Below are 572,442 nucleotides of genomic sequence, written 5' to 3'. Positions count from 1 at the left end.
TGTCCCTGAGCTGTTTTGCTCAAGGTTAGCACTCTACCACTGAGCCACCACTCCATTTCTGGCTTTTTGGTGGGTAATTGGAGATAAGAGTCTCATAGACTTTCCATGCCCAGGCTGGCTTCAAACTGTGGTCCTTAGATCTCACCCACTTGAGTAGCTAGGACTACAGGCATGAGCCAACGATGTCTAGTTGCTTTTTTTTTTTTTTTTTAACAGAATCTCAATCTTTTGCCAAGTTTGAGCTTGAACTTATGGTTTTCCCCATCAGCATCCTGAGTAGGTGGGATTACAAGTATGTACCTCCCACCTAGCTTGTACTTTATTCTTGACCCAAACACACACACACACACACACACACACACACACACACACACAATTGAAGTGCACTCTACTTTTATTGTATTCTATGTCATTAAAAATAAAAAGTAGGTCAGAGCCAGGTACCAGTGGTTCACACTTATAATGCTAATTGCTCAAGAGGCTTAGACCTAGAACATCAAGGTTCAAACCCAGGCTGGGCACAAAAGTCCACAAGACATGATCTCTAATCAGCCAGCGAAAAAGTTGGGCTGTAGGCATGGCTCAGTGGTGGAGTGCCAGCTGTGAGCAAGGAAGTTGAGTGGGAGCGGGAGGCCCCTAGCTCTAGCCCTGGCACCCCAATTAAACAAATAATGTAGATCAGGATCTCAAGTGATGTCAGAATCTTTAGTAGGGAAATCTGTGCAGTCTAAGAAGTCCTAAAACGACAGTGAGCAGTGGGTCCTTTTAACACTTTATCCTGAACATCTTAGGAACTGAGCCTTTAATTACTTCTCTCTGAATTCCCATGTTGCCTAACACGGTGCTAGGCATGTAAGAAGCACCAAGTTTCACATTCCCCAGACACTCCATCAAGCTGCTGTGATCATGTCAAGTCTGGATTTCAGAGCCCTGAAACCCTCAAGTCTCTCCAGATAGGGGGTCATCGTGCCCTGGCCATGGGGCCACTTTGTGGCTCCTCTCTTGGGGCACTGAGCACTTCTGTGGCAATCAGAGCACGTTTCATCTTCTGTATAAGCTTAGGGAGGGCCAAGTTCAAGTCCAAGTCTCCCTTGCCTTTCAGTTCCTCAGCCCTGGCCCCGTAAGTTCATTAGTGTTGATGGACAAAGGGCAGCAGGTTCAGGTAGGATCTGGCCGTCGGTTGAAGCCCAGGTGTAGCACGTGGACAGAGGAGGAAGCTGCCTTGTGGCTTGGCTATTGCTGCCCTTCCTCACCTCTCCTTACCTCCAACCCACACAGCGAGTGCCCAGCGTCTGCTCCTAGAGACCCGCAGTGTCCCTCAGTCGGTGGAAGGGATACTCACCCGTCCAGGGCAATCTGCCAGTAACCTTGCTTGGTGACTGGGATCCAATTCAGGCTCCCAGAGAAGTGGGAGGGGTCGTAGCCTCCAAAAGTCAGCTCGCTGCCTGAGCCACCTTCTGGGTCACTGTGGGGAGAGACCAGTTACTAAAGAAAAGTCACTGGAAACACTGGGGAGCCTGGGCTAAGACCCGGTGCTGAGGACACTGTACTAGGACATTGGGTGCTGAGCCCAGATACCTAGGTAGGCAGAAACACCCACTGGGCCTTGGCCACTAGGATTGGTTAAAAGTTGATTAGCAGAAACAGCTCTGCTCAGAGAATTGTGAATGTCCCCTGCTTCTGGGACATGGCTGTGGTCCTGTAGAACCAAGGCCAGGAACTTTGAAGCATCCCCCAGAGATCTCTTTCTCCAAAGTAGCTGGTTCCCTGTGGCTGTGGTGGTGTGGAGTTTCCGGTCATCTACTCCTGTGTGTCTATGCTCATGTGACTGTGCTATGACTTTACTAGGATTTAAATATTGCTTCATTTTCACTGGCTTTGAGGCCTCAGATTCTGTTCTGGCACCCACCAGGGAGTCTGGAGAAACAAGACATAAAATAGATTCATTCTCAGGAAGATCAGGAAAACAGAGAACTCACCTGTACTGCAGGGTGGTGGGAATGGGGGATGAATGGGACATCTGCAGGGATATTAGGCTGTGTGTGATTGGGGTGTCGTTTTGGGCTGGATAGCTTACTAGCAGCCACAAGATCGTAGGTGTTTGCTTTTGTTGTTGTTTTCTTTTTCTGTGCTGGTCCTGGGGCTTGAACTCAGGGCTTGGTCCTGTCCCTGGGTTTCTTTTGCTTAAGGCTAACACTCTACTACTTGAGCCACAGCACCACTTCCAGCTTTTTCTGAGTAGTTTATTGGAGATAAGAGTCTCATGGACTTTTCTGCCTGGACAGACTTCAAATCACAATCCTTAGATCTCAGCTTCCTGAGTAGCTACAATTATAGGCATGAGCCACCAGTGCCTGGCAAGATCATAGGTTTTATCCCTAGCACTGCAAAAAATGAGAGAGAGAAAAGGAGAGGGGAGGAGAAGAGAGGAGAGGAGGGGAGAGAAGGAGAAGGGAGGGGAGAGGAGAGGAGAGCAGAGGAGTGGAGAGGAGAGGAGAGGAGGAGACAGAAGAGGAAGGAGAGGGGAGAGATAGAGGAGGAGGGGAAGGAGGGAGAAGAGAATAAGAAAGAAAGGAAGAAGAGGAGGAGGAAGAGAGGAAGGAGAATAGAAAAGGAAGATGAGACGAATAGGAGGAGGAGAAGGAGAAAGAGAAAGAGAGAGAGGAGGAGAGGGAGAGAAAGGAGAGGAGGAGGATCTAACATTACTTGATGTCCTCTGTATAAGGAATTGAACCTAATCTTATTTAATTTTCATGTCAACCTAGCATTCATTTGGGGGAAACTGAAGCTCAGGGAGATGAAGCGATGTAGGAGGGAGAACTTCAATCCAGGCTAGTCTGACAGCAGTGCTCTTGCCTGGCCTACTTCTTCTCAAGCTGGAAGGGAGTAGGAGGTCCTTCAAGGGTAAGGCAGTGTTCAGGCAGCCTCCCTCTCTGTCCACCCAGGCTTGGCTCCGTGGCAGCCAGGCTGGGACGAAGCACAGCTTAAGAGAGGGAGTCAGGACCCGCTGTGCAGAGGGAATGGGAGAGTGGGCTTACACAGGAACAGGGAGATCTCAGGAAAGGCAAGCGATCCTCTTCCTGTGTAGGGAGGAAGTTGAAGGCACTGTCCAAGGACCCCAGGCAAGATACCCGGGGGGGGGGGGGGATGCCTTCGTGACCTTCTCAACTACAACATATCATTTAAGAAATTGTGGCGAAACATGCATAGCACAAAACTATATTATAGCAGTTTTCGAGTGTACAGTTTAGGAGTGTTTACAGAATGTTTTCTACTTGCAGAACCAAGACTGTACCCATTAAATGAGGCCTCCTTTTCCTGGCCTATCTAGCCCTGCCTAGCCCCGGTGTGCTTTCTGTCTCTATGAGTGTGGCGGCTCTAGGCTCCTCATGCAAGTGGAAACAGTGCTTGTTTTTCTGTGGAGTCTGTTTGACAGTACAATATCCTCAAGTGTAGTGCATGTTTCAGTGTCAGAATTTTCCTTCCTTTTCAAGACTGCGTAATATTCCATTGTATGGCTAAACCCACATTGTATGTTTCCATTGCTGGCATGAAATTATTTTATCACCAGCTCATTATGTAATGTTTTTCCTGCTTCTCTCAACTGCAAAGACTCTCCTTGCTTCCACGTATCTAGTGTCATGTTCAACATATAATAGGAGCTTGATATTTATTGACTGCATAAGTTAATAGCCAGTCCTAGAGACCCTCAAATCCAACTCTTTGTGAAGCAAACTCCAATTCCTCGAACCCCACAGAGGTTTGGTGTTTTGCTCAAGACCACACAGCTGAGAGCAGGCCAGCCAAGAGAGTGGAGCCAGGTCTTTTGACTACTAGGTCCAGCACATCTCCCTGTACCACCCCTGACCTTACCAGGTGGGCTTGACAGACCTTACCTGCTCATGTAGACAGAAAATATCGGCAGATCCACCAGGTTCTGCGCCATCATGTTGTCAAACACCGGGGTCACCCCTCCAGCAGCTAAGGATGGGTACCCCAGGCCCAGAATTCCATCAAACTCTGCGTTCACAAAGGTCTGGCCAGGCTCAGTGACGCTTTCTCCAAACTGCTGGCCAGCCACAGTCAGCCCTTCCACCTGAGGGAGAGAGCCACGGAGAGCTGGCAGAGGGCCTTGGGCCCCTGGCTCCTCCCTCACAGCTGTCCTTGATTAATTAGGCCATATTCCCACCTGTTTCATTTCCTTACGTAATTAAAAAAATAAGTTTTCATCCTTATTTATTTATTTATTTTTGCTAGTCCTAAGGCTTGAACTCCTGGGCACTGTCCATGGGTTTCTTTTGCTCAAGGCTAGTGCTCTATCACTTGAGCCACAGCACCACTTCTGGCTTTTTCTGTGTATGTGGTACTGAGGAATTGAGCCCAGGGCTTCATGCATGCTAGGCAAGCACTCTACCACTCAGCCACATTTCCAGACCCTTCCTTATGTAATTAAATGTTCTCTTTTCTTGCCTTATTGCATTGGCTAGGACCATCAAAACACATTTCATAGAGAGAGAAAAAAATGAGCATTCTTATCTCATTCTTGATCTCAAGGCGATGTCTCTCAACTATTCATCATTGCTTGCTTTGGGTTTCTTTGTAGATATTCCTTTCTTCCTCTTTCCTCCCTCATCTTTCCCTTCCCTTCCCTTCTTTTTTCCTTTCCTTCCTTCCTTCCTTCCTTCCTTTCTTCCTTCCTTCCTTCCTTCCTTCCTCCCTCCCTCCCTCCCTCTTCCCCCTCTCTTTCTCTTGACATTGGGAGTTTGAATTCAGCTCTTACTGGGCAAGCACTCTACCATTTGAGCCACAATTCCCATTCTTTTCACTTTTTCAGATGTCTTATTTTTGCCTGAGGCTGGTCTCAAATGGTCACCTAGGCCTCCCACATAAATGAGATTCAGACATGAAACACCACTCCTGGGTTGTTTGGTAAGATAATATCTCAGTGACTTTTGTGTAGACTGGCCTTGAGCCTCACTCTTTCCAATCTTTGCCTCTAGAGTAGTTAGATCCAGAGGCTCATGGTTTGAGACAAGCCCAGGGGATAAAAGTCCATGAGACTCCAGCTCCAAAATAAGCAGCAGAAAGCAAGGCTGGAGACATGGATCAAGTGGTTGAGTGTCAGCCAAGCAAGCAAGTTGAACAAATAAGCCCTTCAATTCAAATTCCAGTACTTAAAAAAAATTATCAGTATAAAACTATTCTTGATATTCTTTTATTTTTAATGTCTATAGGACATTTGGAAATGTTTTCTTTTTTATTTCTATTTGTTGTTGTTATTTTCTTAAGATTTGTGTGAGAGAGAGAGAGAGTGTGTGTGTGTGTGTGTGTGTGTGTGTGTGTGTGTGTTTACGTGTGCCTGCACTGGGGCTTGAATTCGGAACTTTTTGCTCTCTCTTGGCTTTTTCTGCTCAAGGCTGGTATTCTACAACCTTTGGAGCCACTTCCTTTTCTGAATTTCTAATATTGTTGGTTTTTCTTTATTTTTCTGATTTAATCATTGGCTTTGTTGATTTTCTATATAGTCTTACTTTCCTATGTTGAGATATCCCAACTAGTCTCTTTATTATTTCTTTCTACTTTTGCATTATTGTTTGCTAAATTTGCTTGTTTTCAGGCTGGGCACCAGTATCTCATGCCTGTAATCCTAATCACTCAGGAGGCTGAGATCTGAGGATCATGGCTCAAAGCCAGCCCAGGCAGAAAAGTCCCTGAGACTCTTATCTCCAATAAACTACTCAGAAAAAGGCCGGAAGTAGTGCTGTGGCTCAAGTGGTCGAGCACTAATAAGCTCAGGGACGGCACCCAGGCCCATAGTTCAAGCTGTAGGACTGAGGGTGGGGAGGTAGGAGAATGTTGTCTCTGTCCTAGCACTTCAGCCTGAAGTCTACAGCTTCGGTGGCAGAATAGGAGGAGAGAGGAAGGGCTTACTGGAACTTGAGACGGTGAGATGAGCCCACCCTGCCATCAGGCTTTGTGCACTGGAAACTGGGTACAAAGTGGATCTTCCCACAGGAGATTCCTGAGCTGCCCCTTCGGAGCCTAGGAGGCTGACCAAGGTGAGGGTTGTCCCCTGCTCCCCATCCTCCTCCCCTCCTCCTGAAACAGAACTGAAACTGTACCCTAAGACCTCAGAACAACTGTACCGTCGCCCAGTTTCCTGGACAAAAGAGAAAAGATGAAGGCATTCACTCACAGAGACTTGGTCAGCTCCGATGATGCCAGTCAAGCTCCCGGTCCCATACTGAATGGAGAATGTGGTCCCCACCTGGCTGTACGTGCTGGACTGGGACGGGCGGAACACGGGGTGTGTCTCTGAAAAGCGAGGATGCAGCTCACTCCTCCATCCCTGCCCGGCTCCCAGTATGAAGTTGGGGCCTTAGAAAGACCCGCCATGGCTCTCCCTGGTGACTACTTCATTGGCCTCTAGACACAGGTGTGGCCTTACTGGGGACCAAATAGTTGTCCCTGGGCAAACCTGATTATGGCTATGACCTCATAGGGTACACCAAGATAAGTGCCATTTATCAGGCGCCAGCAAAGGCCTAGCCACCAGCGTGGGTCACATTCTAGCCTTCAAAGAAACTTAGGGACAAACCATTACCACAGCAGGAAATGATCCCAACTTTGTAGCCTCAGGGGCCATCTAGCTTCAGGGTTTCAGAGAACCTCTGTCTGGGGACTTGTCCTGAATAGACTGAGACATCTTTGTTTATCTCTTCTTTTGCCAGTCTCTCCTAGGCACCTGCCCCCTGAGTTACCTCTGACTAAATGGACATGCCCCGCCAGCCCCGCCTCTGTGGGAGCCAGGCCACCAAGTCTCATGGAAGCAGGTTTGAGGCCTTCACCAGAACCCAATCCACCAACTTGCCCACAAGTAGTCACCCAGATGGAATTTTCCCCCATGTTCCTTTGTGTGCTCCAGAGGAAATGAGTCACTAAGTTAAAGATTTCTCTTTTCAATGGCTAAGTTTCTCTCTAATAAAGTCTGACCCTGTGAAACTTGTTATCTTGAATGGGAGCTGTGTTTTAACTCTCTTCCTGGTCTCACCTTGTTTCTGTGGTCAGCTGTTCCCGAAGAGGGAAGGGAAGGCTGGTGTGGCAGGGATGGCCAATTTGGAGTACCCAAGCCCTCTACTCCTGGAGTCCCAGGCCCTGGCCTCCCAGGATTGGGCATTTCCACAGGGTTTCCTGCCCCCACTTACTGCAGGCTGGACTGGTGCAGTACACAGAAGGGACCCAGAGATTGGAGGAGCCGGTATCAAAGATGACAGTGAAGTTCTGTGGTGGGGAGCCAATGGAGATAGTGCCAAAATACTCCATCTGCAGGGGAAGGAGGGGAAGAGGAGGGCATGGGAGTAAGGCAGGCTGGGGAGGCTCACAGAGGCGTGGCAGGGGTGGAATCAAAGGAAGAATGCTTGGGACCAGAGCTGGGAAGACTGTACACTAGAACTCACACAGTCTAGAAGTGGGCCAGGCTGGGGAATGAAAGATAAAAAGCAGCCAGGCACTAGTGGCTCATGCCTGTAACCCTAGCTACTCAGGAGGCTGAGATCTAAGAAGCAAGATTCAAAGCCAACCTGGTCAGTAAAGTGTTATCTCCAATTAAGCAACAGAAAGCTGGAAGGTGGAGGTGTGGCTCAAGTGGTAGAGCACCAGCCTTGAGTGAAAAAGCTACAGGACAGTGCTGAGGCCCTGAGTTCAAGCCCCAGTACTGGCACAAAAACCAACCCCTCCCCCCAAGCAACCAGAGGAAAGGCTAGGGGGAGGAAATCAGCTGCTCCATTTGATTCTATGCCTGCCCCCTGCTTCCCACAACACTACAAGCAAGGTAGGAGCTCCTCTACTTCACGGAGCCTGGGAAGGTGCTGGGAGAAGTCAAGCACTTGGCCTAAGGACAGAACTAAGAAGCTGCCAATAAAGAAAATCAGGGTCCTTCCTTGCAGTGCTCTACTCCCACAGAGAGCTGAGGCCCACTGGATTCTGTTGACAATGCCCACAGGGAACCAGTCCATACCATCATCCAAGCAAAGCAATCTGCACCACTGGCCCAGCCTGAGGCTGGGCCTTCCTCCCTCCTCCCTGCTCCCTCCTCTCCCAGCACCCCTGTCTCAGGGGGCCTCACATCCAAATAGTTGACCAGGGGCTCGTTGCTACTCTGGCCCATGGTGCAGGATTCCGTGAACTGGATCATGTCCAAGTTCTGGGACTTCCAGAAGTCTGAGAGCTGTCCCTTGGCCCGCAGCTTCTTCCGGAGGGACTGGCGCCTGCTGAGGGACACCCTGAAAGACAAAGACGCCTGTGAGGAGGGGTGCAGATCTGCCTCCCTCTGCTCCCCTCCCCTCTTCCCACCAGGAAGAGGGATCTGCAGGGTGTGGGTTGGGGCCAGGTGCACCTACCCCATCTCTCCCCAACTCGCCAGTCTCATTTCTGCCCCGAGATGCTCAGTCCCAGTGGGACTGGACCTGTGCTGGACCTGGGCTTTGAGCTGGAGGTGGAGGGGGCCCCAGTGGGTTGGGTGCTGGGCGCGGGGCCTCACCTGTGAAGGGCTCCTTGGACCTGTCCCAGCTCCAGTGCCACCAGAACCAGCAGCAACAAGAATGTTTTCATGGTGGCGGGGCCAGCAGCTTCCTCGCGCTGGGTCGCAGTGTGTCTCCTTCCCTCCGTTCTCCTCTCGTCCAGGGCAGGGGAACCAATTCTCTCTTATGCTCTGACCTGCCCTGCCCTGCCCAGCTGAGGACCCAAAGATAAGGTCTGGCGTCAGTAGCCAGGCCCAGAGCAAACAGAAGGAGGGACCGGATATTCCTCCACCACTCTTCCCTTCCCTTTTGCTAGAGGAGTATGGATCTGGGGTGACAATTTGGGGGTACACTAGCCCTCTGAAAGCTGGCCTAGATTTGCTTTTTCCCAAGGTCTTTGACACCCTTCCTGGGCTCTAAGAAATGTCATGTTAATTAACTGAGAGATTAATGGGTCCTTGGGCCCACTTTATTGAACTGGTGCCCTGTGCGTGGTCAGCTGAAGACCCCAAGGGGACAGAAACAGAGTCATGCATGGTGGGATTGTAACTCAAACTGTTAAGTTGCTCTTGTGCCTCTGCGTTTCTTCTGTCCTGGTTCAGGGTGACAGGCCACCTTCCCTTGTCTACTTTGGAGCAGAAGCCCGCCCTCCCCGAAGGCTCTGAAAGGGTAGACTTGGTGATAGACTTGGGCCAGCCCTCACCCCAAGGATGGATCTGGCTTGGTGGAGCGTGTATGCAGTGCGGGGCAATACAGAAGGTCAGTGTACTGGGGGGACTCAGTAGCTCGGACAGGTCCCTGTGTTGGTGCCCCAGGGAGGCCCCAGGGACTTGTGATCATATTTCCTCATGATCCTGGAGGCTGGAAGCCCAGGGACAAAGTGTCTGCAAGGTTTACTCGTTCAGATGCCCCTTTCCTGGAGGTAGAGTTGGCCCCTATCTCTCTGGGTCTTCAAGATCTTTCTTGTGTATCTATGTCTATTTTCTTCTTCCTATAAGATCACCAGTCATGTCAGACTGGGGCTCACCTTGCTGACCTCATTTAACTTCAGTTCTGCCCTAAAGACCCTAACTCTAAATATGGTCACAGTCTGAGGTACTGGGAGTTGTAGTGCCTACATACAAGCTTGGGGGACACAGTGGAGCCCATAAAAGAGCCCACAAACAACAGGATCTTCGATCTAGGAGTAGGATTAAGGATGGGAGGGGCTTCAGGGCTGACCTCAGCCTGCCCAGTGGCCATGCGCCTCCTACAGTGTCCAGACTTTCCTGCCCCGTGGGGGTGGGTGCAAGGAAGCCACCTCTTAATGGGGACCTGACTTGAACAGACATTGAGCCAGGGCCGCAGAGGCAGCCACCAGTCCATCCCGTGTGCCAGGGCCTCTAGAGGGCACCAGATCTGCAGTAGGAGTCAGGGGGCCTGGATTTAGGTTTCAGCTCATGTTCTGGAAAGGCTCTTACCTGCCACAGGATCTGCCTCTCACCCTCAAGCTCAAGCAGCAGACAAACGCAGAGTCTTGAGCTAAACCTAGCCCCTCCCTGGGTCCACAATATTGACCAGACGTCTAAGAGAGAAGAAACAACCCTGGCCTTAAGGTGACCAAGCCTTTTGAACATCTATTCATTTCCCAGGAGCCTGTCCCTTTGCCCTGTCACTGGAGAGAGAGGTCCATCTGTCCCAGAAGGGAGAAACTAGAAGTGGTGACATTCATCTCAACACTAAACTCTGCCATAATTTGCCCATTTTTGCCTAACCACCACCTAACCTTGGTTGTCATCTTCTGCATACTTTACCTGTACCAGCAGGTATGTAAGGTATGTACCTTACCTGTACCAGCCAGGCTGGGCAATCATGGCAAAGCCCCCTCCCATAGAGGTTCTGTATCCATCACTGTAGCTGTGAGCAGTACTGTGTGTGGGCCACTGGGCATCACATTACTATGGCCCTAAGCAGTCATGCATGTAGGTCCCTAGGCATCATGTCCTGCCCCTTGGTCTCCAGAAGACTTTCACATGAACAATATACTGATGAAACCCCAGAGATGTGTACTCAAATGGGCATCCTAACAGGGGACTAAACAATGCATGGAGAGCTCTTCAGGCTTCAAGGAGCCTCCAATGGGGTAGGGGGGCTATATGGCTCACAGTCTGTCCATTGATCGTGACCGTCACCTAGCTCACTCCTAGAGACAGGGGCTGCCATTTCTCAGTGTCACTATAGACCACATATAGTCACTAGAAAGACACTGAACTGGAAAGCTTCTTATAGACCCTCATGGGAGAGCCACTCCTAAATCAGAAGAGAAAACAGACCTGAGAGACAAGGTGACCCATCGAGAACACCTGGTTCATTCAGAGGCAGAGCTAGGATTAGGACCAGGATGCTTGACTTCTCGTCCAGAGGCATTTGTACAGAATTCTAGCAGCAGCATCACTGAGCCCTCACTGAGAATGCCCAGATCCCCTCCCTCCTTCCTCATTTTCCTCTCCCCACTTCACCCCACTTGACTGTTTACCAAAAACAGAGGTTTTGGTTGGCTCAGGCTGGAAAAAGGCTAGTCAGCTATGGGTTCCTTGGCCAAGAGCTCCAGGTCTACTGGGTTTTGGAAAGTCTGACAAAGGTTAGAAGTAGACAGGTATGTGGGACCTCCAACAGAGCTCCTGTCCTCTCTAGAACAGCAGGAAGTCCACCTGTCCTGGCTTCAGATGACTGACTTCTGGGTGGAACCAAAGCTTGCTGGGGACAATGGCAGTGGACAATGGAATCTTGCACGAGAGGGAGCAACCTCCTAGGTGTGTGTGCAAGAGGGTGTGAGGCCTTGGAGAAAGGCAGAAGGGGGGCACATTGTGGGAGACAATCGGGTCTCAAGATTCCCTCAGGAATGTGGACAGCAGGCCGGGCTAGCTGCAGGGGATTCTGGAAGAATCCAATTCCCCTTTCTGGAGCTTTGGCTTCCAGAAGAGAAACTGATGCTAAGAGGGAGTTGCTCAGTGCTCTGTGGAAGTCAGCCCTGCCAGGGTGCCAGAGCTCTAAAGACAGGATGCTGCTATGGGATAGGAGATGGCTCCTGAGGGCAGAGGGGTCACACTCACAGGACATGTGCACTCGTGCGCATGCGCGAGCCTCACTGGGTGACTGGAACAGAGGAAGTGTTGTGTGTTGTCAGTAGAAAGAGGGCTGTGGTAGGATGCCTAGATCTAGTCTTGGCTCTGCCACAACCTGGCCATCTGCCAATTCATCAATCACTTTGCTTAGAATCTGTTTCCTTGTCTATAAATATGAAGAGTTTGAGTTGGGTGATAATAACAGAGGACATTTTAGGAGCATATATTATCTGCCAGCCTCTGAGTTAAGAAACTTACAAGCATTAGCTCCTCCAAAACTCACAGCAGGGGCTGGGAAGGTGGCTCAGTGGTAGAGTGCTTGCCTGGAGTCCCTGGGTTCAATTCCTCAGCACTACATAAGCAGAAATAGCTGGAAGTGGCGCTGTGGTTTAAGTCGTAGAATGCTATCTTGAGTTGAAGAGCTGAGGGACAGAGGCCAAGTCCAGAGTTCAGGCCCCACAACTGACCAAAAAAAAAAAAAATCACAGCCATCCTGGCAGACAGGAATTTAAGCCCATTCTACAGCAGAGGAAACAAACACAGAGTAACTCAATAACTCAGATAAGGTGCTATAGCTAGGATTCAAAACCAGCTTAGTTTGGCTCTAAAGCTGTTGATCTTAACCATGGCACTGTATTGGATGATTGCTAGGGTGGGAGAAAGGAGGAGGAGAGGGAGAAGAGAAGGGGGAAGAGGAGAAAAAGAGAAGGAGGAGGAAAGGGAAGGAGGAAGGAAGAAAAGGAAGGAAGGAAGGAAGGAGGTAAGAAGATAGGAAGGAAAGAAGGAAAGGATGGAAGGAGGAGAGGGAAGGATAATTTCCTTCAGGGCAGACAATTGGAGGTCTTTTATGGTAAGAAGATAAGGTGCAGAGTGGGATGTGGAGGCTAGGAACTGAGTGATAAGAAAGTTTCCCGGGGCTGGGAAGGTGGCTCAGTGGTAGAGCGCTTGCCTTGCATGCTTGAGGCCCTGAGTTCGATTACTGAGCACCACATAAGCAAAAAGAAAAAAGCTGGAAGTGGCGCTGTGGCTCAAGTGGTAGAGTGCTAGCCTTGAGCTGAAGAGCTGAGGGACAGCGCCCAGGCCCAGAGTTCAGGCCCCATGACTGGCCCCCCCCCCAAAAAAAAAAAAGAAAGTTTCCCATTGCATTTGTTGTTGTTTTAAGATAGGATCTTGATATGTAGCTCAGGTTAGTCCTTCTTCCTCAGCCTCCTGAGTGCTGGTATTTTAGGTGTGCACCACTGTCTCATATATATATATATATATTGCTAGAGGCTTCTCAGGAAGTTATGCTGACATGTTAAAAAAAAAAAAAGCTTCCCATGAATCCCTCTATTGGCTCCTCCCTGACTGAATTAAGGGAGAAAAATAAGTCTCCTTTGAGCAAATTACTTGTTTATGGCACTTAATGTTGTTCCAACATAGTATGGCCTCTTTTGCCTTGCTAAAGCCTCTTGTTTCCTTGCACCTAGAATAGAAGGACCTCACCATGACGGATTAGTCTGAGTCATTTCCACAGTTAATTTCTTTTACACAAGCGGCTATCAAACCAGAAGTGGTGGCAGCACGGCTGGCAGAGGGCGCTGGCCCTGCCAGATTTTCCCTCGGTCCCCTCCTTCTGTTAGTGCTCCCTCTGTCTGTGAATGGCTTATTTTCCCTGGCAGGACAGCTGGGCTCTCAGGGCCAGTTTCCATCCAAGAGCCCTTGGGGCAAGATTTGGGCTGTGACTAACCAGGCTCGAGGCAGAATTTCAGTGTCAGGTGTATCTGCCTCCATTCCCCAAACCTCTTCTTCTCCATTTCTAAAACCTCTTCTCTCATTCCTAGCCTAAGTGCCAAGGAAAATCCATTGAGGAAAACACAGGGTAAGAACACAGTTAAGATGACGCTACTCACTTGATCAGGCTCAATAATCTCGTTTACCCAGAGCCTCCAAGGGCAGCCCCATCACCGAGGTCTTGGCAAACACCACTCATTCATTCTCACCTATTACTCTATTACTTTAGTACTGCATTGTTGCTGCAACAAATGACCGCAAAGGCAGTGCTTTTAAAAAGTGCTCATTTGTTATCTTACAGTTTGTCATAGGCTAGGTGTGTGACACAGATTTCAGTGGGCAATGATAGGCTGCATTTCCTTCTCTAGAAGGAAAATTTGTTTCCTTGTCTTTATTCTAGCTCCCAGAGGCTGCCCATGTTCCTTAGCTCTTGCTCCTTCACCATCTTCCGAGTCAGCAGTGTTGAATACCTCTTACCAATCTTCTCAAGCCCTGTCTCCCTCTGGCCACAGCTAGGAAGGTTTATGTCCACTTGTGTCTGTCTACATTTGCCCCAAGAAGATAATTCAGCATTATCACTTCATTTTAAGGTCCTCAGTGTAACCGCATCTGTACTCAAGTCTCCTTTTGCCAGTTAGGGTAACATTAATAGATTTCTGGAATTAGATATGTGGACATCTTTGGGGGCTGTTCTTTTCCTCCTCCTCTTCCTCATTTTCCCTCCCCTTCCCCTTCCTCTCCTTTCCCTTCTACCTCTTCCTCCTCCACGCTAGTACTGAGTCTTTGAACTCAGGACCTTGCACTCTTGCTCAGTTTACCATTGTCATTCTGCCATGACTCCAGTTTCAGCTTTTCACTGGTCAAGTAGAGATAAGAATCCTTCAGCATTGTCTGCCTGGGCTGGCTCTGGACCTTGATTCTCAAATCTCAGCCTCCTAACTTAACCCACCCAGAAACAGCATGGAAGCTGGGGCTCTCTTACTCTTCTCGTGAAGACTTTGTTGCCCTTTCAAAGCTGGGTATCTGGATTCCATCAAGTCCATCCTGGGGCTCTTGCCAGCTGCTGCTCAGACTAGTCTAAAGGCATTGAGTCCATATGCATTCCCCTTTTTCGTTATCGAGTGTCTGTTAGTGCCTTCTAAGAAGGCCTGTCTCCAAATGAGTTCCAGTCTCTTGTTCCTGAACCCTTGATGGTAAATTTAAGGATAATTATTTCTTCTAAATGGGTTTAGGGCCAAATAATGTTTTTATTTGTTCAAAAGGCTGAGCTAGGGGCTGGGAAGGTAGCTAGCTCAGTGGTAGAGTGCTTGCCTCACATGCATGGGGTCCTGGGTTCGATTCCTCAGCACCACATAAGCAGAAAATGCAGAAATGGTGCTGTGGCTCAAGTGGTAGAGAGCTAGCCTTGAACTGAAGAGCTGAGGGACAGCTCCCAGGCCCAGAGTTCAAGCCCCATGACTGAAAAAAAAGGCTGAGCCATAAATTAATTCATTAGTAGTCTTTGAGGCTTGATTTTCTTTTTAAAGAATCAGCTGGATGGCTCATGCCTCTAACCCTAGGTATTTAGGAGGCTGAGATTCAGAAGATCACGGTTTGAGGACAACCTGGGTAGAAATGTCTGAGAGATGATCTCCAAAATAACCAGCAAATGAGGGGGTAGAAGGATAGTTCAAGTGGTAGAATGCAACCCAAGCAAGCAAACAAGCTGAGCAAGAGATTAAGGCCCTGCGTTCCCATTAGACATGCTTATATCCACAGAAGAGAGAGCTCAAGTTATTTAACTGTGTGGTGTTTGACATCTATTACAACAGTCAAAAAATTTCAGTCAATAGTCTGCTATGTTCCAATTATTTGATTTAGATTTTCATCTTTCAGACAACATGTAGATGTTATTTGATGTTTATGTTTGTGTTCTGCTAGAATCTTATGATTTTAGCAGAATTGTAAACAAAGGAAATGTGCCAAGACATTCATACTGCTTTTTGGATGATCTCAGAATGTGAAATATTGTCTTATCAACCTACACAATCTGTTTGTTTCGACCTTGATAACTACATATTTTCAAATCAGATTTGAAATTCAAATACTTAGTGGCACTATGGATGTTTATTTCAGATTCTTCAAGTTTACTTAGAAAAATATGCTAATTCTTTGTGTTCTTTCTCATTTTATGGTTGATTTTTTTGTTCTCACAGAGCTAGTAAAATGCAGAAAGAATTCTCTGAATAAAATATCTAGAATCTAGCAATTGGCTCATTCACTATGTTGGAAAAATGTTCATTATATTCCCCCCCAAACACCCAACTATGTTATCATAGTTGTAAACTAAAAATGTCTAAGCTGAGGTAGATCACTGCCATGAGTATTATAGTTTCTGTTTGAGCTATGAGCCTGTATCCTTAGATCCTTAGCACTTCAAAATCTAGTTTTTTCTTTTTTTTCTTTTTTTTTGGGTCCAGTCATGGGGCCTGAACTCTGGGCCTGGGTGCTGTCCCTCAGCTCTTCAGCTCAAGGCTAGTGCTCTACCACTTGAGCCACAGCGCCACTTCCGGCTTTTTTCTTTTTTGCTTATGTGGTGCTGAGGAATCAAACCCAGGGCCTCATGCATGCAAGGCAAGCACTCTACCACTGAGCCACCTTCCCAGCCCCAAAATCTAGTTTTTTCTTGAAGCTTACTATGTTTTTTTTCATTTGTTTGTTTGTTTTTTATTGGTCATGGGTCTGAACTCTGGGCCTGGGTGTTGTTCCTAAGCTCTTCAGCTCAAAGCTAGCACTCTATCACTTGAGCCACATTGCCACTTCTGGCTTTTTCTGCTTATGTGGTACTGAGGAATCGAACCCAGGGCCTCATGCATGCGAGGCAAGCACTCTACCACTGAGCCACCTTCCCAGCCCATTACTGATTATGTTTTACAATGGAAGAGCAAGGTGAGTTCCTAACCTTTCTCATGCTTCTGTATTTCATTTGCTTGAGCCAACAGCTTCTAGCCTCCATTTTTTTTTTTTTTTTGGCATTCTACCTCTACAATCTCCTCTCCAGCTGAATTAATAACCCAAATAGTTTTTCCTCACTTTTCATTTTCTGTTTTTTGGCACTCTCTCTCTCTCTCTCTCTCTATGTGTGTGTGTGTGTGTGTGTGTGTGTGTGTGTGTGTGTGTGTGTATGTGTGTGTGTATACAGTGAAAAGCTGTAAGTAGAGATGTGGCTCAAGTGATAAGAGTGCCAGCCTTATTCCTTTGGAAAAGCCAAGTGGAAGTGTGAGGAACTGAATTCAAGCCCCAATATCAGTGCCAAAAAAGAAAGGATCAGGAAGGAAGGAAGGAAGGAAGGAAGGAAGGAAGGAAGGAAGGAAGCAAGGAAGGAGGGAAGGAAGGAAGGAAGGAAGGAAGGAAGGAAGGAAATGCCTGTAGATATGTGATAAGATAATACTTACTATAAAGGTAGACCTATATTAATCACTCAATGCAGACTATGAGTCAGAACACAAAATTTCGTATTTAACTAGAACACAAATACTAATAGGTGGATTTTCACCACATGTAGATTCAAAAAACATGGTTGGAACAGCATCTCTGTTTATTCACACTAGTTATTTAACACCAGAGTCTTTGTCAAATGCATTCTGCCTTAACCTATGAAACAATTAACCTTCTCGCAAAACCATGTATTCCCATTTGCTGTAAAATTGTCATGCCAAATGGATTTTTGCTAAATAAATCATTTGCAAAAAAATTATTATAATAAGGACATAAATCACTTACCTCTGGAATCGCCAGTTAAACCAAAAATGTCAAAAGTGTAAATGTTTGTAGTAAACGGATGGTTGGCTCGGGGCTTTTGAGGTCTGTTCTGGGACAGTGGTTTTGCTATTTGCTAACAGATCTTGAGCAAGTCTTATCTCTCAGACTCCTCAGCTACAAATGGCGATAATTATCTGATCCTTCTAACTGCTGCCAGGACCTCACACAGCTCAGACAAGCCAATGGGACTGTGAAATGGACATAGAGTTTGCCATCCACGCTTGTTGAAAACCTGCTGGCTTGCTTTCTGGATAAAAAAATAATTAATTGTAGTTTGAAATCAAAGACACTGTATGTACAAACCAGACAAAGGACAGTATTTCCCACCAGTAGTCTCACCAATATGGGACCTGTTCCTGTTAAACACCCTGTTTGGATCTTCTCATGGAGCCAAAGGTTAAGGTGATGGTTTGTTGTTTTGCGGATACGCTACTGTGCGTGCTGAGAAGCACAAAGTGATCTTTAAAGCAACCCCATCGGATAAATGGGCTCAGTGATAAACCTCAACAGGACCCAGGGTTTCTATTTTGGGAAATAAACTTTTGCAATAAAAACAGAAGTCTCAGTAATGATGAGAGCGGTGCACAGAAGGCCGGGAGGAAGTGTCTTTGCATGCCACACTCCTCTCTGCCCTGCTGGCTCGGCCTCACTCCGCGAGCGCGTCTGTGGCTGGCCTAAGATAAACAAAGAGGGATGTGTCGGATCTTTCCTTCATTCACCAAGCATGTACAGAGAATTTGCTGTGTCCCAGGCCTAGGTGCTGGGCAGATAAGTTAAACAGGCATCATCAGAGGCCACACAGGGCTTTTGAAGTCGAGGTAGCTAACCATCTGCCAGGCTGTCTTCTCAGCTTCCATCCCTCTTTCCTTCCCCATTCTAGGTGACAGCCTCCCGTCCCCCGCAGAGGCCTGGTGTTCCACCTCTCATCAACAATTTCAGATGCTCTCCAAAGGAAAAAAGCGACTCTATGTTTCCTGCCTCTGCTCCAGACACCCATAATCTAGCACAGATGATACCACCACCATGCAACCTTCCCCAGTTACTCACGTTAGAAACAAGCCAGCATTACTTGCCTTGTGTATCTTTTTTGGCAATGACTTTTGTTTTTAGCTATCACTCTTGTTTTAGATATGGTATTTGTCTCATCTGCTAGCCGGGGGTGGGGTGGATATGGGGCTGAACTCCTGAGTTCAGGGCCTGTGTGTCTTCTTCTTCTTAATCTTGCAGCCCTCCTTGCAGATGTATAGTTGGGCAAGCAGATCTGGGTTGGATTTCTTCTCTTTGATTTTAGAATTAGAATTGGATTAATTAATTTTATTAGCTTATGATACCATATGTGCATTTAGAATAGCCTTTCTGGTCTGATTATTGAGTGTGTGTGTGTGTGTGTGTGTGTGTGTGTGTGTGTGTGTGTGTGTGTGTGTGAGAATGTGTGCATGTATGTATGTGCTGGTACTGGGGTTTGAACTCAGGGACTTATGCTCTAATAGGCTTTTTGCTCAAGTATGTTGCTCGACTACTTTAGCCACACCTCCATTTCCTGTTTTTTGAACATTTTTTGGTATGCATGCAAGTACTGGGGCTTGAACTCAGGGCCTGGGTGCTTGCCTTCGCTTCTTCACTCAAGGCTAGTGCTCAATCACTTGAGCCACATCTCTACTTCTGGCTTTCTGGTGGTCAATTGGGGACAAGAGTCCATGAGACACCTATTTGAGTGAGATCTTAAGATCTTAGTCTTCCGAGTAGCCAGGATTACAGGCATGAGCCCCTGGCACCAGAGAACATTTTTTTTAAAAACTTTCTTTTGTTCTTTATCCCCTCCTACTCTTGGTTTATTCAAGTGTGACCCATCATCTATCTACCGTACGTCATTGACATATTTATGCAAGTCTGAAGGACAATTGGCGTTGCTCAGATTAAATCTGTCTCTTGGCTACAGGAATTCTGTAATGTTTCATTGTCTGACATAAACAACTTAAAGGGAGAAATTGCTGACCATCATGGTGGTAGATCATGGTAGAGCAAAGCAAGATGGCCAGGAGGCAGAGAAAGAGAATGCTCGTGTCCACTGGCTTTCTCTTTTCCCTGCTTTTATTCCATCTGGGCCACCAATCTGCCAGGATGGTGACACCCACCCTCACAGACAAGTCTCCCCTTTTTTAGTACTTTCTGGAGATTCCCTCACGGACACAGAGGGAAACTGTATAGTGGTGTGTGTGTGTGTGTGTGTGTGTGTGTGTGTGTGTGTGTTCTGAGTGCAGCATAAAGTGTACATAGAAAGGGGTATGCTGGTTGCCTCCAGGAGGAAAGCTAGCTGGCTGAGGTCCAGCAGCTTTTCCAGAAGTATCTTCTGGTACCTTTGGTTTCTAAGAGATACATACATTATATAAAGTGACAGCATCTTTAAATGCTGGCCTTGAACAAAAAAGTTAAGAGACAGTGCCCAGGTTCTGAGTTCAAGCCTCAGTACGTGCATCAAAAAAACAAAACCTTTAAGTGCCCCAAAGTGAAAAGAGTATGATGCCCCTGGCTCAGAAAATTAAAATAAAAACAGCTTCTAACACTGAGAAAGATTGTTCTCCAAGAAGCGGTCTTTTCCTTGGGTGTTGGCCTAACTGAGGAGAGATGTTCTGTGCGCAGAGACAGTGGGATGTACTTGTGGAATGCGTTCATCATTTTCTTAGTTCTCTTTCACAAATAAGGAAACTAAGGCCAATCACGAAGTGACTCATCCATATTGCCCGGGCTCTTGGTGTCAGCTCTTGCCCTGTTAGAGATGATCTTTTCAGTTGTAGAGGGCAGAGATTCCTCTTTCATTTGGTGTTAAGGACGCCCCCTCCAGGCCCCCACAGCACAGTGCAGTTGGTATTCTGTATGGATAGCTTTTCTTTGTGTGAGCAGCCATGAACCACTCAGCCCTCATCAGCTTTATCACACAACTTGTTTGGGACAGAGTGACTCCGAGCTATTTCAAATCAACTTCTTCAAAAGGGTGAAGATCTGCCACCAATAGAGATTTGCCAGTCTGGGGTGAATTCACACAGAAGTGGGGTGATGGTGGTCAGGTTGTTATATAATGGTCTTTGGCATTGTCATTCATTCAACAAATACACGTCAAACCTATTCATGACACAAGACCCCGAGGATGTAGTAAAAGCCTCAAACAGATGAAGTCTCTGTTTATTTGCAGCTTACATTCTTGTGATAGGACATCGACCATAATCCAAGTAAACACATCAAGAATTGAGATAGCTGTCAACCCAACGGTAGGAGAGTGCTACACAGTGAGAGGAGCTGACTTCAAATTGCATGCTGTCCAAGGCCTCTCTGGTGATGCCTTCATTAGGTGAACCAGGCAAGCTCTGTGTGCTTCACGACCATTCCCTCCAGAAATAGGCTTCTAACATTCTCCCCACCTAGTAGGTTCTTCTGGAGGAATGAAAGGAGAGCGGGTGTCAGCTCCCTGGGGTCCTGTGTCTGCCAGCTGCTACTGAATACCTCTGAGAGACTCTGCTTCCAGCTTAAGGGGACCACCTTTCCCCAGGAACCTCCAAACCAGGGACAAGGAAGCCCCCCCACCATGGTGAACAGCCTCACCCAATTGCTGTGCCCAGGTCAGACCAACTAAAACCAGCACAAAGCAAATTTGTATGTCTCTTGTTCAGTAAGAGACTGACCATACAGCTCCTAAAGGAATGTATTCATATTATGCTCATTTTTTTTCATATGGAGAAATGGAGGCTGAGAGAGGCTAAGTGTCTCCCCTTAGATTACCAAATTAGGAGATACTTGAGATCCAGGGCATTGGGCTCTAAATATCAGCTTCTTTGTGTCTTGGTTCTTCATGCTTGTTCTTCCTTCTACCCACCATCTTCCTCCTCCTCCTCCTCCTCCTCCTCCTCCTTCCCCTCTTCCTCCTCCCCCTCCTCCTCCTGCTCCCGCTCCTGCTCCCGCTCCTCCTCCTCCTCCCCCTCCTCCTCCCCCTCCCCCTCCTCCCCCTCCTCCCCCTCCTCCCCCCTCCCTCCTCTTCGTCCTCCTCCTCCTCCCCCTCCTCCTCCTCCCCCTCCTCCTCCTCCTCCTCCTACCCCTCCTCCTCCTGCTCCCGCTCCTCCTCCTCCTCCCCCTCCTCCTCCCCCTCCCCCTCCTCCCCCTCCTCCCCCTCTCCCTCCTCTTCGTCCTCCTCCTCCTCCTCCTCCTCCTCCTCTTCCTCCTCTCCCTCCTCCTCCCCCTCCTCCTCCTCCCCCTCCTCCCCCTCTCCCTCCTCTTCATCCTCCCCCTCCTCCTCCCCCTCCTCCTCCTCCTCCTCCCCAGATAGGTACTTGCCTTTCAGACCCTCTATGGATGTGTTCATGCTGTCACTTTTCTTTATGGTAACAGATGTGGCCTAGCGCAGCCAGCCTCCATCAGCTGGTGACCCAAGTTCCCCTTTTATCCCTCTGGAGTCACACCTCTCCTCTCACCCCATTCCACTCCTCACCATGATGGCCCGTGACTCCGTGCCTCGTCTTGTGTGATTCACCATGGTGACAGGCATGAGGAAGATCTGGTTTCTAAGCCCCCTTCCTACTCTCCATCCTGTAGGTGGGCAGAGCTGTCCCAGGGTGTCACGGCGAGGTCGGCTCTTTTACTGCAAAGCAAGACAGGAAAAAGGCAGCAAGGAAGTGAGCTCCGAGTGATTCCATCTGCCCTTGGTACCCCAAAAGGCTACAGTTCCCTGAGTCTGTACCCCACATTAGACTGCATTAGTGATCCTATATGTCCTCTCTACCCCACGTTGGCCGCTGTTGCTATATATAGACGTCTAAGGAGCCCATTTCCCAGGTCGATTAGTCAACTCTTTAACACTACATTGGCTCATGGTTTCAGTCTACGGTCAGCTGGCTTGTCAGTCATTGCTTTTAGGCCTTTGGCAAAGCAGGAATTTCAGGGCAGGGAGGTGGAGTGGAGCTGCTCACTCATGGTAGCCAGGAAGCAGAGAAAGAAAGACAGGGCAAAAGTCTAGGGACAAGATAGACAAGATAGACAAGGGCACACCCCAGCCACCTACTTCCTCTAACTAGAGCCCATCACCTTCTCCTTCTCCTCTTCTTTTTGTGCTGGCACTGTCACTTGAACTCAGGGCCTGGGTGCTGTTCCTGGGCTTTTTGCTCAAGGCCACCACTCTACCACTTGAGCCATACCTCCACTTCTGTAGTTTTCTTTTTTATTTCTTGGTGTTTTTTTTTTTCCCTGCCCCTTCTCCCCTACCCCACTGGTTAACTGGAGAGAAGCGTCTCATGGACTTTACTGCCTGGGCTGTGTTCAAACTGCAATCTTCAGATTGTAGACTCAGCCTTCTGAGCAGCTGGAATTTCAGGTGTGAGCCACAGATGCCCAGCTGAGCCCTACCTTTCTCCAATAGCCTTGTTAGCAGGCATGCCCCATTTGTTGTTCTCCCAGTGCCAGGGGTCAAACCCAAGGCCTTACACATGCCAGGCTCAACCATTGAGATACAACTCCAGGTACCACTTGAGCAGAACTGCAGACTGAAAAGGCTCATTTTATAGTGTAGAAAACTTGGAAAACTAGTGTGTGTGTGTGTGTGTGTGTGTGTGTGTGTGTGTGCTGGCCCTGGTGCTTAAACTCAGGGCTTGGGCACTCTCCCTGAGTTTTTTTGCTCTACCACTTGGCCACAACTCTACTTCTGGCTTTTTCGTGGTTAGTTGGAGATAAAATTCTCACAAACTTTCCTGCATTGGACTGTCTTTGAACTGCAATGCTCAGATTTCAGCCTTGAAAACTGTTCTTTTTAATGCTAGTATATAGATGAGGCATGATGCAAACCTGGATTGGGATGGCTAGATAGTGAAGAGGTTTTCCTCTCTCTAAATTTCCTTCATCTTGTAGCCACACTTTTCCCTCAGTTGAAAATGAAGAGCTAAGCTAGGTGCCAACGGCTCACACCTGCAATCCTAGCTACTCAGGAGGATGAGATCTGAGGATCACGGTTCAAAGCCAGCCCAGGCAGGAAAGTCTGTGAGATTCTTATCTCCAATTAACCACCAGAAAACAAGAAGTGGTGCTGTGGCTCAAGTGGAAGAGTGCTAGCCTTGAGCTGAAAAGCTGAGGGACAGTGCTCAGGCCCAGATTTCAAACCCCACAACCAGCAAGAAAGATAGAAAGAAAGAAAGAAAGAAAGAAAGAAAGAAAGAAAGAAAGAAAGAAAGAAAGAAAGAAAGAAAGAAAGAAAGAAAGAAAGAAAGAAAGAGAGAAAGAAGAGAGAGAAAGAAGAGAGAGAAAGTAGAGAGAGAAAGAGAGAGAGATAAGAGTACTTCTGCAGCAGGGTGCTGGTGGCTCAAGCCTACAATCCTAGCTACTCAGGAGACTGACAGCTGAGGATCTGAGCATGGCAGTTCAAAGCCAGCTAGGGCAAGAAAGTCCATGAGACTTTTATCTCTAATAAACTACTCAGAAAAAGCTGAAGTGATGCTGTGGTCCAAATGGCAGAGCATAGAGAGGCTTGGGAACAGTGCCCAGGCCCTGAATTCAAACCCCAGGACCAGCAAAAAAAAAAAAAAAAAGTGCTTCGACAGAGAGTAGCTTTGTTCTCCTACAAGTGTTGGGGATCATGTGGCAAGTGGGGGGAATTGCTGTCTTGCTCAGTGGGCAAGGGGTGAGCGGAGACAGGGGTGGGGAAGAGTGTTATCGACCTCCATCTGAGGCCCTTCTCTATGAAGTAATAAGCTATCAGAGACAGCTTCCTGTTGCTGCTGCAGATGCTGTAACTTCCTTTATCACTGACTGAGGCAAGGAAGCTTGCATTGTACCCTTGAGGTTGGTGTCCGGCAGCCCAGAGCAGAAAGAAGAGGGTCACGCCATGCTGGACCTGAGCCCCAGTGGGGTGTCTCTGTGTGGAGCCATTCCTGCAGGGCAGGAGTCCCAAAAGTGCCCCTGGGAGCAAGTGGTCTCCTCAGCTTTGGCAGGTGTTGGCTTGTGGTTCAGGAGTGAGCAAGACATGGGCTTGCCAGCACTAAGCATGTATTAGCAGTGCACCTGACTTCACTGGCTCATTGATCCATGCCACAAACATTTGTTGAGTGTCTACTGAATACAGGCAGAGTTCTGGCAGTGAGATATAGAAATGAAGAAGCACATAGATCATCAATGAGTTTCTTTGGGTGAGGTACCCATGGCTCATGCCCGTAGTCCTAAATACTCTGGAGGCTGAGATCTGAGGATTAAAGTTTGAAGCCAGACTGAGAAGACAAATTCAAGAGACTCTTATCTCCAAGTAACCAGCAAAAGAACCAGAAGTGGAGGTGTGGCTCAAGTACTAGAACACTAGCCTCGATCAATAAAGCTAAGATCACCAGGCCTGAGTTTAGTACCAGCATACATGCATAGATGTATGTATATGCTACCCCCCACACACACTTAGAGGAGCATCCTTGTTGGTACAGAATGCACAAAGTTGTGAAATTTCAGAGCCAAAAGGAGGCCGGAAGTGAGTGTATTCAAACTCCATAGAGGGTGTCTCAGTGCTAGAGCATGCACTTAGCATGTACTTAGCATGTGCAAAGGCCCCGGACCCCATCTCCAGCACCAAGGGAACAAATGAAAGCCCTTGGACATGAGGAAAATTCAATCCAGTGGGGACAGATGCCTTAAACCTGAAGGCCACGGAAGTTCTGGTCACATGGAGCTTCTACTTATCTCGGACACCTGCTACCAGGTTGACAAGGACAAGCCGCGGTGCTGCTCCACTGCAGGACACACCCATGCACGCTCATCACAGGATGACGCCACCGTTCCTCAGGGGGTCAGCACACCCCGTCCTAGCCCCCAGTCAAAGAGGAAGCTCTGAGATCACACGCCAGAGATTGGAAATACACAGGGTTCTGGGATCCTCAGTGGAAAGCGGCCTGGTGAGTGCTGGGCAGCATCGTGCAGGGCTCGGATCCAGGGTGTTGGCAGGAAGACCAGAGCTGCATAGACGGGTAGCAGAATTAGCAAGTCGAAGGGCTGGGCTCGGCTTCCACAGGTTGGAGTCACAGCGTTGGTTCTTGCTGGGCAAATGTGGAGAGCACAGTTGCCTAAAATCCCGAGAGAGGAAGGAGCGCATTTCTTCACACAAGTCATGAAAAGGAAGGCCAACACTGCTATGGACCTAACTCTGGCTTTCTCAGCTTAGTTTGGAGAAATAAAAACGCACCACTCTAATTTGTAACAGAGGAACCTCTGGCTGGTTTTCCTTTATTTGTTTTGAGATGGGGTTTTGCTATGTAGCTCTCAGACTGTCATCAATCTCTTGATCTTCCTGCCTCTGCCTCCCAAGTGCTGAGATTACAGGCATGCATTACCACTCCTGGCTTCCACTCATGTTCTTAACTTATAGTCACATTGCAGATACATTCACATTAGAAGGGATCTTTGCTAACAACGAGGGACCTGCTTCTTCATTCTGCAGATGAGGAAGAACAAGAGTCCCTCCAGTGGAAGCCAGCTGTGAGTCCAGGCAGCAGTCTGGTGCTGGACTTGAACCCAGGACTCTTGGCACAGTGCTCTTTCCATGAGTGTGTTCATGGTACTTAAATGTGTGCACTTCTGGAGGGAGAGACTGCTAAGCACTATCTGCACTGAGGAGGAGGGCAGCGCATGCTCTAATGAAGCAAGGGGTGTTATCTGTGCTCAGCAGCCTGTGTGTGCATCTGAGCCAGATGCTATCTTCTCAGCGGCTGTACCCTGCTTCTTTGGACATGATGAAACATTTGTGACCAACTTCCAGTGACGGAGAAGGTTCTGGCTAAGGAAGTTGGCAAGGTTTCCGTGTGTCCATTAGGATCTGGCTGCAACTCAGCCTGGGCTCAGACCTTGTCCAGGGCCCCAGAGGTAAGTAAGTAGCATGGTAGATAGCACAGCGGTAAGTTAATTTGTGGGATGTATGTTTGTCTGTGGACACAGATGCAAGAAGCTGCAGGTAGGATTCTCCCTTTCTGGGTTATGGATGCCAGGATGTGGGATGCAACTTGCAAACCATGTGGAGTGAGCTGAGATTCAGCAGTTTGAACTGTTTGGATGTTGCTCTCTGGTTCTGAGATCTGAGATCTTTCAGTTTATGTAGTGGTGGCCAGTAGGGCGCTGGCTAGAAGGTGGCTGGTCTTTGGACCTAGAAAACACTGACTTCAAAACACTATTCTGCAAAATGCGATAATCCTCGGTTTTCACATCTGTAAAATGGGTTCGAATCTGCAAAGATTCAGATATAGGCACTCAGTTCAGTACTCTCCAGCAGCTGCAGCTGTTGCGTTTACTTTTGTGTCCGATGGGAACCAGATCCCAGAGAAAAATTCTCCCCCCCGCATCCAAAGTATTTTTCTTGAGACACATTCTGAGCTGCAAAGGAAGCAATTTGTGTGGCAATCTGAAGACCTGCCTGCAAAACGGGGGTAATAATGCCATGGATGGAAGCCGGAAAATGAGTGCTGTCGGAGAAAAGTCATGCAGACATTTGTGCAGGGCCAAGCCTACGCCCGCAGAAAGCAGTCACAGCTGACTCTTCAACAGAGCTGACCGGGCAGCAGGCACGGTTCCTGACAGACCCATGTGAATCTCATGCATGAAGTAGTTAAGGGATTTATAGTTGAGGAGATTGAGGAACCCTGATATTAAGCAGCTTGACTGACTCAGGGCGGGGAAACATTTCTGAGGACCTTAATTCAAACGAGCATCCTTACCCCAGGTCCTTCTTCCTTGTCTCCCCAGCCACTGCCCAGAGGGACGGATGGGGCACCCAGGGGCCTGGCTGATTGGCCTTCCTTACCTCTTGTGCTATGCATTGACCTCATTAGAAAAGCTTTGGCCATTGTACCCCAGTTAAGGGTCTTCAGCAGAATGAAAGAGTAGTATCCCTTATTTACATAAATGTATTTTGTGTCAGTACTAGGACTTGAACTCAGGGCCTCATACCCTTGCTTAGTTTTTTCTGCTCAATGCTAGCTCTCAGATTTGTCTGCCTGTGCTGGCCTTGTATGGAGATCCTCAGATCTCAGCCTCCTGACTAAGTAGGATTTACAGATGTGAGCCTCCGGTATCGTCTTGTTCAAAAATGACTAAGAATTCAAAGATGAGAACAGCAAATCATGAAGGCAATCACAGAGGCCTGGGGAACTCATGACTATGAGCCCACGAAGCCAGGCCGGGGTCCTGGAGTCTGACAGCAAGACAGGAAGAGCTGTGATGTTCTATGGTCTTCTGCAGCCCTCTGGGCAACTGTGGGAGGGAGACACTTGACTTGGAAAGAAGAGAAAACCTGAGCTTTGGCACTGTTACACAGCTCCGTCGAGGTCAAGCAATGTTTATTTACTATGCTTTATTTTTCAAATAGGGTCTTCTATGTATGCCTCAGTCAGCCTAAACTGTGATGGGGCACCTGGATGTAAACATCTGTTGGGATGACAAGTATTCACAGCCACACAGTGTTTATGAGTTGAGATGAGGACTTACAAACTTTTTGCCTGGGTTAGCCTCAAATCAAGATCCTCCTGATCACTGCCTCCCAAGTAGCTGGGACTCCAGACATGAGCCTGGCTTGCTTCTCATGTTTAAAATTTGGACTGTTCATTTTAAAATAGCTGGCCTTCTAGAGCTCATTTGCAAGATTAGTTTTGGTTTTGTTCTGCATTTGTGGATTTTCTGTTCCTTTCCCCCTTACCCCACTTGGGGATTCTAGTGTTTTTCACACAGGTATATGTATGTGTGTATGTGTGTGTACATATGTATATATGTATATATAGGTGTGCATATATAAAGATGTCATCTCTTTTAAATTATGATTTGCCATTACTTGGTGCAAGTGTTTTTTAAAATCTGCTTGCCTTTACATTTTAGTTTTAACTAATAAAGTTTTAATATTTTACAGTCAAATCTATTTTTCATACATTCCTTTATGATTTCTTCCAGAGCCCATACAACTAAGAAATTTTCTATCATGTGGAGATTTAAAAAGTAGTACTAACTATATGGATATTTGATTTTATTCCCTTATAATTTTATTTTTTTTATTTTTTATTTTTTTTGGGTCCGGTCGTGGGGCCTGAATTCTGGGCCTGGGCGCTGTCCCTCAGCTCTTCAGCTCAAGGCTAGCGCGCTACCACTTGAGCCACAGTGCCACTTCCAGCTTTTTTCTTTTTTCTTTTGTGGTGCTGAGGAATGGAACCCAGGGTTTCGAGCATGCAAGGCAAGCGCTCTACCACTGAGCCACCTTCCCAGCCCCTCCCTTATAATTTTAATGTCTCCATTTAGACATACTTATCTCCGGTTGGCCCCAGTGATATATGCCTGTAATCATACCTTCTCAGGAGACTGAGAGCTAAAGGATCATGGTTTGAGTCCAGCCTAGGCAGAAAAGCTCACTAGAGTCCATCTCCAAAATAAGTATCAAAAAGCTGGGTTGGGGGCATGGCTGAAGTGGTAGAGATTCGGCTTAATAAGCATAAGGCCCTTAGTTCAAAACCCAGTAATGCATACCAATTCCTTTGGAATGTAAGTTGTCTTTTTCCTTGGTAGCTTTTTCCATTGGCTTCTACATACCATTTGTTGAACCACTTGTTTTCTGAGCTACTTTTGTGACCTATTTATTATTGTACGTACTGTACATATTTTTCAAGTCTATACTAGTTTTAAGTGCTAGTCAGAACCCTTTCTTCTCACAAATATGTTTAAACTCGTTTTGATTGTTCTTTTCCCTCAGATAAACTTTAGAATAATCTGGAGTTATAAAAAAATTCTCACTGCAAATCTGATTGCAATAATATTGAGCCAGCAAGTTGAGTTCAGAAGTACTGTTTAGAAGTCTTCTAGGTTTGCCATCAGGAACATTGTCTTTCTGTTAAGTCCTGTTCTCAGCCAAGTTTTATTATTTTCTACCAGATATTTTCTTGTAATTTAGACTTTTTTTTTTAGCATTTCCATAGTTATTATCATTAAATTTCAGTGTATTTTTTCTTTTTATCGTTGACACAATACAAAGGACAACTTGCAATTGTAGAATCTTTATCACAACATAAAGCTTTACCAAGAAGCCTCTTTAATTCCATTAGCTTAGGGAATGTTTTTGTTTTTGATTTTTGGGTCCGGTTAAGGGGCCTGAACTCTGGGCCTGGGCACTGTCCTCAGCTCTTCAGCTCAAGACTAGCGCTCTACCACTTGAGCCACAGCACGCTACTTCTGGCTTTTTTCTTTTTGCTTATGTGGTGCTGAGGAATCGAACCCAGGGCCTCAGGCATGCCAGGCAAGCGCTCTACCACTGAGCCACCTTCCCAGCCCCTGGCTTAGGGAATGTTATGTATAAGATCATACATTTCACAAATAAGGATGCACCTGCTTTCTCTTTGTCTCATGCTATACTTTCATTTCTTTAGCTGTATTATTTTTTTGTCTTTTCTTTTTTGGTACTTGGGATTGAACCTAAACTATCATTAAAGCTACTTAATTCTAAAAATCTAATTATTGATTTAGATTCCTTCAATCCATATGATTTTCATAGAAATCATCTTCTTTGTACGGCACACAAATATGCACATACAAGCATTCATACCACTTCTAGGGCTTTACCTCAGGGCCTGGACACTAGTCATCTAGCTTTTTTTTTTTTTTTTTGGGTCCGGTCGTGGGGCCTGAACTCTGGGCCTGGGCGCTGTCCCTCAGCTCTTCAAGGCTAGCGCTCTACCACTTGAGCCACAGCGCCACTTCCGGCTTTTTTCTTTTTGCTTATGTGGTGCTGAGTAATCGAACCCAGGGCCTTAGGCATGCAAGGCAAGCGCTTTACCACTGAGCCAACTTCCCAGCCCCTCATCTAGCTTTTTACTTGAGGCTGGTGCTCTACCATTGAGTCATACCTCCACTTCTGGACTTTTTGCTGGTTACTTGTAAAGAAGACTATAACAAGACTTTCCTGCCCCAGCTTTCTTCAAGCCAGGAACCTCAGATCTCAGCCAGCATTGATGGAAAAAAAAATCAAGGCCTAGAGTTCGAACCCAGTACTTATACATATTTACTGCTTACAGATATTTGTATACACAAACACACACATGTACACACAGGAAATAATGTTTCAAAAATTTGGGAGCATATAGCACAATAGAATAATATTTGGGTGCAATTTGTAAAATGCATTTCTCATTTATATTTTTTGTTCTTTTACCACAAATATCTATACATTGTGTATTTTTAATTTTATTTTAAGGGTGATGTACAGAGGGATTACGGTCATATAAGTAATGAGTACATTTCTTGTCAAACATTGTTACCCCCTCCCTTGTTTTCTCCCACTTTCCCTCCCCCAACATGGTGTAATTTTTAGCACATAAAATGGAGAGGCAGCAGCTGGGTGGTTGGCTTGTTATCCCAGCCCTGGGGAGGCTGAGGCAGGAGGACTGCACATTTGAAGCCAGCCTAGGCAGCATAGTGAGACCCTTTCTCAATAAACAAACAAGTAAGTAAGCTGGGCACCAGTGGCTCACACCTGTAATCCTAGCTACTCAGGAAGCTCAGATCTGAGGATCACAGTTCAAAGCCAGTCTGGGCAGGGAAGTCAGTGAGACCCTTATCTCTAATTAACCACCAGAAACCCAGAAGTGGCACTGTGGCTCCAGTGGTAGAGCACTCGCCTTGAGCTGAAGAGTTCAAGGGACAGTGCCCAGGCCCAGAGTTCAAGCCCCACAACCGATAAAAGATAAAAAACAAGAAAGTAAGTAAATACATAGGGAGAAGAGCTTTACAAAAGCAAGATTGTGGAGTGTACTTCCAGACCATGGCCGTGGTGACTCACCGGATGCCCCTCTAATGGCCTCTGCCTCTTGTCACCACTCTCTTACCACACCCCTGGTGAACTAAGGGCAGATTGTCTACCCTTAGGGGAAGGGTAGGAGGAAATAAGAAGAAGCCTGATGCTAAGAAAGTGGTCTGTGGTGCTGCTAGGCACTGCATTGCTGGGCATAGGGAGAATGAGAAGCCTCTGCTGCAGACAGGAAAGAAATTCTCCCATTTAGGAGCTCCTGTCAGGATCCCAAATCTTCCTTTATGAATGACACTGACTAGTGTTCTTTGAGAGGGATGAGGTTCGGTGCCCTCACTCAAAGACGTGAAAAGGAAAGGCTGGCTGGACTTAGGGTCCTGTGGGGGAAGCATCTACAGTTGCTCACATAGCATGTAGACAAATGAGCTACACATGCGCTGTGCTGCTCCAGCTTCTGACCTCTTTCCAAAGCCACTCAAAGGAGTAGCTGGTTGCTGTGTTCCTTTCTCTCTGGAGACTTCCAGCAGGCCCTTACTGCCATAGAGAGGCAGGGGTGGCAAACTCTGTGACCCTCCATCATGGCTTCTTTGTGTGGTGTGTGAATGTGTAAGCGTGTGTTTGCTGTGTGAACTTGGGTGTGTGCATTTAATGCCTGGACCTCTTCAAAGATTCTACACTAGTATCATTAGCTCATCAGGATCCCATGTTTCCAGCAACTTCTGAAGGCTCTCCTGGAGCACAGAGGCATGGATAAGAGTACAGGTTTTGAGGGTAAGGGGTGGGGGGCCAGGCACAGAAATGGGAGGGTAAAGGGTAAACAATGCAGCAGGGGTACTCACTAGACACTATGGGGTAGGGAGGGGAATAAAAAACTAGGAGACAGTGAGGGAAGGAGTAACATTGTCTACAAAGAAAGGTACTCATTAGGCACTCTACCTACTTGAGTCACGCTTCCAGACCTGCTTTTTGCTGGTGTTTTAGAGATGGGAGTTTTGTAGACTTTACTGCCCAGATTGAGATTTTTCTGGGTCTCAGCTTCCTGAGTAGTTTAGACTACAGGTACTGAGCCAATGGCATCTGAATTCGTAATAAATTTTTACCAGTTTTAAATTTGATACTTTTATCTTTGGGGATTTGTATTGCTTAGTAAGATCTTTATGCCTATTTAAGCACATTAAGGATTTAATTATCATTCATGCTTGAGATATTTTCTTTAGTTTTTAATGACTTTAGTTAGGGAAAAAATGCATATAATGAACATATCAACATTTTCCTTAATGTTGTTTTTTTTGATGAATTGACAGCATATCTAGAAAGTTTATATCTATGCTAAGTTGGTGTAAATATTCCTTTATAAGTGTTTATAAAATGTTTTGTTTCATATTTTCAAGTAAATCATTCTCTAATGTATAATGTAATCTGGTGTGTGGCTAAGGATAGCACATCGATCTTGCTAATGTAAGCCAATTCTCCTGGAGCTACTAATTATGTTGTACTTTCATGACTTATTAGAATGGCCTTATCCTTTAATAAATTCAGGTAATACTTTGCTTATTCGTATACACGCTTTCCTACCTGATTTGATTCTATGCTGCTGCACTGTATGTATTACTACAAATGTTAAAAACACTATATACATTGTATTCGGTTTTAATTCAACTTATTACTTGGTTAGACAGAATATTTGTTTTGTTTTGTAACAATGCTGTTTAAAATGACTCAATTTGTCAAAACTAATGTGGAGTTCCATTCCTAGGCTATTGTTAAAATGTGGTTTAAATTGGTTTTATATTCTTGTTTTAAGTAATTATAATCATCTCCATAACAATATTAGCAACAATCATTTCATTATAACTGTGCTTAATGGTTTTAAGGCTCTCTGTTGCTACAATAGATATCATAGTCTATATCTAGATTATTGTCTACATTGTTTTGATTTCTTTCTCAATGGACTTAAATTAGACTTGAAATACTATACAACTTTTCAGAAGACTCATCAGCAATGTCCTCCCTCCATTAGCTCCTACATACACATGCTGAATATCAACACATGTAGATACGTAAATCTATGACTTTGTTCTATTGCTGGTCTGTATGTTTATAATTTGGTTGGGTATAGATGTTAGGGATTTTTTTTTCTTTTAGTCATTCATGGGGCTTGAACTCTAGGCCTGGTCGCTGTCCCTGCGCTCTTCAGCTCAAGGCAAGCGCTCTACCTCTTGAGCATAGCGCCACTTCCGGTTTATTGGAGATGAGAGTCTCACAGACTTTCCTGCCCGTGCTGGCTTTGAACCGTGATCCTCAGCTCTCAGCCTCCTGAGTAGCTAGGATTACAGGCATGAGCCACAGGTGCCCAGCTATAGGGAAATAGTTTTTAAATTTTCTTGAAAGCATCTGTTCATGTAACATTTTCATAAAATTCTTAATTTGGTTCATTGAAAAAGAAGAGTGCAGATTTGGAGCTCAGGCAGGCCTAGTCACATGCCAGCCACGTGATCTTAGCTGTCACTCATTGGTGCCTTCTGTTGCTTGCTTTTGCTCGGAGAATGAGGTGAATCAAGATGGAGACAGGGTGTGGCTAACAGAGTACTGGTGAGCTGCCTATTTTGCATATTCAAAACACGAAGTCTGGAGAGAGATCAGCAAATGATCCTCTCAAGCAGGTGAACTTGCCTGATGGGAATTGAGGCTCAGGGCCCAGAAGTCCTGACCCCGGGCTTTACCTCCTGCAGGCTGCCTGGAGGGTCCTGAAGGCAGCAGCAGTGTTACCAGACAGGGCACCTGGGCAGTTCCTCCTGGATCTCTTCCTGCTGTCCCCCAAAGAGGCCGAGCCCTGATTAACAACCAGCAGCTGTTCGGCCAGAAGTTCACCATGCTGATGAGGTAAGTGGGCTGTAGAACAGCCCAAGCAGGGCTCCAAGCTAATCGGCATAGCTGGCTTCCAGGTAAGTCCTGGCAACCTCAAACATGTTGTCCAGGGAGGCGAAGGGACCTGACCTGAGACTCATCACAACACAGATGTTTGCCTCTGGCTGGGGCAGGAATAGGTTTGTGGCCTCTGACTTTGACCAATTCCTTTCCCGACAGACAGATGGAGCTCTGGCATGGCGTAGTCATTGCAATCGTGTCCTTCTTCCTCCAGGCCTGTCTCCTCCTGGCCATCACTTACCTGCTCACCAGACACATGGGTAACTCACCCACTTCCTTGCCTCTCCTAGTCCCCTTCAGAGCCATTCCCCAGGAGCCCCAGGAGCCCACTGGTTTTCAAAACCAAGCCAAGGACCCACTGGCCAGGGCCCACTGGCCAGGGCCCTGTCACCGGCACCCTCCACCAACCTGTGGCCATAATCCCCACCACAATCCAGCAGTGCTAATTTAACTGTGCAAAGCCCAGAGACTCTACAGGATGGTGCTTCAAAGGTTTTTCCAGTAAAAGAAGTCCACCTTTTTCCCTTGTTCTATCATTCATTTGTTCACTCATTCATTCACCAAATAGATACTTACCAGGCATCTCAGGCCCTGCCTAGGTCCAACACATCACCACAGAAATTCCTACCCTGGGGAACTTCCATGTCACTGGAGAGCAAGATAAAAAAGCCACGCAGCCATGTCTGGGAGAGTGTGGCAAATACTTAGACATGAATTGGGAACGAGCCGGCTCTCTGAGTCGCTGGTCTCTTCCTATAGACAGACTTGCAGGAAGGGAGTCACACTGCAGAAGCCCAAAGCAGGCATGCTTGGGTTGGGCTGGGCTAGGCACAGCAGGGTCCAAGAGATGGGCCAGAGGCCATGCAGGGAAGCCGAGGAGAGGGGTGGAGGTGGGGCCGTGGAGGGCCTCAGAGGGGAGCTTTTCCTCCCCGCAATCCCAGAGATCTTGGACCTCAGCAGAGTTGTGAAAGGACTCTGAGTGTTACCTGCCTGACCCAGGCAGGATGCAGAAGAACTTCCTTCCTGTCATTTCTGGCCCTTGCTTTCTGGCCCCTAGCTTACCAGAGTGAGCAGATACTGAAGGAGATCAGGCTCCAGGCCCAGCGGTCCAGATCTGCCCATCGCCGCCATTCACCGGCTGCCAAGGAGACAAAGGAGACCACAACAGAACAGGGCACCCCTGCATCTGCTCCCTGTTTCAGATGTAAGTGAGCTGCTGGAGAGAACGTGTCCTAAAGCTCTCCGCGCGCTGTCTGGACAGCCAAGTGTCTGTCTTGCTGCCCAAGCTCTACGGGGGCCCTGCCAACCTCCCTTTAAAAACAAAACAAAACCAAACCTTCCCATCCTGCCACGTGGGGAAGGCATTGTGGCCCCTGCACGGCCAGTTCATTCCTGGTTTGGTCGTGGGTGCACAAGGGTGGGGTGGGGGGGTGGGGGGTTCTCTGCCCCTGTCTTTGTAATGCTGCTATGGCATGGTCCACTCAGCCAGCTAATGGGCGGAGGCCTCTGCCAGCCTCTAGCCAGGGCTACTGCTGTGTGTTATATCATAGGCCAGCTCATCATCTGCCCACAGGGGGCTTCCTTTCTATCTGAGATGGACAGGGCTGTCTGAGCATTTGAAGGACTAGGAGTTTGATGATGACTCCATTTCTGTTCCCTGCTGCAAGTAAGCCACCAGGAATGTGTGTGTGTGTGTGTGTGTGTGTGTAGGAGTGTGCATATGTGTGCATGTATGTAGACTTATGTGTATACATGTATGTATGTGTGTGTGTGTGCATGTGGGGGTGTGTGTGGTGCTGGAACCAGGGCCTTATCGTGGCTCAGAAGCAAATGCTCTCCCATTGCGCTGTCCCACTAGACACACCCTGTTGTTTTTTCAGTCCCCTGGGTTGGTGACCCAGTGGGTTCCTAACCACACAGAAACTGCTGCTTCAGCAGCCAGACAGCTGGGGAGCTGGCACTCCCCCAGCACTTTTTCACTGGTTGATTTCCTGATTGGTCAGCCATACTCAGTCCTTCTGAGTTTATCTCTTCCTTTGAGATAAGGCCTCGGGTCTGTGGGCACGAGAGGGTACTGCTCCCAAGCCTTCAGTGATTCTGAGAAAAGAGGAGGCACTGGGCCCTGGGTCCTTGGCCAAGATCTTCACCCACATCCGGCCAGGACTGGAGACCGTTAGGCTAGCAGGGGCCTCAGAGACCCCTCACTGCCCAAGCTTCTCGCTTTGCAAACACCAGGGTGCAAAAAGAGATGGGAAGCAGGTGCTGGTGGCTCACATCAGTGATCCTGGCTGCTCAGGAGGCTGAGGTCTGAGGATCAAGGCTCAAAGCCAGTCCAGGCAGAAAATTTTTATCTTCAATTATCAACCAAAAAGCTGAAAGTGGTAGAGTTCTAGGATAAATGCTCAGGGACAGTACCCAGGGATGGGGGGGGGGGGGGGAGGGAAGGAAGGAGGGAGGGGGGAGGGAGGGAGAGTGCCTAGAGCTAGTGACAGTCTTAGCCTGGACCCTGAATGGGGCTTGCCAGAGCAGAGCGGTTGTGCTGGGCACGCTGCCCTCCTGGTGCCCATTCTGCACAAGTGCCACTCAGCCTGGTGTGCGATTCATTCGCTGTGGATGAGCTCATTTGGGCAGCAGGAGCGGGCTCCTGGGCTCATTCCTGACTATTGCTGGCAGCTTTCTCTCCAACCACCCTTCTCCCCGTCTTTCTCTTCTGGGGGGCTCTGTGTATCTCTTCATCACTCTTTGTGTGGCTGGTTCTGCCTCTGTCTTTGTCTCCTGCCTCTGTCTCTGTACTCCTTGGATTGTTCTGGAAAGAGGAGCCATGAGTCTCTCCCCCCGCAGATGACAGCCATACATCCTCAGACAGCTTGGACAGCTCCCCTCCCACGGCCCAGGTAATCACACCCCATGGGTCCCTGCTGCAAAACAAGGAGGTCAGGCAGCCCCAGCTATGGAGAACGGAGGGAGAGAGGAGGGGTGGCCAGTCCCAAAGCATCCTTAGATGAGAGCTGCCCCACCTCCTCCTATAGTCCCAAAGTGGGTCTGAGCAGACCATCTGTGAATGCACCAATAGGAACCCCATCTCCCCAGCTCAGCCCCTGCCTCCAGGTCTGCTGAGTCTCATCCTCTCTTCCCTTCCCAGCCTCACCTCCCACATGCCTTTCCTTAAGCTGGATCCTTGTAGGCAAGTGAAATGAATTCACTAGCATTCTTCCTCATTGCCCGGGCCCCGTCTCAGCTACCAACAGGGTCTGAGTTATTTCCCAGCAAGCCTTGGGTGAGCCTCTGAAAGAGCTCAATCCTGGAGTCTTGCCTTCTCCAACGGAGCAGAAATCTCTACCCACCTCACATCTTGCTTTCTTCTTCAGGCCACCAAGGACGTGAATTACACACAAGTGTTCTTCTCAGCAAATGGAGGACGAAATAAAGACCCTGCCTGGGACTATGAGGACATAAAGGAAGCCACAGACTATGTCAATGTTATCCCCAAAGGTCATAAACCCCAATTATGGACTATCATGAAGCCTGCCATCTCTGAGCCTGTGGAATACACTAAAGTGGCCATGTGAATTCTGCTTTTTTTTTTTTGGTCTGGTCGTGGGGACTGAACTCTGGGCCTGGTGCTGTCCTTCAGCTCTTCAGCTCAAGGCTAGCGCTCTACCACTTGAGCCACAGTGCCACTTCCGGCTTTTTTCTTTCTGCTTATGTGGTGTGGAGGAATCGAACCCAGGGCCGCAGGCTGCAAGGCAAGCACTCTACCACTGAGCCACCTTCCCAGCCCGAATTCTACATTTCTTAAAAATGAGGTGCAACGTCTACAGATTCTTACATTTCTTTTGTAGTGCAATTCTTTTTTGGGAAAAAAAGCCCCCCCCCCCTTTTTTTTTTTGGTGTTGTTGGTCCTGGGGCTTGAACTCTGGGCCATCCTTCAGCTCTTCAGCTCAAGGCTAGCACTCTACCACTTGAGTCACAGCGCCACGTCTGGCCTTTTCTGTTTATGTGGTGCTAAGGAATCAAACCTAGGGCCTCATGCATGCAAGGCAAGCACTCTACCGCTGAGCCACCTTCCCAGCCCTGAAAAGCCCCTATTTTTAAAGCAAATCATGGGGGGAAAATAGGCTAATATTCTAGTAAGACTCAGATCAGATGTTAGGAATCCTTCTGGGCAAAGCATGAAGACCTTAGAGAGAAGGCAGTACAGCGAGGTCTTTGTAAAAATTCTCATCAGCTATATGAAGCTCTGTTTGGTGAAGGTTAAATGATTTCTCTTTGAGCTCATTAATCATTGGCAAGAAACAACTTCCTTAAAAGTTTTAAGTAAGGGGCTGGGGAGGTGGCTCAGTGGTAGAGTGCTTGCCTTGCATGCATGAGGCCCTGGGTTCGATTCCCCAGCACCACATAAGCAAAAAGAAAAAAGCCGGAAGTGGCACTGTGGCTCAAGTGGTAGAGCGCTAGCCTTGAGCTGAAGAGCTGAGGGACAGCACCCAAGCCCAGAGTTCAGGCCCCACGACCGGACCAAAAAAAAAAAAGTTTTAAGTAAAATTACAACCCCTGGTTCTCTTTTTTCCTCTTGCATAGCCCAGTACTCTGTCCCTTTTATCAGCGATGCATTTTGCTTTGTAATCCTGCTTTGTCCTCAGAGATGGAGATAATTCCTGCTCTTATCAGCCAACCTATGACTTTGTTGTTTCTTATAAGCAAAAGACAACAAACAAGACCTTAGTCAAAACCAGACAGCATCAGAACTAGTTACTCCAAGGAAAATCTTCCCATGTTTAACCAAATAAAATTCAATATCCGTCCATGGGTGTTTGGAAAGTTTGTAAGACCACATCTCAACCAATGGCTTGGCGAGGCTGCACACACCTGTTATTCCAGCTATTGTCAGAAGCATAGATAGGAGGATCACGGTCCAGGTCAGCCCAGTCATAAATCAAGATCTACCTCGAAAAGTAATTAGATCATAATGTGCTGGCAGAGTGGCTCAAATGGGAAATCACCTTGCCTTGCAAGCATGAAGCCCTGAATTCAACCCCTAGTGCCACTAAGAACAAAAAGTGAAACAATATTAAACAACTGCTTGTCTGCTGGCCAAGATGGCTCATGCCACCCATGTGTCTCTACATTACTTGGTAGGTAATCAGTAGGATGGAAGTTCCAGATCAGCCCAAACAAAAGTTAGGAAGACCCCATCTCAATAAGCAAGCTGGGTATGTGGTAGCATGTGTCTGAAATTCTATCTACATTGGAGGCCATACGTAGGAAGATTCTGGCCCAAAGCTGATCCCAAGCCAAAATGCAGGCCTTTACCTGAGAAACAAACTATAAAGCAAAAAGGGCTGCAAAAATGGGGGCAGCTTCCTGGGTAGCTCATACACCATGCATGTCGAGAACAGAGGGAGCCACAACCCAGCTGGGAAGGCAGCAGGATGGTGCAAGATTCCAGCACACTGCTCAGAAGGGTGTGCAGTTGAAAACCTACTGTTTCTTCCAGGAATTTCCCATCTAACCTTTCTATACTGCAGCTGACCATGGGTCACTGAGCTGGTGCAAAGTGATCAGCATCAGCCAAGCCATGTGGCCTTTGTGATATTTGCATGTGCTTCAAGCGTTGGCTGCCTAAATCTGTAAGAACAGTCACTGTGAACGTTGTCGCCCCAGGAGAAGCAGTTTCTGGCTGAGACAAGGTTATATGTCATTGTCACCTCCAGGGGGAAATCTTGGGCTCCATTCTGGGCATCTCCAATGGGATACGGAAAAACAGCTTGACCTGTAGCACCTGTACTGGCTTGACTTCTTGTCAACATATCTTGGAAATAGAGACCACAGTAAATGCGACCTGACTTCATTGAAATCTTTTTCCCCACTTGGTTTTTTTTTCTAGTTGTGTGTGTGTGTGTGTTGTTATTTGATTTTTAAGATATGTCTATATAGCCCAGACTCAACTTGATTTCGTGATCTTCCTGTCTCAGCCTCCTGTGGGCTGAGGTTACAGACACACACCACTGTGCTCCATGCAATAATTTTTTATTCGAAAGTAACAAGCATCAAAATCCCCATGATTGGGAGGCTGCAGGAAAATTCCATGCCCATCCTATTAACCATCCAAACTTATGAGGGTAGGGAGTTCTTTTGTGCCTACTATTTGTGGTTTTCTTTGCTCCTGAAATGAGGGTTGCTGGACTGAGGGTTCTCAAGAGGCCTGGGCCCTTACACAAAACCAGAGCATAGTAAAGTAACTCCAGCTCATGTGTGGGTTTAGTGTTGTTTGTCTGTCTGTCTATTCACCCATCTATTTGTGGTGGTACTGGGGTTTAAACTCAAGGCCTTGCTCTATCTAGGCTGGTACTCTCTCACTTGAGCCATGCCCTGACCTTTTTTGATTTAGTTAGTTTGGAGTAGTCTTGCATTTTCCTCCAGCCATCCTGGACCAGAATCCTATGAACATCTCCCAAGTAGTTAAGATGACAGGTGTGCAGTACCACGCCTAGCCTCCTTGACTGACACAAGGTCTCGTTAACTCTTTATACAGACTGGGCTTTAACCACAACTGTTACATTTGCTCCTCATACCCCATAGCTGGGATCACAGGTATGTGCTACTGTGCATGGCTCATCTGGTGTTTTGAGGTTCCACGATCTCCCTAGAGCAGGCAGGCTTATGTTTCCTTACCTTTTGGGCAGTGGTGCCTGTGCTCAGTTCTTCCTCTTCAGAAGACACCCTTAGCAAATACATCCTCTGTGGCTTTAGCTCTGTAAAGCATGTGACCCAAAACTGGGTCAAAGGGGCGACCATGCTAGGACTTTGAGAAAACGTTAAGTATAGCATTTACTCCGAGAGGTGGATGCTTTTCCCTGCTGGCCCCTGGGGGAGGGGGTCATTATGGCTTCAGGCCTTCCAGAAGAGGTGAAGCGAGTGGAGAGCAACACTTGGCTATACAAGGTACTTCTCCCAGATTCTCAGGCAGCTCAACCCAGCCGGCCCAGCTCAACCCTGCTGACCACGCCTGCTCTTTCAGCTCCACACTGCCACCTTGTGTCTCCATGGAGAACTCCAGGACACTTGAGCAGAGGGGCACCCTGACCCCCTGGTCATGGGGGCTGCTTGCCTCAGAAGATCACATTTCAATTTTATCTTGCATTGCCCATTGTCATTATCCCAAGGGAATACAGATGCTCCTGTATATTAAAGAGATTTATTAGTTTCACATTCCAGATCCGAGTTACCTGGTGTAACCACGGTTAAATTTATGCCCTTCCCCTCCCTCCATAAAAAGCACAGACAGGCCTCATCACCTGGGAAATGACCACCTGTGCCGAACAACATCAAACGTCAATCTGAGGAATCCCACAGTTAGCCAGCTAATAATTCACATACCAAGCAACCTCTTCCCTACCTGCCCCTGACCTGTGCCTACATAACTACGTAAATCTCACTCTCCTTCCCTCCCTCCCCCTCTGTTTCTGTGCTTATTATGTATTTTGAGAAGTTTCACTGTATAGCCCACATTGGCCTTGAACTCTCAATCCTCTTGTCTCAACCTCCTGACTCCTGGGATACAGGTGTGCATTGCTGTGCTCAGCTCCTACACAGGTTTTCAGAGGCTGAAGTTCTGTACTTCACAGTCCACAGGAGGCTGTGAACAGTTCACACAGTGCCCAGCCCAGAGGCAATGTTTTTCAGTGTCTTCGGGGATTAGTGGTCAGAAATCAGCCTGACCACAGAGAGCACAGAGTGCCTCTCTCTCACTTCCCACAGAGGCTTACACTCTCCCCCTATGAAGGCTCACCCCTGGCTCAAGCTGACCCTGAGAACTTCTACAGCTCCAGCAAAAGCTGCCGTTCAATGATCCAGAAAGAGGTATCATTTCTTCCAGGAGGCCCCCGGCACAGACACAGGCCCCTAAGTCTTGAGGCCCAGTGTCTGCCTGCTCCCATTGGCCTTACCACAGAACCAAACCAGCTTACTGGAATAGGTCAAGTGCAGCCTTTCCACGGGAGGAAGAGTGCAAGACCAAACAGCACTCCACCAGGAAATTCCCCTTGTACAATATTGGTACTGGGCTGCTACCCAAGGCAAGAGGTAGCCAACCTTCTCGGCGCTCCTCCTCTCCTCTCTTACCTGTAGACACTCTGGACCCAGGCATGGAAGTCACCCACCAGATGCAATTGGGAACCAGTCCATGGCTGTGCTCTGATGTCAGCAGAGAGTTCTATTGCCTACAGTCCTAGAAATCCTGCCCCTAAAGCAGCATGGCCGTTTCTACTTGCTCAGCTCCTGGGCAACTTGCTGCATTTGTGCAGCTAGACAAAGGGTGAGATCTAGTAAGCTGAGGTTGAAGGAACTCAAATTTGAGGCCAGCCTGGGCTACATAGTAAGACCTTAGAAAGAGAGAAACAGAGACAGAGAAAGAGACAGAGAGAAACAGAGACACAGAGATAGAGTAGAAGAAGGGAAGGAAGGAAGGATGGAAGGAAAACAAAGAAAAAGAATGAAAAAAGTAACAATAAGAAGGACACTGGGCTCTGGTGGCTCATGTCTATAATCCTAGGTACTCAGAAAGCTGAGATCTCAGGATCACAGTTCGAAGCCAGCCCAGGCAGACAAATCCATGAATCTCTTATTGCCAATTTATCAGGAAAAAAAAAGCTGGAACTGAAAGTGTGGCTCAAGTGGTAGAGGCACAACCTTGAGTATAAAAATTAAGGGACAGCCAGGCGCCGGTGGCTCACACCTGTAATCCTAGCTACTCAGACGGCTGAGATCTGAGGATCATGGTTCAAAGCCACCCTGGGCAGGAAAGTCTGCGCAACTCTTATCTCTAATAAACCTATCAGAAAACAAGAAATGGTGCAGTGGCTCAAGTGGTAGAGTCTCAACTTGAGCTGAAGAGCTGAGGGACAGTGTTCAGGCCCAGAGTTCAAGCTCCATAACCAACAACAACAACAACAACAAAAATTAAGTACAGTACCCAGGCCCTGAAGTTAAGCCCTAGTACTGGCACAAAAAAAAAAAAAAAAAAAAAAAACCAGGGATGTGCATGTGTAAAGAGACTCAAACCCAAGTCTTTGGGGTGTGTGGCCAGTGTCTCTTCTACCTTATCATGTGTAATAACTATTTACCTGGCACTAAACAAGTCTTTACAGATATTTAGACAAGAAGGAAAAGTGGACAAAGCCAGGATTCTGCTCTGCCCTGCTCTCCCTCCCAACCACAGGGAGGATTTGGTGTCACCAATCTGAAGATGAAAGTGGTCAGTGCGGCCATCGTGGGACCCGCAGTCACTGGTTGCTGAAATCCATATGTGTTCCTCTGCTCGGTGCCTGCCCAGTGAGGGAGGATCCTAAAAGGGGAGAGCTGGAAAACCCTGGCGCCATCTCACCTGCTCTAAGGTGAGGAAGCCGAGGCCTAGAGAGCCCAGCGCCTTCCCCAGGCTGCACTGGACGCTTGACCCCAGCCTCTGCAAGAATCCTGATGGTTGCTCTACAGAGCCTGAGATCATGCCAGCCTCTCTCCAAGACGCCTCCTCCACCCCCGAGACTTATGCCACCACCATGAGGGCTGATGGGGGGGGAGCTTGCATTTGAAGAGTTCTTGCTCAGTACCAGGTGCCATGCCAAGGCATGGATTGCCATTAAATCATCTTTCTGCTATGAATGGGCACTGCAGATGAAGGTAGAGGCCTATTGAACATCCTTCCACCATCTTCCCTTGTTTGAGGTGGGATGAGTTGGTCAGATTCAAATAGGGCCAGGCACCAGTGGCTCAGGCCTGTAATCTTAGCTACTCAGGAAGAGGAGATCTGAGGATCCACAGTTCAAAGTCAGCCTAGTCAGGCAAGTCTGTGAGCCTGTATCTATCTCCAACTAACCAGTAAAAAGCAGGAAGTGAAGGTGTGCCTCAAGTAGAGGTGGAAATGCCTTGAGCAGAAAAGGCCCAGGGACAGTGCCCATGCCCTGAGTTCAAGCTGCAGCAGTACAGAAGACAAAGACAAAGATGAAGATGAAGAGGAGGAGGAGGAAGAAGAGAGGGAGGGGGAAGAGAAGGAGGGGGAGGGGAAGGGAAGAAGGAGGAGGAAGAAGGGGGAAGAAGCGAGAGGGGGAGGAGGAAGAGGAGGAAGAAGACAGGTAGACAAAGCACTGACTTCTTGGCACCTGGGAGCCTCCAGTGGTGCCATCCTGACCTGGTCCTGGACCACCTGCTCCACCAACAGGCTTGTTCATGGGCACTCTGCGAATATCGCCGGACCAGGGAGGCCAGCATTTGGTCTCCTGAGTCCCAGTGTCTGAGATTAGAGCCAGAGACAGCAATCGTCACAGCAGGGCAGCTGTGAGGCTGACACTGGCACCGGCTCTGACCCTCCCAGTCCCTATGCCCAAAGCCTGAGGAGGGCAGAGCCCCCTCCAGGAGGGCGTCTCTAAAAGATGCCCGTCTCTGCAGTGGCCTCCCCATGCCCCTGCTCCAAGTCCTTCAGCGACTCTGCAGGCCCGGGCCGCCCGCCCAGGCTGAGGCTGAGGCTGAGGTTGAGGGTGGGCGGACAGCTGGAGCGCGTGAGCAGCGTGGTGTGGCGGGTGCACAGGCTGCCGCTGGAGAGCTGCCTGCGCAGCCGGGGCTGGAGAGGCCTGCAGCAGGGCAGGCAGCGCAGGGGCGGTGGCAGCAGGTGGCTGTTGAAGCCCATGTAGATCCAGGGGTTGCAGCAGCTGCTGAGGTTGCCCAGGAGCATGGAGATGGTGAAGGCCACGTTGGTGGAATCTGCTGAGAGAGAAGCACAGAAGGGATTGTGTGTGTGTGTGTGTGTGTGTGTGTGCGCGCACGCATGTGCACACCATTCCTGAGGTTTGAACTCAGGGCCTAGGCAGTATCTCAGCTTCTTCACTCAAGGCTAGCACCCTACCACTTGAGCCACAGCTCCACTTCCAGCTTTTTGGTGGTTAATTGGAGATAAGAGTCTCACAGACATTTCTGCCTGGCTGGCTTCCAGCTTCAATCCTCAGCCTCCTAAGTAGCTAGGGTTACGGATGAGAGCCACCAGCAGTCAGCAAAGTCATTCTGATTGACAGCTAGTAGGGACTGGGGAGAGATCCCAGGGGGCCACTGAACAAAGGAGGAAACTGAGAAGAGGTTCCTTAAGGGTTCTATGCCTGAAAAATGCACACAGTGGGGACGTGAACCTGGGGCTCTGGAATCCAGAGTCTTATCTCACTGTTTTGTGGGATTTGAACTCAGGCTCTTACACTTGCAAGTCAGGTGTTCTACCACTTTGTTTTATAACTATAGAGTGAGAATAGGAGCTAAGATTTGCTTCAAGTTGACTTGAGAAATGTAAATATTGTCAAGGAGGGGGTAGGCACAGTGACTCATGCCTGTAATTCCAGCTACTTAGGAATTATAGGAAGAAGGTTGTCCTTTGTCCAATCATTGAACACATGTGGGCACTGGGCCCTATGTGGGGGACTGAGCGGAGGCACTGGGTGGAGCATGGCTGTCCTGCAGGCCCCTCTGTCACCGTGCCCAAGTGCAGAGCAGGGACAATGTGTAGGTACAGGCCATGGGGTGTCCATGTGTCCATGGTCCATTCCAGACCAGTGCTTGCTGCCTGTTCTCACAGCATCTCCTCTTACAGGGAACAATGAACTTCTGTCCTGGGCAGTGAAAATGGGAGGGGACAAAAATCTGATCAGATTCCTTCCAGAACAACCTTCTTTGAAAAGATAAATGGAACTACCTCTTGCCCAAAGGAGTCCTGCTTGGACCCACCATGGTTAGAGCTCTGGCTTCTGGAGTTAGCTTGCTCTTCGGTGGAGATGGAAAGCAATGGCAGAACCAGAGGGAAGCATTTGGGAAATTTCTCAAATTTTATAGGCCAGTAAACAAGATCTGCTGCTTGAAACCTCCGGCCCCCCCACTCCACCAGAATCTCAACTGCCAACCTCACAGCTGGCGTTATCCACCTAGTCTTCAGCACCCTGAGCAACCTTCCATCACCAGGTCTCTATGGGCACGGCCAAAGTGTAGCCACTGGTGGCCCAAGACTAGAGAAGACACAGCAGAAGAGTAGCTGAGAGGAGGCACAGGGCATGGAAGGGGAAGCAGATGCCATGTGGGCTGGATGGACACATTGGTGTGGCTCAGCCCAACTGAACCAGGTCTAGGTGTAGGGGCAGGGGAAACCCCAGAATCTACCTTAAGGTTTAGATCCACCACACCCAGACTCAGAGCTGGGATGTCGAGAGGCCAGGAGCTGGCCAAGAAGCCAGTATGCTTCTGAGACCCCCTTCATCTCAAAAGAAAAAGCTGGACATGGTGACATGCACCTATCATACCCAGCTATGGTATCATGCCAGGTAAGGTCTACTGCAAAGGAGAGTTTAAGGTGGTGAATCTCAGCTCACAGGGTTTTTACTTTCCCAAGAGAGCACTTTGCAAGATCCACCTTGGCCCCTCAGGCCACACTCAGCGAAGACCTTGTTCAGCATTAATCACTGCATGGACAAGGTGTCAGGGCCTGGCTGTGATGACGGTGGGCAGTACAGGCGAGCAGGGAGGGCTGCACTGGATGATCGACAACTTCCCAATCTTCTAGCTGGCTCCTCAGTCAAGGGCAAATGGCCACCTCATTCCTGGTACCCTTGGGTAAGCTGACTGCTGGATAAGTTCATGCTATAGAGAAAGGCTGGCCTATAAAAACCCTGATTCAATCCCAGCTCCGGATCCTCCCAGCCTGGTCTTTTAGAACAGCTATTTATTTTAGCTCTCTGAGGTCCAAGGACTCAGATCTACTGACTAGCAGTGTGAAGACTCAATGGGCTCAACACTCAGAAGCCCCTCCTTCTGCTGGTCCCTGCTAGTGTGCTGGCTTTAATATGCTCATTGCTTATAAGGTAGTTTTTTTATTTTTTTACTTTATTTTAATGATGCTGTATAGAGGGGCTACAGTTACAGGAGTAATGCAATGAGTACATTTCTTGTCAAGCATTGTTACTGCCTGCCTTGTTCTCCCACGATCCCTTCCCTCTCCTCCCCTCCTCCACCCCTGCTAATATACTTTTTTTCTTAAAGGATACTTTGCAAATAGTTTCTTGTCTAGACTGATATCAAAGTGGTGGTTCAGCAGAGACAAGACCAGGTATGGGCCCCTGCCTGAAATCCCAACATTTGGAAGGTAGAGGCAGGATTATGAGTTCAAAGCCAGCCTGAGTTGCATAGTGGGACTATCTTAGAAAAACAAGGGCTGGAACTGGACACCAGTGCTTCATGCCTATAATCTTAGCTACTTGGAGATCAGGAAGATTTCAGTTCAATGCCAGCCCAAGTCACAAGTTTTTGAGAACCATATCTCAACAGGAGAAACTGAGGCACAGTGGTATGCACCTATCATCCCAGTGATGATAGGAAGTCTAAAAAGGAGGATGATAGACCAGGACATTTCCAGGTGGGAAGTGAGACCCTATCTCAAAAACAACCAAAACTGGAGAGGGGCTAGAGGAATACCTCAAGTAGTATAGTACTCGGTTCTGTCTCATACTGTAGGAGGATGGCCTCTCTGCTTTGGCATCCATGTTTAGAACCAGGTTTGTGAGAAGAACATGAGGTTGTGGAAGGGCGAGGAGGCAGGAGACCTGGGTGCTGAGTGGTCTTGGGCAAATCAGGGCTTCTCCCTGGCTCAGTGAAGAGGCTGAGCCTGTGATCTGGTGTTGTCCTAATGAATTAGAAGTGGTTATTAAGGGGAGCTCAAAGTCGCATCCAGGTACAGGAGGGAGGCGTGCCAAGACAGACATTCCTGGGCCATGAGAATTTGAAAAATCTCTTGTGAAAGTTCAAAGCCCATCTAGCAAACTGGAAGGCGGTTGGGCATGTCTGCCAAAAGTTGCATTTCATTAGCATTGCATAGTATTTTCAAATTGTTAAACTAGTTACCAAACTCTAAAATTCCAGAAATTTCACATAAAAAGTATTTACACTGCCTGGGTAAGCTGAGGGGGCAGCATTGTCCCTTCACATGAGACAGTTCCATAGTTCTGGTGTTATTCCCTGCCCCTCGCCCCCGCCCCGCCCAGCTCCCATACTCACATGGTGGAAATGTAACTCCCCAAGTCCTATGGTAAAGACCCTTGCAAGAAGATTTTGGGGAGGTGACGGTGTCATAGGAGCTCTGCCTTCATGAACAGAGTCATCTAATCATGATCGTGGTTAATAAAGCAGTAGATTTATCATAAGCATGGCCCTGTTGCCAGGTGTCCAAGTACATGCTTGCAGGATGAGCTACTTAGAAGGCAAAAGGAGGAGGCTAAAGAGTTCAAAGCCAGCCTAGGTAAATTAGTGAGACCCCATTTCAAACAAAATAAAAACAAAAAGGCTAAATAGCTCAAGTGGCAGAACACTTGCCTAGAAAGCTGGAGGCCCTGGGTTCAATCCTCAGTACTTCCCTGTACCAACCACCTTGGGTCTCTTCAGAGAGTCCCTGCCAGCAAGAATGCAGCCCCCTGACCTTGGACTCTACAGCCTCAAGAACAGTAAGAAATAAATTTCTTTTTTTTTTTTTTTTGCCAGTCATGAGGCCTGAATTCTGGGTCTGGGCGCTGTCCCTCAGCTCAAGGCTAGCGCTCTACCACTGGAGCCACAGTGCCACTTCCGGCTTTTTCTGTTTATGTGGTGCTGAAGAATCGAATCCAGGGCCTCATGCTTGCAAGGCATGCACTCTACCACTGAGCCATCTTCCCAGCCCAAATTTCTTTTCTTTATAAATTGCTCAACCTCTGGTATTTAGTTACAGCAACAGAAAGTGGACTAAAACAAATAAGCACCTGTTTTTTTTTTTTTTTTTTCTTCTCTTTTCTTTCTTTTGTCAGTCATGGGGCTTGAACTCTGGACCTGGGCACTATCCCTCAGTTCTTCAGCTCAAAGCAAGCGCTCTACCACTTGAACCACAGCGCCACTTCTGGTTTTCTGGTGGTTAATTGCAGATAAGAGTTTCATGGATTTTCCTGCCCCAGCTGGCTTTGAACTGTGCCATCCTCAGATCTCAGCCTCCTGAGTAGCTAGGATTACAGGTGTGAATCATGGGCGCCCAGCTGCACCTGATTTCTTAATTGCTTCACTCATTTGTCACCTGACCAACCTGGTAGGCACAGTGACCTTTCCCGTGCCAGCCCATCCTCCATCCCTTCCCTGGCCCTCCCAGTCCCCCGCAGACCACACACTTGCCTTCATCAGGTGCATTCTCATCCCACACAGACCACATCTGGACGCTGAAGAAGGGTGCCCAGCAGGCGATGTAGGCCAGCACGATGACAAATGTCATCTTCACAGTTCGGATCTTGGCCCGAGAGATGGTGCTGATGCTGCTGACCCGGGATGGCAGCCCTCGACAGGCAGCGGGGGAGGAGGGGGAGGGTTTATTCCATGTCCTCCAGCCTCCTGCTTCCTCCCTTCCAGCCTGTGTCTTCACTTTGAGATTCTTACAGATCTCCTGGCAGATGAGGCTGTAGCAGGCTGTGAGCATGGCCACAGGCAGGACGAAGATGGCCAGTGTGGTCCAGGTGATGTAGGCTCGTGGCCCCCAGGGGGAGTGGAAGTGTGCCCAGCAGTCCAGCACCCCTGTGCCCTGGATCACCTCTCGCAAAGAAAAAATGAAGACTTGAGGAAGGCTGAGGATGGCCGCCAGCAGCCAGGGCGCAGCAATGAGCGGGTAGGTAGACTGGCTGGGCTGCTGGAGGCTGCGCAGGGGGTGACAGACAGCCAGGTACCGGTCCAGAGTCATGGCCAACAGCATATAGGTGGAGGCGAACATGCTGAGCACCTGCAGGTACTTGACAGCCCGGCAGAGCAGGTCAGGACCCTGGAAGCGGTAGGTGATGTCCCAGAGCAGCTGCGGCAGCACCTGGAAGAGTGCCACGCCCAGGTCGGTCAGGGCCAGGTGCAGCACGAACAGGTGCATGCGAGATCGCTTGCGGCTGGGCAGGCCCAGGGTCAGCAGCACCACCAGGTTGCCCCCAGTGGCCAGCACCAGGACAGTAGCCAGAATGCCAATCTCTACCTTGGCTAGTTCCTCATCCCGGCCCAGCCAGGGGGTGGTGGCATTGGGGGCAGACAGTGTGCCCCTGGGGGTGAGGTTGGCAGCCCAGGAAGGCTCAGAGCCCATGGTCCAGGAGGAAGGAGGGATGGAGAATGTGGACACAAGGGTAGAATGAAGGGGAGGGAAAGGAGGATTCAAGAAGGGGAGAAGGAAAGGTGGGAATAGTTCAGAGCACAGGGATGGGGAGGAGGAGGGAGAATGAGAAGAGTATAAACGAAGCTGAGATCCCTGATCGCACAGATCCCACGGGGTGGGGGTGGGGGCAAGAAGGACGGGACACAGGGCATCCAGATGGGAAGAACTCAGGGGGGACGATGCAACTGCCACTTCCCCAGAAATCCACCCCAAGTTCACTTCCTCCAAACTCCCATGGAAGTGGAGAGCAGATGCTGGACCGCAGGCTTGAAGTGGGAGTCTGAGGCCACCGATCACCCCTTCCTGGCGGCTGGGAGGTAGCAGGGGCGTTTTATGGGCTGGCGGTGGCCAGGGGGCCAGGCCTGGGTTGGCTCTTGCAGAGGAGGGCGGGGCACTACCAGGCAAGAGGGCGGGAGGCTGGCTGGGGGAGGGAGAGGCGCAGACAGGGAGGAGGGATAATGGGGGTGACACAGGGACAAGCCAAGCACGGAACAAGTCCACATGGAGCCCCGGCAGCACGCTGCAGAGGGGACGCATCTTCTCCGCCTGAAGGCTGGAGTCTCCACACAGGTGCACATGGGGGGGGGGTGAATCATGCATTGCCCCTTCCCACCTCCACAGGGACATTTAGGGGCTCTGCCCTCCTCCTCCCTCCCTCCCCCACCCCTGCAGGGCTCCCACATAGGCTTAGAGGATTCCCAAACCTTCAGGGGTGCCCAGGTGAGCTGAGCAGTGACCCCAGGTGGAGTCCCACTGCCTACTGGACAGGTGAGGGACTTGGAGCTTCAGGAAAGGAAGAAAACAGGGGGACGCTGTTGGAGGGGGGTGAGGGGGGTGGGAGGAGCTAGACTTGGGATCTCTGCTGTGCTCCAACCTGACCTGAGTATCTGTCATGAAATCCTGACCCCAGTTAGCAACCATGGAGCAGAAAGGCCAGCCATGAAGAGGGTATGTAACTTCTAGAAGATTCCCAACTGTCAAATGCAGAGGCAGGCCCAGAGGGAGCCAGGGTGCCCTTCCAGCAGTGGCACCTGCCAAGCTACCTTCAACTTGACCATCAAGTGTGACAGGCACCATGGGAGGCTCAGCTGGTGGGAAGGTGGCTGCGGCTGTGGCAGGGTTGAATTCACATACCCTCGGTGGGCTGTAGAACAGTCCTTACGAGTGACAATAGGGAGATGCTAGTGTCTCCCAGAGTCCCATTACTGTAGACCCTTTAGTCTGGCCATTCATCAAACTCCATTCGATCTCCTTTGCAAAACTCCCCCACTCACAGATCCTATTAGCATCATTTCTGGAAGGTTCTATCTCCTATATAGCTTACAACCTCTTCTTTTGTGCTCTGCAGCCCAAGCTTTTACTTTCTCCAGGATTTTGCATCTCAGGGGCAGTTACTTTCAGTCTCTCCAGCAGATTACCTATACGTAAACATTGCTCATTAATGACACAACTCAGGCCTGTCACCTGGTCAACAACAATCATAAGACTCTATAGATGAGAAGAAGAAGAAGAAAAATCTGTCCCTCCCTGACACCAAAACCCCACCTCCAGCCGGTCAACCCCACCCCCTTCACCTCAGGACTTCTTAAAGGGCAGCGGTTTACCTCCATTTTCTTGCTCCAAATCACTTTTTCTTTGTTATCTTCCCTCCTCTCCCCTCCCCTCCTATCTCCTGCCTCCTCTTTCCCTTTCCTGACACAGCCTTGCTATGTAGACTTCACACTCAAAGCCCTCCTGCTTCAGCCTCCCAAGTGCTGAGATTACAGGCTTGTGTCACCACAACCACCTCCATTCACCCATTTTTATAGTCATTTCAAACTATACACATATACAACTTTTAAATATTATATAAATTGTTCATATTATATTAATTATAACATATCATGTTATATATAACGTACATTATTTAATTCTAACATTTTAATTTACATATGTTATAAATTATATATATAATTTTTAAATATTATATAAGTATGATTTTGGAACTTGCTTTCTAAGTTCTGCATTATTATTTTTTTAAGCTGCCTGTGGTGATACATAAGATAGATCTAATTCATTCATTGTAACTATGGCATAGTATTCAAGCATGTGATTATAATACATTTCAGTTATCCAGAACTCTATTTGTAGACTTTATTCCCAGTATTTCCCACTATTTATTATTATGTGGGTATATATTTTTACTTTTATATATAATAGTTATATATGTTTATGAGTAAAATAGATGCTTTACATTGTATATGGAAATAGACATGTTAAGATGAAGCCCCAAAATCTGTTCTGCTGTTGGTAAATGATTTTGGATAATCTAGGCATGCAATTTTGTCTGCAGAGAATGATAGTTTGGGGGGTTATTTATTCTCAGTCTGTGTAGCTCTGATTTCTTTTGTTTGTCTTATCATGAAGACTCCAGTGCAAGGTTGAGGAGCAGGAATTACGGTGTTTCCAGCTCTAATGAGACTGCATCTAAGCACTCAACATTATGCATATGTTTATGGTAGGTCCTCAGAACTTGTAAAATTAAAAATAGACCATTTTTACATGTAATAAGTTGACTCGACTGTGGCTATTAAGAGTAAAAGGAATCTCCCACTTCCTTCATTCCCAGCCCCCTAGATAAAGCTAATAGTTTTCTCCCAAATAAAAATTTAATCACTTACAAAAAAAAAAAGAAGAAGAACAGAGGGAAAAGCCCAAGGAAACACTATGTTTCCATCAACAACCTTCACAGTTATCCATATAGGGTCAATCCTGTTCACCTAGGTCTTCAACCCCCTCCACCCCAAGCTCATTGTGAAGTAATGTCATACATCATGTCAGATCAGTTCATTTGTAAGTATGTTGTATATTTATCCTAAAGGAAAAGAACTAAATACAACAGTAGCGTGTTACCAGCTCTGTATTAATCAAGCTTCTCCAGAAAAACAGAACCAAGAATGTGAGTCTGTGTGTACATGAGTGTGTGTGTGTGTGTGTGTGTGTGTGTGTGTGTGTGAAGAAAGAGGAGAGAGAGACAAACAGGCCAACAGAGGGGCTTGCAATGTTGTTATTGAGGAAATCGAATTATTTTATCCTGTAGAATTTCCTGCAATCTGCATTTTGAGAATTGCATCTGTTTCCCAGGATGCATGTCAATATCTCATTCCTTAATATACTCCTATTTTTGCTACAGTGGTTAAGCTCAAAATCTTGCCTGGATTACTATTGGCCAAAGGAGAGTCAAAAGGTGTCCCTCTTGGGCCACTCTATGACCAGGGTGGAAGGCCCTTCCCCATCTCCACAGCCTCTGGGTACTCAGATGCTGGGGCCTCTTCATGGTTAGGGAAGTACATCCATCTCCAATGGTGAGTTGCTTTGCAGAGCTGACATTGCACAGATGCCTGGCCCCTTCTCTGAAGCTGTCACCTACCAGGTGCCAACCCTCCTGCCTTCTAAGGGCACACCTGATGCACCTGTCCATAAATGTCCTGATGGAGGAAGTGGTCTGGGAAGATGGGCCATTACAGGGACTAATGCATCTTTTATAGCCAAGAGCAGCCCTTAGACTACCACCATCTTCTGTTAGTTTAGTTGAATCCTGAGACTAGAGAGCAAAGAGATAAACAGGAGAGTAGGTTGGAGGGCCATTCTAACTGGTTTTAACTTCAAAAAAATCTCTACTTAGTGAAGCTGTGGCTCAAAGTGGTAGAGCACTAACCTTGAGCATAAAAAAGCTTAGGGATAGCACCTAAGCCCTGAGTTCAAGCCCCACAGCCCACAAACACACAAAAAAGTACTCTGTGCCAGGGACTGGTGGCTCATGCCTGTAACACTAGCCACTCAGGAGGCTAAGATCTGAGGATCGTGGTATGAAGCCAGCCCTTGCAGGAAAGCCTGTGAGGCTCCTGTCTCCAAGAAAAAGCTGGAAGTGGCACTGTAAATTGGTACTGTGGCTCAAATGGTAGAGTGCTAGCCTCAAGCAAAAGAAGCTCAGAGACAGTGCCCAGGCCCTGAATTCAAGTCCCAAGACTGGCCAAAACAATAAAAAATAAATAAACAACATTAATATCTTCTATTTGTATAACTTTTTGGAGTTGAAAGGGTAGTTTGAACATTCATTATCTCATTTAATTCTCATCATAGTCTTTCCAAGTGGCTATTTCAGTCCCAAAGTGAAGGACACAGAAGTCCAAAGAAGCTAATTTCTAGGGCAAGGTCACAAGGGACATAAAGATCTCCATAAAGACAGCATTCTTTGGGGTCTCCATCAAGAAAACCATGCTGAGAAGTCATGAGCGCATGAGAAGCATGCGCTTAACCTCATGTCCCTGCTGGGGTCCTTTCCAGTCCTCCAGAACTTATATGTGGACAGGCTCTCCCAGAGTACCCAGCCCACTGGCTCCCTAAGTGAGCGGGACTTCCCTAAGGCGCTTCAGGAGCTGCCTTGGGGGCAAAGGGAAGGCCCAGCAAGTGGGGTCATAAAATTAGCCCTTCCTCTGGGTGAAGCAATGCTTTTGCTTAGAAGAAGACCTAACAGACTGCTAGGAGACAGAGGTGAGCACTTGATGGCTTGGTCTGCAAGGGAGCAGGGAACAGGTGGTTAAAGCACTCGACATCAATAGGTGAGTTTGGAGCAGTGAAAATTGGAAAGAGGGAAAAAGGGGTGGGGAGAGTCAGAGGGGGAGGACAGAGAAGGGGAGGAGGGAGAGGGGAAAGGAGGAGAGAGGAGGAGAGGCAGGAGGAGGGGAAGAAAGGAAGAAGGAAGAGGAAAAGAGGCAGGAGAGAAAGGACATGGTGGGGAGGAGAGAGAGGGAGGGCGGAGGGAGGGGGGAGGGCTGTGGCTGCAAGCTGGTGCCAAGTCAGCAGAAATGGCACCTGGGCTTTTTAAGAACGGAGAAGTCTAATTTTAGCAATGCGCTCTAATGGCCTTTTGATGTACAGCCCGCCCTGGCCTCCCCCCATGCCTGCCTCTCATAAACACATGGAGAGAAGGTGGAGGGGCTGCAGGGGGGGGAGGGGGAAGGCCATGTCCTCAATTTCTGTCCATGCTGAGGCAGAGTTGAAGGAACAACTCTCCAAATGCAGAAGGAGCTTTGGCAGAACAGGTCACTGGAGCTTGGGGACCCCACAGAATATGTAAGCAGGGCTCAGGCTGGGGCCCCAGCTGGTCCGCTTAGTCCTTGACCCCTTTTGTTCTACTGACCAACTGTTGATGCTAAATGCTGCTCCCTGTGATCATCATGGCTTCCTGGCCTCTTCACCACTGACTCTCTGTCTGGTCTCCCAGAATCCCTCCCATCCACATCTCTGTGTCTCTCACCTTGCTGCCCTTACCAGCTGCCCTTGGTTTATAAGACTCCTACCACCCTTCAAGGCTTTTTATCTCCATAGCCCTAAACAGCAGTAAAGTCTGTCTTGGGCCTCCAAGTGGAGGCACACTTGGTCTTGGGGCATTTCATCATCCTCAATGTCCTTTGCCTCCCTAAGCAAATTATATATGTGACATCTGCTGGAGAGTGCCAGTGATAGATAGTGTCTTCCATAAATACTGGCTATCTGCCCCAGGCCTGTGAGACTCCATTTTTAATAGTCCGCTTGTAAACTTTGAGCCATCTGGAATTGAGAAAATACAGACTCTATGCTAACAATGCTGCTAAAAAAAAAGTGTGTGTGTGTGTGTGTGTGTGTGTGTGTGTGTGTGTGTGTGTGTGCATTCACAGGACTCAGCTGAGTTATTATTGCACATTTGGGGCTGGGGGTAAAAGGCTTGGCCGGCTGGAAGCTATGTTGGCTTCAAGGTTTCCTGGAGCAATAATGTTTGGGTCCAGTGAGAACAGTTCCCCCAGGTTCAGTCCCTGGTATTTTGAGGGTTCATGGTGTTCCTGGGGCCTCCCAGGCAGCATCCCAAGGGGGAATGGATCTCAATAAGGCAGGGAGGGGTGAAAGTCCCTGTGTGCACAGCAGACTCAAAGCAGCCCTGTGTGCACCACATGTGTTGCCCCAGAAGCCATAGATATATATGACATTATGTATATATTACATATACAATATATTATATACATCATATATTATAATAAGTAAAAGATGTATTGATTGACTCAAGGGAATTAGAGCCCAAGAAATATGCCCATAACTTCTAATATCTCATCTTTGGCTCATTATGAAATGAACAGATTCCAAAGCCCCCAAGCCCTTCAAGGTTTGATAGGAGATATTTATTCTTATGTGAGAAACAAGTCTCCCAAGAAGAGCACATGGGTCTAGGAAGATCATTTCCCACACCTCGAGGAAGATACTTCTGCCTGGGTGTTTCCTGACCTCAAGGCCCTTTCCCTCTCCAGCTTACATCCTGCTGGCTTCTGGAGTACATGGCTCTCTTTTCATTGCTCTCTTCTCTTCCCCATGTTCCTTACCTGACTCATTGTGTTGTCATGGAAAATAGGCAAGCAGCTTCCTCACCTACAAATTCGGGACACTTAATACCTGCTCGCAGGTCACTGTGAAACTTAGAGGCTGTGTGTGTGTGTGCTCCCTCATGGGGCTTGGTACATAGTAAGTGCTTGGTGAAATACACATCATATTATCATGTAACACTCAGTACTTTTCTGCTGCTCTTTCTAGCTCTGGGTCCCTTTGTTATTCTTTAGCAAATGAGCATTGCATGGGAAATTGGGAGCTAAAATACATTTCCTTGGGCTGTATCATCTTTTGGCATTCCGCTCTGGAGAGGTAAATGATGGCATACATAGGCAGAGGCAGAAATGGCCTTCCTTCAGCAGTCTAAGCATCTTGATAATAGTCAGACTTCACTGACATCTCAGTCTCGCCTTGCTAATTCTCAGGTGTGCAGTGACATCCATTTACAAGCTCTTTCGTCTTTTCTCCTCCACTTTTGTGCTTTCTCAAACCACAGTAGCATGAAATTAACTGACACTCCACCAGATGCTGAGAGGAAGAAAACAAGGAAAGGAAATCTTTCCAGATAAGACAAAATATAGGTGAATGAGCTAAAGAACAATTCAACTTTTCTCCACTGGAAAGATACAGCTATTATATTCAATGTGCATGAGTGAAATGGAACCAGGTGACTTGAGGTGATGGGTGGGTTAGGACAGATGGAGGAGAACAATGAGGTATCTTCCCACTGAAGATATATCTTCCCACCAAAGCTGGGCTTAGTGTCAACACCTCTGGATATCTCTGTTTTCTCCTTCTTTCTCCAGTCTGTTCCACCTCCAGAATAATCTAAGACACACAGCCATTACATCACCTTCCTGCCTTAAAAAAATCTTCCTTACCTATATCACAAGCTTCCCATAGACATAAACTAGACATGTTTGTATTTCTTCTGTGATTGCCAAGCTTCAGTGGGAATATACAAAATTTTACTCCCAGGATTTAACCCCAACAACTGTGATTTGGAAGACAGGGGGCTGAATCTGCCTTTTTACTGCAAACACATACCCCCAGAAGATAGTGGTGGTGTTGATCTACAGACTACAAATGGAATCATAGTATCATCATCATCATCATCATCATCATCATCATCATCATCATCATCATCTTTTAGCAGTTGTATAAAGAAGTTTCAATTCAACATGAGTATAATCAGAGTCATCCTGTCCATCATTTGCTCCCATCTGTCCCAAACCCCACCCATGCCCTCAAGTTATCTGGTTCTGTTTCACTTACACACATTGAATATTATGTCTGTAACAGTAGCTTCTTCTCTGCCTCTTTTTGCTGAAAACAGAAGAACATGGCCTTGATAAGAAGGATGTGGTGGGGCTAGGAAGTTGGCTCAGTGGTAGAAAGCTTGCCTTGCATGCATGAAGCACTGGGTTCGATTCCTCAGCACCACATAAGCGGAACAAAGCCAAAAGTGGTCCTGTGGCTCAAGTGGTAGAGCTCTAGCCTTGAGCTGAAGAGCTCAGAGACAGCGCCCAGGCCCAGAGTTCAGTTCTCATGACCGACAAAAAAAAAGGAAGTACGTGGTATAGTGGGAGACTCCTGAAGACAAGGAGGTTGGGAGGACTGCGCACCAGAGTGAGGAAGCCATCTCAGAATCACTCAAAACAAAGATGGTAACCGTACACAGTATTGGCTTCCAGGCAGTGGAGCTCTACATCTCAAAGGAATGTACTAGAAGGGGTCAGGGAGAAGTAGACATCTGGAGGAGAGTATTTTGCTAAGGTTTAGCTAAGGGGTTTCTAATGAAGGAGTCATGGTCGCAACTAAGGGTTAGAGATAAAACAGCACCGACCAGGAAGAGAGGAACAATCCAGGACCCCAACCCCAGGAAAAACATTATCACGAAAGGACAGAGGTAATGGATATACTGGTGGTTGTTATAATCATGAAGAACTAGTAGAGGACTTGATTTCTGGCATTGAGGGTCTGTGAATTGGCATTGAACTCGAAGAAACCAGGTTCCAATCCTACATCTGCAGACTGCTAGACAGGTGATCTCGTTCCTGTCAGGTGGAAGTGTTTGTGTTCGCTGTGGGTTCCTGCCAGAGTTCCAGCGAGAGTTCTACCACACGTGGGGTCTGCAACCCTCCTCAAGGCCCTGTACCTGGTAGTCACGTGATACATGTTGACCCAGTCTGACAGTCAGGATTCACCAGCAGCACTGGCCTGGGCCCGGTAGAATCATCTCATATTTCCTTGCCTCAAGCACAGTAAGGGCCAGGTTGTACGTACTGAAGTATTTAAGCAATTTCAGCCAGGATCTGGAAACAAAGAAATAAGCAGGGTACCATTTTCTTTTGGTCATTAAACCACCTTCAAATAAGCTCAACTCTGGCCATCAGACAACTGAAACTCAATCTTGACATGAACTTTGGGTCTCTGACTTCTTTGGACATTTGTGTTTTAAATTTATTCATCAGCTAGAACAAATCTGGCAATATCCACCTGACAATTCAGGTGTATAAAATTGGGGGTTTTGGTTGTTTTGTTTTTTTACTCTGAAGCTGAATTTCTGGGCCTTCTTATAACATTCATGCCCAGCTAACTGGAAAAATTGAAAGTAAACACATGATGAAGAGGAAAAACTGGAGCTGGAAGTCCCTACTGCACTCAGAGGAGCCTCTGCTACTTGTGAATGACATCATCACTTTTGGTGTCTGTGGAATACCTGGATGGTAAGTTCTAATTTCTCTTTCTTCCAAGCCAGTTATATACCCAGTAAGGTGGTAACACTGGAGTCTCAGAGCTGGCTCTTTAACTGCTGTGGTGTCTTCCTTTGAAAAAACAACCCCGAACTCCACATTAGGCTAGAGGTACTACCCCAGGTGAGCCTGAGCAGACATGACATGTTTGCTTTTTGCCCGTATCAGAAGTGGGAGCCATGGTGACCAGGCAGACGTATCTGATGGGCACACATCAGTGCTCCAGGACTTAGGGTGGCCATCCTGGGGACACTGGATCCAATGAACATTTTAAAACCTGCTAATGCACTTGGCACACTTTATTCCACTCGTCTGGTGGATCTGGTGTTTGAGGTGAAAGGGTTCTAAAGAGTGGGAGGCGGGGAGACAACTGTGCTGGTTGCTGGGGATTGATTGAGTGATCTTCTGGGATGGGAGACTTCCAGTAAAACCAGGCAGTTCCCCACAATGAACACCCTCCAAACAGAGTATCTTATTTTCCTGTTGTTGATGCCAGCCAAAGGTGAGCAGGGGAAGAGGGGGGACAACACACTTGGTGGTCCTCCAACGTCAGCCTGTACCAGGACCCCTAGAGGCTTGAGTAGTGAGCGGATTGCTGGATCTCCACCCCCCAGTTACAGTTTCTGACTCAGTAGTTCCACATTGTAGATCCGCATGGGAGGCTGATTCTGCTGGGCTTGGGGCTCCTTTGCAGCACTGCTGCTCTAAAACCCTGGGTTCTTCAACCGCACAGTGGAAGCCTCTGCAGATTTATTTATTTATTATTTAATTTTAGTAGCAGAGCTCAGTCCTACTGCGAGGTTCTGATTTTATTGCTTTGGGGAGTTTAAGTCTTCTCAGGTGTTTTTAATGTGCAAGCAGGCTTGAGATCACTTCTTTAAAATATGCTTATGGGTTGGGGTGTAGCTCAGGGGCAAAGCGCTTGCCTAGCCAGTGCGATGTCCTGGGTTTAATCCCCAGGACCAAAAAAAGAAAAGACAAAAAACATTTTTAAGTGAAATGTGCGTATATGTCCACATTCAGAAGATGACTTGAATTCATTTCCTGGCATTCAATCACTTGACATTCAACTTTTTTTTTTTTTTTTTTTGGCAGTCCTAGAGTGTGAACTCAAGGCCTCATACTTGCTAAGCAGGTGCTCTACAGCTTGAGCCAAGCTCCAAGTCTGAACATGCATTTTTGATCACCTACTGTGTACCATATACTATGCCAGAGGCCACTTCAAGGAGTTTATTGTATAAAGGAAAATGTAACACTAAACAAAGAACAACTAATATGCAATTACAAATTGTGAAAACAGACGTAGAGGCACATACATGTAATCCTGGAACTTGGGAGGCAGAGGCAGGAGGATAGAGAGTTCAAGATCAGCCTGGGCTATACAAAGTGATCCTGTCTCAAAATGAGAGAGGTGGGCGGGGGAGGTGCTGGGGGAAAAGAGCAGGAAGCTAAGATGGGGGGGGGGGACTGGGATCTATCTTGGAGAGAAAAGTCATTGAGGATGTCTCCAAGGTGACATTTAGCTGTCATTCGAAAAATTAGAAGCCAGCTCTGCTAAGTGTGTGCAGAAAAGACTCTAAGGAAGGAAAATGGTTCTCAGAACTGTGGAGAGAGCCATGTTCCTGGAGGACCCAGGAGAGAGCAGAATGGCTGTGGGCAGGTCTGTGGGGGATAGTGGGAGAGCAGGACCCCCTGGCCACAAGGATGAGCTGGGGTTGTGTTCTAAGAACAATGCAATCAAGAAAAAGACATTAAAGGGATCCGCATAGGGAAAGAAGAAGTGAAACTATCCCTTTTTGCAGATGACATGATACTATACCTTAATGATCCCAAAAACTCCATCCCCAAACTTTTAGAAATCATAAGTCACTTCGGCAAAATAGCAGGATACAAAATAAACCCACAAAAATCAGTTGCCTTCCTATACACTGATAACGCACAGGAAGAGAGGGAAATAAAGGGAGCAACCCCATTCACAATAACCTCCCAAAAAATAAAATATTTAGGAATTAACCTAACCAAAGATGTAAAAGAACTATTTAATGAGAACTATAAAAAGTTAAAGAAAGAAATTGCAGAAGACACTAGGAAATGGAAAGACCTCCCATGCTCCTGGATAGGCCGACTTAATATAGTAAAGATGGTGATACTTCCAAAACTAATATACAAATTCAATGCAATTCCTATTAAAATCCCAATGATGTACATCACTGAAATACAGAAAACAGTCCAAAAATTTATATGGAACAACAAAAGACCTAGAATAGCCAAAACAATTCTAGGGGATAAAGACAATATGGGAGGGCTATCCATGCCGAACTTCAAACTCTACTACAGAGCTATAATCACAAAGACAGCATGGTACTGGCACAAAAACAGACCCGAAGACCAATGGAACAGAATAGAAGATCCAGATATAAATCCACAGGCCTACAGCCAGCTGATATTCGACAAAAGAGCCAAAGACATACAATGGAAGAAACACAGCCTCTTCAACCGCTGGTGCTGGGAAAACTGGGCAGCCACATGCAGAAAACTAAAAGTGGACCCCAGCCTATCACCATGCACCAACATCAACTCAAAATGGATTAAAGACCTTAACATTAAACCTGAATCTCTGAAACTACTACAGGACAGAGTAGGAGAGACACTTGAACTAATAGGCACAGGAAGGAACTTCCTGAACAGAGTCCCAGGGTCACAACAAGTTGGAGAGAGACTCGACAAATGGGACTACCTTAAAATAAAAAGCTTCTGCACAGCTAAATCTATCGCAACTAAGCTAGAAAGACAACCAACTAATTGGGAAAAAATATTTACCAGCAATATATCAGACAAGGGGTTAACATCCTGTATATACAGGGAACTCAAGAAACTAATCCCTCCCAAACGTAACAAACCAATTACTAAATGGGCAAGGGAACTAAAGAGGGACTTCTCAAATGAAGAAATAAAAATGGCAAAGAAACACATGAGGAAATGTTCATCATCCCTGGTGGTGAAGGAAATGCAAATAAAGACAACCCTGAGATACCACCTTACCCCAGTCAGAATGTCCCACATCCACAAATCAGCCAACGACAAATGCTGGAGGGGATGTGGAGAAAGAGGAACCCTGTTACACTGCTGGTGGGAATGTACACTTATACAACCACTTTGGAAAGCAGTCTGGAGGGTCCTTAGAAAGCTAAAGATTGACCTCCCTTATGACCCAGTCATACCACTTCTAGGCATCTACCCTGAACAACAGGAACCAATATACAAGGACACGTGCACCTCCATGTTTATTGCAGCACTGTTCGCAATAGCTAGGATATGGAAACAACCTAGGTGCCCCACCACAGATGAATGGATCCAAAAATTGTGGTATCTATACACAATGGAATATTATGCAGCCATTAGAAATGACAAAATAATGGCATTTGCAGGGAAATGGATGGAGCTAGAAGGAATCATGTTGAGCGAGGTAAGCCAAGAACGAAGAGACAAACGGTACATGGTCTCCCTGATAAGTGGATGCTAAATCCAAAAGGTTAGGTGAAACGACAAAACTAACAGGACTTAAGAAACAAAGAACTCCCGCTCATCTGGTTGAACCACTACTAAATATCCCCATGCTGCTGATCACAAATATGGTATATAACATGTGAACACTGTTATATATTACAGACTGTGGTAGACAATTTGCTCCAGGGAAGTTAGAATGAACTTGTGATTTTGAAATTATGTAATCATTTAATCACAATCAAAAAAAAAAAAAAAGAACCTCGGGGAAGGGAGGGAGGGAGGGGATGGTATGGGGAAAACAATGGAGGGGGTAACAATGTTCAAGAGGAAGTGTACTCATAACCTCACTCATGTAACTGTAACCCTCTGTATAGTAGCTTTACAATAAAAAAAAAAAAAGCTAAAAAAAAAAAAAGAACAATGCAATCTAGTGAAGGAGAGAAACCTATTGCTTTTGTTCTCATGCATGTCGATTGACAAATAAACGACATACATGTGGGCTACAGTGTGATATTTTGAAGCATGTATATATTATGTCATAATCAAATCATAACAATATTTATACCATCTCCAACATGTATTATTTCTCAGCATTGGGAACATTTAATACCTCATCTTCTACTAATTTTGAAGTATATAGTAAAATGTCTTTAGCTTCCATTACCCTGCCTTGCTTAGGGAGTACAAAGACTTAATCCTACTATGAAACTGCATTTTGGTACCTGCTATCTATCCTCCCTCTATCCTCTCTAACCACTAGTCCATCTTTTCCTTTTATGGAGTAATTTTCTTAGTTTCCTTTTTTTTTTTTTTGGTTCTGGAGCTTGAACATGGGGTATCACACTGGCTCAGCTTGTGTGCTCATGACTGATACTCTACCACTTGAACCATGCTTCTAGCATGGTATTTTGATGGTTATTTTGAAGACAGAAGCTCCTCAGACATTTCTGCCCAGGCTTGCTTCAAACAGTGATCGTCTGCTCTCACCTCCTGAGTAGCTAGGATTACAGGTTCCAGCCACTGGTGCCTGGTTTCTTGCTTTCCTCTTTTATATTTAGAATATAAAGATTCTGCTTTTCCACATTGCTGCACGGAAAAGAGATTGCAAGCATTCAGGCCCAGTTTCTTCACCAAAGACTGGCAGGAGGGGAAGGCTTGCCTATTGGAGTCTTATTAGAAAAGCTTCCCCTGGCTTGCTGGGAAGAGTTCTAGAGGGCTGTGTGAGGGACTTTATGCGTGGCTTGGAGATATGAGAAGACAAGAGAGACTGTGTACCAGTCACACAAGGGCACGGTAGCATAGCTTGCATCTCATCTGCAAGTTACGTACATAAGTTTAACACACCTGCGCCTCTTCTCTGGGTGGACATGGGCTGGAGTCTGTTCTAATGAGAGGCTGGCTTTGCAGTTCCTTGTCAGATGAGCTGGAGCTCAAGGCTGCCAGCCAAGCAGGGCAGTCCAAAGCCAGGCCCTGAGGCCCAGAGACTTGTGAGTCCCAGGTGCACAGCCATCTGCAGCAGCCTTTTGCTTTGTGTGAGGAATTTTAATCTATTGCCCAGACAGAGGGTCAGATTAAATGGTTCTAGCAGTGATGAGAGACCTGGGAGGGAGGGCAGCGGCAGGAACAATCTGTGGGAACAGGAACGCCTGTGCTGAGCACACAGAGGCTAGCTCCCTCAGCATGCAAGGAGCTGTCGATAGTGTACCTATGAACCCTTTGTACCTGGAAAACCATTGCAGAATGCATATGAGCTGAAACCAAATCCTTCTGAGGAGTACATGAATGTGCCTTGTAAGGCCTTGCATGGCTGAGTACTCTCACCTTCTCCTAAACAGGAAGAGGAGGTGGGCTTTGTTTCATAGTCTTGTTTTTTGTTTATTGTTTGTTTTTGTGCCAGGAGTGGAGCTGGAATCAAAGTCTGGACATGGTCCCTGGGCTTTTTTGCTCAAAGCCAGCACATTACAACTTGAGCCACAGCTCCACTTCTGGCTTGCTTGTTTGCTTGCTTTCTTCCTTTCTTTCTTCTTTCCTTCCTTCCTTCCTTCGTTCCTTCCTTCTTTTCTTTCTTTAAGGGGGAGAATTAATTGGAGACAAAAGTCTTAATGACGTCCCTGCCCAGGCTGACTTTGAACCACAATCCTCAGATCTCAACCTCCTGAGTAGCCAGGATGACAGGCATGAGACACTGGGCCCCTGATATGGTTCATTGTTTTATAATCAGGGAAATAGAGGCTCAAAGGAGAGACACGATTGTCTTCAGCTTAGACTGAGTATATTGGATCAAATAACCAGGCTCTATTCTCAGTCCTCTTTAGTGCTCAGGAAACTGCCTGCCTAAGGGAGGACTTTGGAGCAGAGTGTGTAGCTCAACACACCTGGTCTTAAGCCTTAAAGAGGCAGAATTAGAGTAGAAATGGGTAAGGTTTAGTCTGAAAAAAAAATGGGTCAACTTATGTTCTCAATACTAAACATTGAGGACCTCCTATGAGCCAAGTACTTGGCTAGGTACTGGGATAGAAAAGAGGCTCCTTGGACACAAAACTATGTTTGTTTTTAAAAACAATCTCTTTTCTTAGTGCAGGTCACACGTAGGTCTGCAGCATAAGATATGAAGAAAGGGCTAGGAGAAATGCTACCGTGATTTGATGAATTCACTGAAGGAGGCCTAGCTGCTCAGGGACACGCCTTGCCCATTTATTTTTTTTTAAAAAACTACAATTTTATTGTTATGAAGGTGCTGTACAGAGGCTACCATTTCATAAGTCATTTCTTTTTTGTTTGGGTTTTTTTAACTGTATTTTTTTTTTGTCTTTTCTTTTTTGGTACTGGGGATCGAACCCAGGACGTTGCACTTGCTAGGCGAACGCTTTGCCACTGAGCTACATCCCAGCCCTCATAAGTCATTTCTGTTTTGGACAATGCTCCCCCTTCCTTCCCATTCCCCTCATTTCCCCCTGTTGTCCCCGCCCACAAGCTGCATAGTCCATTTTCCACATCGTGTACATAGAATAACCATGACTGCATCTGTTCACCCTTCCTCCCTCCCTTTCTGTACCCCAATTTGTCGCCCCTAAAAAGAAAAAAAAACTCAAAAGCAAAAACAAACACTCACCCCCTCCAACAACAGCAACAACAACAAACCTGTTTCCACTTCTTGGAATTCATTTTGATAAATAGTATTTAAACTGTTCAGAGGAATTATGCTTTTGGGTTCCTCCCTAAGAGAATCTTCCGTAGTCTGTGTGTAAATGTCTAGAATCCTATATAGATTATCATGTCCAGTTGTATTTTAGATCTAGCTTCCACATATGAGAGAAAACATGCACCTTTTATCTCTCTGAGCTTGGCTTACCTCACCTAACATTGTTTGTTCTTGGTCCATCCATTTCCCTGCAAATGACATAAAATTATTCTTTCCATGGATGAGTAAAATTCCATTGTGTATCTATGCCACATTTTTCTTGATTTACTCATCTGTTGTAGGCCCTTACTCACTTTTTAAGTGAATGAAAAGATTTCCCCCACAGGAGAACAGAGGAGACTCAGAGAAAATAGGTGACAGAATAGGTAAAGTGATGAAGATTTAGGGAAGGAAAAATGAGACAAAGATTAAGGGGAAAAGAAAGAATATAGAACCTTGGGGTACAGAAGAGCCCAATAAAAAAAGTAAAGCATGCTGGACTAGTAGCTCATGCCTGTAATGCTAGCTAATCAGGAAACTGAGATCTGATGATTATGGTTCAAAGCCAGTCCGGGCAGAAAAATCAGTGAGATTCTAACAGGAAGTAGAGCTGTGGCTCAAAGTAGTAGAGTGGCTGCCCTGTGAGCTGGGTGCCGATGTCTCCTAGCTACTTAGGAGGCTGAGAACTGAGGATCACAGTCCAAAACCAACTTGGGCAGGAAAGTTTGTGAGACTCTTTTTTTTTTTTTGAAAAAATGTCTTATTGTTTTTCTTTTTGGGTTTTTTGTTGGGGGGTCCAGTCGTGGGGCCTGAACTCTAGGCCTGGGCACTGTCCCTCAGCTCTTCAGCTCAAGGCTAGCGCTCTACCACTTGAGCCACAGCGCCACTTCCAGCTTTTTTTTCTTTTTGCTTATGTTGTGCTGAGGAATCGAACCCAGGGCCTCAGGCATGCAAGGCAAGCGCTCTACCACTGAGCCACCTTCCCAGCCCTTATTGTTGTTTTAAAGGTGATGTACAGAGGGGTTACTGTTATATAAGTTAGGTAAAGAGTCCATTTCTTTTTGGACACCCTTTCCCTTGCTCTCTTCCAATTTTTCCTTCCCATTACACACACACACACACACACACACACACACACACACACACACACACACACACGTTGTATAGTTCATTTTGAACATAGTGTCTAGTGATGAGACTCTTAGACCAGAAGTGGAGCTGTGACTCAAGTGATTGAGCACTAGCCTTGAGCACAAAAGCTCAGGGACAGTATCCAGGCCCTGAGTTCAAGCCTCAGGACTGGCAAAAAAATAAAACAAAATAATAAAAATAGCGAGTGAATGAATGAATGGCATAGACGATCCTTCTGAATTTTTTTTTTGGTCGGTCGTGGGGCTTGAACTCTGTGCCTGGGCGCTGTCCCTCAGCTCTTCAGCTCAAGGCTAGCGCTCTACCACTTGAGCCACGGAGCCACTTCCGGCTTTTTCTGTTTGTATGGTGCTGAGGAATTGAACCCAGGGCCTCATGCATATAAAGCAAACACTCTACCACTGAGCCACCTTCCCAACTAAATCCTCCTGAATTTGAGGGACATTATGCTTGGTAACTCCCAGGATGATTCAATTCAATGCACTATACTTTAAAAAAAAACTTTATTTTTGTCAGTGTGGGGCTTGAACTCAGGGATTAGGTGCTGTCCCTGACCTTTTGTACTTGAGACTAGCACTCTACCACTTTGAGCCAAAGTGCCATGTCCAATTTTCTGGTGGTTAATTAGAAATAAGCATCTTTCCCCACCTGGGCTGATGTTGAACTAAACGGTAATCCTGAAATCTCAGCCTCTGAGTAGCCAGGATTACACAGGTGAACCACCAGTGCCTGGCTAAAAAGTTCTTTTATCTGAAACATCATAATCCTGTGCCAGGGTCATGTGCATGTCCTTTCCTAGCCTCCCTATTTCTGATAAGGGTGAAGCATAGCATAGAAGCAAAGCATTTAGGGATGTTCTGAGTTCATGTATAGCATGTATAGCATGAAGTAGGAGGAGATAGGGCGGATCTTGCCTCTTGACTGTCAGAGTGTATTGCCGCTACAGGAGGGACCTAACAGAGCAAAGTAGCATCAGTGCAAAAGGATGAACTTAGAAGAGTTGTTTCATCTAAGCAACAAACCCAAGGCACATTCCTGCCTTATCTACCTCCCTCTCCCTCTCTTTTACCCTATATCATTTTTGGGGGGGGGGTCCAGTTGTGGGGCCTGAACTCTGGGCCTGGGCGCTGTCCCTCAGCTCTTCAGCTCAAGGCTAGCACTCCACCACTTGAGCCATAGCACCACTTCTGGCTTTTTTCTGCTTATGTGGCGCTGAGGAATCGAACCCAGGGCCTCATGCATGCAAGGCAAGCACTTTACCACTGAACCACCTTCTCAGCCCCTATCCTTTATTATTTTAACTTCCTTATATTAAGATACTAAAATTTTAGGACAGGATATGGCTCAAAGGGCAGTATGTTTACCTAGAAAGTACAAGACCCAGGTTCAGTCCCCAGAAGAGGAAAAGAAAAAGAAAAAAAACATATTAGAGACTGCTCAGTTAAGAGCAGGATTTGTGTTTACTTTTCATTTGATCAAGAATTTACACTATACCGGTTATTTTACTATACTACTTTGCTGTAACATTGAGCTAATTTTGTGCTTTTTCCCCATTCAACAAATGATGTATATTGATTTCTCAGCAAATAAATCTTAAAAGGGAATTGTCTACAGTATATGGTTTATGTTAGGCATATTAAAACACATTTAAATGTATCTGTCCAGAAATGGAGGCATGGCTCAAGTAGTAGTGAACCAGACTTGAAGAGAAAAAGCTAAGGAACAGTATCCGGCCCTGAGTTCAAGCCCAGTACCAACACACACACTTAAAAAATTATTTGTTGTAATAAGAAAAAAGGTACTTTCAATAATTGACATTCAAGAAACCAATTGACTTTTACAATTTATTTTTTCCCCTGTGCTGGTCCTGGGGCTTGAACTCAGGGCCTGGGTGCTGTTCCTGAGCTTTTGTGCTCAAGGCTGGCTACAAACCATGATCCTTAGATCTCAGCCTCCTGAGTAGCTAAGATTACAGGTTTGAGTCACCAGCGCTCAGCTGTAATCTCAATTTTAAGGATGTCACAAATGTCCCTGGGACAACATGACAAATTGGTCAGGGCCAATGGTTAGGAAATTCTGCTTTACTATTCTCTTGGAGGTACTCAAATCTCTATTTCCTGCCTTTTCCTGCTGCTACCTGTGACACCATGACAATTGAAATGGAAATAGGTGACCCCAGATTTTCCTTCTTGCCTCAATTCACCTGAACAGTCACTCCTCCATCTCATCTGTATTGCTCTCTGCTCAAATTATTTTATATGCTTGAACTGATCAATGAGTGGATGGCCAGGGGTACTTTGAGTAAATACCTTCTAGCCCTTAAAAAAAATACAAAGGTGGAGGGAGGGAGGCGTTGGGGAGGGAGGGAGGGAAGGGATGGTAGGGAGAAAACAAAGGAGTGGGTAGCAATGCTGGATAGGAAATGTACTCTTTACCTTACTCATGTAACTGTAACCCCTCTGTATAGTATCTTTACAATAAAAATATATATTAAAAAAAGAAAAAATACAAAAACCCAAGCAAGCTGAGCCTGTAGCTCAGAGGTTATTTGCCCAGCATGTGCAAGGTCCTGGGTTCAATCCATAACACCCCCCTCCCCCCCCCCCCACACACATACACTGATCTAAACTAAGAAATCAGGAGCCCCTTGAGCAAGGGGTCCACTCCACTAGCTCTAAGGCACCCCTCTCAGACTAGAACTGGACCCCTGGATATCTGCTAGTGCAAGATGAGTCCCATAATAGCCTATCAGATGTGACTTCTCATTTACTGGGAATGGAGACTCTTCACATCCACAGTGTGTTATTTGCTGAAATATGCTTATAAATAGCAACCTGAAACCTTTTATGTTATTTGTTCATTTAGAAACAACATAGTTGTGGCCTTATCTTAATGCATGTGGTATTCCGGTTGTAACCAGGGACCTTTTAGTTAAAAGAAGGTGACAGCAGGGCTGGAGTTTTGCTTTTACTCTCAACCAACTCATACAAATGGAGATGAGCTAGATTAAATACTCACATAGGGAACTCATCTCTTAGCAGCCCAGTAGGAGCTAGATGCAGAGGCTCTTGCTATAGAATAAACACCCTCTGAGGTAATAAATGACATGTTAGCAAGAGTCTCTTCCTATCTACCTACCATTCCTCCTCAAAAACTCCCAATATAGAATAGCCAGTACTGTGCTTATCACAGTGCTGATGCCTGAGGGGACAGCATTGACTCCACCCACACTCAGGTGTCCAGTCTGGGCTGCCTCTGCCGTATGGTCAGAGTGGCTGTGGTCTTTAAAGGCCATGATTCCCTAAGTTGCCATCCCAAGGGTTGATCCAGGTCCTAGGAGACCTGTAACCAGCCATTCTAGCCATGTTCTTCTCTCCATCTCCTTCAGTTCCTACTTCTCCACCGGACTGATCATTTTATCACTTGCTCTGTTAATGATTCCAAATTCCTTGCCTTCCTTTGAGAGAATTAACCTATTATTGTTGAGTCATGCTAAATGATGGCTTGCTAACTTATTGTTCTATTGTGTGCTGAAAGAGGTGCGCGTTATTCCCATAGAATTCTCGTAGAATGCTCTAGAAGTAGGAGGGGTAGCATCTCATAGTTGGAAGGGCTAGCTCCTTCCTGCTGTCTCATGAGATATCCTGTTCATTCTCCTGTTTGTCGATTGAGGCAGAATATGGGACCTGACTTTTGGGGTTTGGTGTTTTTTTTGTTTTTGTTTTTTTTAGAAAACATCAAAATTGAATAGGGAGGATTTTGAACGGAATGAAAAACTTGGGCCTTTGTAGAATCAGGTGGGATGTGATTATCCAGGAAAATGATAAGGTGCCAATTAGATCACTGAGAATCTGGAAGGTAGGACGGCTGTCCCCTAGTGGAGAAGCCACTGGCAAAGAAAACAAACAAGGAGCTACATAATCAAAGGAGCCTTCCAGGGCTATCCTAGGATGGGAAGCTTGCTCCATGGAAACTCCACAGCTTTCATGCTTTGCATTTTCTTTTGTGTTCAACAACATATTGGAGAAATCTTGCACTAAGGGGGTTCAAGGAAAGCGAGTTTACCCAAGACCAGTCAGACCTGATACTAGAGCCCTGTGCCCCAGCGTTGTGTGCTGTAGTTTTGTAGATGATTCTGTGGCAACTCGATTGAGGTGTGGCTCCAGGGAATGGTAACACCCTCAGGTGTGGAATGGACAGGCATGAGCTGAGGCATGACTTCTGAGCCAAAATTGAGTGAACAGAATACTAACAGGTCTTGAGTTATTTCATAATGGTTTGCAAACTGTGTTCTTAAAGAAAGAGGTCATCTAATTCTTCATGTCTAATGAAGTTAGGGAAATGGAGATATTTCATTCATGTCTGAAGCAAAAGGCTTTTCAAGATTAAATATAAAGCAGGAACTTCCTGATAACAAAAGGGGAAAAGTTCTTTCCTGAGAGAATTTAAGCTTAGAAGATCTGCAAAAGGCTGATCTATTTTCTTTAAAAAGTTGTTCGGGCCTGATTGGCATAGGCTTTGTGATATGGAAGAACGCAAGGTTAGTAGATAGAACTTTCCCCTTCAATATCCCTATGCAACATCTAGCTCAGAGACCATGGAAGCAACCTCTAGTACTAGTACCACCTTCTCTTCCTCTTCCTTCTCTTCTTTACACTTTTTCTTTTATGAGCATGTATTGGTTGTTCATATCTTTTAAACAACACATACACTTCACCTACACTTCAATTCGATCAAATTCACTCCCTCTTATCACGCCCCTTCCTCCCCATCCTCATTGCTTTAAACAACTCCCTTCACTTAATCTAATTGTTCATGAACTTCAAAAGGTTAAACAAGAGTCACCCCTTCCATCACTCATCTCCACCCATCTGTTCCCCCCCCGCCCTCCCAGGCTCACTGCATATTTAATTTGTCTTCTTTTGAAAAATACTTTTAGTGAGACAAAATAATTATGTTTTCTAACAGGAAAATTACAATGAGACCTTCAGGGACTACACAAGGGCAGGATAGAATTATTCCCTGTGGGGATCATATGTGCTTTATTCCTCAACAACAAAGTCAAGCGAGGACATCAGTGGGTACCCAGGACCCACACAAAGACTCAGAATCCAGATTACAATAGTGTACCAACATTCCACTAGCATGATACAAACGTCAGCCTCCTGAAACCGGGCCTTATCATTGCAGTCTTGAACTTCTCAGCCTCCAGAGAGCTGGGAGCCAAATAGGCTTCTATCCTTCCTAAAAATGGACTAAGACAATCTTCTAAGCTATAAATTCAGGAAAGCTAAATATCTACTTGGTAAATGTCTACTTACCTGCTACTTCCCCTACTGAACTGTGAAATTCTTGGGTTAGAGTTAGTAGATCTTATCTTTCTCAAGCTTAGGACAGTGTCTAGGACCCAAAAATGGAATTCTGTAGTTGTTTATTGATTGACAGGTTGAATGAATGATGTATAAGATTACAGAATAGATCCAGGGACAGGCAATATTCTATCTTTATAATACGTAAGACAGTAAATCTGGTAGAAAGTCCAATTGGCCTCCATTCCTCTGTGCCCTGCAGAGATGGAAGTCCCAGCCTGACAGTGCCAGGACTGTCAGAAGACATCTGGTCTATATCTTCTACATGGCAGCGTTTTCCCTGATGCACCTTCTGTAACTTCAGTGTCCTGTGAGTTGACTGGTTGACTCCAGTGCAGAATCTGTCCATGCTGTCTCCTTTTATCGGGTCCTGTTCCATTAAAAACAAAACTCAGGAAGTCAATTCTTCAGGTTCTGTTGAGAAGGTCCCATTTGGGAGCCATGCTTGAAAGGCTAACAAAGAAACAGGACATTTGTATCCTTCACTACTTTGGGCAAATTATCTAAATAAACTCTCAGGCTTTAATATGCCTAGGTTTAGACACATTAAATATTCCTGGGCTGCTCAGGGACATAGTAAGGTCATGGTAAACTCTATCAATACTGGGATGTGTTGGCCCTTGGGCCACCAGCGAATCTCCCATTACTTCTCTTCACGTATGAGACATGTGTTCCTGTTCTGTTGATATGATACTCAGATCAAAGTCCTGGCCACTGTCACTGCTGCCATGGTTACTGGGGGGGAGGTCCCTCCTGCTTCTTTGAGTTGTTCCCAGAGGCCTCTTGGGAGATTTTGCTGTATTCTGGGGGGCAGGGGGAAACAGAAGCACAACTCTCCTCTCATTTTTTGGCACCGTTTTTTTCCTTTTTAAAATATTTTTTATTATAAAGATACTGTTCAGAGGGGTTACAGTTACACAAATAAGGTAATGAGTATATTTCCTATCAAGCATTGCTACCCCCTCCATTGTTTTCCCCCTACAATTCCTTCCCTCCCCACCTCCCCAACTCCTCCCTTCATTTTCAACATAGAGTCTTGTACATCTCATTGTTACAATGAGTCAACCTGTATATCCTTGTTTCAGCATTTTGTTATTTCCCTTCCCTTCCCCAAATTAGGAAAATGTATATGCAAGATGCAGGGCACTGGAATCAAATACAGTGAAAACAGGGGCTACACCATGGGGGAAGAACACACAAAAGAAACAAAAATAAACACATGAACCCCAAGATAGGGACACAAGAGGTTTTATCTCCTCTCATTTTATCATGGGCTTTGTCACCTGGGCCCTGACAGAGCATTGCTTGCACTGAGGCCACCCCCCATTTCCCCATCAAACAGAGGCTAGGCTGCAAGAACAGGTTATCACACTATTCCTTCCTCCCTTCTTTGTCTCCTTCCTACTTGTTTTGGAACCTCCGTTGTGTTCTTTGTGCGTATGTGTGTCTCTCTGTCTGTCTCTCTGTCTCTCTCTCTCTCACACATACACACATACTCATGCGCACGTGTGCACTTGCATACATACAACTGCCCCTTGCCCTTTAGACCATACACATAGGAAGAGTAGATCACGTGTCCAATAGATATTTGGGCTCAAATAGGACAATCCTGCAACAGAGATAATAACACTCAGCTTTAATAGTTGTTGTGAGAACAAGAAATTATAGAGAGTGCCAACTTTGTAACAAATATAACTACTCATTAAGATCCATAATATATCAAGAAAATAAAAAAGTCAAGTAGAAAGCAAAAGAACCCATCTTAGATGATGGATAAAGGAAAGGTTATATATATAATTCTGTATATTATTAATATATGCAGAATTTAATATTATCCAGCCATAAAAATAACACGCTTCTATCTTTTGCAGTAACATGGATGGAACTAGAGGACATTGTGGTAAGCAGAGTAAGTTAGGCAAAGAGACAAAACACCACATGCTCTCAATTCTAGAAGAAACTAAAATGTTTATCTTAAAGAAGGAAATAATAGAATAGTGCTTACCCAAACCCAAGAAAGGTGTGGGTGAAGTGAATAGAGAGAGGATGGTTAATGGACATACAGCGTGGAGTTGGACAGGAGGAATAACTTCTAATATCCCTTAGCACACTAGAATATCCATGGTTGACTACATCAGTTACATATTTCTAAGCAGCTAGATAAGAGACCTTGAATGTTACCAACACAAAGAAATGATGAATGTCTGCAGTAATAGATATGCCAATTATCTCGATCTGATTATTACACATTGTATTCACATATTGAAGTGTTACACTGCACCCATAAGTTTGTAAAATTATTGGATGTCAAATAATTTTTACCTGAAAAAAAACAAGCGAATGTAAGAAAATGAGCCAAAGTATAAACAAACAACTCATTAAAAATATAAATAACTAATAAACACATGAAAATATAGCCTCAATCTTACTAAACACAGAAGTACAGATCAAAATAAGATTCATATGTAGAAAATTAAAACTAGGTTACTGTCTCTCGCCCTGTATAAAGAAATCAACTCAACATGGATCAAAGATCTTAATGTAAAACATGAATGTTTTTGAAACTACTAGAGGAAGACACAGGGGAATCATTTCAAGAGATTGGCATATGAAGGGGTAACACTGCTCGAGATGTACTGTACTCATAAACCACTTTGGATATGGCACCTTCTTTGTACAACTACTTAAAGATAATAAAATGTTTAATGTATTCTACTTATTGAAAAAGATATTGACACAGAAAAGGATTCTCAGATAGAAATTGAATAGCTCAGGAAGTAAAAGCAAAAATTGACAAATGGAATTTCATCAAATTTAAAAAGTCAGTAGGGTGCAGAGACAGCCAACTATTCATCTCACAGAGGTTACTCTCCAAAATACATGAAGAACTAAAACAACAATAAAACAAAGAGCAGTCAAATCAACAAATGAGCAAATCATCTGAATAGACACTTCCTAAAAGAAGTACAAACTTCCAACAAATACATGAAAAATTCTCAACACCTTTTGCCATAGGGAAATGTAAATGAGTTTCATTGAGGTTACATCTCACGCCAGTCTGAACAGCCATCGTCAAAGAAACCAGCAACAAAAAATGCTGGAGAGGAGATGAAGAAGGGTCCTTGTATGTTGTTAGTGGGGATGTAAATTAGTGCAGCCACTATAGAAATCACTGTGGAATTTCCTCACAAAAAGTGAAAATAGAATTACCATACTATACAACTTCTGGGTATATAACCAAAGGAAATGAAGTCAGCATACATGTTTATTATTACTATAATAGCTAAGATATGGAACCAGCTTCTGTGCTAGTCAACAGATAAATGGATTTAAAAGATACAGTGTGTACACACAATGAAGTTTTATGCAGCCATAAAGAAGAATGAAACCATGTCATTTGGCAGAAAATGGATTGAACGGGAGGTTATCCAAGTGAAGGAGAATTAGCCAGACTTAAAAAAGTGTGACATATTATGTGAAAACGAAAACAAAACAACAACAAAAAAAAGCCTTCAGCACTCAAAAAATTATAAAAAGGTAACAGGGGATGTACTCTGTGATAGCATTAGAGTGAATGAGTAGATGTAATGAAAGCATGATGTATTCGTGTCTAACGATGTCATGGGAAAGCACATAAATCTGCAGTTAATATGATTGAATATTTATAAAAATAAGATACAAATTTCTCATCAAAGTGGTAGAAACTAGTGTGAAAATGGAATGTGCTCATGTTGCCAGGCTCCTCAGGCAGCCCAAACCCGTCAGGCAAGGTGTAGATTGACAGCTGTTGGAACAGAATGCCTCAGCAGTGTCTACCTCGTAGGAACATGGATGCTTTCACCCCAGCATGTCTCCTTCTGCATGCACATCCCAGAGGAATACTCAGAATGTGCCCCACGAGACAAGACCAGGGACATTCCCTGTCACATTTTTTGTCAAAAGGAAAAGGATAACAACTGCCTTAATGCTCACTAACAGTAGAAAGGTTCAAAATGATTCACAAATACAATGGATTGCTATGCAGCGTGGGGTATGAATATCATGGAAGGACCTCTAAAACATGTTTTAGTGTAAAATGCCAAGGAACCAAACAATATGTGCCTACTTTTCTCCATAGAAAAGGCATCCAACAGTGCATGCGTGACTGGAAACATCACCTGGCACTTGTTATGCTCAAGTTAAAAATAAATTTAAATAAATACTGGGGTAAGGGAGGTAAGTCCAAAGATTCATGATCCAAGAGATACATGGCTATGTTGATATAGCTCTCCCCCATAGTGGAATTTCCTTGAAGACAATAACCCTTGTCCTTCATATTGTATACTTTCACAACCCTCACAAAGCATATAATACACATATGTATGTGCGTGTATGCACACATACAACTCATCAAAGGCTAGAAGGAGAAATAGGAGGAAACATAAAGAAATGGATTATATAGTCTAGCCTAGTACCTGAGTTCTAAATGAAGGAAGGAAGGATGGAGGGAAAGAAGGAAGGAAGGAAGAAAGGAACGAAGGAAGGAAGGAGAGAGAGAGAGAGAAAAGATGCTTATTAGACTCTTTTTCTCTGCTGAGGAAACTCCTGTGGAGCACTCTAAGTATATATGTTCAAGGGATCAGTCAGACATTTTAGATGGAGAACACAAAACACAGACATAAACAAGAGGCTTAAATATATAAGCCTAGTAACAGAAAAAGAACAACAACCAACACCTTTGTAGTACTATATTCCTTGACTTACTCAACCATGTTCTGACAGGCCTGTCTTTCATAGTTGTTCTGTCCTTAGGACAGCAGGTGGCAGCACAGTCAAGCCTTCTGGTTGCAAAAGCTTCTGGAGATGCTTTTATCTCCAAATGGTTCCAGGAGACATGGCTTTTGAGAAAAACCCTTACATTTGAAAATCTTAACACAGGAACAAAAATTAAGCTGAGCAAGGAACTTGTGCCATCAGCCTCAGCCGCTGCAGACCCTGATGTCATTCTGTCTACCATCTGCACAGCCTTGTCCTTCTAAGGAATTCTGGGAGTTGGTACTGGCAGTAGCAAAGAAAGATGCCAGGGTCTGACTGCATGTCCCTGCCCTCATTTGTCCCCATCACATATTGAAGCTGATTCAACAGGAAACAGCTTCAGAGAAAGTGGAACTTCTTGGAGAGGTCAGCAAAACTCTAGAACAAATTTATGGATAAAAGAAGAGATTTTAAAAGGGAAACTTTACAGTGTCTGTGACTCACGTCTGTAATCCTTGCTACTTGGGAAGGATCACTGTTTGAGGCCAGCCCAGACTAACAGCAATTGAGAGACTCCTTTCTCAACCAATAGCTGGGCATGGTGATGTGCTCCTGTCATCCTAGCTCTAGCAGGGAGTGTAAAACAGGAAGATTATGCTAAAGGTATGGCCCTGGTTGAAAGCAAAACCCTATCGCAAAAATAGCCAGTGTAAAAAGGGGCTAGAGGTGTGGCTGAGCAGTGTAGTGCTTGCCTTACTCCCGTGAGGGCTTGAGTTTAAACTCTCATATGCAAAAAATACAAAGGAGATGGCAAACACAAAGTAAAAAGCAATCCCAATACATGCCACAACATGGATGAAACTTGAAAAACATCATGCTAAGTCAAAGAAGACAGTCACGAGAGACCACAGAATGCATGATACCACTGTGGGAAATGTCCTGAATAGGCAACTTCAGAGAAAGAAGCCAGCACCGTGATTGTCTAGGGCTGGGGCAGTGGTGACCCCCGCAGGACAGCTACTAAGTATAGGGTTTCTTTGAGAGATGATGAAAACAATGTTCTAAAATTAGACTATGGTGGTGATTGCACAACTCTAAAACTAAAACTCATTTCATTTTATATTTCAAATGGATGAGCTGTATATAATGTATATAAATAACCTCAAAACAGCATAAAAAAATAAATCATGCAGACTTGGTTTCCAACCCCAGTTCCTCCTCTTATTAGCTATGAGCCCTCAGTTTTCCACAACCACATCTCAAGATCAAGAATTGTCTAGCATAAAATCCGAACGTGTTATCCATAGTGACCCCAGAGTTTACGTCTCTTTCATAGACATCGCATCCCTACCAGCAAGATGACCCGTTAGCTCACAACCCCACTGAGTCATGTTTTGCTATTGGTACAACACTGAAGTCCACTGACTTCCACCCCTCGTCCATTTTCCATCAAGAGCCTTACTTTTCAACCTTGCTCATGGAACTGTAACCCCTCTGTACAGTATCTTTTCAATAAAAAAAAATGTTAATTTTTTTTTAAAGAACCTTACTTTTCACAACATTGTGAAGTTCCTAGAAATAGTCAAGTCAATGGCGACAAGTTAGACCCTTGGCCACGGCAGAAAGAGCAGTTCCAAGGAGAGCTCCACAGCGAAAAGCTGTGCATGCTCAGTACAGACAGCATTCAGGGCTGGCTGTTGGACGGATGCTTAATTTATTTTTTCCCCCTGATACTACTCACTCTGAAGATATACTACCTTCCAACAAACCTCCAATTTCAATTAATCACATTTACTCTGTGTCTATAAACATATATGCTGATCCTGGGGCTTGAACTCAGGGCCTGGACACCATTCCTGAGTTGTTTTTTGCTTTTGTTCTTATCAAGGCTAGCACTCTACAACTTTAGCCACAGCTCTACTTTTAGCTTTTTGGAGATAAGAGTCTCACAGACTTTCCTGCCCCTGCTGGCTTCCAACTGTGGTCCTCAGACCTCAGCCTTCTGAGTAGCTTAGATTAATGTTTAAGCACAAGTTTAAGCACATTTACTTTTTTTGGGGGGGGGGGGTGCGTAGGGAAGGGACATGGGGCTTGAACTCAGGGCCTGGGTACTGTACCTGAGCTCTTTTGCACACAGCTAGCACTCAACCTCTTCGAGCCATCGCACCACTTTCTGGTTTTCTGGTGGTTAATCGAAGATAAGAGCCTCACATATTTTCCTGCCTGGGCTGGCTTTGAACTATAGTCCTCAGATCTCAGCCTCCTGATTAGCTAGGTTTACAGGTGTGAGCTACTGGTGCCTGGCCATTGCTTCACTTTTGAGAGACAGATTTTGACAAATTAAGGGCAGGGAAACAGCAAGTCACACAGTGATTTCAGCACATCTGACTACAGCCCAGAACTGAGTGAAACCTTCCCCTTGACAACTGAGCTGCCTAATGTATGTGCAGGAATTAAACATTTTTGGTTTTGAATTTTTTGTTATTTGGTTTTTTTTTTTGGTTTTTAGCATGTTTGTTTAAAACTACTTCTAATAGTAGTTGCTATCCTTAGCCTTTTTGCTCAAGGCTGGCACTCTACCACTTGAGCCATAGCTCCATTTCGGCATTTTTGGTAGTAAATTGGAGACAAGATGCTCATGGACTTTTACTGTGTAGGCTGGCTTTGAACCATAATCCTGATATCTCAGCCTCTTGAGTAGCAGAGATTCCAGATGTGAGCCATCTGTATGCTATAAGGTTATTTTAAGTGTCTGTGAATTAATACAAAGTGCTTATAACAGTGTGTGGCATGTAATAAACTCTTGAGAAATCCATTCATTCAGCAAATATTGAATATAGCTGTGGGTTGATACATGTCACTGTTTAAAGAGGTAGGAATATTAAAGTCAGCAAAACAGACCAAGTGCTTTCCTGGCATTTATCACCTGGTGAGAAAACTCTAACAAAACACCGTGTGTGTGTGTGTGTGTGTGTGTGTGTGTGTGTGTGTGTGTGTGTGTGTGTGTGCGTGCTGTGAAATGAATTGTCTCCCTATTCATATGTTGAGCTCTTAACTGTCAAAGTGGCAGGACCTTCAGGAGATGATTAGGTTCAGATGAAGGCCAGGGCCTCAGCATCTGTGTGTGCTTTTTAGCATGAGAGAGAGAGAGAGAGAGCTCTCTGCATCATTGAGGGCACAGCAAGAAGACAGCTATCTGCAAGACAGGAAGAGTCGTCACCAGGAACCGAAGCTGTCAGCACCTTACTCTTAGACTTCCCAGTCTTGAGAACTTTGTGTCTTTAAACACAGTCTATGGTATTTGATTACAGCAGTCTGAGCAGATGAATGAAGATTCATATGTAAATATGTATTTGAATAGGGATCTTCCAGGAACCATGTAGCTAGTGCTATGGTTTGGATATTGCTTGTTCTCACCAAAACAAACAGTGAGTGTATCTACGTGAGTGTAGGTGTAGGTGTGTGTGTGTGCGCGCTTGTGTGTGTGTGTGCACATATGTGCATGCCAGTAGTAGGGCTTGAACTCAGAGCCTGGCTCTGTCCCTTAAAACTTTTTTGTTCAATGCTGGTACTCTACCATTTGAGCCCACAACTCCACTTCCCGCTTTTTTATGGTTAATTGGAGATGAATTTCACAGAGATTCCCCGCCTCCCCCCCGCAGGCTGGCTTTGAACTGTGATCCTCAGATCTCAGCCTCCCAAATAGCTGGGATTTCAGATGTGAGCCACCTACATCTATCTCATATTGAAATTTGATTGCCAGTGAGCAATGTTGGGAGGTGAGACCCTTAAGGAGAATTGATATCTTTCTCATGGGACTTGGTTAGGTCTCATAGTTCTTGAAAGAGCTGTACTCTGTACTGCCTGCTTGCCACTCCCACAGGCGCTGCCACTGTGGGATGCCATTCATCAGGTTCTAACACAGAAGGAGGCCTTTGTCAGAGACAGCTGATTCAGCTTGAACTTCCCTACCTCCAGAACCACAAACCTCTTTCCTTTATAATTATTCCATCCCAGGCATTCTGTTATAGTAGCAGAAAATGGACTAAGACAGCTATAAGTTGTCCTATACTACCATCCAGCAGGAAGCTTGCCTTCTCATTCAATCAGCAGAACCCATCCATGCTCCATTGTGTAGCCTTGGAGATGCCATTTATTTGATTCTCAGCTTAGATTCCTGGATCTGTAACATGCTGAAGCAAATGAACCCAGATGTGTTTGCTTCTGCATGTCTTATGACCAATACAATTCACCTTCTCGGTAAATGACAAATACAGGTGAGCCGCCACTTTTGAGGTATCCTTAGTGAACGTTAATTATACCACGGGTTGTTTCAAATAGGAAATGAATTAAAGTACCTAAGTTTTGATTTGGTTTCCTCTGTAGCAGTGTTTCCTCTCTGGAAAAGTAACAGCGGCATGTGTGAGACAGAGCAGCTCTGTTTAAAGATTTTCTTCCTCTTCTCTGGCTTATTGTTAGCTCCCACTGTGCAGTTCATTCTCCTGGAGTCACTTCCTTTCCAGATAAAGCAAAGATCAGAGCTCCTACTTTCCCTGGGGTTGCTTTGATATGGCTGACATATGACTGATGCATCGCCATTTCGCTTAGTTTCCACCTTCTCTGAGAAACTGTACAGACCGTAACAACACAAGATAATCTTTATTAAATTATTCAGACATTTTGCACAAGTTGAATTTTCTGCTTCTCTTGCTTCTGAAGGCTTTCCTGGAGTTCTTGGATACAAACGATTTTATTCGTTTCTTTCTTTTTTTTTTTCTATTGGCTTCTCTGAGCAAGTGACATCATCTGCTAAATGTGTCCAAGGAAACGTCTTATCTCTTTCATCCTTTGCTCCCTGAGCATCCTCCACTACTGAATACACTAGAGAAGCAAAGATCTTCTCCTCTTAGCTCCCTGGTGCTATGGAATTGAGAGACAGCCACAAAGAAATCAAATAATGGAACTGCCAGGCAGCTTGTGATGGTACAGATTTTTTTCCTGGAGATAAAACTAAAGGAATCACCATCAGATATATATCATTTTGTTCAATTCTGAACAGTTCATTTTCTAGTAGACTTTCTCAAAAAGGAAATAGAAATGATACTTTATTAAAATATAAAAATTGTCCCATCTTATTTTAGATAAATACAAATAAAAATAAAAATTAGGAGGATATTTGGCAGGAGGGCAAAAAAATTAAGTGGATAATGTCTGTTGGTATTCTCATACAAAGGTGGTAGAAGAGGAATATGCTGTATGAAGGGCAATTTGATAACATCAAATTTTATAGCACACAAAGTCTTAGATTCAGAGAGTCTATTTCCAGGAACTTGTCAACAGACATTCCAGACCTGTGCACCAAAATATAGGTATCACGATTATGTCCATGAAGAAGACTGATTAAATAATAAGCTAGTGTATGTTCATATAATGGGCTACTAATGACAAATGATTTCCATGATACTTTGTGAAAGGGAGAAAAGGTTCAGAGATAGATAGGTGTTGATTCCATTTGTCTGATATATAGAACAAGTGGCCCTGGCTGCATCTGGAGAGAACAACTAGCAAATAGGTTTTTATTATATATCCTTATCTTTCATTGTAGATCTTCTTAAAACTTTTGTACTAGGCATGGTGTTGAGTGTCTGTAATCCTAGCAGAAAGGGAGCTGAGGAAGGCCTACACACAGGGTTGGAGGCCACCTCAATATTTATACTACTTACCTGTTCAGTTATATTTAACACGTTAAAATGGCAACTGTTACGATGGTGATGCCAAAAAGCTATGGGAATCCTAGCTTATGTTCACTGAATTTTGCTGTAGGTTGGATACTGATTTTTTTCAACACCTTGTATGTGTTATTTGATTAGATTCCATCACAACACTGTAAGGTTTGCACTATCATGACCATTTCACAGAGAAGGGGCAATTGTGATCAAGAGAGGATAAGTAACTCTCACAAAGATTCTCAGGAACAGCCAAGATTTGAAGCCAGCTTGACTGGGGAGATGAGATCTCAGTCATTATCGGGAGCTTCCTCTAAAGGCTTTGACATGGCACCAAAGCTTGGCAAGGCCTCATAGTTGTCAGTCTACACTGGTTGCCATGGAGATGTCAACTGGGCCAGCCCAACTGTCTCCTACCACCCTCGCCCCTAGGTAACACACTTTGTTGCAGTCTTGGGAAGTCTTCTCTCCTGTTCCTTCTGCATTTGAAGCCATAAATTGCACTCTCTTCAGTGGGTTCAGGTTTTACCTAAAGACAACAAGATCAATTCTGCAAAAGAAACACTCTAAGGTAAGACATTACTAAGGCCTATCTAAGTTGCAAGCCTAGAGTAAAAGAGGAAGAGAAAATATAGGAAGAAGACAAATAAATTAGTATTTCAGTAGATTATCCTTCATAGAATTCTAGCCATGAGAAACGGAATAACTTTGGACTTACAACTCACCTCCTTTACCAAATTTCCTTCTGCAAGTATTTGGACTTGTGCGTTACAGAATGATGATGGTAATAAACAAACAGTGTCTTCCACTGCTAGTCGATCTGGATGGAGACATTTGGCAGTCAATACCTGCAATTTGAATACAAAGGTAGACAAAGGACACTTCCCAAAAGACAATGAACAAACAGGAGAGTTTCCCTTTATACCTTGAAAGTCTTTTAATAAGAATCAGCTGCATTCCTGGCCCCTGCTCAGTTAACCAGCCCCCAAATGCAGAACGAAAGACAAGATTGTGATCCAAGTATTAGAATCCAGGGGCCTGAAAGTGAGGAGAACATACTTAAATGGAAACCAGGTCAACACTAGAACTTTGGAATGGCTCAAGTAGGCAGGAAAAAGGAGGCAAATGATCTAAGCATAGGATCTGTTAACTACAGGAGTTGGGTAAGAGGTCTGTCCCAAATTCCATCTGCCACCACTGAGAGCAGAAAGGAAATATGTACTGAGAACTAAGCCAGGGGGAAATAGTTCAAGATGGGTGTGCCTCCTGTATACTTAATAATCATAGCCAGCTCAGCAAATCCGGGTTTCTTTATTCCTTGGGCTACTGTCCATTTTAATGAGTAGGAAACATTTGATGTTAAGCAGTTTCAAAAACTCAGTCCTGTTCCCTGTCCTCCCCAACCCCCTGCCTTTGTCTGGGTTTTGTAGGAGAAAAGGCATAGCTGCAGTACGGGTCCACATTTGTTTATGGATGTTCTGGGTTAGCAGTTCCTAGTCCTTTGCTCCACCTAGTGGATTGCAGGCTAGAAAGCCTCATGATGAGAAGCATGTACTTTGGCTGGAAAATCTAAACTGTCGTTTTCTTTATTGACAATATTCTGTTTCACCTCCAATCTGTATTTGCTCACATTGATTGAGCTCTTTCATTTACTGCTATTAAATCTAAATGTATACCTGTGAGTTAGCAGAATCAAATGTATTCCTTGTCTTTCTTTTTAATATAGAAACAGCAATATATAATTAGGAGCCCCATATCAGCGCGGAAAAGCACATGCCACTCATAATTATATCCCCCTGTTGACCAAATTCAATCAAATCTCAACAGGGTCATACAATTAAATGGTGGCCTATCTATTTAACACTTTTGGCTGCTCCTTTGAACAATCATTGGAGATAAAATAACATAATAATGCAGAGTAAAGCTAAGAATCACAGGTTCAATGGGATTCAGAGCTGGATGTTACACAAATCCACATGTGGAGATAAAGATTAGGTTTAAGCATTAGAGTAAACAATATAAACTCAATAATATGTATTTACTTTCTGTACTGCCATAAGTGTGCCAAATTAGCTCTCTTAAAATTAATCAAATCATTGCTCTTCATTCCTTATCTATAGTTAATAATTATTGTACAGGGTTCGATTTTGACTCAATTTATATTTCTGTGTTGAATTACTAATCCCCAGTGCCTCATTTGACCTTATTTGAAGGCAGGGTCTTTATAGAGGTCATAAAGCTAACATAACATCACTAGAGTAGGCCTTAATCTAATAAACTGGCATCCTTATAGAAAGAGGGGACATTTGGAGAACACACACACCAAGGAATGTGGAAATGAGATGGTTGTTAGAAGCCATGGAGAGAAGGCCAGAACAAATTTCTCCCTCACAGCTCTCAGAAAAGATCAGCCTGCTAATACCTTGATTTTGGACATCTAGCCTCCAGATGAAGCAACAAATCTCGGTTGTTCAAGCCACCCTAATTGGTAGTGTGTTGTCATGGTGGTCCCAGCAAACAAATGATTTGGAAGCTTGCTGAAGAAAATAAAAGTTACTCCTTCGAGTACTAGAGTTGGAAGGCATGTCAGAAAACATATTGCTCAACTGTTTTGTTTTGAAACGAACACCCAAGGTCATACAACAAGTAGGACTTAGTCACCTTTTAGCTCAACTTTCAATCTCTCAATGGTCTATTACAATAGTCTACCAACTATTTCAAAAAGACGGTCACAAAATCAGCCAACATTAATGATGACTAGAACCAAAGTTTGGTTGGAAAGAATTTTCTGGGGAGAACAAGAAGTAAAGATATGTCCCTCCTAAATATTTATAAGTAGAAGCATGTGCTAAATACAGTAATTAATTGCTGACTGACCAGATGCTAGCCAGAAGATTGAAACCCAGCAGAAGAGCAAGGCAGGTAACTTGGCCTCTGGCTGGGCTTATGGGCTCCACCATCCTTCTAGACAGGTGAAGATCTGAGTACAATGGGAAGGCTGCCCCCACCCCATTGAGGATGATTCACCAGAGCAACTTAATTATCTGTGGGTCAGAAGCTCAGGTTCCTATGCACGCAGTGGGGGCACAGCTATATAGAGCCTGAGTAATGCTTCATAATGGGTGTGGACACTTGTTTTAATAGTAAGTGTGCTCTTGATTAAAGCACATGACACAAGTAATTGCTAGAGATTCCAAGTCCATCATCCCTTGGAATTATAGAGTTCTATCTAATATCAGACAGAAAGCCCAGCTTCAACTTTGCAGCTGAGGCCTTGAAAAGTCTCAGGAGTAATTAACACTTGATCAGTACAATCATTATAGCACATGGCTCCTACAGCCACTGAAGTACAAAAAGGGGAGAACAACACATCTGTATAATTTTACCAGCAGCTATACTTGGTTCACAGTTCTAGACTATGTGGAAAAAAAGTCTTTGCATGTATGTGTTTGAGAGCTATAGGTTTGCAATTAAGTTTAGGATCAGTGATGATACAAATAGTGATGGGCATTTTCCCCTTAACACAGACCTGATCTGTATTAATTTGGACAGAACAGAAAGCAGCATCTACAGCAGGCTGCTAAGCTTAGGCTCTTTATCTCATTTTCTTCTAAGCCAACCCTGAAACATTAAGGAAGAGAGTTACTCTTCACTCCGCAGATACCAAGAAACACATGTTTCTAGTAAAGAAACCTTGATTATGATCTTGATTTTGTGTCATAAAGTAAAACCAATTAACATCTACCTGGGTAAAGAATATCTTTGAGGGTAGACATTATTTTTTTGGTCTTATATTCTCCCTCCTTTTCCCATAAGGATAAAGGATATTACCTGGTTGTGGTGGATTGGTACTGCAATAATCCTTCCTGTACCACAAAACATTTAGTTTGCCATAGCTTCCATAAAGAAATGGAGTCTGTTTTTGCCTCCATTTGAATCTAGGGTAGTCCTCTGATTAACTTTGACCAACAGATGGGAAGTAAATGCTTAGCAGAAGTGATGCTATAGGACTACCAGAACAAGCTCCTGCTTCCATCCTCTTAAAAGGTAGCCATCAGTGTTGAAAAGCTCAGGCTAGATTACTGAAATGGTGAGAGGTCACGTAGAGTGAGGAGGCTTAGCATCCTAAACATTCCTTTTGGAATCCTAGACATATAAATGAAAGCATCTAGGACCTTCCATTCTACCACAATCAAGAGTAACATACAACTTGCACATATGAGGCCAGGTGAGATCAAGTAACAAACAAAGTTTGTTTCTTGGTGTTGGGGAGCGGGGTGGTACCACAGTGTGTGTGGGGGGCAGATATCACACAGCAATAGATAACTGAAGGGCCAACAAATTTAGGGTTTGCACAACTGTTGGAGAGAAGGAATAGGCAGGCATGAGGCTTGACCTACAGAAATAACTCCCAGAATAGTACTTCAGAATCGGCCTGCCAGAGGAATCGCTGCTTGTGCCATAATCTAGAACCTAGCATTGACAAGCCTTCCATCACTTCCCAGTTCCAGAAATACATAAGTTTATCCATGATCTAATAATCGGGAAGTCATTATTGTTGGCTTAGGAGCCATATCAGAGAGTCATTTTAGATTAACAAAATGGAAAATAAATGAGTAATACTGCCCTTTACCCACCTTAGTTCTGGAACTAAGATTATGTATGTGTACACAGCTAGCAAAAGAAAATTATGTCTAGACTTCTAGCTGTAAAGGAATCTGGGAAGTGAAATGTAGCTTATGCATCACCAAAAGGCACTGAAGGATTTTTTTCTTATATTTCTCTGTTCACTGCTTAACAACTAAAAGAGATAACAGATAGATGTTCATTGACTCTGGGATAAATGGCTGAATCAAAGTTTTATAAAGACATGGAGATGGTGGTCTCTAGTTCGCCCTGAGTATGACATTCCATGTCTAAAACCCCATGTTCCTGTCATTTCCCTTTATGAGTATATTCTATACTATCCAGAAAGATTTAGGATTGAAGATGTATTTCAGCCTAGTCCTTTCCACAGGTACTAACACCATTCAACTACCCCAAATCAAACTTGCTGAATCTGTTTGTAATAAATTCTCATTAGGAAAAATGAATTTGGAGGGTGGACAGAAGCTCCTGAAGGCCCAGTTTTTAATCATTCCTGCCCCCCATGGCTTTTGCTGTCATCTCTCCTTGCGAGCTTATTCTTCAGGATGCTGACAGCTTGATTTCTCTGCATAATGTCACACAAAGGAAATTAGCTCAGTATGTCTTCTACTGAATTCCATCTGTAGCCCAATGTTTTAGGGTATTTTCGAACAGGCCACAGAGCAATTTTGATAAGACAAGGCAATGTTCCAGTCTCTAAGAATATTTCCCTTAAAGAACCATTAAAAAAATACCATGGAACAGCCTGAAAAATTCGCCCACGCACAAGCAATCTCCAGCAATATACAGAAAGCTTTTCAGGTGTCACAGCCATAATAGCAGGTGGTTCCTTTGGGGTAGAAAAATTATGGAAAGGATAAAGAGACAAAAAGCAAACAGTTTGGATATTCTGGGTACAACTTTCCCTGAGTGAATCATTCCCATATGCCTACTTTTGTCACGGGCCCCCTTCCAGAGGAAGTGATCTGTGTGAACGGAGGTGTAGATGCATTCTGGTGGGCAAACTTCAGAAGTGCCCATACTTGGCAATCTACTTAATTGTTAGCTATTTATCAACCCACTCTTCCACAAGCCTCAAAATGTAAAATTTGAAAATGGCTTTGATGCCTGCTTTCACTTTCCTTGTAATAAATACATAGTCTTCTTGTGAAAATTCACTAGTGTTCTTTTAAGGCAAAGCACCTCCCCCAAATCCATATAGTAGATTTTTAAAAAATTAAATGCAATTCACGTCTATGTTTCATGTAATAGAGATTATGTACAAGTATATAAGAAACTGAGAATAGAGAAATTTGCAAAAGTCCACCATTTAATTCACTATTTGAGACACACACACACATATATATACTATACATACAGATATTTATGTTTACCATATACATACATACATACATACATACAAAGAAATATTCAGCTATAAAGAAGAATTAATTAATATTATTTTCTGGGATATGGATAGTGCTGGAAACCATTCTTATTTAAGTGAAGTAAGTCAGGCTCGGCATGACAAACAACACATGCTTACCTTCATATGTGGATGTCTGACATAAACTAATAAGTATATACTTAAGCATATGCAGGATTATATATGTATACATGTATAGACTAATATGGTATATGCAAATATGAGACACCATGATGAAACGATTTTGAACAATTAACATGTATTTTAACAAAAAAAGAAGAATAGAAAGAACATTTCTTATCGGATCCTAGACAAGGGAGAAGGCGGGAAAGAAATGAGGAGGGGGAGGGAGAGTGAATAAAGACAAAATGTTTCATATACATGTGTGAAAATGCATCAAGGCAACTTGAGATTGGTTTGAGAAGGGGCAGGGAGAGGAAGAAGAATGGTAGAAGAAGCATTGTATGTAAAAATAGACTTATTAAAACAAAACCCCCTTGTACAACTGATTGATGTCAATTAAAACCAAAAAAGCACAGCATAGAAAATTGTGTCCTAAGTTTCATAGCTAATAAAGGAGAAATAGATCTTTGTTTAGAATCACTTAGGGAGGTAGGAAAGATTCTTAAACCAAAATAAGAAGACTCAGATTCTAGTTTAGCTTTTTCTCCCTGGGTTGGAACTACGATATTCTTTCTTGAGTTAGAAAGAGGGAATGAAAGCTCCCAAGTTATTCTGTGGATTCAATGAAAGGATATGTGAAAATTCACAATCAACTTTTAAAATGTGATATTGTTCATTTTTTATCTCAGTGACTTTGTCCATTGGATGACAGACAATAAAATGATTCTTTGAGAATGTTGGAAGAAAGAATCTTTAGCTGAAGATTTAAGTACTAAAAATATTCAACCCCAGAGGTACCACAGACATGGACTAATGTTTTCCATCTGTGCAGTTTAGGGTAGATTTGGCACACGCTCAATACCAGGCAAGAAAGAAACTATGGTTTAGGCTGTTTTTAAAGTTAAAAAAAAAGGCAGAAAAGGAAACTATTTCCTTTTATAAGCATGAGTGCTAAAATAGAGCCTTCATAGAGTAACTTACCACTGAGGCAAGACTATTTGATCTATATCTTCCCCATCTCCTCCCCCCACTCCCTATTTATATTCTGATTAATTACTTGTTTGATCTGTTGTTGTTTATATATTATGGTCACTAGTTCCTTAACAAAGGAAAGCAAATATAGATTATTCTTAATCAGTCACTTGTGACCCAGAGGTCAAAACAGCACTTCTTTGTTGGATAATCTTCCTCAACTGCTAATATTTAAGAACCTGATGTTCAGAACCAGAGGTTCAAAATATTACAGCTTTAAGATTAAGCCCCACTTAAGATGCCAGCAAACAGCCACGGTTTGAGGTTGGGAAACTGGCATGAGGAAAAAGATAAAATAACAGAAAAAAAAAAGGCATAGCTGGTGAATGAATGACTCACTGGCCCTTCCTTGAACTTCAGAAATGCCAAGATGGAAAGGAGAAAGGGAGAGGGGGGAAGGGCAGTGCTCCATTGTAAACCACAGGTTCTAAGAGAGACAAAAATGACAAAAGTCCTTAGGACAAAGGCAATAAACATAATTTCCACAATTGAGTTGTGAAATGCCTCAAAGTAAGGACATTAGAAAAGCTAAATTTGATTACACTCTGTCAGAGCTTTTGTTCTAAATCTGATCAGTATGTTCTCCTGCTTAAAAATCTTTAGTAACTCTCACTGGGCACTGGGGGTTCACTTCTATAATGATTTTTTTTTTTTGCTACTCAGGAGGCTGAGATCTGAGGATCATGGTTCAAAGTCAGAAAAGTCCATGAGACTTTTATCACCAACTAACCAGCTAAGAAATGGAGGTGCGACTCAAGTGGTAGAGTGCTACCCTTGTATGAAAAAGCCAAGGGAGGTGAGGCTCTGAATTCAAGCCCCACTGCTGGCACAAACACTTAACAAAACAAAGAACTTCAGTAACTCTATATTGCTCCTGGATAGTCTGAACTTACCATGACATAGGATATTCTTTAAATCGTGGTCTTAACCTTCCTTTTTACTTTCATCTTTTAAATCATTTCTTTTCTTTTCTTTTTTCTTTTTTTGAGTCTGGTCATGGGGCCTGAACTCTGGGCCTGGGTGGTGTCCCTCAGCTCTTCAGCTCAAGGCTAGTGCTCTACCATTTGAGCCACAGCACCACTTCCGGCTTTTTTCTTTTTGCTCCTGTGGTGCTGAGGAATCGAACCCAGGGCCTCACGCATGCAAGGCAAGCGCTCTATCACTAAGCCACCTTCCCAGCCCCCTAAATCATTTCGTAATGCTTATCTTTGAAGGCGTGGGGAACTACTTAAAATTTCCTAGGTAATCAAAGTCCTTTGAATCCTCATCCATTTGTTTACACTGTCCTCTGTCCTAAACTGTCATCCCAGCTGGCAAAGACCTGTGCTTCAAAGCCTGTCTCAAGTATCATTTCTTCTCTGTAGATTTCTCAACTCCCATTCTTGCCTGCTACTCAGGATTGTTCTTTCATCTCTGGAGTAGTAGCACTTTAAACATGCCTTTGTTAATTCACTTGATGTGATGAATTAGATCCTCTCTCTAACTCACTGGGTTCTCCTAAAGTCAAGTGAACAGCTCATTGTATCATTCTTGCCACACTGTAGGAGAATAGTACAAGTTTGTTGAATCCATTAAGTGTACATGGATTTTTTTAGGCCTTGGGCTTATGATAGGACTAAAAAGCACTTGCTAAATCTACTTGCATGTGTCATTCTGTATTTGGTATTATCAAAGTGTATGGAATTTGCTTTTATTAAAAATCAGTGTCAGGAATAAATTTCTCTAGATAAAAATTTGTCAATCCATTTGCTACTTAAAATGGACTTTCCTGTAACCCAGTCAGCTAAAAATAGCTGAGTAATTTGAAATACTGTCCAGCTGGACTAGAATCACATTTGGGGCTTACTTCAATCAGTGAACCTCTGTCTTGCTTTTGCTCTTCAAAGAGCCCCTCAGTCAGCTATGGCCTTTGAAGGCCTGAGCTGAACAGAAACCAGATGAACTCCAATGTGTTAACCTTGTATTTTAACTTTAGCATTAAACTTCTCTTCTCTAAATTAACAAGTTAACTGAAGATATAAAATGTACAATCACCTTATTATTTGTCTTATCTATAGGTCCACTTTATTCCAGAACAAGAATTTAAGAGAGGATATAGAAAAAATAAAATCCCAAACCAAATTGTCCCAAGTGTACTCCTTTCATTCTTTGGATGACCTTCTGTCAGTGCTCTGGGTCAGTATGAAAAACTCCTAGAAGCATTTTATGGATGTCAGTAACATTTCCTGTAGCACCTTTTATCCTAGTTTGAAGCAGATAATTCTTCTAGTGCCTAAAAGTCCCTTCTGTCCTAAGACCAAGTAAATGGGAGTTTTGTTCAAATTTTCAAATTTATCACCTGTATCTTCACTGAGGTTACATAGGGTAGTTAGCTACCCAGCTAAGTCAGAACATGACTGATTCATGTCTGAGTAGTTCAGGGGGTACAGCATGATTAGGAGTGGGAGTTCTGGAGTCAGGCTGTCTGAGTTTGGTCTGTTCCTCCGACCGGTTATGTGATGTTAGACAAATGACTTAACCTCTTTGTCTCACCTGTTTTATCAGTAAAAGGGAATAGTAATGGTGGCTCCTTCATGGGTTTGCTTGTATAGGGTGAGTTAGATTTATAAAGCACTTAGAACATTGCTTGGCACATGATATACTCAATAATCTCCAGCCTTTCTAGTCTATATTTTAGATACTATCTCTATATTTTTAGGTAAGGTAAGTGGGTATTAATTAAAAAAATTAAAGGAAAGATAGTCAATTTTAGAACTAACTTTATTTATAAAACCACAACTCAAATCTGCTTTGGTATCCATGTGGACACAATGCCTAAAACTGAGATATTAGCTAAGAAGATACATTGACTTTAGCTTTACATAAAACCAAAATCCAGCACTATCCCAAATTCTTACTCCTGTGTCTCTGAATGCTGCCTAAAATAATGAAAAAAACTTTATGATGTACAGTGGCTTAAACCATTAAGGTTTTTCCCCTTTAATTTTAGTGTTTGGACTGAGACTACCCAGGAAATTTGCTTGCTATTTACAGAGAAAGCCCCGGAGAATGGGATGACAGAGAAGAAGGTTTAGAATATTTAGCTTTCATCATACAATCCATCATGGTTTTAGAAAAATGTAAATGAATAACCTTGGTAAACAGTATATGCTGATAAATGTCTGATAAACTCATTTGTCTAACATATCAAGGAATCAAAACAATTCATCTATTTTAAAGTTTTAATTTATTCTGTAAGCGGATTCACAAATCTTGCTCCATGTTAAAGCAGTTATCACCAGTGTAACATATGATAGTCAGTATCCATGACAGCCTAACAGCCTACTCTTCTTTTAAAGCCTCTGTTAATACTCAGTTGAGACTGATACATGTGTAGTTGATATACAAGTGGACACTAATGCTCCTATTGAGGAATGTAAAAGCCAGTGTGGTAGCTGGCATCAAGTTTTTAGGAAAACTCTCCTGATTGGGAGATAGCTGAGTGACATGTGAAAAATCTTCTATCTGAAGTTAATACTATGAAGGCTGGAGGAAAGGAAGCATTGGAAGAGAAGAAAAACTTCATTGACTTAAACTGAAGGAATTAATTTAAGACAGCAAATAAATAAATCAACAAAGGTCAAGTTTTGGTTTCAAAAGAAAGGAAGGAAGGAAAGAAGGAAGAAGGAAAGGAAGGAAAGAAGAAAGGAAGGAAGAGAAAAGGAAAGAAAAAATAAGTCACTGGAAAGTCCTCACTGGCAATTTTAGTTAATTTGCTAACATATTTTTAAATAGGAAAATACTATTATAAAATATTATATATCATAATTCTATTCATCGAATGCATTCTTCTGCTGAAATATCTAACACATCTTCATCTGTATTCTCTTCTATCTCTGGTAAGTTACCCCAAAGTAGGAAGTTTATACCTGAAAAGAAAAGATCATAACATTATGTAGTGATTACTACTACAATTCAGAACATGATATACAAGATATTATGTACTAAAATTCTTATAAAAACCATAGTGTTAACAATGAAGAGAAGAATGATCAAAAGATGGATTACAAATAAAATTAATATTATCACCTAAGACATACAGTCTTTAAATTATTTCAAGCAAGAGCTGGACTTTTAGAGTCTTAGAACTGAAAAAGAGTACATTTATATTATGTCTTTCTTTCCTGGTCATTCTTCATTGATAATTATCTAATCTATTCTAATGACTTTTAAGATTAAAGATCTTATAATATTCTTTTAGATGCCAGTGGCTCACGCCTGTAAAACTAGCTACCCAGGAGGCTGAGATCTGAAGACTGTGGTTCAAAGCAAGCCTGGGCAGGAAATCTGTGAGACTTATCTACAATTAACCACCAGGAAACTAGTAGTGGTGCTGTGGCTCAAGTTGTAGAGTGCTAGCCTTGAGCTGAAGAGCTGAGGGACAATGCCCAGGGCCCAGAGTTCAAGCCCCAAGACAGACCAAAAAAAAAAAAAAAGGGTCTGAAGCCAGTTATAATATGAATTGTAATCCTTGCATGAATTTATGTACACATAGCAAATACAGACTATCACCCTCATCCCTTCTTCTAGCCACCTATTTTGCACAGATGCTCAAGGGGACATGACAAAGATGTGGGTGTTACACTGTGTTACACTGTTGAAACACTGGGAGACTCTCTTGTTGGAGAGAGATATTGTAATCTAATCACAAAATGTTAGCATTTATTCAATGATACTGGTTATATAGATGTCTATCATGTTATTTTCCATAATCTGTTTGAATTTTTGATTATTAAAAAAAACCCTCCCCCATCCTAATTCCAAGAATAGATTGTGATTTGCTTCTGGTAATAGTGCACTAGAGAGCTGACAGGATGGAGGGAATTACCAGGCCATAATCTAGGTAAATAGAAGACAATACTTTGACTCTGGGGCCATCTGGCCAAATCCTAGAGAATTTGAGCTTAGATTCCCCAAGTCTCATGGGAAAATTCTCAGAAATCAGATCTATATATATATAGCTTAGAACACAGAACTCTTGTGATCCTTGTCAGTCTAGACATTTAAGTCTAGAACAACTTGTACATGTATTTATTTAATGTTATTGACTCAGGTGATTAAAGGACAGTTTCAAAGTCATTAGAATCCCTCTTTTAGTGCCAGTGGCTCATAACTGTAATCCTAGCTACTTGGGAGTCTGAGGACCAGGTTCAGCCTTTGCAGAAAAGTCTGACACTTGTCTCCAAAATAACCAGTAAAAAGAGCAGGGCTGGAGGATTGGTCAAGTGGTTGAGTGCTAGCAGAGCAAGCTCGAGCCCTAAGTTCAAGCTCCAGTACCACCAAAACGCCTCAAATTCTCTTTTATTCAAAATCTTACATTAAGCTATAATATTAGAGTTACAAAGGAGAAGTCTGACATACTTGGAATTAAAGCTTAGGAGCTATGAAGCAGCTCAGCACAATTGCTTCAAAGGAGAAAAAATAAACTAGGAGATTGAATCTGATAGAAGTACCACCTTCCTTTCTCTGTTAAGAAGGGAGGAAGGAAATCCTGTGATACATCTGTTTTTTATGGATTAGATTCAAGCAAATGAAGAATGCTGGGCTTTTATCTTTGAAAAAATTGACCACTATTAAAATGTAAATCAAAACTGAAAAATCTCTACTCTGTTTTGATTCCTGTGAAGCAGGAAAAACAGTTTCAAAGCAGAAACTTGCTTTAATATATCCCATAAGCAACACAAACATAAAACCAAAAGCCTAAATTAGGAGCCTATATCTCACTTAGGGGAACTCTGAGGAGTCCTTGCTTGAAAATGGCCTTCTTAACATATGGAGTCTTAAGATCCCTAAATGATGGATTGAGAGTCCAGTTGATTCTCAGGTGATTAAGGAAAAAAAACTCTCTAAAAATGCAAACATAATTGGAAGGTTTAAAAACCATGACAACCTAGTTTGCAATTCATGATCTTTTGGTCTATCAATGTAAATCATATCTTTTTTTAAAAAAGGAATATCTTTTTAAGTTCCAAAGCAGAAACATTCACTAAAAAACATGAGAATATCAGTGATAAAAAAATTAGACTGTTATTCTCAACATCAATTTGGCATGATGGACAAAGAGATAATAGACGTTGGGAACATATGTCCCATAACAAAACTAAATGGCTCCAAACAAAATAACAAGTATTATGAACACATCCATAATAATTGATACTATATTTTCTTACAAAAATTAGTCACAACACGTTGTGACTAATTTCAATCATAAGTTCTTGATCTAGATATCAAAATATTTATTTTTATCTTTAGTGAAGAACTACTGAAGGCAATGGTTCCTCTTATCACCCTCCCACTCCCCCAGCCTCTCTTTTTGCACACACACACATACACACGCACACACACACAAAACTACCATATATAAAAATCTTCAAAATTTCTCTGGAATTGTAATATACATCAAGGCAATAGTTTAGAGCAATTGAAACATTAATGTAAAAAGACCCAAAAGTTAATCATGGTGGTAACAGTTGGGAGGCTGAGGTAGGAGGGTAGGAGGCCAGTTGGACTATGTAGCTAGACTGAGTCAAATAAAAACAGAAAAAAAAGCAAAGGAAAGGTGAAAAAAGAAAAAGAAAGGGAAGGCCAGGGGAAGGGAGGAAGGAGAGAAGAATAAAAGGAAGAAGGAAAGAAGAAAAGAAGGGAAGAAAGAAGAAACAATATATAAATAAATTTGTGAACAGAGTCTTGAGTTCAAGCTAAGAGTTTTCATAAATGAATAAAAAAAGGATTGACATTTCACTCTGGCTGATCCAATCTAGCTGTCTAGGTCTCGGAGGAATTTGGAAACAGTCTGTTGGGATTTCTTCTTAGGTATTGTCAGAGAAATTTGACAGGGGAATGTCTATGTCAATGGTTTCTTACCAGTGGAGTCTAATCTGTTAATACCGTAAACTGCCTGGCTGTGAAACATCCAGAAGTGTCCATTGTTGCAGGAAAGAAGGCAGGGACTACATGGAGCAATCACATGGTACCCTACAATGTTCCCACTACAAAAGAAAGTAAATGTTATTAGATACCATGTAGTACTTGGTCCATAAATGCATTTTCACATTCTAATTGTAGTGAGAACATGTAAGTTAGACATCTCTTCCAAACAATCTCCATCGCTGGGATCTTTGGGATGAGATTTACTCTGATTACAGTTATAGTCATACTACCAACTGGGAACTTTTGTCTGCAAGCTAAGTGAAACAATATGAGCAGATCCTTGCTATTATTTTTGTATTCTGTCCTTGGAAGCTAGCTTCTGGTTGTGATAAGTTCTGTAAAGGACAAATAGAAGGTTGTGATTTGTTCTGTCAAGTGCCTGAAATCAATATGCTATACAGACAAAAACACATTAAATAAAGACTTAACTAGAGGTAGAGAATTTTTCTAACCCCAGGATTGTGGCAAGGTGGGTTCCTACATGTTCTAGCTCTCTGCCAGAACATAAAAATGTTCCAACAGATGGAGGAGTAGGAAGACAGCATGAAGCCCTGTAAACTAAACACAAGCTGGCCACTCTAATTTTAGTTTCAGTGTTTTTGGAGGAATTCAAAAATAAAGCAAATCACCAGCCTCTAGAGAAAGTTGAAAAAGTTTCTACTGTCTTCAGTATTATCCAGATGATCTTAAAGTACCTCAGTCTTACACAATTTTTTTTTTACTAGCTTGTCATATGCTAAATGGAGTAAACACATAGGGAATATCTTCATATTTTTTAAATGACATCATGAACTGTTTATATTTTGAGTTGTAAAAGTACTTACTATAGCTTGGTCTCACCCAGTGAGATGTGGGAGTCAGTCACTCTGTAAGTTCCTACAAAGAATACTATAATAGGTACTAACCTCCTAAAATGTCTTCAAATCATAACCAAGGCAAATAAATAAAACTGAAAGTTGTTCTTAGACTATAGCTGACAATTATTTGTAAGACTATATATACTCCAAGAGTAAATCTATGACCTTATTACTCCTATTCATTCGTCCATTCATCTGCTCACTTAATTTATATTTATTGAGCCAGACATTGTCTAGGTGGTAGAAATCCAACAATGTACAAAATTAAGTCCTTGTTTTCATGGAACTATCATTTATCATAGGGATATATGAGGGGAAGAGAAGAGGAGTAAAGAGGAGGAGAGGAGTGGAAAGAGAGAAGGGAAAAACAGTTCAGAGGTTTATGGAATTTATTTAAGATCACACAGAGAATAAGGATAGGATCAGAGCTCAAATCTAATTTTTATGACTAAATCTTAGTGTTTTTTTCTAGGCTATATTCATTGTTTTATTCTTTAAAAAAAAAAGCAGCTACCTTTGAGTGCACTTTGAAAAATTACAAAATCATTTACAAATGTGAAGTATCCCAAGGCCCTTTTATAAATAGCTGTAAGTAACAAATGGTTTTTCAATGGCTCATTGCATAGGTTATATCAGTGCTCGTTACAGCCCACTGAACCTTTCTCCTTACTTTGGTGACAACATCCATCTTCCAAACCCAGGCTATCCAGAATACGGCCACAAATTACCATTTTAAACAAGCTATGTTCTTCAGTTTGCATTTGCAGATTTCCGTGAAATAGCATCTTCCAATGAAGTCCACTGCACTACAGAAAAAAGTTTACAAATATGCTTAAAATGTTTTAATTGCGGCCAAATGATAACATGAATACTATCTTAATTTTTAAGTGCATAATTCAAAAGTGTTAAATACAGTCACATTGTTGTGCAAGAAATCTCCAGACCTTTCTCATACTGCAAAACTGAAACTCTATAAGTATTACATAACAACTCCCCATTTTCCCTCCCCCAGCTTCATTCTACTTTCTGTTTCTACGAATATGACTACTTTAGTATAAGTAGAATCCCACAGTATTTGTCATATTTGTGACTAGTGTATTTCACTTAGCACAATAGCCTTAAGCTTAGTCCACTGCCACTGTAATATGTGACAAGATCTTTCCTTTTAAGGATGAATTATATGCTATTGTATATATATAACCATATTTTGTTATCCATTTATCAGATGGGTCAATAGATATTTAGATAGTTTCTATTGCTTGGCTATTGTCCACAAAGTTGCTACAAAGAAATATCTTTGCAAGATGCTTCTTTGAACTTTTTTGGGTCTATGTCAGAAGTGGAACTATCAGATCATATGGCAATTTTGTTTAATTTTCAAAGAAACTGCCAGGCTGCTTTCCACTGGAGCTGCACCATTTTATATCTCCAAGAGTAGGCAGGGGTTCTCATTGCCCTACATTCTCACCATCAAATGTACTTTTGTGATTTGGCACACATTTTGTAAATTCATACAGCTGAAAGAATAGAAGTACAGAATTATGAGTCAATTAGTATTTGTGAGCTGACTATAAACATCTGGCAAAACTTCCACTTAAAATATTTTACATATTCATTGAGTCACATATGTCTTAGCACATTAACTTACTGCTATTATAATTCCAACAAAATAGAAATAATAAAAATGATCTAAGTCTGTTCTAGATTAGCCTAACCTGTAATGTATACATTTTTCTGATCCTTTCATAAGACTGCTTGCTACTTACCACAGCTACTGTCAAGATGAGTGGGTTAATTTTAAAAATCTGTATGTGCTACTAAAAAGGAAAAAGCTCTAGACAGTAAATCATACAACCTTTTTTTTTTTTTTTTTTTGGGTCCGGTTGTGGGGCCTGAACTCTGGGCCTGAGCGCTGTCCCTCAGCTCTTCAGCTCAAGGCTAGCGCTCTACCACTTGAGCCACAGCGCCACTTCCGGCTTTTTTCTTATGTGGTGCTGAGGAATCGAACCCAGGGCCTCAGGCATGCAAAGCAAGCGCTCTACCACTGAGCCAACTTCCCAGCCCCTCATACAACCTTTTGCAACAGTAGATTCTATGATTTATCATCTAGTATCTCTTCTATCTTTTTTGGTATCACATATCAACTTAAAATATTAACCCATTTATCTCTGAAAAACAAAGGTGGTAGCCTTTGTAGTTAGTTATGGCTATACTTAAGCCAATGAATGAAAGATTTCAATGGCGATCTTCATCCTACAGGTTTATTTAAATATATTTTGGAACTTTCAAAGTTTCTATGATTATCATCTATGTTTTAAATAAATTATGGAATGGTGGGACAAAGGACAAAAGGGAACTTATATAACTAACAGTGATACTCACAAGACAATATGTTGGGGGGGTTAGAGGGGAGGGAAAGAGGGAGAAAAATGAGGGAAGGGGTAACAAGTTGATAGGAAATGTAATCACTATCTTATGTAACTGTAACCCTTCTGTACATCACCTTGACAATAAAATTAAAAAAATAAATTATGGCTATTAGTTTGCTTCCTTCCAAGTGTGTGGCTAAAGACTTGGAGAATAGCTATCCATTCATATTTTGGATAGTTTTATTTTAATAAAAGAACGCTATTTTGAAAATATAGGACACATTGATTATGCAGGACAAATTGATTATGGAAGGAAAAGTATCTTTTAGGGCCAAATAAAGGCATATATAAGTCAAATAAAATGACTGTTTTACTAAATAGGAAGCAAATTTTAAGGACTTTAGATTCCAAAGTGGGGAGGGACTGAAAACAGATTTTAAAAGGAATTATTATGCAACTTGATGTTAACATCAAAAATAGGCTTTATGAGGGATAAGGATTCTCTTAATGGTAAGTTTCCGTTTTTTATACCATCAATATCAAACTATCATTGAAGGAGAGGGGAAGAATAATAGGGAGGAGGGAATAAGGAGGGAAGAAGGAAGAGAGAGAGAGAGAGAGATTTGAAAAAGAATGATGAATTTCATTGACAGAGGAGCTGATTTATTTATTGCAAATGATGGTAACAAAGTATGATGTATTTTAGTATAAAACGTTATGGACAAATAGGAGACTCTAATATGATTCTTTGAGTCCAGCTGGGCAGAAAATCTTGCCTGAATGTACCTGGAGTCTTGATTCAGTCAGATAGGATGACTGGACAGGGCACTGTGCCAGGGATCTAACTTAAGGGCTTCCATGGCCACGTGACTGTACTTAGACTAGAAATATGACATCAGTACTGACCACTTTGGCTAAACCACAGACTTTGTCCAGACAGTCTGCCCACTTAAGACAGAGTCCTAGGGGATCATCAGACTGTTGGGAGTGGCAGGAACGCCAAATGATAATCTCCAGTTGCCTTCCAGAAATCCAAAGCGTACAAACTCACTCCCCATTTAGTTAACGGCTACCACGGCTTGACTTACTTGGTAGGAGGAATGTCTGTAGAGAAAAGGTCTATGTCAGTATCAGCCAGCAAAACAGCCTTCATCCCCCTAGAGCTGAGCACCTGCTTACAGAATTTGCAACACAGGATGGACACGCATCGGTTCTTGAAACTACAACTGCTGGTAGACATGGCGTCCCACGGAGGATGAAGTGTGGGGCTTTGAAGAGGGGCAAATACCCTTCCTTTTTATTTCCCCTAAGCTAAAAAAAAAAAAAAAAAGACTCAGGCCTTGAGGTCTCTTCTAAGTCCCCCCACACTGGGAAGGACAAAAAGAATTCTTTGTTTTCCCGGTGGAAGAGTAAAAGTACTATTTATTGAGTGGGACCCAGGGGGCGGGGGAGGGGAGAAGCAAATCTGGCCTCTTTTGAACATAGGGGGGCATCTCGGCCTTTCTGGGTCCGAAGGGCGCCCTTCTTCTCCAGCTAGTCCCACGGGCGGGTCCGACCGCCTCTAACTCGAGGTTTAAAGGGATTCCCATCCTTAAGGGCCCTCCCTCGGGCCCACGCCTCCTGCTCCCGGGCTCTCCAACCCCGGATTCCTTCCACCAGGACGATCTCCGGTTCTCCTCCCCCTGTCCCTCAAACCCGTCCCCTCGCCCAGCCCAGCTCCCCCGCTGACCCCGGTCCGGGAGTCCCCGGCCAGCACGGCCCGCCGCGGGCCCGCGCGGGTTCCCTCGCGGCCTCCCTCCCTCAGCTCTCGCGCCGCCCGCGGTGCCTTCAGGTCTCTCTAGGGCCGCAGCCGGTGTGGTGTGGGTGTGGTGGGGCAGAGGTCGCCTGTTAAGGGTCAGTCGGTGCTGGAGTTGGTCACAGAACACGCTGGAATTTTCTTCTTTTTTTTTTTTTTCCACCCTCTTCCGCTTTCTGGGCTTTTCCAACCTACTGTCAATTTGAATTGCCAGCGCCGCGCGGCGATTGGGAGAAACTAGAGTTCGCCCACGCTCCGCATTGGTAGATCTTGAAGGGGCCTTCCCCTGACCTGCGCTGAGTGGCGTGGGGATCGTAGGCCCCGCCCTAGTAACGGTGCCGAGATCATATTGGCTTTCTGGTTGGTCAAATTTGGCCCCGCCTCCAAGCTCATTGGCCGGCCTCTTGAGATCCCGGCAACAGCCTCCGCCCATCCTGGTGATAGTAGTAGGACACTCCCTGCACGCTTTTTATTGGAAGATGTTTCACAGTCCCCGCTGGTCTCTACTCTCTATTGGCTAAAATTCCCCGCAACGCCCCTCCTCCCTACCCCAGTCCAATTGGTTGTGCCTTGTCTTAAGAGTTTGTGTTTGGTTGTCGGTTCCATCTTATCCCGCCCACCAGTTCTAGTTTAGAGGGATCGACAGGTCGGGGAGGAGCTTACTCTAGGACCACGCCTCAGCAAGTGAGTTCTAGTCACACCTCCAAGTTTCGTCGGCTCCTCCCCTTATCCCTGGACTCTCGAGATGAGCTATTCCTATTGGCCAGAGCGTCCATCGGTCGATAGAAAGCGGGAGGTGATTGGTAAGAGGGCGGGCTCTGCTTCCCGGCGGGGTCCTGCGGAGTTGGCGGAGGCTTCTCAGGGGACTGGGGGCTGTTCTGCGTAGAAGCGGGTGGCGGGGAGAGGAGGGGAGGAGAGCTCTTAGTGGGAAGCGGAGCCCGGGGCCTGGGACCCACCGCGTCAGAGCCAGGTAAAGGCTCCTTCCCTCTCTCCCTTTCTCCCTAACCGCCTAGGCTGAAGCCCTGACTGAACAAACCCGGGGCTGGGGCGGGAAAGGGAGCGCGCGGACGCGGCTCGGTCGCTTCGCCTTTGCGGGGCCGCCCGCCCGGATTCCCTCAGACAGCCCTTCCCAAGCCCCCCGCCCCGACCCCCTCCGCACCTCCGCGCGCATCCTGTGATACTGCTCAGGATTGCGGGTCAAGCCACCCACCTCCCACCACCTGGGACTCCGTCCTCTTCGCACACCGCCCGCGCACCCAGCCCCCTCCCAGGTCCTCGGCCTCGGCCAGCCGGGGTCCACCGAGGGGTTAGGTGGTTGGCATCTCTCGTAGTCGTCCGCTCGCTGCCCTCTGTCCCTGTCTGTCCCAGGCCTGGGTGACATCTGGGTCTGTTCTGCACAGCTTTCGGGCTCTTTCCCTCCCTCCCGCCCCGGGCTCCTCTTCACCCATTACCGTTCCCAGACCCTCCTATCTGGGCGCCCCAAGTCGCCCACAGCCTTGTACTTTCCGTAACATCGCAACCCTACGACCCTCCTAGCTGCTCCTCACCACCAAGCCCATCTTCTTGCCCTCTCCCCGCCCGCCTTGCAAGCCTGTCCGTCCCCGGTTGTCCCGGGGTTTCCGTCTAAGACGCCTCATGACCCCCTACCTCACCCCGGCCTCCCGGCTTCCTGCCCGCCTGAACCACGCCGCCCCTGCGCCCTCTCCTCCTCCCGCGGTGCACCCCTTCCTCCAGCCGCGGGAAGAGGGAGGCACGAGCGGGCGCAGCCTCCGGCCGGCTCCCCGAAGGAAAGGGGCGGCCGGGGAGGGAGGGGCGCAGCCGCGGCGCCCCTGAGAGCCCGGCGTCGGACTCGGCGCTTCCCTCCCGCCACCACCCGGCCCTGGCCGGGGCGGGACCCTCGGCGACCCTCTCCCCACCCCCAGGCTGAGGTTGGGTGTGGTATTTGGGATCCCTGGGCTCGAGTGACAAAAAACATCGGGGGTGTCATTTAGAATCCCTCTCGTCCCTAGCTTGGGGGAGGCGGCCGCGGTCTGCCGCCCTCCCTCCACATTCCCCGGCTTTCCCGGTTCCGACCCTCGCCTCTAACCCGTTTCCTGCTTCTGCCGACCGCATTGTTTTCCTGGACGTGTCCCGTGCCGAGCAGCCTTTTTCCAGCAGACCCCCCCCCCCCGCCCCGTACACACATTTGGCTGCCAAGAGAAGCTAGTAACCAAAAACAAAACAACTGTGAGGAGGGGCGGGGGGGGGGGGGGGGAGAAAAGTTGTGCCCGGGTGGCTTGTCCCTCTCCGGCTTTGGTCCACTTTGATGTCCCGGGAGGTGCCCCGGTCGGGGGTCCGGGGTCCGAGTGGAGGGGCAGGATCGGGAGGGCCCCCTCGGGCTGGCGGCTGCCCAGCGCCGGCAGGGCTCGGGAAGCCGCCGAGGTGCCGCAGTCCCCGCCCGGAGCCCGAGAAGGCGGCAGCTCCAAAGTGTTTTCTTTCAACCTTAAAACAAAATCCGGAGGGAGCTTCCTTCCTCCCCATCTCGCTGGTCCGGGTTCGGCCCGCGGCGTTTGGCCGAGATGAATGGGCCCAGGCCGGGGTGGGAGCGTCGTCCCCCACCCCACCCTCGCCTCGATTAGGATCTGTTCTCGGGCTGATCGCCCCCCTCCCCCTTTTCCTGCGTTTACAGGCAAGTGAACCGGAGCAAACGACTTCCGATCCAGTCCGAGCTGCTGCGGCTCCCGTTTGGGATTTGATTTGCAGCATCTCCAAGTCTGTACGACAGGAAAAAAAAAATCCCGCGAAGCACGCCCAGCCCTCCCCCCACCCCGGCACCCCAATACAAACCCACTCCCTCCCGGGGACACAGCTGGGCGCGTCCACACCCCCGCACCCCCCCCCCCCCACCATGTTGTGCGGAAGGACTTCCACTCCCCGCCTGTGTCGTTGATGTCAGACCCCAGGCCAGCCTCCGGGCGCTGCAGTTCTCCCCGCTAATGCTGAGGCTGCGGCCCCGGCTCTAGCACAGGAACCACCAGCCGCTGCCGCACCCGGCCCCAGCGCCCACCGTCTGCATGTGCCCGCCGTAGCCGCCTGCCCAACCCGCAGCCCGCGCTCCCCGGAGCGCTGGAGACCACCGCGGGGGGCCCCTTCTGCCCTTGGGAGAAGCGGTCTTGGAGGTATTGATTTCAGTGGTTGGATTTTTTTTTCCCTTGGATCTATCAATTCACAATTTGAATTCGGAAGAAAGAAGGAAATCATGACGTCCCCAGCCAAATTTAAAAAGGATAAGGAGATCATAGCAGAGTACGATACTCAAGTCAAAGGTAAGGGCTTTGGAAAAATGTCAGAATGCTTCTGCTCTGTGAACTGGCCAGGCATGCTGCTCATTTCTTTGGGTGGAGCAGGTGGGGGCAGGCTGACCCCAGAGGTGGTTTCTAGGTGGGTGTGCGCCTCCTAAGGCTGGGGCACTGAGAAGGAATTGTCTGAGTGGGTGCAAAGAGTGTCTTTGTGGGGCTGGCCATTATTTTGGTTGCCTCTTCCTCCAGGGTGGACAGGGTGGGGGGAGGGGCCGGAGGGTCTTGGGAAAAGGCGGTAATTTAACTCCTGGTGTCTGGGTCAGGACTCCTTGAAGGACAGCTGAAATCTGACAGGTGTTTGGACATGCATTTCAGAGGTTGAAGAGTCCACACAGAAAGGCAGCCTTCAGAAGGTGTACCGTTTGAAGAGTCCTGGGAGAGGCTTTTTTCCCCCTTCTTTTTCTGATGGACTATAGTAAAACATGGTATTTGCTATGGCACTGGGCATAGAAAGTCTCTAGCCATCTTGGGGGCACCTTATACTTGCCTAGTCCCTGGTCACCTGCATACAATCAGAGTGAGATCATAGAACAGAAGATATAAGGCTACCCACGCCCAGTTCTCTGCCCTTACCTAACCCAAATTGAGTTGGGAATGTTTGGGTTTCAGAGTACTGCTGATAACTGGAAAATGAGAAGACATAATTGTTTAACCCTTCTGTACTGTCACCCTCTGCTCCAGGCAGGATACATGCTCTTAAAGGTCTATTTTCCCCTCTGCAAACATGTGAGATGCAAAGCAAAATATAGATGGATGAATACAAGGAACCTGTCTCCCTATCTAGTCCTCCACCAGACTTGGCTGGTCAGTCAGTCCATGTCCATTAGCCTTTTCTTACCCAGCATTTCCCTTGGGAGGACTTCCTGCCTGTGAAAGAGCCCTAGCTTGTGTTTGTGCAAGACACTGTTCTTTCCTGACCAGTCACTGGAAAAAGCCATGTGGCTCCAGCCCATTGAGACCTTTGCTGGGGAGTGGGAGAGGTAGGTAGCCCTGAATGCTACACCACATGGTTGGAGCTCTGGGTTTTCCTTTGTTTCAGAGTACAGAGGGAGGGGCCCCTCCTTCTTTCCCTGCACCAATGCAAGGAGACCTTTTTCTATTATAGAGGACTTGGGAAGGACCATGTCTCCCTTCTTCTGATTGCCTGGGGTAGGGATAGAGTGAAAAGGGCAGTTCCCTTATGCCTTTGAAGGTTGGCAGGTAGTTTGAAGTCCCCATTGTGTCTGAAGGATCTTTTTATGTCATCAGTTTGGTCAGTGTTGGAAGTGTCCTAAGGGACCGTCTATCCACTTGGCTGCAAATATTGGTAGGTTTATTACAGAGATGGGGGAGTTGATTGATTGATAGCTTCAGTTGGACTGGGATTGAGAGAGGTGTGGTTGTGAGTTATAATTGAGGTCTTGGCCTCTTGTCACTGTCATAATCCCGGCTTGTTTTTGTAAACAATAGGCCACTGGCCTCTGTGTCCTGTCCAGATGCACAGCATTCTGCCCCTGGAATCCCCCCTGCAGTTTTAGCCAGATATGTCATTTTCCCCCCCTTCTTAATGCATCCTATTCTTAACTGTTGCCCTAGGAAGTGTTAATAACTTTGACTTTCCCAGATTTCTTTCTAGAAGCACTCCATTTGATTAAGGTGCAAAGTAATTTACATTTTTTTTTTGTGGGGCTGGGGTGTTAATAGAATCTGCTGATTTTTTTTTTTTTTGGTAAAGATTTCTGAATGTCTCAAAATTAAACAATTGTGTATTTATAAATAATGTTCACTGAGATGATGTAATACAGTCAGCTATTTGGGATTTCTCCTCAACCTTGCTATAAGCTGGAAATTGTTTTGCTTCACTTTGATATTTTTCCATTGACCCTGTTCAGGACAATAGAATTTTATAGGTGGCTAACCATCATGTCTTCCTTAGAAAGGTGCCTCATGAGCGTTTATAAAACTGAACTGAACAATTTAGTCCATCATTTTTTTTTTTTGTCGGTCGTTGGGCTTGAACTCTGGGCCTGGGCGCTGTCCCTCAGCTCTTCAGCTCAAGGCGAGCGCTCTACCACTTGAGTATAGCGCCACTTCTGGTTTTCTGGTGGTTTATTGGAGATAGGAGTCTCACGGTGTCTCCTGCCCGGGCTGGCTTTGAACCGCGATCCTCAGATCTCAGCCTCCTGAGTAGCTAGGATTACAGGCGTGAGCCACCAGCGCCCGGCTAGTCCATCATTTTTAAGGTGAGAATACAGAGAGCTTGCCAGTGGCTTACGCCTGTAATCCTAGCTACTCAGGAACCTAAGATCTGAGGATCACAGTTCAAAGCTGGCTTGAGCAGGGAAGTCTGTGAGACTCTTTATCTCCAGTGAACCAGCAAAGAGCTAGAAGTAGGGCTGTGGCTCAAGTGATAGATTGCTAACCTTGAGCAGAAAACCTCAGAGATAGCTCTCTGGCCCTAAGTTCAAGCTCTAAGATCAGCATACACATAAAAAAAAAAAGTTCAGAAAACGGGTTTGTCCAAGGTAATACGGTTAGGTAGCAGCAGGTTTAAAGCTAGCAGGTTTCCTGATTCCCCATGTTCTATTCTGCGTCTTTACTATAAAACAAAATCTGGCTAGGGAGGGAAAAGAATTTTACTAGGAGTCAAAATCTGTCAATGAATACTAGTAGTGATATGACAATAGTTCATATTTTGGTTGCTCATTAAGTTTTATCCTGCCCCAAGTGTTTTCCATCAATGATCAGATTTAATTCTTACATCAATCTGGGAAGTGGGGATTAAGGTCACCTTCCATTCAGGAAACAGGTTTAGATAAGGCCTTTCAAGGTCACATTGCCAAACCTTAGCAGCTTGATTTCATTCATTCTTTTATTCATCATTTTGTTCTGGGTGATACAGCAGTTGAAAAGATAGAGTCCCTACTTTCATGGAGCTTATATTCCAGAACCTGAACCCCCTGTGGAAGATCACAGAACTTCAACACAAAGGAGCCTGGGTTGGCTCTGTGCCTCACTGAAGCATTTTAGTTTCTTTTCTTTTGAAACAGGGGCTTGAAATTCATAACCCTCTGCTTCCTGAGTGCTGGGATTTTCCTGCATCATTACCTAGTAAGAGTATTAGTAAACCATGTATTCTGTGGGATGCATGGTGCTGCCAGCCTTATTTCTCTTACAGATGCCAAGTTAAAAAAAAATTGTGATCTAGCAAGCAGTTCAGTTGGGGGATAAAAGAATGTAGTTTTTTTTTTTTTCTTTTTTCTTTTGGCTGGTCCTAGGGGCTTGAACTATGGGCCTCGGTGTTGTCTCTGAGCTTTTGTGCTCAAGGCTAGTACTCTACCACTTGAGCCATTTTTGGCTTTTTATGGTTAATTGGAGATAAAAAAAATCTCAAAAACTTCCATGGTCTTCAGATCTCAGCCTCCAGAATAGCTAGGATTCAGGCCTGAGCCACCCATGCCTGGTTTAAAGAGTATATTTTAAGAGAGGGAGGATCCAAGTTTAAATCTGCATGTTACATAAGTTGTCTGAGCCTCAGTTTTGTAATTGGGAAAGTAGGCAAAATAAAAGGCATTTTTTCTAAGGTAGTTAGAGGTAAGGGATCAATGGTAGTCTGTGTAAGTCACTTAGCATAGTATCTGGCTCTTGGGAGAGCCTAACGCAGGTACAGGCTATCCTCTGAAGTGAGTCTTCCTTTCTTCTTGCTGACTTGGACTTCTTGCTGTGCACACCAATTGTTAAATGACAGGAAAATTTAAATGTAGGAATGAAACTTGAGTTCTAGTTTAAATTCACCCAATAGCAACAAAAGGTATATTGTGTCTGTTATTTAAACTCTTTGGACATCAGTTTCCTTTTTTTTAAAATCAACAGGTAAATTGTTTAAGTGTAGGCCTGTACTGTGTCTTTGCTCCTAGTCCTCGATCTGCTTTTCTGTCAGGATGGTTTGAAACAAGTCAAATCTAGATAGACTTTGTGGAACTCACTCCTGGACTTTTCCATCCTAAAACACCTGCTTGTATGAACCCCAAAGACCTTTAAGGTTGCCACCTTAGTCCTGTCTTAGTATGATTTTATGAGGGGCTATCCCCTTAGCCAGCCTGCTGTGTATCTGCTTCTTGAAAACTAACATTGTTTCTGGTTTGTGGGTGTTCAGATTCCTTTGAGTGTTCATGCTTTCAGTGTTGGACTTGACAGGACTAATATTCTGAGTCTTTCTACAAGTTTTTTTTTTTTTTTTTTTTCACTTTAGAAAGTACTTTCATGTATATTAACTTCTGGAAATACTTGACAACCTTGATAGGATCCTGATCAGAATCTGGTGCTTTTGGTCTCTAGCTGGTGTTTGCTGCTATTTGAGCACTGGATGGTGATAAGGTATGAGGCAAGGTACCAGAGAATTCACATCACTACCTAGAGTCCCAGCTAATGTCTTTCCTTACTCAAGACCCTCCCACACCACCCTGCTTTTTTTTTTTTTTCCCAGTCCTGGGGCTTGAACTCAGGACCTGAGTGCTGTCCTTGAGCCTCTTTGTGCTCAAGGCTAGTGCTCTACCACTTGAATCACAGTGCCACTTCTGGCTTTTTCTGAGTAGTTTATTGGAGATGAGAGTCTCATGGACTTTACTGCCCCAGCTGTCTTCAAACCGTGATCCTCAGATCTCAACCTTCTGAGTAGGATTACAGGTGTGAGCCATCAGCATCTGGCTTCAAGACTCCCTTTCTTTTACCTTCTTCTTGAGTTTTTAATTTCTCAGGAAAGCCAAGACTGATAGTTAATGCAAATACTCTAGGACACATAGTTTCAAACAGTCTGACAGAGTGTGCTGAACAGTCAGATTTTTCTCTTGGGAACATTAGGGGTCTTGTTTCTCCCTTCTTTCTCTCTGTTTTAGGAGAACAGTATGTGTGCCCCTCAGAGCTGAGAAGTGGAATTTTGTAATTTCCATCTGGAGCATTTTGATTTAAAAAAATAATAAAAGCACAGGCCTTTGCTTGTAACAGTTTAACTCTTTCATGACCCTCTGAGAGCTGAAGATGAAATTTCAAACTCTAGTCATATTGTGTGTGCACACACACACTTGGGAATGTTGATGGCTGGTATTTAACAAGCGTGGTCCCTAGAGAGGTTTAGCTTAGTGCCTCACTCATGCCAACAAAGGTCTTCTCCCGAAGCTTCTTTCCTTCCAGCTCCCACCCCCCTACTCCCCAAGGGAGCTTTAAATATAATCAGTTTGTGAAAAGCTGCAGTAAAACATCTCTTTGGAATCCCAAGCAGATGCTATCATCTTCCCACAAGACAATTGAGGGCTCCTCTTCCCTTGTTCAGAGTGCATAACAACTGCAATAAGGTGAAGGCCTGGAAGAAAATGAATCTCTGGGACAAATTGAAGCACTCTACATCACACAGTTGCAAGACTCTGGAGGAAGATGGTAGATTGGAGCTAGGGCATTCTGTGTGCTATGCAAAGCCGCCTTGATTGGAAACTGTTCATGAGCCCTCTCAGCTTTGCTGATGTAAAGCCTTCTTTTGGAGGGAATAGGAATGGAAATTTTCCTTGGTAAATTACTTAAGAGTAACCTGTCAGGTAGGTAGGGCCTCATCTGTCTTCCACCACACAGTTGGAAGACAACCTTTGCATTTCTTTTTTTTTTTTTTTTTTGTCAGTTGTGGGGTTGAACTCTGGGCTTGGACGTTATCCCTCAGCTCTAGGCGAGTGCTCTACCACTTGAGCCACAGTGCCACTTCTGGAAGACAATCTTTGATACTTTGTCCCTTGTGAAGTCTACTATGTCTGACCTGGCCACAGGTACTGTAGGGTCCACCCCCTTCTAACATCAGCTGGTGCTTAGATCCTGATTCTTAAACTCTTGCTTTTCACTCCAGATAACTGAGCATCCCAGTGACCCCTGTAGAGGAGTAGTAGTAGTAGTAGTAGTTCTTGTTCTTGTTCTTCTTTCTCTTCTTCTTCTTCTTTTTTTTTTTGGCCAGCCTTGGGGCTTGAATTCAGGGCCTAGGCACTGTCCCTTAACTTCTTTTGCTCAAGGCTTGCACTCAAACACTTGAGCTACAGCTCCACTCTGGCCTTTTCTGTTTATGTGGTACTAAGGAATTGAACCCAGGGCTTCATGTATGCTAGGCAAGCACTCTACCACTAGAGTTTAGTGTTCTAGAGTTCTTCTGAAGGAAGAGTCTTATTTGTGGCCCATGCCTCACCCTTCCCTACATTGAGAAAATACTATGTCATGATGAAAGAAATAACAGATTACGTGTACATTTCTAGTAGTAAAATTTAAGAGAACAGTTTTAATACCCCAAATGATGTATTTGGTGAGAATATGGGAAAGTTACCTTGGAAGAGATTTGATTTAAAAGTAAATAATGAAGGGCTCAAGTGGTAGAGCCCTTGCTTAGCAAGCACAAGGCCTTGAGTTCCAAACCCAAATACTGAAAATAAATACTGAGAACACTTAAAGTGTTTTCAAAGATTATTCACTAGCAGGGTGTAGGGGTTGGGGGCTCACACCTATGATCCTAACTACTCAGGAGGCTGAATCTGGTGACTGGCTGGAAGCCAGTCCAGGCAAGAAAGTTCCCTGGACTCTTATCTCCAATTAACTACCAAAACAAACAAACAAAAAGAACCAAAGAGCAAAAAAGTTATCATCTAACTATTCTTAAGTGTATAGTTCGTGGACATTATACTGTTCTGCCATTATCATTATCCATCCACCGAACTCTTTATCTTGAAAAATGGGAACTCTGTGCCCACTACATAATAATACCCTTTTCCCTTGCCATAAATCCATGGCAGCCACCATTCTACCTTCCGTCTGACAACTCTAGATGCCTCTTGTAAATGGAATCATGCAGCATTTGTCCTTTTGTTATCAGCTTATTTTTGCTTGACATAATGTCCTGTGTGTTTATCCAGGTTCTTGCATCTGTCAGAATTTCTTTTTAAGGCTAAATATATTCCATTATATTTGTCTGAAGCATATTATGTTTTATCCATTTGCTGATGGACATTTGAGGTGGTTCTCCTTTTTACCTACTGGAATAGTGCTTCTATGAATGTAGGTATATTCACATTATTTAAAAAATGGCCTCTGTCCAAACATTTTAGGATTAAAAAAAAAATGTCAGTATAATTACTAGTCCTGATAATTTTTTTAATTTTTTGGTACCAGTCCTGGGGCTTGAACCCAGGGCCTGGGCACTGTCTTTTGTGCTCAAGGCTAGCAATCTATCACTTGAATCACAACTCTACTCCTGCTAGGTGGTGAATTGAAGATAAGAGTCTAACAGACTTTCCTGCCTGGTCTGGCTTCAAACCTTGATCCTCAGATCTCAGCCCTCTGAGTAGCTAGGATTATAGGATTATAGATGTGAGTCACTGACTCTTGACTTCTGGTAAATTTTTTAGAGTTAAGGTTTTATATATTCATATTTTATTATCATGAGTATGTATCTGATTTTATAACATGATCATGGTATTTTATTAACAATAAATCTTTATGCCTTTTAATAATTACATGAATTGCTAAGTTTTCACTGTAGTTTTCACAACTTTATTGTTTCTTCATAGACACTTAATGACCTGTATGTGTTTCAGGTATATAGTGTACATATGTTATATACCTATGAACATAATCAAATTTTAGTGAACATATACCGCCAAATGTTTTTTTATTATAGTGAATTGTTAATAAATAAGAACTATAATAACTATGTTATAGAAAAACATTAGCTTAACAATTAGTAAATGGAAGCCAAATATTACCAAATTGAAAAAAAATCAGTAATGATTCAAACTACCCCTGTTGGTTCTTATAAAATTTTCTCAGCCTTGATGTAAAAGACTCAGGGAAGTTGGGTTATTTCTCAGCTATTACTATATTTTTTAGGAGAAGGTACAGAGTGGAAGGGGAGAGAAAGGAAAGAAGTCTTAGCTTTGCTAGTGACAGTATCTTATTATAGAACTTGCTTGAACCATTCCCCAAGGTATTGCACCTCTTTCAAGGGGGCCACAAGAGAGCCAGATGCCAAAGGTTCCCATAGGGGATCTGCTCAGAATGTTATAAATATGGCTTCTTTCTGTTAATGACTAATGCTCTATTGCCTGCTGAATAGGGACCAATTTTCTTTCGTAGACGTGATTTTCATCTTCAATCTAACTGCATCCTCTCATTTTCCACTGCTTTTCATTTTCCTTTAAGACAACTGGAGACTTGTCTGGACTATTTGCCATTCTTTAAACATATAACTATTACCTAACATTTTGTTGTTTGGGGCTTACCATATCTTAAATATTTCATCTGTTTCATTTGATAATCCATATAAGTGGATCCACTGTCACATTTACCTGAGGAAGAAAATGAGATGTAGACATTCTGTAACTTACCCAGGGACTGCTGGGAGAATGATAGAACAGGCCTTAGCCTCTTAACTGTCACTAGAGTGAGATTTGATTACTACAGGTCATGGCCTGTTCCCTTTTTCCCTACCCAACCCACATCTTTACCTGTTCAAATTCCACACTTCTGATCAACCTTGACTATTTGGGAATGCCTTCCTCGATCATAGTGAACAGAGATGACCTCTCTACAAAACGCTTCTGTTAATAGATCTCCTGTGGCAGTGATGTTGAACTGCTTTACGTTTGTTCCTTTTTTTTTTTTTTTTTTTGGTCAGTCATGGGGCTTGAACTCAGGGCCTGGGCACTGTCCCTGATCTCTTTTTCTCAAGGCTAACCCTCTACCACTTGGAGCCACAGCACCACTTTCAGTTTTCTGGTTGTTAATTGGGGATACAAATCTCCCAGACTTTCATGCCCAGGCTGGCTTTGAACCACAATCCTCGGATATCAGCCTCCTAAGTGGCTAGCCACTTAGGCTTGAGCCACCAGTGCCCAGCTTATGTCTGGTCTTATATGTCAGTTTTTTCTCTTCTACAGGACTTCTGGTAGGAATGCCTTGAGGTTGGGTGGTACACTATAAAGAATATAAGTGTTGGAAACAGACTTGGATTAGAGTCTGTCATTTTGCTCTTCAACCTTACTTGAGTCACTCAATTTCTCTTTTAAGTATTTTCTGTAACATGGTGATGAAATCTACCTTGCTCTTTATTGCAAATATATGGATTGCTCAGTTTATGACAAATACCCAATAGTTTTTATTATTAAGTCCTTTCACATAGAAAACTTGTCAAGAATACTATTGTAGCACAAATTGTAGCTCTCAGAAAATATTTATTGACTATAATAAATGAGTGAATAAATGGATGACTTAGGAATAGACTATTTCTTTTAGAAATAGTTTCTTAATTTGATCTAGACAATATATATTTGTGCAGTATCACCAAAGTGATTAAAAACAAACAAAACCATTTGTTATTCTGTGGAAGTCATAGCCTAATGGACTGTTTACATTGACTATTTCCAATTTACTCTGCTCACAGTTTTTCTCTTTTCCTTTTGGTAGTACTGGGGTTTGAACCCAGGCCCTTGAGCTTGCTAGGCAAATGATCATCTACACCTAAGCCACATTCCCAGCCCTATCCTGCTTACATTTTATACACTGCAGAGCTCACTGTCCCAGTTTCATTACTACTGCATGTTGTGCCATGCGTTATGCTTTATCTATGCTGTGTCTTCTCTTTGGATTGAATATTCTTTCTTGAACCTAAAAAAATTTAAGCTAGGTGCCGGTAGCTCACACCTGTAATCCTAGTTAATTAGGAGATCTGAAGATTGCAGTTCAGAGCTAGCCCAGGCAAGAAAGTTGTAAGACTCTTAGCTCCAATTAACCACCAAGCCAGAAGTAGAATTGTGGTTCAAGTAGTAGATTGCTAGACCTGAGCAAAAAAGCTCTGGGACAGCACCCAGGCCATGAGTTCAAGACTCAGGACTGGCATACTCTCGAATGTGTGTGTGTACACACGTGCACACACACACACACACACACACACACACACAATTTATGTATCCCTTGGAAGTCCAGCTTAGAAGTTAGCTTCACTTTCCTGCATTGCCTTGCTTTCTGACAGTAACCTTGTATAGGACTCAAGCAGACTACTGCTGGCATCTCCCTGGCCCTTCTCAAGCACCCAGTCTTAGGTGTCCTTGTACACAACTGTGTTATTGCTCTCATACGATTATGTTGTAATTTCATTGTTTACTTTGCTTGCAATCCACTGAGCACATTTAGATTATAACTATCTTTTATTCATTTCCCTGTGTCTGGCTTCTGGTTTAAATCAAATCCTATAAAATGTTTATGAGTTAAATTGCATTGTTTTCTGAATTGAAGGAGGGTGTGCCAGTGCCATGCTACTACACTTCTGCAATTCTGTCTCTACTCCAAAAAAAACCCACTCCTTTCTTAATATAAATTGAAATTCAGAATAGGTTAAACATTGCTAATATTGTCATGTGCACAAGGATAAGTACAGATAGGTAGCACACAGCTCTCCCACAGATGAGGTGTGTTTCCCCCATCCTCTAGAATCACTGCCCTAGAGCTATATTTGACTTGATCAAGTTTCTTCAATCATACCTTTTACCCTGTAAACTAAGAAAAAATATTAACTCTGAAACTGCCAAGAGTTTAAAACAGAAGTTAAGCTTTCTGTAATTGAAGCAAAACACATCCGACACTTATCCAGGACTTATTTGCCATTTTTAGTATTTGAAATCTAAATTTGACCCAGCTAACTCAGGAGAGTAGAAGTAGGAGGATCATGGTACGAGGCCAGCTTATACAAGATTCTATCTGAAAAACAAGCTAAAAGCAAAAGGACTGGAGCTCTAGCTCAAGTGGTGGAGTGCTAGCCTACAAGAGTGAGGTCCTGAGTTCACTGAATTGAATGAATGGATGGATGAATGAATGAATGAATGAAATTTGAGACAGTAAGATCTGTCTTGACCAGAAAAAAAGGCTTGACTGGAACAAGGAACTGTCAGGATGCTTTTTCAAAGTGTGAATTTGATAAGAACTAGTGCTTGGTTAGAAATAGCTGTTTGATCTATGGTGAATAGGTAGGAAAAGTCAAAGGGACAAACAGGAAAATTCTCCCTTCTGAATTTTCAAGTCACTTGCTATACAGTTTTGTTTTTGTTTTTTAATGCATCATGAATGTATGGTCTTTAAATTGAAATATATATATTCCTGAGTAAGTAAAAACATGGGGAAGGTATGCCTCTTCCAATTTTTTTTGGTATTTTAGGATACCATTTGGTAGGGAGAAAGCAAAGTTGGTAGCTTTTTGTTGTTATTGTTGTTGTTTTAATCTTTTCTTCTAAAAATGCATTATTAAGCAGTAGGCAGCTGATCCTCCAAAGACATTGTAAAAGTTAGGACCTTCTCTTTGGCATCTGAGACCAGCCTGTATTTCTGTATTTATAATCATGCATGGAGGGCAGAGTCTGAATGCTCTCCCTGGAGAAGATGACCTCATCAGCCAGGGGTGGCTGGATGGCCAGGACTCCACAGGAAGACAAAGCACAAAAAACAAAGGAACCCAAGAGTATGAGCTAGCCAAGACAGGACATGCCATGGGCTTTTGAAAAAATGTCTTGTTTCTAAAGAGATGGTAACAACATTGAAATCCTCATTTCCATTAGTCGATCTCTGTCACTGTCTTTCTCTATCATCTGTCTGTCTCTTTGTCTGTCTGTCTGGGAGTCCTCTTGACTTGAAATGTGTTCATACTGCTTTTGGATCGAGAGTATTTAATAACAAATTGGATTCTACCCAGATAGAATGATTCTAAGAGAAAGAGAGCCAAATAGGGAGGCAGAAAACTTGGTTCTAGTTTGACTTTGATGGTGATTTTGGGAATAATTCACCTAAGCTCTCAAAATCCCTGCTTGCTTCATCTGTAAAACAACAATTTTTGGCCTTCATTAATAATGACGATGATAATAGCCAGCATTTATTGAGGGATTCATAGATCTAAGCTCTCTTTTATGCCTTTTACATATATTGTCACGAATTTCCCTACGACTCAGTAACCAATTAGTGTTGTTATTCCCATTTTATAGGTGAAATGAAATGAGGTTAAATAACTTGCTCCAAAAGCACACAGCTGGGAAGTGATAAGGCAGGAGCATGAACCCAGGCTGATTTAATGATGTTGTGAGGCTCAAATGAACAAATGCATTTGAAAGCACTTGGGAACCATGAAGTACTATGCATGTTTGGTTTTCATTTCCTAGTATCTTAGTTGCAACATAGAAAAGTTAACACAATGTTCTGAATGTTCTTTGTAGTACACACCTACTTGACTTGCCTATACAGGTTTTCTCATCTCAGAAACTAGTGGGTTAAATTAAAATTTTCCTTAGATCCTCTCAACTCTCAATGATTCATTATACTTGTTTATTTAAGATAGCAAAAATGATGGTCATCTCTTGTAGGTCACACTTGCAGCTAAAGAAACTTATATTTGTCAGAACAGCACTCTTCTAGCACTAGAACTTGACATACCTGCATGGCTATGCATACATGAAGTAGGCCTAGATAGTGGCAGAGTGGCACTGACCAGGAGAGCAGTTGAAATGATTCTAGGTACTTTGTTATACTCTGACTGGGGAATGTGCATCATAGTTGGACAGATTGAGGAAGGAATAGTTTTGCTTCATGGGCCTGGAAGTAGACTTTTTGTGTGTGTGTGCCAGTCCCGGGACTTGAACTCAGGCAGGGCCTGGGCACTGCCCCTGAGCTTTTTTGCTCAAGACTAGAGCTCTACCACTGGGATGAACTATGGCAGATGGTGTAATATGGAGCCTGGGGGTCAGGGGGAGATAAACATAGACATCTAGTCAGCGGGGGAAGTGACTTTAGGCCCTCCTAGTATGGACAGCTCCAGTTTTCTTTGTTGGTCCTGGGGTTTAACTCAGGGCCTACGTGCTGTACCTGAGATTTTCTTTTCTTTTCTTTTCTTTCTTTCTTTTTATTTATTTATTTTTGGTTGTGGGTCTTGAACTCTGGGCCTGGGCGCTGTCGCTGAACTCTTCAGCTCAAGGCGAGCGTTCTGCCACTTGAGCCACAGTGCCACTTCTGGTTTTCTGGTGGTTTATTGGAGATAAGACTCTCACAGACTTTCCTGCCCAGTCTGGCTTTGAACTGCAGTCCTCAGATCTCAATCTCCTGAGTAGCTAGGATTATAGGCATGAGCCACAGGTGCCCAGCTAATACCTGAGCTTTTCTGCTAGTGCTCTACCACTTGAGCCATCACTCCACTTCCTAGGATGACCTTTTGCCCATTTCTCTGCATTTTTAGACTCTTTGTCAACTCAAGGATTTCTTTGAGGATTGTGATGAAGTATGTGGTAACATGAGATTGAAATGTTTTCATGTTTATGTTTGTTTTCATTTCACCTAATGAATAGACTAATTAACAGTCTGTTGTTTTAAAATGAGTACTATTAATAATAATGACAACTCATCTTTTTATCATTACAGCATTTGAAAAATATCATTCATAGGGAGGGAGGGTTGTCCAGTAATAGAGCTCTAGCTACCCAGTCTTGATCAAGCTATTCTAGCTTCAGGGTTCTCAGTTTCTTAGCTAGAAAGTAGAAAAATGGGCTTTATCATTTTTTTAGGACATTGTAAGAGCTGTTGCACAAAGTCTTGATGTTGATAATTGTCTTGGGGGAAGGCTAGAAATCTCAGGATAGATATTCAGAGTTTTCTTATTCAGAGCTCCTAGGTAGAGGTTTCATCTTTAAATGACATTAAGAGGCTTTGTGTTTTACATATCCTTGGAGTCAATTGTGCAGTATCTCTTGATCTCTCTTATTTATTCTGGATTTGTGGTGATGTAAGTTATCTTAGCTCTTTGTTGTCAGCAATTTTAAAGCAAACATTGGAACATTTTGGATAGATGGCATCTGTTACTTAGATTAGTGAGGTTCTTGATCTGGATATGTTTAGGCCGGTAACAACACAATTTTGAAATACCTAATTTTCCTTCAAACTATGATAGCACTCTCACTGCCAAAGCCTGCATCTGGTTTACTTATTGGTGCCATTTACTTCTTTGAAAGAGAAAAGTCCATGTGTACATGAGCTGTCTCTGGTATTTTGGCCAGGGAGCAGGGTAGACAATCCAGAAATGCCAGGTATTCTGGATTCCGCAGCAAAAGAGTTAATCATTATCTTGGCAGAAACAGATTTTAAGGTTTTAACCTTTCCTAGCTTCATATCTCCTCTGTAGTGTTCCTAGAAGAAAGATGTGTGTGTGTGTGTGTGTGTGTGTGTGTAAGCATGTTCTTGCTCTCCACCCCCCCCTTAATGTAAAACGATCTCATGTTTATGAGAGTAGGAATTACTTGGGAGGGATACTTGTGTTCTGCAGGCTTAGTGGGCATGATGTGAAAGCAGGGCTATTTGGCCTGTGGAGATTGCAGATAAGAGTGTGAGATGTAATTGAGTAAGAATTTGAAAAATTATCCGATAACATTAGGAGCAGCAAAGCAACCGCTTGTGCTTTTTTATGCTCGAAAACTATTTGGAGTAGGAGTGAGGAGCTCACATTGTTTTCAGGGCGTGGGAACCCTATCCCCACCCTACCAGCCAAATATGTTTGCCCAGGCCCAGAGTGTGAGATCTCAGAGGTCTCTGAGAGATCTAGACAGACCATTTAGTACATTCTTCTGCCCCCAGGGCAATTAATTCTTCCGTCTGTGATCCTTTCAGGAAAAGACTGTCAGCTAACCTTTAAACCATTTTCCACAAGAGTACAACACAGCCTGCCTTTCCATCTTGTTCCAGTAACACACACTCTAAATGATCAATTCCGTCATTTGCAGAGATGGAGAGAGGATTGAAAAAGAGGCCTTATGAATTGAATTCATGGGTTTGCTGCTTCTGCCACACCCTCTGTGAGACTTTATTTCATTTGGGTTCCTTAGCATCTTGGGAAAGAGGCAGTCATTGATGAAACTTACAAGGCATTCTTGGCTGCTGGTGTTGTTCTTCCCAGTCTCCTCCCTCCCTTACTTCCTCCAATGTTGGGATACTTTGTATTCAACAAGAAGATTATGAACTAACTTCAACCTAGCATCTATACTATGTGTTTGGTGCTAGACTAGGTTGTAGGTATAGACAGAGGAATAAAAAGGTTTCTGTCTTCCAAGAGTTTCAGCTGCCTGGGGAGTTGGCCAGATTATAAAGATACAGGAATCGAATGTGGAGGGATGTTAAAGGCCCTGTGGACAAGGGGACAGATGGGTTCCAGTTGATGAGGCTAGTTTATGGGAAAAGATGATTCAGTGATGATTAGTGCCACCCAGGACTCAGTATACAAGGTAGCCAGTGTGGTATACCCTCCTTTACTTGATTTCATTTCACCCCAGAGTGGTGCTACAACAATACGGAATGGTTTCAGTCCTGCTTTGGGTCTTTTGTCTTTTTAAAAATGTTTTATTTAGAGATAATTATACATTTGCATGCAGTTCTAACAAATAATAGTGAGATTGCACACAGTCTTTATGTAGTTTCCCCCAATGGTTGATATCTTACAAAACGCTAGTACAATATTGCAAAAAGGGTGTTGACCTTGACCCATATTACTGTACACTTCTAGCACTGCATCACTACAAGGCAGGCTGGGCTTGAACTCTGAGCCTGGTCACTGTCTCTGAGGCTAGTATACTACCGCTTGAACCACAGTGCCATTTCTGGCTTTTTTTGTGATTAACCAGAGATAAGAGTCTCATGGGCTTTTCCTGCCTGGGCTGTCTTCAAACCATGATCCTCAGATCTCATCCTCCTGACTAGCTAGGATTATAGGCATGAGCCCTGTCTGGCTCTTCATGTCTATTACTGGTCATTTCAAAATTAGTATAAAAATGGAATCATAAGTATGTTGCCTTTTAGGACTGATTTTTGCTTCCTTATTGTTCTCTGGAGATGTATGCAGGTTGTTATGTATATTAGGAATGCATTTCTGCCAAGTGTTGGTGGCTCACACCTGTAATTGTAACTACTCAGGTAGCTGAGATCTGAGGGTTGCCATTCAAAACCAGCCCAGGCAGGACAGTCTTTGAGATTTATCTCCAATAACCTTTCAAAATCTTCAAAAGTGGAGCTGTGGCTTAAGTGGAGAGTGATAGCCTTGAGCAAAAGAGCTCAGGGATAGTACCTAGGCCCTGTGTTCAAGCCTCAGGACCTGCACACCCCTCCCCCCCAAAAAAAAACAGTGCATTTTTTTACTGTCAATTCTTTATTTTATTTATTATTATCTTTAAGTAGTTGTACAAGGGAATTTATTTTCTTTAAGTAGATGTACAAAGGAGTTTCAGTTCCACATATTGGTACAAAAGAGTTTCAGTTTCACATATCAGACTATGAGTACAATATGTCTTAAGCAAGGTCATCTTTCTAACATTCTCTCCCATCAAAAGAGTACATTTCTATAGCTAGAGGTGTAGCTCAAATGTAGAACTCTTGATTAACAAATACAAGACTCTAGTTTAAATCTCAGTAATACCACCACCAAAATAAAAGAAAAATGAAAAAAGTGTAATCCTTTTCATTGTTGAATACTATTCTGTAAGACTATGGAATGTATGGCAGTTTAACCTTCTACCAAATGAAGGACAACACCTAGGTTGTTTCCAATTTTTTGGCTCTTGTGAATAAAACTGCTATGAATATTCATGTACAGGTTTTTGTGTGAACAGAAATTTTTTTAAAAAGTGGATATAGAGTTGATTTTTTAACTTTTTTTTTTTTTAATGAAAAGATTGTGGATTAGAAAAAGTAAAGTCTGGCCTGGCACCAGTGGCTCACGCCTGTAATCCTAGCTACTCAGGAGCCTGAGATCTGAGGATTGTGGTTCAAAGCCAGCCTGGGCAGGAAAGTTCATGAGACTCATCTCCAACTAACCATCAGAAAACCAGAAGTGATGCTGTGGCTCAAAGTGGTAGAGCACTAGCCTTGAGCTGAAAAGCACAGAGACAGTGGCCAGGCCCAGAGTTCAAGCCCTACAACCAAAAACAAAAAAAGAAAGAGTAAAGTTTAAAGAGTAAAGTTTAAAAAAGTAAAGTTTCTGATTATTGTATAATGCCATAATATATATTTTGCCTACATCCCTACATTGTTAGATAGATAAACTGATACACTATATGGTCATGAGTGTTAGAAACTGTAATAAATTATCAATATATGTAAATGGAAAAAGACACCAAAGCACTGTGTTCTGTCTTTTAATCCTTGGGACATTGTAAACTGGAATAGTTCAGAGTAGTTCTTAACTGTAATCCAGAGGTAACTCTGGTGTTTTTGTTTTTGTTTTTTGATTATCCTGGAGGTTGGACTCAGGTGTGAGCACTGTCTTTGAGCCTCTCTGTGCGCTAGGCTAGCATTCTACCACTTGAGCCACAGCACCACTTCCAGCTTTTACTGAGTAGTTTATTGGGGATAGTGTCTCATCGACTTTCCTGTCTGGGTCGGTTTCAAACCTTGATTTACAGATCTCAGCCTCCTGAGTAGCTAGATTACAGGTGTGAGCTACCAGCACCAGGCAGAGATAAGATATGTTTCTTTTATAGGAATTCTTTACATATTCTGCTTACTGATGGCTATGGATTGAAGTACCTTGTCTAGGAGTTGGCATATCTTTTGATTTCCTTTGAATTCTTTGATGAATAAGAAACTTCAGGCCAATTGTGGTAGTGAACATTGGTAGCCATCTAGCAGGATGAAGTAGGAGGATTATGAGATTAAGACCAGTTCAGCATGACATTTAATTAAAAGAAAGAAAGATGTTTTGGGGTTGGAGTTGTGGTTGAGTATTAGACCTCCTTTGTAGCATGAAGCCTTGAGTTCACACAAAAGAGAAATTTTAATACAGTTAAACTGATCTTTTCCTTTTTTTTTAGACTTATTAAAGACACACACATACATACATATATGTATAAATGTTTCCTGTCTTGAAATCTCTACTTTCTTCTAACAGTTTTTTTTTTTTTTTTTGCCAGTCCTGGGGCTTGAAGTCAGGACCTGGGCATTGTCCCTGAGCTGCTTTTGCTCAAGGCTAGCACTCTACCAGTTGAGTCACAGCGCCACTTCCAGCTTTTTCTGTTTATGTGGTACTGTGGAACCCAGGGCTTCGTGTATGCTGGGCAACCACTCTACCACTAAGCCATATTCCCATATTCCAGCCTGTCTAAAAGTTTTAAAATATTATTTATCAAATATGTGTCTCATATATGTAAGTTATTTTTTAAATTGGTGTGAGATAGGGATCAAACATTTTATATTCCATGTGTCTGTCTGTCCTATTTCCATTTATTGAAGGGTCAATTTCCTCCCTCCCATTGATTTTTTTTTTTAATGTCATCTTTGTACATAGCAAATTGATACCTATTTATTGGCAAGGTGAATTTTCTGTAATGCTGAAGTTGTACTGCTCCTGGAGGTGTGTCAGGGGTTGCTGGTGAGGGAATTGACTGTTTTCTCTCGTGATATAGGCAGCAGTGAACGGTTACCACAGCCCCAACCAGAAAAGTCTGCTATCTCGTTTACTAGAGTTGGCATCTACCTAAAACTTTAAACTTTTGACACTCAGTTTTTCCTAAAAATTTAAAATGGTCATTTTTAGCAGATTATATTTTTGGGAAGTTTTTCAGAAATGGCCCAGAATCTTCTGTTTCATCTTAGAAAGTCACCTTATGTGAGGAGATGATATATTTTTCAAAATAAAATAGCATACATTATTTGGTGATTGTCAGTCATGCCAACTATATCACCTGTGCAACAGATAATTATTTTGTAGTTTCCATGAGTAATTTAAAGCTGTCTCGAGTGTAGCCTTTATCTCCTATGATCATAAACCTAGTGGAGAAAAAAATAGTCTTTGTGTAAGAAAAGTAATTAAAAAAATGAACACACAGCAATACAAGAGATGACATCAGCCTGGGGAATGACTAAAAATGAGTGATGTTGATAAGAACTTGAGGAATTCTGAGATGGGAGAGGTGTGGGCCAGAAAGAATAAGACCTTGGTTTATGGAGTAGGATTTGGCGAAGTTGAGAGTAGGAGGGAAGAACAGAGGCCGTGTGTCTTCCCTCAGTGGTGTTCCCACAGTCCCCTTCATGCTTACCACTCCTGCATCACTTCCTACTCTCTAAAACAATGATGGTTTTTATCCACCCTCGCCCCCCTCTCACATCCCTCCTCCAGACATACACATACACACACACTCGCTACCAGAAAGCTTTGAGTTCTTGAAGGGTGGGCAGTGGCAGCCTTCCATTGCAGTGTTCCTGGCATCCAGCATGAAGTTTGCATGTGGCAGGCTCCCAGTGGATATGAGTGAGTAGACTGGCTGGAGCGGAGGAGTCATGGAGCTGAGGAAGATAGGCTCTGGGTAGTTTCAGATGGTCTTGAAGGTCAGCCAGTGCTGGCTCTGCAGTGGGTCAGTGAACAATGGAGGCAGTCTTGAGTTGAGGAGTAGTGTGATGAGAGATGAAGTTGGTTTCAGAGGGACTCCCTCCCTGGGTACAGTCTGACCAGCAGAGGAAAGATGGCCCACATCCAGCCATACAGGGTACCCTATTCTGTATAGGCCTTGCCAAGAAAGTTAGAAATAAGTTGTTAACTCTGATCAATTCTTAAAGCTCCCTGAAAAGAAGAGTGATTCTTCATTTACTGAACAAGTAACTTGTGTTCAAGCAGATGATCTAAGGTGACAATGTCTGGAGGCGAGAAGGAACTGCTGCTCAGGACAACTCTGAATGAAACCATGGATACCATACTTGACCACACTATGTGGAGAGACATGTTTGACCATGTCTGACCACTGTGTTTCACACACTGTGCAGAGACACCAATAAGATGGGAAAATGAACTGCAGAGCTGGGAGTAGGGACTAGGGATGAAGTCAGTGTCAGGAATGCCTGCGGTTCCTAGCTTGGGAGGAGACTGAGGATGACAGTGGCAGAAATAGCCACAGGTAAGTCAGGCAGAGGTGTGCTGCTGTTGCAAAGAGGATGAACATTGTTTTAGACATTCTGACTTTGAGGTGACACTTCCATTGAAGCAAGGATTTCATCAAGCAAGTGACTGTGCCATCCCTCCTCCACCCCTCCTTCATTAAATCTGTCATTTTCCTTTCTTCTAAATTGGGAATGTAGCAGAGAAACTGTGAAATAGATGACACTTTCTGCACATGCCAAATACCTGACCTCGTTTGCAGCCTCTTTACATTTTAGTTTGAGAAGTGTTTTCTCTTGAAGGAGACTGGGTGTTTGTGTTTGGCAATAAATAGCATTTTCCCCCCACAGCCCTGCAGGGGATCCATGCAGCTAAGCAAGGAGAGGAAAATCTTGGGTTCTGAGCTGCTGTGCTTTGGGAGTCTGTGGGAGGCCTCTGCCAAGGGTCAGCTGTGACCTTGAGAGAAGTCAAGTCAAGCCTCACCATCACTCTCCACTACTTGAGCATTCTTGGTTGACTAAAGAGTTGGCTAAGAACCAAGTTATTTTAAAGACATCCCAGGGAGTGTGGGAGAGGCTGAGGTGCAGGGGAAACATGACTGGGTGGTGCTAGTGTTGTTTCGGGGTGTGGAGGCAGGAGTGGCTAAATCACCATAATTTGAATAAACCTGGGATGGAGAGATGGTTCCTTGATAGAGGATTTGATTGGGGATTGTGATGTAGGATTTGTTGAAAGAGGGGACCAAGAATCACGTTAAAGCTATTTATAAGAAAATAATATTGTAGGTATTGACAGTTGAGCTTTATGTGTTTCCTTATGACCTCTGAAGCCTTTGAATACCTAATGTTAGATCTGTCTTTAGGGTAGTGACCTTTGATCATTTCTTATCCAGTGTGTTAGATCCATGGAGAGTGTTGGATCCATGGAGAGTGTTTGAATTATACAACTCTTGTATATATTTTATTTTTCCTTTTTGAGTAGCAAAGATTACTTATGGTTGTCTTGGAAATTCTAAGCCACAGTGTGGTAACAAAATAAAATAGAACAAAAAACATCCAGATAGAGGTAGAGACAAAGGATGAGGTACCATGTGCCAGCTCTGATGCCTGTCATTGTATCTTACATGGCTTTGGGTAGGGTCCTTAATGTCTCCTGGTCGTGGCTTCTTCAGAAACAAAACACACATATAATATTGACAACTGGGGGTTGTGGTGTTGATTCAATGAAATTAAACTTATATAACTGCTTTGTAAATTACATAGCCCAAACACATAGGAATTATGATTTTATTTATGGTGACAAAGAAGAGGGATAGTCTTTTGGTGTTTATTTTAATGGGGCTTAACCTATATACCACTGACTCAAGGATGTTTGTTGAAGTGAATCACTTGCTGCTTTCTGGGCCATGCTTGAAATGACATGCCACGTTATGGTGAACTCCTTTTGTACCGCCCCAAGTTGAGGTTGTGCTTACACAATTTGGATGAGATTTATGAGCACTCACATTCTTCCCCCTTGGAAACAAAACAGTGACTTGGGCAGGGTGGATATCAGGAAAGTGACTTAGCTGGTAAATATGTGATTAATAATGTAGATTTGGCCTAAGTGTTAGTGTGGGCCTCTGTGCGGATGGGTAAGTGAAAAGTAGCCAGTATGCCAAGTTAAGCATGTTGGGGAACCTATTTGTCTCTGTTTGTGCTTGAAGAGTGACTGTGCCAATACTATACTCAGTATTTAATGAAATGAACTTGTACCAGTAGCCTTAGTTTGTTTTATTTGTTTATAAACCCTTTCCTTTTGCTAGTTCTATATGAGCCCTTTCAGGATAGGGACTATTCCTACTTCTCTGTTTTTCTAGCATCTAGTACAATGATTGGCATGCAGTAAACATTTATTGGGTGGATGGATGGATGAGCAAAGCTCTGTAGTTTTATTCAGTTAGAGGAACTTTTATTAATTTTTTTTTGGTGGAACTCATAGAGATGGGATTATTTGAGTTGTCACCTGGTAGTTTCATAGACGCCTTCTTAATTGTAGGCCTTTGCTATGGAGGCCACATTTATGAAGAGGTAGTTTATGGCAATTGTGACCTCCTTCTTCTCGTGTCCCTAGCCAAGGCTTTCCTAGCTTGATGGCATAATGAAGAGGGCCTGACTCAACATTTATCCCTTTAGTAGCATTCTCTTATCCACTACCCTTCTTGCCTTCCTTTCAAGGCTTGCAACTAAGCTAACTAATTCCACCTCAGACGGTCTTTCTATATCTACATTTGTCTTCGTCATCCCAATTCTTTCCTGCCCTTTTCCAATGCTTGTCTTTACTTCAAGGAAATCTTTTCAAATCCTTCTTGTTGATCAAATGTATTCCTGTTCATGAGTTGAAAACCAAACACTTCCCCTGACATATCCTAATTATGGCAGATGAACTTGAAAAGCTCAAGTGAGGAGCCATAAAGGCAGAAAGGCCTGGCCACAAGGCTCAGATTGAAATGAAAGCAATAAAGCTCAAGTGCTGTCAACCTTGAAAGCTTCTAAAAGTGCCCATAAGTCTCCTTTTGAATCACAGAAGGTCTCTGTCTACCTCCTCATCTTTCTCAAATGAAATTTCCTTTCGCAGGCACCAGTCCTCAGAAACAAAACACACCCAAACCACCACACCTATTTCTTCTTCAGTTTTTTACCCTAGTGGGAGGGAAGAGAATGGAATCAGGAGTTGGAAGGCCAACATCACAGTCCTGCAGCTATTGACTAAAAAAGTTTCTAGGCTTTCTGTGTTCCTGTTTCCTGCATCTTTGAAAATACTACCATTCACTATCAAATAACTACTTATCCACTTTCTACTAAAGGTTATATATTGAAAAACTTTTTGTAGCTAACAAAGCACAGTGTACACATCAGATATTTCTCATGTTACTCCAGTTTTCTATGTTGTGTTTGACTTGCACACACTCAATTTCAATTGCATTATGGGCTTAAGAATATTTATTTATTTATTTAGTAGCTTGAGAACTGACACACCTTGTCTTTCATGACAAAATATATTTATACTTCAGACTACACACACACACACACACACACACACATACACACATGTAATGTGATTATGCAATATGCCCTTTGTAGACTAATTGAGAGGTATCTTTAGATGGTTAATTGTGGGTGACAGGAACTTTATTTCCTATTTCTTTTGTATCTGTCACTGATATAATATGTGTTGGTCACTTAGCAGATGATTAAGACATACTCTTGTTGATAGTTTGAAGAACCTTCTTAATTATGACCTGGAATGAATGATTCTTTTTTTAGTGTTGAATCAGGGCCTTGCCCTCACAAGTGCTGTCATGGAGCCACACCCCTGGCCATTTTGTTTTTGTAATCAGGGTCTGGCGAACCTTATGAGGCTGGACTTAAATTCTCCATCCTCTTGCCTTCTCTTCCATACCTGGGATTACAGGCCTGAACTACTACACCTAGTTTCTGATCATTCTGATTTAGTAGGAATTTATAGTGTCTTGACTCAATGTTAAACGAATTCATTTTGGAACAGAGAATGGGAAATTGGACATCCTTCTTACTTACGAGTCTCTTTTGATGTTGTACTATTTTTCTTTTTATCCCCAAGTTGGATAATTTTAGGGAAACAAAATCCAATTTTCTTGTAAAAATATTACACAAAAGAAAAGCATATGTCTGCTGCTTTCCTGGCAGACATGTGTCAGGTTACTAGCTTATGTGTTTGTATTAAGATAGCATAACTTTTCAATGAAAAAGGAAGTCATTTCCCAATCTTTTCTGGAGGTTTTAGAAAAATATATACCCAGTGTGAGAACCTGGGTATGGAGCATGGAGGTTTATTTAGCTTTTTAAGAAGCAGTTTTATTTCAAGTATTTTTGAGACAGGGTCTTCTTTCTAATCATCCTGTCTCAGTTTTCCAAGAGCTGGGATTATAGATTCGCACCACCAAGCTCAGCTTTCACATGGTAATCTTTATCATCCACCACTGTACTTTAGTCTACAGAGAACAACTCAAGTTTAATCCTGTCCTCAGTAAGCAAATGACAGTTAGGGCTGACATTAGATAGAGCCACAGGTTTGTAGAGCAATGAGATAAAATTATGAAGGACGATCCAATGAATACCTTCCCCAGGAGAATTTAAAGAAAAGGGTAGATCACTTTGTTAGTAAGGATGCAAGTGGGTTTATACTAGGAACAGAAGGCAGAGGCTTAGGATCTCCCAGTTCTGGCTCTCTTTGGGAAGCTTCCTGCATTCATGCAAACGTTGTGTAAGATTACAGTCACCACTATTGAATATATTCATGGTTTCACTGCTCTTAGGTTCCCTTTGTCTTATCTTGCAGGCATATCACTGTGAATGTTTAAATCATTAACAACTCATTAAAAGTCTTAGGTATTTTCATTTTCTACCAAGCTGCAGCCTGGGTGTGGTGAAAACCTGCACAGGCCTGCATGGCTGGGCCGCACCTGAGCAGCTCCTAGCATTTTGGCTGTCAAAAGGCTCGTTGAATAAACATAGTGATTGGAACCAGGGGCCATCTCTCTGAAAATCCTTAAGAAGAAGGATGGGTCTTCAGAACATAGAAGGAGAGTCAAGGAGCTGCCTCTTCATTCTGAAGGACTCTTCAGCAATTAACACCTTCACTCTCTTTTTATACAACCATGTTTCCCCTGCCTCAGAGGCTATACTTGTATTTTTTTTTTTCCTTTCAGATTTCCATAGCTTCTTTCTTACAAAGACTCATAGTGCTTTTAGCTCTGGCATTTCATTTATTCTCTGTAGGGTGGAAATTACATTTTCTTCCTCCCCCCTCTTTTCCCTGGCTCTTTTCTTCTATCTCCCTTTCTTTCTTCCTGTGCTGATATTAAACCCAAGGCCTGGAATGTGTGCTAGGTGGCAAACACTCAACACTGAGCTACCGAGCTACATCTCTGCAGTTAGTCTTGGTGATGCATGCATCATACATCACTTACTGGGTTGTGAAGTCAATGTTCCAAGTCAGTTGCAGTAGGAGTTCTGGTTACTTGTTTATATATACCTATGCACATGAATACACATACTATATACACACACTTATGCATGCACACACATGTGATGCTTAATAGTAGGGACATGTTCTGAGAAACATGGTGGCTAGATGATTTTGTTGTATGAGTGTGTACAGTACACTTGCGCAAATGCAGATGATGTAGGTAGGTCACAGTTACTCAGTGTGGCCTCTTGATGCAGTGAGAGGCCCAGTAAACATGAGATGTAGGAGGCTATTGCCAGTGGAGTACTGTTTTACAGTAAACTTTTTCTACATACTAGTAACACTTGATTGTTAGAAAATATGGTGTAGTAAATACGTAAACCAGCAACATAATTGTTTACTGTCATCCTCAGGTACAATATACTGTACACAATTGTATGTGCTGTGCTCTTATATGACTGAACTGGCACTGCAGCAGGTTTGTTCACAATCTGAGAATAAAAGGTTGCTCTATGACATTACAAAGGCTGTGTGGTATCACTCGGTGAATGGAATTGTTCAGCTCTGTTGTAATCTCATGGGACCATTGTTATATATTTAGTCTATAGCTAACCAAAGCTTGGTTATGTGGTATGTGACTTTGTAGTGTACACACTTAACCTTTTGCACATCTTACCTTATTCCAAAGAGAATGGGTGACAGTTCAATGCTTTGTTTTATTTTGAGAGGATCTTACTATAGCCCAGGCTAGTCTTAAAATCTAGATCCTTCTGCCTCAGCCTCCTCCTTAGCACTGCCATTCTGCACTGCATTTTAGTGTCTTTTGTTGTGTGTTGCTTTGTTTTGTACTGGTCCTGGGACTTGAACTCATGGCTTGTGCGTTGTCCTTGAGTTTTTTTGCTCAAAGTTAGCACTCTACCACTGGAGCCACAGCTTCACTTCCAGCTTTTTTGGGTGCTTAGTTGGAGATAGGAGTCTCAAGGACTTTCCTGCCCAAGCTGGCTTTGAACTACAATCCTCAGATCTCACTCTTCCACAGCTAAGATTACACTAGTGTCTGGCTTTGGTGTCTTTTAAAGGAGAATTTTAAGTATTAGCATTTTTACATATTTGAAATATTTTATTTGTTCCTTTTAAGTAAAGGGTTCTGTGTTTTTGACTTGAGTTGAACTATTTGTCCCTTGGTAAACTGATCAATCACCACTTGTATTGAGAGGAAGACACCCAATCAATCACAGTGTTTCTGCTACATTGGCATGCTTTGTAATGGAAATGGAAATGACAGCGTGTTTTTGTCATTTTTAAATGGATAGGTTTCCTTGGGATCGGTGCTTATGTTGGTACTAGAGGTATCTCAGCCTGTGAAAGCTGATGATTAACTCTGGAAATACCTGATGGAAGCACTTGATTTTGCCTCTGTATCTCTTAGATTTAGTCCCCTGTTGCAATTTCTGCCAGCATTGTCATTTCTTGCAAGTGCAGATGTGACTCAGAACATGGTCTTTGTGGTGCTTATCAGTGGGCCAGAAGCCTAGTCTTTAAATACATTCTACTTAGTTGATTGAAGAAAATCCATTTCTTTACTCATTCATTAATTCAGTCAATATATGGGGATGCGTGCCTACTATAAACTAGACTGTGCCTTGTTGTTAGAGATAGTTATTGTTATTGTTTTTTTTAACAAGACTTTGCTTTCATGGAGTTGTAATCTTAGAAATATTTAATAATAATAAAATGAATAAATTAGTAAGGTGCTTTCAGGTAATTGAGTTATCTGATGGAAATAAGGTGGTGTGCTGGAGAATGGCTGACAGGTAGGAGGGAGTTTACTCAATCCCACATGGGCAGGAAAAGCCTCCTGGAGGTGACTGCTGAGCTGACACTTAGATGAAAAGAAATAAAGAACCAGCCAAGGGCACATCTGAGGCAGCAGGTGTTAGGGTCTGAAGTAGATAGAGCTGTGTATGTTTGAGGAATGGAGAGGAAGTCTGTATGACCAGAGGATGGTGAGCTGGTGAGTGAGCAGAAGAGAGATAGGTGTGGGAGAATAGGGAGGGATGGCTAGACCACACAGAGTGCAAGGAGCACAGTGTGGACTCTGTATTTGATTGTCAGTGCAGTGGGAAGCCAAGGAAGGCAATAACAAGGGGAGGGACACATGTGATTTATTTGTTTTTACGCTCACTCTGCTTGCTGTGTGGGAAATGGATGTTAGTGGGTAAAAAATGGAAGGAAATGTACCATTTGGGAGATTCTTGCAGTAATCAGGTGAGAGATGATGGAGGCTTGAACTAGGTGAAAAGTGGACAAATGTGAGACTTGTTTTCTCCATTAGGTGGAAAACAGAGTGAGAGTTACATTCTCAATATAAGGACACATAAGGAGTATTTGCAAGGAAAGGGGACAGTTGGCAGGGTTGTCTTGTGCTCAGATTCCATTTATGCAAGATCTATTTGCAGCACCCTGCCTGTAAGAGGGCAAGGCAGAGCTTGCAGCTAAGACCCAACTTCTTTGTAAGCCCACTGGAACTTATCAGGATGCCCAAGCTTTGTCACTCTCTTATTTTCCTAAAGCTGGTTCAAAGTCACCTATTGGGTGTGATTTTATGGGTCGTCAAGAATGGGCTGCAGACATCTAACTGTTAGTTTTAGCTGTTTTATAATGTTCTTTTCCCACACTTCACTCAGAAGGCTATTTGTTTATTTATATTTACATATGTGATTGCATTTGTTTCTAAATGAGGTTTTGATAAGGGTCTAAGAATAGATGCCATTTTGAAGGAAGGAAGGAACCCTTAGGGGAAAGTAAGCAGGTATCTAGGACTTGAACTAGAAGTTCAGTCCCCTGTAACTAAATCTACTTAACAGTTTTGCTCAGCCTTGAATACTTGCCCTCTTTAATAACTAGCTTCCTAATTTTTAAGACTTTTTTTTCCTCTGTCCCTGAGCCTCTTTCTGCTCAAGACTAGTGCTCTACCACTTGGGCCACAATGCCACTTCCTAGCTTCCTAACTTTTAAAATGAAGAAGCTGCATTATCTCTTATCTACTTCTCTCATCTGTGTAGGTTTGTTCTTTACTCTCTAGGTTTGGTGGTTTTTGGGTTTTGGTCCTTCTGATCTTTTCTGAGAAGAGTACACATTTTCTTTCCCTTTCTTCCAGAAAGAGCTAGTCTGTGGCAAAGTATAAAATGCCAACTCACTAATTTCTCCTAAAAGAGAAGAGTCCCCAGGGGCAGTAATGGTATCTGCCATGATGTCTGCATTCTGGTCCAGTATCTGGGTTGCCATGCTGGGGTGTTTATCTGTGGGAACCAAAAGGGCCTGCACACCTATATGTTACCTTTCCATAGCATAGAGGTTCTCCAGAAGATAGTCTCAGGCAAGTAGAGAGAACTCAGGTCAAGATTTTCATTGGGAAGATTTTAAAAACACCCAATTAAATAGAACAGATTTTTGCTCCCTTAGGGTCACTAGAAAATATGCAGCAGGAAGGTCCTTGGCATAATTTTAGTTACATCATATTTGGTTAGCATTTTGTGCTTTGTAAAAGAGGTCCATTTATATGATTTCATTTGATCTTAAACAGGATAGAAATTATTAGTCCCACTGAAAAAATTGGAAAACCGAAGCTTAAAGTAGGTGAGGTGACATATAGTAAGGGCAGAACCACAATGCATATTTCTTCATTTCAAAACAATTTATTATCAGGCATGGTGATATATACCTATAATCCCAGTACTTGGGAGGCTGAGGGAGGTGATATATACCTATAATCCCAGTACTTGGGAGGCTGAGGGAGGAGGATCTTGAGTTTGAAGCCAGCCTGGGCAACATAGGGAGATCCCATCTCAAGCAAAACAACTACCACAACAAAAAACCCTTAATGAAATATAATTTATAAACAACAAAGTACAGCCATTTTAAACTTATAGTTCAGAGTTTTGACAAATGTATATACTTGTATAATCATTGAAAAATTTTTTAGCAACCTCCCAGTGTTCCCTCCTGCTCCTTTGTGTCCCCATCTTTTGATGTCTAATCCAATTCTCAAGATCCCATACTCTTGATCTGACAGGCTCTCAGCTGTATCCTTCTGGAGAGAATACTGGCTGGCAGCTAGCCAGTCTCTCATGTTGAGTTATGCGAGTGAATGGGGAAGCTAGTGGGCTGGTTACTCCATTGTTAGTTCCTTCCTTCCCTTCTTTTACAAGCTTCAGGCTATAGAAAGATAATGTGCGTTTTCCTTCCCAGGTGAGCTTGCAAAACAGGACACCCACTCAGATGTCTGCACTACCTTCCGTGTAGCCTGCAGAGAGGGGAGGGTTGGAGGTGGTAGGGTGATGGAGGAGACGACCTCTAGGGGATGTTCAACTTCTTTGTGTCTATTTGGTCTCCTCCTTGGAAACCCATTCTCTGCTGCTTAGTTGCAGCTCCCCAAGGCCTTAAGCAGTCTGCATCATGTAACTGAGATGTTTATCCCAAAGGCCTTCAAAATCCCAGCTCTGAAAAATGAGCAAGCCTTAAGTTTCATAGTTACACAGGGTGGGTCCTAAGCAGAGGCCTTCCCTTTGTGCTTAGGTTAGGTTCTTAGGATAGGCCCTTCCCAATGTACTGCTCTCATACCCTGGAATTTACCCAGAGTTTTCTGCACAGTCCAGAGGGTCAAGGTGTCTGTCCAGGTTGGCCATGTTGGGCTGTTACTGTTCATGGAGTTGCTCTATAGCATCCAGCAAAGTGAGGGAGGGGCTTCTCCTTGCCATAGGTGGCTTTGCCCTTTGACATCAAGGTGAAGATAAATTTCCCAGCTGAACCCTTATAAGTGACCACAGGAAATGACCCAGACAGGTGGTCTCTGCTTTTCTGGGTAAGGTTTGCTCTTAATTTAGCTACCATTTTGGGAAAAGAAGCCCTGTGCTATGCTGCTAATGCTTTCTATTTGTTTTGGGCTGTTGAATTTTACCAGTCTGTTCTTCTCAGTGACCTCCTTGTTCTTCTCAGTAGGTCTGGTACCTTCTCTTAGGGTAAAAGCCACATCTCTTCTGATGTTGGACCCAAAAGACTAAGTTTTCTCTTCTGCAAAGGCTCCTCTTAAATCTAGGACCCTGCAGTATTGATTTTCTCCTAGTTATTTTACAGATTTCTCTGGTTTGGGTTATAAGGGGAAAAATCACCAATCTGCATGCTTGAGCTTCAGGTTTCTTCTTAACTGGCAACCTTAACAAGAAATAATCTTTTTTTTTTTTTTTTGAGCACATAGCCTCAGGCACTGGTTTTCTTTGTACTACTTACTCCCTGGTGTCTGGCTCCCAGCAGATGGTGTCCATCCCTTGCCTATATCTTTAGTTTGCTGCCTGCATCCGCTTGGTGAGGCCCTGGTGCTGACTTTTTGACCTCACTGTCCTCTTAAACCCTGCAGGGACCTCTTGCACTAATGGAGGTTTAGAACACAGTGGATTTCCTGTGTTCTGTCTGTGTACAGCTAGGTATCCCAAAGCCTGTATGAAAATGCTGATTTCAGTATGCCTTGGGAAGACACAGACAGAACAAGGACTGAGTGGACATGTGGACATTGCAAGTGGTGGTATGTGTCTGCAGAGAGAGATCACAGACTGCAGCAATGCTCTTTATTTCCCATTGGAGTCCCATTTCTAAAGGTCCTTTTGCATCCCAGAGGAGCATTCCATAATAATGAAAGCAAGGTAAAGATACTGGGAACAGGCAGAGTTAGCCAAGGAGGGTGTCTGGAAAAGAAGAAAACAACCCTGTATTTTAAAGGGAAACTTTTTGTAGAACTTGGTGGGCTGTGCTGGTCATATGGGGGAGGAAAGAGGGTAAGATCTCGGATTTCCTTGATAGTTCTATTTTCCACTTAGGCTTCATGTATACATTTATTGAGGACTAGGGAGCTCATCACCAAGGAGTTGTGTCTGTGTAACTAGTCCCAGCCAGTGCTGGCTGCAGCTGGGAAGCAGATTGACTCACCCTCCCCAAAGAGCTCAAAGTTTCCCCTCCTATGTTCCTCCTTGTAACTTGTACCTTTCCATAGGAAGGCTCAGCTGCCTTTCTGCCCACAGCTTCACCTAGGCCCAGATGGGCTGCTGCCTCCTTTCTTTTGTCTTGATAGAAATGATATAGGCTCCCCGGGAAGGAAGAGGGTTTTGTTCTGGTGTTTTCCTTCTGGACAAGGGCCTGTACTGGACCAAGACAGATGGACTCTGAGTGTATGTATGTGTCTGTCTATCTGCCTGCGTTAGTGCACGCATGCTGTTCCTAAGGCTTGAACTCAGGGCCTGGGCGATGTCCCTGAGGTTTTTGTTCCTGCTCAAGTCATTTTATCATTTGAGCCAGTTTCACTTCCAGCTTTTTGCTGGTTAATTGAAGGTAAGAGTCTCATGGACATTCCTGCCCGGTCTGCCTTCAAACCTTGATCCTCAGATCTCAGCCTCATGAATAGCCAGAATTACAGGCATGATCCATCAGCACTTGGCTTGCCAGTATTATTTTTAACTGTCTCTGGGGAAGAAGATTCCACTGCCTATTTTGAAACCTTCCCTGATTGACAGCTCTTAAATTAGAAAGTTCTTGCTAATACCTGACTTAAAATTCAGCAGCTATAATTGCAACCTCATTTCCTTTGTTCCTTTGAAATCATGGAGTTTGGAAAGGAGAGGAATTTTGGAAGTCATTTAGATCTATCCCTAATGAAGAAAATGAAACCCACTAATTTCCTAACTCCAAATTGAAATGGAAAATGCCTCTTCATCCTCCCTTTGAAAAGCTCATCCGTTTTGGGATCTGCATTTGAGAGCACATTTGGGTGCCATTTAGTGAGAGTCAATTTAATTTTGAGGGAAAAAAAAAACAACCAAGTGATTCTGGAGTTGAAAGTATAGAATGCAAGGCATTAACTGACTTACTTTATTTTGTTTGTAGTGAGAAAGTGAAATGATGCTTGTAGAATTACCTTGCCACTGTTGGCAGAGAGTAAAAATAGCTCTTCACATACATAGGCTTTCCCAGTTTTTTTCCCCTTTTTTCATATCAATGCCATTCTTTAAAGGAAAAAATGACAGGTAGTGATTTTTCTCCCCTCTATCAGCTGGATCCTCTACATGTAAAGGATCTCTTTTAAGGATGCTGTCAGGTGACTGAAACTCCTCCAAAGGCCTCTTTCTACGTGGCTTTCTGCCTCTGTACACTCCCTTGACACAGCCCTGTGCTGCCTTCCCTGACAGACTGTGTTCTGATGGCAGGAAGATCTGGTGAGAAGCTAATGATGTGAGCTTCATTTCAGCGCAGGGAATCTTGTTTTGTCATATAGAAATCCAGCATTCTATGTAGATTAGAAGAATCTGATTAGACTCACTCTGAAGGGGTCTTGGGAAGGGAATATCACATTTCCTTGATAATGGGTACTTGGAGCTTTTCTACCTTGTCTTGGTGACATTTTCTTCTTGCAGTGATAGCCAGGTTGGAACTAACGATCTCCCTCTGTCTTCTCTTGTCCATATTTCAGGCTGTAGGGAGTCAGTATACAGCTTGAGTTCACAAGTATTATTGTGTTAGTCTTTGGGAATATAATTAAAATACAATGTTTTACCTGGACTCAAATTCTTTGTCCATTTTATAAAATCCCAGGTCAGTATTCTCTGCTACCTAAATTGGATTGGGCTAAAGGAATATAAGTTCATTTTGCTGCCAACCTAAGAAACAGGTACATGTATTGGAGACATCTTATTGGGAGTAATTGGGCCAGTAGCTGGACAGTCCAAAGCGAATTAAAGCAGAAGACTAAAAACAAAAATAACAACAACAACAAATAAAAAGCAGCAGAAACAGTCTTGAACACTTTTTTAACTTAAAAAAATATAAATATACATGCATCTACCAATCTATTGATATAGACCAAGAAGTGAGGGTCCTTCAAGTAAAGTTCTTTTGACTTTTCTTTCATAAACCACACCCTTAGCACATCTTTGTATGCTCCCTCCCTTCTTCTTCTTCCATCTCTTTCTTCCTCCCTTCCTTTCCTCACCCTCTGTGTTTTCCCTTTTCTTTTCTTTGACTCTGTAACCCAGGCCCAGCTCAAAGTCATTAAATCTAGCCAAAGCAGTCCTCGAGCTCCACATTCTTCTGCTTCTGCCTCCAGAGTAGGTTGGGAAGATACAGCTATAAAGGAGAATTATAGGCATGGACCACCATACTAGGCAGTTTCAATTTCCTTAAATGAAGCAAATTCTTAAATACATTTGAGAAATACTACAGAATTCTTCTGTTTTAAATTTTTTATTTTTATTTTTTGTTGAGATACTAGGAATTAAATTCATGACCTCACACTTATGCTTACTTGGCTTGCTTACTTGGGTTACACTTGAGCCATGCCTCTAGCCCAACATTGCTGGTTATATTGGAGATGGAGACTCACAGACTGGCCTCAAACCTTGGTCCTCCTGGTTTAGCCTTCTGAGTAGCTAGGATTATAAGCATGAGCCACTGGCTCCCAGCTACACCAGCTATATCTAATTTTAAGCTCCACTTCTCTTACTTATCTCTATTATCTTTTCCTCATCAAATCTTTTGAAAGTATTCGACGTATTTTCCATAGAAATAACTTTTTTGTGCTCATAATTAATATAATAATTTAATATATAATGAAAACACACACGTATTTAGTACAGCTCTGAATACATAATTGGTGCCAAGCAGCTTTGTTGTTGTGTTTCACAACCTGTGATGTACTCAAAACGTATGTGAGAACCTGTTGTTCAAAATTTTTGCTTCATGGGTTCCTTCTGTTTACATGAGAAACTGAAAATTGAGTGTGGGGCTATTACACTTGGGTTGGAACAATGTGTTTTAGGAATTTCTGCTTTTTAAAAACAACTATACCTCTTCTTAGAATAATAAAAATAAGAAGTAATATTTATTGAGTGCTTACTATGTGCCAGGCCATGTGCTAAGTGCATATTGATTTGTAATCTGTCTCTCTGACCCTGTAAGATGTGCCAAGGGAGCCTGTGTTTCTCATTCCCAGAGATGAGGAATCTCTGGGTGTCAGTGAGAATGGGGGACAAGGGCCAATCTTTGAATAGTACAATTTGTTTCAGAGTGCTGCTTCTTATTTTAAGGGGTGAGTGTCCTCTGTCTGGCAGGGTGAACAGAGCTCTCTTACCTGTAGAGACTGCCTAGAAGGAGAGATCCTGGCACTTGCTTTGGGTTTGCTTGGAATCAGGGTAGTCATTCTCTTGACGCCAGAGAATGAAAAGGATCCTTGTGACTGGGCAGTGCTCAGAATATTTGAAATCAGCTTTTGGCAGGTGGGAGGTAAAGCCAAACTGGCAGTGAAAACAAGCTACTGTGGGGTCATTAGACCCTGCTTGTCACTTTCTTTCTTTCTTTTTTTCCCCCCTAGGCCTCTCCCCTGTTGGAGGGCCCTTATGAAACTTGGTTGCTTGTAGTCTGGATGTGTGTGAACAAGCTGTTTATTGCTGCCAAGACAAATAGCAGTGTGGGTCCCAGGGCCCTGCCTGGGCTGGGAGCTGGACAGAGGGTGGAAGGGCTGCATGTGGGAGCAGTGTCAATGGAAGTAATTTTCCTGGCTGCTGGTGTGAGGTTGGTTCCAAGCTGAATTTAAGAGAGAGGTAAGTCTTTTGGCCTTCCATACTTTTGGGATCCAGCAGATACCACAAATCCGTTTTCTTAGAGCTAGAAGTGAATCTAAAAAAAGTGTTGGTCCTTGGACCTCTTTATCAAGAAGGCGACAGTAGCAAGAGTAAAAACGTAACCAAACAAACAAAATGCCCATGGGCTGGCAAAAATAATTTCTTTGCAAGGCTAACTCTTACGTTTTTTTGTAGGTTGGGAGGACACAGCAATGAAAGGAGGAGGGGCCACCTTCTCCCCCTCCCCCCTTCAGTAAAGAAGCACATTAGTCACTTTTGTGATGAATTGATTTAAATTTAAATTACTTTAAATTAAAGATACACTGACTTCCAAGTTAAATGAAAGGATTCCTAGTGTACTTTTCAGCCATATGGCCAGTTTTTCCACTTTAGTTTGCTATGTAGCCCAGGATGGCCTTGAACTCATTAGTCTTCTTGACTCTGTTTTCTTAGTGCTGGGTTTACAGGCATGAACCACCATGACTGACTTAAGTGTAGAATTCAATCAATGGGGATGACTAGTAGGCCACTTTTGTGTTGAATCTCTGTGTCTTTCCTGGGTTACTTTCTGTTCCTTGAAAAGAATGACATTGACTGGTTTTGGCAGTTTTATTCTGAGCTCGATAAAATTGGCCAAGTCAGGTAGGGAGATAATTGTACGGGGGGGGGGTGTTGATTATGTCAGTGAAGATTTGCTGTACCCATCATAGTGGAAGCCTCCTCAAGCTTGACCTTAACTCATGGAGCTGGCTTCCCGAAAAACAGCATCCCAGCCACGCACACAAACACAATTTGGTTACGCCTCGCCATATCTGCTCATATCTGGTTTCTGCTTCCCTGAGACAGAATGAAGTCATACAATCCTCCCCCAAACTTCTGGCCTCAACTTCTATGAAAATGATCTACAACAGCTTTGTAAGATGAGTATTTCTATCCCCATGTTGGGTAGGCTCCAAGAAACATATCCAGGATTACGCAGGTCCTAGAAACTGAGACCCAGGAACTACTTCTAATGTGTGCTTTTCCCACAGGGCTTCTGAATTTGCCCTTACTCCTTGGCCATTTAAATCACCTCTTGAATTCCTTGGAAATAAATTAACAAATGGGTTTGGAAAAGAAAAAGAGCTATTAACGGTAGGCATTCAGTTAGTGGCTTGTGAAGGAGCATTTCCTTTTCTCTTCTACCTCTGTTGACCCTGACTGACTCCACTGGGTAGAAGTAAGGATGCTGTAGTTGAGGAGAGCAGCTTCCTGTGGCTTCCAGTGATTTTACATAATACAACCAGCATCTCCCCAATGGCCCTTTCCTGTCTGAGAGTGGCTGTGATGAAGTGGGCCACTCTGGGGACAGCCTCACTTCAGGGCCTCCCCAGGGTTATTAGGTCCACAAAGGGTCTTGGGATCAAATGTGCAGTTAAATTGATGAGATCAATTCATTAGGATAAAGACTTCCTCTACTTGCAAAACAGTGTGGTGCGCTGGCCAGTCTCTTTAGAAGTTATTGTGTGGATAAAGGATTTCATATTAGGAAGAGATCTGTGCTGTCCTGCAAAGCTTTCATTATTTGGAGGGCAGGGAAGACTTCTTGAATCTACATCAAAATATTCAACTTTGAAATAGGATTTTAGTGAGTCTAGTTTTCTGCCTGCGCTTTTCCTTTAGGAAGGATTGCACTATAGGTTTAAAGGGTGACCCAAGTGAATTTTTTTTTTTTTAAGTCTAGGAGGGTTTTATGGACTCTGTGTGTGTGCTGTGTGTATGTGTGTGTGTGTGTGTGTGTGTGTGTGTATGTGTGTGTGTGTGTGTGTGTGTGTGTGTTTGTGTTTAACTGACTACCCAGCAGCTAATGTGATCTTCCTCATCTTGATGGTATTTAATTACCTATTTTGGGGGCTGTATAAATTAATATTTTTTCTTTTGCTGTTTTGGACTCTTAAAAGATAACTGAGTCTAGCTGAGAGAGATGGCTCACACCAGTAATTCAAGCTGCACAGGAGACAAATAAGAGTAAATAAGAGGATCATGGTCCAGGCCTGCCCAGGCAAAAATTCAAGACCTTCTTTGAAAAATAACTAAAGCAAAAGTGTCTGGGTGCATTGACTAGCAAGGTCCAAGGCCCTGAATTCAAACCCAGTACTTCCCCCCCCCCAAAAAAAAAGAAAGAAAAAAAAAGATATAGTTCCTGTCTGAACCTTTTCTGTGGACACTTTTTATGAACTGTGGTGGTTTGTGTTTGTCTCCTTTACTTGAATTCACTGAGCACCTTTTCATTTTTTCTGTTAATAGTTCTATACTAATCAACTTAAGGAAATCAACTGAAATAAAAAAGATATTAGGTTGATAGAAAAAGAAGCTGCCATACTTCCAAATAGAGGTAGACTTTAGTCTGTAATTCAGACTTGATGTCTGAAATTGTACTCGTAGTGCCCCCTCCTTCTGCTTTTCTTCGTAGTTCTGTAATCAGGAGTTTGCTATTTTCTTTTTAGTTTTACAATTATTAGTCTAGTCTGAATGATCCGTAAAGCTTTTCACAGAAATATTGCTGCTCACCCCATTTTGCAAAGAGCCCCCTGTAGGCTTCAAGAGTCATTTAGTCGTTCAACAAACATCATTTAACACTATTTCAAGAACTGTGCTGGATGCCCTGGAATTCAGAGAATGCAGTTAAAGCCCTAAACATGCATCACTGGCAAGGCCTATATGCAAATAACCAGGCACACTTCATCGTAAGAAATGCTATAGTTGGATTACCTACAGAGTTCTGATTTATTGGTTCATCGAGTAGCAGATTTCTAAGTCTGTTGCATTTACTTGTGCACTTGCCTGTTTCCCCTGTGAACTCCTAGGGCCAGCAATGAGAATATGCCTATAGAATGAATGAGCAAATGATGTCTTGATCAATGTCAGGCCTGTTTTATATAGGTTTCAACTTTCCTAGAAAGTGTTTGTGACTAAAAGACTAGTTTGCAGTGGAGCCTCCTGGAAAGCAATGGATTTTTGCCTTCTTGCTCATTAACAAAATGCCTGACTTGCTTTTAGGATTCTATTGGGTTAACATATAAGATCACCATTTTGTAGGTGATTTTACAATGTTTTATCTGCTAAAAAAGAGCGCAGTTTTCCAGCCTTCTGGTCCTCTAGGTTCAGGACTTGAGTGGAGATGAAGTTCTGGGTAGATACTGGGTGTGACTTACTTCAAGGTTAACATCTGAGCGTGCATCTGTATTTGGAGTGTGAGAGGGGATCTGTGCAAATCCTGTGACACTCAGCTGTGAAGTGGAATTTCTCTAGGCAGTGCCTTGTGGTAGTCTGGACAGGGAGTAAAACTGCTGCACACTCTGTGCATATTTAAAAAACATTCCCATTTACCTTGGAGAAGGTACAAGAACTGGGTTTTGTGCATATGTAAGAGAAAACAGCAAATGAAAAGGATGTGAGTGTAGTAGTATGAATGGAGCACTATTCTTAGCTGGGTCCTAACTTAGGGAACAGGAAACAAGATGCTTCGGAATGTGGACTCCATGTGGACTCTGAGTGTCCCAAGCTAGAGCCAAGAGTCTTCAAGTCATAGGGAAACTCATGACAGCTGCTAGTGTCCTCCAGACCTTCCTGTTTTGGTAGAAAAATCTCATCCTCCCAGACTGAGATGGAGGAGGGGAAGGAGGTCTTTCTAGTCTAAGGGATCTAGAGAGAAAGAAGTGACTTCCCACTTGACTTACTTCTTCCATAGACACCACGTGGGTTCATTGATAGAGCAGCTTTTCTCATGCTTGAGAGGCTCAGATTCTGACAAAAGAGAGGGGTGGCTTGGCTTGGCTGATTGACTAAAACTTATTTATACACCAATTTAGGAACTCTTTGATTGGTTGATCAGACTTCAACATTAAGTTTGAACTTGATTGGACTTTGAAGGTAGAACTAGAAGTGCCTGATGTAAAATTGTCCCATTCAGTGGTGAACCTCTAGAAAGCATTGGCCACTTCTGGTTGCTCAGTGACTACTGATTAATTGGTTTGAATATATTAGTGTCTGGAAAGGGGATTGATGGTCCAACTTCCCTGTCTGATGGGGTGATAGACAGGGAGGAATGTTCCCAGGTAGCATTTTCCACAGGAGTAAGATGAGATGGTTTTAGTCACATTTATGTTGTCACTATCACTATCACCAAATGATCTTTATTTGAATGTAAACTGAGTTAAGTAAGGTAAATATACATTGAGCTCCTGTCCTGTGTGTTTATTATTTAGTATTAAAACAGCTATGTGTCAACAGTTTAAAAGGACATTTTAATTAGAATCTGACATGAGATGGATTTCTTCAAGGAGGGCCTGTTATTGTGGCATTACCTACAAGCATATTCTCTGAAATGGACTAGGTCTATGTATATAAGCTATTTAATATCCTAGTTTTTTTTTTTCTCTCTCTTCTTGTTCCCATCACTCCCCAGCTAGTTTTGAGAATGGAACTCAAGACCTCATGTATGCTTGGCGAGTGCACTACCACTGAGCTATATCCCCAGTTCTTTTTAATTTTATTTTGAAAACAGGGTCTTTCTAAGTTGCCAAGCTGGCCTTGAACTGAAGATTCTCCTCAGCTGGCATTATGGGTATGTATTATCACACCCTGTCCCACTTCCTTATTTCTCTAAGTGAAAAAAAGACAATCTCATTTCCTTTTTAATTTTTCCTTATTCTGAAGACTAAGTCCATTTTCCTGCTCCAAAATATATTATAGCCAGGGTACCTCCTTAGAAAAAAATCTCTCTTCCTTAAGAGTGGTGTTGGAAACTTGAAGCTTCCTTTTACTTTCGTCTTGATTTGGTTAGGATTTGTGAGAAATAAGTATAGGGAAAACATTGGCTATAGACTTGACAGTAGTTTACTTGGTTAACATTCTTTTAACCATGTGCTTTAGCTAGTCCAGATCCCTATTTCTTTCTGTCTGTTGTACCAATGCCTTTGCTGTTACAAGTTAGCCTCCTCAGGTAAGACAAAGGCCAAGGTGGAAGATGGATCACCAGTTGTTCTCAGCTTCTCCACATAAGTGGAAACTATGTTAGGGTCAGGCCTTTGAGACCTGGAAAAGCATGGAGGCTACTACTAGGAGCTCCTATGGAACACTACTCCTTTCTAGTTCAGTACTGAGTTAAATGAGGTGCTCAGTAAAATCATTTCCAAGGGGTTGTGAGAACACATCCATCTTGGTTTAGACTGCATTACACTCATTTTCTGGTTTATCATTGCTATTACAGTGGGTTTTGGTGTGTGTGTGTGTGTGTGTGTGCGTGTGCGTGCGTGCGTGCGCGTGCGTGTGTATTTGTGTGTGTGAGAGAGAGAGAGAGAGAGAATTTTCCTTCACCCTCAACTGCTGTCTGTGATTTAAAGGATGTCAATGTAGTTAAATTTCTGTAAGAGACATAGAATAAAGAGGGTGAGAGAACTTACCCTGATTTGACAAAATTGTCATCAGTTCTGTTGAACCTAGTGAGGCTCAGAGTTGTCACTTGGATATGTTCTGGGAAATTTGATATTTGACAAAATGTACACAGCAAAGAGACCAAAGAAGTGGCTTGGCACAATGTGATCTTTATATTGATACAATCTCCAGAACTTGTTTTTGGTCTCATGATGACAAGATACTAGATCAGTCTTCGGTGTGGATTCAGAATAGAGCAGGTTCTGCATCTGAAGACTCCATCATCCACAAATCAAAAGTAAGTGGTAAGCTGGCATGGTGGTACTTGCTTATAATTCTAGCACTCAAGAGGTTAAGGCAGCAGTGTTGTGAGTTGGAAGCCAGGCTTGACTACATAGCAAGTCTTTTTCTCCCTCTGTCGTGCATACGCATGAGTGAGCACGCATGCACGTGCACACACACACACAGACACACACACACACACACAGACACAGACACACACACACACACACACACACACACACACACACACACACAAACTCTGTTATAGCTCTTACCATTTCATAGATCCCATCTTGCTCCCGTACTAATTGTTTGAGAGTGTTTGCCTTATGTGCTATGTTGTTTGGCTTGTGAAGGCTGAGTCTGTACTAAACCTGTACAACTTTTTTTCTTTCCATTATTTCCTAAGAAATAGAACAACTCTCTATGAGTCACTTATATTACATTAGATATTATAAGTAATTTAGAAGTGATTAAAAGTATATGGGAGAAGCCAGGTACCTGTGGCTTATCCCTGTCATCTTAGCCAATTGAGAGGCTGATATCTAAGGATTGTGGTTCAGAGCTAGCCCAGGCAGGAAAGTCTATAGGACTCTTACCTCCAGTTATCCACCAAAAGGCCAGAAATGGAGCTGTGACTCAAGTGATAGAGCTCTAGCCTTGAGCAAAAAAGCTCAGGGACAGTGCCAGGCCCTGAGTTCAAGCCCCAGGACACACCCCCACACACACAGACACAGACACAGACCCCCCCCCACACATATGGGAGAAAGTAGCAAAATATATACAAATATACCATTTTTACATAAAAAACTTGAGCATTCCTAGATTTTGGTATCCATGAAGGGTTCAAGAACCAATTCCCTGCTGCTACCAAGGGAAAATTGCATTGGAATCCAACTGAAGTACAGGGGTGTCAGGGGAGGAGAAATGATGAGATGAAGTCTTGTCGGAGGATCAGCGTCTCCTGGTTTTTTCTAGAAAAGATTCCTTTGATGTGGAATCAATCTGTTTTGTCTAATTGAAATTATGGTCTGGTTTCTGTCCCTAAAGACCCTAAGTAGTATTGGACTACTTAATTCTATTTGCTCAAAACTAATGACATCAGTGATAAGGTATGGGACCTCATTTTTAAATAATGGTTTGGATTATAGACTCTTTGTAGTCTTAAGTTAGTGAAAAACCAAGAGAGACAAGCATGGTCTAACTACAACCAAACCCACAAACAACAAGCTGTAGCACTTGGGACATAGGTTCAGATCCTGACTGTCCCATATGAAAATTTTACCACAAAAGTAAATTGTTTAATCTCCCAGAGCTTTAGTATTCTTGTTGTAAAGTATGAATACAACATCCGGTTATCTTGAAGGAGGCTTGTGAGATTAGGGGAAGGTGGAAAGGGCCTAAGGTGTAGAGGCATATAGTAAGCTTCATCTGTTTCTGTTATTAGCAATGAACTTAGCAGTGTGTAAACCTGTCCCTCCATGCTTCCTGTGGTTCCATTTGTAAGATGAACTTGACATTCCTTGCCCAATGGTTGATAAGGAGCCAAGGGAGATATCTGAGCTGGTGAAGATAGATCTGTATCTCAGGAACCTGGGGCCCAAATTGGGGCTGTGCAACTTGTAGTATATTTATAAGTTGTAGAACTGTATTAAAAGCACACCCTCCCTGTTTCCCTTTGCTGGTCCTCCTGCTCAGAGGGGGTTTTTTGGCTTTGTGCTTTAAATAGCTCAGATGGTAATATGGATAGTAGATGAACACAATCCCTGTGAGTCCATTTGCCCCGTGCTTGGGAGGTCTATTCTTAGACCACAATGGCCGGAATAGAAAGCCTCTGACCCCACACCCCATTGGAGCCATGTGTGCCTGGCTAATGGATTTCTTGGGAAGCTGGGACAAAAGACTGGGTCTGCTTCTATCATTGACTGGGCTGGGATGGAGTAGACTATTAAAAGCCAGTCTCTTTCTAATTGTCTAGACTTTATGAGCCTGGCTTACCTGGGACAGGTCGTGTTATGATCCTAATTAAAGTTTGGCCTGTTTGCTCTGGTCCAGGGGCTATAGGGAATAAAGGCAGATAAGGTATTTATGAGTGAACCTTTACTGTCTTATTTTTTCCTGGATCTGTGATTAAAGGATTAGCACACTTACTATTTATTGAGCAGAGCCCTGGGAGGGAGGAGGGCTTCAGCACTTATTTTGTTCCTTCTGTAAGCTCAGGGCAGTGTCCAAAGTATTTTATATGTTCCCTCCTTTTAATTTTCAATATTATTAGGTGGAAATTGAGGTAGGAACTTGCCCAAGGCCTTCTGTTGTATAACCTCGCTTGCTATGTCTTTTGGAACGTAGGCAACAACATGGTTATTTCAGTGAGGATACTGGTGATTCAAAAGCATCACTACATGTTTATTCAACATCTGAGTGTAGTTATTATATTCATATCATACAGCATCACAGGGCTCCTGATACTATCTGCGAAGAGGCTTGCCCCAACCCTGGGTTTGCATTTTATAGGTGCATAGTTGGTCGCCCAACTCAGAAGCCAAATAAATTTGGGGAAAGAGTGCTTCCATTCTGTCTGGGTGTTTCCAGAAGCTTCCTGATTCTTTATTACCTTCCTAAAGATCATGTCCTCTGTTTGTGGAGTATCTTTCTCCAGGGAACCCCTGGAGCTTCCAGAGACATGATCTCAGCTTCATAACATCCATGGTAAGATAGGAGGGGGCTGAAATCATTTCTGTCCTTTACAGTGAGTGGGAGGCTCAGGCACAGATGGGAGACAGAGGCACAGAAGTTAGATAATTAGTCCAAGGTCACATCAGATGATTTCCAGCTCAGCTGATTATCTGTCTAGGATTTGGTTTCCCAAATGTTGCAGCTTTCCTTACAATGTAATTTGTTCTCAACCACTTAACATGTCATATCGTTCTTCCTCTTCTTTCTACTTTAGTAAGTAAGATGTTTTTCACACCTACTGCTTGATTAATGTTAGGTTTTAATTTAGCTCTTCAAGATGATCAGTGACTTAGCTGAGAAAACTGTTGCCAGAATGTAGTTTATAGCACATCTTTATTATTTCTTCCTCCTTGTTGAGTTTTCTGTGCCAATACTTTGCACACTGTCAGACTCTGTGGGTCAAGATCTTTGGAACTCTGAAGACTTACCTTGGCAGAGGAGGTTCTGCAGGGAGTTGTCACCTTTCTCTGAGCAGTGCTTATTAGGAAAAGAATCTAGAAACTCCTGTTTTAAACTTTTATCAAGGAAGTGGAACACATTCCAGAAGAGCCTGTTGGCCTCCCCTGTAGAAATAGCATAGCTTTAGCTTTTGTTATTCCTTTCTTGTAATAATAACATTCATAAACATAATGTTACTCATAAACATCCCCCCATCTCAGGATCTCACAGTGGAGGTTGGAATTCTGTGTCAGTTAGCATCATTAGATTCTGCAGTAGAATTTTCCAAGGTCCTGTTGACCTACTTCAGAGTATGCTGCAGACTCTGCTGTCCCTTGTTCCTCCATGCTGTTACCCTGTGTCCAGCTGCCCTCCCTCACCTGGCTTATCTCAGTAGCTTCCTGATGTGTCTTTGCAGCCCGTCTTCTCCCTTCAGTATACCTTCAACAGGAGGGCTCAAGTAATTCTCTGAAAATGGAATTCACACTCTTCCTTCTCAGTTCTGAGCACTCCAATCCCAGTGGCTTTGCAATCCGTACATGATCTGGCCCCTACTACCCAAGTGACTTCTCTCCTCTCCTTTCCCCCAACCCTTCTTCATCAACACTGGGCTCATTTTGTTTTCTTTAACATGCCAGGCATGCTTGACCCAGTCCTGTCGGACAGGCCCTGCTGTTTTCTGAATCTGCAACATTCTTCCTCTGGTGTGTGCACAGCTCACTTCTCACTATCTTGGACTTATGTTCAAAAGTCATCTTACCAATGAAATCTTCCTGACCTACTCTATAAAATGCACTCCTACCCATATTTCCTATTCGATGAATATCTGATTCTACCTTGATTTGAATAATCTCCTGGGCCAGGTGTATACCTATAATCCCACCCTGGAGATAAGGATGATTAATGTTTGGGGCCTGCTTTGGCAAAAAAAATTAGAGTGACCTATCTTAACAAACATTTTAGGTGTGTTGATTCAAGCCTATAATCACAGGCACACAAAGGCACATGTGGGAGGATTATGCTAGTCCAAGGTCAGCCTAGTAACCTAAAAAGAACAAAGGCTGACGGTGTGGCTCAAGAAATAGAATATTTGGAGCACAGGCTTCGAGTTCAAACTCTGGTATTATGAAAAATAAACAAATAGATGCAAGTTCTCTAAGGAAAGGCCTTTATCTATTTTGTTCTGCTCTATTTGATACTTGTGAGGTGCTTAGTTAGTATGTTTTGTTTGACTAAATAAACCAGCTGATTACTCAGTAAATGTCCCTAGTGGAAGGGTCTCTTGGGCCAGTGGTGTAGCACATATGTAAGTTAGTGCTCAGAAGTGACAGTCAGGGTGGAGTGGACCTTTTCTTAGTAAAATCCCCAAATTCTCTTTTACTGGATTTAAGCCCCAGGTTTATCTGTATTAGTATCACTTTTTAGTTAAGAAGTCAAAGAAGGAATCTAGAAGACCAGTTGGTCTTCTCTTGTTATTGATGTGAGAATTAGAAAGTCCAGAGAAGGGAGAATTATCCAAAGTCATAAAGCTCTGGTTAGGGTTAGTCTGATATTAGGCTACTGGCATTGTTTTACCTGCATTAAGTCCCCTGGGTAAGGGAAGTCATGGGTTTTTAGATTCAACCATTTCTCTTGAGGCTTTAAACAGGAGCTTTGCTCTGGATATTTCAGGTTACGATGATGGATGATGAGGTTGACTGATGTGAATAGGAGCTACCCCCGAAGTGTCAGGATCACCACAGGCACGCTCACCCTTTCACTGGCAGAAGATGCATAGGGTTGAAAGGAAATGAAAATGAAAATCCTGAGCCTTTGCCACTCCAGTTGTTCTATTACATATCACAGTCAATTGTGTCTTCCATTTAAATTCAGATTTTTTTGATGAATGGCCAGACCAGCTGCAAGCCCTTTGGGCTAGAAGCCTTGATCTTGCCAACTGTTCATTTTCTTGATGAACTTCCTTCCGGTTTTCAGGCAGTTGTGTGTAGCCTGTCTATTCACTTGTCAGAGGGTGTAGAGTGGTCTCTTTGGGACAGTCACTTCTCCCCATGCAGCATGTGTCTTGAAGCTGGCTCATCTCCATCCTCTTTGTAAGTGCCTAGGGGTCTTTTGTTCAACAGGGTGATGTGAGTGAGGACTCTTTAAAGAGTCTCTTCCAGCATTTGTTGGAACCTGTTTGTGAATTGTCCAAGATATAATTGGGGTGACATAAAAAGACGAGTTAAATTTATTTAATTTCTTGCCATCTGGTTTGTGATACAAGATGCCCTATTGGGGTTTAGAAGATACTTTGATCACACTTGAAGAAGATGTCATATTTAATTCCACTCCCTGTAGCTCTATGATCATACCAATCATGCAGAAAACCCATGTTTTTATGGCACCTAGTTTCACTCATGCAGAGTTCATGGGAACATCTTTCCAGTTTAGACCTGAACTGTGCTCTGGGGTTGATGCTGACTTCCAGATAGACATTTTTGTGAGCAAGGGAAATTTTAATGTTTTAAGTACCATAACCACACCTTCTAGAGAGCTACATTTGGGTTTGGCAAAATAAAGGCCAGAAAAGTTTAGGTCTGTGTCTTAAGATGCCCGGTTAAGAAGTTCTAGATTTAGGAACCTGGAGTTCCTTGGTTTACTGATAATTTCTTTTCTTCTTTCCTCCTCTTCCTCCCCGCCCCCCACCTCCTCTTCCTCTTCCTCCTCCTCCTCTTCCTCTTCTTCTTCTTCTTCCTTCTTCTTCTCCCTCCCTTCCTCCTCCCTCCCTCCTTCTTACTCCCTCTTCAACTGGATTGGAGAACCCCTCCCAACATCTTGGTTCTGGTAGATTTCCTATGGAAAAGCTAGAGAAGCAATTGCAAGGCACCCTGATGTTTTTGGCTGTGAAGATTGTGCTAGATTCTGACTTAGGTTCTACCTGATCCTTATAGGCAGAGGCTACTCTTAAACCTGTAGGGTAAGTAACCACAAAGTGGAATTTCAGCCAATTCTTATCTCCATCTTTAAAAATACACTGTTAGATTTAGGCCTGCTTTCTAATTTTGTTTTTCAGTAGTAGTTTAAAATTGGCACTTTATTTAGATATAAGCACAAAGATATTAACCAGCTTTGGAAATAAATGTGAGTTTTCTTGTTACTTTCCTAGTTACTATTCCTTTTCATTCCCCCCCCCCCCCCCCTCCATCTGCTACCTTGGCCCCTGCTTACATTCCCCTCTCTTCATTTCTTGGGCAGACAGTCTTATTTATCTTGGGAGAGAAGGTGAGGAGCTCTTTTTTTAGGACTCTGAAAGAGTAAAGATGATGGTCTTAGCTAATGGTAACTAGATCCAGGGGAACAGGGTCAGCCTGAACTGGAATTAATTCAAATGAGCAAGTGTTAAACACATCTGGAAAGGGATTCTGACATCATCCCCAGAATCTGTAGGGAATACACACCACCTATAGACCCATTCCTCTTTGACCCCCACAAAGATTCTTTAAAGAGTGATGCCTGAGTGGTTTTTGGGCCAGCCAGCCTGCTCATTTGTCTTTGAGGGGATGGAAGGAGACAGCTAGCCTCTGCACTCTGCGGTCCCAGGGGTGGGTAGATTCTGTATTTGAAAGAATCAAAGTCTTGGCGAACCCCAGGGGATCTGCTTTTCCTCTACTCATTGTCCTTACAAAACTTTTCCTGGCAGCTAGTATTGCTGTTCACTGTTTCGATGGGTTGCTTTTTGCTGTTTAAGTTGTCTGGCCGTGGTGTATCAGGATGCAGGTTTTCTGAATGCTTTCCCAGCTGGTTACTGGAGTGGTGGTTAGGGAGGGGCGGAGTTCTTGAGGCTTGGTGTCTGTCTGGATATTTGCAGCTGGTCTGTTGAGAGTAGCTCTTTAGATGTGGATGGGTGGAGATAAACTGGGGCATGATGAGGTCTTTCATTGGTGCTTTGATAAAGTAAGACTACAGGATTCAATGTGACTTTTTTTAAGTATGTATACTTCTCTACTAGCCCCAGCCACCTTTCTACATGCTTTTTGTTTCTTTACTTCCTCTGGGTTGAATTTATGTATAGGTTCCATTTTCAGACCAGGTCCTTTTGCAGTTCCTGAGCCAATTATGACTGAAAAGTAAGTTCTAGAGGCAGGTTTAGAGCTATACTCTAGAAAGCCATACTGTATAGGAGCCAAGAATCCAAAGGAAGTGTCTTTGCCATTTGTTAGCTTCTGGTAACCCTTCAGTTGGTTCAGCCCATTGGTGCACAAAGTGACCCTCCTATTCTAGGCTCTCTAGAGGTCAGAGGTCTTCCTATGTAGCTTAGGTTAGGGCTTTTTTTTTTTTTTTGGCTAGGGCCTGGGGAAGAGGGGTTTAAATATACACAAAATAAGTATAGTGAATCTCTGTGTACACAACAGTCAGATGAAGTAGTTATTGACAACTTTGTTTCATTTGCTCCAACATTTCTAAACATTTATTTTTCTATAGGAAAGATAGGATAAATATCCAATTTCCCTGTCCTGCCTTCCTCCGCTTTTAAGTTAATTTTTAGAATAATGAGTTAATGACCAAGTAACATCTACTAATGACCTAATAACTATTTCTTTCCATGAATATCGTGTAAGCGCTTAATATTTTGACTTTATTTATTTATTTATTTAGTGGTGCTGGAGATAATACCCAGGATTGCCTAGATTATTATGTTTTTGGTGTGTTTCAATCCATTTCAGTCATTATTTATTAATTGTTTTGGATGTACATATTGAAATAAGGATATTGGAGCTAAGTAAGCCCATCTTAATAGAGGATGGGGACTTTCTGAGCACTCTGGAGGTGACAGAAGACAATCTTTGGATTGCAAATATGTCATGAGTTGTTGCACTCCAGGAAACTCATGCTCCTGTAGATAATTGGGGTTCTGATTGTCTTTTATTGTTCGGCTGGATAGTCTGCTCTGCCTATGTATGGCACTTTTATTAGAAACAAGCATCCTCATATAGCTTGCTTTGTTTTATGTATAACACTTTTGTTAAGGCTGTTAAGGCTTGGTCTCTCCCTAAGCATGTGGTTTTTGTCTTTAAAAGCTATGTGCTAGCTCTGTTCTGGGCTGCAGATCTTTGAGACAGGAGTCATCTGCAGACCACCGGTGTTCTAATAAAGCCTCCTGTTTTGACATCTCAAAATGTGGTTTGTCTGTTTTCTTGCTGTACAACACTATAGCCTCAGGTTAGTGTCCCTGTAAATTGAGTGCACAGCAGTTTTTCTTTTGGAAACAGGGTCTTGATATGTACTGTAACCTGGTCTGGCTTTGAACTCACTATCCTCCTGTCTCATCTCCTAAGTGCGAGGATTATAGATATGTACTATCATGCTTGGCTGACTCTGTACTTACTTTTTTTTTTTTTTGGTGGTGGTACTGGGGTTTGAACTCTGAGTCAGGCAGGTACTCTACCATTTAATTCATGTTCTAAGCTCTCTTCATATCCTTTAGATATCAAATCCCATCGTACTTTGATTTCTGCCTTGCTTTGTAAAGGTTCCTCTTTGAGAACCTTGGACTTCAGTTCCAGGTGTGGTCTTCCTGATTGTGACACTTTTGCCCCCAAGCATGCTGATTTTGGTAGTCCTGGGCAGGCTGTACCTCACCTCCACAGAGGCCAGTTTCTCTGACTTACAATACTTATTTCTGGCTCATGTATGCCCGATACTCTAGTAAGCAAGATTCTTCTTGGCCTTAGCTAACTTGCTCCCTTTTGGAACCTGTGTTCTACCTGCATCCTATTTATATGAAACCCTCTCCCTTCAACAACAGCTTATCTGGTCTCTCACAACTCACCACTGTTTCTTGGGTTCTAAGTTCGTGTTTCTGTCTGAGAACCTGTAGTCTGTTGTCTCATCAGGTTACCTTCAGTCCAGCTAGACTTATACAGGATCAGGCCGGGATGGGCTGGGGTAGAGGGTTGTTGTAGTATGCTTTTGGCATAGCAGGTACTTGGCTGACTCATTCTCCATCTTTTCTTTCCTCCTGTATTAATCCATGGGTTTCAGCCTCTTCACAGTGGTATTTAGTAGAGTGTTCTGTTGATTTCCAGTCAGGAAGTAGGGGTACACTGATTCAGTACCATTGGCAAAAGGACTTCAGGGTAGATACTGGACTGTGGTTTCCTTGAGTGGAACCTTATGAAGTAACAGCCTTGTAAAGAGGTTTGGCAACAAGGTCTGTTTGGATGGTTGCTTCTTGGCTCCCATGTTGATCTAGATGGATCCTTGACAAGACTTTTACATGGTTTCAAATGGAGGAGATTGCTGGTACATCAGTTAGTCTTGAGTGGTTTGTGGATCTCCAGAGATTCTGTGTATGTGATTAGATCTTTTTGTTTAATGACTTTTAACTTCTTTACATGAAAATACAGATGTGGATGAGATGTAATGTTAGTATTAGAGGAAAGACTGGGAACCTAGTTCCCCTATCCTTTACATAGGTAAGTAGGAAGGAACTAGGCTTAGAGAGCAGGAACCCTGGTCCAGCTATCTTTTTGCTTGTGCTTCCTGCAGTCTTTCACTCAAATTCACATTAGCCAGCTCAGAGTAGCATGTACCGTAGGGACTATACTAGCTCACACTCCATTATAACAAACAGGAGACCAGTAATTTACAGCCTATCAATTGTAGAGTCTGGAGATGGCTCAGCAGAAGCTTTGCTAAGGCAGATTTGGTTGCATTAGAAAAGAACCTAGATGGCCACCCTCATTCTTGAAGCTTTGGATATAAGTAACGAGGTCATGGAAAGGAAGACTATTCTTGCACCCATCAGACTGAATTAGGTAAACACTTTATGACCTTAATGAATGTCAAGGATTTCAAAGGGCTAATGGAGATTCTTCTAGAAGTTACAATTTCCATTCTATTGGGGAGGCAGTTCTGAAGAAATTCCCCAAACCTCTTAGGTTATTTTATACAGCAAAACAGCCAGCATTCGATTTCCTTTGCTAATAAATAGGTAGATTCAAGTACTTCAAATCCACAGGGAACCTCTACATTGCATTGAGGCCCAGGTATTATGTGGCCTTTCCTATCTCTTTTACCAGAGCAGCTTACAGGAAGCATCTTGGATAAATTTATATGACTTTTCTCCATGCTACCTCCCATCATACCTTTAGAAAATGGTGAGTAGCTACCTGCCAGGTAGACTCTGGGTGACAAAATACAAAGTCAGATTCAGTGATGAACCTATCCCTACCCAGGTTGCTTCCAAAGAAAGGAAATACATCTTGTGTAAAAATATTTAAAATTTTTATTGAATGATCACTTTCATATTGAGCTTCGGACTAATCATTCCATCCTGGTTGATTTTATTCTACGTCCACGGACCACCCATGGACCAAAGTCACAAGATGTAAGTAGACCCATAGTTGCCTTGCCACCTAAGGCCATAGTGGGAATCATGAAAGTATTTTAAGTAGAAGAATGATACAATCTACTTGCACTGTAGAAAAGATGCCTGTTGGTGATAATGAAGGTACCAGTGGGTTTGGAGAGTCTCCAGAAAACAGAGACTCACTGAGCCTTTCTATCAGGCACAGTCCTAGATGCTGGGAACCTAGTGTGAACAAATTAGTCTCTGTACTTGAGGGAGAGTTAACATAGAAAGACAGATTGTATATATCAAACAAGTGCTATTTTTAAGGTAGTAATAAGAGGTTGTAGAAAATAAGTACAACTGTGGGAGTTAAAGTGTTTGGGCCTTGGGGTGGGGTGCTGACCCCTGGGGTAGTCAGTAAGGGAAGTGACTGAGATCCTGATTGGGGTAGAGGAGGGATGGAAACTGTGTGCAGGGATCCCTGAGATGGGATGTGGTACAATGTTTGACTGTCCTACAAGTCATGGTGTCTGGAGTACAGTGGAATGTATGCTAATGAATAGTAGTCACATGAGGTTGGAGGACCTTCTAGGCTGTGGAAAGGACGTTGGATTTCTTCCAATGGAGTAACAAGCACTATAGTTAATTAAATTGAGGCAGCAAACCACAGTCCATTTGACCCATCTAGCCTGCTGTTTCTCTAAGTAAGCCATGTGGGACAGTCATGCCCACTGACTTACATATTATATGTGGTTGTTTTTAATATTACAAGAGTTGAATAGCTGTGACAGAGAACATCTGCTACAGAAACCTAAAATATTTACTATCCGGACTTCGTTGAAAAAGTTTACCTAAACATAAATGAAATAACCCAACTTGAGTTTTGAGGAGACACTCTGGGTATGAGGTAGAGAATGAAATGATAGAAGATATAAGTCTATCTGGATATTTTGGGTGAGAAATAATTAGATATTGAGCCATCGACAGGGAAGCAGGGAGCATCCTGCTTTTGTTTGGTTTAAAAGCACCTAGCCATGATCTATGCCTGTTAAGTATTGCCGAATGAATGAGGAGAAAGCTGAATATGGTGATGCCTGTGAAAATAAAGGGGAACTAAGGCTCTGAGAGATTTTAAGGCTGCAAAAAGTCACATAGCTGTTGTCAAATAGTTGAATAGAAATAGGGGTAAGGGACTGGGTTGTAAGTTGGGAGAGTAGATTTGGGGATATTGGATTTTGTCTTCTCCTACTTTGCCTGTATTTTCTCTTCCTGAATCATCTCAGAGTCCAACCAACATTCTCTTTGTCACCTCTCTTTGAAAACCATAAATGTGAAACCAATAAGGGAGAGAGAAAAAGAAGGAGGGAGAGGGAGTAAGGGAAGAAAGGAGGGCAGGTAGAAAGGATGAGGGTCGAGGACGAAAGCACTAAGGACGAGACATACGAGGAGCTTGATTGGGGGCCTTTCAGTTTTTGGCTTGGGTTGTGGTGCATGGCAATGCCACCAACGGAGAAAGGAAATTGCAGCTAGACGAGCATATGTCTCCAGGAAGAAAATTCCGTTTGGACAGGGGTGGGGGGGTGAGGCGGAAGGGGTGCATGGAGGCGGGGGGGGGGGGCATCATCCAGGTGGAGATGTCTAACAGGGAGACCAGAAGCCAGGTCTGGAGTTCAACAACCCCAGTTGTGGCATGGTGGTGACAGGAATTCCAGTTATCAGCCAATGAAGACTTCCGCAGGCAAAGTGTGTGACAAAGAGGGCAGGACAGGCTCTCACGGGACCTTTATTTCCTATGTAGTCTGTATTTAGAGAGGAGGCGAAGCTAACCTAGCTCTTTGGTCTGTTTGCATCAATTTGTCTGGCCATCCATCCCAATCCCATCCTACAGAATGGCTTTTTGGCAGAGGCTAGTGGGCTCTGAGGAGGGTTTGCCACAAGCAGACGGCTGCTATCTCTTAAGTGACATCACTGGGGCAGCTCTGGGGCTTCTTCTAACATTGGTACACTTTTGATCTTTTCTCTCTGCCTCTGGTTCTCCAGTCTCCCTCTGTCTGCTTGAGGTAGGAGGGTCTAGTTAGCTGCCCTTGGCATTTTGTTGCAGCAAGAATTCTCTTGATGGACTGGGAAGGTGGTCTAGTGGTAGAGTGCTTGCCTGGCATGCATGAAGCTCTGGGTTTGATTCCTCAGTACCATACACAGAAAGGCCGGAAGTGGTGATGTGGCACAAGTGGTAGAGTGATAGCCTTCAGCAAAAGAAGCTCAGGGACCACACCCAGGGCCTGAGTTCAAGCCCTAGGACTGGGGGGAAAAAGAAAGAAAGAAAGGAAGGAAGGAAGGAAGGAAGGAAGGAAGGAAGGAAGGAAAAAGAATTCTCTTGACTTCAAGATTACACAGATAGCTTAATTTTAATCATTTTAATGCTATTCCTCTTAGCCTACAAGGCTAGATAAACCCAGGGGAAGCCTGAACAAAACTGCCCCTTTCCTTTTCTGTCTTTTCTTCTGGTCTGGGGGCAGGGGAACCACGGAAATGACTCATAAAAAAGCACTTGTATTGAAAGTGGCCTTGAGGTACAAGTAATCCTAGACTACGACATAAATCTCCTCTCTTTACAAAAGTCCACTATAAAAACTCAAAGATAATGTAAGAATTGTTACCGGAGTGGAGAGGACCACTGTCTTCCCTGCTCCTCCACTGTCCCCTGCACCTTTAACCACAGTGTCAGCCAAGCTAACATACCCATAACATAGCATGTTCAAACTTTTCTTATCTATCTGTCTGTCTATCTGTCTGTCTGTCTGTCTATATATCTGTCTATCTATTTCTATCTATCTATCAAATTATTATCTTTAAGTAATTGTACAAAGGATTTCAGTTCAACAGCTCAGTTTTCAGGTATAATGCACCTTGATGAATGTCACTCCTCCCATCATTTTCCTCCATCTTTCCCAATGCTATCTGTATCTTCAAGTCATGTGGTTCTGTTTTCACACATGTACATGTACATTGAATATAATGACTGTGTTTACCTGCCCTTCCTCTTCCCATTCATTTGCCCATTTCCTTTGACATGTTCAAATATCAGGGACCATATGCATATCAGTTTCTCTTTTCTTAAGGAGATGAGCAATAAGTCTTGCTAGTCCTTTGACCAAAATGATTAGTCTCCTGAAATTAGTGACTTCTAGCAGGCCCAGGTAAGAAGTTTAAAGCCTGATTGATCATCTGGTCCCAATGTGGCAGAGATGAAGTCTTGATACCCTCTTCCACATATCCCCTGACAAATTAAATAGTAAAGATGAACTTAAAACACACACACACAAAGCACCATGAAAGTCAGGGCAGGTTGTTGCATGCTTAGAATCCTGGCTGAGGCAGGATTGTGAGGTCCAGGCCAGCCTAGACTTATAGCAGCAAGTTCCTATTTCAAAAACAAAACAGAATAATCACATAAGAAATTATTTAGAAAAGTTTTTATCAAAAAGTATAATTTCTGCCCCTGTTCTGGTAGACCCTCTGCTTTTTATTGTGTGGCACTCCTGGTAATTTCTTACATGTCTGTAGCACTATTTCTTTATGTAAATGTAAGTAATAGTAAATGTGCATTCTTATTTCTCGCCCCGATACTCTTACACAAAAGGTACTGTATTCTCTAACCCATTTTTAAAGTTGCCCTGGATCTTTCTGTGTTGATACAGAGAAAGTGGTCTCATCTCATTCTTTTATCAGAGCTGTGTAGTATTCCATTGTGTGCCTAGCTGCTGTTGTCTGTTTTACCAGTCTTTATCAAATAGAGATGGGTTGTTTCCAGTATCTGCTATTATAAGTAATGCCTCAATGAACAAAGGCAGCTTTTTCAAAGGGTTGAACAGAGCTGCCTCTGCTCCAAAGAAGGAGATTATTAGTCTTCATTCTTAGAATGCTGGTTGGTTTTATTGGTTGATAAATTCCCAATTACTGATAGTCAGGAGTGAAACATTGGTGCTGGGACTGACAACCTTCCCAACTCAAGAATCATTAGTGTGACTGCCCCATGGAGGCATATTGCTCTGTCTCGGGCTTATTTTAATAATAAAACCTTTGGAAATTTTAATAATGAAACCTACTTAAGGCCCTTTGCTTAAGAAGTCTGAATCACTGATCACTGCAATTACTGCCATAGCAGCTGTAGAGCAATTTAACAGGATAATAGCGAATAAGATAAATTACACTTCAGATTCTTAATGGATTGATGTGCAGAAGTATGCCAGGGAAGATGGAGTGGGGGAGGAGCACCTTTTGAATTTAGTACATAGTTATAAAATAGGCAACTGGGCCACTGTAGCCATCAGTACTTGAAATTAGTCATCCTGTGCCAACCTCTGGGGCTCTCATGGGTAAAACACCCTGTTTATTATAGACAACAAATTGGGTTAATCCTCTTGTTTGTGTGCCTTTGAAGTGGGTGGTGATGCTAGGTGACTTGCTAATTATCTTTTTTAGAGTACGCTCCTTTGTACTAAAGAATGGGTGTCTGGTGTGAAGATGGGAGGCAGACTAGTTTTACAAATAGCTGCTGGCCGGGGGGATAACAGTTCTTGCCAGGCAAGTGGTTGAAGGGTGAACTGGAAAAAGAACTGAGAGATGGGTAAATGTGTTACTCTACAAGGTAACATAAAAACACTTCTCTGTGTTGGGAATGGGGCTGGGGGACAGGTCAGGGAAGAAATAAGTATAGGACTTGCTTTGTGAGCCCCTCAGTGTTCAGGGAAAAAGAGTGAAGATGTGGCTCATGTGCATGGGCTTTGAAAGGGCCCAAGAAAACAAATCCAGGAGCTCTGGCTTTGGGTCCACCCTGACTTCCTTGGCACCTGCTTATACTGTGGATGTCTTCATCGCTTCTAAGTATTGATCTCATGCCTTCACAAGGTGTCACACCCCTTACTCTTAATTCCTTCCAAAGCCCTTGGAGATGAAGAGGAAAATGAAGCATTTCTTGGTTATGTTTAATCTGTTTTAACACGTCTTAAAGTGCTGTTGGATTAAACAGTAGTGTTGTGTTGGTATTAAAGCAAACTAATTTGCCTTTTTTTGTTTGTTTGTTTGTTTTTTGTTTTTGGACAGTTCTGGGGTTTACACTCAGGGCCTTGTGCTTGCTAGGCTGGTGTTCTACCACTTGAGATCTACCCCACCCCCACTCCTTCAATCCCCTCCCAAATTATCTTGAAGACTAGAACGCCCCTAGGAAAAGGGACAGGGATAGGCTGAGAGAGCTAGCCAGGCCAGGACACTCTTCATCTATGCTGAAGATGACTCAGAGGAAGTCTGGGCAGAGAATTCTGAGCTTAAATCCTAGCTCTTCCCTTTGGCCAAGGTATATAACCTTCAACTTCCAGATAGTATAGTCTGTAAAATAGGGAGAATAAAATCTACCATGCAGTGTTTTTAAATGGTTAAGTAAGAAAATAGAAAGTTGACTTTTCAGTAGGAAGTAGCTGCTACTATTATTAGCAGAGTCTTCTACAGGGTCTCATTTATCTGTTTGGATGGAAGGCAGGTGCTGTCTCTTGCAGGAGATCTGGCAGTATATCAAGAGGGCTGACTTTAGGGTTGGGAAGCATATTGACAGTATTGGAGAAAGGTGTTAGTTACCATGGCAACTTGGGAATTCATTTGGAAGGAGGTTTGTGACTGGAGGTTATCTCACTGTAAGAGACTGACTGGTGGAGATTAAAAAAAAAAAAAAAAAGCCCTGTCTAGCAGGAATTAAATCTTGCTTGCACTATATCTGCAGGAAACATGCGCCCGCGCGCCTGCACACACACACACACACACACACACAGATAGAGAGAGAGAAAGAGGGAGGAGGGAGGGAGAGAGAAAGAGACAGAGAGAGAGAGAGAGAGAGAGTTCCAAATGTGCCTCAAAGCATTGTTTAGGCCTTCTATAGTAATGGATAGATATGTTTTAGAGCTCCTCCCCATGCTACCAGTTTACTGTTTTTGTTCACATGTATTATTTGGGTTAGAAAAATGTATGAACGGATTTCATTGAACTTATTTTCCCTCCTCTTCTCCCCCTTTCCACACACTTTGGGTTATCTGAAAGGATGCCATCATACCTTCACACCTTTTCCTAGTTGTTTAGTCCCCAACAAGATTGGAATTGTAAGGAGCAAGAGTACAGAGCATGCTGCAATCATTTACTTTGTTCCTTAGTTAAATGACATGATGAGTACAGGTGTCTCCTCTTGATTGGGCAATTCAGACATGTTTCCGTTTGTAAAGGCAGTTCTAGTACAGTTGCTTGTTACCTTCTAATTGCAGCCCTGCCTAGAAATAGGAATGGATCAGATGAAGTCCCTTCCACAGTGTGGTTCACCATTTACTACTTAATTCTCTCTACCTTCCATTGTTCACTCACATCTACTTCTTCCCTTTGATTTGCTTTGTCCAGGTAAATGTAGCTAACGATGGCATTTCTGGGCAGAAGCAATTTCCAGTATGTGGCAGTTCATTGCTTTTTTCCTCTTTCATTGATAGTGAAAGTTTGTGACCAAATGAAACTTCTGTCATTTGGGCCTTGGAGCTACAATGATAAACAGATTTCCCTTCCCCAAGGGCTTGTTAGACACATAGCATAGGCAGGAAATGTGTTGTTAAGCCACTGAGATTTTTGGGTGTTGTTTATTACAGTAACAACTTGGCCCATCCTAACTGTTCCAACAATAATGACTCAATGCATGCTTATTCAGCACTTGGCTTGAGGCTGGACTCTTTTTTTGTTATTATTGGTCGTGGGGCTTGAACTCAGGGCTAGGTGAGCTCTTTTGTTCAAGCCTAGTGCTCTACCACTTTGAGCCATAACACCACTTCTGGTTTTTGAGTAGTTAATTGGAGATAAGAGTCTCACGGGAACTTTTCTGCACTATCCTCAACCTGTAATCCTCAGGTCTCAGCCTCCTTGAGTAGCTAGGATTATAGGTGTGAGCTACCAATGCCTGGCTCAGGCTGGACTTTTTTTTTTTTTTTTTTTTTGGTCGGTCGTGGGGCTTGAACTCTGGGCCTGAGCGCTGTCCCTCAGCTCTTCAGCTCAAGGTGAGTGCTCTACCACTTGAGCTACAGTGCCACTTCCGGTTTTCGGTGGTTTATTGGAGATAAGAGTCTCATGGACTTTCCTGCCTGGGCTGGCTTTGAACCGTGATCCTCAGATCTCAGCCTCCTGAATAGCTATTATTACAGGTGTGAGCCACCGGCGCCCAGCTAAGCTGGACATTTTTATGTTGGTAATGTAACAGTGAAGGCAACAAATGACGTCTCAGCCCTCATGAAGCTTCTGTTCTATGAGAATGACAAATAAGTAAATAAATAAAAATAATTACAAGTTGAAGTAAGTGCTATGAAGGAGAATAAGGCCATGGGATAGATGTCGCCTTAAATTAAAGAGGTCATAGGAAAAAGAGGGAATGTCCCAGATACTTGTTAATGTTCTTTAATATTTCTTGATGCCTTAAGATTCTGTGTATTTCTAGAATAATTTCTTATGCCTTAGAAATAAATTTTAACATTAAAAGCAAGATACTTTAGCATTATGAAAAATTAAGTAGCCAGGGTACTCCAAAATAAATGACAGCCAAGAATATTAGTTTGCTTTGTATCTTTGAAAACTCATTACTATCCCATTGAGTTTAGTGGGATTGTGTGATCTATGTTGCACCCCTCCCAAGGGCATCTACCTTCTGCAGGCACCCTGGTCTGAGGTTAGCTTGTTTAGCAGTTATTTGCCCAGTTTAGTAGTGGTAACTTGGCTCTTATACTGGGGAGAGATGGAAAGGAGATGGATGCATACTTTGTGTATCTTATCTATTATGAGTCTGGAAACAGATTGGTGAATACTTCCTTAAATCTTCCTTAAATATCCCTAGTGTCAACTTTGACTGATTATAATTTTTCTAGAAGAAGCATAGGAATGGAGCTCAGGTCTGGTTGTTGTTGCCATCTGTTAATGATGTCCTTTATGTGGCCATGAGTGACTTGGTGGAAGAGTAAGGGGCACTCATGACTTGGTGAGAAAAGTAGGGCATGGAAGTTGTAATGGAGGAAAGAGAGCTTGATCTGCTTTTTATTCCTTTTCTTTTGGGGCAAGTCATAGCCATGAGAATGGGGGAAGATGAGGGGAAAGAATTGTTTAAATGATATTTAAAAGGAACAACTAACTCTTTCAAAAACACTGGACATTAGAAGAGTATGGACTGTGAAATTGTATGTATAGACATAGAAACCACTTTTGTAACTGCATTGAAAAGGACTGTGGAGGGCTGGGTAAGGCAGTGGTCACAATCATCTTACGGTCATCCCAGAGGAAGATAGAGAAACTCTGAATTGGTGCCCACACATAGTTTTTCTCTCTTGAATATTTTAGATACCTTATGATCTGGCCAAAACTCCAGAGAAATAGGAAAAACAGATAAAAGTAAGAACTCCCCAGCATTGAAGACACATGCACATCCTAGCAAATAGATGGCTATATTGATAAATTGTAAGTTTCCATGCCAGGACCCATGCCAGGAGTTTAGTGTTGTATATAGCAGAGTCCCTTGTTAGCTCTATTCAGATACCCTAAAATGAGTTGTGAGACTGAAAGTATTGAAGCTGAATGCCAAAAACAACGATCATGTTACCTAGGGTCTCATGAATAATTCAGCTGAGTTTAATGCTTTTTCCATGGTGAAAATAAGCTGAAATATTTGGCATAACGTAGGCAAATTATACCCGCCTTTTGGGAGGATGGATGGTCATGAGGAATGTGAGAAAGGGTGGAGGAAAATAAGGAATCTTTTTCTTTCTTTTAATGGAATATATGGAATCTCTCAACTTTCCACCTCTTGAGAAGTAAATATATAAAAATTCAGGTTGGAGGTTTAAAGGTGTTTCCTGTACATGTTCCTTAATGGCTGAAGATTTGGACTTGAGAAGTACTTAGAAAATTACTCCTTAAGTCCAAGAGGCTAGTCAGAGAAATACCAAGAGGGAAGGAATATCTGATGTTCTTGATGATAGGAAACCCAAGGAGTAGTAATCTGTTTCAGGGAAGTAATGATCTTTAAGCATGTGCAAAAGAGCCTATAGATGTGCCTGAAAGTTGTGTGCAAATTGACTTACTGTAAAGCTAATTATAATTTAAAGGCATCAAGAAAGCATTATATATAATACTCCATGTCAGAAGACTAGAATTATTTTTCATGAAGTGAACATATTTTCCTCTTACTAATTTAACTTTTAAGTGTAGGTTTTAGTATATTGATTTAACTTACATTGAGATCTTTGCTTCCTAGGGAATAAAACTCTAGACATAGTACAATTTTAGACTTCAGGTCTTGCCTTTTAATTTAATTTACTTTATTTACTTGGGGCAGGGAATCTAACCCAGGGCTTTTACACTTGCTTGGCAACCACTCTCACTAAGCTACAATTCCCCAAGGTTTTGTCTCTAAAATAGGTTAATTTTCATCCTCCTTTCTTTCTTCTCCGATTTTATCCCCAAAGTTAGAGAATCTTAGGATGTTGATCTGGAAGGAACAGAGAACTCATCTACTGTGAGTCACACCTTTGATAAAAACAGCCCTAGAAAGGCCATGTGACTTTTCCAGAGTCCCATTAATAAAAGGCAAAAAATTATTACAAGTAGAACAAAAAGAACCCAAAGAAGGAATTTGTAGTTATTAAAAGAATATGTGGTGAGCTAGAGGCATGGCTCAAGTGGTAAAGTGCTTGCCTAGCAAGCATGAGCCCCTAAATTCAAACTCCATTACAAAAACTTGAGAGAAAGGAAATGATCTGACAGGCATGGTCTGTTTTTTTCTTGTTTTTATTCTGATTGGTAACGGGGATTTAACTCAGGACTTTTGGCGATCTACCACTTGAGCCACACCTCTAGTCTACCATTTTGATGGTTACTTAAAGATGGAATCTCACACACACACTTCTTTGACTTGACTGGCTTCAAACCTCCATCTTCCAGGATTCAGCCTCCTGAGTAGCAAGGATTACAGGTGTGAGCCACCAGTGCCCTACTCAACCACCATGCTTTTTGTGTTAACTCACACACACACACACAAACTAGATGGAGCCTTGCTTCTTTGAAGATGTTATTAAGATGTTTGACTGTATTATGAACTGAAACTTGGTTAAACCTCATAGGAACCCAGGCCTTGTTTCATACCCTCTCACCTTCTGATGGATTCAGGATCTTGACTGAATGGCTAGGTTTTTTTAGTCATATTTGAGAAGCAAAGGAAGATCTTCTTTGGGGAAATCTTACATTGTTTCTGTAAATTTATATATAAAATATATAGTACATAGCCAAAACTTTGGTATATAAAATAGTATATATCCAGTTATATGATGTGATGTGAAAATCGAATTTGAAACTAAGAGAAATAATAGGTAATAGAAACAGATTCACAGAGCATCTAGATATTTGCATTGGAAGGTATGAATTAAATCATATATGGATTAAGAAATGACTTTGGAAGGCCTAGTTAAAGAGATCTTGGACTAGGCTATTAGTTTGAGATTCTATCTTAAAACCAAATTTAACCCTTCTAAACAACAACAACAACAACAACCTTTTGCAAAATGTGTTTGAGGGTAAGGTAATTTTAACAGAAATATAGGAACTAAAGACCAAAAAAAAATGACAGTGATAAAATTAAAAAATGTAATAAATGAAAATAAGAATTTAGTGGGAATATTTTATGCAGTATAGATGAAATTTAATAAATAATTTTTAAAATATGTTAGAACAAAAAACTAAAGGAAGCATATATGTTATTTTCTTTAATATAGTAAAGAATGTAAAGAATCATACATAGAAAAGATCCAATACATTGCAAATGGAGGCAGAGAGAGACCAGGATAGAAAGAGGTAATGTTGAGAGTTTTCTAAAACTACAAAATTATAAATCAACCAAAATTCACCTATATAAAAAGACAAACTATATACAAAAGATAAACCTAAAACAAAAAACTATATATAAAAGACAGACTTAAAACAAAAATGATTTAGAAGGACTGGAGCAACTAAAAGATACACAGGGCTGGGAAGGTATCTCAGTGGTAGAGTGCTTGCCTTGCGTGCATGAGGCCCTGGTTTGATTCCTCAGCACCACATAAGCAAAAAGAAAAAAGCCGGAAGTGGCGCTGTGGCTCAAGTGGTAGAGCTAGCCTTGAGCTGAAGAGTTGAGGGACAGCGCCCAGGCCCAGAGTTCAGGCCCCACAACCGGACCCCCCCCCCAAAAATAAAAAATAAAAAATAAAAGATATGTAAGGATGTTCTTAATGTATAATACCTTAACAGCTGGCAGAATGCCCATTTGAAGTAGAGGGATAAATATAAATGTCAGTGTAGTTACAGCAGGCCACTGTTCCACCTATCAAGAATATATGAATTAAGCCTGGAACCAGTGGCTCACGCCTGGAAATCCTAGTTACTCAGGAGGCTGAGATCTGAGGATCACAGTTCAAAGCCAGCCCGGGCAGAAAAGTCTGTGAGACTCTGATCTCCAATAAACCACTAGAAAACCAGAAGTGGTGCTGTGGCTCAAGAGATAGAACGCATGCCTTGAGCTGAAGAGCACAGGGACAGCGCCCAGGCCCAGAGTTCAAGCCCCACGACCGACTGAAAAAAAAAAGGAAACAGAGTATATGAATTAGAACTGCATATGATAACACAGATGAAAACAAGAGTACATAGTTTATGATTCCATTCATATGAATTTAAACAGTGAAATCCAATCTATAGGCATTAGTAATTGAATCATAAGAAGAGAATCCAGGGCTGGGAATGTAGCTTAGTGGTAGAGAGCTTGTCTAGCATGAATGAAGCACTGGGATCGACTCCTCAGTACCATATAAACAGAAAAAGCTGAAAGTGACACTGTGGGTTCAAGTGGTAGAGTGATAGCCTTGAGCAAAAGAAGCTCAGGGACAGTGCCCAGGCCCTGAGTTCAAGCCCCATAACTGGCAAAAAGAAAAGAAAACGAAAAAGAAAAAAGAGAATCCATAACACTAAGAGCTGAGTGTTGTTTGTATAGCTGTCTTCACTTTGTAAAACTTATTAAGCTACATATTGAAGAGTTGTGCCCTTTTGTGTATTATGTTACATCTTAATAATAAATATAATCTATTGGGAATGTGGCTCAGTGGTAGAGTGCTTGCCTTGCATGCCTGAGGCCCTGGGTTCCATTCCTTAGCAGCACATAAGCAAAAAGAAAAAAGCCGGAAGTGGCGCTGTGGCTCAAGCGGTAGAGCGCTAGCCTTGAGCTGAAGAGTTGAGGGACAGCAGCCAGGTCCAGAGTTCAGGCCCCATGACCGGACCCCCCCCCCCAAAAAAAAAATCTATTTACAAGTGAAAGACAATGTAAAGTTCCAAGGAATATTTGACTTAAACTCATTGGAGAGAGTAACTTTTCATTGCAGTTTATATGAACACCACCTCTAGGCTCTTAAAGAGCATTTCCTTTTCTTTATGATACTTTAGGTTTGCTCCCTCACTGTGTGTTCGCCATTTCCAAATTAAAAATAGAGTCTAGAAAAACAGGATAGAGGCTTTAAAAGTACACCTAAATACACAAAGGGATCTAGCATAGAACAAGCCGAGAGATTTATAATAGTTGGGATGGGAGAGTTGAGTGAGTTTTTCAATAACTGGTTTTGAGATAAGTGGGGAGTCATTTGGGAAAAAAAATAAATACCTTTCTTCCTATGTGAAAGGAAATTGTCATGGATTAGAATATACATTACAGAATGAAACCATAAATACATTAAAAGAGAAAATATAGAATATTTTTCAAACTCTGGAATAAGCATAACATAATAATTTAGAAGCTATTTAAGAATTTGATAAAATTTCGAGATTCTACATGGTTAAAAAGTATCCTAAGGGCAAAAGATAAACTTGATAGCATCTGTAGCACATAGAAGAGCTAATTTGCTTTGAAGATAGTCTTTGCACAGCTAATAACAAGTGAAACTGCAGCCAGTGCTAGTGGCTTATACCTATATCCTAGCTACCCAAGAGGCTGAGATCTGAGGATCACGGTTCATGCAGTAGCAGCAAAGCCTTGAGAGACTAGAGACTCTTATCTCCAATTAAATACCAAGAAAAAAAAGCTGGAAATGGAGCTGTGGCTCAAGTGGTAGAGAGCTAACCTTGAGCCCAAAAGTTCGGGGACTGCGCTGAGGCCCTGAGTTCCTGGACCAGTACTACCTCCCCTCCTGCCCACCTCAAAGAAAAGTTAACATCAGAAATTCAAAAGAACAACTTAACAAAAAACATGAACCATTGCTTTAAAGGAACAAACAATCAGAGACTTTTTGCAACATACAAATATATGAACATAGACAATGAATTATGCCGATCTGATCTAACTCATTATAGAGAAGAACAAATTACAACTATATTTCACATATTAGATAGAAATATTTGCTAATAATTATACTCTCAAGGTACACAATCGAGCAATATAAGAATTCAAAATGTATATACCTTTTAACTGAAGGGCTCCCTTCCAGGACTTTATTCTGCAAATATCTTCACATTTGCATTCATTAGAGCAATGTTTATGGTGGCAAAAATATTGGGAAAAATTACAAGAACTGTCCAGTGGGACTCATTGAATAAATGAAAATGTAGCCTTTCGATGATGTGCTTTGTAGCCAGGAGAAACAAGGGATAAACAAGGGATGTAAACTATTATAAATATTCTCTAATGTACACTATTAAATGAAAAAGAAACTTTAAAAAATGTAGTATAGAGCTTTTTTTTCTTTTTAAAGGGAAAGGACATTCACACAGATGCTTATATATATGTATGTATGCATACATGTGTGCATACATGTATGTATGTATATGACATTTCTGGAAGGATATATAAGAAGACTAATTGTGGTTTTACTCCAAAGTAGAACACATTGGGGTTAGAGCAAGGAAGCAAAGGGCTTAATTTCAATTGGTTGTTGTTTTGTGTTGTTTGAAAGTGTTTTCCTGGGTTAGTGAATGCCATGCTGTGCCTATTTAGGAAAACATAAGAGAAGCCAAACAAAAATACTTCTACCGTCCAGCTGTCCATAGTTCCTCCCTCCCTCCCTCCCTCCCTCCTCCTCCCCTCCCCCCCTTTCCTTGAGGCAGGTCTTTCTGTAGAGCCCAGGCTGGCCTGGAATTCACATCCTCCTCTGTCAGCCTCCCTAGTTTGGGATCATAGGCAATACACCGCCATGCCTACCTTCCAAAGTGATTCTTGGCCGTTAGCATGTGGGATACATGTTTGATGTATGAGACTGTCCAACAGATTTCATTTCTAGCCCTTTTGAACTAATTTCCATTTACACTAATTTCCATTTGCACTTTCCCAGTTACTGTGGCAAACATTAAGTACCTCTACATTTCTAAACATGCCAGGATTTAGGGTGTGGTGATGATAGAGCTGTTTGAGTTGAAAGGAATCTACTCTTCAGGTTTTTCCCCATTCCCAGGATCTATTGACCTAGGAGGGCCCCAACGCAGGCAGCTGTACACCTTATTTACCCAGAAAAGAGGCCTACATGAACTTCCTTTCTATAACCATGGTGTTCAGTCAGCCACAGGACATTGACCTGGCCAGGAACTGTTATTATAAATGTGCTTAGGCTTTGGTGACAGTGAACAAGAGTTCAGGAAACAAGACTTGGGTTATCCTCCCTTAAAAATCTTGGAGGATTGCTTATATCCTAACAGCATTGGTCCATTTTCCTGTGGTGTGCTTTTTAGTTTTTTTTTTCTGACAGAAAAATCCTACCACACAGTTTTCTGCCAACGGATTTTCCTGAACTGAAAAGAGCAGATGTTTCTGTTGGAAACTGGCATATCTCTTTCCTCTCTGGTGTGTGCATCCACTGAAAGCGGGCCCGTGTAACACTGAATTCATACTGGAAGCTCTCTCCTGACACTCAGGGTGCAGAATCTTTAAGGCCCTAGTCTTCTGGGCTATAAAAAACTGACATCTCTGTACATAATGGCCACAATGCTCCTGACCTGTGTGATAGAAGTGGCCAAGGACTCTTTTCCACCCTCCTGAAACAGGAGGCAGAGAAAACAGTGTTTAGCATTCTATTGTCTCCCTAGGACTTTAACTTGGACACACCCAAGGATACAAAAACACCCAGTAGAAAATCTTTTCAGTGATTCTGTATTTGGCCTAAGTACTTTCCTGTGCAGTGCATCCACTAACTACCTTTAGTTGTGAATTAGTGTTTTCTTTAGCCTGAATGTACACACTAAAGTATATGAAATGCCTATTCTTTCCTAGCCTTGCTGCTGCTGTTTCTTGCCCTGCCCTTTCTCCTCCTCTTCCTTGTTGTCCTCCTCCTTCTCTTTTTCTTCCTCCTGCTTCTTCACTAGACTTTCTTTCATTCTTTATCTTTTAGCTTACCATTTCCTGACTCAACTGGAAGTGGGGGCACCCTCAGAATATTGCAAAAAGCTTTCTGCATATTGTTCCTGCTAAGTTTTCCAAATGTTTAAGATAACATTTATTGTTTTTTATTATTAGAAAAGCAACCTAATTGTCATAGACAATATAGAAAACACAGAAAGAAGAAAAATGAGGAAAATTATCTTAAGAAAGATGATAGATACCTTTTTCTACTAAACCATCCTTTTGTCTACATCTTTGTAGCCACAAACTCTTGTGTTCCAGTAATACCTTTTATTCCTTTTTTTTTTGGCCAGTCCTGGGACTTGAGCTCAGGGCCTGGGCACTGTCCCTGAGCCTCTTTGTGCTCAAGGCTAGTGCTCTACCACCTGAGTCACAGCACCACTTCTGTTTTTTTTTTTTTTTTCTGAGTAGTTTATTGGAGATAATAGTCTCACAGACTTTTTTGCCTGGGTTGGCTTTGAGCCGTGACCTTCAGATCTCAGCCTCCTGAGTAGATAGGATTACAGGCATGAGCCACCGGTGTCCATCGGCCTTTTATACCTTTGTGTACCTTGAGGGATGGCACACAGATTGTTGGAGGTCCTTGGACCTCCCTGCCATCGAAGAACTGTGGAATGTGGCAGGAGCTCTTTGGGTACTTGGGTACTAGTAATCTCCTGAGAGAGAGAAAAACCATTGCTGGGGAAGGCAAGAATGGTGGTGTATGCTAGTGGTTGTATATAGATTTATGCCTACCTGTACATTTGTAATTTGAACGAGAAATCAAGCTCAGTGAAAGCTCTTCATTGCACTTGATGCTTGAACTGTTGAATTTTAAAGCTTAGTTTTGGGATTTGCAGTGAGAAGTCTCTTTGAAGGCCTTGGACTCTAGTTCTTAGCTAGTTTCTGGTACATACTGGTGGTAGGACAAGTATCAGAGAAGTCTGATGTCACTTCAGTTTCAGACCACCCTGTAGCCTCTCTTAAAGTCAACCATGTGAACACCAAAGGAAACTGTGGTCATTTTGATAAGACTAGGAGAACTTTTCATTTTTATAAAAACTCTACTGGGGATAGTCACTATTGAGAGATGAGCATATATGAGATTTTCCAATTCAGACCATTTTTATATTAGAAATCTGTTTCTTAGCGAGGCATGGTGGTGCACACTCATCATCCCAAGTAGTGGGCAGGCAGAGGTAGGAGGATCATGCTTGGGTAAAATTAGTAAGACCATATCTAGAAAACAAAAAACAGACTGGGGGGGTGATTCAAGTGGTAGAGCATTTATCTTACACAATGTCTAGTACTTAAAAAAAATACAAATAACAGCAACAACAAAAACACATGGGTAAAGCCACAGAAGAAAAGTATGTAGAGAGTGGATCCAGTAGTTCCCTTGTTTCAAAGTTTTTTCGATTCCCTGTCATCCTCATCCCTTCACTCAGTTGATTGTGGTGCTTCAGTATCTTAGCTTGGCTTCTAGATCAAGAAATACTGTTATTCTTAATTTTCCTTCTGAAAGTTTCCTATCTTCCAGAACAAGATAGGAAAAAAGGGAAAGAGGTTTATTATTAACTATGGTGGTTAAAAAATAAATCTTGGTGAATGGCTTCTCTTGTGGGCTGTAATTTCTCAGCGAATTTGATGTAAGGATTCTTTCTTGGACCCTTCCTGCCAGACATCTCATCAAGACATATTCTGGAATTTTGCAGCTGTCTCGTTTCTTTCTCTGCCTCAGTCTTGCCCTGAAACTTTAGTCTCTGTCCACCTGGGACTTGAACGTGGTAAATGGTTCTGAAGGCATTGATAAAAGTAAGGTGAGCATAGCGTGTTGTTACATATATCCCCAATCCAGAGTCTCAGCTGGTTTTCCCCTGATGTCTCCTGTAGGTGCATGAATAGGAAGGGACCTACTATGTTTTAGACTGGATGGGGCTCTGACCACTGGCTTTTGGTTTCTCCCCCATGGGGCATAGTAGTAAGCTTTCAATAAAGAAGTGTTGGGTCAAAGTGGTTTGAATGGAACATGACTTGTATGTAATTTTATATTCCTATAAAGTCTGTTCCCAGTCTGAGTTACTTTTCAAATTACATATTGTTACTCTGAAGATTGTCATTTCCTGAGTTTTCTTTTCTTTGTTCCTTTTCACCCATTTGCTTCCATTGTTCCAAATTTAGGCATATTGGAAGTGAGACCAGGTGGGTGTAGAAATAACTTTGTCAAATTAAATTGTTCAGTCAGAGGAAGGTGGAGGAAATGGCTTAAGCCATCAGAATCTTTTGTCTGGGTTTTAGGGTCAGAAAATGGAAAGGTAGTGCAGTGAGGACAAAAAGTGACAGTTTGCGTTGTTTTAAATCTCAATTTGCCTCAGAGCACAGCTGCAGGCTGGTGACTATAGGCTTTACAGGGTCCCTGTTCTTGGGACTGTCCCTTGGGTTGGAATGGGGTAGGGGGTACTGTTGCCCCCTTAGTGCCTTTCTAGTGCCTCTATGCCTACAACTGCTCTTCCTTCCTTCCTTCCTTCCTTCCTTCCTTCCTTCCTTCCTTCCTTCCTTCCTTCCTTTCTTCCTTCCTTCCTTCCTTCCTTCCTTCCTTCCTTCCTTCCTTCCTTCCTTCCTCTCCCTCCCTCCCTCCCTTCCTCCCTTCCTTCTTTCCTTCCTCTTTCTTTCTCTTTCTTCCTTCCTTCCTTCCATCCTTCCTTCCTTCCTTCCTTCCTTCCTTCCTTCCTTCCTTCCTTCCTTCCTTCCTTCCTTCTTTCTTTCTTTCTTTCTTTCTTTCTTTCTTTCTTTCTTTCTTTCTTTCTTTCTTTCTTTCTTTCTTTCTTTCTTTCTTTCTTTCTTTCTTTCTTTCTTTCTTTCCTGTTCCTCCCTCCTCCCTGCCCCCAGTTCTTGGCACTTGATTTCTCATGTCCTTTTCCGACCCCTCCCCTCTCATGAAAGTGAGGTTTAAAATCGTTAGCTTTCTGACTGCCCTGCTTTTAATCATCCTCCAAGGGCAGCAGGAAGCACAATCCCAGTCCCTTTCAGCCCCTTCTGTGTGGGTGTCAGACTGAGCGTTTAACTTCTTCTTTATGAAAATGCACATTAGCTACTCAGAGACTTAATCTCCTAATGATTTGTGTGTGTTGGTAAAAAGGAAAAGCCATCATCCCTGCCTGGTATACTCAGATGTTCCCTTTGGTACACTGATGGCAGGATTTCAAAAGCAAAGGACCATTTAATTTAATTTTGCAGATGGTGGGAGGTATTGCGGGGAAAGCTCGGTCACAATATGCCCCCTCCCAGGAGAGTAGCTTCAGGTTGCCCGAGGGGCTTGGATGTGAGAAATCTAACTCTCTGCCTTCTTTCCACCTTCCTTCCATTATATAAAATGTGGGGTCTGAGGGCGAAGGGGAGGGAACAGGAAGGAGGAGTGAAGAAAATTGCTGGTTTGAAAAGCCAGTGACTAATGTAATATTGTCCTTTGTAGAGGGATGTTGCATTGGACATATGGATTATAACCAGCTACAGATTAACCCATTCCCTCTTTAATTGTTTTATGGCTTTATCCTTTGAAATTGCCCCCTTGTGGCCTGAAATCCTTTCCGGAGGCTGGGGACTGTACTTGATGGCAGGGGAATCAATCTCCCTCTCTCCCAGGGCACTAGCTCCCGTCAGACTAAGAGAAGCTGATGAGGAATCTTTCATCTCATCAATATATAGCTCAGTTTGGCCTTAAATTCAGGATCGTCCTGCCTCTGTCTCTGAAATGCTGGGATTGTAGATATGCAGCACTTCACTCCATTCTGACTGCTCCTTATTTTTAGGGTCCTGTTTTTCATAGAGAAGCAGTCTAGCGATCTTGACTTGTTAGGGCACAGCAGTTGGGCATTTGTTGCCTGGTTTTGTGAGTTTCAGGATTGGAGATCTAAGCTATTAGATTTCCCACCGCCCCCAAATGTTCATCTGTTACTCTGTGGCCAGGAGACAGACTCAAAATCTTGGTGGATTCTCCGTCTGGCTATTGGATGAATCTAGTTTCCCATTTTGGCAGAATGAGGAGAAACCGCTTTTCTTGGTGTTTCAGAACCATGCTGCCCTGTAAGAACTGTGAATTAAATAGGTATGGATATATCTTTCTCCCTAAATTGTCCTAGAATAGCATTCAGAGACATGACTTAAACGTCTTCCTAAACCTTCTGTTTGGTGTCCTGTTCAGATAAAGGTAAATCAAAATAGATCACTCAGAAGTTGTGTACTTCCTGAAGCCTCTGGGTTTTTGGACAGATCTCTCCTTTGTTCTCTCCTCCTCTGGCATCTGCCAGTTCCACCCTGCAGAAAACTCCCTTCTTCTAAACCGAGGCTCCAGTGTCATTTATTTATCTTGATAGGTTGAATATTCAGGGGTGAGGAACACCTGACCCAAGGGCCTTATGGCCAGAGAAATCATTTGGTGTAATGGGACAAACACATGTGTTTTCTTGTATCTTTTTGTCAGCTGCCCCTGGCCTGCCTGTCTATATTGATAATTTTGGATAGCCTGCAAGGGCTGTTATAATAATCCAAATGGCTCTTGGTAGAAAAAAGGTATTCTACCCCTGAATGAAGCTTTGCATAGAAGGTCCTGGTCCATTTTTAGCCACCACCCAGTAGGCGAAAGGTTATCGATTCATTCACTTCTTCAATCATTTACTCATTATGGGTATTTACTGGCCATTTATTAGGAATCAGACATAACTCAGGGGCCTTTGTTCCAGTTAACAAAACCGATTTTGTGGGACTGGGAAGGTGGCTCAGTGTTAGAGTGCTTGCCTTGCATGCATGAGGCCCTGGGTTCGATTTCTCAGCACCACATAAGCAGAAAAAGCTGGAAGTGGTGCTGTGGCTCAAGTGGTAGAGCGCTAGCCTTGAGCTGAAGAGCTGAGGGACAGCACCCAGGCCCAGAGTTCAGGCCCCATGACTGGCAAAAAAAAACAACAAAAAATGCTTTTGAAAGTATGTTTATTTGATATATAAACATATAAATGAGACACCATCATCTGATCTCACCCAGTAGAAAATAAGCATAAACCCCAAGTCTATGGGGAGGACAGAGACACTGGCCCTAAGTTAGCAAGTGGGATGGGGGGTGGTATAGCTCTGTGCTAGAGCATTTGTTTAGCTTTGCAGGAGGCCCTGGGTTCAGTCCCATTCATGTGCACACTATACGCACAGACAGATCCTCACTAGACACTTGGAACCTGCCTTACTTGAGATTTGGTAAATTGGTAACATTCTTTGTATCCTGATTTTCTGGCATACAACAGAACTCTAGAACTTAGACTCAACCCAGATTCTCCACTTACTCTGCTTCAGGAATCCCAAATCCTAACAATTTTCCTCATAGTTGGCATTATTTCAGTTGATTTTTGAAGATGTTTCCCGCTGCTGACTCCATATCCCAGGGAGCATCCTGAAATACTTTTCTTGAAAGGAACTTTGAAACAACATCTCATTAAATGAAGGCATAGTAGTGGGAGAGTACTTTGAAATTCATATTCTAGGAAGAAGCTGCAGGCCATGTGCCTTTTCTTCAACAGAAAAGCCTGGGGAGGCATTTCTTTTGCCTGGGAGTGTGTGCTCTTCTGGCCAGGCTGGATATTGGGTATATCTGAAGCTAGTCTAGTCCTGCTAAGAGTCTCATGATTGTGTGGTTTCCAAGAGAGAAAATCCACACAGTAGTTTATTCCAAATGGGGATTTCATCTTATGTGCCACCATTTCCTATTTATTTTGCTTTTAGAAAAATAGTTTTGAACTTGATTTGGCAGATTCATCAAAGTCAGGTAATTAAAATGTGGCCTATTTGTAAAAAAATAAATATAAAGAACGATTGTGTTCCTAAGGACTCTAAATGATTTTGAAGGATTGACTAGAGCCCTGGGCCTGTCCACACCTTGTCTACCTGCAGATTTTCTACCTTCAGAGTGCAACTCTGCCCAGCAACCTCTGAGGCTGATTTAGCAGACCACTCACCCACTTCTTTGAAAACTTAAATGGACTAGGACAAGAAAGAATAGAAAATATCACAGTGAATTTGGATATGGGAAGAGTAGATAAGGTTGCATTATGCTTTTAGGGGCAAGTGTATAGGTATGTATGTATGTGCCTATCTGTGCCTTGTGCGCATGTGCATGCTTGGTCGCACCATACCATGAATTACTCACTGGAAGTTGTTATCAGAAAGAGTTCAAAAACCCTGTCACAGTGTATCCAAAAGTTAGATTCTTTATTGTAGGACTAATGAGGATGGAAGAGAAGCGAGTACTTTTGAAGATACTGCCTCAGGGAAATAGAAGTAGGAGTTGGAGTGACAGTTTTTGTTGGGTTTGCTACTCTTCTCTGAAGGTAGAAGATAACCTTGCCAAAACACGATGCCGTTCAGATCAGCAGGAACTAAGCTGCTTGTTTCTCTCTGCACAAAGAATTGTGCAATTTCCAGTGGGAACTCCCCTTTGGAGGTGGGGAGGGATGGGGAAGGTAGAGTGGAGAAAGGCAATTAGGCAAAAATCTTCATTGTGAGTCTAGATTGACCCAGGATCTGCACATAGTTAACTCTGAGGCTTTGTTGGATTCTGCCAAAGGTTCATTGTTGAAGACAGGGCAAGCACAACTCATTTCCATTGATTTCAATTCAACATTTATGCCAGCTCTGTGCTAGGTGCTGAGGATGTAACAATGAATAAGACATGGTCTTGGACTTGAGGCGCTCCTAGCCTGGCAGGGAAGACAGATGTAAATTGCTAATTACCATACATTGTGCTGAGTGTCATAATAGAGTGTGTGAGATGCCGGTAGAGCTCATGAATTAAAGGGACTATGCTTTAAGCTGCTCATCCTGGGAAACGTACCACTTAATAATGGAGGGGTTTCTTTTGTAGAAATTGGGGAAGTCTACTCTATTAAAAATGAAAAGGAAATTTCTAAGGGAATCAGACTACTGGGTTATTTTGGTGTCTTTTGGTGTTTAACTGTTCTTTTTTAAAAATCGAGTTTGACAGAAAAGTCTGGAGATGCATAAAATAATTAAATAAAGTAATTAAAATAATTGTTAAAAAGTCCTTAAAAATACTGACAAACCCAGTACTAGGGACTTTTTCTTTTTTTTTTTTTTGGTGGGGGGGGATCCAGTCGTGGGGCCTGAACTCTGGGCCTGGGCGCTGTCCCTCAGCTCTTCAGCTCAAGGCTAGTGTTCTACCACTAGAGTCACAGCGCCACTTCCGGCTTTTTTCTTTTTGCTTATATGGTGCTGAGGAATCGAACCCAGGGCCTCATGCATGCGAGGCAAACGCTCTACCACTGAGCCACCTTCCCAGTCCCTTGAGTGTCTTTTTCTAAGGGAACCCACACTCTTTTTCTTTTCACATTGGCTTTTAAAGCAGAAGCAACTTTGGGGGATGTGTGAAATAATGATTAATCTCACAACTGTAATATCAATGTAGTCCACTGTAGGTCTAGAACCTGGGTCTTCTGCTGACTTCCTTCATGTGCATTTCCCCTAAGTCTGGCCCATGACTCTGGATCCAGACTGAGCCAAGAGTAAAGTGCTAGTGTCTTTGTTTCATTTTGCGGGGAACATGGTACTGGAGTTTGAACTCAGAGCCTTGAGTTTAGAAGGCAGGTGTTCTAGCACTTGAGCTATGCCTCTAGCCCTGTTATCCTTTATTTTCTTATTTTTGTTTAGATCCTCTTACTATGCTTCCCACATAGCTAGGATTATAAGCACTTGCCACCATGCCCAGCTTATTGGTTGAGTTGGGCATCTGTCTTGCTAACTTGCTTAAGCTGCTCTCAAATTGCAGTTCTCCAGATGTCCATTTCCCCAGAAGCTGGGATTATAGGCATGAGCCACCACTTTCGGCCAATTCAGTAGTTTTTTTAAAATTTTATTCAGTCATTTCTGTGTGTTTTATTCTTAGCTCATTTGGCTCTGAATTTTGTTTCTGCCTTAGGCAAGCTCTGAATATGACTATCAATGGATGTGAATAGGAGAAAATGTTTTCTGAGGTGTGAAATGAGCAGGCAGCCATATAACTTGAGACATACTGTACATTTTGGTACATTGTCTTGCTTGACTGTTTCAGGAGGGTGGAGAATAGACAGCTGGTGGAATTCTCTCCACTTACACTATGGAGGCATGTGGTTGCCAGTGGCCTTTCCAGAGCGTGAAGTGGGTGGGCAGGCAGAGAAGAAGTACTTACCACAGATTCTCAGATGAGGAACGTGAAACCCAGAGGCCCAAATCTGTGTGATTCATGCAGTTTGCCTGCTGCCGCCTCTCGTGAGCCATAGCTAAACAGCCATGGGACAGATCTCTTCATTAGATCCGAGCAGGCCATCAATTTCTTGCTAATCTCTGGATCAGAAGGTCTTAGTGTTTTGGGGGGTGTCTGCATTGGGCTTCATTTGCTAGAGGCTGTCGAGCCCTCTGAAATGTCCTCACATTCCCCTTCTACTTTTTCTCTCTGTTGGAGGGAAGCACTTTGGTCAATAATTAGAAATTTGTAGGCTGGAGGTGTGGCTGGGTGGTAGAGTACTTACTTAACATGTTCAAGGTCTTGGATTCCATCCCTGGCAATAAAACAAAATACAAAACAAAACAAAAACCAGAGACTTAACTCCTCTCCCCTATTTCTGATTGTAACTTGTTTTAGGCTGGGGAATGTAGCCCAGTGGTAGAGCACTTGCCTACCATGTGCAAGGTCTCAGTTCAATCCCCAGCAGTGCAAAAAGAGCAAAAACCAAAACAATAACCAAATGTATGACCAATTTGTAATTTGCTTATCTAATTTTGTGCTCACATTGGTGCCCTGTTATTACTCCTAGGAGTAATTGCATACTTCTTCAGACCGTGCACCTTCTCAGGTTTTCATGCCCCTACCCTTGTTCACCCTGCTACTTAAATTCTATGTTTCAGCCAGTATGAATTTCTTCGATATTTCTGACTTCTGCATGTGGCTTCCTGGTTGTTGTTGTTTTGCCTCTGGGCCTTTGTCCATGCTATTCTCTCTGAGCTCTGCCCTTTCACTGTCTTCCTCTGGCTAATTCCAGCCGTTAAAATCCAGTTCTTCTGGGAGTGAAGGGCTGTGTCCTTGGACTATCCTTTATAGTTACTCTTGGAGTCTGCCTTCTCTGGAAGACTAGATTCTCTTGGTTAAAAAGAAAGAGATTTTTGTATCAGTCTGGCATTTCCCACTATTTTTAAACTTACAATCTCTATTCAAAGCGATGTAATTTCATGGTCCCCCTTGGGAATTTTTAAACAATATTGTCAGTTTTATAAACCTACAATAAAAAATGAATTTAGGCAAAACATTTTCTTTTGTAACAACATTATTAAAATATTGCACAGCTCCAAAATATTACACAGCTTATGTTAATATACTTTAAAAACTTACTAGCTTTTTAAAATACAGATAATATTTTATTTAACAAGTGGTGTGCACTATTGAGTTCATAAATTAAATCAGCTTATAAAATTTAAATGTTAAATTTATAAATTAAATAATGCAGTTAGTAAAATAAAAATATATCATGACAAGTTTGAGACTAAGTATATTTTTAAGCTATGGCTGGAAATTTAATTATTTGCTAACCTTTTGTTTTCTTTTTAGTGGAATTGAGTTTGAACTCAGCACCATGTACTTGGTAGGCAGGTGCCCTACCACTTGGACCATACCCAACTACATATTAAAATAATAATAATAATAATGCAGCTATGGTATCGCCATGGGCGAATTTGAGGGATGTGTGACACTGGGGCTCTCTCTGCACTTTTTTTTTGGGGGGGGGGGCTTGTCGAACTCAGGGCCTGGGTGTTGTCCCTAAACTTCTTTTGCTTGAGGATATCCCTCTACCACTTGAGCCACAGTGGCATTTCTGGCTTTTTCTGAGTTTATTGGAGATAAGAGTCTCACAGCCTTTCCTGCCTGGTCTGGCTTCAAACCATTGTCCTTAAATCTCAGCCTCCCGAGTAGCCACAAACACTTTGTAATCTTCTCCTTGGCCCTTCTTATCCTGTGAGGCTGGTTATTGCATGTTTGCAAAGTATCAGCTTCTCAAAAAGTGATACTTTTATTTCCTATTTAAGTATTGCCAAATACTTGTTTATTTGCAGGATGGTAACAGATACTGGATGGACTCCGGCTCCTGGATTATAGTAGCAACAGTTAAAGAAGCTTTAACAGAGGGCAGTGAAATTTAGGAAGAACCTTGCCAGTTTTCATTAGTACTGTGTTCAGTCTTTGGCTAGCCCTGGGTAATTGAAACTTTTGTTCCAGTTAAGTTTCTTCCTAAAGAAAAAGATTTTGTTAATTATGAAACATGCCCTGTGGGTCTCACATTGTGAGTCCTTTTGTGGCTGGCATAGATACTGGGGTGGGAGGAATGCTCGTCAGAGCAGAATAGAGATAATGCATTTCTTCTTTGATTTTTTTTTTGATATGGTTTCTCTTTTTGAATTTTTAAAGAAGTAACTATTGCATTTTCAAAAGAAATGATAAATGTTCATGATAAAATTCAAATCAAAACTTTAAAGTTGGGCTGGGAAGGTGGCTCAGTGGTAGAGCTCTTGCCTTGCATGCTTGAGGCCCTGGGTTTGATTCCTCAGCACCACATAAGCAAAAAGAAAAAAGCCGGAAGTGGCGCTGTGGCTCAAGTGGTAGAGCGCTAGCCTTGAGCTGAAGAGCTGAGGGACAGCGCCCAGACCCAGAGTTCAGGCCCCACAACCGACAAAAAAAAAAACAAAAACAACAAAAAAAAACCCTAAAGTTACACAGAATCAGCAGTCAGTTGTTCCTAGTCCCATCTCACACCAAAACAGCTTTTCATTCATTCGTTCATTCTTTTGTTCATTTACTCACTCCCTGTGTATTCATTGAGTACCTGCTATATGTTGAGCACAAAGGGATGAGCAGAGAACAAAACTAGTCTGGTTAGAGAAGAGGATAAACAGCTACCTAAATAGACTTAGTTATAAATGTAGTAAAGAGAAACAAAGTGGGGTAAAGACTTAGAAAATGTCAGGGTTCATTTAAATGGAGCAGCCACGAAGGCTGCTTTGAGAAGGCAGTGTCTTTATGCAGAGAACTATGAGGGAGCTGGACATATGGAGTTGGGGAGATATGCTTCAAGCTTAGGGAAGCATATGCAAAGGTCCTGAGGTAGGAATGCGTGGCATGTTCTTTTCCTAGAGTGGCCAGTGGGTCTGGAAACCTGTGAGTAAGGATGAGCTGCAGAGATGGGTGAGGCTGAATGGCAGAGGTGAGATGTGAGGCATTAGAAAACCTTCAGCCTTTCTCCATGGAAGGATCACAAGCAGGGCTGTGGGGTGGAGAACAGGGAAGCAGGGTACAGGAGCAGTAGGAGCAGTGATTCAGAACTAAACAGTGCTAAGTTGCCGCAAGTAGAGAATGGTAGACTGGCTAAGAAGAAGTTGACAGGACTTGCTCATAAATTAAGCAGAGTTTGGAAGCAAGACAATAACTTGGGAGATTTGGGGAATGGCAGGTGAGTGGCTGTATGATTCCTAGGCAGAAGCATGGTGGGGGTGTCAAGACTTTAGAGTTTTGCATGGGTTTTAGGTACCTATTAGAGATCCTGAGAAGAGATGAGAGGGCAGTATAGGATACTGGAGTGCGGGAAGAAGTCCAGACTGGATGCAGATGTGGTGCTCACCAGGCGCAGGACTGGAGTCTAATGGAAGCAGAAAAAAGGTTCTAGACTGATCCCTAGAGCATTTCGTTCCAGCATTCAGAGGTTGGGGGGGACCAAGTTCTAATGAGGTCACACTTTGTGTCTGCAGAGGTCTAATGAAGGGGACATTCTTTGTGTCTGCAGGCATACCAGCAGAGAATGGTGTCTGGAGGCCAGAACTGCCTGGTATGGCAGCAGCAGTGTAGGAGTCCTGAGATTTGGCTATGTATGGCAATGTGGAGGGCTTCCTCCCAACCCCCCTGCCGAAGGAGAGACATTGGGGAGAGCCTGCTCTCAGTGAGCTTAAAGAGAAACAGTGGAGGCAGGAAATGGGGACAATTTGAGTTCAGTTGTAAAAAGAAGCTAAAATAAAAAGGTAGCTGGGTATCAGGAAAGGGGAGATCAGATGATCACGGGGGAATCTAAAAAAAAATATTACAGCATGTTTGTTTGCATATGGGAATGGCCCAGTGGAGAGGGAAAAGTGCGGCCTGGGCTCTGTCCCCGAGCTTTTGTGCTAAATGCGAACACTCTACCACTTGATCCATAGTTCCATTTCTGGCTCTTCACTGGTTAATTGGAGATGAGTCTCTTGGAATTTTCCTGCTCCAGATGGTTTTGATCTGTGGTCCTCCTTTGAGTAGCCAGGATTATAGGCCACTCAGGAGCCACTGGTGCCTAGCTAGGGTGTGTAATTTTAGGAGCAAAGGATTTGAGCAAGAGGAAAGGGTTCTTTTGGCTTTGAGAGGAGAAGGAATCTGGGATAGGGTGGAAACAGTGGCAGGCAGGTTGGAGGGGAAGGCTGTGGATTGGTGATAGTGATTTTTTCCCCACTCAGCACACATAGGCAGAAGGGTAGCTAGGGAGCATGAAATAATTTTATAAGAATGACATATGTTCTTCTATTAATGATTTTTTTATTAGCATGCGTTAGTTGTACAAGGGCAGGGGGTTCACGCTGGCATCCCATCCATCCATTCAGTGCATCTCAAACTCAACCCTCTTTTTCCCCCCTTCGATCATGGAGCTTGAACTCAGGGCCTGGGTACTATCCCTGAGCTTTTTTGCTCAGAGACTAGCACTCTACCACTTTGAGCCACATACCACTTCTGGGTTTCTGGTGGTTAATTGGAGATAAGAGTCTCACAGACTTTCCTGACCAGGCTGGCTTCCAACCGCTCAGCCTCCTGAATAGCTAGGATTACAGCCTAGCTGTAATGAGGCCTGGTGCCCGGCTTCAACTCAACCCTGTAAAAGGGTTGAGTAAAACTCTCCCTTACCATCCTTCCTCCTTAAAAGAAGTTTAACCGATTTCATTGTTCTATTTCTGTTCATGCAAACAAACCCCTTGGCCATAGTCCTCCTCCTCATTCACCCTCTCTGGTAGTCTTTCCTTTCCCTGTACACACCCTTCCAACAGACCTTGTTTTATTTTCCTTGCCAGCATTTGTTGTTTGTTTTCTTGATGATGGTGACTCTGGCCATGGGTGAGATAGACTCTTAGTGTAGTTCTCATTTGAAAAACTGAACTACTTACCTTTATGGATAAGGATGCTGAACTTTCTGCATGTATCTGTTAGCCAGTTGTACTTTCTCCAAGAAATGTTCAATTTGTTTGTTCATTTGTTATTTGGATTATTCCTTCTTTTGCTATTTAATTTTTTTGAGTTCTTTGTATATTCTGGATAAGGATGCTGAACATTTCTTCATGTATCTGTTAGCCAGTTGTACTTTCTTCGAGAACTAACTGTCTAATTCATTTGCTTGTTTACTATATGAATTATTTCTTGTTTTTCTATTTTATTTTTTAAAGTCTTAATTCTTTATCTGTTGAATAACTAGCAAAGATTTCCTTTTTATGATTCTGTTAGTTGTCCTTTGGTACTGGTGATTATTTCTTTTGCCGTGCAGAAACTTAATCTGATGTAGTTTCATATGTGTTAATCCCTGCTCTTATTTTCTGGGCAATCAGAGTCCCTTTTAGAGTTTTCTCATGTAGAGTTTTAGGTTGTACTTTGAATTCTTTGATCTATTTGGAGTTGACCTTTATACAGGGTCAGAGAGAGGGGTCTATTCAGTGTCCTCCAGATAGATAACCAGTTTTGCTAGTGCCATTTGTGCAAGAGGCTGTCTTCTCCAGTGTATGTTTTCCGCTCCTTTGTTAAAAATTAGATGGTTGTAGCTCTGAGTTTATTCTGAGGTGTTGTGTTCTAGTTTTCTTTGTGTCTGTTTGTAGACCTTCCATTCTGTTTTTGTTACTGCTTCTGTAGTGTAATTTGAAGTCTAGTGTTGTGATACTCCAGTGTTGTTTCTTTTACTCAGGATTATTTTTTTTCTACTCCGGATCTTCCATGTTTTTATATGAATTTTGGATCGCTTTTTCTGTTTCTGTGAAGAATGACATTAGGACTTTATGGCTATTACATTGAGTCTGTAGATTGCTTTCCTGCTACATTTCCAGAGGTGTTTATCAGATCTTGAAATTCTTTGGTGGAAACTGTAGGATCTATAAGATCTGTTATATCATTTTCAAATAGTGATAAATTGATTTCTTCTTCAACTTATTTGAATATTATTTTTTCTTTCCTCTTGTCTTATTGCCCTGGTTAAGAATTCTAGTATCATATTGAATAAGAGTGGGAAGAGTACACATTTTATTTCAGTTTTTTCCTGTTTAATATGATGTTAGATAGAGATTTGTCAAGTATAGTCTTTATCAAATTCAGATACATCACTTCTTCTATTTCTTCACTGCTTTTATCATTAAAAATGTCAAATGTTGTCAAAGGCTTTTTTTAGCATCAGTTAAGATGATCATGTGATTTTTAAAACCTTGATTCTGTTTATGTGATATATTTACAATATATGTATTGATTTATGTATGTTGAACCATCACTGCATCTCTAGGGTAAAATAAACTTGGTATTTGATGTTTTTAATGTATTATTGAATTTGGTTTGTAATGATATTTTGCAAACCAGATTTTGCCTCATTGTTCATCAAAGAGATTGATCTATAATTCTGTTTTACTTATGTCTCTGATTTTAGATGGAGTGAAATTCTGGCTTCATAGAATGAAGTTAGTAGCTTTCCTTCTCTTCTAATTCATGGAAGAACTTGAAGAGTATTGGAAGCAGTTCTCTTTAAAGATACAATAGAATTTTGCAATGAATCCATCCAGCCCTAGGTTTTCCATTGTTGGCAGACTATTGCTCCTTCATCTCATTGTTTGTTATAAGTCTGTTTAAGTGGTATAGGCTCTTGGTTCAATGTTGGTAAGTCAGTTGCATCTAGAAAGTTATCAACTTCTTTATTTTCTACTTTTTTTTAAGCTTCTCATAGCACTTCCTCACAAACCTTTGGATTTCATTGATATTTGTTGGGATATTCTCTTTTTTCATGTGTAATTTTATTAATTTGACTCTCTTCTCTGCTTTTTTTGGTCAAATTAACTAGTGTTTTATGATTTTTCAATTTTTTCAAAGAACGAATTTTTTCTTTCATCAATTCTTTGGATAGTTTTTAAGTCACTATTTCCTTAATTTCAGCTCTAATCTTTATTAATTTTTTTGTCTCCTAATTTGGGGTTTGCTAATTTTATAATAATGGCACTAGCCCATATTCTCTCTTTCTCTCTTTCAAGGGACTTTTATTCATATATATTATGTGTACAAGAGGGTTTGTTAATTGTAACATTTATATACATGCACAAACTTAGTCCCTCTATCATTCTCCCTTACCCTCTCCACTTCCAAAACACAACACTTATATACATGCACAGACTTACTCCAGCTATCATTCTCCCTTACCCTCTCCCACTTCCAAAACATTCCTTTTAGGTTTCATTGTTCTGTTCTTATACATACAAATAAACTACTTGGACCACATTATTTTTGATTCATCCTGACAAGTCCCCTGGTGCTGATACCTGCCTGCATAACAGAGCCTGAGCCTGTTTTACTTTCCTATCTTTTTTTTTTTTTTTTTTTAGTGTGTATTAATTACACCAAGAGGTTTCACCAAGGCCATATGCTCTCTATAAAAGTAAAAGAAATTGGACTTTTACCTGAATTTAACAGAAGAAAGTAAAAGTGGAAAAGCTGTTGAATTTCAGACGTTTCTTTCTACCAAATACAATAGTAATAGTTTTCAAATTCTCTCCAAGGTTAAGGATTCAATTATGAAAACCATTAGAATGCTGAAGTTGCTATTAATATTTTTAACTACATTCTTAGCTTTATCTTTCCTTTGAGAGGGACTGGCTGATTCCTTGGAAAGACTCCAAGTTCATGTTTTTGCACTTTCTTACACCTTTATTCCAGTTTTTATAGCTTATGTCTATTTTTCCTCTCAGGGTTGTGCACATTTACATTCCAACCTACACGCTCACCCTTTTTGGACTCAGTGTCTCATCTAAGCATCTGTTCTGTCTTTTATCCTGGCTTTCCTGTGTCTGTGTCCTTGTTTTGATTGATCTTCTGGGTACAGGGTTTCCTCCTCAAGCGATTCATGAGTGCTTCCTAGGGTGAGATCTTTCAAGCTGGAGAGTGTCTCTTTTTTACACTTGAGTGGTGACTCAGCTTGTCATAATATTTTTGGATCAAAGTTGCTCTCTCTTGGAGTTTTTAAAGACATGGTTCCATTGTCTTTAGGCTTTCAATACTGTTACAGAAAAGTCTGAGGCCAGCTTGGTTTCTCCCCAGTTTTCTTTTTCTCCATTTGTCTTTCTTCCTTTGTCTTTTTTTTTTTTTTTTCCTCTCAAGACAGTCTCCCTATGTAGTATAGGCTAGCCTTGAACTCAGGATCTCCCTGCTTACCTCCTCAGTGTGGGGATTACAGGCGTGTACCACTACTCCCAAGTCAAAAACTTGGGAACATCCATATGTCTTAATGTTGATTGCTCAATGTACATTTCCCCGTGAATGGGATGGAGTGCCTTTTCTACTCTCAGATACAGTTCTTTGGATATTTTTTGTTTCATTTATCTTCTTCATTTACAGTCACTGTGAGCCCAGTCTTTTTCATGCTTTTAATTAGATTTCAAAGAACTTTTCATTATGAAAAATGTCAAAAAAAATTAGCAAAAAGGGAGAGAATAATGTTACTAACTCCCACATACCACTGTCCAGCTTCAGTAATCAGCTCACAACCAATGAACAGCTCATGGCCAGCTGTATTCCCCCCCCCCCCTTCCCACTCTCTTTTATTACTTTGCCACAAATACCATATTATTTACCCTCAAATATTTTAACATTTATTGCTAAAAGAGAAGAACTCTTCACACACACACACACACACACACACACACACACACAACACACACACACACACACACACACACACACACACACACACACACCAGTATTGTTAATTTGGTTTATCTGGTTTGCTTATAATCCATTTACCTAACATCACGACATCTCTTTATTGCATTAGACTAGCAATAACTTTGCTCCAGAGGACCACTGGGTAATTACAGTTACTGGGCCTCAGACTCGGGAAGATGAAACTCAAAAGAAAAGGTCTCAGACTCTTTCTGATGAGGCAGGGAGCCTTGGATTGGGCAATGCTTGCACACACCAGAAGTGTGTGTTCCTGGTGCTGGTTCCCTGGTGCTCTCTGGATTTCTAGCATTCACGTGAACAGTAGAAGGGCTGGGGCTGGGACTGGGTGGAGAATCCGGAATGTACAGTTTCTTTTCCAGCAAGAAGTGAAACTTGGGTCCTTTCTGATTTAATAATAAACATGAAGAAAGAGCCAAGTGGTTTGAAGACTCTATTCTAGTTCTGCCTTTGGTAGCCATGTGGTTTATTCTAGAGCTTTTCAAACTGTTGGTCCAGATTTGTAGATCACACATTGGCTTGTAAAAGTTGAAATCATTAATTTGTTTTATTTAATTCCTATCAGTTTATTGCTCAGAAAATTAAAAGGATCAGAGGACATCCGAAATAGATCTTATTTATATATTCTATGGATATTATCATATATTATATAATATATAATTATGCATATCTATATAATTATGTGTATATAGATATAGTGATTACAGTACATTGGGTTCTATTAATATAAAACATATGAAGTAAGTAGTAACACTGTCAGAATTTTACAAATGGGAATGTTGAGATTAAGTAACTTGCCCAAGGCCATACAGTAAGTGTTAGAGCTGGCATCCACTCTGGCTTTTCTCTGTATCTCTCCCATTGGTAGCATTAGTAGCCACAGTGTCATGGCTACTATTTGCAACTATTGCCTTTGCCTTTTAAAAATTTTTTTGGTGGTCATGGGGCTTGAACTCCGGGCTTGGACAGTATCCCTGAGCTCTTTTGCTCGGAGCTAGTGCTCTATCATTTTGAACCACAGTGCCATTTCTGGTTTTCTGGAGTTAATTGGAGATAAAATATCTCACAGACTTAAAGCCCAGGTTGGCTTTAAACTACAGTCCTCAGATCTCAGCCTCCTGAGTGACTAGTGTTACAGGCGTGAGCCACTGGCACTTGGCTATTTTTTAAAAAATTTTAAAATTAAACACATCTATGTGCAATTGGTTAACTCAGTAGTGCTTCCTAGGCATCAGGCTTGGCTCAGTACTTTTTATACGTTATTCCTTTTGCTCTGCACAATTCACTGGAATTGCTGCCGTTGCAAACTCCATTTTGTAGATAAGAAAACAGACTTAAAGAAATTGTCTTGTTCAAGGATCCACTACTGGCAAATGCATGAATTAAAACTCAGGTTTTTCCTAAATAGAGTCTTTGCATTTAACCATTATGCCTTACATCTGCAGATGTATCCTTCTGAGGTTTTTAAAGATTGAGTGAGATAATGTACCTTTGTTCTTGAATAATGATTCAATATAAGCTTGCTTAGCACATAGTGAGCACATAATAAATAGCATTTGTAATTAGTAATAAATATAACTTTGTTGAAGAAAGCCTTTCCATAAAAAGTAAGCTATAGTCAACAAATCAGTTCTTCCAGTCAACTAATCACTTGACACATATGTTGAGTCCTTGAAGAATGTTTAGTTAGTTCAAGTATGCTGCATACATATTTCCATTGCAATAAAAGTTTTATCCAGGAAGGGACTGTCTGCTGGCGTCTAAGACAGTGCTTGGCATATGAGGGATGTCTTCGTCTAGATTCCCTAAAATAGAGAGCTAGAGGCAAAAGTTGACACTTTATGTGAGAGCCATCCCTGGAAAGCAGGGATGAGAAGAAAAGAAGAATGAGAAAGAGAAGGAAAACAAACATAAGACACTGATTATATGCTTACCAGAGCTTCATGAAGTACTAACTGCTTGATCCTTCAGAATACCTTCTGAGAACTATGTGCAGGTATTGTATGGATTAGCAATCCAGAGGGGAGGGACAGATTTCCTTTGTCAGCTCCCTATTTCCCATTGGGTAGAGTTTGACCTCATGGAATCTGAATTTCTGTGACTTTCTTGGCTGTGTGGCTGCTGGATGAACAGGTCTCTCCCAGTCTTATGATATAGGAAAATTCCAGTGGTTCTGAGAGGCATGGAGCATTTGCATGGGGCAGAATGCTATTTAACGGACCAGAACGGCCATTGTAGCTACAGCAGTATAAACAGTGCAGCAAGGCAGTTGTGTTCATCTTGGGTAAACATCTGGCAGAGCAAGCTGTTAATCATGGATCTCTTCTACCTCAGCTTCTAGAGTGCTGGGATTATGGGTATACACTATCACACTTATATCACAACATTGTTGTTGATCTGTCTTTGTTCTTAGTCTACTTGTTATATCTTTTCATTTTCTTACCACCTAAATGATGTGTCTCAGGCCTAGGCCTATTTCTTTTTCGTTCCACATGCCCTCTGTGGACATCTGCATCACTTTCATGCTTCACTCTCCAACTCTCATCTATTTGCTGATGACTCCCAAATGTCTATGTTTGGATTCAACCTCTCCTGAGAACTCTAGTCTGCAGAATAAAACTGCCTTTCTAATAGAAAGCTCCATAGGCATTTTCACAGACCAAGTGAATATCTTGATCTTCCTTAATCATTTCTGCTTGTCCTTCTCCTTGATGACTAATAGGTACCTGGTCCTTGCTTATTGAACCTGAAACAATGTGCCAATAAGGCAGGCTAAGCTGGGTCCTTCTTGAAATGAAGTATACCCTGCAGAGCCAGTTCTCTAGGAATTTAGGGATTAAATTCTAATATTGCTCTGGTTTGTTTCCCATCTAACTTTGCTGGTACTGTTGACTGTACTTATCAAAGTTGTCTTTCGATACACTTGACATGTTTGAATTGGCATTTGGTCTTTTCAGGAGTTGTTTGGTAGGAAATTCCTTGGATTTTAACTCTCCTTTGGTTATCCTGTTTTCAAAAATCTTGGTTTGTGTATCAGCACCAGAGCTCTTTCCGTCTGCACTTGTATCTGCTCAACTCATCAAGCACACAGGGGCCTCTCCAGTGGCCCTGGCTGCCTTCACACCTTTTTTGTGGTCCCATTCCAGTGTTTTCACAGCTTCACCTACTGAGCTTTATCTAGCCTGGGTGCTTCCTGCCTCCATCCTTTCTCCCTGGCCCTCTTGTCCCTTTTAATCCTACTCAAGTTAAGGCCTCAAGGCTAACCTATATGTACACTTCCTTAGAGTGACCTCCTGTCTGAACATGGTCTGGGACTCTTATTCTGGCACTTACTGTGCCCCTGTTTACAGGGTTGCACTTTTGCATTGATCTCCTTTAGATTATTAACTCCTTGAGAGTAAGACAGCAGCATATATTTTCTTGTGTAAATGGCTTACATTCATGTGTGTTCCATTGATTCATCATCTAGGTCTTTGCCCAGAGATGGTGACAGATAAATGCTTGAGGGTAGAGGTGCCTAGCCAGTTATTGTGTTCTCTAGCAATTAGGGAGCATTGGTGATATTACCCAGAGGAGCTGTTGGTCTTCTCATTCCACATCATCAGTTTAGAGTATAAGTTAATTCTAGATTTTGGACGTTGGGAATTGTGTTTCTTAAACATCTCCGGCAAGGCCTGTGACTAAAATTACTACTTTGGCATTTGATGTGGCAGCTTGTTCATCTGGGAGGCTTTTGTCTCTGCCTTTGCTATTGAGTCACTTGAAAGAGCCAAGGCGGCCTGCCAGAGCAATCGAGATGATTAAAGTTCATTGAGATATCCCCCTCCACACCCTCCGCCTCTCAGCCTTCCCAGGGTTGCTTTCTTTGCCTTCACTTGGGGGCTGGAAAGTTAATGGATGACTGAGCGGCCTTTGGAAACTCATAGGGCTATTTTTCTTTTTCTCCTTTCACTGGCTGGTTTCACTTTGTCTCCAAAGCTGCATGCATTGTTTTTAGGTAGTGTGGAGTTTATGTAAGGGGAGGAGAGGGCCTTTCATAGCTTTGGGATAATCTACTAGACAAGACAGTTTTGAAGATGTCCAAAGTTACAGCTTGAGAGAGAGATCTACAGTGAAAAGGAAAGCCAGGGAGGCTGGCACTCTAGTCACACACTTCCCCTTCCCCGTTAAAGATTACTATTTTACTTCGAACACAAAGGTCTCTCTTGCCTTCCACCACCATAGAGGAAAGAATGGTTAGAATCACTAGCTTTAGGGTCACCAAATCTAAAGTTAAATTATGTTGATCATCACTGTGAGTATACAGGGGGATTTTTTCCACTCATGGAATTCTATTTGTTTTAATCTCTCTACCATTCAGCCCTGGTGCTCATTAGTTTGCTCCCTCATTAAGAAGGCCTAAGAATCCACCCAGCAGACCTTCTTTGTGGGATCATCCTTTAGCTCTGTATTGTTTTCATCCTGACACAACTTTCACCAGCTTGTATTTGCTGCTTGAAACTCCTCTACTGGCCTTTGGCACTTCCTTCGCACCTGGTATGGTGTAGATCAGGCCCTGAGTTATCCTTTGCTCTATACTGAGCCATCTTCCTCATTGCTCCAGGAGGAGGCCACACTCAGACGTTCCTACTTCCAGGCTTAGGTTTTTAATCTCCCTTTGGAATATTTTCTCTTTACCTTTTAGTTAGGAATAAGCCACTCATCCTCAGAATACTCATTTAGACTTCAGTTTCTTCCCTTTATTTCCTTCCCTTCATACATTTAAGACCTGCTATATGCCAAGTTTCTGGGTCCAGGAGGAACAAATTTTCTCCTCTCAAGAAAAGGAATCTTCTTATGTTTATAACATGAGTTCCCACGAATTCCCTGAACCTTCAAAAGTTATACTTTAGCCAGGTTCCAGTGGCTCATCCTTGTAATCCAAGCTACTCAGAAGACTGAGATCTGGGGATCACAGTTCAAAGCTAGTCCTGGCATATAAATTCAAGAGATTTTTATATTCAGGTAACTAGCAAGAAGCCAGAAGAGGAGGTGTGGCTCAAGCAGTAGAGTAGCCCTAGATGGTGGCAGCAGTCTCAGACATTCATTGTCAGTGGGCCTAGCTCTGAGCCAAGGCCTGGAGGTAATATCTACCATCTTTGGAGAAGCGAGCAGAGGAACAGGTTTTAGCAGAAGCACATATTCTAAGGGTAAGAAAGACATGGATGTAAGGAATGGAAAACAATTGTTCTGGAAACCTTGGTTTGGAGTAGCTTATGTCCTTGTATTTCTGTTCTTTCTTCAATGGAATGATACCATGAGGAAAAAGGCTAGTCACAAGCTTTGAGGAAGAATATTTGCTTTCTAGTTTACTGAAAGTAGTTTGCTAGCCTTTTCTTGGAACAGTGACTACTCAGAGATAAGTAATATTGTTACTTGCAGAAGGATGTGGTATGGTAAATAGATTGAGGGTGATTCTGTGTCTCCCTTCTGTGCTCTTCCAGTATAGGTGCATGCCTCATTTATTTATATTGTTCTTTTAGAATCTCTTTGGCTATATATTTTTGTTTCTTTTCAACTACCCATTATCCTGTTGACTTTGTGAGGGGACCCTTGTCTTTTAGTCCCAGAGCATTTGGAAGATACTCTAATGTTTGCAGTAAGAAATAGAAAGAACATTGGCATGGTGACAGTGCTGGATCTGCAACCAAATAGCTGTGTGATCTTGGTCAGTACTCTTTGTCTCTCTGAGTTTGCGATCTCACTCTATCCAGTGAGGATTTTTAAGAGTCCTCCATTACTACATTTGTGGAAAAGCAAACCAAGCAGGGAAAAGAGTGAGATTTGACAGGGCATTTTATTTATTTTTTTTAATTTTATTTTATTTTATTTGAGAACATACTGTACAGAGGGGTTACAATTACATGGGCAGGATAATGCATACATTTCTTACCAAGCATTGCAGCCTCCTCCTTTGTTTACCCTTCACCTCCCTTCCCAGCCTCCCTCCTCCCCCCCACCCAATCATACCCCCCCCCTCCCCCCCCCCCCCACCAACATTGTAAAGCTGGTTTTGACATGACATTTTGTACTTCTCATTGTTGCAACAGGTCCACCTGAATCCTTAAACGACTTGTTTGTCCCCGTCTCCTCCACATGTTATACTGACATCAAATATAGTGAAAGCGGGGGTTATACTGTGGGGGAGGGACATACAAAGCAACAAAGAGATAATCTTATAAATGCGTTAGAAACACATGCATGAAAGAAAAAAACATTAAAATACATATCTAAGGGTTCATTTTCCTGACATCACATAATCTGACCTTTTCCACTTGACTCATACATATACTAGATATTGCAAATAAGGGAAACCATGGGACCTATGTTTCTTTGGGCCTGGCTTACTTCACTTAATATAATTTTTTCCAAGCCTTTCCATTTCCTAACAAATGGGGCAATGTCATTCTTTCTGATGGAGGCATAGAATTCCATTGTGTATATATACCACATTTTCTTGATCCATTCATCTACTGAGGGGCATCTGGGTTGGTTCCATATCTTAGCTATGGTAAATAATGCTGCAATAAACATTGTTGTGCTGGTAGCTTTAGTGTGGTCTTGTTTGTAAACATTTGGGTAAATGCCCAAAAGTGGGATTGCTGGGTCATAGGGGAGTTTGACAGGGCATTTTAGCATTTTGCTTCCCATGGAACAGTTCTGAGAGGGGCTGATTACTGTTGCGATAAGAAGCTTTGGTATGAGATATAGAAGGTAGAGCCTGATGAAAGCCTCAATTGTATTCTTATATAACATTTTTCTGGAAAGGTACTAGGAATGAATGTTCCTGAGATGGCCGAGGTGACATCATGTGTTTGCAAAAGGGCTAAAAGCAGGTGAGACAGATTTTTGTGGGAAAAGACTAGCAGCTGGGTCAGGTTCCCAATGGGGAACAGTGGGCTGATCTCATGCTCCATGCTGCCAGCAGAGCCTGTGGGAGTCATAGCCCCTGGCCCTACTGGGTACTGGCACAAGGAGAAGGGAAGGACATGTCTGCCTATGTGCCTTTCCTCAATGAATGCATGTTCCTCCTGACCTGCCCGCCACCATTTTCTTCTCCTTAGAAATGAAGCGAGGACAGTGTTGCCTTGCCAGTGCAGGTTGTACTTTACATCATCACCGTGTTGGAGTCCTACTTTTGTTCAATGCTCAGGATTCTGCGAGGTCTAGTTTTTCTTCCAATTCCATCCTATTATAACCCTTTCCTTCTTTCCAAGAAGGAAATAGCCTTCTTCTAACTCCTAGGACAGGTTAGTAACTCAGTGGTTAGTAACTCAGCTGTGGCCAGGTATGGACAAGGCAGCAGGTTCCCCAGGAAAAGCTTTGTTGGGTGTGTCTGCTTATCCTAGTTTTGAACTCAGGCATATAAACATTCCTTGCTAACGTCTGACACTCTTCAGAAATGATGGGTGTGAATGTCATGACCCAAGCCTGCTGTCCAGAAGGACAACTTCCAAGATTTGCTTTAGGGATAGATATTTAATGCAGAACTAATTTAGCCCATACAAATGGAGAAATGGAAACTCAAGAAATCTTCCTGTGTGTGTGTGTGTGTGTGTGTGTGTGTGTGTGTGTGTGTGTGTGTGTGTGTGTGTGTGTGTGTGTGTGTGTGTGTGTCTGATAGGCCATTTCCCCTGTAGACCGGAGGATGGTGCTCCACAGAATATGCTGTTTGGTGGAGTTAAATTTTTAAAATGTTTTTCTTTCTTTTTTTAAAAAATAAGACAAACTTCATATACCATAAAACTCATTATTTTTAAAATGTACAATTCAGTGGCTTTAAAAATATACTTACAAGATTGTGCAACCATCAACAGTATCTTAATTGCAAAAAAGTTAAATGTTGACTTGAATGTTTGATGAAATATCAGCCAAAGGTCAACTCCAATTCTCAGAAAACTTGTTTAAAAACTTGAGTCTCTTTAGGGAAGCTGAAATTTTTATTCAAGTGTCCTTTAAACACACACACACACATACATACACATGTGCGCAAGCACATGCACGCATCCAATCGGAAAAAATGTCAGAGAGCATTAATTTTTTCTTATGCTTTGTTTCTGTTCCTAGTCATGTTAAAGTTTCAGTTCTTCAGGTTGGGGATTATTTCCATGGCTTTGTTACAGTAAAGATTATTCAAAGAAAGCTATTCACCAGTGGCTCATGCCTATAATCTTAGCTACTCAGGAGGCTGAGATCCAAAGATCATGGTTTGAAGCTAGTCTGGGGAAGGAAAGTCCTTGAGACACTTAACAACCAAAGAACCAGAAGTAGAGCTGTGGCTCAAGTGGTAAAGTGCTAGCTCGCCTTGAGCAAAAAGCTCAGGAAAAGCACTCAGGCCCTTAGTTCAAAACCTGGGGCTAGCATGCAAACATGCATGTATGCATGCGTGTGCACACACACATACACAGAGAATTATCAAGGCAAAAACAAGAAGACTTTGCTTTCTTGTCCTTTTTTGAAAGCCATACTCATTAGGGAAGGGCTTAGGCCTGTGTTGGTGTCCTTTGTCACCATCACCCAGCATCTGTCACAGAGGAGGGGTTCAGGGGAGGTCATATTTGATTGCTAGGTAGCCATTCATCACTCCAGGAAGTTTATGGTAACCTTAATACTTTGGCTTTATGGATAGTCAGGAATCTTTCATACCTTTGAAGACACAGATGCTTATAGAAAGTCAGGGCTTGACTTTTTTCCCCATGCAGCTGTCAGGTAAGAACCTCCAAGAGTACTATCTTCCCAGGGGCCCAGAACCTTACCCAACTCCAAAGTGCATTTGGAAAGCCTTCTTGGGTTGGCATGGCAAAGTGTGGGATAGCTGATGTGTCTTTGAGTGCACTCACATGTGCACATGCACACTCGCCTGAGTACACAAGGGAACTGTGAGGCAGCCCTCCATGTTTTTTATAAATTATCTCTTTCTTCTTGTTGCCCTTGTGGTTTGTAGGGTAGGCCAGAGTGCCTCTAACTTGGGCACATGGCCCAGATATGCTGGCTTTCAGTGGCTTATTGTTTCCTGCTCCTGTGTGCATGGACAAAGGACCAGGGCTGGCACAGCTGCCTTCTTGGGGACTATTGTTTGTCTTAGCAGCAGCAATAGGAGCAGTAGTAGTAGCAGCAGCAAAGCCTGAAGCGGTACATTCTGCTCTGGACAAAGCAGCCATTCTGTCTTGAAGCAGTAGGCCTCAGGGTGGGGGTGGTTAGAGTCTGCCTGAATATCTGTGGATGCTCTGAGGATGACAGCAAGAGGGGGATGTACTTCTTCCAGGCAAGTTGTGGGGAAGGGGGGACCCTCAGTGGTATCCTATCACAAACCACAGTGACAGGTGGGATTCATTAGCAGTTCTTCTTGTGGCCAGGGTGTGGATATTGCTTTCTTCCTTTCTCTGTCCTGTACACCTACAAGGAAAACACTTTTCTTCCAAGTGGCCCTGGACAGTAGATGAAGGAAATGGAGAAGGGGTCCAGTTTGGTATAGGTTAATCAAAACATGAGCTAGCTAGTGAGTCATTGGGCTAGTCTCAACTTGATCCTGGGGTCCTGGATCACCCTTCAGCTGGAAAGTGGAGAAGCCATGTTCCAGGGGCCATTTACCCAGATATATGTCTAAGGCTCATGTAGTGCTCTGTTTTTTATTTCCCTGCTCCACTGTCAACCTCTGTTAAAAGACATACATTAATTTAACTTCACCTAGATGTATGGCCCTTTTGGTATATAACTAATACATTTAACTTCAATTTGCCATATCTATTGAAGACAAGGGGCAGGATCCTATATTCTGTTCATGAGAATTAAATGAGATACAATAACTGTAGGCTTATAGCATATGTTCAGTAAACCTTTCCCTTAAGGACCCAGGGTGGCTGAGTATGTGCAGTTCATGCTACCCTGTCTGCCATTGAAGAACCTGAGAAAGGATTGAGTTCCATGCTGGCTAGATGTGCTTGGAGTATCTTAATACCTCAGAGGAACAAATATGCACTTTTTCCTTGTATGGGACAACTCTGGAGTGGCCTGCTTCTAGAATTTCAGGGGAGTTGGTCTCGAACCTCAGATCTGCACAGTTTCTTTCTTCTCTCTTGGTTACTGAAATAATTGAGGCAAAGACTAAGTAAATGTCTCATTGGGCTCTAACAGTTCCAGTGTCCTCATATCTCCTCTGTACCTTTGTTCCTGATTAGGTACCTAGAGAACCTTTTTGCCCTAAGAGATTATTCTTTAGTGGACAAGTTTTTAGGTACTATCAGAGAGCCTTTTGAATGCCATCAATGCCTACTCAGTGGCTATTACTGCTAGCTTTTCACTAATATCTAGGCAGGGGATAGATACCTCTTGACAGGAGCTGTTGCCTTTAAGAGACCCAGAAATCCCTAGCAAGAACTAGATGCCTGACATGACCTCTGCAGATCTTCCCTCCCCTTCCTCCAGTGTCCTTGTAATCAGACTCCAAAATACACAGAACAAGAGAGCTCTGATGAATGATGAGGTAGGCGGCTTTTCTGCGCAGCCTTCTGTCTGCTTGAAACAATCCTCCCGTGCTCAATTTCAGTTCAGGTGAGGTTATGTTGGGTTGGCTGGCATTGGAGGTTGGCAAGGGGTGTGGGGATGAAGAGGGCGTACTACACTTAACAGATCAGCCGAGATTATCCACAAAGGAGCAAAGACGTGCTATACAATGATACCTGAAGGATCAGAAACACGAAAGATGAGGATGAATTATCAACACCTAGCTATTCTAAGGCAAAACCAAGTATACCTTTAGTTATCCTTGCTTTAAGGACTGGTTGCAAACCTTTTGGCATCATTGCCTCGTTCTTAGAATTGCCTCTGAATTATCTGCAACACAGATTAAAAAAAAAAAACCCTAGACACCTCCTTCTTCCTCACCTGCCACTGTCATGCATTTCATTAGCACAGACAGAAAACTTTGCCATGACTTTACATTTAGGAAATGGATTTGTAAGGAAAGGCAGAATATAGATGCTCCTTTCCCCCCAAGCATACTAATGCTTGTATGGAAAACACTTGCAGGGAAAAAGGATAAAAGAAATCGTTCCATTTTGACACAGTTGTGGATTGGGACATTTCGTCAGTAGGATACACACTGTAGGCCTTCTCTGAGCTGGAAAGCAGTCTAATGTTGGCAGGCTGCTTCCTACAAGCGCCAGGTCTCCTGTCAGTAAAACATTAAATGTTGCATTCAAGGCAGGTATGTTTGCATCTGGAGCTGCCATTGCTGTTCCATAGTCCCATAGGGATGGTGTTTGCTAGGGGTGGGCACAGGATAACTAACCAGAAATCTGCCAGGCTGGAGCTTAACCAGAAACACTTCTACCTCTGACAGAATAGAGGCTCTGGAACATCTATGAAGACGAAACAACTGCTTTGAGTGGTATTTGATAGTGAAAAAGATCTCTTTTTTTTCCAAGTTAACTGAGTATTTGTGCATTTTAGTTTCTGGGGATCAGACTGAGAGCCTCATGAATGCTAGACAAGAACTCCCATCACTGAGCTACACCCCAGCCTCCAAGTCAACTCTCCTTCCTCCCTCCCTGCCTAATACTGAGGTTTAAAACTCACGACCTAGCCTAGCACTGGTGGCTCATGCTTGTAATCCTAGCTACTCAGGAGGCTGAGATCTGAGGATCAAGGTTCAAAGCTAGCCCGGGCAGGAAAGTCCGTGAGACTCTTATCTCCAATAAACCACCAGAAAACCGGACGTTGTGCTATGGCTCAAGTGGTAGAGTGCTTGCCTTGAGCTGAAGAGCTCAGGGACAGCACCCAGGCCCAGACAGAGTTCAAGCCCCATGACCACCACCACCACCACCACCAACAACAACAACAAAACTTCGTGACCTCATGCTTGTTAGGCAGGCACTCCACTACGACACACTTCTAGCCCTCTTTGGTACTGCTTATTTTTGAGATAAAGGTCTCACTTCCTGCTCAGGTTCACTTGAGCCAGGATCTGTCCATTTTAGGCTTCCTCTAGTAGCTAGAATAACAAATGTGCACTTCTCCACCCAGCTCTTGGGTGAGAAGGGGTATCTCAAACTTTCCTGCCTCAACTGGCCTTGAATCTGGATCCTACTAGTCTTAGCTTCCTGAATAGCTAGGATTACAGGTGTGAGTCACTGGTACTTGGCACCAAGTCAACTTCTTTTTTTTTTTTGGGTCCGGTTGTGGGGCCTGAACTCTGGGCCTGGGCGCTGTCCCTCAGCTCTTCAGCTCAAGGCTAGCACTCTACCACTTGAGCCATAGCGCCACTTCCGGCTTTTTTGCTTATGTGGTGCTGAGGAATCGAACCCAGGGCCTCATGCATGCAAGGCACGCGCTCTACCACTGAGCCATCTTCCCAGCCCCCCAAGTCAACTTCATAAAGAATAGTTTATATTTTGTCACGTTGGAAATTATGAAATCAGATTGATTTGGAATGATTTATTTTGTTCTACCATCAAACTTTGAATGAGTCCCTTTCTACCTTTTTAGAAAATCCTGATCCTTACCATAATTTATGAGGATTCTAAAACCATTTTGAAATTGAGGTTTATTTGGGTTTGAATTACAGCTGACCACTTATTGCTTGACTTTCAGATTCCATATTCTCATCTTTAAAATGGTGATAAAGAAGTTCCTACCACTTTTTTTTTTTTTCTTTTGGTCCAGTCGTGGGGCCTGAATTCTGGGCCTGGACGCTGTCCCTCAGCTCTTCAGCTCAAGGCTGGCGCTCTACCACTTGAGCCACAGAGCCACTTCCGGCTTTTTTCTTTTTGCTTATGTGATGCTGAGGAATCGAACCCAGGATCTCATGCATGCAAGGCAAGCACTCTACTGAGTCACCTTCCCAGCCCATAGGCTTTTAAATTAAGGGCTTTGAATCCGTCAAGGGATAGGGACAGGTAAATGGAAGGTGGTGAATGTCTGAATGTGTGAGGTTTGTTTAAGGCTGTCCATGACTAACATGTCCCCTTGTTTTCTTTCAGAGATCCGGGCTCAGCTCACAGAGCAGATGAAGTGCCTGGACCAGCAGTGTGAGCTCCGGGTGCAGCTGCTACAAGACCTGCAGGACTTCTTCCGGAAGAAGGCAGAGATTGAAATGGACTATTCCCGAAACCTGGAGAAGCTGGCTGAGCGCTTTCTGGCCAAGACTCGCAGCACCAAGGACCAGCAATTTAAGTAGGAACTCTGGCTGTTGCTTTGAAGAGACCTTGAGAGTGGGGTGAGGGGTAGGGGAGGCAAAGATACCACTTGATCTAGTTGGATTTATGAACTCATGACTTCAAATTAAGTGAAAGCCCTCAAGGACTTTTCTTTCTCTGTATCAGACTTATGGGCAGTAGTACATCTTGGAGAGATCAGAATAGATGTGAGCCAGGCATGGGTTTAAAGGCTTTACATATAGGTTTGCACAAATAACTCCATATGTTGGTTGTAATTATTCCTAATTTATAAATGGGGGAAAAGAAAGAGGTTAAGAAAAGCTGGCTTTAGTTTCTATACTTTTAACCACATACCAAACTATCTTTAACCAGAAGTAACTAATGTAGTCATACATCTGAATCCCTGCCTAAGCAATTACTAAGGCTTATTCCTTCTCACTTACAGTATTTTACATATCCAGCTCTTTCACTCTGTAACCATTGCCCTTATCCTACCTTAGATCATTATATTTTTTTTTTCCTGAATGATTACAATATAGTATACCTTGCTGGTCTTCTAAAGTAGAGGTTTTCAACCTTGAATGCACCTCAAAATTCTCTGTATAACTTCACAAATATAGAAATCTGGGGCCTGCTCCAGAACAATTAAATGAGAATCTGGAATAGTGTGGTTTAGGTAACAGGATTTTATAGATGCTTTCTATTCTGGGAAGAGCCAATACTCAGGACCATAGTAAACAGCCTCTCCCCATTCTAGCCTGCTTGGTCCAGCAAATTCAGATTTAGTCTTTCAGTATGAGACTTGAGTTCAAACCCCAGGACTGAAGAAAAGAAAAAAGGAAAAGACTTAGTTAGTCTTTCTGAAACACACTGAGGATTGGGCAGTTTCTCTGTGCAAAACTTTTAGTGATTTCACATTTTGCATGTTTTTGACCTGAAAGTTGTCAGCTACTAGCACCTGCGTCATCTGAGTTTTTAGAAATGCAGAACCTCGGGCTCCACCCAGACATCCTCTAGCAAAATCCCTGGGTAATCTGTGGGTTTGCTGAAATCTTCTCTGTTCACAAAAGTTCACACCCCTTGGCTTGGTGTCAAGCCCCTCTACATCTGGCCTTGGCTTGCTTTCCAACCTTGCTTCTTGGTTCCAGGGTACTTTACCTAACTAGAGCTATCAGCTGTAGGTGTCCTATAAGTGAGCTTATGAACTCATATGTCACATCTCTGTGTATCTAAGACCAAACCAAAGCTTTGGGGTCTATCTCAGTTGCTCCCTATTCTCAGAAGTGTTCCTGATTCTCCCAGAAGAAAGAATGGTCTCTGTCTACTGAATTCTCACCATGATTTGTTTTTCTTTTGGGACATTCAGCATGGTCTTTTAAAATTTTTTTCTTTCCTGAATGGACCATAGAAGTTTATTTGATTTATCTCCTAGTATATGTGGTTGACAGTAGATGTTCAGTAAATACTGTGTAATGAGTAAATGAATGAATCAACCTAAGAATAAATGCCAAGTGTATCCTATTTCCCTGATTTTCTAGTTTTGTTTATTCTTCTAGTAATACAGGAAAGAGATACAGTAATTCTCTACAAGTCAGCTCTGAGTAGTGAACCTAGAAGTTAAGACTGAGAATGTGTGACATACTCAACACTGGCCAAGATGAGAATTTCCTCCAGATGTTTTATCTTCAGAGTCCCTTATCTTTCCCAAGTCCTAGATAAAAGAATCATCTGATAATGAAATGTTATTTTAGTATGTGATAAATGAAGACTTGGTGGGGGTGGGGGAAGAATCATTTGCTTTAGAAAATGATTTAAAGTTGCATTTATTCTGTTGGTACATTCCTCCTAACTTAAAAATAGAATTTAAGTTTTAGTGCTGTATCTTATTCTCAGTTAAGGGCATACTTATTAAAAATTAAGGCAGATGTGCTAATTTCTAAATTATCTGAATTGTGATTCAGATCACATATGAGGAACAGGATTATTTTCCTCAAGCCTGGAAAAATTTATTTCCTTTCGGATAAAGTTGTACCTAGTCTGATTTTTTTTTTCTCACATGACCAGTGAGTATTGAGAGCCAGCTCTGTGCCCAGTACTACACAAGGTATTGGAAGATAAGATTTTTTTTATATCTATGGAGGCACCATATCTGGTTAGAGAAGAAATATTTTTGAATATAGGAAGCAAATTGAAGATAAAGTAGTAATCTCATTAAGTTTTTATTGGTGTTATTTGGAATAGAGATCTGATAAGAAGTCAGATATAAAGTATCATTTAAATAGATAAAGCTTTGTGGCGGGATCTGAAGTTTAAGTAGGACTTAGGCTAGACTTCAATGGTAGATTTGTGTTGGAGAGAGAACTGCATGTGCAGATAGGAGAAGGTAGAAGTGTGAGGGGACAAGGGATAGTAGCAGTTCATGTAGGATCTAGTATTGTTCAAGGGAAAGTTTTTATATATTTATCCAGTTAAGATGTTAAGATCATACACATTCTTTGAGTTCCTTCATTGTACCTTAAGATATAGCAAAGAGTAAGCTCTGACTGCCCCTTCCACATGGCACTTTAGTGAAGAAATTAGTGTTATACAAATCTATTAGATATGTAATTTAAAGTTGGAGTAAGTATTGTAGAAGGAAAGGACAAGATGGTGTAAAATCCTAGGGGGACGTCTGTACTTTATGAATGGCTTATTCCAATAGCTTCCTGTCTGATCTTATTCTGTACTTATTTACTTATGTACTTACTTAACCACCCACTATGGATATTAAGATGAGTTTTGGAACTTTTGGCTAATAGGGAAAAGATTCATGTATAATGTGAAAGAGTTTTAATAGAGATAGGAAAACACTGATACTTTCAAAGCAGAGGAAAATAAAGTTAAAAATAAAAGGGAGCTAGAGTGTCTAACATGGCAACTTGGAAGAATTGTGGTCTCTGTTATAGAGTAGTGATGTTGCAGGAAGAAGACTAGTTTTGAATAGTGATCCTACTTTGGACAGGTTGGATTTGGGGGAATATAAGGCCTCAGGCATCCTGGGTGACATGTATTGCTGAGCTTACAGGTTCTGACTGGGAACAGCTAGGAAAATCTTGTAAATGTGATTGTGGAATCTTCCTTGTCAATGGATATAAATGAACTTAGAGGAGAGGAAAACAACAAAGCACTAAGTCCAGGACCCCTGCCCTGGGAAGCACCAGTGTCAGGGATAAAAATCTTAACACAGGAAGAAGTAAAATTACCAAAAAGATAGAGAAGGAGAGTGTTAGCCGTATTCCCTGCCAGGCAGGTAAAATAATAGAAGATAAGACAGCCTGCCAATATCAGTCTCAATGGAACTAGAAATGTTTCATGTAGAATTGGTTGATAAAAGTCAATCCTGGCAAGTTGTTATTGATAATCTCATGTTTAATGCATTAGAAGAGATACAAAGAAGATTAAAATGAGCCCCAAATGCAAAAGCTTTCTGTTTGTTAGAAAATATGCATATGTGAAACATATGCAATTACTGGTTTTTATAGGTCAAAGATGGTCACATTATGACAGATTCACGTGGTGCATCCTAATATAAGAAGAGATGAGGCAGACATACAAATGTACTAGATATCAGCAAGGGGAAGAGAGTTCCAGGCAAATTTCTACTTTTATACATCATTTATTCCTAAAAACATAAACAAAAGTCAAACAGTTGAGAGCCCGATTATAGTTTTATACGGAATAGGTAGATTCTATTAATAATGTATGTGACTTTTTGTATTATTTTTCACCTGATGTATTTTAACATTTTGTACCTTGTCTTTCATTTTATTCTTTTCTCCACAATTAAACCTATGACCTATCTGCTTCTGTCCAATGAATATCTGAAGCGTGCACATGGCTGATTTCTTCCCCTTTCTTACTAATAGAGGATGAGATCTCTACTTCCAGGGCAGCACAAGTAACAACACTCTCATTCTTCTTTTTTCCCCTCATTTTTGTGTTGCAAAAGATAATCCAAAGCTCAGATGTTTGCACACTGTGAGTATTGTTGCACAGAGATAACCATACCACTGAAACTGAGCTGGCCATTTGGCAGGAGGCACCACTAGACAGAGCCTAGAAACATTAGTTATCAATGGCATAGAGAAGACATTTTAGGTATGTCTGATTTGTTTTAGATATAAGTCTTACTGTCATAATAGACCTTAAGGAATACCAAGTTACACAAGATAGATAAGAATCTGTCTGTCACCTAAGAGTCTGAACATCAGCAATCTAGGACTGTGTCACTCCTTATTTGTTACCTGGGGTATTGTCTTGGTCTGCATGACTCCAAATGGCTCACTGCCACTATGCCCCCATTCTAGCCAATGGGAAAGGCAACAGGGTAAGGGGCAAATGTGTCTTTCTTTTTTAAAGTTGCGGTCTGGAGGTGGTATTTACATGCCCTTCAATTCATACCCACTTAGCCAGAACTTAGTCATATGATCATAAGGGAGCCTAGGAAATGAATTTGTTATTCTGGGTGATGAGAAAGTAGAGTTTTTGTTCATCTGGAATGGGAGACAATCAGCAGCATCTGCCACATCGTCTATGTGTGGTAAGAAAGGACAGGTATATGAAAGAACATGAGCTACCCATCCATACAAAGTACCACATGTGTCCACAGAAAAGGGATTTGTTCTGGTTGGAGGACTGATGAGGGCTTTACAGAGGTGAAGCTCAATGGCTAGAAAAAATGGCAGAGTGAATCCAGACAATAAAAGAAGTTACAGAAAGATGATAAAGAGATAGGGCAAGGAAGTATCTTAGATAGAGAAAACAATAAAGACCGGGGGATCCAGGGAATAGGGGGACAAGACTGGTAGATAATTCATTTGCTTTGTTGAAGAACAAGGATTATAAATATGATAGTGAAATATGCCAGGAAAAGTTGGTAGGGCCAGAAGATTACAAAGATTTATGAATACCAGGTGACAGGGTCTGGGCTCTATTCTGTAAGCATAGGGGAGCCATTGATAATTTTTTGAGCAACGAACATAATTATGGCTGTGCTTTTAAAGGTAGCTATGGCAACAATGCTATCATTGGCAGCAGAGAGGCTGGAAGAGAGGACCTGCTAGGAAGGTGTGGCAGTCCAGTGGTGAGGTTAATGTGGGCCAAAACCGAAGTCATGCCCTTGGAAAGAGGAAAGATGGGGCCGAATGTGAGGGCAAGAATCAATTGAAGTGAAATAAGCTGGGACAGAGGAAGTCCTCTTCGTTTTCAGAATCTCTGGAGTGGCAATTGTACTGTATTTTCATTCAGCCAGCAAACTGTAGCCTTGATTTTGCTGACTCTATGACTGGTCCCAGAATAGTTCATTCTCTGCCCAGAACATCTCAGCGGGCACTTGTCACCTCCCCTGGAGCTGTAGCAGCTGTCGGCCTAGCAATGCCATGCATTTTGTCTCCCTGTGCTGCCAGGAGAGCAGCTGCCAGCAGCAACTCTGGGCAGACGCATGTCAGGGACATGGAAACTATTCAACTTGGGATGGGGCAGGTTGGCCAGGGCTGAAGGCAGTCCACATGGATTCATCCTACCCGTTTCCAGGCCATTTTCTCACCCTGGCTCCATTTCTGTCACTCATCCTGGGTTAGGGGTGCTATTTTGTTACAGTTTTAAGTCATTGCATGGAGGGACAAATGTTGCTGAATTACTTTTTCATCTTGTCTAGGACCATTTCTTCCCTAGGAAGACATTACCCAGGTACCCTTTGGCTTTGCTTCCTGTTCTGCTCTATTCCCGCTCACTTTTTGTCTTCTGCATCCTGTGTTCAGCATAGACACTTTCATTAAAGTCCACCTGGCTTGACAGATTTACAAAATCTGACCCAGTGGTCCATCCCTCTGCCCCAGAGGAAGAGTGAGAAATGCTGCAGATCTTACTCCAGTTATTATTCCAGTCTACATCTTCTGCTTTAAGACAGATAATATGACTCCTCTGTTCGTGTCTGAAATTCTGTCAGCTTGGTTTGATTAAGAGCTGAGATAAAATAATCACGGGAGGGCAGGAAGGCTTCCTAGGGAAGATGTTCTTGCGTTTTCTTTGGCCCCTTGAAGAGTATAAATGTATTCCTATTTGTTGCTGAGCCTTTGATTGTCTCTTTTAAGTGAGATCTGTGTTAATATTACCCAGCAGGATTCTAATTGATAATGCCTTGGCTGTTTTTTTTTTTTTTCTCCCTAGACTTGCTGTAAATTACCTTTCAGTCATAGCTCACTTGGTTTTGATCTCTTACTTTTAATAGCTCATTTCTTTGTTTTACTTTGAGATAGCGTTTTTTTTTTTCCTATTGAGTTTTTAAAGGACTACTTTCACATTACTCTCCTGCTGTGTTCCTTACAGAGCCCTTATGCTGTTTTCTAACCAGCAACATCTTTTCTGCCTTCCTCCAGCTTTTCCTTCTTAACAAATATTTGTTGAACATTTAAAGGTATTATTCTAGGCTCTTAGAGAAGGGAGCCCAAAGAAGTAAAAATAGCCATTCTTTTTCATATAAACTTATGACTGTGTCAGTGAGAAATTGTACCTGAGTAGCAGAACAAACCTTCAGCGTAAGGTTATGTGTGGTAAGCACCATGTGTGTGCACAGAAGAGATGACACAAGTTGGTGTGGTCAGGAAGCTTCAGTGAGGAAATGGGATATGAATCAGCCTCTGGGGAAGGTGGATAGGGTCTTGTTAGATGGAGAGCACGGAAGGGAAGAGGATCTGGGCAGGGAAAGGACAGTGGGAGGAGAGAATGCAGCACTTCGGTGTAGAGTGAGTAGACTGGTTTGGCTGAAGTAACAGTATCTATGAAGCATTTGGGCACATTGAGATGGCATGGTGTCATGGAGCACCCTGCCCCTTGACTAACAGCTTTGACTTACTACAGTAGACACTGGAAGCCATGGAAGGTTTGAATAGCTTATGATGTAAGCATAGGTACAAGCACTGTTTAAGGACAACCAAACCTGGCAGAGGTTTGCTAAATGACAAGAGATTTGATATGGGGAACCAGTTGTCCAATAGATAATAAGGACATAAGTCATGGTGAGATAGTACCAATGGAACGAATAGGAACTGATCATTTTGTTCATTTAGCAAATAGGTATTGTACTCTGACCATGTGCCAAGCAAAACAGGGACTGCCTTCTGTACTTCTGGAGCTTCTAGTCTAGAGGCAGATGGAAAGCACCTGGTGCTTGAGGAATCTCCTGGAAGTGATGATGAGAAAATCATCTGATGGGATTCAGATTTCAGTGAGCATGGGAACACAAAAGAAAGAGGGCTCTGAAGTTTCCTCAGTAACAGGTGAATTAATAAGGTCTTTAGTGAAAATGAGATAGAATTGGTTTTAAAAGGCTAAAACATGAAAAAAATTGTTTTAGAGGATGTTAAATTCAAGGTATTAGAAGGATATTGGAGACAAAACTTCCAGTAATCAACAGAAAATGGATTAACTGGCCAGGTGCTGTTGGCTCACGACTGTAATCCTAGCTACTCAGGAGGCTGAGATCTAAGGGTCAAGATTCAAAGCCAGCCCATCCAGGAAAGGCCATGAGATTCTTATCTCTAATTAACCCCAGAAAAATGAAGTAGTACTGTGCCTCAAAGTGGTAGAGTGCTAGCCTAGCCTTGAGCATTATAGCCCAGGTATATAGCAATATAGGCCAGGCCATGTGAGTTCAAGCCCTATGACTGAGTCCTCCCAAAAAAAATTTTTTTAAGAAGACAAAAACAAGGAAATTTTCTTCATATTGTTGGCATTCGGATTGCAGCGTAGACAGCATTAAAATAGATTTTTATGTTCAGAATATATTTTGGAACCTAATTGAATATCGCATGAGGTACTGGAGATGGAGTGGAAAAAGACAAGAGAGTATTGTATTGTCATTCACATTAAATGAGTGTGGTATGAAGGAGTATATGTGGAAGTACATCTGCATATTTCGTTGGCTGAGTTGTATCTCTGTTGGGAGGGATGTGAGGGAGCAGGCCTAGGTATCTAAAGAATCTGCTAGGCATTTAACCTGCAATACTCCTTTCAATGGAAAGACAGACACACACTTAATTAACAAGAAATTCTTGAAGAGTCCAAGTTCTTGGCCTTAGGCCCAGTATCTGGTGGTGCACAGTGTGTATAGATAGGTTACTTATTGCCGATGGATTCCTCCTCTGGAATCAAGTTCAAAGTTTTTCACAGATCTCACAGGATAGCACTCGGATGAAAAGCAGAGCCATTTGGCCATGAAGAGTGTTTTAGCTGTGGTTGCAAGTCAGAAAGGGGCAGATGGTCAGAAAGTTCCTCTTTGAATATGGGATGACCTTAAAGAGGGAAGTACAGGAACCATGAAGTTGCCGGAAGGGAGAACTCCCTGACTTCCTGGGATCAGTGCGTCATTCATTCATTTTGGACATACTTGGGAGATATTTGTTCCTCCTAGAAAGGTTTTGTCCAGATGTAGCATCTGGTGTTGAGCAAGGGTTGGCTTTCCTTCCCCATGCCTCAAGTTACTTTTATTGAGAAGCTAATTAGAAGGTCTCCTGGTATGTTTTGCACTAGTCCAGTCCATATAGAACCTTGAATGGTGGTTGGTCTTGCCTAAAGAGTTAGGAGAGTCCTTTCAGGATGGAAGACATATAAGAAGGAAGTTTGGCAATCAGCAAGACAGGAAGGTGGCCAATCTTTAAAGTGAAGAAATAATTTTGTCAAAAGTTCTCTGGGAAGCTCAGAGCTTTGAACCAGAAAAACATGTCTGAATCCCCTTTTTTCCCACTTTGAGCTCTGTGACTTTGAGCAAGTCATGTCCCCCTTTAGTTCTTAGTTTTCTTATCTATGAAATGTAGAAAGTAATACTTTGAAGCATTGTTTTAAGGATTAGGTAAAATGCATATAAGAAACTAGGTTTGTTTCTATAACTTATGGGTGCTAAATATATGGTAACTTATATAAATAACACTGCCAAAGGAGAAGTAAATCATGATCTTTAAGATCATAGGGTCTAGTACCAGATTTCCTGAGTTTCACAAACCTGGATTTCCGCACTGATTGTGTGAATTTAGATGAAGGTTCTTAATTACCTCAGTTTCTTCTGTGATAAAGAGATGACAAATAATGGTACCTACTTTGTAGAGTTGCTATGCTAATGACCTGAGTTAATATATATGAAGACCTTAGTGTTAGGTTTTTAAAAAGAGGTAGCCAAGTAAGAACAGCACCAGCACGCACGTGGTATTCAGGTAAGGGGTGCTGGGACCAGGCAAGGGTGGCACTCCACGTGGTTTTGAAAGGCCTGGCAATGAGAGAGAGCTGGGAAAGAGAGGAAAGAGCTAGAAAAGAGCAGAGAGAGGGGTAAGAACAGTAGCACTCACGTGGTATTCAGGTATTCAGAAGACCTGCTGGGACCAGGCAAGGTTGGCACTCCACGTGGCTGGGAAAGAGAGGAAAGAGAGAGGAAAGAGCTAGAGCAGAGAGAGAGCAGAGAGAGCTAGAAAAGAAGAGCAAGAGCAAGAGCTAGAAACGAACAGAGAGAGAAAGAGAGGGAAGAGCTAGAAAAGAAGAGCAAGAGCAAGAGAGCTAGAAAAGAAGAGCAAGAGCAAGAGAGCTAGAAGAGCAAGAGCAAGATAGCTAGAAAAGAAGAGCAAGAGCAAGAGCTAGAAAAGAAGAGCAAGAGAGCTAGAAGAGCAAGAGAGCGTCTGGGCCTGGGCTAGGCCTTATGTAGGGTATGGGCGGGAAAAGGTGTGGCCACATCAAATTCAGATGTGACCTCAGCGGATGCAGATGTGACCTCTTCCAGGTGTCCCAGTTGCCTAGGTAACGCAGGTACTGGGTGGAGACTTTGCTGCGAGGAGGGTGGAGTCTGCTAGCCATCCAGGAGCGGACCTTACACTTAGTACATGCTTTGGCATAGTAGCAACCTTGAGGCCGAGTGAGGTTGAGCATGGCCGCACTATGTAAAACATTGGATGCACAGCTATAAGCATTACTAGGTAACATCACCTCAGTCTCCAATTTCTTCTGAGACTACTGTGGGCCCACTTCAAGGACAGACTCATCTTTAGTGGGGATTTTGATAGTATAGCTTCTTTGAGTAGGACATCTATTGAGAAGTGTCATGCAGTTCAATTCTAGAATGTCACTTTTAGGACCAGGCTCATAACCAAAGAGAAGAAATTTGTCATATAGCCATCTTCTGGCTTCCTTACCTTTTTGGAGTCAGTAGTTAGGCAGATTGCTGGATTGGTGGGATTTCCATTAAAGTATAATGTGACTCATGCGGATAAAAAGCCAGTTTTGCTCAGCCTCATGAATTGTCTACCATTGAGAGCCACAGGCCAGGGCAGCACAAGCCTCAGCCATGAACATAACAGAATGTGGTTTACTGGGTTGTTGGTTTCATGAGGCCAAACAGAAGTTTCTGCATAAATGGCTATATATCATCCTCTTGGGGTAAAAAATGATAGAAGATAGGTCAGAAGCAAAACCTGCTTTTTTTTTTTTTAAAGTTAGTTGTGGGGCTTAAACTCAGGGTCTGAGTGCTGTCCCTGAGCCTCTTTGTGCTCAAGACTTAGCACCGCTACTTGAGCCACAGCATCATTTCCAGTTTTTGAGTGGTTTATTGGAGATACAGAGACTTTTCTACCTGAGCTGGCTTCGAACTGTGATCCTCAGATCTCAGCCTCCTAAGTAGCTAGGATTATGAGTGTTGGCCACCAGCACCCAGCAAAACCTGCTTTAATGAGCAATTAGGAGAACGATGAAGACTCCTTAGAGCTTCCTGTGTCTCCTGGGATCAGGTACTGGAATGCCAGCAGGCCACACCTCAGGCTTTCAGCTCCATGAAGCAAAGACATTGGTGATAATGCTCCTTGACAACAGTACTGAGGCAAGGGTAGCTTACAGCATTCTTTTTTTTTTTTTTGCTCCTGGAAGCCCCATAATAATTCCATCATAGTCCACACAGGAAGCAATGTGCGGCTAAGGGGGTGGGATCTTTAATTCATAGGAATTCTCAGCCAATTAAATAAACTGCCTTTGATCCTATTCTCTTTGAAAGGCAAAAGCCATGTCATCTTATTGGGAGCTGACTGTGTTAAGTGGGAGGGTTTACAAGATAAGAAGAAAAGACAGTCTCTGCTGAACGGACTTTCATCATCGTTGAAATGGGAAAAAGCAGGCAGGCTGCAAGAGAATAAGAGGAATGTATGGGTACATGGATCTAAAAATAGGCCTCATTTAAAGCAAGTTCCAGTAGTCCCTGAAAGGGAAAGAAGGTGGGGTACTCAGGAGGGACTCATGCTTGGCTCAATCAAGAAAAGGGAAAAGATAGCATTGTTATGTTCTCAATTGTATTTGGTCCCATGCTAACTGAAGTAAAGACCTATATCTAATTCCTGCACTGGGATCAAGTTATCACATTGAGGAGAAACCATCACACGAGAAGGGCTTGTGTTAATGAAGGTCCAGGGAGCAGGAGAAAAAGTAGAGCTTGGATTTTTCACTTGAGACAGGATCCTCTTTTCTGTTAGTTCCTGCTTCCCCACGTCATTACCCCTCAGGTTTTATATTCAGGAAGGATCAATGAGCACAGTTCTGCTTCTAAACATATTTTGGGTACAGCTGGCTAAAGAACCAGGATTAGAAAATGAATAGAACAAACTAGGATTATCTTCAATGGTGGGATGCTGAGCTGTGTTTGCTGATTTCTGCTTAAGCAGTTGGGACAGGGCATCCTTGCATGAAATTCAGACATCTCTCCCTGGCAGCCTCCGTGTTAAAGTAGAGGTTGCAGAACAAGTCTGGCAGCTCTCAGCCTGAACCCTTGTAAACAACAGATGTTCATAACCAACTTCTAGGGGTGGGGGTAGGGGTTTTCTGTTGGTGCTTGAAATTCTTTGAATTTATAGGCAGCATCTCTGAGAGTCAGCAAAAAGGAAGAAGTTGTACAGACTGATTCTGCAGGGGACAGGTGGAGATGATGCTTCTGATGGATTTCCTTGCAAGACAAACCATAGACTGCGTGGATTCTGAATGGAAAATGAGGGGAACTCAGGGAAGCAGGCACAGTTAAAGGCTCAGCTTCCAAGGTGTACTGACAGCCGGGCGCCAGTGGCTCACGCCTGTAAATCCTAGCTACTCAGGAGGCTGAGATCTGAGGATTGCGGTTCAAAGCCAGCCTGGGCAGGAAAGTCAGTGAGACTCTTATCTCCAATAAACCACTTAAAAACTGGAAGTGGCACTGTGGCTCAAGTGGTAGAGCACTCACCTTGAGCTGAAGAGCGCAGGGACAGAGTTCAAGCCCAGAGTTCAAGCCCCATGCCAAACAAACAAACAAACAAAAAAAACAAAAAACAAACAAAAAAACCACCAAGATGTACTGACTTTTTGCCTTTCTCTTCCCTCACATTCTCCCCAATCCCTACCCCCCCCTTTTTTTTGTTTTTGTTGGTCATGGGGCTTGAACTCAGGGCCTAGGCAGTGTCCCTGAACTCCTCTACCACTTTGAACTACAGCTCCACTTCCAATTTTCTGTCTCACAGTCTCACAGCTTTTCCTGCCTGGCTAGCTTTGATCCTCAGATCTTAGCCTCCTGAGTAGCTAGGATTACAGGCATGAGCCACCTGGTTCTCCCTGCCCAGGGCTTAAACTCAGAGTTGAGGTGCTGTCCCTGAGCTTTTGTGCTCCACCACTTGAGCCACAGCTCCACTTCTGGCTTTTTGGTGTTTATTTGATCAAGATATAGGACTTAAAGACATTTTAAACATTTATTGAACACCTGTTCTATGCCAAGGGCTATACTAGGAATTAGAAGAATAAGCCACAATTCTAGTTCAAGGAAATTATCATTTAATGTGAAACAGTTGTTTTATTTTATTTTTGGCAGTATTGGTATTAAAAACAACAACAACATCAATTTAGAGCCTCATGCTTGTTAGGCAGATGTTCTACCACCTGAGCCTCACTCACAATTTGGTTTTTGCTTTTGTTTTTTTTTTGGGGGGGGTAACGTCTTGGATTTTTGCCCAGGTCAGTGTTAGACCATGATCCTCCTACTTATGCCTCCTGTGTAGCTGGGATTACAGGCACATACCACCATGCTCACTTTATTGATTTAGATGGATTCTTACAGATTCCTTTTTTTGGGTTAGGAGAGCAGTGCTAGCTTCAAACTGAGATTATACAGATCTCTATCTTACAAGTAGCTGGGATTACAGACATAGTTGCTATTCCAGACAATGGGAAATAGTTCTAAGTATATGTACATATATGTGTGTTCTAATAAGGTATAGAGTTCAAGGTTGAGGAGGCAGAAATGTTGACTGATTCTTTTAGTGACTTGTATTACATATATGATTCATTAGAAAACCTTGGCTTCTTTCCCATCATCAACAATGACCAACAAGTTGTGGCCAGATTCTGGAGCTATATAGAGGACTGAACTCTTACCCTTAAGGAACTCATGGTCTCATATGGCAAACAGAGTTTTATATGAAAAAGATAAGGGTTTGTCTGCTTAATCTGTAGTTTGAGCTTCTTGGGAGGCAGAGATAGTTGTGTGGTTTTAGGCCAGTCTGGGCAAAACACACAAGACCCTATCTGAAAAATAACTAAGTTAAGTCGAGATGTGGCTTAGGTGGTAGAGTGCCTAACAATTGTGAGGTTCTGTGTTCAAAAAGCCTATCATCAAATCAAAAACAAACAAAGGAAAGTGACATGGAAATGGGACAAACGACTTCATTATCCTCCAAGCAAAAATCTTCTCTTTTTGTTTTTATTTATTTTTATTTTTAAAATTTTTGCCAGTTCTGGGGCTTGAACTCAGGGCTTGGGTACTGTCCCTGAGCTTCTTTTGCTCAAGACCAGCACTCTACCACTCGAGCCACAGCTCCATTTCAGTCTTTTTCTGTTTATGTGGTGCTAAAGAATTGAACCCAGGACTTCATGCATTCTAGGCAGGCACTCTACCACTGATCCACATTCTCAGCCCTTTGTTTTTATTTGTTACACAGTTTTATTCTTACAGAAAAATATTAAGAGAGCAGTACAATACAAATAATTTTCATTTACCACTTTATCCAGGTTGCCCCAAATATTACATTTGCTTTATATTTTTTCAATGAATAATTTTCAGATAAAGATATTTTGTTTTTTCTGAAGCACTTGACACTGAGTTTGCAGACATGATACCCTTTGTCTATCCCTACATTCTTCAGTGTGTGTTGCTAAAAATAAAAATATTTTCTTATATAATCAAAGTACAGTTACCAAAATCAAGGCATGAAGATCAATACAATAATATTATCTAATCCATGAATGACCAGGTTTTACCAGTTGTTTAAAAAAATCATCTTTTGGGGCTGGGTGCCCATGGCTCATGCCTGTAATCCTAGCTACTCAGGAGGCCGAGATCTAAGGACTGCTGTTTGAAACCAGTCCAGCAGGAAAGTCCTTGAGATTCATCTCCAATTAACCACCAAAAAGCTGGAGGTGGTGCTATGACTCAAGTGGTAGAGCATTAGCCTTTGCATGTAGATAGATAGGTAGGTACATAGGTAGGTGGATAGATTATAGATAGACAGACAGTCAGACAGACAGACAATGTAGAACTTGTCTTTGCCCTATACCGTTGTGAAGTCAAAAACTTGCCCCAAAGGCAAGTTCCAGATTATGTATAATTCAATTGCATTATCTCTTAAGCATCCTAGAGTGTTTCCAAGTCTTTCTCTATATTTCATGGCATTGAAATTGTTTTGAAGCATTTACCTACTTATTTTAAAATATCCTTTTATAATTTCTGTATTACCTTGTGATTAGATTCAGGCCAGAAACTTCTGGCAGGAATTCTATAAAGACAGTGTCATAATCTTCTCAGTGTATCTATCAGGAGTCACTTGTCTCTTTACTAATGATGTTAACTTTGGCCACTGGGTTAAAGTGTTGTGTACCAGGCTCAAGCCTTATAATTAAGGCATCAATGGTGGAGATATGCTTTGAGACCAGGTACTTCAAAGCCCTTATACTCAACAGCTTGAGCATTCATTGATGACTATTGATTTAATCAAATGACCCAGTTTCCACTATTCCTCATCAGTTGGAAGTTAACACTAAGAAAGAGTGTCTCCACCACTCCTATAATTTTAGTCTGGTTGTTGGTTTATGTCATTGTGGACTTGTAGATTCTCATTTTTTTCCAGTAAGTTATTATCCTTTAACATCTTCATTTTAATTGTTGTTCCAAGTGGCCACTGGAGTCTCATCATGCTGGTCCTTTTGACATATCCCCATGTCATCTGTTTGAGTCGTTCTGTAGTTTTCTGGCACAAGATGCTCCTGCTCATCTTGTATTATCTTTGCTTCAGTTGTGGAGTCAGACATTTTTCGTAGATCCCTGGATGCTTTTAATGTGAAGTGGTATTTAGAAATCATAGATGCTAAGTGTGTTCTTGCTGGTTGTTCCTGGAGTATCACTATTTATAGTCTGTCAGTAGAGGTAGCAGATTGATGTGTGTGTGTGTACACAGACACAGACAGACACAGACAGACACACACACATACACACACACACTTGCTTTTTTGCCAGTACTGAGATTTGAACTTTTTACTTGTAAGGCATGTGTTCTATCACTGAACTTACAATCCTTTTTTGCATATATATATATATATATACAATCCTTTTTTGAGATAAGGTTTCATTTCCTGGCTGGATCCACACCTGGATTATGATCTGCCTATTTTATACTTTTTCCTCATAGCTTGGGTGGACAGGTACTTGCCATTATGCCTAGGATCTTCTATTCAAGTGAAGTCTCATCAACTTTCCTGCCCAAGAGGGTCTACAAGTCTGATCCTTTTGATCTCAACTATTTAGCTTAATTTTGACAATCATATACCACTGCACCCAACTTTTTATTGAGAAAGAGCCTCCTATGTATGCCTAGGCTGTCCTTGAGCTGAGATTCCACATAGCTAGGATTAGAGGCATCAGCCACGGGCAGTTGGCTAAACATAGGTATGTCAATATGTCTCCATCTATATACAGGTGCTCCTCCACTTATGATGGCATTATATCAAGGTGAAAACATCCTAAGTTGAGAATCTCTTTAAGACATCCAGCCTACTAAGCACTATAGCTTAGCAATAACATAGCACACTGTGGAGTATTGATTATTTACTTGTGGTCTCATGGCTGATAGAGCTGTGGTTTTCTGCTACGGTCCAGAACTACATCACATGATTAACCCCAGAGAAGATCAAAATTAAATATAAGGAATAAATACTAAATGCTTATTTTTTCTCCACAATTGTGAAGTCAAAGACTCTCAAGTTGAACTATTAATAATTAAAAGACTGACTGTACTTATTGATATTTTTTTATTTTTTATTTTTGTCGGTCGGGGGCTTGAACTCTGGGCCTGGGCGCTGTCCCTCAGCTCTTCAGCTCAAGGTGAGTGCTCTACCACTTGAGCTACAATGCCACTTCCAGTTTTCTAGTCGTTTTTATTGGAGATAAGAGTCTCACAGACTTTTCTGCCCTGGCTGGCTTTGAACTGTGATCCTCAGATCTCAGCATCCTGAGTAGCTAGGATTATAGGCGTGAGCCACCGACACCCGGCTCTGATTGATATTAAAGTCTGTGAATTCTCATTAGTATCTTCAACTCTGATCTAATGACACATGTTTCATTCAGTTTTGATTCCATGTTCATAACTATTCTCTAAACTGGGAAACCTGACCCCAATTATCCATAATATATTCAATGAGTTGCTTCATCCTAGACAGTACCCAATGTAGTTGCAAAATTGCTAACCCATGACATCGAAAAACTACAATACTAACTAGATTGTAATTCTAGGTTATGGTTATTTTGTTTTCAGCCTTGAGGGACAAAACATATTGTTCAAAAGTAATTCATGGTTGGACCTGATGGTACAATCTTGTGATCCCAGCTACTCAGGAGGAAGGAGCAGGAAGGTTACAACTTTAAGGCCAGCTTTAACAAAGTTATCAAGACCCAATTAAAGAAATAGACCCTTTTCTCTGAAACAGAAATATACAGAAAGCAATGCTAGATAGGAAATGTACTCATTACCTTACTCATGTAACTATAACCCCTCTGTACACTATTTTTACAATAAAAAAAAAACATTTAAAGTTAAAAAAAAAGAAATATACAGAAAGGACTAGTATTGTGGCTCAAGTGATCTAGCAGGCAAAAGGCCCCAAGTTCAATTCCATACTACTTTTTTTTTCTTTTTTCTATTTATGTAGTACTGTGGAATTGAACCCAGGGCTTCATGCATGCTAAATAAGCACTCTACCACTAAGCCACCATTCCCAGTTGACTAATTTTTTTTAAGTAAGTTCTTTCTCCCTAAAACCCAAGGTTTTTGGTGTGTTTGTATTACTTGTTTGAATTTTTTTTTCCTCTTGACTAGAGATTGAACAATTTTAGGAGATGTGAGAGACCTGATTGCTTCTCTATAGACTATGTCAGACCAGCAGAAGTCAGTGATGGGGTCATAGGTCAGACAGTGGTTACATTCCAAGGATCATTTTGAAGGTTATTTCCCCTTATTCCTGGGTCAGCTCTCACCAAGCAAGCCATGTATGGATCATCCTAAGACTGCTTTCCTTATGCTTATCACTAAAATCACCTCTTTTGTACTTCAGGACACAGCAGTTCAGCTTGAATTTCAGCTCTAGGCTCTCATCTAGTATGTCAGATGCTTCATGTTGGACCTTTGGTAGGTCTTGATCTGACCTTAGAAGAAAAGTCCCAAGGCATTGCTCATGAATACCAACCTTGCAGAATTTTAGCCCTTGCTGCTGAACTGTTAGCAGACCCTGTTCTGACACTTCTAGTATTTCTCCTAGTTGGATTTTTTTTTCTTCACTCAGATGCTTTGGCCCCTCTAACAATTCCTTTGCATTAATTCTGGCCATCTTTCTCTCTGAGAATGGCTTCCAGATTCTCCTTCCCCTGGCCTGTTTAACCTGCATCCTCTTCTTCCCCTCTACACATTTTATTTCTGTTTCCTCCAGACACATATAACATGGTCAGTGTTGCTGATTCCAGCTGTTCTGAATCTTGCCTAGAGCTTAAGTTCAAAAACAGATGGGCTCAAAGCTTCCTAGATTCTGAGCCAATTTCCACTGCATGAAAACAAATTACTGAAAAGCATCAGGAACTTTTAGAATCGTTTTGGGGTTTGGTTCTCTTGTGTCAGTGGTGCTGCCTCCTTCGCATATTCCTTCATTTCCCCCCTTTCCATTATTTCTTGCCACTTGCCATCACTTCTTTGTATATGTCCCTTAGCATAGGCTGGTGCCCAAAACCTTTACCCCCATTTTCAATTCTGTGTGATGGTGAGCATAACAATTTAAACAGTACTGCTTGATAACCAAGATGGAATTACTGGTGGTTTTCTAATTGGCCATGCCCCATTTTAGGGACTAAGAAATTTGTGTTCTTTTGTTCATGTATAAAAGGCGAGGCTTAGTATCATTGTCAGTGGTCAAAGAAGCCACCTACTTGGGAATAAAGTAGATGTTCTTCTATTAATTTTAATTGATAAGAATGCACAAAAGGGCCAGCCCTACTATCTCCCCTTCCTTGAAGGGAACATATGGCTACTTCCTATAGACGAGGAATGTTTTCAGTGACATTGTGGACATAGTGACATCCTCCTTACATTATTATTTTTGGAATTTTTATTCTTAGAATATGTCAGCAGCTTTCTTCTACTAATGTTCTGTAGAAAATTGCTTAACTCAGCATCTCTAGTCACCCTGAATGTAAGAGGAAGAGAAGTAACATGATGAGGACTTTTACCCTTCCCAGTACATAATAAAAACACCAGCACTAATTTACAGAGCACTGGGAAGAAGATGATTGGTATAGTTCAGTGGTAACCACTATGACCAGTATACTAGACACTATAGGAGTTTAGACACTATAAGAGTCTTCAGGAGGTAGGCCTCCAGAAGTTCAGGAACCCCAGGGACCCATATGTATATTATGCTTATCTACACACCAGCTATCTCTCCTTTTTCTTTCTACTCCCTCCATCTCCTCTTTTCTGCCCTTTCTTCTTTGTTTGGAAGAGAATTCTCATATTCTCGAAAGTGTCTGAAGTATATAATCACCTCTTAGGACTTAGGACCATTCACCTAGAATTTTTTTTATCATGAATCTGTAGTGCAAATTAGAACCCCCCCCACAGGCACGCATGTGTGCACATACACAAACCATTAAATAACTAAAAACAACACTTTCACAGACCAATACTTGCCTTTCCTATATGTAATGTACTGTATTTTCTAGTTTGCTCTATTGTTCTATTTTAGTCTTTTCTGTTTCACATTTTGAGAAATATACATTATATATATATATATATATATATATATATATATATATATATATATTCGCTCCACTAGTGAATTGTATCCCATAGTTTGGAAAGTATTGCTTTAAGAGCATTGCTTCTTAAATTTTTGGTTGCATAAAATTACCATAAAATTTCCTGGGCTTCATTCCATCCTTAGTGAATTGGAGTCTTTGGCAGGGTAATACAGGAATTCATATTTTAAACAAACATCCCAGGTGATTCTGATGCAGGGTGATTTGGGGTCCTGCAGACTCATAAATTGCTCTCTTAGGAACTTAGGTTCAGTTCACATAGTTGCTTAAGAGATGGTAGACAGTAGTCAAAATCATCCAAATCTAAACTGAGAACCTTTTCATTGGGGTCAGTCACATATGCTAATTCCCAGGTCTCAATATTTCTTTAGAGTTCTCTTTTCAAAATGTCTTTTATGGCCTTTATTATGGTACAGAAGGGGTTAACTGAGGCCACAGAATAGAGAATGAAGGAACCAAAGGGTCATTTTACAGAGTGGCTGGGTGTGGCACAGTCCACTCGTAGGTGCCCAGAGCCAGTCCCAAATTAGAATGGGGTGGGATTCAAAACTGCTTTTCCTCTGCGTTTGCCTTTCATGTGTAACCACATGCAATGTGTCAACATGCTTTCCGGCGCCGCTAGGCACCAGCAGTTTTGCTCCCTCTGGGTTCCTGGACCCTTGGTATTCCTGTTATGTGTTGTCTTAGAATAGCTGTGTGCTCTGGGAATTGAACATTGTTTGTTAACTCTTTCAACACCAGGTCTTTGTAGATGCCAAGGACTTTCTGTTTAAAACAAAGCTCCCATCACAAAGAAATAAGAAAGTGAGTTTTGGTTCAGACCTGGTTCTTGCCTTGCTCTGCTACTATCTGTGTGACCTCAGGTTCCCTGAGGCTGTTTCTCACACAGAAAATGATAGGTTTGGTCTAGACTGTAGGCCATATTGAAAGTCCCTTCTACCTCTGAAATTCCATGATCCTATTTTTTGTCCCCTCTGGATTATCTCCGTTCACTTTAACACTCTTCCCTTTCAAGTCTCAGCTAGGTTGGACACAGGAGATTTATTGAGTTTGGGAATTTCCAGAGAACCAGATAAGTTAATAGCAACAAAGCACATTTCTGTTTAATACACTGATGAAGTAGGAGATGTATCAATTAGGCTTACTGTAAGATTGAGTAATAAGGAATTTTGAGATGTGTTTGTATTTATAGACAGGACTTTAGCCACATTGTTTTGTGAATGTAAATTCCTTGTGTGGGCTGTGGTGCAGTAATAACAGTTGCCACAATAATAAGAAAGGATGATTTCTGATTTATTTCCTGTCCATAAAGCTTTTTTATGAACCTCTCTAACCCAAAAGTCAGAAGAGATCGGCAGAGCAGGTATGCTGTCCTCATTTTAAGCAGATGAAAAATACCTTTGTGACCTACCCAAGATTACCTGGCTTGTGGTGGCAGAGCAGAATCTGGGACTGAAGCATAGTTTAGGGTGCTTTCCATAGAGGGAGTACTCCTTGCTGAGATATAGGGTTCATTATTCATCCAGACTCCTTAAGGACCAGAACTCAATATTTTGACCTACTAACCTAAAAATTGACTAGAATTCTCTTACACCACACAACCCTTTAAAGTTCTGCCAATCAGATGTCACCTTGGTTAATCATAGACTGTAGGTCAGAGCCTACAAGCCAATGGGCGTACAAATTTGGTCACTTGATAGCCACCCAGAATACATACTGCAGCAGTTGAGTAAGTGAGGTTGATGGAGGCTGAGGATATGAACTATTCATTAAGTGAGTTGTAGTCTTACTGTGCTCTACACTTACAGGATTTCTGTGGTTCTGGCATCTGGTTCTTGATGATGGGTATTCTTTGAACATTCCAAATATACACTGTCCTCAAGAGACTTCCTTCCAATAAAGGCAAGATAAATATCAAAATAACACAGGAGAAGTACTAATGATGTATGCAACTAATCTGATGACTGTGTAGACTTTATTCCATTTAGCTCTATAGTTTAATGGAAGCTATCTTTTCCTCTTTCGTATCATTAGCTGTGAAAGTGGATTACTGTTCCGGGTATTCAGGAGGGAGAAAGACCATTCTGGATGCTTTTCGTTTCTAATGGCCTGTTGGTACTTGGCACTCTTGAGTACTGACTGCCAGCCAGGAGGAGTTACCTGGCTCTAGATCAAGCTTCTCCACTTGTACCTGATGCCAAGGAGATGCCTGCTCCCAAGGTGTTCACTGCTTTGAAAATGAGTGTGGATTTCAGAATGATGTCATTCCCCTTTGGCACAGACAGGTATTTATTTCTCTAGAATGAATTGCCAGGGGTGAGCCAGACTGTCTACCTCAGTTATCTTCCGAGGTTTCATTTATTTTAAAAATCTGCTAACACATCTGTTGTACTTTTTTTTTCTTCTGTATGTTTGTTATGTGCTATAATTACTTATGGGTTTCTGGTGACATCTTAATTAACTGGAGAAGAAAAAAAACTGAAGATATAGAGTTCACAGATTTTTTTAATGGAATATGTGGATCCAACTGTCAATGGAGTATATAGATGGTTATATATTCTTTAAAAGTGAGAAATATGTGCAACTTTGGTCATTGATCATACTTGTATTTTCTTTTACCATCTTGCTATTGTGTTTTAGTTGGGTTGAATGATATAGTCATCTCAGGTCTTTTGATAGGATCATGGATCTATTTTAGTAGGCCTTACAAGGGTTTAATTAATATATGTTCATTTCTAGGCCCTTAATTCAACAGATCATATTGGAGTTGAAATCAGTGTCATGTTCTCCTGCATTTAACTTTTATCCAGACTATATAAGGAACATTTAATAGGTTCTCTGTCTAGTCTCTGTAGTTCTGAAAATGTTAGTACCAAGGCAGAGTATAAACAAAAAGAAGATCCTGGGTTGAAAAAACCATAGAAGGGGCTTCTTGTAGACATTGCAGCTCTTCTAAGTCAGCTGAACCCAGGTTTCAGAATGAGTTCATTCTCACTGTTGGACATGCAAGCCACAAGCCCAGCATAGGGAAGGTGATAGGCAGTCTAGGGGCAGAAAACCCATATCTTGGATCCAAGAGATTTGTACACATGACCATACAGGTCAGAAACAAGAATAATTGATGCTTTTATCCTTGGTCCTATGTGCCTGGCACATAGTAGATGCTAAAAATTGATATTTGTTGACTAAATGAATGAAATAAGAAAAGACTGGAGCCTCAGAAGAAACCTACACATATGCAAGAAATCCAGATGGCAGAGATTCAGATCTTGGGTAGACTCCCTTGTCTGGTCTTTTGGAGTCCACAGAGCTGTCTTAGATGTTTTGAAGCTTTCCCTTAGAGCTGGCACCATAGGAGTAGTTGAAGGAAAGGCAAAGTCTCTCACCTGACATTAATTAATGGTCTTTAATGGTTCATATTTGGGGTTCATGCCTAGTTCTCTGACCTAACCTGAAAGAACCTTGGTCCATAATCACCCAGAAAATTGTTATTAAGCACTTAACAGATGTCTGACATTGTGCTAGTCCAGTTGTCTACTTCAAAGCAGATTCCTAAGCTCCTAGCTCTTGGGCATGCCTCTCTCCCTAGGGTGTGGCTGGACCCCATGGAACTAATCCAGAGCCACAAGAATCTCATTTCCATTCAGTTCTGTCCCCAAACTTGATTATAGGGGACATTTTAGACTATTTTGAGTAAGATGGGCACAGCTCTGTTTGAATCCTTTCTAATCATCTGTCTAAGGTTATGGAAACAGTTTATGACACTAATGTGAAAGCTTATTTTTCCATATACAGAATACATTATTTTTGCTTTTGGCATTTTCCTCTTTCTGACTCTGAACTCTTCTACTCTGATCTCATTGCTGGCAGAGCTGAAGCCAGAGCTGTGATAAGCCCAAAGAAGTGTGTCCGCCCCCCGTCTGCCTGCCTTGTCTTTGAAAAAAATGTCTTTAAGCTGCCACTCTAATACTGGGTCACACAGCCGGCAGGACACCATTACCCACAGAATGTTTTTCAAGTCAGTTTCTACTTTGGAGATTTTTTTTTTTGCCCTCCTTCTTTTCACACCTTCCAGCAAATCCAATCCATCCTCTGGTTTATCTAGGTCAGCAAGGGTCTGATTTTATGCATGGCACTGTCAGACCATAAATCCGCAGCAGCTTTGCTTCTCCATCCAGCCCGTCTGCTTCTGTCAGCATCAGCAAAATGCATAATAGAGAAAATAAGCCAGAAAGGCTAATAACACTCATCTGAATAAAATAATCTCTTTGGCTGCCTCAGTTCATTTCATTTTAATCAAGGTGCTAGGGGGAATTTGGTTTTTAAAAAAATCTAGTTTTCTCCTCATTACTGGTTCCCTGTCCAGCCATCACTAAACCATCTCTTTAATCATACATGTACCTTTGTGTGTATGTGTGTGTGTATGTGTGTGTGTGTGTGTGTGTGTGTGTGTGTGTGATCATTCTCATATTTGGATGTTTAATAACATATTGAATGATACATTTAACTCATTTGAGATTTTGTCTCTCATCATAGATGTATGTTTTTAAGGCCGGGAAGTCATATTCTTAGACATATTGATATTTGCCAACTCTATATAGAGATTGCCAGATCTGATAGGCATTCTGGGATGGGGGTGGGGTCTGGAACTTGCAGAAGCATCTAGGGTTCTGACAGTCTAGGTCCTCTTTCCATTCCTTTCTGTCAAGCACAGCACACAGTGTGGAATGTGGACTGATTGTTCCACCTTGTTCCTTAGAGAAAGGACAGTGGCAGATTGAATTCTGCTCTCCGTTGATATCTCCCTCACGTCTTCCTAGAGACTTACAGCTGCTTTGTTAATTGCCTGTTGCTGCTGTCATATCACAACTATTATTTGCTGGGGGCTGTGCATTTTCAGTAGGCTGTGCTCTTGGCCCTGGCCCAGGGCTGGGTGAGGAACATGTTGGAAGTAGATGAAAGCTGAGTCCTGGTTTGTTTGGAACTGAAAATAATAATATTTCCTCACATTTATATAGTGCTTTTGTGTTGTCATAGTTCTTTTGTGTCTCTCGTCTTAGCTGACCCATACAACAGCCATGAAAGTGGCAAGTTAGAGACACTTGGCCCAGAAGGAAACACACCTTACTATAGCAATGAAGAAGTTCAAGCTATTCCACTAATGCCAAGTGTGCTCTATCTGCAGATCTCTGAATGTAGCCATTAGTAATTAATGACGTCTCAGACTGGAAGTTTCTGGGATTTTATAGCCATTCATTGAAGATCTTTCTCAAGAGTCATGATGTCTATTTTATAGATTGAGCCAATTGAAACTAAACACAGGGGCCATGTACGTGTGTGTGTGGTGTGGGGGGAGGGAGGAGAAATGTTGTATAATATAGAGGCCAAATTTATGGAGTTGGCTCTTCACCCTGGATATTTTAGAGAAATCCCTTTGAGTATTTGTTGTTAAGTTTGTTGAAGATTCATAAGTAGTCTAAACTGAGGGAGCAAAACTGGGCTAATGTCTTCAGAGCTAATGATTCAGCTGGGCAGGTTTGTCTCACCCAGTCCATTTGCAGTAATAATCCCCTGTGCAGATGCCTGGCTGGCTCTAGACTTTCTACGTCTTCTATCGTTTGACTTAGGTCACACCACCCCCCCTCCAGTACAATATGATATTTTCTTGATCTTCCTCCTGAAATCTTTTTTTAAGTAAGAAAAATACTTGTGGATATTTTGTCTGCTTTTTAGGGATTAGTATTTGAGGAGGTTTGCAGCTGTTCAGCACATTCCTAAGGGATGCAGACCCTTTTCTTTAAATGCCGGAGTATTACACAACCTGGGGCTCTGGAGGAGGGGAAAGTAAAGACACTGTGCGAACACATGAGAGATGGAAAAGATATAAAGACCATTTTCAATCTCCTAACCAAATGAAGTTCCCTTGGCTCCAGTGGCCCCAAATAAAATCAGGCTGCAAAGCCACTAGAGCAGGAAACCACTCTAGCAGAGTCTTAATGTGCTCCCTATGAAATCACGTCTCATGGACTTGCTTCTTTTCCAGCCTGATGTGTGTTTCATCTTTGTTCGTGTTGGCTGGGAAACTGCCCATAGAGTATGTTTGTGTTCCCTTCTTCCCACATTCCCTCCCCCCCCCCCCGCCTAAAAATTAATTAATTAATTAAGCCACCTCAGTTGAAAGGAAGACTATGTCTGAGAAAGCATCAAAACTCAGAGGAACTGAAAGATCATCCAGAAAGTTGCAGCAGTAGTAAAAGAGACTGGGAACCCCTAGAAGAAACATAATAGGTCCTAATACTTTTTGTTTTCAAAGCCATCTACTCATTTTAAAAGTAAAAATCATGCATAGAATTCCAATATGTGAAATAAATCGAAGCAATGTTTTTTTTGAGGGGGTATAAATCTACTTTTAAAGTACAGATTTTTAGAGTTCTATATTACAAAATCAATGTGTACAATGAGGGTGTTTATAAACTAAATTATATTGAACTCAGAATTGTGAATAAGTTAAAGTTTGTATCTGTTTCAGCTTCCAATTTATTTCCTGTAGGATTGGGATGGAGCTCAGTGGTAGTGTTTTCTAGTGTGCTCAAAACCCTGAATTTAGTTCTCAGCACATAAATCTTAATTCAGACAGATGGATTATTGTAATCTTGGAATAGTTTTAAATTGATTTAGATACTTATAAGTTTTATTATTGAATTATTGACATTTCCTAGAAGCTATTCCCATACCCCTTTGTAACTATTAATTAGCTAATTACTAATATTTATAATAAGCATTGCAATAATTGATGACATGGTGATACAGTTGATTTTCACTGGACAACCATGGTCTACTATGAACCCAGCACTGACCCAAGAGCCCATGCTTTCCCATAAGAAGCAGATTGGAATCAATTGTAAATGTAAGATCTTGTGAGACTTACCATTTTCCAAAAGAAAAAAAAATTATTTTATTTTTTAATGCTGGGAATTGAACCCAGGGCTTTGTACATGGTAAACAAATGACCTGCCATGAGTGATAACTCCAGCCCAAACCTGCCCTTTAAGAAAGCAAATTTAATGGCCTGGCACATTTATGCTTATTGAGGACATGGAATATCTCTTGTTAAAGAATGTAAATTTGATTTTTTATAACTAAAATGGATTGGAATCATGTTGAGAGTTCCCTTGTGGAAATGTCATATATCATTGAGTATACATGCTTAGTTCCCTCACCATTTTGAATTATTTCCTATTTACTATTTTTTTCAATGCTAAACATTTTGAAAGGAATGAATTAATTTGTATATCTCTTGCTCTTTCCTGGGCATAGTTTTAAATTTCTATGGAAATCTTAATTTCCCTAGAAAGGTAATAGATATAATGTTGTGGTTGACAGGTAGTGTTAACAATTTTATATTGCTACAAAGCATGTTGTTCCTGGTTTGGAGGGGTTGAGGGGAGTGAGAGTAGTAAGTGTATGTGTGGGTTAGATATGATCAAAGTTATGTTCTGTGCATGTGTGAAAATATAATAAAACCCATTCTTTTGTACAAAGAAGAAGACATGCAAAGCCTGGGATAGGGGTTTGAAATGGCAGGCTGAAAACAATATGTACTTTTAACATTCATTGGTTTGAAGCAACTTCTTAACATTTGGTTAAACAAGTCTTTGATTTGCTGTTCTGGTGTGTTCTGAAGTGCAGGTAGGTGTAATGTGATTAGTTACTACTACAGAATCGAGAGCTTCTAAGTTGAACTCCCAGATTTACAGATAACAAGTGCCTGGCACTCACCAGCCCTGGTTGAAGCAGTGCTGTCTCAAGAACCAATTCCCTCTCAATGGTCCCTCACCTCGCTCTTCTCTCTCTCTCTGTCTCTCTCTGTCTCTCTCTGTCTCTCTCTATCTCTTTCTCTGTCTCTCTGTCTCTCTGTCTCTGTCTCTGTCTCTCTCTTTCTCCTTTGCACTGAGAGTGACCTGGAGGAAAAGGAGAGGAGAGGGATGCATACATGCCATGCATACAGTGTGATTCTTCTCCATGGTTAAGAGTACTCTGCTGTTACAGCTTTGGTTTGGAATTCCAGCATTGTCACTTGCTGGCTGTGTGTTGAACCTGTTCTTCACTCCATCTTTTCTCATTTTTCAAGTATGATTAATTGTACCCATCTCATCAGTAGTCATGGGGTTAAGGAAAACAGCACATGTAAAGGGCCTAGCCTATGCCAAGTACATTATATCCATTGATAAACAGGACCACAAATGAATCCTATTTCCTGTTTTCTCTGCTGTTTAAAGAAATTCAACTTCCAGGTGCAAAACTTGGAGTTGCTTAAATTAGTACTGTGAATGGAGTAGATGAAAAGTCCTTGGGAACTCATTATCATTTGATGTGAGCATCTAACATTAGCACTTGTGTTTCTACTCAAGCTGTAGATGTTCAGGAATATGTCTGTTCAGATGTGGCTGTGCTCTTGGTTATATGAGACACATATCATGGCTCAGTAATGAAATCAAAGCTTCCTTAGATGTATTCCTAAGAGTTTTCTGTGACTTTTCTTTCTCCTCCCTCCCTCCTTTATTTTCCCTTCCTTCCTTCCTTCCTTCCTTCCTTCCTTCCTTCCTTCCTTCCTTCCTTCCTTCCTTCCTTCCTTCCTTCCTTCCTTCCTTTCTCTTTCTTTCTTTCTTTCTTTCTTTCTTTCTTTCTTTCTTTCTTTCTTTCTTTCTTTCTTTCTTTCTTTCTTTCTTTCTTTCTTTCTTTCTCTCTTCCCCCCCCCCTCTCTCTCTCTCTCTCTCTCTCTCTCAACAAACATTGCCTTCGTGGAATCCTATAGTGGATAAATTTGTGGGGTTTTAGTCTACAGTGCTTTAGTGATTTTTGTCTTTAGATAAAATCTCTAACTTTTGTTCCAAACCCTAGAGACTATGGACTTTGGAGTCAGACAGCCCACATTTGTTCTAGTCTGGCAGTGTAGAACTGTTGGTCTAGACTTCTATGAGTTTCAGTGACTTCTTGACTTTTTCTATGACTCCCCTGTGAGTTTCAGTTTTCTACTCCATAAATGGTAATTCTTCCTTATAATAAAATGAGGGAGCTTCAATGAAATAATACATTTAAAGTTTTCACCAACTTCCTAAGACACAGTAGATATTCAGCAAATGTCATAGCTTCTCCTACCTCACCTTCCTTCTTCCATTTTCCTCCCTCTCTTTACTATTATTCTATTTTTTTCCTCACACCTTCCCCCTTTTTTGGTCCACTGAATTTTAGAAAATAAGAGAAGTAATCTCAGGCTTCAGGAAAGATAACTTTATTTCTGATTCTGCGGTAATTGCTATGATTTTGTGACATGGGCTATAGTTGTAGATGTTGGCCCTTGCTGCTTACCAACATTAAGGGTTTTTTCCTTGCTGTTTCTTTACAGGAAGGATCAGAATGTTCTTTCTCCAGTCAACTGTTGGAATCTCCTCTTAAACCAGGTGAAGCGGGAGAGCAGAGACCACACTACCTTGAGTGACATCTACCTGAATAATATAATTCCTCGATTTGTCCAAGTCAGTGAGGACTCAGGAAGACTCTTCAAAAAGGTATGTGGATATTCTTTATCACAGAGTTTCTTGGGTGGAACAATGACAGTCGAGTAAATAAGAGAAGGAATATCTTCTTGCCTACTGACCATTCTCTTCCATGTACCCACAGGAAAACAATATTTGAATTAGCATTCTTTTCTTTCTTTCTGAACTGAATTAAAAGTAGCCCTGAAAAGATAGCCATTTGCAAGTCACAACCCCAAACTGGCACAATCTTGAATAATCTGTGTGTAATAATAATGACTGTGTCTTGGTGGCCTCCTCAAGTGATTTGTGGCCCTCTTGGTATCCAGGAACCATCAGTGTTGTTTCATGTTTTCTCTTCTAGTCCACTTAGTGAATCCTTGTATGCTTCTGTTTCCAGAACTTGGCCAAGGTGGATTTAGGAATTTTGTTATTCTTACTGTGACTTATCTTTGTTCTGGGTCCCTTGGTGCTTCTGAAGCTAGTTGTTATCCCAGTTCCTCGGATGTAGATTGAGCAATTTGCCCAAGGAAAAACTAAAAATTAAATGTGACAGCCTTGGAGGATTTCTTCCAAATGTGACAACGTTGGAGGATTTCTTCCAAAATCACCTTTCCTTTAGTGGTAGAACCAGACTCTTGGAAACATCTTTTCTTTTGCCCTCAATAGAGTCATTTATTCATGAGGTTTGGTTATAAATGGTGGCAAAGGCCCTAACCATTGTATAGAGGATACTGTTCCTAACATTCAGTCTCTTAACAGCCCCCTCAAAAAACCTTCCTAGAAGCTAAGTAAGCTTTCCCACAAGTCACAGGTAGAAAGAAGATCTGTAGGGCTATTTTGAATTCATCAGTTTCCAGCTGACAAAACAAAACCTAGTTTTACAGTTTGAGGTTAGGCAGTACAAGAAAAAAGATTGATAATCAAGGTTGTCATCAATGGCTAGAAGTCTTGACCAGTTTCCCAGTCATTAACATTACAAAGTTTTTCAGATTTCACAGCATTGGGAACTAATACCCAGTTTCTTCTGTTTACTACCCTGAAAAGACTGACTTAGGCTGTAACAGCATCCGTAAGTGGGCTTTTCCTATGTATTAGAGACAGGGTACTGAGAAAGAAGAGAAGAAGAGAAAGACAACTCCTTTTAGAGCTTGCTGGCTATTTTTAGTGGCCCAGCTGTACTGTGGCCAGGGCCATTCTTCATTTAGGTTTGAGGATATTCTTCACTGTCTCCATGGTTTTCAGCATCTGCTCTAGCTTGCTTGTCACTAAGCTGAACTATCCTGCAATACTTGGTGATGTGTGAGTGTGACTAAAATTAAAACATGTTCAGGTAAAATCTCGACCATAAGTGATTACCACTTCAGCTCTTCTGTGTGACCTAGACAACCAACAAGACTGTGAAAGTTTCCTCTTTCATCTGAGAAAATAGTTCTCAGGAGAGAGTTTTACCTGGCTTGATTTCACAGTCTCTCAATTTCCTTTTCTCCCAGCCTTAGGGTAGAAAGGAAAGGGGCAAGCTATTGACTGTCTAGCCTCTCTACCTCTCAGAGCTGTCTGTGGTAATGGCAGCCAGCTATCAAAGCCATGAATATACCTGGCTCCTCCAGTGCTCAAACACATTTCACCTGAGGCTAAGTACATAACACACACAGGAGGAATGGGCCCTGTCACCTCCAGAAGGAAAAATCCCTCTGTGAATATTACATTTCATTGGAGAAAAGTAGACAGACATTTATAGATTGATGCATCCTCACAAAGTGAGCATGCCCATATAACTAACTCCTAGATCAAGAAACACTTTAGAGAGCTAGGGAAGGGGTGACAAAAAAGAAATGTACTTATTACCTGACTTGTGAAACTGCAACCTCTCTGTGCATCACCTTTATAATAACAAAAAATACCTAAAAATTAAAACAATTCTTTGAAAAAAAGGGGAACGCTTCACTACTCCAGACCTCCTCCCCATGCACTCCTACCTAGTCACCTCATATCTGAAGAATAAGCACTGTCTTGATTTAACAGAAGAGATTAGTTTTGCTTAGTTTCTTACTTTGTGTAAGTAGAATCATAAAATATACATTGTTTGGGGATTTCTCTCAACATTATAACTGTGAGTTATTTGTAGTATATCATTAAGATTATAGGTCTTTCTCTTGATCTTTATAACTGCTTCAGTTAAGATATACTTGTTTAGAGATGTGCATTAGATGGTTGAATGGTTAATGCTTTCTGTTCCACAGTGTGAATAATCTCTTTTCTTTCCCTTGGACCAAATATACTCAAAGAATTCTTAAAGTAGAAGAAGCTGGCTGGTAGATCAGAAAAGATTCATTCTCTTTTGGCTGGGTGAGAGCTATTCTGCTTTCTAGTAATAGGCAAGGGAAGATTTTTGCACATTCCAAGTTTTCAATCTTTGGTTGAGAATATATTCATATGAAAAATTAGACTCTCACAAGTTCAGATAGAACATTTCGGTAAGAAAACTACGGAGTGTGCCTGGCCACACTGTCAGTGATATGAAGCTTCCTGGGGTTTGTTTTGTACTATCAGAGCTGAAGCCTTTTTCATGGACCTAGGTCTTCCATGACCCCTGAGACCTTCATCTTAAAACCTTGGACTTCTTTATGTGTCCAATTCCCTAAAATTAAAAAAAAAAAAAAATGTTTGAGTTCTGTGGTCTTGAAGGTGTCTTCTAAAATCCAATGTCTGACAATTCTGTGATGACAAGGACTTCTTGTACCATGAATTTCCTTTGGGTTGTTAACATTGGGCAAGTTTTGATAGGTCACTTCCAGTCCCAGAGGTAAGGACAAACAAAAGCAAGGTGTGGGTGTGGCAAGGGCTCACCAAACAGGTGAAGACATCATTTCTTGAGCAATAAAGATTAGTCTTTATTGTTTTACAAGTGTATCTATAATGACCAGCAACCCAGTGTTGCCAAATTGGAATCCAAAACTATAAAAAAGATAGGCCTTTGTTTTACCAGTAAATTTAGGTCTAGCAATAGAAGGAACATTCCTATTTCTAGCAACATGGCTTCAGCAAAGCTGTTTTTCTGGCTTCATTCTGGAAGCCTGTGCCCTTGGTTAATTTTACTCGATGAAATTCACTGGCAAAACTTTTGCCAGTTTGAATCCACATATTGTAGTTAGCATTTTGTATACATTTGCTTCTTTCGTCCTTAGAATATTTCTGTAAGTTAGTTACTATTTTTTTTTTTTTTTTGGCAGTACTGAGGTTTGGACTAAAGGCTTCGTGCTGGTTAGGCAGGTGGTCTATTACTGGACCACACCTCCAGCTCTTTCTGGTTGTTTTGATATAGGGTCTCACTTTTTACCCCAAACTGCATCTGGACCTTGATTCTCCTATTTCATGCTTCCTGTTGTAGCTGGGATGAGAGGTGCATACCACTGTGCCCAACTTCTGTTGAGATGGAGTCTCATGAACTGTACTGCCAGGCTAGCACAGAACCATAATCTTCCCAAGCTTAGCTTCTCATAGGTAGGATGATAATTGTGTACCACTATGACCAGATATTAGTTGAGGTGGAGTCTTGAACTTTTTCCCCAGCCTGGCCTTAAAAAGTGGTCCTCCCAGTCCATGCTCCCTTAGTAGCTAATGTTACAGGAGTAAGTCAGGAGACTTACTGTGCTGTTCTCCTGGCTATTCTTGTCCAGTTTAGTTTGATGTTCCACTCAAAATATTTCTTTAAAAATACAGGGACTCTGTTCGCAATAGCCAGGATATGGAAACAACCTAGATGCCCCACCACAGATGAATGGATCCAAAAATTGTGGTATCTATACACAATGGAATATTATGCAGCCATTAGAAATGACAAAATAATGGCATTTGCAGGGAAATGGATGGAGCTAGAAGGAATCATGTTGAGCGAGGTAAGCCAAGAACGAAGAGACAAACGGTACATGGTCTCCCTGATAAGTGGATGCTAAATCCAAAAGGTTAGGTGATACGATAAAACTAACAGGACTTAAGAAACAAAGAACTCCCGCTCATCTGGTTGAACCACTACTAAATATCCCCATGCTGCTGATCACAAATATGGTATATAACATGTGAACACTGTTATATATTACAGACTGTGGTAGACAATTTGCTCCAGGGAAGTTAGAATGAACTTGTGACTTTGAAATTATGTAATCATTTAATCACAATCAAAAAAAAAAAAAAAAAAAAGAACCTCGGGGAAGGGAGGGAGGGAGGGGATGGTAGGGGGAAAACAATGGAGGGGGTAACAATGTTCAAGAGGAAGTGTACTCATAACCTCACTCATGTAACTGTAACCCTCTGTATAGTAGCTTTACAATAAAAAAAAAAAAAAAAATACAGGGACTGGGGAAAGGAGAGGTGGAGGGAAAAATATGCCAGAAGGTGCTGAGGACCACTAGGTCAAGAAGTCCTGAGGCTGTAGCTACAGCTGGTATGGAGCTGATGGTGGCACGGTAGGGGAACCGACGGGTAAGTGGGATGAGGGGACCCATGCTGGATCATGGAGGAGCAGTCAGATACCACCAGTGTCAGTGGCACTGAGCAGACAAGGATGCTCAACAGTGAAGAAACTTTTCAATTAACAATTGATAAGGCATCAAGATTGGTGTAGGCCTTGCCCAGGATAGAGTGGCCACCAATCTTATAGCCCTTAATGAAGGGAGAAAGGGTGAAACTTGTAAGAGAAGCAGTGGGAATTTACATCAGCAAACAGAGTTCATCCAGTCATGCTCTTGCTGAGTATCCATGAATAATCTGTATACCCAGTGGAGCAAGTAGACCCAATGGGGCAGCCAGCCCTAAAATGGAGGAGCATAAGGCTGTCTGCTGCCTTACAACCTCAGAACAAACCTATTGGTGTCAGAATCTCCCTTGTAAGATCACCTTAGATAAAGTTTGCTGATGTCACTGGAGGGGCTTTTACACTTGCTCCTGCAGTGGTAGAAGTAGATCAAGGTGGTAAGTTACATAGTAAATGGCAATGTCTGAGGTATTTACTGATCTGATACCTGAAGGTGGTTGAAGTCTTGGCTAGAGGGTACTGTGCCACTATCACCTTGACCTTCATTGACAAGAATGGAAGGGCGGTCTGTGTATGGAAGACAGATCTCCTTGCCCCTGAGGAAGAGTAGAGACAGAAGATCTGTCAGTAGTATTACGTTGATGTATCAACCTGACCTTTGTCTATGGCATATGTTTGTTTTAGGTCCAGGAGCAGGGGCTTCAGCCCTCTGACTGGGGAGGGGACTCATAGGATCACACCATCCCACTTGCTAACTTAGGGCCAGCGTCTCTGTCCTCCCCATAGACTTGGGTTTATGCTTGTTTTCTACTAGGTGAGATCAGAGGATGATGTCTCATTTATATGTTTATATATCAAGTAAACATACTTTCAAAAGCATTTTTCAAAAAATCCCAGTCATCTGGTTCTAGAATACAGCGTTTCCATCTTCATGCACTGTTATGAGGCCCTAGGTGTGGTGTACAGGGAAGAGGTTTACCAGATTTCTTACATTCTTCCATTGACTCCAGAACTTTCCCTGAGTATAGAATTGACCTCACATTTTCTTTTGCACATGAACCTCCCTAAGGTGAGGAAGTGCTTAGACATCAGCGTTAGATTGTTTCTCCTACCTGATGTTGGAATGAAGCCACTAGGAGTTGGAGTGAAATAGAGCAGCATGTTTTTCTCCCTAGAGGCAGAATCTCTAGTAAGAGGGAAACAAAGACTCATTAAATGTGAAAACTGGCCAAAAATCTGGCTAGCAGCTAATTCAACTAATTTAGGGATGTCAGGATGGCTGCACAATTGGCCCTTCTATGCTACTGGACTCCCTGAAGGGATGCTCCCCGTTAGCTCTCTGGTTTGTGGTTATGTCTGCTGGGACATATTTTACATTTTGCATGAAGCCGTGTCGGAGATTCCTTTAGCTAAATATACCATCTGGAGAAAAGTGGCCTCCTGTCCACAGCTTGAAAACAGACCTACTTTGTCTAGGACTCTGGGGAAACTTGAGCCCATTTGCAGCTCCTGCCATCTCCTTTCGTGTAATGAAAGCTCCGTCTGTCTGACCCCTGTTGGAACTAAGGTTTAGGCAAATATTATTGCTGCCACCTTCATTTGTTTAATGTGGTGGCTTCAAACACGGTGACCAAACACTGCCAAGTCTGACTCCCATCTCCATGATGTCCTAAAGAGTCCCACCAAAAACAAAAATAATTTTTCCCACTTGATCTGTTCAGACAGAAATAAACTTGGATGTGTTGTTTCCCACCTTGGAGCGAACAATCCTCCTCTTTTCCTGCCTTCACTTAGCGGGAACACATTAACAGTTCCTCTGGCTTTGCTTTTTTAGCTCACTCTTTCTAGCCCTTGACAGCAGCTCACACTTGAGCTTGGAAGCCAATCAATTCAGACAGTTTGAAGGCTCTCAATTGCACCCTTGTTTTTATAGTGCTCCAGTTACCTGTGCTCCTGCTCTACCTTAGTATGCTTTAAAGTGTCTGTCCTAAACTCAGGTTAAACTGAGAAAGCGAGGTCAGAATCCCCATAGACCTGTAGTTGTCAGTGTGGCCGGTGTGTGAAAGTTACTTGGGGAAAGTGGGGAGAAAGAAAGTTACTTGGTTAGATTAAAAAAAAAAATCTTGGTGACTTTGAATAGATATAAAAAGCATGAACTATAAAAGAAAAAAATAAAGACAAATTGGACTTCATCAAGTCATGGACTTTTATTCTTGGAAAGACATTGTTAAGAAAATGAAAAACAAGCCACAGGCTAGGAGAAAATATTTGCAATACATCTGTCTTAGTCCATTTGGGGCTGCTGTTACTTGAATAGCCAACACTGAGTAATTTATAAAGAATGGAGGTTTATTTCTTACAAGTTCTAGAGACCAAAAAGCCCAGGGTCAAGGGGCTTCCATCTGGCTTCCCTCAGTCCTTCTTACTGCATCATAATAAGGCTGAGAACACAACATGAGTGATAGAGAGAGGACAGAAAGAGAACAAGAGCCAAATTTACCCCCTTATTAAGAACCCACTCTGAAATAAACTAACCTACTACCATCTAATCACCTCGTAAGGTCCCATCTCTCAGGACTAAATTTCCAACACATGGACTTTAGGGAGTATATCCAACCACAGCAACATATATCTGACAGACTTGTATTAGAATGTACAATAAAGAACTTTGAGAACTCAACACTACTGAGACATGCTATCCCAAATATTTAAAACAGGCAAACATTTTGGGGAACACTAATAACAATATACAATTGGCCAGTCAGCATATGAAAATATATTCAATATCATTAATCATTGGGATAAGCAAATTAAAATAATGAGCCATATTAAAAATCTGCCAAAGTGGTTAAAATTAAAATGACTAATATTAGTAGGGATGGATAGAACTCTTAAGTTGCTAAGAGTGTGAATTGGAAGCTGAATGTGGTAGAGCATGACCTGCTATCCAAGCTCTCAAGAGGCTGAGGCAGGAAGAACTTCAGGTTGAGGCCAGCCCACATGGCAAGACTGTGCCTCAAAAACATCAGTAAATGTAAGGTGCTAAGACCATTTTAGAAAATAGTTTGGCAGCTACTTATGAAGTTAAACAGGTACCTACCATCCGACCCAGGAGTTCCAGGTGCTTCTTGGTATTTTCCCAAGAAATAAGAGTTTATGTCCTCACAAAGAGTTGTACTAGATGTTCAAAACCACTTTTGTGGTGAATAAGACCACCCCTCTCCCAGAAGATGTCATGTCTAATCCTGGGAACCTTCAAATATTTATATAGATTTGGGAGACTTTGTAGGGTGAAGGGAAAAACAAATCCTTTAAATAGGGATACAAATGGACCCATTGCAACAATGAGACATACAAGTTGTTATGTGGAAAACGAACTTTACAACTTTGGTGTAGGGGGGAGGAGGGCTGGGTGGGGAGGGGCAGGGGGAGGATGGGATGGGAAGGGGAAACAAAGGAGGAGGCTACAATGCTTGATAAGAAATGTACTCATTATCTTGCTCATGTAATTGTAACCCCTCTGTACAATATTTTCACAATAAAAAAACATAAAAAATTTTTTAAAAAAGATTCATTTGAGGATCTTGTGATAGGACATTGTACCTGATTGTCCATGAGGGCCCTCAGTGCAATCACAGGTGTGTGTGTGTGAGAGAGAGAGAGAGAGAGAGAGAGAGAGAGAGAGAGAGAGGGGAGGGGGTAGAATACAGATAAAAGAGGCAGGCCATGTGATGGAAGCAGAGTCATAGAGAGAGGATGTTCTGTCAGGGGCTTGTCTAGATGCTAGGAAAGACAAGGACACAGATTCTTCTTGAGAGCTGACCTGATGAAACCTTGATTGAAGTTCACTGACATTAGTTTTGGGGTTCTGACCTCCAGAACTATTAGAGAATAAATGTATGTTATTTTAAGCCACCAAGTTTGCTGTAATTTGTCACAGCTGCCTTAGGAAACTAATACTTGGTTCATAATAGCTCCAACTGGAAACAACCCAAATATCCGTCAGCAGATGAATGGAAAAACATATTGTGGTACATTCATATATGCTATTCTGTAAGAGAAAGAAAGAAAGAAAGAAAGGAGAAAAAAGGGAAGGAAGGAAGGAAATGTGGAGAGATACAATATAACTCAATTCCAAAAAGGATTATGTTGAGAAGAAAAATAAAGAGCCAAGAACAATGAGTACATACTGTATATTTTTATTTATGTGAAACTTTAGAAAAGGCAAATCTTATCTAGATCCATGAAAAAAACTGATCAGTTATTGCCTCAGGCCAGAGTGGGGATGAAGGGTTGCTTTCAAAAGACATAAAGGAACTTGAAGGGTTATGAAAATGTTCTGTATAAGGATGGAGTACATTTGTTACTTATACTGTACACCATTTGTTACTTATACTGTACACTTAAAATGTGTATATTAGGTTGTATGTTAATTATGGCTCAATAAAGCTGCCTTGAAAGATAAGGCTCTACCCCAGTGTAATAGCAAGGCAGTCTCTGCTGTAAGATCTGGGGGATTATTGCCTAGAGCCAGGGTGAAGAAACTACCTCTTCAGATACTTTTTCATCTTGAGGAAAGTGAAGAGCTGAGGAAGTCTAAAGGTCCTGTGTATATGAGAGCCATGTCTGCCCTTGCAGCCCACAGCCTTGAAGCAGCCAGGCCAGTTTCTCTAGGCATCCCATTGTGGTTTACTGAATTGTTCTTGAAGAGTGATCGAGAGGAATGAAGGGGAAAATCTGGCCTCCTTCACATGTAGGAAGTGAAGACTTGAGATAGAATGCTGGGGAAGAAATATAAGACCTCATTCAGACTTTTTTGTCCAGGTCTCTCAGATGGTTAAATGATCTTTTCACCATTAGTAACCAGTCAAATGAGAGTTGCCAGTCACATTTCCTTTGGCACCAAGGAAATGGCAGTTTAAAGGAGCAGGACGTAGAGTTAAAATTAAAAGCATTGCATGCTTCCTGTTCATCTCCTTTGGATTGGGATAGGCTTTGCACTGGAGTCTTTGAGTCGAGCTGCTGGGCATATGTGCAGAGAGAGGACGATGTCATGAGGCCTGTCCTGTGGTCACTGTCATCAAGAAAAAGAATTGAGCTAGCATGTAGCATAGCTCAGTGTCTCCCATGGACACACTTGGCCTTCTGTATCCACAGGTTCCATATTGTAGAGTCAGACAATTGCAGATCAAACATATTTGGAGAAATTTGCATCTGTACTGAATATGAATAGTTGTTTTTCTTATTACTATTTCCTAAATAACATAATATGATAAAATTTTAGATAACAGTTACATTGTATTTGACACTATAAATACCCAGAGATAGTTGTGTATAGGAGGATATGTATAGATTATATGCAGATGTTTTTCCATTTTATGGAAGAGACTTGACATCTTTGGATTTTAGTGTCCTCTGGGGTGCTGTAACCAATTCCCCATGGACACTGATGGATGACTATACTGTTGATTGGACTAAAGAGAAAACAATTTTCAAAAAAACAAAAACAAAAAAATCTCTGGAGATGTCACTGGGTGAGGCTGGATGCATGATTCAGCCCTCCATCTCTTTCCTATCTGCCATAGGCTCTTCCCTCCCTGAACTCAGTACCTGGGACTGCTTGAATCTCCTCTGCCTTTCAATGTTGCTAGCAGCATTGCCTGCTGCGTTGCAGGCAGCTGCTCTACTTGGCCACTTTATCTTGTTGGTAGCAAAAAAAAATCTGTTCTGATTAATTGAGCTTTATTCTCCCATATCTGATGAAGAGATCGTCTTTGGAGGAAAGAATGGGATGTGAAGCTGAGCTTATTTGAGTAGGGGATGGAAAGCTGCCAGCTACTTCAAAGGTATGTCTGCTGATAAAGGGTGTCAGGTTTGCTGCCAAAGCCAACACAGAGGGGAGCTTGCAGCTAGTGCTGCTCATGGTGTTCACTTTGGTGTCTGTGACACTGGGTCAGCAGCATCTTCTGCTCTCCCAGGAGGCATCTCCCTGGGTGGTCGGGGCTTTTTTTGGACTTTGGAAGATGCAGCTCAAAGGGAAAGTGTGCATCAAAGATGTCCATAGTCTTCTGCTTGGGTTAGTCTTATATGTTTGCCTTTTTGGTGTTTTCAGCTCTTAGATGTCTGGGTGCCTTGTTTGCAAGAGCTCAAGGTGCTAGGTTCTGAGTGTTCAAGACAAGGCAATAATTTGATTTTTGTAAACCAAAGGATGAGCAAGAGAGTCCAAAGAAGGCTAATGAAAAGCAAAAAGATGTAGAATTGCAGTAGACAGAAAACAAGTTTCTAAATGCAACCTTGTATGTGTATATTAGCCTAAATTAGAAAATCATGCAGTTAGTGAGCACACTGGTGAATACTGCAAATGCATGATTATGCTAAGTGCTGAAGGAAGATGTTCCCCCAGGAAGCTTAAGTCCATTTAGATCTTCCCAAACTTTCTGTGGTAGGATGATAATAATAATACTATTAAAAACTTTTCATGCCATGGGGCTGGGAAGGTGGCTCAGTCAGTGGTAGAGCACTTGCCTTGCATGCATGAGGCCCTGGGTTCGATTCCTCAGCACCACATAAGCAAAAAGAAAAAAGCCAGAAGTGGTGCTGTGGCTCAAGTGGTAGAGCGCTAGCCTTGAGCTGAAGAGCTGAGGGACAGCACCCACCCAGACCCAGAGTTCAGGCCCCATGACTGGACCCAAAAAAACAAAACAAAACAAAAACAAACTTTTCATGCCATCCAGTGTAGTTTCAGTGTAGTTGGCCCTACATGTATATTTTGCTCCAATATGTTCATCTATTTTTTCAAGTTGTCCCCCATTAACTTTTGGCTAAAGTGGTAACACTTAAAGGATACATATTATAAAACATATAGCTCAGTGAATTTTTACAAATTGCCCATTTTTAGTTATTATTCCTAGCACAATAGAAGTATGTCTGTTCCCGGCTCCTCTTCTTTACTATAAGTGGAATCTTATACTTTCAATAAATTAAACATGTCATTTTTTTGTTATTTCTTGGCTTTGTCCTTTCATTTTCCTTTGCTCTTTCCGTGTTTACTAATTTTTTATGCTTATTGGCTGTCATAGGTGATCCTATAGAGATTGTTGGTATGCTTATTGCCCTCTGAAGGGTGTTAAATTTTGTTCTAGAAGGCGATTATGTGAGAGATATTCACCTTGAACTTATGGGTACTTGGTTTTCTGTCTTAGAACAGTAAGTACCTATGTCCCAGGACATCATATACTTAAGTCTATATAATTAAAGCTTGGTTTTTCTTGGGTTTCCATGGAAAGTTCAAGATACTTATCTAACTTGGTAGACTTTCAACTCCAAATTTGGTCTCCTGTGCAGTGGGCAACACCTAAGATAAGACAGTCACTTATTCCAGTTTGCCTGGGTTTGAGGACTTACAAGACAGGAGACTTTCAATTTTAGTCAGTCGGTTGATCCCAACATTTGGGTAAATTTCTGGCTTGAGACTCTTATGTATAATGCCGCTATGGGCACTGTATTAGAAAGTTACTTCTTTCTAGTGTATATGTAAGAAGTTAAAATTCACAGTGTTACTCTTGTAAGAACAAGAAGAAATGATACAGAAATTTGAATGCCTGTGCACTTTCCTGTATGTCATCCTACCACCTGGTGTTTCAGGATGCATCAGTGGTGTCTTTAGAAACTACTTGTTGCTAAGTTACATTGCTGGACCTGATCACAATACTGGCGTTCAGGGTAATGAATTTAAAACCAGCTCTTTTGCTCACTCTAGACCTTTCCCTTTCCCTGTCTCCCTCTCCCTTTCTGTCTTTACCTTTCTCTTTTCTCCCTCTTTTCTATCTAATCTTATGAATGATTTTAAAAAAATTATAGTATTTGTACATGGTAGAAAATACAGAAAGAAAAATCCAACTAAAAACTATATTATAGTCATTCTTACCCTAGAGATGGCTCCGTTTTCAGTTTATTAAAGTATAATCCTTTCCTAAGAAACATTACTATCACTTTCACTTAAAAACAAACAAAAAGAGCTATGCAAGCCAGGTGCTGGTGGCTCACACCTATAATCCTAGCTATTTAGGAGGCTGAGATCTGAGAATCCAGTTCAAAGCCAGCCTGGGCAAGAAAGTCTGTGAGACTCTTATCTCCAATAAACCACTCAGAAAACAGGAAGTTGCACTGTGGCTCTAGTGGTAGAGTAGTCACCTTGAGCTGAAGAGCTCAGGGACAACGCCTAGGCCCACAGTTCAAGCCCCACAACTAACAACAACAACAAAAAGAACTTTGCAGTATTGTGGTGGCTGGGAACAGTGGTACATACCCACCATCCCAGCAATAAGGGAGGCCAACATCAAGAGGATTATGGTTTCAGGCCAATGTGAGCAAAAATGTTCAAGAAACCCCATCTCAACAGAAAAAGCTGGGTGTGATATTTTTTTCATGCCTATCACCCTAGCTATGGTGGGAAGCACAAACAGGAAGACTTTTGTTCAAGCCCCTGTAGAAAAAACCCGAGACCCTACTTTAAAAATAACCAGAGCAAAGAGGGCTAGAAGCCTGGCTCAAGTAGTGGAGTGCCTTTCTAGCAAGCATGAAGCTGTGTTCAAACCCTACTACCAAACAAACAAAACATTGTACTGACTATATTCATTTTTAATCTGTTCTAGTTAAGAACACTTTCGTGTTTCAGTACATTTTCATCTCATCTAATACCTACTCCGTTTAAACATTTCTCTCATTTTCCACAAAATGTTCTTCATAATTGTTTTGTCTAAGACATTGGATGCTAGTTTTATATGTCCTTTAATTCACTGCTGGGGTTTTTTGTTTGTTTGGTGTTTTTTGTAGTAATACTGATTTGTTGAAGAGACTAGACAAGTTTGTCTTACAAAGTGTAGATTTGTCTGATTTCTTAATCATGGTATTGCTTAACTTCTGCCTGTATCCTGTATTTCCTGCAAATTGGAAGCCAGTCCTAAAGGCCAAGATGGATTCTAATTGAGACTGCATACTGTTGATGGTATCAGGTATTTTATGTTGCATCATACCAGGAAACACATGATATTTTCCTAACTGACAAATACAGATGCTGTCAATGACCTGCTCTGAACAGAGTCAGTATCAAGCCTCTCCTAGTGTGACTTTTACTTAAAATGAGAGGAAAAATATTTTCACTTGGAACAAAAGTTGATTGTAAGGTGTTATGCATAAAGCCACCATACCACTATTGTGTGACAGTTCAGTCATTCATCTGATACTTTAAACAGCAATTTATGATTCAAGACAACTTATTTCACCATCTCTCTAGGGTTTGCAACCACATTAAAAAAGAGTAGATAGCTATTTTAATAACAAATATTAAATAAATGCTAGCCAAGCTCAGGGACTACGCTAAGTGCTTTTCATGTGTTAGCATATGCCACAACAGCCCTTTGAGTTGAGTCCTGGCTTTTCATCCCATTCACAGATAAAGACATGGGCAGAAGGTTAAGCAATTCATTGAAGATTGTACAGCTGGTTGATGGGGGAACTGAGATTGCAGCCTGGGCAGGTAGCTTCCTCTGAATCATCTCTTCACACCACCATGCCCTGCTACCTGGGTTCAAGAAGGTGGCCATCATTCTGGGAAGCTGCAGAGCCAGTGCTTATGCAAAGAATTGTAATGGCTTGGGAATCCTCAGCCATACATGTCCATGCTTCTGTCAGCCAAGTGTTTCCCTTGTGCAGCTCTGATTCTGCTTTTTGCTCAGCGTGTTCTGAGCAAGCCCACACCTTCGATTTCTGCTCCCTTCTTGCAGGATTGGCTTCTTTTGATTCTCCAATTTATCTTTGTCAAGAGTTCTCCTTTGAATTTTTTCCCTGCCTGTCTGAGCATGATTTTTATTTTAAAATGAGAACAAAACTTAACTGCTTCTGCTTTTGAGATAGTATCTTCAGGCTTTTCTATTTTTCATCTTCTTACAAAACTGAACTTTTTCTGATCTTATAGTTTTTCTGCTGGATCCAACCTTTCTTTGTTTCTAATCTGAGCCCTTAGGGTTGGTTGATTTTATCTTTGTCTTTTCTCCCCTGTGCCCCACAAATTATAGGAGTCTATTTAAAATGAAACTTGTAGTTATTGGTTAATTTTTAATTGCCTGTGCTAAAATTTTGGCTTTGAAAAACCATATATTCTTTTCCTTTCATTTGAGAGAACACAAACTTAGTAGCCTAGAATTCTTTCAATTATAAGACTAACGTTATTTTTTCAAAACACTGTAAACAGAGAAAAAGAAAATGTGCAATTGTTTTATAAACATTTTAATATGCTTCCTTTCATTTTTTTCTATGCATATTCTTAAGAAAATGAAGATGAATTGTATGTGTATTAAATTTTGCTACTGTTCATTTAATGTTTTAATAAGCATTTTCCATGTTATAACATCTTAAATATGTTTTTTAAATATGGCTAATAACACATTTTAAAAAAGAAAACACGAGGGGTAACAATGTTCAAGAGGAAGTGTACTCATTACCTCACTCATGTAACTGTAACCCTCTGTATAGTATCTTTACAATAAAAAAAAAAGAAAACATAGCTTTTTATAACTATATAGATACAGAGCCTTATCTCCCCACTATCCCATAGCTTGGTTATGCATCTTTGTCTTTCTTGACATGACTCTGCCTTGGACCACATTTCTTTACATGTAGAAGCAATCCAAAAATCTCCTTGAACTTCTTGTGAGTCACTTATTTATAGGGTGACTCCACAGATGGCCTCTGCTTTCATTTGGCAATATGCTATTTCTATTTAATATGTGGTGTAAGGCATATTAAGTAGATATGTTTCATTAGGTAGCCCATGAAGAGAACACCACGTGGTATTCAGGCAAGAAAAGAAGTTTATTTACCGAACTGCTCCCCCCACCAGGCATGGTGGAGATGCGTGGTGGAAAGGGGAGACCCACTCTCAGAGCAGGACTTATCTAGGCTAAGGACAGGAAAAGGTGTGGCCAGGTTGGGGAAAGGTGTGGCCACATTGGATTTGGATGTGACCTCAGGGCCTGGGACCTTCCTATGGCCAGATGGGAGGCTGGCCAGAAGTGGCCAGGATGTAACCTAGCAGGAGGGGGAGGTGACTGCTTCCAGGTGTGCCAGTTACCTAGGTAACAGATACTGGGCGGAAACTTAGCCAAGTGGTAGGAAGGTGTCTGCACAGGGCCTGCTTGTGGGGGGGAGGCAGGGGGGATGGGTAGGGAAGAGGGGCAGAGAAGGGAGTCCGCAGACCTCATATGCAGCAAGGGAAAAAGGTTCTCCTATGTCTTTCTTCCTCTTCTGTCTTCCTCATTGTCTTTGAACTTAGCTGTAAATTTAAATCTCAGAGTTGACTCTGAGCTTGAGTCCTAGCTAGCTCAATACAGTTCTTTCTGTCATTTTCCTCATCTTTACAGGGATGAAAATTACTCATAGCCTTCCTCTTCCTGCCTAGACTGCCATAAGAAATCAGTAAAACCTGGAAGGAAGTTGCTCTGTAAAACTGTTAAGCCAGATGGCATCTGATTCTGTTCCCCTGGAAGAGTGTGTGCATTGTACCTTCTCCCAGCTGGAGTAGTCTTTACATCTCTAAGCTAATCTTTTTTAGCAGTGTGTTATCACATAGGGTAAGAAAAAAAAATAATAAAGACAAACTGGGAGATCACCCTCTAGCTTTAAGCATCTCTCCTCCAAAGCCAAGATAATCCAAGCCTTCTGCCCACATAAGCATCCCATCCTTTCCTGCCTTGCCTCTTCCCATGACCTTGTTTTCCTATTGATATTCATTTTGAGGGTGGAGAGTTTAATAAAAAAAAAAAGGCATTTTTCTTTTTGTTACCCTATGAGTCATTGGCCTTTCTGAGCCTTTGAGTTTTCAGGCAAGGAAAATTGCATAGTCTGCTTGACCCTTAAGAACTCCTTGAAGAATACCTTCTTTAAATACAGAGCACAAGTAACCGCTACCAGTTCATTCAGTTCAGTTTAATAGTATTATTTGACTGTCTGTAATTGGTCAATATCCAATCTGGCACTATAAAAGGACTGTAGAACAAGTTGAAAACATGGTTCAAGATCTTAGATTCTTTACATCTCTGTTGGGTAGTCAGGCCACAGACTCTTTAAGTTACAACTTAAGAGAGCAATTTAATGAGTGGGATAGGTAATTAGTTGTCGATGGGAGCTTGGAAAAGAAACAGATTCATGAGAGGTGAGTCAGGCTCCTCACAGAGGGGAAGGAATTGGGCTAATGTTCTCTTAATTACCTTTTTCCAGGATTCTCAATTATCTATCCATTTCTTATCTTATGGAAATATGTGTTGAATGTTTCCAAATCATCTGATACCAGCTTCCTTTCTTGCTGCATTGTCCCCATTAGAGATGCCACCCATTAGCCCAGTCTGACTTCACAGAGGTTGAATGTTAGGGAGCAATGCAGCAACTTCTTGGGAAGACCTTGGAGCCTACATGGAAAGTGCTCTGAATGTCAGCTTAGGGAGTGTGATCATCAAAGAGACATTGGCCATGCTTAGCTAGGACAATGGAATCTTGAAAAACACATTTTCTGCTACAGTATTTGAAGGCGATAATGGAAACTAGTTCTTGGATAATGGCAAGGGGAACTGAAAGAATGAGATTTACTATGAGACAAAGCAAGACACTAGACAGAGCTTGATAGGCAATGGGAGGAATGGAGATTCACTTAGTCATTCAACAATTATTTATGTGTGTAGCACCTATTTTCCATGCACTGGATTAGGAACTGGAGAAAAGCATTGAACAAATAACTTCTTGGTGTTTTGTTGTTGTTGTTTTTCTTTTGGCAGTACTAAGGTTTGAACTCATGGCCTCATACTTTCTAGGTAGGTGAACCACCACTTGAACAACACTCCTAGCTTTGAGCAACTAACAAAAATCCTTGCCTGCTTGGAGCTTGTATTCTAGGAGAAACAGACACTGTAAAAATAAATCAGAAAATACATGTCCCATGATGATAAAATAAAATGGGGGGCTGGGAAGGTGGCTCAGTGGTAGAGCGCTTGCCTTGCATGCATGAGGCCCTGGGTTCAATTCCTCAGCACCACATAAGCAAAAAGAAAAAAGCTGGAAGTGGCGCTGTGACTCAAGTGGTAGAGCGCTAGCCTTGAGCTGAAGAGCTGAGGGACAGTGCCCAGGCCCAGAGGTCAGGCCCCACGACCAGACCCAAAAGAATAAATAAATAAATAAAATAAGATAAAATAAAATAAAGTGGGGTAAAGAGATAGTGGTGCTAAGTTTATGAGAAGGGAATGGGCTTATCTGGTTAGAGATACAGAAAAAGAGAATGGGTGCTGGGTAGGCATGAGAAAGAATGGTATGAGAGGAGTTGGGGACTGGGACAACAGCAGAAGCCTTGGGTACAATTAGAGGCAAACAGTGGAACAAAGAATCCCACACTCTGGGCTCCTGCTGAAATGATTATTCTGGCTTCTGTGTTAAAAAGCCTGAAGGAGAAGCAAGGTGAAAGCAAGAAGGAAGTCTCTGTAAGTAGTTCAGGCCAGAGGTTATAGTGGATTGGAACCAGGAGGTAGCTATGGAAAGTTTGAGAAGTGTTCACATTTTGAAGACAGAGCAATAGGATCTTCTGCTGACTTGAATGTGTCACATGGGAAAAGGTAGTCAAAGGTGATCCCCAGCATTTTGTCTTGAACAGTTTTAAGTTGGACTTGCTCAGTATTAAGGAGGGAAGCCTATTAGGTAGGGAAGCCATTGATTATAATCCAGTAGTTGGTGAAGAATCTGAGAGCTAAAGAAAGTGACCTGCCTTTGTTCATTTAGGACAGGATCAAACCTTAGGTCTTCTAAGTTCAATTGTAGACATAGGAAAGGGAGATATTAGTCAGAAGAGCTGGAAGGAAGATTTGAAAATTAATTACATACAAGTAAAAGGTGAAGCCAGAAAAATAAATATTCAGACTAAAGGGCAATTGAAGCCTGGAGAGATTTTGAAGAGCTAGCAAAGAGGCTAGAACAAATTAAAATGGACAAAAGGCTCAAAGTAAATTATGTGCATGTCTTAAAATGGTATAATGAAGCACATAAAATTTTAAAAGGGGGGTATATGAATAAGAAAGTAATAGAGTGCATGAATATGCTTGAAATATATGCATTGATGGAAATATCATGATAAACCCTGTGTACAACTAAGAAAAATAAATAAATGATCATAAGGCAAATGTGAATAATCTGTCTCACAGAACTGAAATGAGAAGCTTGCTCACTGATGAGAACTATGAGGATCTGGGAAGAATGGTACTCAAGAAAATGTCCTTGGATTGAGTTTGGGATCCTTGGAAACCATGGTGCCCTGAGCAAAACCTCTATAATTTTGAGCACTCTTTATTTATTTTGTTTTATTTTGTTTTTTCAGCTAATATAAGATGGAACATAATAGTGTAAGCATGAGATAGTTTAAAAAAATTCTCTTCCAACCTAGCATTACCTTCTTCTGAGCCTTGAACAAGAACTTCACCTTCGCAGATAGCTACCAGTGCCCAGGTATAAACTGAACAGAAAGTGTACTTCATATCCCTTTTGCCTCCTGGAAATCATTTGAGGATAATACTGGCAAAAGATAGGAAACTGCTTCAGAAGAGAAATGTTACATAAATCAAAATATACTTTCCTGGTTGACTGTTTTTAGCTTAAAAAAAAATCTTGATAAGCTGGTACTGATGGCTGATGCTTGTAATCCTAACTTCTTGTGTGGCTGAGATTGGGATGTTCTGAGTATGAAGTCATCCCAGGCGCCCCCACAAACAAAAACAAAACCCAGTAGCTGAATTGCCGTGGTTTGTGCCTGCCATGCTAGTTACATGAGAGACTGAGATTTAGAGGATCATAGTTCCAGACGTGGAAACAATAGGCCAAAAGACTATCTAAAGGGAAGAAGTGAGCAGGAAGCTACATGTCTATCATGACAGTTACGGTGGGAAGTAAAACATAAGATCACAGTACAGGTGTGTGCCCTTGCAGGAAGAGTGACTCTATCTTAAAGTAATGAATGCAGAAAAGAACTGGAGGTGTGACTCATTGGTAGAGTGTCTACCTAGTAAATGTAAGGCCCTAAGCTCAAATGCCATAATGTCAAATGTCATAAACACTAGTAGCACATTCCTGTAATCCTAGCTAACTTAGGAGGCTGAGATCTGAGGATCATTCATGGTTCCAAGCCAACGTGGGCTGAGAGGTCCCTGAGAGAGTTCTCTCTAGTTAACCACCAGAAAACCAGAAGTGGCACTGTAGCTTAAAGTGATAGAGAGCAAGCCTTGAGGGAAAAAGCTCAGGGGTGGCACTCAGACCTTGAATTCAAGCCACATGACCGGGAGAAAAAAAAAAAAAGAAGAAGGAAAAAAATTTTTAACAGCTATCCATTAACTGAAAAATGTTGACCAATGGAATCTAATTTAATCTTTGAAACAAAACATTTCAGTATCATTTTGATTAAATCTTCATATCCGATATCAATTCCTGCCTGAGTTTTTTAAAATGTAATTTCATAGTCATTGTTGCTCATCTATAAGAGTAATCTTATAGACCCCAAGGCCTTGGAGGTCTTACAAACCCCCTTAGAGCAGCATTGGGACCTTCTTATGAAACAAGTGAAGGTTTTCCTTGCTGAGTGCTGAGCAGTCAGTGTTAGAGCTGTAGGTTGAAGCCAGTAGAGCTTAATTCTGTCCTTCCAATCCCCTTCAACAATGGTATAGAAAGAATGGGAATGGAAATTAATTGAACCTGCTGGCATTATTAAAGTTATCAGTGCATATCCCCTCTTGGGCTAGGAAGATTAAAAAGGGTGTTGTAATCAGAGCAGATGATTTCTGACACTTGGATGGGCTTCCTCCCCTAGTTAGTTGTAGAGATGTAATGTGAGTTTGTTGCCTCTGGCCTGATACCGCATAGCTCAAGGCTATTCAGTCTTTACCTCTTCCTCCTACCCACTTGGGAGGAAAGCTGGCTCCTATGCTCTCTGGGTAGGAGATCCCTTAGCTTGGAAATCAGGCCTGCATATTTCTTCTGAGATGCTGATGTGTCTTAGGCTAGGCTTGGAGTCACACCTTGTTCAAACTCAGCCTAAACGAAATAGGTAATTGAAATGCTGCTCCCTGGTGATACAATTTGTTTTTAGCAAGTGTTTACTAAATGCTTTTCCCAAGCACCACCCCAAGTCTAGCCAGTTCAGCCTGCTGGCATGTTGGTATCTAAAGATACTGATACCAGAATGCAGGTCTTACCCTAACCAATAACTGGGACCGTGAGACTCAAATTTGTAACCAGTCTAGGATTTGGTTTTCTAACTTGTAAAAAAGGATTTGGGGAGGGGCTGGGAAGGTGGCTCAGGGTAGAGCGCTTGCCTTGCATGCATGGGGCCCTGGGTTTGATTCCTCAGCACCACATAAGCAAAAAGAAAAAACCAGAAGTGGCGCTGTGGCTCAAGTGGTAGAACGCTAGCCTTGAGCTGAAGAGCTGAGGGACAGCGCCCAGGCCCAGAGTTCAGGCCGCACAACCGGACCCAAAGGGGAAAAAAAAGGATTTGGGTTAATCTTCCAAAGCTTCTTCCTTGAAATTCTACCCCACCCCCTTTTTCTCCTTGAATTTTTTTTGGGGGGGAGGAGGTTGGTCGTGAGACTTTAATTCAGGGCTTGGGCACTGTCCTTGAGCTCTTTTGTTCAAGACTAGTCCTCTACCACTTCAAGCCACCAGACCACTTCTGGGTTTCTGATGCTAATTGGAATTAGGAGTCTCACAGACTTTCCTGCCCAGGCTGGCTTTGAATCACTATCCTCAGATCTCAGCCTCCTGAGTTGCTAGGATTACAGATGTGAGCCACCATCACCTGGCTTTCTTCCTGGAATTCTTCAGTGATGGGATTCCAGTGAAAATGTTTGCCACACTATTAAATACTGTACACATGTCAGGTATTATGATAGCTCTGTGTGTAGATGGTATGTTCACTCAGTAAAGAGTTAACTGAGTTCTGCTTCTGTGTGGCTTACTGCCATGTGCTGAAAATATGAAGTAGTGTGATGGGGCTCCTGACTTGAGAGCCTGAGACAAACAAACATGCAAATTAGCAAAGGCTATAGAGTTATGGATCCTTTGGTGGAGGAAGGTGTGAGGTGAGGTTTGCCTTACTGTGTCTTATGAAGTGTGGTAATAGGGAGGAGGGGAGCATAGGGATTCCTGGGAGAAGAAAGGAAGAAACGGTGGGGAGAAGGGGGGAGGAATGAAGAGCATGCCAGAATTCTAGAACTATAGGTGGTAGGGTGAGGACAGCTGAGCACAGGGCCCTCACAGGGGAATGAATGAGGTGGGTAAGGCTTTGCCACACTTCATACTTTGAAGCCAGTGAAGTTGAAATATCTGTAATATTATGTTCCAATTTTGTTTCAAAATGGTTTGAAACTTAAAGATTTCAAAAATAGTACAAAAATCCCTGGGTACCTTTAACTCAGATTCTCTAAATGTTAAAACCTGATACAACATGGTACAAACTTGACACAATACTATTAACCTACTAGCCTTACTCAAATGGCACTAACCCCACTCATGACCAATTTCTGGGTGAAGGTGTGGTTCAAGTCCAGGTCAGGATTTCACATTGTGTTCAAGTGAACTATCTTCTTAGTCTCCTTTTATGTCTGACAGTCTTCTTTTGTCTTTCATGATTTTGACATTTTTTTATCTGCTGGTCAGTTACTTAATAGTTGATCTGCCAATTTTGATTTGTCTGATAACTCCTTGTGATTAGAGTTAAGTTCAGAAGTGTTGGGCAAACTCCATAGAAGTGATGTAAATTTTCTTAGTATATTAGATACAGCAGAGGCACTGGCTAGGGCTTCAGCCTATTGGTAATAAACATTTTTCATTGTTTGTTTAAGGTAGGCATCTTCAGGTTTCCTTGCTATGAAGTTGCTACTTTTCTCCCTCTCACTTTAATAAATATCTTGGGAAGATACTTTGAGACTATGTAAATACCTTATTTCTCTTCATCCTTTGCCAAGTAATTTTAGGAATCTAAAGATACTTCTTAATTGAAACTTGAAATAGGCTTTACCAAGAAAGGACCAATGACAGATTTGCCCTAAGGAAGGTTACTGGGATGCTAAAATATGAGAGATATTAGAAAGGTATAACAGAAGTTTCTGTGCAGCTCACTGAAGAGTAATCTTTAAGAGACACCCAGCTCTATTCTGAGTCAGAAATATCAGAGTGTAAATTTTGTGCTATATATTTAAGTGCTGGAAAACAATCTGACACAGGAAGAAGAACCCTTTTCCCTAGATTAGCAAAATATCTTTGTAATCTCTGGGCCATTCTTCTAAGAATCAGAACAGCTGCCTTGTTCACACTTAAAGGTTGCAGAAACAGTATAAAAATTCCTTTTGTGGCCTTAGTTCAGAATCTCCAAATGCCAAAATCTCATAGAACATGGTACAATTGTCCAAATCAGGGAATTAACATGATACAGTATTATTAATCTACTAATCTTATTCAGAAGACACACACTTCACCGCCAATTTCTGGATTAGGGTCTGGGTTCAAGTTTATTAAGTGATGTTTTGCAAAGTGGTGTTTCTTCTTTTGGGTAACTCTTGGACCAAATTCCCATCATTCAGGTCAGAGCTGCCTGTAATTTCCATCAGAAATGTGTTCACTATTTGGTTATAGGATATGATCAAATGAGCGGATATTCTCCATAGCCCAGAGACTACTTCCATTGGCTCTTTTCCCATATTTCTTCCATGCTCTTGCTTAGTTCAGAGTGAGTGCCAACATAAAACCTGGATCTGAGTGCCATGCTTTTATGGCTTGACAGTATCAGCTTTTGCAGAGAAAGAGAGAAATAACTAAGCCAGCAAAAAGGAAGAGGGAAGGAAGGGAACACTTAGTTTTTACCTTAAGCAGCAGCTTGGAGGAGGTTGTTGCTTACTTGAGATAGTAAACTTTTACAGTGTAGCTTTGCAAGAGAACTGGAAAACGTGCACGCATGCTTGAACTTAAACTCTGGCTCTGTCCCTGAGCTTTCTTGCTCAAGGCTGGTGCCCTACTGGCTTAAGCAGTAGGGCATCTCTACTTCCAGTGTTTAATTGGGGATAAGAGTCTCATGGGCTTTGCTGCCCACACTAGTTTTCAACTGTGATCCGTAGATCTCAGCCCCCTGAGTAGCTAGGATTACAGGCATGAGCTATGACACCAGACTTATTTCAGCTTTAATAACTGGAAGTTTGAGTTTGTAGAACTAGTTGAAGAACTTGGGATTGTTCCTAACCTAAGCTTGATGATCTACCTGAGTCAGGCAGGAAAGAAATGAAGAGGAGTTGTTAAGCTCTTTTCTGTGAAAACTATGGAGAGTATATGTTCTGTTACATTCTGAAGTTCTGCTAGGTTTCTAGAAAACCCTTTGAATATGTTTCTCCCACTGCTATGTGAATGGAGTTTGTCCCCAGCTGAAGGTCATGTCAGTTAGATGTGTGGCTGAGAAAGAAATTTCAACACACATTCAGATCAGCTCTTCATATAGATTGTGTGTATTCTCCCAAGCCTGTGTCAAGCCTTCCTTGAATACCTTTGACTCATTCTGCCCCCAAAGACTCATAGAGGTTTCAACTAGTGTCCACAAGTCCACTGAGGAAAAGTGGTAAAGAGCAGTGAAGCCCTTTTTAGAAGACACTATGTGGTAGCAAAGGAATATAAGGCCAAGAATCAGGTAGCCTGGGAGGGACCTTGAGCTTCAGATGGGTTTTGTTATTGGCTTAATTCTCTATCACAATCTTGACATTCTCTCTGGAGTGTTGACTGTATTCTAGAGAAACATTTAAGGAATTCAATGCTGAATTAATATTCAATTCTTGGGTAAGACAATTGAAGTTTTCATATTTTGCAGAATTGTAAGTAAATAGTAGAATGGAGACCAGAAGAAGAAGCATACATAGTGTGACAAGCTGACTTTCCTTGTTCTGCATTCTACAAGCAGTAATGATGAATTAGAGGGAAGGAGGGAGGGCAGAGGAGAAGAGGGGAGCAAAGAAAACAAGCCAGGTGTTCATTGCGCATGCCTTTAGTCCTAGCTTACTCAGTAGTAAGTGAAGATCATGGTTCAGTGCTAACCCAGAAAGAAAAGTCCATGAAACTCCACCTCCAGATAACCAGAAAAACGCAGGACTGGAGGCATGGATCATTGATAGACTGTGTCAGCCAAGCAAGTAAGCTGATAATACTGAGTTCAAACTCTAAAACAAGCAAAAAAGATAGATAGGAAGAACATGCTATCTATCTTTTATCTTTTCATTTATTTCTGAGTGTCAGTGTACTAAGAAAATATTTCCCAAGCTCTCCAGAATATTTAGGTTTAATTAAAAATAGTAAGAACATACCACAAGCTTAGTGCATTCTTTTTGCCTAGGGTTTATACAAAAGGTTGACATGCTCTGGCTTGGAGACACTGACCCCAACTTCTCAACTTGCTGATTTCAACCCTACATAGTTGGCTGCAACCCTAATGCCAGGAGGAATGCGCAACTGACAGGCTACCCTATCTCCAGGCTAACAGGACATCTTGATTAAATTAGTGTCAAGGGGGTGGGGTGGGGAGAAAGGCACAGTGGTACAAAGGGTGTTTTGAAGAACCCTATAGTGCTATGGAGAATGAATGTTCTCGTTAAATATGGCCATGACCTGCAGCTCCACACATGCAGAGACACAGCTCAATTGTATATAGGAGTTGGGGGTGGGATAATCAGGAGAAAGGCCATCCAAGGCCACGCTCTTCATCTCTAAGTCAAGAGAACAGCTTGGCATGGAAAGGCTGGAATGCAGAAAGGTCTGTTTGCTTTCATTTTACTATCACTAAGGCAAGCAGTTCTTTGACCAAGATCCATATTTTTGGAATGGATCAAGAAGTGGTTGACTTTCCCTGGTTGGTTGAACCTTCTTTCTGTTACTTCTAAAGTTACTAGGGGGACTCTGAAAGCTCCCATTGTCTTCTTCTTTCCACCCCCTTCCTTGGGCTCTCCAAGGAGATTTCTGCCTGAACTCTATAGGGTAAAACATGAGAGGCAGTGCCTCCAAGACAGTGCCCACTCTTGTCATTCACCCACTATCCTCATCCCATTCATCCTTGGGGCTCAGGACCAAAGCAAAGAACAGATGGGCTGTTGAAGGCTGCTACAGGATGCCTAGATCAGTGGGCAGGCCGTCATGCTTTCTAGCTGGGTTACCCCTTGGCTCAGTTCCATCCACACTGGCCAGGGAGCTTCATGAGACACACTTTTGCCATTTGTCCTTTGAACTACCAGCCAGCTAGCCAAATACAGCAACTTGATTTAAAAGCTAATTAAATAGTGGTTTCCCTTCTTGTAGCCAAAATCTTCTAGCAGCTTATTTTTGTATCTCCATATGTATGCTTCTCTTTTCAACAAATGGAATTGAAACCTTCTTCAATAGTATACACTTGAGGACTTAAAAATGGATACACCAAGAATATCCTTTGTACTGCCCTTCTCTTTCTTGCTCTGAAAGTTTATATTTGTTCGCCCTCTGTTTTTGCCCAGTAATTATTGGATGCTTACTATAAACAAGGCTTTTTACAAGGTGAGGGGAATATTAATTATTACAAACTAGCATGGAATAGGAGTTTATAAGTTTAAATTCATATGACAACACTTAGCAGACATTCCCATGGACAAATTGCTTCCCTTCCCTAAGCATCAGCATCAGTGCAAAGGATACAATAGTACAAGCCCTAAGATTTATCCCAGAGCTAAAAATGAAGCTATATCTATAAGTGATTAACCCATAGTATTAGACACTAAGTAATAAGCTATACCCACTATTTTTATTAATTACTAAGTACAATATCTAGTCCTAATCTTTAAGAAGCTTGTGCTCCTGAGAAGAAATTCACATGAGAATAGCACTTATAATAATTGCTATAGAAAACAATGCAAGTAGTAAAAGAGAATCTCATATCTAACTTAGTGGTTCAGGAGAACCAATGAACTAATGTACACTAGTTGAAATCCTATTACTGTATCCATGGTAGACATCACTAATCAATCATGGAACTCCTCTTTAGTTTTCAAGATTGGAAATTTAATAGATAACAAAAGTGTATAATGTGTACAGTAAAAATCAGTTATAAATCAAATATTGGAACAATTAACTACATGGGCCAACACAGAGCTTTTTATCAGCACCTCAAAAGTCCCTGGTACACTCCTTGCTATCACAGCCTCTATATCTACCCTGGTATCTCTCATAATCTTAATTAAATTACTTGCCTTTCTTTAGTCATATCTCTTAGTATTTATCCCTAAATTTATCCCTAAATAGATTAGTTCTGCCTATTGAATAGGAAAAACACTTTTTCTTCTCAGTACCCACATATTCTCTCCAAACTTCACTTCTGATACCAGATATGTAAAGGAGTTTCCCATATCAAGTTAATTCTCTCTTCACTGACACCACCTAATGTCCTAGAATTGAACCTAATTCTGACATTGTCTGCCTATAATTAACACTATTCTTCCAGGTTAAGGGTTCCATCACACAAGACTACTCCTACTTTAGCTGTCCATTAAAAGTCCAGGTTGTCATCTGAGATTCTGATGGACTGGCTATCAATCAGAGGTTTCTATAGTACTCTTCCCCATGAGTTCAGCCATTGACTGCTACACCAGCCTATATAGAACTCAGGAAGACAGTTTGCTTACCAAATCACCAGTTTATTATAGAAGGATCCAGGTCAGAGACAGCCAATAGGAAGGGATGAATAGGCAAGGTACAGGGTTTCCCTGCTGTCTCCAGGTGCCCTCTCTCAGCAACACCAATTAGTTTCACCCACCTTTCAACCTCCTGTTGAGTTCTTAATGGAGGACTCATCACAAAGGCATGATAAATCACTGGCTATTGGTGGCCAACTCACCATCAAGCCTTCCCCCCTTTCTATAGAGGTTGAGAGATGAGGCTGAAAGCTCAACCCTCTAATCTCCTGATAACCAGTCCCCTACGATCTCAAAGGCTTTCCAAATGTTATCTTATTAAGAGAACACAATAGTCTGGTCTTTCAGAAAGACTAGGCCTCTCTGACTCAGGGGCAGGCAATAAAGACCTAGCAGATGATAGCTTTGACAGGAGGGATGAAAAGGTGGAGGCATATGTTGGACATATCATGAAGCAAAAGCCAACGCATATAGTCGTGTACTAGAGAATTAAAAATCACCAATTACTTTTTTTCTGCTTTTATGTTAGTGTTGCTTAGGGAAAGCCCATGTGCTGTTACAGAATCTGAGCTATCTGGCAAAGCTGACATCCATCCAGAGGCTGGATGCCACAAGTGGCTTCTTATACGACTTTTCTTTTTTTTTAATTTTATCTTATTGTAAAGATGCTGTACAGAATGATTACAGTTACATGAGTAAGGTAATGAATGCATTTCTTGTCAAGCATTGTTACCCCCTCCTTTGCTGTTCTCTCGCTATCCCTTCCCCATATAGGACTTTTCTATCTGCTCTTTTCTAGAGCTTCTAGTCAAGTTCCTCCATTTGATGGCCTTTGGGCCATCAGAGTTTCTCTAAGGTTGTCTCTGCATTGTCTATCACTTACCTAATCTCAGAGATGCACTTTATTTGATTTACTCTATCTCTTGGATAGATTGTAGTTTCTGAAAAAAAAAAAAACCTCTGTGGAAATGAGGAACTGTATTTAAATCTTCAAGCTTCGTTCTCTTTTGTTTTACCAGAATGTTGTGGTTACCACGGCCGGGAAAATGAACAACTTGAAAGCCAAAGTGTGGCAAGTGTATGCTGTCACAAGTAGCCATTCGTTCTTTCATGCAAAGCACATTTCAGTGCTTAGTGGGTCTCAAGAATTTCACTAGACCTTGTGAAGACTACAAACAATATGAGTCTTCAGGTTTTAACATGGGGTTGTGCTTTTAGAAATGGCAACTTAGGTAATTCAGACTAACTTGAATGCTTCAATGGAACTGCTTTCCACTCAGAAAGCATCTACCATTCTAGCAGATAACTGAGGAGCAAAAAACTACCCAATGTTTTTAATAAACTTGAAAGACTAGCAGGACAAGGATGAAATTCAAGGTTATAGAAGGGGAAGCCTAAATAAAGTTTCCCCCATGTTTTGGACATTAGTGGGATACAAAAGAAGTAAGGTAATCCAGAAATAATCGAGAAGGTAATCCAAAAGGGACTGGAATATCTAGCTTCAAATTGTCTTACTCTCTCATAAGATTAAGGAGAGCTGGGATAGATAGTGGCTAGAAGCAAATTTAAATCAATCCTTCCTAGAGGAGGATGCTCTATCTTATCCATTTTCATGTACAATGTTTGACATTCAATTTAAAAAATTATCTATGATCAAAGCTAGAAAAACAAGGCTGATGGGTGATCCAAGTAACTGTGTCAGCAAACATAGTTCTCAAATTTACTTCACTTCATAGGTCTGTGCCTATACTAGGTAGATAGAGGCCAGAGGAGCTCATCAGTCTGAGACCAACCTATAGTACATGGAAGGATCTTGTCTAATAAAACCAACAGGAAAAACAAATGTTGATCCAAAGGTCTTAGAATCTTAGTTTGTGGGCTGGGAAGGTGGCTCAGTGGTAGAGTGTTTGCCTTGCATACATGAGGCCCTGGGTTTTATTCCTCAGCACCACATAAGCAGAAAAAGCTGGAAGTGGTGCTATGGCTCAAGTGGTGAGCACTAGCCTTGAGCTGAATTGCTGAGGGAGAGTGCCCAGGCCCAGAGTTCAGGCCCCACAACCGACAAAAAAAAAAAAAAAAAAATCTTAGTTTGTTGTTGGTGAGACTAGAATATGGTACAAATCCTGTGGAAAAGTTTGATACTTCCTTAAAAACAGAAGCATAGAATTAATGACCCAGCAATTCCACCCCTGGGGTATATACTAAAAAGAAATGAAAACATATACTCACAAAAACATGAATACAAACATTCGTAATAGCAGTAATCAAGAAGTACAAAGAATGAAAATATTCATAAAATGATTAATGGACCAAATTTAAACAAATGGGGCATACATCAATCATATTACTCAGCTCTTAAAAATCAGAAAGCAGGGCTGGGTGGGAGGTGTAGTTCACTGGTGGAACACATGCTCAGTACATGAGAAACTCTTAGTTCAATCCCCAGCATCAACACAAAAAACAAAACGTGGTACATCTCTGTAATCCCAGCACTGAAGTGGCAGAGGCAGGAGAATGAAATGGGCCACATAGTAAGACCCTACCTTAAAAAAAAAAACCTTTTTAAAAAGGAGAGGAAGTGCAGGGTGCTGGTGGCTCACGTCTGTAATCCTAGCTACTCAGGAGGCTGAGATCTGAGGATCGAGGTTCAAAGCCAGCCCCGGCAGAAAGTCCGTGAAACTCATCTCTAATAAACCACCAGAAAACCGGAAGTGGCGCTGTGGCTCAAGTTGTAGAGTGCTAGCCTTGAGCTGAAGAGCTGAGGGACAGCGCCCAGGCCCAGAGTTCAAGCCCCACAACAGACGAAAAAAAAAAAAAAAAAAAAGGAGAGGAAGTACTGGTGCTGGTGTATATGATATATATCGTATCATGGATAAACCCTTAATATCTTACACTGAGGGAAAGAAGCCAGACACAAAAAGCCTGGTGTTATATGTAGAAAATGTTTAGAATATACTAATCCACAGAGACAGAAAGTAGTTGTCAGGAGCTGGGAAAAGGAAGATAGAAGAATGATTACTAACAATTGTGGGGCTATTTTTGGAATGATGAAAATATTCAGAGACTAGTGGTGATAGTTGTACAATTTATGAATATACTAGAGATTACTGAATTATATACTTCATAATATGGGTTGCATAGTATATAAGCTATCTTTCAAAAATAAAAATGGAAGAATTGAACAAAATACTGGTACTGATAAATACAAAGCTAAAATAAAAGCTTAACGTGTGGATTAAACAGCATATTAAAGCTGAATGAAGAATTAATGAACTGGAAGACAGATCAGAAAACAATACATTTTGAAGTTGGAGAGATAAAAGAACAGAAAATATAGACACAAACCCTCAGAGCCTTATGGGAGGTGATGGAGAGGCCTAAATGCATATATTTCAAGTCCCAGGAGAAGACAACAAAGAGAATGAGATAGAAGCAATATTTGAAGAGATAATGCTGTGAGTTATCCCAAACTAGCAAAAACATTACAGTAGCATTGTCAACTTCAAATAGGGTAAATATGGAAAAAATACATGTAGGCATATTATAGTAAAATGCTACCTTCAAAGGAGCCACCACAAAGTTAACACCTGACCTCTCAACAAAAACAATAGACAATGTGTTGAAAGAAATATCCTTCTTCAACAATGAAGGGCAGGAGTTGGAAGGGTTAGCTCAGTGTTAGGTGCTTCCCTAGTATTCATCAGGCACACACATACACAGAGTCAACTATAGATGTTTTCACATAAGGAAAATCTGAGAACATTTATTATCGAAAACTCACACTGAAAGAAATACTGCATAGTATTTTAGGTTTTTTTTTTTTTGGATCCGGTAGTGGGCCTGGGCACTATCCCTCAGCTCTTCAGCTCAAGGCTAGTGCTCTAACACGTGAGCCACAGTGCCACTTCCGGCTTTTTCTGCTTATGTGGTGCTGAGGAATCGAACCCAGGGCCTCATGCATGCAAGGCAAACGCTCTACCACTGAGCCACCTTCCCAGCCCCTGCTTAGTATTTTAAACTCAGGCCTTCTAAATGCTCTACCACTGAGCCATTCCTTCCCCCACCCCCATCTCCCCCCCCCAGTCCTTTTAGTTTTACATATACTTTAGATAGGGTCTTGTGTTTTTACCTCAAACCGAAATCCTCCTACCTGTGCCTTCCAAGTAGATAGGATTGCAGACATTAAACACATGCCTAGCTTGTATATTAGGACAGTATCTTACAAACGTTTTACTCAAGCTGGCCTTGAACCACTATCTTCCCCATCACTGCCTCACAGGTAGTGGGGGCTGCAAGCATGAACCACTGTGCTCAGCCCTATATAGTATACTTTAGACAGAGAAAATTACCCCAGATAGAAGCTTGGATATGGAGGAAAGAATAAAGAGCAAACAAATAGTATTTATATGTGGTGTGTGAATTAACATTCACTGTTGAATGGCAACAATAATATCCTCTCATAAGGTTTTAAGTAGATACAAAATCAGTGGGCAGGGAACAATAGAGCCTATGTTAAATATAAGGCAATAGACCCTGTGGGAAAAAATAATTGTTCAAAAACTGATAGAGTAGCTTTGGCAAATCAAGAATGTATGTTGTAATTATGGTAACCACTAATAGAATGGTATCAATACTTATTTAAGAGAAGGAAACACTCAACTAGAAAACAGTAGCTAGAGAGAGAGGGTAAGACAGATTCTGACAAAGGGGGAGAGAAGGATTTGCCCATGAGGGGCAGAGGAACAGGGGTTCTTCTGAGTGATGGAACTGTCTTTTGTCTTAATGGTGGTGGTGACAACTCCATTCATCAAAACACACAGAAACCAAAATACCAAAGGGAGTAAATCTTTCTGAATTCATTTTTGTTTGTTTCTGATTTATTTTAAATAGAAGAGGAAAAAGAGAGCAAAGAGGCACATCAACAGACAGGACAATTAGGAAGTAATACTGAAACCTATATCAGTATTTACAATAAGTATAAATTTTACTACTGTAGGTGAAAAGAGTTTTAGAAAGCAAAGCTAAAAGTATGTGTTACTCAGGAGAGAATAAATAAAAACTTGTGTGATATGATGGTACATACCTGCCATCCAAGCACTCAGGAAACTGAGGCAGGAGAATCAAAAGTTCAGGATCACTGGATTGCTGGTGGCTCACATCTGTAATCCTAGCTGCTCAGGAGTCTGAGAGCTAGGTGATAGCAGAAGCCTGCCTGGTCTGAAAAGTCCCCAAGTCTACTCCAAAATAACCAGCAAAACACAGGGCTAGAGTTATGGCTCAAGTGGTAGAGTACCAGCAGCCAAGGAAACAAGGCAAGCAAGCATGAGGCCCTGAGTTCAAAACCCTGCATTGAAACAAAGAAAGAGAGAGAGAGTGGGAGAGAGAAAGAAGAAAAGAAGGGGAAGAAAGAAAGAGGGGGGGAAGGAATGAGAGAGAGAGAGAGTAAGAAAGAGTTCAAGGTCAGCCTTGGCTACCTATCCATATCCTAATTCAAGGAAATAAAGTAATAAAAATAAGAGAACGAAAGAAAAAAAGAGAAAGAAGGAGAAAGGAATGAGAGAGTAAGAAAGAGTTCAAGGTTAGCCTCGGCTACATAGTGATATCCTAACTCAAGGAAATAAAATAGAAATAAGAGAAGAGATACTTTTTAAATGTAAGGCTACAGATAAATTTTAAATGATAGGAAAAGATAGTTGGGATAAACTCAGACCAAGTAGATTTTAATGCAAAAAGTATTACTAAATATAAACAGGGGTATTTCCTAATAGAAAGTCAAATTGGCAGGAAGAAATAAATACTTAATAACATAGTCTTAACATAGATAAATAAAAATGAAGGGCTAGGGACATAGCTCAGTGGTAGTGCATAAGACTCGCCAAAAAGAAGAAAAAAAGGCAGAATTTAAAAGGGGAACATAGACCACCAACTCTACCGAAAGAGCTAATATACTTGTCTTAGTGAATGATTGAACAAGTAGATGAAAAAAATTAGTAAAAATAATGATTTGAAAAACATGAATGAGGCCTAATGACCCAGATGGAGTCTGTCTAACTATTGCAGATGGATACATATACTTGAGTATACATGGAACATTTAGAAAGTATAAACTTTGGTAGGCATTGGTGACTCATGCCTATAATCCTAGCTACTCAGAAGGCTGTCTGAGATTCGATATTCAAAGCCAACTCAAGCAGGAAGTCCATAGACTTTCTCCAGTTAACCAGCAAAAAGCCACAAGTGGAGCTGTGGTTCAAGTTGTAGAGAGCCAGCTCTGAGCAAAAAAACCTAAAAGACAACAGCCAAATCCCTGAGTTCAAGCCCCAGTACTGACACAGAAAAGGAAAAGAGGGAGGAAGAGAAGGAAGAAAGAAAAGAAAAGAAACCTGAACTGGAAACCAATAAATTGAAGAGTTTCGGTGAGAAATCAGAGCTGGAAATCAGAATTTCCATTCCCAAACTCTGGCCATTCTCCTCCTCACAATTCCGTGATTTTGCAGTGGAAGCATGGGATGGAAATCACTGCATATATGATTAGTGTGGACAGAGACAAGAAACTGTAAACCACCACATGGAGAAAGCTGCTGTAGGCTCAAAATCCCCATCCCAGCTCCAAGGAAATGCATTCTTCTTCACTGCTAGTGAAGGACTCTTCTCTGTTTCCTCTTATGTCCAGCTCTGGCACCTGAGGTGTCAAGAAAAATGCCATCTTCATAATTAAACCCTCTAGAGGCTCTTCTGCTCTTCACAGTCAAGATTCAAAGGCAACTCCAAGAATCCTTACACTACACAGATCCCTGATGAATTGCCTTTGCTACTGTGTTCCTCTTTCTCATTTAATCAGCAATTTTTCCCAGTGCCCCAGGCATTTCCTGTAGGGGTGCTGCTGACTGTTTTACTTCCTACCAGGCAGCCCTCCTCCTCTCAGTGTTGGCACTGCCAACTTTCAGATGAGCTCTATTAACTCCTATTCTCCCAGCCACCTCCTGGCCCAGCTGTCAGGGAGCCACACAGGCATGCTTCCTTCTCCCCTGCTCCTGGATTTCATACTTTCACAAGGCATACCCTGCAAAACACCTTCCATTAACACTTTCTCCCTTCCTTCTGATTCATTTCTACCTTACTCGTTGCTGTTTCTTTGGGAGTACATTTTATGGCTGCTGACAGATATACCCTTTTTTTTTTTTTTTTTGTATCTTTTGTTCCTTGTGCTCCAATCTACTCAAAGGTGCCCAGAGTCACCTGGATACCATTTCTATGCCTTTAGCGGCCTGCTGGGGGATGGCACAGTCACTCACCTTCACAGTGACCTCAAGAAATGCTTTTGGAATGAGAGATTGGGGCTTGTAGTAATGCTCCCTCTCTTCATGCAGGTCATTATCATGAAGAGTAACATGGACATTTGCCAAGAAAAGATGACGGTGGTGGTTTAAGAAATGAAGGCTCAGACATGATGTTCTCTTTCATTTTAAGGGATGTTGTTCTGCACTCATTTTTTTTCTTAGTGTTAGGATAGCTCATTCTAAGAGAAAGGAACAACGGTTTAGAAATCTTAAGGTAGTGCCATCGGAGGCCTTTTAGTTTCTCACCCACCCCCATCCTCCTTTCCTCTCCCAGTCCAGTGGGAGTTAGTCTTGTCCACATTATGTGTTTCACTGACAACAGGCTTTGGTGAACTGGAACGGGGGAGGGAGAGTCTCCGCAGAGGGGAGAAGCTGAATTCGCAGAGTTTGTGCTTTGCCAAGGAATGGATTTTCCCCCAGGGCCACTAGCATTACTGTGGGTTATCATGTGTGACTACTCACATGTTTCAGAGCTTCTGGAAAAGCCGGAAAGAAATGGCTTTCATAAGCACGTATCTCAAAGGAGAAAGGTCCTGGATTTCATTAAACCAGAATTTGGTAATGAGTGCTGTTGGTAGATTCCTTGACCTAGGAGAAAGGGAGCTTCCACCTTCATACTTAATTTCCATGTTTTCCTATCAGCTATATAATTTGGGTTTTTTTGTTTCTTGTTTTTTTGTCTTTTTTTTTTTTTTTTGGTGGTTGTTGTCAATGATGATGGTTATGGTGTTTTTTGAGACAAGATATCATTGTATGTAGCCCAAGCTAGTCTGGAATTTGCTATGTAGCACAAGTTGGCCTTGAACATTAGATTTCCTTGCCTTCAGCTAGCTCCTGCGTGTTTGGGACCAGGCATACACCAGCATGCCAGGCTGTCCTTTGTTTCCTTTCTTTTTTTTTTGGCTGGTCGTAGGGCTTGAAGTCTGGGCCTGGGTGCTGTCCCTGAGCTCTTCAGCACAAGGCTGGCACTCTACCACTTGAGCCACAGCACTACTTTTGGCTTTGTTTATTTATGTGGTGCTGAGGAATTGAACCCAGGGCCTCATGCATGTGAGGCAAGCGCTCTACCACTGAGCCACCTTCCCAGCCCTTGTTTCCATTTTTGTCTTTGTTGTTGTTGCTATTGTTGTTTGTTTGATTGCTTTCCTCAGGAAACAATTTATTTTTTTTATGGTAGTAGAGATTGAATTCAGAACCTCATGCTTGTACAAGTACAGTTAATACTTGGACTATGCCTCCAGCTCCCTTTTTTTTGCACTGGTTATTTTTGAGGTAGGTTCTTGTTTTTTGCTCAGGCCAGACTAAGCTCAGTCCTCCCACTTATGCTTCTCTATGTCTTTAGTGATGACTGATATGCACCACCACACCTAGCCAGTGGTTGAGATGTAGCCTCTAGAACTTTCATGTCTGGACTGACCTTGAACCTTGATCTTCCACATCTCTACTTCTCTAGTAGCTAGTATTATGGGCTTGCATACCCAGCAAGGAAAAGTACTTTTTTTTTTCCCTGTTATCTTTGAAAAAGGGTCTTACTTTATAGCCCATGTTAACCTCAAAATTGAGGAACTCCTGCCTAAGCATTTCAACTTGCTGGGGTTAGATGTTTTGTCATTATAAAAAATACCTGAAAAAAAAAACAACTTAAGGGAGGAAAAACTTACTTTGAATCATGGTTTCAAGAGTTTCAGTGTGTGGTTGGCTTGCTCCATTTTTTAGGAAGAATATCATGGTAGAAGGGCATGGCAGAGGAAAGCTGCTGGCCTCATGGCAGCCGTGAAACAAAGAACAACAACATGAAGCTTCAAAGACACACCCCTAGCTACCCATTTTCTCCAACTAGGCCCTGTCTTGGAATGGTTCCACCACCTTTCCAGTTTTGAATCGATCAATGGATTAAACCATTGATTAGATCACTACTATCTTGATCTAATCTTACCTGGAAATACCCTCACAGACCCACCCAGAGGTATGCTTTATTAATCACCTAGGTGACTCTCCATCCAGTTAAGTTGATAATCAAGATTAACTGGAACTGGTAGCGTGGCCCAAGTGGTAGAGTGCCAGCCTCGAGCAGGAAAAAAAGCTGAGTAAAAGCTCAAGGCCCCGAGTTCAAACTTCAATTAAGAAAAAAAAAAAAGTTTTGCCAGGCACTGGTGGCTCACACCTATAATCCTTGCTACTCAGGAGGCTAAGATCTGAGAATCACAGTTCGAAGCCAGCCCGGAAAGTTGGTGAGACTCATATTTCCAATAAACCACTAGAAAAGCAGAAGTGGCACCGTGGCTTAAGTGGCAGAGCACTTGCCTTGAGCTTAAGAGCTGAGGGACAGTGCCCAGGCCCAGAGTTCAAGCCCCACAACCAACAAAAAAACAAAACAAAACAAAAAAACTATCGTACCCCAAACTACATATTTTTTAAGAAGCCATTGTTATTTTAATTCTATGAAAACAAGAGAGGGAGGAAAATAGACTATCCAGCAGTAAGCATAGGAAAAACAAAGAGCTCTGTTCCTTGTGGCTCAGTAGAAGCTTTTTAAGTTGTATTTAGCTGCAGTCCTTATCTGGGGAGAAGCTTCTAGGGCCTATATATCATGATAAACCATAGTATTGAGAGTATAAAACACAAGGAAAACACTCAAGTGAATTTTGAGAGAGGTGACTTCTAACATTTATCTGAGTTTACATAACACTCATTGAACATGCTGGGTGACAGATTCTGTTTCAGTCACTGTACATGGATTGTCCTGTTTTAGAATTTCTAATAGATTTGCTGTTACAATCCTATTTTTCAAATGTGGAAGCTGAGCACAGTGGTTAAAGTATTTACCTGATTTCCTGTAGTTCAAGTGCAGAAGCAGGATTCCAGTCATGCTCCTGAACCTTTGTTGTTTTTGTGATGCTGGTGCTGGAACTCAGGGTTCATGGATGTTAGGCAAGTGTTCTACCACTGAGCTGCATCCCCAAACCTATATTTGTATGTTGTATAACTTTGGCATGAGGTTCTAACTGGAGGTCAACCTTTCAGGAGCTATCACTAGTATCCTAGCCAGTGAGTAAATAGCAAATGAGAAGAGTGACAACTCCCTCTCCTCCCCCCCCCCCCCCCCCCCCCCCCAGTATGCAAGGAATGTGGTTGAGGGAAAATCTAGAAGTCCTTCCTGTACCGCGATCTGCTGGATCACCATCCTTACCACCCTGCATCACCAGTTGAATGGCAGGGAGGCCAGATTTAGTGCCATCACCTAGCATTGGTACTGTTCCCAAGCAGCCCCTCCTTTAAGCCCAGTTATACCCATCTGAAGCATTTCAGGCAAAGTGTCAGCGTAATTCAGAAAGCTTTGTCTCTTTGAAGCTGTGAGCAAGCGCCCTGAAACTTCACTCTGGGTCTCCTGCTACAGCAGGCCTAGTAGGAGGTTCATACCCCTTCCTCTAAAATCGAGAAATGTCAATTCAATATTTAACTGATTTTTTTTTTTTTTTTAACAATTGGCCTCTGAGTGTCTTTGGGGTGAGGAGGGAATGCCAGCATGGGTGGAAGAGATCTGTGCCCTTGAAAATTGGATTCTCTTTTGGAAAACTGCTGACACAGTCTCCTCAGCACAGAACTAAATGATCCTACTGTTTCTACCTGCTGACAGCCTCAGCCTTGGGATGGGCTGAAATTAGCTCTCACCACATGGCAGAGACCTGCCTTCCTCTTCTTTATTTTCTTTCATACAAATGGGGTAATTTTGTGACTATCAAATAATGAAGTTTTGTAATGTTGGTAACTAATAAAATTTTTAAAAAGAACCCCTCCCTAGCCCCTTCTTATAAAAGACACTGTGTCCATCTGAATAACTAAGGAGTTGTACAAGAAGTACTCCCCCTTTTGTAGACATTTTTTTATTATCTTCAAATAGTTGTACACAAAAATGCAGTTTAACACGACCGTGTATTTGTATAGTGCATCTTGATCACTGTCCATCATTTTGACTCCCTTGAAGATCGGTTTTTAAAACCCTTTCATTAATTGGTATTCTTCTGGGGGGGTGGGGGGGGGAACTAACAGACAAAGTTATTGAAATTCAGAAGATCTGTTGACTTAACGAGGTCCAAGGATGAAGGACCAACTTTCACTGAAGCTGCCCAGACCACTTAGCTACTCTATCCTTTCTGTAAATGAGGAGGGTTTAGAACATTTTCCTGTGGGGGAAATGAGGCTTCTCTATTGTCATTTTGGTTCTGTTATTCAATGCTGTTATCTGTTGGAAAAAGAAGAGTCCCTACCCATTTTGTGGGTACACAGCTGGCAGGAGTTGTTGCAATCTCATTGTTTTCTGACCAGCCTGGCCTTGGCCTTGTTTAGCAGCAAGCAATGTGGGGGCCCCCATGTCTGGACAAAAGGTTGTGGTTAAGTTTCAAAATAAAAAGAATCAGGCCTAAAGCATACCATCACACTTCCTATTCCAAAGAACCAGCATTGGTAAGTGTGCCACATCTCCATTCTAAATTTAGGCTTCTTTCTTTCTTTTCCATGCAAAGATTACTACGCAAACATTTAAGAGAAAAACTTTGCACAAAGTAATCTCCTCAACCCCCCCCCCCCCCTTCCCCACCCCGGACTTCTGTTTGGTTTCCTGCAATGTTTAGATGACTCATTTTCTTCCAAGAATTTTTAAAAGAAAGAGAGGCAGGCTGTATACTAGTGCACAAAGACTGCACTGTAAATTCATTTTTCTTTCCTGCCTTGAAATCCCTGGCTTCTTTATAGGGAAAGGAAAGGCTTTACAGTCTTCATTGTCATGTACTGGGCCTCATCAGGTTTTGTCCTTCAGAGGAATAAATGTACCCCTTGTCTTTGGGTGGAGCCCCCTTTTTGCAGCTTCCCAGCCCCATCCACCCCTTCACCGGGGCCTGCATGGAAGCTCTTCCTGGGGGTCATGCTTTCCCTCAAAGGCACACTCTTAAGGTTTCTGAAATGGAGAATGAGTGGCCATTTCCTGCCTTAGAATTGTCAGAATTGTCCCTGCTTACTGGGGTCTTCATTGTCCATTTTGACTAAGTTAGCTGCTTGTGTATTCCCAGCACTGCCCATCTGAGCCGGAGGGAGTGGTGAGATCCCTTCAGCTGCCTGTTCAAATAAACAGGGATAATAGTTCAGTGGTCCTCCCAACTAATCAGAACAAGAAAGGAAACATCTGCCTGCATAATTACTATTTTATTGGTTAGGCTTTCCCACCTCCACCCCACCTTTGTACTGCAACTACCTTATGTAAGTCATATGTAAGAAACAGGACAGAGGATCAGGAGCTATCTTCTATAATCCTTGCCATTTAAACATAAGGAGGGAGGTCAAAGATGCTGGAGGGCAGGGCAGTGGGAAGTGATACTGTGGTCACTTCCTGACCTTGTTGCTGACTCTGAGGTTGGTGGTGAGTCATTTCTCCCCACTCCACCTCCTTGAGTCTCTGCTGCTGCCACAGTTAGGCTTTCCTCATGATGGAAGAAGTTGAGGTATGAGAGGAAGGCATTCCCTTTTGGGCTTTCCCCTCCCCCTCAGGAGTTGAGGTCACATTGGATGAGAGACACTGAAGGTGGTATCATAAACCAGTTTTATGCCGGTTTTATGAACTGCAGATTGCAGTTCAAAGCCTACCTGAGCAGAAAGGTTTATGAGATTCTTATCTCTAGTTATCTAGCAAAAAGTCAGTCAGAAGTAAAAGTGTGGCTCAAGTGGTAGAGTGCCAGCCTTGAGCAAAAAAAGCAAGTGAGAACTCAAGGCCCTGAGTTCAAGCCACAGTAGTGGCACCAAAAAAGAAAACTAATAAAAACAAAAACAAAACAGAATGATAAGGTGTCCCTGAAGCCCTCTGTTTTGCAGAATATCTGAGTTGTTGGCAACTTGCTCATTGTCTTCTTCTCTATGGTATGAAGCCAGCCAGGAGTAGAATTTAGCTCTGATGTGGATATACAGAGCAAGTAAAGATCATATAGAATCATATAGTGGTAGAGGTTGGAAAAGACCTCAAGAATGTTTGTCTGAGACTTTTCATTTTGTGGAAAAAGAAAGACTCAAGAAGCAGGTGGCAGACAAGCTGGGACTAGGAGACTCTCATGATTGCTGATTTAGGCTTTTTTCCATCCCTTTTCCTACTACCAGGCATAAAAATGCATGAAAATCACATATATACTTTAATAGAAAATAGAATACTTTAATAGAAAAATTGGGCAGAAAACTCCTTAATAGAAAAATGGCAAAACATAACAGGAAATAGCAAAATTGGATAGATTTTTTTTCCCCCAAATAATCAGGTTCATTGGAATCAAAGGATTGCAAATTACAGTAAGGTGTAACATCAAATTGTCAAGACCAAAAACAAAAAAAAAACAAAATAAGTATTCTTAAATGCGTCTGCAGTATTTTTAATTGGCACAGTTTTTCTCAAAGTCATACTCTTTGACCCAGCAATGCTACTTATAATGGGAAATAATAAATGATGTGTGCATCGATTATGTATAAAGTAATTTAATACCTTTTAGTCACAAAATGTTGGCAGCAAGAATAAGAGCTACATCAGTATAATGTATTCTATTGTTAAGAGGAATCATACATTGGGAACTGTTCACATTTGCATGTGTACATTTACATAAATAAGTTTCTAACCAATGTTTGTAAAGAATCTCAACTTAGTAAAAAGAGGCAATGGGAGTGAATAGGAAAAAAAGTCTAAAATATTTTTTTTAGTGCTGGGAATGAAGGCTTTACTTTTGTTTTCTGTTTGTGATTTTCTAGTTTCCTTATTACAGTAAACATAGTACCTTTATAATCAGAAATTTACTCATTCACTCATTTATTATGGTGCTGAGATTTAGTGCATGCTAGGCAAGCACTCAGCCAGGGAAAAAAAGTACTTACAAGGTAACAATATATGCATCTTGAGAAAAGCAAGATCTGAAATGAAAAGCCTCTTCCTTTCTTGCTTGGGAACCAAGCTATGCTGGGCGGTATTCATTATACCTCTTTTCTATTAGAAGGGTATTGTTGGTCTCTGAGTTTTAGTTGCAAAGAACTGGAAGGAGCTGGCAGAAGATAAAATGATGTGTCTCCATTCAGTAATCAAATGATGCCAATCAGCTTTATCCCCTGCTCTCTTGGGCTTGGCATATAACATTTCATCTAGAAGGCATGGCTTTGTCTTCCCTTCCTCCTCCTTCTCTGTTTCTACTGCTCTATGAGCTTCAGTGCGTTTCGGTTGTCCTGCATAGAAACAAAGAATTTGTGGGATATTGCTCCTTGGGATTAAGTAGTAGTTGTCAGGGAGCGCTGGCTAATCTTACAAGCAGTCACTACTGAGGAAACCATTATGTTGAAAGTTTGGGGTAGAAATAAAACAAGTGAGAAGTATAACTCTTTCCTTGGAGTTTTCTGTTTGGCTAGGGAAGTTGAAGTCCTTGAGCATTTGTATAGTTTTTCCTCTTTCATCCTATTGCACTTCTTTCTGTAATCCTCTGGATTGTAGACACAAATGTCTGAGGAAGCATGTTCCACCTAGCAACAGTTGCTAGGTAGGATGTGGCATTCACGCCTGCTCTTTGGGGACAGTTGAAAAATCAAAGGCTATAACCAGTATCCCTCCATGCGATTGCATTTACTAGACTATCAAAAGGGCGCGTTTCATTTTATTAAAACTCTTTGAGTGATCTGGCCATAATTGGGTCTGATTCAAGTGGTTATCTGATTTGCTGGCTTAAATAATGGGCCTTAATTGAGTCTGTTGTTTTTAGAGCCTGTGCTGCTGCTCTTGCCTTTGTTACCCCCCTCTTCCTCCTCCATTTCCCAATTAACCTTCATTCCTCTTTCCTTGCAGAGTAAAGAAGTCGGCCAGCAGCTCCAAGATGATTTGATGAAGGTCCTGAACGAGCTCTACTCGGTAAGTCAGATGGCTTGCTTGGCTGTTTGACAAGTGGAGGGAAGCAGCCTTTGGCAGCTTGCAGCCACAGTCACGTCAGCAGCAGAACCCAGCTGAGGTTGAGGACAGTGCATGTTCCCCAGTGGGGTGACCCCACCCATCTCTTTTTCACACTCTTATTTTCAAAACTTGAATGAGCCAAAATACTAGCTCAAAATAAGATCCCTTCTTAGCTGTGCAAGTTTACCCTGGCTTCATTTGAGACACCATTCCAAGAGACCAGCCAAGGCCTAGGTTACCAAAATAGCTAACATTATTAGCGGCAAACCAGAGGACTCAAATTGAATGCAAAGAACATAGCCGGCATTGCACCATGAATATGTGCCTCTTGGGAAGGATTTATGGTCCAAGTTTTGCATCAGACTGAGGATTTGTTTTGGTTTAAGATTAGAGCAGATGCTCTAGAGGACAGCAGATTCCTAAGTGTCCCCAATATAAGGGACCAGTTCAGACAAAGTTTTGCAGACCTCAGTGAAGAGACAGGCTGGAGGCTTGCAATAGAGTACACAATGTATTCTGCAGGCATCTGGTTTCTGTAGCTGATGTGTGCTTCATACCCCAAGGGGTATGTTTTGTTAATTATAATGAACACACACTCTCACACACACACATGCATGTGCGCACGTGTGTGTGCACACACACAGGAAATTTTATAAGGGGAATACTTCATCTGTATAGTTATATTCAAATGCTCTCTCTACCTATGCTGCATCAGCCCTGTGTACCACTTTTAGGATTGCCCCAAGCTATTTGAGATAGCATTGGTTTTCCTGTTTACTTGCTTATTCCCTCCCTCCCTTCTTTCCTTCCTTTCTTCCTTCCTTCTTGTCTTCCTTCTTGTCTTCCTTCTTGTCTTCCACAGGAAGAGCAGGCAGTGTTGATATTACAAGCATTTGGGATCAGTCAGTTCCATGTTGTTGATCCAAAAGTCGAGGTGTGGTCCTTTTGTTGTAGCAACTGTTGAATAAGTAAATAGGGTTGAATAGTCATCTGACTTGTCTCCAATGATACTTATTTTTTAGTTTCTACTTTCAACCCTCTGCTCTGAAGCCAAGTAGATAGATGGTACCCTTTGGTTCATCTCCCAAGTTTTCATTTATCTCAAATAAAGTTAAAACATTTTAAAAATAGAAATGCATAGCCAGGCATCAGTGGTCCATGCCTGTAATCCTAGTTACTCAGGAGGCTGAGGTCTGAGGATTGCTTTTTGTAGCCAGCCCAGGCAGAAAAGTTCCCATGAGTCTCTTATCTCCAAGTAACTACTCAAAACCAGAAATGGCACTGTAGCTCAAGTGATAGAGTGCTAGCCTTAAGCACAAAGAGGCTTAGGGACAGCACCCAGGCCCTGAGTTCAAGCCCCACAACTGACAAAAACAAACAAAAAAATTTGATGTAAGCCATTTATACACTGGATGAGGTTTTTGAACCTTGTCTTTTCAATGCTTTACTTCTGTTCTTTATTTTTAAAGCATCTTCTAGACACCAAGATACTATTACTAGCCGGGTGCTGGTGGCTCACGCCTGTAATCCTAACTACTCAGGAGGCTGAGATCTGAGGATTGCAGTTCAAAGCCAGCCCAGGCAGGAAAGTCCATGAGACTCTTATCTCAATAAACCACTACAAAGCCAGAAGTGACACTATGGCTCAAGAGCACAGGGACAGCGCTCAAGCCCCATGATGGGCCAAAAAAAAAAAAAAAGAATAGTATTACTCCCTTCTTCTGGCAGAGAATTCATCACTAAGATGGCAGAAAAATGACACAGCATTATAGGAATCCTTTCATTTTCCCATAAGCATCTTGAACTTCTGCTATTTGCATCTTTCTCTGGAGGAGTCCATTGGGTAACTAGCAAACCCTAAACCAACTCAATTTCAGCATGCTACTTCTGTAAGGGATACAGGGCAACATAGGAAGAATGGCATTTAAGGATTTATTAACTTTTTACCCAGAGTCCTAGATCTCTCTCTCTCTCTCTCTCTCTCTCTCTCTCTCTCTCTCGTTCTCTCTGTCTCTCTCTGTGTCTCTATCTCTGTCTCTCTCTCTCTTTGTTGGTCATGGAACTTGAACTCTAGGGCTGGGTGCTGTCCCTGAGCTCTTTAGCTCAAGGCAATTGCTCTACCACTTGAGCCACAGCGCCACTTCTGAGACCTAGATCTCTATAAGCTGTGATTTAAAAAGTAAGTGAAAAAGTGTAAGCTGTTCTGGAGTGAGGAAACAAAGCCTGAAACTTGTTCCTCTGTCTGAGGGGGGCCAAGATGGTATCTTAAATGTTTCAGGACATCTAATATTGGCCAGCTGTTTCCTGACCACTGTAAGTCCACAGTCAATACACAGCAGAAAGTCTTTTCACTAGTGTTCCAGTTGAGAATTGGTTGAATGTGGTATCATCTACCATGAGATGAGTTGGCACACATATATAATTCACCCAAGTAGAAAGTTAGAACAACTGTGTGCTAGCTTTGAGAAGCTACTTGTTGTATTCTCACTCTCTCTCTCCTCTCCTCTCCTCTCCTTCCCTCTCTCTTCTCTCTCTCCTCTCCTCTCTCCCTTCCCCCCTCCCCCCTCTCCCCTGTCTCTGTCTCTCTCTCCTCTCTCTCTGAGTAAGGGAGGTAAGGGAGAGTTTTTTCCATGCAGCGTTCCCCTATTGCTTTTCAGGAAAGCAGGGAAGGACCTCTCCTTTCAGTGACCATGGAAGAAATAGAAGTTAATGATATAAGAAATCCACAACCAACCTTCCTTCCTTCCTTCCTTCCTTCCTTCCTTCCTCCCTTTTTATTTTCTTTTTTTTTTTTTTTTTTGCTTATGTGGTGCTGAGGAATCGAACCCAGGGCCTCAGGCATGCAAGGCAAGCGCTCTACCACTGAGCCATCTTCCCAGCCCCCTCCTCCCTTTTTATTATCAAGGTGATATATAGAGGGGTTACAGTTACGTAAGTAAGGTAATAAGTACATTTCTTGTCAAACTTGTTACCCCTTCCCTCATTATTCTCCTACTTTCCCTCCCAGCTCCCCCCCCCCAAGTTGTACAGATCATTTCCAGCATATTATCTTGTGTATGTCATCTGCCTCTAATGTCCATGGATACTTTTTGGGGGACCAATTACCCAGAAGTTAATACTTTAAGTATTTTCAAGCCTTGATAAAGCCCAGACAGAGTCCAGGTGTTTCCAAATAAAGATGCCGTGGGACAAGAGGCTCCAAATCCTGCCATAAGTGGCCAGCTGCCCCTCTGCACCTTCCTCTTTTCTGCCTGAAGGGTCTTTGATATCCCTGACTTGGCATTCTGTGCCAGGGGCTGCTTCCTACAGCTGCTCCTCAGACAACACTCCCAGTGAGCATGCTTCCGCATATGATACCACTCCAACCCAGCCCACCCCCAGGAGCTGGCTAGCTTGTAAGCCATGTTACAAGTGCTATTTGGCTTTTGGCTGATGTTACAAGAATGCTTTTGAAGTCAGAACATACTGCTTTTTAAATTTCTGTAGGATTGTCTGTCCCCATTATACTCAGAGGCTGTGTCTTGGAAAGCCCAGGAAATGCCCACAGGGATGAGTATATACAGAGGTTCAGAAGCCACACAGATTGAGAAAGAAGAGTAAAGCAAATTCTAGATGTGAGAAAGAAAGAATACCCCTTGACTTGGGGACATAGAAGCAACAGCTGCTTACAGAGCTTCTTCAGCCTGATATTCTGCACCTGTTCCCCTGAAACTATGCAACTAATAGGTCCCCATATCTGCTTGTCTGTTTGACTCTAGCATTAGGCATTCGAACAATACAGAGGCAGAATAAAAGATGCTCCTAAGCGCATGACATTTAGTTTTAATATGGAAAAGTAAAGAAAAGTAAAGCAGCGAGCAAAAAATCAGGTGATAAGAACTCCTTCACATGTCTGCACAGACATGTGCATGGATCAGGCTTCTCGGACAGGCACTTAAATCTTAATTTCCAGCAACTCTTGTATTGCTCTCTACATATTTTTTTGTTCATTCATTCATTTATTCATTTTCATCTAGCTCTTGTTTCATAACATGTTATTTTCACTTCTCATTCACCTCTCTGAAGCCATTACTAATAGACTTTTTCTTCTCTGAGTATATTCTGTTTCCTTTAAATTGCTTTTTTTAATCCTGCTTATTTGGAAAAATGTTATTTACCTTAAATGTCTGCTCATATTTTTAAAGTTCTCTGCACAGTGATTTGACTGAGCTGTGTCTTTGTGGGAAGCCTCCACATCAGTGTTTCTATGTCTTTTTTTTCTTGGATGGCAAGATTGTTGAGAGATGGCTCTTTCATCTCCTACTTATGTCTGGGGGCTGAATTGTGAAGGGGTTTGGGCCTTTCAGTGTTCAGTGTGGAATTTTCTATTGATTCCCTTGTTTCAAATTCACCTACCCTATCCTCAGATGAGTTCAGTAATCTCTAGTCCATGGGCCTAAGAAAATAAACCCTCAGCTTTCCAGCATAGTAAAGGAGAGAACTGGGCATCTAATTGTTCTTAGGCTTTCAGTAATTTTTCTTGTTTTCAGCCTCACTTTTGTTCCATTGGTACCAATTCCTCTTTGTATCTCTGAGATATGTATGATCTTTTAGGTCTCTCTACTTCAGGGAGTAAGATTTAAGAAATCAATTTCTACTTGTTTATCTGCATTTTAGAGTCTGCTTCTATTTTGTTGTTTTCCTTAATTTATACCTAAGTAGTACTAATGAAAATTGTTTGAGTATGCATTGGGGAGGGAGCAGAGCCAAATGCATGAATAAAGTGTTCAGTTTTCTAAAATAAAGTGAATTTAGAAGAAGAAAATTTAGACTTATGAGTCTTTCCATAATTTGTAGTTGCCTCCATATATACCTATATATCTATATATTTCTCTATTTCTTAATCTTAACTTTCCTATTTGTCCACTACTTATTTCAGTTTTCCCAAGAAAACTTAAGAGTTTGCTAATAATATTTCTCTCATATTTCCCCAAAGCAAAGAGTCAATGCCATTTAGTGTCATTAAACCATGTGGGTCATCGTTTTGCTTCTAAAGTTATTGTATATATGACATATTTCCCAACTATGGCAAAGAAAAAAGCAAAAGAGGTGATGCTTTTCTTAAGAAACATAGTTTCTTGGGCTGGGAAGGTGGCTCAGTGGTAGAGTGCTTGCCTTGCATGCCTAAGGCCCTGGGTTCGATTCCTCAGCACCACATATGCAAAAAGAAAAAAGCTGGAAGTGGCGTTGTGGCTCAAGGAGTAGAGCGCTAGCCTTGAGCTGAAGAGCTGAGGGACAGCGCCCAGGCCCAGAGTTCAGGCCCCACGACCGGACCCCCCCCAAAAAAAGAAAAGAAACATAGTTTCTTGAAGTAAAGCTTTATTCTCTTTTAATAAAGAAGTTCTTTAAGGGGAAAGGAACAGCATAAGTTGTTGGTTTTTATTAATTAAGTTGTTGTCTGTGGCAATATGCTTTGAGCTTTTTTATCTTCCATGTTCATTCATGTTCATTCTTTTTTATTCATGCACTTCATAAGAGAAAATCATTTTCTTAACAATCATTCACTTTTATTATTATTTTCTCTAGCATTTGACTCCCTTCATCAGATTCATTTGCTTCATTTGCCCTTCTTCAGCCAGGTTAACAGATGACAATTTCTCGTTTCTTATCCAACCCTGGAAAACTGGGGATCTATTTGAATTAATTAGAAAAGAGTTTTAATGCCATTGCCTGTTAATATTGTTTCTCGATAGCATATGCAGAGTATACGCAGAATAGATCTTACAAGAAATGATAATCAGGTTCATAATAAGGTGAATCTGATTTAAAACATTCTGTATCTAAAATCAGATAGAATTTAGACTCCAATGTGCTTTGATTTTGTCCATACCTCAGTATCCTTTATTCCTTCCTCTAACTCTGGATGATCCTAAGGGATTAGCTTGCTCCTAAAGTCCTTCTAACCTTTGTTTTCTCAACTTTAGCACCATTGATATTTGGGGCCAGATCAATTTTTGTTGTTGGGTCAATCCTGTGCATAGCATATTTAGTAGAATTTCTCTCCAACCCACTAAGCAATCCTCAAGTTGTCATAATAAATATATTTTGCCAGATGTCCTCTTAGGGGCAAAACAACTCCCAGTTAAAACATTGCTCAAACACAAGTCCCTACAGGGCCCTGTATAGGCAAGGACTTCTTTGTGTGTATTTAACCTTTCCTCCAAACTAGTTGGCTCCAGTCCTATGCAGAGGAGAATCACAGTTAGTGGCTGAGATCATGGAATCTCCTTCGGAGTTTGACAGCCCTCAGTTTGACTGACATTTAGTAGACATATGACTTTGAATGCCCATAGTTAATCTCTTTGAGCACCATATCTTCATCTTTAGAAATAACATCTTCCATAAAGTTATGAGGATTGGAGGAGATGGTGTGCATACAGCCTCTGGTACACAGCATGCCCTTATGTGGTGGAAATTGGTATTAATATTGTACCCTTGCTACACACACACACACACACACACACACACACACACACACACACACACACACACACACACACACACACACACACACACACACACACACACACACACACCACTCTACTTCTCTCTCTCTCAAAGAAACTTCACAGCATTAAAATTTCAGCACTCTTAAACTTCAGATTGCTTGGTTGGTTATCAAGCATTTAAATTCTCAGATAGAAGCTAAAGGCTCCCCGTGTAAGAACAGAAAGCCCTTGCAGAAGAAGGCAGGTTCCATGTGTTGAGAAGTTATATGTTTGTAAGGACTGGAAACAAACTCCAGTGCTGGCTTCCTTGCTAGGAAATACAACTGAGCTACCTAGACCATGGCTTTGGTGAAAAGTTTGAAAATTGTGTCCCTTTTATTTTATATTACTACCTTCTCAGTTACTGCCTCAGTTACTATTAACATGTCTTTTCTTCTTTCCCAGACTCTCACTTGCATCATGCAAGTCTAAAGTGTTTATAGGGCTGTTGGCTGGATCATGGAATAGTGGCATGAGTAAACTAAGCAAGTGTGTGTGTAGCAGTTGACACAAAGCCAAGATTACACTAAGTGCTCACTTAGTAAATGATAGTTGCCATAGTTGCTGATCTAGTTGTTGTGTGAGAGAGTCTAACATAGATAGAGGAAACAGTAGAGAGAGCTTTTGGAGTCTTTCCCTGGCCCTAATTTTATATATGAAAGGCTAATAATATATATACGCTATTCCACAAGCCACCCTGCCCTTTGCCTTTGGGGTCCAAAAGAGGTGTCATTGCTGCCTGTCTTCTCCATATGGAAAGGTGACTAAGTGATAAGAAATCTTTGGACCAATGTTAAGAATAATGATGACAAATGATAACAAATAGAAGTACATAATGCATGGTGAACAGACATGAAGTCATTTTAATCAAAAGACATATTAGTTCAAGTCCAATAGTGCTTTCCCTATTATTTGGAATGGTCTTTAATATATAATGTTGGCTGAACCAAACATTTCTGGACTTTTCCCCCAGGAGGGTCAGGATATTGCTTCAGGGGGGGAGTTCTGACTGAATCTGTTAGTAAAGCAGGGAATTGACCCCATTGGCTTGACCTCTGGGGCGGGGGTGGGGGTGTCTTGCAGGTGATGAAGACATATCACATGTACAATGCCGACAGCATCAGTGCTCAGAGCAAACTAAAGGAGGCCGAGAAGCAGGAGGAGAAGCAAATTGGTAAATCGGTGAAGCAGGAAGACCGGCAAACACCACGTTCCCCTGACTCTACAGCCAATGTCCGCATTGAAGAAAAACATGTTCGGAGGAGCTCAGTGAAAAAGATTGAGAAGATGAAGGAGAAGGTATGTATGTTCTGTTACCTGTAGAGGCATGGAGGAAGATTCTGGAAAGCAAGATAGATAGCTTAGTAGGTACCATGAAAACCTGAACAAGGGAACTCCAGGCTCCTTCAGTGCTTAATGGCCAAGAGTCCATCCCCTGTCAAGTTCTCTCGAACTTGGGCGTGTGGGCTCCAAGTTTTTAACTCGTAACTTAGACAATAAACAGTAGTCACCTTTCCCAGCCCATTTTCCAAATCCAGGTAAGTGGCCTACACAGGAAGTAGCTGATGGACCCTTGGGTTTGGCTTTAGGCACCAGCAGGCCAGGGGCAGAGGTAGTGATACCTTCTCCAGGATGACAGTGCAAGGATAGAAAAGGCTGTGTGAAGACAGAATCAAAGTGGGGCACACAGCTGAAGGAGGAAGCCTCATTAACCTTCCGTGAGTTGATCTACATTATGCCCTTGAATCTCATTAGTCAGAATTAGAACCCAATTTAAAGCAGGCACGCACAGGGAGTAGCAGCACAGTTGTAGTTCTTGAACATTTCGTACTTTCTTCTCTCAGAGAACAATTTCCCCAATTTAAAAAAAAAAAAAAAGTAAAAGTGAACTTCTGTTTCCTTTTCAGCGCCAAGCCAAGTACACCGAGAATAAGCTGAAGGCCATTAAAGCTCGGAATGAGTACTTACTAGCTCTGGAGGCCACCAATGCATCTGTCTTCAAGTACTACATCCATGACCTGTCTGACCTTATTGATGTAAGTGCTTAAAACTGGGGACCTGTGGGCAGGTCCTCTTTTATGGTTTCAGAATCCTGTCCACATTTCCTCATTTCGTTTTTCAAGCATCTAGGGCATATTGAGAATAATTGTGCAGATAGTAGCCCCATGCTCCATTAAAGGTTTGCTATGTTTAAGACCAGGAGATGCATCTTGCATTTGGTCTTAACCCCTCCTCACTACATTTGAGAAAGGAAGGCTTTATCATCTTTGTTTTTGATTAATATTCATAAAGTTTAGGCGACTTACAGCTAAGTGACAAAGGCAAAATTTGTACTGAGTTCTGACTCCTAAAGTCCATGTTAGTAGCAACATTTGTCAGTCTGCCAGGAAATACTCAGCAGCTTCTCCAGAGATGTGGGGACAAAAGCTAGAATGCCATACTTAACATTTATATAGCACCTCATGTTTCTCAGGAGTATCTCATGCTGTGGTCACATCGCCCTTATGGGTAAGCAATGTGTAGAGGAGAAAGGTTGGAGACTAGGAGGTTATAGGTTTGCAGTGAATTGCAAAGGGTCCTGTCTAGAAAGAATCCAGATGCCACTGATGTCTGACCCATACTTTTTTAAGATGAAACACAAAGGTGGTTGAGCAAAACAGATTAGTAGCTGTTGTATTTTACATGGAGCAAGCATCAACTTTTGTCTTTGGCCTTAAAGGTCAGCCTTGGACTTGGTCTCCTATTGCTTCCCTTTAAGCCTATAATCCCTGTGACCTGCAAACCCTAGTATGGTCCTCATGAGCCAGTTACAGGAGAACTTAGGCAAGCATATGTTTCTCACTTTTTTTCTGGTCATGAAATTGAGGGATCTGGGGTCCTATGATTGAGCATCGGCAGCCTCGTCTCCAAGCCTTCAAGTTGATTCCAGTTTCAAGGCCTAGCATGTGCCTCACTCAGTCCTTGCCAGCACCTTTGGGCTTTGCAAGCCTCTGATCACACTGCATATCCTTGCCTGCTTTGCGGGGCCAGGAGGCACCTCTGGTCTCAGACTTACTATTATATAACTGGGTCATAGAGGCTTGTGACTGAACTCTTCTTGAACCCTGTTTTGTTCCCCATTGCTCCACCCCTGGGCTAGATCATTGGTTTTTAAATCTCACCCACATCAATGTCACTGGGGCAACTTTTCTAAGATACAGGCTTCTGTCTTCATGAGTTTTGATTCAGTAGGGTTTGGCTTCTTCATGCTCTGAGTGTCATTGTTTCACAGGGGTAAGAGGAGCCCTAGTTTGTTCTGGCACCTCTTTGTTCTCTCTGCTTGTTGATGCCAATCTGAACACGTCCTTTAATGGAGGTCAAATCTCTAAACAGGATTCTTTCTCTTCCTCTGGGTAACTGTGCTGCTCAGTATTGGAAGAGAGGCCCTTTCTTAGCCGAGAAAGAGAATCAGTGCACTCTTCTGCTCACTTTGTGCTATATCTCATCTGTATTTAGTTTAAAAACAAAAGCAAAACCTCACCCTTACTCTGCTGGGTGCCACACCTCTTCTATTGATCTGTCCTCCAGTCAGTACAATGCTGACCAGAGGGGATGACAGGGTCTCCTGTGCCTAAGACATAACCAGTCAGCCATAAGACCTTCATCTGACTGAGAAGATATTTTAAAATCAATATAAGATGCACACTATTTCACACCTTATTTTCATCATATTAAGAAAAATGAAACACTGAAAGTCCTGTTAAGAGATTAACTTTATAGGACAATGTGTTGAAAAGGAGACAGTCAGCCACTTCAGTACTCAGCAGGGCACGTGTTTTCTAGAGAATTGTGGGCAAGGCCAGGGAAGTAGCATTCAGACTTTGCTTTCTGTGCTGTTGTGTTTTTAGTTTATTTTGTTTGTTGTTTATTTAAGTTTTGTTTTGGGTTGGATGAGAATAGAAAAGCTGATAATAGGGGCTGGGAAGGTGGCTCAGTGGTAAAGCACTTGCCTTGCATACATGAGGCCCTGGGTTCAATTCGTCAGCACCACATAAGCAGAAAAAAAAAGCTGAAAGTGGCACTGTGGCTCAAGTGGTAGAGCGCTAGCCTTGAGCTGAAGAGCTGAGGGACAGCACCCAGGCCCAGAGTTCAGGCCCACGACCTGACCCCCAAAAAAAGAAAAGCTGATAATATTGCCCTGTTATATAAGTATTCAGTTAAGTAATTGAGGTGAGACTGTGTTCAGATTCAAGGATAGCAATGGAAAAAATAGTATTTATCTGAGAAATATTCATAAACTCTAGTATTGTCAAATCCTGGATAACCATGGATTACGATTCATTAAGAGAGCCATGAAGTCACTTTTATGGATTTGACCTGTTTCTTTTAAATTAGGGGAATAGAATAGAACAGAATAAAATAGAATAAAACAGAGCAGAATAGGAGAAGAAAACCAGGATTCATCACTGGTATGCTAAGCTTTATTTTGTGAAACTTTGCATTAGGTTTGCATATATATGCTTGTGCATTCATTTTTGCACTCATGGATGATGGGAGGGGGAGCATGCATACGTATATGCACACACACACAAATACACATGTGTTCCTATATGAGAGAAAGAGACAGACACAGAAGGAAATATAAGATGTATAGCTTACTGTGAGCTGAAGGGTAAAAATTTGAGGACCACTGTACTAAAAACAAAGGATGTTCTCAGACTTCTCAGGTTTGTGTTTTGTTTTGTTTGTGTACTGGCAATTAAACCTAGAGCCTTGTGTATGCTGGGTAAGCACTATAGCACTGAAGCTATACCCCTTCCTTTTGGTTTTTTAAAATTCTGTTTTTGAAATTGGCTCTTGTTAACCTTGCCCAAGCTGGCCTCAAACTCAGAATCCTGCCTCTGCTTCCCAAATAGCTGGGACTACAGGCATATATCACTATATGCTGTTCTCAACTTCCTATGAAAGTTTCTGGAGAAAAGGAACTAAGACTCACTCTACCTTTGTAGCCCCTGGTTCTTAAAGAATAGGAAAATGATGATAGTCCCTAAGACAGCATTTGTTTTTCTTTTTAATGTTCTTTTGGTGTGTAATTTACCTGTGAGGACTAAAGTTAAGTGCTGCAATTTCAAGAATTTAGACCACTTTGTAACCTATTTCTCTATCAAGATTTAGGATAAATACCTTGGTGAAAGATACATTCCCATTACCTCACAAAATTTTCCTTTTCTCTTTCTAGTCAACCCCCTAATCCAAGACAGTCAGTGTTCAGATAGATGTCTTTCACTGTACAATAATTTTGTAGATATAAAACTGCATACAGATATACAGTATAGAATTTTTATATGTATCTTCTTTTGCAAAATCTGTGTTGCAGTGTCATCCCTATTTTTGGCCTCTAGGGCTGGGATGTAGCTCAGTGGCAAAGCGCTTGCCTAGCAAGTGCAACGTCCTGGGTTCGATCCCCAGTACCAAAAAAGAAAAGACAAAAAAATACAGTTAAAAAAAAACAAAAAACCTATTTTTGGCCTCTATCAATAGTTTCTTCCTTTTTCTTGCTGATCTATGCCACCAGTAGTGCTATGGAAGAGGAGTCAACAGTTAGAGCAGGAGTAAGCAGGGAGCCAGGCAGTGCTGGCATCCTGATCTCAACAGTATCCAGAACTGGCTGGAAGACATGAGGTGATCTTATTTCAGTCCATTGCCATCTGTGTTATGAGAACGAGTCTGCCTCCTTCTGGGGTCTGAAGCTCACTGTGTATTTAAGGCATTGAAGATAAGTGAAAAGAAGTTATTTTTGCCAGTGCCATTACAAAGACACAAGGACTAGCCTCCAACTTTTTTTATAGTATTCTATAAGATTTAAAGTCAGACTGTAAGAATCTACATGAGTTATACAACACACAGGGAAAAACCTCAACTTTGAGCTCATTTGATCACATTTAAAAACGGTAGGCTCTTTGGAATAGAACTTTCCTTCCCTATACTCATATGGCTCACTTGGCCTAGGGTCAGACAGGTGAATGAAAAACAGGGTGTTTGTTATCTTAGGTGTAGCTGGAATGTTGTGAGTGCCAAGTACATGGACAGAGTATGTAGCATCAGTATCATATACACTAAGGTCGCACCTGAAGGATCTTGGTTTTCCTACTACAAAATCTTATCAAGGTCGATATTTTTCCTTCCTGAGATGAACTTGAAGTGGGTGTTAATAACACCCATTTATCTTCCCTCAGTCTTTTCTAGACTCTCTGAGTGAGAATATCAGCTGGTAAAGGGTTAATGAGCTATGGACTCAAGTTATCACACATCTGGATGGGCTGTCATTAAATTCTTATAAAAATTTGATTTCCCCTGAGAGAGTTTTCATCAAACATTTATATAACCCAGAAATGGCCAGGGGATCTCGGCATGGCCACAGAACTCATCAAAAGCCATGGAAAGCATGCATTGTCCCCAATGTGAGTGAAATAATGTGCTGCCTGTACTCACGGGGTTCTCCTGGGAATAGGACAAAATATTCCAATCTCATTTACCTAACCTTGCCAGATATTACTTCTTCATTGGAGGTTTAGTTTTGCCCTACAGATATGTAGATGGTCAAGTCTCTGGGAAACCTATTCCGAATCTCACAGGTTAGTTAGCACTGTGGAGGAGCTAGGGAACACACTGCAAGTGAAACCTCCACTCAACCACATAGAGAAGTTACAGAAGAATCATATAAATAAAGGCAGCCTTGCAGCCCAGGAACACACCCTGCTTTCTTTATATACTACTGGGTAGTGAGCAACACTTGAGGATTCAGTGGCCACATCTCTTCATTTGACTTAGGTCAGCATTCACCCTATGTAGATGACTTCCCAAGAGACCAGAATCTGTACGTGTGGCATCAGTCCATCAACAGAGCTTTACTGGACACCTACTGAGAGCAAACCATAATGAGGAGGGATGTAAACAGAGCCAAACCCCTAAGACACACATTTGGTTGGGGTGATATGCAGTGGCACGCCACAGAATGAAGGGGGTGTTCTAGGGTTCTAGGTCACATGAGGGCCACAGATGAACAGAGTTCTAAGTGGAGGCCAGCGTAATGGTGGCCAGAGATGAAGGGCTGGCTGGTATCCCGGAGGCTAGGAATCTGTTTTGGATCTTGAAGATTGGGTTTAATTCCGACAAGTGAGAGGAGTGGGAAACATTTCAGGAAGAGAAAATGCTAGGAGCTCAAGGACAGAGTTTGGTAGTGCTTGCTAAGTGTCTACATGGTGCCAGAAATGTGAAAATATTTCTCCTGTTAGGCTCACATGGCTCTCAAGGCTCACATGGACCCTAGTTGAGGCTCTGAGGAATTAAGTAGCTTGCCTATGGTCACATAGCTGATCGGGTGTATATATTTTTTCCAACATTCCTCCTTACACAGAGAGTACGTCATTGGAATGGAGCAAAAGAGGTTAAGGAGAGAGGTGATGTTGGATGGGCAGACTGCAGATAGATTACAGTTTGTTCTGGTTGTTTGCCCTTTTTTGAGTTATTTAACTTCACTGAGCTGCAGTTTCCTAGTCCAAACAATTAAGATAACCTTGTCTTCATTGGAGTAATTATGAGGATTAAAATGTAGAATGTGCATAATACACTTTTATACTAGCATATATACCAAACTGAGGATGGTGGGTTTTAATCTAGAAAAAATGTAAAGTATTTTGGGTTCTTCAATGAGAGCAAATAAGTCACATTTTAGAACAGTGAAGCAGACAGCACTGGTAAAAGATCAGGTTGTGAATTAGGACAGAGAAGTGAAAATAAAGAGGAAAGGGAGGTTTCCTAAAATACACAAAGTTTCCATTAGTACTCTGTGTGTGTGTGTGTGTGTGTGTGTGTGTGTGTGTGTGTGTGCGCGTGCGTGTGTGTGCGTGTGTGTGTGCGCGCGTGTGTGCACGTGTGCATGTGCACACTGGTACTGGGGCTTGAACTCAGGGCCTAATGGTCTTGCTTATTTGCTTGTTTATGTTTTTGCTCAAACCACCTCCACTTCCTATAAAGGTTTCTGCCTCCCTCCAGTTCTTCGCCTACCTACATAAACCTTGGTCAGCATTTCCTTGGTTCCACTAGGCTTATAAGCATAGAGTTCATTATCAAGGTCTATAGAGAGCTAGGCAAGAAGGCTTACAGGTTCAAAGGCAGCCTGGCTAGTTCAGCAGCATCTCTCGGAGGAAGAAGGCCCTGCACGTGCAGCTTCCCAATCAGCTGCCTTTGTCTAGCTTCCATTTGCTCTTCCCCTGAACTGAATTTAATGTCTTTCCATCCTCTGGCTCCAGTTATGCAGTAACTGCTGTTATTCTGTTGAAGCCAGGCACCTGCCAGAGCCTGTTGGCACTGAACCCAGAACCCAGCCCAACGGATGCTCTGTTGCTGAGCTTCTTGTCAGATCCCTGGAAGGAGGAGGCATGTCACATGCTTTTCCTTCCCCAATAGTGGCTGTTTCCAATGTGATCATGATGCAAGGAAAGGCTAGGAGGAGATTAATTTAGTGCTTGCTTGTGTAGTGAAATGACAATCAGACATATGGTCTTGCTCTACCCATGGGTTCTTTGATGTTTCTTCTCAGTTTCTAGGACTCAAAGCTGCTGAAGCAATGGAATAGATAATGGATGGCCAAAAAATTTGGATCTCTATGTCTTAGTGGGGGAAGGGAGGTATGGAGTATTCAAAATGCTATTGCAAAAAGACTTTAAGAGATTACATTTAATCCAAGGATTTCTGAAACTTTTTCTCTAGTAGAAGAATTCTTTCTCTAAACCAGACCTAACATAAAAGTCCTAACATATTGAATGTAAAATTGAATAGAGCTGCTTGGTTGAAGGAGGGAAAGACTTCAAGTCCTACTGGTTGGGTTGCCCATTATCTCTTCCCAGGCAGACTGAGCACTAACCCAGGTCTTGAGAACATCTGTTCTGCAGTTTGAAAACCACTGACTTGGTCACATCTGTTCATTATACTGTCCAGAAAACAGGTTCAGGCAGGTAGGAGTCACTTTCCTAAGCTTATCTAATTCTACCTCCAGTGTTGGTTTACCTGTTAGTTGGTTGGTTGGGGTGTGTGTATATGTGTATGTGTACGCATGTGTGTAAATGTGTACATGCATACTAATACTAGGGTTTGAACTCAGGATCTAGAAGTCCTTCCCATTAGCTTTTTCACTCAAGGCTGGCATTCTATTATATGAACCACACCTCCATATCCAGTCTTTTTTTTTTTGGTCAGTCATGGGGCTTGAAGTCAGGGCCTGGACACTGTCCCTGAGCTTTTTCACTCAAGGCAAGTACTCTACCACTTTGAGCTACATTGCCACTTCCTTTTTTTTCCTGTTGGTTAATTGGAGATAAGAGTCTCACAGACTTTCTTGCCCAGGCTGGCTGTGAACCATGATCCTCAGATCTCAGCCTCCTGAGTAGCAAGGATTACAGGCATGAACCACTGGCTCCCAGCCATTTCCAGCCTTTTGCTTGTTAACTGGAGATGAATCTCATGGACTTTATTGCCCAGACTGATTTCAAACTATAATCCTCAGACCTCAGCATACTGAGTAGCTGGGATTACAGGCCTAAACCACCAGCATCCAGCATTGTTTTGTTTTAAATACAGTTGTCTCCCTCATGTTATTTTGTCATTTTTGGTCTAAAAATCAGAACCTATTTCAAGCTATGAATTTCCCACTAACACGTTTAAAATTTGCTTGTCTTCTAAATGTTGTTTCTGTAGGGCAGGCACTTTAGGACAGATTTCCTGCTGTGCAGTTCAGGCCTGTCCTAGAACACTGAGTTGGTGGGATGATGACTAATAGTCAACCTCCCATTCTCTTCTTCTCCCACCTAAAGCTGAATTTGTAAGAATTTCCTGCTGCTGCAGCATTCTGGATTTTTGACCCCTGAAGGCTGCAATAGCCTGGCATGGTTGGTATGTCATGACTTAACCACAGCAACCCTCAAGGAATAACAGGCTATATTGTAACTGTTGAATTTTGTCATAATGGCATCACCAGATAAGTCACAAAATAGAAGAGAATTCTTTAACTCTCAGTCCTTCTCATGTTTAGGGACTAGCAGTAGCTAGTACTTGATAAAATCATGTCACTGGGCCCTTATCCATACTTTTCTGTCTTGCCACATTACCATTCTCTAGGGCATGTTTAAAACCGTTGAATTGGGAGGCAAGAACTGAGAAATCTCACCCAGATCTCAGAAGTCATTATGTCAGCCTTCTTTCCCCTCTACAGCTAGGTTCCTTGAAGTAGTCAGATCTGCCCTGGGGGTCAACTCTTTCTGTCAAGCCTTGAGTTGTCTGTGGTGTGCTCATGTGTCTTCTCCTTCCCACAGCAGTGTTGTGACCTAGGCTATCATGCTAGCCTGAACCGGGCCCTACGCACCTTCCTCTCTGCTGAGTTGAATCTGGAACAATCGAAACATGAGGGTCTTGATGCCATCGAGAATGCAGTAGAAAACCTGGATGCCACCAGTGACAAGCAGCGCCTCATGGAGATGTACAACAATGTCTTCTGCCCCCCTATGAAGTTTGAGTTCCAGCCCCACATGGGAGACATGGTAAGGCCTCCTGCATGCTCACATATACCTGCCCCAGGCACTTGAGTATACTTCAGTGTAGTTTCACTACACAGAGGCTATGTTATCCTGCAGGGAGAGAGCTTCCTACCAGGTATATGAGGCACTTTCCTACTCCTTTGGTTAAACAGCCCATGAGCACCTACTATCTTCTAGATTTGTCTGTGAACTTTGAGGATCGGAGTCCTGAGGTAGCTTACTGTCTGGTAACTAAGGTTGGGAGAGAGTTAGAAATAGCCATAAGGAGGGAACAGCTGGTGTGTTCTAAAAATCATTCTGAGTTCATGATTGTGTAAGGAAAAGTAGAGGAAGAGGCACTCCTAGTGGTGAGGCTGGAAGATGAGCTGAGGTGTGGCCAGGCCCCAGAGGCTTCTGTGGGGGAGGAAAGTCTAAGCAGAGGAATGATGTGATCTTTTGTCATTTGGCAGAGACCTGGAGGATCTATTCTCCTGAGTCTAGAAGATTGGAATGAAGGGTGTAGCTTGCTTGGTTAGTACACATAACGTACCTCTAGAAAGGACAGGAGCTGAGCTGGAAGGTTTGGTACTGATTGGCCCAGGCTTGGGAATGTGAACATAGGGGCCATATTTTGATTTTGTCAACTTCAGTGACTACAATAAAAGGGGTCTAGATAAACTAAAGCGAGAGGAAACAGAAGCAGCATACCTTTCATTGTTCTGAGTCTTTTGTTTACACTTCTTTTGGTTGTACATCCAAAATATAAAGAGGGAACCTCATTCCTGCAGGTAGGAACCACCATTTTACCTACCTATTAATGCAAGGGAGGATGTAATGGGCTTACAAGACAGAAATAAGCAGGATAGACCTTCAGGCAAGGCTGGATTTAGGAGCAGGAAGTTTACCAAGACGGTTTTTCTTCTCTCTTTTCATTGCTATTCTTAGATAGGCCCATATTCCATTGGAGGCAAGCCCGCCTCCTTACAGGCTAAAATCCAGTGGGAAGAGTGTCGCCCTCCTTAAAAGCCTCACATAGGTCTCACTGTGTCTTGTTGGTTTTGATTGGGTGATGTGCTTACTCCAGAGTCAGGTATTGCAGCTAGATATCCATTGATTTACTGAGTATGAGCAAAGAAGAGACCAAAAAGCAGCAATGTTCTCTCACCAGGAATGAGATGTCTTACTTTTCACACTTAGACTAGAAAGCCCTGCTCCAGAATTACAACTGTAGCAGTATAACCAAACAATTCACTGTCATCAGTACACCCCCATGGAACATAGGACATTTCTATCCTGTAGTCAAAAATGTGGAGATGAGTTCTTTTTTATCCTTCTTGAGGAAAACCAGCTTCCTGACAGTTTGTTTCCATTGCTGTGGCTTAGGAGTTGTCAGCATCTGAACAGATGGCAAAGTGAGATTTCAGTATGTGTAATTAGGGTTGGGGAAAGGGATATCACCAACCCCTCCCAGGAAGCCCCATTCCTCACCTGCCCTGGCTTCTGGTCAAACTTGCCTTCCAGTCCCTTTTTTCCAGCTGCCACTAAGATCATTCCCAAGAATCAGCAAAACTTAGGGACTGGCTGAGGGGAGTGATGCATTTTTCTAGTGTTGACTGAGTTTCCTTCTGAGCCAAACAGCTTGTCTCCATAAAGGGGGAATCCAGATGCTGGGTACTCAGGCTCCTCCTCGCCCTGTCAGATCCACATTTCCATACTCCAGAGCACAGCTGGAGTGCATTACCTTGCACCCTGGTAGAGGATCATTGCCAAAGCATGCATCAGCAACTCTGCTGCTTCTTAAAGGAACAGACCTGAAGGTGAATTTCCCTCCATGATTTCTCCTTGAAAAGTCTGGGTTACTTTTTAAAAAATCAATAGCTCATTTTTTTTTTTTTTTCTGCCTGGGCATTTCCTTTATGTGATAGGACTGATCAATGACTGAGCCAGGCAGAGTCAGGGCCAGACCTGGAGCTTTCAAAGGTTTTAGCCTCACCACCATAAGAGTAGAAATAGAAAGAAGTGAGAGTGCAGGTCATTCTTGCTCTCTGCAGCCAGTCTGGCCCCATCAGTGTGGGCTTTCTGTAGACTGTGGAGGCTGCAGGAGGGAGCTGCCTGGAAGTCCTTGAACTAGGGCCAATGCTCGGGTGGCATTCTGACCGGAAGTCCTGAAATTGGCCTAAGTCCCACACTGACTGGTGTTCTGGGGCCCTCAGCACATTGATGCCAGGCACTCCCAGATGTAATAGGAGGTGGTTCCTGGCTCCACTTTTGGTGCCCCCAGAGGTTTATGGGGCTCTGGATGCCTGACTGGTGACATCAGGCAGCCCAAGAATTTCACTCTTGGCACCAACCCATTCTGGCCATTGAGCTTTCTCCATTGTGTCTGCTTATCTAAGAGTCAGAGTAAAGTCAGCCCTGTTATGATCTATGTGTGGGCTTGGGCCAGCCTCTCAGCTGGGGGAAGAGGTCACATCAGTTGGGAGCTTAAAAGCCAAGGAGGAAAAGGTCAAGTTCCAGCCCCCTGTCATTTGAAGAGAGACTTTTGTTTTTCAAACAAGGGAATGGTCTTTGAGCATGTGAATGCACCCACTTCTTGCTGAGGAACAAGGAGCCCGGTTCTGTCCAGGTGTGCCTTTTCAGACAAGAGACAGGTAGCAAGACAACAGGAGCTGCCTCCACATGACTCCTGACTTGCAACCAGCCTTCTGCTCTTCATCAGTCACCCTGGGAACTGGGGGAACCTAATGCTGGAGTCACACCCCTGTCAGGAGACAGAGATCAGCTGTCACTTCATAATAGTAATCCTTGGGGAAGGGCAGGTGACAAAGAGTCCTCTCCCACACAGATCCTGTGCAGACCTAGAGTAAAATAATAGCTCTGCCAGATTCCTTGCCCTCTGGAGCCTTCTAGCATAGCTTGTGAACTCGTTCCCAGCTTCAGGCTCTCTCTCATTGAGTCAGAACTCTCATGCATGGCCCAAATTTATAAACACATGCTGGCTGCCAACAGCAGCAAGTTAGCCTCCTGACCCACTTCTCTCCTACTTTCACTCTGTTACATGAAGGGGGAGGTGGCCACTTGGACCTCAGGCAGGAAATCCTTGCTGTGCCAAAACATTGTGTTCCTAGAGCTGGGTCTGTGGAGGTACTTTTCCAACCTTCCATGGAGCTGCCTGCCTGCCCTGCCAAGCACCAACCTGCAGATGGGCTTCCAAAGAGGAAACCCTTGTCTTTCCAATCATATGCCCTTCCCATTCCTTTCAGGTGTCTATTTGGTCCTAGAAGGGGTCCATACATGTTGGGGTTTTTTCCACATACGAACTGCAAGTCTTACACTTTGAATATGATGAGTTTTGTGAGCAGTAATAGGAACTCCAGAACACCCAAGAGCAGTGTCCTCTTTCTGACCTAGTATTCCTTTCTTCTGGCAGGCTTCCCAGCTCTGTGCCCAGCAGCCTGTCCAGAGTGAGTTGGTGCAGAGGTGCCAACAACTGCAGTCTCGCCTATCCACTCTGAAGATTGAGAATGAGGAGGTGAGTTTGCCACCTAGGAGGCTCAGAGCCACTGTCTGCATGGTGCTATTGGCTTCTTGCTCCTGCCTCTCTGGGAGCAGGTGGAAGGAGCATGCAGAGAATGTCCGGGCTGCCACAAACATTTCCTAGCCAAATGTAGGCTTGGACTTTCCCCCTGATACATCCTGCCCTTGAACTCCAGGAAGTTGCTCTTGCATTGCCAAAGGTTGTGCTCTATTTTGAGCTTTTACAAAATGCTTTTTTCCCCCAACTACACAGTTAATCAAAATGGCACTTGGCAGCTGTGTGAACGATATTGTGTCTTAAAACCACCCCCTCATGCCTGGCTTTTTCTAGCATTTTCAAACAAATAGAGGCCTTTGACTTTGACACTTCAAACATCTCCATCCTCTTAGGAAAAGATGACTTTCTTCTGGCCCAGCATATTTTCTTTCAGTAACTACTTCAAAAGAGCAGTTTGAGTACCCAGCTTTCTGCTGAGCTCACGTGGCTTCTTCCCTTGTATCTCAATCTTATCTTCCTAAGAATACTGGGAAGTAAATGGGCTAGATTAGATTACCAATAGGGGAGCAAATCCATTGACTCATTCAAAGTCATGAAGCAGAACCAGGGGCATTACAAGACTATGACCCCATTGCACATTTTAACTATCTCTTTGTAGGATAGTGTTGATTTGGATTTGTTTTATTCTCTTTTCCTTAGCACATCTATTGTAATAAATAGCTATTATTAAAGTTTTAAAACAACCATTAAGTAAAAGAGCTGAGTCAAGTACATAGTACGAATTGGGTAGTGGTTGTTAGATCCCCACTGGAGAGGGAAGCATGCTAAAGTGGAGACCACGTATGCTTCTCACTCACTTAGGCATGTTGTGTGAGAAGTAGAGCTATACCATCTGCTGGCATCCTCCATCTTTCCCCAGCCCACTGCCTTTCATACTGCTCCAGGCTTCTTTATCACCTGCTACTTTGCAGCCTTCCCGCCTCCTGTGAATTATGTTGGTCTTGTCATTATAGGTAAAGAAGACAATGGAGGCTACCCTACAGACCATCCAGGACATTGTAACTGTTGAGGATTTTGATGTGTCTGACTGCTTCCAGTACAGCAATTCCATGGAATCTGTCAAGTCAACGGTCTCCGAAACTTTCATGAGCAAGCCTAGCATTGCTAAGAGGAGAGCCAACCAGCAAGAGACAGAGCAGTTTTATTTCACGGTAAGGGAACTTAAGAAGCACCAGCAGTCACTGTGGCACCTGGAGGGGAGATTCAGAACTCAAGGTCTTTGTCAGATGTCTGAAAGGCAGGCCTTGAATAGCCTAGATCAAACTCAGGGCATACTTGGAGACTTCTCTGCACTTCAAGAGACAACATGTGCATACTGTGTATGCCAGACACGAATCCCAAGTGAAGGAATGAATACTCTCTGATATTAACAAGAAGATAACTTTTAAAAGTAATTTTTAGCTAGCTAGTCCTCTGAGCTACAGGGAATCAAGATAGGAGACTTTGTCTCTTGGTTCTTAGGAACTATATTCAAATAACTTGGCTAACATTTTTTTTTCTAGGGGAAGGGATAGTATGGGGTTTGTATCCAAGACCCCCCTACCCCCTTTATGCTTTAATTACTTTTCAGTCAGGGTCTTGACTTTTTCCCAAGGCTAGCTTATGATTGAAATCCTTGTACTTAATACTTCGTGTATATCTAGAATCACAAATATCACCACCATACCTAATTTATTTCTTGAGTTGAGAATCACACTGACTTTTTCTGCCTGGGCTAGCCTTGAACTGCAGTCCATCCGATCTTTCTTTTCAAGTAGCTGTGAGCCACTGTACCCAGCCCTTAGCTGGGTTCATTTTAAAAAGTCTAAAAATCGCTTCCAGGTGGCTTACCTATTGTTGGGAAATTATTTTTCATAGTTATTTCTAAAATTTAAATAAGGAACTCATATATGCACCATGGTTAATTTTCAGAGAATTCTAAAATATTGTCTCTTGTTGTCCGTGTATCACCAACCTCCTTTTAGACAGATGATGGACCTATTTTTTTTTTTTATTGTGTTAACAGTCCTTTGGAAGGTTGCTAGCTGGTCTTTGGTGCTACTTTTTTTTTTTTGAGTCCGGTTGTGGGGCCTGAACTCTGGGCCTGGGCACAGTCCCTCAGCTCTTCAGCTCAAGGCTAGCACTCTACCACTTGAGCCACAGCACCACTTCCGCCTTTTTTCTTTTTGCTTATGTGGTGCTAGGAATTGGACCCAGGGCCTCATGCATGCAAGGCAAGCACTCTACCACTGAGCCACCTTCCAGCCCTTGGTGCTACTTTTTAATAATTAAGTTATTTTGAGCTTGCCAAATAGGATTTATTGCCTGGATTAAAATTTATTTCCTCCTTTTTTGATGACCAAGAAAGGAAACATGAAGTTTGCAGATGTGAGATGAAATGTGGCCAGTAAATATGTGTACTGATCCTGAGTGAAAGAAATCAGCTTGTTTTTTAGTCATGAAGCATAGTCTGCCTTCAGTAAAATTGAATTTTTCTTCCAACTGGAATAATTTGTTTGATTCTTCTTTGAACATTTCCCTTTCTTCATTAAGAACACTAATGATTTGCTAAGTTTTTTTTTCTTAATTCGGTTTTTTTAATTAGTTAAGCTCAAAATCTTTGAGGTTTTTTTAATCCCAGAGAAGACCGTTGAAAGGGAGTGATTGAAGAGTATTATTCTTCTAAAAAAACTGCTATACAAAGAAAAACATGCTCATTATATGAAACTTAGAAGTAAAAGGAAAAAAATAAAAATTATCTGTAACTATACTGCCTAGAGATGTGATAGTTTAGGTAGAATATATCTATATACCCCTCCAGTCTTTTTTTCTCTCCATCTACAAAAACATATATAAGCTGGGCACTGGTGGCTCATGCCTGTAATCCTAGCTGCTCGGGAGACTGAGATCTGAGAATCATGATTCAAAGCCAGACCAGGAAATAAAGTCTATGTTTATCTCCAGTTAACCACCAAAATGCCAGAAGTGGTACTGTGGCTCAAGTGGTAGAGCATTAGTCTTGAGCACAAAAGCTCAAGACAATGCCCTGGCCCTGAGTTCAAGCCCCAGGACCAGTGTGCATGTGCACAAACACATACACACACACATAAAACCCAAAACACTCCCAGAGCATATAGTATATATTTCTAACTTTACTACCCCAAATGGGATATTGCTATGTATGTTGTTTTAATTTGTCATTTAATTCTAACATTTTCTAAACATATATATGAGTAAAATACCTAACATCTATACAAAGAAATGATAGCATGAAATTTTGACTCATCCATTTCTTTTTTTTTTTTTCTTTTTTTTGGGGGGTCCGTTCACGGGGCCTGAACCCTAGGCCTGAGAGCTGTCCCACAGCTCTTCAGCTCAAGGCTAGCACTCCAACACTTGAGCCACAGTGCCACTTCTGGCTTTTTTTTCTTTTTGCTTATGTGGTGCTGGGGAATCAAACCCAGGGCCTCAAGCATGCAAGGCAAGTACTCTACCACTGAGCCACCTTCCCAGCCCCTTGACTCATTCATTTCTATAAAGTATTTATTAACACATTGTGTAGTTTGCAGTGTTCAATAACTGCTGAAAATTAATTTTTATCACTATTAATTTATTCTTTTTTTTTTTTTGGCGGTCGTGGGGCTTGAACTTTGGGCTTGGGCGCTATCCCTGCACTCTTCAGCTCAAGGCGAGCGCTCTACCGCTTGAGCTACAGTACCACTTCCATTTTTCTAGTGGTTTATTGGAGATGAGAGTCTCACGGACTTTCCATCCCGGGCTGGCTTTGAACCGTGATCCTTAGATCTCAGCCTCCTGAGTAGCTAGGATTACAGGCGTGAGCCACTGACGCCCAGCTTTATTCATTATTATTAAGTCACTTACTGATCATGTATTGCAGACTTGCTATATGTAAGATCTGTGCTACAAGCTGGGAATGCTGAAGATGTAAAAGGAAGAGGGGATGATAAGACTGGATATGAAAAAGGAAAACTTTCATTTTTAATTTCTTTATAGTTTATATTTTTCTAAACAATTTCAGTGGATTATATTTTGGAATTTAAGAAGAAATATCCCATTGTTTGAGATGCATGCATGCACATGTGCATGATTAGCAACCAGGATGAAGGACACTAGGAAAGCATCATACACAAGGTGACTTTGTGCTTGATCTTGAAGGACAAGTGAACTGGGCAGAGAACTGGAGAGAATTATATTCCTTAAGGAAAGAGCAGCATGTGCAAAAACATAGAGACATGCAGAAACCTGGGTTACATGTGGATAGAACCTCATGACTCCAAGGGAGGCAATGTTCCTCCAACTCTCATTATCTAAGAATGTTCTCTAGAGGCTTTTTTTTTGGGAGGGGGAGAGGGCAGTGCAGGGGATGGGAGGGAGCTTGAACTAAGGACCTGGGTGCTGTCCCTTAGCTCTTTTGCTCAAGGTTAGTGCTCTATCACTTTGAGCCATGGTCACTTCTCATTTTCTGGTAGTTAATTGGAGATAAGAGTCTCATGGGAGGCTGGGAAGGTGGCTCAGTGGTAGAGTGCTTGCCTTACATGCATGAGGCCCTGGGTTCGATTCCTCAGCACCACATAAGCAAAAAGAAAAAAGCCGGAAGTAGTGCTGTGGTTCAAGTGGTAGAGCACTAGCCTTGAGCTGAAGAGCTGAGGGACAGCGCCCAGGCCCAGAGTTCAGGCTCCACGACTGGACCCAAAAAAAAAAAAAAAGAGTCTCATGGCCATTCCTGCCTGGGCTGGCTTCAAACAGATTCTCAGATCTCAGCCTTCTGCATAGTGAGCCATCAATGCCTAGCCCTAAAGGGTTTTTAATAAATACCAGAGTTATTCAGCTATTTTGTCTGGGCTTCTTAAATATAAATGACCTAATCTTGTGACATTACAAAAGATTTCCACTTTTTAAATTAAGAAGTTTGTGACATAAAATCTGTACCTAAGATGGTTTTTGTCAGAATTACTTTTTGGCTTAGGTGAATCTATAACATTTGTACTCAGAGTGGACCTATTCAGAAATGGCCCTATTCAAACTGTGACCTCTTAAATTCTGCCTACCTTTCTTTACCTTATATCTAAATGTATTAGTGTCCTATAATACATTTTCTGTCTTTTGTGGCCATGATGCTACTTATCAAAGTGATGTGCAAATTTCCTTGGCTAACAGGAATAGTTTTCGTCTGGGCTTGTCCAGCAACAGATTTACAAGAGAGTTCATCATTTTTGTGACTGCTGCCTGAAATGTGTTAGATAATTTATCTCATGATTAAAGAACTTTTTTTCTTTTGGATAGTGAATGCACATTTGAGAAAAGGATCCCACGTTAAATGAGGCCCAGGCTTGCCAAATGATACAAAGCCCTCTGGTGCTTCTACAAATGGTTCCCTCTTCGTTTCTCTGTGTCCTTCAAAAGCATTAGAACAGTACATTTTGGAAGATTTCTCTTAGAAAAATTGAGAAGAGGCTCCTTGTTATGGCTTGACTCCTAGATAGTTGTTCTGATGATTAAGAGGTCTGCTGGGACAGTTTTCTGTCAGCTTGTGGCTGTCATCAAATTAATCTCAGGTGACATGAATTCAAAATTTGAAGCATGTCCTAAAAGCTCATTCCAGGAATCTCAGGAAAACTACCATGAAATTTTAAAGTTTGAAGTGATTTTTACAAATTGTATAACCAGCCAGGCACGGATATCTCATGTCTGTTATAATTCTAGCTACTTGGGCAGCCTGAGATCTGAGGATCACAGTTCAAAGCCAGCCAAGGCAGAAAAGTCCGTGCGACTCTTATCTCCAATTAACCACAGGAAAACCAGAAGGGCACTGTTTCTTAAAGTGGTAGAGCACCAGCCTTGAATGAAAAAGTTCAGGGACAATAATACCCAGGCCCTGAGTTCAAGCTCCATGAGTGACCAAAAAAAAAAAAAAAAAAAACCATGTAACCCAATTTTGGTCACAGTCTTCAGCAATAGCTGTCTGGTCCCAGGTACCAAGCTTTTCCTCTGTGCACTGTTGACGCAAAGCTAAAGGGAAAGGCTCAGAAACAGTGAGGTATTTTCCTCCTCATTTGCCATAGTCAGGCGATAGATACCACCTAGTATCCCCAACTTTGTCTATCACTCATCTGTAACATCATTCAGAAATGTCTGCTTCTTTTATATTGTGATTTTTAAAAGATGTAAAGATTTTAGAAAGTTGTACAGGAAAAAGTCCTTGGCTCCTACTTCTCCCTTCTGCCATTATTTGAAACCAGTTTAATTCTGTATCCTTCCAGGGATATTCTCTGCATAGGCAACCGCTAACATATAAGCAAATATTCTTTCAATGCAATAATTACACTAGAAATCTAGTAATATGAAATAGAAAGACCAATAAAACCATGCGACTCACACTGTTTTCACTTTGCTTTTATCATTTAATTTGCTCTGGATTTTATTTTTATGTTAATCCAAAAAGATTTAACTCCTTTTTTAATGGCTGGACAGAATTCCATTGTGTACATGTATCATTATTTTTCATGGACAGCAGTGCTCAGTGTTTAGCTCGTGTTTCTCCGAAGTATTTCTTTGGATGGAGCCTTAGAGTAAGGGGTTTTTGTATGGGGAGTGGAGAGGTTTAAGGGCTGTGGGCTGGTAAAATAACAAAGCCAGATTGCCTGAGTTCTTAGGAACAGGTCTAAGTAAGGTAATGGGAGAGCTCCTCATTGGAGCAGTGTGTCGTAACTACTAGATTTGAGAGTGTGTCTGAGACTTTTTTTTTTTTATCTTGGTATTTTGTAGGCTTGCAGGTACAAATGAGTGAATGCCCCTGCCCTACTAATTATACTGGGGAGAGATGTGCTCCATTTAAAGTTTACTCTATTATGTATTCTGTCTAACAGCTGTTTCCTGCTTTAAAAATTGACAAGGAGGAGGGGAAATGTCAGCATGCCTCAATAGTGGGAAAGCAGCCACAATAATGACATCTGTGTGTCTCTGAACATAGGGCTGGCTAGGCCTAGCTCACGCCTCCTCCACCCTACCCCTTTGCTGCAGTGGGTGCTTATAGCCTGGGGTTCACACAGATTAAGTCTAATGCATATCCAAAGATCTATGATTTACACCCCCATAATGAGTATATGTAAAGGAAAGAAATCTTACCAAAAAACATGGGACGTATTCTTATGCCCCCTTTTTAAGTCCTGAAACCTTCTGCTTTGATTTAGCTTTCTTGTGTATTTGCACAAAGCAGAGAAGTTTAGGAAGGAATTATTTTTTAGTTGACCAAGCAAGTAGTTCAGGTATAAGGTCCACTTTCTAGTCTATGCCAACTCCTATGCCAATCACAGTCCTGTTGGACTTCCTGTTTCAACCTCAACAATCTTGTGGAAAAGACAATATTACCATTTTTTGAAGCTAGAGGAATTAGTAAGTAGTAGAACTAGAATACTCTAAGTCTTTTCATTTTACTATACCTCAATCATCAGGGAGAGGGGACTCAGAAAGAAAAATTACTGTGTTAATACTTCTTAACAAATCAACCTCATTGCTGACAATACCACTTAGAAACTATTGAGAAATACATTAGTGAGATCATAAAAATGGAATTGAAATTTCATAATGCAAAGAAATAAAACTAAAGTACCTAATAGACTCATTGATTCCCTTTTTAATTTTTTTGTAGAAATTTTTATATTGGCAAATGTAAAAGTTGACCTGGGAAGCACTGATCAGACTATTTGGAACTTGATTTATTTTGGCAAAATAGTATGTCTGGGTAAAGTGAAATCCTCAGGCAATTGCTTTCAAAGTTGAGGATGTAGAATGAACCTAACTTAGTTACCTAGTAGTAACAAGTATTTAAGGAAAAGGCCAGGTGCCAGGAGGTTGAGATCTGAGGATTGTGGTTTGAAGCCAGCCCTGGCAGGAAAGTCCATGAGACTTTTATCTCCAGTTAAACACACACACACACACACACACACACACACACACACACACACACACACACACACAGAAGTGGAGCTGTAGCTCAAGTGCTAGAGTGCTAGCCTTGAGCACAAAAGCTCAGGGACAATGTCCAGGCCACACACACACACACACACACACACACACACACACACACACAGAAGTGGAGCTGTAGCTCAAGTGCTACACACACACACACACACACACACACACACACACACACACACACACACACACACACACACACACACACACACACAGAAGTGGAGCTGTAGCTCAAGTGCTAGAGTGCTAGCCTTGAGCACAAAAGCTCAGGGACAATGTCCAGGCCCTGAGTTCAGACCCCAGGACCGGCACACACACACACAAAAAAGACAATGACCTTCATTGCCTAAGGAAGAGATTTGAGGTTGCAGATCAACAGCTCTTTGCCTAGCCCTCTAGGCTTTAGAAATCATAAGATGCCATGTCTTTGTCCTTTTCCTTCAGTTTTCCAGCTCCTTTCTCTGTGCTCAGAAGCAACTTCTAACTCACATGGGAGGATAGAGGCAAGGATATTTATCTCCAGAGGAGTACAGACTTCTGGGTGAGGTAGGGAGTTGATGGATAACATGCCTGCAGACTCAACTCAGGGATATTTTTACCTTCCCACACTTGGCTTACCTAGATGCAAATACCTAGCCATGGTTTCCATACCAGCATGAGAATGCTGGTCACACCCTGACACAGTTTTGATCTTTCAGGATTTAATAGAACCCGAAAAGGTAATCCATCATAGCTCTTTATCAGATTATTTATTTGAATGGTTCACCAAGTGACAACCAGAGTTAGCTAGTGAGCTGTGAACATGAATGAGAAAAAAATGATTTGGGGAATCACAAGTAGAAACATGAACAAGGAAGAAATTTGCAACCTCTCCTTTCAGAATGTTGCTGTATTCTGAGCAGTTGGGCCTTGCTTTGAGGGTTATAGCCTCTTAGTAAATTTTCTTCATTAGGAAACTCTGGAGTCTCTTGGGATTTCTCTTCCAAAGAGAGGCCTTTGAGGGTTAGAGGTATTAGCAATGGATGTTTCCTAAAGGATTTTCACCTCTGGGTCCCAAAATACTATTCCAAGTCCACAATTAGCCACTAGTTGGAGATTTGGATATCACCCAGGGAAGACTGACAGCAGGTGAGCTGGCAGCTGGAGCAGATGGGAAGGGGAAGGTGACAGGAGAGCCTATTTTCATGCAGATGTTCTCGTGCAAAACCATAAAGGAACCCAGGGAACAGGTCTTGAATAAGGCACCAGAAATTATTTAGAATAGCATTTGTTTCTGCTTTGTTTTATATTTCATTTGGTGTAGGGACACATTGGGGGCTGGTTGTAACTGCTAAGGGCAGTTCTACAGAGGAGAGTGAAGCTGCTTATTTATTTATTTATTCTTCTTGCACTTATCACTGATTGTGTAATATCTGCTGGGTTGAGGTTTTGCGCATAAGAAATGAGAAGAAGGAATGACCTGGGTCTCTGAACATAGGGAAGAGACAGTGTAGAGAGGAAGACATGGGGAATAAACCCTCAGTGAGAGTAGTATGGAAAGTACTGTCATTGACATGGAGATTTGCAAGTTATACACAGAGCCATATGAGCAAGTTTTTGTTTATTGTTAAATGAGGGAAGCATGACAAGCCCTTACTTAAAAGTGTATACTGTGCAGAAAAAAATATAGAAAAAATAGCTATTTTTTGCACCTTTTTTACATATTTTATATATATTTTTTATTGTAAAGATGCTGTACAGAGGGGTTACAGTTACATGAGTAAGGCAATGAATACATTACTTGTCAATCATTGTTACCCCTTCCCTTCCCTGGTGTTGTCCCACTATCCCTTCCCTCCCCCACCTCCACACTTCCCCACCCCACCCTCCCGAGGTTGTAAAGTTCATTTCCAATATACTGTCCTGTGGGTATCCTTGTTGCAATGGGTCATCTTGTGTCCTTGTTTCAGTGTTTTGTTATTCCCCTTCCCCTCCCCAGATTAGACATATGTATATACAAGAGGCAGGGTACCAAAACCAAGTACAGTCTCAACAGGAGATATGCCATAGAGGAGAGAACATAAAAAGGAAACAACAACAATAATAAAATCACAGGGTACATTTAAAACAATAGCAATAAAGACAGACCTCTTGTGTCCATATCTTGAAGTTCATTTCACTTAGCAGTTTGATTTTTTATTTTGATGGTGCTGGGGTTTGAACTCTGGGCCTCATGCTCATTAAGCAAACTTGATATCACTAAAGCCACATCCTCAGTCCCTTTTTTTTTTTTTTTTGAGTTAAGGTCTTGCTTCCTTCCCCAGCACATGTCTGGACCACTGCCCATCTATTTTAGGCTTCTTATCATTGTAGGACAATAGGCATGTACCAGCTTTCTCCTTTGAGATAGTTTTCTGCCCAGGCTGACCTAGAGCTATGATCCTCCCTATTTCAGTCTCTCATGTACTTTAGGATGCCAGGCATGTGCCACAGTACCCATATATAGAGAGAAGGCATCTCATGAACTTGTCTGCCTGTGCTAACCTAAAACGATGAGCCTCCCATTCTTGTTCTTTCCATTCTTGTTCTTTCCATCTATTAAAAAGTTTTAAATGTTTTATACACCTCCCACCTGAATGACCCCATGTCTTTCTAGTGATTTGTGGGTCCCACTTGGGAAATCCTACACCATTTAACTTTGGAATTAAACATGGGCAAATGAACCATTGCAGCAGGAGACAAGCAAGGCAGCTGAAAATCCACAAGGATGGTGTGAGGGGTCTGGGGTGTGGCTTGTGTTGTAGAATATTTGCATAGCAAGCATGAAGCATTGCCCCTCCCCCCCAAAATAGGCGAGTCATAAAGGTGCCATGGTAATAACCAAGTATAGTGGTATACATCTATAATCTCACCACTCTGGTGCCTGACACAGAAAGCTGGGCTACATATAGAGACCTATCAAGACACTGTCTTTAAATTAAAAAAAAAAAAATGTTCCAAGACCTTGGGGTTTATCTGCCCGCCTGGCACTACCACTATTGCAACAATTAATAAACTATAAACATCTCTCCTTCCCCTCACCTGGCACTCTCACTTACTAATGCAACAATAATCTATAGACATTCCCCCTTCCCTGTGATCATCTCATTTCTAATAAGGAAATTATAATCATAGCATCTTCCCTGCATGCTGTATGGAGTGACTGTAGGAGGCATACAAAAAAATTTGTGCTGATGTGCTCTATAATCTCCTAGGTTCCTATACATACAAAAAGAATGGGTACTGTAAGTTTATTTCTGTTTGCTCTGCACCATAGTGGCTAGAACAGTTTGCCATAAAGCTTCAGAGCACACCATGTGTCAAGCTCTGTGTGTTTGGACACTATTTGACCTTGAGCAACTTAGTCTCCCTAAACCTCAGTAAACTCATCCATAAAACAGAGTAATGATAGTAGTTCATTGGGTGGTTGTAGAAATGTGATGATGTCCAGTAAAATACAGTCTCTCACCGGGCAGACAAGGTTTAAACAAGTGATCACATCTAACATACAGTCATATTTCGGCTGTTAGAGCAGGTAAAATTCCAAAACCTCATCTTGTGTTTAGAACTGTTGTGTGTGGTATGCACATAGCAGGTGACAACTACTCCCTTCAAGCTCTCAGAAATCCTGCACTTCTCATAAGGACGTAATGCAGAATACAGGAAGAGGCCCAAGAGTGTCCAGTTCTGCCAGTTTCCCTTGTAGCTGAGCCTCTGCTCCTGGGGTGATAGAATATACTCTGGGAGGGGCAGGCAAGAGGTCAGTGAGGTACCACAAAGCAGGCATACCTTCATACCAAGAAAACTGGAACTCCAGGAGGCTGTCCATCTACCTTGCAGTTCTGGTTCATCAGTGGAACTGAAGGAGACCACTCAGGGACTTTATTTAGGAGTTGGTCCCCTTGAACTAGCCACATGAAGCTCCTGTAGAAACACAGAGCAGCATACTTATCCACCAGGAAGATCTGCAGCTGCCCCATACCAAAGCCTCAAAAAGATTTTTTTCTTTATGGATTGAATAAAAATTGGATCAGAAACAAAATGTCTCCTGAAAAAGGAAGCTTTCTGGCTGAGTGTCTGTGATTCCTTGCCCTCCCTCCCTCCCAGGAATCTAATTCCTCTCTCTCCTCCTCTCTTACAGAAAATGAAGGAGTACCTGGAGGGCAGGAACCTCATTACCAAGTTACAAGCCAAGCATGACCTGTTACAGAAAACTCTGGGAGAAAGTGAGTGTGGGAATGCTGTTTTGGGGGAAGCCTGGCTGAGCTTCCTGCTGAGCATGCGCCCTGTCTTCAAGCAAGTGGTCCTGATCTGGTTATATGAATACTTTTCCTTTCCTAGCCTGTTTAATGTGGAAGCACATGCCCCAAATGACTGCTTGAGTAATGTGGAAAGGGCAATGCTTAATGAAGCATTAATGTGCATCATCTATTTGTTTAAATGGAGCATGCCTGCTCCTTCACCTTCACTGCCACAACTGGGATAAAGAGGCTAAAAGGTTTTTGCCTCTCCAGATACTATGAAAATTCCTAGCCCCCCTGTGGCAAGACTGAGGCTGGAGGGAGAAGGTGGGGAGCTTGAGAGGAGACACTGAGCTGCTGTGAGGAGGGATAGGATCCTCAGAGCAGAAATGATGGGCAGGCCACTATCTTCTACCACTCCCAGGATTTCCTTCTACTTGGTGGAAGGGTCTCTGTTTAAACGCAGCCCTCTCTTCTGTGGCTGTGCTGAAGCCATGATCATCTCAGATGATGATCTTAACCAGACCCTGGAAAGTAGCACTACAAGACAACTGGACTGGCACTCTGGTCTTTCTCTCCTTGGCCAGCCGTCAAACAGAAGGCGAAGGTTGCAAGAGAATCTTTCCCAGGGTTGTCTGGCACTCTGCCCAGGTCTCCTGCCTTGCTCTCAGCATCCTGTGATTAATGAGATTCCCAGGTTGGGGATGCCTCTGAATGATCTGCCCTTCCTCCCTGCCCACTAATCTCACTTACAGATGGGAGGAAGACAAACAGAGAGGCCACAGGGAACCTGTGGTCACATCAGTGACATGTAAGCCTCCACTTAAACAGAGGTCTAATATTTTTAATGAATTCTTAAGCACTCATCAGACAAACTAGAGAGTGTAGGGAAGTGGAAGATACATTGCTCATTAGCCCAGGAATTGGAACCCTGCTTTTCATACCAGAGCCTCCTACATTCCCCTCTTACCCTTTCTTCTTCCTTCTTCCTGCCCTGGAAACAAAACAGTTCCCCCAGTTTATTAATTCTTCTCTTCTATCAGTGATGTGACTGTTTCAGGTGTTCTCCTTAATGTGGAGAAAACCTTTTTGGTAATTCCTGGTCTCTTTGCTCTGTACTACCCAAGGGACTCAGACTAGACAGGTCCAGGCATTAAGAGCCAAACTTTGCTTATGGAAAGTCTTTACCCTTGAGTTATCAGAATGCTCCAAAGGGAATTAGAGGAAAGCAAGCCCAGAACTATTTGAAGCAAGTTATAGCTGTGATGTCTTTTTTGCAAGACAATCTAAGCATAACCCATCAGTTAAGACAGGGAGTAGGTAGGGAGTAGGACCTTGAAGTGGATGGTGGGGGAGGGAGGTTGTGCTAACATGCATGTATACACCAAATGCATCCCTTTAGAGAGATGAAGGCTGACCATTCATTAGTTCTGCAAATTGCCATAATCTAAAGATGACAAGTTCAAGCAATAAAGAAAAAAAAACACATAAATCTTCCTGTGTGCAAGTCATCATGTTCCTGCCTTTTGTATGTATTTGTCACTATAATGTAAGAGCCCCTTGTTCTTGCCACAGAGGGATAATTGATATGTATGAATATTCCAGAATGGAAAAGATACAGATGTTGAAAATAATGGCTCAGAATAATATTTTTGCAGATGAAAGCTGAGCCTTCTGCAAGAAGACGCTGTTAGGGGTGGGGGATGGTGTTGCTCAAGATGAACTGAGCTGTAATCAACAATTAACAAGCTTTCAAGGGCAAGAGAAAGGCTGCCCTCCCCCAGCTCCTGGAGTTGTCTTTCTGGGAGCTTGAGTGAGAGATGTGAGAGATGATCTGTCCTTCTGCTGGACTTTGTCCCTGTTGTGGCTAATACGGATCTGATGTTCATCAAACTACATTAACCATGAACCCAAAGAAAGTAACATGGCTTACATCATGGTGCATGCATACATGTGTCCAGGTCTTGTTAAAACATATGAATACTTGGTATGAACGCTAAGGCTTTCCACTGCTTTCCTTTTTTTACGGGGAGGGGGTGTACTGATATAGGCCTTGAACTTGGAGCCTGGGTGCTGTCCCTGAGCTTTTGTGCTGAAGGCTAGTACCCTACCACTTGGGCCATAGTTCCACTTCTTTTTTTATAGTTAGTTGGCAATAAATCTCTCATGGACTTTCCTGCATGGGCTGGCTTTGAACTGAGATCCTCAGATCTCAGCCTACTGAGTAGCTAGTATTACAGGCATGAGCCACCAGCACCCAGCCCTTTATATACTTTAAGCTAGCTATATAGTAAGGGAGGAAAGACACTAAAAAAGGAAATGTACTCATTAACTGACTCATGTAATTGTAATACCTATGTAAATCACCTTTATAATAACAACAAAGTAAATAATGATAATAAAGAAACTAGGGGAAAAAAGCTAGCTATGATCCTGAAAATGTTCTGACTGACTGCTTGAGAACTGTGAGTTTCTGGCAGCATCAGCACTAAGTCTCAATTCTATCTTGCCACCCCTGTCTAGCCTCATAGGAGATTTAATATTAATTTAAACTAAAACATGGGCAAGATTGTTTATATTCACTCTCTCCAGACAACTCTTTCTGTTCCTCTCCTGATCCTGTGTGTACAAGCAGTTGTTCCTTTACCTACTCAGGAGCAGGCAGGCTTGTCTGTCTCTCCACACACACACCCTGAACAATACACACACCCAACACATAAGTAAGAAGCTACCTTACCTCTGGGAAATCTTTCCCAAATTTGTCTTCTAAGGTATGGTCTGCTTTGTTACTGTTTCTCTACATCCACTCCTATTTTCTCCTTGGGAAGACAAAACTAAAGGTTTTAGAGTATGAGCATCCCTGGTCTGGGAGCCAGAAACAGAAAGAGAGGCTCTGGGTGCTCTGTGCTTTCCTGCTAGTGGCTTTTTAGGGAGATGGGCAAAGTGAGTAGTCATTTCTAAAGTGTAGATCTCCTTTTTCTATCCCTTCTGCTTCAACATATGCCTTTTGCCTTTCTCTTTCCACAGGTCAGCGGACAGATTGCAGTCTGGCCAGGTAGGTGTGGCCTGGGACAGCCCTGCAAAGGAATATGGGAGGCCTGTGGGATCTGTAATCCCAACTGGGAAAGAGCCAGATTGTTGCATTGAAAAGACATTGAATGAGAGCCTGGTGCACTGGCTCATACCTGTAATCCCATTTATTCTAGAGATGGAGATCAGGAGGATTGCAGTTCATAGCAACCTGGGCAAAAAGTTTGTGAGACTCCCTTCCCACCTCCCCCCAACTCAACAAATAAGCTGGGCATAGTGGTGCATGCTTGTCATCCTACCTATGTAGGAGGCATAGGAAGGAGGAGCTTGGTCCAAGGCATCCTAGGAAAAAAGTCTTGAGACCCTACCTGAAAATAGTTAAAGCAAAAGTTCTAGGGATGTGGCTGTAGAAGGCCTGAGTTCAAATCCCAGTACCTCCAATGAAAAAATTAGCAGACATTGAATGACTTTGCAAAGAAGTGGCTTTGAGCAAGGTTACTGCTTTCTCTTCACTTTATTGTCCCCATCTGGTCTCAAATAGTGCTGGGATTTGCTGTCACTTAAGGGAAGGACTGGGAAGAACCAAATCAAGGGAGCTACCATTTGTAGAAGACCTCCCTGATACTCTTAAGAGCCACTCAATTGCAAGAAAATTCAGGAGAGAAAGATCAGGAAATGGTATTTGATCCATGTTTGTACACATGGAAAAGATGACAGCCTCTAATTAGTGACTGTTGGTGGATAATGCAATATTACATTTCATTGGCTTGCCAAATAGCATGGGTAGAAATCCTTGCCTGATACACAAGTATGCAGCTCTCCCAAACTTTCCCTACCTTCCCTCCTTCTCCTATCCCAGCCAAATGTTTTCCCTCCCAGTCATGGTGCTGCTATGAAAAAACTCGTGAGCTGGCGGAAAGCAAAGCATTTATTCAGCCAACAGTCTCAGATGCCTAAAAATGTGCTGATTTAACTGGAGAAAGCTTTCACGGGCAGAACTCCTCAGAGACCCAGTGTTAGCCCATTATATCAATGCTTGGTAGCTGCCAACACACAATAATCATGAGGCCATTTACTATTATAGGCTCATTATTTAGAGATAGCTTCATTTGGCTTTCATCATTTTGCTATTATGGATTACAGCAAAGTTCTCGTTATTAATATACCAGTTTAGAGGACTAGAGAGAAGTAGAAAAATGGAATTCTGTGGAGTATGCTTCCTAATGATATAGTCTTAGTTTACTTGAGGTTCTACCATGTCTGGAAAAGACTGAAAAGAGCTCTGAGTTGATTTCCTTGTTACTGGTTTTTTTTTCCACCATGTGTGATCTTGAGGCCATTCTTCTCCCCTCTTGGAACCTCAGTTTCCTCTTCTTACATTAGATCCAAGTAGCTCAAGGGTTTCAAAGAGATTCTTTGGGAACAGGCTGGCATCAGAGGCAGAGTAAGGCTCAGCAGCCAGGCCTTGGCTCTCTCTTCACAAGAAAAAAAAAAAAAGAGTATTGCTACCCTTCCTCCTCCTCCTCCTTTGAGGTATTGCAGTTCTGGATCAGATTCCCTTTGGGAAAAAGGCTTCTGAAGCTAAACAAAGATTGGAAAACATTGACAGAGGATCCCTAAGGATCTTTCCTGTTGAATGCCCTACCCACTAAATCTAGAAAAATAACTCCCTTTTTTTTTCTCTGAAGAAATCCAAGAGAAAGCAAGCATTATGTCCATTGGTGTTTGTGAAATCTCTTTTACTAGAGGTTGAACCGGTTCCCTCCTATTTGAATTTTGGATATGACATATTAAAAGCAGGAATCTCTGTGCTTCTGTGAAGAGCAAAGCTTATTGAGTGATAGTAAATTATCAGGCTAGAGCCATGGTTAAAGTGGTGGAAGGTCTACCTAGCAAGCACAGAGCCCTGAGTTCAATCCCTCATACTGAAGAAGAAAAAGAAAAGTAACTTTACCAAGACCCTTACCACTTCTGGACCTGAACTCAATAATATGACTTGTCTGGTTAATCACCACATAGCTTATTTTCATAACTAAAAGCTTTATGTTGGGGGTTTAAAAGTGATTGGTTGTCTCATTCTGTCTTAATTTTTCTCTTTCCTCCCTGTTGCTGTATTGGTCATCTCCAATTCCATGGGAACAATCACAGACGTAGCTCCACCGTGAGGAAACAGGTAAGAACCTAACAAAAGCCAGGCTCTTGCGCAATTTTCAGGCATGAAAACTGAGCAAATCCTATCTATTTATGGAACTGAAAACAGGACAGGCACTTCTATGTACCCATAGTCATGGCATGGTTAAGATTACAGCAACTTCACTGAGTAAACTTCCATTAGAGTGGTCATAGGTTTTATGACTCATTCTTTTCTCTAGTCAGTCATGAACACTTAAGATTTGGCTTGGCCTGGGCAGATTTGCCAGAATCCCCCATGGCATCCTTTTCTAGAAGACCACAACAGCCTTGCTCTTTTTTATGTATGCATTAATGTCAAGAACTCAAAGCAGACAATCCCCGGAACTAGACAGTCTTGTGAAAATGTGTAGATTTTGTTTGTTTCTGATAGCATGATCATCCTAGATGTGGTCCTGCTACATGCTAATAGTGCAGAAATAAATCTGGTCCAGGAGTGATAGGCAAGACACATTCAACTCTGCAAATGATGTTCACTATACTATATTAAAATCTGCCACCGGCAGCCAACTCTCATTACCCATATTAGGAAGGATCTTAGGGAGCAGTCGTGTGGATAATCCACATCAATGAATAATCTAAACAGCACTTGTGCTTGTTTAAAAAAAATTAATTGAAGTTTTTTTTTTTGCAGTAGCAAATTTGACTTCCTAATTATACTTTATGGCAAATACAGAAATGGTTTTGTGTTCCCTAAGCTCATTCCAGCGTTGCAGAAGGCAGTTAGCAAGAAGGGAGTAGAAAGAGCTCAGAAATCTTTTTCTATCTATTCAGGGGAAAACTGGTCCAGGCTTCAAAAAGTCATTCTGGGGGCTGGGAAGGTGGTTCTGGTAGAGTGCTTGCTTTGCACGCATGAGGCCCTGGGTTCCATTCCTCAGCACCACATAAGCAGAAAAAGCCGGAAGTGGCGCTGTGGCTCAAGTGGTATAGCTTTAGCCTTGAGCTGAAGAGCTGAGGGACAGCGCCCAGGCCCAGAGTTCAGGCCCCACGACTAGCAGAAAAGAAAAAAAAAGTCATTCTGGGTAATTCATAGTGACCCTAGCCACAGGGCAATAATCAGATGTGGAGGTCATGTTCCCCCCACAGGCTTTTCAGGGGTCCAGCTGCTCTGGCTGGGGGGCAGCCATCTGGGACACTCACATCACACCTAGCTTGTCTTAGCTCTGCTGTCATTATTCACTGTACCCTGACATTGGATCTCATTTTTTTTCCTTTTCAAATTGTTGATTTTAAATAGTCATTAATGTTTTTATGGCTTTTTTTTTTTGGTGTTATGGAGGTTTGAACTGACACTTGCTAGGAAGATACCTATCACTTAAGCCATCCCCCTGGCCCTGGATCTCATTTTATTTTATTCTATTTATTGATCTATCTATCTATCTATCTATCTATCTATATCTATATATATATATATATATATATATACATAATATACAAAAAAGCATTACAACTCTCCTCCTTGTTCCTGTTTCCTTCTTCTTCCCCTTTCTGCCATAATTTCACTTTATATTAGAGAAGAATGAAATGCTTCCTGGGGATAATTTATTTCATTTAGAATTCACAGGTAGATGAATGGCTTAAAGACTGAACAAGCCATTTTACTTTAAATACCATGAATAGGAAGTACTTGAAGTTTGTTCCTTTCAGTTCCTCATCTAAAACTGGGCATTCTGCTTGGAGATGCAGCATAAGAGTGATGGGTTTTCAACTTCTGCTCTGGCTGCAGAAGTGGTATTGGAGCCCAAAATTTGACCAACCCCTGGGTGGGCTTACCATTGGAGGGGAGCAACATGAAGCTGGTTTGCATTCTGCTGTACCTAAGCAGTTGCAAGCAAAGTGTATTTGCCTGGTACTCTTTGCATAAGACTACATTCTTAAGTCCCAATCAAATGAAGGCCTTGTATTTTGTTTTGCTACCCCAGTTTCTGTCCAGCAGTTCAGATCTAATGATAGGCCAGCTAAGGTTTTTCTACAATGGGAAAGAGAGCAAAATAGTAATTTGGAAGATGAGTAATCTTATATAAACAGTCAGGATGTCACTTTTTATTTGTATATGTTGTTGTTTTGCATTTTTTTCCAGTTATCTAATGAATTCTAGTCACTTTGACCCAGCAGAAACAATTAAACCATCCAGACCTTTCTTAAGAGAAAGGCACCTCAAATGTCGTTTCCAGACTTTCTCTGCTTCCGTTAAGCCTAGCATTTTCTCTCCTCTGGCCATTGCTTCCATGTCTTCTTTCCTGGTCTTACTTTCTCTATTCCTGTAGATTTAGGCTTTTCCCCAAGGCTTGGCCCTCTGTTAACTTCCCTTCATGTCACTGTGTTCTCCTAGATGGCGCTGTCTCTTCGTCCCCAATCTCCCCTACTTTCCGAGGCCCTGCCTGCCTTAGTTTGTAGGTCTAAGCAACTGATTGGACTTCTGTGCTTGAAAGTAGAGATAATGCTATTCTAAACATTGGTTGTCTCTTCCCCCTACCACATTTCCATTTCCTCAGTTCCTCCCCCTAACTTCTTTATTTCCATTAATAGGGACTCTCTATCCCTCCTAGTCTCTAAGGCCCCAAATCTTACCTTTGACACCTTTTTCTTTCTCATTACCCACATCTAGTCAGTTGTCCAAACTTGCTTTTTCTCCCTTGATGAAAGCAGAAATCTTAAAAAAAAAAAAAAAAAAATCTAATAGAAGTCAATACCTGACAAACACCCTAACTCTTACTCACAAGAAGTAACGCCAGTGGGGAAAGGTTGCTGAAGGATACCAAGTGGTAAGTTTGCATGTGCTGTTACACTGGGATGACCACAGATAACAGTAATATATCATACATTTCCACAAACTAGAAGACAGGATTTTTAATATTTTCAGCACAAATAGAAGAGAAGAGGTAGGTATATTTAACCTAGTTTAAACATTACACAATATATACATGCATCAAAACATCACCTAGTAGCTCATTAATATGTACAATTTTATGTTTTCACGTCAGTTAAGATAAATTTTAAAAACAAATAAAAATGTTAATACCCAGGTTATACCAAAATAAAAATAAAAGAAGTTATGCTGAAGGAGACATACTTCAGACACTGTCTGACCATCTTTCTGATTGTTTTTTTTCCTGCAAATTACTGGAACACTGCTCTACTATCTTTTTAAGCTATACCTACTGTCTGTCTCCCATCAGTGACCTTAACCTGATTGGATGGAAATTTAGCCAGCATGTCCTTAAAGGCCTCTTCCAATTTTAAGATTATATGACCAAAACTACTGTGAACAACAACAACAACAAAAATTGAACTGACCTTCATTCTACCATTGGGAGAATGGGGAGAGAAAAAAATATGAATGAAAACGTAGAAATTACTCTATTGGGGTTGGAGACATGGTTCCAACCAGGTGGTAGAGCACCAACCAATGAGTGAAAACATCAGAAACTGAGTTTGAGTCTGGGTCTCAGACAATAAAAAAGAAGAAGAAATTACTTTGTTAGTTGTGTGAAGTTGGTGTTGAAATTGGGGCATTCACAGCTGGAGAAGTGAATTCACTCATAGTTTAGAAACATCACGAGAAGCAGGAAAGATGGCAGGAAGGATTATCTAAAGCCTTTATGCCTTTGTCTCTTATTTATTCATACTGGAGACTTGTTTAGGCTCCATGGAAGCAGTGGGACAAGAACAATGCTCTTCTGTAGTATGATGTGTCACTGCAGGCCCACCCTTGCATACCACAGGTTATTCCTCTGAGCTACTTCCATGTACTCTTGGTGACCATGGACATGCAGGGTAATCTCTTCAACATCCTGTTTCTTGCCAATCATGCCTATTTCATTTTGCCATTGATAGTCTATTTTCTGCACATCCAAACAGATTTGCTGCATTCACATAACTTGTTGAAGCCAATAATCTATGAGCTTCCCAACTTCTGCCAAGCCTTTATATATAAATTTGGGGCCAGAAAAACTTTACCAATTCCCATATTGCTATTATCATCATTATCTCTGCTGCTGCTATTTATAAATGAAGCCTATAATAACTTCAGTCTATAAACATAAAAGACTTTCCAGAAAAATGAAGCTTTTTTCCTCCTAGTAATGGAACCCAGACTCTTCGCTAAAGTATAGAAGACAGGATTAAGGTTTTATTTCTAAGATCACTTGACTTGACTGGCAGAGGTCAAAGGACAGACCTGACTGCTGTAGCTTGAGAGCTAGAGGAAGCAGATGGTTCAGGGGGTTGCAAAGCTGAGCATTTGGGTCACAGAGACCTTCCTGATCCCGCTCCACCTTGGCATATACAGTTCTCCTTTGGCATCATTGTGGTTCCTGGCAAGCTAGAGGCTAAGCCAGCTCTTCTCTCAGTCTTGTTCTTCATGAGACCCAGCTGCCTCTCTAATGGCAGCAAACCCTGTGGCTACAGTTGGAAATTCAGAGCCAGGAGGGACAAAGGCAAAAAAAACTATGAAATGGGCAAGCAGTGCTAGTGCCCACTCCACTGGAGAGTCCAGTGTCTGTCCTGACCACCTGAAGCCTTTTCTAGCTAGGTTCTGGGCCTCTGCTTGATGTCTTTCTTCTACACAGCTCAATTATTATACATGCTGCTGCATTATAAAACCCTCCTGGTTCTTAGTAATAATTGTTTGGTGACCTCCTAGGAAACAGTGTTGTAAAGTGTTCAGTCTCAGAGGGGGATGCAGCATTTAATCCTGGCCTTGCCACTTTCTGGCTCTGTGATCATAAGCAACGATTTAACCCCACTAAGCCTTCATTTCCTCGTTGTCAAGTAAGAATAAAAGTAATGATAACACCTAGTCTGTAGGATTGTTATGAGGACCAATTTACCTGAGTACATGGCTCAACATCTCTGTAAATGGTAAACACTAATATCCACATGCCAAGAGGAAATATTACTGCCCTTGCCACCATCCCCTCCTCAGGTTGTGAATGGCAAAATGAAGTCCATAGAAGTTAAATGACTTGGGCAAGATTACTCTGAGAACGAAGTACAGAACAAAAATGGACATAGAAGGCAGTAGCTTTTCTTATCTGATTATCTCCACTACTTCCAGGAGTTTGTTTTTTCTTTTCTATCAAACAAACTCTCTTTCTGAAGCTCCCTTTGGGTCATTCTTTGATCTTCAACTGGTGTTAATTGAGTACCCACTATGTTAGAGCATTGTTGCCAGTAATGGGTCCCCAGGACTGGAAATAGAAGGTGCCCTGGTATAGCCTAAGATGTAGTTGTCATGGAAGTCACAGTCAGGGTTTAGGAGAGCTGTCAGCAGCAGGAGCCACTCATGTGAGGAACAGAAAGGTCATTGTGGCTGTGGCTGATATAAAAGGTCAAGAACAGACCTAGGAGCCTTGAAGGCATAGGCAGGACCCTGACCATGTACAACTATGAAGAGAGCAAAGAGAAGTCTCTGGAAGTTTAATGATGAGGTGTATACTCTTGACAATCCCCTATGTGAAGGAAGAGAAGTGCGAATGAAGGGTGAGAATAGAGGTACTGGTGGACTGGGCTGGGATGGTGGCATGCAGCTAGGGAAGTGAATAGACTTGAAAGATTTTAGAAGCCCAGACAGAATAATTGGATGGACGCAGGCAGGGAGAGGGTAGATAAAAGGTGACCTACTCCAATTCAGACATGCTGGATTTAAAGGCATCTGTGTGGCATTCCCAGTTGGTGGTTGTGGTTTTGTGCCCTGATTGGAGGGCATAGAGAGACCAGGAACCTCTCTGTGGGCCACCCATGGGGCCAGCTAAGTGTTCCACATGATATGGCTCACTTTCTCTGACCTAGGCTATCCTAGTTTGACCATTCTGATAGAGTGTTTCTCTTTGGCTTTTCAGGACTCTAGCCAGACAATTCCTTTGGTGGTAGAAAGCTGCATCCGGTTTATCAGCAGACACGGTAAGCAGAGTTTCAGCCTTGCCTATATTTGTGTGAAGGTTGGGAAGGACTTCCAGGAATTGTTCATAGAGCAAGAATAGAGATTGCCTTCCCATCCTGACATTCTCCAAGTACTATGTGCTACCTCAGAATGACCACACCTAGACGTTGAAAGATAACATTTTGACCCAAAACTCCACAGTAGCTAACCATATGCCTTTTTCTAACTCAAAAATAAGTTTTAAATCCCAGTTGCTGTACGAGAAAATATGGGCGTCCTTGGTGGCAGTAGCTTCTCCATTAGTCAAAGCTATTGCATGTATAGGTAGCTCCATGGCACAGCCTGGCCATTTTGTCCCCAGAGTAGTTAGAAACAACTCCATTTCTATTTCCCTGGTCTCTTATAGTAGTCAGATTTTGTTCTGGTTTGGTTTTATTGGATACAGTGTCCCATAAGAACTCAATTATTAACTGCTCCTAAAGTTATATTCAATATTTGGGAGTCTGCAGGGGCTGGCTCTTTCTCAGTCTCAGGCAAATCACACTAATCCTTCTGCTTGGACAGAGCTAAATCTAATAACTCCCTTCCTTACTAGCTACTGGTCTGCTTGGACAGAATTTAGGGATGGAGATAATTGCCAGGGAATTGATTTTCCAAGGGTTAGAGTATTGTTTTACAAAGCACAGATGTGAAGGTATCTAGAAAGATGTGAAGGCATCAGAAGTTGTTTTAGTTAATGTCTTCCTTGGTGATATGAAAGGAGGTCCTGGAGCTAAGAAGGAATATAAAGTATTGCTGTCTAAATCCAAAGGCAGTCATTCTCCTCCTTGCCCTATAAACAGAGACACTGCTTGGGTTTTTGGAACAGTAAGAATGCTAAAATAGTTACTTATCTTACTCTCCATTAGCTGCAATTTTTAAATGTTATCTCTATCCACTTAAGGGAAGAACACTGTACCTCACTACTGAATATTCAACAAATATGTATCAAGCCCCTGATCAATGCTGAGCATCATGCATTGCCTAGTACAACCTAAATGCCCATACATAGAAGAGTTGTTGAAAAGACTACATCCATCCATTGTAATGGACGCTACACAACTGCAAAAAGGCAATGAGAACAATGTTCATGACTTGATATGGCAAGATCCCTATGACCTGTTGTTTTTGTCTGAGGCCAGGACTCCGACTTCATACCTGACGCTTTCACTCATTGGCTAGCGTTCTACCAACTAAGCACACTTCCAACACCCTAGAAGTGAAAAAGAAGAAATACTTAAGAGTATCTATAGTGTGCTGTCTTTCATGTAAAAAATATAAGAATATATAATTACTGTCTCATTGCTAACAAAAATACAGGAAAAAAATCAATCTAGAAGCTAGTATGTTATTAGTTATCACAGAAAATTGGTACAAAGGAGTGTTTGGGCAATGGGAGATAGAAAAGGCATGGGAGCATTTTTCTGAGTATCTTTTTATATAGTTTTGACTTTTAAAACTATGCTAAGGTTTCTAATACTCAGTGGATAGACAAATAAAACTCGAATGTAAGTAAAACACAGATGGAATGTGAACAGTGTTAAGTAAAGTTGTGTCACAAATGCATACCACATTGGAAGAGAATGAGGAAGAAGAAAAGAACTAACCAAGTAACTTTGTACAACAATGCTTTGACTATATACTACTAGTCTAAAGGCAAAAATAGCCGTAAACAAACACAAGTTAATGAAGTATAGGTGAGCAAGTCCAAATTATTTTATGTATATTTTTGAATTAAGCAAACAAATAGATTTTTTTTCATCTTAGGGTGTTAGCTTACAAATTTAGGTAGCTTATTCAGCTAAATTGATTTTTTTTCCCTCAAATAATGACTCTAGGTTTTTGTGAACTTCTCCCCTCCACCCCCAAAACACACACACAAAAAAAAATCCCTAAAGTATCTGTATGTATTTAATAGGGATACCCTTCTTAACTTTGTCAGTCTCACAGTTGTCTCTGGGCCTCTCAGTGCTAGGAATTTTTATGTCCTTACTATCTTCACCACTACCGCTCTTCACCCCCTACCCCCAGAGGAAAGCATTAAATCCTTTATTACTTAGGTAAGATATATGAGCATCCTTGTGTGGGTGGGTCAGGATGATTTGGGTCCTCTTAAAAGAGAAGAGGGAACATGAGGAGCCATCTTTTCCATGAGGAAGGGAACATGGGGTGGCTACTACAGCAGTCATTTAGCATTACCCAGGAAGAATCACTCTCAGCAAGAGCTGAATCCCACACCAAATGGGAGGTCTTTTGCCAAATATAAAATAACTTGCCCAAGTCCAGTAGGCTTTATACTTTCTTGCTGACATTCACTATGAAAAAGTACAGAACTAAACATTGTGGGTTTGCCATTTTGTTTATGCAAGGATTTACCTGCATTCGAATCAAAAGGCAGCTGGTTTTCCCCTTTCCTTTCTGGAAAACTTAGTATCTGCTCTCAGAAGCATCATGTAAGGCACTCTATAAAGTGTTTTGTCTGTTGAGGAAGAACTAAGCAGTCCTTCTAAAGCACCTTCCTCCAGGAAAACCAGAAACTAGACCAAACGGAGCTCATGTTGTTTCAGGACTCTTGCCCAATTTCCAACACCTTTTCTCTCTACTTGTCCTGGAACCTTGGGCCAATACCATTCCCTTGGTGGTCTAGCCTACCCCAAAGCAACAAGGTGACCCTCTCCCTAGCTGGTGCTGGGCCAGCTAGAAACTGTGCTGTACATCAGCAGCTAGGACACACTGAGCAGCCTGGCCTCTGCGATGTCATTCCTTACCCTGTGTCTAACTAATAAGTCACTACTAGGTATGTGGCTGTTTCTGTCAACTCATTATTTATATTCTCTTTTTTTAAACAACATTATCTGGCTCTGGTATCCCATTTGATAACTAACATACTACTGTTACATGGGTATTAATGAGATTTTAACATTGTCTGCCATCCTGTGAGGAACAGTCTGTAGATTCCCTTAGAGGAGCAGACAACTTAAGTCTTATTACAAGCCAGGTAATCACATTCCTTCTGCTTACTTCTTAATACTGTTTCAATTGGATTCAGCAATTTCAGTCCTCATCAGTTTACCTGCCAGAGTTCCAGCTGATTGAATCCAGCTGCCTCTCACTGACAAGGTAACCCTGAAATAGCCAGCAAAATGTTGCTTTGTTTTCTTAGAAGAAATGTGAGGTTTCCCTGAGATGCCATCACAGAAGGATTTTGACAGAATGGCTAAAGTTGAGACCAGGGCTCCTAAGAAAGGCTAGGCTGTCCTGCTTCATTAGAGATGCCAGTTCAGCTCATCCCCAAGGCCCAGATGGATCTCTTACTGGCTTTGCAGTTGCATATGTGGGGCTCTCTGGAAGCCAGCTCCAGATTGGCCAGTGCAACTCCCACCCTTTCTACACACCAAGAGGCCTCATGAGTTGGTCTTGAGGGATGATGAGTTCATGACTGCAGCCACCATTCATCAATTTGCTCACCTAAGAAATGAGACTACTGCTAATCCTGACCTTATTGTGAAGTTTCCACTTGTGGGCACCAAGTGTTTTATTTATATGAACGTGCATCTTAGCAATAATCACTATACAAGCTTTATTTTTCATGATTATTTCTTCTCTTAACAAAACCCAAAAATACAGAGGGCTTGTGTGTGTGTGTGTGTGTGTGTGTGTGTGTGTGTGTGTGTGTGTGTGTGTGTGTGTGTGTGTGCACGTGCATATGCATGTTACCATAATGTAACATTGCTGATGCTTTCTTTAAAGCAAAAGTTATACCTAAGTGGTAGCAGTACTGTCTGTTAACAGATCACTTTTATTTTCATGTCCTCCTATCATCTGAAGGTATCGTTCCCTAGACTAGTGGGACTGTATAAAAGCAACAAAAGAATTCATTTATGACCTCAGATCTTAGGAGACTCATCTGACAGTTCCTAATGTCTTGCATGCATGATCTTATCTCCTGTTCTTGACCCTGGGTAATAAAGATGATGGGCCACTTCCCATTTACAGGTGAGAACAGACAGGCAAAGACAGGGGGAAGGCTACTGTGTGACAGTCTCCCTCTGAGTCAAAAGAGAAGCTAGCTGTACACAGCTCTTCCCTTAAGTGTCTGACTTGGTATTTTCTTTAGGCTAGTACTTCATAAACATCACAGTGATATTCCCTTTGGCCCTACGCTTTGTTTTGTTTTGTTTTGGGGGAGGGGCTTGAAAAAATAGGACTGGGAATGTGGCTTCGTGGTAGAGTTCTTACCTAGCATGCATGAAGCCCTGGGTTCAATTCTCAGGACCACATACACAGAAAAGGTAGGAAGTGCTGTGGCTCAAGTGGTAGAGCACTAGCCTTGAGCACAGAGAGGCTCAGGGACAGTGCCCAGGCCCTGAGATCAAGCCCCAAGAATGGCAAAAAAAAAAGAGAGAGAGAGAAACTGAGTGCTGTGCACACTGCTGGAGGGGGGGCTAAATATTTAACTAAGCTTGGCATTGTGGTTGTGAGCTCACCGTCTCTCATTGATCATTTCTCCTGTGTGTTTCTAGGACTACAGCATGAAGGAATCTTCCGAGTGTCTGGATCCCAGGTGGAAGTGAATGACATCAAAAATGCCTTTGAGAGAGGTGAGGGGACAGCCTTGACAATGAGACCAGATGTGTCCCTCTCCACCTTCTTCCTCTGAGAGGACCCAGAGTTTAAGAAGCCAGCTTTTTGCCCTCTTCAGCTGTTCACCAACTCTCATCATAAACTCCCCATTAGATATGCAGGGAGATGTGGGGAGTACATTCCAGCATCCTTCCTTCTCAGCCACACCCACCCTGCCTCTCTCCTGCAGATGATCTGCCAAAACTCAAGAAGTTAACTAGGATATCCATGCAGTTTATGGCCTATCCAAAACCCTTGGTGGCAGTTAATATCAAGGCTAATGCGCCTGTTCATTGTAGCCCATTTATTATCTTGTGGGCTATTAAGGTAATGGGCAAGCTTTGGCAATTTCCGTCACTGTAATGGATATATATAGTTTCAATTTGAGGTTGGTCCTATCATTAAATCTAATTACATCTGATAGGAAATTTTCCATAGGGAGCTCTGGCATGATTGTTCTCCCGTAAGTAGGTGTCCTCTGCTGCAGGCCAGGAGGGGTAAGAGCTAGTCAGAAAAGCTGGTCTCTTTGGCCTCATTTTCTTCCCCTAGGGGGCTCAGTCATAGCCTGGTTTTGTGATTCTGTGAGAGAATGCAGTTCCTGTGTCCCAATCCCATCCTCAAGGGAATGGTCCTAAGCCTTGTAATCTGCTTTACCTATTCCTTAGTCTATCCACTTACGGAAATGGATGAAGGCACAAGCACCCATCCTCCACTGCCTCTGCTTCATTCTAAGTGTTTTTGCCTCTCTCACTGCTTTCCCTTTTTTTGTGGGGGGATGCTTATCTCAGGAGAAGACCCCCTGGCTGGGGACCAGAATGACCATGACATGGACTCCATAGCTGGTGTCCTGAAGCTTTATTTCCGGGGTCTGGAACACCCACTCTTCCCCAAGGACATCTTCCATGACCTGATGGCCTGCGTCAGTAAGTACCATCCTGTTCTCCCATCGGCTCTGGAGCCATAGCATCTGGAAGCAAGAGATTCAGAAATTTCATTTTCCCCAGTGAGTTTCTCCTTTTTATGTCCACTCCACCATCATTTGTGGGGAGAGGATATGAAGAGAAGAATGACTTTCCAGTAAGAATCTAGAACCCACCCCAGTGCTGATAGCTCATGCTACTCAGGAGTCTGAGAGCTGAAGGATCTCAGTTCGAAGCCAGTCTGGACAAAAAAGTCTGCAAAACTCCATCTCCAGAATAACCAGAAAAAAGCAAGACTAGAGATGTAGCTCAAATAACATGCCAGCATAGTAAGCAGAAGCCCTGAGTTCAAAAACCACAGTGCCACTTTAAAAAATAATAGTCTAAAGACCCAAAGAGGGACCTCCTGAGCTTTTTTCATTGTTTTGCCTCAGTTGTAAACTCCTGGACTTCTCCAAGCTTTACTTTCCTTTTATAAAGTATCTTTATCCATAAGATGCCATCTTTTCAATTGCTTGAAGCTTACACATCAGTGACTGGGATTTTTATGATACCAAGGGAAAAGTGTAACTATTGGAAGTATTTCCTGCTTTTTGCTTTAAACATGTCCTAACTACCCTGCTAACTGTGTTCTCAGTTCTTAGGGGTTGTCTGCCTGCCTCTTACTCTAAAATTGGGGACTTGAAAAGCTATTGCCTTTGCCCATTTAAGTTAACTCATGATACTAAAACATCCTGTCACTGGTTTTCATGGAAAACAATCCACAGAAACTTGGATCAGTATCAGGTCATCCTGGAAGCAGACTCAATCTGAAAGATCCTGTCAGTGGCTACGGGAACCATACCTTTAAAATGAAGATAAGATACGTCTGCCTTTGACTCAGCGATTACTCAGTAGACTTCTCCTCCTCAGATACTTTGAGAAAGCTCCAGAGCATTCAAGATGCTAGCTCTCTTGTTTTGTTTGTTGACCCACTACATGGAGTCTAGAGGAAAGGAACTACATGGATGATTAAGAACATCCATCCCTAGGGCTCAGTGACAAAGCACTTGCCTAGTATAGTGCAATATCCTGGGTTTGATCCCCAGTACCAAAAAAGAAAAGGCAAAAAACACAATTAAAAATAAACAAACAGACATGAACACTGCTTGAGTTGTTTCTTCATGTCTTTTAAAACTGGACCTAGGTGACGTCTCTTATGCTAGACAAGAGTGCCAGGCAGTCTGTAAAGAGTACATCTCTAAGGGAGAGGTACTCTTGCTCAGTCCTTACCTTGTCTTTTCTACATAAAGGCAGTAGTCAAAAATGACAGTATCCTCGTTGCACACTATAGAAGGGAGTGCTGCTCATGATGGAGACCACAGGCACAAGGCCATTCCTATAACTAATCTGTCCAGCATAGGAGTCAAGGAACTTCTCGTCTTCTTCTGTGATATCGCTATTTACCCAGAGACTTTTCAGTTCCCACATCTGGTTACACTCCACTCCTATCCTCAGATAAGGGAGAAAAGATCAGCCAGACTTGTCCACAGGAGGAGATGATCATGTATAGTGTGGATAGGAGAGGACCCATATTATCTCTTTCCCTCCCAAGATGAGGGCTCTCCAGGTCTGGGTGTTGAGCAATCATGGCAGGTTTATGATCAGTCAGCTCCTTATCTGTGGGAATTTGAGTAAGAAGGTGGTTGATGCTGGGGGGACAGCTCTAGTCCTGTCTATGTCTAAGGAGGATACAATTAGTACCTTCTTCCAGCAGCCCTACCTCAAGCAACTGGGATGAAACTCCTGCTGCTGTATGTTAGTGTTCTGCAGGTTTAATCGGTAGCTGTGCTGCACCTCTGGAAGTAAGGGGTTTAAGACCATTGCTCCTTGTGATCACAATCACAGGAGAAGATAACAGATGGCTTTCTTCTTTCAGCAATGGACAACCTGCAGGAGAGAGCACTGCACATCCGGAAAGTCCTCCTGGTCCTACCCAAAACCACTCTGATTATCATGAGATACCTCTTTGCCTTCCTTAATCAGTAAGTAGCCTCCTCAGTAAACAACTGGATCAGGTCTTGACTTTGGCCACTGGAAGTTCCATGTAGACTTATGCCTATTCATCCATCCCAACAGAACTCACTGAGTATCTAGAGTATGTTGGCCATAGCAATAGGCTATAAGAATACATTGTTAAATGAGAGAGAAGGCCTTGATATTATCTTGTTTCAGAGGAAGGAACTGAGAATAACACAGCTATCAGATGGAATAAATGCTTAAGAAAAAAGAGTAAAGAAGTGAATAGAATGCAGGGGGATTATAGGGGTAATGGTGGAAGGACCGAAAATACGTTAGACAGGTGGGGTGCCAAGGATTCTCATGTAAGACAAGGTATAGGCCACAGCCTAAATGAAATACAAAGGGTACCATGGGAACACTCAAGGCATGAGGGTCATGGTGAGCTTAGAGTTGAGAAATGATTGGAATATCTTAAGTGCAACAGTTATGATCTGATTTTGTTTATTTTCAAACCTTCCTACTGCTTTGTGGAGAAGTTATCTCAGAGAGTTGTGAAGAAAAAAGAGCCTTTTTCCAACACTGTGTGGTCTGGTGAGGTGTCAGTAGACTAGAGGGTGATGAGCAAGGTCAGGCTGGCGATATACTTTGAATATACCATTGTTAGGACTTGTTGATGGGCTAGTTGTAGACTGAGGAAAGAAATCTTAAATTTTTGAGCCACAGAAAAGTGGGCAAGACATTTATGGAGCGCAGGGAAAACAGGTATGGAAGAGGGGATCAAGACAGGGCCAGATGGGCAGAGCAATTAGACATATAAGTGGAGATTTTAAGTAGCTGACATAGGAAGCTGAACATAGGAATCTGACACTCTGGGAGAAACCTAGGGTAGAATCAAAATGAGAGTCACTCATATGTTGGTGTTCAGCTGATTGCCTAGGGAATAAGTGTGGCTAGACAAAAAGCCTGAGAACCATAGGAGCTCTAGATTTGGATGAGGCATTTGTACCTGTCCAAAGCAGTGTGTCTTTGCCCAGGGAAAGCACAACATGGTAGTGAAGGCAAAAAGCAGGAACACGGGTGCTTCCCCTCCTAGGTCCCTCTGTCTTGATTCTGTTTTCACTGTAACTTCTCCCCCAACAACACAGAACAAAAGTTATAAGTGGCAGCCTGGGCATCCATCAGATAACATGCCCAGTGTGTTTTCCTCAGGTCTTGAAAACCTTGAGATAACATCAAACTATTTGGTATTCTACTTTTTAAAATAGATTTTTAGCCGGGTGCTGGGGGCTCACACCTGTAATCCTTCCTACTCAGAAGGCTGCGATCTGAGGATCATGGTTCAGAGCCAGCCCCGGCAGGAAATCTGTGAGACTTATCTACAATTAACCACCAGGAAACTGAAAGCAGAGCTATGGCTCAAAGTGGTAGAGTGCTAGCCTTGAGCAGAAAAGCTCAGGGACAGCACCCAGTTCATGCCTGTGTTCAAGCCCTACAACCGACAAAAAACATTGATTGATCATTCTTTTGAAAAGTGATTAAGTGAGACCTACAACCTGATGTTCCAGCAGTGCCCTGTGGAGTCAGGACAGGCATGCCTCAGTTTACCATGGGCCCCAGCCATCCACATTACTCCTCAGTCCAGAAAATGATTTCACTTGTCATCTGTCATCACACTGGCTTGCAAGGTTTTCACATAGTTAAGAAACAGTTCCCTGGATCCGTGTGTCCATCAAAGTGGAGGAAAGATGCCAGGGAACTTTTTAGGGCATATTTCTTTGTGAAGATGAAGTCTTCCTACATGGTTGGTCTCTGCATAAAAGGAATACAACAGAAACAGTTTCAGAAGCTTTATCTTGCTTACAAATTCTGGGTAGCCTAGATTTATAAGTATCTGGGTTAACAGCCACAACTAGAATTCTCTCTGGGATGCCCATACCATCACATATCCCTGCTACTAGCCTTGCAGATATACAGAGAGTCCTAGTTCCCCAACCTACCTCCTCCACAAGGCTACATCTGCCTCATTCACTGGCCAGATCCTGACTCAGCGCCCCTCATGACTTACACAGATTTAGGCAGACTTACACAGTTTATAAGCAACCAGGAAGCTCTGCTTATTACTATCCAGTTAGTCAGCCCCCTCATCCATCCCTGTCTTCCCTTACGACCATACTTGTCCTCAGTGTGAGTCTGGTTTGCCTGCCGTGAGCAAGGAGGCCAAATCAGAGGTGAGGGGATCTAGGAGGGCCTCGGGCATGTGAAGGTACAATCATCTCATTCTCTTTCTGAGCCACAGAGGAGGAGAAACAATCAAATAAGCTTCACACAGAGCTTGGAGATGGTGGCTGTCATTGAAGAAAACATGGGAATTCCAATCATTAATTTTGTTTTCTTTGCTTATCAAAATCAATTTCATTTAAAAGATGCAGCATGAATAATCACAACGTTTCCTAAATTTATAGTGAATAGAATGCAGGAGACAGGTAGTAAAGAAGAGCACTTCCATGGAAAGATGGGCCTTTAACAAGAAATGTGGACAGAGTTAGCTGATAGCTCTTGGTGAAGCCTCTGCCTAGGTCCACACTTTCAGGACCCTCTCCTTCATTTTCTATGGTCCTAGAGGGGACTGGAATTTATTCTTGGACTATATGCACCCTTAATATCCTAGAAACAGGTACACACTAATATCACCCAGTTTCTGTGAATTGGCTCTCCAGGTATAGGTTAGCTGAGGCCATGGGCCCAAGGTCGCATGAAGTGGTGGTAAAGGTGTTGGGGCAGGGCTGTGGGCTCATCTGAAAGCTTGAGTTCTGCTTCCAAGTCTCACACAGTGAGTTATTATTCAGTTATAAAGAGGAGTTAAACTACTGACACATGATACCACATAGATATCAAAAATAAATCCAAATTCTTAGAGTCTGACATGTATGTAAATCAACAGAAAAGCAGAGAGTTTAATCAATGCTATCATTTTGTTGTGTTTTGTTTCGTTTTGATTCAATACTGAAGATTAAGCCCAAGACCTTATACGTGCTAGGTAAGAATTCTACCACTGAGTACATCTCCAGCCCATGATGTTCATTTAAGAATAAAAATCTAGATCTTAGCCAGGCGCCAGTGGCTCACACCTCTAATCCTAGCTACTCAGGAGACTGGGATCTGAGGATCATGGTTCAAAGCCAGCCCAGGCAGAAAAGTCTGTGAGACTCTTATCTCCAGTAAACTACTCAAAAAAAAAAAAAAAAAATGGAAGTGGCACTGTGGTTCAAATGGTAGAGTGCTAGCCTTGAGCACAAAGAGAATCAGGGACAGCACCCAGGCTCTGAGTTCAGGCCCTAGGACTGCCCCCTCCCCTTTGGAAATTTAGATCTTATATACCTTCAGGATATTCAAAGACTACTTATTAACACTATGACATATAATGCAAAGTTGTATGCATTTGTGTGTGAACATGTATGAATTTTTCCAGTTGTTTTTAGGGTTTTTGTGGGTATATGGTACTAGAGCTTGAATTCAGGGCTAGGCAAGTACTCTACCATTTGAGGGTTAGTGTTTTTTAGATAGAGTCTCATGCTTTTGCTTTAAATGGGTTTTAGACTGTGATCACCTTGTCTCATCTCCTGAGTAATTAAAATTATAGACATGCATCACTATGTCTAGCCTTCAGAGTATTTTTATTTGTGACAGGGTTTTGTAAGCCTGGGCTTGCCTCAAACTGTTAAGAGTCAAGTAATCTTCCTGCCTCAGTCTCCCAAGTCACTAGGACTACAGGCACTTGCGGTACAACTTAATTGTCAAATTCTTGGAAACATCTGTGTTCCCCAGATAGTACTATCTGTGGATAGTTTTTACTATCTGTTGTCCCCAGATAGTAAAAACCCCACTGCTTTAGCTCCTAAGTATAAATATTCCCCCTGTGGATGGAAGGGAAAAGAAGATCTTAGTCTGTTTTTACCTACATTCATGAGACTACGGTCCGTGAAGATATGCCTTCTTCAAGCTCCTGGTCACTGTAGCCATTCAGGAATGGGACATCCCTTTTCATAGGAAGCTTCCAAGCATTCTTTACCTGTCCTAGAGCTTTCACTTGGGACTCTCAGTGCTAGTTTCTTCCCTTTGACCATTAAGCTTCTCAGAGACTGATTTCCTGAATGATACCAGACACTATCAGACCACATTTAAGAAACAAGTTCTTGCTGATATTCCTGTCTCCCCATGATACTTGAATCTGGGATTAGCTGAAGCTACCAAGGAAGTGTGTCTCCTGTCTCCAACTTTAATTTGGCAGAGAAGTAATTATGAATACTTCCCCAGTCTTTCCCAAATCTGCTTCCTTCTAACTCAAGATCGAGGGAAGGATTATAAAATTAAATATTTAAGAACTCTCCTCAGAGCCAGGCACCGGTGGCTCACTCCTGTAATCCTAGCTACTCAGGAGGCTGAGATCTAAGGATCGCAGTTCAGAGCCAGCCCGGGCAGGAAAGTCCGTGAAACTCTTATCTCCAATAAACCACCAAAAAACCAGAAGTGGTGCTATAGCTCAAGTGATAGAGCACTAACCTTGAGCTGAAGAGCTGAAGGACAACACTCAGGTCCAGAGTTCAAGTCCCATGACCGACAAAAAAAAAAAAAAAGAACTCTCCTCAGAAGTTGAGCTGTGGCTCAAGTGGTAAAGTGCTAGGCTTGAGTGAGAAAGCTAGGAACAGCTCCTAGGCCTTGAGTTCAAGCCCCAGTATGGACACAAATAAAATAAATGAAGAACACTGTGAATTCTTACAAAATGTAGCGGCACACTTCTATAATCACTCAGGAGGTTGAGGGAGGATCTCAGGATTAAGGACAATCTGGGCTACATATTGAAACCCTGTTTCAATAATATCATCATAACAATAATAAACATAAAAGCCAAAAAGAATTCCTGTGAGGCAGGAAGCAGGCCAGCCACTGAGACTATAGCTTCTCCACCACTGGCCTCTTCTGCATTTGGGTCTAGGTCATACAGAAAAGCAATGCTCAGCCCCTGCTCCTTCTTCCATTGGGCCCCTTCATGTGTCTGCACTGCCTTTTTTTTTTTTTTTTTTTTGGTTGGTCATGGGGCTAGAACTCGGCCTAGGCACTGTCCCTCAGCTTTCAGCTCAAAGCTAGAGCTCTACCATTTGAGCCACAGTGCCACTCCAATTTTCTGGTGGTTTTGGAGATAAGAGTCTCATGGACTTTCCTGCCCGGGCTGGCTTTGAACCATGATCCTCAGATCTCAGCCTCCTGAGTAGCTAGGATTCCAGACATAAGCCTGGCTGCACTGACTTTTGAAGGAGCTTGGAGTCTGTACAAGAGCCAACACATTGGGTTAGAGGGAAACCAACTTTATAATGTAATTCTCAATGCAGGGTTCTCTAGAAATCAACTCTGCTGAATTCCAAAGAGTAGCTGCCCTGATAACGACAGCTAAGGCTTGGACTTCTAACTCAGCAACACAGGGCTTTGGTTTCTTTCCAAGATTCTTTTCAGACTCAGATACTAAGGACTTCCTGCTTATACCTATAAGAGAGGGAGGCCTGGTCTCCACAGTAGTGCTCACAGCTCTTCAGGCTATATGTGGGATCTATCCAGAGCTGGCCCAGCTTTTCTCTGCCTGGACAGTTGGGGACCCATGGGGACTCATTGGGTGCAGTTACTCATTGAAGGCCTTGTCCTTGTCTAAGGTCGGAGGTGTGGCTAGAGCAGCTGCCTCTGAGAAGTGGGGAGTTCCCAGAGTAAATAAATACCCAATAATTAAGTCATTCTGCACTCAGAGGAAGCCTAACAGAATTTGAGTAGTATGCTGACCTTTTCCTGAAAAACTCCTAGATATAATCTACAGGAGGATATTATGAAAAGGAAAAACAATTGCATTAACTGTTCTAGAAAGAAATTCACTGTCCTGGTGGAATACAAAAGCTAATCCATCTGCTATTTTTAAGATCCATTTAGAGGTTTAAGTTGAATATCCCTAATAATTTGGTGTGTTTGGTAAACAAGAAGGTATACAGTGCCCAGTGCCTACACCTCCTGACCAGATCATCACCAAGGCAAGTAAAAGTTCCCCATGTGCCCATCTGTTCTGGCTGCTTGTGGGTTGGGCCCCTCTGCCAAGTGACATGTTCTCAAGTCAGAGCAGCTTCGGTGAATAAGATCAAGGGTAGGGTGAGAATTAGAAGAAGGAGTTGACTAACAAGCTAGAACAAAAGAAAGTGTAAGATCTCAAGCAAGTACCTCCACCTTACCTATGGTGGTGGTCATTGCACTCCTAAACTAACTTTCTGGAAGGAATCGATGGCCAGAAAGGCAGGTGGCAATTTGTAGGCTTTCTGCCTCTGCCTCCTGTGATTGTGTTTTCTGGGCATTCATGCGAGAGCTTTCCAGCTTGCCCCCTCTTCCTTCTCCTCCAGTTTATCACAGTTCAGTGAAGAGAACATGATGGACCCCTACAACCTTGCCATCTGCTTTGGGCCCTCGCTGATGTCAGTGCCAGAGGGCCACGACCAGGTGTCCTGCCAAGCCCACGTGAACGAGCTGATCAAAACCATCATCATTCAGCATGAGAACATCTTCCCAAATCCCAGGGAGCTGGAGGGCCCCGTCTACAGCAGAGGAGGAAGCATGGAAGATTACTGGTAGGGAGCTCGGGGCTGGAGGAGGGAGGGAATCACCAACATTCACTGGTTCAGGAGCCAGATGGACAAAGCAGAAACCAAAGGGTTTCTTCTTTTTTTTTTTCCCCACCCAGGTCCTCCAGCCATTGCTCCCAGGCTTTTCCAAAAGGCTTTGGGGTCCAGGGATATCATAGGCTGTCCTCCTACCTTAGCCCTTTTGTTATGAGTTCTGATGTTGAAGGACTGTTGTAAAAGACATTAATAACAGTAATAATAGTAACACTTAATACTCCATGAAAGGAGACTTACTGTACAAAGTGGGATCTAAATCCACTGTTCATCAGGCAGCCGAGCACTTCAGACTTAGACTGTGCCTTGTGAGGATATCAGCCCTGGCTCATGGGGCATCCCATTGATTTGGGGAGCAGTTTAGACATGAGGCATAATTTCCTGACTGAGTTTATAAGCTTACCCATGATTTCAGGAAAATATGAAGAGAAATAAAGGTTGCTCCATTTCAGCAGATTAGGTATGTACAGTCCCACCCTGAAGCAGTATTAAATTCTACTGTAGGTTATGAGAACAGAGGCCTAAAAGGAATCCCTGGGGTACATCTTTGCTAGACTCCTCCATTAGTTAATAATGAATCATTTGCAAACAGTGACATCACAGCTCCATGTTATAGATAAAGTCCTTGCAACCCAGAGAGGCCAGTGGTGCTGTGTCAGGCTGTGTCAACCCTGATCTCTTGTCTCCTAGAACAGTGCACCGTCATCCCACACAGTCACCATGTGTCATAGTGTCATTTCCCACAACAGGCAGCTGCCACCCTTTTAATCCCCAGTGTCCCCTGTCTCCCCCTCCTCCTTCCCTTCCCTTCTTCCCCTAAATAGTGTTTTAGCCTGAGCTGAAAGCACAAGTGAGTCCAAATTGAATTCCATCAGAATTCAACATCTGGAACCAATTCGGCCAGCCCCATTGCTATTGACAGAGGTAGGGGAGGACCGGGAGGTGGTTTACTTAATTAGGAACCAATTGGTCTCTGCTTCCCACTGACCCCCAAAGAACAGCCTCCTGCCCAAGGAGTGAAGAAAGTCGTATTTTTGCCTCTGTGAGCATCTTAATGGTAGTGACATCGCTGGGTTCATTCCTCTCTGCTGAACTGCAGATCTAAAGGATGGGTCCAAGGTGGAGGAACCTCAGCTGGCTGGCTTGGAGAAAAAGTGTCCTGTCACCAACAGATGGTTGGGGTGTGACTGGGGAAATTGGTCAGTTCAGGCATCAGTCTCCTGGCTGCCCTTATGCAAATCACCTGAAAAGTAGCTTTTCCGTCTTGCATGAGTAATGAAAAGCTGCGGAATACTATTCCCAATTCTTGCTTTTCCCTACACGGTTCTGGGAGCACCAGCAATCCCATTCTCCCTGCTCAAGTGAACAAGAGCCAAAGGGGGGGTGGCTCACTGGGGCATGCGCAGACAAGCCCCTTCCTCCAGTTTGCTCTAAGGTATTTCCACTCTCATCTGTTGTGCATCTGATATTTATTAACAGCCTGTGGAAATACTAGATTAGTCAGGAAACATTACTACCATAGTCCAGGCCTCAGGCCAGAGGCACCAAGGAGCAGGAGTCAGTGACCTTAGGTTGAGAGGGACCTCCGGCCACCGGATTCACACCCACTCAGAAACTCTCAGCCTCTCCCCTCCATCCTTTGTGAAAAGAGAGAAGAACTAGTAAACTAAAACGAAGTTTGGGGAAGTGAGCCTTTCCCCAAATCCCGAAGAGTGTCCTGGGAACCAGGACTGCCTGGAGGAGATGAGTATCAGGGCCCGGACCTCCCTTCAGGTATGGACAGGTGGGGCAAATCCATTCTAGAACACTTACCAGCCCTAAAACTGGACCCTGTTTTCCTAAGTCTACTGCTGGGCCCATGGTGGACTCCTGGGACCTTGCATGTTGGTGAGGCCTGGAGTGTGGAATGAGAGAAGCATGGAATGTTAGGGTTACAGTGACCTTAAAAAGAATCACCTGTGTAAAGGCCACAGCACAGTATGGAGGTTTCTGAAGTGTGGTCCCTTGACCAGCACCCAGGCCGTGTGGGATTAGCTCCAACCAGATGTGGTAACTGAGAAACTGGGCTGAGGTTGGGTGGCATGATTTATAACAAGGCCTCCAGAGCTCCCTGCAGGTGGAGGACTGTTCTGTCAGCAAATGGCCACAGGTGTGAACTGAGTGACTTGCTGCCCTTGATAGGTCCTGAGCTAGTCACCTTGTCATTGAGGAACTTAAGGGAGAGTAGGACCCTATGCTATGGACAGTCTGAAGGGCTAGAAGTAGAGTCAGCACAGCAAGGTATGAAATTGGAGGCTATCCATAAATCTACCACCTGCTACCACCTCCTGCCAGAGGAAGAAACCAGATAGGAACAAGACTTTTCTGTACTTTTCCAGACGTGACGAACTCCTCTCTACTCTAACATGTGTGAGCCAGAAGATAGGAGTAGAAATGGCATCTTAGTCATTTCCATGGCCATTCTCAGTTCTCTACCCTGGGTTGATTTTAGAGAATGTGCATTTTTCCATGAACTTGACCCAGCTTCCATCCCCACTTCAACGCTATAATTCTTCCTCTGCCTTTGTTTTTCACCCACACCTGTGACTTGGCTCCTTGTTTCTTACCAGTGCCCAGGCTAATAAGCCACAAAACAAACTCAAAAGCCAACAAAGGAAAGGAAGGGGCACATACACAGTACCTCAGGGTGCCAGTTACATCAGTGAATTCTGTCATTGATTCCCCCTCAAATCATGGTCTTCAGTGTAGGGGTGACCTAGCTGAGGGTCAAGGAGATTAAGTCACTTGTCTAGAGTCACCCAGCTACCAAATATTTGAGCTGGTTTTCAAATAGTTGTGGAAACTAGCACTTCCCTTCTGCCACACTCCTCCCCACCTTGAGAACCAGGAACAAGTTTCTGCAGAGAGTTGACCTTTGAAGAGTTGAGTTCTGGGTTTTTTTTCCTTATATAATTGTGTTGTTATTATTAAGGTATTGTACAGAGGGGTTACCATTTCATAAATCAAGTAATGAATACATTTCATTTTTTGGACAATGTCACTCTTTCCTTCATTTTCCCCTAGTTTCCCCCTCCCATCCCTGCCCACCAGTTACATAGGTTATTTTCCACATCATGTATGCTGAATAGCACGATTGCATTTGTTCACTCTTCCTCCTTCCCTTTCTGTACCCTCCCTCAGCTCCCCCCCAAAAAAATAAAAGTAAAACAAACACCAATAAAAACAACAATAAAAAAGCATATTTTCCTTTCCTGGAATTCATTTCAATAAATAGTATTTTAAATGTTCAGAGAAATTACACATTTGCGTTCCTCCCTTAAGGATTTCCCCCTTTAGTCTGTCTGTGAATACCTGGAGTCCTGTATAATGTATCATATCCACTTATATTTTGTATCTAGCTTCCACATATGAGAGAAAACAAGCCCTGTTGATCTCTCTGAGTTTAGCTTACAGTTCTGTGTTTTTTAAAGAATGTATTTGATAGCTTCAAAAGGGTTTTCCCATTGTCTCAAGGTAGAATCAGTGGTTTGGGGAGCAGGAGGTCTAGAGAACCCCCAGCGGGGTCTGTTTGATTATAAGCAATTGTTGGCATAGTGAGCTTAGAAGTGATTTGATGCCCTTGTTCCAAGGAGCTCTATAAACGGGGAGAGCAGAATTGTGTGAGCAAACATTGATATCCTCATTGTTCTTGGTTCTGTTGCAGTGACAGCCCTCATGGAGAAACTACCTCGGCTGAAGACTCCACCCAGGATGTGACCACAGAGCACCACACTAGTGATGATGGTAGGCAGCTCTGCTTCCAGGTCACTGGGGTGCTGGATAAAGCAGAAGGAGGTGGTTATGTGTCCTGTGCATCTAGTATATGTGCTGCCGAAGTGAGCACGAGTGTCCTGTGCATCTAATGAACTCTGCTGTCTTCAGGTCCATGAGGGCAAGCAGGGAACTCTCCATCTCTCATTTCTCCATTCCTTGGAGGGACAGCCTCTGATAGATTAGTCTGTAGATTTATTCCCTAGGTGAAGAGCTCCAGCTATGATAGCCCTTCACCCTTTACCTCACCTCTTCAGCCTCTTGTTTAGCCTGAGTTCAACAGGAAGGATGTGGGCCTTTTCTAACAGCTGACTCCTGCCAGGTAGCTGGAGACCAGAGCAAAGGAAAGCTCATTGGAAAAACTGCAAGCTGGGGGAATAGAGAAGCTGGGTGCCAAGAACCCAACAGAAGCAAACCTGAGGGTGTGGGGATGAGGAGGGAAAGCACACGCTTGCATGCCTTCCCACTGGAAAAATTGACCCTTTCCAAAGACATGTGTGAGTGGAGCAGTCTGGTGGCTGTGCATCCAGGGGTGGAATGCTCAGCTGTCATCCTCCGGCCCCTCTGCAGAGTCCATGATTTATTAGGGTCTGTCCAGCAACACATTTTCCCTTGCTTCCAGCCATTCCACACCTCCATTTCAGAATCACTTAAGCTCTGGGAGTCTCATCACTTAACAAGCAGCCTCTGAATTTGTGGGCACAAGAATGGAATGGCACAGTCTATAGAGCTTTGCATGTTCCTTGCCTTGTGGAGAATTCTGCAACTCCAGGCCAGCTTTTAAAGGAAAGGGGGTGGAGGTGGGGGGAATTAGCACTGCTTCTACACAGATCTTGATGTAAGAAGGATCAGTACAGGGCTGGAAAGGTGGCTTAGTGGTAGAGCGTTTGCCTTGCATGCATTAGGCCCTGGGTTCAATTCCTCAGCACCACATAAGCAGAAAAAAAAAAAGCTGGAAGTGGTGCTGTGGCTCAAGTGGTAGAGCGCTAGCCTTGAGCTGAAGAGCTGAGGGACAGTGCCCAGGCCCAGAGTTCAGGCCCATGACTGGACCCCCTCCCCCCCCCCCCAAAAAAAAAGGATCAGTACAATCACTTCATCGACTGCTTTATGAGATGGGGTTAGATGAATGAGAGAATTCAGTTTTGAGTTAGAGATGCGAAGGTCAAGTAATGTATTTGAGACTGTAGAGAACTGAGACAGGGACTTTTAGATGGGCCTTCTCTGGCTTGCTCTTCTAGTGAAATTTCTGGTCCAGTCAGTCCATTTAGGAGCAGATTTACCAGCCAGAGCGCTCTAGACATGATCTTGTTTTTTAGGCAGCCATTGTCAGTTTTACATCATAACTGACTTTAAGGTTCTAGGTTTCTGGGAGCCTTTCTTCCCTCTAATCTCTGCCTGAAGCCTTGAACAGATAGATATTGATAACAATGACAAACATAATATGATTCTGGGCACTATTGTAAATGCTTTACAAACTGTAATTCATTGACTTCTCATAACTACTCTGTAACAAAGGCTAGCTCACCCTGGTCAAAATATATTCCATTTTTAGATTACTCATAATGTATTTTGCCATAGGCTGTTAGTCACAAACTATATTTCTTTTTTTATTTCTTTTTTTTTTTTCCGTCAGTTCTAGGGCTTGACCTCAGGGCCTGGGCACTGTCCCTGAGCTTCTTTTTGCTCAAGGCTAGCACTCTACCACTTGAGCCACAGCACTACTTTTGACTTCTTCTGTTAATATGGTACTGAGGAATCAAACCCAAGGCTTCATGCATGCTAGGCAAGCACTCTACCACTAAGCTACCTCCAAGCCACAAACTATATTTCTATATTCTGTTCTTTGGAAAATTATTTTTTCTTTTACAGAGAACAAAAATTCATTTTCTAGGAAGTGACACTGTGGCTCAAGTGGTAGAGTAGCTAACCTTGAGCTGAAGAAGCTCAGGGACAGTGCCCAAGGCTTGAGTTCAAGCCTCATGACCAGCACCAAAAACAAAAAACAAAATAAAATTAATCTTCTAGTGATAAATGTTCTACAGCTTGCAGAGCTATTATTTAACAGAAAAGAAATAATGACAAGTTTGTTGATAGGAAGAGTCACAGTGTAAAGAGCTGCAAAGAAGTCGCCTGAGAAAGCAGTGTCTCCATGCTTCCTTGGGCAGAGTGAAAGGATTCCAGGTGGCAGGACAGGAAGGACAAAGGCTGTGTGAGAGGGAGGATGGCTGGCTGTATGAGAATCATCTGCTTTGTAGACCACCCACAGTGCATTTCTACCCAAGGTTATCCTCCCCACTCTAGGTCCAGCTAATTGGGCTTTTCTTTCTATTCAAACTTCCTGAGTCTGTAGGTCCCAACTACATGTGTTTCTTTCTTTTCTACTCCTCCCAGAGTGTGAACCCATTGAGGCCATTGCCAAGTTTGACTACGTGGGCCGGACAGCCCGAGAGCTGTCATTCAAGAAGGGGGCATCTCTGCTGCTTTACCAGCGGGCTTCTGATGACTGGTGGGAAGGCCGGCACAACGGCATCGATGGACTCATCCCCCATCAGTACATCGTGGTCCAAGACACGTATGTAGGGTCCTAGCACCTCTAAGGGTGGTCCCTTATCTTGCCATGGGAGCTAGATTCCAGAGCTAATGAGGGAGACTAATCCCTAGAGGGTGCTAATGTAGTCCTGGGGTTCACAGTCTCTAGGAAGAGGCTCTGCCTCAAACTCAGTGGAGAATTTGTTTTAGATCTCTCCACTTACTCTTCCTTCTTTAAATCTACTCCTAAAGTTTTAGAAACAATTAGCTCATCTATGTGTATATCTGAAGATATATCTGATGCATATATTTTCTTTTTGGAAAGATGTAGTTGGAATAACATTTTTGGTTCCTTTTCCTTTTTTTTTTTTGAGGTTAGGGGGAGGGAATATGCCAGTCCTGGGTCTTGAACTCAGGGCTTGGGTGCTGTCCCTGAGCTTTTATTTTGTTCAAGGCTATTGAGATCCACCTTCACTTCTGGCTTTTTGGTGGTTAATTGGAGAAGTGAGTCTCACAGACTTTCCTGCCCTGGCTGGCTCAGATCTCAGCCTCCTTAGTAGCTAGGTGGGAGATATCAGCATCTGGCTTTTGGGTATTTTGAGAGAAACTCTCAATTACATAGCCCAAACTGGCCTCAAACTTCCCTCCTCCTTGATTCCACCTCTGAAGTGCTGGGCTCTACCATATGAGACACCTCCACTTCCTCTCCTTTAAAAAAAAAAAAAAGACTCCGACTTGCTAGGCTTCTGATGACACTTTTCACCCTGTAGATGAAAAATGACAAAAAAATTACTGTATAAGAGAAATGTGTTATAAGCAGCTTTGTAGAAGCAGAAGATAGGAAGAGGCAGGAAAAGGATGTCAGAGAACAAAGGGATCCTGAACAGATCCCAGAGAGATCTTGTTGGATGGGCTGTTGGTTAGTTCCCACCTTGTGGAACAAGTATCTCCCAGGCAGGAAGTAGAAGCTCCTTCCTGTAGCCCACCCAGGCTGCCTCCCTGGACCTTATCTTGCTTCTACCCCATTCATGCCCCACAGAGAAGATACTGTCACTGTTTTTAGTCCTTCCCTTAATATTATTTTTTAAAGGTTGATATCCTGAATGAGTCTGCACCCTCCCAGCCTCTCCCTGGCATGTTCTGCGGGGAAGTTCTCCCTGTGTTGATCACGGCGCAAACCCAGTGGCCATCTGTGCACGGACAGGACCCTCCCAAATTTAGCATTAAGACTTCACTGCAGGATCCAGAGAAGATGAATTGTGGGGGAGAAGGGGCTTTCTTTGTCATCAGTAGCCAGAGGGGCCAGGAGAGCAGTGGAGACACCTGGGACTGGCTTGGACATTCTAAGCGAGGCTAGACGTGCTACGACAGACTGTGGCCCAGTGGCCATGTCCTGCCTCAACACCGGCATCTCCAGAGTCACCACAGAGCTTCTCTCCTTCCCCAGCAGTGCTCAGGACCTCAGCAGATAATCCACAACCTGGACTTCACTTCCTTCTCTGGGAAGTGGCCCCCACATGGCCACCCACCCCAGGAAAACAGCAAATGCCTTGAAGCCAGGTGTCCCCTAGCTCATCTTTCCTGAGGAGCTGAGAAGCCCATAGAACTCAGCAGATTATTTATTTTAATTTAAACCACCTCCTAAAGCCCTTAGCTTCTCTCACCTCTGTCCATGGGGTTAACTCTGCCAGGAGTCGCTGCTGTCTGCAAGCCATGTGCAGTCATGCACGTGTGTGTACGTGTGTACGTGTGTGTGCCTGTGCGTGTGTGTGTGTGTGCGCGTATGTGTGTGTGTGTATGTGTCCGGGGGGGCCATCTTGCTGACTTAACGCTGCTTTTTGTGTTGTTGTTGTTTTCCCTCCTCCCTGCCTGCCTGCCTGCCTGCCCCGTCTCCCCCAGCGAGGACGGTGTCGTGGAGAGGTCCAGCCCCAAGTCTGAGATTGAGGTCATTTCTGAGCCACCTGAAGAAAAGGTGACAGCCAGAGCGGGGGCCAGCTGTCCCAGTGGGGGTCATGTAGCCGATATTTATCTTGCAAACATCAACAAGTAAGCTCTGCTTTTCATTTTCTGCTCCCTTGAACAAGTCGCACCACCCAGCCTCACTCCCTGGCCTAACCCCTCCACTCCCGTGCCGCTCTCAGGGCTCCAGCCCTCCAGCCTAACGTCTGCATGTGTTTGTTGCTGCTGCAAGGCAACAGGGCTGAGGAGGCTTCCAGAAACCTTGGGACAGGACGGAGTCTCGCACTAGCTGCTGTCAGGCTGGGCAGGGCGTTGCTCTGTGTGTTCCTGCAGCCTCTCAGCCCAGATCTTCCCCAGTCTTATGGCTTAAACCTTGGCCAAAGCTTTGGCCACTGTATGCAACTTGGTGTTGTACTGTTTCTTAGAGGTGCCTTCTCTTTCCCACTTCTTAGTCAAATAATAGCCTTTGGTGTCTTCCTTGACTCTTGTCTGTCTGAAGATTCAAAGTCTTGTGTGTCTTCCATCAGGCTACTGTTTTGCCAGGTGGGCTTATTTAGATGTCACATGCCTGTTCCCCACCCTCACCCACGCCCGCCCTGCATTCATTGCTGTGGAGGAGAGGAGAGCACTGAAACACCCCAGGAAAGCTTTGTCCCAGCTCCTGATTCGTCCTGTGACCCAGCACTGTTTCTTCTCCCCCTTTCACACCAGGAGAGTCAATTTTCCATTTCCCTTGTTGCTTTAGCCCTGTGTATCATCCTGCCCTAGCATCCCTATGCTGCCCAGCAGGCTCTTCCCTCTACCCAGCTTTCATTGTGGCTGTTAGCAACATCCAGGGTCCTAACTTCACCCACACCCAGCTGGCTGTCTAGAGGGACACTTCACCCATCCACCAGTGTTGCTGCTGCCTCCCATAGAGGCATTCAGGCTATCGGAGAACTAATCTCATCTCAAGGGGGCCAGACACCAAGTCCCAAAGCCTACAGACCTCTTTCCGCCAGACCCCGAACCTTGGCCCAGTGCCAGCAGGATGACAAGCCCCAGGGTGCTCCTGATGAATATGGATTGGAGATGATGTACAGTTTTTATTCCCCTCCGGCTTTGGAGGAATGAAATGATTTGCACTTTGAAAACCTGTTAACCATAGCCTCTGGACACTGAGACTGGAAAGGAGAATAAAAGATGCTTGTTGTTTTTAAACTATACTGGATTGCCAGATCTCTTGGCTTTGTTCCAACCAGACGGTAGCCGGGGGAGCGTTTGGGACACGTGGCTCTTTTCCATCTCTTTCACCCCCAAGTTCATAAAGTAGTTTATTCAGCTCACTTATTCAGTATAGTTACAATTTTAATTCAGACCAGTTAAAAAAAAAAAGGAGGATTTTATACTCCCCTGATGGGAAGGCATGCTTGTGAAAAAGTAACTGTAGGCTGATTCTTATTTTTTTCCTATTTACAAGTCTTTGTTAATTATAAAGCTATAATCATAAGATCATAAACCTATTATTTAGCTGGAAACCAAGTCTGGCTTCCAGGGAAGAATTAGATACTCAGTTAGGTTATTTATTACAGTGCTAAGGTTGGAGCCTAGGGTCCTGAACATGCTAGGCTCTCATTGAGCCACACCCCAGCTCTAGGTACATAATTTTAAGGCATCAGATATTGGATGGCATTTGTACAGAAGAATCGCAGAGAGTGACAGCCAGAACAGTCAAAAGTTGAACATTGGTAGAAAAGCAAGGTAATTCCCTTGGTCTTCTTGCCTGATGGTTGTCAGGGTTGTCATGATGAAGTTTGGAGAGGACAAATCTCTTACCATATCATCATATCATCACCCTACACCTGCCCAAGACACTAGCTACCTGTTCCATTGGGGAGCAACAGCCCTCAGTGTGCCTGTGCCTTAGGAGTGAGTGCTTTTCAGCCCCTTCACAGTGCTCCTCCCAACCTCCTTCAGTTTCCTGGGTGTCCTGGATTCTCTCTTCACTGGATTTCCACACCTGCAGACTCCACTCACTGGGTCAACTCCTTCTGTCCCTTTGAGACTCAGTCCAGACATGACTTCTTTAAGTGAAGCCTTCCTGAGTCCCCACGGCTGAGCTGGATGCCCTTATTCTATTCCAGAGTGGTGTGGTAGTTCTTGATACCCAAGCTACATCCAGATCCCTCCCCTTTCTCCACACTGAGCTCCCAGGAACCTAGAACCCTGTCTTGCCCATCTTAGGAAAAAAGGTAGCCTGGGGCATGGCATGATGCAGCCACTCTGAAATCTGCCTTCTCAGCACTTTTAGATTTGTGAGTCAGCCATCCTCAAGTGGAAAAAGGAAATCAGCTAAGGGCTCTTAAGGCGTGACATTTCCATTTAATTCCACACATGTATGAAGCATCTGTGTTGTACCATGCTGGTTACTTGGTGGAATAAGGCATCGTCCTGGGCCTCAGCGCTCTCAGCTCAGCAAGGTAGAGACCATGGGGGAGGGAGCTTAGAAGCAGTAATTAGATACTTCAGAGGAACACGGGAGGGAGGATCCATTCTGTCAGGAGCTAGTGGTATCTGGTAGACTACAGAGGAGGGTTCAATTCAGCAGGGCCTTCCAGGGCCTTCCCTTTTCCACCTGAGGATGGTAGCCTTGCAAGGATAGAACCACTGGATGAACAGATTCATAGACTAGCTTCTGTGAGCTAAGCCTTAGGTCTATAAAGATGAGGAAGGCCTTAGCAATGAGCAGGATCAGGACTGGCTCAGCACATTGACCCTTCTCATAAATGACCGGACCCCCTTATCCTCCCCTTCCCTCCTTCCATCCTTAACTCTCCGGCTCCCTTAGTAGATTCAGGATCAGAACTTCCCAGCTGCTTTAAAAATCTGATTCCAGGAGAAAATGAAATTACTCAGCAGCAGGCAACACCCATATGACTTGGAGTCTGCCAAGCTATTTCATTTGAGAGCCTTAAATGGTGTGGAACAAATTGGGTCAAAGCCAGGATTCAGCCCAGTACTAGGTGACATAGGAGGTATATAGATGTCCTTCTACTCTAAGAACATGTACACATCGCGCTCCCCCTGCAGCGTTGTAGCCTCTTAAGAAATCTGTTTCAAGTCTGCAGAAGAGGCAACAGCACATGTTGCCAGAACCCCAAATACTTAAAGAGTCTTGCTGTAGTTGGACCAAGAGACAAGCTAAAATTTGGAAGAGTTCATTCTTCTCTTCTTCCCCCCGCCTCAACCCCTGTTGGTGACGGTGAAACTCTTGCTACCTGGAGCCTTGGGTTTCTGTTCAAAGCAGGTAACGGAGTGGGTCTTGCCATGAACCTTTCTCCCTTTAGAAGTTTTCCCTTGATCAGACATTTTTTCTGACAGCACTTTGGTGAGACTTGAAGCCTACGGCCACCAAGTAAGTATCCATTTCTCCTTTGCCCACGTTGGGGGAGGCAAGGGAACAGACTCAGAAGGCACCGTGCGTGCCTCTCCTTTCAGGAGTCCCACACACTGGTGTCTGCCCTTCTCTCACCATCCTGGCTCTCTTGGGGCCAGAGCTTCCTGATCACTCTGCCCTTTCTGTTTGTGATTGAAGGCAAAGGAAACGTCCAGAATCTGGGAGCATCCGGAAAACCTTTCGGAGTGACAGCCACGGGCTGAGCAGTTCCCTGACTGACTCCTCCTCCCCGGGGGTGGGGCCCAGCTGCCGCCCATCCTCCCAGCCCATCATGAGCCAGAGTCTCCCCAAGGAAGGGCCGGATAAGTGTTCCATCAGCGGGCATGGGAGCCTTAACTCTATCAGCCGCCATTCATCCCTAAAGAACCGGCTGGACAGTCCACAGATCCGGAAGACTGCCACCGCAGGGAGGTCAAAAAGCTTCAATAACCATCGGCCCATGGACCCTGAGGTCATTGCACAGGTAACTGAGGGACCCTGTACAAGCAGCACATATCAGTCTCCATGTGTCACCTCCACCCTGTGAAGAAGCCCCTGTTAATCATGGCACGACTTGAAACAGTACAACGTGTGTGCATTCTGTGCTGGATTCAGGAACTGGTGGGTGACTCACCCAGCTGTCCATCTCTCCACCTCTTCCTAGCAAAAATTAAGATAGCCAATCAATTATTGCTTCTTGTTCATATGCTAACCATTTGCAAGGCTGCTAACTTTGAAAGCCAGTAGTGAGAGTATTTGTTGACAGTCCATTCAACCCAAGTTTCAGGTCTTAAGACCCTGGTAAGCTTTAATGAAGCTGCCCCAAAAGGTTGAGGCTCAGATACAGTGCAAGTCACATTTGTGTACTGCTCTGCCCATCTCTGTCCTTTCCTGTCTTAAAGCTCATCTCCAATGCCTAGTGGGCAGAAAATATATCCAAAATCTACTTCTGGTCAAGACCCAGAACTGTTCCTATTGCTAAGAGCTCAGATACTAGAAGGTTTTCCCAGCCTGAGGCTCCAGATACAGTAGAGATAAGATCCCGGATTACAGGGTCTTCCTTCTTGTCTGCACCACACTGATGACTCTCTGTTTTCCATGAAATAATAGAGATCCAACCCTACCTCTAAAAATCCAACTACCCGGGCCACTTCGAGCAGTTCTCTCAGACGTCTCTCTCAACTTTATACTTTTCATTAGACCAGGTAGGAGCCATTGTCCTCGCCCCAGAGGCTTGGCATGATCTTTCCCGGCTTCATTGGTGCTCTGCTTAAGGAGATGAACCTGACATCCCAGTAGCGGTCCTGCGATGTCTTGCTTTGCTAAGCCTTCTATTCTGTGCCTCTGTTTAACTTCCTGACAATAGTCTGCCATGCACCATGGGAATCCTTCCTGATTGACCCTTTGTCTGGCTCTCTAGGATGTCAGGAAAGGTTCACAGATGGACAGACTCTGGTTATAGAGTGGGATTGGACAGGGAAGTGGAGTTCTTCCTGAGGTTTGTGAGCTGGGGATGTAGTTCAGTGGTAGAAACACTTGCCTTACAAGAGCAAGGTTTTGAGTTTGATCTGTAGACTGCAAATCAATCAATCTGTCAATAAAATCAGTTTTGAGAATGCCATAGGGATGAGTGAAAGTGAGTCACTATGGGGAGGAAGCATAAATCTCTGGGGGCAGAGGATCCTGGATGGAGTGCAGTTGCTTGGAACATAAGTGTGAGTTTGGTTCCAGTGAGGAGTCCTGTGTTGGTTTGGGTATCAGACAGAGTGTATACAGAGGGGGGTGGAGGTTGGTGGAGCTGGAGCTCTCCCTAGGAGGTAGCTGGCTTGCATACATTCAAAGGGTCTTTGATTTTTTGCCTTGAGCCCCTGGGCTAGAGCTGTTCTTTGCTAAGGTCTGTTCACTGATTTGCAGGTGATTCACCTACGTGGGCTTTGGCTCCCCCTTCTGGCCTCTCATGGTGGTGGGTAGATGGAAATGGTTGCAGTCTGGACACTCTCCTGGGGCCGGGAGGGTGGCGGAGGTGGGAAGGGGTATCACCTTATTTGACCTTTCAGTTCAAGAAAATAAAGATCATACTTCATCTATCTCTGTATTTTTGTTTATTGTTTGTGCTGAGTGTAGTGAGGCATACCTGTAATCACAGCACCTGGGAGGTGGAATCTCAAGTAGAGGAGGATCACAAGTTTAAGGCCTGTCTGGGCTACATGGTAATGACAACAAAGCAAGCCTGATGCCCGTGGCACACACCTGTAATCCTAGCTACTCAGGAGGCTGAGATCTGAGGATCACAGTTCAAAGCCAGCCCAAGCAAGAAAGTCAGTCCAATTAAGCCCTTAAAAGCTGGAAGTAGAGCTGTGGCTCAAGCACTAACCTTGAGCAAAAGAGCTCAGGGACAGCACCCAGGCCCTGAGTTCAACTCTAGGGGCTGCATCCAAACAAAAAAAAAAAGTAAAACCAAAATTTGTACATACACTTTGAAACATATACAAAAGTAGAGAAAATTGGATAATGAATCTCCATGTATCCATGACCCAGTGCCTAGTTCATCCACCTCTCCTCTCCCCCAGTGGATAAAATACTTTCTAAAACCCAAGGACACTAGTTTAAAGCACCTCTTTCTAAAGGAGGGAGCCAGGGGTATGATTAAAAAAAAAAAAAAGTTCCTCATCCTTCCTCTGCCCACATTCTGCACATTCATACATTCAAGGACTTTGGCCAAGTAAAATAATCTGGACATTTTCTCATTGGTTCTCCATGGCTTAGCCAGTCCTGTTGAAATTGGATCCTTGGGGACTCTGCCTCCGTTTGCCTCACTCCTCCTTTTCCTGTTTTGCAGGATATTGAAGCAACAATGAACTCTGCCCTGAACGAGCTGCGGGAGTTAGAACGGCAGAGCAGTGTCAAGCACACTCCTGATGTGGTTCTGGACACCTTGGAGCCCCTCAAAACCTCCCCAGTGGTAGCCCCCACATCGGAGCCCTCCAGCCCTCTGCACACCCAGCTCCTCAAGGACCCCGAGCCCGCTTTCCAGCGCAGTGCCAGTACTGCTGGGGACATAGCCTGCGCCTTCCGGCCTGTCAAGTCTGTCAAGATGGCTGCCCCAGTCAAACCACCAGCCACACGGCCTAAGCCCACTGTCTTCCCCAAAACAAATGCCACTAGCCCTGGTGTCAATTCCTCCGCTTCCCCACAGTCCACTGACAAGTCCTGTACTGTCTGAGGGTGTAATTTAATTGTTCTAGACAAGGGGATTGTAGGGACTGACTGTTATTAAAATCTTCCTGTTTAACTAGGTTGAGGACTTCAGTGGAAAGTTAGACTCTAAGTTGCCCTTGCAGGAATTAGCCTCCCCATCACCCAGAACCTTGAGAATGAAGCCCTTGGTACCACCTTTCCCTTCCTCTCCTTTCCCTTCCCTTCCCATGGCCCTCTGCTTCCCCCCAGTCATTGTAACGCAGCCAGCTGCAGTACATACCGTTCATGCTTAGGTTAGTCAGAGATAGTTTTCATTATCAGGTCACTGTGAAATCTGGCAAGGCAAGTCATGAGAGGTGGGCTGGAGTCTCACAGCCACCTCAGACCATGGGGGTACCTTGACCAGATGGCTGGCTGCTGCCACCTGGTTCTCAGTGGCGTCTTGTTTTGAGTACTGGTTATAGAGAATCATATACAGTCCATTCTTCGTTTTAAACACACACACAAACACACCTTTCTAGTCTGGCATGTATACCCTCTCCTGGTCATAGACCAGTCTCTTTGTAAGTTATTGTGGCTTTTTACAAAGAGCCACCAGGGGTCTCTGTTTCCGTTACAAAGTGTTCTGACTGGGCCAGAGAACCTAGCTTCTGAAATCTCTTCATCGTATGAAATGTGGCAGGATGCAACAGTCCTGTGATGTGGGGTGGGGGTGGGGCTCTTCTCTCTGTTTTCTCTATTGCTGTGAGTCAGTCACTGGTGTTTCCTTTCCCCTGCTCCATCCTGTAGAAGTACACCCCAGTCTTAGAAAGGAGCTTTGAAAGTTTTTTCTGAATGTATAGACATTTCCCGGGTTCCTCTCTTTGTCTCTGATGGACTATTTTCCATTGAAGACATTTTCCTGAATAATACAGCTTTATAGCTGGTTCCTTTTAGAGTAAAGAGTCTTAAGAAAGTTTTATTGTGTTTATGGCAGGTTTGAAAAAAAAAAAAAAAAAGGTAAGATGATGGGTCCTACTTCCTCCCATCCTTTTTTAGGCGGAGGCGGGGGAGGTAGGGGAGGAAACTGAAAACAAAATTAACTATTAAAAATTAAACTCAGCTTTGCTAATCCAAAATTGTTCCCAATGGAAAACTTTTAAATTCACCCATTGGTTGGATGTATGTATACAAACACACACACACACATACACACACACACACATACACACACACACACACACACACACACACACACACACACACACACACACACACACAGTCTCTCCAGGGACCAACAGAAGTTTGATGAACCCTAGCTAAAGAGAGACATTGCCTCTCAAGAGTAGTTTTGCTTTATCCAGTCAACTTAGGGAACTTTGACCCCAGAGGTTCTAAAGTCAGAATCTAAAGGAAAAAAAAATTATTAGCTACTATGTTCTCTTTTTTTTTTTTTGGCTTTCCTTTAGCCTTTTTTCTGGTTCCTCTACAAAATGAAGAAATGTTACTTTCTGAGCTCCTATCCAGTCTCCAAACCTGAGCACACGATCCCGGCTCCTCTCCATTGGGTTGCCCAGGCCCGGGGCTGGTCATCCACCTCCCAGTCTCATGGGTTGTAAACAGCTACCTAAAACTCACACTCACTCCTCCTTTTGCACTTTTAGCCTTATTCATTTCTGTAGTTCAGGAGAGATGGTGGGCTGCCATTCAGGTTGGAAATTCCTAAGTATGGATTCTTTCTTGGACCAATGTGTGAAATTGGATCTATGGAAAGCAACAGATCTGTGTGATAATGTGTAGCAAGAAGGGGAGTCCCCAATAAGGAGATCACCTCAACACCAAGAAAACCTTAGTACTCCTTCATTAAATTGAGTCAGCCTGCAACAGGCAGCCCATGGACCTCCTTAGTCTTTGTTCTTCTGTTTAGTGGCCTGATCGTGTCTTGGCCTGGGCTTCCCTAGGTCCTGAGCCACGAGGGGGGTTTAGACACCCCCTCCACACCTTGAGCCTAAGGATCTAGCTCTTAAATGAAACTCCCACACGCCACCTTATATTTCTTTTAATCCAATGATCAGAATTGCCATACCTCCTCTATTCCTCTCTTCAGGATACTCCCCTCTAAGAAAGTAAAGGCAAAGCTTTCTTGATAGCAATGCTGTGGGCCTGTCCTGTTGCTCTTGCCTTATTTCTCTTTCAACCTGTACATGACTTGTGTTTGCCATCCCCTTGGTCAGTGTCCATCTGCTGATTTGCATCATGAACTAGACGGTGTGTACCTGGTCACCTCCTACCCAGCTCTGGGAGCCAAGCTGTCTTCCTCATCTCTGGTGCTCCTGATGCCTGCAAGACGGCCCTGTCGAGAGAACTAGGAACAAACCAGAGGAGAGTCGTCCTCGGCAGAGCTCACTGCAGCCAACTGGAATTGAGGTTGCACACTGTGATTTTACACCCAAAAGCCAAAAGGAGCTGGCCACCCTTGGCCTAAGGAGACCGGCCTTCCTCAGATACGCTTGCCCAAACCAGCATGATGCTTCCAAGAGCCCTGCTCTGCCCCTTGTGACCTGGATCCTTTTCCCCCCTGTGGACTGGGAAGGGTCCGTCTTTGGGGAAGAGCGGCCGAGTGGGGCTGCCAGCATCCCAACTTACTTAGAAAATGGACGAGTTTGCCGCCAGCAGTCTGTAAACTGGAAACACTGGTCTCAGCCAACCTCCTCAGGGCACCCTGGTTTCCCCCCAAAGAGATGAGCAACGATGCCAGCACCAGGACGAGCACACCACTGGAAGGGCTGGTGTACGTGGACTTCAGTTCAGAAGAGAATTCGATCTTCCAGGGAATTGCAATGTTGTGGCGTCTGACGTCGTATGTCGCGTTTGTGTATAATGGTATATTCTTTCAAAATAGTGTTGCTACCTGGGATATTGTATGTATGCTTGGAGATGCTTTGAACCTAAGACTGTTACTCCACAGATGTTGGATTGGGGAAAATCCAAAGCACAACTTCAAAATAAAACACACTTTTAGGTTTCCAAGCCTCAGCTCCTATCCCTTCACCACACCGGGAAGTCTCCTGAAATTCAGGAAGCCAGAAAGAATTGTGATGCATCCAGGCTTCACAGAGCCCTGCCTGGAAACAGAAGGAGGAATTAGATGACCTGGAGCTGGCCATTTTCTCCCTCCCCCACCAAGGCTCAGCAAGCTGCATTTAGAATGTGGATCGCCCCACCCCCGTTCAGCGTTTCTATTTAGCCCATGTGTGGATCCTAAGAGGTTTTGTAGAAAGCCATCTAGCACGCCATTGGCCAGTCTGTTGCCATGAGAACCACTTCCTTCACGGAATCCACCTTCCCTGTGTTCAGTCAGGACCATTTGCCTTCTGTCTCTAGTCAGATTTCCCCACTTGGAGGAACGAGGCTTGAGAAGTTGATTGGAAACTTTGCCAGCTGTGACTAATGGTGGCCAAAGGTTCTCCCACAACCAGGGCCCTGAGTCATTCTACCCTCAGCTGACCCCTCCATCTGGCACAGGGTAGACCAGCATGCTTTGGGAGGGATGGAGGTCACAACTAATGTTTCCTTATGATGTTAGTTGTAACAGAGAGCAAGTTCAAGGGTGAAATCACTTACATGTAACAACAGCACTTCTGGTCACAAGGCAAGGAGTTAGTCTCTACTGTAAGTTCTTCCAGCGGGTGCCACCATAGGCCCAAAGCAACAGGCAGCCAATCATCCCCTGAGGCCTCTAAAACGTGTCCTCTGGAGGAGGACAGAGGAGGCATCGAGTTCACAGAAGGGCTGCTGACTGGGTGGGCATCTTAGCCCATGGGCCATTGCTTCCCTTCCCTAGATGGGAGCAGATATGTGTGTATGGTTTTTTAAAATCAGACATCTAATTAATTAAAAGGAGTAAAACACACACATTCACATTCATATACACACCAACAAGTTAGAATGAATTCTAAAGCCTCTAGGGCCCACACATTTCAGGGGGCAGGGCTTAATCTAATGTCAATCACCCTTAGGGATGGATCCGGCCTGTCACATCTGATGAGTCCCTGCATTCACTGGTAATACCAGGTACCCTACCCAGAGCACTGGCCTGGACACCTTATATCCCCTGATAAATTGGTCATGGATACCTGTTAGGTGTATTTCTTACCACACCCTTCCAGCCTGCTCTCCCTCCTCTTCCTGCTCCTCCTCTTTTTCCTCCTCCTCCTCCCTCCTCTGTGTAAATGGAGCAGCTACACCATTGCTCTTGCCTGGCCCTTGGCCTGGGATAAGTCAAAGTTGAGGCTGTTTGACACCCTGTGGCATGAATAGCTTCTCCGTCCCAGAGCACTGTAGGTGATGGTGTGGTATGCCTGAGATAAAGCCAGGTCTTGGGCTGTGAGCAAAGTCCAAGGAGCCTTGAAAGAGTAGTCCAAAGGCCCTTTCATTTGGGGCCTCTTCATTCTACTCCTGTACTCTGCTGGGTGCTTGATGGAACCAAGTAGCAATAAACAGTTAACACTCAAGCCCATATTATCTAAACAGAAACCAAGCAAGGAGAGCAGGAGGGTATGAATTTGAGATATCTAATGTTTATACCTATAGTTTAATTGTTTTTTTCTTGAAACAGGGTCTAGTTATCTGTCCAGGCTGGTCTCAGAATCTTTCTTCTTTAGCCACTGGAATGCTTGAGATTACAGGCATGCACTACCATGCCAACAGAAAGTCTGTTTTGTTGTGTTTTTTTTTTTGGGGGGGGGGGGTGCCCAGTCATGGGCCCTGAACTCTGGGCCTGGGTGCTGTCCCTCAGCTCTTCAGCTCAAGGCTAGCACTCTACCACTTGAGCCACAGCGCCACTTCCGGCTTTTTTCTTTTTGCTTATGTGGTGCTGAGGAATCGAACCCAGGGCCTCATGCATGCAAGGCAAGCGCTCTACCATTGAGCCACCTTCCCAGCCCCAGAGGGTTTTCTTTTACTCAGAAGCATTATTATTCTTTTTAACCCTGGCATATAACACATGACTAAGAATCACTTAGTAAGAAACTGTAAGCCTTTCTGTGAAAGCACTGTCAGATAGTATGAAACAGGCCATGGAGCTTTTATGTTCAGTTAGGGAAGGAAGATAAGCAAAATAAGAATGAATGTGTGCCTGGGCTGGTTTAAAAAAAAAACCAAAACACCCATTTTATAGAACTGGGTATGGAAACACACTCCTGTAATCCCAGCTATTCAGGAAGCCTAGACAGGAAGATCATGAGTTCAAGGCCAGCCTTAGCAACATAATGAGACTGTGTGTGTGTGTATGTGTGTGTGTGTGTGTGTGTGTATGTGTGAAGGAGTTGTGTAGGAAACCAAAATGCATGTTCCGGAAGTACTGATATGATGAGGATCATCCAACTAAAAATACCAAACATACGTTTGGATACGTGAGCTTGGAGTTTAGGGGAAAGAATTACCTGAAAGCAAACTCAGGAGCTATTACATGATTGACGTGCAAACTCTGAGACCTCCCGGTAGTAGATAAGGAGATTCAGATGAGAAGGCGGGTGGAGAAGGAGCCAGCAAAGCAGACAGAAGGAGCTAGTGACAGTGAGGTAGGTGTCGTGCCACAGAAGCCACGAGAAGGAAATGTGATCGCTGCTAAGGTGGTTTCCTGAGCAGAATGGATGTGACGTTGCCTTGCTACATAGTCCTTCACACCTGTGACTGAGCACAGCCAGTGCACACAGCTGAAGCCCTCCACATGCTCCCCCTGCCCTAATGCACTCCCTCCTGCCTTAATGCACTCCGCAGGCAAGACACTGGGGAAATTGGCTCAGGGCACACGGCGGCAGAAGAACACCTTTCTTCTCTGTTTCTAATTCATCATAGGGCCTGAACTTGAGGCCTGGCCACTGTCCCTGAGCTCTTTTGCTCAAAGCTAGTACTCTACCACTTTGAGCCACAGCACTGCTTCCAGTTTTTCTGGTGTTGAGAGAAAGAGCCTTACAAAATTTCCTACCCTGGCTGGCTTTGAACCATGATGATCCTCAGATCTCAGCCTCCTGAGTAGCTAGGATTACAGGCATGAGCCACTGGTGCCCAGCAACATCTTTCTTCTTTTATTTTCTGGTGGAGGTGGTGCAGGGGACAGAACCCAGAGTCACACACATCTAGTATTGAGCTATACTCCTATTTTTTTTTGGTCAGTTGTGGGGCCTGAACTCTGGGCCTGGGCCCCGTCCCTCAGCTCTTCAGCTCAAGGCAAGCGCTCTACCACTTGAGCCACAGCACCACTTACAGCTTTCTTTTTTTGCTGATGTGGTACTGAGGAATCGAACCCAGACCTCATGTGTGCAAGCACTCTACCACTGAGCCACCTTCCCAGCCCCTATACTCCTAAATTTTGTTTATTCATTTATTATCTCTGAAATGAGCTCTCATCATTGGTCTCCTCTTGGCCCTGAATCCTAGGCTCAAACAATCCCTAAGCAGCTGGGACTGCAGGCATGAGCCACCATGCCTCAAACAATATCTATTCAGAGCCTACCAGCATTTCATTTCATTTTTCACATCGATCCTATGAGAAAAGCTGAGTGGCTTGTTCAAGGCCACTGTCCAAGAGTAAGAGACAAGATGCACACAGAGTCAAGATGCACACCTTGGTGGTGATGTGGCTAGTAGCTCCTACCCTTTCCACTACACCACTGACTTCCTGAGTAGAAGGCAGACGTGAGATGTTTTTCCCTGAGAGCTGCCTTCACTTCCTGTGTCTGCTCCCTGGGCTACCTTTAGATTGCCACTTCTATTTCTATGACTCCTCAGAGTCATAGAAAGATGTAGCAGGGTCTAATATAGAGACTTCCTCCACCCTCCAGGTGACTCTCCAGACAAAAAGCTGGCTCTGCTGCCCCACTGGGACACAGGACAATCTGTTTTGTTCACAACAAAGATGTTCAGTGAAGCTTGATCTGTCACCAGCCCAGTCCACTTTGCTCCCTTTCCAGTCTTATCAGGTATGGTGCTCTGAGTAAGTCCTGTCCATCTCATGCTTCTGGACTCTGCATCTGCCCCCCCCCACTCCCTCTTCTCCCCCTAACTCCCTTATTCCCACTGCCATACTGAGGAACCTTCTGGCAAGCCTTTCTTGACTCTCTGCTGCCTGTGTGCTGCAATGGGGACCTCCTGGCATCCGCCCTGTCCTGGGCCCCTAGGCGGTTGCCTAGGACTCTCCTTCCTGTCTTGAGCACGTAGTCTGGCTTCACAGGAAGTGCTAGACACCTGTCTGTGTCTGTTGGCATTTGAGGATGAGAAAATGACTGGGAAAGAAAGATCAGCCTTGTTAGGTAAAGAAGGATGCTGGTTCATGATAGGAAATAAGTAGCATTTGGTGATGTTGCCAGCCACAGTGGCCTAAAGCAAGGTTGATTTCTCATCTATCTCACCAAGATTGGGTTCATATTTCATGGGCCAGCAGGGGGTGCTCTGCTCCAGAAAGTCACTTCAGCTCTCAGATGCATGGAGTAGCCAGCCACCACTTTGAACAGAATCACCTTGCCACAGAGAGCAGGAGGGGGGAGGAGGAGGGGAGACGTGGGGGGTGGGAGTCTCGCAGCAGGAACTAGATGCTTACTTAGGCAAGCACATACTTTCCCCCTGCCCAATTCCAGGGTGCCAGGAAGTGTAATTTCCTCCATATGATCAGCAAATGGAACAGGGTGGAGCCCTGCTTTGAGAATCCACTGCACACATTATCATCAGGTGAATCTTTCTGAGCAGGCAGCAGTGCCCTTGGTTCCTGTGCCCTCCTCACCCTGGTAGGGGCGGGGCTGGTGGAGGAAACCACCAGGTGTTGCCGTGGGAAAGTCCCTTCACCATTCTATAGAAACATGGAATTTCCTGGTGTTAACCATTTCTTATCCAACTGCCAACTCTCAGCAGACCAGAGCATCACAGACTCCAGGGACATTCAGGGCATTGGCTCCTGGCTCAGCAGGTCACACACCTGACTACCAACCTCAGCAGTGTCTGAAGATCACACATAAATTTCTAAAGGTGTGTGGGCCTCCACGCCCACACATAAAAGTCTAGAAAGACTTTCCAGTCTCTCAAGCATTTCCAGGTAGGCTGTTTCCTGCCATCCATTCAACCAGGCAATGCCACTACCCTCCCACTGTACACAAGGAAGCTGGATGCAAGGGCTGTGCCTGAGTTGGAAGTCACAGAAAAGGACAGAGGTGGACTCCAGCACTTGCTCTTGAGCCTCTGTGAGTTCAAGGGCAGGACCAACTTCTCCTAGGAATCGCATGGCTCCTGTTCCCCAACACACACACACACACACACACACACACACACACACTTCTGCTCCCGGGTCTTTCCATTTTACTTGGTTTACTAGCCCAACTTGTTCTGTTGACTCCAGGTAGAGCCCTCAGCCTTACTGCTCCAGTGAAATGCCCAAACAATATTCCGTCATCTGCCACTAAAGTCCAGGCCTCAGCTCCTTGGCCTCGGTGGCTTAACTCTGCCCTTCTTGGGAACTCAAAGCATCCTCTTTCCCCTTCCTGCGGGGGGTGGTAGCAGCCACAGAGCTGCCTGTTTCTTTAAGAGTGAGAGAGGGAGGGAGGAAGAGAGGTGGGGAAAGAGAGAGAGCAATCAGGAAGTGTGAGCCGGGCTTTGCTGGGCTGCGTGCTCCACTGCCAGCAGGAAGGCAGGGGGGGAAAAAACCCTCTGATCCAGATCCCAGGTGGCACACGGCCATTTCAACTAGCCCTGCCTGTGGGTCCCAGGGGGCCTGGCCGCCAGGATGCTCTGGGCACTGCCTATGAATAACTCGGAGGTCTGAAAGCTTTGGAGGTACAACCAGTCCCTACAAACCTGCAACCCCAGCAGTTGAGATGAGGCTGTGTAGCGGGTAGGTGGTGTGAGGGTAGCCAGGCTGGGGACAGCTGCAGGGCAGGGCTCAGCTGAGTGCCAGCCGGGCCAGTGGCAGCCCCAGCCCAGAGCCCCATCCTGAGCCTGTGCAGTGGCTGTTGGGGGGGGGGGGGTTCTACCTTCTCTGTGTGGTGGATATTCTTGGAAAGGACTATCTAGAGATCATCAAGAAGCAGGGGGTGGGGTGGTGTGGAGGAGAGTCACCCTTGCCAACAATATCCCTCCTGGGCTCTGTGTCCCAGCATCCCCCAAACAAAGCTGAGGTTAAGCCCCTAGTACCTGCCCTCTCCTCTCCTCCCTGGTTGGAGTCCCAGAAGAAGTTGCCAGGAAAGGCTCTGGGAACCACTGCGTTGGGGGGGGCGGGTAAGGAGGAAGAGGACTGGAGCCCCCTCCTGTGGGGGGAATGAGAATCTGGCTGGGGCTGGTGGCCTTTGATGGGGGGCCGACACACAAACAACAGCCTGGGAGCCTCTCATTCGCTCTCCCCTCCTCTTTCCGGTGTAGCTCAGCTCCTGGACTTGCCCAAGACAGAAAGCATAGCTTACGCTCACCAGGAAGAGTCTCTGCCTGACTTCAGGCCAGTGGAGCTTGGGGTGAGTAAGAGCAGTTGGCCACAGAAGCGCAGCAAGGAGGGAGGCTGGGCTGTACTTTGCTGGCCCTTCATTCATTCACCTGTCTGCTCACTGAGGATCCCAGCCCTCAGGGCAAGGCAATGGGGTGGGAGGAGAGGAGGCCGAGGGGAACTGCTTTACTACAGTCAAGCTCTGAGGCACAGTGACATATATCGGTGTGGCTGGGCTCCCTCAGCATTAGGCAGTCTAGGGAGAGCTGGGAAGACAGTGTATGATCTGCTCTTCCCCCAGACCCGAAGCGGGGCCCCTGATTTCAGCATGTTCTATGCAAGCCTAACACCCTAGGCCCATTGACTGACTGACTCTTTAGCCTTGGGAAAATTTGGCCAGCTCCTTCATTCTGAGCTGCTTCATGGTCTTCAGCAGCCTCTGGCTGGCTCCCTTAATTCTCCATGGTACAAACAAAAGTACAGTGTCAGAATCTAGACCACTGATCTCTTCCAGGAGTTTCTGGCTCAAGAGCTGACATTCTCTGGGATTTGTATTACCAAAAAAAAAAAGAAGAAAGAAAGCAAGGAAGAAAGGAAGGAAGGAAGGAAGAAAGGAAGGAAGGAAGGAAGAGAGGGAAGGAGGAGGGAAGGAAGGAAGGAGAGAGATAGCAAAGAATAAAAAACTAAGCAAGATAGAATTCTAGGTCTGGCAACTCTCACTTTGACAATCTATGATGGGCTAGTGGCATGGCTCAAGCAGTAGAGCACCTGCCTAGCAAGCATAAGGCCTAGAATGGCGAGAGAGAGACAGAGAGAGATAGACAGAGAGACACACAGAGAGAGACTCAAATGTTAGATTAGGACGAGACCCTGTTTAATCCAGACCTCTTTCAAAGCATGTAAGGGATGAGGCCCTTCTCCTACTGCTGTCCATAGGCATCCCCAAATGACCAGCCTGGCCCCTGTTTCCAGAGACACTGTGAGCTGAACTTCTGAAGATACTCTGGAAATATTGCTTTAGAGGAACAGGATGGGAGCAAAGATGAGGAACAGAGTTGTAGAAGGGTTTTACATCCTCCTTAAGCTCCTGAACCCTAGGGGTCCATGGGCTCTCTGTCTCTGTCTCTCTGTCTCTCTGTCTCTGTCTCTCACACATATACACACAAATATTTGTCCCCTCTCTCTCTCTCTCTCTCTCATGAACCTTTTCCTCTCTCCTAGCATTGCCCTTGTCTGGTGGCTGTCTGGTGAGGAGCAGTGTCTACTTGGTAGGCAACAGGAAGTGATGGGGGTGGGGTGGGGTTCCAGGCCTGTGTTGCAATCCTGGAGATTTGTGGTGGAGTGACACCTCTGCCTGCCTAGCTGTCTGACCCAAGGCCCTTCCTCCTGCATTGTTTCTGTTTCCTGGGACAATCCTAAGCCTGGAAGCCAAAACCCCAGAGACCCAGTGGCTGGAAGAGGGGAATGGAGAAAGGAGGTTTGTCTCTGGGGACAACCTGTCTCCAGAGGGGCGGCAGGGGCCTTGGGGAGCCAGAACAGGCACCAGGTCCTGTGGCTGGAGCAAATTGGGGCCGTGGGCTGAGGGCACAGTGGGAGCTCTGGTGGCACTGTGCCTTCGGAGAGAGTTACATGACATCTCTGTGCTTCTCACTCCCCCCTGCTCCCCCCACCCCTCCCCTTGCCTGTGACATGACCACACGCTGTCATCTTGGGCACTGGTGGCTGGCTACCAGTGTCCATTCCAGGTTAGGGAAGAAATCCTGGGCTCCATGTATTGTTTTTTTCCAGGTGGAAAGTGAGCAGCCAGCCTAGGGCAAGAGATGCAGAGTACAGCCAATTACCTGTGGCACACAGATGACCTACTGGGGCAGGGTGCCACCGCCAGCGTGTACAAGGCCCGCAGCAAGGTGAGAAGCAGCCCTGGCAGGACCTAGTCCCCTCACAAGCCATCCTTGCCCCCACTCCACCCCTAGCTGCCATCAGGGTGGTGTGTGGCTGGCCAGGGGCCTTGGGCCTCTGTTCTGCTTCCTCTGCAGGAGGAGGAGGGCCACTGGGAACACCTCTGTCGGGCACAAGTTGGGACAGGAGCACAATGAGAACACGAAGCAGGCATCCAGGGAGGGTGACGCTCAGTGGCATCTAGGAATGACAGTGTGGGAAGTGGGGCCCGTTTGGATTTGTCCTGTGCTCACTGCAGCCCTGCAGCAGAACACACAGGAGGATGCTCCGGTCTCCAGCTTCTGGGTTAGAGGCAATGCAGGGTGCAGGTGGCTCACACCTGTAACCCAAGCTACTCAGGAGTAGCCAGTTTGAAGCCAGCCCGGGCAGGAAAATCTGTGAGACTTTGATCTCCAATGAATCTCTAAAAAGCTGGAAGTGGTTCAAGTGATAGAGCACCAGCCTTGAGCAAAAAAGGGAGAGCACAAGGCCCTGAGTTCAAGCCCCAGCACGCGCGCGCGCACACACACACACACACACACACACACACACACACACACAGAGTTGGAGGCAGGCAGGCCAGGTTCCAGCCCCCCCCCCCCCCCCCCCCGTCCCCGTTCTACTGCTCCCCCTGGCCCCTGCTGTGTTCTTGTGCTGAGCAGGGAACCTGAAGGGGAACTGGCTATGTCCTACCTCCAGTGCAAGGTTGGGGAAGACACTGAGGGTGGAACCCATCCAACCAGCCCTCTCCTCCCTCTCTGCGCTCTGGGGTTGACATGAGAGGCTGAAGAAACTCGTGGGGAGGGGGCCCACTCCTGCTCCCCACAGAGGTGGCAGTTCTGCTCCTTCCCCCCCCCATGGCAGAAATCTGGGGAGCTGGTTGCTGTGAAGGTCTTCAACTCTGCCAGCTACCTGCGGCCCCGTGAGGTGCAGGTGAGGGAGTTTGAGGTGCTGCGGAAGCTGAACCATCCCAACATCGTCAAGCTCTTCGCCGTGGAGGAGACGGTGCGTGCTACCCACAGTCCTCTCCTTCCCCAGTAGGATGCGCCCTGCACAGAAGCATGGACGCCAGTGGGAAGCGTGTGCAAAGGGAATAAAGTACTGGGGCACCGATGTAATCCTAGCTGCTCAGGAGGCTGAGATCTGAGGATCAAGGTTCAAGTCTGTGAAACTCTTATCTACAATTAGCCATGAACAAGTTAGAAAGTGTGTGTGTTGGGGGGGGGGCGGGTCTCAAGGAGTAGAGGGCCATCCTTGAACAACAAAAAACAAGGGGCAGTGCCCAGGCCCTGAGTTCAAGTCCTGGTACCAGCACAAACAAAAGGAATGAAGGAATCCATGTCCAATCAGAGAGGACTTCCTTGGAGAAGGTGGCATTAGGCTCAGTACTGGGGATCGATGTGAGGGAAGGGAGGGAGGGCAGGACAAGAACCTGGGGCCTAGACCCTGGGGCTCTGGTGCTGGATGGAGCCATCTGTTGTCAGCTGGGGAGAGGAAGGGCCCCTCTTGAGTCCTCCTTTGGTCCCACCCACAGGGGGGCAGCCCACAGAAGGTGCTGGTAATGGAGTACTGCTCCAGTGGGAGCCTGCTCAGCGTGCTGGAAAGCCCTGAGAACGCTTTTGGGCTGCCGGAGGACGAGTTCCTGGTGGTGCTGCGCTGCGTGGGTGAGCACGATCCTACCTCAGCCAGACCAGCCAGCCCCGGGGTGGGGGTGTTCTGAAGCAAGCAGGCACCTAACACAAGGCTTCCTTCAAGGGCAGACCAAGGGAGGCAGAGGGTGGGGCGGGAAGGGGGACCCCAGCCATCTGCTTCCACGCTAGCCTCGGCTGCTTATTTTATGGTGGTAAATTTGATTTGATCAGATATATTTGATCCCATATAAATGAATACGAGAAGCGGGGCAGTACACCCTGTTTTGTTTTGTTTGATTTTGTTTAGTACCCATCATGGGGCTTGAACTCAGGGCCTGGGCACTGTTCCTGAGCTTCTTTTTGCTCAAAGCTAGTGCTCCACCACTTCTGGCTCTTTTTTTTGGTTGTTTATTGGAGATAAATATCTCATAGCTTGTCCTGCCTGGGTTGGCTTTGATCTGCGATCCTCAGATCTCAGCCTCCTGAGTTGCTAGGATGAGGGGCGTGAGTCACCACCTCCAGACCATGCTGGATCTTTTAGAGAACCCAGTTGAAGCTCAACCCCCTAAAGTCCTTGAAACTCCCCTCCTTGGCCTGTGCCCATCTGTGTGGTGCTTCTCCTGGGGCTCCCTCGGCCTGGGGCATCCTTGTAAGCATTATGCCCACCTTTGGTCCTCTGGCGACTGGAGTGTAGGATCTCAGGATGGGTCCCAGGGCAGCTAGTTGAACCCCTTCCAAAGTGGAGTGGGGAGCAAATCACTGGGGAGCCTATCCCCATACGGGCCACCACCAATGAAGGAGGATCCCACACATCCACCCCAGGGGACCACGCAGAGGCAGGCAGGCACAGGAGAAAGATTATTACAAGGTTTATTAGAGGAGCCATATTTCCCCCAAGAGGGAACATGGGCACCTGTCCCCATCCAGGTAGCAGGGGGGTCTGGGGGGAAGGAAAGTGAGGTAGATGGGAGTTCAGGTGGGTCTGGGCGGAGAGTGGGAGGGGCCAGCTGTATGGAGGGAACTCCAGGGATGGGGGGGTGGTGGCAAGTCTGGGTGGAGCTGAGCACCAAAGGTGAGCATAATACTAATGTTTTTACAATCATCTCCCTGCATATCTGGAGCCCAGGGCAGCCTTCAGCCAGGATAAGCCCGTGCTCTAGACAGGCCTTGGCCAGAGCCAGCTCACAGCCAGCCCCTATCTGTCTGTCTGTCTTTGTGTGTGTGTGTGTGTGTGTGTGTGTGTGTGTGTGTGTGATGTCTGTCTGTATGTCTTTCTGTGTGTCTGTGTGTGATGTGGCTGTCTGTGTGTGTGTGTGTGTGTGTGTGTGAGTGATGTGGCTGTCTGTGTGTCTGTGTGTCTGTCTGTCTGCGGGTCTGTCTGCAGTGGCAGGCATGAACCACCTGCGGGAGAACGGCGTGGTGCACCGGGACATCAAGCCGGGGAACATCATGCGTCTGGTGGGCGACGCAGGCCAGAGCATCTACAAGCTGACGGACTTTGGGGCCGCCCGGGAGCTAGACGATGATGAGAAGTTCGTCTCTGTGTATGGGACGGAGGAGTACCTGGTGAGTCACATGTCAGGGACCCATTGTCCCAAGCTGAGGGTCTCCTTGGGACTGGCCCTTTGCCTTGTGAGAGCCCCCTCAATGATGGAGCCAGCCTTGTACCCCAGCTGGGAAAGCCAGCCTGGTCTTCAAGATGAGTGACAAAGGCCGCTGCCACCTGCCTGCAGCACCCTCCGTCTGATCCCCAAGGAGGAGGGGTGCCGCTGTCGCCATTCTCCCCAGAGCAGTGGCAAGGCAGTTGGGGGGGGGGGGAGGGACTCTCTGGGACTGTGAACCGTTCCCATTCTGTGTGTGTGTGTGTGTGTGTGTGTGTGTGTGTGTGTGTGTTGCCAGTACTGAGGCTTGAACGTAGGACCTTATAGGCTCATTTGGCTTTTTTAGCTCAAGGCTGCCTTTCTACCACTTGAGCCACAGCTCTACTTCTAGCTCTTTGGTGGTTAGAGATAAAAGTCTCACCCACTTTCCTGCCTGGGCTGGCCTTGAACTTCGATCCTCAGATCTCAGCTTCCTGCGTAGCTAGGATTAGAGGCGTGAGCCACCAGCCCCTGACCACCACGCCCCTTATAGTTCCTGGACTGGGAATGGCTGTTTCTACCCTCGGCTGGCATGGAAGGCGCTGAGTGGGCTCCGGCCTTTGCCACCTGCCTTCGCGGCTGGCTGCTCTCCCCCACAGCACCCTGACATGTACGAGCGAGCCGTGCTTCGCAAGCCCCAGCAGAAGGCCTTCGGGGTGACTGTGGATCTCTGGAGCATCGGGGTGACCCTGTACCACGCCGCCACCGGCAGCCTGCCCTTCGTACCCTTTGGCGGGCCACGACAAAACAAGGAGATAATGTATGGTGGGCCCAGGGGATCTGGAATGGTTGGGGACAGGGGAATTGTCTTACTGGCCCCTCCCCCTCTGGGCCCCGTACAGACTCCTCCTACACCCATGTAGAAGCAGAGCCCTCTGGCTTGGTAGGGGACACTCATAATCCCTGTCTTAATCCAGGACTTGCTCCTGCTTACCACACCCCACTGATGCTCAGATGCTCACCCAAGGAGGCCTAGCCTGTGGAGGCCGAGGTGGGCCAGTGCCCAGGCCAAGGGGCCCCCAGCCCACCCCACTGACTGACACAGAAGTTGCTGGAGCCAGTGGCTGCTCCCAGAGTGCATTACCCAGAACAAAAGAGCTGCAAGGCAGAATGGAGGACTCTAGAGACCCAGGGGTCTTGAAGGGGTTTATGGAGCTTGCCAGGAAAAGAAACTACCACTTGGACCACAGCTCCATGTGCAGGCTTTTTGGGTTGTTAATCAGAGATCAGAGTCTCATAGAATTGAGATCCTCAGATCTTAGCCTCTGAGTAGTTAGGATTACAGGTGTGATCTTCCAGTATCCAACTTTCTTCTCTGTCTCTCTCTGTCTCTCTCTTTCTCTCTCTCTCTGTCTCTCTCTCCCTCCCTTCCTTCCTTCCTTCCTTCCTTCCTTCCTTCCTTCCTTCCTTCCTTCCTTCCTTTCCTCTCTCCCTTCTTCCTTCCTTCTTTCTTCAGGGTAGGGTTTGAACTCAGAGCCTTGTACAAGTCCTCTACCATTTAACCCATGCCTCCAACCCTTTTTGCTTTAGGTTATTTTTCGGATAGGACCTTGTGGAGTTCTGTTGGGGTGGTTTTTCCCTAGGCAAGCCTCAGACTGCAGTCCTCCTACCTGTGTATTTCTACCCCATGTATTTTCTTAAGTGGTAGCACAGCCTTTATCTACCTGTGGGCCACAGCGCCACTTCCGGTTTTCTGGTGCTTTATTGGAGATAAGAGTCTCACAGAATTTCCTGCCTGGGCTGGCTTCAAACTGTGATGCTCAGATCTCAGCCTTCTGAGTAGCCAGGATTACAGGCGTGAGCCACCACCCTCAAGATTTCTTTAATCAATGAATTATCAGGAAGGTTGATTCATCACCTTCAGCCTAAGGGCCAAGCTATGTGGAACCTATATTAGGTTTGAGAACAAGGGAAGGAGATTGGTGTGGATCTGGGTGCCAAAGAGGGCTGGGGCTTTGATAGTGGGGAAAAGTTAGAAATGTAAAGAAGAGGAGAGGACACTGCCATGCCCAGTACAGCACCGATGTGGGGGCGGGGGAGCAGGGAGATGAGGGACAGTAGACCGTGGGGTGGAGAGCTGGACTTGGAGCTGCTGGGCAGGGTCAGCGGGTGGGTGAGAGGCAGGATGTCCAATCCCAGCGCATCCCAGGTGGCTGGGAGACTTGATGCTTTGCTGAGTTGAGTGTCACTTGCAGCCTAGCGCTCTGGGACCACTGACAAGGCTCTGACCACCCCCCCTCCCTACCAGGTACCGGATCACCACGGAGAAGCCAGCAGGGGCCATCGCAGGGACTCAGAAGCGGGAAAACGGGCCCCTGGAGTGGAGCTACAGCCTCCCCATCACCTGCCGGCTGCCCCTGTGAGTGGAGCCTGGGCGTGTGTGGGGCCAAGACTTCCAGGCAGGAGCCAGGCCTGGGAGCTTCACCTTCCCTTGGTGGCCAGGGGCTTTCCATGTAGACACTGCAACAAGTTTTCCTAGTGATTCCTCCTCAGTGCCCCCTGTCCTATGACCTGCTGAAGGAGGACATGCGGGCTGCAGGCCTGACCGTGCTCATCTCCCGGGAGAGCAGGGGCCTGCAGAGCCAGCTGGTGCCCATCCTGGCCAACATCCTGGAGGTGGAGCAGGCCAGGTGCTGGGGCTTCGACCAGTTCTTCGCAGAAACCAGTGACATCCTGCAGCGAGAGGTGGTGCACGTCTTTTCCCTGTGCCAGGCCGTCCTGCACCACGTCTACATCCACGCCCACAACACGTGCGTGGGGACAGGGACAGGACAGGGAGGGAGGAGCAGGCCCTGCCCCCCAGCCGCTGTGGAGGGAAGGCCAAAGCAGCAGGGAGGGGAGGGGGGAGGGTTAGACTCAAAAGTTTCTGAGTCTGAACGTGGTTTGGAAAAGTACTGGTTCCATAGAGTTCAAGTTCAACAGGTTTCTGTCCTCATACGGCAGAAATACTGTACCCTTGGCTATGCAGTATCCTTTTCAGAAGTACGTGTGTTAGGGAGACATTGCCTGGCTCTGTCCCTCACAGGACCCTTTACTAATGGAGCACTTGGTTGATTGGTTTGAGAAGGGTCTCATTACTTAGCCCTGTTACTAGCGATCCTCCAGCCTCAGCCTCTGAAGTGCTGGGATTATGGTGTGAGCCACACCTGGCTAACTCTGGAAATACTTTATGGGATCAGGTTGACTTTTCTGGGAGCAAGGGAGGGGCAGGCACCAAGAGGAAGCTGGGTCCTGGTCCCCGTGTCTCTGCCTACAACTGTGAGTAGAGACTGTGCTTTTGTCTCCGTCTCTGGTCAGAGAGATAACTACAGCTGACCCTCCCTTTCCATGAGCAAGATCCTTTTTGGGTTTGATCCCCTAGGCCCTTATATGGTCTGCTGACCCTCCCACCCCTTCCCATGTCTAGGATAGCCATCTTTCTGGAGGCCGTGTATGAGCAGACGAGTGTGCCCCCCCAGCATCAGGAGTACCTCTTCGAGGGTCACCCCTGTGTCCTTGAGCCCAGCCTCTCCGCACAGCACATCGCCCACACAACTGCCAGCAGCCCCCTAACCTTGTTCTGCATGGCCAGTGAGACCCCCAAAGGGCTGGCCTTCAGAGACCGTGAGTAAAGTCGGGGGCTGAGGGGGGGGGCACGGCCAAGGCTGGACTTTTTATCCTGTGACATTCTCCTTAGGAGTTAGGGGCTTAAAATCCAGAGCCCTGACTAATTTTCCTTGTGGGTGCTTCCTGGGCCACAGGGTAGAAGGAGGCAGGTCTGGGTTTTAACTGGGTTTTAATTCTGTGCAAGCTTTGGTGATATCATGTGACTCAGCTAGTGTCTGGCCCTCCTGGGCTCTCCAGGATCCTCAGGGCTGTGACAGAAATCCAGCAGGATCAGAGGTGCTTGAATTGAACATGGCCCACAGTCTCTGTGGCTAGTGGAGACCCCTTGGGTAGCTGGTACTGGAAGAAGCTGGAGCCCACGCTGCTGGCCAGGGGCCCAGAGCTTTGTCCTTTCTCCAGATTCTAGCAAAAAACATTGTTCTTTCCCATGAGAATGACACCCATTCCATCCTCTGAGGTGAGGAAGAGGAATTAACCTGGAAGGTCACAGGCAAGAGGATGGGTTTAAGTCCATCCTTCTGAATGTTGAGGTGGGGGGTTTTTGAACTTGAGGGTGTCATCCCTCAATGTGGCCACAAGGTGGCAGAAATGTACCTTCACTTTAGAAAACCATATTTGCATTGAAGGTGGGGCTTGGGCGGGGAAGCTTGGGAAGGGAGCTGGGCTGTCAGAGGGGAGTGTAAACTGGAGCCCAGAGCAGTGAGACCAGAGTTGATCTAGACCGTGGAGCCCGCCCCTCAGACAGGTGTTTGTCTGCAGCTGCTCTGGACATCCCCAAGTTCGTCCCCAAAGTGGATCTGCAGGCCGATTACAACACAGCTAAGGTGAGAGACAGCTCTTAGGTGGTGTGTGTGTGTGTGTGTGTGTGTGTGTGTGTGTGTGTGTGTGCGTGTGTGTGACTGCATGTGTGTGTCTGTGTGTGTCTGTGTGAGACGGGTAGGTATGGGGCCCAACCCTGCTCACCTGTCTGTTTCAGGGGGTGCTGGGTGCTGGGTACCAGGCCCTGTGGCTGGCGAGGATCCTGCAGGACGGACAGGAGTTAATGCTTCGGGGGCTGCACTGGGTTGTGTGAGTACCTGGAGGTCAGGGAGAGGCGGTGGGGCTGGCTGTCAGCACCCGGGGGCTGAGCCTGCCTGCACAGTGCCCTGTGTGCCCTGCACTGGGCCGTTCTGACTCAGACCCCTTCCATCAGGGAGGTGCTGCAGACCACGTCCCGGCGGACGCTGGAGGTCACCAGGACAGCCCTCCTCTTCCTCAGCAGCAGCCTGGGCACTGAGAGGTGAGTGTCCTGCCCGGGCCAGCTGGAGTCCCTCCGTCTTTGTCCCAGCATATTCCTCACCTCTGCAGTGCATCTGCTCTCCCTGTCCCAGAGCTCCCCCCTCCCTGCCCTGCTAGACTACTTTGGATGCTCTCTCTTACCTTGGCTCTCAACCCCACCCCCAGCCCCACCCCCCACCTCACCAAAGGACTGCCCAGCCCAGGCCCAGGCCCTCACCTGGGCCACCATGGAACCCATGGGGGCTCTGCTTCTACGAGGTCCGCCACAGCCGCCTGGCCACAAGAAAGAGCTTTTCGACAGTGGCTCTCGCCTCTAATCCTAGCTACTCAGATCTGAGGATGGGGGTTCAAAGCCAACGGGGGCAGGGAAGTCTGTGGGACTCTTTATCTTCAATGAACCACAAAAAGCCGGAAGGGGAGCTGTGGCTCAAGTGGTACAGGGCTGGTCTTGAGCGCAAAAGCTCTGGGACTGCCTAGGGAGGTGAGGAGGAAGGAGGAAGAATTGACAGGGGTGGAGTCTCCGTAGTGCTGGAGATGTCCTCTGTCTGGGGCACATTCCAGAACATGGGAGGGGCTAGCAGGAAGCTGGGAAAGGCACGGGAGAGGTGAGGAGCCAGCCTGCAGGCTTGAGAGGTGGGATGGAGGGTGATGCGTGTGGGGGAAGGTCTCTGCGGGGACAGAAGGAGAGGGGCTTGCTGGCAATGGTTGCTTGGTTTGCTGCAGTCACAATGGCAAATGTACGGGAGTAAAGTGACAGAAGGAGCCAGGTAGGTCAACATGGAGAGGAGGAAGCCAGGTTGCGGGTGGGGGGGGGGTCATGCAGAATGCAGTTAGAAGGAGGTTAGGCCCCCATCAAGAGACCATTGGAGAGCCATGGAAGGTTCTTGATGTAGGAGAGAAAGGTTTGGGAGGCTGTCTGCACCTCTCCCTAGCCTAACAGGCTGTGGCGAGGTCTATAGAGCCTTGCTCCGGCCTGTGTCAGCCTCCTGCCCTGGAGGAAGCTGGAGGACAGAAAGGGCCAGCACAGGAAGCCTGGGTGTGAGCTCCTAACCAGGCCCGATCCTCCCTACCCGGGCCTCCATGTCCCCATTTTCTCTTTTTTTTTCTCTTCCTTTTTTTGGGGGGGAGGGGGGGTTTCCGGTCGTGGGGCCTGAACTCTGGGCCTGGGCGCTGTCCCTCAGCTCTTCAGCTCAAGGCTAGCACTCTACCATTTGAGCCACAGCACCACTTCAGACCTTTTCTGCTTATGTGGTGCTGGGGAATCGAACCCAGGGCCTCATGCATGCAAGGCAAGCGCTCTACTACTGAGCCACCTTCCCAGCCCCTCTTTTTTTTTTCTTTCTTCTATTTTTTTTTCTCACTTGGCGTTTTCTTTTTCCTTTTCCTTTTTTGAATTGTTATTATAAAGGTGATACACAAAGGGGTCAGATACATTTCTTTTCGGATAATGTTGTCCCTTCTCTCGCTCTCTCCCAGTTTTTTCTTCCCATCCCCTCCTACCATAGTTCATGTTCAACACAGTATCCAGTGAGGACCACTGCTGCGTTTGTTCACCCTTTGTCCCTCCATTTCTGTGTTCTTCTTACCCTCCCAAAGACAGATAAATGAACAAACAAGACAAAAAAAAGAAAAGGAAAATGGCAACAAAGAAAACCGCTTCCGGTTTCCATTTGCTGGAGTTCATGTAGATAAATAGCTTTTAAATGATCAGAGGCCCACAGGCCTCTTCTGGTCTCACTGTGTGTGAATTCCTACAGTCCTATACAACATGTCCTCATTTTCAAAATGGTTGCAACGGCTCCTGGAAGCCGCTGCTCCTCCCACCGGAGGGGACTGGAGGCCTGTCAATGAACAGAATGTCACATTGGCCATCAGCACGGAGTGACCCACGTCCCACAGCTCCCTGGCCATCAGGAATCCCAAGGCTTATAGTCATGTAAACGTGCGTGGGGCTGGGAAGGTGGCTCAGTGGTAGAGCGCTTGCCTTGCATGCATGAGGCCCTGGGTTCGATTCCTCAGCACCACATAAGCAAAAAGAAAAAAGCCGGAAGTGGCACTGTGGCTCTAGTGGTAGAGTGCTAGCCTTGAGCTGAAGAGCTGAGGGATAGTGCCCAGGCCCAGAGTTCAGGCCCCACAACTGGACCCAAAAAAAAAAAAAAAAAAACGTGCTTGTGTTTGGTGTTGGAGTTCCCCGGGATCCTTGTGCACATCTTATTAGGTAGCAGAATGGAGAAGTAGCTCCCCATTCTGTCCATGGCCAGAAGAGATGGGGCAACGGACCACGGCCATGCAGGTGGCAAATGTGCCCAACAGGACTCGGACTCAACCCAGCTCCCCTGCATGCCTTGGGCCTGCATCAACCTCTTCTGCTTTCAAGCACTAAACCCACTGTGCACTTTGTAGTCGCTCAGCAATCATGTAGAGTAACTACTGGATACGGAGGGCTTTGCCCAGGCTTAGTCCAAGAGATAGCCATGAGTGAAGTTGACAGCAGCCTTTCTCCCCTCCCCAACCCTCCCCTCCTCTCCTCTTCCCTTCCCTTCCTTTCCCTTCCCCCTTCCCCCATCTCTTTGTCAGTACTAGGGCTCAAACTCCAGTTCTCACACTCTCCAGTTTTTGGTTCAAGGCTGGCACTCTACCACCTGAGCTCTGCCTCCAGTCTGAGTTTTTGGTGGTTAATTAGAGACATGGACTGGTTATGAACCTCAGTTCTCAGATCTCAGCCTCCTGTGTAGCTAGGATTACAGGTGTGAGCCGCAGGTACTGGTTCATCCAGCCCTTCTTGAAGATTCCAGGTGATGCCAAAGTCTTCCTGCTCATCAACTCTTTTCTCCCATCCCCCTCCATTCCCCAGACAAAATATAGGATTCTTTTTAGGGTGCTATTGTTACCTTAAGGGTATGTGAAGATGGTTGAAAGTTAGAAGATTCAGATAAGCAAGCATGAGAAATGTCATGACTTTGGTGTGTCGGGCCTTGGTTGAAGTTGATTTCTGTGTTTCAAACACTAAACTTTCCAGAGCCCCTGGAGGCAAGAAGTCTTCCCCTGGATGCCATGTGGGGCACCCTGTCTCCCTCCTCACTTGCCTTCCTGGATCCCCCAAAGTAGCCTCTTTCCTCTCTTGAGGTTCAGCAGCACAGCTGATATGCCTGAGATTCAGGAACTGAAGGCGGCGGCCGAGCTGAGGGCCAGGCTGCGGACTGTGAGTGAGCTGAGCTGGGAGGATGGGGGGGGGAGATGGGGGGTTAATCGGGCCAAGTGGAGGAGGGGCACCGCCCTTACTGAACCCCCCCTCCACTCCCACCCAAGATCTGGCTTTTTGTCCCCACAGTTGGCTGAGGTCCTCTCCAGATGTTGCCAAAATATCTCAGAGACCCAGATGAGCCTGAACAACCTGCGGCGGGAACTGGTGAAGAGCCGGGATCAGGTACATGGAGACAGAAGGTCTGTGGGATTTTCCTACCTGGTCGGATGAGGGGTGGGAGGTGTGCAGACAGAAAGATCCAGATGCCTTTTCAGCAGTCAGCTGAATTCTCCCTCCTCAAAAGGGGCTAGGGTAATGGGCGGGGGGGGGGACAGGAATGAGCTAGACCCTCCCCTGAGACCAGCCTGAAGGACCAAAGGATCTAGCACCCAGTACCACCACCATCACCACAGGCCTGGGAGCTTGGAGAACCAGGTAGAGAGTTGACTCACAGGGGCAGCGGTTCAGCGGGAAACAGTTCCGCTGCCTGTGTCTGATCCTTGGACAGCAATGCGCTGAATTCCCCAAACCACCACCATCACGCTGCTGTGGTCACCAGGTATAGCTGAGGAAGCTCACTCAAGCAGGTTCATTTTCCCTGAGCCACCCACAGCTCTGACGAAGGACAAGGGCATCTTGGCCCACCTCCCAGCCTGGGTTTTGACCTATCACAGGCAAGGACCTGCAGCCTTAAAAGAAAAACCCGAACTCCCCCTTCACCACCCTACCCAGACTCCCGCCCCCTCTGAGGTGCCCGGCCATGGTCTGCCTGGCCCCAACACCGCAATCAGTCTCCACACACTGAGTCCCCGTGTCCTCCATCCTGAGTTAAAGAGCTCTGAAAAAGTGAGTTCTCCTACGCTGTTGTGATCACAAAACTGTTTGAAGGCGTGAATGCATCTGACTACGGGGTGCACCTCACACTGTGGGTGCACTGAGTGATCTTTCTGGACCAACACACCAGGCCTTGAGCCTGCTGGCTGAAGCCTGTGCGTGCGGGCCCTTCCGGCCACCCCAGCCTTCACCCGTGTGTCCTCCGAAGGACAGACTCCATCTTGTCCTGAGGAAAAGCTCATGCTCTGTCCACGTCCACAGCAGATGTGGGGTGGCCTGGAGACATCTGAGGAGGAAGGAAAGGAGAAGGAAGAGGCAATAAAGGCCCCAAACTCCATCCAGAAGGTCCTTGAGCAGTCCCTGCCCTAGGCCCCTGCTTCTACGGAGGACTGAGGACCAGTGGTTCATTCTTGCTTTAGCCAGGATTGTGGATTCATTCTTCAGGTTGCGTCTATGTGCCAGGCATTGGGAGACAGACTCAGCTGCCCTGGCAAGAGACTGCTCTATCCCTACTGCCTCTATCAGCCTCTCAGGTTCTAGTGTCTTCTAATACCCAAGGGCTATTTCCTGCTTGGTTTCTCTATCTCATGGTATGTGTGTGTGTGTGTGTGTGTGTGTGAGAGAGAGAGAGAGAGAGAGAGAGAGAGAGAGAGAGAGAGAGAGAGAGAGAGAGAGAGAAGATGGTGCTGTTGGCTCACGCCTATCATCCTAGCTACTCAGGAGGCTGAGACCTGAGGATCATGGTTCAAAGCCAGCCTGATTAAGCAGCAAAATGCCAAATGGGATGTGTGGCTCAAGTCGTAGAGTGCTAGCCATGAGCCAATAAAGCTAAGCAAAAGCCAAGGGCCCTGAGTTCAGGCCCTAGTACTGGTCTAACAACAACAAAAATGACAAACAGAGACAATGAACTTGAGAACCAATTGGCTGAATCCCCCCAAGGTACTGCCAATCAACTTAGACCATCGTCCCAGACCCAGATCAGCCCCCCAAAGCGGTGGCAGTGCAGCGAGGTCCCTCCTGCAGGGAGCAGCTCTCCTCCCCCCTTCCCTTCTCTCTTTACACCATTCGCTCCTTCCTTCTGCCTGCAGCATCCAGCAGATTCAGTGTTGTCTGGACAAGATGTACCTTGTCTACAAACAGTTCAAGAAATCCAGGATGAGGCCAGGTGAGCCATGGAGAGAGCGAAGGGCTCTGCCTGCTCTCTCCTCCCCTTGGTCCTGCCCCCATCTAATGTTGCTTGTTGGACTCCCCTCTCCTCCCTCCACAGTGGATGGGGCTGGTTTAAGGTAAGTGTCCGTCACCTGTAGGCCAGAGAAGGCCTTTCTATGGTGTCCATTGTCAAGCCCAAGGCTGAGATGGCATGAATGGGGAACGCAGTGGGCTGGGGCCTCAGTGTGGTGGGAGTGGCTTTGGAAAGGGGCCTCCTTACTTTGTGGGGCATAGGATAAAAGGGTTTTTCCTATTCATTGTGTCTTGGAAGCACTGAGACTGCCAGGTTTTACACAAAATGGGGGATCAGAGAAACCAATCGCCTTTTAAGTTATTGGGCTACGCAATTTGCCCACATGATTGACTGACACCCATGCGAACTTCCAGGCAAGGGAAGCCCATTCAGAGGCTCAGAGATAGGAACTTGCTTGCCTGGTTGGCTTCCACCATGGGGCAGGACGGTGGTGGATCCCACAGAGGGCTGGGATGTGGGCTCAGGGAGCCTGAGGAGCCTTAGTTAAATGGGGGAGCTAATGTACCAGGAGCTGACCCTTTCTCCCCTCCCATGCTGCAGCACTGCCTGTGTATACAGAAAGCCTTGATGTTATTCATTATTATCTGTTATCTGATGTCTTTCTTTCCCTCAGATGATTTGTAAAACACTGTCTACTAGAAATACAGTGCTAGCCAAATAGGTGATTTTGCTTTTTCATAGCCAAGCTGAAAAGTAGGAGGCAACAGGTGGAATTAATTTTAATAGCTTGTCCTCACCGCAGGATATCCTAGGTGTCATTTCAGCACATAATCAATAGAAACAAAATCATTAAGGTGCTATATTGTGCTCTCTTTTTTTGTGTGTGCTGAGTCTTCAAAGCCTCGTGTGTACCCTGGCACTGATGGCCTTTCTCTGTTGGGGAGCTGAATGTTTTAACAGAGCGAGGTGTGACCTTAGCGAAACAGTAAAGCATGGTGCAGACGTTATACTGCTTCAGTTTTAGAGTTAAGAGTCAAAATGGGTTCATTCAAACAAAATCCCAGGTCCTCGGGGACGGCATGGCAGATGCGTCATAGCTGTCTGTCTGTCTGTCTGTCTGTGGTGGCTGCTCCAGGGGACATGGAGGGTGACAGAAGATAATCCCTGCCCTTCAGAAACTTCAGTCTGATCTCTGAAGCAGGCTTGGGAGGGACCACAAGAAGGAACCGCCTCCCATCTGAAGAAAACTCTGGGGGGGGGGGGCGGGGGGGGGGGGAAGTACGCCAGGCTGGCCTTATACACAGTGGCTGCCTTTGCTGGGACTTCAGGAAACCACCAGAGGCTGCCATTTTCCTATCAACACCGCCTGGTGCTAGACACTGCTCTAAAGACTCAGCTCTTCACCTACTGAATCCTCACAAGATAGATGAGAAAACCGAGACAGAAAGATTAAGTAGCTTGAGCACTCTCAGTCCAAATGCTGTGTGTGTGTGTGTGTGTGTGTGTGTGTGTGTGTGTGTTTCAATACTAGGCCTCCTGCTCTCACTTGGCTTTTTGCTCAAAGCTGGTGCTCTACCACTTGAGCCACACTACATCCTGCTTTTTGCTGGCTAATTGAAGTTAGGAGTCTTAGGGACTTTTCTTCCTTTTAACTGCTAAGCCCCTGGAGTGTTGAAAGACTCCATTTGGAAGCATGCTTGATACTTTGCAGGGCACAGTCTTATGACCCATACAGGAATATTGTGTGTCGATATACTGGATGGATGAGCCAACAGGCTCCAAGAAGCCTCATATCTTGCCTGCGGTGCCTAATGATAGGAGACAGGGCTGGGACTTGAATGTCACAAGTGCAGGTTCAGGAAGAGGATCCTGATACCACGGGAGTGGAATGGGAAGACAGAAGCAAACTTCTCTTTGGGCTTGCCACCATCCAGGAAGCCCATTCGCTCCATGCCCAGAAGGGGGCAGCATCTCCCCAGCATCTGAGCATTTAAGGCCCCTAGGAAGTAGCCAAAGCCGCAAGGCTTCAGCCCCTCAGAAGGTTGGTCTGGCAAAGGTGGTCTTTCTGGCAGGAGTGGCTGGGCAGAGAGGGAGAGTTAGAGAGAGGTTCCTTTGGTTCCTCTGGTTCACTGTTGCAGAATCTATTTGGGAATGACCACTGGGCACTGGAGAGGGCCCCCTCTCCTCTGCCATTCCTCACCCTACTCCCTGACTGCATGTTCGCCTTCCTCTGGGGAAGTTATTTGGCCGTAATAATCATGTTGTAAGAAGTAGTGAGAAGTGACTTGGGCGTTCTACTTGATCCTCTCTTGGCTTCACTGGGCCGCAGGACCCAGGCTGGGCCATCTTCATCTATGTAAACCACCCCTTGTGGCCCTCTGTTTTGTTGATGTCATCATTCCCATCCGTTTCCTGCAGGCCTGGGCTACAACGAGGAACAGATCCACAAGCTGGATAAGTGAGTGGCGGATGGCAGGAGGGTGGGTGTCACACCGGGGCCCAGCCAGCCTTTGGCTACACGGGAAAGGGTGGAGGGTTCTGATCGGAGGGTGTGGCTGGGCGACAGAGGGGTGCTTGTATCCAGGGCGGGTTATCTGGGGCCAGGGAGGGACCCTGCACCGCTGAGTCAGCAGGAGGCGTCTCAGATGCGATCTTGACGTAACCAGACTGTTCTGGCACAGGCTTGGTTGTTTGTAGGATTTTTCCCTAATTGCCCATGCTGCTTGCCTCCTTTCCTCCTGCTCTCACTCCGCTTGCACCTACCTTTGTCCTTCCCACGGCTTCTGTTTCCCGACATTTCATCTCCCAGGATACCCTTCCTGATCCCATGGTCACGTGGAGACCCTCCCTGTTCTCCACCTACCCCTGAACACGCATGCGCACACCTTTCCCTAACCACAGGTCTTTCCCTTCTCCCTGCTGACTCAGCTGGAGGGAGGGTGTGTGTTCCCTGAGGACTGCCATCTTCCTCCCTCATGCCTAACTGGCCTCTCGTCTCCATGATTTGTGTGTGTGACCTTCATCTCCTCCTTCTCTCAGAGACATGCCCCTGCTGCAAGGCCCAGCCGCGGCGCTTGTGGCAGGCGATGGTGGAGAAGCTGGTTTGCGTACAGGTAGTTCTGGCTGCTCATCCGTGGGCCCTGGGGGTCTCTGTGGTTGCAGGGTGAATTTCAGTCATTTGGCCAAGAGGCTCCTGCAGGTGTTCCAGGAGGACTGTGTGCAGAAGTATCGGGCATCCCTGGTCACACACGGCCAGTGGATGAGGTAACAGTTGGCCCTTTCTCCTGAGCTCTGTTTCCCCCTCTCCACCCACCCACCCCCACCCAGGGCATGACCTCAGTGGACCCTAGGCTCTGCAGAAAATGGCAGAATTAGCACAGGAAGACATGAGCAAATGCATGATTTCTTTATTCTTTCTTTTTTGCCAGTCCTGGGGCTTGAACTCAGGGCCTGGGCACTGTCCCTGAGCTTCTTTTGCTCAAGGCTAGCACTCTACCACGTGAGCCATACTACTACTTCTGGCTTTTTCTGTGTATGTGCAACTGAGGAATCAAACCCAGGGCTTCATGCATGCTAGGCAAGCACTCTACCACTGAGCCATCTTCCCAGCCCAAATGTGTGATTTCAAGTACCTGGATGGAGAAAGCTATTGGCTGGGTGCTACCTACAAATTTGATCCTTAGTCTCACAGTATTTCTACCCAGGAGATGCTAGTACCTCATTTTATAGGTCAGGAAACTGAGGCTCTGCGATATTGTCTCTTCTCACTGTCAGTACTAAGTGCAGATGAAGACGAGCACATGGCTAAGTATGCCTGTAAAAGCTGGGTTTCTCCTGCTGTGCTGGTGGCTGGGGTGGGATCCATATCTACTTGAGGTACGCCAGGTACCTGGAGGACATGAGCTTCTGAGTAGCTCATGAGCTTCTGAGTGGGCATGGAAGCAGAGGCAAGCAATGTCCACTAACAATTCAAGCTCACAGCTTTCCCTACTGGAGTTTAGGGGTCCCTTCTCAGGCAAGAAGAAAGGACACTTGGCCATTTGCTGTGTGGCCTGTGGCTTGCCATGGGGCTGAGACCTAGACACCACCCACTGCCATTAGATTACCAGTGCCCAGGTCCTACCCTAGTCCTGATCTAAAGGATCTTGGTAGGTCTTAGATATTAGGGTTTCACACACGCCTTCTCTCCGGGTGATCCTAATGTATAATCAGGATTGAGAACCAACTGTTGGTTTAATGGCTCTGGGGCTCAGTTTTCAAGCTGTATAAACAGGAAAAGTAGAGAAGAGAATAAACAAAATGCTTTGAGCCCTGATGCGCTCTGGGCATCAGGGAGCATGGACATTGCCCATGAAGTGCCCCAGCACCGGCTGCCATCGGCCTTTCTGGAGCCCTGCCCAGCTGTGAGCTCACAACCACGCCTGTGACTCACCCTTCCCTGTGCCACCAGAGTTCTCATGGTGGCTCTCTTGAAACCCCTCGGGCGGCCACCACAAGTGTCCATCTGCAGTAGGACAGTGGGCCAATGAGAATGAAGCCACAACCTGAAAGGCAGAGGTGGTGTGGGGAAAGAGGCCTGGGACCCGTGGCTGCCTATGTGGGGACCTGAAGGCAGCTAGCGGGCCTCAGGAGGCACACACTGAGCCGCCGCCTCTCACTATCCTCCTTGATCTGCTGTCTCCAGGGAGGTGCATAAGACCAGGAACCACCTGCGTCTGCTGGGCTGTTCTGTGGCCGCCTGTAATACAGAAGCCCAGGGAGCCCAGGAGAACCTGAGCAAGGTACCCGATCATCATGGGCACTCGAAGCCCGGGGCGGTTGGGGGGGGGTGGACTCACATCACTCTCTGCCCTGGCCAAGTCCAAGTACTCTGGTGTGGATTGGAGCTCTTGATCCACAAATGTGCCCTCAGATGCCAACTAAAGAGTACTGGACAGCATTCCCAGTGACCACCAATTGAAGGTTACCTCAAGGGCAGAGTTTCTGGGATGCTAGGACATCTTCCTCAAGGTCCTGTGCAGCCTGGAATCCCCAAGACCACTTCTGAAGGTCAACATGAACTCTACTTAGCTTTCAGATCTGCCCTGACATGAGACCAACACAGGCCGCTCTGAGCTTGAACTGAACTGGGGGACGGGGGGGGGGGGGGGGGCGGGGGGGGCTGCTGCCCCCCAGAGACCGCCATGTGCTTCCTTCTCACCTCCAGAAAGCGGCACGTGCAGCTCCCTGAACTGGGAGACCAGCTAGGGGTTGCTGTACCCCTTCTTTGCAACTCCTGGATATTATATCATGTCATGAGAGGCTTAGGCTAGACACAACAGTGAACTTGGCAGGCTGGATCAAAAGTGCAAACAGATGAAGGAGAGCAGTTTACCAGCTTGTAGATGGACAATCCGTGCTGGGAACTCCAAAGATACAGACTGTTTGTTGATTTTGTACCAGTGCTAGGGCTTGAACTCAGGGCCTACACATTGTCCCTTAGCTTTTTTTTTCCTCTCAAGGCTGGCACTCTATCACTTAAGCCACAGCTCCACTAATGGCTTTTTGGTGGTTAGGTGGAGATATGAGTCTCCCAGACTTTCCTGCCTAAGCAGGCTTTGAGCCCTGAGCCTGAAATCTCAGCCTCCTGAGTAGCTAGGAATACAGGAGTGAGCCACCCTGCCCAGCAGTTGGGGCAGTTTTGTTATCCTCTTCTTCCCTTCCCCCAGCATGTCCCTGACCCAGCCACAGATAGTTGCCCTGTCCCTTCTGACCAATGCATGGCTTCCCTTCAGATACTTGACCAGCTGTCTTACCAGCTCCTTCAGGACACAGCAAAGGGGGCTCAGGCCTCACCAGCCCCCATGGTCCCTCCTCCCAGCCCTGCTTCAGAGGACCTGATTCTCCAGTAAGTGTTGGAGGTGAGGGTGGAGGGCGGGAGGGTGGAGAGGTGCCCTTGTGCATTATGCCAGGCCTAGCATTCCTGCCGGTGAGGCTCTAGAGAAGGGACCTATCTGGATGATGTGACTTCAGACTCAGCCACCTCTTACCTCTCCTTGGACAGCATGCAGGAGCTCCGTGAGGAGATGAAGCTGCTGGCCTTTGACCTCCAGGACAACAACCGCATCATTGAACGGTAAGGAGCAGCTGCTGGGGGCTCTGTAGGACCCAGGACACCTGGCAGTTTTCCAATTAGCCCCATGAGACCTGAGGCCTTGCCCTGCCCCCTCCCACCCCCCCCCCCCCCAGTGGCTCTCTTACAGTCTAATGAGGACCTCAGTGTCATCAGGGAGACAAGAACTTGGAGGCGAGGGGCTGGCATCCGGGCCCAGCCCTGGGGAGGAAGGATGACCAGGAGTGGAGTTAGTGGTTGGTCCCCAGAGAATGTATGGGAGGGTCACTGACCAGCATCTCTTCCGGCCCCATTCCCTCAGGAGGAAGTGCCCTTAAGCACCCATAGAGGGAGATTTAAAGTTTCTTGGAGAGACTCCTAAATCCATCCTCTGAGGCAGGAAGTTCCGATTTTAGTGCCAACATAAATTTTTCTTGCTGTGAGATGTCATCTATTTACAAAATAACTCAAAAGTTTATTTTAGAGTTTTGTCTTCCTTCCTCAGACTTGTAGCCAATGAGTCCAATAGATCGATCTGCACTACCACCCTAACCTTGTCATTCATTGAAGTCACAAAGGGGAGCCCCTCTAAGTGTGGGTACCTGGGTCTTGCTCCAGAGGCTCTGGGTGCAGCCTGGATTGCAGGGGAGGGAGGTCTTGCAATTCAGACAGGCAGACAGAAATGAGGACCAGAAAGTTCTGGTTGGAACAAGTGCCTTGGATTTGAATGGCCCCTGAGCCTTCTTGGTGCTGAGCCTGAAGTGTGGTCTGTGTGCTTTTCTAGCAGGTGTGTGGAACTCACCTCTACCTTTTGTTACAGGTTAAGTAGAGACGCATCAGCGCCCGATGTCTGAGCCCTGTGGGGCACACAAGGCATCCAGGAGCATTAGAGTCATTCGTTCACATTGCTCTCCTGCACTGAAGGACCCAACCCAGGGTGATTAGGTGCCATCTCATCAGCCTACCTCCGTCCTGGTCACCATCCAGGAAATGTTACCATCATTACGTGCCATTGCCTGTCCTCCTGGGAAGCAACATGGCTGGACAGGGGTCTCTGGGCATCTCTGTTGGACCCCACAGGAGACAGCCTAGCAGCCACTGCTTTGGCTGGCCTTCCTATCTTATCCAGGCCTGCAGGGATGAACTAACTGGTTTGTGGGGAGAAGGGGCTCCAACAGGCTTGCTGTCCCACCCCCTCTGCCCTTCCCAGAGACAAGGAGAAGCCTTCTGGGGCCTCCCTGGGGTGCTGGGTCATGCCAGTTCATCTCAATCTTCCTCTCTCTTAAAAGTTTCATATTGCACCAGGCACCAGGCGCCTGTAATCCTAGCTACTCAGGAGGCTGAGATATGAGGATCATGGTTCAAAGCCAGCCCACGCAGGAAAGTCCATGAGACTCTTACCTCCAATAAACCACTAGAAAACCGGAAGTGGAGCTGTGGCTCAAGTGGTAGAGCGCTCACCTTGAGCTGAAGAGCGCAGGGACAGCGCCCAGGTCCAGAGTTCAAGCCCCATGACGGAGAGAAAAAAACAAAAGTTTCAAATTGGGTGCAGCCCCACCCCTTTCTTGTGTTTCCAGAGGGTCAATACACTTGGAGCAGCAAAGTTGTGCCTCTGCTCCTGGTCTGGATGCATCTGAAGTTGGGAAACGAAGTGGTTGAGGCCACATGCCAGGGCCTTAGGAACCCTTCCTTTGCCCTGTCTCCCTGGGGCACCACGTGGTCCTGAGATGTACAGTCAGCATTAATGGGCAGCTAGGCCAACAGGCCCAGGCCTGCAGGCCCAGTGCCCTGAAGGAGAACAGACCTCTCAAGAAATGGAATAAACATGGTGCCTTTTCTGTTTCCTGTGCCATGCTTGCTGGGCTGTGCCTGAGACAGGAGAGTCGGGGAACGCCCTCTGCTGGCCATGCTTCACAACCTAGCAGGGCTGGGTGGGGATCTCTGAGGAGACGCATTGGGAAATGGAGTAGTAGAACAGTCATCTCCTGATTCCTGCCTTTCGTTCAGTGGGCCCTAGTTTTAGAGAAGAGTCTAAGGATGAAGGCCTCTTGCTTGGAGGACTTGCCATTCCTTCCATTCTTTTGCCCCACCCCTCTCTTTTGGGGGAGCTGTGTTGAGTCAGGATCTGAAAGCTTTGTCTCCTTATAACCCCAAACCTACTGCCTAAATACCTGCTGCTTTCCTGGACTATGTCCTGTCTATTTGAGGACCACTCTGGGTCGTTTGAAGTATTTGGTCTAGAAGCTGGAGTGGTGCCTGGGTTGTGAAGATCACTTGCACATCTACTCTCCCCTTATCCAGAGCTGGAGTAGTCTGTAGTGAAGGAAGAAATGCAGGAGCAGAGCCAGGAAGAACTTGGAAGCAGGGAGGCAACAAACACTCATGGAGATCTTCCCATCTTTAATGGGAGCTTCCCATCCCTGGAGTCCTCCCTCTAATAACCCAACAGGGTCACAAGTAGAGAAGGCCAAGCCCCAGAGGCTAACAGCCACAGTGCTGCTTCTGCATGGAAAGAGGCTCTCTATGGGCTCTGAACTCTTGGGGAGAGCTGCTGATCAGGCCTAAGGGCATCACGTTTGCTATCTGAGCCTCAAGCCCCTGGGGTCTCTTGAGCCCAGAGGTTCAAGTTCTGGGTCTCAGGGCCCAGCGGCTGCAGATGTTTCTGGACACTGAAGCATCTCTGGTGTGGTCGGGGATGATGCTCAGGCCAGTGCTTCCGGCTTATCTGTGGCCCAGCAGGGAAGTCCCACCATGGGTTTTCCCTAGCAGCTGTATTTTCTTTGGATTCCATGTGTTTGGTGGAAGCACCAGGGGATACCTGAGAGCCAAATGCAGCTGTTTGGGGAACCATATGATCCAGGCTCTGGTCTCATCAGCAAAGCTGGGGGGGAGGGGTGACACAGAGAGGCATTCTCAAAGGCTTTGGTTGGCTCTGATGTGGCTGAGCGCTGCTGATATGGGTGCCTGTACCCGTGGGAAACTCCCAACAGCCTCTGGTTCCTCCTCAGAAGGAAGTGAGGAAGTGGACCGATGGATGTCTGTCTTCAGAAGCACCTATCAGATCTCCCAAGTATCTGAAGATCCCTCAACCTTCTCTCTCTGTTCCCTGCAACCTTAAAGTGAAAGGGGATCTTTCAGCTCATCAATGGGAACTGGGCACTTCTGTGCGCCAGGCCCCACGTGGAGAGCTGGAGCTTCCGAAGGCCGCCTGGCCTGGCCCTGAGGAGCTCGCTTCCGGCATGCCAGCAAAATGTCCTCGTTGCCAGTAGGTACACAGTTCATGTGTAATACCAAGTCATCGTCCCAGGGCAGGCTGGGAAAATGATGGAAATGACGCTTGGACCAGGTGACCCCAGGGTGGGATCTTGGTCAGCAGAGAGCGTGGGGGCCGCCCCCTCCGTGGGGATGGCAGAAGCACGGGCACGTTCCTTGGCTGTCAGCTTGAGTCAGCGTGGCAGCGAGGGAGGAGCTGGCTTGGAAGTTTCCAGCCATGCTCAGGCTTTGCCTCTGGGAACGGAGTCAAGTCCAAATGGGATTTAAAGATAGCACTCTTCGGGGCCTGTGTGGAGGGTGGAACGATATGGGCAGGAAGAGACTAAGTATTTCCAGCGCCATGTTAGTTCTCGGTGCCCCTCCCCAGGCCCCAGCTCACTGGCTCCCAGGCCCCTCTGCAAGGGGGGCAGAGAAACAAGTGTTGTGACTCCAACAGGTTCAGTGAGGGGCTCCCACATCCATCGCAGGGATCTGAGGAGAGCCCCAATACCATCGGTGGCAAGCATCCTCTCAGAACACAGCAGCTGGAGTTTTTTTTAAGGGGTGTGTGTAGGGGAGTGGCTAACGGGAAGGGTACCAGGCACACCCCAGCACCCCCCCCACCCCCCGGCTGGAAGTACAGTCAGCTCTGACAGCCCGCTACCTCCTTCCACACCCTGGGGCTGCCGGGCTCTGTTTCTCTCTCAGAATCCACTGGTGTTCACATTCAAAGCACAGACTCCAGGGCCCCATGCCCATCTGGAATCAACCCTCCGGGTGGGACCCAAAAATCTGCACGCTGACACATCCTTGGTGACTCTACACAAGCTGGAGTTTGAGCATGCGCAGGCAGAGTTTGTAAGTGTCTGGCTGGGGACGCAGGAGTGGCCTTGGGACTAGGTCTCCACACCCAGCACGACCTGAGGCTGCAGGAGGCCACTTGAAAGGAGTGAGGGATAACCACCATGGCTCCGGCCCTTCTTCAGGATCCATCATTTCTTCTCAGGATCCATCATTTCTTCTCAGGATCCATCATTTCTTCTCAGGATCCATCATTTCTTCTCTGGGGGAGGGGAGAAGGGTCCTCCATCCAGACTCCCCACTCTCTTGCTGGTACCTGTCCCCCAACAGAGCCTGTCCAACTTCCCTGTCATTTTTTGTGGTGGACATTAATTACACAAGAATCTCACACACGCATTTCTGCACGTGCGTGGCAACGCTCGCTGCAAACACTGGAATCCCTGGTTTCGTCCCTCTCCACTGCACAAAGGATCCGGACTGTTAAGGGATGGACTAGAATGACCCAAAGTACTAATCTTTATTTTCCTTGGAAACTCAGAACAACTGGAGCTTTACCCCTCAGCCCTCCCTGGAGAGAGGGAGGGAGGAAGTGAGAGAACGAGAAAGAGGGAGGGAGCGAGGGAGAGATGAGGAGAGGTGGAAAAGCACTGGGTGAAACAGAGAAGAGAGAAGACAGTGCAGAGGAGAGCAACCAGGCAAAGGAAGAGAGAGAGGGGGCCCTGAGGTGGGGCAGGGATGGCCCATAAGGCCATTCGGGCCACTCTCTCTTGCTGGTCCTCGCCCCAGCTACCACGATCGGCTGAGCTGGCTTAGCTGCGGAATGTGTCTGTGGCCTGCAGCCTCCCCTCTGGCTGAGGGATAAAAGCTGCTGACAAATCTGATGGAATATCTGAGTTTTTCCAACACATAGAGAATACACACACACACACACACACACACACACACACACAATCAGCTTGGCAGAGTGGCTTGGGATGGAAAATTTTCATACTTAGATGCAGATGGAGAGGGGCTGAGAAGGTGCTGGAAAACAAACCCCACCCACCCCACCCCCACCCCAGCCCTGCCCACTCCACCCCCCCCCCCAGCCACCCCACACAGCCACACTTCTCAAGAGCTCCCTTTCCATGCTCATCTTGGCACTCTGACCTGCCCCTCTGTCCCCAAGTGCCATCAGTAGCCTATGGAGGGTCCCTCGGGAGCACTGGTGTTTGGCAGCATCTGAAATCCATTCCCCTTGGGGGAGGGGGATGGTGCTCAACCCACCCTCACCCTGGCAGTGAGGAACATTTGTACGCAGTAAGCAGCACCTTGGAGGATATGAAAGGTTTCAGACAGAGTTCCCAAACCCTTCCTCCTTCTGTCCCTCCCAGAAGGCCTTCAGGCACCTTCCATTCTCCCTAGACTGGGCAACTTATTTTCCATCCCCTGAATGATGAATTAGGTCTGGGTGACTCTGGGAAGGCACTGTGCAGGTCCTGGAAAGTAGAGCAGATTTCCATAGAAAACTGCAGAAAGATGTTGCTGATTCTTCACATTCTACCTTGGGCTTTAGACACCGCCCCTTTCCCACATCATTTGGGTATGGCATAAACAAATTCAAGGACCTAAGTAGATTAGAGTCCAGACTGACTACTGTTTGGACCAATCACATAACTCCAAGCCTCAGATTTGGGTGTTTTTGTTGTTGTTGTTTTTTCACATCTGTGAACTAGGGATGCTAGCCATTTTATTCTCTACAAGGGACTTTCATGCACACATGGTTGCTGATTCTCCAGCCATGTGTTGTCCTGGTTCTTGTTCACAGTTTGGTATCCCTGAGCCCCACTACACATGATAAGTGATACCCACTTCTTTGAGAAGCCCAGCCCCATGTGGAAATATGCTGCCCAAGAAGGAAAGGAAGATGGAAGGAAACAACCATTTCCTTCAAATGAGTCACCCACCAGTGTAGGCCCGTTTTCCAAGTGTGATTTGTGAATCATATGGAAGTCTCTCACTGGAAGTGGAGCTAGGGCTTAACTGGTAGAGTGTCAACCACGAGTGAGAAAGCCTGGCAAGAGCATGAGGCCCTGAGTTCAAGCCCCAGTACTAGCACCTAAAAGACAGATAGACAGACAGACAGACAGACAGTATCTTACCAAATACAATAGCCAGACACCTGACAGCCTTCTATCCTCTTACTGCACCGTCACCAAAGTAGTAAGGGCCTGATATTCACCTTACACCTATGTCTGATTATGCAATTCTCCCACTGAAACAAAAGCATGGGTGTATGTTAGAGTCTAGAGCAGCACCCAAAGCATAGCATATACTAGAGAAGTACTTGCTAAAGAAATGGCTCACTGCTCTGTTCTCAAGGATCACAGGGGTCATTAGTGCTGACTGCTGACTATTTTCCAGCTCTCTAACAATTCTGAACACAGGGTGCCCTTGTATAAGGTGAGCCATGATTTGTGACAACAAGTGACTGGGTTTTTACATGCCAATGTGCGATCCTTCAGGCTCCCCTGAGTTCTTTTTGGCACAGGGACTGGCCACTTTGTACATGAAGGCAGTGCCAGCTAAAAGGTTCCTGAGTGACTGGTGGGCAGAAGGTTCCTGTCAACCCGCAGGGACATGCAGTGTACCAGACAAGTCTTTGTTGTTTAAAAGCACTGAGATTTGGGGCTTACTTGTTACTGTGGCACAACCTAACTTGTGCTGACTGACACAGTAAATCTATGCAGATCTTTGTACACATGTCAGCACTCCCAGGGATCCCTAAATACTTTGGGGAATTTCAGGCAACTTTAAATGTCTCAAAGCAAAACCAAACCAAAAATTTCCTCTTAAAACAAACAAAACTCAAAACTTTCTCCTCAGAGACTCAGGCCATGTCTGTCTTTTGCTTTTCTTTCCTTTTTGAGGGTTTGCGGAGGGAGGTTGTAGGGGAGTCTTAAAAACCACTTACCCAACAGGGAAATCAACTTGTATTGGGACCACCTGTGAAGTGACTTTATCTATTAACCACAGTCTCAAATTCATTGGTCAAAAATAAAAGCAGCACATCCACTCTGCTGGTAATGAGTCACCACTGAAAAAAGTGAACAGCTCTGAGCCAAGAGGATCTGCTAAGGAAGACAACACTCCCAGAGTTTTTCAGTGGATTCTGCAATCCTCCTCCTCCTCCTCCTTGTCCTCCTCCTCCTCCTCCTCCTCCTCCTCCTCCTCCTCCTCCTCCTCCTCCTCCTCCTCCTCCTCCTCCTCCTCCTTTCTTTTTTGCCAGTCCTAGGCTTGAACCCAGGGCCTGGGCACTGTCCCTGAGCTTCTTTTGCTCAAGGCTAGCACTCTACCCACTTGAGCCACAGCACCACTTCCAGCTTTTTCTGTTTATGTGGTACTGAGGAATTGAACCCAGGGCTTCGTACATGCTAGGCAAGCACTCTACCACTAAGTCACATTCCCAGCCCCTATTCTTTTTTTTTTCTCTTTTACATAGTCTCCTTTTGTTCAAGGTATGTACAGAGGTGTTACATTTACATAAGTCAGTCTTTTTGGATAATACCACCCCTTTCCTTGCTCTATCCCTGTGCAGTCCTATTCTCATAGCTTGGATGATCAAAGACAGAGCCAAAAAAAAAAAAATATCCATGTCCAGGCTGAATACCAGGGCTTGAACCGGATCTGAGTGCTGTAACTTAGCTTTTTTGTCAGAAGCTGGCTCTCTACTACTTGAGCCACAGCTCCACTTCCAGCCTTTTGGTGATTATTTGGAGATGAGAGTCTCACAAACTTTCCTGCCCAAACTGGCTTCAGTCTGTGATCCACAGATCTCAGCCTCCTGAGTAGCTAGGATGACAGGCATGAGCCACCAGCACCCAGCATTTTTTTTTGGTACTTCTTCTCTGTTGAAGGGGAAATGAAGGGTGTGTGTGTGTGTGTGTGTGTGTGTGTGTGTGTGTGTGTGTGTGTGTGTGTTGTGGGAAGGGATGTTGTTTCCAGGAAGGAGGGAACTAAACTGGGAAAGACGATTCAGTTCAGGGAGGCAACTACCTCCTCTGACCTCAATTCCTTGGCTCAGAGAGATGAGCCTTCAGATAAACTTGATGAACTTTTGGGATTAGTTATATGAAGTCATATTATCTCCATTTTCATCTCTGTTCCCATCCCAGAAGCCAAATGTAGGGCTCTGGCCCTGCACTACCTCCTCCCCCATTTAGCTCCCCCCCAGAGCTACTGCAGCAAATCAGAGCTGTAGCAAGAAAACAAAACCCAGAACAGACAGTGGACAGCGCTGCATGCCTGATTGCTCCAGACAGCCTCGTCTGTCTCCACGGTCAGTGCTGATGCTTGCCCTCGTGAGCCTCTCTATCCAGAGAAGCTGCCCAGGGGCACTTTTAGACTGGGGGCTGGGAGAGGGCAGATATGAGAGAGGAGGATCACTGGCACTGATTTCCTCAGTGGCATTTCAAAGCTGATCTTCCAGCGGTGTCCTTGTTATCAGGCCTCTTTGCTTCTTGCCATACCAAACTGTCACACATTGCTCAGGCTGGGCCTCTGCCCTGGACCTCACCCAGCACAAATGTGAGTTTCAAACCTTGCCAAGATAGATGGATAACAGAGGGTGGGTGCAAGCAAATATTTATATGTAATACAGGTTTTTGCAACGACGCCGAGAACTGCTTGCCGAAAAACTAGGAGAAAGTCACAAAACGAAATTATACTTTTCCTTGCACACATTTGGTGAAAATCACTGAGGAGTCATCTTCGTTGGGATTTTCTTTTTGGTCATGTCCATGCGATGTCTGCCAATCCACAAGACCTTTCACTTAGTACCACCTTAGTCCTAGAACAGATTCCAAGGATCAGCAGCGTGGACACAAGGGACCTTGTCAAACATGCAGGATCTCAGATCCCAGTCCTAGAAACTCTGAGGACAGAGCCCAGTACTCTGAGGCTTGACAAGCCCTGCAGGGAACGGGATCCGTGGAGGAGGAATGGAGCAGAGGAGACTCAGCTTGCCTCACAGCTCAGCGGCTCCTGCTTTGTGTCCCAGGCTGCTGCTCCCCACTCCCATCTCAGGCCACATTCTCCCCATCCACCCAGGAACTACTCATGAGTAAGACCTCGAGGCCTGGAGCTTGGCCTCTGCTACAAATATGGGAAGAAGAAAACTCTGACTACCACCACGACTGGGGAAAGCCTGGAACAGAGCAAGCCGGGAATTCCCTGGCCCTGGACTCCAGAAACTTTAGGAATCCTCTAAAAATTCCCTCTAAGGGGAAAAACAAAAAGCAAAAGTGAGCATTCCACAACCAGACACTAGGGGGAGCCCCATCTCTGGGCTGAGAAGAACCACAAGCGTCTAGAGGGATTTAAACTGTGGGTCCTCCAGGCCTGGCTCCAGAGGACTCAAATCCCCATCCTGAAATCCCAGGTGCTCAAGTCCTTTACACAAAATAACCATCTTTGAGTCCAACCTATGGGCATCCTGCTTTACTCTTTCAACCATCTCCGGTTTACTTGTAGCTCCCAACACAAAGTTACTGCTATTCCAGCGGTTGTTACACTGTATTGCTAATGCATGGCAACTTTCTAGCATGTTCTGTACACACCCAGGTTGTCTTTGCTGTTGTTGTTGTTTGATGGTTCAAACCTGAGATACAGAACCCTCAGTTACAGAAAGGCTAGTCTTCAAGTTGGTTGCTGGTGACTCCTACGGACGAACCAAATCAAATCTGTTTTAAAATGAGCCGTGTGTGATCATTGAGTCAGAGCAGAGGAACGGGAGTTGCCCCAATAGCATCTCCCTCCTCCCACCCCACCTCCCTTCCCAGCCCAATCCACTAGGGCTAGAGGGTGCTTAAGATCATTGTCCGGTCTGTGACAGGACATCCTGGCTCAAAGATCCAGAAATCGTACTCACCTGTGTCTTCACTTGAGAGGTGGGGGCTGTCTGCCTAGGCAAAGAAGCTGTCAGGACCCACCAGTAGCTGTAAAGAAAGTGCCTGGGCCTTTCTTGAAAACTGGGGACTATCAAGATGTTCCCTGGTGGCTTACGCCTGTAATCCTAGCTACTCAAGAGGCTGAGATCTGAGTATTGAAGTTCAGAACCAGCACGGACTGGCAAGTCCAGGAGACTCTTATCTCCAACTAACCAGCAAGGAAAAAAGAAAGGCAGGAAGTGGAGCTGTGGCTCAAGTGGTGGAGTGCTATTCTTGAGTGCAAAAGCTAAGGGTCAGTCCCTAGACCCTGAGTTCAAGCCCCACTACCTGCACACACCGTGGTGACAGCAGAGCCGCACAGCTCGGGACGCAAGCGCTGCCTCTGCTCGACCGGGGAATCTCTCCTTGGAACCCACAGGTGAACTTCCCACAGCAGGCACAAAGTGGTGCGTTTGGGGGGAGAAGGCTAGTACTTCCTCCACAACGACTCACGCAGCCAAAGAGGAGGGCACACGGGATCACGATCTAGGTACAAAACAGGTATAACCGCCGCGACCCCCCGTTTTCCGGGAAAGAGGAATACCCTACCGGGCAGGGCTGCTGCGGGAGGGGAAATCCAGCCAGAGCGAAAGCCCCACAGTGGGCGGGCGGGCGCGGCTTCCCGCGGCCAGCGTCCGGCCGCGCGCGTCCCTCCGCCTCCGTCACGCGACTCGCGCCGGGGGGACATCCCCGCCCCGCGCGGGGCTCGCCCGGGAAGGGGGCTGCGCGCAGCCGGGGTGGGGAGGTGCGCAGGGACCCGCGAACCCAGTCGAGACGAGGGGGTGGGGGTCGGAGGCGCCCGCAGCGTGGACGGTGGACCCTGCTTAGGCCCCATTCTCGGTCTGCGCCTCATCTGGGCAGGGTAGGGGGCGAAGGGGGTGTGGAGAGACAGGGAGCAGGGATGGGGACCGAAGCCCTTCCAGAAACGTGCGCCCTCAGAGTGGAGAGCCGCAGGGAACCTTGACCAGGGCAGAACCCTTCACGGCCCGGGTGGTCGGGGATGCACCCCCTCATCCGCAGCAGGCGCCCCTAAACCCCTACTGGCTCTGGTCCGCCCCTGCGCCCCCAGCCCAGGCCGCGTCGGTGGTTCTCACGGGTCGCGGTCCCTGCCGCTCCGGCGCCGCCCCGCCCCCGCCCCGCCCTCGCCCCGCCCCGCGGGCTGCGGTCCCTTTAAAAGCGCGCTCGGCCGGCGCCGCCCCTTCTCTCGGGCCGGCTCGGGAGTCCTCGCGCCGCCCGCGCGTCCGCCCGCAGCTCCGGCGGCCGCCGCCCCCGGGCTCGGCTTAGCCATGGCGTCCCCGGCCATCGGGCAGCGCCCCTACCCGCTGCTCTTGGACCCCGAACCGCCGCGTTATCTGCAGAGCCTGAGCGGCGCGGAGTCGCCGCCGCTGCCGCCGCCCCCCGGCCGCCCGTCGCGCCGCTGCGTCCCCGCGTCCCTCTCCACGGCGCCCGGGGCGCACGAGGGGCGCGGCGCGCGGAGAGCACCCCGGGGAGGCTCGGAACCCCAGCCCCGGGCTTCGCGCCCCGCTCGCCCTCTCCGGCCTGGGCTGCAGCCGAGACTGCGGCGGCGGCCTGGAGCGCCCCGGCCCCGCGACGTGCGGAGCATCTTCGAGCAGCCGCACGATCCCCGCGTCCCGGCCGAACGAGGCGAGGGCCACCGCTTCGTGGAACTGGCGCTGCCGGGCGCGCCGGGCTGGTGCGACCTGTGCGGACGCGAGGTGCTGCGGCCGGCGCTGCGCTGCGCCCGTGAGTACCGGGGCGGGGTGGGGAGGGGCGCGGGGCCGGGGCGCGGGCGCCGGGCGCGGGGCTGCGGGGTGGGGAGGGGCGCGGGGCCGGGGCGCGGGCTCCGGGTGCGAGGCTGCGGGGTGGGTGGGGAGGGGTGCGGGGCCGAGCCGCGGGCTCCGGGTGCGAGGCTGCGGGGTGGGGAGGGGTGCGGGGCCGGGGCGCGGGCGCCGGGCGCGGGGCTGCAGGGGGGGGGTCGGGGGTCGGGGCGCGGGGCTGCGGGGGGAGGGTCGGGGCGCGGGGCCAGGCCTCGGGCGCTGGGCGAGGGGCTGCGAGGAGGGGTTCGGGGGGGTCGAGGCGCGGGGCTGCCTGGGGGGGGCAAGGGGCACTGCCCCCTGTGGCTCCAGGGGAGACCCAGCATCAAGACAGGTGATCCCTAAGGATGCTCTGCTCCTACCGCCCCCCCCCCCAGCCTGGTACCCTGCAGTGACTGCCCGCCGACCAGCGTGGGTTTGCCGTATGCTCCACAAGCACCTCTCTGCTGACAGGTGCGTGTCCCAGCCCCCTTGATGCCAGCGTGCGAGCTCCGCGTTGGAGTTGATGGTCAGCCCACAAGGTCATTCGGTGGCACCTCTGGTTTTAGTTTGTAAGCTCTTGGAAGTGGTAGATGCCGAGGTGATTACTTGACCTCTGTGCGGTACAGGGAGTGGGGGAAATGTCCGCCTGTGGTCCCGGCTGGAACTCTGTTGGCACAGGGAGGAGATGATGCAGCTAGACTTTGGATGGAAACGGACTATGAGGGCTGGAGAGCCCGAGGTCCCCGGGAGCCTGCGTGTGCCCCCCTCCCGCTTTCCACCTCTGACCCCTTGGGATTCTGCTCCAGGGTTGGGGCTCCAGGGTGTGCCCTGCCGCCTCGTCGATCTTCTCCTAGGTTCCTGCATCCTCCCTCACATCACGCTCCACCCTGCCCCAGGGTGACCCCTGCAAGGACCCTTCCTCCCCGGTGCCCCTCCAGTTGCCTCCTGAGGCCCGCTCTTCTCAGCCCTGACTGCGAAACACTGGGCACCCAGTGTGGAGATTTTTCTGATCAGAGCCACAACCTTCTTGGCATATATTGTTTTTTCCTCCTGCAATGAGACGTGTGTCCCCCCCCCCCCCCACCTCCTCCAAGCCGTGCATTTGCTGTTGCTACCTTAACAGAGGAGATCCAGAGCCCTGTGTGTATGTAGACACTTTAAATATCCAAAGCACTAAGTGCAGACAATGGCAAGCATCTCTGGAAATGGATTGTGGTTTGCATCTTTCACAAGAGCCCTTCCCCCACATCAGCCGCCCCACAGCTCCTGCGGCAGCGCTGGCCAGCTGCAGCAGCTCCATCCCCAGCCCTTGTCAGGAAAGCCCTACCTTTCCTCTCTGGGCAGTGGGTAATTGAGGGGCTTTGTGTGCCTCCTCCTGCAGCTGGCTGCTGGGAAGGAGAGTTCGGACTCTAAACCAGGGGCAGTGGAAGGGGATGACTGCATTTAAACTGATCCTGGTCTTCCTGTCAGGACTCAGTGCCTAAGCCAGGTGCAGGTGGCTCCTGCTTGTAATCCTAGCCACCCAAGAGGCTGAGATCTGAGGACCATGGTCCAAAGACAGCATCACAGGACAGGAAAGACTATGAGACTTTTATCTCCACTTAACCACCCCCAAGAAAAGCTAGAAGTGGAGCTGTGCCTCAAGTGGTAGAGCCCTTGCCTTGAGCAAAAAAGCCAAGGGACAGAACCCTGAGTTCAAGCCACAGTACTGGCACACACACACACACACACACACACACCACCACCTCAGTGCAGGTGCCAGTTAAGAAGGAAAAAGTAAAAGTTACAGAGGTCCATTTGTGTACAGAAGGCCTGGTAAATGTCTCTGACCTCACAGGAGAATCTAATGCCTCCTGCTCTTAAATAAGATGCCTGCTCTCACTTTCCCAGTGGTCCTGGGTGCTTTACTTCACCCCTAACCTAGGAGAGGCTGTGTCCTCACTGGATGGGTCTTATTGGAAATCTGCGTTCTTGTTTGTATTTAGACTTTTAAGGACATACCAATCGTAGGAAAATTTGCACAGAACTTTTTGATTGTTTTTGGTTTGTGGTAATGATGTATGTGTGTGAGCATCTCTATAATGTTCCAGATTAAATCCTCACATTGCATTAGAGTTGTTTCTTTCCCTTGCTGAGGTTATAAAAAAAAATTAGGGACAGAAAAACTAGGTGCAGACAGTATCTAGTACGTTGTGTATGATTGGGAAAGTCCATTTGCTACTTTTTTTAAATGGTACTGTGGGGCTGGGAAGGTGGCTCAGTGGTAGAGCACTTGCCTTGCATGCACGAGGCCCTGGGTTCCATTCCTCAGCACCACATAAGCAAAAAAAAGAAAATGGTACTGTGGGTTGAACATTGTATATGTCACACAAATACTTTATCATTTGAGCTACACCCCCCAGCCCTCTCATTTTTATTTGTAATTATAATTCTCACTGTCTTTGCCTAGGCTTACTTGAACTCATATCACCCTAACTCTGCTTCCTGTGTGGCTGGGATTACAGGCATGTGCCACTACCCCTGGCTACAAAGTCCTTTCTTGGGCTACATAGTTAGTTTAATACCAACTAGTGATAGCTGAATACCAGAAAAGAAGCAGAACTGGAATCAAGGGGCTCTAGAGAGGTCTCTGTTTGTTGTTATTAATATTTAACTAAGCGTGAGCTGTGTTGGCTGGAAAAAGTTGAGAAATGTTCTAACGTACAAGTTTGGCTGGCAGGCCATATCCACCAAGAATCCTGATGTGTGTGTGTGTGTGTGTGTGTGTGTGTGTGTGTGTGTGTGTGTGTGCATGCGCGCGCTCCTGGGGTTTGAATTCAGGGTCTGGGCACTGTTCCTGAGATTTTGTATTGAAGGATAGCACTCTACCAGTTGGACCACAGTGTTAACACTTTCAATTTTTAAGTGGTTAATTGGAAATAAGAATCTCATGAGGGGCTGGGAAGGTGGCTCAGTGGCAGAGCACTTGCCTTGCATGCCTGAGGCCCTGGGTTCGATTCCACAGCACCACATAAGCAAAAAGAAAAAAGCTGGAAGTGGCACTGTGGCTCAAATGGTAGAGTGCTAGCCTTGAGCTGAAGAGCTGAGGAACAGTGCCCAGGCCCAGAGTTCAGGCCCCACGACCGGACTCCAAAAAAAAAAAAAAAAAGTCTCATGAAATTTCTTGCCTGGGCTGGCGTTGACCCATGCTACTCAGATCTCAGCCCCTTGAGAAACTAGGATTACAGATATGAGCCATTGATGCCAGGCTCAAGCACCCTGCTTTTAAATTGAAGGTCTAATTTCAAGGCAGAGTTGATTTATTTTATCTTTATTTTGAAAAGGAAGGACCAAAACCTCATGGGGCTCGGGGAGGAAAGTCCTGGGATGGAGTCCTGACCACCACCTTGTTTTGTGTGATGTTGTGCATCTTTGTCTTCTGTTTCTTTGTTTTCAAAAAATGGTGACTCACATCTGTAATCCTAGCTACAGAGGAGGCTGACATCTGAGGACTGAGGTTTGGGCAGAAAAGTCTATGAGACTCTTATCTCCAATTTACTAGGGAAAAAAAGCCAGAAAAAAAGCTAGGGGTGGCTTAAGTGGTAGAGTACCAGCCTTGAGTGAAAAAAGCTAAGGAACAGTGCCCAGGTCCTGAATCAAGCCCTAGAACTAGCATCCAAAAAAAAAAAAGTGTGGGGTTGAGGGGAGAAAAAATTGTCTTGTTAATGTAAGACTTCAGTGGATTTATCCTGAATATGTAAAGTGCTTAGAAGAGGACAGGGCAAAATACAAAATGAATGTTTAATTCAGCATGAAGGTGACAACTGTCCCCCGCCACTCAAGGGCTGTATCAGCCTGAGCTGGTGACACTTTTTGAATTATCTCTCGAAGCGGCAGGTGCTGTGTTCCAACTCTGCCGGATTGCTCAGTTGAGGGAGGAGGGAAGTGCCCAGCAAGTTTGGGCCCTCGGTGTGTCTTGGGAATGGCGTCCTGTTCAGTGTTCATGGGAGGAGGCAGCGGCTTCTGGCTGAGGAGCATCTTCACAGCACGCCAGGGGCTGAGACTCTTTTGTGACGGGTTCTTTGTGTACCACTCCAACCCAGGAAAGTGCCAGGCATCATTTCAAGAGGTAACAGTCCCGGTGTTTGTACTATTCCACCCCCCAGCTGTTGGAGACAAGCAGAAAGCAATGGGTACCTGGATGACACCAGTCTGCGTAGGAGCTGACACTGAGTGGAGCCACATTGGTCAAGTGGGCTTTGGTTAAAGAAACATTAGAAGATCGTATTTGCACTATCTGCCCAACTTAAGCTTACCCCTGCTTCAAAGCCTCTGAGTTCTGCTTAATGCTGGGTTTGCTAAGAAGAAAGTTCAGCGCTAATACTGATTTTGGGGAATGAGAGACATCATGCTGGTTAGAGAAGGAACCCCGGGAGGGGATTTGTGCATATATACTGAGGGAGAGAAGCGGGGAAGGGGGGAGCATCCAGGAAAATGGTGCTGTGACACCGGTGTATGTTTGGGGTGGAATGATTATGGTGAGGATCCATTTCCAGCCTTGAACCATCAACAGCAAATAACCCAAGAAACTCACCAGCTGCCCTTGGGCTTTGTTCTCACCGATGATCCCTTTGTTCTGTGGAAGGCATTTAGAGCTGGCCTTTTACCATTCTTTCCCTTTTTTTGGTGTGTGTATGGCAGCCCTCCTGGGCTAGGGAAACCCAGGTGAACTACCACGCTCAGGAGGAGCGGCGCAGATGGCCCTTTACGTTGTCAGTAAGTGTCACATCTCTACCACCCCAGTCAGTCTTACTGAAGGGACACGTATTTGGAACCATGACGTGTTATGATTGGGTTGGAATGGGGGCCCTGGGGCTTCAGTGCCCTGACCTCCCTCTCTGGCTATAGACTTTAATTATGGTGTGAGTGCGAGTGTTTGCTGTGAAGTGTGGCACAATGCTCAGGGTGGCACAATGACTTCCCTATCAAGCCTGGCTAGTGTTCCCCAGGGCTCCTTGGCCAACCTTCCTAGCTCTTGTTGGGTTTCACCCAACCATCTACAGGACTGGCACTGCCCATGTGACAGCCTGGCCTGGCCCTATTTGTGGGTTCTGGGGGACACTGGCAATGACTTTCCGGGCAACAGAGGGAGGTCTTCATCACAGGCATCTTGGAAGTGGTTCTTTGCGGTCCCGCTGGCTTCTGTATTTGCCTTGGGCACTTGGAAGGTGTTTGTTTAGTACACAGTGTGGTGCTGGTGTGTGTGGCCTGTGTTTTTCTTGGTTTAGACCCACGTTTGGCTTTGGAAGCTAGGAAAATGAAGCCTGCAGAAATGAATGTTTTGTTGTTAAGGATGGTGGCAATCTCTCATCCTCAGCCCCTCCTCTCGTCTGGGGTCTAATTGGGGTCTTCTTCATGGAAACATGGCCTTTGGGAGGGTGTGTGTGAGGGGACATGGAGATGTTGGACAATGGCATGCTTTCCAGAAGCTGAGCCTCTCCTCCAATCTTCAACACACACACACACTCCCTCGTTTTTCCTCCCCTTCCTGCTTCCTGTCTTCTCAAAAGATGAAAAGTGAAAGGATTAAATGTGAGCTTCATTTCCCCCCATTCATCAGAGCATGAAATTTTCTGATTATGGGAGTATGGGGGGCTCGAATCCCAGGTACAGTCAAAAATGATTAATGCCACTTGTCTGCCAGCCTAATTAGACTTGGTAATGAATGTGTGCATGCGCCTGCTGATCCTGCAGAGTTATTAGATGGAAGCAAATTGACATCTCCCCTCAGCACTGAGGGCTCTGCCTGGGATTTCCTCTCTTTTCCCTAAGTTTGCTGTTGGATCAGCCTGTGCCAGGCCTGTCTGGTAGGCCCTGAGTGACAGAAAAACCACTCCAGCCCTGTCCCCAAAGACCCTACCTGCCTGGTGGAGCAAATTCATCCTGTCAGGGAGCCATCTTCTATGTGTGGGTGAAGTATGTGTGGGTCAGTCTCAGGCCAGGCCCAGCCCAGGTCTGAGAATGAATCCAGGAAGAATTCTCTACATGTCACTAGTGCCTTTGCTTTGAGGAGCCCAAGGGTTTTATGCTTGCTTCATCTTCAGAATAACTCAGGAGGTCAATGCAGGAATGCGTCTGCCACGATCGCACCTGCCCAGGACTTACCTGTCCACCTTGGGAGGAGCCGAAGTAAGGTCAGGATCTCTCAGATAGGGATAATTCAAACAGGTCTGCCAACCTTGGAGGCCATCTCCAGCACTCAAGTCATTCCCCACCTGTGGGCCCTGTGCCAGCCCTCCTCTCTCAGAGGGCTGGCATGGCACAGCTATGGGTGGGTACTGCACCCATGTGCTTTCCCAGAGGGGCTCCCTCTGGCTTTCCACACCCTCCCCTCTCTCTTCAGTTTACCCTGCAGAGGGTATTATTAAGACCAATGAGGAACCTGTAAAGCTGTGTCTGACATCATCAAAAGCCCTTCCTGCTCACATTCCTGGGATGGCAAAGTCTGTCTGGAGGGTGGGTATCTGTGGGTGTCAAAGCATGGGAACACCCATTCCTGCAGCCTCCTCTTCCAGCCCAGGATGCTGCGGGTGCTCCCTGCTCACCCTCAGCTTCAGTCTCCCCTCTTGGCCTCTGTTCCTTAGCCACCCACCCTTCCTCAGGGCTGTTCGTGCTCTCCCCTGGCTGGGTCAGGAAGTGCTGGCGGCAGCTGACTGCAAAGGCCAGCCCTGACTGGAGAGATGGTTTTGCATTTAGTCACTTTGGGGTTTTGTATTTTTTTTTTTCCTAAGAGTTTTGGCAGACTTCTCTCCCTGTGTCCAGGCTGGAGCTCAGGGTTGGGAGGGGAGCAGAGCCAGACTTTGGGCTTTAGGGGAAAGAATGAGGAGGCTGAGGTGATGATGTCAGATAAGGCAGAAGGCCGATCCTTGGAGCCAAGGCCTTGGTGGAATAGATGAGTGTTGGCGAACTCTCATCTTCACGCAAAGACAGAGATGTTTCTCCTTCCTTTCCTATTTTTCCCTATGGTACTCTCTTTTACTATATAAATCCTTGCTAATAGTTACAGTACTCCTGTCTCCAGGTCAAGGCTAACTTGCCTCACAGCTGGGGGGAGGGTAAAGGGGAGGTGTATTTGGTTTCTCTGAGCACCACATGCTGTGCTGAGGAGACATGTCTGGGAGACTCCGAGGCCTGTCCATGCCATGTCATGGGTGGAAGTTGCTGTACATCCACGCTGCCCTCTTCTAGCCTGCTTGTAGTTCCTAAGTAGAGAAAGTACACGAGAGCCGCATCCACAGGGAAATCTATAGGATTTGGGTCTTTTTTCCTCTCTTAAGAGAGGAAAGAGGAGGCACATGGAGTGGCCCCTGGCACCAGAGGACATACAGGATGGAGAATAACTTTTCTTGGCTGAGGGGTCTGCTGATCCCTGGAAGCTGAAGCAGATCCCAGATTTTCTTTTCCATTCTTGATATTTTGGGGGCTTGAACTCTGGGTCTCTCACTTGGCATCTTTTTCACTCAAAGCAGACACTACCATTTGAGCCACGGTTCCAGCTTTAGATTTTTGCTGGTTAAGTGGATATAAGAGTTTCGTAGGCTTTTCTTCTCAGGCTGGCTTCGGGCATCGATCCTCACATCTCAGCCTTCTGAGTAGGTAGGATTAGCGGCATGAGCTACCAGCACCTGATTCCAGATTTTCTTTTCTTTTCTATTCCTTCCTTCCTTCCTTCCTCCCTCCCTCCCTCCTTCCCTCCCTCCCTCCCTCCCTCCCTCCCTCCCTCCCTCCGTTCCTCCCTCCCTCCCTCCCTTCCTTCCTTCATTTCTCTCTTTCTTTCTCCCTTCCTTCCTTCCTTCCTCGTTCTTTCTTTCTTTCTTTCTTTCTTTCTTTCTTTCTTTCTTTCTTTCTTTCTTTCTTTCTTTCTTTCTTTCTTTCTTTCTTTCTTTCTTTCCTCAGTCACAGGTCTTGAACTCTGGGCCTGAGCACTGTCCCTCAGCTCTTCAGCTCAAGGCTAGTGCTCTACCACTTGATCCACAGCACCACTTCCAGTTTTCTGAGTGGTTTATTGGAGATAAGAGTCTCAGGGACTTTCCTGCCTGGGCTGGCTTTGAACTGTGATCCTCAGATCTCAGCCTCCTGAGTAGCTAGGATTACAGGCGTGTGGATCCTGATTTTCTTTAGGATTTTCTACCTGAACCGACTGGCCTGGTCCATTGGAAGACACAAGGATGGCATTGTACTGAGGGATTGTAAGAAGATGGTGTTCTATGTCCAGTCTGCCCATTCTTGTGTGTCACTGGACGGGCAGGCAGGTGGCTAAGTGCGACAGTCACCTGTGACTGAAGCAAGGCTGGGCCATGTTTACTCTTTAGTGGAGGAACCCTGCTCCACCCTGCCCCCCTCCCTACCTCTTGAACAAACACATTTCTGGGGCAGGGTTGGTCTTATCCATATGCCCATAGTGGCTATTGTCTGGGGCTGCTGGAGAATTCAAACTCAGTTTACAGACACCTTGACGGAATTGGACCACAGGCTCATGAGATCAGGCCTAATACTAACACAATATTGTTTCTCTTTTTTTAAAAAAAAATACCCTTTTATACCAGGCACTGATGGCTCACAAGTATAATCCTAGCTACTCAGGAGGTTGAGATCTAAGGATCGAGGTTGGAAGCCAACCTGGAATTAAAGTTCTTAAAACTTATTTCCAATTAACTAGCAAAAAAGCTGGAAGTGGGGGCATGGCTCAAATGGTAGAATGCTAGCTTTAAGCAAAATAGCTAAGGAGATTATGAAGCCCTGAGTTCAAGCCCTAGTGCTGGCACGTGCACACACAGACACAGACACAGACACACACACACACACAATCCTTTTATGTTTTGCTTCTGTTGGATGTTAGATCTGGGAAGGGGGGTTATCATTGAGTTGGCTGAAGATGCTCGTTGTGTTCTGGGAACCTGCTGAGATGAGAGCGCCCGTGGCATAGAGAGAGGTAGGAATGGCTAGGAGCTGGTAGGCGCAGAGGGAATGTTTACCCCACATGGCTGTATTAAGAGCATTGTCACATGTGCTATCTATGTGCTGTGGGTGGGGGTGGCTTAATCACGGCCTTTCACAGATGAGGAAATGCAGCCTTCAAGGAAGTCAAGTGACATCTCCCGTCCCCCTAGCCAAAAGGACATCAGCAAAGCATTCTGCCTCCTGAGCTGGCATCGTTGGTCATACCTGGTTGAGTTTCCTTATTCATATGCCTCCCTTCTGCCAATCCATGTTGACGCCACAAGGGAGGCTCAGGTGGCTCCTATCTGTAATCCCAGCTACTCAGGAGGCTGAGATTTAAGGATTGAGGTTCGAAGCCAGCCTGGATAGAAAAGTCTACACCACTCTTACCTCCAATTAACTAGGGGGGAAAAAAAACACCAGAAGTGAAACTGTACCTCAAAGTGGTAGAGCACTAGCCTTGAATATACATGGCAAGTCAGAGCTTGGGCCCTTGAGTTCAAGCCCCAGTATTAGCACACACACAAAAAATAAATGTCCAAGATGATGATGATGATAACAATGATAATAGATACAGAATAAAAAGAGAGTGAGTTCAGGGATCAGTGAGCCAGCAGGAGAATCTATAGCTCATTGGTGTTAGGGATGTGCAGGGGTGGGTGGGTGTAGAAAAGCAGGCAGACCTTGTATTCCATGCCTCTCCCTCACCATGACCCAGCTGTCAGAGTTTGTGACAGAGCGAGGAACCAAAGAAGAATTAGCAATCTGCATCCCAGAGAGGAGAGCTGGGGTCAAAAAGACTAGGATAGGGGATGGAGAATAAACAGGGCTATATTATAGATCTCTGGCTGTACTCCCCGGCAGTGGTATGGGAGAGACAGCACTTCTGGAAAAGTCCCCATCTGAACTCTGCATACTCCCCTAGGGCAGCCTCACCTCCGGGAGCAGGTATCATTGTCTGCAGCCCTGGCTTGCTCACTTGCTCGCTCACTCACTCGGAGGTGGCTGCATTTCCAATCCAAGCGGAAGGGAAGTGGAAGGTTTGGTGTTTTCTGTTGCAATCATTATATGCTTTCTGAAACTGAGGAAAGTATTAACAATGCAGACAGCCTCAGAGATGCCTTGCCATGTGAATGGAACACAGACTCCATCTAGCTGTAACTCGAGACTTGAGAGGAAGGGTTGTGTACGCTCTGAGCGAAGGCCTGTCCTGCTGGTGAGTGTTTTTAAAAGCAATCTGTTTTTACATAAATGGGGTGTCTGGAGGTGAGGCTATATCATATCCCCAGCCCTTAAGATGATGAAAGCGGTTGCTTTAAATTCTGTTTTTCCCTTTCTGGACTGCCTTTAGCATGGGGGTGACCGGGTCAGTGCTTGGGCATCAGTGGCAGCAAGAGATGACCACACACATTCTCCTAGACTACACTGTAGGACAAAGCCTACCCACTTTCCGATGGATCAGGGATACTGTAGTGTGTCCCAAAGCCCTGTCTCCAGTCTCTTAGAATTCTTTTCTGCTGGCTTCCCCTGTAGCTTAACCTGTTCAAGGAACAGCTCTGGAAGCCAGTGCCGGTGGCTCTTGCCTATGATCCTAGATACTCAGGAGACTAAGATCTGAGGATCATGATTTGAAGCCAGCCCAGGCAGACAAATCCAAGAGACTCTTTCCAAGTTATCAGCAAAAAGCCAGAAGTAGAAAAGTGGGCTCAAATGGTAGAGTGAGCAAGAGTGTGAGGTTGTGAATACAAACTTCAGCTCTGGAAGTGTAGCTGAGTGGTACATTTACCCAAGCATGCACAGGGGTCCGGGTTCCATGCCCAGCACTGATGAAGAGAAAAAGAGAAGAGGAGTCAGCTTATCCATTAGCCTAGATGGGACATTGTTTTAACATTTCCCCGGCACTCATGTCCTCTCTCCCCTCTGGGGGCTGAGATGGGAATGCAGCCCTCGCCTGTGCCCCGCCAGGCATAAGTTTTTGGAGTCTCTTGGAGAGCTCAGGTACCAGGGTCAGAGGTGGAGTGGGGCAGAAAATCTAGCCTTCCAGCCCATGCTCAATGGTTCCAAGTACCTGGAATTACTTCTGACCCTTTTCTAGTGCAGAGGCTACTTGGTAAACTAAAGGGCCACTCAAGAAGGACCACAGGTGTCCCGATTTTCCTGAGGAAGCATTAGGGAAAGAGAATTAGTATCTGGGTCTGAGGAAGGGTAGCATCTTTTGGTGATACTGAAGAGCCCAGAGCCCCATCCATGCTAGGTAAACATTCTATCACTTAGTTACACTTCTAGAACTTTTAATTTTGTTTTTTAAATTTTGAAACAGAATCTTTCCAAGTTTTCATGTTGTCCTCAAATGAGATTCTCCTGCCTCAGCCTCCCTTCTAGCTGAGATTATAGGCACATACCACTATATTTCTGTATTTTGTGTTTACTTTTTACAGTGTTAGGGTTTGAACTCAGGGTCTTATGCTTACCAGACTGGCATGATATTGCTGACCCAGGCTATTGCCCTTGTTTTTCAGAATAGATTTTTTCTTTTGTCAGTCATGAGGCTTGAACTCAGGGTTTGGGCACTGTCCCTGAGCCCTTTTGCTCAAGTTCAGTGCTCTACCACTTTGAGCCACAGTGCCACTTCTGGTTTTCTGGTGGTTAATTGGAGATGACAATCTCACAGACCCTGGGCTGGCTTTGAACTTTGATCCTTTGATCTCAGCCTCCTGAGTAGCTAGGATTACAAGTGTGAGCCACTGGCACCCAGCCAGAAATAGACTCTTGATTCCCACCTAGGCCAAGATTTACCTATTTAAGGTTTCCTGTCATTGCTAGGATTACAGGCCCACACCACTCACATCCATCTTTCCTCTGGGTAGATATAAGGCCCTCTACAAGGCAGAATGATCCAGACAGGATTTCTATGAGAAAGGCAGGTGATTGGGGTGCCTTGAAGGATCCTAGTGAACATTTTTTTCTCTTAAGCCTTCAGATATGGCCTTTGATAGCAGATAACCTTCAGCATTCTCTTTGACCTTGGAGAGGATGATACAAGGAAGACACTGAGCCAGAAGTTGGTGGTTGTATATGCAACACTTTAGTGTGTATCTGAACTTGTGGGTATTGGAGTGCTGGCCTACCGCAAGCTGACCAGGGGCCAAATGTGGGCTTTTTTTTGGGCCAGCATGTGAGTCTTCTGCGGCTCATTTCCTCTGGTTAAAGGACATGTCCCTCTTTCACTGGTTGTGGGCAGGTGAGGCTGGGCTCTCTAGGCAGCCTGGCAGTGGGCAACTCTCTAGGGGCTTTCCAGGAGGGAAGGCTGCTGTCTCTGGATGGCAGTACTTTGTCTTGGCCTGGGCAACAAGAACCTGTCCAGGAACTCTTCTGTGAGAGCTCAGCTGCTTCTGGGTCATAATGACTGGACACAGTGAGCACTGTTGTAGAGCAAGAGACAATACTTCTGCTCTTTTCATGAGAGGCTATTCTTTTCTCCTGCTGGTCACGGGATCATATGCTTTCACCAGCCACCTCCTCTCTATCTGGTGTCTGTCTCAGATAAATGGTCTGACCCCTTCCAAGCCACTCGACCTCCTTCCAGGCCCTCCCCGCTTCGGCTCATCATAGGAGGATGTGAATTAGCCGGGTCTGTCCCTCAGGAGCCCATACAGCTGGTAAAGCATTATTAATCCACCTTCCCCAAAGAAATCCATTAACAAGCTCCTGGGCCAGGCATGTGGTGGGAGGTAACCGATCACTTCTGTCGTCGGTTAAAACTTTGGAGCCATCGATTTTCAGACTCACAGGCGAGACTGAGAAGCGAAGCTCAGGGCAGGCTCTCCAGCAGCCTGTTTGGTTGGGGGCATTTTTATCTTATCAAGCTAAAAGCCCCAGGAATAGAACGTTTTCCACTGAGAGAGGAGGAGGGGAAAGGACCTCAGCTGGGAGGAAGGCAGCGTCAGTCAGTCTTTGCTGGTGCTGGAGTCCGGGGCCTGGGTGCTGATCAAGGTCATGTGAAACCTGGAGCCCTTCCTGAAGCCCAGTGACTACTCACTTGGTCCTCACTCCTGATGCCAGGCCTAGAGAAGAGCTATTGATCTGTAGACGGGATGAGCGGTGGGCAGGATGAGGAGGCGGCCGCCTGCTTTGGACCGGTCACTGCACGCCTCCAGCGGCTCTTCCGCAGGTTCCCCAAGAGCCGCTCGCTGTCAGAGAAGCTCCAGACCCAGCAGAGGCTCCACAGCCAGGGCTGGCGGGTGCGCGGTAGGTCCTGGCCATTCCAGCTTGGGGGTGCTGGGCTTTCCAGGTCCCATACCTGGTGGCTTTTGTCATGGAAAAGGAGTGTGGGATCCTTCAGGCAGCCTGCTGCTTAATTCTGGTCCTCTGGACTCTGGAGCTGCCTTGCTGGGTTCCGGTGGAATGGTCCTGCGGGAAGGACGCGGTCAGTTCTGTGGGCAGTGGATTTTAATGATCTTTCTTAAGGTAAGAATTAGGAGCACGTGACTGTCACCCTCAGGGTTCCTGAGCTGGTGGAATCCAGTACCTTGAATGGCTGTTTTCCATTCTGCCCATCCTATGGCTCTCAGGGACATCAGACCTTGCCAAGCCGCTGTGTCAGCCTGCGGAGGACCAGGGAGCAGCACTGCAAGGTTTTCTCACCTGCGTGGGAAGCGGAGGTCATGTGAGGCTGGCAGGGCTAGAGGCTGCCTCTGGCAAAGACTGCACCCGGGTTTCCTTTCCTAAGCACTAGTTGGATGAGATTGGCTCTTGCTGGGGAAGGATCATGGGATAGCCCAGGGCGAAGGGATAGATGTAATAACAAACTCACAGCAAGCTAGAGAATCCCTGTATGGTGCCACATCTTACTCCTCTTTTTTTCCTGAGCCCCACAAAGTCCTGTTGGTGACAGCCTCAGTGCTGGGATTCCAGGTACCTACCTGCCTTCCTGCCCGGACTGTTTTCTTCTGCACCATGCTGTCTCTAGCATCTTAGATTTCTGCTGCACTGACTGCAAAAGACTCACAGTGTTGATGTTTTTAATAGCATTCATTCTCTCCGCAGATCCTGATCTAGTGAGAGTGCCAAGGCTTTTCCTCTGTTTCACAGATGAGGCAGTTCATAGAAGTAAGGATTCTTGGCAAAGGTCATTGCTGTATGACTGGGCGTAGAACCTTTTGCCACTGGATTCTGCTCATTGCTATGGCCCTGAATGGCTTCTCTTTGATAGCTGGAGATCTTTGGAGTGCCTATGCTTTCCAAAGAGCTCCATACCCCGTCTATCCTGCAGCCATCTTCACAGATTTAGGAATAGGTAGGGAGCAAGGTGGGTCACAGTGTTCATCATAGGCTAGGACAATAATGAAATGTCATCTCTAGGCTGTTTGAAAAATAGAGTTTATTTTAAAAAATAGAAGAAGGGAGGATCTTGACAATGATAGATAGCTTTTTTTTCTGATGAAGGCTCTGCCTCTTGAGAAGTGGGAATTTTAATTCAAGTAAACTGAATCCTCACATGGAGATAAATGTTGTTTAGCTAGCCTAAATAATTAATCCTCATCAATGGACTATTGCCTGCTGCTGTGACCTTCACTAGGAGGAGAATTGGTTACAGAGTTTCTCTGTTTAAATGAGCACTAGTATTAACCCTCCCTCCTCAGAATTATTCAACAGAACATTTCCTTGCTCCTTTGCTGTTCAGCCCAACGCACTATAGATTTAATCAAATCAATCATCAGGCCGGAGTGACAGCACTGAGTTCGGAGCAGAACCGCACTGCAGTTAGGACGTACCGGCTTATCTTGTGCTGGCATTGGGCATTATCAATGGAAGGTGGGGAGGCAGGGAGACAGGATACTCAAGGACAGAGGCCATCACTGACTTCTGGAATACCTCCACCACCCTTGCAGGATCCCATGAGCACCTGGGGTATAGCATGGAAGAGAAGGGGCACGGAGCCCCGCAGGCTTGAGTGTGGATCCTAAAGTTAGCCACTTCCTAGCTAGTGTCCTTTTCCCCTAGTAGGTTTGGCTTTTCCAAGCATAAAATGGCACAAAGAATCCCAGCCTCAAAGTGGTGTTGGATAGATTAAACATGATAGTGAATATAAATAGTTGTCATGATGCCTGGCACCTCAATGCCTGGCATCTCGCAGACCCTTTCCTGGGTGCTTCTGCTACCGAGTTCGGACACACCCCCAGTGCTGCCATCTGCTTTTTGTTGCTGTTGTTGTTTGCACATGGTCCCAATGGAGCTGCCTGTGTCTCAGGGGAAGGCACGGGACTTGAAGGTTGCCCAGGCAAAAGTAGAGGAGGGGGAGGCATGAAACCTTTAAACACCTCTGGAAAAATTCCTGTCACTGAATTTACCACACCACATAATTAACAAGCAGAGCTAGATCAGCCCACCGGGCATCATTAGGAGCTAAGCACGCATGTCACCAAGAAGCAAGTCATATATCACTCTAAAAGGCTGTTTAGAGGGTCAGTGAGAAGCAGGCATGGGCCTCTTGCAGCCTTTGGTGGTCCTGGCATTTGATGCAGCTACAAGGAAGCTTTGTGTGTGCCTGGCTGCGGACACAATCTGTTGACTTTTATTCTCCCTGAAAAGTCTGCTTCACCTGGTTGGCAGTCAGTACTTTGAATGCCTGCAAGTGACAGCAAAGCAGATGTAGAAAAACCAGTTGGAGGCAGCAGCCTGGCTTTCCCATAAAAGACTGAACCTGTCTGCTCCTGGCCTCCAGTGACCTCCTGGTACTGGGGCTGGGCACCACTCTGCGCATGCGCCGGCTTGTACACTTGTGTCTGCACGTCTGAACCAGCTTCCTCTGTGTCCTGCGGTCTGCATATGCCCAGGCAGGACTTTTTCTCAAACCGACTGTCTGTATCTTTAGGTTCTGCGGAACACCACCACAAATGTCTTCCAGGTAACTAGGAGACTGTATTATATTACCTGGTGATCCTTCTCAGAGGTGGCATCTGCTTTAAAATAATATTTAAAAAAAAAAACAATCGATACAGCCCTTAACCTTCCTTTTCCAGAATGTACCTCACTACTGAAGCCCCTGTTATTACTTCTCAGGCCAGCCCTTGTGTCCTCCCAGGGGCCCCCCAGGATGGGTGGAGAGGCCCGGGCACAGGACCCTCCGCTGCTTTGTCTCTCTTACACCCAGAGCACAGTGACACATGCCTAGAGCAGGCAGGCCCCTCCTGAGCAGGCTGAGGCTGACAGTGCCTCTCTCCGCACCTGGCCAGCATTCCACATCATGGCTCCTTACTGTTGCTTCATTTTCTTTAAACCTGTCTACTGTAGTTTAAAATATTTTTTTCTAGAAATGCTCTATGGGTGCATGTGTATATATATGTGTAAGACAAAGCGGGATATGTCTGTATTAAAGTCTTTCTCTCTGTATATATGAAACCCTTTCCTATGCTTCTTTCTATTACACAAAATCTTTGGATGTAGCTGGATATCCTAGCAGCAGGCTTGGCGTATGGTTGGTCCTCACTAAAAACATGTATGCATATACAAATGAGAATCTGTCAGGAGCTAGGTAGATATGGAAAAAAGGAAGAGAAAACCAAGAAAGAAGTTTTGGTACTCTGAGTTCATGGGTCCTAATGGATGCACATACCTTGAATTGCCCTGTTCCAAAAACATGTTGTAGCTGGGCACTGGTGGCTCACGCCTGTAATCCTAGCTACTCAGGAGGCTGAGATCTGAGGACGACTGTTCAAAGCCAGCCCAGACAAGAAAGTCCATTAGACTCTTATTTCTGATGAACCACCAAAAAAATAAAAGAAAATTAAAAAATCAGAAGTGAACTATGGTGGTAGAGCCATAGACTTGAAGAAGCAGCTAAGGGAGAGCATTCAGGCCTTGACTGATTTCAAGCTCTAGGACTGGCAGAAAGAAAAAAAGAGAGAACAAGAGAAAGAAAGAAAGAGAGAGAGAGAGAGAGAGAAAGAGAGAAAGGGGGAAGGAAGGAAGGAAGGAAGGAAGGAAGGAAGGGAGGAAGGGAGGAAGCAAGGAAGGAAGGAAGGAAGAAAAAAGAGGGAGAGAAAATGGGGGTAGGGAGGGAGGAGGGAAGGGAAAGTCCTTCAATTCAATCCCCATTTTCACCAAAACATAAAAACATAAAATGAAAACTTTAACTGTAACAAGAGGACCAAATGTGTTTACAAATAGAATTTATTTTGTGTAATTTTTGATACTGAGGATTGAGCCCAGGACATTCTACCACTGAGATACCCTTCTAGTTCTAGAAGTAGAGCTACCTTTAGCACTACTATTAGCATTATAGTTTTTAAAAAAGATTTAAAACTGTATAAATGTCAGAAGTATAAAAATACAGAAAAATGGAACAGAAGAGCTAGGAAGGGAAGTTGTAGCATTGTTCTATCCAGAGGTTAATTACTGCTGTTGGAAGGAGAAGCAGAAATTGATAAAAATGCCTCAACTCTATTTAAGTGCGTTTATAATTTTGTACACACACACAGCAGAATGGAGGCATGCCTCCAAGTCCAGAACCTTCAGAGAGCACAGTATCAAGAAACCGGCCATTTGCCCTGGGGTCAGGTCGCACTCCTGAGTAGCTGGGCACATGGTGGGCTCTACCTGCCTTCCTCTTGCTTCCTCCATCTCCCTCTGAATGGTTCAGACTTGCCTCCCTCCCTCCCTGCCCTGCCTGACCCCTGCCCCAGCCATCACACACACACACACACACACACACACACACACACACACACACACACACACACACACACACACACACACAGAGTACCTGCTTTCTGCTGATGTTGTCAGCCTGGCGCATGTGATTGGGTTGGAGAAAGATGATTAATGGTGCTGCCAAGAGGTGTGCCCGCACCCATCCACCCATGTGTGGCAGGGCTGTGCCTCTATTGCTGCAGGCCTGCCCAGTTGCCCAGCTTCTGCCAGATTGTCTGGTATATCTGGGAGGGGGGCACAGGGGCATATCCAGCCTGCCTGGGAATGTGACAAGAGGAACCAGAGTTTCAAGACTTACTTATTTTTGAGGTAGCATCTCATAATGTAGCCGAGGTTGACCTTGTACTCATTATGAAGCCCAGGCCAAGTACTGGAAGCGGGATTAGAGGTCTGTGCCACCAGGCCCAGCCCTGATAATCTGCTTCAATGTCTGTTGAGCAACAACCCAGCAGATCTTTTACCTTTCCCTTCAGTACAGAAAGGCAAGCGGTACATGTTTTCTCTCATACGTGGAAGCTAGATCTAAAATACACTGGGACTTGATAAATTATACAGGAATCTAGGCATTCATTCACAATGAGACCAAAGGAAGCTACTCTTAGGAGCGGAACACAAAGGTGCATGAATGCCTATGTGCATCTGATCACACAGAATAATATTTATTGAAATGAAACCCAGGAAATGGAAACAAGAGTTTTGTTGTTGTTATTTTCATTTTCTTTTCCTTTTGTCTTGTTTACATGTCTTTGGAAGGGCAAGGGGAGGCACAAAAATGGAGGGACGAAGGGTAAACAGATGCAGCTGTGGTACTTCCTAGACACTGTTGAAAATGAACTACACAACTTGTGGGTGGGGATGTGAGGGGAAAACTGGGAGAGCAAAGGGAGGGGTGACATTGTTCTCAAAGAAAGATACTATTTACCTGACTTTTGTAACAGTAACTCCCCCTATACATCACCTTTATAATAACAATCTTTAAAAATGTAAAGTCACTTAAGAGTGACCTTGCCAACCCCACTAGCCTTGCCACGAGCAAGCTCCATAAGGAGAGAGCAGGGACTGGGATCCTGGAGTAGTCCTCAGTCACCTTCTTGTGCCTCAGTTTACCCAAGTCCCTAGCACTACCCCACTTCTCTAGCACTCCCCCCCGCCCTGTCTAACCTAGGGGACCTCTGTGGTCTGTTCTGCATGGGAACATCAGGTCAAACTTTGAGCAGAATTAGAGGCAACCTCTCTTCCCACAGAGACAGCACCCTGTGCAGCCAGAGTCACACCGTGGCTGTTCCGAGGGGAGGGTCCAGCCATCTCTGACCTCAGAGTTCAAGGTCAGAACTTGGTCTTACTATTGCACTCACCTTTCCTGTTGGCTCCCTGCCTTCCCGGCACTCCGCCTGTCGGTTGGTCTGTCTGTGTATTGATTGTGCTGGAGTTGGGAAGGCGCAGTTGTGTGCCTCCAGGCACTCTGGGCTAGGGTAGGGTGGGGGTACTTCAATGTTCTCAGAGGTGGTCTAGCTTCTGAAACAAGGAACTACAGTATGTGATCTCAAGAGGGCTGAGCTCAGACCTTTTCCTGGAAACACAAAGACACAGATGTCCTGAGCTGGCTGCCTGACCCAAGTAGGAAGTTTCCACACCCTAGCTGCGGTCTCACTAGGAGGTTAGGCTGCAGTGTGGAAAATGTATAGGTCCTGTTGACTTTGGCTAGGCCAAGGACCTCCAAGCTCGGCCATCACAGACTTTCACCTTCACACCCCTGGTACAGCCTACTTATCTAGCCCATGCCTTGTTCGTCTGAGCACATCCTGGGCAGAGGTTGGAGGGCAGTATCAGCAGGTAGGAAGAATGTAGACACACAGGAAAGCTGCAGGGTTCTTAATTCAGCTGAAATAGATCTGAAAATCAGGAGTCTCTTGGCTGGCATTATCTGCTGAGTCAACAGAAAACCAAATATCCAAACTCAAGAGTCCTATTGCATTGTAAAAGATACCTACTAGGTGTCAGGTACCACTGCATGCATTACCTATATTTTCTCTAATTTTGGTGACAAGTTGCCAACACAAATGATATTATTGCCTCTATTTGCAGATGAGACAGTTGAGGCCAAATGATTTCCATCTTTGGCTGAGGTGAATTGTCCAGAAAGCTCACACGGTTAAAGGCGGGGCTCAGACTCATGTTCGAATCCTGCCCTAGGATTCTGGAGGCTTGACTGAGTGTTTTTTTTGTTTGTTTGTTTGTTTTGTTTTTTGGTCAGACATGGGGCCTGAACTCTGGGCCTGGGCACTGTCCCTCAGCTCTTCAGCTCAAGGCTAGTGCTCTACCACTTGAGCCACAGTGCCATTTCTGGCTTTTTCTGCTTATGTGATGTTGAGGAATCGAACCAAGGGCCTCAGGCATGCAAGGCAAACACTCTACCACTGAGCCACTTCCCAACCCTTGGACTGAGTGTTCTAAACCTCACACCTGTACTCAAAGACCTCTACTGATGCCAGGTGGTCGATGTCTGTAATCCTAGATATGCAGGAGGCTGAGATCTGGGGATCATAGTTTGAAGCCAGCCAGGATAGGAAAGTCCCTGACATGCTTATCTCCAGTTAGCAAAAAGCCAGAAGTAGAGCTCTGGCTCAAGTGGTAGAGTGCCAACGTTGAGGGGAAAAGCTAAAAAGGCCCTGATTTTTGAACCCCAGTACTGGCACATACACACATGTATGCACACACACACATGAACCCACATACACACATGACCCCTACTGAACATGTTAATGTGTTTCAAGGACTTCTGGCTTAAAGCTGATGAGTGGGTGCGCCTGGGTGCCAGTTGGTGAGGCGGCTGGTGCTGGGAGCCCCATGTCCATTCAGCCTGTTTGAGTGGGAGAGACTTTTCTAGTGAAGTTTCCCTGCAAGCTCAGGACAGGAACCTCTGGCTGCTCTCTTGGTAGTTTTGATCCTCTCAGACAGAGTATCCTGGAGGTGGAAGGGTTGTGAATGGAGAATCAGTCTAGAGGAGGTTCTAGCAGCTTCCACATCTGTGTGACTTGGCTTAGCTGGGAGGTGAGCCCCCCACAAGCCTTCTGAGGGACAGATGCATTCACTGTTAGCTGCTAGACAGAGGCAGAAGCACTCCTTGCTCCAAACCCTTCAAGCCTTGCTCGTCCTTCCTCTGTCTGCCTTCCTCTAACCGCCATTCCTCATGAAGCCCATCCTGGCCTCTGATGTAGAGTAGGGGGACCAAGACCAAGGATGGGGACCACTCCAAGGAGCGGGCTATGAAGTGAGGAGGCAGAGCGGCTGAGAACAGCCAAGATGGAGGGATTTCCAAGTCTGACCCCACAGCCTATGGCTGGGAGGCTGCCAGTCACTCACTCGATCTTTTCAGGCTCAAAGAGACCAGAGGAGACCCTCAGCGTGGGAACTTACGAAAACCTGCAGTGGGTGCCTGGTGCTGAGATAGGGAATGCTCACTGGGAGTGAGGCCCCCTCTGAACGCTTAGCTGTGAGTGGGCTTCTCCAGCTCTGAGTGCCCAGCAGGGCCAAGAGCAAAGGCTGGGGAAGGATTTTATTTGAGAATGCAGCCGTGGAGACTGGAGGAGGTGGTGCAGTAGCAGAGAGAACTACCAGGTCCATTAGAGAGGGCTGGTGGCCCCTAGATCTAAAGGACTGAGAGGGGTTTTCCCGGCCAAGGGGTGCAGCAGGCAAGGCAAGGGTTGGGGCCACAGGAGGTGGAGCAGGCCTGGGGTGGGTTGGGGAGCAGAAGGCAAGGGAGATGCTGTCTGGGTGATGTTCTGGCTGGTCCATCTCAGAGGCTGTAGTGGAGTGACCCCAATGCAAAAAGGTAGGGAGGGAATCCTCAAAGGAATATTTGAAAAGAGTGCTGGAACAGGCACCTGGCCAAGGGCTACTGCTCTGATTTGTGTCTTTGGCCTTCTTTTGTTTATATTTGTAAGACATGGTCATATTATTAAGCCTCGGCTAGCCACTATTACTCCTTGTGGCCTTAAACTCAAGATTCTCCTACCTCAGGCCCCCAGAGTGCTAAGATTTGCAGGTTTGTACTGCCATGCCTGGCTTTACTCATTCTTTTAAAGAACTTTAATAAATTGACATATTACAATGCATTTTTTCCAGATACCTCTGTGGTAGTTAACTTATGGTTTCAACACTAAAAGCTATTTGTATGCTGGAAAGTAATGGGAGAAAGCTGATGAGACAGTAGATTCCCTACTAGGAGTTTGGTGGTGTGTAAAAGAAACCCACAGAGTGGGAAGAGGGACCTGAGCAAAGAACATGATTAACTGAGAACCTTCTGTTCAAGGCTTCCACACAGTTCTGGAAACCAAGAATCCCATACAATCCTTAGTCGATGAACTGGCCATTGTGGTTCCCATTTGGTGGATGCGAAAATGAATGCTTAGAGACATTCAGCAACTTTTCAATGTCACAAAGCTGAGGATCGTGAGAGTGGCCAGCCTTTGCCAACATTCATTCTCTCTCCATGACACCCTAGTGCAGATCAGGTCACTAATCCTAAGAAAGACTGGGAAAGAGCCGGGTGCCAGTGGCTCACGCCTGTAATCCTGGCTACTCAGGAGGCTGAGATCTGAGGATTGTGGTTCAAAGCCAGCCTGGGCAGGAAAGTCTGTGAGACTCTTATCTCCAACAAACCACTAGAAAACTGGAAGTGGCACTGTGGCTCAAGTGGTAGAGTGCTAGCCTTGAACTGAAGAGCTGAGGGACAGCACCCAGGCCCAGAGATCAAGCCCCATGACAGAAAGGAAGGAAGGAAGGAAGGAAGGAAGGAAGGAAGGAAGGAAGGAAGGAAGGAAGGAAGGAAGGAAGGAAGGAAGGAAGGAAGACTGGGGAAAGAATTGGGGGCAGGTATGGCTGACTTTCTCCCAGGGATGGAGAATAGATGCAGGCTCCTAGATTAAAGTGGTCTGAATTGCCTTGACCTCAGAAGCTGCTTTGTCCACACAGGCTGAAAAGCTAGGAATGACCGACCACAGGGAGGCGATGGGCTTCCCATGTAAGGCTCTGTATCTTGGGGTCTGCCTGTCCTCACCCATGCTTTGGCCAGAACTGGAGGTAGAGAGCGTTCTGTTATCTCCATATCTCGCCTGCAACTCCAGCATGAAAGGCCCCAGGATGTCTTATCGATGCAGTGCCTCTGGTTCAGAAAAAAAATAGCCACTCGGGTTACATAGACACTTGGCAGGGTGTACGCATGGCTGGTATGTGCCTATGTTTGGCAACGGGGGCCAGGTAGAATTAACTTTGGCAGCCTTGGGGATTAAAAGAAGGTTCATAGCATCTGCATTTTGAGAAAACAGTCTCCTGGCATGAAGTTCCACCTGACGGGCTTCCTTGCACTGAGGCCCAGTAGAAGGAGCAATGTCATCTCTAAACAGTTTGTCATGGCCTCTGAGCCCAACTCCTTGTTTGAGGTGTGACCTTGGTTGTAAGAGCCAGGAGCAGGGTCCTGTGGGCAGGCAGGTGGCCTTGGCCTCACCCTTGGCCCCCTGATTCTGCCAACTCACTGCTGAGCAATGGAAATGGTATCCAGGGAGGCCTCATCTTTTGGGGCCTAAAGGGCTCTGTGTTCTCCATACAGCTCTGGATCTGTTAGGGTTCGTCTGAGCTTCCCCTCCGAAAGACACATGTAAATACTCTAACCCTCAGTACTGTAGAATGTGACCTTATTTGGAAATAGAGCCATTGCACGTGTGATTAGTTGTGATGAGGTCATAGTAGAGTAGAGTAGAGTAGTCCTCTAATCCCATGGGACCGGTGTTCTTCAGAGACAGCCATGTTAAGATAGCTACGTAGGGAGCAGGCCCTATGCAGCTACAAGCCAAGGATGACCAAAAGACAGGCAGCAAGCCACTAGAAACCAGAGAGAGGCAAGGGAGGATCCCAAACATCGTTTAAAGACAGCACGGGCCTGCCAACAACTTATTTCAAACTTCCAACTTCCAGAACTGGGAGACAACTTCTGTTAGAAGCCACCTGGTTCAGGCCCTTTGCTCTCCCATAGCTCTAGGAAACCAAGGCAGACTGGATGTGATGGAGGCCCCTTTCCTGGCTCATGGTTGCTTTCTTGCAGAGGGGCCGGTGCTGTGGGGCCTCCTCATTTTTCCTTACAGTGACTTCAGTTTCCATAGCCCCCTCTTCCAAATTCTGGAAGCACATTTATTCTCTCCAACACAACCCCTTGCGCTAGTCTGAGGATGAAGATGTATAAGAAAGGGCCCCTGGGGAGCCACGTCGCTGGGAAGAGAGGATGCACACAGGGAAGACAGCCCAAACATCTGCCCAACTGTGGTGCAGGTTCTGGAAGCTGTTAGGGAAGACTCTGGGTCCTAGAACTGGAAGGAAAGGAGATTTTAGACAGGAGATGAAATGTCTTCCCTCCCTCCCTCCCTCCCTCTCTCCCTCCCTCCCTCCCTCCCTCCCTCCCTCCCTTCCCTTCCCTTCCCTTCCCTTCCCTTCCCTTCCCTTCCCTTGCTTCCTTCCTTCCTTCCTTCCTTCCTTCCTTCCTTCCTTCCTTCCTTCCTTCCTTCCTTCCTTCCTTCCTTCCTTCCTTCCTGTCTGTATGCACGCCATATTGGGGCTTGAACTCAGATTCTAGGTGCCATCCCTTAGCTTTTTTACTCAAGGCTAGCACTCTATCACTCGAGCCACAGCTCTACTTCTGGCCTTTGGTGGTTAATTGGTGGTAAGAGTCTCATGAACTTTCCTGCCCAGCTGATTTTGAACTGTGTGATCCTCTGATCTCGGCCTCCTGAGTAGCTCACATGCATGAGCCAGCCACCAGCCCCTGTGGGGATAAGTCTGTTTCACAGATGAGAATACTGAAGTCAAGAAATGCCAGTTGGCCTTCAGAAACCATCATTAGAGCCTAGGAATAGCACTCCCCAATCTCCAGCTGCCTCTTGGCAGTAAGACCCTGGTCCCAGCTGTTTAGTGATAGTAGAGCCCCTGCTCTACTATCATGGCCTCTGAGATCTGAGCCCCTCATAGCCCATCCTTTGTTTCCACTCCATAAAGGCTCTGGCACTTTGAGCCTTTCCCTGTCTATCCTTGGACTGTCAAACTCGTTGGTGGTCTTGTCCTGTGAGCAGTCCTTCTGCTTAGTTCCCTGGCTCCCCAGGAGTGCTGCCTTATTTAATCTGTTGCTGCAGGCTAGCACAGATCTTGTGAAAGCCTGGGCTCAGCCTGTGTGGCTCTGTTCTACCCTCTGGTGTCTTGTCCAAGCTGAGAGGCTGTGGAGGACAATGGGATCCCAGGGGTGGGAGCCGGCTGGGCAGCATGGAGATGAGCCACTTGAGGGATGGTGCTCTGTGGGATTTCCCCCTGGGGCTCCTGGGACATGGTTTGGCTTTGGAATGTGGTGTATCACCCCATGCCCAACACACATCAGCCCTGAAGGCTGCATTTGGAGAGGAGTATGAGGGCTCTGACTTCATCGCTGCCGGCCTGAAAGCTGCAGGCGTGGCATTTCCAGGGACCGGGAAGTACAAAGTCATGCACTCGTGGCTTTGCTACAGCCTGTCATTACTCTGGCTGATGGAAGAAAGTCGTTAGTGCCCACATGTGCTTTTTTCTGAAAATCTGAAAGCCTTCCTCTAGGAGTCTACTGTTCCCAGTTCCATCCAGCTCAGCCAGTCTGAGGTTTGGGTGCCCTTTCGTGTGTGTGTGTGTGTGTGTGTGTGTGTGTGTGTGTGTGTGTGTGTGTGAGAGAGAGAGAGAGAGAGACACGCATGTGTCAGAAGTCAGGTAAGGAGAGTGATCAGATGCACAGACAACAGAATGCCTGTGTCACCATGAAAGGTACTGCAAGAGAAGAGAGAGAGATTTCTGCTTTCCAAACCCTCTCCTATTTGTACACAGATGGCATTCTTTTTGTCTGTGGAGCCCAGAGGGCTTCTGTTCCTTCCTCCACTTCCTTGTTCCTGCTCCTTGGCATCCTGGGAGCATTCTTCATCGCTTGGAGCATGATCATGAGTGGCACAGGTGTGTCCCAGGACCAGAGCCAGGAACAATGCTGCCCTTTGTGGGCTCCAGCTTTGGTGCTTTATTATCAAAGTCCTGGCATTTCTGGGCACTGCATGCAGGCGGGGGGGGGGGGGGGGACTTGGCCTGCCCATCCCTCTACGTCCTTGAGCCCAACGAGGGTGAGGCTGTTTCTGTGTGAAGCAGCAGATCTCCCAATAGTGGCAGGCAGAAACACAGGTGGACACCTGCAGGTACCTCAGAGAAGTGACCCCACCCATTCTATCCTTAGGCGAGAGGAGGGGCCTCAAAGGAAGAGTCAGAGAGACCTGAGGGCTCAGGTCTGCTTGAGGGAAGTAGGTAGAGCTCACCTTCAGGCATGAAGAAGATGGGTTGAACATCTAACCAACTCCCTAGCAAGGGGGCTGGACCATGGAGCAGGAAGCTGGCAGCATTTTGGAGTCAATGTCCCCCTATCTGTCAGGGGGGAAATGCCATACAAGGAATGTGGCCCAAGTCTTTACCTCTGTGGCCATGAGGGCAAGAGACAGCTGGGGAATGTGGGAATGTCATTCCAGAGCTCACTAAACAGATGGGGGAAAAGAGGAACCATCATTACACCACAAGATAGACTGTGTTATGGCTGCTTTTGAAACCAGACCTTGTTGGAAACCAGCTTGTTGGAAGAAAGAGTTTTAGGATGTCTGAGCCCTTATCAACCAGAAGTGGTCCCTACTCCGTAGGTTATCAAGCAAGCACGGGGTGTGATGCCTCTGTTCATCCTAGGCCACTGACTTCACAGTCAGGAGGGGACATACAGGAGATCCCTGGCACCTGGAAAGTGGAGCCTGGGCCACCTACCTGAGCTGTGACACCTCCAGGCCACCTACCTGAGCTGTGACACCTCCAGGACCCATGGCTGTGGCCATCCCAGAGCCATCGTGGGAACCGCACTTCACTGTGCATTTTCCCGGTGGTGGAACTCCGGTTAACGGTTTCTGCTGTTACTCTTTATCCCCCCTTCTGTCTCCCTTCCTCCCACCTAGCTGAAATCTTGGGTCTTCTGTCCCCTTTCACTTTAACTCTCTTTTCTCTGGGAAGCTCAGAGAAGACCTTAAGAAAGTTGGGGGACACCAGTCACCGGGGCTCTCCCACTCATAAACTGCATCTCCAAGCACCCTATCTCTCTCTGGGTTTTAGTTTCTCCATCTGTAAGGGAGTCCCCAAGATGCTTTTTTTTATTTATTTTTGACCAGTACTAGGGCTTGAACTCAGAGCCTGCATTCTGTCCCTTTGTTTTCTTCAGCCAACACTGGTGCTTTATAACTTGAGCCACAGCTCCACATCTGTCTTTTGGGTGGTTAATTGGAGATATGAGTCTCATGGACTTTCTTCCTTGGGCTGGCTTTGAACCATGGTCTTCAGATCTCAACCTCTAAGTAGCTAGGATTACAGTGGCTAGGATTACCTGGTCTCTGGGTTCTTTCTAATGTTGATGATCAAGTCTCTGCTTCTGTGGAAGTAAACACTGCCTATAGAAGACAGGCACTACCCCTCATTTGGGACATTGTCGGTAGGCTGTTTCACTGGAGCTAGCATAGCCATCCTAATGCTTCTGACTGGGCACAGCCCTTCTGGTCGATGATCATACGTTTGTCTCTGGAACACTTTTAATTCTTCCAGACATTGTTCTCTGTGCCTGTAAACATCCTTACGCCAGATGCTGGGCAGTCCTGTACGTGTGTTTTACAGATTCCCAAGGTGAGGCTCCATGAAGCCCTCCCCAGGAATCCATGGCCCCTAGTGATCCAGGTGAATTAGCAGAAAAAGCACTGCTCTAGGGTCTGATGGCCGAGTGTGAGGATGTCACTGAAGTCCTTCAGCTCCCATGGTGACAGGTATAAGGTCACACTGCAGGTGTGCAGGTGACAAGCACTCGGGGCAGCTGCCATTCTCACCAGGTCTCCCGCCCGCCCTGCCTCTCCCACACCAGTTTTCCCATCAGAACTAAATGCAGTCTGCCAGCTTCTTTCTCTGCCTGGCTCCTGATTCTCCCCTTTGTTTCTTTCCCTCCAGACTGTAAATTCACCTGCCACCCAGAGTGCCGCAAGCTGATCCAGCTGGACTGCAGTCAGCAGGAGGGCAGGGCCTGCGACAGAACCTCTCCAGAGAGTACCCTAACCCCGGCCTTCGGCCAGGTAAGCAGCAGAGCCCAATGTGCCCCCTGGTGCTACCATCTCTCCAATTAGCTCTGGGCAGCAGGGGCTGGTTTGAGGCCTTAGTATTCCAAGGGTTCTGCACATTGGGGTATCCTTTGGGGGGGGAGACACAGATACATTTCTCTTCAGAAAAGTGGCTTGGAACAGTCTACAGGAAATCAGTAGTGCTCTGTAGGTCCCCTCAAGCACTGCTTGTGCCTGCTGCTCCAATCTAGGTATGGGTTTGGGTGGGGAAAGGGTGAATCCCAGAGAAGCTTCTAAGAAGGTCCTTAGTATACTGGGGCAGTGGGGAAGGTGGAGCTGAAGCCTCACACATCATTCTGCCTTCGGATTATGAATCATCAGTCTCAGCCTTTCCCATTGTCCTGCCTGCCACTCATCCAGGCAGGCCACACCCACCTTCGAGGGGCGGGACAAAGGCTCTTTCCCATGTTAAAGAACCCAAGAAGTTGATGTCTAGAGACAAAGTTGGTTCTGGATTTTGCCCAAGCCCCTACACACACTACTTGCAGTGTGCAGGGTTTGGAATGGGATCAGAGGCACACAGTTATTGATCTGTGGATTGAACACACACGTGTGGTGATGATCTACCCTGTGCCCAGTGCTGCTGGAGGAGAACTAAATGATATATTCCATGATTATCCCTCAGGGGGCTTACATCCTGGTGGGGCAGGCAGAGTCCACACAAAATAGTATATTCTGGGATATATATACAATAATGAAAGTGTAGCTAAGCATGGCGGGGGGGGGGGGGGTGCAGTGCTGCAAGGCTTCCCAAAGATGGTGACATTTGCTGAGAGCCTTCATCTAATCATGGAAGTAAGGACTATCACAGGATCTCATCTATTTACTTGTGTGTGTGTGTGTGTGTGTGTGTGTGTGTGAGAGAGAGAGAGAGAGAGAGAGAGAGAGAGACCTGAGGCTTGAACTCAGAGTCTGGGTGCTGTTCCTGAGATTTTCTTAAGACTAGCACTTGTATCACAGCACCCCTTCTGTCTTTTTCTGAATAGTTATTAGAGATAAGAGTCTTCAGACTTTCCTGTCTGGGCTGTTCGAACTGTGATCCTCAGATCTCAGCCTCCTGAGTAGCTTGGATTATAGGCGTGAGCCACCAGCACCTGGCCCGTTTACTTACTTAACAAGTATGTTGTGAATTTTCTCCATGTGCCAGGCCCAGGAATGCTGGAGACTGAGTGATAAAGGGTAGAGATATTGTCCCTGGATATCATGTATTTACAAAAGGGAAGGGCAGTGACGTTAAAGCAATCTCTGTTTAAGAGGGAAAAGCCCTGGGTCCTGAGGGACAGTAATAGAAGGCCCAGATAGGGGACCCATGAGCAACACCAAGTATCAATGGAAACATCCACATATTCAATGGTGTTCAAATACCCAACCTGTCCATGGGTTCCCAGATCCCCTGCTCTTCCCTCTTCCCTTCTTCCTCCCATTGGAAAAGCTGTGCTAGACACTAAGGATGGCATATGATTTAAAGAAAATGATATTAAGTTGGTCCTAAATCATATATTTAAAAATTTAGCCCCCTCTCCACTTGGTCTTTGCAATGACACCAGTGTGTGGTGTGGCCTGACTGTGACCAGGCCTCTTGGAAGGAAGGACCTGGCTACCAGCTGAAACCTGACAGTCCAGGGTAGAGGTAAGACATGGGTGCTCGTCAGGTTCCCCAAGTATTGAGGAACAACACAGATTTCTCCTGTTGTCTGTGGTGCTGCTGGAGACCAAACTCAGGGCCTCCCAAATGCCAGACAAGCACGGTTGCCACTGAGCCATGTCCCAGCCCAATGATGCAGATGTTTACTGAAGGTTTCCTTAGGATACCAAAGAAGGAGGTTGCATACCGAGCAAAATCCCTACAAACCTATTTAAATAATTCGCTTCCCACTTTTGTTTTTCTCTTGGGAGCTTCTGAGTTCCTTCCTTCCTTCCTTCCTTCTCTCCCTCCCACCCTCCCTCCCTCTCTCTTTCCTTCCTTCCTTCCTTTCTTCCTTCCTTCCTTCCTTCCTGCCTTCCTGCCTTCTTTCTTCCCTCCCTCTTTCCTTCCTTTCTGTTGTGCTGGTATTGGCACTTGAACTCAGCCTGGTGCTGTTTTTAGCTTTTTCACTCAAAGCTAGAACTCTTACCACTTGAGCTATACCTCCACTTCTAGCCTTTCAGTGGTAATTGGAGATAAGAGTCTCATGGATATCTTTGAACTTCGATCCTCAGATCTCAGCCTCCTGAGTAGCTAGAATTACAGATGTGGCTCTTCTTTCTGTTCCCCAACCCTACCCACCCTACCCATCCCCTGTCCTGGAGTAACACACACACACACACACACACACACACACACACACACACACACACACACACACACACACACACACACACACACCACTGCTTCCTGGATTACCTTGGAGATTCTCTATTCCTTCTTCTACAGCACTAGTTGTACAACTACTTAATAAAAATAAATACTTTCTTTTTTGTCGATCATGGGGCTTGAACTTAGGGCCTGGGTGCTGTCCCTGAGCTCTTCAGCTCAAGGCAAGTGCTCTACCACTTGAGCCACAGCACAACTCCTGATTTTCTGGTGGTTAATTGGAGATAAGATTCTCACAGACTTTCCTGCCCGGGCTAGCTTTGAACCATGATCCTCAGATCTCAGCCTCCTGAGTAGCTAGGATTACAGGCATGAGCCACCAGCACCTGGCTAAAATACATATTTTTTGAAGGAGGTGATTTTGTCCAACTCAGGAACGTTACTGGCACTGGCTTGAGTGAGGCCATCATCCTGTAATGCACAGGAGAGCCACTACAAGGCATTACCTGGCCCAAATGTCAGTTGTGCCAAGGCTGTAAAGCCTGGCTGTGCGAAGCTTAGCCAGCCCCTAGGTGTTGTGAGCATCACACAGAAAGGACCTGCGGTTTGCACCCATTGCATCTCATCCTCAGAATGCCAGCCGGGAAGCAGCACTTTTTCTTTCCTCCGTGGAAGAGAGTAGGTAGACCACTCTACAAGCTAAGTGGGAGCTGGCTGGAGTAGAAATGTGACTGAGATGTCACAGAGGCAGAAGCAAGAATCCCACGTGGTGCTGAGCAGACTGTGTCAGGCTGCTGGGCCGGCTGGGCAGGCCTTGGTGTTTGCCTTGGACAGGACTGACTGCGTACTTCAGCGGAGCAGACTGGACCCGGCCTTCTGTCAATAAAGCTGGCCCTGCTCCAGGTCCCTTGCTGTTTCTAAAAAGCTTGTTTGTGCTGATTTCCATCTTGGCTTGATTTCTGTTAGGCTCAGGACGGAACCTTCCTTCATCTTGGGTGTCATCACGGGGCTGAGCTGATCTCAAAGGGCAGTGCCATTGTCTTGGGGCTATATCATGGTAGAGGCCTACGTCTGAGCTCAGTTAGTTCTGGGGGTACTTGGCTATCTAGAAGGTCTCAGCTTTCTGCCATTTCTCCTCTCTGTTCTTTAAGGGAACGAGAAGCATCGATTTTCCTCCAGCCGGAGAGACTCCTCTCAGTTCACATTTTTATACATCCTTCCTGTACATTCATACATTTTTAAAAACATGGTTGAGATTATCCTGTAGATAAGTACTTGGCCTCAACCTTTTAAAAGCACTAATCACAAAGTTCTCTCTGCCAGAGCGGGGGTGGGGGGGGGAGGTAGGAAAGCAGGGATGGCTCGCAGCCCCCAGTTTCAGACTCATGGGCTGGCCTGTGTCACCCAGGTGTCACAAACCGACCAAGGGCGACTGATAGCTAACTAGGTTATTGCCAGTCAAGGAACCAGTGGTTTGGCCATCTCTTTTCAGAGATCCTAAGGCGCAGGATGCCTGACTTTCTTGGTTACTCGTTGTATGATTAAACAAATCCTCTTGCAAGCGCACCCCAAATCCTGACTTAGGTTTTAGCCTGTTTGCCCAGAAAACATCATTCCTATTAGGCAAATATCACAGCAAATGGCCAAAACAGCTGGAATTACTTTATCTGGGGACCTGCCCTGAAGAATTGATACTTCTGGTGGTCTAAAAAGTGTTTTCAGCCAGGCGCTGGTGGCTCAGGCCTGTAATCCTAGCTACTCAGGAGGCTGAGATCTGAGGATCACAGTTCGAAGCCAGCCCAGACAGGAAATTCCATGAGACTCTTATCTCCAGTCAATTACTCAGAAAAAGCTGGAAGTGGCACTGTGGCTCAAGTGGTAGACTACTAGCCTTGAGCACAAAGAGTCTCAGGGATAGTGCTCAGAACCTGAGTTCAAGCCCCAGGACTGACCAAAAAAACGACAACACAAAACTTGTTTAAAGTGCTCTCAGAGAGCCAGCAGCACAGCTCATAAATCCATAAAGTGTCTGCCTAGCAAGCTGGAGGCCCTGAGCTCAAACCCCAGCATGGTGAGGGGAGGGGAAGCGCTCACGATGTTCCCGGGGAGGAAAAGCCCTCAGCATCTTTCCCAGTGCCGTCACAATGCAGTGAGCCCACCAGCGGCGCACTCTGGTCCTCCCAGGACCTCTGGGCAAGGCTGCCTCCATCGGGAGAGGCTGCTTCGCCTTGCCACCTGTGGTCATTGTCCATATTACCCACTGAAGTCCAGGGGAGTCCTGGCAGCTCTGTCTCTCTGGCCTTTTGGGGTCCCTATTCTTGGGAGCTGGAATGCTCAGACTATTGGAGAAAACTTGAACACCCTCCTGCTACTCAAATCCCACTCAGCCATTCCTCAACTCTTTTACCTGCCAGGCCAGATGCCTTTCCTCCTCCTGCCCTTCGGGGCTCCAGAAGCCAGAGGCTCACCCCATTGCTGCTCATCCTTCACACACCAATTCTCCCCACTTTTAGGATTACAGCCATAATTTATTTCCTTCAAAGTTCTCGTGTGTGTGTGGGGGGGGGGGGGTACTGGAGCTTGAACCCAGGGCCTTGGTGCTTATACCTTAGCTTTTTCTCAAGGCTGATGCGCTGCCATTTGAACCACACTTCTACTTCTAGCCTTTTGATGTTTAATTGGAAATAAGAGTCTCACAGGCTTTCCTGACTGGGCTGGCTTTGAACTGCAATCCTCAGATTTTAGTCACCCAAGTAGCTAGGGTTAGAAGCATGAGTCACCCGTACCTCAAAGCTCTCTTGAACTAGACTCGTTTTATATTAAAAGGGAAAAAATGTAAATATCCTTGAATGACTACTTCGATAGATTTTTTTTTACCCAGATACACATTGGATTGATACCTAATCTCAATAATAATAATAATAATAAATATGTCTAAAAACAGCTGCAGACTCATTCCACAAATATTTATTGAGTCAGGTCCCACTCTAAAATCCTGTTAGTGCTCCAGGGGAAAATGCTGCCTGCCTTGGCAAGGCCACTGTCTGTCTCTGGCCACCTGGTGAAGGACTCCAGGCTACGGACTGCAGGTTAAGCAGCCCGTGGAATGAGCTCTTGGGAGGCTGGGAAGAAAATCCAGTATCCACAGTTTCCAGGGTGCTGCTTCCCCAGGGGAGATGGATCTGCAAGGGCTGACAGGAGCAAGGCAGAGTGAAAACAAGCCCTAGCACAGGAAAGGACAGACTAGGCCTTTTGGTGTGTGTGTGTGTGTGTGTGTGTGTGTGTGTACAGAAGAAGAGCCTGGATTGTTGAGCAACAACCCATCTAAAGGGAGCTCACCTCTGCTGGGGTGGAAGTTGAAAGGGAGAAAGTGAGACTTTCAACTTTTGCTCTTTGCTTTGGAGCTATTTGCCCAACAGGTGGCTTCACATGCTTCAAATGCCATGTTTTTAAAAGACACTAAATATTGTTTTAAGGACGAGAAAGCCATCCCTGGTCTGAGGAGCCAGAAAGCAAGGCTGTCATCCAGATTGGTAGAGGATATATTTGGTTTAGGATCTGGGATGAGCCTCCAAGTTTCCCTGAGCCTCAGGGTCTCCCTGAGAGATGAGGAGGTCCATGGATAGTTGTGAGGCCTGGGCAGCTGACAGGCTGAATGTCCTGGTAACCGTCCTGGGCCATTGCTGCATTTAAAAAAAAAAAAATCAACCCCTGTGATGAAAACCCTCAGGATTTAGTCTACCTCTTAATGGTGTGGCTCTGCCAGCTCTCCACAGTGCTGGAAGTTGGGCTGTTGACCTGACATTAAGCCAGGATACTCTCAAGGCCTGGGTGGGCACATTTTTGCTATATGACTTACATGTTCCCTCCCAACAAGGTTCCATTCTCTTCTATAGATGATCTTGCCCCCCATTCACCAAGGGACAGATGGCTCCCAAAACTCCAGGGTAATCAGCCTGGCCTGATGGCCTTTCAGGACTGCAGGTCTCCCCTACCCCACTTCATACACACACCTCAAACACTCACACAAACACACCCCTTCCCGATGTTACCACTTACCATCTGACTCAGCTGGCCAGCAGTTTGAAGTTTCCTAGCTCCAGACCTTGAACTCCCTCCTCCAGACCCACTGTCGCCATTACCAAGGACTCTGTTCTAGACTTTTCTCGGAAGAGGAAGAGGAAGTAAGTACTCCAGCCTTCAGCCCCATGGCTACTTGCTGAATCCAAGACTGCCACACGGGGGAGGCAGAGAGCAGGAAGAGACTGAAAGCTTTGGGGAAGAGGCTGAATGACCTGCTTCTGGCCCTGGCGTCCTAACAAATCCTCCCCGCCAATAGACAGCCACACACCTCTTTAAATATAACCTCTAAAGTTCCCATGAAAATCATGCTTATAGCCAGCTGCCGGTGGCTCACACCTGTAATACTAGCTACTCAGGAAGCTAAGATCTGAGAATCGCAGTTCAAAGCTAGCCCAGGCAAGAAAGTCCCTGAGACTCTGATCTCCAATTAGCCACCAAAAAACCAAAAGAGGGGCTGTCGCTCAAGTGGTAGAGCGCTTGCCTTGAGCTGAAGAGCTCAGGGACAATGCTGGGGCCCAGGGTTCAAGCCTCAGGACCGACAAAAATCAGTCAATCTGTCTATCTGTCTGTCTGTCTGTCTGCCTGCCTGCCTGCCTATCTATCTATCTGTCTATCTACCTACCTACCTACCTATCAATCGATCTGCCACACCTATAATCCTAGCTACTCTGGGAGCTGAAATCTGAGGATCATGGTTCAAAGCCATCCTGAGCAGGAAAGTCCATGAGACTTTTATCTCCAATTAAACACCCAAAAGCCAGAAGTGAAGCTGTCGCTCAAGTGGTAGGGAGTTCAAGCCCCAGGACCTGCACAAAAATAAATAAATAAAGGCTATCAAATGGAATGGAATTGTGATTAATAGTAACAGTAACTTGCATTTGTCTGCCTGTTTGAGTTGTTATTGAGAGAAAAGGGGGAAAGCTGGTATGTTGTTTTTGAGGTAGCATCTAACTAACAGCCAGGGTGGCCCCAAACTTATGATCTTCTGACCTCCACCTCCACCTCTAGTAGCTGCAATGACAGGCATGCACCACTATACATGGCTATATTTCTATTTTGAAGCTCTATTATTGGGTGAATTTTACAATGATGTCCTCTTGATTAATTTATTCCTTTATCATTATAAAGCAACAATTTATCCCTGGAAAAAATTTTTGATCTAAAATCTGGTCTGTCTCATACTAATATATACCCACTGTAGTTTTCTTTTGACTTAGCATACTATTTCTTTATTCCTTTATTTTTAGACTATTTGAATATTTTTATTTATGAATGTATCTGTTTATTTACTGGCTGGAACCAGGGCTTCAGGGATCATGACTGGTGCTCTATTTGAGCCACACTTTCACTTCCAGCCTTTTGCTGGTTATTTGGAGATAAGAGTTATCTCAGGTTTGTCAGGCTAGAATTTCAGTTCTCAAATCTCAGCCTCCTCAGTAGCTAGGATCATAGGCATGAGCTACCAGTACCCAGCAATATTTGTGTGTTTACACAATCATGTGGCTCTTAATAGCAGAGATAAAGAGAAATGCGCAGTTAAGTATATTGATTTTGTCAGGTGAACATCATAGATTGGACTTCATAACCTACTACACACGTGGACTGTATGGTGTAACCCATTCCTGGTAAGCTACAAGTGTGTATAATGTATTATTGTACTGAATACTGTGGGTAACTGTAATGCAGTAGAAATGCTGTGTCTCTAAACAGAAAACATCAGTAAAAATGCTAGGAATTTTTAACTTCATTATAATCTTATGGGATCAACTGTTGTACCTATGTTCAATTGTTGACTGAATCTTTGTTAAGGGAGCACAGGACTGTATTTAAAGATCTTTCCTCCCTCTCCCCCCCTCCTTCCCTTTCCCTCTCCCACCTTCCCCACTTTCCTGATCAGGCTAGCTTTGAACCACAGTCCTGACTCTCAGTCTCCTGAGTAACCAGGATTACAGGTGTGAGCCACCAACATCAGGGCTTATCACCAACTTTAATATAACTTCCCATTGAATGTCCTTTTCTCTAAACTATAGGAAGGCAGTGATGGTGTCTTCTTCCTGCCAGACTTGGATACCCAGACCCATGCTTGCCATGTAGAAAGTACTTGATGATTATTTGTTGAATGAGTGAATAAGCAAGTAGAGCTTGACCCGGTATACTTACTTGATCATCATGAGAGCCAGCATATGGTTAAACGGTTCTGTGACTAGAAACTACCATGATCAGAGCTTGACAGCAAGGGATGGAGAGACTGGAGGAGGCAAAGATAAGAACAGGGCAACTCCTGGGAGGCAGGAGTCATTTGCAGTCATTTAGGCAAATGGCATTTGTGGAGTTAGGAAATCGTAGTAGGGGAGAGTGAGCAGCAGCCCGGTGAGGTGGGGCCCGCAGAGCTCCATTTTGCCTAGAATGCGGCTGTGGTGGGCAGGGCACATACTCACTGGGAGCTGGTATAATTCCCATTTGGAACTACCTGAGAGAGAGAAGTATGGGCTACAGGTCTGTCAGGTGTGGCTGAAAGCTGTTTGCAGGACACCAGCCCTCTGGGGAGCCGGGGCACCCTGTTGGAGGGGGTGTGGGGGGGGGGGAGAAGAAAGGACAGGAGTACAGGCAGACTGAGACCGTGGTCTCTACCTTGTTTATGCACTACAGTTTCAGGCCATGTGGTTATGATGAGAGTAATCAGGGCTCACCCACGAGGCACAGAGTGTAGCGGTCAAGGGCTCAGGGTTTTAGAGTCCAACCCCGCTGGGTTGGTTTAGTTCTGCCATTAACCAGGCTGTATGGCAAATAGGAAAGTGATCAAACCCACCTGATCCTCCTTGTCTGTAAAACAGAGATAATAATGACCACTTCCTTATATGTGTCTTGTGGGGATTACATGAAATGATGCCCAGCAAGTTAATCATACTCGTTAATAATTTCAAAATATGTAATGTGGGTGGGAGAGCGCTTGATCTCATTTTCAGCCTCTGCCCCTCAGGTGGGGCGTGGGGGAACTACCTGAGCTCCAGAGTTGCTCAGGTTGAAGCTGGGATTCAAAACCCAGCTCCTGACTTCCAGGAACCTACAGACCCAAGGTGGCCCTGTCAAGGGGTTTCAGCCTCATGCCAGGATTGCATCTGAGAAAGGAAGAAAGCCTGAAACAGCGCCTTCCATCCTCTGATACGCTGAGTCAGGGAAAGTGACCCACTTATCATTTCTGATCCCCAGTGTGATACTATGGATCTCAGATTTTTCATCCTGTACTTTTGCAAGGCATGCACTCTACCGCTGAGCTACCTTCCCAGCCCCTCATCCTGTACTTTTGGTCCTGCCCTTCTTCCTGGGCCTAGGGACAAGAACAATTAGTTCCCATGTTTTGTGAGTTACCCCCCTCTCAGAGGTTGGGAGGCTCCTCTATGCCACTGTTGTAAGGTAAATCATCCCAGAAACCACACTTGGAAACATAGAATGGTGGAGTCTTTATTATACAGTTAACAGGCTGCAGGCCGCCAGTTGTTGCAAAGGCCTGTAGCACACAAGTACACATAACACAGCTAGGAAACATGCTAAAGAGGAAAGAAAGAACAAGAACAATACCAACAAGCCAATTCAGCTCCAGTGGAGAGCTGAATTGGAACTCCATGATGACTGAAAGTGAGCCAGGAGACACAGGTGGCATGGAGCCATCAACTAGGCTGGTCTGGGCCTAAACAGGTCAGCACAGGGGGCAGATCCTCAGGAAATTCCCAGTCCTAGGCACTGGCCTGACAGATTCAGTAACTTATCCGCCAAGTGCTTGCCCCTGCCTTCAGGGGTCTGGGCACGCCCATTACCTGGGAGGCAGGTGATGGGGGGTGGGAGGAGAGTTTCCTTCCCCCAGCATGAAGACAAGTTGCCAGACCCTACCATCCACCATGTGGCCAATATGGCGCCAGCCAGACCTGGCCTCTGTACTTTACCAGGTTCCCCTTACCTGGGTCAATCAATACCACTGATGATTATTCCTAATTGTCCTTAATCACTCAGGGGACTCCAGCCTTGTCTTTGAGACCTTAGCATGTCAGTCTGGATTTGTTTTCCTCCTAGAGGCTGGCCAGTTTGCTGTATTGCTGATGATCTTTATAGATTTCTTTTAGTCCTAGGGACCCAGCCCAGTGGCTTGTCTGTCTGCTCACTTCCTTCCCGCACATGGCATCTTTGCAAGCCCAGATTTTGCACAGGTGGAGTGGCACAGGGACATTCACGAGGAGTTGGAGGCCTTGAAAATTATGAGGTGTGATGGAACGAGTTACTTCCCTCCGTTTCTTCACCTGTGAAGTGGGTACAAAACCTGTTCTCAGGATTATAGAGGAATGTAAGTGAAGCAATGGGGTAGTAAAAGAGTTTTGAAAAGCTGATTCAGCCGCAGCTTTTCAGTGAACACCGTGTCCCAGAGAACTTTCCTCCCAGGTGTGGCATCTAGGGAGTTGCTCGGGAGGAGGGACTCATGCAGGCTCCTGGGGCACTTTGACTTGCGGTATGAAAAGGTTGTTATTAGCTGTATTGTTCTTTTGAATGGATAAACTGTGGCTGCTTTACACAGCTCCCTGTGTGACTCCAGGGATCCTTGGAGGCCTTAGAATCTGGTGCTTGTTTTGTCCTTAAGTATTGGATTCCCCCTGAGCAAGGAGGTTCTTTTTAGAAAGAATAGAATGTTTCTTCACTGGCTGGACAAAGCAGGTCAGTCACTTTGGCCCATCGATCACTGAGAACTGTCTCTGCGCCACCCAGCAGACTGACACTGATTTTGGAGGCTGATACCAGCTTCCTTGACCTCTTCAGTCTTGGGGAGATAGCTGCCCCTACCCCAATGCTCTCTAAAATACCCCTTTGAAGACAGGTCCAGAGCCTGCTTTCAACCCCGTGTGTGTGAAATTTCCACAGCGCCTGCAGCCAGGCTCCACTGTCTTAACTGCACCAAGCTTGCTAGGAAGAGGCAGCTTCTGGTACTGACTGTTTTCCTGAGCTCAGGGCCGCTGGTCCAGGAGTATGGGCTCAGCTCTGTGCCTGCCAGATCTTTCTGGGAACGCAGCTGGGTGGGAGGATGGAAGAAAGTTGGGTTGCAGTTTGAAGCTCTCCTGAGCACCGACAGATTTGGTGAAGAGGCTCCTCATAAAAGTAACCAGAGCTTAAATAATGGAGTCAGCAGCTTGTCATCCAGGGGTCGAGTCTAGCTCTTTACCAGCTTGTGTTTCCCCAGCCTTGGATTGTCTCAGAACTGCAGACAAAACTACAGACACTTGGAAAGAGTTCTGATCACCCCTTTGGCCCCTCCCAGGCCACCAGAGTTGCTCTGCGCTTCGGTGGCGGCCTTCGTGATGGCAGGCTCTACAGGCTGTTTGTTCTCCCTGGGACTCCACACCCCATACGCTGCTGTATTTAAAGCTGGCAGAGTGCCTGCCAAAATAGTCTCATGTCTGTTTAGGGACAGAATAGCATGGTGACTAAGTGCATCTAGGCCCCAGAGCCACACATATCTTGAGTCTGATTCCAGCACCCAAGTCCTGCTTGCATGACTGGAAGCCTTGGAAAGAATGGTGATTACAACCGGAGGTGGTAGGAAGACTCCATATTTGCTTTGAAGCATTCAGCTCTAACAAGGAGACAGTTCCTTCATCTGAGCTGAAGTTGGTACTAAGAACGAAAGAGATCTGGTGGAGACCCCGGTGGGCAGGACTGTTAGGAAAATGCAAAAGTAACCTGGGTGGTGGCTTCAGCCCTTCTCCAGTAAGGGAGGACCAAGGCCAAGCTCTGTGGGTGAGAGGGTAGACTGAGCCAACCCTGCGTCGCTTTGCATATGATTTGCATATGCCTTTGAGATCCTGCAGTGTTTTTAGTATTCTCCCCCAACCCCCTGCTATTGGGGCTTGAACTCAGCTCTGCCTTGGCTTTCTTGCTCAAGGCCGGTGCTCTACCATTTAAGTTATACCTCCGCTTACAGCTTTTTGGTGGTGATTGGAGATAAGAATCTCACATACTCAGATCTCAGCCTCCTGAGTAGCTAGGATTGCAGGCGTGAGCCACCAGCGCCCGGCATTGATTTTGACCTTTTCAAGTTAAACTCCGGGGTAGGGGGGTGGGGTGGGGTGCTGGTTTCGTTCCTCGCCTTGTTGCTTCTCTAACTACTGACTGACCCGGTTGAGAATGGGGGCCGTGGGAGGGGGGTGCGGATAGAGCGGAGCGACTTTGACAATCGACAGGAACGAAGGAGGTGGGATGGGGCCCCGACCTTGTACCGCCTTCCTCCATGGGGGGACCTGAGTCACCGTGGGGGTTGAGAAACGGCTGGAGGCGCAGAGGGAATGGCCCATCCCGCCCCCAGCCCATCCCTGCATCCCCAGATCTGACCAGAGATGCCCGAGGTCCCCGCCCTCCCGCCCCGGGTGGGGGGGTCCCTGGCGCCCAGGGAGTGTGGGGAGGGCCGGGGAGGGCGGTGACCACCAAGCCGGGCTTTGAGGAACCCTGCGAGAGGAAGTGGCTTCGAAGCGCGCGGCGTGGGGCAGGAAAGGCGCGGGCGCGGGGGAGGTGTGGGGCGGCGCGGGGCGGGCGCGGGGCGGGCCGGGCGGAGCGAGGCTGAGCCGCCGGCAACGCGGGAGGCAGCGGAGATGAAACCGCAGGTGCCCGAGCCGGGCGCCCGGGGCCGACCCCAAGGCTGTGCAGCAGGCGCAGGGCGCGCGCGGGGAAGGCCGGGGACCCTGCCGCCGGGACCGCGCCCGCTCCCGTGAAGGCATCGCCGGCGGCTCGGCCCTGCCCGGTGACGGTGACCCGGACCGATTTAGCTGCCGAGCCCGGGTGGGATTCCCCGCCTCGCGCGCGCTCCCCCGCACCCCGGCCTTGCTCCCCACCCCGCGCCCGCAGCCTCCATGACGGTGGACAGCAGCATGAGTAGCGGGTACTGCAGTCTGGAGGAGGAGCTGGAAGATTGCTTCTTCACCGCCAAGACCACCTTTTTCAGGAACGCGCAGGGCAGATCTACAAAGGTAAACGCACCCAGGGCCTCTCCTCCCTCCACCTTGGCCCTTGGCACACGGGCAAAGTCGTGTGTCCAGCCATGGTTGGAGAGTTGCCCCAGGGACCATGTTGAACTGGCCACATGGGAGCAAGGCTTAGATCTGGAGCCCTTCAGGGTCCTGCATCCCCCTCCCCCCCCCCCATCAGCCTTGGTTCAAGCATTTCCTGTCCCCAAGACCTTTTCAAAATGGCTCTCAAGATTTGGGGACGGTGCCTGGCTTCCCCATGACCGCAGGTCCCCTGGGCCTGAGGAGGTAACTGTCCTTGTAAGCTTACAGATCAGGGGACACGGATGCCCCAGCAGTTAGCTGAGCTCACTCAACACCCCCTCCATCCTCCCCACACACCCATCCCCTGCTTCAAGTGCTAGCAAGGCCGGCACTCAGTCCTGGAGTAGGATGCACATTCTAGGTTGAGACTTCCGTTTTGTAAGTGGCCAGAAACCATTTAAAACCTTACCCTGCAGTTTAACTTTGCAGAACTCCGAGGTATTTTTCCTAACAGACTAAAGCTTCTCTCCTAGACCACTGTCATACTAACGGTTTAGCTTCCCTGGTGGCCTTGGGTAACCTGTGTGAGCCTTGATGGTACCGTGTGTTTTTGAAGGTATCAGCCTCTAGCGAAGCTCTGGCAGCTGGCTGTTGAGCCACTCACTCCAAGATTGTGAGAGGAAGGGCCAGCGTGTTTGTTTGTTGTTGTAATTAGACCTGAGGACTGCAACCCAGGACTTAGAGAGGTTACCTCGGAAGGGGGTATTAGTAGGCCAAAGTGAGCCAGGTGTGTCCCTCACGGGTATGTGACGGGTTCATCATTAATTCAGCAGGGCTATACCAACTAGAATTAACCCAGGCTTTGCCAGGCCTAACTTAGAGCCACCCTTGTGAAGAATTCATGATCACTTCAGGCCGGGTTCTAGGGTCTGATAGATGCCTAAAAACTTTCAGAAGGAACTGATTAAAACAGAGCCTTGAACTGCTACTTGATTTGGGGTGGCAGGGGTTCCCTTTTCCAGCTAGCATTCTGCAGAGAGGAAGTATCTCTCTCCCTTGGGGTTCTTACCTTATTGTGTCAACCTCTCCTCCTCTAAGGGTAGCTCTCAATTTTAGCAACACCCTGGAATCGTGGGAAGCTTTAGAATATTCTGACAAGAGGATTGTAAGCTCAAGGAGTGAAGCTCAGTTGGCCCATTGAGCAGCTTGGGCACCAGGATTACCTCCCTGGGTAATTCTCATATACAGCTGAGGGTTTGAACAACTGCGCTAGAGAATTTTGTTGCTGCCCAGGGAAGAAATGGTTCCTGCTATTAAAACAAAGTTTAGCTGCTAAAGCTTGCCTCTCATAGCTAGCCAGGCTGTAAGTCCTTCGTCCCAGAGAACAAGAATTTTGCATAATTAGAAGTGGCACTGTAAAGCTCTTATTTGGCAGTTGTAAGGGGTGGGTGTCTCTTATATTCTTGGGAGAAACAAAAATATCCTTACAAGAAAGTATGCCAAGACTCGGTTGGCAGCGGGGAATGACTTGTTCTGAAGCTTTCTTTTGCATTCTTCCTCTAAGTGTCACAACTCCTCTAGATCTGACTTTGGTTTGGTCCCCACAGGAACTCTGTTTGTGTTCTGAATCCATCACATCTGGAGCCTTCTGCGTGTCTCCCTTCCTCATTGTCCAGATCCTGTGAGCTTACCAAAGACAGGAAAGCCTTTTAAGAAAGTCATCTTCCTATCTATTCAGGAGGCTGAGATCTGAGGATCACAGTTGAAATCTAGTCTGGGCAATAAAGCTTGTGAGACTCTTTTCTCCAGTTAACCACTAAAAAGCCAGACATGGAGGTATGGTAGAAAAGCTAAGGGACAGCACTTAGGTCCCGAGTTCAAGCCCTAGTACCAGCATACACACAAAAGAAAAGAGAAGAAACTCACCTTATCAAGGACAAAGGGGACAATATGACACTGATGCTCCAGAGAAGAAAGGGGAGGTGGACATGACCCGTCTATCCTTGGCCTTTACCCAGGTCAAGTACATAGTATGAGGAGAAACTGACCTAGACCTTCAGGACTGTGGTCAGGGACAGTTTTCCTCTGACACCGTGTGCTCCAGCGAGGGGCAGGCCTAGGGGTCCAAGCCCTGGAGTTGAGCTGGGCTGACAGAAGAAGACAGTGTAGACTCTGAATAGGTGTGGGTAGCTGCTTTAAGAGCAGAGGAATGTTCATTCTTCGTTTTTAGTGAGTTTTGTTTCTTTCTTTCAGTAACATTTTCCAGCTCTCTTCTCACCTCTGGTCACTCAAGAATGAGTTTCAAAATCTACTGGCCATCTCCTGACCTCTAACAATGTCTCTCTCCTACTCAAAGAGATTGCCTCTGGGCCAAGAGAATTTTCTTTTTTCTGTCTCCAAGGAAAGGAGCTTATGTGTTTCCTGGTCGCTGAGAGACTGAGGCTCCCTTTGGGAAAGGCTGAGATGCTTCTATAAATAGCCCTGTCAGAACAACCTGTCTGCTGCTCAGCTGGGCCTGGTTGGGAAAAGCCTTAACTGCTGGTTCTGTGCCACCACCCGGGAGCTGTCCCTCACTGCTCCTGGGGACCTCTCTGTCCCTTTTGGCGGGAGGTGGACAAGGTTGGGAAGGCCTCCCTGCTTCATAGGCTGGAGGTACCCATCTGAAGCCTCGCGAGACAGCAAGAGAGAAAGGAGAACCAGGTCTTGGGCCTCAGAACATAGCAGCATCCTGGGGCAGTGTGCTTTGTTTGGGGGGGGATGGGGACATGGGGAGCTGGTTTTGAGTCATGCCAGGCAGTGTCAGGAGGCCCAGGCCGTGCTGTCAGGTTCTTCCCGCTGACTGAGCACACTCACCACAGGTGTGTCAAAGTGGGGCAGCTGCTGGTTTGGAGGAGAGCCTTGTGTGGGCTCAGCAGCGTGGCCCGCGCATTCTCAGTAAGGTGCACACACAATATTTCTCCTCTAACACGCTGTGTTGTTCAGGCATGCTCTGGAACCCCAGGAATCTGGAGTCACCCCGAGATTTGGAGGCACACCAAGTCTGCTTCTCATAGAGTGTCAGATGCCTCCCTTGACAGATAGAGAAACTGAGGTCAGAGAGGTGGAAGGACTTCACAGGCCACACATCCAGCTAGATGGCACCTGAGCCAACACCCATCCCTGAATCCTTGTGGAACGTTCTTTATTTTCTCTTAATCTCTTACTCTGTGGGTGACCAAGATGAACGCCAGGCTTTGTACTCTCAGAACCGTCTACAGAAGGGAAAGGCCCAAAACACTGCAAGCCAGATAAGGTCTTAGAAAGTCCCTGTTCTCCCCCTGTCCCACGAGACATACTAGCAGGTGGTCAGTGTAATCTTAATAACCTTGCTCTTTATTTTGGCAGTACCAGGGTTTGAACTCAGGGCCTTGTGATTGCTAGGCTGGTGCTCTGCCACTTAGGACATACCTTAGCTCCTTTTGGTTTATTTTTCAAGTAAGGGTCTTGCACTTTTTTTTTTTTTTTGTCTAAGGTCAGCCTTGTTCCTCAGCCTCCTACCTTTGCCTCCTGTGTAAGTTGGAATTGCAGGTGTTTACCACCATGCCCAGCTTGTTTGCTGAGATGACAGTCACAATAACTTTGGTCCAGGATGACCTTAAACATTGGTCCTCCTGATCTTTGCCTCCCGATAGCTAACCTTGCAGCTTTAATCAATCAAAAGCTCTTGGTGTCGATCCTCAAATGGGAAGGGTTTGGTAGATAAAAATCTCTCTTGCTGGGGACTCTTCCTCAGATGCACTTGTCTTTGTAGATGTGGAAACGGAAAGTTGGCTATTTTTATGGTTAGGATCTAAACTTAAGCACAAGTGGAACACACTCCCACCCCCAGGCCCACTCTGGACTATCTTGACAACCTTGCATTCCTTCTTTTCAAGGAAGATGACAGTAGAGTGGGTCGAAACACTCAGGGACCGTATTACTCCCTGTTCTCCCGCTTCTCCCATCTCTTCTTGCTTGATCTGCCATCTCCTCCCTAGACAAGCCTTGTGGACAGCACCAGCCTTGATGGCCCTGGGTCCAGTCAGGGAACCCCTCTCACCCTTCCCCCCTCCTCCCCCCTCCCCCCTCCCCCCTCCCCCCTCCCCCCCTCCTCCCCCCTTCTTTCTCTGTCAGATGCAAACATACCCAGGCCTCCGGCTGAATACTTGCCCCTGACCAACTTGGCATGAGAAAAAAACAAATACTAAAAATAAGCTAGCTCCAAATGCAGAGCAGTGAAAATAACACAGGAGCCTCAGAGCTGCTGGACCATTGAACTGTTTTACTGTGCTGTCGCAGAGTCTTTCTTTCCCTGCCCAAGACTATGCCCAGCGGCTCTTCCTGCAGGCGCCTTCCATTGAAGGCTGTGGTCTCCACTCCGCCCTGCTGGCCTCACCGCTGTTGCCGCCTCTAGCCTGTCCCAGCCTGGCTTTTCCTGAGAATGTGTCAGCCGCATGAGATGATGAGCCCCATCCCTCCCCACCCCATGTGGTGCCAAGTCCACAGTCACAGTGTAGACTCTCTCCCAGCCCTTGTGCCTTCCTCTCCGCGCATCTTGCACAACCGAGATGTGCTAAATTATTGTGATAAGCAGCCTCCAATGATCAGTCACCGAGTGCACTAAGAAAGTTAAATTGGCAGGTAGAGAGTTAGGGTAACAAGAGCCAAGAAATCATGTGTGTCTCATGCCAGTGTGCAATTGGCCAGAACTCAGTCACATGACCACATCTAACTGTAAGGGAAGCTGAGAAATGAAGTCCAGCTCTGAGACCAAATGAGAAAGGAAGAAGCAGACTGTGGTGATAGACAACTCTTACTTAGTATTTCTCTGGGTCTCTGTAGCACCCATCGGTGTGGTTCAAATGGCCGCCCTGGCCACCTGCATGGGAGGAAAGCTCCAAGTGGCTGATTCATAGCCTTCAGCTTCTGACCACGTGCTGAGCTTTGTGCTTCGCAGCCCTCTACCCATCTCCCTAGCTTCCTGTCTTCTGAGCTTTCAAACTGAATTTTCCATAGCCCACTGGAGGTCTCTACTGTGCAAATACCTAATATTTATTTATATATTAACATATAACATTTATATATATATAACATGAATATATATTTATATCTGATGTTATTACACAGATACTTAATAGTTATTATTCTCACAACCAACTCATGTCCTTTGCTTACAGCTGACTTTTCTTCCTGACTCTGCCCCATCCTGGTCCTCCGGCCTTCAGAACCTTCTTGCCTGTTCCCATGGCCCTCCCGGCCTCCTCAATGTTGCCTATGCCGGTGGCCTTTCCTGTCCTCTGCCGGTCTCTCTCAGGGGTCCTCAGCCCTCTCTTGAGTTCTTCCAGTAAGTTACCCAACTGCTTTGCATCCTCCTTCTTCCTGAGTATCTTTCACATGACTTCCAGGGCACTGACTTCTGGTACCCCTAAGGTCTCCCCCAACACCTATCACTTCCGGAGTGGGGCTCTAACTACTCTCTTCTCCAAACCCTTCCAGTCACCAGCCCCAGGCAAAACTTTGTGTTTCTGAGCACAGGTAGAGGATATGGAGATGGATAAGACAGAGCCTCCGCTCTTACCACCCCGTGGCTTCAGCATGTTGATGAAGGAGGAAGCTGGCTTGGAGCTACTGTCTCCATAACCAGGAGCCATGACAGTGTTCCCTGGGGTCCACAGGAGCCAAGACTAAAGGGCAACGCTTCTGCAAGTTGATCTCAGGATGGTTTTCCAGGGAAGCTTGCTGAGATGCTGGATGTGGGATAAATGAATTTTTCCAGTAAATCTAACAAGAAAAAAGATCCCACCGAGAGAGCAGAAAAACATAAGGACTTGCCAAATGTCCAGCAGCTCCTCCACCCGGCTCATTGTTCAACTGTTTGTCCTGGAGGATGGGACGGGCAAGGCTAAGTCTCCAAGCAACCAGACCTGGCACCTGCTGGCAGCAGACAGCATGGCCTTTCCTCAAGTGAGGCCTCTGAGGGTGGTGGGAGCCAAGGAGCCTGTGGGAGGAGGCAGGAGAGCCTCATTGGACAAATTTCATCCTGTCTCCCTCCCAACCACGGGAGTGGCAGGTTGGGGAAGACAGGCCCAGTATGCTTATTGTGTCCAAGTAACAGTGAGGCACAGGAGCCCAGCAAGGAATGTGCCCAGGGCACACAGTGGATCTTCGGACCCCACTTGTCCATGGCAGCACTTTTCCGCACCAAGCATGCGGCCCCTTCAGTCTTTCCAGAATTCTTTCAGTAGTTGAGGCCCCAGAAGGGAGACAGCATGGCTCCCAAATGCAATACAGTGTCAGCCATATACATCTCACAGTCACTGAGGCTAGGGTGCTTTGCCATTCAGGGGACAAAGAAAATCAACTGCCCTACCCCTGGGCCTTTATGACACAGTGAGCAGTCATACACACACACACACACACACGCACACACGCACACACACACACACACAATCCCAGCTACTTCATATCTAACTAGGACACATTTCAGTATTACGAATTGTCTTCAAGTACCTGGCTGCAGAAGCACCCGCTGGAGCCGGAGTGCAGAGAAGAGGTAGGTAGAAGTGGGCTTTTAGGCTAAGGTTCTCTCTAGCAGGCAGGGCAGGCTGGCATCCTGGCTGCTGACACAATATCTAAACCCACCCTCTTCCTAGCAAGTATGGGTATGCTGGGCACTTAGGACTCGCTCATCATCAGACCCCACGCCCTCACCCTCCACACTCACCACCAGTGAATGAACTGATCCTTCATGGAGCCTCAGCCCCTGCCCTGCAGGGAGCTATTCCCAGGCTCACCTCTAGAAAGGTAGCCTGGTCCCAGGAAAGAAAGCTGAGCCCCTGCCCTCCCCCTGAATCCCAGCTTCCATCCCCACAATTTTTTTTTATCTTCCCAACTTGAAATTCTTTAGCTATTAAATAGTAACTCCCACATCACCTTCCCCCGGCCCCCAGCTCCACCTTCCATTTCCTTTCTCTTATCAGCTCGACGGCTCTGAGGGCCTCTAAGTGGAATCACAATGGTGTTTGTCCTCCTGGATCTGGCTTATTTCACTTTCAAGGTTCACCCTTGTTACAGCACGCGTTAGAATTGCCTTCTTTTTAAGGACCAAATCATATTCCACTGTGTCATCTGCACTGCACATTGTGAATCCATTCCTCCGTCAGGGGCACTGGCTGCTTCCGGCCTTTGGCTATTGTGAACCATAATGCCATGACCATTGATATGTTCTATCTTTCTGTTTCTTTTGGATATATGTCCAGGAATGAAGTTGCTGGTTTGTATGGTAATTCTATATTAAAGCTTTTGAGGAATTACCAAGTTGTTTTCCACAGTGATTTCTTCATTTTCATATTCCTAAGCACAGTTTCCCACCATGAAATCAGTACATTTTAATGCTCATCAGCTTAATGGGTAGGAAGTATTGTTTCATTATGGTTTTCATTTTCATTTCCCTAAACACTAGTGATGTTGAGCGTCTTATCATGTGCTTATTGACTATTTATAGATTTTCTATAATGAAATGTCCTCTTAATTCCTTTGTCCAGTTTTAGGAAGACTGTTCATGTTTTTGTGGTTAAATAGCAAGAGTTGTTTATATATTCTGAGTATCAGTCCTTTGTCAGCTATAAGATCTATAATGGAATCCTATTTATCCATCCTTCCATTGATTGATTGGCTGATTGATTGATACATTAACTGCCTGTGTCTTGCTGTGTTGTCTAGGTTGTTTTAACATAGGATATTAATATATTTGTGCTTACACTAGTGTGATCATAAAGTATGGCTTTCTGCATAGTTTTGTGTGTGTGAGGAGGAAAAGGCCTATGGCACCCATGCTCAGGACTTGGGAAAATCACGGTGTGGCTCTGGGTGAATAGCCCATCTGGGATGGAGGTTAAAGGCAGGAGGATTTCCACACCCGGTCCATCCCCATTCACCAGCTTCCCTTTGTCCTTACACCAGGCAAAGCACTTGTGGGTGAGTGTGAAATACTGCTTACTCTCCACAGCAAACATACAAACTGGCATCTGAGTCTCTGTGAGACCGACTTGCTCCAATGCATAGAACAGTGGCTGGCCTGCAAAAAACAACCCAGGAGCACGTGGGAGGTGGGGTCTCCAGGTAAAGAGGAGAGACTCTGGGCTCCTCATTGAGTTATTGAGGGGATTGGATGAGACTGCAGCTCTGACGACCTCAGAGGCAGTGCCTGGCAGTTGGTGACTCTCATCACAGCGAGGCCGGGCAGGGATAGCATCTGACTCCCTGATGCCTGAACTTCACAGTGCTGTCTGGGCCTCTGGCATGCAGCTACTGGCCTCTGGTCCTGAATAGCAATAGCAATGGCCACTTCAAAGAGTGGGGCCTCTGTGGCCAGGCCCAGGACAAGTTGGCACTCTGAGGCATGTGCCAAGATGAGCTTTGTCACAGGAAACTGATCTGGGCTACCTCGAAGCCACTGGAGCTTTTTGTCCCAGATGGTGTGCTGTACTGTGCTGGTTCTGTGGTGCCAAACAAGCAGCTATCTCCCCCTCCTTGGGTGACTGACAGATAAGTTCCCAAGCACAGGACCACACCCCACCTGTGTCACCTCCCCTGATGCCTTTCTCAGTCCTCAGCCTAGAGGCAATTCAATCCGTTACTGCTGACTGATCTCCCTGCAGAGAACCTGCTCTGCATCATGCTTTGGGGACTGCAATTTCCTTCGTTTCTCTCTTTCCTGCCTTCAGGCCCTGCGAGAGCTGCTCACATACCGAGGCCTCTTCTTTGCTCTGCTGCAGACAGACAGACAGCCTATTGGAGAACAGTTTGCAACTGCCAGTCATTATTTTGGCAGGGGGGTAGGTGGTCATCACACAGGTCCAAAGAGAGACTTGTAGGAATGGGCCTTTCTGGCCTGTGTCTTTAGTTCTTGAGGGACAGCCCTGTGGGGACCCGTGATCTCTGATTTTGGCATAAACATTGAGAGGGCACGTGAGGCCTAGCTCAGATAGATTGTGTCTTGCCCATGCCTCAAGGTTCACATTTAAGACAGGCCCAAATGAACCCCAGGTGTTGGGGTCTGGAGGTCCTTGGTACCAGTCAGGATATCCCCAAGGGCTACGTCTCTGGCTTAGGTTTGAGCAAGTCTTCTACTGAACAGTGAGCCTATTGCTGGCAGATTTGCTAAGAGCTGAGAAAGAGGAAATGTGGTAAAGGCTCATGGCAACTGGCTTCCGGGGGTACTCTTGTTTTGTTTTCTTGAGATAAGCAAAGTGAGAAAAGGTATAGACCTATTTAAGTGTGGCTAAGATGAGGCCGTGCTGTAGAGAGGAGAGGCGAGTGGTGAGAAAAGCAGTTGTGGAAGTTGGTGCCAAACTTCACGTTCCTTTGGACCTGTGCTTCTTACTGTAATTCAGGCAGGTCCAGCTGCTCTCCGTGGCCCCCAGCCCCACACCCAATTCTCTGAAAGGAAGAGGAAGAAGCCACAAAAAAGCCACCCTATCTTATGTGTTCGATCTGAGGCCATCAGGGAGGCCTGAGAGTTTCTTTGGTATCACTTCATGATTTCACAGATGAGGAAGCCGAGGTGCTGCGAGGGGAAGGGACTTGCTGTAGGTCACAGGTCATTTGATGGTCTTGTAGTTGTTCTCACTGGAAAGCTGCAGAGATAGCCTCAAGGCTGATTTCTAGTCAAAACCTGAAGTGCTTCCCAGCCTGCATGTTCTTTGTGGATACAGACCAGTGTATGGTGCTCCTAGACTGGGTTGTCTGATAGCTAAGGGGCCTTGGGCTGGGAACCGCTCAAGGTTTTCCGGCCATCCAGTCCACAGGATTAATCTTACACCTCCTTTGGGTGGGGGGAGGGGATGGCGCAGTGCATAGCTGAGCCCAGAACCTGGGTGTAAGCATCAGACAAAAATCTGCCTTCCTCATCATATTTACCATTGCTGCCACTGATGGCTGCAGTGGTCAGGGAGGCCTTAACCCACAGCAGGGACTTCAGATGAACAGAAGGAAGACGTTGGGCAAGTTGTATAAGAGGGAGAGTGAAGATTTGTAGCATTTTAGGTAAACATCAGTTTAAGCATCAGACAAAGGCTTGTCTCTCTCTGGGGAGAGAGATGGGATTAACATATGTGAAACCATCTTTAAACAATCAGAGCATACAGGTAATTAGATACCAGGGTAGCCATACAGGCTCTGACTCACAGCACCTCCGTGGTTCTGGCAGCCTGGGCTTACCATTAGCAAGCCGCTGCAGAGCGGCATGCAGTAGTTTTCAGCTGTGCTGCAAGAGGCATGTCAGGCTTTGGACTGTGTTTGAGAGTGAGCCCCTGAGCAGCTGAGGGAGCCCAGCCAATCCCCCCTCCCTGCATGCTCATCTGCTCATCTCTGCCAGCCTGGCGGCCTCCTCACTGGAAGAGCGCAGAGAATAACTCCGCTGTAACCATCACACCTTTGTCTGCTTGCGGAATGCATCCATTAAGTAAGAGTGAAGTTACAGAGGTCCATTAACCAGAGTTGTGAGGAAATGTATGACTCAGGAGAAAGAAAGGGACAGGAGACAACTCTATCCGCCTGCCTCCACTTGGGAATTAAGATGTCACGGATCTGATATTGTTGGAGAGCAGAGTTGAAAGGAGATTGCTGTGGGCTGGAGAAGGTTCACTGGGAAGCTACAAGAAGTGGGAACTGTACCCCAGGCGACAGAGACCATGCAGGTGACTGTGCAGAGCGCACTGGTGTCTGTGGGCCAGACTCCTTAAGGCAAGGAGAACTGGGAGAGCCACGCTGCCCTGCCTGTAGCCACTTTTGAGATGCAAAGATACCGTTGAGTAGTTTTCTGTCCGGCCTCTGTGTGTGTGTGTGTGTGTGTGTGTGTGTGTGTGTGCGCGCGCGCGTGCGCATGCGTTTGAACTCAGGGCTTCACAATTTTGCTTAGCTTTTTCACTCAAGGCTGACACCCTACCACTGCCAGCTGGGGGTGTAGCAAAACGAATAAAGGAACTCTGGGCACATGGGCAATCTAGAATAGATACTCAAGGAGAGACTGGAAGTTAGCTCAGGGGAAGGGACCTGTTTCCTGGGATAACAGTAACACCACATGCCTTTGGATGGGTTGGATAATTTCCTAAATGCTTTTGTACCCAAGATCTCATTTGATTCTATCTTCACATCCATTGTGTGCTCAGCTGGAGCTAAACTGTAGGGTACCATGATAGACAGAACAGGTGTGTCTGTTTCTCCCACAGAACTCAGACTAAATTGAAATCCAAAGCTAGCTGCAGTTCCTAGGAGAAAGTAAGCCTTCCCACTGCAGACAATGGAAGATCATTGTGGTTTTTGTTTTTTATTTTTTGTTTGGGTGGTACTGGGGATTGGACTCAGAGCCTCACTTGTCAAGTTGGTACTCTGCCATTGAACCGTATTTCTAGTCCTGCTTTTCACTGGTTGTTTTGGAGATATAGTTTAGTGAAGTGTTCTGCTGAGAGGGCCTCGGAACTGGATACTTGGGATCTCAGCCTCCCGAGTAGTAGGCTTACAGGCGTAAGTTACTAGCACCCAGCTTCATTGAAGGTTCTTGAATAGCTGGTTATTGTCTACTTCATGCTGAGTGTATGTATGTAGTACATTGGGAATAGAAGAAATAGAAAAGGCACAATGTAGGTCAGGATAGCTGGGAAGAAGAACCATCCCTGACGGTCTGCTTGTGAGGTTAATGTAAGTAGATACATACTTAAGGGCTGGGTGTGACAGTAGTAGCTGACTCTGACCTTACTGTGCCTCAGTTTCCTAGACTGTAAAATGGACACAATAGTAGTAACATTCTGTATACATTTGCTGCGAAGGTCAGATGAACTAATACAGCCTGAGTAGGACAGTGCACGGCACAGAATTCGTGGTGACGATAGCTCACTGTCATTACCTGCATGGTCATCAATGTCCTCTCTACTGATGCATGGAGAGGTCAGGGGGCCTTACCCAATGACGGGACTTCAGATGAGCAGAAGGCGTGACATGATGAAAGAAGCAGGCCAGAAGAAGACACTGGCAAAGTGAGGTTTATGTGATTTGGGTCAGTACTGAGTGGGTATGAATGTGTGTGGCAGGTTCAGTGCTGGGGGTGCTGCCCACAGTCTCCTCTGCCCACTTCTCTTTCTGGGGGCCCATTTGGGCTGCTGTGTTCCTACCCAAGGATTAGAAGCCACAGAACTTTCTCTGAGCTATCCTCAGAGCACTTGGTCACTCCCCAGAGGCTCAAATTAAGACTTAACATGTCATTGATTAGTATGCAGAATCAGCCAGTGTCTGGTTGCTGTTGCCTTAAAGAAAACAAAAAAGAAAAACTTGATTTAGGGCAAATCTGCTGTGAGACAGGTCCTGGACGTCAAGGGAATGGCTCTCCTTATTTATTGTTGAGTCCTTTGGCTGTGACGACATGGATCAAGATGCATTAAGTTGGACCCCTAGTGGCTCACACCTGTCATCCTAGCTACTCAGGAGGTTGAGATCTGAGGATCATGGTTCAAGACAGCTCAGGCAGGAAAGTCTGTGAGACTCTTAAGTAAACCACCAGAAAGCCAAAAGTGGAGCTGTGACTCAAATGGTAGAGCATTAGCCTTGGCACAACAACTCTCAAAAGACAGCACCCTGAGAGCAAGTCCCAGGATGGCACCAAAAGAAAAAAAAAAAGCACTGTATTTATAAACTGATTTGTTGCATGGAAACTCTTTTGTACAACTACCTAAAGATAATAAAAATATGATTTGACTAGAAATCTTAAAGAACTGCTCTTTGGGGTGGGGAGAGGGCCATTTCTGTTCTTACCATAGTAGCCCCCCCCCCCAACCCTTTCACTTGACTGTATTCCAGTAACTTCAAGAAAGCCAAGAGAGGACACACAGCTTTCCCATGGCTCATGACATGTGAGATAAAGCCATTTTTCACCAGTTCCCTGGACAAGATGGGTGGATTGGGAACAGCTCAGCCATCTGCTACCAGTGCTGGCAGCTTAATCGGAGCCGATGGATGAATTCCATGCTAGATGCACCGAGATGTGTAAACTCTCAGGAGAGACCCCCTCATGCACCTGTGCCTGCATTTGTTGAACCATAACAGAATTCCCCATTCTGTCTATCTGGGACAACCCCAAGAGATAAAATGCTATCTGTTTGGTTTCTAGCTTAGTACCCATGGGCAGAGAGATGAATCCTTCACTCAGAGGCCTGGAGAATCTGGCAGGTGCGTAGAAATCAGGGTCTTTGCCTTGGCCCTTGGAAGAGTACTGCAGCGTTGATCTTGTTTACACAGTAGTGTTTACCTTTAAGGTAAACTTTCCAGGCAGTGTGCATCCATTGGCACCCAGCATGAACACCCCAGCTGGACAGAATAACTTGGGGAGTCTCTCCAAATTCTCAAATGCTGCAAGCAACGTTGCAATCACCTGGGAGAATTTTTAATCCCTATACCCTGGCTGCATCCTAGATTGGTCATCTCTGGGGACAAAGCCCAGATGACCGTGTTTCTAGAGATCCTCAGATGACTCCATTGTACAGGCAAGTTTAAGAACTGCTGGTCTGGGTTCTGTACCGCTCTTGGGCAGGAAGAAGATGAGTGAGCACTTGGTGGGGGCGTGCTGGTTGGCCTACTTCAGGAGGTGATTCATTCAGCCTGTGGGGCAGACCTTGTCTGGCAGATTCAGTGTGGGCAGCAGCCATCCTACACTGGGGGCTGACATTCCTGTGTGAGGTTCATCGTGCCTGTCAGCCACACACAGAGCTCCTGGCAATCCCAGACTTCCACAGGGTGAGGTCAGGGCTGTTATCCTCTGTGCCTGGCTAGAAGGCGGACATGCCCGTGGCAACTTACGTCACTTCCCCAGGTTTGTTCTGGGGAAGGAAGAAAACAGATGGGTTTATCTGATGACAAAAAGGGGAACAGGAAGAAGAAAGAAACTCAAGAATGAGGCAGCTCTATTACTGGCTGATTCCAAACAGGGAAGAGTGGCCGACAAGGGCCTCAACACAGCTGCCTTGTCTAAACAGAAATGACTGTAGCTCGGTTGGAAACAGAGAGCGCTTCCAGAGGTGCCTGCTGCTTTCCTTCTACCACTTAGCTCTTTTTGTTTTTGTTGTTTGGAGATGAGTACGAGTTACGCCTTAACTCCTGAGCAGAGGCAGCCTGGGAGCCTTGAAGATGGGCTGAACATAGTACATAACAGCCACCAGACAGCTGGTTGTTCTGACTGGAAGCTTCCAGAGGGAAGGCAGGATAGAGCCACAGCAGGCACGTCTGGTCCGTGGAGATATGCGTGGCTGATGGGATGTCAGGGGTTGGAGAGGAACTAAGTCAAATGAAGGTCTTCATTTTGAGGATCCCTGGATTCACAAATCGATAGCAAATGAAGAGTCTGAGATTCACACACTTGGTGAAATCACCTGACACACACAGGACACGTGTCGAAGGCCTGCTCCCTGAGGCGGTCTTCTACAGACACCTAAATAGGCACCCAGAAAGAAGATGGTGGAGTTTCCTGACAGCTCATCCCATTCCCGAGGTTAGCGGTCCCGCCATGTCATTTTTACAGGATCCCCTGCGTCCTTGGGCCTCTGGATTCCGACCCACTGCTCAGAGGAGCTGACTTGTAGGACTTGGTTTAGCAGCTGTGCACCTCAGCTCTGCAGCTTGGAGTTCCAGGCACAGTCATGGGAGGGGTGGGCCAGCCCCTCCAGCAGGAATGGTCACATGACCAACTGAGAGGGTGGGCTCCATTCCGTCCCGTGCTTGGCTGGGCACTAGCATTGGAACACGGCGATGAATCTGCTCTTCTTTGAGCTTTAGTTTTGTGACCTGTAAGGTAAGTCTACTCTAAGGAGAATGTAAGGGAAGAAATGGGGGAAAGCCTGGCACAGACTGGTCCTGTCGGGAGCCCTAGAGGAAGAGGACAGAGGGAGCAGACAGGGCGGGGAAAGATGATGTGACAGAACAAGAATGTCACCTCACCTCTGTGTGGAGGGATGAGAGGCCAGAGGCATGGACAGACCCCCGGATACACTCACTCCCCTGGGCAGCCATGGGGGCCTGACATTTTATGGCCTCTGCGGGACTGGAAAGTGGTGGAGGAAGCGGGGGTTGTGCTATTCTACAATGACGCATGTCCCACGACAGGCTGGCTGAAGGGGAAGGTCGGGGATGAGCTTTGTGGCGGGTGCCCTGTTGTGTTTGGGTGGTGATGTAGTGTCAGGGCCCTTGGGAACTTCCCCAGCCAGGCCCACGGGCCCTCAGGCAGGTGTCAGGTGGTGTGAGAGCCCTCCCTCTGTGGGCTTCATTTCCTCATTTGCCAAAGCAGACTCCGTGTGTGCCTGAGTCTGCCTGATTCCTGAGATGGGGGTGAATTCTCAGTGGGTTTTGAGCAAGCAGCTCCTGTATTCCCAGCCGCACAGGGCCACCGAAAGACCAAGCGGGGAATGAGTGACAATGAACCTGAGCGACATCCAGAGTTAGCTGAGGGACAAAGTTGCTTTCTCTAGTGTGACCAACACCGACCTCCAACTTGAACTTGTCCTCTAGGGCTAGGGAAAGGAGAGCTGGAGAATGGAGGGGGAGAAGGAATCACGATGTCATCAGAAGAGTCCAACTGGATAGACCTGGGTTTCTGCTCAGTTCTGCACATCTTGACAGGGGAATTAGGCAAGCTCTGTCTTGGTAATGAGCACCTGTAAATGGGGGTTATTGGATTATCCTTCAAAGTCTAAATGAGATCCCGTATGCCGAGTATTTGACACAGAGGAGGCGCTCAGTATTGGCTGGTTGTTCCTGCCCCAGCAGAGAACGTTAGTCTCAACTGTCACCTTCTCTACCAGTTCACACGTTCACTTGTTGCATGCACAGTACATGTGCCAGTGGTATGGGCCCTTAACTGGGGCCTGTATGTCCTTGTTCCCTGGGTCTGGGAGCATTCTTCCTTTCCTTCCCTCCCCTGCCCTTTTCTGACTCCTCTCTCCCCTCCTCTCCCCTTCTCCTTCCTTTTTGTGTGCAGGTACTGGGCTTGAACTCAGAGCCTCACACTCTCCCTTGGCATTTTCACTCAAGGCTGTCACGTGAGCCACACCTCCACTTCCTGTCATCATCTCTATCGGCTTTTGCTGGCACTAAGTGTACCCACTTGTATGTTGAGCTTGACTGTGGCTTCCTCAAGCAGACAGACCACAGCTTGTCTTTCTTTGTAACTTCCACAGCATCTGGAAACCTGCCTTCCTGACTGGGGAACTGGGCATATTTGGTCTCATTTGTACAGAGGGGGTAATGAGCACTTGTGAGCGGTAGGTAATGAACTGTCCTCTGTGAGCAAATGCGGTTCTCCCCATTCACCAGGCTTTGTGGCCAGTACCTGGGCTTTCCCCAGGCAGCTGGCCTCATTGTTCCCACTCTTGCAGTTTGCTCCTTCCTTGGTGAGAGAGGTCTTTGGGAGGTGTGGCCATTCCTGTCGAATCCTGAGAACCACCATTCACCTCCACCACCACCCCCCCCCTTCTGTGTCTGTGCAGAATGTCTGCCAGCCGGTGGAGGAGACTCAGCGCCCGCCCACGCTGCAGGAGATCAAGCAGAAGATTGACAGCTACAATAGCCGGGAGAAGAACTGCCTGGGCATGAAGCTGGTGAGCAGGCTGCCGCCCCCTCTGCCCACTCTGCCCCTTCCTGGCTGTGTGATCCTCTGCATTCCCAGGCTACACCCTTACAGTGCCTTCCCACTTCTCAGGGCTTCTGGAGACCTCAGGGGTCATGGAAGGTTCCCCAGCCTGGTGGGCATGAGGCAAATAGAATGGGCTTTAGAATAAGATCCAGATCCCATCTCTATTCCATTCATGTTTTCCCTTTTGACTTTGGGAAACTCTTCACCTCTCTGGCACTGTAATGTGAAAATAGGAATATTCATGCCCAGATGTCAGAGATCTTGGTGGGAATAAATGACAAACAATGACCAAGGACCCCGATGTTGCCCAAAGGCCTCTTCCTTCCCATTAAATTGCTGGGTGCACATATGGCCGTGGGCTGCAGACCTGCACAGGTTCAGAAAGGCCATCTTCAGTGAGGAGCAGATAGTAGAAGCCTGCCCTCTGCTGGTGACTGGCAGCAACTGGCATTTTGGGGCTTCACCCAAAGGTGAAGAAAATCCTGTGCCAGAAAAACTTGTCACCAATAGGCCCAAATTTATCTTAAACGCCGCAAACTCTTTGGGCTGGATCTCTGGACATTATTCTAGAGTTTTCTTGAGCCTCCCTGTTTTGGAGATGCAAAAATAATAGGCCACTGCAGACCTTTCCTGTAAGAGTGAGAATTCAAGGGCAATTGGCATCTGCCTGGTTTCCTGAAGGAAACTGTGGCAGCCCCACTAGACCTCCCTGGGAGATGGACTCTGGACTTTCTCTGGTCCATGGGGAGAGGAAGGCGTCCCTTTCCTTCCAGCATCCTACGCTGGCAGACAGGACCTCAGGGAGATGGGGGGGGGGGGGGTGGCTGGGGTGCCCCTGGGGAAATGGTAGACACAGTTGTGCAAGATGGGTCTGAGCCCATCCAGTGCCTCCCACTTGCAGAGCGAAGATGGCACCTACACAGGTTTCATCAAAGTGCATTTGAAACTTCGACGGCCAGTGACGGTGCCTGCCGGCATCGGACCCCAGTCCATCTACGACGCCATCAAGGAAGTGAACTTGGCGGCCACCACAGACAAACGGACATCCTTCTATCTGCCGCTGGATGCCATCAAGCAGCTGCATATCAGCAGCACCACGACGGTCAGCGAGGTCATCCAGGGGCTGCTGAAGAAGTTCATGGTGGTGGACAATCCCCAGAAGTTTGCACTTTTTAAGCGGATCCACAAGGATGGTCAAGGTAGGAGAGACCTCCCAGCCAGAAACTACCCTCCATGACTCTCCACTGAAACCCGCGCCAGCCCTGGGTGGGTGGGAAGAGCGGGCTTTTGTGCACCAGGAACCCAACTGTCCACATGGTCATTCAGAGCCACAGAAGAGCCAGGGACGTAGTCTGGGCAGCTCTCGCCCTCTGTTGTAACCCTAACTCTGCCTGCACAGGAAAACCTCACCCTGAGCTCCTGTTTCCTCTTCTGGGGAGGAGTGGCATCTGCCCACCACTCCTTATCTTTTGGGAAATGATGTACATGGAAACACCAAGATAAAAGATTCTCCCAGTTTCTTTTTTTCCTCTGTGGGGCTAGGGCGGGAGCCGAAGGCCTCATGCGTGTTAGGCAAGTGTTCTGCCATCTAGCTACAGACACACCTGCCCTATCTGCTCTTGCTTGGTTCATGTAGGTCCACTTCCAGCCCTACCTCCACCTTCCCAATCCTGTCCCACCCAGCTCCAGCCCCATCTGTCACCGATGCCTCCTCCTCCTCCTCTTCCTTCTCTTCTGAGATGAGTGCCCAGCCCCTTTTCTTGGTTTGCAGTACTCTTCCAGAAGCTCTCCATTGCCGACTGCCCCCTCTACCTGCGCCTGCTTGCCGGGCCCGACACTGATGTCCTCAGTTTTGTGCTAAAGGAGAATGAAACTGGAGAGGTTGAGGTAGGTCTGCAGGCTTTGCACAAGACCAGCCCTCAGGGGTCACTGGGTGGGCACAAGTGGGCATCCGAACTGCCTACTGTAGGCAGGGGCCATGAGGCAGCGGCGGCAGCAGCAGCAAAAGCACTGCTGGAGAGCTGGGCTGGGCAGCGTGTTGGGCCAGAGGCTTGGCATGTAAGCCAGGATTGTCAGCCCCCAGGGGGAACAAGTCACAGCCTGTGCCTGGCAAAGCCTATGGGAAGAAAAGAGTTTGTGTGCTGGTTCTGAACACTAAAGGTAGAGAGGACCAGAAACTCCCTGTGTTCAGGCGCAAGCTCTTTTTGCTTAGCAAGCTCCACCTCTGAGTTTCACTAGGTAATGACATTTGTCTTTCCTGTTCTTAGAACACCAATTTCCTTCCCCCATTGAAGCTAACTAGTATCTGGTCTTATGACACAAATGAGGTGAAACCAGATTGGTGCCCCCTAGAGCCTTGGAGGGTGAAGCCTTTGAGGAGTGACAGATGGAGGAGGCTGGGGGTCTCGGTTTAATGGAGGGGCCTTGGTGCTTGGTGGTGGAGATTTAGAGGAGACGTAGGGCCGGCTCTGTCCCCAGTGCTAGGGCAGCGAGGCTCCCATCAGCCCAGTCTCTTCAAGCTATGGAAGAGCTTGTTTGGAAATTGGATTCTACCGGATGGGTGTGAACACTGCTGGCCCTATGGGAAGATCATGGGCCTAGGAGTTCAGAGACCTGAGTTTAGTCCTAGTTTGCATTCTGCTGCCACCAGCTCCTTAACTTAGGGTTGGCCACCTTCCCCTGCGGACCCCAAGTCTCTCATCTAGGTAGAGTGTTGATTAGACCAGATGAACTTCATACCCAGACAGTGCTCAGGAGTCTCATTCCTTGGCCCCATTGGGACCTTTGCTCCTGGGTCAGGCTGAGAGATGTCAGACTTGTTTTCTGCCCTGAGGAGCCTGGTCCCTTCTGTACAAGCCAGAACGGAGGCCCACCATAGTGTGCCCTGCCGCCTCTGCTCTGACAGCACAGACAGAGGCCCCCTCAGCCCACCGGAGGAAGTAGGCCCAGAGGGTAGTTTAAGTGTTCAAAGTCACATAGCTGTTAAGAGGTGACCAGGCCCCAACATCAGCATCCTGAGACTTGGTCCACCCAAGCTCCATCCTTGGCACGCACTAGGCAGTGGCAGAGCATGTATGAACCACTCATGTGAGCTGCGTGAAGATGGCGGCAGGGCTCTAACCCATTTCTTCCTGTCTTTCCTCCTCAATCTCCCTCACCCCTCACAGTGGGATGCCTTCTCCATCCCTGAGCTCCAGAACTTCCTAACAATCTTGGAAAAGGAGGAGCAGGACAAAATCCAGCAAGTACAGAAGAAGTATGACAAGTTCAGACAGAAACTGGAGGAGGCCTTAAGAGAATCCCAGGGCAAACCTGGGTAACCAGTCTTGCTTCCTCTCCTCCCTGTACCCCCGCTCCCAGATTTATTTTTATTATTAATTATTATTTTGCAACAGACACTTTTCTCAGGACACCTCTGGTGGGTACATTTGTGCCTGCCCAGCAGTTCCAGATGTGGCACGAAGTTGCTTCCGTGGACAAGTGTTTGTGTAGGGGCTGATCCTTACCCACCCCTCAATGCCCCTCTGCCAGTGATCAGTACTTGTGTGAAATACACAGTGTCCATCATCTCCTCTCCATCTGCAAGCCTTCGACAAACCAAATAGTGGCCTCTCTGGTCACCAAACTGGAATCTTAGCACACCAGTCGGTGAACAACAAAAGGAAAGGAAAAAAGGGTTCGGAACTCTGTGTTCTTCCTCTGGCTTTGATTCTTCAGTTTCTCTTTATTTGCCACCACCAGTACTTTTATTTATGAGTCAGACATCGTAGCATATCTCTTTAGTAACATCTGAGCTGAGCCTCTGAAAGTAGGATGAGGCTTGTAAAAGAGCTGTCCCCTTCCCTGCAGTGCCAACAAGTCACACTTAAGGGAAATGGGTCCAGTCACTGGTCTGGGATGCTCAGGGGGGTCAGGTGGGGGGACCAAAGGTAAGGTTGGCTCAGAGGTTTCCAGAGAAGCCACAGGCTGCTCTGGCCCCGGCCCAGGCCCTGATGCCGGAGAGACTGTGCATATGCAAATCCAAAGGCATTCACCTGCGCATGTGCGGTACTGAGTCACAGCATTGCCAATAGCAGCTCGTGTTTAAGTTACAAATCTAAATTCTATAGCCATCATCCTCATGTGTTCCCACCAAAGGGAAATCAGCCATTCACCATTAAAAGTCTCCGGTGGAACCAGGAAGTCAGGCAGTTAAGAAGCAGCCAAAACAGCACCACAGGGAAACCTGTCCAGGCTGTCCTCAGTTAGAGAGTGGAGGCCTGCGCTGCCCTGGTCTCCCCGTGACCTCCGGCACTGCCTTTCTTCTCCCACAAGGATGCTGAGATCTTCAGGTGCTGCCCAAGGAGTGGCCTTCATTACAGAGGATCCTCCAACTTGGCCAGCTTGGAGCCCTTTCTGTTGAGTGAGGCCTACCCGCCCCGGCCTCCACATTGACCTCAGTGCCTTTTTGTTTACACAGAGAAAGAAGAGACAGAGCAGGGTTTGGGTGCTTGAAGTTCTGCTAACTGGCTTATTCTTGCCAGGAAGTGGCCAGTGGCTGTCTGGGAGACCAGGCCAGGGGAGCCCTCACTCCACTTCTTCCCATCTAGGTTCCCGGGCTAGAACTTCCCAGAAGTATTATCAGACACCCATGCACAGGAAGGACCCGACTCCTGACTCTGGACATAAGATTCGAACTTAACTTAGCCAGACAATTCCAGCAAGTAGCCAGGACTGCAAAGACACTCCAATTTGGACAGAGAAGGACTTGTCATTTTCAAAGCAGGGCCGGGTGTTCCAATCCAGCCCCCAGAGACCATTGCTTTGCTGTCCTTTACCTTCCCAGGGCCACCCTGGGGACCTGGAGCCCAAGCTTCTTCATGTAGCTTTAGAAGTTCCCTCCCTCTCCCAGGCTGAGTCCCCTCTGCTCCTCCTGATCCCAGAGGAATGCTGATCCCTCATCACCCAAACTGTGCTGTCTTCAGAGCTACAAAAGCAACCCAAGCTAGCAACTCTAAAGGATCGTACAAGCCACAGCCCCCTGCTTACCTGCCATCTCTTTCTCAGCCTTAGCACTTCCCTCCCTGAAGGACGCCCCTCTGTGTCCCCGCTGCTGTGTGTGGCAGGGAGCTGCTGGCCTTCGCCCTTGTTCTGCATGTCTAACCAAGAAGGCATGGCTCCGCACACCCGCTGCCAGTGCTGCTGAGGGCTTCCCCGCACAGGGATAGCTAGTTTATTTTTTTGGAAGAAAGTCGTGTACATATCTATCTATATATATATATATACATAGAAGCATATAGCTATATATAAAGAGAGAAATAAAACGTGTTTATGAAATAAGAAAATTATGGGAAAATGCAGACGTTAAAGCACAGTTAGACCCAGGACCTAGGCCGAGGTCTGAGCCTCTGGGAAGTAAGTGTAGAATTCCCTCCCAGGGGTGGGCATAACTGCTGGTAGTGCCTTCCTTGGTTGTGTTGCTGTGTGTGTGTGTGTGTGTGTGTGTGTGTGCGCGCGCGCGCATGTGTGTGTGGATATATTTTGTTTTATGGATCTTTTCTTTTTAAATGTCTTTCTCATATGAGTTTTAAAAAAAGTAATAAAAGCTTGTTGTAAAAATAATTCCCGGTGTCTTCCTTGAACTTTATCATCTTAGGGAAAGTAGATTGGGGACAAAGATGACACACAGATGACAAGAACAGGTACTTTTGCCAGGAGGCAAAGGAATGAAGGCTACTGTTCCAGTGCTTGGGAGAAAATGGTCCTGATACGGAGAGACGGGGCATGCTGTAGGAACAGTGAGTTAGAAAAAAGCAGGAGGGCTGGGAAGGTGGCTCAATGGTAGAGCGCTTGCCTTGCATGCATGAGGCCCTAGGTTCGATTCCTCAGCACCACATAAGCAAAAAGAAAAAAAAAAAAGCAGGAGCTAAGGATGGTGAAATCTCAGGACAGACTACTGAGGTAAGCAGTGTTCTTTTATTTCTGGAATGATTTAAAAATTAAGATAGAGCCAGGCACCGGTGGCTCATGCCTGTAACCCTACTCAGGAAACTAAGATCTGAGGATCTCGGTTCAAAGCCAGCCTGGGCAGGAAAGTGTGAGACTCTTATCTCCAATTAACCACTAGAAAACAGGAAGTGGAGCTGTGGCTTAACTGATAGAATGCTAGCCTTAAACACAAAAGCTCAGGGACAGCACCTAGGCCCTGATTTGAAGCTTCGTAACTGCCACCAATAAATGAATGAATGGTAGGGGTGTATCTTTGAAAATTTAAGATCATTTCACATGAAGGAAGACAGAGAAATTAAAGGATAGTCCTCTCATTTAGGTATCCTGGCTTCTAGCAAAGGACTATCTCCATAATCACAAAAAATTGCCACATAAAAGTTATTAAAGTTAGGAACTGTTGGCTCACTCCTGTCATCCTAGATACTCAGAAGGCTGAGATCTAAGGATTGCAGCTCAAAGCCTGCCTGGGCAGACAAAGCCAAGACTTATCTCCAATTAACCAGCAAAAACGCTGGAGGTGGGGGCATGGCTCTACTTGCTCTACGAAAAAGCTAGGCAAAAGTGTGATGCCCTGAGTTAAAACCCAAATACTGGGACCAACAAAAAAGTTATTAAAAAGTTTGTGCCTGTCTTCCAGGGTTGATCATGTACTGTGCAATGAACAGGGCCTTGGGTCCAGAGGCTCTCCAGAGCTCCCTATAAGAGAGAACTCCCTATCCACCACACGTGGTTAAAATTACCCAATTACGATTCGCACCTGTAACAACGGTCTACCTAGACCTCCAAGAAGTATTCCTTTCGATGACTTTGCCAAAATACAGAAACAAAGCAGTTTCAGCTTTTCATTGAACACAGCCTAGGGTTAATATGTTCATAGTGGTAAGTTTGACCTTGATATAGATCACTTGGCTTAACACAGATCCACCATACAGTCGGATTCTATGCTGACTCTCACACATCTCCGTGCTGTTCAGGGCTGGGGAGAAATGATTCAGTGCAAATGTGTCACCATTACAGGAAACACCATTGGAAGCACAGGTCTTGACAGTACTCTTGTCAGAGCAGAGAGAATCCTGGATTTAACCACAGTTAATAAGAGATGTACCTTTACTCTAGTGGGATCCAGCCCCAGTACTTACTGGCTTTATGTCTTCAGCAAGGATTAACAAGACAACCTCTCAGAGCCTCTAAGTCCTCCACAATTGCACAACACAGATGGTGTTGGTGAAGTAACTTTGCATTGCGTGCTATCTGGTGATTGTTTTTTTAATTCATGGGAAGCCCAGATTGTATTACTACTGAGCACACCCCACTCCACATCACTGGCTGTCTAGAAGCTTCGTTATAATAGGACCATTCAGGGCCAATTTCTATAAATTATTTACAAGTTCCACGTGTTCATGGCAGTAGATGGGTTAGTGAGGATTAGTCAAAAGGCCAGTTCTGGACCTGGTAGCAAAAGTTAGGAGACACCAAACACATTTTCACACCCATCCTTTTCTTCCTTTCCAAGCCTCACATGTGTCATCTGTAGACACTGATTCTTTCTAAGCCTTTCTTACCTCAGCATTTAACAAGTGAAATGAGAAAGAATAAAAAGTCTATGAAAGTGTAATTCTCTTTTTGAGTGTATGTGCTGGAGTGGGGCTTAAACTCAGCCTCACTTTTTTTTTGCCAGTCCTGGAGCTTGAAATCAGGGCCTGGGCACAGTCCCTGAGCTTTTTTTTTGTTCAAGGCTAGCACTGTACCACTGGAGTCACAGCGCCACTTCTGGCTTTTTCTGTATAGGGGTGCTCAGGAATCAAACTTGGGGCTTCATGAATAGTAGGCAAGCACTCTGTCACTAAGCCACTTTCCCAGCCCATCAGCCTCAGTCTTTTTTTTTTTTTGGGGGGGGGGGGTCCGGTCATGGGGCCTGAACTCTGGGCCTGGGCGCTGTCCCTCAGCTCTTCAGCTCAAGGCTAGTGCTCTACCACTTGAGCCACAGTGCCACTTCTGGCTTTTTTCTTTTTGCTTATGTGGTGCTGAGGAATCAAACCCAGGGCCTCAGGCATGCAAGGCAAGCGCTCTACCACTGAGCCACCTTCCCAGCCCCAATCTTAGTCTTATTTAGCCTTTTCTGTTTAAGGTTCTCTATTATTTGAGCCACACCTCCACTTCCAGCTTTTTGCTAGCTAGTTGGAGATAAGAATCTCAGATTTGTCTGCCCCAAACCTCAATCCTTAGTTCTCATCCTCCTCCTAAGAAGCTAGAATTCCAGGTGTGAGCCACCAGTGTCCAGTTTGATGACAAAAGTCTAGGAATGCATGAGATTTAACACAGCTAAACAGTAAATGGAGGGACAAGATCGGTTATTCTGAACATTTCTGACTTCTAGTGATCTCATCAGAATTTGACAAAAGCACAGATTGTTTCTTAGAAAAACAATTCTGCAGATTCTTTCACAGCACCTCAGGGAGTACACAGACCTTCTGGAGACTGAAGGCCGGTCCTGTGAACCCCAGGTCCACAAGGTGGGGTTAAGACTTCACTGGAGCAAAGCTATCATCGAAACTGTGATAAACTGGGGAGAAATCTGGATCGTGCAAAAACTCATGTTCTACAGTGCTGTGTGTTCTGTCTAACTAGCAGAAATTCTACAGTAATTTATGTTGTGCCTAGGTCGCAGGAGCCCCACCAAGAAGACCACCGAGAGTCAGACTTTACAGCTGTTTTAAGGTTTTATTTAAACGGGCTGCAGCTCGGGCCTCGTCCTACACTTGGACACAGCGGAGCCTAGGAGGAGAGCCCCGAGCTAAACATTTGCAGGGGTTATAAAGGCACACAACCAACCAGGTGTTTGGATTACCACCACGTGTTGCTCTGCTAGAAATAAGCAACAAGTGGTCACTGCCTCAAAACTTTAACCCTTCAATTTAGAGACAATTCTTTCTTCTATTACCTTTTTTTTTTGTCGGTCATGAGGCTTGAACTTGGGGCCTAGATGCTGTCCCTAAGCGTTTTTGCTCAAGGCTAGTGCTCTACCACTTTGAGCCACAGGACCACTTCCAGTTTTCTGGTGGTTAATTGGAGACAGAAATCTCACAGGCTTTCCTGCTGGGGCTGGCTTCAAACAGTGATCTTCAGATCTTAGCATCCTGAGTAGTTTAAGATTATAGGTGTGAGCCACTAGCACTTCTGTAACGCTTCTGTTATCTTAATTGACAGAGAACAACTTGGTCTGTTTTCTATATGACTAATTCTTTAGAGATGAAAAGGGATTATTTTGAAGCCAGGAAGTTAATCTGCTGGTGGGAACCGATGAGCTGGAGGCTGTGAAGTATGAGATAGACTCTAAACACCAGGAAGACCCCACCTGCCTGACCTCTGGATGGGTCAGCCTGCCTTCACAGTGGGGAGGGGCGAGTCCCCGAAGCCACACCAAGGAAATGGAACTGTGCGTTGGCTTCTTCTGCCCATTTCAAATGTTTCTGACATCAGAAGTTAGTACTTTTTTCACTAAGTAGAGAAAACACGAGAACCATGTACAAATTAGAATAAAACCTTTGAGTAAAGAATTAAAGTTTTTATTTGTAAAAGCTGACAATGCCCGTATAAATTACCAGCTGGGCCCACCACAGGAAACAAGGGCCTCTCACTTCTTCTTGCCAGGTTTGGGAGCTTTTTCTAGGCCTTGGATGTGTTTTCGAGGGAGCCGATACTCTTCTAAAATCCAAAAAGCAGAAAGTACTCAGTGGAGCCTGGTCTGGCTCTCCCACTGCCCCTCCCCCACTTGCCCTGTCTCAGGATGTCCCTCCTTGGCCCTGCCCACCGCCCTTTCCTACTGGCCCCAGTGAGCTCATTCCCACTGTCCAAGATCCAACACGTGATCTGCTCTTCTGCACCCAGCTCCAGCTCATTCCCTGGGGATGCCTTCCGGGATGGACCATGGGCTGTCTCAAGGCAGAAGAGTATGCCTTGATGATTTCCACACTGCTAGCTGCATTCCAGGTTCTAGAGGGTAGCAGCTAGGAGAAGGCATGGGTCCGTGCTCACTTCTGTGCTCCTCCACCTTCCCGTTCCTTCTCAACACCCCACAGAGGGTTCCCATATAAAGGGACTCAACTCTGATGTAAACTGGGGACCGGCCACCAGCCATAAAACTGATCTACTGATTAAGCATTTCCTATGTGCAGAGCCTGAGGATGAGACAGTGAGGAACAGGTGAGTCTCAGCCTGAGGAGCTCAGCCTAGCAAGCGGTTCGGACATTAGAGAAGAATCAGCCATGCTGCAGACACTAACCAGAAACGTAAACACGATTGGAAGTGTGACATTAGCAGTCTTCAAGATGCTCACGTAGAAATGGAGCCTGACCCCTGAGCTGAGTGAGCCTTAAAGGACAGACTTGGGTATGGGAGGCGCCAGCCGGGTGAAAGGTTAATGGGATGCACCTGGTGCACCAGGAAGAAATCATCTGGGCTGGGGCTGGGAAGGGATGTAGGGGCTGCAGAGCAAAACGAGAGTGAAGCTGGGAGAGGCTTATTTACTGAGCACTGATACTTATTCTGAAGGCACTGAAGAGACACAGAAAGCTTTTACAGAGGAGTGATCACATCCTACTTGTTTTAGAAAGCTGACTCAGGCAGAGTGTGGGGAGGGTTTGAGCTGAGGACAGTCTGGATGCTGGTGACCCACACTGAGTAGGAAGAGCCGAGACTGGAGAGGAAGGCGGGTCCTGAGCCCACCTGTGGCACTTAAAAGCTGGGGAGCTCCAGACAAGGTACTGAACCTCTCGCTCTTCATTTGCTAAACAGGCAACAGTCCAGCATTGCTATCATTAGAGAAAAGCTGCCAGAATCCCCTGGAATGCCTGACAAGATATTAGGATGCTTCATGAATGTTTTCTAGAAAAGGAGGACCAGAAAGAAAACGGTATGTACAATGGAGACAGCACTGTGGAAGAGCCAAATGTGATTCAGACATTGGTTCCACCTCCTGCCAGCTGCTGTAAACAAAATGGACATCTGTATGTGCATTTGCAATGTTCCTGGACTTATGACAGAGTTATAGCCCATAATGCATGGTAAAGTGGAAGCTGTGCAGGTTGAAGATGCACATAATACAGCTGACCAGCTCAGTAGGTCCGTGCTGTGGAGTACCCGATCTTCATTCCATGATTACATGGGGAACTCGGCGTTACTGCCACTGTGAACATCTGGAGCTGCTGGGGCACACGGCCCAGGAAAAGTTCAAAACTCAGACTGAAGTTGAATTCACTTCTGAATGTGTTATCACTTTCGTGTCATTGTGAAGTGGACCCACCAGAAGACCAACATATCCGTCCGTATACAGGAATTATGATGCCTAGACCCAGAGGGGTCGATGGGAAGATCTTTACCAAGCTAGCCCAATGTTGAGGGATGCTCACCCAGCAACAGCCGGCCCAGGTGGTGCACCTGGTTCCCCTGGATCTGCACCTGCAGGCTGTCCTTGGCCCCGGGGGCAGGAGTGACCGTGGTGCTGGCCTGGCATCGCTGCTGGAGGATGGCAGCCACTGAGCATGGGTCCAGACCATACGCCTCCAAATTCCGGACCACAGTCACCTGTGGGGAGGGGGCGACAGTAGTGATGCTGGGTGCAGACCACGCCCTCTCCTCCACCAGAGGGCTGACTCTAGGAATTGCATCTGCCAGTACTTTAGTGTGTATCTTCAAAAGATATAATTCTCTTGTTGCTCTGAAACAAACATTCTCTCATGTATGACTAAACATGGTTTAAAATTTTTTTCAGTGTTTTTTATAGTCAGGGTGGGTGGGAGAGGGATGCTATCAAGAAAGTCTCTGGAAGTTCCCAAAACCTTAGACTTGCAGGACACTCCGGATAGAGGATCTTGGAATGACTGACAGCCCATCAGGAAGCCACACCTTCTTGTATGAGCCCCTGACTGCATCTCCCCCCATGTGCTCACCTGATCTTTGCTTGTCTACCTTCGGGAAATAACTCACTATTTTATGACACACCAACTTCAACTTTGGTCTGTTCTGATTATCACTAACAGAAAACTTGGGTTTAAATTAATACACATAACATTGTTTAATAGAACACCTAGCTCATAATGATTGTTAATCAAGGTTGTCGTGGCCAATTCTCATTTATCATGACTGCTTATTTTCCAAGTACTATTCTAGGCAATTCACCCATGAATCTTCCTTCACTTGGCCCTTGTAGTGCCTGAGTAACTTGCTCAAGGTCAAGAAGCAAAGCAAAACAAAACAAAACAAAAAACACCTGTATTGACTCCAGGTCTGATTCCAAAGCCCATGCTTACACCCTGAGACCATAGGGAAGTTCTCAATTATGAACCCACGTGTGACTTCTTGCAATTTCTACCCGTGAGGTCAGTCTGTCTTCTCCAGGCTTGCAGAAGGGTACTCTTTTTCAGGAAACAGTTTTCCACATATTTAAGGACAGGTATAATTTGTTACCTACAATTTTGTGTTGCCAAACTAAACATATTTGGTTCTTTCAGCTATTTGCACTGAGCAAGACCCAAAAGGTAAAAGACTCTTAAGAGCTGAGCACCTATAATATAGTACACTAAGGGAAAACAAACAAAAATAAAATCTTGTTTACTTTTAGAAACAGGCCTTAAGCCGGGCGCTGGTGGCTCACGCCTGTAATCCTAGCTACTCAGGAGGCTGAGATCTGAGGATCGCAGTTCAAAGCCAGCCCAGGCAGGAGAGACCGTGAGACTCCTATCTCCAATAAACCACCAGAAAACCGGAAGTGACGCTGTAGCTCAAGTGGTAGAGCGCTTGCCTTGAGCTGAAGAGCTGAGGGACAGCGCCCAGGCCCAGAGTTCAAGCCCCACGACCGACAAAAAAAAAAAAAAAAAAAAAAGAAACAGGCCTTAGCAAATTTCCAAGCACAAAATCCAAGGAGGCCGGGAGTGGGTGGTGGGGAAGCAGTCAGGTCTACCTGCTCTATCCAAGCTCACTCCAGGCATCACAAGCATGAGTGTTTCAAAAACAATCCTTGAAATGTTGAAAGCAAATCTAAAATCCTCCAATCACATTAAGAAGACTAGAATGTCAAGTGACATTAAATCACTCGCCATTCTCAAACATTTTATATATATATAATATATATATATATTTTTTCCTTTCAGGTAAGGGGTAGGTTTATTCAGTAGATCTGCTGGGACCAGACCAGGTTGGCCCTCCATGTGGCTGGGAAAGGCCTGGGAAAGAGAGCTGGGAAATAGAGAGAGCTGGGAAAGAGAGGTGGGAAAGAGAGAGGTGGAAAAGAGAGAGGTGGGAAAGAGAGCTGGAAAAGAGAGAGCTGGGAAAGTGAGGTGGGAGAGAGAAGAGAGAGCTGGGAAAGAGATAGCTGGGAAAAAGAGCAAACATTTTATATTTTTAAAGTTACCTTTTTATTATAAGCTCTCTGAGCCAGAGTGATGTCAATGGGACAGATTTTCCCTTTCTTCACAACAGGCTCTTGCCCAGGAAAGGTCACTTGATAGGCAGGCTGCAGTTTTTCCAAACATCTGGAATAATAACAGTCCTGGGTAAGGAAATACCAGAAGCAACACAACCATTTTCCCATGCCCTACTCCCAGTACGTGCTGAACCGTCTCCTGGCCTGAACTGGGTACACTGCCTAGCAGCAATGGTTTGCGACCCGGCTATACATTACAACCATTCAGATCATTTAGGGGCTGCATCCAGACACAAACCAGCACCAGACCAGGCCTATGTGTTCATTAAAATGCTCCAGGAAGCAGCCACAGCTCAGACCTACTGACTCAGGGAAGGAAAACATCAGTGACCAAGCCCTTCCCTTACCTAGCCGATTGGCTCCAAAACTGCTTTACCTTTTCTGCCATGTTTCCACAATGCACCTTTTACACATACCTCTGGAATTGCTACCTTTCACCTAACAAAATCTTCTCCTGGTGTCATGCATATTAGAGTTGATAAAATTTTCTAAAAAAGGTCAGACAATAATTATTTTAGGCTTATCAGACCATCTGCTCTGCAACAACTACTCCACTCTGCCACTACAGCACAAAGCCTTCTACAAACCATACATAAACAGGTGAGGCTGTGTTCCGACAAAACTTTACAGAAACAGGTGGTATTGGCAGGTCAGATTTGGCCATGGGCTGATTCCTGATACAAATTAACCTTTCCTTTGCAAATTTCAAAACAATTCCCCCAACCTTCTTTTGTTTCTCTTTATGAACTTACTGTGTGTGTGCGTGCGTGTGTGTGCGTGCACACGCATGCGTACTTATACGTACTTGTGCAGGCACCAGTACTAAGGCTTGAGCCCAGGGCCTGGGCAATGTCCTTTTTTGCTCAAGGCCAGTGCACTACCACTTGAACCACAGCTTCACTTCTGAGGGTTGGGTGATTAATTGGAGAAAAGTCTCATGGACTTTCCAGCCTGGGCTGGCTTCAAACCACAATCCTTAGATCTTAGGCTCCTGAGTAGCTAGGATTACAAATGTGAGTCACTGGTAGCTGGCAAACTTACTGCTTTTACTGCTAGTCTTAAACTCATGATCCTCTAGCTCAACCTAATATTACAGGCATGTACCATCACACTCTGCTGAAGTTCTTAGTTTTAATTAATGTTCCTTTCTTTATTCCTAAGTTCTCCTATATTATGCTGATTCAAATTGTCCTAGAGACCCTTCACATCAGAATAACTCAAGTCTTTGTTTATATACACTGACCAACAGGAAGAAACTCACAGACTAAGAGAGTGAGGATCTAGAAGTTCAACTAAGGAAAGGAGGCAGAAAAACTGGAGAGAGCCTGCCAGTCCCCATTACCTGCTTAGAAGACTGTCCCATGGAAGCATCATAACTGTGTGCTGTTCATTTTTCTCTAAAATGCAGTCAGAAAGGATGGGATCCAATTTCACCAGACTATAAAGTGAAAGAAGCAGCATTAAGGAAATCTAAGATTCAACCTTTCTGAACCAAGAGGTGATTTTGGATTCACCTCTGTGTCACCTTTTCAGTTACCCAGGGTCAGATGCAACTGATCCACTGGTGGAGAAGGGAGAGGCAGGAAAATGTGGGATGGGCTAGATCCAAAGACCAGGATTCCTGGCTCAGTTCCATTAGTAACCAGGAGACTGTAGCTTTCCTGGCTTGCTTTTACTTGGCTGGCAAGGAAGGATGACAAGAAATGGGAACATAATGGGAACTCCCCAACTTGACCATTGTACATATGCTTTCATATACTGAACTATCACATACTGCCCCATACATAGTGTGCAGCTCCATGGCAGAATGTGTACCTAGCATGTGTGAGGCCCTGGATTCCGTCCCTAGTACCACAAAATCAGGACTGATTCAAAATAAGAACAGGTACTTGTGTGAAATGGGGTCAAGAGGAAATGGATACCTGAATGGAGAGAAGAAGAGGAGAGAATGGAGTCCAAAAGCCAATGTATACCCTACAAAATTAAGTGAGGGAAGGAGTGGGTTGGGAGGGAAGAGTGAGAATGTTGAAAGAGGTGAAATCCGTCAAGGTGCACTGCACTCACAAACTGCTTTGTTGAATGACAACTCCTTTCTGTAAATACTTAAAAGGATAATAAATAAACGTAAATGCTTTTTTAAAAATGAGGACAAGTCAGTTGTAATGGCTCATACCTACAATCCCAGCACTCAAGACACTGAGGTGAGTAGATCAAGAGTTGGAGGCCAGTCTAGGCTACAAGTTCAAGGCTCCTGAGCTACATAGTGAAATGAGACGCTGTCTCCCAAACCAAGGACTAGGGCTATAAGTGCTAGGCAGAGTGCTTGCCTTGTACGCATAGGGCCCTGGGTCTGATCTCCAACATTGCCAAAAAAGAAGTATGTGGGAGGGGGTGGGTAGTAGATTAGACTATGAATCTTTTTTTTTTTTGGTATCATGAGGACATCTTTTTAGTTAAAAAAAAAAAAAAAAAAGTAACAGTCCAGTATGCTTTTCAACTGACAGTTCATTTGTGTCCTGGTATTAAGAAAATAATTCAGCTGGATATTGTGGCTCATGTCCATAATCCCAGAGGAGGCAGTAAATAGAAAGGTTAAAGTTTAAGGCCAGGGCTGGGCAGGTGGCTCAGTGGTAGAGTGCTTGCCTTGCATGCATGAGGCCCTAGGCTCGATTCCACAGCACCAAATAAGCAGAAAAAGCCGAAGTGGTTCAGCAAAGCAGTTTGTGAGTACAGTGCATCTTGATTGATTTCACCCCTTCCACCATTCGCACCTGTCCCTCCCAACCCGCCCCCTTCCCTCACTTAATTTTGTAGGTGCTGTGGCTCAAGTGGTAGAGCGCTAGCCTTGAGCTGAAGAACTGAGGGACAGCGCCCAGGCCCAGAGTTCAGGCCCCATGACCGACAAAAAAAAAGTTTAAGGCCAGCCTGGGCAAGAAGCTCCATCTCAACAAAAAAGCTAGGCAAGGTGGTATGTATCTGTAGTCCCAGATACAAAAAGTATAAGTAGGATGATGATAGTCCAGTCTGACATGGACAAAATATGAGACCCTACCCAAAATACAACCAAAGCAAAAAGGGCTGGGGCCATAGCTGAAGTGGTAGAGCTCTTGCCTGGAAAAGCAAAGCCCTGAGCATAAACCTCAGTAACACTCCCAGAAAAAGAAAAGAAAACCATACCTGCCCCTCAAGAAAAAAAAATTACCAGAAGGTTCCAATGCCAGCTCTCTGCACTTGAAGATCATGGGGGCCGCGTGTGACCTGCTTACTTGGTGACAGTCGATGCCAACTGCATTTATGAATCTAAAGACCCTGGCCAGTTTCTGGATGTCACAGCCACTGTTTGGGGGCCCGGCCCGGCTTGCTTCTAGGATGCTGTGACTTTCCTCTCCGTTCCGGTAGCCGCCCCCCCCACCCCCCCCACCCTGCATCTACGCCACAGAGGAAGGAAGGCATGACCACAGCCCTGCCTCCTCCTGCACTCACTTTTTGTTGTTTGCATCAACCAGGTCATTTTTCTTGGCGTAGTCAATGATGATGGCTCGGACCTCACCACCCTCCAGAGCACTCCCCTTCCTAGGAGAGAGGGGACCCCGGTTACTGTGACTGCCAGGAGGTGAACTGCAAATACCAACTCACTCCCTACTCCTTGGCTTCTGACCTCTACTTTCTTTTCCCTTTCTGAGCCAAGTGGGACTGTGCGAAGAACAGCTGGGTAGGAAGGAAGAGACCGAGTCTCCTGAGCTTATCTAGTGAAATGCCCTGGGGAAGGGGGCTAGAAGCTGAACTGGGGAGAAAGGGGGCCACAGGGGTTGAGTGGACTCCACCAGTCCCAGGAGCACTCACTACTCAGGGTACAGTACAGGAAAGGAAGCATAGTCCAGAACAAACACCATGCGGGCAGAGAAGGGCTGCTTTCCCCAGACTTACTTGTGGCCAGACGCCTGGAAGAGCAGAGCCATGCTGGCTGGGACACAGTAGAGGGGTTTTATATCTGGAGGGTGATAGGGCTGTTCCGTGCCACCCTCCGGCACAGCCAGGGAGCTCGAGGAGGGCTCAGGCACCACCAAAGATGAGATCCTGAAACCCAGCAGGAGGAAAGAAAAAACAAAACACACATTTTATACTAGAGCCTCTCCCTTTTCTGTGCCTGTGGCCAGCAGAGCTACCATGGTCACGCCCACACTGGGAGATGGCCACACCCCCATCTGAGCCCAATGGCCACACCCCTTGCTTACCTGGGGTGCTTCCAGTCCACAGCCACGATGCTCTCGACCCCCTTGCTCAGTTCCTTCACCTGGACAATCTGCTCCTGCTGCATGTGCTGCAGGAACTTAGAGAGCTAGGGGAGAGAGGCCAGAGTAGGGGTCTTCACTGATTCCCCACACCTGAGCCCAGGAAGTACTGGACTGAGCAATGCAGAAACTAGAGGGCTGGAACTAAAGGAGGAACTGGGAGCCCCCTGCTTGCCCCATGGATACAGAAGCAAGAAGCTGCTAGAGACCAACTGTCCCATGAAGACTGCAGAACTCCAACCAGACAAGGAGTCAGGGGAAAGAGGAGATGGGTGTCCTAGCCCTGGGGTTTCTTTATTCTCAGAGTCGAAATCTTTTTTTGTGGTGCTAGTGCTTCTTGGCTGAAGGCTGGCACTCAACCACTTGAGCCACAAGTCTACTTCTGGCTTTTTGCTGGTTTCTTGGAGAGAAGAGTCTCTTACACTGGCTTTAAACCATGATCCTCAGATGGCAGCCTAGTGAGTAGCTGGGATTACAGACATGAACCACAGGCATCCACAACCTTAATTCTAGTCTGAGCCCTGTAGTTAGGCAACCAGGTGTCATTCTGGCTCATGTCACCTGAGCCCCTACGCCATTCTGTGTAGCCATGTGGCTATTACCTGGGCTTACCTTTTTGTAGCTTGACTTCTTTATGTCCAGTTGTCGTCCTTCAGGGCTGAGGGCAGATGGAAAAAGCAAGTCAAACCAACAAGGCAGTGGTGGGGGGAGGGGAAAAGGAAGGGGTCCTTTCCTCAGCCTGCTCCTAGCTTCCAGGATTCTCTGCCTAGGGACACATAGGACAGGTCCTTAGGTCACCAAGTCAATGCACTTCTGGTGACGGCAGATCTGTCTGTGTTGTGCAGTACGATTGCTAGCCACCAACCATCTCTGTGGCCACTTGACCTGTGCCTACTGTGAGCAAGTACTTGATTTTAAAATTTTATTCACCTCTAAATTAAATTAGATTGCCACATACAACTAGTGATTATTAGCTATAGCTCTAGATTCCTCTCAAACAAGAAAAACATCCAGGACCTCAAAGGTCACTTCAAGGTGAACAACCCAGCCACACCCACTGTACTGCTGCTGTCTGTGGCCATCCGAGCACACAACAGCACAATGGGCAGGTGTGCTACAGACTTGGTGTGACGTGTGAAACCTCAAATGTTGACACTCTGGCTCTTTACAGAAAATATTGCGGCCCTCTATTTGGGGGCAGATATTTGGGGGAAGCTATTTTCTTTCCCTCCAGAGCCCAGCTAGAACCCATTCCAGTCCAACCTCTGTCCCAGAAGACATTCACTCTAGGGCCCTTTCCACATCTCTTGCAACCCAACAAGCTCAGTAAAAATGAACAGGGACCCCAGATGCCATACTTGAACAGGACACCGTAATGAAACCATGTATAAGGAGAGATCTTTAAGTGCTTGCTCAAACAACAGCAAGATTCTCAGAAAGAAAGAAGTTCAACCTTGGGGTAAATATCAGCCAGCAAGCCTCCTGGCCGGGCAGAATTCACAAGCATTTATGATAGGTCTGTCTCTGTAACCATCATAGCAATCCTAAGGGTATTGACCTGGGGCTCAGAAAAAGCCGGTAACTAGCTTTTGTGCTTTGGTCAACAGCTCAGGAGAGCTGGCTGTTGAGCCCAGATGGTTATGTCTTCAAAGCCAAAATTCCATCACATGATAGGCCTACCTTTCCTGATGCTGTGTTTTGGGTGGGGTAGGGCCTCCCACCTGCTCTTTCACCTGACCTAACCTGGTCAGAAGCAAGAGAGGGTGGAACATTCCAGAAGAAGCCTCTTGGCTTCAGATCTTCAGGATCTGGTACCAATGTCTCTGGCTGTCTGGAGACATGCCTATGCAGGCCATGCTGGCTGGCTGACAAATAGCCCAGAACCACTACACCAGAGGCAGTGCTCAGAGAATCTTGGGAATTTTAAACCTATTTCCTCCACATCCTTTCAGTGGCTAAAATTGAAGTCTTTAAACTAGAATCTTAATTTACTTGCCTTGTCAATCTTCTACTCAGTGTGACACTCAACCAGGCCCTGATTAGCCTTGTCCTGCCCTACTGCAAGAACAAGAGTGAAACCCTGTCCCCAGCACCTCCCTCCCCCACCCCAGCCTCCATACCAGCAGGAGAACATGTGGCTGCCCAGGAGCGTGCTGCTAAGTAAAGGGAGGTCAGCCTTCCTGACCCGGCACTTCAGAGCCTGCAAGAAGCACTGCTCTAACAGTTCATCCATTTGCTCTACAAGGAAGAGACGAGAACCACACCTTTCCTGAAGGATACAGGATGCTTTGTGTGTGCAAGAAGCTCCCCACCCTCCACCTCCCATGCAACTCAGTCCTCACTTCACCCCTTGGCTCTGAATGGAACCCCATCCCAGGTACCAAAACTACCAGACTTTTGAGCACTGAGCCCATAAAGAGGGCTGGGCGTCAAGCCCCGAAGCCCCACCAGGCCGGGGGCATTACCCAGGCAAGTCAGAGCCAGAAGAAACAGTAGGGGACCCTGGGGCTAGAAAAATTCCAGGACCAGGGCAGAGGGGCCCCAAGGGAGCTGTGACTTATGTGGAAGGGACTCTGAGTCATGATATCACAGGCTCTGCACCTCCCTCACCGAAAATAAGGGCTCTCCTTTCCCAGTTCCTCACCTCTCCCAGAGCTTCAGTTCCACTCCAGTCAGAGAGGAGGGTGGGCCTTCTACTCCCAGAGCCATACCTTGAAGGGATTTGCTGTCTGTGCAGTCTTGGCTCAGGGGCCTAGGGCTGCTGGAATCTTCGGAGACTTCTGGTGGGGACTTCTCCTCACCTGCCTGCTGAACCTCCCCATCCTCCTCCTCCTTCTCCTCCTCTCCTTCCAGGGCCAGGGCCCTCAGCTCTCCCTGCAGGGTGGGGTCCACCTTCTCTTCCTTGAGATCTGCAGGATCCGGTACCAATGGAACAATGGAAGGTGGGGAGGACTTGTCTCCAGACCGCCTGGAAGAATCTCACATCAGCAACACTCAGCAGCAGCTACAGCACTCTCCCACCCTGATCAGGAAGAGGTGGCCTGTAATCCTAGCTAATCGAGACACTGAGACGTGGAGGACCAAGGTTCCAAGACAGCCCAGGCAGAAAAATCTGTGAGGCTCCATCCCAATTAACTAGCAAAAGGCTGGACTGGAGATGTGGCTCGAGTATTGAACACCAGCCATAAACAAGAAAGCCAAGTGAGAGTTTGAGGCCCTGAATTCAACTCCTAGTACCAGCATACATGCACGCGCGCGCACACACACACACACACACACACACACACACACGCACACACACACACAAATACTGAACACACACACACACACACACACACACACACACACACACACTACTGAAGAACGGAACCACAAAAGTCTTCTTCCAGGTCTATGATTCTAAAACTATGATTCTAAAACTAGCAAACAACCAAAATTCTTTCTGATTTCTTATGTGAAGAAATAATTCCCCACATTTGGCAAAGAAAACAAAGTCTAGGGCCAGCAACCTGTCTGAGGACGCACTGGGACCAATACCCATACTTGGGCATTTCAGGACCCGCGTTCTCGTAGATTGGCCCTCTCCATTCCCTGAAAGAAGATGCGCAGTACCCACCACAAGTGGTCCTGGAAAGTGTGGAGCACAGAGAAGCCCCTCCCCTTCAAGCCTGAGGTCAGCATCTCAGCCGTGGACATGGCAGCCACTCCAATTGCCACGGGGGCTCTAGGAAGGAGGCCAGAGACAAGGGTCAGGCAACATCTGCACGGGTGGGCACGTGCTTAGACCCTTCTTCCTCCCCAGAAAAGCACCACAGTCACCAGTCTGACATCATTCTTATCACAAAACTGAACTCAATTTCCTTCAGATTCACTGTGAATATTATTTTCAAGTATCCCTTGACCAAGTACTATTCCTCTGTGTAATTAATTCCTCTTCTGACATACTCACAGTCTTTATCTCTGTTATAAGTTATACTGTTATGACTTGGGAGGCTACTTAAAATGCCTTTTCTTTCAAGAAGCCATAGTCCTTCTATAAGGAAGTTCAGAGGATGTCCTCCAGACTGAGGGAGCACAGGAAAGAGGGAACCAGCAAGTTCTGGAGCCAAGGAGAGAGGCTCCCTGGGGTGCTTTACACCCCACAGAGAGCACCTGTGTAGTGCTCTCTGTATGACTGTGGATCTGAGAATGGGGTGCTGCCATACAGCCAAAGCAAGCACGTTCCTGGTAACGGCTAAGACTCCCCAACCCACTGATCAGCACTGTCCATGCGATGAGCCAATTCACAAGCTGGCAAGGCAGCCTGGGCCCAAGGGGAAAAAAATGAAGAGCAAAGTCCCCAGCACCTGAACTAAAATTAATTTTACTCAGCGTAGTGCCTCTACTTCCCTGTGCCTACAGGTCAGTTCCTACCACAGAAACTGAATCTGGCCCTGTTGTTAAAAGAGAAGCCTTGTTCTCTCACTTACAAAAGCAAGTGGGTCAAGAAATCCAGTCTTGGTTTTTAGCAATCCCTTGGGCCTTTAGCCCGTCATGAACCACTTCCAAACCCCATCCCCATATAGGCTCCAGAGGCAAAATTGAGCAGTCAAATAATCATTTATATAGCTGGACAGAATATTGGGAAGAAAACTATTGACACACCATTCTTATCGATTGTGGTTTTTGCTATGCGTAAATAAGGAAGGTGTCTGGCTGCTTGGTTCCCAAAGGTTCAATGAAAATCAGTAACAAAAATAAGATCGTTAACTACTGTCACCCTCTCTTTCTCTCTCAAAGAAACAATAAATAGGAGGAATGATTTCTAGAACAGAAACCTCTCTTTCCTTCCATCCCCACATCACATCTCTTCCCTATGGCTCCTCCTCCTGATTAAAACAAGGCCTCTCCCCAACCCATCTGACTATCAAGCACCATCTTTGAAGGGCTTCCCTCTTAACCATTACAGATTATCAGCGACAAGAACCCGTCTACTCTGTTCCTTCCATCTGTGTCTACACTGCCACCATCTGATCCCTGTATCACCAGGGGATGAAACAAATGAAATTAGCCCATATAGCCAGTGCTGGTGAATGCAGACATAATCCCCAAAATGCATCAGTGTATCCAGCCTGTAATCCTAGCTTCTCAGGAGGCTGAGATCTGAGAATTTCAATTCAAAGCCAGCCCACACAGGAAAGTCCATTACACTCTTTTTTGTGTGTGTGTGTTGGTCGTGGGGCTTGAACTCTGGGCCTGGGCGCTGTCCTTCAGCTCTTCAGCTCAAGGCGAGCACTCTACCACTTGAGCTACAGTGCCACTTCCGGTTTTCTGGTGGTTTATTGGAGATAGGAGTCTCACAGTCTTTCCTGCCCGGGCTAGCTTTGAACCGTGATCCTCAGATCTCAGCCTCCTGAGTAGCCAGGATGACAGGCGTGAGCCACCAGCGCCCGGCTCCATTACACTCTTATCTCCAATAAAAATCCTATACTTTTATCCACTTGTAGCCACAGACTGAAGAACACACATCAACACGTCAAAATGATCATGAAGGGCAGGATTGTTGAGTGAGAGGTTTTCTGATTTTTCAGAATTGAAAACCATAAAACTGATTTTTAAAATAAAGAAGAAGAGTAGGGGCTGGAAGTGTAGCTCAGTGATAATGTGTTTTCCTAGCAAGCATGAGGCCCTAGGTTCTACTCCCAGCACAGAAAGAAAAAGAAAAAGAAAAGTATATAGGCATTCCATTTGTACATATAAATCAAGGAAACTGCCAGGTGCTGGTGGCTCATGCCTGTAATCCTAGATACTCAGGAGGCTGGGGATCACGGTTCAAAGCCAGTCTGAGCAGGAAAGTCCATGAAACTCTTTAACCACCAGAAAACTAGAAGTGCTGTGGCTCAAAGCGCAAGATTTGCTAGCCTTGAGCAAAAGAGCTTAGGGATAATGCCCAGGCTATGAGTTCAGGCCTCATGACAAAAAAGAAAAGAAAAAAAAAGAAAATTTTGGTATGTAAGCATATCTCAATAAAGCTTTGAAATAAAAAGATGACACTGCTTGATGATGTAAATGATAGGCAAAGCCTGAAGGTAAAGAAAGACAAAGAAAGGCTGAGGGAACATCATACAAAGCTGAGTACCACAATGACCAAACACAAGGTGGAACCAGAGAGCAGCCCTTGAACCGGAAGAAAAGGAAAAAAAAAACCCTAGTGGGAAAACTGTGAAGGTGCAAATAAATTCTAGTTCTGTTAACAGCACTATGCTAGTATTATTAACTCCTCAGCTGTGGTAAGTGCTGTGTGGTTATGTAAGATGTTACATCAGAAAAAGCTGAGCAAGGAACATAACAGAACTCTATGCTTGCTTTGTGACTCTTGTTAAAAAAAAAGACAAAAACCTGCAGAAGAGACCCTGAGCGCAGATGAACCGACACTATGAGCTCTCTGTCATTCAGCTGGAGGCTGGATGGACTCCCCAAGCTGCCAATCCCCCAATGGCTGACCACCTGCTTCTCCCAGAAGAACCTGTGTTCTTCTTCCAATCCTTTGTCCATATGTCATTTCCGCCACCTCCCTTTTGTCTAAGCCCCAGGCCCAAAGGCACAGCTGCTTGGCACACAGTACCTGTTCCCCACCAAGGCAATGGCACAGAGGTCGCCCTTCTGTACCTGAGGCAGACCAGCAGGGGGCACCACTAGTCCTGGCAGCATCAAATCTGCAGCAAACAAAAGTATCACAGCTTACAATTGGCTTCCATATCATTCCTTGTTTTACTTCATTTGGTCATTCACTGAACAACAATAACAAAAAAAATGTGTCTTAGGTGTCAAGTATGTTTTCACAGTGAAAAGTTAAAATGGCAATTCGAGTATCAGTCCTCCCCATTTGGGAACTCATGGTCAAACAGAAGCAGCAGTCTGAGTGTCTCATACCATGATCTAGCCTAGTTCCCTAAATTCAACTTACTGACTTAAAAGTACAGCATTTGAGCCAAGCGCCAGTGGCTCACACCTGTAATCCTAGCTACTCAGAAGGTGGAGATCTGAGGATCGCATTTTAAAGCCAGCCCAGGCAGAAAAGTCCCTGTGAGACTCATCTCCAATTAACTACTCAAAAACCAGACAGGGCACAGTATCAGAGTGCTAGCCTTGAGCAAAAGAGCTCAGGAACAATGCCCAGGCCCTCCCTGACTTCAAGCCCTATGACAAGAAATAAAAATATATATATTGTTTGGCAGTACTTTCACATCACTTATGTAAGGTTTACAATAGAGTCAAAGTGGCCCAGGGAGCTCAGGACGCTAGTCAAGGGAGAGGTGTAATATGCACTGGGACAAATTCCATTTTTTCAACCATATGTGAACACAGAAAATGGACACACTTATCCACCCAGTCAGTGCTTACTAAGTAACTTGAGGCAATAAGCAGAATATAAGAAAATCATCTTACCTGCTCCTCCCACCAGTTTTTCGAAGACTAGCGGCCATGTTGTAAAGGTGGGCAGAAGATCAGGATAGGACCACAGTGTGTACACTGTACAAAATGAGATCCAGGAAACACAACCAACGTCAGTCCATGAGGGAACTGGCAAAGCCTAACACTACGGTCACTTTGGTGACCGAATACACTCAACTCGAAGCTAGAGAGAAGGTTGTGAGGGAGGAAAGCAGAGACCAAGGATCTGGGGTCACTTGGGACTTGGAGGCGCTTACTGTTCATCTGGATCGCAGTAGCAGAAAAAAGGGCCACAGGGGATTAAATGTAGGGGTCGAAAATCAACAGGGTTTCCACCTCAGGAGCAAGTGACTCTAAAACAGGAAGCCAGCTGGTAAAAAATTGTGAAGCTTGGGACTGGGAGGTGGCTCAGTGGTAGAGCGCTTGCCTTGCATGCATGAGGTCTTGGGTTCAATTCCTCAGCACCACATAAACAGAAAAAGCTGGAAGTGGCGCTGTGGCTCATGTGGTAGAGCGCTAGCCTTGAGCTGAAGAGCTGAGGGACAGCGCCCAGCCCAGAGTTCAGGCCCCACAACAAAAAAAAAAATTTTTTTTTTGAAGCTTTCTCATGTTCATCATTGCTATTACTCCCATAGTGGTCAATAGTAAAGCACTTAGGTCAAAAAGGATCTGTGTTTGCTGAGTTTTTCGTGCACTCGTCTATAATCCCAGCTATTCTTAAAACAGAGACAGGAGAATCTTAGTCAGAGGCCAGCCTGGGCAAAAGCACAAAAACAAACTAAAGTACTGGGGGGATGGCTCAAATGGTAGCGTGCCTGTGAACCCCAGTATAGCTAGAGAAAGGTATTTGTCCTCAGACACAACAAAGAACTGGGGGGTTGGAGAAGAAGAGGGAGCGATGGCCAAGGGAGGCTGTGTTGCACTGCCGCAGCTAACTTCACTGGAAAAAAAGCCCAAAGTGACAAAGTAGGTGTCAGCAGCTATGGAAAAAAAGTCACAAAGAGCCCTGAGACTTGTGACAAAGAGAGCTAGCAAAGAATCCTAAAAGAACGAGTCTAAGAACCTCTATGAGATATCCCAACCAAAGTACATCACAAAGTCAGTTGGTTACATAGCTTAGTTAATCCAGTTCTTTGCTAGTATAGTATTTCAGGAAAAAGCAGGCCCTGAGTTCAAGCCCCAGGACTAGAAACACACACACACACACACACACACACACAAACACACACACACACATATAAACATATATATATGGTTATTTATACATAATATAAATATAATATATAGTCATATATATATGGTTTTACATATATATATATGTGTATATATATATATATATCCTGTTATGGATAGTTAGAAGGAATATTTTTCATGCCCTGAAATTCCATTCTTTTTAAGACTTGGACCTCTCTGTAGTTAACATGCTGTAAACTCACTACTGTTCCTCCACCCCCAGATTAAAAAACAAAAACAAAACAAAAAAACCTTCCCTTTATAAGTATCCCTCTTTGGGCTGGGAATGTGGCTTAATGGTAAAGTGCCTGCCTAGCATGCATAAAGCCTTGGGTTCAATTCCTCAGTCACACATAAACAGAAAAAGCCAGGCTGGGCACCAGTGGCTCACACCTGTAATCCTAGCTACTCAGGAGTCTGAGATCTGAGGATCTGGGTTCAAAGCCAGCTCAAGCAGGAAAGTCCGTGAGATTCTTATCTCCAATAAACCACCAGAAAACCAGAAGTGGTGCTGTGGCTCAAGTGGTAGAGCACTAGCCTTGAGCTGAATAGCTGAGGGTAGGCACCCAGGCCCAAAGTTCAAACCCCATGAATGACAAAGAAAAAAAAAAAAAGAAAAGAAAAGAAAAAGCCAGAAGTGGCACTGTGCCTTAAGTTGCAGAGTGCTAGCCTTGAGCAAGAGAAGCTCAAAGACAATGCCCAGGCCTTGAGTTCATGCCCTAGGACTGGTTGTAATCCTAGTTACTCAGGTGGCTGAGATCTGAGGATCAGGGTTCAAAGCCAGCCCAGGCAGGAAAGTCCATGAGACTCATCTCTAATAAGCCACTAGAAAACTGGAAGTGGCACTGTGGCTCAAGCCATAAAGCGCTCACCTTGAGCTCAAGAGCGAAGGGATAGCACCCAAGCCCAGAGTCCAAACCCCACAACCAACCAAAAAAAAAAATGCATCCCTCTTTGTGTTAGTTCTTCCTCTCCCTCCCACACCCCACTCCTATAGCAGTTTCTGGTCTTGAAAGACTCAACTGTAGGAACAGTGGATCTGCAAAGATCCTTAGGGATCCTGGAAGATACCATTCTTGTTTGGTCTAGAAGAGACAGCTTAATGGAAGACACAGAAGCAAGCATTAGGCAAGAGCTGTAATAATGGCCATCTCCAACCTGCTGCCATACCTGTTGGATACAGATTTTTCTCCAGTTCAAAGAGGATGGGGTTATCACCACTCACGTACATCGTCACTGCCTCTCCTTTGTGAGCATACAACTTTACAATATTGAGTTCCTCCTTCCCAGGAATTAACTCAGAGACCTGGTCTGTTCCCAGGGCCGGAAAAGCAGCTGTCACATCGGCTCGAAGCTTTCTCCTGTGGGAAAACACAGCAGCACCATCAATACTACCTTAGTGGGACTTTCATAAACATGCAAAATTCAGATCCCAAAGGCCATGTCCTAAAATCAAAAAGACCAAGGAAAGTCTGCCTGGGTTATGATACCCTGTTCTCACCATTCTTCCATAATCCTTTTCTTTCAAATCATCTGGTGTCGCATCTATTGTCCTAGGCAACAAGAAGCCAATCTGCCTCGGTGACCTTTCATCTGGCCCTCACACCCACCCATTCCGGGCTCACATTTGGTAAATCTGTCATTTTATGACACTAAGAAAGACACTGTAGAATGCTTTTGTGCTGTTGCTCCCAAATCCTGTCGGTGGTACCTGTCTTAGTGACTGTACCTGAACAGGTTCCGTCCTCCTCTCCCCACGCTCCCATCGTCCCTCCGGGAATCACATTTTCACCCATGCTTCAGTTTCTCAGTCACCCTCCGTCCCCCCATCTGAGCTTTCACAAAGTGTTCTCAACTCGCTCTGCGGAGTTCAGTAAACACCTGTTTAAATCTCATCACGATGGCAGGGCATCCGCGCTCCTCTCCATGCTCTCCCTCGAAAAGTATCTTATCTTTCCTTCTGCCCTCCGGGGTCGCCGTCCCCTGGGGGGGCCGGTGGCCCGGCCCCTGGCATGATCTCCGGGGTCCCCGTCCCCCGGGGTGGCCGGTGGCCCTGCCCCATGGCAGGATCTCCAGGGTCCCCGGCCCCCGGCATGATCTCCGGGGTCCCCGGTCCCCGGCCCCCGGCATGATCTCCGGGGTCCCCGGTCCCCGGCCCCTGGCATGATCTCCGGGGTCCTCGGCCCCCGACCCCTGGCATGATCTGCGGGGCCCCCGGCCCCTGGCATCATCTGCGGGGCCCCCGGCCCCTGGCATGATCTCCGGGGTCCCTGGCCCCTGGCATGATCTCCGGGGTCCCCGGCCCCTGGCATGATCTCCGGGGCCCCCGTCCCCCGGTCCCTGGCATGATCTCCGGGGTCCCCGGCCCCTGGCATGATCTGCGGGGCCCCCGGCCCCTGGCATGATCTCCGGGGTCCCTGGCCCCCGGCCCCCGGGGTGCCCCCCGGGACCCCTGTCCCCCCCGGCGTGCTCCCCGGGACCCCTGTCCCCCGACCCCCGGGGTGCCCTCCGGGACCCCCGTCCCCCAGCTGACCCACCCTGGGCCGGCCAGGACGTAGAGATGGGGGGGGGGCGCTCGTGGCCTGAGCACGCGTCTCCTCTCCCTCACCTGTCCGACCCCTTGATGGCCGTGTTGGACTTGACCCGGAAGGCCTTGGTGAACATGTCTGCCTGGATGAGACCGAGAGAGTCCGAGAGAACCCTCAAGCCAGGCAGTGTCAGGAAAGTGAGAGCGCGGCGCCTCCCCGGCCCGCAGCCCTGGGGGCGGCCATGTTGGAGGCCCGACCGCGAAAAGAACCCGGCTGGAAACCCGGGCTGCGGGCTCGGAGGCCGCCGCCGCCGCCCCCTCGCGGCGGGTATCGGAACTGAAGCGGGCGCGGGGCGGGGCGGGCCCCGGGGAGTCCGGGCGGGTCCTTCGCCCCACTCACACCCCCTGGCCTGGACCTGCTTGCGGGCTTGGCGCGTCCCCACCGCGCCATCAGCGATAAGTAAAAACTTCCCAGTGCACGTCGTTTAGCTCGATTCTGCAATCTGAACCGAACCCCTGATTCATGAAGCGTGCAGGGCTCTCAAAACCAGGCTTCTCTGCAAGGCTTCCAGCTAAGGTCTGTGCCTTGCGTTGTAAGCGAGAGACTTCAAGGAGGAGTTTGTCCTCCACTTTACACGTGGGTGATAATTTCAGTATCAAGAGAATCTGCTCTTGTCCCAAATTTGCCCCATGCAGCCACACAGGGTAGATTACCCTAGGCCCTGCTAGATTAAATCTTGTACACTAAAACTGGATCGAATCTTGCGTCTTAAATCTGACACCGTTACATGGAGACTCCTCCACATTGCTATATCCAAAGGCAGGCCTCCTGCAATCACGCCCATCACCTCCGGGGACCCAATTGCCAGCCCTGTTTTCTACATCTCCAGGGATGTATGCTGAAGTACTCCAGCCACAAGGCCAAAGACAGAGGAGCCACCCCTCCTTCCCAGAGGAAGACACTGTCCGGACTCTCTCGCTCCTTGAACCCCACCTGGGCCATACTTCAGAGTATCTGATACATGGATGTTCCCTTAGAGCTCAGCTGTAGAGTGAGCCTCTGTAAGGAGCTGAGGAAAGTTACTTAGGAATGGCAGAACTTTCAAGCCAGAGAAACTATTGTACACACATCTTAGAAAAGAAGACTGTATTAATTAGAAGCCTAGGACATAATTAGTAGTTGACAGGTAGGAGCAGAAGATCTTTAGGGGTCAGGGAAACTATCCCAAATGGCACAGTAATGATGTGGTACACATCATTATACCTTTGTCCAAACACAGAGAATGTTTAACTCTACTGCACCCTCCTCTAAACCATCCATTCACTTTAACAGGCCAGGAAACAAACCTGGTTCTGTTCTTACTTGAATAGGAAGTGTGTCCACCGGCTCAGGAGGTGGAGCCTGTGCGGAGGAAGTGGGTCGCAGAGGGCGTGCCTTTGAAGGGCATTATCTTGCCCCCAGGCACCAATCCCTTTCTTTCTTTACTTCCTGGTCACATGGGGGGACCTCATTTTTCCTCTGTCATGGCCTTCTGCGATGATGCTCAGCTTTCCCACTGGCCGAGAACCATGGAGTGAGCCAACCTAGGACTGCAACTTCTTGAAACTGTGCCCAAAATTAATGTTTCTTCCCGTTAAATTGCTTTTAAGAACTTGTCACAGTGACAAAAAGTCTGACTAATAGGGATGTTCACCTCACATCCTCTTCAAATGAGAATTTTAAAACATTGTTGACCTAAATAGAAAATATAAATCACGACACTTATTTTTAAAAATTGAGAAAATGTTTGTGGCTCTATGTTAGGCAAAGAGGGCTTGGGACTGACGCGATAAGCATGATCCATTTTTTAAAATGATATTTTGGACTGGTGAAAAATTAATACTCTGCTCTTCAAAAGACATGTTAAGACCTTAAAAATTACTAAGAGAAGCCAAGTGCCGGTGGCTCGTGCCTGTAATCCTAGCTTCTTAGGAGGCTGAGATCTGAGGATCTCAGTTCCAAAATAGCCAGGTTCAAAGCCAGACCGGCCAGGAAAGTCTGTGAGACTCTTATCTCCAATAAACCATTAGAAAACCGGAAGTGGCTCTGTGGCTCAAGCGGTAGAGTGCTCGCCTTGAGCAGAAGAGCGCTGGGACAGCAAGCACCCAAGCCCAGAGTTCAAGCCCCACGACCGACCCAAAAAAAAAAAAAAAAAATTTGTTACTCTCTAAGAGAACAAATTTAAAGTGTCCTAATTCCCCCTCCCCCACACACAAATAAGTATGGGAATAACAATATTAATTGCGTCAATTTAACCATCTCATTACAAACATAGTATGTATATATATGAATGTATTTTCAAACAACAGATTGCACATAGCAAATAGATACCATTTTTATTTACCAATTACATGAATAAAGTTTTTAGTGTAAAGTTAATGAAAAGATAAGCCTAGAAAAAAAAAAGGAATTGCAACTATAATATACAAAAAACTCTCAAAACTCAATTTTCTTTTTTGTGCCAGTACTGGGGCTTGAACTCAGGGCTTGGATATTGTCCCTTAGCTTTTTTACACAAGGCTGGTGCTCTACCACTTGAACCATGGCTCCAGCTTTTTAGTGATTAGTTGGAAATAAGAGTCTCACCGTTTTTCCTGCCTGAGCTGACTTCCAACTGCGGTCCTCAAATCTCAACCTCTTAAGTAGCTAGGATTATAGGTGTGAGCTACTGACCAGCCTGTGGCTGTTGTAAAATCAGCATATACTTACTCCCAGACTTAAGAATTTATCCACTGTACTAAAAACTTGTGTTCATACAAATCTGTATGAAGTGCAGAAGCTTCCTCACAGTTGCAAAAACTAGAAGTAACTCAATTCTCCCTCCACTGAGGGAGGAGAAACCAAGAATTCTATTTAGTAATGAAAAGGAATGTACTTTGAGATACTGCTATGGATATTTCCTAAATAACTTCTGTTAAGTGGAAGAAGCCAGACTCCAAGGCTACATCTTGACCCCATGTATATAACATGATTGAAGGCAAAACTATGGGAACAGGAAATAGAGGGACACCTGTGCTTTGAGTGCAAGGACAGAGGCTACTTTGTAGCAATGGGAATGTGTTGATGGTGTGGGTGATTATACAACTGTATACATTGATTTAAAGCTCATGGAAATGTCAAGGACAGTGAATTGAGGGGCTGGGAGTATGGCTTAGAGAGAGGCAGTTTTCTTAGCATTTGCAACATCGCATTTTGACTCCTAGCATTGAAAAAAGAGGACTTTGGTTTGAAGCCAGACTAGACAGGAAAGTCTGCGAGATTCTTATCTCAAAGTAACCAGCAAAAAGCCAGAAAGAGAGCTATGGCTCAAGTGATAGAAGGCCAGCCTTGAATAAAGAAAGCTAAGAGACAGCACACAGGCCCTGAGTTCAAGCACCTGTACTGATACTGAGTAGCTGCATAAATAAATAAATAAATAAAAATAAAAAAGTATGAGTCCAGAAGGCCTAATATACGAACTTGCCCTAATGATTTTCATAGTAACTTCTGTCAGAGACAAATCTGTATATTCTATTTCCTCCAGTTTGGGGCGTCATGTTAGAATTATGTTATGCTATAGGGACAAAATGAATGGAGGGCCAGAGGGTAGATTATGTTAGTCAGACTCTAAAAGAGCCCTCAGCAGTCTTCATTCTCTTATACTCTCCTCCCATGTGGGATCAGAACTGACCTCTGTGACCAACAGCATATGATCAGACTTGAGTGTGTGATTCTGACGGGTTAGTCATAAAAGTCACCACCATTTCCTAGGTCTCCTGGAATTCTTGCTCTGGTGGAATATGGCCATTATGGTGCGAGAACCAGATGTGGTTGGCTCATGTTTGTAATCCTAGCTACTCAGGAGGCTGAGGTCTAAGGGTGGAGATTTGAAGCCAGCTTGAACAGGAAAGTCTGTGAGACTTTTATCTCCAATTAATTACCAAAAAACCAGAAGCGGCTCAAGTGGTAGAGCACCAATCTTGAGCAAAAAAAAAAAAAAAAAAAAATAGCTAAGGGGTAGTGTTCAGTCCCTGAGTTCAAGCCCCATTACTGGCACAAAAGAAAAAAAAAAAACATCTAGAGAAGAGACTGATGTGGGAAAAACCAATCTGTCAGCATTAACTTTCCAGCCACATGACTGAGCCCCACCAGCCCTGGCCATCCCAGAGATTGTCAAGTTCCTAGCTATGACCCAGCCATCACAGAGCACAGATTCACAATGTCCACTGTGTCCTGCTGAGTTCCTGACCCACAGAAACTACCCTCAGACACTAACAGTCGGGCAGTAAGAGATCTTTATAGTTCTCAGAAATAAAGCCTCTGAATCTCAGAAAGTTCCTTCCTTACCTAAGAATGGGACTCATCTAAGGTAAAAATGTCCCTCACAACCTGTGGCAGAAACCCTAGTCTCGGTGGAGATTCCACCACCTGCTGGTTCCTGGGGAAATTCTACAGAGGGAATCCTCCCTCTGTGGATGATGTGGGATCTATAAGTTCCCTGGCAGGGACAAGGGAAGCTAGGTGAGTGAGGGGCTCAAGGTCCTGAAGCAGGGCTTCTCGTGAAGGCCCTAGAGGGAGACTAGCAGTCAGCGGACTGGCAGAAACTGGGGCTGAGGCAAGTTGTTCCGAGAACTTCAAAGTCAGGATTTCAAGTGCTGCCTAATCCTAGGGGAAGTGATTTCCTTTTAAACAGATGTTTTCTGTTCTTTGAGAAGCTGGAGCTAGGGCACACAACACAGCCTATATGTCATAAACATCCAGAGTCCCCTGCAGGTAGGGTGCCTCATGCATGATTCATGATTCCTTCCTACATCTTTGAGACTGACAGCAGCACCTGCAAATCAATCTCCTCCTCCTCCCTCCCTCCTTCCATTTCCCCCTCCCACCTCTGCATCCATGATCACATCCTCCCCTGCAGGCCCCCCCCCCCATCTTATCAAGGCTAGTCAGAATAAAATATTTCATCTCACGATCCTTCACGTATTTCTGAACTCCTTCTTTTGCCAAGAAAGGTAGCAGGGTCATAAATTAGGGGGAGTAGGTTATGGATGATTTTGGGGGACTGTTTACCTTATGTCAGAATCAACCCAGGGATGCTGCGTGCCACACAATTCAAAGAGCCCCGTGGTTTATTCTGCCACACCAGGGAACGCATACAATATATGGGCAGTCAAGGATGTGGGGGCTGAGTCCCAGCTCATCAGCTGCTAGCTGTATGCCTTGGGTGAGTTATTGATCTCCGAGACTGTTTCCAGAAGTGTTACTTAAAGGGTGGCATCTACCTCACTTACCATGACTTTTTGTTTGGTTGTTTTTTTTTTTTGGGTCCGGTCGTGGGGCCTGAACTCTGGGCCTGAGCACTGTCCCTCAGCTCTTCAGCTCAAGGCCACAGAGCCACTTCTGGCTTTTTTCTTTTTTGCTTATGTGGTGCTGAGGAATCGAACCCAGGGCCTCAGGCATGCAAGGCAAGTGTTCTACCACTGAGCCACCTTCCCAGTCCCTTACCATGACTTTTAAATCTGCAAATATATTAAGGCGCTTCAGAGGGTACTTGGAGCGTAGCACAGACTCAGTCAATGTTGGCGATGATTAGAAAGAGTCCTGGTTTGCCTCTAAAGTTTCAGAAACATCACTCATATGTTCCTTCAGGGTCAGCAGGTTACACTGGTTATGCTAACTCAGGAAGAGTAAACAGAGGTGGCAGCAATTTGGGGTAAAGAAAAAGTCCTAACTCAAGCACAAAAGGTCAGATAATGTGATGTTAGGAAAATGAACCCTTAGATATGTATTTTAATGCTTTTTTATTTCATGCATGTGTTTCTAACGCATTTATAAGATTATCTCTTTGTTGCTTTGTATGTCCCTCCCCCACAGTATAACCCCTGCTTTCACTATATTTGATGTCAGTATAACTTGTGGAGGAGATGGGGAAAAACAAGTCGTTTAAGGATACAGGTGGACCTGTTGCAACAATGAGAAGTACAAGGTCATGTCGAAAACGAGCTTTACAATGTTGGTGCGGGGTGGGTGGGGGAGGGGGGGGCGGATTGGGTGGGGGGGGAGGTAGGGAAGGGATGTGAAAGGTAAACAAAGGAGGAGGCTGCAATGCTTGATAAGAAATGTATGCATTATCCTGCCCATGTAATTGTAACCCCTCTGTACAGTATGTTCACAAAAAAAATTAAATTAAATTAAAAAAAAAAAGATTGTAGACAAAAAAAAAAAAAGAAAAAGTCCTAACTATACTAGATTTTCAGTAGGCTGAGAGCTAAGGATCCCAGTTTGAAGCCAGCTTGGGCAGAAAAATTTGTAAGACTCTTCTTACCCACAATTAGCCACCAAAAAGCTGGAAGTAGAAGTGTGACTCATTCAGCCTTGAATGAAAAAGCAAAGAGACAGTGCCTAGGTCCTGACTTCAAACCCCAGTACTGACACCAAAAACAAAAGATACAAACAAAAACAAGAAAAATAAATGTTTCTGGGGTTTGGGACTAATAAAGACAACCCTCAAGCAGGGCGCTGGTGACTCATACCTGTAATCCTAGCTACTCAGGAGGCTGAGACCTGAGGATTATGGTTCAAAGCCAGCCCTGGGAGGAAAGTCCATGAGACTATTATCTCCAGTAAACCACCAGAAAACCAGAAGTGGCCCTGTGGCTCAAGTGGTAGAGTGCTAGCCTTGAGCTGAAGAGCTGAGGGACAGCGCCCAGGCCCAGAATTCAAGCCCCACAACCGCCAAAATAAAGAACCCTCAGAAGGGGTGTTAGTAGACTCAGCACCTGCTGTCCCCAGTGCTAGAGATGGGAAGTATCAGAAGAGGGACTTGCATAGCTTTGGTCTGAATGACTTTTTAAAAACACAGTTTTGTGGTGCCTGTGCCATTGTAAGCATTGTGGCACATAGTACTGTAAAGAAATTCAAAGGTATGAAATGATTCCTTTTTTTGTTTTTGTCCAAAACCAGGGACTGGAACTTGGCATCTGACACTTTTGCTCACTGGCTGTCACTTTACCACCTGAGCCATGCCTCCAACCTCTATAAAACGATTTCAAACTTCATCTACCAACAAATGTTTGATTTTTTTAAAAAAAAATTCCAGTTGAATGTGGCCACAAGGGTATTTTCTCACCAATACTAAGGTTTGAACTCAGGGCTTCATGCTTGCTTAACTAGTGCACTACCATTTGAATCACATCTCCAGCCTGCCTTTTTTGCAGATATAGTGTTACAAACTTTTCTAGCAGGCCTGTTTTAAATCACTATCCCCCAGATCTCAGTCTCCTGCATAGTTCAGATTGCATGCATGAGCACCTAGCTCCTGCTGTACATTTGAAACTGCTGTGATTGCATTCAGAGCATTCCATGTGTTGTTTTTGTCTTTGTAGTGCTGGGAATCTAACCCAGATCTTATTTATTTATTTGCAGGGCTGAGGTTTGAACCCTTTGCCTACACTCTGGCCCAATATTTGCATGCTTTGGTTTATTCAATGTTACTTATTTTTCTGATGTACTAGAGCTGGTTTCAAAGGACAGGCAGGCATCTTTTTACTTTCTGCTTATCTCTGGAGCTGGAGGGTGTGGGAAGCTGCATGGTGGGGGGTAAGTGGGCTCCTGTTAGACCCTTACTGGACTTGAACTTGGACTTGCCATTTATGGAACGGGATTCTTTGAGGAAACTCGGCAAAGTACTCTCACCTCTAAGGTCAGAGATTCATGGAGCTTCACCACCCTCAACAAGAATCTTCCCTCCCTTGACCCTGGGAACAACAGACAAGACAAAGGAAGCGTCTGTGTTTTCTACCTGAAACACAGCTTGTCTTGGCTTGGCTCTGAAAAATGTGTTTCAAACACAGGCTGGAGATGCAATTCTCTCGCGGAGGTGATTCAGAATGCGGTAAGGAAGCAAGTGTAGGCAAGTCTCATTCAACAATTCAGGGTAGCAGAGTGGTCTGCGGTATCCACAGAGGTACAGGGGCAGGAGTTATTTAACAGGGTTTTGCAATCGTGGGGCTGGGAGGGACTTTCCTAACAATCTTGTCCAAACTTTTTGTTGCCAGGGAACTCTTCAAACAAAAGCTTCAAAGAGCCTAAATGCAAATGTCCACAAGAGCAAGATTGCTCTGGTACCAGGGGAAGAGAAGAGGGGAAGGCAGGGGAAAAGTACACGCTTCTTTATAAAATTAGAAAAACAAATGAAATGATCATCATGAAAGAAAACGTGTTTTGCTTCTGTATCTATTATAGGCAGGCTACAAAAAAAAAAAAAAAAAGGAACAAGCACATTGATTACAAAAAGGAAAATTCCCCAGACGAACAGGTTCTTAACTCACGAAGAGACGCTGGGCCCTTTGTTTGGACACAGGAGAACAAGATATCTTACTTTCACTCAGGGGAATGACGCTGGGCTGGAAACTAGAATGTATGGTTATTGGGGGGCTGCCCTGACATGACCCCCCAGGCCCCGCCAGGTGGCGCCCGCGGTCGACGCCTCGCGGGCGTTCGGACCTGGGTGTCTGGTTAAACGCCGACTTTAACTCTTTCTACCTTCAAACCTCGGTGTGACCGAAGAGTCTGAATTGTACCGCGAGTTGGGGAGACGCCTTCACACTCTCTGAGGGAGGAGAGGGCAAAGGCAGAGCCTTCCGAGGAGTCCTGGCTGCAGGAGGAAGGCCGGGCTGTTAGGCGAGTCCACGCCTCGCCACGAGGAAGCAAGGCTCCCCGGCCTCCGTCTCCCCATCTGTGAAATGGCTTTTCTTCTTGCACCCTAGCCTTTCTGCGCCCTAGCCCAACTTCGGATCCCACGTAAAAAGAAAAATCTGTGAAGGAGGAATGTCACCCGGGGTGGCCATTGGGATTGGGACAATCGTTTTTCAGTGCAAGTACGGTACGGGGTCATTAAGAGTCTGGCTCTCCACGGTCACGCCCCGCCGGGGTGTAATTCTGAAACAATCCACCGATTCACTTTTCACTCCTATCCAAGCCCGAGGTTTTAGAACTCCCCTCTGCCACGTGCGCCTGGGGAGCCCCAGACGGCGGGCGGCGTCTCTGGGGCGGCAATAGGGGGCTTTCGACCATGGCAGCCGTGCGCCCCGCCCTCCACGGCCCCAGCTCCAAGCGTACCCCAAACCTTCCCCCAGCCAGCGCCAGAGGCCCGCTGGGGAGACACCTCCAAGCCGCGCCCCGCCCCCGTGCGTCAGCGCGCAAGCCGCGTCAGGCGTTTCCCGGGGGCGTGCCGCGGTTGCTAGGCGACCGGCCCGCTCCGCCCCCTTCTCCCCCGCCCCGCGCGCGGCTCCCTCCTCCCCGCCGGGGCGGGTCCGGAGCCCGGGCGCGCGGAGCTGCAGTGTCTCCCCGAGAGTCCCCGGGGCAGCGGCGCGCCCCGGAGGCAGACGCAGCCGGTCCGGCGCAGGTGGACGCGGCCCGCGGACCCTCCAACCGCCGCCCCTCCCCTCGTGGAGGGGCTCCGGAGCTAGCGATGGGAGGCACGGCTCGCGGGCCGGGGCGGAAGGATGCGGGGCCACCCGGGGTCGGGCTCCCGCCTCAGCAGCGGAGGTAACGGCGCCCCGGGGGTAACGCGTTGGGGGCGCCCGAGTGAGCGCCTGGAGCTGGCTGGAGAGGCCGGGGTGGGGTGGGCGAAGGCCTGGGCTGGAGGTTGGCAGAGCACCCCGCCCGGGGGCTGCGATTCCCTCCCGGGACCCGACCCCTGCCAGCCTCCCGTACAGCCCGGCGGAGGGCGGGCGGGGCTGGAGCGTGGGGTGGGGGAGAGCATTACCCCCCCCCCCCCGTACCCGGAACCCCAGATCGGGGTGCGTGGTATGGCAATCTGGAAGCCCAGGGCGTTTATGTGGTGTATTACTTCTTTTAGCAAGACTGGGGGAACCCGGGAGCCAGACCTTGTTGAAAGAGGCCCTGTTGCTCGGAACTCCTGGGAGGTTTGCCCCAGGGGGCGGGCTGGCGTGGGGTCTGGGGGCTCTGCTGGGCAGATTCGAGGTGGAGACACTGCCCACCTGGCTCTGTAGTCTTCAGTGGAGAGAAGGGACCCCCCTCCCCTTTCGTTCCGTGGCGCCTTCCTGCGATCATTTCCTGCTAGTTGGAAATCTTGCGGGTGTGGAGTGTCTAGACCGTGCCCGGCCCCTTGTTTGTTTGTGTGTTTGTTTGTTTTTTCACGCTGTGGCAGAAGGGTGGTTCACACCCAGCACATTGGGTTTCTGTCGGCGAAGCGTTTCCTCGTTAAAGATAGAGATGATCCGGTCAGAATGTGAGCACGGTTTAAACAGAACATTCTAAAAATATTTGTACTGTTTTTGTGTCGGCCTTTGTATTCTTTTAATGCAACGCACTCTAGAACTAACCTTACAAAGGATTTTTACAGGGCTAAAATAGTTAAGGATTTTTTTTTTGGAGGGGGTAAAAAATATACTCAAAACTGTGTGTGTGTGTGTGTGTGTGTGTGTGTGTGTGTGTGTGTGTGTGTGTGTGTGTGTGTGTGTGTGTGTGTATGTGTGTGTGTGTGTGTGTGCCAGTGCCAATCCTGTGACTTGAACTTGAATCCTGGGCGCTGTCACTGACCTTTGTGCTCCAGGCTAGTGCTCTCCCACTTGAGCCACAGCCCTACTTCTGGCGTTTTTGGTGGTTAATTGGTGATAAGCGTTTTATAAGGCAGAGGCTGGCTTCTAACCACGATCCTCAGATCCCAGCCTCCTGAATTGCTAGGATTATAGGCATCAGCCACCATCTCCTCAGCTTAAAAGACATTTTTTAAAAAAATGCTTCCTTTGCCACCTGGTCGTTGTTGTATTCACAGTATGCAATATAAAAGATATGGTGAACTGTTGAGGTGTTGGAAATCTGTATTCTTGCTATGGAATGAGTTACATTATTCAGGACCATCTTGCAGATTAAATAAATCCTTTCCATCCTTTGGGTCCACATGTTAGAGACTTGAAAAATGAACCACAATCATTTAGCTATTATTTGGCCTGCCCCATCTCCTGGGAAATGAAGTGGAGACAGAAGTAAAATCCAGTTTTGTTATCTAGAGCATCTAGTAATCATTGTATCTTCCTGCAAACTAGGTAGGTGTAAGTAGGAAAGTAAGCAAATTAATAAAGAGAACGCGGCCCTAAAAGACCTTTTATTTCTTGCCAGTAAGAACCAGAAGTGTGTAGAGACAGAGCTTCTCTTCCTGTCGCCCCGGAAAACTGGCTCAGAGCAAAAGCCTTGAAGCCAGTGATAGAGCTGAGTTTAGATTCCAAGTCTCAGATTTTGACATGATCATGAAGGTTTGTAGTCTTAATATTCCATATTCTAAATAGCCTGCATTTTCCAGTAGTCAGTTAATTCATAGTCCTGATCTTTGAAACAAAACAATATTTAGGAAGTAAATCTTGTTATTTTAACTGTTTTAAAGTATGTATTTAGAAATGCCTCTTTACAAAAAGGGGGGAAGGGGAATTGGTATTCTTCTCTTCTGCCAAATGGTCCACTTGTTTACAATGCCAATGTGTAGACATTTCTACAAATAGTTGTTTGTAGCAAGCCTTGAAGCAGTTCAGACACAGGGTATTTTGAAATGGAAATTGATATTCTTCAGTTACTCATAAACTTTATCTGTAATCCTTTCAACTAGATTGGAGGATGGTGTGTACGATTCCTTCATGATGATCGATGAAACCAAATGCCCACCCTGTTCAAATGTTCTGTGCACTCCTGAGCCGCCTCTACCCCGAAGACTAAATGTAAGTGCAGGAGCCCATTCTTGGCATTCTCATCGTCTTGGGCAGGAGGACATTGCCCGACACCCCCAGGTGCAATGCATGTCACTAGCCACACAGCCTTTGTTCGGTTTCCTTTTGGTTTCTCCTGACTGGAAAAAGAATTTCTGGGGTCTGAATTTAGTTTTGCAGATTTTTAATTTGAAGCCCACTTTTTAGTTTCTACAGAGATAAAACATGATAAAACATTAGAAAAAAAGAGTAGGTTACTTAATCATCTGCTATTTAAGTAATGCTTATGTCTAGAGAGGATGATATGCAGAGAGTATGTGCTCTTTTAAACACAAGCAAGCAGAAAGTATCTCAGAAATTGTAAATGGGCACAATTTGTCCCTGAAAAGAAGAGATGCAGTGTGAGTTTAATTAGTATGCTAAAGAGCACCATTTTGTAACTCATCAATTAAACTTGAACAACACAGTTTGGGTTGTGATGCATTTAATCATTTTCCAAGCTGCAGACACTTAGCTTCTGACACCATTTTACTTAAGATAATAAAATTAATTCATATTCTTTCAAGCACCCATATATTAGTAGTCAGAGCTGGATTTGGGCATGTTCCAAGACAGGGAGAAACCGTCCTGTGACCTTAAAATATACTACCTATGCCATCTAAAGAAACATGGAGAATTGAAATAACTTCATTTTCCTGCTTTTCACTCATGTGTTGTGTTTAAAACCTGAAGTCGTTTCTATGTTGAAATTACTGGTATCTCTCATAGTTCTTCTCAAGTTTCCATCTCTATTAATTCAAAGCAACCTTTTCGCCATTTTCAAGGTTAATAATATTAAAGCATGGGCTGAAACATTTGAAAGTCTGTGCACCCTATTTTTATCCCCCTTTCTGGACGACAGTGGGATGTCTTTGCATTCTCTGTGAGTTTCTTTCTTTAGCATATAAATATTATATAAATACATATAAAAGCTTCTGAGAATTCCAGAGTTCTCATTTTAACTTTAATTTGGAGTTGGTCCATGCTGATCTCATTCTGGTAGGTCACTTAGAATATTATTTTTCAAGATCAAAATTAATTTATCTCCTTTTGTCCTTTCCATTCTTTTCCCTCCCTCCCTTCCTCTCTTCCTCCCTCCCCCTCCCTCTCTTCCTTCCCTCTCTCCTTTCTTCCTCCCTCCCTCCCTCACTCCCTCCCGCTCGCTCCTTCCTTCCTTCCTTCCTTCCTCTCTCTTCCCTTTCTTTTCTCTTTTTCCATATATATATATATGTATACATACATACATACATATATACATACATACATACATATGGTATCTTACCTTGTCTTACATTGTCCACTAATTTTTCAAATATCTTCTCAGTACTATATATATATATATATATATATATAGTATCTTACATTGTCCATATATAGTCAACCGGCAAAGGGTAAGAGAGACAGACTCCAAAAGCTATAGTCAAAATGCAAAGTTAAAAGCCAGGTGCTGTGGCTCACAAATGTAATCCTAGCTACTCAGGAGGCTGAGATTTGATGATCACAGTTTGAATGAAGCCACCTTTATGAGTATACAAAGCACTTTCTGAATCTTATCTCCAATTTAACCACCAAAAAAGCTGGAAGTAGAACAGTGGCTCAAGTTTAGGGACAATGCTCAGGCCCTGATTTCAAGCCCCAGGACCAGGGAGGGTGGCAGAAGAGATGTTAATTAGAATGGGCTTGAAATAGTGCTAAGTGGAAAAGAGGGCTTAAACTGGGTCTTATTTCTATTTATTTTGGTCATACTGGGGCTTGAACTCAGAGCCACCTTCTTACTGGTGTTAATACTCCTGAGCCATGTCTCCAGCCCTCTTTTTCTCTGCTTGTTTTTAGGATAAGGGCTTGCTTCCTCATGTTAGCACAGGCCTGAGCCTCCGTCTGCCTACCTTTAGGCTTCCCATTGCTGATAACTGTCAGTACCCCACCCCTGCTAGCTTCCTTACTTTTCTGCCCAGGCTGACCTGGAATCCTGATTCTCCCAAATATCACAACCTTTCACAAAGCTAAGGACAACAGATGTGCCCAGCTATGGGTAGGAAAGAAGTCTCACATTTTTTTCTTTCACCCCAGCTGCCTTTGAACTATGATCCTCCAGTTCTTCGCCTCTCACAATAGCTAGGATTACAAGCATGAGCCAATGGTGGCTGGCTTAAACCGGGCCTTCAAGGAGAGTAAGTAGCATGTGAATAGTTGAGTGGGTTGAAGAGGTCTCATACAAGACCGACCTATAAGGAAGGAAGCTGGTGTCTTAAGGAATGCTAAGACAGCCATTTTGTTATGAGCAAAAGCAGGGTATACACAAGGGACTAGCGACCTTAATACTCAGGGAGTCAGAATTAGTATAACACAAGTCTCTAGACTTGCTTTTCTTAGCTCCCATTTGGATCTTTTAACCTTAAAATAAACATGACTGGACATGTTTTGATGTTGTTCAGTCAGAGGGAGGATTCTTTCATCTTTTCTAACCTTTCTAGGGACTGTGACAGTGTATGTATTTTTCTCTCCCATAGATCTCCAGTGAGCAGTTAACAAGAGAGCATACACAGCACTTTCTGAATGGAGGTGAGATGAAGGTAGAAGAGCTGTTTCAAGAATTTGGCAACAGGCGGTCTGGTACGTTCCTATCAGAAGGCGCCGGTGACTCCGAAAAATGCTCACCTCCCACTTCTCAGAGGAAAAGTGTAGAAAGCTTTCACACAGTGAAATCCAGCAGTTCATCCAAGACACTCAAAGTGGCGGTGCCTCTAACGCCGGAGCAGGCCCTGAAGCAGTACAAACACCACCTCACTGCTTATGAGAAGGTGGAAATAATCAACTACCCAGAAATCTACTTTGTAGGTCCAAATGCCAAAAAAAGACAAGGAGTTGTTGGTGGTCCCAATAACGGGGGCTATGATGATGCAGAAGGGGCCTATATCCATGTACCTCGAGACCACCTCGCTTATCGATATGAGGTGCTGAAAATTATTGGTAAGGGAAGTTTTGGACAGGTAGCCCGAGTCTACGATCACAAACTTCGACAGTACGTGGCCCTAAAAATGGTGCGTAATGAAAAGCGCTTTCATCGGCAAGCGGCCGAGGAGATCCGGATCTTGGAGCATCTGAAGAAACAAGACAAGACTGGGAGCATGAACGTCATTCACATGCTGGAGAGCTTCACCTTCCGGAACCATGTGTGCATTGCTTTTGAATTGCTCAGCATCGATCTGTATGAGTTGATTAAGAAAAACAAGTTTCAGGGATTTAGCATCCAGCTGGTCCGCAAGTTTGCTCAATCCATCCTGCAGTCTTTGGATGCTCTCCACAAAAATAAGATTATTCATTGCGACCTGAAGCCAGAAAACATTCTCCTGAAACACCACGGGCGCAGCGCCACCAAAGTCATCGACTTCGGGTCCAGCTGTTTCGAATACCAGAAGCTCTACACGTACATCCAGTCCCGTTTCTACCGAGCCCCGGAGATCATCCTAGGATGTCGCTACAGTACGCCTATTGACATATGGAGTTTCGGCTGCATCTTGGCGGAGCTCTTCACTGGACAGCCTCTGTTCCCCGGCGAGGATGAAGGCGACCAGCTGGCGTGCATGATGGAGCTTCTGGGAATGCCACCACCCAAACTCCTGGAGCAATCCAAACGTGCCAAGTACTTTATTAACTCCAAGGGCTTACCTCGCTACTGTTCCATGACTACTCAGTCAGATGGGAGAGTTGTACTTGTGGGGGGTCGCTCACGGCGGGGTAAAAAGCGGGGTACCCCAGGCAGCAGAGACTGGGGGACAGCACTGAAAGGGTGTGATGACTACTTGTTCATAGAATTTCTCAAAAGATGTCTTCAGTGGGACCCCTCTGCCCGCATGACCCCAGCTCAAGCGTTAAGACACCCCTGGATCAGTAAGGCTCTGCCCAAGTCTCTCACCACAGACAAGGTGCCAGGAAAACCAGTAGTGAGTCCTACGAATGCTTTCCAGGGGCTGAGTTCCAAGCTTCCTCCAGTTGTTGGCATAGCCAATAAGCTTAAGGCTAACCTGATGTCAGAAACCAGTGGCAGTATACCTTTGTGCAGTGTATTGCCCAAACTGATTAGCTAATGGATAGCTCAGGGGTGCAGATGTGTGTATTTTTATCTTGTGAACCTGCAAGTGAGAAAGATGCAAACCCGTTGGTGGATATGATTTTGTTGGACTAAATCTCTTTTTTTTTAAAACAAGGCAAAACATTTTTATATGACTATAAAAAGAACTATGGAAGGGCTAATTACCTACCAAGCTTGTGTTGGCCATCTGGAATATACATTAAATGACTTTTTATAGGTCAGTGCATTTTTGTCATTATCATCAGAGGTATCTCCACCTGTGTATCACTCCGTTGGTTTAAAAGAATCTCTCTGAGGGTAGAAGGTATTCCAAAAATACATGCTGGCTCCCCAGTCTGTCTCCCTCAGCATCTGTTCAAGAGGGATGGTTTGGGATGTGGGTGGGTGGTATGCGTGAGAGACAAAGCTAGAACTCTTGCTTCAGCAGGCCATTCTGTGGGCTCACGTCAGACTGGCAGGGGAGGCGGTGTGGGTGGCAGGATGAAAGCATCTCAAAGTTCCTGGTTAACCAGGTACCAGTGGCTCATGCCTGTATAATCCTAGCTACTCAGGAGGTTGAGATCTGAGGATCATAGTTCAAAGTCAACCCTAACAGGAAAATCCCTCAGTCTCTTTACTACAATTAACTACCAAAAGCCAGAAGTGGAGCTGTGGCTCAAGTGGTAGAGTGTTATCTTTGAGCAGAAAGGCTCAGGGGCAGCACTTAGGCTCTGAATCCAAGCCCCAGGACTGGCACAAAACAAACAAACAAACTTGGCTACCTGGACAATTGCCATTACTACTTGTTAGTTCTTCCTTCTCTGATGCACTGTCATTTTAGATAATGTTGTTATTTTGTCTCCCATTTGTTTCCTTGGCATTCAGAAGCATTTCACAGATCTCTTATCACTTACCAGACAACTCTATAGGTTATTGTTGGGGTGTGGGTAAGTGTTCCCCAAAGGCCTGTGTGTTAAAGACTTGGTCGGTGACTCTTGGTGCTCCTTGGAGACTGTGGAACCTGCAAGAGGTGGGTGCTTGTGGTAGGTTTCAGGTCATTGGGCGCATGCCCTTGAAGGAGACTGTGGGGTCCTGGTCTCTTTCTCTTCCTCTTTTCATTCCTATTCAGGGGGGTGAACTGCTATGCTCTGTCATGTGCTCCAACCTGAGATGACATCACAAGCCCAAAGCAATGAAGGCCTGTCGGCCATGGACTGAATCCTCCAAACTGTGAGTCACAATAAACCTTTTCTCTGCATAGGTTGAGTTATCTCAAGTATTTGTTACAGTAACAGAAAGCTGACTAAACACAGGAGGCTATTGTAAAACCAAGACATAGGAATTCTTCCTCCCCCACCAACTCCAAGGAAACAGAAAGCAAACTTTTTTTTTTTTTTGCCCCATATGATCCAGCCTGTTAAGGGTAGACTCAACAGGGAAGTTGCAATTCCCTGCTCCTAAGTGTTCTCAGACTGCCCTTCACTGCCAGGGTGGTCACTATGGTTTCAGTGCTCCCCTCATTTTCTACGGTAAGGTGGAACGTTTCCCCACCTTGGCTTTGAGCTTATTGTGTTCCCTAGATTTGGAGTGAACATCAGTTGTAAGAAAACTGAAAATCTAGAAATTGGTGATAATCCATTTCTCTGCGTACCTCCCCCCTCCATCCCTCCCTTCCTCCGTCCGACATGTACACTTTTATGCTTTTCAACAACCTTTCTCTGTAAGATTTTAAATGAAGCAATGAAGGCTTGTAGTGTGAGTTGCTAGCCAAATATCTTACTGGAAGAGCAGGGGACGGTCGCCTCGTCACTGAGGCTGCTGCTTAAGATTGCTTTTTTTTTTCCTGTCCCTTCTGCCTCCATACTCCTCCAAAACAAAAAGTACACCCCAATTTTAACTACATGTGGGCTCTTTAGAGCCCCACAACGTGGTTCTCCATGTGACCCAGTTTAGTTTTTATTCTTCTAGAATTTAGTCTCTGTAAGATTGGGAGGATTCTTTGATGGGTACCGAAGTAACAAGAAGAGAAAAGCCACAGGTGTATTATTTAAGGAATAAATCCAAAATGAATCATGACTGTCACAGCACAAGTGTGGAAAGTGGGGATCAAGGCCTCAGCCTGCTAGGAGGAGGGCCAGAGGGCTCATACACACCTTAACCCCTTCCCAAGAAAAAGGCTAGGAGGTTGTTTTTGTTTTTTGCTGGTCCTAGAGCTTGAACTCTGGGCTTGGGTACTGTCCCTGAGCTTCTTTTTTTTTTTTTTTCTCAAGGCTAGGACTTTACCACTTGAGCCACAGAACCACTTCTAGCTTTTTCTGTTTATGTGGTACTAAGGAATCGAACCCAGGGCTTTATGCATGCTAGGCAAGCACACTCCCACTAAGCCACATTCCCAGGCCAAGGCTTGGTTCTTTGGGTGGCTGAAAAATGATTTCATATCATACAATCTTCACTTCTGGCTCACAGAAAGCATTGGAAAATTTAACTCCTTTAGACTCATCTGACTCCTGCTGAATTCTCTTAATTTGCTGGAGAGCTGAAGAATTTCCTATGTTATCTGGGCAGAGCATATGTCAAAGTTGTTTTGCTCCTTGTAATCAGGGTGGAAGACCTGTTCTAATAAGCAAACCATTCAAAGCATTGCCACTCCAACCAGCACACATGGGATTTCTGTGTTTGTGTTTTTTAGCAAGGGTCAGCCAGCACTGGGCCTGGACTTGGGAGAGAAAGGAGCCTGTGGCTGAAGTTGGCATGGGCTCAGTGTCTGTATCATGGGTGGACTGAAACTGGGCCGAGTGAAAAGATATAGATGACCCAGGATACTAGAGAAATTCTAGAAAGCTCTGAGGTGAATGACTGTGTCTGCCCAAACTTGGCACCCATGAGGAGTGACGCAGAGCGGAGTCATTCAAGCTGGCACACCTGCCTTCTGTGGGCATTCAAGTTCAGGGAGAGGGGGTGTTGTAAAGCGGGGTGTTTGTGTAGATGGGTTGGAGGAGGGTCACAGGTGGGTTTTCAGTTCAGGGACAAAGTATGGCTTTTAGAAGCTGTCACCCACACCCCTTTCCTTTTTTTTTTGTACGTCATGGGGTTGAACTCTGGGCTTGGGCGCTGTCCCTGTTCTCTTCAGCTCAAGGTGAGCGCTCTACTACTTGAGCCACAAACCACTTCCAGTTTTTCTGCTGGTTTATTGGCATAAGAGTCTCACAGACTTTGCTGCCCGGGCTGGCTTCCTTTCTTCTCCTTCATCCCTCCCTCTCTCCCTCCCTCCGTTCTTCTCTCCTCCCTCCCTCCCTTTCTCTTCCTCCCTCCCTTCTTTCCATCTATCCCTCTCTTTTTCTTCTTTCTGTCTGCCTGTCTCTCTTTTTCCTTTTAAAAAATCATCCTTAAATAGTTGTACAAAGGGGTTTCAACACAAAATATGTTAGGACAATACATCTTAATGTCACCCCTTTCATTGCTCTCCCCCCGCCCTCAACCCCGTCCATCCCTCCAATTTACTGAGTTCTATTTTCACATACATGCATTGAAAGCATGACTGCATCTGCTCAACCTTCCGGCAGATTGTTCTTTGGTAACTTTTGTTCCAGCCACTTCAGTAAACAGGTTGAGTTGGTTGATTTACTGATTTCTGAATGGAGAAGAAAATCAACTGAACTTCCAAACTGTTATTAACATGTTAAAAGAGTTGAATTAGAATTTTTGTTTTATTTAATTTCTAGAATGTTTTTTCTTTTCATCCAACATGGAAAACGAGCAAATCCAGCTAATATGTGCCCTGCCTCTAACTGTAATGGTTAAAATTTTCAGTCATCCTGTGCTGCCATGATTTCTTCTTAAGTTAGAATGGAGGCTTCAAGTGGGCAGGCCTGGCTTGTATGACATGCTGGATGAATAGATTGACACTGCCCTTGAACCATGGAGATCTGTGGGCCAGGAGTGTGCTCCCCTTGAGGAGTTATATGAGGCTGCTTTCTTGCTACCTAGATAATAAAAGAAAAAGGCATTGCCTAACTATGATAGATAGATGCTGCTTTTGTTCCATAGGGGCTGCCAGAAAATCTGTTTCCCAGAGGAAACTCACTTAGGACCATATTAGTGATAATTCCCAGGTGATACAGGGTGTCTGTGGCAGACAGGTTAATTGGGTAATGTTATTACACCTTGGCTTTATGATGTTTAATCTGTTCAGATGGAGTTCATTATGTGGTTCCAAACCAAAAGATTAGCAAGCAGATTCCAACTGGGATATAGTTTTATACTATAGCAGCTGCTTGTGTACACCTTCTGCTTTGCTTAATTCCCAGCAAGGTAGAATGAAAGTTCAATGCTGAGTTTAAGTTTTTCTGATAGAATTCTCCCACTGCATTAGTGAATCATGACTAAATCTCCATTTTTATTTCTTTTTTGTATCTGTCATAAATGTCATTAGCACAGAAGCTGGAAAGGTGACAAAGATGGTTCTATATGGTCTCTGTGTGCTTTATCTCCTCTGGAAATTGAGGTGAAGTTCTTCTCTAAACTAGTTGGGAATGCCAAATCATGTCCTCCTGCTGCTCAGTCTCTCCCGAGATGAGCTTCTGTAGGAATGCAGTAACTTTCTGTGCACATAGAAGATGCATACAGCCATGACACTGAAAAGATTCCTTACAGATAAATGGCAAGGAAAGGCCAGGGACAGCAATTCAAGGAAGATTTGTCCTCTGCCAGAGATCAGATCCTAGTTTTCAATAATAGTTTCGATATTTTCATTTCAACACAGTCCTCTTGACAATCTATACTTCCTAGAGACCAAGAAGTAAAAAGACTTGACTTTTGGGTCTGATTAGACATAACCCTTGTGTCTGCTAATTTCAATGAGAAAAACAAAACTAAGCATCCCAGTGAACCCATCCTTATAAGTACTAAGAGTTCTGTGCTCCCTGAGATCCATAACCTCTGATACAGGCCAGAGAGCTACAAATACATTGTCTAGACTTTGAAGGAGCTGGATGTGCTTCTTAATATAGCTTACCCATTGCTAAGTCGAGCCGAGGCACTGAGGTTTTTCTATAACATGAGAAGCCTGTTTTCCTGACTGGAGACTAGAGAGAGGCTCATCTTCTGTGCCATCACACAAATAGACCAAAAAGAAAGCAGATCCCCAAACCAGGCCAAATGGTGACTTGTGGCTATTTCAGCTCAGAATGTGGGCCTTGAGAGTGCTGGGTTTGAATCATTTGGGGTCATGGGCTTCTATCATTGTTATTGGAGTCTGCTGACGTGCTTCTTCTAGACAGGGCAGCTTAGCATGCATGAGTCAGTTTTTTGGGGCGAGGGGGTGGGGAATGTTTTCTTTGTTGTTGTAATGTAGTTTTTTGTTTGTTTGTTTGTTTTATTACCCGGCACTTGTGGCTTACCCTGTAATCCTAGCTACTCCAGAGGTTAAGATCTGAGGATCCCAGTTCAAATCCAGCCTAGGCAAGAGAGTCGGTGAGACTCTTTATCTCAAATTAACCTACAGAAAACCAGAAGTGGAGCTGTGGCTCAAAATGGTAGAGTGCTAGCCTAGATCACAAAAGCTCAGGTCTTGAGTTCAAGCCCTACAATTGACCAAAAAGAATAAAAAGGTTGTTGGGAATTGGTTTTTTTTTGTTTGTTTGTTTTGGGTCCGGCCCGGGGGCTTGAACTCTGGGCCTGGGCACTGTCCCTCAGCTCTTCAGCTCAAGGCTAGCACTCTACCTTTTGAGCCACAGCGCCACTTCCAGCTTTTTTCTTTTTGCTTACGTGGTGCTGAGGAATGGAACCCAGGTCCTCATGCATGCAAGGCAAGTGCTCTACCACTGAGCCACCTTCCCAGCCCATGTTGGGAATCATTTTTAGCACCACATAATAGTTTTAAAGTTAAGACAGCCTCTCTGGTGTGAAAAGTGCTGGACAAAGGAAATAGTGGGAAGGGAAAAGGAGCCAGAGGAGCAATCTACCAGAGAGAGAAAGAAAGAGAGAAAGAGAGAGATAGAGAGCACCACTTCATGCTTCTCTTAGAGCAGCTATCCCCCCCCCTCCCCCGGGAAAAGGGGATGGGCTAGAACACAGGAAGACAGGTATGGTACTCAGGGAAGGCCATTTCCCTGGGAAACCTCACAGCACCTGTCCCACCAGGAATCATCCATCACATGGACTCCCTGAGGCCCAAGCTCAGATTGAAGCCTGCAGAGCAGCTTTCAGCAATGCCGTTTGGGAAGTTTGAAGTTTTTTTTAGTTTTTGTTTTTTTAGGTCTCTGTCCACAGGCTAACTTTTAAAGCCTGAAAGAACTGAGCTTAGTGGAAGGAGAGAGGAAACAATGTCCACAGGCTAACTTTTAAAGCCTGAAAGAACTGAGCTTAGTGGAAGGAGAGAGGAAACAATGCACTTGGGGGCCTCTGGGTCGCTCTGCTCCAGCCAGCTTCTGATCTGGCCCTGAGCCATTATTACCTTGGCAACGGGAGCTAATTGGACACTGAACTGAGGGACTACCTTCTGCTACCCTCAAATTGTCCCACAGATGTTGATGAATTGTTTTTTGGGGGGGGGCAGCACTGGAGTTTGAACTCAGGGCCTCATGCTTTATGAAGCAGGGACTGCTTGAGCCAATCTGATAGTCTGTCCTTTACAGTTGATGTGTGTGTACACGCATGCGTACACACGGTAGTCCTGGGTCTTGAACTGGGTCTCCTCACTTGGCTTTTTTGTTAGTGCTCTACCACTTGAGCCTTACCTCCACTTCCGGGTTTTTTTTTTTCTGGTTAATTGGAGATGAGAGCCTCATGGTTTTTCTGCCCCAGGGGGTTGGCTTTGAATGGTGATCTTCAGATCTCAGCCTCTTCAGTAGCTAGGATCACAGGTGTGAACTGTCCCCTAGATTCTTTTGTTTTTGTTTTGTTGGTTGTGGGGCTTGAACTCTAGGCCTGGGCTCTGTCCCTGAGCTCTTTAGCTCAAAGGTAGTACTCTACCACTTGAGCCACAGTGTCACTTCTGGCTTTTTCTGCTTATGTGGTGCTGAGGAATTGAACCCAGGGCCTCATGCATGTGAAGCGAGCACTCTACTGCTGAGCCACCTTCCCAGCCCATCCCTAGATTCTTAAACAGGCATTCCCCCTTGGGGAATTCAGCTTAAAGCTGGAATTGGACCTTCCTGTGCTCAGATGAGTAAGCACCTGTGAGAAGAAATAACTGCTGCTAGGACAGAATTTGGAAAGATTCCAGCCTTCACTATACCTTTAAACTTGCCCAGAGTGAAGTATGCTACAGGCCATACACTCTATGGCTTTTTATGCCATTTAAGGTAAAATCAACAGGTTAGACAAGGCAGTGGAAATGGCAATGAGGACCACAGGCATGTTAGCTATTGCTTTTCAGTGTCTAGGCAGGACTTTGGTCAGAGCAGAGGCAAAAACCTGAAATGACGCTTGCTCCATCATGCTGGCGTTAACGATGATCTCAACTGTTCTGTAGCATGAGCCTGGGTGTGGTTTGACATTCTGCAGGAGCCACCCCTGTGCATCTTGAGCTACTGCTGAGCTCCTGATGCAGAAAGAGACCTCGAGCATACAATCTGAACCCTGCAGAGAATTCAAAATCATCATCCCCAAGGTCGAGCCCTGGCCCAGACCAACCAAATTCACCTCTGTTCTTTCAAACACATAACTTATATAACTGTATATGACTTCAAGAGATCGTTCTGGATCTAAGTAGCACAGTACAGGCTTGGGGTCTACATGAGTAAGCTGAAAGAGGACGAAAGAAGACAGCAGTAACGGAAGACATATTGCCCACTCTCTGGTTCTCACTTCTTTGTTGCTGACCTTGAAGACCAAACGACATCACTTTGAGGTTTCTTTCACCTCGGTTTCAGGTGGGGGTTTGCCCCTTGCTGCTCCTTCATTAGGCCAGTCCTATCCCAAACTAACCAAACACTGCAGAGGAGGAAATAACAAGCACTGAACTTCCCTCCCTTTCTTCCCTCCTGCTTCCTCAATGCCTGTAACGGCCAGCTCTGTTGCTGTTTTCTCTGGTTGCTAACTCAACATTGCTTGTGGCCTTCCAACAAAGCCAGTCAGACCTGAGAGGGGGTAAACACATGGCACGGATTCAGAAACTGCTTCCCTGAGTTACTTTCCTGCACGTTTTGAGGAGTGTCACACATCGTCCTGGTCCCTGTCCCTTCTCAGTAAACCCTCTTCATTCAAGAGCCCTTCTCCCCTCCTCAAAACCCAAAATGTGTGTGTGTGTGTGTGTGTGTTGGTCCTGGGGCTTGAACTCTGAGCCTGGACACTGTCCCTTAGCTCTCTCTCTCAAGGCTAGTGCTGTACCACTTGATACTTGAGCCATATCTTCACTTGTGGAGTTTTTGTGGGATAATTGGAGCTAAAAATCTCAAAGACTTTCTTGCCCTGGGGTTGATTTTCAAATCTTGATCCTCAGATCTCAGCCTTCTGAGTAGCTAGGATTACAGGCGTAAGCTACTGGTGCCTAGCTACTATTTGTTTGAAAGCGCCAGGCAGATGTCCAGGCAAAGCAGCAAGAGGAACCACCAGTGTTCTTTGGGGACTGTGAAGAGTAAGGAAGGGACCGACCACAGGTGCTTCCCTTCCATCCCTTCCCTTCTAAAATAGCAGGGTCAGGTGCTTCCGTGGTGGGCCTTCTTCCTGCAGGGACAACTGTTCCCCAACGACCATGTCACTCAAGCCGCCACTCATGCTCCGCTTTGAACTGAGGCAGCTGGATTTCAAAGAGAAATGGCTCTGTTCTTTATTTACTCCTAACCTTATAGTTGGCTCCTTGTAGAAGAGGGAGAAGGGGAGGTACAGCTTTAGCTGATGAAGCCAGGCTGGAGTTGGAGCGGGAGAACAGGAGGTAGGCATTTCCCAGGCCAAAGTCAGTTTTGACACGTTAGAAATGCAGTTGGAAAACCAGGAGAATGCAGGAGTTCCTTGGCTCAGGAGAGGGTCCTCTCGACCCAAGGCCTACTGCTGCACTTCCCTAGTACTTCCCCAGGGGGCACTAAGCCCCATGTCCCTCCTTTCTCTGCCTTCTTTCAGTAAATGGCCAGGGTCTTGAGTGCATCAGATGCTGGGCCTGCCGGTCCAAACAGAAATGGTTCTTGCTGATGCTCTGGGGACTCAAAATTCAGTATGGAAGTCAGTGAGGGATTTTTTTTTTTTTTTTTTTCTTTTTGCTTATGTGGTGCTGAGGAATCGAACCCAGGGCCTCAGGCATGCAAGGCAAGCGCTCTACCACTGAGCCACCTTCCCAGCCCGTCAGTGAGGGATTTTTGTGGTCACAGCCACAACCATTTCCTTTTTAATTGTTTCCTTTTACCCTCCCCTCTCCTCCCCTGCCCCCATCTACCATATTGCCTGCGTTGGACAGTGCAAGTGAATGGACGATGACCAGGTTTTTCACATGGAAAAGGATAGAGTCTGGGAACCAAATTAGAGACACCTCACATCTCTGTCTTCTTGGTCCTTGATGGAGTGAAGGATTCCCCCCCCCCATGGCTCACTGCCCCTTTCTTCATACTATTAACATGACACAGCACCCTTCTCTCTTCTCCCCTCTCCCCAGCCAACTCTCCAAAGTGCCCACATGGGTTTATTTTTACCTATTGGGCTGGGAAAGGGGCAAAGGCTGAGGCTGGGGCAGTTGAGTGGCGCCAGCTGGGGCTTAAATACAATGAGAAAGCCCCGCCCTGCCAGCGCTGTCTGAGGAGAACCCAGTAGGAAATAAATAGCCCTGTGTGCCCAGCCTGGACGCCTGGCCTGCATATGTCTGTCTGGACCCAAGCCAGTCACATGAGCTGAGGCTGGTTAAAAAGAGCGCTTGGGTAATCTCCCAGCTCAGGTGTCCCTGGTGGCATGAGAAGCCACTTGGTGAGGGTGACAGGGAGGTACAGGCGGAAGGGGTAACGGGCCAGGAAGGGAGTTGGCCAGTCGGGCTTTGCCACAGCTATCAGTCTCCCGCTGCGGGCACAGGGAGAGGGTGATAATGTGGGTGAGGGCACTGTGGGCAAAGGAGTTAAAAAAGAGACACAGCTTGGCGAAAGTTCCTTTAAAAAACATTAATTTGGTCAAGGCCCTTCCTCTTCCTCCCAGCTTCGAATGTCAGCAGACTCAAGCCTGGTGGCCACTTCTTTCCAGGCCTCAGTTTCTCCTCAGGCAGCGTATTTTCCATCTGGGGCAGTATGTAGTGAGAGGCTCCTGGAAGGAAGTTTTGCTCAGGAACTGATCTTTTTTACAGAAGTCCCAGATCTGGGTTAAATGACTCATCAAGACAAAGACCTCCTTGAGCGGACCTGAGTCCCAGAGATGGTGGGAAGGACCCTTGGGTGCAGAGGCCCATGGGAGATGTGCCACATGTATGAGGCTTAGACGGCTGCAACCTCAAGAACTTCTTCCTAATCCTCGCAATGGGTTTCCTGCTTAGGGCTGGGAAGGCACAGAGAACTTGTTCTTTATGGGATGACACATGCTGTAGAAGGTGGAGCAGAGGAAACAGGGATCACTGAGGCCCAATGAAGCATGGACTCAAGAGCCTTGAGCTAGGGCGGAGGCCATGGTTTGGGGAAGCAGGGCATACTCAACATCTCTTCAACAACAGAGGAGACAAGTTGAGCTCGCCTCCCTCCTCACCACCCACCCCCACAAGAATTCCCAACTCCAAGTTCACATGATTAGCTGATCCAGAAAAACATTGACTACGCAGAGAACAGAATCATTTGAGATTTCAAGAATGATTCTGGAACTTCAAAGTCCATGGAGATGACTCCAAAATAGAATACCTATTTTTACTTGGGAAATTTCAGAAATCAGAGGAAGGTAGAGTGCTAGCCTTGAGTGAGAAAGCTGAGCATGAGCCTGAGGCCTTAAGTTCAAGCCCTAGTACTGGCACCAAAAAAGAAAAAAGACAAGAAGAAAGAAGGGAGGGAGGGAAGAGAGGAAGGAGGAAGGGAGGGAGGAAGGAAAGAAAGGGAGGAAGGAAAGAAAGGAAGAAAGGGAAAGAAGAAAACTTGGGGAAAATATATAGGAAGACACACCTAACAGCCTGGAGTATAATAAATTTAATCCTGAGCCAAGTTAGCACCGGTGGCCAATAGGAAGCAGATATCTGGAAAACTCTAGGGTCACAAAGCTAGACCAGGAGATTGAAAATACTCCCAAGGGTTCTGTTTCTAATAGAGTCTTTCAGAGGCCACCTACAAAATCTAGACCCAGTGTTAGGAAAGGATGAAGGGGCAGCGTAACACACATGGATGACCACAGGGGACAAAGGGAAGGAGCTGCTACCTTGGAGGACCATAGGGGTGGACGAGGCTGTGGGGAAGGGCTGCCTGCCTGACAGAGCTGGGGCTTTGGGTGGAGGAAACAAGCACTGGAGCCTCTTGGCCAATGGAGAAGAACCAGGGGAACACATGCTGAATTCACTCTTGGGCCAGCAGATAGTACATGCAGCATGGTATCTGTGATCCTGAGAAGCCATTTCGTCGCATCCATAAATAGGGTTTAAGCATAAAACACACTCCAGTACTGTCCACTGGAAATAAAACATAGTAAAGGGGCTTCATGGGAATCTAGTTGGAAGCCAGGAACAAGAGTGCTCAGGGAAGGCTTTTAGAGGAAGTAAGGTTTACAATGGGCCTTGGAAGACAGAATGCCATTTACCAATTCTGTGCACCTCAGGGATAAGTTTCAGATCTTCCATCCTTGAAATTTCACATAGCAGCCACAACCATAAACATCCATCTAACTGTTGCTGTCTGACTTTGTATAGGACTTCTCAGCTTACCTGGGGAAACTCAGAGCCTGTCTTTCCTCTGGGTTGTCTGAAGGACAGGTTTCTCTCACCTCCAAAAAATGATGTCCTAAGGATTAAGAATTCATTTGCTGGCTGGGATGTGGCTTAGTGGAAAGTGTTTGCCTAGCATGCATGAAGCCCAGGATTTGATTCCTCAGTACTACATACACAGAAAAGGTGGGAAGTGGTGCTATGGCTCAAGTGGTAGAGTGCTAACCTTGAGCAAAAGAAACAGTGCCCAGGCCCTGAGGCCAAGCTCCAGGATTGGCAAAAAGAAAAAGAAAGAATTAATTTATTTGCTGGGTGCTGGTGGCTGCTCGAGCTGAGATCTATTACTGCTCCAAGCAAGCCCAGGTAGGAAAGTATGTGAGAATGTTATCTCCAATGAACAAGGAAAAAGCATGAAGTGGAGCTGTGGCTCAAGTGGTAGAATGCTAGCCTTGAGCAAAAAAGCTAAGGAACAGTGCCTGGCCCTGAGTTGAAGCCCCATGACCAGCACACACACAAAGAAAGAAAGAAAAAGAAAGAAAGAGAGAGAGAAAGAGAGAAAGAAGGAAGGAAGGGGGGCCTGAACTCTGGGCCTGGGCACTGTCCCTCAGCTCTTCAGCTCAAGGCTAGCGCTCTACCACTTGGAGCCACAGCGCCACTTCCGGCTTTTTTCTTTTTTTTTTTTCTTTTTTGCTTCTGTGGTGCTGAGGAATTGAACCCAGGGCCTCATGCATGCAAGGCAAGCACTCTACCACTCAGCCACCTTCCCAGCCCCATTTCATCAGACTTATAGTACATGGATCCCCCCAGGAACTTGAGCTAGAGAGGTGTTAGAAAAAACTTCCTGCTCTCAACAAACTCATATTCTACATAGAATGGAGACATGTAAAAAATGATTACAATGTGTTTGGTAAGAGGTATGATGGAAGCATGAATAAAATACTAGGGGACGTGTAGGAAGTGACCAATTCCTAAAGGTGTTCAAAGTCTTCAAGCCCATTAAGAAGCAGGATTTTCTAGGCAGAGAAGGGAATTCCCAGACAAGGATTTAAAATGTGTAGGAACAGCAAAAAGTGAAAATCTCTAAGCACTGGAAGGAGAGAGTCGAGTCTGGTGAGAAAGGCTGTGGTGTTCCAAGGGAGATCATAGCTCCCGTGAAGGAGTGTGTCAATTAAACACACACAAAAGAAACACAGGATGTTCTAATGCAGGGCTGAGTTATCTTTTTGGAGAGGTCATTGACTGGGAGGAAATAATACTATTAAGGGACCTCAGGTGGGGGAATCTGTGCCTCAGCTCTCTCCCTTACCTCCACCCCGACAGTCGGCCTCCTCACCTCCCCATCCTCAGCATTATTATTATTATCCTCAGTTGTTATTTGACATTTGTTGCAGCAAGATAACATGGCCAAGTGAATAAAGCCCATTATTTCTAGTGCAATGTGGATTAAAAACATCGGGAAGATACTTCTCCTTTGCATTACCACTTTCTATTTGCTATAACAATATACACGAGGCTGGATACTTTTTTTTGAAAGAAAGGGGTTTATTGAGCTCACAGTCAGGGAGACTGTAAGTGGATATCAGGCATCGGTCCTATGTGTTAAAGCCTCTGGTAAGTCTCCCCTGGCTGAGGCACATCATGGGTGGGAGAGGCCGAAGTTACATGGTGAGATAGGAAAACAGACGGTTCAGGGGCCCAGCTTTCACTTTCCTAACCACCTTCACATAAATGCTAACTGGGGTCCCATGAGAACTACATTATAGTCACTTCTGAAGAAAAAGCTTCCAATAACCTAATACTCTCCCATTAGGCCCCACCTCTGAATGGTCCTACATCTTTTAACATCCCCACGTGAGCCTCTAGGGGACATACTTAAACCGCTTTCAAACCATAGCATCCGTTCTCCCCCCCCCCTCCCTTTTTTAACCCCATCTTCAAATTTGATCATCAAGATCACAGGATGGCACCTTAAATGGAACAGCCAGCCCGTGGGATTTCAGACCTGCCAATGCTAGAATCATCAGCCGCCAACTCTAGAGCTTTTTGGTCTTCCTGGAGCTCATTCCAAATATCGTGGCTATTCCCCCAAGTCTTAGCTGGAAAGCACCAAAAATAGGCCAGCTCTTTTTGATTTAATTAGCGAACCCTCTGAGGACAGCAGATGGAATGAAGCAAAGACAGATGCGCTGGGGGCAAGCTGAGGTGGGGGTAGATGCTAAATGGGGTGGTTGTGAGCCCGCACTTACTCCTGTAAAGGCTGCTGCAGCCATTCAGGAGCGCAAGAGAGACAAAGGGGCTCCAGTTCAGGCTTTCAAGGCCAGGGTCCAGCTATTGCTCCCAGATACTGGGCATCCTGGAGAGCCGCCCAGTGTGTGAAGCCAGGGGGTTGAGGGGGTGCTTGGTAATGGGGACCAGTCCCCTGTTCTAGGAGAGGAGGAGGAATACTTCTGTCTCTGCAGGGACTAATACATAGCCGGTGAGGGCTTGCCTGCTAGTCTGGTTCCTGTGTTGGAGCTGTGGGTAGTCAATAGCTCACATCAAGTGTCTTGTGGCATAGCGAAGTGAGATGAAGTTTATTTCTGGAACTCTTTAAGAATAAGGGAAGCTGTCAGTTGCTTGGGACCAGATGATATCTACAGTGACTTCTTTATCTAAAACAAGGTGACCTGCCCTGAGTAAATTCAGGCAGCTCTTCTGCGGGGGCGAGGGGGGAGGGCGGTTTAAAGACCCTTTGGAAGTTACCTTTCTAAACCCTTGGGTGACCATTGATGTGAAGCGACTGCCCCCCCTGGTGGTGGATATGGACATAAGTTACCAGGGGCAGTTTATTCACTCCTCCCTGTAAGAAGCAGTTTCTTCTCCAAGGTTCAAAAACAAATGACTGACCCTAGTAGTGTGAATCCTGGTTTGATTTCTTCCCTTCCTAGCTCCCTTCTCTCTTTTTCCATGATTGGAGTCATGCTCTCTTCTGCTCAGGAGCTTTCTTTCTGTGTTGTGGATCTTACATATGCTAAGGGAAAGCACCGAGCTATGCGTGATTGGATTGTGGTTCCGATAAGAACCCCGAGTAAGATCACTTTTCCTCTTTTCTCCACAGAGAAGCAATAGTCTGTTGAAATATCTTTACACAAGCCTAGCTATTTCCATATCTATAACTGAAATGTTGCCTAACGCACTGTGACATCAAATCTTAACCACTGATTACTGGCAGGGGTAAAGGCGGCCTTCTCAGGACCCAGTCAGTCCCATTGCTGGGCTGGCCTTGCCTATTGGAAGCTGACACAACTGTCACTTGTGCTTGGTTCTGATATTACCCCCGGCTCAGCTCCTGGTGTCTGTCTGCTTCTTTCCATCTGGGTCAGCAAATCACCTTTCCAGCTGCCCAAGGTTGATGGCCAGAGGAGGACAGAGTGTCCTGGTGATTATAGCACTCGGGCTGGAAAGACTCGGGGAAGGAACTATTGTTCTAGTTGCCACAAGAAAGAGGAAGAGGCAGGACCGATGGCTGGGCCGCTCCGTACTTCCATACGCTACAGACGGGTGAGAATGGAGCCGAAGCTGCCAGTTACCTACTCAAAAGCCATCCCTCTTTTCGTCCTTGAGACATCCAGTTCAGTGGGCCAGAAGCGTGCTGAGCTCTGGGGCAAAGCAAGCTCCTCCCCTATTCTCAAGGAATGAATTATGGGTAGTCCTGTTTCTTGTGCTGTGATTGGCTCAGGGATGAGCACGTGACTTGCTTCTGGCCAATGAAATGTAAGGGAATCCAGAGGGGGGGCGGGACGTGTTTCTTTTTTCCGGTGCCTGGGTGCTGCCCCTGAGCTTCTCTGTGCGCAAGGCTGGGGCTCTAGCGCTTGAGCCACAGCTCCATTTACGATTTTTTGAGCCGTCATTGGAGATGGGATTCTCACGGGGACTTTTCTGCCTGGGCTGGCTTCAAACAACGATCTTCAGATCTCAGCCCCACCGGGGCTCGGCTGAAGATGTGTTTAAGGGGAGAGGGAGGAGGAACTCCTTCCTGCCCCTTTCAATTAAAAATTTATTCTCTTTTTAAACCTCTGCTTCTTTCCTTGCTTTGGTGAGCCAGGTTATGCCAAGCTTAGAGCAAGGCAACCCATTGTAAGAATGAAGCAAAGAGCAGAGCTCATCATCGAAGATACTAAGTCCTGGATCCTGGATGGTATTTGAGGCCTGATCAAGTACCATTGACCTGAAGTCAACCTGAGACCACTTCCCTTTAGCACAACTAGGAAACAAGTTCTTTGCGGCTTAAGCCACTATTTATGACCTTTGCAGTTGAATCAGCCCTGACATGGTACGGAGAAGCTGGCAAATTTTGTATTCAAGGTAATTTTGATTGTTTTAAAATTACATCAGAGCATCAGTTAAGATTTCTTAAAATGTTGAAGTGATCTTTGAACATGGTTTCTTTTCCTGAAGTAGAAACGAGTGTCATCACTCTATACAATAGTCTGAAACAAGCAAGTGACTTTCCATGGATAGTGGGCTTATGGAGATAAGGCATCTCTGTCATTTTGGTTAAAGCCAAGCCAAACAAGCCTTCTGAGTTAGAAATACGCATTTGCTTTTTCCATAGCTTCTCATTATATTATTGCCATCCCCCTATCAGCAAGAAAACATGTCTGGTCTTTCCACTCTGCCACATTTCTTGTCATCATGATAGGAAATAGAACTTTGGATGTCATACTTTTCTCTGTCAACAGAAGGGCCATGCTCTTTGCATGGAGAACACAAAAGGCTGAGCTATAAAGCCGGGTGCCTGTGGCACACAAGTTTCCTGGTCGGGAAAGTCTATGATACTCATCTCCAATTAACTATTAAAATTGGAGCTGTGGCTCGAGTGGTAGAGCATTAGCTTTGAACAAAGATGCTCAGAGACAGTGCCCAGGCCCTGGATTCAAGCTCTAGAACTGGCACGAAAGAAAAAGAAAGCAAGCTGAGCCATAGTCCATCAGCTGTGGACTGATGGAAAAGGAGAGAGATTTTTCAAGGGAAGAATACATATTAAGCAGGCTCACATCACACTTCTCATGACTAGTTGGGCTGCACAGGTACCTGAGAATGCAGTACCTGCCCTGGAGAGGGTGAAACCCTAGAAGGGAAAAAGTCCCCCAAAATAACAAAATCCCAAGAGGAACACACAGCAGACAGGATGGATTGGAAAAATGAGGCTGAAAGCAAGGAATCTACTTAGCAAGCTAGTGGAATCTTCTAGGTGAGAGAAAACTAGGGCATTGGCAAAAGAGATGGAAAAGAGGAAAGGAGGGCAGGATGCTGGAGGCCCTGCTGAGATAGAATCGGTAAGAACTAACAATTGAGAGATGCAAAGAAGGCCAGATCTCCTAATATAGCACTGGGAGGGATCTTATATCATCTAGATCATTGTTACCAACCTTTCTTCTGGCGGTGCAGTACTATATTCAACAAAGCCATAGACAGAATGCTGAAGTATTTGAGTGGGTTATGGTTTAATTCTTCTACTTTCTTTGTGCAGGAGTTGGACTCATACAGGGTAGAAATCTAGTCACTGGAGACCTGCACCCAGAAGGACCCCACACATGTTTTAACCTCTTCTAGCTACAAGGGTTGGGGAAGAATTGGTACTGGTATTAGGGCTTGAACTCAAGGTTTCAAGCTCTTGATAGACTTTTTCTGCTAAAGATTGGCTCTTTACCACTTGAGTAAAACCTCCACTTCAGGCTTTTTGGTGTTTAGTTGGAGATAAGAGTTTCCTTTCTGGGCTAGCTTTGACCTGTGATCCTCATATCTCAGCTTCCTAAGTAGCTAGGATTACAGGCATGAGCCACAGTCCCTAGCACTGCCTTGACATTTTAAATAATTTCTGAACAAAGATTGCTGCACTTTCACCTTCCAGTGGTTCCTCCACTGGAGGAACCTGAGCAGAGGTGAGGAATAAGTAAAGCAGTCCTTGTACAGGATCAGGGATGCTAGGACATGAAGGAAAGAAAGAAAGAAAGAAAGAAAGAAAGAAAGAAAGAAAGAAAGAAAGAAAGAAAGAAAGAAAGAAAGGAAAGAAAGAAAGAAAGAAAGAAAGAAAGAAAGAAAGAAAGGAGGGAGGGAGGGAGGGAGGGAGGGAGGGAGGGAGAGAGGGAGGGAGAGAGAGAAAGAGAGAGAGAAAGAAGGGAGGGAGGGAGGGAGGAAGAGAGGGAAGGAGGCTACCATAATAGCAATCAATCTATTTCACTTCTTTGAGTATTGAAAGGACAAATACACAGAAAATTCTTAGAATTATGCCTGGCACACAGGAAGAGTTGCAAGAGTTAGATATCATTGCTATTCACTATTTGTTCTGATTCAAGTATGACAGCATGAGGCTGATTATTTACAGGGTCCTAGTTGCTTTTTATTTTCACATCTTTAAGCTGTCACTCACAATCCAGCCCCAGGCTTAGGGCTGTTTTCTGGAGGGAAAAAAAAAAAGTCCAACAGCAATTATTGCCCAATAAAAAATTAATGCGTGATGTCACATCCTCTCTTTTTCCTTAGTGTAGCAGGAGACAGAATGCTTCAGTGTGGTGTATAGTTGTGTCTGAGGGGGTGAGTTTTTTTAAACTCAATTAATTAGAGGCCGTCTCTAGTGATTTACATTTATTCTTGTTCTACCTTTTTTGTTCATTCTGAAAGGACTCTTGGGCCACCTGCTTCCTCCTTCCTTACCCTTCTCCTCCATCCCCAAAGGGAGGGCAGGATCTAAAGAAGATTGTGTGACTATTGTCATAAGATAATGGCTCCTCCCCAGCATTGTGTCATTCTCCAGAGCCCAGTAAGTACTCAACCTTTGTCCTTAGAGCTCAGCCCTTCAATCTGGCCCAAAATTCTGCTCCAGGAACTTGTGGTCCTGACCCAGTTTGGAAACTGCCCCTCCTGTCTTAGAGATTCCCAGCATATTTGCAGTGAGAAAGAAGGATCTTCCCCTCCTCCCTTCTTCCCTTCCCCACCCCTCTCTCTCAGTTTCAAGTGGTAGGAACTACATACTTTTTCCCTTGGCAGAAATAGCTGTGGTTTTTCCTTTACAACTTTACAAGTTCCCCCCTGGAGCTGGAAATTCCCTTCTTGGTTGTACTTCTTGACAGAGGCTGAAGGAACAACCGGTCTGGTCCAGTCTTCCCTCCAGAGCTGGATGTGTCTTTGGGCAGTTCACCTGAGCCCTCTGGGCCTCAGATTGCAAAGCTTACCTTGATTAGGGGAAGGATGGAGGGTAAAAAGATTTGGGGAGGATCGTTTTTTGGAGGATTTTGTCAGAAGGAATTCACGAATACCTCTATGGCAAGACTAGCCATGTGGGGAACTACCAACCCGTTTAGATTCTCCCACGTGACAGGATGAGCTGAATAATTTCCATTGTTAAAAAAAAATTCCTCTCCCTATCACCCACAGTTTGGATCCACAGAATATTCTCTCTCTCTACAAAAACACACACTTCTGGAAGGCCCTACATAAACAGAGGCCAGGCTGTGGAATTATTATCATGGTTATGAGGATAATGATGTGTTTAGTATGAGAAAACAGGAAGTGAAACTGCCCAGTGATAAATGCCCGGCCCATCTCCCCAGCTGGATCTAAAGGAGCCAGCCAAAGAAAATTGCGGCCCAACCACAGGCTCTACCAACTTCAACTTCCTGTGTGTGTGTGTGTGTGTGTGTGTGTGTGTGTGTTACTGGGAAAGTCTTTAAATACTGTTTCTAGAACTTTCTGTGGTCTTTCAACCTTATTCTAGCTTTAGTCCTTTCCTTACTCATGTGACAGCCTTAGGGTACTTCCTATTACTTCCTTCCTACTTTCTTAGAGAGAGCTTCCTTGGCTGTCAGAGACTTAAAGGACAAGTCTGGTCAGTTCCCATGGCTCACACCTTTAATCCTAGCTTCTCAGGAGACTGGGATCTGAAGATGGTGCTTTGAACCTAGTGACAGGCAAAAAGGTCTGTGAAACTTCTTATCTCCAATTAACCATTCAACAGCTGGAAGTGGAGCTGTGGCTCAAGTGGTAGAGCAGTGGGGCACCAGCCTTGAGTGAAAAAGCTAAGGGACAGCACCTAGGTCCTGAGTTCAAGCTCCAGGACTGGCACAAAAAAAAAAGAAAGAAAGAACAAGAAAAGTAAAGAAAAGGAGAAGTTCAGTGATGATTTGTCTGCACTGCACAAATCTTACCTGCCCAGGCCAGGCCTGAGCCATGCACCTTTCTTTGTAGCTGACTTTGTCCCCACTTCAGACATTGCATAGGCCACAGGCCTTCCTCCTCTCTCCTTTCAGAGAGCTGCGTTTTCTCTCCTGGTCTGGCTGCTGGACATTATATCTGCTGGCTGACTGATTATTCATCTCCTTTGTCTCTTTTAGGGATTGATTATGGATAAGTGGCGGTCAGAAAACAGGGTGTCAAAGCCAATGTAATTATGGGACATTGGCGTTTCCATTTGTAGCACTTTGGCCTCTGAAAATACATTGAAAACAATAAACAAACAGGCAAAATGACGTGATTTTCACAGTACCTTGATAGGTCAGCTTCCCAGGAAGAAAAGAACAGACAGCTGTGTGGCAGTAAATGAACCACGCTGGTGTTTCAGAACTACCTCCTCATCTGAGCACTGTTCAGAAAAAATGCTGAGACAGAAGACAAAAAAGGCAGTAAGGAGCACCAACCAGCATTGAGGGTTTGGAGGGAGCATTTTGGCTGTGTAGGACATTGGGGTGGTGTCATGGTTCCCAGGGACCACTTTTTTTTTTTTTAATGACTTTCAAACCAATAGATTGATTTTGGTTTGGGGAAAACATAACCACACCTCTATGTTTATTGCAGTATTATTCATACTAGCCACAATGTAGCAACAACCTAAAGGTACATTCGCAGATGGATGAATAGAAAAAAGTGGAATAGCTTGATGGGGCACATCTATAATCCTAGCTAGTCAAGAGGCTGAGATCTGTGGTTTGAGGCCAGCCTAGGGAAGACAAATCCAGGAGACTGTCACCCATTAACTAAGGAGAAGCTGAAAGTGGAGGTGTGCTTCAAATAATAGAGCATCAGCCTTGAATGGAAAAAGGAAGCAAGAGCTTGAGGCCCGGGGTTCAAGTCTCAGTATGGATGCCCACACACACACACACACATGAAAACATGAGAGAAGAAAAGGAAAGAAAAAGAGAGAGATATATATATACCATGGAATGCTATTCAGACTTCCTTTTTTTTTTTTGGTCAGGGGCTTGAAATATGGGGCTAGGCAGTGTCCCTGAGCTCTTTTGTTCAATGCTAGTGCTCTATCACTTTGAGCCACAGCACCATTTCCGGTTTTCTGGTGGTTAATTGGAGATAAGAGTCACAGATTTTCCTGCCTGAGCTGGCTTTGAACCATGATCCTCAAATCTCAACTTCCTGAGTAGCTAGGATTACAGGCGTGAGTCTCCAGCATCCGGTTTCTTTCTTTCTTTTTTTTTTAAATAAAGAAATTTGCATGCAGGGATGGTGATAGATCCTTAAAGTTCCAGCACGTGATAGGTGGGAGACAACATAAGGAGATCTTACCTTCAATTTAAAAACAATTGTAAATTTGCAACATGCAACATCATAGATGGTCCTTAATTAAGGATCATCTGGACTAAGAAACCATTCTTCAGATACCTCATAGAGGTATCTGTGAAGTATCTCATACCTCACAAAAGGCACTATCCTATTGATTCTTTGAACTGAGGAATGGAATAGTTGACTGGCAGAGGTTGGGGGTAGGGAGAAAGAAAGAAGAGGCTAAGAAACCATGAGCATAAAGTTTTAGACAAACAGGATGCTTAAGCTTTAGAGATCTGGGGTGCAATATCCAGTCTATAGTCAACAATGAAGTATTGTAAGCATAAAATTGTGTTAACAAGGTAGATCTCCTGATGTGTTCTAACCACAAAAATCAGAACATGTAAGTAATGTGTATAACAGAACCTGGTGTGCTAAACATAGAGTGTACAACATAAAACAGGCATGAGACATAACACACAATAAACACAATAAACATTTGTGTGTGTGTGTGTGTGTGTGTGTGTGTGTGTGCCAATACTAAGGCTTAAACTTAGGGCCTCATGCTCTTGTTTGGCTTTTTTGTTCAAGGCGGATGCTCTACCATTTGTGCCACACTCTATGTCTGGCTTTTACTGGTTAATTGGAGATGAGGCTCATGGATTTTTCTGCCTAGGCTTGCTTCAAGCCTCAATCCTCAGATCTTAGCCTCAAGAGTGGCTAGGATCACAGGTGTGAACCACCAGCACTGGCCTCTACTGTTTTCTCTGAGCCTCGAAGAGGAATTCAGATAAGCACATGTGTGGCTTGGGATGGGATGGGGGTCACGGCAAGAGAATTGACTGAGAAAGGAAGTCTGTAGATACAGCTTTCCAACCCAATCTTTCTGACCCAAACCAAGCGGTTGTATGTCTGGGCTCTCTACTGAGAAGACAGGTGTTGGGTCAAAGCTAGCTTGCTTTCTCTCCTTCTTCCTTCCTTCCTTCCTTTGAATCTCAGAGGGCTCTAGGCTTTTGCACTTTTTTTTTGAGATGCTGAGGATGGAACCCAGGGTCTCTGGTATGCTGGACAAGTGCTCTACTATTGAGCCACAGCTCCAGTCCCTAGTTCTTTCTGACACAGAGCAGAACATACAAGAGCTGGTACCACACCGAACTCATTTCCTTCTACTTCTCTGGTCTTTCTTGGCCCAATAGGAAGTCTTGGACAAGGAAGGCCAGAATCCTTCCATGCTTCTGTCTTTGGCAAGGGAGCCATGGGAGAGCTTGAGCTGAGGAAGTCCGCTGGTCCTCCCACTCAGCAATTCTCTTTGGACAGGTTCCCCTCCCCAGGCCCCAGGCTCCTTCACCTATTCTCTGGGAATCTGGAGGAGGGCCACGGGGCTGGGTAATCACCACACTTCTTCATGGTAAACAAGAACCAGATTCTTGGGCAGTGACGCGGGCGGGAGCTTTAGCTGAAGCAGCTGTGATTACATTGAGACATGAAGAAACATCTCTGTGCAGCCCTGACCTGCCTGGGAAGGACCCAGAGGAGAGGCTGCCCACAGCCCCTCTTGACTCCCTTCTGGTAGTCCTAGGTCTGAGATAAAGAGGCCTTGGGACCAACAGGCTCTTCAAACCCAAATGGACAACTCATCGGTTCTGTAGAACAACTCTATCCCAACTCTCCTTTCCTAGGATTTGTTCTACCCCTCTCCCTAAGCATGGACCCAACTCTTACCCTTAGCAGTCATTCCTTCCAGGAGAGAGAACTTCCCCATCTTCTTCCCTCACTGAAGCCAGAAGGACCCATCCTCTGAGGATGCCTTGGAGTTTGTTGCTAGCCACAGGCTGTCAAAGCCATCTGACTCAGGATGGCATGGCCTGATCAAGGCTTGCCTCTTAACAATGTGAAGTGTAGGATAGATATCTAGGATTTAGGAAAAACACAGTTCCTGGATGGAAGGATTGGACAGGTGCAGATACTGCTAAAGGATCCATAAGAAACTAGGTTGAGCTGAGCACTGGTAGCTCATGCCTATAATCCTAGCTACTCAGGAGGCTGACATCTTGAGGACCCCATCACCAAAAAGCCAGAACTGAAGCTATGGCTCAAGTGACAGGGAACCAATTTTGAGTGAAAAAGTTAAGGGATAGTGCTCAGGCCCTGAGTTTAAGCCCCAGTACTAGAGAGTGCGCGCGTGCACACACACACACACACACACACACACACACACACACACACCACCACCACCACCACCACCACCACCACCACCACCACCACCACCACACTCCCCACAACCAAAACAAACCCAGCAAGTTTTATATATATTTTATACATATGCACACTTTTTGCCATCCTACATAATACGTGTGTGTGTGTGTGTGTGTGTGTGTGTGTGTGTGTGTGTGTGTGTCTAAAACATCTCAAAGCACTGAGAGTTGTCTGGCTCCTTCACAGGGTCACAAATGCATCACAGGCTTTGGGTATTTGCATACCCCTCACAGTACCTGGCACTAACTGGTGCTGAGGTAGCATTGCCCTGAAAGGGGTACAAAGTGAATGAAGGGTGGCGGATGCAGGTCCCAGGCTGGCTCTGTGCTCTTCCAGGACATCCAATACACTCTCCTGCATCTATGAAGGAAGAGAATTCCTGCACTGTCCCACCAGAAGAGGCTCTAGATGGGACTGTACCTTCTCTGGAATCAACTAATGTGCCTACGTAGGAAAGAACCTATCAGCAATGTGTTGACAAGGAAAGAACTCCCGCCAGCAATGTGTTGACAAGGAAAGAACTCCCGCCCTGCAGTGTAGTAAGACACCCAAGATTTGAGAGCCTAGAGAGTTATGGTTGTATGCTGTCTGCATGATGGTGTAGATGTGGTCTTTGGAAAAAGGGAGCCAGGTTTGATTCCCTTATTTGATTCACTTCTACTATGATGTTGTTTTTACAACATTCATGATAAATGGGGCATGGTAAAACACTTAGCTCTTGCCTCTGTCTGTCCTGGAAGAACAAAGCAAAACATCCCCAATCTGAAAACCTGAAATCTAATCTCATCTATCTATCTATCTATCTATCTATCTATCTATCTATCTATCTATCTATCTATCTATCTATCTATCTATCTATCCATCCATCTATCTATTTTGGTGCCAGCACAGCGCTTTGAAATCAGGACCCGAGTGGTGTCCTTTTGTTCAGAGCTGGTACTTTACCACTTGAGCCACAGCTCCACTTTGGGCTTTTCCTGGGGTGGTTAATTGGAGATAAGAATCCCATGGACTTTCCTTCCCAGACTGGCTTTAAACCATGATTCTCAGATCTCAGTCTCCTCCGTAACTAGGATTGCAGTTATGAGCCAACCAGTACCTGGCTGAGATCATTAATTTCTTGAGCTGTAACAAAGTACTCAAGAAATATTTCAGCTTCTGGAGTATTTCAGGTTTTAGATTTTTGGATAAGGGATACCCAACCAGTAAAATCTATGCAAACGTGTTGAAATGCAAAGCATCCTGAGTCTAAAGCTACTCCAGCTCCAAGCATTTTCGGTAAGTATACTCAGTTTGTGTATATTATTATAGCCTTCATAGTCAGGTCTTTTCTCAAAAGCTTACAAGTATTAGGATTTTACTAAGTGTAGGATTTTACTACATCAATGACTCTTTTTTTTTTTTTTTTGCCTTTAACTCCATCTTCCATGCAGTCTCTGGATGCTGAGTCATCTGCAGCTACAGATAGATGGTCTCCTTAGCCTTGAGCAGGGCACACGGGCTGACAGGTATCAGGTGACCAGACCATGAAAAGGCATGGACTGAAATTCCAACTCTTTCCCCTTCTGGTTGTGTGATGACTTCCAACAGTGTCTTAGCTTTCCTTTACTATAATAATATCCCTGTGATGATTAACTTAAAAAGAAGAAAGGTTTACGTGGGCTCAGTTTGGAAGATTCCAGTTCATGGTGGTTGGCCCAGTTTTTGGCAGGTGGCCCTGTTTTTTATGGCAAGGCACCTATCCATTCACCTTGTGGCTGGAAAGAAAGAGGAAGAGACAAGTATGATACAGTCCTCTTTGAAGGCATGCCTTTAATGATAAAGCAACACAATCAACATCATCATCAAGGGCTGGGAAGGTGGTTCAGTGGTAGAGTGCTTGCCTTGCATGCCCGAGGCCCTGGGTTCGATTCCTCAGCACCGCATAAGCAAAAAGAAAAAAAGCCGGAAGTGGCGCTGAGGGATAGTGCCCAGGCCCAGAGTTCAGGCCCCACGACCGGACCCCAAAAAAAAAAACCACACAAAAAAAAACAAAAAAAAATCATCATCATCAATCTCCACTCAGCCTTACTTCCCACAACAAACAACAAGGGGGACATATAAGATCAAGGTCCAAATTTAGGAGCCAGTTCCTTAATCTTTCTGTATTACAGTGTATTCCATGAAAACAGCAAAATCAATACCAATGAGATGATTTAAAAATTAGTTATATGTCTTTTAAAACATGTTATTGCTATTAAGGACTTGTACAGAAGAGTTACAATTCTGTATATAATTCGTCTTGGACAATGTCACCCCTTCCTTCACTTTTCCTCAGTTTCCCTCTCCTGTCTCTGCCCACAAGTTACACAGTTCATTTTTTTTACCTAGTGCATATGGAATACCGTGACTGCACTTGTTCACCCTTCCTCCCTTCATTCTTGTGACCCCTTTTTACCCCCAAGACAAAAAACCCAAACAAACAATATCAACAATAATAACAACAACCAAAAAAAATCCATGTTTCAATTTCCTAGAATTCATTTTGATAAATAGTATTTTAGATGTTCAGAGGAGTTGTACCTTTTGATTCCTCCCCTAAAAGTATGCACCTTTAGTTCCTAAAAGTATGGACCTTTAGTCTGTTTGCAAATACCTAAAGTCCAGTATAGGCCATGATTTCCAGATACAATTTAGAGCTAGCTTCCACATCTGAGAGAAAGCATGCGCTGTTAGTCTCTCTGAGCTTGGCTTACCTCAATTGACATGATTCGTTCTATGTCCATCCATTTCTCTGCAAATGACATAAAACTAAAATTCCATTGTATATGTGTACCGCATTTTTGGGATCCATTCATCTATTGTAGGGCATCTGGGCTGTTTCTATAACTTGGCTATTGTGAATAGTGCAGCAATGAACATGGATGTGCAAGCATCTTTACCATATTCTTACTTGTCAATTTCTGGATAGAAGCTCAAGATGGTATGGTTGAATCATGTTTTGTTTTTTGAGGAATCTCCAAACCACCATCCAGAGAGGTTGTACTAGTTTATGCTCCCACCAACAGTGCAATAGGGTTCCTTTTCCCCTACATCCCCACCAGCATTGGCTGTTGTTTGGATCTTTGATGTGATTTAACTGGGGTGAGATGGAATCTCAAAGTTGTTATGATTTGCATTTCCATTATGGACAGTGATGTTGAGCTTTTCCTTATACATTTATTTACTATTCCTACTTCAGAGAAATCTCTTTTTGGCCTCTTTGCCCATTTATTGATTGTTAGTCTTTTAGAGGGAGGGAGTTAATTTATTGAGCATCTTGTATGTTTTGGATATTAAGTCTTTGATGTATTGTTGGTAATTGCTGGTATTGGCTGACTTAAAAGATGAGAAACTATGTCCTTTGCTGTGCAGAAACTTTTTATTTTGCTGTAATTTCATTCATTAAATCTCTCTCCTATCAGCTGTGCCCCTGTGATGCTTTTTAAAAAGTTCCTGCCTGTGCTTATAAGTTCTACTGTTTCTTCTAGTCCATTTTTGCAGTAGTTTCCAAGTTTCAGGTCTGATGTTGAGGTCTGTAATTCACTTTGAATTGATATTGGTGCATGATGACAAACAGGGATCCAAACTTAAATTTCTACATTTGGATGTTGAGTTTCTCAAACACCTATTATTGAAGAGACTATCTTTTCCACTGTATATTTTTGGCTCCCTTGTCAAATACCAGATAACTGCAAGCACATGACATTATTTCTTGTCATCTTTCTTTTTTCCTAGTCTCTCTTTTTTTTCTTCTAGTTTCTCATTGATCTTTGGGCCTGTTTTTGTGCCAAGCTGATTTTTTTTGTTGTTGTTATTTTCTCTTTCCTTTTTGTTATTATAGCTCTGTAGTTAGAGTTTGAGGTCTGGGATTATGGTACCACCAGCATTGCTTTTTTTTTTTTTTTTTGCCTAAAATTGCTTTGGCAATTCTAGAGGTCTTTCGTTGTTTCACTTGAATTTTTGGGTTGTTTTCTCTATTTCCGTGAGGAATGCTATTGTTTTGATGGGATTGCAATGGACTTATAGATCACCTTTGGCAGTATGGCATGAGCGAGTTTTGGGGGCCAAACTAAGCATTTGTCTCTGTTGGTGTCACACACAGAGAGGTGCGGGTCGGTTATTCGGGCTGGGTTGGGTGCCCTCCTTTGGCAGTGTCATGTGGGTGTGGGAGAGATGCCAGAAGGCTTTGTGGCTCCATTGGGCACTGTCCTGGGCTGCTGCCACTAGGAGTGGGGTAGTGCAGGGCGGGGTTCAGGCCAGTCACTCACAGATCCTGCCCAATGAGGCTTTGTCTCCGGAGGTAATAGTGGGCTCTTGTGGCTTCATTGATTCCAAGATTTCAGCTTCTCAGTGCAGCCAAGCTTCAGGAGTTGCTTGCTTGGGCTCCTCTAGTGCTTTTCTCTCTACACTTAAACTTTGAATCATCAGGGTTGTTTATACTTTGCCTGGTGCACTCTCTGGAAGTAGAGCTTTGTGCTAATGCCCCTGAATCTCTGCTCAGAGGGATCTAGGGTTATTCCTTGTCACTACTCTGCTGTCTTGATCTGAATGAGATAGCTTTTATGAAAGTGCTTGCCACATAGTAAGGGCTTACATTTCGAGGCCAATTACTATGTATCAAGAGCAGCTGAAAATACAAGAAATTATATTTAGCCTAGGGAACGTTACCTCCTCTTCCCTAACCCAAGGAAACACAGAAGTGCCATTGGGATTTGAACCTTGGAACTGATTCCACTATGCTCCCTGTTGCCTCCAAAGTATGTTCTTGTAAGAAGTTATTTATCATTATGCCTTATGAAAACGCCACCCATCCCTGCATCCTCTTCTCTCCCACTTTTATAATATCATCTTTGTCTTTGTGTGTGCGGGCGTCGGTGTGGGCTGGAGCTTGAATTCAGGGTGTAGGCACACTGTCCCTTAGCTTTTACACTAGTGCTCTACTACTTGAGCCACAGCTCTACTTCTGGCTTTTGGTGGTTAATGGGAGTTAAGAATCTCATAGACTTTCCCTACTCAGGCTGGTTTTGAACCTTTATCCACAGATCTCAGCCTCCTGAATAGCTAGGGTTACAGGACTGAGCCACTAGTGCCAAGATCCATGTCTTTATCTTAAGAAAGAGAAGAAGAAAAAAAAAAACACCTGACACAACCAGGATCATGAGGTAAAGACCCATTGGTCCTTTAGTTGACCCACTTGGTTCTATTCCTTGATAGCAAGTTCCCTTTTCTTTTCTCCTTTCTCCAGTTCATGATCCAGGCTACATACTGGGCTGAGAGGCAAGGGAGAGGCCAGGTGCAGGCTGGAGAGTAGAGAACAGAGGAACACACTCTTGGCCCTTCTTGACTATAAGTAGGTACATACCCCGGCTCCTATACTGCCCATCTCAGCAGCAGGGTTTACAGCTGGGCATTCTGTCACCCTCCTTGTCCCATCTGTTGTCCCTTTGGACCATGTGATGATGGGTGATGTGCAGAGGCAGAGTTTCCATTCCCCTTGGGTACTTCTGGCTTTCTCTTTCCATTCCCATTTTCATAGCTGCTCTGGGTGCTCCTCACAATGGGTTTTAGCTGTGAAAGGATGGGGTGCAGGGAAGGGCTCTGCCTGTGGGGGAGCAAAGCCTTGGTTCCACAGGATGTCCTCACACAGTGCGTTACCATGAACACTTTCTTAGAGGAGAATATTTTCCCCCTTTGGCTCAGCCCTTAGCATGTTCAAAGAGGGATAAGATAGAAGAGATGATGGAGGTTAGCAGGTGTACAATTGTTTTGTTTTGTTTGAGATGGAGGAAATCTCTATGTAGCACGGTCTAGCCTTGAACACACAATCTTCCTCACTCAGCTTTTCAAGTGCTGGGATTATAGACATGCATTACCATGTCCAACTGTCAGGTTACAGTTTTGAAATCACTTGAACTCAGGGTGTCTTGTTTTCATTTGGCTTTTTTTGCTCTCCTGCTAGAGCCACAGCTCCACTTCTAGCTTTTGCTGGTTAATTGGAGATAAGAGTCTCATGGATTTTTCTACTTGGATTGGTTTCAAACTGTAATCTCATGTAATCTTCCTTTTTAAAGACAGTCTGAGCTTCATTTTTAAATGATGCCCTTAAATATCTGCATGAGGTAAAACTATATACAAAGGAAAGCAAGGGGCAGGTACACATAGGGGTCAGATAATTAATTTCAAGAGAGAGGTGGGAGATGGGTGAGGGAACCATCTTGCTATATGTTGATGTCAAGGTCTTGGTTTTGGGTTTGGATAGTGGATCCACGGGCACCTATTGCATTATTAAAAATAACTAGTAACAAAATAAAAGTGGAGGTGCATAGACTAATGATCCCATTACAAAGGTGTGGCATGAATTGAGGATTATGACTAATCCAGTTCTGTGTAGCAGAGGATTTAAATTGCCTTTGTGTACTATATTGAATGTATCTATGTTTGCATGTCAACAAAATAATTCCTTTAAAAAATTAATAAAATAATACTTCTTAAGCTAGATACTTGTAACTCATGCCTATTATTCTAGCCTCTCAGGATGCTGAGATCTGAGGATCATGAGTTTGAGGCTAGCCTAAACAGAAAATCAGTGAGATTCTTATCTCCAAGTAACCAAAAAAAAAGTGAGTGACTCAAGTGGAAAAGCACCAACCTTGAGCAAAAAAGGTAAGGGACAGTGCCCAGGCCCTAGATTCAAGTCCCAGCACACACAGACACAGACACACAGACACCCACATACACAAATAGTACTTTCTATTTGCTTAGATTTTATACTTTTTTCATACTTTTTTTGTACATGTAAAAACCCACTCTCCTACTGAGCCCAACTCCCAACTTTTGAAGAACTTTTGCAATCTGATTACTGTTTGTTTGGTAGTTCATTGCAGAGAACAGAATGGGTATTAGACAGATAGGACTTTGGACTTCTTCTATTCTGTAGAGACATATTTCATCTTATTCCCACAGAAGCCCTACAAGATAAGTAGAACTGATGCTATTATCACAGACCAGAAAGAAGGAACTGAGGGGCAAGGGGCTTTGGTAGCCAGCATCAGAAGAGAACTTAAGACTCTGGGTTTCTTGTGGAATGTCTCTTTTGGACCATCCATTCCTCAGCTATTCATCCATGAGAGATATATATTGTGCCTAATACTTTGTGCTATGTTTATGTGTTTTCTGGGTACTGGGTGTTTGGTCTATGTAATTTCTCTGCACTGTGTATTTATCCTCAGAGTCTTCTAGGCCCACATGTCCCTATTCCTTAGAAGGAGCCCCTCTGCTGGCGTTCAGTGGTCCTGTTATATTCCTACGCCTTCAAAACCCAGAATTTCTCTACAGCTTGGTGAGAAGGCAGCTTGCTATCAGGGACAGGTCCCTAGGCAGTGGGCCCAGACTGGAGGACAAGGAAGCAATGCCTGAGTAATGGTGATATTTAACATTTCACAATGATTTGTAGATGCTTTGTGAAGAGTTCTCATGGATATTATCTTATTTCATTTTCACCTGGTCCTGAAAGGAGATCTGATTATTCTCTCCCTCTCCCTACCCCCTCTCTCTCTCAAGTGGCTGGCTCAAGGAGACGTAGATTCTACTCATTCATCTCTAGATTCTGTTTTCTAGTTGGCTTTGCTGTTTCTAAAAGGACCAGCTCAGAGCTCAGCACAGCCCGGCTTCTTTCCACCTGAGGGAGGCCTGAGTAGTTGGGTCTTCCTCCTCCTCCTCCTCTTTCTCCTCTTCCTTCCTGTGTTCTTTCTTCAGCCCTCGGTCATCTCTGTATGGGCTTCTGGAGGTGATAGCAATCCTACAGAACAGGAAAAGTGCTGGTAGTTTCCATTAGCTGTGGTCGCGGCATCAAGACTTTGAAGAGTCAGGGGAATCCCAGAGCTGTCTCACTACTGATTCTCTAGCCTAGATGGAATCTCCAAGATTGCAGGCTGCAGACAGAAATGAATTCCTCTGCCTTTCTGCTCGGAGGTCTGTGTCCACCACACTCCTGATCTATTAGAGGAACAGTTTCTCTTCTTGGTCCATTGACTGAGTTGAGCCCAGCTGGTCCCTGGAGGTGCAAGGCTGGGAGAGTAACTCCATCTTCATCTGTTTCATTCCATTGTCTTATTTCACTTCTCAGAGCCAGGAGGGGGGCAGCAGAGATGTGTTCACCTATCATCTTCTGCCTCATCAGAATGTGCGAGTATAGAGACTGACTGCTTATGATCTAGGCCTTCCCAGATGGCTCCCTGATCCTGGCTGTGCTACTGGGTCTACTTAGATCCTTTGGTATCTCCCTTAGAGACATGGGTTAACCTAGATCGAAACTAGGTTTCTTTCTTTTTTCAAAATAACCACTCTTCTTAAGAATGTAGGTTCAGGGACTAATTTTTCCTCACTAGAAATCAGAAGCTTGTGAAATAGATAGTTGAAGGAATGGAGAAGGCTCCAGGGTAGTCTTCCAATCTCAATTTCCTTCGTTCCTTCCCTCCTTCCTCTTCCAGGTTGGCCTCCAATGTGCCATCCTCCTGCTTCGTCTCAGCAGTAGCGGGGATTACAGGCACTCAACAGTGTATATGCCAGTCTAGCCAGTCTCAATCCTAATTAATCCTCTTTCCACCGTGTATCTTTTTTTTCAGTTTCTTTACATAAAAAATACGTCAAAGGCTGATTACTAAATTGACGCAGACACAAATCTTTGAAAGAAAAAAAAAAAGCGCCAGTAACTTCATGAGAACAATGTAAAGGTCCAGAGGACGGCGATCCCCGTGAAGAAGACACAGAGCATGGCCCGACTCGTGTCCCTGGGGTGAATAAACTCCATCCACCTCGCCCCCCCTCCCCCCGGGATCATCTAGCGGGATTCTTCCCAGACCACCCTCTCCTTAAAAAAAAAACACACCTCACCGCTGCGATCTCCAAACAGGACAACTAGAGCGCAAACATCAGATAGCTGGAGAGCAGTAGATCTTTCGATCCGAAACCTTCAGCCGCTTTCACTCGCCGCCCCGCTTTCCTTTCGAGCGGCCTCGGCCAAAGAAACGGAAACTCCCGTTCCTCTCCAAACCCGAGAGACCCCAGCCCCAGGCTACCTACCTAGCCCGCGTTTTTCTCCCTCCTCCCGACCTCCTCCCCTTTAAGACGCGCCCCTCCCCCCCAGCCCACGCCTCCCGAAGCCCCGCCCCCTGACCCTCCCCTTTAAGGACCGGCCCCGGACGCAGACGAGCCCGTGACGCGGCCGCCGGCCCCGGGGCTGGGTACTTTGTAGCGCGGCCGCTTCCCCCCGGCCGGGCCCCGCCGTCCCGCGTCCCCCGAGCGCCAGGCCCCCCGGGGGGGGGGAGGGAGGGAGGGAGGGAGGGAAGGTAGGAAGGAGGAGGCAGGGCCGGTGGGCGCTGGTGGCTCACGGCGGGACCCACGGAGCCCCGCGACCCGCCGAGCCTGGAGCCGGGCCGGGGCGGAGACACCGGCTCCAGCCCGGAGCGAACTTCGCCGCCGCCGCCGCCGGGCGGGGGGTGGCGGGGACCCCGTCCGGAGCCCGAGCCGGGGGCGTCGGCGGGCCCGCCCGCCCCGGCGCCCGGGTCTCCGCGCACCATGCTGTCCAACTCGCAGGGCCAGGCCCCGGCGCTGCCGTTCCCCGCGCCGCCGCCGCCGCCGCCGCCGCCGCCGCAGCCCCCCGCGCCCGCGCCGGCCCCCGCGCCGCCGCCCGCCCCGCCGCAGTTCCCCCAGTTCCACGTCAAGTCCGGCCTGCAGATCAAGAAGAACGCCATCATCGACGACTACAAGGTCACCAGCCAGGTCCTGGGGCTGGGCATCAACGGCAAAGTGCTGCAGATCTTCAACAAGAGGACCCAGGAGAAATTCGCCCTCAAAGTACGTGGAGGGGCCCGGGGGTGGGGGGTCCCGGCCCGGCCCGGGGCGCCCGGACCCTCGCCCGGGACGGGGCGTCCCGGGATCGCGGCGGGACCGTCGGGCCCGGGACGCCGGTGTGTGTGTGCGGGGGGGGGGGGGGAATGGACGCGGGCGCGCGCCGGGCATGGTGGGGTCCGAGCGGATCCCGGGGTCCCCCCCGAGTTCCCGGCCACCCCCGAGCGTGAGTGGCGGGGTGGTCGGGGGGAGGTTGGACGACTCTGCCCTGTTGAGGTTTGAGCGGGATCTGGCTGAGGTGAGGCTTGGCATCGGGGCGCGGGGAGGGGGGGGCACGGCTGCTGATTGCTCCCCCGTCTCTAGGAAGTGGTTCCCCGTCCTCCCTCCTGCCCTCCCTCCCCCTCTCTCGCCCCTTCCTTTCCTTTTCCTTTTCTTTTTTGCGGGCACAAAAGACCCATTACTCATGGAGCCGGCTGGACGGCTGGTTTGGAGAAGTCGGAGCTGGGGGGGTTTATTTAGCCTCGCTCCTTATTTGGGAGCCGGAATGTGTGATTTCACTTCCCGGGGCCTCGGCGGGGCGGCCCGGCCGGCTCCCGGGCCCCGCGCGCGCGGGGCTGGAGATTCCGCGGGACGCCGCCCCCCGCGCGGGGGAGGGATTGTTTTGATCCGGGGAGAGCCGCCCCCTCCCCCTCCCGTCCCTGCGAGGCTCCAGATGGGAGGCCAGCAGGCTCCGGCGCCCAGACTGCTCGTTTCCATAGTTCCATTGATCTTTGTAAACCGAGTCTGGAAGCCACGGCTTGGCCGGGTGCTCACTCCACAATCCGGAGACAGCCACTTAAACCTTGGCCCCAGCGAACAGCCGTTCTTGGGCTGGGGAAATCCAACCCCTCTCTCTCTCTCTCTCTCTCTCTCTCTCTCTCTCTCTCTCTCTCCCTCTCCCCCCCCCCCCCCCATGTCTGTCTGTCTCCCTGTCTCCTTGCCTTTTGGACGGGGTTTAAGTAGCAACTGCAGTGAAACAGAATGAACTTGGAGGTGTGGTGTGGTCCCCGATCATTAAGGGTCACCGGAAAGGTTTTCTTTCTCGGAAGAGTTTCAGGTCAAACCACATCTCTAAAGGTCACCTGTCGAGTCTGTTTCCCTCGGGGTGTTTTGAATGATTGGAGGAGGAGAGAAACACTTCCTGTGTTATGTGTTTTTCTCTTCCCCTCTAGACTGCAGTTAGCTATGTCTCAGTGATCAGATAGAACTCAGATGGACTATTGGGATATACAGTTATATGGCATTAAAAAAAACCCCACAAAAACTAAACCAAACCTGGTACAATGTCTAGATTTTAAGGCCTTTAAGGTAATTTTTTTTCTTGCCTTATTTGCCCTCAGTGTTGTCAGGATTGCTTTGCTTTTCTACTATAAGCACTTGCTGAGGGATTTTGGTTATTACTTAGTGTTGACTATCCAGGGGGAAATTAATCATTGTCACACACACTGTAATAGCTGTACCTTCAACCTCCCTTCCATACTTGTTTGTGAGGGGGAAAAGGGAGGAGTTGTGTGGCTAGATGGCTCTGACCTTGAGGACTGGAGGTGAGTGAGTAGTTTGACCACAGTTAACCTGTACCATTGGGAAGTGACAGAAGTTCTTTCCAGGGGAGTGTTTTGGCCTTTCTGAGATGCCATCTGCCTTCACCAATCAGCAGCCTGGGGACACTGGCTGTTCATTCATTCTGTTATAGTTGGAAAGTAATATAAAGAATTCAGAACAAAAGCTCTCAACTTATTTTTAGTGCACGCGTGCATGTGCACACACACACACACTTCTAAAATGCTTTTGGGTGGTCATTCAAATTTCCACTGTAATTAATAGGAGAGAAATGTGGATATTTGTTTTTTTCTCCTTGAATAGTATTGAAAGGAAAAAAAGTCTAGCATATGTTAAATAACATTCATGGTTTATATGTCTCCAGTAAGAAGTGGGTGAAGATTGAAGTCAGAGTGTGTTTTGACAAGCAGCCTGCTCCCAGATCTTAGACATTCAGTTGTAGATTTCCCACACATCTTTGTGTGAACACTTAATAATAGAGGAAGAAAGGAGGGATGAGGCACTTGGAGACTGACAGCAGTGTCAACAGCGCTTTCATATCCAAATATTGGCTAAGACATAATTACAGCTGTGGGAGAATCTGGTTCAAAGAATCCTGTTCCAGAGACTCCAAAGAGATTTCTAGATCTTGCATTTTGATTAACTTTAGGTACTGAATAGTGAGGTGATGTTCTAAACCTTCTGATGATAAGCAAGAGCGGAAGTTGTAGTAGTGGGAGCCGGTAGGATTGGAGATCTCAGCCATGGATGCTGAGTGGAAAGGAGAAGACCTGTGCTCTGCAGGATATTTGAGCCCATTCCTGAGTTGTCATGGACGTTTTGGATGTCTACTGTCATGTGGCCCTGAGAATTGGTGGAAGTTGGTGGTAGCTGGTCACAAGCTCTGGTCCTGTGGCATAGTGAAGTCAGTGCTTTAAAAATGGTCCCAAGCTCACCTTGCTGCTAGTTTACCTCTACTGTGGAGAGCGGGTGATAAAATGCTCCCCACCCCTCCATGCTATGGTGTGGCTTCATCATCTCTCCTGCTGGATTCTAAGTCACACTCGTACTTCCAGGCAGAGTTGGAGAAGGTGTGAGAGGTCTTGTCATCTAACTCTCCTTTTTCAAGGCCTAGAGTGAGTGACTTGCTTAAGGTAACATGGCCACTTACTTGGCAGAGGCAAGATTAGAACCCAGGTTACTTGATGCTAGTCTTAGGCCTCTCCCTACTTCCTGACTGTAGTGACATCCAAGGCCTGGGGACAGCAGCTGTTTCAGAGCATCTGTGGAGCCGCTGGGACTATGGGCCTTCCATTGACTATTGTCCAGTGGGCACTGACTAGGCCTCTGCCACAACTTAGAGGCGCAGTTCCAAGGCATCTCAGGAGCTTCATGAGTTCTGGGTTTGTGGTGAAAAGCTATTAAGAAAGTTTTTAAGGGAGTATTGGATAGAAATCTTTATTATTTTGTTATTGTTTGTACAAAAATGTAGGAGTTGTATGCTTCCTTTGGTAGAGACATGTAGTCTCAACCCATTTGTATATTAATTGGTTGTATTCCTCAAGGGTTTCCTCAGCTGCTTTCTACTTCTCTGTGTCATGGTGACTTTCAGGGATTAGCTGAACAAATTTAATTAAACCCGTCTTGTTGTCCCGCTGTGCAATGCTGATTAGGTGAAGCATGTTATTGCTTTATAAAGTGTAGAATGTTGTCATAACTTATCTCTGTTTATCTTTCCATTGCGTAGATGAGAGGAAACAAGGTCCAGTACTTTCTTTCCTTTTCTTTCTCCCGTCGGCCTCCCTCTCCAGGTCAGAGTTGCCACTGTGATGTGTCTTCCTTGGGTGTCATGAAGACCATGTGAGCCTCACACTTAGTCTGCACACTGTTAGAGGGAAATGCCCAGGCCCCTCCCCCGTCTCCCATTCTGTGACCTTTCCCAGAGGTGACAAGTAGTGTGGCTGGGGGAGAGGATGAATCTCAAATTGGGTTTGCTGGGTAGAATGATAAAGTCTCACAGGTTAACTAGCCTCTTACATCTGGTGTGGTTCTAGGTAGGTGTGCATATATGTATACATATATGTACGTATGTATTCCCATGGAGGATATAGTTGTAGGTAGTACCTTATGAAGTTTTGGAGATCAAGAGAAGTGTTTGAGCTAGGCCTGGTAGTACACACTTGTAAGCCCAGTCCTTGGGAGGTGGAGGCAGGAGGATGGAGAGAGTGAGGCCGTGTCATGAGGTGCTCTGTAAAACACTAACCAGCCAACCAATCCGGAGAAGGCAAAATGAACAATCTAGGGCCTTATTGTCAAATATGGTAGCCACTACCAATGTGAGACTGTTAATATTATAATTAATTAACATGAAGGAATGAAACAACTTGCCTGCCACAAGTTGAGTGGTGCAGAAAGTTGAACCTTGCAAGTTTTACTGGGCTGCTAAACATGATTAGGAAGAAACTTTGGAAAAGGGACATCTCTGAGGACTGAAAGCTTCAGCTGGACTTCACTGGGCCTTTGAGGAATGTGCAGGTCTGTTCATCTCATGTTGAAGGTGGTCATGGCTAGAGTGGAGGAGAGAAGCCAGAGACCGGATTGGTCAGGGCAGGTGGATCTAGGGGCTCAGGATTGAACTTCGTCCATCTTGTATCTAAGCAGGGTTTGAGGTAGGGGCTTCAGGATGTTAAAAGTTTGAATCACTGAAATGTTGGGCTGTGAATTTTTTTTGCCTCTTCAGTGTCTGGGCGCTGTCCCTGAGCTTCTTTTGCTCAAGGCTAGTACTCTAACACTCAAGTCACAGCTCCACTTCCAGCCTTTTTTTTTTTTTTTTGGCAGTTTACTGGAGATAAGAGTCTCAAGGACTTTCCTGCCTGGCTGGCTTTTGACCTTGCTCCTCAGATCTCAGACTCCTGAATGGCTAGGACTACAGGCATGAGCCACTGGTGCTGGACTGTGGCTATGGATTTCTTTCTTTCTTTCTTTCCTTCTTTCCTTCTCTTTCTTTCTTTCTTTCTCTTTCTTTCTCTCTCTCTCTCCTTCCTTCCTTCTTTCTTCCCTCCCTCCCTCCCTCCCTCCCTCCCTCCCTCCCTCCCCCTCTCTTTCTTTCTTTCCCTCCCTCCCTCCCCCTCTCTCTCTCTCTCTCTCTCTCTCTTTCTTTCTTTCTTTCTCTTTCTTTCTTTCTTTCTTTCTTTCTTTCTTTCTTTCTTTCTTTCTTTCTTTCTTTCTTTCTTTCTTTCTTTCTTTCTTTCTTTCTTTCTTTCTTTCTTTCTTTCTTTCTTTCTTTCTCTTTGCCACTCCTGGGGCTTGAACTCAGGGCCTAGGCAATGTCTCTGGGCTTCTTTTGCTCAAGGCTAGTACTACCACTTGAGCCACAGCACCACTTCTGGCTTTTTCTGTGTATGTGGTACTGAGGAATTGAACCTAGGGCTTCATGCATGGCAGGCAAGCACTCTGCTACTAAGCCACCTTCCCAGCCTGGGACTATGGATTTTTTTTTTTTTTTTTTTGTTGGCCATGGGGCTTGAACTCTGGGCCTGAGTGCTGTCCCTCAGCTCTTCAGCTCAAGGCAAGCGCTCTACCACTTGAGCTACAGCGCCACTTCCGGGACTATGGATTTTTGAGGGAAGCATGGTTTCATTCTATTCCTGTGTTGAGAGAAGGCTCAAATACGTCAGCCATCAGCTTTGGCCCTGTCCCTGAGTGCAGGCTTTTTTGCATCACTGAGGCAGTATCAAAGCTGGGCCAGCTCACCATCCTTTTGAATTCTGGACATAGATAGAGCTTGAAAATCATCTCCAGCTAAGATTGGGGATCATTGGCTGACAGAAGGGGACAGAAAAGCCCTCTTGGGACCACAGGACCATCTATTGGTAGGCAACAGAAGGCTCCTTTGTGGATGGATGAAAATATTAGTATCCATGGCTGAGACAATGTTTAGAGGACTTGGAACCCAAGAAGCTGGGCCATCCTCAGCTGACAATTCTATTTAAGAGCCTGTGCAGGGACTGAGAGGAGGCTAGAGGAGCCAAGCCTCCAGACTGCCTTCCTGCGACAAACTTAATGCTCGGCCAAATCCTGGGGCTGGAGATGGGGCCAAAGGTCCTGTCACCCACAGAGCTCTGGGATGTGAGAGACCTGTGCCAGGTGGAATTTCAGCCAAGGTGGGAAGGAGCTGATCACCAGCATTTGCGTCTGAGTCATTTCACAATGCTGAAGCAGTGCCTGCTCCTGGCCAGGATTCTCCCTGGTGGTTTGGTATCTGTGACACAGGAATTCACACTTTCCTGCCTCTTCTCCTCCTTTGCGTCAGGCCCTTCTGAGGGTCATGTAAGGCCTCTCCCTCTCTTTCTCTCTCTCTCTCTTTCTCCTCTCTCTCTCTTTCTCTCTCTTCCCTTCATTGCCTCTTTGTAGATGATCCTATATCTTGAATGGGGGTAGGTGGGCAGGACAGAGTTCTTTGCATAGGCTCCAGCTGCTATTGGCAATTGCGTAAGGCCCAGGGGTGAAGGGACTTACATCTCACAGCCTCAGGAAGTCAGCACCCTGGACTCCTTTCAGCTCACTGAGGACGAGCCTGGGCTGGAGCATCAAGCCTCAGTGGTATGACCAAGGAGTTAGTATTGGCATCAGGGCCACATCTTGGGACCTGACCCCTGGGGACTTGCTCTTGGTCTGAGTTCCTTGGGTTTGTGGGTTGCTAAGGTGTTGTCATGCTGGGTCTGTAGACATGGCTAAGCCTGAGCTGTGTTAACCCCCCAGGTAGAAGCGTCATGTCATAGGTCTCCTTGTAAGAGAGGGACATTGGTAAAGAGAAGGGAGCACACCCCTGGATATTTTAATATATACCATGTATGTAACCCAGGGAGACAGCTGTGACTATTCTAGTCCTTAGGAAAATGCTGATGGTAAGATATGGATACATATATATCTGTATGTAAATATAGATACCAGTAATTATAAATGAGCTTGTTTCTAGGGTTTATGTGCTAGATAAGAAAGCAGAACAAACAAAACCCCCAAAGCACCCCTCCTCCCAAACACCACCACCAAAAATGTACTGATCGTGTGATATTGGGTAGGTTGGTTAAACTTGCCAGGCCTCAGTGTGTCCATCTGACGGTTGGATGCAGCAGCCACTGAGTGTGGGCAGTGTGGGTTAGTGGAAGAGGCTGCACTGGAGGCCAGAGAACTAAGAGCCCTCAGGAAAGGTGCTGACTTGCTCTGACCCTCAGCGGTATCTGGGCCAGGACAGATGCTATTTTGGTAGACTTAAAAGTAGTTTGCTCAGTAGTTATTATCACTGACCAGCTGTGCTCTCCCCTGTATGAAGACTTGGTTCTAGCCAGCTATGGAGAGAGGAGGGCTGTGGGATCCAGTGGGGCTAAGAGGCATCTTCTCTCCCATCTCAGTGCCATGGTGGTGTAAGGTAGAGGTGAGGAGTGCTGTGCTTTCTTTTTCTGCTTATGTGGTGCTGAGGAATCGAACCCAGGGCCTCATGCATGCAAGGCAAGCGCTCTACCACTGAGCCACCTCCCCAGCCCAGTGCTGTGCTTTCTTGACTCCAGTCTCCTGTGTTATTTGAAGTTGGGGGGGCGGCGTATTTGGATGTTGAAAGATGACTGCCTGAGCTTGGTGGACAGTTCAGGGCCAGTTGGCTGTCTGGACTGTGTCCCACACAGGGGCACCTGGCTGAAGGCTGGATCTGTACTTGCCAGCTTTACCTTGGTGTGGGGTTGAGTGTACTTAAAGGAGTGTTTCCCCTCTGCTCCGTCCCCCAGTACTGTGGTTTGTACTCAGGGCCTTGTACCTACTCAGCTGATACTCTACCACTTGAGCCACACCTTCAGTCTGACTTTTGGTGGTTATTTTGGAGATGGAGTTTGTTGACTTTTCTATAGAATCTTGTTGGCTTTTTCTGCATGGGCTGGCTTTGAACCTTGATCCTCTGGATCTTAGCTGTCTGAGTAACTAGGATTACAGATGTGAGTAATCCTCTAGCTAGGAGTACCTTCTTTTAATTCATCCATAGACATAGTCATGGACTAGGGACCGTTCTGAGATGACAGCTAGGAGCTAATGAGAAAATTAGGATTTATGACCAGGTACAGTGAGCCCCAGAGAACGCTGCTTCAGAAAAGAGTTCTGGAGTTTGAGGAAGCAAAGAGGAGAAAGGAATCCCTGGTGATATCTATTGTCTTTCCTCTCCTTCCTGCCTGTTTAAAGGGAACCCAGTGGTTTTTTAGCTATGAGGCTTAGACTGTGAGATCCTGTGTTCCAGGGCATCTAAGTTGGTTTGAGGAGAAGAGAGGCAGAGGAAAAGGGGTATGAGGTTGGGCTTGGCCTCCGCATTGTAAGGTTCTTGGGGAATTGATTCTCTGGTCTATAAACACCTATGTGTGCCAGCTAGCAGATGACAGAGCCTGGACATGCACCTGAGGCCAACCTCTATGTGATGTTCCTCTCCAAGATCTGCCAGGTTGTGGTCACCCTATTCCTGAGGGTTTCCTCAGGCATCTTCTGGCTGTTGTCCATTGGACTCATTAGGAAAGTGAAGAATTGGAGGTTGCCTAAGGTGGCAACTCTGTGGCCACCCATTGAAAGTGATGCGTTTCAAGACATCTTTGTCTCCATAACAACAATGATGATGCCCAAAAGCAGTTCTGGGGTTTGAACTCAGTCTTGTGCTTGTTAGGTTGGTGCTCCAACACTTGAGTCATATCACCAGTCCCTTTTGCTTTATTTTTCAGATAGGGTGTCATGCTTTTTGCTTGGCTGGCCTGGGATAAGAGGACTAGTCCTCTTATCCATGCCTCCTCCATAGCTTTGCCACATCCTACTTACTGAGTCATGGTTGGACTGCCTTTGGATCTCTGTCCTCCTGGTCTTCACTTTCTGAGTAGCTGGGATTACAGACATGAGCTACCACATGCAGCCTCTATAATGACTCTTTTTTTGAACCTGAAGCAACGATGAGCTTTCCAAGTCCTGGGAAGAGGAGGGGAATCTCAGAGAAGACCTCCTGACTCCCCCTGTGCCAACTCCTGTACCTTCATCCTGTGGCTGATCTTATACTCCCTGCTTGCTCTGTGGTAGATGATTGAGTTGACCGCCTTGCTGCCACCTTGGTTATCCATGCTGATAGGAGGCTACCAGCTCATACTGGCCACTTGCAGTCTGGCCTCCTGCCCAGGGCCCAGGACTGTTACTCAGCCCCTCTTTCCCAGTGGCTAAAAATAAAGCCGCCACTGCTGGAGTCCTCTTCTAGCCAAGCCCCAATCTGTCCCAGGGCTTCCTGCCATCCTGTGAACTATTCTGTCACTTGTCACCTGTGCCTTCCCTCTTTGCCTTTTCCTCTTCCAGTCTGAGCTTGGTGAGCAGTTCAGGGCCAGAGGGTCTGCCGATTTGCCTGGCTTATTTCTGGAGGGAGGGGATTGGACCACAAGGGTATACAAGCTCTTCAAAATAGTTGTCTTTCATTGGCTCTGGTGGCCTCCAAGCTCCACCTCCAAGAAGGCCACCTGGCCTGAGGTCATTGTGGGCTGAGTCTGCCCTGCCCCTTTCTCCAACTGTTCTGGGACTGAGTTTGCTATCTGCTTGTCCTCTTGCGCAGTTGCTAAATTCTGTTCTCCGTTCTACAGTGTGAGGCTTCAGGTTACCACATTCTAAAGCGTGACCTCATCTTACTGGTTTCCAAGAATAACTGAGTCTGGCTCATGGGGCCTCTTCCTAAGTCAGACCACAGCCCCCTTTGGCCATTTCAGCTCAGCCACCTGCAGAATGTCACCAACAGCATGAGATTGTTTTATTCTTTAACTGCAGAGGCAGAGGTTTTCCTGATCTGTGATCCGCTGAGCTGTGTCTTCTTCCTCTACCCCCTAGGGATCCTGGAGACCCCCATGGAGCAAGATGAGAAAGGGATACAGATGGCCAGAGTGCCTGCTTAGCCAGAGGTACTGGGCAGGGTGTTTCTCCTGATTGTCCTAGTCATTGAGCAGGTGCTGGTACTAATCATGGCCCAAGCAGACTTGACTTCAGTTTTGTGGACTAGCATTTATTTGGAGGAAAGGGCATGTGGAAGAGAATGACAGGAGCCAAGGGGAAGGACTTGATGAAGTTATACCCATACCATGTTTCCCCAACTGTCCTCTCCCTTCTGTTCTCAGAGCCTCATTTTCTCTGCAGGGAGAGATTTAACTGCCAAGGCCCATTGGCCTCTGGGAGGGCAGGAGCTGGGTGTAGTTGCTCAGGGTTATTTTTAACTCTGACACAAGGAGTCCCTGTCTGTCCTTGGAAGAGCCATGCCCTCCCTCCTCTATCCCTGTCTTTGCCTCCTTCCTGGCCTCTGTAAATTCTTAGGAGAAGGCTCATTGGATTCTAAACACAGGCTTCCCAGGAGCTGTGCAGGGTGGGGATTGGGGGGAAGACTTGCAGGGAAGTCCTCCGTTGCTCCTTAAGCTTGGCTTCTTCAGGACTCAAAGGGTGTGTGTGTGTGTGGGGGGGGGGTTAGTGAGGGCATTTGAAGGCCCTAGGGTGTGGAATGCAGAGCATCTTAGGAATGCAGGTAGATGGTGGCCATCACGGGGCCCTGGAGCTGTACTCTGGAGGCTAGCAAGGGGTCAGGCTTGTGCCTTTCTTTTTCTCTCCCTGCTGGTGCCCAGGCCGCTGGCAGGTAGGTCCGTCGATGTGAGAACAAGCTATAGTCACCTTGTTACCCCTGACTGCCAGGCTCATAGGTATCCTGGAGTTCTGCCCACCCTGCCCTCCGCTCCCCCCCAGAATTCTTAATGACTTTTCCTGGAGTTCACTTCAATAAATACTATTTTATATGACCCCTGTTAGGGGTCATGCCTCTGTATTCCTGTCCTAAGAATCTCCTTTGGTCTCACTGTGTGTGAATGCCTGGAGTCATGTATCTTAATGACTTTTATTCCATTTGTGCTCTCTGGGTTCTTAGAGTGGAGGAGGAGGGGCAGCCATGCCCCCTCTCCTGGGTGTCAAACTGTCCTGCCTTCATGGACTGGACTTGATTACCTTAGCTCAGATTCTAAAAGAAAATACAATTGGGTTTGAGGTGAGGGTTGGGTGGGCAGGGGAAATGGACAGCTGTGGAATGAGCTCTGAACCCTCATTCCTGGGTATGTAGTGAGGGGAGTAGCTTGCCTAAAGCCCAGCTTCCTGGCTTACCCCCTTCAAGGGGCTTTCTTTGCCCATGGAATATATGATATATCCCAATCATTGCCAGATCTGGTTCTGTTTTCTTCTGAATATCTGCTTCCTCCCCTCCCAGCTCAAGTGACTGTCATGTATTTTGTCTACCCCCACATGTATCTCCTTGCCTCTCTCCTCCACCCCGTCTCCATCTTCTACCTGTTCTACCCTGAACCAAGGCTGCTTTCCCATGAAGGCTTGCACACACAAGTGAATTTTGGGACTGGGGCGGTTGGGTCTTTGAGTGGCAGAGTAAAGTGCTCAGCCTGTGTAAGGTCTTGAGTACAATCTGTAGTATTAAAATAAAAACAGAACTAAAAATAAAGGAAATATTGACCTTAGTCAAACTAAGACATTACCTGATATTTCACATTGACAATGCATTTTTTCCATGCAAACAAGATGTTTGTTTAGACATTGAGTTGGATTTAAAATTCCTTAAAGACCATCATTGATTTTTTTGTTTGTTGTTTTTGCATCCTTTTATTTGCATGTAGTGACTATACCCTCATTTAAGAAGAAATTCAGTGTTGGTGTTGTCATGGCAGTTCTGGGATTGAGACAGCACAGGGCTGGGCTGAGAAATAGCTAGGCATATGGTGAAAGACACCCCTCTCCCTCCCCTCTGGCACACACACCGTGCCCTCTGTCCTCCTGTCTGCTGGCAGTTGCCTTCAGAATAATCTTCTGGTCATCTCTTCCTCCCACTCACATCTGCTGACTCAGGAGGTGCCTTGTGTTTTTGTAAGTGAGTTCTCATTCTCGTATGAGATCTGCAAAAATGGATGCATTTCCTCCTGTTTCGGAGTTGGCCCTTCTACCACTTTAACTGAGGGGGAGACAGATGTGGAACTTTCCTACAGTTCTTGGCATTTTCTTATTAGCTCCAGGCATCCAGCTGAGACACACTAATGCAGCCCATGCTTATCTGTCTTCTGCCTGTGTGTTATGTTATAGCAAGAGGGACCTGCAGTGACACCTGCTTGCTGGCATTGAGGTTAGAGTTTTGGACCTCACAGGCCCTTAGCAGGGCAGGTATTCTTGCACAGGTTAGAAAACCTGAGAGACCCGGCTCCCAACCCAACTCATGTGGCCCTAGAACCTGTGTGGACCATACTCTGTTTTTTCATTCGTCAATGGAAACCATCAGACTGGACCTCAGAGGACTTCTTCTCTGCCTTTCTGCACTGATGCCGCATCCCCACTGCTGGGAAAATGACCTGATGTAGCCTGGTCCCAGAGAGCTCGGGTGGCAGAGAGCCATCCTCTCCCAGGGTTCTTTCTCTTCTCGTGGCTGTTGCTCCCCCCCCCCCCATTCATTCATCCAATATTTGTAAACGTTTATTCTCCTTCTTGCCTGCCTCCTGTCTTTCCTGCTGACTGGCCATCCGGAGGCCCAGATGGCAGGATTAGCCTGGAATGGAATAGTAGTAGTTAGGGCTATCCCAATGGGTTTAGACCCTTGAACACCTCTGCTGTATGAGATAAGAGGAATTTAGAACAATGAGGGTTGATATTTCTAACAGCTTAGTCTAGACTGTTGTCCTCCTAAGCAAGATTTGCCTTAGGGTGTCGTCTAGCCCCCTGAGATACAAAGCAACTGATTACTTAAGAAAATTAATTAGCAGTGCCAAGAATGACTTTAGCAGCTTCCCTATGGATAGATCAGAGTAGCAGATTGGCTTTGATACACATAATAGTCTGTAGTTCAGATTTCTGTTGGAAGATTAGCAACTCTGTGAAGCTTTCTTTGGTTAGTAACAAGTCTTTATTGACTTGGTGCTATGTATCAGGCATTGTAAAGTCTATTGTTAGTCCTTGAAATAATACTGCAAAGTAAGAGTCTTCTCTTTTTTTTTCCTTTAAAAAAAAAAAACAGAAGAAACATTCAGAACAATTCACTTATTGGCAATTATTTGTTGAGTTATTGAATACCTTATCAGTGTTAAGCATTTCTTTAGGGTGTGGGGATTTTTCTAGATATAAAACAGGTAAGAATGTCATCCCATCAGTGTGCAGTCTAGGAAGGAAAGATAGAACAACTAAATGGCACAGCTTGTCATGGGGAGAGGTACGAAAGAGAAGGAAGGGAAGGAAGTCCTGGAATGCTGGGAGTCTATGTGTGACCTTGTCATTTTAAATGACGGATCAAGGAGAGCTTTACTGAGGAGGTCACTTGGAGTAAGCCTTTGAGATAATTTGGGGAAGAAGGGAACACCTGGCAGAAGGAATGGCAAATACAAAAGACAGAGGTTATATTGGGGATGAGAGGGCCTTACTGTTTCTTTTTTATTCCTGGTCTTGCTGTGTAGGCCAGGCTGGCCTGAAACTCTTCATCATCCTGCCTCAGCCTGAGATTACAGGTATGTATTACCATATTCAACCATGAGAGTGCCTAACTCTAAAACCTAGCCTCTTTCTATCTCAGGACAGTATTGCAATTTAAACCTAGCTATTTTCCATGACCCATTATAACTCAGTACTTGAGTTGACCTAGCAATTTTTGTCTTATCATCAAATATTTATATATAAATTGCTAGATTGCTAAGAATAAGTAGTGTTCCCTGTGTGGATAAAGCAATGGAAGCCACAGGCTGGTGGCTCATGCCACCAGAAGACTGAGGTCTGAGGATTGTGGTTCGGAGCTAGCTTGGGTAGGCAATGGCTCAAGTGGTAAAGGGCCAGTCTTGAAAGAAAAAGCTGAGACAGCACCCAGGCCCTGAAATCTAGATTCAATGCCAGCAAGAAAAAGAATCCCTGTGTTTAGCCTGCTAGGAGGAGGAAAAGGCAGATTGCATGCATTCAGGGAGAGTTGGAGTTCTGAGGTCCAAGCTCCCCAAACCCTGCCCATCTTGGCTTCCTGCATCTTCAGAACTGGGTGAGCAGAGGGTAGGGCTGATGGGAAAGTGAAGCAATGGGATGGGTCTCGAGCATTTTCCGCGATAAAGGAAGTTGCAACATGTTTTTTCTTCCTTTTTTCTTTTTATAGAGTAAGAAGGAGGAGAAAATAAAGTGGTCTTTCAGGAAGCTTTGGAACAAGTATCTAGTCTCTGAACTCTGGGCCTGGGCGCTGTCCCTCAGCTCTTCAGCTCAAGGCTAGCGCTCTACTACTTGAGCCACAGCGCCACTTCTGGCTTATTTTTTTTCCTTTTGCTTATGTGGTGCTGAGGAATTGAACACAGGGCCTCAGGCATGCAAGGCAAGCGCTCTACCACTGAGCCACCTTCCCAGCCCAAGTGTCTAGTCTTTGATGGATAGTTTACCTTCTCCTCCCCACTCTCCGGCCCCTCTACAGTGCTTTTTACAGTTAGTTTTTCTGGGTCTTTTTTATCCATCTGTACCTTCTTCTGAGAGGTGTCTGTGGCAGCCTAGCCATGTCTCCAGAGAGGTAAGCAGCCAACACTTGGATGGAGGGAAGCCTGCAAAAGCAAAGCACCTTATTCATTGCTGATCAGGCTAGAGAGGTCATATGTACCAATGACATGCTTGGAAAGTTGCTGCTTGTCCCTCCCTCATTACTCAGAGCTCTTCAAATAGGACAGGTGGGTCCTGCTACCCACCTGGGGCCTCTTGCTCCTTCTTCTGTCTGTGTTTATAAGATAACCTAGAAGGTTGAGGTGGTACTTGTATCTCAGTTCTGATAGTCACCTTGGTGGTAGATTGTAGGCAGAGGCTGGGATAAAGAGCCCAAAATGTGTGAGGGAGGCAGGAGTCAAGGCTGGAAGACCACACATGTGCATCTGGAGCTCTTTATTAGGTTTGATTTTTGGCCTCTGTGCAGGAGCTGGGCAGACATCCAGTCGTATTTGGAAATGCACAGAAAATACATTTTTCTGATGAAAACTTTTGGGGGAGGCCTGAAGAAGCAGTGGCACTGCCTTTCTTTCGTCTTTCTTTGGTGAGATTCATTTCCTTTTCCTGGCTTTCTCAACCTCCACTTCGCCAGACAGTTCCAATGTAATCCAGTTTTGAAACTCCATCTTCCATCAAATAAGGACTGTTCTAGGTCATCTCTGAGAATGAGGTCTGCTTGCAGGGAGCAAGCTGGACCTCTCTGGACAGGTGTTAATTGCATTTGTGGGCTGAAGAGCGTAAAGTTCTCAGGGCTGAGCGTTTTGTAGAGGCACTCACCTGGTGCTTCAGATTCAGGAAATACAGAGCTTTTCCTTCTCCACTGCTTTCTTTGAGGAAAATCTTTTTCTTAGAGAAGTACTTGGGGAAGGCAGCTGGTGGGAGGGGGCAGTGGGTGTGATGCCAGAATTTGCTGCATCCCATAGTGAGTACATACGTCCTAATCCAGAGGAAGCTGCACCTGCCAATATGGTCACCTCTAACCCCATGTGGCTATTTCAATGAACATTAAGACAATAAAATTTAAAATTCAGTTCCTTGGCGGCCCGCTGTTTCTGATGCCCAGTAATTGGCTAGTGGCCCTTGTATTGTAGGGCACAGAACATTCCGTACCACAGAGCATTCTCTTAGCACAGGATTCTGAGATAATCATCCCACATTCTGGCAAAGAGTCTGAGCTGGAAGGGGACTTGTGGAAGGTCATGGGAGGTTCAGGTGAGCAGGCCAGTAAAAGGGAATTATTAGTCTTGGGGATTGAACCCAGGGCTTCATGCATGCTCATATGCACTCTACCACCTATGTCATTCCTCCAGCCTGAAAACACACACACACACATAAATAAAATAAATATTCCACCTGACTCTGCCTTCTGAGTAGCTAGGATCATGGGAATATGCCACTGTGCCCACCTGTTTTGTTTGAAGCTATTACTTCCTCCCCCACCTCCGTACACACAGAGACACTCATGTGTCTCAAAGGAGGTTGGCGTCATCCACTGGTGGGTAGTATTTGGAGTTCCAGCTTCCAGGGCAACATGCTGTATCTTACTGAGTCCCAGGCTATACAGAACTGATAGGAAAGTGTTTTTTAGCGTGCTCCCAAGTGAGAATCATTTGGGTTTGGCAACCACCCAGCTGTCTTAAGCTATGCTCGTATTCCTCCAGTGATAGGGTCCATGCCCCTTTTTAAGAAAGAAAACTGTACCATGAAAAATACTTAATCCTGTGATAGTTTTGTGGTTAGTAAGTCAAGAATTTGGATCCCTGACCTTGTGAAAACCCCTGCTGGTTCTCACCTTCTCCAGAGCCTCTCAGTGCCTCTCAAGAACATGTCACCTCCATCTCGTGCCTCTGGTCTCTGTCGGTATTTGAGCATTGCCGTGGTGCCATGTTCTTGCCACCTGGTGTCAGCATGCATTTCAGGGTGCCTCATCTGCCAAGGGCTTTAGGTCACTGCAGAGAGGGAGCACTATTCCCAGGATCCTTCTGTCTCTCAGGCTTTGCTGAGAAACTGAATGGCTTGAATCTCAGCAGGGGGTTCCCAAAGAGCAGCAATGGATACTGTCTACCTGTGTGTGTCCTGTTGCTGTTAGTCTACATGGTTAGCACGTACCCATCCAGAGCACCCATGTGGCCTCCTTCAGAAGTGCTGAGGGGCTCAGCCATTTGTTCCTGGACAGATATGATTACAAATGTCTCTTATAGTTAGGGACCTTCAGTTGACCTCCCTTACCTCTAGTACGAATGCAAACCCCTCAACTCACCATTCAGGCACAGTAGGGTTCCTTTCCATCTTCACCTTGCTGCCCTACCACACATGTGGACTCATCTTCATCTTCCCTGGGCTCCATGTATTCATCCTTCTGCATGCTTTCTGATGACTTGTATTTATCGTTGGAGGCTCAGGTAAGATTTCCTCTGCCTGCACTCTCATTGCAGATAGAGCTAACGGTACTAGATGGGCTGGTGGATGCTTACACTGCCTGCATAGCTGCTTTGAACTTGATGAATCAAGTCACCACCCTCTCCTCCCCTGCTAGACAGCTCCTGTAAGACAAGCACTGTCTCATTGCCTGATACCACCAGAGGTGCAGTACCCACTGCGGTCCACACTTTTGTGTGTGTACGCGCATGTGTGCATGCACGTGGCAATACTAAGGCTTGAACTCAGGGCCAGGGCGCTGTCTCTTAGCTTTTGTGCTCAAGACTGCCTCTCCACCACCTGAGGTACAGCTCCACTTCCAGCCTTTTGGTGGTTAATTGGAGAGAAGAGTCTCATGGACTTTCCTGCCTGGGCTGGCTTTGAACCTCATCCTCAGATCTCAGCCTCCTGAAGTAGCTAGGATTATAGGCATGAACCACCGGTGTCTGGCTGTTTGGGGAATTAGAAGCCCCTGGCTGGGTACCAGCATCTTCACTCTCAGCATCAATGCAGAAAGTGCTACTTAGCAGCTGATAATTAACAAGCAAGGCATGGGGCTTGGCTGCCTTAGAGGTAAAACTGGTATTTAAACAATGAAGTGTTTTAAATCAAGTATTAAAGTGTCAGCTTCAAAGGCAGCTACTTTCAAACATAATTTCACCCAGTTAGAGGAGATAATTGGAATAATTAGTGGAGCCCAAGAATTCTCTGTAGCCTTGAGAAGAGTGGTACTGTGAAATGGGCATTATGAGGAGTCAGGAGGGACCTGTAGGGTTTTGCTGTTTGGGATGGGTCTGGGGCTGGTTGGGGAGAAGAGAAACTAGAAAAGTAGGAAAACAATAAAGTCTGGCCTCTATCCTAAGGTGATATGGAATAAAAATATTAGAATAGAAACGAGAGCACATGTTTCGGCCTCTGATGCCTCATGTTGTTTTCTAACCAGGTTACTGGAGGGCTCCCATGCACTGCTCCCTCCGCCCTGGCAGGGCAGGGCTAGAGTTCAAGGAATTCCCCAGCCTCTTGATGGTGGCCCAGATGCTAACCACAACCTGTAGCTCCTCTGAAGGCCTTCTGAGAATTGTGTGTGTTCCAGGAATAGTCTCAACCTTTCTGTGTGTGGGGTGGGGCCAGAGAGTGCCCCACATCTGTGTGTGTGTGTGTGTGTGTGTGTGTGTGTGTGTGTGTGTCTGGTGTGTTTGAGGAGTCTGGGGAAAGGGCACACGTGTTCTATGCTCAGCTGCAGAGCTCCATGAAGGTCCCTTTTAGGGTCTGCTTCATTGTGAGTAAAGCAAAAAGCCCACTCCGGAAAGTTTCCTCTGGGGTACAAGGGCTCTTATTTTTCCTACCCAAACTAGAGTCTCTCTGACAGTTTTCTCTTGAGGGGACAAGGGATGCCATTTTCAGTTTCAAAAGAAAATCTGTGGTACGTAGTTTGAATATGAAACCTCCAAGGTATGTGTCCTGTCTGCCATAATCTACCACTGATTGTGACCACTGTTACCCGGCCCTGGCCGTGGATTAAGAGGGTTGACTGAGAAGTGTCCAGGGTCCCCTTGCTGGTCAAACTCCATTGGTCTTCCTCCCTTGATTCCATTCAGGTTGCTCTGCTAGAATCAAGTAGTGGTGATAACTGAGCTCATCCAGAGGTAGTGATGGTATGATGGTGTGTACAGAAAGTGTGACCATCCAGGTATCCTATGGCCAATTGCAAAATAGCTGGTGAGGTCTGAAGAGGGGAGGACTAGACAAGGACTAGATAAGGTGGGGAGGACTGGATAAAACCAGCTGGCTTATCTTGAGGGTTGAACCCTGATCCTTATTGACTATGCACAGATGATCACACAGCCCCTCTTGGCATAGTGAGGCTCTTGGCACATTCTGTTCCTGTGTGACTGTCTAATGGTCTACGCCAAAGCTTCATTACCACTGGATTTGAGTAGTGAAGATCCTAGCCGTGTGCGGGAGCTTTCATTAGCCGGTTCCCTGATCGGCTTGCTGGAGGCTGTGGAGGGGAGATGTGTAAGCAAAGTATTTTTTATATACTGCACATGGCAGAGGGGCGAGGTGTGGCGGTTGGATGAACACGGAACAAGAAGCCACTCATGCCCTGCACATTGCTATATTAAAGGCTCTGAGAAGTTCTGCAGTGATAGAATCTGTTTTTTAAGCCAGAGCTTCTGATGTATGGACCCTTTCTAATGTACCATTTATTAATAGCCCATGGGATGCTATTCAAGTAATGGCAATACAGGTCTCTAAGAGAACTGCCCATTGATTTAGGGAAAAAGCCACCTGACTTGGACTAATGCCAATTGGAGAGGTTTGAAAAGGTGTATGTGCATGTGTATGCTGGGGGTGTGGCTGAGGAGGGGCCGGCAGGTGGCTTCTATTGAAGGTGTCTGTGTTCCTGTCCCTATTGGCTTTATGCTTCTGGAGCAGCTTTGTCTTGGCTTGGAAACACTGAATAACAGCTACATCTGTCATGCCTGGGAAGCGCAGTTTTCAGTGGGGGTGAATGAGCAGTCAGCAGACACCCCTGCTGGAGGCCCAGGCTGTCCAGAGACTGTCAGTATTGGAGAAGGGAGGGGCTGGGGCCAGGAGGCAGCTGCTTGCTAATCCTAAAAGTAGGGGGAAGCTGGAGTTAGGCCCCTTATCTTTCCCTTTTTCCAATGATGACGATAACTGACAAAGGCAAATGGTGTGTGTGTGTGTGTGTGTGTGTGTGTGTGTGTGTGTGTGTGTGTGTGTGTGTGTGTGTGTGTGTGTGTGTGTGTGTGTACACATTTGAGGGGCAACTAGGGAAAAGCAGGTGGGCTGTAGGTTTCCTTCTATTTTTGTCTGAAGGGCTTCTGTAGGGTAGACTAGGGGAGAAAGCCACAGAGCTCTCCATGACATAGAGAATGAGATGAGCTACATTTAAGGAAGAATTTAGAATTGTGAAATAGATCAATATCTGTGGCGTTTTCTTTTTCTTTTTTTTTTTTTTTTGTTGTTATAATTAGGGTGTCCTGGGTGAAATAGCTTTTAGACCATTGGTGGGGTGGCGGGAACTGGATAAATGAATGGTCCCACAGATGGCTAGCTTCCTGAGAAATGCCTGGGAGGCCTCTCAGATTCTTCAGTTGGAACAAATCCAGCCAAGGGGATTCCCAGAGCGTGGTACAGGCCCATCTTGGGCCGCAGTGCCCTTGTGGGGCAGCTGCCTGGAGCCATGGCTGTTTCTAAAGAAATTGGCTGCTAGGGACAGATGGGACTGTAGGCTGGGAATCAGTAGCTCACCCTCGGATCACACATTTTCAGTGTCTGGGGACACTGGGGTAATTAATGCAGGGCTAGAAATTCCTGTATCTGTTTGATTCATCGATTTCAGTTTCTAAAAATTTATTTTTTTCTAAGGAGGCTGTTTTCTTTCTTTCTTGGCCCTCCAAGGAGGTTAGTCTCTCCAGCGCTGAAGAACTAGGTCGGAGTGTCCTTCATCTCCTGCCTCTTTGGCCTGCTCCCTCTTTGCTCAGCCACAGCCAGAGGCCCCTGTCATTCAGATGGGGGAGAAGCCAGCTCAGCCCTAGACCGCTGTCCTTTGTTCCAGAGAAAGGGCAGATGTTTCTCAGTTGCCCCCACCCCTCCGCTTGCCCACGTCTGGGTGGGCCAGCTTTGGTGTGGGAAGCAGCAGTTTGAGCCGCTGCTGCTGGGTTCTCCTTGTAGACTTAGGCTTCCTGGAGGGAGCTGCAGCTGCAACTCCCAGGACTTGCTGTGGCTCCCAGAGAGGAAGCTGTGTGCTCACTGAGCTGGATGTGGTGTGCAAGGGAGCAGACGAGGGTGGGCTGGCCCCTCCTTCCTCCATCAGCTGGGGATGTATCATGACTGCCTTCCCTCTTCTTCTAGACAGTTTGGTCATGGTGGAAATGCTTTCTTGCTGCCTACTAGGGCTTTATTTGTTTAGAAGAGCTTCAGTTTTTCCAGGTAGTGGTAGTGTGAACTAAGTCATTTTTGCTGTTCTCAAGGCCAGAGCCATCAATGGCTGAGCCTTGTCCTATAGGCACTTAACCTCTCCCTCCAGCTTCCCTCAGACTGCGGTGTGTGGCTCTAGCCAGTGTTCAGTAGTAGTCTTTAGTTGGAGAGGAGTTGGCAGTGCATCTTTGCTTTCCTTTTCCCCTAGGTCCGAGACTTGCTGGGCCCCTGCTGCCTGTCACGGCCTTGTTTCCAGCTGTGGCACACACATCTGGATCTAGACAAGGTATCCTGTTGTCTTGAGTGACAGAGATCCCAAGTCTCCTTTAGGTGAATTGAAAACTGGTGGTTATTTCAGGGGAGGAATGAGAGTTCCTCCACCTCCAGGCACTCTAGAAACTTCTCTTGGCCTCTGAGTAGCCCACCTACCTTCCGCCTCATTTTAAGGAGAAGGAGTCCTGCTAGTTTTGTTTTGGCTTGTGAGGAAACAGTCATTAGTTTGAGAAGTATGTGGGTCCTTCTTTAATATCTGAGCCAGACACCCTTGATTCTCTTTTCACCAAGGACACTGAAGTAGAATGGCTTAGGCTAAGGTATAGGTACTGAAATCTAGGAGGGGCTGAATTTTCTGGGGATCCACAGGGTCTACTCAGGTACCTTGCCTGGTACAGAGGAGGAGACAGGCTCTAAGCAAGCTAGTTGCAGAACTGGTCCTTGAAGCGGGATATCCTGCTGCCTGTCATACACTATCACTTGGCAGGCTCCAGCGTATGTGATCTTGAGGTAGAGAGCCACAGAGCAGAAAAACTAAACTGTAGTCTTGCATGCAATCCAGTTTAAAGGTCTCTGTTACAGGTGATAGGGGGCAGGGAGGTTGGAGAGAGGGTAATCTTAAAATCACTGAAGCTGGACTTTTCAAAATGTCACTGAATTTTTCCCCCCTCCAGCAAATGTATCTCCTTAATTCTCTTGGGCTTCCATAATGGTGTGTGTGTGTTTGGGGTTAGGAGAGTGGACTTTGGTTAATTCAGTGTTGAGTGTGGCTGATGTACCAAGTAGACCATTCACAAGCAGACTGTGAGAGCTGCTTATCCCCAGACCCCTCTTTGAAGACAGATTGATACAGCAGCAGGCACCTTGCCTTTGCCTTTATGAAATGGAATCACCGTTGCTTCCTGGCTGGAAGTGTTTTTCAGAAATGTCAGAGCATGCAGAATCCTTTAAGCCAGTCCCTTCCTTAGACACTCATTCTTTCATCCTGACTCAGAGGGGCTAGGGGATTGTTTCTGGCCACACAGTACCATAGTGATGTAGTTGGTCCCATAGGAATGGAGCTTCTGACAGCAAAGGTATGAGCACCAACCTCATGTGGATTCTTTCTCAGCCAGGATGGCCTGAAACCAGCTCTTTGCTTCTTCTTCACTCTCCAACCACCTCTTCCCCACAACTTACTGTGAATTATCTCAGCTATCCGGCAAGCTTGAAAGAGTTGTACAGTTAACTGCCATTAACTTTTTACTGTGTTTGCTTTGTCTTTACTATATTTGCTTTATCATTTCTTCCCTCTTTCCATCTATTTAGAGTCTGTCTTGTCTGGGGGACAGATTGCATAGTCATCTGCAAGCCATCAGTGCATTTCACGCTCAACATTTCAGCGTAAATACAGAGGCACTGGAGTTCAGTATGGGTTCATGCACTTTTTTGTTGTTGTTGAAACTTATATACTAGTAAAATGCAAAAATCTTACAGTGTCATCTGATGATACTCCATGTGCACCCTATTTCTCTGCAACAGTAGAACAAAAAGGTTTATTACCCTAGTAAGTTCCCTAGTGCTCCTTCTCAAACATTCCCAACTCTACCCACTTACAGTGTGTGTGTGTGTGTGTGTGTGTGTTGTAGAATTCTACATTGAATTCAGTGCAGAACATTGAATTCAGTGCAGAATGTTTTGACTGGTTCAGGAACCTCATATGAATGGGATAATCAGTAAGTACTCTGGGATAAAGTTTATCCATATGATTGCATATATTGGCAATTTTTTTATTTTCTATGCTAAGCAGTGTTCCATTGTATGGATAGGATATATTCTATTTATCCATTCTCTTATGGTTGGGCATTTGGTTGATCCAGTTTGGGGCTATGATGAATAAAGCTCCAGAGAACATTCTTGCACAAGTGTTTTTGTGAACCTGTTTTTGTTTCTCTTGGGTCCACACCTAGGAGTGTGATTGCCAGTTTATGGAATGCTGTTGCTTCTTGATCTGACTGACTCTGCCCCTCCCCCAAGAATATGAGTACTAGAAAGGGCCATGTTGCTTAGCTAGATGAACTTCTACCCTTCCCAGTGTAGGATTCCTTAGAGAGCTCATCCTACTGTCTCTGCTCTGCTGTTGCCAGGACAGGGTGTTGGCTTATTGAACAAGACTTTGACTGTTGTGAGATGGTTCCATGATTTCTCCCTTGAGGACCCATGTGGAATAAGTTTAATTTAGCACCTTTTCTATGACAGAGCTATAGAATTTCAGAACTTACCCAGTTCTTCATCTGCTCTTTCGGGGTTTTTGTTCTTTAGGCCAGTTGCCTAGTTAAGTAGATTGATCCTTGTGTGTCATGGTTCTCTGATCTGTTACATCTAGAAGTTCAATATTCTTTATCTCGATGGGTGCCCAGAAGGAAGTTCTGGTACCTAGATTCAGTGTAGATGTGGACCACACCTCTGAAGTAGGGAGTGTGGTTGGATCTTCATTCCTCTCTTGATCTGGTACTTGGTCCATAATGAGCTGATGGTCAAACTGGTCTTTGGTAGCCACATGGTAGTATCACATCAGATGAGTTTATGTTTGTAAGGGTGCCACAAAAGTGTGGGTCACTAAGTCACTCAGCTTGAAGTCATCTAGAGCCTTGGATATTGACAAATTGATTACATACTTTCTACTTGCCATGCTCTCGTTTAACGGCCATCATCCTCTGAAGAAAATTAATTTAGTCAAAACTCTTTGATTTGAAACATTTCTTAGCTTTGGTATTGTTGATCTTTTGAACCAGGTATGTCCTTCTTGTGGGCCATTGTCCTGTGTTTCAAAGGACTTAATTAGCAACACCCCACACACTTATTAGATGCCACTTGTAGCCATTTTCCTTGTCCAAGTTGTGACAATCAGAAGATTTTCCAGGGCTGGGCAGGTGGCTCGGAGGTAGATTGCCTGTCTAGCATGCAGTAGCAAATAGACAGAAAGCTGGAAGTGGTGCTGTGGCTTGAGTGGTAGAGTACTAGCCTTGAGCACAGAGAGGCTCAGGGACAGAGCCCAGGCCTTGTGTTCAAGCCCCAGGACTGACCAAAAAAAGAAAAAAACAAACAAACCAGATTTTTCAGATATTGCCAAGTGTTCCCTCAGGACAGAATCATCCTCACTTGAGGATTGGCCTAAGGTGTAGTTCTTCTGGAGGTATTTACTCTAAGCTCTTGAGGGTATAAACTTCCAGCTTGTGTTCTTTGGACAGACAGGCTTTATTTTTCAGGGTTCATGAATTTCAGCTATTACAGATTAAATAATGCCAGTCCTAAGCCAGATGCTGGTGGCTTACACCTGTAACCCAAAACCAAAACAGCACTGTTGGGAGATGCTTCAGAGGTTAAAGTGATAGAAATGGATCCAGAGCTAGAAAGAAAGAAGTCTGGCAGTTTGTGAAGGCCAGAAAAGATATTCACTGAGTAAAACAGTAGTGACCGGGCAAGCATTATTCAGATGACTCTGGATAAGACTTTTACAAAGAACTGAAACATTCATTCTCAGTGACTCTAATGTTTTAAATTACTACATAAACGTGTATTTTGCTGTTTTTAATTTTCTTATTCAAACCTGAAAGTAATGAAATGTTTTGACAATTTAAAAATTGTTAGTTTTATTAGCTACACAGGATTTTCATTATTACATTTCTACGTGAGTTTACAACATAGCCAATCAATTTCGCCCATTTTGACAAAAAAAAATTTTTTTTTTGATCCGTTCGTGGGGCCTGAACTCTGGGCCTGGGCGCTGTCCCTCAGCTTTTCAGCTCAAGGCTAGCGCTCTACCACCTGAGTAACAACACCACTTCCGGCTTTTTTCTTTTTGCTTATGTGGTGTTGAGGAATCGAACCCAGGGCCTCAGGCATGCAAGGCAAGTGCTCTATCACTGAGCCACCTTCCCAGCCCCCCACTTAGACAAAATTTTAAAAGTCATGGGACTATCATGATTTTCTACAGTGATGGTTAAGATTGCTTGCTCGATCATCTTTATATCTCTATGATTGTACAACTGTATTAACAAAAAGTATAGGTGAATACTTATAAGCGCGTGCGTGCGCATACACACACACTTTTTTCAAAATATTTTACAAAAAAATGAGATCAGATTGTATTGTATTGAATTGCAGTTTTCTTTTTTTCATGGAAGAACATCTATTTGAAGAACTTTTGATGACAGCATATGTAGATCTACCTCATGCTTTTAACAATTGCATATTATTTATTTATTTTTTATTGTGAACATACTGTACAGAGGGGTTATAGTTATATGGGCAAGATAATGAGTACATTTCTTATCCAGCGTGTAGCCTCCTCCTTTGTTTACCCTTCACATCCCTTCCCAGCCTCCCCCCCATGCCCCCCCCACCTAATCCCCCCCCCAATGTTGTAAAGTTCATTTTCGACATGACAACTTGTACTTCTCATTGTTGCAACGAGTCCACCTGTATCCTACAATTGCATATTATTCTATGGTTCACCATAATTTATTTTACCTGTTTCCTATTCATATTTAATTTTGATTTCTTTCCAGTTGAAAGTACATAGCTCTAAAACAAATACCTATAAGTGATACCGTCATTAGCTCAATTTACTGGATGAGGACAGTGGAGAACAAGGAAGTGAAACTGCTTGGTGAGGCCAGGCTAGGCGCTAAAAGCTGGCCTTTGAACTTGGAGCAGTCTCATTTAAGAGTCCTTGGTTTTAACCACAGTGCCTCACACCTTTCTTCTCTTTTTCTTAGAAGTAACTTTAAAAACAACAAACATTAAGAGATGTGCCAGAGATAGTTCTAAGTTCAATTCCATTATTAACTGAACAGCCACCCCTGTTAGGTAGATACTGTTATTATTCCTGTGTTATAGCAAAGGAAGCTAGAGACTTCAGAAGTATGAGAAACTTGCAGAGCAGAGGGGTAGCTAGTTGAGGTGGTACAGGTCTCTGGCTCCTGGGAATCAGGCTTCAGAGAGCCTTTGCTGGCACTCCTGGCATCCTGATCCTGATGAGTTTTATTTTAGTTATTTCTTTTGGTATTCGTTCTGGGGCTTGAACTCAGTACCTGGTGCTGTACTTAGCTTTTTTTTTTTTTTTTGGCTTAAGGCTAGTGCTCTACCACTTGAGCCATAGTTTCACTTTTGGCTTTTTGGTGGTTAATTGGAGATAAGTCTCTTGGAGTTTTCTGCCCAGGCTGGCTTTGAACCTCACTCCTCAAATATTAGCCTCTGAGTAGCTAGGCATCAGCTACTGGTACCCTGCATGATTTTTTTGGGGGGGGGTATTAATATATGACATTTGAGGGGGGGAATTAGTATTTTCTCCTATTGCAATCTATTAATTAATTAATTTTGCCAGTCCTGGGCCTTGAACTCAGCGTGGGTGCTGTCCTTAAGCTCCTTTTGCTCAAAGATAACACTCTACCACTTGAACTACAGCACTACTTCTGGCTTTTTCTGTGATTAATTGGAAATAAGAGTCTCATGGACTTTCTTGACCTGGCTGGCTTCAAACCATGATCCTTGGATTACTGGCATGAGCCACAGGTACCTGCTTCCTATTGCAACCTAAAAAAACAAAAACAAACAAAAAAACCTCCTACTGAGCATACTAATTATCCTTCCTTTGTTTATTTCATTTTTTACATCTTTAGTTTTTCCTCACATGCAAGTTTGGTAAGCTTGCTGTCTACTGTGTCTTTAGATGGCTTGTTGGTGAATTACTAGAATAAATCAAGGATAGCATTCCTTTGCTTGTCATTACCAGCATTCTGTGAGATTAGTCAACAAGTATTTATTGAGTGCCTCTTAAATTCCAAGTATTGGGTTAGGACTTGGCATCAAAAGATGAATAAGACAGTGCTCTAGGCTTCTCCCCAGTGGGTGGAGGAGCCAGGTCTAACCTGAGTCTTATGGGAACAACGAGGACTGGCATTTAACTGCCTGGAAGTGGCCCAGGAGGCTTGGCAGGGGAGGTGACATTGTTCTAAGATACAGAGTTATGGAAAGGCGTGGCTTGTTTGAGTCATAAAGTTCAATGTAGCTCAAGAGTAGGGATGCTGGGAGATGAGGGAAGAGATGCTAGAGACAGCATCTGGGAAGGACTCAGATCAGAATTTGGGTTTTATTCTGTTATCCAGCTGCGGTATCTTAGGAAGAGAGTGTGCCTTTCAGAAAGTGACCTGGATGGATTGGGAGAGAGTGAGTCTGCCATCTAGACACCAGTTAGAATGTACAGGTGAGAAAGTGGCGTTCAGATAGGTTGAGGGGCGGGCAGCAAGTCTGAACAGGGAAGCTGGGCTTGGGAGAATCTCTCCAAAGACAACTGGGTTGGTCGTGGTGGGGGACGGAGAGGCGGAGGCCTTCCAAATTTCTATCTGGGAGGCTGGCCACGTGGGCTGCCACCTCCACTTACTGAGGTTCTGGAGCAGGCTGGAGGGGACAGTGAGTTCAGTCTGGCATTCAGCAGCCCATTCTAATTCCTCCATTAAATGACACTCTATTGGTCACTTAACAGCAATTCCAAGTATTATTTAAGTGCTTTGTCATATCACTCTTTCTAAGGCCTGGCAGAACACTGTGTCTGTATACCTTATAAAACCCAGGCTTCTTGACTTGGGCCTGGCATTCCTTTAGTCTGCAGTGTAATAATTCTGCTAAAAAAGAAATGAGATTAATTTGCCAGGTTGGCTTTGTTAAAGTTCATTATCTGTTCTAGTGCTTTGCCAGAGTCTGATATTAAGTGAAGCAACCCATCCTATTTATCCCTTTCACTCAATAAACAATCAAAATTATATCCTCCTAGATGGCACACTTTGGCTTTACGTATGTTTGTTTTTCCCTCAGCCTAGGGGGAAACTCAGTCCTGTGCCTGGAATGTACTGAGTTGGGAAGTAGCCTGTCTGTCTGTCCCTGAGCAGAGCTGCTGATCACCTGGTCTACTGTCCTGGTTTACACCCACCTGCTTTCCTTGCTGCATTTGATTCTTCTTAAGGTTGGGATCTGTTAGCTTAATCACTGTGGGGTGACTCTTAGTTGGTTCTTTTCTTGGTGTATGTGTAAGAGGGACAGGGTCCTAGGGCTTGAACTCAAGGCTGTCCCTGAGCTTTTATGCTCAAAGTTAGTGCTCTACCACTTGTGCCACAGCTTCAAGAGATAAGTGTCTCACTGACTTTCCTGACCCAGATTGGCTTCAAACTGTGATCCTCAGGTCACAGCCATCTGAGTAGCTAGGATTACAGGTGTGAGCCACTGGTGCCTGGTTTATAAGTTGCTTTTTAGTCTAGCTTGGACTAGAGGCATAGTTTGTGCCTTTAGACACGTCTCTGATTTTATATTTTTTATTTTTGTTGAGGCCTGGGCACTCACTGTCCCTAAGTTTCTTTTGCTCAAGACTAGTAGTGCTCTACCACTTTAAGCTACAGCACTACTTCCAGTTTTCTGGTCGTTAATTGGAGATAAGAGTCTCATAAACTTTCTTGTCTGGGTTAGCTTTGAACCCAGATCTCAGATCTCAACCTCCTGAGTAGTTAGGATCACTGGAGTGAGCTACCAGTGCCCGGCACATCTCTTACTTTTTTTTCTTCTGCCTTTGGCTTTCTTCTTCATGGACTAGAGCTGTGTCTTCAATGCAGCCTTCCTTTTGGGATCTCTGCCTCTCATGTTGCTTTGTTGATGCATCTAGATTGTCTAGGATAAACTATTGCTTTTGTCTTCAGGTTATTATTTTTTTTTTTCTTCCTCTCTTTGAACTCTTAACAAGGTTACTTCCTCCCAGTATGGTAGTCTTGTTTGTATTGTTATTGCTAAGGTGTGTGTGTGTGTGTGTAAACATAATTTACTTCCTGTTCAGAATTTAGTCCAGAGTAACAGTTCCCTTAGTTGCCTTGCTTGTTTCCATGCTGCCGCCCCCCCCCCCCCCCCCCCCCCCCCGCCTTAATGCCAATCCTGGGGCTTGAACTCAGGGCCTGGCTTTTGTGGGAGTAGTTAATTGGAGATAAGAATCTCATGGGCTTTGAACAGTGATCCTCGGATCTCAGCCTCCAGAGTAGGTAGGATTACAGGTGTGAGCCACCAGTACCCAGCTCCTAGCTTATGCTTTAAGCTGTCTTGAGTTAGGTAGGACAGTTTATCAAATGCCTTGCTTTTAGCAGAATAGAGATAACCCCTGAAAGGTTAACACAGATGGCCTAGTGTTTGTGTTAAAGGGGCTCGAGCTCTGTCTCAGGTCTGGGCCATTTTTGCCAAACCACAGGGAAAAGAATGGTTCATGTCCTGTCCTTGCTGTGTGCATTCCCATATTCCCACAATACTGATGTGTCTTCTGGTTCTTGGCCGCCTCTCCATGTCCAGCTATTCTCTGGTGAGTGCAACTGTGATGGGTGGTGTGTGTACACACTGTAGTTTCTTCTTGCCTCCCTTCTCTGCCCTCCGTTCTCCCGTTCAGTAGATCTGTTGATTTCGGTGTACGTGCACAAATCTTATTTTACTAAATTGGGGTAGTGAAGCTGAGGCTCCTTTTAAAAAAAAAAACAAAAAAACAAAACTTCAGCCTTGCTCTGGCAGTTACACAGGGTCAAGCTGACCCGGGCTGCTTAGGCCAGCAATAGTGCTCCTGCCCTTTTTCTGCTTTTTGTTTGGGTGGTCCTGAGGATTGTGCTCAGGACTCGTGTCTGCTTGCTGATCTGCTACTCGGCCACTTCAGCCACATACCTTCAGCCCTTCTTATTTCTCCTGACCTTTTTCTTTTCTTTCTTTTTTTGGGGGAGGGGGAGAAGGGATGTGCAGTTCTATGTCTTAGGCTCAAGGCCTTGAGCTTGCTTGCTTGCCTGGTACTCTTTGACAAATGAGCCACACCTTTGCTGCTTAGTTTGGAGATGGACTCTAGCACACTTTTCTGGACTGATTGGCTTTAAACCATGATCCTCTGGAGCTCAGCCTAGTAGCTAGGATTGTAAGTATAAGACGGTAGAGCCTAGCTCACCGTGGTTGTTTTGGAGGTAGGGTCTTGCTTTGTGTCCAGGCTTGTCTGGGATTCAGTCCTCCTACTTAACGCTTTCACATGTTGCTGGAGATGACAAGCAAGTGCCACTACCTTTAACCCTTGTGCTTCTCCCATAGCTGGGATTATAGGTGCACTCAGTTTTACTCAGCCGTTGGTTGAGATGGAGTCTTAAAAACTTTGTTTTTGCCCAGGCTGATCTCAACCTTTTTTTTTTTTTTTGGCTGGTCCTAGGGTTGAACTCAGGGCCAGGGTGCTGTCCCTGAGGTTTTGTGCTCAAGGCTAGCACTCTACCATTTGAGCCACAGGGCCACTTCCAGCTTTTTTGGTGCTTCATTGGAAGTAAGAATCTCATGGACTCTCGAGCTGGTTTTGAACCTCAATCCTCTGACTCAGCCTTCGGAGTAGCTAGGATGGCAGGTGTGAGCCACTGGTGCCTGGTGTTGATCTTAAACTTTGATCCTCAGATTTCTGCTTTCAAAATACCTAGGGTTGCAAGCTTTAGCCATGGTACCTGGCCCTCCTTTTGTCTTCAAAGACATCTCTGAATTTTTTACAAGCCATATCTAGATACTCTTAAGGGACGTGGCATTTTATTTTCCCTTGCTACTCAAATTTTAGCTTAAACTTGGAGAGTTTAGTGTTTCTTCCCAACAACATCTCCTGACTCTCAGGGAAGGAGGCCTGTGTCCATGTACTGTCTGTGGTTTCATCCATCAGTGTTTATTGTGACTTCTGATCAGGCTGTGTGGGTCCTGCCTGCGCCAGGACCTGGTAGATGGGAGACATGATGGTCATTTAGGAGGAGGAGACAGACGGGTTGACAGTAAACTAATAACAGCAGTTCAGAGTTTACTTGTTAAAAGCTCCTTTGTTATGGGTGGCAGGGAAGCCCCACAAATCCAAAGGCTGGAGGTTGGAGCCCAAATCTACCTTTCTCTTTTACTTGCCACATGGCCTTGGGCAAGTTGCTTTACTGGGCTTCGGTTACCACACCTGTACAGAGAGCCAGCAATTGGCTGAATTCCATAGGGCTGTTTGAAGGCTTAAGTGTGGCAATATTTTTCTCTATAAAGTGTACCTGGCACACTTTCCCTTTTGTGCTGGTACTGGGCTTGAACTCAGGACCTGGGCCCTGTCCCTTAGCCTTTTTACTCAAGGCTAGCGCTCTACTCTTAAACCACATTTTCACTTCCAACTGTATGGAAGTTTATTGGAGGTAGGAGTCTCACAGACTTTCTTGCCAGGGCTGGCTTTTAATGGCATTTCTCAGATCTCAGCCTCCTGAATGGCTAGGATTACAGGCGTGAGTCACTAGAAAAATCTCCCTCTAGAAGAAATGCAAACATCCATAAGTCCATTTACCCTCTTCTGTGTGTTCAGAAACAACAAAAACAATAAAGTCACACAAAAGGAAGTGTTATTATACATGCTGTTTAATACTTTTCTTTCTTAGTTTTGACAACTTAAAAGGGCTGCAAAGGTTGGCCCATCTTCCTACCACTTATAGTAAACCACTAAATTGCCTTTTGGTATGTTGACTTCTTGTCTTTGAATATACTTTAAACATTTGTTCAGAATGTGAATACCATTCTGTTAAAAAATTAGGACATAAAACATAAAGCCAAAGTGTGATCCTTAACTACTGTCTCATTTCATAATACCATGTTCTTTCATAGTGGCGATTTAGATGTTTGTTATTTTATAGGGCGCACAGGGTTCTCTTGTGTATCTACTGTCATTTATCTGATGCGTGCCTTCTTGGAGGACTTTTAGATGATTACCAGTCCTATCATTTATTATGTCTGCCATTAAACTGCCTTGTGAATGTCATTTGTAGGCTAGATTCTATCGGGGTAGATACTGAGTCAAGGTTGGAATGTTTAGTTTTGATAGGTATGATCAAATTCCTCCAATATGAAACTCATTACAAAATGAGTGTATTTGAGAGAGAAGCTTTCTTCCTGAAGGCTTTTCATAAGTCCAGTTTTGATCAAATGCTAAAAAAGAGTTTTGCAGGCATGGCGCAGTGATCATCCTTTTAAAAAATTTTATTAATATTTCTCCATTAATAATGAGTTGTGGAGCCATCATCTTTCATTTGGCCATCTGTGCTGTGTACTGTGTGCTGTGTGTGTGTGTGTGTGTGTGTATGTCTGTGTGTGTGTGTGTGTGCAAGTACTGGACCTTTCACTCAGGGCCTCCCATTCTCCTAATGCTCTACCATTTGAGCCATAGTTTTACTTTTGGCTTTTTAAAAATAATTAGATGGAGATTAGAATCTCACAGCTTTGTCTGCCTGGGCTGGCTTTGAACCGGAACCTTCAGGTCTCAGCCTCCTGAGTAGCTAGCATTTCAGGCATGAGCCACTGTGCCCAGCTCACAAGGAAGCATCCTGTCACCCTTCCTGAGCTTTGCAGAGATTCTGGAAGATTCGGGAGGTGGGGGTGTAGGTCCCTTTATCCTCCCCGCAGTGTACAGAGAGGAAGATCAATGGAATTAAGACATGTCTGCTTGTCATCTGCGGTGTCGGAGCTGTGTGGATGGATAGGGAAAGGGGACATGTCTCTCCAGCACATAGGCAGCTGTTGGCAGTTGGGGGACTAAGATTCTCACCACCATGGCTGTTTTTTAGTGGCCCAGATCACAATGAGTAATTAAAACAAGACTTTGTTGGAAGTAGTTTCTTATATGCCTCCTATACTGCGGTGTAAGCCCTATGTGGAAGGGTTGTTCCAGCCCGTATCTGTCGTGGTCTCTGGGCCAGTGAGGGCAGTGCTGGGCACTCCAGGTTCTGATGAGGGAGGTGGTTCTGTGCTGATGAGATCCAGTGCTGTGTGCTTCTTTCCCAGGTCCCTCTCAGCCCTTGGATCTAGGGATGGGGGTTCTAGAGGGACTGCTGGAAACAGCAGACCTATCTTTCAGCCTCTCTTCTTTTAGTGTTGATTTGTCCCATGTGGGATTCTGTGTGTGTGGGCGGGGTATACATTTTTGAACCTGATAACACGGTGTTGCATTCTCCTGAAGGCTGTATCTGTATCGCAGGCTAGGTCAGAGCCCATAGAGCTAGAGGAGGAAGGAACAGGTTCTTGCTTGACACTTGCAGAAGTTAGATCCTGACCTGTAGATGTGGGGGGAAGGGAGTTGGGCTGCCTAGAGGAGGTGCTAGTCTTCCGTGGTAAGGCTGAGGTGTGTACAGCTTACAGTCAATTAAAGTTTACAGAGCTGAGCTTGAAAGGAACAGATGTGAATTGTAAACTACCTTGGCAATAAAGATGCACAGCAAAGGAAATTGGCATCATCTGACATTTTATTTTTCAGAGATAATTGCTATGAACAATTTACTGAGTATTATTGGTCTTTCTGTGTTTACATGTATAGACAAATACGTGTCTGTGTGCATAGGTTTAGCTGCATGTGGATACAAATGATACAGACACAGAGATGGTATTATACTGCACTCCAGGTTTTATAGTGTGCTTTTTTCATTTGCTATCAGATCCTTTCTAGAGACTTAAGCTAAATTCATTATAGAATAGGAGAGTTTGATTAGGACTCCAGTCCTCATTAAATATTCCTCCTAGTTTTGGTAGGTGTAGATGGGACAGGTAACTGGTAGACATCAAGCTCCTTTAGCCATCTCTGGGGCAAGTAAGTTGCCCTCAGCTGCACCCACTTCAAGGTGGAATTTCAGCCTCAGGGACTTTGCACCAAAGTCTGCCGGCTCTGATTCCCTCTGTTGCTGTCCAGGGCAGCCCTTGTGCTCTCTGTCTTCCATGGGGTTGGGGGGAAAGGGAGCTTTAGGGACAGCAAGAGAGCAGGGTTTAAATTCTAGCCCTGTCACAATTGGCTGGAAGGCCTTGAACTAATCTGCCAATACTGAATTATCTCTTCTGTAAAATAGAACATTCCCTCCCAGGGTGGGTGAGAAGCCCACTGGAAGTAGCCATTTCACTGGGAGTCCCCCCCCCCCCAAACCGGGCCTGCTGCCCACCTACGCACTGTGCTCCAGAGGTGGAGACTCGCCCACCGTGGCTGCTCTCCAAGGCTGCCTCCTCCATTCCTCTCACCCCGAGTTGTGCCCAAGGCCGCCATCCCCCACGGGGTACACAAGAAGCTTCTGTGGTCCAGGGAGAAAGGCAGATGGCCCTGGCCTGAAGACATGCTGGGATTGGCATGACACAAGGGCTTTCCCCTGGCCCCGACGAAGGCAGAGGCCTCACTTTACACCACACCACACACCCACAATGCACTGGGTGCCTGGACTGGACTCTTCTGTCATCCTTGTTACCAGATCAGAGCTGGTCCCAGAAGGGCTGGCCTGCCTTCTCCTGTTACACATGCACCCCCACCTCCAGCTGTCTTTAGGTGGTTTGGGGAAGGAGAGCCCAGGGCTGTCATGCCAAGGCCTGCCCTGGGTTGTGGGGGACCCCCCTCCCCCTCACGCACTGCCTAGTGCTTGAGCTAAGAATAACTCCTGTGTGAAATGGGGATGGTGGGATCCCAGCTGCACACCCCCGTGGGACTAACACGTGGAGAGCAGGAGCGGAAAAGGGACAGCAGACACACTTGCAGCACCCCATCCGCGCTCTGTTCCATAAGGTACATGCGCAGCACTAGAAAGGGTAAGCTAGGTTATTATGTCCTTTAACGGAGGAGGAGACAGGCACAGAGCGGTCAAAGTCTCCCTAGTTTATATAGCTAATGAGGAGTGACGTTCCCAGGCCTTTCTCGTATCTGCCTTGCTGTGGCAGCCCTGGGATCCCTTTTCTTTCCTTTTTCCTGGCTTTCAGCTTGGTTTAAAATGTCATCTTCCCGCTCACCCCACTCCCGCCCCTCACCTGTATCCTGTGACAGAAGGTCCTATGGAGGGGTGGAGGAGACCAGGTAGAACCTGAATCCAGGGCCCCAGGCTGCTTCCTGGAACAACATTTGGGTGGCTCCCGGGTCTCCCTTGCTGCCTTCCTCTCTTGCTCTTAGAGTGTCTTCCCCTAGTGGGGCCTGTGAGGCTGTTAGCCCTGCAGGCAGCCTTGGCTAGCCTAGCACTGCAGGCTAGCACACACAGCACTTAACGCTAACTCTTACGCAGTGCAAGAGGATTTTGGGCTGAGGCAAGTGACTGTTCCAGGCTTAGCATGAGTGTCACAAAGTCAATCCCCCCCCCCCACGCCCCCCCCCCCCCCCCCATTGACTAAAAGGCCTAAGGCTCTTCAGTGGGAAGGTCCCTCCTTCTAGTCCCTATCCCTTCCACTTGTGGTCCTTGGCCTTGCCCATAAGACTCTGCTGGCTTCTGTTGGCATCTGGGGCTCTAGCTCCCTCTGCTGGTGGTCCCTGGCAGAGTCCTTGGAACTGCTCCCCCCCCCCCCCCCCCCCCCTCTGGTGGCGATTCTCTGGTCCAGGGCTAGTCCAGCACTCTGCACTGTTACCTGCCAAAGGCAGGAAAAGCAACAGTTGCATTTGGGATGCCCAGTTGTGACATGGGCTTGGGTCTTGATGGTCCTCACTGAACATGATGCTGGTTGGTTAGAGCAGAGAACTGATGTGCAAGTGTTAGTGAATTGGATACAGATGGAACCCAGCCTACTCTCCAGCTTACCCCACTCCAGGGCAGTGCTCTGGGTTTTCAGTGATACAAGCCTTTCTGATCACAAGGCCCTTAGAAGGGTTTGCTTCATTAGATGCTTCCAAGGGCTCTGTGAGCAAACGTCGAGGCAGGTGGACAGGCTCAGGCAGTTAATGACCTCTGCAAGGCTATGTACACCCAAGCCCTCATCTCCCCTGCTTGTATTCTCCAGCCGTACCTTGCCTGTTGTAGTAAATTGGATTGTTCTCAAGCTTTCATTCTCAAGTGCCTGTAGGGGGCGACAGAGGTTCTTCTTGCTTGGCTGTTCTGGAAACTTAGGCCCCCTGAACCCTTTGAATATAACACCTTTGTAGCACATAACCCAGGATGGTGGTGGTATACCACCATGCCAGACACAGAAAACATTTTATTGCCCTTTTGGATAGACAAGGGAATTTCTTTGCCAGGAAAGGTGATCTGCCATACCTTTGCTGGAACTCTGCCTGATGCGTTTGGCCCTCTGTAGCCTGTCTTCTATGTCTGGTCTACAGTGTGAAACCTGCTGGCCCATCCCTCCATATGAGTCCTGGACATGGGTACCAGTGCTGGGGTCATATATGATCCCCAGATGGATCTCAAATCAAAGTTCTGGACCCCAGACCAAAGTTGCCAGAGTCTCAGAACTTCTGTCTTGACCCCATGGCCTGTTCAGAGGGTGACAAACACTAAAGGTTTTATCAGTCCTGGCTCTGGAAGATGCCAAGGGCCTGGCCTGGGAATTGCTTCAATACCTTGGCTCTCTTGCTGTCTGTCGTGAATTCCTCTACCATTTCTTCTTTTTCCTTTCTGTCCTGTGTAGCATGATGGAGAACTAGCAAAGCGATTTGGTTAGCAAGCATTTTCAGTATTTACCTCTTGTATCTCCACTTCCCCTTCCCACTGGCCTGAACTTTCAGATTGGAACTCTGTGTACTTTTGAAATTGAGCACAATGCATGGCCCATGGTAGTCTATGCTTGTTGAATTCAGTTTTATGTACCTGAAATTGGCCAGGGCCTCTCAGTACTTCTCTTAAGAGTGTGCTAAAGTATACTAAGCTTTTTAAAATTCAATTTTATTTTATTGCAAAGGTGATGTACAGAGGGGTTAGTTACATAAGTAAGGTAATGAGTACATTTCTTGTCGAACAGTGTTAACCTCCTCCCTTGTTTTCTCCTACTTTCCCTCCCTCCGACTCCCTTTCCCCAAGCTGTAAAGTTCATTTCCAACCTAGTGTCACGTGAGTATCGCTGTTGATTGGTTCTCCCTTTGTCCTTGGTCGCACCGTTTTGTTATTCCCCTTCCCTTCCCTTCCCCCAGTCAGATAAATGTATATACAAGACATGTACCGAAATTTAAAAAGTGCCATAAATTGAAACTAAATGGATGTGAACTCCAAGACAGGGAACAAAAGACTTTTTAAAAAATGTACTGTGTGAAGTTAATTCTTTTTTATTTCGTTTTTTTCCTCCTTTGGTTTATCCCTGCTGTAACTGTTTTTGATTTTGGTACCCTGTGTCTTGTATACTAAACTTTTTTTCTCCTGGTCCAGCCAAACTCATGAAGTAGAAAAGTGGCAGAACTATGTTCATATGCACTTTACCTTACATGGCCACACGGTGGCAGTGTGAGCCCACAGGGAATCTCACCTCCTGCAAACTGTTGGGCCCAGCACACTCCATGGGAGACAACAATTAGTGATTCTTTCTGGACACCTGTGGGGGGCTTCAACTTTCTTAAAAGCTGGGCAGTTTAAACAGCCAGAAATGTTTTTTGTCATACCAAGAGGTCATGAAGGATACTTGGCCACGTAACCAGGATCCAGGTCTCTGCTGTCTGTCCTGTTTGCCTCCCTCCGTGCACTGTCCTCATAAGCCTGCCTCCTTAATGATACCAATGTGACTGGCGTGGTCCCAAGTACTAGATACAGCAAAGATGACGTCGATTCCCACACTTTTTTTTTTTTGGTTGGATCCTCTCAGTCCCTACAAAGTTCTCCTGGGCCTGTTGAGTGTTAGGCATGCAGCCAGACCAGTCAGTCAGCAGCAAAGGATGGAACCGGTGAGGCTGGCGCGTAGTCAGGGCGTAGAGATGCCAGCATCGCTTTTCATTCCTGGATGCATGGTCCAGAAAACAAGAGGGGACTGGAACAAGGCTCAGCTAGTTCCATATCTTGCTCAAGATTGCAAAACTGGTAAGAACTGGAATTTAGGCCTCTAGAGGCCATCTGTTGGTTGGGTGAAGTAAACTACAGGGAGAAAGAACACTGGCTCTGGATCTGGTGTGTGGTGATCTTGGAGGCACCTTTTCCTGCTGTCTGGAATCTCCCTCTCTAGGCCCCTTTCCATGACTGTTGTGGTTCTTCTTTCTCTGCACACCCTGTCACCACTCTCCCTGACACCTGACCCTGACTGCCCCCTGCTTTTTTAGTACACTTATCAGTAGTAGGCTCCGTTGTCCAGAATGACCCCAGGGCTGGTCTCAGCCTGCCTCTCAAGGCCTCACTGGTCAGTTGAGGTTCCATGTTGCGCAGTCCTCCTGGCTTCCAGAAGGGGGAGCCAGAGAGGAAGCCGGTGAGGCAGAGAGAGATGTGGGAGTAAAGGTGTCAGTATGAATACTGGCATGTGGGCCTGGGCTTGGAGTGGACCCATGGGAAGGGAGAGGTCATCCTGTTCAGCCTGGGTCACTCAGGAGACACTGGCCTTGCAGATGCTCCAGGACTGTCCCAAGGCTCGCAGGGAGGTGGAGCTGCACTGGCGGGCCTCCCAGTGCCCACACATCGTGCGTATTGTGGACGTTTATGAGAATCTGTATGCGGGGAGGAAGTGCCTGCTGATCGTCATGGAGTGGTAAGCAGCCAGGTGGAGACCTGTACAGCCACGAGTCTTGAGGTCCTGATGGGACTCGGTCAGAAGGAGGGCTGTGGGCTTACATTAGACTCCTGCCCCGCCTGTCCCCTGTCTGCCTTGCTTGCTGGGACATCTCTCCCTCTGAGGACAGCCCATTTCTTTGACGCTTGGAATGTGAATGCTTGCCTTCTGCCGGGGGCCATGGTGCACGGGTGGGGGGAGGAGGGGCTCTGGGTTCCTAGCTCTCACCCACTGTGGCTTTCCTGCAGTCTGGATGGTGGGGAACTCTTCAGCCGAATCCAGGACCGGGGAGACCAAGCGTTCACAGAAAGAGGTGAGAAGGGGTCTGCGGTGGGGACAGGCAGCGGGAGTGTGCAGGGCCTGGTGGGGGCCAGGCCGTGCCTCCCGCAGCCTGTCCTCCAGCCGAGTGGACGTCCTCTTCGTTCTTTCTGGGCTGCAGGACGGCGGGGGGTGGTGAGCTGGCTGCTAGTGTATGGGGCTTTCAAGCCTACGGACACGTCTCTGTCATCCTTTCCCCTCTCCGTAGAAGCGTCAGAAATCATGAAGAGCATTGGCGAGGCCATCCAGTATTTGCACTCGATCAACATTGCTCATCGCGATGTCAAGGTACCAGCTGTTCAGGCCCTTGTTCGAGTGCTTTGTAGGCTGTGTGGGAGGGTTGCTGCCTAGGACCAGAAGGGACCGGGAAGACGCTATGGGGGCCGGAAGGGCCTGCAGAGGTGGAGCTTCACTTGCATCAGTGGGAATGCTGCTTGTGGGCCAGGTTCGTTTGGAGCAGACTGGTGAGGCCATTGCCACCCTTGCTGAGCCCACGGTACTCAGGGAGCACTCCACATACTGACTTCTGGCTGCCTGGGCAGATGGGGCGGCCCTGTGAGGGCCCTGCCCTGTGGTTCTCATCCGTATCTAGTTTCTGTCCCTGTAATGAACGTTCATGGTCGTTCCCCGTGTTCGCCTGTCATCTCCAGGGCCAGCCTCCGTTCACATGGAGTGCTGTGCAGGGGGCCGGGATTAGTGAGAGTCTTTTATCTTTTTGGGGTCTTGACAGCCTCTCCTAGGTCCGGCAAGGTTGGTAAGCATCTCTCTGTCTCTTTCTATAGCCTGAGAATCTCTTATACACCTCCAAAAGGCCCAATGCCATTCTGAAACTCACTGACTTTGGTTTTGCCAAGGAGACCACGAGCCACAACTCCTTGACCACTCCTTGTTACACGCCGTACTATGTGGGTGAGTCCAGAGGAGGCCCAGGCTGCTTGTCCGTCCCACAATGCATCTCACTAGCTCCTTTACTGGCCTCAGGGGCCACAGGTCCTTGCGCAGCCCAGTCCTCATGGCCCTTGCTGGCATTGGTTCTGATGAGATCCCATCAGAAGCAAGGCTGTGGAATTCAACTAGGACCGAGGAATTGTAGAAATCCTCTGCCTACGATTATGGGCAGGGTTTTATACGCCCATGCACTGTTTTGGGGATGTGCCATCATTTCTGTGAGGTCATCATTGGCATCTGGGACCCAGATGTGGCTCTGGAATCCCTGCTGACTGTTCTAGAACAAACTCCCAAAGCATGCTTATGAAGTTAAATGGACAGCATGGATTTGCAAGTCTTCATAGTTCAGGAAGCTGCAGGGCACCCCCTGGGCGGGGGGGAGTTTTCTGCTCCCCGCCCCCTGTGCAGTGTTCCTCCCTTCGTGATGGTCCAGGTATTGGGGGAATCTCATCTACAGAGACACTGGGTAGGTGTCAGTGTTCTGAGGGCCACAATGTTGGTCTTTGGTTTGCAGCTCCAGAAGTGCTGGGCCCAGAGAAGTATGACAAGTCATGTGACATGTGGTCCTTGGGTGTCATCATGTACATCCTGTGAGTGTGCGGGGCAGGGGGCTGGCTGGCTGGGCTGGCTGGGGGGCAGGGCAGGGAGTCAGGGCGGCCAGGCCCTCTCCAGGACAAGGGGAAGAGGCAAATGTCAGCAATCCCCTTTTGAGTGGGGGATTCCCCGGGAATCCCCCTCCTGCCCCCTTCTCTCAGCCTGTCGTGGGATCTGTCAGGTGGGGTAGGAACTAGCCCATGGGCACGTGGTGAAGATCCTTGGTATGGTGGATGCCGGGTCTGAACTGTCCTTCGACTGTTGTGCCTATATCAAGGAGCCCCTATTTCTCTGTGACCTTTACAAAGAGAAGAGACTTTTGACACCCTGGACCTGTCTGGTCCTCTCCTCCTGACACAGGCTGTGTGGGTACCCTCCCTTCTATTCCAACCATGGCCTTGCCATCTCTCCGGGCATGAAGACTCGCATCCGAATGGGCCAGTATGAATTTCCCAACCCAGAATGGTCAGAAGTATCAGAAGAAGGTATGAAATCGGCCTTTTGGGACAAGATAAAGAGCCCTTGGTGTGTGTGTGTGTGCGTGTGCGTGTATGTGCATATGCATGTGTGCGCATGCGTGCCTGACATATATGTTGATGTGCCTGTGGGTATCTCACTTGTGGGTCTACACCTGCCAGGTGTGTTTTGTCAGGAGCCGAGGTCAGGCCTGGGACATGGGGCTCGGTAGGAACTGCCATAATGGACCTCAGCTCCCTGGGGAACCGGCACCGCCATGTGATCCCCACTGCTTTAGGCCTGGTTTTCTCTAACAACTGTGGACAGGGAGTGGCCTCTGAGCCGTCCCCGTCCTTCCCCACCCCACAGTGAAGATGCTGATCCGCAACCTGCTAAAAACAGAGCCTACCCAGAGAATGACCATCACAGAGTTCATGAACCACCCCTGGATCATGGTAAGCCTGGCAGCCTGGGTGCTCTAGAACTGAGAACATTAGCCCTCAGGACAGCAGGGTCTTAGCCAGCACTCCCCCTCCCCCCCAGGCTTTTACTTGATCCCCTTTTCTCTCTCCTCAGCAATCTACAAAGGTCCCTCAGACGCCACTGCACACCAGCCGGGTCCTGAAGGAAGACAAGGAGCGGTGGGAAGATGTGAAGGTGAGGGGGGCTCGGGGTGGGGGGCTCAGCAGAGGCGGAGCCCCACAAGGGTGGGTGGCACCAGCTGGGGACAGCGTGGTCTGCCTCCCCCCCCTCCCCCCGGGGTGCCTCCGACAGGAGCAGTACCTGAGCTGCTTGTAGGCAGAGGTGATTTCCTCTCAGAACTGTGCTGGCGATGTCCTACCCCCCCCCCCCCCCCCCACCACTCTGGGTCTCCACTAGGATCTCTCCATCTAGGCCATCTCGCACATCCCATTTTACAGATGAGAAAACTGAAGTCCAGAGAAGGCCAGTAATCTATTTAGATCACACAGTTGGTGACTGGCCTGAGACTGGACCCAGAACTGCTGACCCCTGGGCTAGGGCTTTTGTAGGGGATCTGGGGAGAACGGTAGGGTAGCCTGACTCCTGGGCTTGGGGCAAGCAATTGTTAGCAGCATGGACTCGCTGACCGGCCTGTCCTCTTCTCTCCTGTTCTGGTGTTGCGCCCTCCTCCTGCCCTACCTGTGTCTTGTCTCTTCTGTTCTCTGTCTCTCTCTTTCTGTCTCTCTGGTGCATCTTTGGGCTTTTTTTCTATTGCCCCTTTCTGGCACAATCCCTCACTGCCCTGACCCAGGAGGAGATGACCAGTGCCTTGGCCACGATGCGTGTTGACTATGAGCAGATCAAGATCAAAAAGATCGAAGACGCGTCCAACCCTTTGCTTCTGAAGAGGAGGAAGAAAGCGCGGGCTCTGGAGGCAGCAGCGCTGGCTCACTGAGCCGCCAGCCTCCCGCACTGCCGGAGGACAAGCAATAACTCTCTACAGGAATAGACACGGATCGCCCACCTCTGCTTTCTCTGCTCCTCAGCTGCATGGAGCCCGGAACCGTGGCGGCGGCTGAATTTCGCCTTTGGCTCGGGCCACCTGGAGGGGGAAGGCTGGGAGGCTGTGGAAGAGGGGCAAGGTGCTCTCAAACCTGGGCTCGTTTTGCAATTTTATCAGTCATCTGACTTAGAATTTTTATGGAATCTCTTTTATTGTTTTTTCTCCCCACTCTTCCTCCCTCTGCGCCCCCCCCCTCCCCCCAAGTGGGTACTGCCAAGCTTTGGAGATTGTCCAAGGGTATTGTGGGAAGACATTACAGGGAGTGCCCCACGTTGTCCCATCTGCCTCCCCCTGTGTTCCTGGTATAGTCCGGAGCCCTCCTTGGATCAGGTGTGGGGAGTGCCAGCCGCCTCCGCTGCTGGGGTCCTCACCTGTGTGCCGAGCAGATAGGAGTGAGTGCGAGCGTGTGTGCATGTGTGCGTGTTCAGATCTGCACTGGGGCTGTGCACGTGAGGGTGCCCTGCCCCCCGCCCCCGCCTTTCCGAGCTGCCGAAGTGCCTGGGAAGCCTGACGAGGAGCCAGGTGGCCGTGGCCTGTGTGCTCACTGGGGAAGGGGCAGCAGGTGGCTGGGCACCAGCACAGCCATCAAGAATACTGGATCCCCCCCTTTCCCTCTCAGGACCCCCTCTCCCTGGAAGCATCAGTCCTAGATTCCTGAGGGGTCACCTCTATGAATGGCCCTCTTCTTCCCCTTCCTGCCATTATTAACTTGTTCCTGTTGATTTTGTTTTTTTGTTTTTGTTTTTTTGGTTCAGTTTCTAGCCATTGCTCAGTGGGCTGCCTCTCAGCTCACGTGGGCGAGCCTGGGCAGGTCATACCGCGAAGCCTTCAGGTCTCATGCATCTCTCCTGCCTCTGGGCATCAGCCAGCCTCCCCTTGTTGACAACAGCAGGACCGGTACTGTGGCCCTCCTTTAAACTTCCACTGTGTGGCCTAGTGGGTAGGGGAAGTCTTCGCACCAAAGATGTCCCGACTCTGCCCCCTATCCACTAGCCACCTTCCCTCACCCCTCACAACCACTCAGCCTGTGAAGGGGGGAGGAGCTCCCAGTATTGAAGAGGAGCAGGTAGGGCGAGTCCTTCATGCCATGGTCCTCCATTCCCTTCCCTTTGGAGGAGGGGTGGCTCCCTCAGGGGTTGGTGGTGGAGGGGTACCCGGGTTCCTCTAGCCTGGGGGCAGGGCAGCCCCTCCCTCATCTGTGATGGTGTGTCCAGCACTCAGACTGTTGTAAACTGTTGTTTTGTATGAGCGAAATTGTCTTTACTAAACAGATTTAATAGTTGAACGTTTCTTTCTCTTCATTCCTGGGGCTCAGGCTCTTCACCCCTCACCTCTGCTTTGCCTACCCATAAAGTTTTGCATAGTGAATGCAGAATTTGGGAGGGGAAAAGATGACCTCCCCAGATGGTACTCAAAGCAGCATCACCCCACTGTGGGCCAAGGGGAAGATGTAGTATGGGGATTGTGAGTGCTGCTCTTCTTCAGAGCTGGGAAGGGTGGTGGGCCGTGAGGCCGGAGGAGCCCTTTCCCTTTTGACAATATGGCCTCATGAACCAAGCTGCCTCTCAGTCCAAGAATCTTGTACCTGCACGGCCACTATCTGGTAGCTGTTCACTTGGCCTGGGGAGGGGGGCAGGGCTGAGGAAGGGAGCGTCCAGGCAGTAGTACCTGAGAATTCCAGCAGGGGGCAGTAGGGATCAGCCAAGTAACTAAGGTGCCCTGAGCTGGAAGAGATCTCAGGCTTCCAGTGAGTCAGTTTCCTCCTAAGACGGTAGGATGAACTGGCTTGCCTTGGTCTAGTCTAGAGTAGAATCTGATTTGCTGTTTACATGGCTGCTCCTCCCAGTCATGTGAATGTTACATCCCTGGATCATTTCACCTGGGCCATCCTCAGCTGGCAGGGAGAGAGGCAAAGCGGAGATGGTTAGTATCTCTGCTGTACGGGTTTATTGACTGATGGGGAGAAGTACTGGGCTGGAAGAGAGACTTGCCTGTCCCCTTAGCTACCAAAGCCAGCTGGGGTCCCCACTGAGCCTGTGACTCCCAGAGACTTTCCCATCACACTGAAGAGCGCCGCCCAGAGTAAGGAGGAGCTCCTGCTTCCAAAGAAATCGATAAGATAAGGGGAGGGAGAAAGGCGGTGGGGGAGGGCAGGGGCAGCAGCCAAGAAGGGAGAAGGAGGCTGTCCAAGCTCAGCCATCTGAGTTCAGAGGCAGTATCAGGTTCCTGTTGTTGCTGTGATATAATTAGCAAATTTGGGCCTTAGACTCTCACTTGGCTTTTTCACTCAAGGCTCCACCATGCCACTGGAATTACCGCTCCACTTTAGCTTTTTGGTGGTCAATTGGAGATAAGACTCCCACAGACTTAACTGTCGAGGCTGCTTCACACCGTGCTCTCCCCCACCTGAGTAGCTAGGATTATAGGCATGAGCCACTTGCACTAGGCTCAGACCTCCTTCAAAATATGCACAGGAGGTACCAGAGATGGCAGGAACTAGTTTCTGCACCACTGAGGAGTTTCTTTCTGTGAAGATGTGCAAAGAATGCAAGCTGCTGCAAAGAATGCAGCGAGACAATAGATTCCTAAAATGCTAGGTCCCTGAAGGAGTTGTCTTTTTTTTTTGTCACCAGTAGAACCCTGCCCACCAGAAGGTTGCCCTGCCCCACAAGTCTGTGGTCTAAGCTGGCTCAGGCGGAGGGCCCGGCTAAGTTCTATCCACACCTTGTGATGGTGAGGCAGTTGAGTTGGTAAACAATAACAGTAAATTTGGGGTTTTCCTTTGCCTGGGTTGGAGACAGGAAATGTTGAGGGCTGTGAATGATGCGTAGGTATGTAAGCTGGGTAGATTGGGTTGGTAGACCTTGCTTGACTTGTAAAGAAGATCAGTTACTCAGGGAGGAAGGGGGTGGTGAGGCTGGGCAAAATGTTGGTTTCGGGCTGGGAAGGTGGCTCAATGGTAGAGCGCTTGCCTTGCATGCATGAGGCCCTGGGTTCGATTCCTCAGCACCACATAAGCAAAAAGAAAAAAAGCTGGAAGTGGCGCTGTGGCTCAAGTGGTAGAGCGCTAGCCTTGAGCTGAAGAGCTGAGGGACAGCACCTAGACTCAGAGTTCAGGCCCCACAACCAGACCCCCCAAAAAAAAACAAACATAAAAACAAAAAACAAAATGTTGGTTCCACTGAGCGAATGTAAACAACTTCTCTGGGCATTCCCAGGTGGGAAACAAAATCTGTTACTTGAAGTATGTTCTTAAAGGTCCCAGCCACCTCAGCTGGCTGAGTGTGAAAATAGCTTGTTTATTATTTACTCATTTGTATTTTTTCTCTTTGTGTGTGTGTGTGTGTGTGTGTGTGTGTGTGTGCCACTATTGGAGTTGAACTGAGGGCCTCACTCTCACATTTAGCTTTTTCACTCAAGGCTACCACTTGAGACGCTGTTCCACTTGTGGCTTTTTGTGGGTTCTTTGGCGGTAAGAGTTTCTTGGATTTATCTGCTGGGGCTGGCTTTGAATTGATCCTCAGCTGTCAGCCTCTGGATTAGCTCTGGTCACAAGTGAGACCCACCAGCTCCTGGAAGGAGGAGTTCCTTTAGAAGGAGCCTCAGGCTTCAGTTCCAGTGGCCTTTCCTCCATTGCAACCACCTTCCCTTTAGGTGTACCCAGGACCCTTGGGAGACGTCACCCAACATTAGGGTTGGGTTGGGGGAGACCAGGGTTTCTCCTGGAGGAGCTGTTGGGGTGATGCAAAATGCCTGTGTGCCAGCCAGGCACCCGTGGCCCACACCTGTAATCCTAGCTACTCAGGAGGATCTGAGGATCGCGGTTCAAAGCCAGCCCAGGCAGGAAAGTCCATGAGACTCTTATCTCCAGTAAACCACTAGAAAACCGAAGTGGCGCTGTGGCTCAACTGGTAGAGCGCTCGCCTTGAGCTGAAGAGTGTAGGGACAGTGCCCAAGCCCAGAGTTCAAGCCCACGACTGACCAAAAAAAAAAAAAATAATAATGCCTGTGTGAATAGCGAGTGCCTTGTTACCCCTTAGAAGGACTGTGTCGTCCATGTCTAGGTGTCACTGCAGCCTCTAAGGGCTCTTCCTGGTTCTTTAGCTTGGCTTTCAGTCTCCATGAGAATCTGTTTCCCCTTTCAATGAGACGCCCTTGGTGTTTTCTGACCATTTTCTTTCTCCAGCCCTTTCAACCTTCATTCACAATGTTTGCTCTCCAAAACCAAATTTTGGGAACATGATCTGTCAGGGACTTCCCCATTTATTTTTCAGTTCATAATTTGTTATTTTTTTTAAAGCTTTTTGAGTGTGTTACCTTAAACTGAGATCATCATTATTTATTTATTTTTTAGTAAATGAACCATTATGGAAAAGGTTTTTTTTTGTTGTTGTTTTTTTAAACACGAACTTGGGGCCTTCGTGCAAGAGCAGGAGGAGTGGTCCCTTGAGCCTTCTTTATCATCTTCCCTCAGAGGTCCTCAAGCCACAGTTAGTGTAAAACCCTGGTGAACTAAAGTGGATTAATTGCTGAACATTCCATCCTTTTGATTAGAATAACATTTTTATTGTTATTATAAAGGTGACACATGGAGAGGTTACAGCTATGTAAGTCAGGTGAAGAGTACGTAGTTCTTACTGAACAAGGGTGCCCTTTCCCTCTCTCTGGTC

General features: G+C 45.2%; 10 protein-coding genes and 1 long non-coding RNA gene across 22 annotated transcripts in view; 6 read left to right on the top strand and 5 right to left on the bottom strand.

Moving 5' to 3' along the window:
- The window catches only part of Ctse (cathepsin E), a 19,776-nt gene extending 2,547 nt beyond the window's left edge, over nt 1-17,229 (bottom strand). Inside the window, exons 1-7 of one of the 2 annotated variants that reach the window (XM_042682356.1) lie at nt 17,159-17,229; nt 8,540-8,733; nt 8,126-8,282; nt 7,206-7,323; nt 6,197-6,315; nt 3,897-4,096; nt 1,343-1,465 (exon numbers count right to left, since the gene is read on the bottom strand). In XM_042682356.1, coding sequence (XP_042538290.1) covers nt 1,343-1,465; nt 3,897-4,096; nt 6,197-6,315; nt 7,206-7,323; nt 8,126-8,282; nt 8,540-8,610 — 788 coding nt within the window. In that variant the 5' untranslated portion in view covers nt 8,611-8,733; nt 17,159-17,229. Of the gene's footprint in view, nt 1-1,342; nt 1,466-3,896; nt 4,097-6,196; nt 6,316-7,205; nt 7,324-8,125; nt 8,283-8,539; nt 8,734-11,881; nt 11,972-17,158 lie in introns of those variants that run through there. The other variant, XM_042682355.1, reaches the window with a different exon arrangement.
- Nucleotides 17,230-25,055: 7,826 nt separating this feature from the next.
- Rhex (regulator of hemoglobinization and erythroid cell expansion) lies at nt 25,056-37,469 on the top strand. 2 transcript variants are annotated; one of them, XM_042682269.1, is made up of 6 exons: nt 25,056-25,101; nt 33,704-33,854; nt 34,059-34,159; nt 34,957-35,103; nt 36,741-36,793; nt 37,268-37,469. In XM_042682269.1, the coding sequence occupies exons 2-6, from the start codon at nt 33,844-33,846 to the stop codon at nt 37,466-37,468; spliced, it is 513 nt and encodes a 170-aa protein (XP_042538203.1). In that variant the 5' UTR covers nt 25,056-25,101; nt 33,704-33,843; the 3' UTR covers nt 37,469. The 2 variants fall into 2 exon arrangements, with proteins under 2 accessions (XP_042538203.1, XP_042538202.1); XM_042682268.1 differs by lacking the exon at nt 25,056-25,101 and adding an exon at nt 25,979-26,065.
- Nucleotides 37,470-44,316: 6,847 nt separating this feature from the next.
- On the bottom strand, nt 44,317-50,040 carry Avpr1b (arginine vasopressin receptor 1B). Its single transcript, XM_042682297.1, has 2 exons — nt 49,104-50,040; nt 44,317-44,651 (listed from the first exon to the last, which is right to left on the bottom strand). Exons 1-2 carry the CDS (start codon nt 50,038-50,040, stop codon nt 44,317-44,319), a joined length of 1,272 nt encoding a protein of 423 aa, XP_042538231.1.
- Nucleotides 50,041-93,681: 43,641 nt separating this feature from the next.
- Fam72a (family with sequence similarity 72 member A) lies at nt 93,682-102,283 on the bottom strand. The gene is made up of 5 exons (XM_042681377.1): nt 102,059-102,283; nt 101,418-101,640; nt 98,689-98,766; nt 97,038-97,162; nt 93,682-94,042 (listed from the first exon to the last, which is right to left on the bottom strand). Exons 2-5 carry the CDS (start codon nt 101,567-101,569, stop codon nt 93,948-93,950), a joined length of 450 nt encoding a protein of 149 aa, XP_042537311.1. The 5' UTR covers nt 101,570-101,640; nt 102,059-102,283; the 3' UTR covers nt 93,682-93,947.
- A 673-nt stretch (nt 102,284-102,956) lies between these two features.
- Srgap2 (SLIT-ROBO Rho GTPase activating protein 2) lies at nt 102,957-347,877 on the top strand. Of its 4 annotated transcripts, none has more exons than XM_042681373.1 (23): nt 102,957-103,094; nt 104,793-105,429; nt 201,756-201,948; nt 230,765-230,927; nt 273,381-273,443; nt 281,093-281,308; nt 281,917-282,045; nt 290,359-290,583; nt 293,990-294,091; nt 295,108-295,305; nt 306,288-306,372; nt 309,415-309,442; nt 311,566-311,590; nt 317,451-317,511; nt 322,054-322,131; nt 322,942-323,076; nt 324,992-325,097; nt 331,503-331,727; nt 335,479-335,558; nt 337,977-338,157; nt 340,014-340,160; nt 343,648-343,972; nt 346,328-347,877. In XM_042681373.1, exons 2-23 carry the CDS (start codon nt 105,363-105,365, stop codon nt 346,709-346,711), a joined length of 3,216 nt encoding a protein of 1,071 aa, XP_042537307.1. In that variant the 5' UTR covers nt 102,957-103,094; nt 104,793-105,362; the 3' UTR covers nt 346,712-347,877. The 4 variants fall into 4 exon arrangements, with proteins under 4 accessions (XP_042537307.1, XP_042537308.1, XP_042537309.1 ...); XM_042681374.1 differs by having other exon boundaries at nt 102,994-103,094; nt 290,362-290,583; XM_042681375.1 differs by lacking the exons at nt 343,648-343,972; nt 346,328-347,877 and adding an exon at nt 340,863-341,278 and having other exon boundaries at nt 102,995-103,094.
- A 7,438-nt stretch (nt 347,878-355,315) lies between these two features.
- On the top strand, nt 355,316-378,956 carry Ikbke (inhibitor of nuclear factor kappa B kinase subunit epsilon). 4 transcript variants are annotated; one of them, XM_042682217.1, is made up of 24 exons: nt 355,316-355,546; nt 356,071-356,159; nt 357,350-357,396; nt 357,549-357,605; nt 357,917-358,035; nt 358,931-359,071; nt 359,601-359,730; nt 361,082-361,263; nt 361,937-362,097; nt 363,586-363,696; nt 363,908-364,087; nt 364,744-364,940; nt 365,703-365,767; nt 365,920-366,011; nt 366,136-366,222; nt 369,348-369,423; nt 369,553-369,665; nt 371,388-371,464; nt 373,901-373,940; nt 374,645-374,746; nt 376,167-376,263; nt 377,257-377,369; nt 377,526-377,597; nt 378,394-378,956. In XM_042682217.1, exons 5-24 carry the CDS (start codon nt 357,949-357,951, stop codon nt 378,425-378,427), a joined length of 2,157 nt encoding a protein of 718 aa, XP_042538151.1. In that variant the 5' UTR covers nt 355,316-355,546; nt 356,071-356,159; nt 357,350-357,396; nt 357,549-357,605; nt 357,917-357,948; the 3' UTR covers nt 378,428-378,956. The 4 variants fall into 4 exon arrangements, with proteins under 4 accessions (XP_042538151.1, XP_042538148.1, XP_042538147.1 ...); XM_042682214.1 differs by lacking the exon at nt 357,549-357,605 and having other exon boundaries at nt 355,316-355,488; XM_042682213.1 differs by lacking the exon at nt 357,549-357,605.
- Nucleotides 378,957-388,875: 9,919 nt separating this feature from the next.
- On the top strand, nt 388,876-452,008 carry Rassf5 (Ras association domain family member 5). Of its 3 annotated transcripts, XM_042681351.1 has the most exons (6): nt 388,876-389,335; nt 417,145-417,266; nt 447,254-447,364; nt 448,301-448,598; nt 449,171-449,286; nt 450,567-452,008. In XM_042681351.1, exons 1-6 carry the CDS (start codon nt 388,879-388,881, stop codon nt 450,717-450,719), a joined length of 1,257 nt encoding a protein of 418 aa, XP_042537285.1. In that variant the 5' UTR covers nt 388,876-388,878; the 3' UTR covers nt 450,720-452,008. The 3 variants fall into 3 exon arrangements, with proteins under 3 accessions (XP_042537285.1, XP_042537286.1, XP_042537284.1); XM_042681352.1 differs by lacking the exon at nt 449,171-449,286 and having other exon boundaries at nt 450,567-450,674; XM_042681350.1 differs by lacking the exons at nt 388,876-389,335; nt 417,145-417,266 and adding an exon at nt 430,306-430,688.
- Nucleotides 422,556-423,800, bottom strand: LOC122109146. Its single transcript, XR_006147684.1, has 3 exons — nt 423,664-423,800; nt 422,944-423,287; nt 422,556-422,795 (listed from the first exon to the last, which is right to left on the bottom strand). It is a non-coding gene; the product is annotated as an uncharacterized LOC122109146 (long non-coding RNA).
- Nucleotides 452,009-456,937: 4,929 nt separating the features above from the next.
- Nucleotides 456,938-476,633, bottom strand: Eif2d (eukaryotic translation initiation factor 2D). Of its 2 annotated transcripts, none has more exons than XM_042681347.1 (15): nt 476,435-476,633; nt 474,997-475,187; nt 472,588-472,671; nt 471,764-471,854; nt 468,776-468,883; nt 467,871-468,127; nt 467,280-467,397; nt 465,772-465,817; nt 465,103-465,206; nt 464,795-464,944; nt 464,351-464,440; nt 462,210-462,305; nt 460,796-460,916; nt 458,796-458,970; nt 456,938-457,092 (listed from the first exon to the last, which is right to left on the bottom strand). In XM_042681347.1, exons 1-15 carry the CDS (start codon nt 476,488-476,490, stop codon nt 457,022-457,024), a joined length of 1,758 nt encoding a protein of 585 aa, XP_042537281.1. In that variant the 5' UTR covers nt 476,491-476,633; the 3' UTR covers nt 456,938-457,021. The 2 variants fall into 2 exon arrangements, with proteins under 2 accessions (XP_042537281.1, XP_042537282.1); XM_042681348.1 differs by having other exon boundaries at nt 458,824-458,970.
- Nucleotides 476,634-485,720: 9,087 nt separating this feature from the next.
- On the top strand, nt 485,721-492,448 carry Dyrk3 (dual specificity tyrosine phosphorylation regulated kinase 3). Its single transcript, XM_042682264.1, has 3 exons — nt 485,721-485,921; nt 487,999-488,107; nt 490,645-492,448. The coding sequence occupies exons 1-3, from the start codon at nt 485,845-485,847 to the stop codon at nt 492,220-492,222; spliced, it is 1,764 nt and encodes a 587-aa protein (XP_042538198.1). The 5' UTR covers nt 485,721-485,844; the 3' UTR covers nt 492,223-492,448.
- Nucleotides 492,449-525,381: 32,933 nt separating this feature from the next.
- On the top strand, nt 525,382-569,057 carry Mapkapk2 (MAPK activated protein kinase 2). Its single transcript, XM_042681842.1, has 10 exons — nt 525,382-525,675; nt 563,771-563,910; nt 564,180-564,244; nt 564,458-564,537; nt 565,032-565,158; nt 565,712-565,787; nt 566,152-566,276; nt 566,617-566,702; nt 566,824-566,904; nt 567,521-569,057. The coding sequence occupies exons 1-10, from the start codon at nt 525,397-525,399 to the stop codon at nt 567,662-567,664; spliced, it is 1,203 nt and encodes a 400-aa protein (XP_042537776.1). The 5' UTR covers nt 525,382-525,396; the 3' UTR covers nt 567,665-569,057.
- The last annotated feature ends 3,385 nt before the right edge of the window (nt 569,058-572,442 follow it).

This window comes from Dipodomys spectabilis, unplaced genomic scaffold (genome assembly GCF_019054845.1).
Source record: "Dipodomys spectabilis isolate Male_0828 unplaced genomic scaffold, ASM1905484v1 ptg000069l, whole genome shotgun sequence".
In the NCBI taxonomy this organism is placed as follows: domain Eukaryota; kingdom Metazoa; phylum Chordata; class Mammalia; order Rodentia; family Heteromyidae; genus Dipodomys; species Dipodomys spectabilis.
The sequence above is the reverse complement of the archived record's forward strand: the minus strand, read 5'-3'. Positions and strand labels throughout refer to the sequence as shown.

What these genes read in the sequence shown, in the direction of transcription:
- Rhex (XM_042682269.1), top strand. An exon ending in ATCTGCTCCCTGTTTCAGAT is followed by an intron (nt 35,104 to 36,740) that starts GTAAGTGAGCTG and finishes CTCCCCCCGCAG; the next exon opens with ATGACAGCCATACATCCTCA. An exon ending in GCTCCCCTCCCACGGCCCAG is followed by an intron (nt 36,794 to 37,267) that starts GTAATCACACCC and finishes TTTCTTCTTCAG; the next exon opens with GCCACCAAGGACGTGAATTA.
- Avpr1b (XM_042682297.1), bottom strand. Translation starts at nt 50,040, where the DNA reads ATGGGCTCTGAGCCTTCCTGGGCTGCCAACCTCACCCCCAGGGGCACA. An exon ending in TGAGAATGCACCTGATGAAG is followed by an intron (nt 44,652 to 49,103) that starts GCAAGTGTGTGG and finishes CTCTCTCAGCAG; the next exon opens with ATTCCACCAACGTGGCCTTC.
- Fam72a (XM_042681377.1), bottom strand. Translation starts at nt 101,569, where the DNA reads ATGTCTACCAGCAGTTGTAGTTTCAAGAACCGATGCGTGTCCATCCTG. An exon ending in ACAGACATTCCTCCTACCAA is followed by an intron (nt 98,767 to 101,417) that starts GTAAGTCAAGCC and finishes TTTTTTCTGTAG; the next exon opens with TGCAGTGGACTTCATTGGAA. An exon ending in AACATAGCTTGTTTAAAATG is followed by an intron (nt 97,163 to 98,688) that starts GTAATTTGTGGC and finishes TTTCTTTTGTAG; the next exon opens with TGGGAACATTGTAGGGTACC.
- Srgap2 (XM_042681373.1), top strand. Translation starts at nt 105,363, where the DNA reads ATGACGTCCCCAGCCAAATTTAAAAAGGATAAGGAGATCATAGCAGAG. An exon ending in ACCTGTCTGACCTTATTGAT is followed by an intron (nt 282,046 to 290,358) that starts GTAAGTGCTTAA and finishes TCCTTCCCACAG; the next exon opens with CAGTGTTGTGACCTAGGCTA. An exon ending in TGAAGATTGAGAATGAGGAG is followed by an intron (nt 294,092 to 295,107) that starts GTGAGTTTGCCA and finishes TTGTCATTATAG; the next exon opens with GTAAAGAAGACAATGGAGGC.
- Ikbke (XM_042682214.1), top strand. Translation starts at nt 357,949, where the DNA reads ATGCAGAGTACAGCCAATTACCTGTGGCACACAGATGACCTACTGGGG. An exon ending in AGGGCTGGCCTTCAGAGACC is followed by an intron (nt 364,941 to 365,702) that starts GTGAGTAAAGTC and finishes GTTTGTCTGCAG; the next exon opens with CTGCTCTGGACATCCCCAAG. An exon ending in AACAACCGCATCATTGAACG is followed by an intron (nt 377,598 to 378,393) that starts GTAAGGAGCAGC and finishes CTTTTGTTACAG; the next exon opens with GTTAAGTAGAGACGCATCAG.
- Rassf5 (XM_042681351.1), top strand. Translation starts at nt 388,879, where the DNA reads ATGGCGTCCCCGGCCATCGGGCAGCGCCCCTACCCGCTGCTCTTGGAC. An exon ending in GCCGGCGCTGCGCTGCGCCC is followed by an intron (nt 389,336 to 417,144) that starts GTGAGTACCGGG and finishes CTTTCCCTCCAG; the next exon opens with ACTGTAAATTCACCTGCCAC. An exon ending in ATGAAACTGGAGAGGTTGAG is followed by an intron (nt 449,287 to 450,566) that starts GTAGGTCTGCAG and finishes CACCCCTCACAG; the next exon opens with TGGGATGCCTTCTCCATCCC.
- Eif2d (XM_042681347.1), bottom strand. Translation starts at nt 476,490, where the DNA reads ATGTTCACCAAGGCCTTCCGGGTCAAGTCCAACACGGCCATCAAGGGG. An exon ending in ACTTTCCAGGACCACTTGTG is followed by an intron (nt 468,128 to 468,775) that starts GTGGGTACTGCG and finishes AGATTCTTCCAG; the next exon opens with GCGGTCTGGAGACAAGTCCT. An exon ending in AGCCACATGTTCTCCTGCTG is followed by an intron (nt 465,818 to 467,279) that starts GTATGGAGGCTG and finishes ATCTGCCCTCAG; the next exon opens with CCCTGAAGGACGACAACTGG.
- Dyrk3 (XM_042682264.1), top strand. Translation starts at nt 485,845, where the DNA reads ATGGGAGGCACGGCTCGCGGGCCGGGGCGGAAGGATGCGGGGCCACCC. An exon ending in CTCCCGCCTCAGCAGCGGAG is followed by an intron (nt 485,922 to 487,998) that starts GTAACGGCGCCC and finishes CCTTTCAACTAG; the next exon opens with ATTGGAGGATGGTGTGTACG. An exon ending in CTCTACCCCGAAGACTAAAT is followed by an intron (nt 488,108 to 490,644) that starts GTAAGTGCAGGA and finishes TCTCTCCCATAG; the next exon opens with ATCTCCAGTGAGCAGTTAAC.
- Mapkapk2 (XM_042681842.1), top strand. Translation starts at nt 525,397, where the DNA reads ATGCTGTCCAACTCGCAGGGCCAGGCCCCGGCGCTGCCGTTCCCCGCG. An exon ending in CTGCTGATCGTCATGGAGTG is followed by an intron (nt 563,911 to 564,179) that starts GTAAGCAGCCAG and finishes GCTTTCCTGCAG; the next exon opens with TCTGGATGGTGGGGAACTCT. An exon ending in CCAAGCGTTCACAGAAAGAG is followed by an intron (nt 564,245 to 564,457) that starts GTGAGAAGGGGT and finishes CCCTCTCCGTAG; the next exon opens with AAGCGTCAGAAATCATGAAG.